At 39.4% G+C, this 576,716-nt stretch overlaps 6 protein-coding genes across 24 annotated transcripts; 4 read left to right on the plus strand and 2 right to left on the minus strand.

Moving 5' to 3' along the window:
- Window positions 1-48,243: 48,243 nt before the first annotated feature.
- Window positions 48,244-258,659, plus strand: MYCBP2 (MYC binding protein 2). Of its 16 annotated transcripts, none has more exons than XM_052705771.1 (86): window positions 48,244-48,542; window positions 72,856-72,931; window positions 79,936-80,151; window positions 81,261-81,414; window positions 94,389-94,585; window positions 94,792-95,034; window positions 95,279-95,350; window positions 96,373-96,469; window positions 101,097-101,170; window positions 101,963-102,101; window positions 102,854-102,930; window positions 103,444-103,648; window positions 107,754-107,918; window positions 108,598-108,756; window positions 109,529-109,733; window positions 111,553-111,698; window positions 115,399-115,500; window positions 122,427-122,534; window positions 128,776-128,895; window positions 129,327-129,408; window positions 135,487-135,604; window positions 136,993-137,197; window positions 137,588-137,741; window positions 140,460-140,632; window positions 141,692-141,817; window positions 141,932-142,059; window positions 143,818-143,909; window positions 144,688-144,822; window positions 144,908-144,991; window positions 147,400-147,496; window positions 148,939-149,131; window positions 149,733-150,007; window positions 150,891-151,112; window positions 152,753-152,944; window positions 154,084-154,290; window positions 155,006-155,137; window positions 157,390-157,568; window positions 158,679-158,821; window positions 159,622-159,722; window positions 160,684-160,902; window positions 162,203-162,428; window positions 162,926-163,044; window positions 169,372-169,459; window positions 173,108-173,160; window positions 174,366-174,538; window positions 174,838-174,982; window positions 176,774-176,986; window positions 178,864-178,919; window positions 179,283-179,398; window positions 180,197-180,294; window positions 185,747-185,863; window positions 186,633-186,773; window positions 192,839-192,913; window positions 195,365-195,589; window positions 196,482-196,614; window positions 197,924-198,049; window positions 202,531-202,716; window positions 210,077-210,178; window positions 212,826-214,466; window positions 215,636-215,805; window positions 216,350-216,594; window positions 217,140-217,322; window positions 219,110-219,267; window positions 219,910-220,109; window positions 220,500-220,649; window positions 221,069-221,229; window positions 221,797-221,953; window positions 222,547-222,771; window positions 223,614-223,679; window positions 234,428-234,667; window positions 234,803-234,901; window positions 235,615-235,695; window positions 236,219-236,485; window positions 237,274-237,557; window positions 237,826-237,922; window positions 244,325-244,444; window positions 245,501-245,602; window positions 248,672-248,800; window positions 251,198-251,330; window positions 251,567-251,670; window positions 252,141-252,329; window positions 252,821-252,928; window positions 253,882-254,091; window positions 256,534-256,641; window positions 256,829-256,994; window positions 257,822-258,659. In XM_052705771.1, the coding sequence occupies exons 1-86, from the start codon at window positions 48,259-48,261 to the stop codon at window positions 257,935-257,937; spliced, it is 14,397 nt and encodes a 4,798-aa protein (XP_052561731.1). In that variant the 5' UTR covers window positions 48,244-48,258; the 3' UTR covers window positions 257,938-258,659. The 16 variants fall into 16 exon arrangements, with proteins under 16 accessions (XP_052561731.1, XP_052561732.1, XP_052561733.1 ...); XM_052705772.1 differs by having other exon boundaries at window positions 234,803-234,892; XM_052705773.1 differs by having other exon boundaries at window positions 217,140-217,307.
- Window positions 258,660-269,443: 10,784 nt separating this feature from the next.
- On the plus strand, window positions 269,444-321,150 carry FBXL3 (F-box and leucine rich repeat protein 3). Of its 4 annotated transcripts, XM_052664381.1 has the most exons (6): window positions 269,458-269,682; window positions 273,377-273,740; window positions 282,651-282,773; window positions 317,612-317,783; window positions 319,448-319,652; window positions 320,862-321,150. In XM_052664381.1, exons 2-6 carry the CDS (start codon window positions 273,378-273,380, stop codon window positions 321,052-321,054), a joined length of 1,056 nt encoding a protein of 351 aa, XP_052520341.1. In that variant the 5' UTR covers window positions 269,458-269,682; window position 273,377; the 3' UTR covers window positions 321,055-321,150. The 4 variants fall into 4 exon arrangements, with proteins under 4 accessions (XP_052520339.1, XP_052520341.1, XP_052520340.1 ...); XM_052664379.1 differs by lacking the exons at window positions 317,612-317,783; window positions 319,448-319,652; window positions 320,862-321,150 and adding exons at window positions 285,405-285,576; window positions 291,490-293,882 and having other exon boundaries at window positions 269,444-269,682; XM_052664380.1 differs by lacking the exons at window positions 269,458-269,682; window positions 317,612-317,783; window positions 319,448-319,652; window positions 320,862-321,150 and adding exons at window positions 269,896-270,016; window positions 285,405-285,576; window positions 291,490-293,882.
- On the minus strand, window positions 302,716-310,851 carry CLN5 (CLN5 intracellular trafficking protein). The gene is made up of 4 exons (XM_052664445.1): window positions 310,664-310,851; window positions 308,809-308,974; window positions 307,667-307,892; window positions 302,716-303,824 (listed from the first exon to the last, which is right to left on the minus strand). The coding sequence occupies exons 1-4, from the start codon at window positions 310,780-310,782 to the stop codon at window positions 303,313-303,315; spliced, it is 1,023 nt and encodes a 340-aa protein (XP_052520405.1). The 5' UTR covers window positions 310,783-310,851; the 3' UTR covers window positions 302,716-303,312.
- Window positions 321,151-321,606: 456 nt separating the features above from the next.
- ACOD1 (aconitate decarboxylase 1) lies at window positions 321,607-328,835 on the minus strand. The gene is made up of 5 exons (XM_052705940.1): window positions 328,341-328,835; window positions 327,017-327,178; window positions 325,863-325,952; window positions 324,481-324,686; window positions 321,607-323,681 (listed from the first exon to the last, which is right to left on the minus strand). The coding sequence occupies exons 1-5, from the start codon at window positions 328,350-328,352 to the stop codon at window positions 322,715-322,717; spliced, it is 1,437 nt and encodes a 478-aa protein (XP_052561900.1). The 5' UTR covers window positions 328,353-328,835; the 3' UTR covers window positions 321,607-322,714.
- A 5,723-nt stretch (window positions 328,836-334,558) lies between these two features.
- On the plus strand, window positions 334,559-346,893 carry LOC128071602 (feather keratin 1-like). The gene is made up of 2 exons (XM_052664505.1): window positions 334,559-334,811; window positions 346,502-346,893. Exons 1-2 carry the CDS (start codon window positions 334,713-334,715, stop codon window positions 346,817-346,819), a joined length of 417 nt encoding a protein of 138 aa, XP_052520465.1. The 5' UTR covers window positions 334,559-334,712; the 3' UTR covers window positions 346,820-346,893.
- A 6,422-nt stretch (window positions 346,894-353,315) lies between these two features.
- KCTD12 (potassium channel tetramerization domain containing 12) lies at window positions 353,316-354,910 on the plus strand. The gene has a single exon (XM_052664452.1). The coding sequence runs from the start codon at window positions 353,818-353,820 to the stop codon at window positions 354,793-354,795; it is 978 nt and encodes a 325-aa protein (XP_052520412.1). The 5' UTR covers window positions 353,316-353,817; the 3' UTR covers window positions 354,796-354,910.
- The last annotated feature ends 221,806 nt before the right edge of the window (window positions 354,911-576,716 follow it).

The raw sequence follows: 576,716 nt of genomic DNA on the forward strand, positions 1-576,716 counted from the left end.
GGAGCCTATTCCAGCGCTTAACAATCCATTTTGTAAAGAAGTTTTTCCTGATATCCAACCTAAACTAACTCTGGTGCAACTTGAGGCTATTTCCCCTCGTCCTGTCACCAGTGAGAAGAGACCAACCCCACTCTCACTGTAAGCAGCTTTCAGATATTGGAAGAGAGCAATTAATGTCTCCCCTCAGCCTCCTCTTCCCCAGAATAAACAGCCCCAATTCCTTCAGTCTCTCCTTGTAGGGCATATTCTCCAAGCCCTTCACAAGCCTTACTGCCCTTCTTCTCTAGCACTTCAATGTCCTTTTAGTACTGAGGTACCCAAAACTGAACACAGTACTTGAGATCATGGAGAAGCATGCACTGATTCATACAGATAAGAGCATTTTTGAAAGGTCATTCCTGTTTCTTGAAATATAGCTGGAGGGCCATTCATCTGTTTTAGGTGATTTCGGCAACATTCATGTCCCTCGAAACCACTTCCATCTTTTTACACAGTATGAAGGCTATACTGTTATAAAGGAGGGAATACACTCAAACATTCGTATTTAATCACGTTTTGCCTTGAATGAGTCATCTAAAATACAACAAAAATAGGCAGACAACACAAGAATGAAGCCTGGTCTCCAATTTTTGTTCATTATCCTAGATCCTGGTTTAATGCAAGTATGTCACATAACTTAGGGTTAAATTACTTTTTTTTTTTTTTTTTTTTTTTTTTTTTTTTAATATGCCTTTTCCCTCCTATTTCTTACTGATTAGCTTTGGTTTACTAAGATTTTGTGCTCTCCACTTATCAGCCCTAATTCTATGCACACAGTACACACATACATGAACACACATAAATACCTCTGCAGATGTGCATGGTACCCTCATCACCTGGTGATTTCACTAGGCAGCACTATCTTTGCAAGGTACATATTGCAACAGCAAATTTTTCTGTGAATCTACCCTGGCCTAGGAAGCTAGTTAGGTGCTTTGCAAAACATTAGCCCTGTTGCCTGGTTACAACACACAATATTTCAGAGCTTGGATAAAATAGACCTAGGCAAGCTTTTGCAAGAAATAATCTAAAAAAGAAAATTCCCATCAACTACAAAAATATTTTTCAGGTTGAAACAGACCGAATTTCTACAGAAGATAATACCTTTGCCAATAATCCCAGTAAAAGTAGGCTTTCATGTTACACTGCACATTGACAATTACGCCAGTATGCAAGAAAACTCATTTTTGAAAAGGTCAATTTACACATGCCTTGAAAATAATGAAGCTCAAAGTCCTTTCCAAAAACATTTAAGGATTTTTTTCTCCCAGTGTGGCAGCACTTACCACGCCTTTTCTTATGATCTATCTTCTGCCATTTAAAAAAAAAAAAAAAAAAAAAACACTTGGAAATCAGAATTCACCTTTGATAAATGATTATCACCAATAAGGAATCAGTTTTTATAGCTTCATTTCATAGTGCTCATTTACTAGATTCTCTTTAAAAAGCATCAAAATACTATGCAAACAATAGGTAAGTTCAAAACCATTCAAATATTGATACAAACTACATACTGTTGCTATGGTACTGTACTCATTTTATATTCCCATGTAGGTTTTAATAACATTTTCTCTGATGTTTTCTACAAATAAGGGAAGACATAACATGATTAGTTTTAGTCTCTCTTTTTTAAGGAGAATTTAAACAGGATTATAACCCTCACTTTCATTATCTCTCTTACCTTGTCTTTTGTTGGTCACAGGGGTGAGACATCATCTTGGAAGCCAACACTGGCTATTGCTCTTAACCTACTTACAAGAAAGAGTAAAAACACTTATATACAGATTCATAAGGGACATGCATACACTGTAAAGAAGTAGCCCAGAAATGGTTAACGACAGTCCTAATTTCCACTTGTGCCTAAGCTGACAATTAAAAGCATCTGGTAGGAGAAGAAGATCCACTCAGAAGGTGTGAGAGGACTTAGAGATATTATGGTTTTATAGATTAGGAGAAAAAAAAAAAAATTATGTGGGGAACTGACAGTAGAGAAGATAAATAAAAGACAAATAAGGAGTTTTGGTTGGTTGTTTTTTTGTTAATCATTTTATTTGTTTTTTTTTGCCTGCTGGTTTGAAGTAGTTTCTGAGGCTGACTCTTCTATATATTATCCTGTGGCTGTTTTAAGGCAAGGTGAGTTGATTTACCTGTCTTTCAGGAGCTGTTTTAACCTGAAAAGTGATATCTCTGCCCCTGTGACTCTTCCTCTCTTTGAAAGAGAGAAAGTGTAGGGGAGTGTCTCCAGGTATTTGGTGTACCTTTGGCTTTTCTGTGTTTTACCAGTCTCCTTCTGCAGTGGGGTAGTTGCACCTTTCTTTTCTTCTCAACGACTTAAGAAATTCTGAAAGGTAAAAAGCAATAAGCAAAAAGTATGCCCAGGTTGCCACAGGAACAAGAAATCAGGGAGGCTGAGTACGTGCAGTTTTGGAGAGCAGTGACGGAGTCCTCATATCTTTTCAGAGCGTCTCAATTGCCATTTTTCTCAGTGCATACTGGTCCTACCAATTGTTTCCTTACACCTTCCTTTCATACCCACCTGGGATCTCACCAGCATGGTAGTAACCTTTTGTCCACTAAGCCCATCTGTACTTCCAAAAAACTTGACTTTTTGTCCCTGGCCAGAAAGGCAGAGGCATTGGAGAGCAAGCATTATAGGGAAGAGATCAAGACTGATCAGATAACTGCCCAAATTATATGATGATGGGGATATACAACTCCTAATTCCCTGTTGGATGGGGATTACTTGCTGAATTATATTGACAGGAGGCATTGTGGATGTTTATGATAAGCCCACGTAGAGGTAATCCCATGGATGTTCTCCATGCTATTTTTGTAAATATAAAATCAAATATATATTTTTCTCAATGGGAACCCCAAATGGTATGCAAGACGACATTAAACTACATAGAAAATAATCCTGGGTAAGAACTTTCATAGGCATAACAGTGTGGTCATCTGTTTTACGGATTATATTTCAGAACAAAACTGCTGTCTCAAATGGAGAAATTTATGGTGTAACTATTCTGGCATAACAGTATTAGGAAAGGGTTGTTATACTGATCTATATGTTACTATATACGCACAAGTGAATTTCTCTGCATAAACAAGGTTTACAGAGGCAAGTGTAATATCTTTTACTGTTTCTTAAAGAAAGACTGAAATGTAAAAAGTACAGCCTGCACAATCTGCCTTTTGAAAGGAAAACCACAGTGCTGAGGTGTCCCTTTTCCTCTCAACAGACAAAGGATATGAAGGCGAGCCTGTTGTAGGGCTGCAGAAGTGCTCTCCGCTCCTTGTTTAATTAATGCACAGCACTGAGGAGGACCTAAATCCTGCTTGTTTTACTCAAGGAAGTGATCCCATTGACTTGAATTAATCTACCTGCAGAATTAGAATTAAAAGGATTAAGACCTCAGTGTAGCAAATTCATTTCACTGGTTTTTTTTTCAAATGCAAATAGTCGTCTTTCAGTTGTCAGTGTGATTTGTCTGGAGGCTGTTTAGCACAAGGGCCTGATTCCGCTCTCTGACTGTGCTTCCTAGGCTCCACTGTATCACAGACACACTCGGCCTCAGCAAGATAATTGGGATGAAAATGGAACAATAGGTGCCCTAATAATTATATTTGTGTATATAACAAAAGGGACAGAAAATCTTTCTAATAGGGAATTGTTATATTAATTAACTGAACCCTGAGCTTCCAGTTTGCACTGGGGCTTTATAGCTTCTTTCTTTCCTTTTTATGTAGACAAGGTTTTGCTTGCCTCTCTCACACACTGCTATGCTGAGGGAGAGATGCTGATACTTGATATGCAGCATGGGAAGTCTGACATGATTTTACATCTGATGTGACTACCTTGTGAAACCACTTTATAGCTGCTGTCAATAGAGTGCCTCTGCTGAATTCAGTAAATTACTCTGTGTTATCTCAGCTGTAACTGAGAACTTATTTTGATCTGTCATTTTAGTATATAACCTGTTATTTTAACATATCTAATTGTTATTTTTGGTGGGGACAATATGCATTTTATTATTGTTTTTATCTAAATTATTGAAAATTCAGTACAAGAGATTGCTATTATGTTTATCAAAAATCTTGTGGGGTCTGGAAACTCTCCCAAAATATTCCTGATTTTATTACACTTTACAGTAAGACTGAATCTTTGCAGAACTTCTCTTTGATCATTTATTTGATCTGCCATTAAAGATAGTGTGCTTTTTCAGTTGAAAAGCAAAAATTAAGAATTCTCACTATAGTGTCTCTAATTTTGTCAAAAAATATTTCAATCTGATATTATGTACTGGTGAAAATGACAGAGGAAGGCAAGCAGTGATTTAAAAAAAATTTTTTTTTTTTTTTGAGTTTATATATCACTGAATCATCATAGAATGATGGAAAAATTTGGGTTGGAAAGGACCCTAAAAATCATCCAGTTTCAGTCCCTTGCCATGGGTAGGGTTGCCACATCATGCCATGTCTTCGTTTCATCTGGGATGGAATTGCTTTCTTCAGAGTGTCTGGTATGATGCTATGTTTTGCTTCTAGGAGAAAAACAAAGTTGATAACATGCTGATGTTTGTAGTTGCTGCTTAGCACTGTTATTTAGAGCCAAGGGCATTCTCAGTGAAGGACCCAAGGAGCTGAGACAGAACGTAATTAGGACAGCTGACCCAAATTGCCTAAAGATATATTCCATACCGTATGACATTGAAGGAGTTTTGAAGTGGATGGGTGTTCATCTGGCTTCCTTCCTTTGCTCAGCGGACTAGCGGGGCATTGGTCAGGGCATGGTGATCATAATTACTGGTTTTTTTTCCTTTTCTCTATCTTTGCAAATAGTTTTATCTCAACCCATGAGTTCTACTTTGTTTTATTTTATTATCTTCCCCTTCATCCCACTGGGAAAGAAGGGGGAATGACTGAATGACTGTGTGGTGCTTAATGTTGTGGTTAAACCACAATATTCCACAAAGCAAAAAGTATAATTTTGCAGAGCACAAAAAGCAGTAAAAGTGTTTTGTCTTTAAATAAGCATATAATCTGTTGTTCATCACTTAGAGTACCTAAAAAAGTATTTAATGACATGCTCTATTTCATGCACTTCTTGCTTTATAAGTAGAATCACACTGTATGTGTGTTTCTTGCTTGTAGTGAAATGTTCGGCCTACTGAATGTAGAGATAATTAGAAAAAGGGAGCTCATTAGAAGCAGCAGAAAGTGCAGGTACTTTACTGAGTGACTGGTTGTCAGGCTTATAGCTGTGTCTTCTTATGGCAATCCTCAACAAGTCAGAATGGTCCCTGTAGATGTGTCATCTCTATCTATCTAATTGTAATTGAAAAGTAAGATCTCAAAAGTTAGAATACTTTTCTGAATCAATATTTCAGGTCTTTCTTGAAGTTTTAATGTTGGGTGGTTTGTGGTTTTTTTTTTGTTGTGGGCTTCTTGTTGTTGTTGTTGTTTTTGTTTTTGAATGCCTTGTCTGTACAACCCTCCTGGCTTTGGAATTATGCAGCGTTGTCCTGATTTGATCATCTGATGGAGATAAGCCAGTGCTCCCTTTGGAAGATAGGAATTTCATGATGCCAAGTCCTCATCAAGTTTAAAGAATAAGAAAGCATCAAGAAATTAGTTGACAGTACTGCCTTTGTAGCATGGAACATCCTGGAAATATTATAGGTCAATTACAAAGTCAAAAATATCTAGTTTAAAAACATCAGAAGTTCCTGTAACGAAACTTAACAAATATGATCACAGAATCACAGAAACACCAAGGTTAGAAAAGACCTGCAAGATAACCCAGTCCAACCATTTGCCTATCACCAATAGTCCTCACTAAACCATATCCCTCAACTCAAAATCCAAACATTCTTGAACACCTCCAGGGTCGGTGACTCCACCACCTCCCTGTGCAACCCATTCTAATGCCTGACCACTCTTTCAGAAAAATAATATTTCCTAACTTCCAGCCTAAATCTCCCCTGGCACAGCTTGAAGCCATTCCCTCTAGTCCTATCACTAGTCACACGAGACAAGAGGCCGACCCTCAGCTCACTACAGCCCCTCCTCAGGTAGTTATAGAGAGCAATAACGTCTCTCCTGAGCCTCCTCTTCTCCAGGCTGAACATTCCCAGCTCCTTCAGCCGCTCCTCCTAAGGTCTGTTCTCCAGACTCCTCAACAGCTTTGTTGCCCTTCTTTGAACACATTCCAGGGCCTCAGTGTCTTTCTTGCAGTGAGGAGCCCAAAACTGGACGCAGTACTTGAGGTGCAGCCTCCCCAGAGCTGAGTACAGGGGGACTTCCTGTTCCTGCTCGCAACACCGTTTCTGATGCAAGCCAGGATGCCATTGGCCCTCTTGGCCACCTGGGCACACTGCTGGCTCATGTTCAGCTGAGCATCAATCAATACCCCCAGGTACATTTCTTCTACACAGTCCTCCAGACTCTGCCCCAAGGCTGTAGCATTGCCTGGGTTTGTTGTGGCTAAAGTGCACGACCCGGTATTTGGCCTTGTTGGAACTCATCCCATTGGATTCAGTCCAGCTCTCCAGCCTGTCCAGATCCCCCTGTAGAGCCTCGCTACCCTCAGGCAGATCCAACTTCCAGCCAAGGTGGTGTCATCTGCAAACACTGAGGGTGCACTCAATGCCCTCATCCAGATCCTCAATAAAGATACTGAAGAGGACGGGCCCCAGCACCGACCCCTGGGGAACACCACTCATGACAGGTCGCCAGTGGGATTTAACTCCATTCACCACCACTCTCTGGGCCCAGTCTTCCAGCCAGCTCCTTATCCAGCCAAGAGTGTACCTGTCCAAGCCATGGGCTGCCAGCTTCTGCAGGAGAATATTGTGGGAGAGTGTCAAAGACCTTGCTGACATCTAGGTAGACTACATCAACAGCCTTTCCCTCGTTCAGCAGACGGGTCACTAGATCATAGGAGATCAGTTTGGTCAAGCAGGACCTGCCCTTCATGAACCCATGCTGGCTGGGCCTGATCGCCCAGTTTTCCCACACATGCTGCGTGATCTCCCTCAATCTGCTCCATAACCTTCCCTGGCACCGAGGTCAGGTTAACAGGCCTGTAGTTCCCTGGATCCTCCTTACAACCCTTCTTGTAGATGGGAGTCACATTGGCAAGCCTCTAGTCTTCTAGGACCTCACCAGTCAACAAGGAGTGCAGATGGATAATGGCAAGCAGCTTGGCTATCACCTCTGCCAGTTCCCTCAGCATTCTCGGGTGGATCACATCCAGTGCCATGGACTTATGACAGTTCAGTTGGAGTAGTAGGTTTCTGACTTTGTCCTCCTGAATCGTGGGGGCACCCCTGGTAGCTGAGACTACCAGGTTAGAGAGTAGAGTACTCTGAGGATAACTGGTCTGACCTTTAAAGACAGACATAAAGAAGGCATTCAGAACCTCTGCCTTTTCCTTATCTTCAGTGGTCATATTCCCAGCCTCAACTAGTAAAGAATGGAAATTCTCCTGAGTACTCCTCTTACTGTTGATGTATTTGTAAAAGAGTTTTGTAAAAGAGATGAAGTCCAGAGCCAACCATCGTATTTAACATATGAACAGTTAGACTTACTTGACATAGTAATAAAACAGCCTTGCAAGTAGTAAAGTGCAGGTTAAACACATTTATGCTTTGAAGAGCTCACTGGACTGAGAACAGCAGTTAATGACAGTTGTTGCATGGTAATGGTGCAGATACATTTGCAAGTGGGCTAATGCAGTTAAGTTGAAAATAAATTATCTTTCTGTTGGTATTTCACCAGGAATATCACAAGTTATTTGCTAAAACAGTAATATAATTCACAGTAACTTTGTAAAATACCAAAGCAAATCTCTACTGCATTGCAATAAACATTTTGCAGGTAAAATGCTCTGTAAATTAAATATTTATGCAAATGTGTGAGTTGCCCATCAAATCTACGACTGAGGAACTGGTGTGGCTCAGAGTATTAAAAAGGATGCTGGACTTAAATAGCGCTCAACATAAACTTAGGCGATGGTCCTTACAAATCTATTGTCATCCAGTACTGCATATGATAATAACGAAAATGGTTCATAAGTTGTTGAGTGGCAAACACTTGAAAAAGTTCTGGAGGAACCCCTGGCCATGTTCTCAAATACTTCTGAGTATCCTGGGGTGATAGGACATATTCTTGTGAATAATGGACTGAGATTTCTCTACTCACAAGTGCTTGTATGATAGAGAATAGAGCAGGAATAGGATTCATTACTGGGGTCCTTCACCGATGCTTTGTTTAGCTCACAGTTTGCTACCTTTGAGAGCACTGTGACTGCACCTGTGTTAAACACAAGCTGTGTTGCCTTGTAATACAACGTCTGTGTGTTTTAAAAAGCACTTTGTTGCTTTACCTGTACATCAAAACAGGAGGAATCTTGAAATATAATTGCAAAAAAGCCATATTGCTTTTTCAGAACAATGCTTAACTTCTATTTTGCATACAATCATTCACACACAGTAAAATCAGAGAATATTCATTTAGGTCTAATCTAGAGAAAAAGGTTAGATGCCTTTACGTTACATGAATAAAATGTCTCCTGAAAATGATCTGCACTGTCACTGTAAATGGAGATGTCTCAGAATGGAATTCAAAGCAGACAGCATGCTAAGCAGGAAAATGTCTAGACTTAGGGTAAAGATGCCTGAGTTCCCATCACTCAGGGCATTTTGATGTGCATAATGTTCTCTGCAATATATAGGTTCACATTCTTTCAAAGGACTGTGTAGAATTGTGTACGACTTTTTAAAAGCCAGTAGATCAAGTCTGGAGCCGTGTTCCATTCTTATCTGTCTGTTGCAGTAAAATAATATCTTAGAGTATGGGAGTCTGATCTTTCATTTCTAGTGATTCTTCTGACCATTATATAATAAATTCTTTTTTTTATTTCCACTGTTTTCTGGTTCCACAGTGCTACTTTCAGGTTTGACCTAGGGCAGAATACAATCTTCTATTTAGACACCGTCTTGAGATCTGAGACTTGAACTCTCTCAGACACAGCACTGAAGTAAGGTAGTCTGGGTTGGATGAATGGTATCCCTTGTTAGTTACTGCAGAAAGTATTCCACCTTCTACAGGAAGAGATGTTTTCAGCTATGTTTTGGAGCTCTCAGTTCGTTACAAGTGTTGGGAATGCTCTAAATGCTTCTCTGGGATGTGTGTTTCTCAAAGGACTCATTAGCTGAGAAGAATGCCTGTGAATTTTTGATGGAGGAAATAGGCTGAACTGCTCAGAAATGGCGCTTCTCAGCCCTGAATGAAATTGAGGATTTTAAGCTTAAGTTTCACTACTACATACAGAACATTAAAACAATCACAGATTGTGCAGGTGGAAATTTCAATGAATTGTATTCTATCAGGCTGGTGCAAAAGCTTTCTCACCATTCAAAGAAAGAAACATTTTTGCCTGTAAAATTTTGAACATTTCAAGTGACAGATGTGACCAACCAGAAAAGCAAATGTTTGGAGAGGCAGAGAGAGAGAAGAATAGAGTCTTATTGTGCATGCTCAACAAACAAGATGCTCCTCCTTTTTATGCCCACTGAGGTTATAAATTCTGCTTAATCAGAAGACAAAGTTGATTGGCTATTCCTCTTTTTTAATTGCACAATGAATATGCATTTGAGGAATTTCTAGTTTTTAGAGCAGAGCTGAAAACATGTTCTTCCTCTCAGGAGAAGTGAAGTTGATGTGTAATGCCTAAGAAGTGTTTAATGGGCATCTAGTGCCATTTCAGATGCTCTATGACACACGCTGCATGCATGTAAATTTTGCAGACATGACACAATTCATGTCTATAACCTCATGAGAGGTTCTACTGCTTTGAAATGCCTGCCTGAAGGCAGCTTAGATGCATACTCTCAGTTTCATACTTTAAAAAACTGTAACCCTCCCATGACTTCAGACTTTAAACTGACAGCAAAATAAGCAGTAAATTGTCATATTTGTTTTATGACCAAAGGGGCATCACATGCAAGTCGGAGAAGGTGCTAGATAGGGCTAACTAGCTGTGTGTGTCCTCCTAACTGATGTCAGTGACAGCAGTTTTCACCACCATGACTACCAGCATTGCAACCCTTATGGCATATTTCATGTTTGTGTTTACTGGAGGTTCATTCACCTTCACAGCACCAAGTGATGAAAACCAGGCCAGTACCAGAGCTATACTCAGCACAGTATTGTCATGTGCAAGCTCAAGTTTCCAGGAATCCTATACAGTGATTTCTCTGCTTAGCAGATGAGAGAGCTGATATTATGTGGCCATTTTTTTCATCCTATTCACAGTAGTAATAGGGTTCTATAATTTACTATTTACAGCATTTACCAGTTGTGGGGATCTTTATTTATTATAAGAGTAATTGATAATTATTTCTGGTATTTGCAATATGAGATTGCTCCATATTTTTGTTTCTTAGGACACAAAATAAGGCTAGCAATCATAGTTACATACACTGGTATGTAACCAGTTTACTGGAATAACATCTTAGGGCTGCATTATCATTATCATTTGTGACAGGTAAAAATGAATTTATATTGACAATATGAGTAACAACCTATGAGAATGACTAAAGCTTTCATGTTAAATTCTAAAATAAATCCCCTAATTCCTCTGTCTTTCCCTAGCCTGGTAACGTCAATAATTATTTAAATATTTTTTATATAGATCATTATTTATAATATAATTTATTATTATCTATAATTTTGGCTTGAAAAATCTCACTGGTGCCTAATGTTGACAACTGCTATGATTAATTGGTTTATTCTGTTAGAAAAAAAAAATAAAAGCTAAGTAATTCACATCACTTAAAAAACCATATGATGTAATTAACAAAACATAAGCAAAAATCTTCATGCAATAGTGTCTATGAAATTATCTATAATTTATTGTAACTTCAAATGAAAGTAGAGAGACCAGTTCATTTAACTTCACTGATTTCCAAACAGTCTTTAGGCACTATAGCTACATCCTACACATTCATTTGGTCTTTTAAAATATTCATGGAGCTAAATTAAGTATTTGAAATAATTTCCATGTTGAGTCTTGATATGAATATTAAAATCCCAAGGCAAATCAGACCTTGCATATTTAAAACATCTCTTAAATTTACTTAAAGCTTCTTAGAAGTATGGAAATGTGCTGAGTTAGAGCTTGGAAGTGAAAATGTAAACAAGCTACTTAATAATATGACGTATTTTAATAGAAAAAAATATGGATAGATGGTTGGCCTACAGGTAAATCCTATGCATGGTTTGCTATCCTGGTTACAATCACAAAGAATTTCTGCATCTATCTTATCTATAGTATACACTGAATTCAAGAATATGCATTATATTTTACACAAGTTTTTAATTTAAATTACTATCTGAAAATCAGAATTAGTATATGGACTTCATCAAAGCCTGCCTGAAACAGAAAACACAGGTCAAGCTACATGGACTAGCTAAGGCACCCAAAACTAAAGTGCACAACAGGCAATTTTTGTAAGATCCTTTAACTACGCGGTTCAAACAATCTCACAGATCAAGCAGATTTTTACCTCTGTGTAAAATGCATCAATTTAGGTTTGGAACTGTTTTTGATAATCTCAGCATGAAAATATCTTAAATTGGGCATTCAAATGCCTCTAACATTTGCTGTAGGACAGAGATTAGAGAATCAGCAGAAAGGTGGATGCGAGTTTTAAAAATATACTGAAAGTAATATGGGCATTATATATGTGTACCTTACCCACACTCCAACATAATTTTAGGTGATTTTGTTGCATGTCAGTAACTCCCCAACACTGGGAAGCATTGTTCAGTATTTGTTGTGCTGGTAATGCTGACTTTTTAATAAACACACTGGAAAAATTGTGACAGACTAGATGAGATGAATGTGGCAATTTATTTCCCTGATGAGATTTTTAGACTTTGAGACTTTTCAAAAAATGGCTAACAACTTATGGCAATTATCCTTTCATTGAACTCTCTAAATATATCTATCTGTGACTTTTGATATTCATTTCAGACTTTTGCATTATATGCCATAGCACTAAACCCATTTATCGTGAGTCTAAAAGGTTAAAGAAAACTTCAGCCTAGTGGAATGCACTGTAGCTGTGTATAAACTACAGTTTTGATGACTTCTACCTACAGCTACAGCCTTTTATGAGCACACTGGTGTACTGTTCTAAGTGTTGCAATCTTGAGTTCAAAACTAGTATTCAATACAGCATCAAGTTTGGATTCCTTTGCCCTAATCAACCCCCAACACTATTTCAGTAGATTTTGAATGCGTGCCTTTCACCTACATCAACTTTTAGGACTCATCATGCCTTTAATATCCTACTAAAACATTTGCTGTTGGGCCCTTCCTGGTACTTCAGACACTTTCAGCAGAGCTGAATGCACTTGGCAGTATGGATGCGGTCATGTAGTCCAGCCTTGCAAATACAGTGGGGTAATGGAAGTACAACCAGCACTAATTTAGTTCCCCTTTCTCTTTTCACAGTTGCAATACAATCAGCCTCTGCTCCTCTCTCACCTGAGTTTCTCTCCCTCAGCAACAGGGGGATAATTGAGCTTTCTCTGCAGACAAGGCTCTGAAAAATGAGGTTTGCTTTTGTTCAGTACTATCATTTTGTCTCTGTAAGCAGAAATCACCCTGCTGTAGGAACGGATAGCTTTGCAGAGCAACCTGCTTACAAAGAAATGTCTTCTCAGTCCAAAATTATTTTGTTTTTCCAGTGAACAAAAAATTTATGTTTAGACCCTCCAGAAGTTAAGTAAACCAGGATGGATTTAACAAAGATATGCCTTATTGTTTTACTTTTTACTTTTTAATCTCCACATCTAATAGTTTTTGAATTAGCAGGAATCTGAGACACCCTACAAATCTCACCATGAGAAAGCACCTCAATTTTTTAATGTATGAAAATTGCACCTTTTTAACCCTCATACTTGTTCATTCATCTCCATCTAAGATATGTAGCTTAGTGGCCTCTAGTTTCAAATTCAAATAATACAGAGATACTGTGTGCTGTTTACCTACTAAATTTGAGTGGACTGGTGCTGAAGTAATCACTGACAAATGAGGTCAGTACAGAGGGATGTGGGCATGCTCTCTTGGCTAAGTCTTCAGCACATTTGCAGTCTCAAATAGCACACGAGTAATAGTGTTTGCAAATGATATTTCCTGTTCTGGCTGGCACAAGGAATTTTGCAGCAATAGTGCAGAGAGAGCCAATGATGCTATAATTTTTAGTCATTTGTTTTCAGGAAGCTTTCAGGAGTCTCCAAGGAAATCTTTAGCAGGCTGCAGAAATCAGCTGTCACTTTAAATGATCCTTCATCTTTTTTTTTTTTTTTTTTTTTTTTTTTTTTAACCTTTGTAGAGACCAGTACTGTGGTTTGCATTAAACAAGATCATATTTTAGCTGTGTTTTATATGAAATTTTAACTAAAAATACAAAAATAGAAATACATTCATGAACATAAGTTACCATTTGTTTCCTTTTCCCTTCGTTACTGAATCAGGGGATGCCACTGAAGCAGGTCTTAATTCAGTAATGTGATTTAGCTTCTCTATTGAAATTTTGCATCAGATTTTCAGAGATTTGAAATGTAAGATGTAAATATGTACCGTCTCATGCATGTGATTTCTGCCTTTTCTGCATTATTAACCTGTTTCCTAGAGGAAGATACAAGCTACCCTTCTGGTAAGACAATAATGAAGTTCTGCTATATTATTCAGAGGAAGTAGGTATGGGAATGGTGCCTTGTGAAGCTATAAAGACATATACTGAAAGTTGCTCTGTTCCTAAACTTGGTATTTGGTATTGAGTATAATTAAAGTGCAAGTCATTATCCAGCAAGACAATTTTGATGCAGTGTCAGAAATTAGATGGCTATGATGAAATACAGGTTTGCTCAGGTCTTCTAGATAAGTGTTGTGAGTCTTACCCCAATAGAACAAATGTGAGTTTGAAGTCCCTGAGAGACCCCTCATCTCCTGCGTCAGCACTACAACAATTTCTCACCCCAGCTGGCTGCCTAGGAACTGCCTCCCACATTTTCTGTTTCTAACTGCTGATGCACTGATTATTCCAGGAGAAACATTTTAGTTAGTACTTAACTGCTGATGTTCCTAGTCCAGCAGGAATATGCCCTGTATGTGAAATAACAAAAAAATACATATGGTGAGGAATTATATTGGGTAGCTTTATTCTGTTTTCTATTCAATGTCATTATGTTATGGAAAATTATTTATCTTTATGGATTGTAATTTTCTTAAAATTCTCCTTGTAGCTACTCACAAAATAAAATATAATAATAAATAAAAGATAAAGTCATAGAATAACTGAGATCATAGAATCACTAAGATCATCTAGTCCAACCATCTACCCATCACCACCATGCCCACTAAATCATGTCCCTCAGTGCCATACCTGTATGTCTCCTGAACACCTCTAGGAACGGTGAATCTACTGCTTCTCTGGACAGCCTGTTCCAATAATTCACCATTCTTTCTGAGAATAAGTTTTCTCTAATATCTAACTGGAACTTCCCTTGGCTGAAGGGAGGCTATTACCTCTTGTCCTGTCGCACGTTACCTGTCGCTACAACTTCTTTACAGGGTTCGTAGAAAGAGATGAGGTCTCCCCTCTCCTCCAAAACTAAACAATCCCAAATGCCTTAGCACAACAAATCACTAGATATTAAGAACCAAAACAAAGAAGATGAATACATGCAGTTGTGCAGATGCACATTTTATAATTTGATGTGTCATGTGAATGGTAATACAAGAAAAGAAAATACATAGAAAAATCTTATTTCACCAAAGTTTTAATTTTGGTCAGATCCCTGAAGACAGACATAACAGTTAATTCACTCTCATCAGTTACTGAAGAGCTGACTCATTTGTGAACTCCTTAGTAAATTGTAGCATTATTTACATTTTACATGCCTGCAACATTTCTTGCAAATTAGGTCTGGCAGTGGATGTTTCATTCAGTCAGATATTCTTCAAACATCTAGGAGATGCTTATCAACAGATGTTTTGTTCAGTCAAGCATGCGTCTTGTGTTTCAGTGTCTGTACTTCTCATGAAAGATTTTTTATTAGAATGGATATTTGTGTGTATGACATGTTGTCTAATCTCAGGTGCAGTAAAGCTCGTGTGAGGAAACGGATTTGTGGGCAGAAACTACTTGTTTATTCTGATTAATAAATGCCTGAGATGTTTAATTAGGAAATAAAAATGTTGTCTTATATTTTGAGTTGCCATAGACATTCATTAATCTCCTGTCTAAAAATCTAGCAGTTGCTTGGCTAGCCTTGACTGATACCCAGATACAAAATAAGATACACGTATAAAAAAATAGGCAAGTGAATAAGTGAATCAGCTGATCTGAAATTTAATTGATAAATTGTAGTTTAGATAAATCCCACCCTAATCAGTAACAATCAAGTATGAATAAAACCATTAAAAGTGAAATAGCTTTTTTTATGCAACAAAAAACATTTAACACATGAACCTTTATTTTTAGCAAACAGATAGCAACTCATTTCACAGCAGGATACATGGATCACGAGGAGATGTTAAACTGACATCAGCCTAGCACCTTTCTCCTCAATTAACTTCACAGTTCATACATCACACCAGGAACAAGCAAATCACTTCATGCCAAGAACCCCCTAATCTGCTCTATCCTGTCTTGCAAAATCTTTATGGAAATTATTCTCCAGGTGCTGTATGAGAAGATTTGAAGGAATCCAGTAGAGACAGGATTGATGCAAGCTATTTTATGCATAGAGTTTTACAGTCCTTCGCCTGCTGTAGGCCTCACATGATCTTGAAAAAAATCCATCCACTTCTATCAGATAAAAGAGTCAATCATGTTTCCTTTGCACCTTCCAATGAGAGTAACTCAATCTCTTAACAACAGACTTTGTCCTTTAAATTTATTAAAAACCATAAGCATTATTAACTTTAGAAGAAATAAAATAATGCAACTTTTATAGCTACATTACTTTCATTTTATGGTGTTAGTGAATGATTCCACAAAAAAGTTACCTTGTGTTAACTAAAGCTAAAATTCCTCTTTAGAAGCTGTAGAGGAGAATCAAAGGGAGGCTTATAATATAGAAGGTGGCAGCGTGCCATTATTCTTTTTGTTGTTACTGGCAAGAACACAATCACATGCCCTTTAATCTTTGTTAGACAGCCTGCTATTCATATGGATAACACAATCAAACACTTCTTTCAATCAACGGAATTATCTTCATTGAGAGAGCAGCAGAAATAGACTTATGAAATGTAGCTACTATGCGTCCCAAACCAGTACGTAATTCTAAGCTACAGAGATAAAAATATTGTGTACTCTGCTGTATAATTAATATCTTCTAGCACAACAAATTATGAAGAAGTTCAAAATAGTAGACCAGCAGATTAAAACTTAGGGAGCAAAAATACTGCTTTTGAATGTATATTTGCAGTGTCACAAACTAATATCCTTAGCAACAGGTTTAACTTATCAATATATTTTATTTCATATCTGACATGTAATGCACACGTTGCATTATTAATGGTAATAATATTACTATAAATAGTATTAGACTGGATAAATTCTGTTAATTCTGTTTCTTCAGCTTTACATCTGTTACTATTTTTTCTTTGCAGTTTTCTAGTACTCAGTCCCATTTATGCCTCATGCATGTTTCAAGATGGTTAACAACAGTTTCACCTGTAAATTCTAGGAAGCAATTTGAGATTCTTTATCCTGTTTTCTTTGTTTCCTTTTTTTTTTTTTTCTCATCTGATTTCCCTTAAATAGTAACACCAGAGCAATTGATAACCATCAATGTAAAGTCTTGTCTAACTAATTTTAAAAATTAGTTAGAAATAATTTAGGGTTGCAGAATGCCCCTGTTAATTCTGTTTGTTTTTTTTTTAATTGTTTCTTTAACATGTTATTACATTACAGCTGGAAGAGAGAATTAGAGCTAGGTTCAGAGAAAAGACTTTGGTGCAGCAAGGCTAACCATTGAATGACTGGTAACTAGAACTAAACTAAGTACTAAGAGCAAATATTTCTGAAGATGGTTCTGTACAATTTCCCAGAACCTTGTAAGAACATTTATAAGCGAGATTAATTACGCAAATAAAATCTCATCTAATTAAGAAAATAAGAATTACTCATACATGCCTTAAAACAATTTAAATAATGTGTGCAGAACACCTTCATATTTATGTCATTGTATACAGACCTAATCATGCTCGTATTAAGTATTTTGCTTTCCCCAGGCTCTTGAATGACTCAAAATGGAGTAATCTAATTTTTCCAGGAAGAACTCTCACTAGAGCATACAAGTCAAGGAGTAAAAATGCTGTGATAGCAGAAGTCTCACATTTAAATACATGAGAGCATTCATAACACCAGACTTTTAATTTCAGAAGGAGATAAAAATCTGGCTTAATTTTAGATCAGCTCATCTGAGATTATTGGCACTCAGTGAAAGCTTGCCTGCAGTACAAAAACACATTCATTTCTTTAATGACAGTTGCATTACTTTGTAGGCCTCTCACTCCTTCTCACCAAAGAGTTTTGCCTTACATCTTTATCTGTTTTGGACTTAACACAGATATTTTTAACACTTCACTGAAATGTGTTATGAGTATTCTGTCCAGACTAATTTAAGAATGTCCACTATCTCCACATCATGGCAGATTTCAATCCCGACAACTCTTTTCTCTATAGTCTTCTTAAGTTTCATTAATTTGCTTGTTCCTGAATAATAACTCTTTGTATGGATTCCAATCAGTTCAGACACTTAGAGATACCTAATTTCTTCATTTTGATGACACTATATGGCACAAGTATAAAAACATAAATACATATATATCTATAAATTGTGCATATTTGTCAATAATGTTAACAATTACTTAGATATAATACATTTGTTTATTTATTTATTTGTAGAAATATGTTTTTAAGAAGGGTGGCCTGGGACTTCATATAGCGGAGGACCCTAAATGCCTGATCTTTTCCTGTGATGCTAAGAAGTGGTCACCTAATGCTAATTAATTCCACTAGAGCTCAGTGTCTCTCCCTTATAAGAAGAGCCACACTGGGGACAGAAAATGAGATAGAGACCTCTCTTCTGAATCTCTTTTTTGCTCATAGTTGTGCAGCCACCTTACAGTGCTATCATGTAGATCCCTAACTTCTGTGTTAAACTGTCATGTGAAATGGTGCCTGAAGCCTTTCAGGTCAAAATAAATCATAGCTGCTCTTTCTTCCTTATCCATTTGCCTGTTACCCTGCCATAAAAATAAATCATTTTGTTTGATGTGATTTCTAGTAGGCAAATTGATGAAGGCTGTTATTTCTTATTTTGCTTTCAATGAACTTACTCGATCCAGTACTTTTACACTGCAGTAAGTTTGGTCTATAGCGTGGTATACGGTTTCCTGGCCTACTTCCTCCCTCTGGCTTTCAAGGATTAGTGCTATTCTTGTCCTTTTACAGTCTTTTGGAATTTTATTCATTCTGCATGAGTTCTCAGATATAAATGCTAATGATTTTGAGATGGTCTCGGTTAGTTTGCAGTATCCCCTACTGTGAATTTCACTTGGCTGAGCAAACTTGAAAACATCTCACAAATCTCTTCCCCTTTGTTTTCTTAAACTACATGATTTTTACCTCTATTTCCACATGTGTTAATTGTGTTAATCAGTTAGGCATTTTATGAAGACTGGAGAGATAAAAAATAAAAAGCCACTAACAACTATGGAATTTTCTGGATTTTCCAATACTGGACATCCTTCACCTTTCTGTGGAATTTTTTCTTTGCTCTCTACCTACCATTTATATTACAGAATATTTTATACCTCCTAATAACTGTTTCTCATTTTCTGCTTCTGTGTTTTGTCTTTTAGATGTTCACAGTATTTTATTTTCATCTTCAATCATTTTGAGAAATTCATGCTTGAGGTCACTGAAGAGTTTGTGTTCCTGTAAAATTCACTGTATAGTATGCTTTCTTATCTTTCTTTCTATTGGGTTATGTATTTATGGCCTGAATATCAATATCAGAATTGCAGTCTTTTTTCCTTTAAGTGCACTTCCAATGGATATTTACAGCTTCATTTTCTTCAGAGGACCCTGAATACAATGGTAAATAACATTTCATCATTAGCCAAGTAGGCCGAAGATGCCCATCTATGAAATTTTAGGAGTTTGAAGGCCTGTCTATATATCTTTGATTCTTTTTCCATTCACAATTAAGCTATATTTCCCTGTATCAATATTCTAGTCCTTTGAACTAAATTTGTTACGTACGTTACATTGATTTTTTACTTGTGTACATTTAGTCCACTGTTTCCATTACTTGTCTAAACCTAATCTAAAGCATTATGTTATATTCCTAAAAGGTTTACTATACCATTTTATTCTTTCTATCGATATTATGACAACAGAAACTTTTATTTTCAGTTATAGGTCCTTAATGCTGGCCTCTACACTTAAACTGCCATCATTTGCTAATCTAATCTAACATTCTTCCCTTACATGATATACAGAAAATTTCTCAATCATCAGTATCTGCTGATGGAATACTCTTACAGGCCATGAACCATGATAATTAGAGTTTCATGGGTGTTAGCTTCTTTTCCTTAGTACCTGTCTGGGTTTCAGCCAAGACAGTATTAATAGTGCACTAGTCTTTCAGTTACTGATGATTTATGGGAGCATGCCCAAAGCCAGGCTGGGCTGCTCAATGAGAAAGAGCCACCGCCATTATGGTGCAGTGGCCAGGACATGTGGCCTGAATTTGACAAGGAATTATTCCATAGCATGTGACATCATGCAGAAGGCCATAAAGGTGTGAGGAGTTTGTTGCGGGGGGCTGCAATTACTTGGGGATCTGCTGGGTGTTAGGGGGTAGGAGTGAGACATCGCATTGCTGGCATGGCATCCATCCATGCAGTTGTTAGCTGGGCATTGGTGCAGAGTAATTGCATTGTGGAGATATATATATATATATATATGTACACACATATGTATATATTTATGTATATACACACAGTTATCACACTTCTGTTTCTCTCTTTCTTTTCTATCTTATTAAGTAATTTTGTCTCAACTCATGAGTTTCTGCTTTGCTTCCAATTCTCTCCCTAATTCCAGCTAGAGGAGAGTGAGCAAACAGCTGTATGGTGCTGAGCTGCTGCTGCTTTACTCAACAGCTTCACAGGTTTCATTTCCTGATAATCAACACATTTCATGGGCTGTTAAATCAACTTACAAAATGAACACTTTCAGTCTCTTCAGATGTGCATCACTGAATTCCCCCATTATTTTTCTTCTTGAAAGGGACAGTTATTAACTGTTCAAATTTTGGACACATAGTTCTTCATTGTTACAGCCACTGAGGCTAGTCCTTCACTGTCTCACAGTACAGTAGATCATTTTTTGATCGAGCAAAATTCAAAGAGAATCGGCAGACAGTTTCCAATCCAAAAGTCATCCCAGTGCATCTATCTTTGTCAGCACTGCTCCTGTTCCTTTTATTTCTTTTTGTATTCATTGCTATTGTCTGTTTCTATGTCAACCCCATTGATCAAGGCCTTGCAATACTGGATGCATCTTATCTATTTCCCAAGAGAGCCTGCAAACAGGTGCATACACTATGCAAGTGGATGTCTGCAAGTCCCGCAAATGAAAACCAAGGGGCTGAGTAAATGAATTAATCTGCTTTCCCACCTTTGTTATTCTGTGGTTCTTTTCCCTTGCACATGTGGTATTTTCTACTTCATTTGAATAATTTTAGCTACCTAACTCTAATATCCTGCTGTTAATCCCTTTTTTTCTCTTTGTTTCGTCTGAGTGTTCCTGGTAAAGATATGGTGTATTAATATCCCAAATAGGGATGTAACTTCCCTGTTCTACTGCGATTCTGATCCCACACAGTACATCACTTATTCAAGAAATCTTACTTCATACATCATCAGTTAATCAAAATAGCCCTTGATTTTAGAAGGGCTTTTTTCTTTCTTTCTTTCTTTTTGTTGTTGTTGTTGTTTGTTTGTTTGTTTGTTTGTTTTCCTCCAGGATAACTGGAGGGACATGTACTCATCCAGATTTTCAGCTGATGTTCATCACTGATTTCCTTAAATCTTCTATTTTTGTAGCACTGTCTTGTGAATATCATTAGCAAACCCACAAAAAGCTCTCAGGATGGCTACATAAATACTGAGTGCAAAGATTTTTACACAATGCATGTCTGTGGCTTTTTTCTTTTCAAATACATCTCTGAGAGATGCATTCATACAATGCTAACAGAAGTGAATGAAAAAATACATTTAATAAATTTGAATTTCTTGATGATAATGGAAACATCTGTTTTTATAAAATTTATTTGTCCGATTCTTTTTATTAGCTTCCTACATCAGCAATTCCAACTCAGAGCAGGCACTTTTCCTCTAGTATATATATTTTAAAATCACTTATCATCATCATCATCCATTATCTTTTCATCAATCCATGTTTTTCTCAGAAATTATTTGCATTATCCCACAGTGACTTTCGTTGGGTTTACACCTGTTACTATGTTACCTATGAAAGTTTCCAAAGCTGCTGGTCAATATAGGAATCAATTTCAAAGGCACATATCTGTAGCCTTATTACAAAAATTTTTTTTTGTCTCTCTAGTGCTGCAATATATAATCATTTGAAAATTTTGCTGGTAAATGAAACAAAGAAAAACATATAAAATAGCAGTTTTTCCAGGGGAAGCACAAGAAGCAAATCAGATAGAAAATTCAGAATGAATGTGATAAAAACATTCAAGAAAAAGTTTTATTTTCTCTGCTTTTATTTAGTTTATTTTTCACTGCTCACAGTGAGTACATCCATACTAATACCTACACAGCCACAGCATCTGAGCTGTGCAAACACCATCATGTAAACAACATGAACAATATTGATATCAAAAAGCAACCAAGTACTTCCTGAAAACTTGATTAAAATGCTAAGAAAAAGAAAATTACAAAAAATTAGGAAGTGATAGAGAATAATTTTAAGGCTAGTAACTTTAGTGCATTCACTTCTTTTGTAATTCCCTGGAACTGACAACAAACCCCAGGAGTTCATGCAAATGGTGCCTAATTAACTTTTTGTGTGAAGGGAAATGTCCTCTAAGTGGACTAATTAATAAATTAAGCCATAATTAAGAAAACCGCTGAAACTGAAGAGTAAAAATGAAAGTGACCATTGCTAAAAACTTCTTGACAGCAAACTTTTTTTCCTATTTATTTCATTGGTATTACATATGTAAATACATAACCAGTACTATGCCCAGTGAAATCTCAAAGTTTTGTATAGGTTAGCAAACTTTCATAGTAGTTTTATAGCTGCAGATTAAAACATTTAATGTTCAAGTACAACATTAAATTAAAACAAACAAACAAACAAACAAACAAAAAAACAACCAACTTCAAAAGTGATTAAAAACATTTCTTTTGGAGGAAAATACAGAAATTCTTTCAGTTCTTCCAAATAGGCTTTCTTCTAGTTCTGCCTGTTGCACTAAACATCTTTCACTTGTATACCACTTACAAGAGACCTACAAGAACGAGATATAAATATTTAACCTCCTGTTTTGTTTTATGCTTTCTTTCTTCTATCTTTCCTCACAAGTGCTGTTGACTGCACCTATTCATTGCTATTCTCAGCAAGAAGTTTTATTCTGCACTTTCCCAACATCCTAACTTGCTTGTGCTATTGTTTATGTTATTAATTGTAGGAACTGATCTTGCACATACCAAGGTCATTGGGAAACTGGATTTGAACTGAATAACAATGGAGTCAAAACTTAGAAAACTGAGCAACAATCTTGTATTAAAAATTTAGAAACGACACTAAACCTCATAAACGGCCTTGGTGTTAAGGGTTTGGCAGGAAGACACACATGGTGACAAATAGTCTCCAAATGGAGAAATGAGGCAAGATAAAAACAGTGATGGAGAGCAAAAGGGAAAATTAAAAAATTACAAAGCAAGGAAGAAATGGAAATGAAAAAGGGAAGTAAACAGAATTGCAAAGAAACAGATAGGAAGGGATGTAAAAATAAGTAAGCAAAAGTATTTTACTAAATGAGTTAACTGGAAAATATGGAAAGGTATTTTATTTATAACCAGTGCATGTGTAGAAATCCGAAGAGGCTTTTATCAGTTGTGACTGATGAAAGATTTTGAGGAAGAATTATTTTGTTTCTTGGTTGGGTTTTTTGTTTCTTTCCATTTGAAATAATGGTATTTTTTGTATAAAATGCTCTGATTTAATAATGTTTAGAAAACAAAATGTAGTATTACTGAACTTAATACAGATCAATAAATACAAGTTACTTATCATGTGGAATCATGAATGTTCTGTATTTTCTTTTGCTTTGCAATGCATATTATTTATCTCTTTGTGAGATAAATGAAGAACTGACAAAGAACTTGTTAATACCATTGTTCAGGATCATAGAATCATAGAATCACAAAGTTGGAAAGGACCTATAAGATCATCTAGTCCAGCCATTCTCCCATCACCAGTACTACCACAATCCACTAAACCATACCTCATAGCTCCTCATCCAGACGCCTCTTGAACACTGCCAGGGACAGCGACTCCATCACCTCCCTGGGCAGCCATTCCAGTGCCTGACCACTCTCTGAGAGAAAAAGTTCTTCCTTATGTCTAACCTAAACGTTCTCTGATACAACTTGTGGCCAATTTCTCGGGTCCTGTTTGTTGCCTGGGAGAAGAAGCCAAACCCCTCCTCATCACAGCCTCCCTTCAGGAAGTTGTAGAGTGCAATGAGGTCTCCTCTGAGCCTCCTCTTCTCCAGACTAAACATTCCAAGCTCCCTCAGCCACTCCTCATAAGACCTGCACTCCAGACCCCTCACCAGTTTCGTTGCCCTTCTCTGGACACGTTCCAGGACTTCGATGCCTTTTTTGTAGTGACGGATCCAAAACTGAACACAGTAGTTGAGGTGCAGCCTCACCAGAGCTGAGAAAAGGGGAATGATTACCTCCCTGCTCCTGCTGGCCACACTATTTCTAATGCAGGCCAGGATGCCATTGGCCCTCTTGGCCACCTGGGCACACTGTCAGCTCATATTCAGCTGTACTAGCAAGGACTGCGTGTTGATATTAGGTCACAGTGCTGCTAAAGCAGCAATACTAGCTATAATTTATGAATCAATCCCATTGAACAAAAGCTGAAAAAGGTAATTTTTCCAATTAAAAAAAATGTATTAACTTGCCCAGTATACAGGTGGCTGCACAACTGAGGAAAAATATAGCTTTCCAATTTCTGGATGAGGAGAGCTGTTCTGAAAAGCTCTTTGATAGTGAATCCGTATCGTGAATAATTCTTTGGTAGGAATAATGCAATAAATGTTCATATGCCATCAAATACAATCCTGCAGAAAAAAAATTAGAATGGTTTAAAATATTACAACATTCAGATGTTAGTTGATAGTTGTATGAAAAAAAAATCTTGAATTACAGTTTCTTGATTACTCAAACTAGCCCACCCTAATGCACTTTAAGAAACCTCAGGAGAACGTGCTGCTGCTAATGTTGTCTCAAGGGTAACCTTTAAAGTGCTTGAGTTTGATTCACAATAGGCTGTTTTAACATACCACTTTCTTCAGTCCAAAAAAAGTAAAAAAAAAAGGAAAAAATAATAAAATAATGCTTTCTACTACGTGATGCCATTGCCCATCTCAGAAAACTAATCTAAAATCTGCTAGATTCAAATTCCTTGCTGTATTTATTTCTCGACAGTATAATAATTCTTGATTTATTTACTGCCAAGTAGCGCAGCTTTGAAAGAAAACCTTTTTGCCGCCATCCTCATAGCATCCTAACAGTGAGGTCACTCTTCAGAAATAGGAGCTCTTGGTTTGAATCAGTGAGTCTGTGAGACTTCAGTACTAGATAGTGAAATCCGATTGAGTCTTTACGACATACATGTCTACAACTTTTTCTCAGATGTGATAATACTTCTGAATGACTCATCTTTCTATCTGGTGGCAGATACATATATCTAGTCATATGAACATGCATTTTCAATATAATATATTTTATGTATTTCATGGTGAAGAGATTTTTTCTGTAAGTAGAAAGCTGAAAAAATATAGATTTAAATATACAATAAACCAATATAACAATTTTCTATTTATGAAAGTACTTTATACAAACTCTGAGGCCTTTGTAATAAGATTCAACCACTTTTAAACCTCATCTGTCTAATTAAGGTAAATAAGTTACCCAGTCCTCCTCTACAATTAATTTGCAGCGTCTAATCTCAATAAGTTTGGATAATTTTTGTTTGTTTGGACAGTGTCTTCAGCTGTTCACTTGCACATAACTCCAAAGATGCTTTGTTTCCCAGTGAGGTCATTCCTTATTATCACTTCCAAGCAAACTGAGAGATCATTTCTGATGACTGCACTCATTCATAACATACAGCTTTCTATTTCCGACAGGGTGACTAATGAGAAATGTTTTGATACTGTCGTTTTTCCTTAATGGTAATGTATCCTTAACAATGACTTTTTGCAGCTTCACTGACAATGGGAAGACCTTCCACCCATCTCTTCTTTGCAACACTTTGTGCTTTGTGATTGTAAGTAGCTTATTTAACAGATTTATCAGCAGGTATCAGCCTTGTTCAAGTTCTGGCAGTGTCCGTAATTGGAATATGACTGCAGATTCTGACAGCTCCCAGAAAAAATTGTTAGGAATTTGTCTTAATGTCACTGGTTTAACTTGGACCTTCAGAAGCTGGGTAAATTAAATGTATTTTGTAGTCGACTGTAATGGTATATCTTGATAATATCAGAAATTGTAAAAATATTATCAGCATCTTGTAAGCAAGAATGTGAATGACTACTGTGCAAACAAAATCTGCACTGTGACATTCAGTTTTCACTTTGGCTGCCATTTTCAAAAACCATTCAGTTTCACCATGGAAAAAAAGGCTCTACAGAACTGTAAAGAAATCTATCTGACCAATTTTCCTGTTTCAGATGGCCTTGGTGTCATTCCAAATTATGTTTTAAAAGACAATAGAATGAAATAATTCAATCTGCACCTCTGTTTCTAAAAAGAACATTACTTCAACTTGATTCTTAGAAAAAAAGGCCATATATACCTATTGCCTTTCACAGAGAACTCAAGTGTGTACAGGCTCAAACTTGTAATTTCTACGTCTCTTACTGCCAGCTGCATGCTCCATGACATCAGATTACATCTCTGCCTGTAATAGCATTTCCTTTCAAAATCTGAGTTCTAGTACTGCAAGCTCTTTTGTGGACTTCATATCATTACATTAAAACTGTTATTCCCTTTGCTCCTTCAGGAACAGTGCCAAAATGTTCTTGTTTCTGGTAATCCACTTGTCTAAGGAAATGCATGTTTTGATTTATATCTTATAATTAATATTTTTATTTATATGTTAGGTGTTGACGCTCAAAATAAACAGGGTAAGGCTGGTACTTCCAGACTCACATGGATTACAGACAGTACATTAAATTTTGGTTGCTTGCAGAAGTCAGCAAGTCCACCTGTTACTGTCAGATTTATTCATCCCAGAAATCAAAGGTTTGAAGAATGTCTACTTCGAATGCGCACATGAAAGTTAATGAATGGGAAACAATTCTAATTTAAAACTGTGCCTGCATACAGATGCTATTAATTATTTTTAGTAGTTACTATAACATGTTGGGTAGAGTCCTAAAAATCACTTACTCGTATAAATAAATCTTAAACTGAGATTCTCAAAATCTTTCCTCAATTTCTGTACAACTATTTAAAACCTGCAAGTACCTCATGTTTTTATGCCTAGACATACAACAGTATTAGAGAACTAAGTAATTTTGCCCGTGCTTGACTATGATCAGAAATTAAGAACTCCTCTGCCTTTGTCCAGGTCAGGTGGAATCTTATAAGCAATGAAAACTGAATGCAAACAGTGCACAAAATGCAACTGTGGCAACTCCTTTTGAAATAGGTAAGTGGAAGTGGCAGACTCTCAAACGTGACCTCAGGGAATAATAAATTGATAAAAATACTTCTCTAGTAATAAATGATGAGATCAAGTTCCTCAAAAATAGAGTGAAATTTCTTGTAAAACAATCTAATGGTCATATGGTTCTTGCAGGAAGAAACTCAATTACCTTTTTATGATGCAATAAACTTTGGAGTTTTTGATGCAATAGCTGGCACCTCTTTGGAAAGAGATGGAAAGCATCTGCTCTGGAAATAGACTATTTGGTGCTGAAGTTGACTCTCTGGAGACATAAATTTGAAACTTACAGGGAAAGGATGATCTTTAACCCAACAATGTATTTCTTTCCTAAGTGTTCCAAGTGGGCAGAAGAGAAACACAACATTGGAACACCATTCCATAACAATAAGGAGCAGGAGCACCAAGAACTCTATCTCCTTAAAGTCTTTTCACTATACTTTGAGATGATGTTGATTCTGTTCACATCTGTTAGGCTTGCTCAGTGCTTGGACACTTCATTAAGCTAACAAAAACGTTTAACTTAAAGATGTCTAATACACATCTGTGGGATTCAACATGCCAAAGTTCAAATGTCTATAATATAAGTGGTCTGTAATGTGGGAGAAAAGTCAGGGTTTCTACTACCTTCAGTAGACAGATAATTAGAGCAGACAATGAACTCTAGAAAGCTATTCTCCTGGAATGGACACCCACATTTCATCATCTGGATATCTCTCCACAGTACAGCTTTTTGCATTATATAACTCAGACTGTAATTGGATCTAAAACACCTAAATCACATATAGATTCTATCTGCATTAAAAAAGAATTAAAGAAAATAATTTAAAAAGACACAAGCTCAACATTTTCAGTTGAAAAATATCCTCAATAGGTGTATATATGACATGAGACACAAAAGTCAAGGAATTAGTAGTACCCATTGAACATACACACAAAGTATAGATATTGTAAAGGAGAATTTTTTCATTTCATAGAACTGCAGAAGTTATAAGCCTGGCTCTACTACATTTGTTTGGAAAACTGAATTGAAGAGTGTTCCCAAATTAAAGATCAGTTTCTCATTCATTCACACTGAATTTACTCTGAATAGAGTTAGATAAGTTCAAAGCTGTTCACTGACTTAACATCATGCTTTCCAGCCTTCGTTTTCTGCCTGTGAGAAAAAAGTATTTCAAGTTTTCCAGAAGATCTCTGACAACTCTTCCACAACTTGAAATACCAGTCAGTGAATCAGGTTTAGTGTAAAGTTAATTAGTAATAATTAGAACTTTATATTGCCTTTTATCTTCAAAGCACCTTAGAAACACTGACCTGGCATTAGCTCTCACATCTTCTCTAACCTTACTGTGTACACATAAAACTAAATAGCTTTGTAAAAAAGAAATAAAAAAGGAGAAAGAACGTGTTGATTTCTACCTATGCTCTGTCATATTCACATACACACATCTCCTGGAACAGTCCAACTGTGAACAGAAACTGTCCGTATCTGACATTCAGGCAGAGACTCAAAAGCGGGTATATCTGTCATACACACTTATTTCATGTTTGTCAATGCACCATCAGTTGTCAAAGGCCTTGTTTAATTCAATGTAAATGGCATACATCAGCACCTTTATTCAATACAAAGATCCAGTAGTATCACAGGAGGTACTCAGCGCAACATACCCTGGCCTTGGTAAATCCACACTGCCTGTTCCTAAACATTCTTGTCCATCACATGTTAGGAAATGGCACCCATGAAGTCTTTGTTCATTATCTTCCAAGACTTGGAAGGGAGGACGTGTGATCTAGAGTTCACAGTATCATTCTTATTGCCCTTTTTGAATATGAATACTTTTGAATATTGAATATGAATATATGAATATAACATCTGCTTTTTCCCAAGCATCATGGGCCTCTTTCAATCACTTTGACTGTTCAAAGGTGGTAGAGTGGTCTAAAGCTTAAGAAAAACATACTGACCAAAACAGGACATAGTGTTCCCACTATTGCATATCAGTACACTCCAAAATGAAACACAACATTGCACTGTTGACAGATTCTCCTTTTTTGATTCGTGATAGCTCCCATGCTAGCCAGTTGGAGATATTTCTGAAGTCTGATAAGATAAAAAAATCCCATTTCTGATCCATAGGTGGTCAGATTACCAGTCAATGTCTTTCTCACAGGAGAGATTCAGGTTACTAAGATGTTGAAATCGTTGAGATCTGATGATTCGCAGCATTTATTGTGATCAGAATGATAAGACTAAGTGTCCTTGACTAAGAATGTTTTCACACAGAATTACTACAGACGAGCTAATAAAAATAACTCACGTTATATTGAGCTCATTCTATATGTCTGCCTTAGCATGAAATGTAAAAATATTCAATTTCTTCCCCTGATTAAATCATAAAAGTATTTTTAACATATCTGATTTAATTAATGTTACTTTTAATGCTAAATATTTATTCACAACACCAACATTTCTCTTTTTATAGATAATATTTTAGTAATTTTATGAGTTCTACTCTGATTATGACTACTGATCCATGCTTTTTTATTGAATTCCTCTCTCCTTACCTGCCTAAAATATTAAACCTGACAAATTAGGCCTTGACTGTATTTATTAGTTTTTTAGAAATTAATTCACTGGCATTTACAAAGAAATTTCGATGTTTTGGGAGCTATTTTTAAGAATGATTTACATTGTATTGCAATTAATTTCATATCATTGTCAAATAGTAGTACTTTCATGTTTATTTTCAAATGTCTTCATCAGTGTACAAGCACTGTACACTGCAAAAATAAGCAAAAATAAGATGGCAATCATTTGAACAAATTTTCATATCAAATAAATTAATGCCTACCAAATCTTTCTATTTATATGTGGAAGAAATTTAACACTGTTTTCTACTCTCACAGCTTTCTACTCTCCTGTGGCTTCACCAGCAGTCATATAAGAAATTATCTGTATCATATTTTGTATGATATTAAAGTAGTCTGACACAAGGTCACCATTTTTTATCTTTCCTCCCATCTGCAGATGAGATAAACTCAATAAAGACCTGCCATCTGAAGGATTGTCTGTATATTTGGAATGTCCTGGCTCTTCAAATTCCATAATCACACAAAAGCCCATCTCAGATTTTTAAGACTGTTTAAGTTGTTAAACCATTCTAAAAAATCTCAGCATTTAATTTTAAACAGAGTCTCTCCAATTGTATATTACTCTACCTGTATTTGATATCAGCAGAAAAAGCTCTAGTATAATCTCACTAGAAATTAACTAGAACCAGAAACAGTTCTCTCATTGTTAAACAACAAATTCACAAATCCTAAAACATAAATTAACTAATTTCTGAGGCAACTGAGATCAACTAAAATAATTAAGATAAGCTTTCAAAAGATAGTCTTTGATGATTTTTGAAAAAAACTCCAAAAAAATTCAAAAAAATTTTGAAGATGTTCTTCCCATTTACTAAATCATTTATTAAATCATTTTCAACCATAGCCTTAATAGTAAGAATAGTAAGAAAGTTAGGGAGCAGAAACTATAGCCACTGTGTTGACAATTTACACATCCAATGCTCCATACTAAAATGTACTAAGAAGTGTCTGCATAGCTTCTGCATAGCTAAAAAATGAAAATGTATTTTCATGCAGCAGCCAAGAACATGTGTGTGATACACACACACACACCTTACTCCTCTCTGTATCATATAAGCTGTTTCATTACTTTGATAGGACACGGAAATTTGCCTGATGAGGAAAATGAAGAGTAGATAAGTTCCTGTTTACAGGATGAATGCCTCTGCTCTGATAAATTTTCCATCTTAAAATACATTTTCTCTTAATTCCCAAATGAACTGTCTTTATTGTGAACTCATTTGTTCTCTGTTTTCTCTTATTTCTAAGTAATAAGTCAGAGTGGAACCAGATACATTAAAAAGAATCTCACACTCCCTCATTATTCACGGCTGTGCCCGATCTTAATATTTACAACAGTTAGTAATGCTTTTTTTTTTTTTTTTTTTTTTCTTTAATTTCTATATTGAAAACACAGGCAGCACTATTACTAGAAGCCTTTCCTGGCAGGGAATTTTTATTGAAGGCACAGGTGATATTTCTAAACATAGGAGTGATTTTTTTCCACTGAGAAAAAGATTAATACATTATGGACATGCTTGATCTTACCTTAACAGTTTCTGTGAGGATTGAAAATACATGCTATGATGTTATGGACCAAAAATTAGTTCTATTGGTCTTCTTAATAAATAGAGCAATCAATGCTAATTTTTTTTTTGTTGTTGTTTTTTACAGTATTACGAAGACAAGAAGAATTGTGAAACTTGCCAAAAACTTGCTAAAATTCACTGAAATCTTGTGAATTACCTTAACTTCTATACACCAAAAGTTGTAACATTTTTTCTTTCTTCATGTATTCATCTTCTTCAATATAGATGCACAAAGAATATCCCTAGACAGTGAATTAACTAAAGAACCTATTACACAGAAATTTTTGTTTTCTTTCATAATGAATGGGAATTAGATGAAGGTTATTTTTAGCAAAGACAGATATTTCCTTCATTCTACTACCATTAGCCACTTACAAAAAGGAAAAGACCTGATGTTTTACCTAAGAAAAGGTTTGTCTTTTGTGCTTTTGGAACTATGGAAGGCAAAACCCTTTCCAAAAGCAGCACTCTATCATGAAATTTTCTGGGAAAAAAAAACCCAAACCACCATTCACTGCACTCCTTAGATATTCTTTTTAATTAAAACTCACTGTAATCTTGGGTATAGAATCACAGAATCATAGAATCATAGAATCATAGAATGGCCTGGGTTGAAATGGACAACAATGATGATTTAGTTTCAACCCCCTTCCTATGTACAGGGTCACCAGCCACTAGACCAGGCTGTCCAGAGCCACATCCGGATTGACCTTCAATGCCTCCAGGGATGGGGCATCCACAGCCTCCTTGGGCAACCTGTTCCAGTGCGTCACCACCCTGAGTGAAAAGCTACCTCCTAATATCTAACCTAAACCTCCTCTGTCTCAGTTTAAAACAATTCCCCTTGTCCTATCACTATCCACCCTCATAAACAGCCTCTCCCCCCTCCTGTTTATATGTTCCCTTCAAGTATTGGAAAGCCACAATGAGGTCTGCCCGGAGCCTTCTCTTCTCCAAGCTAAACAAGCCCAGTTCCCTCAACCTTTCCTTATAGGAGAGGTACTCCAGCCCTCTGATCATCTTAGTGTCCCTTCTCTAGATCTGTTCTAGAGTTCTGCATCTTTCTTGTGCTGGGGGCCCCAGGCCTGGGCACAGTACTCCAGATGGGGCCTCACAAGAGCTGAGTAGAGCGGGACAATCACCTCCCTCTCCCTGTTGGCTACCCCTTTTTTAGTGCAGGCCAGAGCACAGTTGGCTTTCCAGGCTGCAAGCTCACATCCAGCTTCTCGTCCACCAGGACCCCCAAGTCCTTCTCCGCAGGGCTGCTCTCAAGATTTTCCCCTAGTTTGTATAAATACCTGGGATTGCCCCGACCCAAGTGCAGCACCCTGCACTTGATCTTGTTGAACCTCATTAAGTTCTCATGGGCACACTTCTCCAGCCTGTCCAGGTCCCTCAGGATGGCTTCCCTTCCTTCCAATGTATCGACTGCACCGCTTGGCTTGGTGACATCCACAGACTTGCTGAGGGTGCACTCAATGCCATTGTCTGTGTCATTGATGAAGATGTTGAAGAGCACAAGTCCCAAGACCGACCCCTGAGGGATACCACTTGAGATTGGCCTCCACCCTGACACAGAACCATTGATCACAACCCTTTGGCTGTGTCCAGCCAGCCAATTCCTAATCAGTGGAACAGTCCATCCTTCAAATCCACACCTCTCCACTTTAGTGGGAAGGATGTGGTGAGGGACCACGTCAAAGGCTTTGCAGAAGTCTAGGTAGACGACATTCATAAAAAATTCTCAATGTATATAATGCATGTATATAATTTATATACATATATATTTATATTTGTATGTATATATATATAATTTTCAGGTATATAATGCATGTGAATAAAATTGAACTGTAATTAAGCATTGTTTGCAACAAACACTCACTCTCATAATTATATGGATCACTAAGATACTCTGAAAACATTTACTTTTAACTGAGGCCACCATAATATCATCAGTGTTGTCTTTTTGAAACTTAGCATACAACAATTTTCTTCATAATAATGGGCAAGTGTATGTATATAGTATACGACAAACATTACTCATTATTGATTATCTCAGTCTCAGCAATTTTAGACCCAAGTTATTGAGTGCTGGACACTGCCTACAGCTTCAAATTGAACACAAAGGTTGCTAAGTTTGCAATATATAGTATCAGTAAAACATTCATTAAAGAAATCTTACGACTCATACCGTGGTATCCTGCCATAGATGTAGGGGCCTTACAACCTAGGTTTCAAAATTAAATAACCACCCAGTATTTTATTGTGGCCTTTAAGAAAGAGGAAGATCTTCCTCTGTGATTTTGAACAGTATCTACAATCTTTTGGTATATTCTCCTGGGAAGTTTTGGTTTATAGCCCTTTCAGCTAGAGGTAATAGGATATGTCTTTCATTTCCTTGGCAACTGTGCTAACCATTAGTTTATCTATGAAAGAAAAGAGTGGATTCAGTTAAGCTTTCCAAGAGGCTGTTGGCACTTACCTTCAAATAAAAGATTCCTCAAGCTGTCTGTGCTATTCTCCAAGTTTTATTCTCTTTAGTAAGTTTTACTGCAAGTAGATAAAATGATAAGACAATATAACTAAACTTTTAAACTATGAAAGCCACAAGATACATATACTCTTTTTTCTGCCAGAAGAGCATTAAATACTGCTGTTAATAGGATTTAAATAAATATATTTAAAGAATAACTTGACCCAACCTACATAAAGAGCTAGGAAATTATCCTTGAAACAAGGGCAAATGGCATTAACCAGCCTGAAACTGCATGGCATACTGTTGTTCGCTTGAAATATTTCTTAGACAGAGCTAAGCCAGTGCAGGCACAGTGGCCAAGCCAACAGTTAAGTAGCATGCTCAAGATCAGTTTATGCCCCTTTTTTACGTCATTGCAGACATAAAAACAATATACATGTTAATGCTTATATATTCTCCAAGTTTTCAAAATCTTATACAGGCTTCAAGAATTAACAATGCATTTTCTGTTTAAATTTTATATTAATCCTTGTGAGCATGTTCTATGTTTTTTTTAAAAAATATATTTTTAAACTAGTAGTCCTACATAGAATAAATTTACAATATTCTAGTTCATAAAGGGACAGATGTAATAAAAGGATGACCTTGAAATCTGAAGGTAGCTTTACCAAAGACAGTTCAATCAGTTCAAGTGTTCCCACAATAATAAATTAATATACCAGAAATGTTATTTTCAGATGTTTCCACTTGTGGAAGCTTAGACATTTTTAATAGCATATAGAAAAATTGTTGTTTACTAACTGTCCTGCTTTTCATAATTAACTATTTTATACTATAATGAAGGAATTTATAATCCCCAGGAGTCTAGATATCGCAGGTTAAAAAACGTTACACTGGACAAATACCTCCAGTATGTTTACATGCACAATTTTCACTTATCTTTCTTTTTCATTGAAACAAGACTTCAGATTGATGTGGTTTTGGGGTTCAGTTGGTCTCTCACTTCCTATCTATTTTCTAATGGAGACGGTGTTTCCTTCACAGCTTTTCTCTGATGGTAGTTCAACTTCTGTCTTTCCAAAGCTTCTAAAGCCAAACTGACAAATATGTGTAAAAGCATTCTTTCCTCACAAGTGAGGAAAATTGAAATTACAAAGGAACTTATATTCATAGAGATAGGTTCTTTCCACCTATAAAATAGGTGTACCATTTTGCATTTGATTAACTCTCAAAGTTACTTGAAATTGCAATAGCATCTATTCTGAGAAGCAACTTAATAATGAGTAAGCAAACTACTCTGAACTACTCCATATTACATTTATTCTACCATTTTCCCTAATTCTGAACCCAGTAAAGTCTTTACATAACAATCTCTTCCTAATCTTCTTCTAAGAGCAGAAGCTGAGATTCTTCTATGGCTAAGGGATGTCACTAAAAATGTCAGGAGAAAAATGCATTATAGAATATGATATCTACCTGATAGATTTTTAAGGAACGAAGCTATAGATAAATTTTAAAAATACAACTTGTTCTTTACACTTGAAAGAAAGGCAGAAAGTCAGAAAGGGAGAAAGGGAGAAACAGAGAGTGTCAGTGATTGCTTATTTTCTTTTGGGGTGATATTCCTAGGGAATCTAATCACAAGGGAGATATTTTCAGCAACAGTGAGCTAATTAAACCCAGAGTGAAGAAAAAAAAGGCAAACTCCAAAGAACATACCACCCTGAGACATTTCTCCTAAATAAGTTTATCTTTCAATGAACAGTTGAAACTTTTTAAAAATAATTATTGTTAATCTGCACATGTAAGACTTTTTATTATAATTTCTGATCATACGCTGACTTTCTTTTAAATTTATTACAAAGTATTGACTCGTAAATATCATTGAAAAGTTTGTTTTATTTCTGGAGTTCAGTCCAAAACAACATCCACTGCAGAAGGAATGCCAACCTACCAAGACTCAACATGTAGCTTAGACATCTCCTCTAAATTATAGAATCACCGTATCATAGAATTGTATATCTGAGTTTAGAATTAGCTTCAGAATAAGCAGAAGCAAAGCTAGGACCACAAAGCTGGACTCAAAAGGATTCACGGACATTAACATCAAATACCCTATTTTTTTTCCAATTGATACTCTTAAGAAGAAATAGCTATTGGTTCATAGCTTGCATTCAAGTGGTCCTAATGCCATCTATTATCCAGCTGATTAATGCCCTAATTGCATTTGGTCATTTCAAGGAAAGGGAGAAGCTATTTTGGATGAGAGTGTACATCTTCAGTAAATAATATTTTACTGAATTTGTTCCAATTTAATGGCTAAGCCCTCCAGCAAATATTTGCCCATGGGAACAGATGAACAGATCAGGTGCTCTTCTCCATTAACCTTTTGGGATAACATGCTCTGTTCTCTACTTCTGAAGTGGTTTTCTTCAAGACAGATTCACTTGGAAAGTTCTATACAGCTGTTTCAAGAGTTTCTTAGATTTCTACAGACTGCTCCCTCCTTGCCTGAAAGCCTCAAGATCACTCACAGGAGCAATGAGGATGTAGATACAATCAATCATATTACCAAGATGGTATGTATTTTTCAAATCTTTCAGGCAGGGTCCTCTTTAAGATATAAGTAGAATCAAAAAGACAATTGGGATGGTTAGAACCCCTGAGCTGAGTTTCATGGGTTTTGTCTGGGCAATAGAGCAGTGCAAATGATTGTCAAGCCAGACAGTAGGTTTGCAGCAGCTACAGAATGTGTTAATTCAATGCAAAGCATTCAGACTCAGAAGGCAGAGAATGGGATAGCAAGAATGAGATAGCATCCACATAACCAAACTCAACCCAGGGCTTTGTAGGGGGTATAGATCAAGAAATCAGTGATTCCCTTTCTTCTTTGCATTGCTGAACATCTGTTGCACAATCTGAGCTGTGGTGAAATTATATTGACCTTTTCAGCTTGCTGAGGTAGATCAAAAATCTTGAATATGCTGCTTTCAGTCTACAAAATTCAAACACTGAGTGGTGCTGAGATGACTAGTTTCAGACAGGGAGAGTCTAAGAAAGTATGTTAAAATTGCATGGAACTAGACAAAGAGTTTGCCCACAAAAGACAGCTGTGAGATCATTAGCATCCCTATTATCTAATCTTTCAGTTTTTACCTATCCAGAATCCATTAGTCTGCTCTAGGACTTCATAGGTAACATCTGTTTTTCTCTCAACAGAGTGCGTGAACTTATAGATCCATTTACACTATGAATGCTTACTGTCTTACAGTTTGCTATCTTCACTGGGATTAGAGTAGCCAGATTTCAGCTTCCTCTCTTTCATACTTTGAATCATCTGCTGTGTCCAGAGGGAATTTCAAGGGACTGTTTCTGCTCACACTGGCAGAAATCTGATATATCACAGAATCAGGATTCTATGACATGTCAGACCAGTGAACTAATATCCATCCTCAAAGGGTACTCATTTCGGTGGTTTAAAAAAGGGGCCTGAGTCAGTTGCCTAAGCATAGACACCAGGGGTACCTCCCTGAGTCCAGCTGACACTGAAGAAAGGTGAAGATCTCTTACAGAACTTGTGCTTTACTTGTTTGTCCAGTGTACTAGATAACAAAGACATTTGGAACACTCTCTGGAAATCTCAAATGACATCCATTATGTTTGGGCAACATCTCTGTGCTTCTGATGTGAGACCATAACTAGATAATCTCACTCCTGGCAAAGACTGAATCAGTTCCTCCAGTAATTTGGTAGCAGTAGGGCTAGTCTCCCTCCAGTCAGACCTTGAGCCAGTGTCCTCCCAGGCTATCACTTAAAAGAGCTAAATTGATATCAGAGCCAAAGCCATGAAAAACTCCTGGAAGATATCTTAGGAACAGGATTTGTAAGAATATGTGAAGTCAAACACATTCATTATTTTATGATTTTGCTGTTTCCTTTCATGTTTTGTTCAGAGGCGACACATTCAGGTGATCTTTTCCCCTCTGAAAATGAAGCATTAGTGACAAATAAGAATGCCAAAAAATAGGAGAGAATCCAGAACTTATACCTCTTGAAAAGTCTACAGAGCCCAGAACATAGGGCTTGACAGTGACTTAGCTGAATCCAGTTTAAACATGTGAGAGGCGGTATTCAGTTGCAACAAATATTGCATGTTTCAGCAAGAATTGCTGCTGTGTGTCATCTCTTTTGGAAAATGGATTCATCAGGTAGATTTCCTCATTAACCCACATCCTGACTGGAAAGACAAAAACCTTCTTTCATGGGAAAACATTCCAGCAAGATTCTTTTGGTTGAAAAATCTTCATTTAGGATGTTAATTGAAAGGTCTCTCCTAACAGACTAAAATTTTGACTTTCTACTATAGAAACTGGAACATTTTAATTCTTTTAGCAGGTTCTTTAGTCTGAGTGACCCCAGTTTGTGGGTTTACTCTATATAATACCAGACCTGTATTTTAAGGCATCACTTGCTCCATTTACAAACTTTTGAGTAAAGACAGAAGACTCATGCATGTCCTTATGTACTCCCAGTAGCACCCTCAGATGGCATAATAGCCCAGCATCATCTGAGTTACCCACTGGCTCTTGAGAGTCAGCAGCAACCATCTTCCTCAATTTAGGTCTTCAGTTTTTTTTCCTGAAGTCATTTTGGAAAAATCAGGACACTAAAATGTTTTGTTATGCCGTCTGGTTAAACCGTTGTTTATTCTTTCAGAACAGCAGTCTGCAGAGGAGAAAGTACAGTTGGGGAAAGAAACAGAAATCTTTGTCTTTTATGTAATTAATCCAAATAGTCAGATGAAACACTCAATCAGATTCATCAAGCCTACAAGAGTTCTCTGTTCTTGTCCATATCATTGGTCTTAAGTGGAATATCTTAATTAAGTTATCAAATTTTCTTACTGACCTCTTCTTAATTTGCTAATCACTTAATCACATAATCATTTTGGCTGGAAAAAAATCTTCAAAACCAAGTCCCGCCACTAAACCATGTCCTTAGTGTCACATATTCTTAGTATTTCATGAATCCATTATTTCTGTTTCCTGTTAATTATTGTTTCCTGATGAGTGTCCTTGTTTCTCATTATTTCCTGTTAAATTATGTTGCAAGGCATGATTTTGTGGTTTCTAAAATGAATTTATGCATGTTAATGTTTATGACCACTAGCATTGTGGTTGATACACAGATAAATCACTTCGTGTTCCCTAAGCTTTCATAAATAAACAAAAGGGGAAAGGGAAAAATGATGAAGCTTGCTCTCAATCTGACATGAAGCTGGAATGCAGCTGGAGATTGTAGCTGGACCCAGATGTTGGGACACTCTCCCACGTTCCATAGTTGATATTGCCTTAGTTACTATTAGGCTTTCTTACCTTCCTTTCCAATATGTAGTACTGTCTGATCCACCTCTTCCCAGTATGAACATTTAAAGCTATAAATTTTTTTATGCTGGTTCAGATTCTGATTAGATAAAGCTTTTGCTGCATTCATGATGAACCATTCTCTTTAGAATTATTAAAGGAAGTTACAGACTAAATTCAGTAGAAAGCAAGAAGAAAGGGTAAATTTTTTAAATTGCTACAATCAAAGCTTCAGCTTGCTTCTATGCTTACCTTTATAAGCATATAAATAAATATAAAATAACCTGGCAGAAAACACAGTTTTATGTCAATAAACAAATTATTCTGGAAACTTCAAAGAGATACGATTATTTTCTCTTCAAACCTTTTATACTTTCTGAACTATCCAAGCAATTCATTTCCAAAGCATGTTTAAAGCAATAGATTGTCAGCTAGTTACATTCCTTTAAAATTGATTTGTATTAGCTTTTAGTATCAAATATCTGTATATAATTTGCAAATATAACTTTGAACTTGGATGCTTTAAAAAAAAGAGTTTAACTAGTATGGGCAAAACAGCCAATACATGGGTGGTTAAAGTAGCAAATCCTGATAGATTATTGGCTGCTAGTGTTAGCCTGAGTTGTGTTATGTGCCTAACTAGGTTTTAAGTCACATTATTCTGAGATGCCTAACATTTAAATGACTAAAATAAGATAAAATAAATCCTCCTTTTTGTGATTAGAATGAATGCCCTAGAGAAGTGGTTGTAAATTAGCTTCTATTATTCCAAGCATGAATAGAGGCTAATAACTTTTTATTTATCTTTTATGTTGTGAGCAGGAAATACTTGAAATATTTGAAAATGTCATAAAAATGTAACTAAATAACTTTATATTTTATCTCATTACCTTAAAATCATTATTTCAATAACTGCTTTGAGCGGAGCAAAGTGCCAAAAGCCTCATCAAGTTATCCAAAATTCAACAGTTACACACGGCACTTCCAGATTATTTCTGAGCACTGTGTTGCAAAACAGCCCTGATCTCCCATCACCTGGCAATCATAAGCCTGTTCCATACTGATCTCAGAAGTATAGTATAGATTGATAGAATCACTTTTCTTTGCCCATCCTTCCCCGTTTTGCAAGGAAGGCTTACATAAATCCTTGACACTGCAATGTTGTTAGGTGTTATAGTAACGGAGTATGGATTCTTTAAGGACTAAGGAGAATAGGCTGTTTCACTTTCAAGAACAGAGAGAAGTGTATTATTATGAATGAAAAAAGGAAGGAAAAGGAGAGATTGTGTGTGAACTGAAGGATAGCAAGTGTTTTCTTGATGCACTGAATAATGCTTTCTTTAAGAGTTTGTAAAATGAAAAATAAAACCTTGCTGTTTAATAGCAGAAGTTGGCTGGCAGTTTTCACAACTATGCTACTTTTTGTCTTTTTGCTTATCAATCATAAAAAACCCAACAGTATACTAGAGGCAAAATCTTCATTACAAAACAAACAAACAAAAAAACTTACTAAGTAACTTGACTGCCAAAACTGCTGCTTGGAATTTTTTTTGTTTGCGGGTTTTTTTTTTGTTTTTTTTTTTTAATTTCTTTTTTTTGTGTGTTTATTTATTTATTTATTTATTTATTTATTTATTGTACTTACTAGCTAGCATGAGTGGGACCAGATTCTTGTCAGTAATACAAGCACACTTTGCAGTGGATGAAAATCCTATTTAAAGATGCCCTGTGCATTTATAGTATGAGAAGTTCTTGCTAATCAGACAATTTATTTATTTCATGGTCTATTGCTTTCTATGGTGTTGACTTTCGAGTCAGAATTTTTTTTAGTACTAACTTGGAATGGCTATGCTTGTAACTCTGTCAAAGACAGAAAGATTTATTTACTGAGGCCTACTTTTATATAACAGAATCACAGAATCACAGAATCACCTGGGTTGGAAGGGACCTCAAGGATCATGTAGTTCCAACCCCCCTGCCTAGCAGGGCCACCAAACATACACATTCAGAATACATACACAACAGAATAACTAATGCTATTTCATCTTTGGTTGTAGAGCACTGTAGTCTGTCCTGATATCTGAGTGAGGAGTGACACTAAAATAATTACATGGTAATTATTATTGTCATCCTGTATGTACTTCTAGCATAAATTTAGCTTTTCAGTTATATTTTGATAGATCTTTGAGTACCAGGGACTTCTAGAAAAAAAAAAGAAGTAGAATGAGAATGCTTGAATCTTGAGCTAAGGTTCACAGAGTTTTTATGTCTCTTCTCCATAGATATTCCTAATATCAAATTGAAGTGCTAATGTAAATGGAATGAAAAGTGCAGCACTGCTTCACGTAACACAAGCACTTTCCAAATACAGAACAAATGTATGAGTGCTTAGTATTTTTAGCAACTTTACTATCTTTACTTCTCAGAAGGAAGAGAGAGAGATCTCTTCAGAATGTAGTTTACAAACCTCTTCTAATAACTTAGAATATTCTTACTTCTTTTCTCAATTCAGGGGTGTGTTTTAATTTTGCTTGTTGTCTTCACTTCGCAGATGAACAAGTTTAAGCTAACTTGTCTTGCTTTCTGACTTAAAACAATAAAAGAAATACAAAGAGCAAACTTAGATATATTACTAAAAGCAGGGAAACTATGTTTAAATTTTTCTTCTTTTAGTCAGTTATTTCTAGATCTAGGTCTTCTAAAACATTTCATGTATATTAAACAGTTCTAAATAGAATATTATTAGTATATGCAATGCAATCAGGATGGGTTTCTTTACGACCATGTTCCAGATAAGTATGATCACCTTCATACCTATTCCTTGTAGTCCAAGTCCTTGCTCTTCTTGTCCCAGGGTCCGCTTGACTCAGGATGCTAAGCAGTGTACCATGAAACTCACAAACACAGCTATGAAGTGGGAAGATCCTTTTGACTGTCCTACAGATGCATATTGGTAAGAAAATAATCCTTCTAGTGGCTAATATAATAGTCCTTACTAATTTTAAGTCTACAAGAAGAAAAAAAATCCAAGCAAAATAAGCAATGAGCCAGAAAACAACAAAACCAAAATAGTGTTGCTGATTTAGCAACAGGTGTGTGCATGGCATTCAAGGTTTAATAAATGCAGTGTGATGTTTCATATCCGCGCTCATTTGAACTTATGGCTGAGATAGTTCACAGAGCTTTTCAGAGAAACCCTAGGACTCTGTACTTTTAAAACAGCATAAAGCCTGAATGAAACGTCTGTTCAAAAAGCATTTAAGTAACTTTCAGTTACTAAAATACATCTGTGTGTAACTGCATGACTTCTTCAGCAGTTGAACCTTAGAATTTTTTTTCTGTGTTCATAGCACCATCCCTTCACTGTAGACTAGCTAGACTTACAAATCCTCTGCAAGTGTTCCAAATATATCCCTGGCATCCTTCCCTGAGACCGGAATTTATATTTAAGACTGATCTGTTTTATCCATTTGACAAGTCTCAATAATGTAATTTTAGTCTTGCATGAAGACACGGTCCACATGTAAATATAATCTCAATCATTTTTCTTTTTGGGATACCCAAGATTATCGTTTGCAGAGTAACATTTGAAGCACTAGGTTGTTTTATGCTAAGCCAGTTTAGCTTATAAAATCATCGAATCCTTAGAACTGGAAGGGACCTTTAAGGGTTATCTAGTCCAACTCCCCTGCAATGAACATCCAACAGTAGATCAAGATGCCCAGAGCTTGATCTACCTTCACCTTGAAAGTCTCCAAGGATGGGGCATCCACCACATCTTTGGAAACCTGTTTCAGTGCCTCAACATCCTCACTGTAAAAGATTTTTTTCCTTATGTCTAACCAAAATCTACCCTCTCCAGATTTCAACAGAACATAGGTGCTCTGTGTCTTGTAAAGGGTTTACAGTCTCCACATCTATTGCATCATTTCTGGTGGAGGACTGGCCTTGAAGACCAAAGTGGTTCCTCTATTCCTGTATTTCTATAGCATGACTTGTGGATGAGATTGCATCTAACTCTGTATTTTTTATTTTTTTTTTCACCCAAAGTAATAATCCAAAAAGCATTTCATGTTCTCTTGGAGAGCACTTGCTGTTTCCAAGGACAATGTCCAGTTTCAAATCTTGCTGGCATCTGTAGATTTGAATGTCAAACCATATTTTATCTTCCTCTCAACCTAGATAATTTCATAGCCATTATATTTTACGAATAATTAGTAATGTCATCTTTGCAGGTCTTTTTGGTTCTTTATTTATTTCCACTTCATTCACACACTCTCGTACTGTTGTTCAAAATATTTTGAGTAACTTTTCTTGCTCTTAATGGTGACTGCAATTTATGTCTTGGTAATATTTCTTCAACTTTGTCTTCATGTGATCCAGCTGATCAAGACACATAAATGTATGTAGGAAAATTCTGAATTTCTATGTAATAATAAATCTTGTCAAATACTATTAAATAATTAACTGCTACAATTTTGAAAGGGAAGTGTTACTCATGAACAGTGCGCTCATTGTATTTTTGTTCATTTTAATGCCAGTCATATCATCATAGTAGAAGTAAAATGTAGAAGGTTTCTTCGTTGATCTCACTAGTACTTGAAAGGAATCATTATCTTAACTTCAAGAGCTGATACATATGGTACAGCTTTATGAAATGCCTGAGCTGTTATGTTCTCACTTTGCACACATTTTTCTCTACTGAGTGACTTTTAAAGAAGGAATTTCAAGAAGAAGATAGCATAGTTCAGCTAAGGCAGACCTGAAGTCTAAATGTTACCACAACAGACTGTTTAAAAACAGAAGTAGGAGAAGGGTTGCACAGAGAGACCCTCCAATTAGCAAGCTCTTTGGAATCTGTGACTGCTTGCACACAGAAGAGAAAGTGTGTCTGTTCTTTTGTTGTTGTTTATTTGTTGTCTTTTAGCATGTCTTTACAATTAATGTTGGGAAAACTTAACTGCAAACAAACAAACAAACAAACAAATAAAAAGGAGAAAGAAAAACCAACCATACCTAAGAAAACAAACTTAGAAGTACAGTTTACATTTTTTCACTTTTTCTTTTTTAGTAAGATTTGTTTTTCTTCTCTTGGTGCTGCATAGAGAAGCTAAACATGGGTTAGCATAAGAAGGTCTCAACTGGAAAACAAGGTGATACAGGGATGAGCAGCTCCATTGTAGGAATGAAGGAGGCCATGTCAACACAGTCACAAGTCAACATAGTTTCTGTTTTGCACGTTTTATCACTGAAGAATTTTTTGCTGCTTCCAGTGAACAAGAAATTTAACAATCACTTGTAGTAAACTGTAAAAAATATATCATACTGAGAAAGTTTAAAGAATCAAAGCCTAGAAATGTAATTCAAAAGTGAAAGTGTCAGATTATGAAACTAGAAATTTCCCCTTTATATCCAGTCATGTAGGATACGAGAGCTTTTGAATTACATATTAGAATTTCTTGTTCTGCTGTGTCGAAACTCATGGTAATACAACAATTCATGTGAGCAGCAATACTGAACAGCATAGACTGTCAGACTCTCAATTCCAGATGACTTGGAGCTATTTTTTCAGATAGAAACTATTCATAAAGGTGCCAAGTTTACAAATGCAACTGCTGAAAATCCCACCTTAAGGTAAAAGAGTTGCTGCCCGACAAAGCGCTTCATTCAATACCAGCAAGTAAATGGTACCAAAAAGGAAGAGGGTGTTGTCAGAAGATGCATTCTGCTTGCAAAGCAAAACTACCAAAAAATAGTCACTTTCAGTCAACTGAGATTATGCTTATAATGAATTGAATACAAGCTTCTTCTGCTAGATAAAAAGCACTGCTGCTACATAAAACAAAGGGCTAATCTGATGTGAACAGATTCTCTAAAACTGTATCACTGTTTTTAACTTTTGGATTAACAAGTCTGAACACATAATTATTTTATACCAATTGCAGAAGTATGCAATTGCCTATGTCTCTGGTACTGAGAGCCCCAAACTGGCCCACTACTTCAGGTGTGGCCTCCCCAATGCTGAGCAGAGGGGAAGGATCATCTCCCTTGACCTGCCAGCAATGCTTTGCCTAATGCAGTATCTTTTGCAGATAAAAAAAAAAAAAACACTGCCGGCTCATGTTCAGTTTGGTGTCCGCCCAGAACCCCCGGTCCTTTCCTGCAGGCTGTTTTCTCCTCAATTGTGCTGTCAGTTATCAAATGTTTTAGCTCATCCTAAGCTGAAGTTTGTGGGAGGAGTCACTGCAGACACTGAGATTCCCTTCAGAAAGCAAAGACTTAAGATAAAAAGAGACGCAGAACAGCAATTGCAGTTTGCAAAGAACCATATTCCGCACACTGTGTGCAGCTCTGTACAACACCAGCCTAGACATGTTCTGGAGTGTGGAGCAATACACAAGAATTGCAATAAATTGCATCATTTTCCTAAAACTTTGCCAGTACTTCACTTTTATAGCAACTTGTATTAAGATGGCTACAATAGCATACGTGCAGAGGAAAGGTTTTGAGATTTGATGTGCAATTTTACACCAGAAGATAGTTCATTTGTCAGGCACTGTGTGCCTGGGGAAGAGTAGCAGCTGTTGCAACAAATCATAAAATAAGCTAAACAGACTCCCAGTTCTTGCCTGTGTGAATGATTTCAGGCAGTCTCTAAAAGAGGGGTGAAAAAGGCTTATCATTCTGTTTGCCAGAGCAAAAACAATTTGGTAGGGCTGGCACCATGAGACATGGAGCTTGTTTCTTTGTGGTTTCTTTTCTCAGTGCTGAATTATCCTTTTCTTTTCCTTTTTTTTTTTCTCCTCCCCACAAATTCTGCAGTATATAAATTGTAAGGAGGGCTTTTTATGTAGTTAGTATTTTAAGTACTTAGCGAATGGTTTCTGGTGCCTCAAAATACATTCAGAAAGCAACATTTTCTCAGTGATGGCACCAATCTGGCTAAATTTGTTAGCAGGCCAGCTATTCCAAAGAAATCCTGTACAGTTTATTATCTCTAACATCCTTCATTCTCTGTACAAAGTATTTAAAATTTGGCATGAACACTTAAGTGTATAGGAGCATAACAAAGATGACAGTTACATAGTTCATTTGTATTTGCTGTTACAAAGAAAGTTGTTTGCAACTCTACCTATACAGATAGAGCCCTGTAAGAGGGCTGCTCCAAAAGTAATGTCTTCTATTTTATGTTGGCCTATGATGTCAGACGCAGATGTTGGTGACACAGCAGTAGAGGCTGAACCTTCCTACCAATATTCAATTACACGTTGTTGCCATGCAACAGATGGCAGCAGAGCAGTCTGACAATATGGCGTCTGACATGGAAGTGTACATGGAGCAAAGGTGTGTCACTGAATTCTTCCATGTGAAAAAAAGGGCACCCACTGACATTCATTGATGTTTACTGGGCAATTGTGGAGACTAAACATTGGTTGTGAGCACAGTGATGACTGGGTGGTGCATTTCAGCAGTGGTGACAGCAACAGAGGGTCACCTCTACTGGTACAGATATTTGTAAGTTCACCAAACAGGTCCTTGTTCATCACTGGAAAAAATGTGTAGCTAATGGTGGTGACTGTTTTCAAAAAAAGAAATCTGTAGTTCAGAATTTGCTCTGTCAAGTAATGTTGTTGTTTCCATGGAAATAAATAGAGGCATTACCTTCAGAGCCACCTATACATATGTATTCATTAGCAGCAGAATTCCAGGCTTTTTTAGGCCCTGACTTGGAAAATAAATGAAGAACAGTATGCATTTTGTTTGGGAGATAGTTTTTATACAGACTTAAATCCAAGTTGCATTTTACATGCAGTCTTATTTTACTATCGATTATTTTTATAGGACATACTTTGACCTGTATGCTTGGAGATTTCAGCTGGGTAAAACAGTAGAAAGGGTGACAGAACTGCAGAGCTAAAATTACAAGAGATAAAAAATGAAAATGAAAGAAATGAATGAAAGGATGTAACAGAATATACGCTGCAAGGGCACATGCTGCCATGCCTCCTTTTCCTCTAAAGACATGAAGGGCATCCTTTGACCAGTGAAGATCTAAGGAAATTTTGACCACACTGAGCTATTGCATATAGGGATCCAAGTGTTAAAAAACAGGGCATCCCTCCCTGCCAGGAGTCTGACCTGCTCATGGTACAGAGCGCAAAGGCAGCGGGAGGCCAGTGCTGCAGTTGGTCACACCAGTGCAAGGCCACAAGGCAGAGCAGAGATCGTAGCACGAGGAGTCAGCAGGGCGACACTCCCCTAGAACAGAGTCACAGAACGGCCCGGGTTGGAAGGGACCTCAAGGATCATGAATCTCCAACGCCCCTGCCACCAGCAGGGCCACCAACCTCCCCATACTAGACTGCTGCCCAGGGCCCCATCCAATCTGGCCTTGAACACCTCCAGGGACACGGCATCCACAGCCTCTAGGACAGCAAAGAAAAGCGCTCCCCTCCGTCCTCAGCAAACGTGAGGGATCTCCTCAGGTACCCGTAGCCCACACAGTCGCTCACAACATCCCGCCCAGAAGAAGCAACACCCCTCCGTGCTGAACACCGCCGCCAGCTGCTGAAGGCAGGTGCGACACCCACCCGCCCTGCACTTCCCAGGGGCCGCTCGGGAGGCGGGGCGGCGCATGCGCTTGTCGCCGGGAGGGAGGTGGGGCCCGGGCGGCTGCGCGGCCAGGGCGGCGGCGCCGAGCTGAAACTCCACGGGGGAAGCGGTAGCCGCTGGCCTCCGCCCCCTGTTGCGGGAGGAGGAAGCGACCGGTCGGGCAGCCGGCCCCGAGGCGTACGGTGCTGCCCGGAGCTCGGCGCGTCCGCCTGTGGGAGAGAGCGGCGGCAGCTGCCGGCGCTGCTTCTGGGCCGGAGAGGCGGTTGAGGGGAGCAGCGGGCGCGTTTCCGCATCCCGGCCCCGGCCCGAGTGGATGCGCAGCCCGCGGGGCGGCGGCGGCGTCAGCGGCCTCCCCATGGCCGAGCCCCGGCGGTGAAGGCAACGGGAGCCGCCTGTGTGCGCGCCGGGCCGGCGGGCTACGCAGCCACCAGGGGGCGGGCGGGGAGGGGATGAGCGCCGCAGCCGCCGCCTCTGCGGGAGCAGCCGTCGCCTCCTGCACCGGGGCAGAGGGCGGCTTCTTCTTCCTCTCCGGCGGCTCCGTTCTTGCGGGGGCTATGGGACCCGAGGAGGGCTCCGGAGGCGCGCTGGGAGCCGTGCCCGGAGCCCTGCCGCCGCCTTCGGGCTGCCGGGGCCGCTACCAACTGCTGCTCTCGGGGAAGGCCCTGGCCGACAGATACCGGAAGATTTACACGGCGGCGCTGAGCGACCGGGAGCTGGGCGGCCACCCGGGCAGGTAATGCGCTCCTCCCCACCACGGTGTTGTAGAGGCCCTTCCCCAGCTGTCTTCCCGCTCGTCGCCCCGTGCCATGCGGTCGTTGCTGCGGATAACGCGGCCTCGGGGTGGGGGGAGCGGCGATGCAGCCGCCGGGGTGCCGTCCCCGCCCTGTAGCTCGGCCCTGCCGCCCGCCCGCCGTCACGGCGCAGATGGCGCTGCCGCCCCCGAGGCCGGCGGAGCGCTCACCTGCGGCCGCCTCCCCTCCCCCTCCTGCGGGCCTGGAGCGGGAGCACGCCCAGATCGAAACGGAGCGCTGCGTTCTCGCTCCTTCCTTCCTCGGGAGGCCCCTAGGGCAGGCCGCTGTCTCCTGCCTGTCCCCGTGTCCAAACGTGGAGCCCCGCCGGCAGTGCCTGTTGTCCCCCACTGCCCGGCGGCTGGAGAAACCCTTTCCGCGGGGAGGCGGCTGCCCCCGCCCGCCTGTTGCTCCGCCGCGGCTCACCTGGGCCGTTAAACCGCAGCGCTGCGGGATGAGACGATGCGTGGCTCCTGGGGGGGGGGGGGGGGGGGGGGGGGGGGTGGAGAGGGGGTGAGAAACCGTTGCACCCGTTATTGCTCTGTAACGCTCCGCCTCCCCTCCTGCCTGGAGGAGCCCGGGCCGAGCCCTTTGTGTGAAGGGGCTGAAGGGTGGTGGTTCCTTGGCATCCCTCCGTGTCCGGGTGCGCCCTATTGTTCCTCTCTGGAGGGTGTTGCGGTTGTGGATGGCACGAGAACGGGCGGTTCCTGCATGAGAATCCCTGTGCGGTGTCAGGCCGTTGTGTGGGTGGGCCTGATCGTAGGTGACACTCAGGTTGCTGTTGTAAGTTGGTAATGTCTGTGAGACACGAGGTTGGCATCTCTGCATGTGTTCTGCTTTTTTTCTTCCTTTTTTTGACGTCTGAGCTGAGCTGCAGGGGTTATTCCCTAAGGGAGGGTGCATATAGGAGGGGAATGGTGTAAGAAACTAGAAGAACAATGTAACTTTCCCAAATTGCTTTTGACTGGCAATACTGAAACATGGGCTTACAAACGTTTATGTGTGACATCTTTGTAACTATTGAGCTCTCTTCAGAGTATCTGACAGGGAAATTACACTTCTTCACGCAGGCATACATATGCAAGTGTCGTATTATATACACTGTGTACGCGTGTATAGTGTGTATATATCTGTAGTACGTATAGATGTTCAGTATTGCCGTGCCTCTGAGTTTTCTTACCCTCATTCTCTCAGGTAAGCGTTCATTCTTTTTTCTTTCACATCTTTTCCTCCTTTTGAGCACGTAATCCTGCAACTGCAAATAAGGATGCCTATTTCAAACTTTAATCAGGCATGTGATTGTTCTGTGGCATTCAGGTGTCTACCTGAATTCTTATCTTGACACATCTGTATTGCTTAAAGCTGTAGTAAAGCTGTAGTTTTGAATTTATTGTGTCCTCAATGGTTTCTGGTTTCATCATAATTACACTGGTGTCTTTTCAACATACTGTTGTAGAAAATACTGTCTTTAAGTGAGTGTCAATTTCTGTGTTTCTTTTAATTGACATGCTTAATGTATTTACTTTTAACGCCAGGGTAGGGTAAGCTTCTTGCTGAGTCTGTTTCTGATTAACAGGTTGTTGTGAAGCTGGCAATTAAAAGAAACAGTGACGTTGAAAAGTTACTGTATACCTTCGGTTCTGAAGACCAGATTGTGGCTTGTTGTGGCATCATTGTGTCATCACAGAGTAAATCCAAGACGCCTATATCCTCAATATGGGGGAAACAGATTGTCTCAAGGTTGATGACTGCTAGCTATTTCCAGGGAATACAGCCAGGGTAAAAGAACTTTTAAGAGGTTTAATGTTTTATTATTAGCTAGTGCCGATACCTCTTGATATTGACACCCAGTGTCTCTTGTGCTGTATGATGGCAGCCAATGTACTGCTCATAATCTCCACCCTTCTCCTGTATCAATGTCAAAACATTCCTGTTGAAGTTTTGAGAATTTCAGCTACTTAGTAGTATTAAAAACAAATTAAAAAAAAAACTATTTAAAATTATTTTTTAAAGTTAAAATGATACAGATCTTCAACACTTGCTAAAGAAATACTGCAAAGCAATTTGTGCCTCTGTGTAGTTACTACAGTAGATAATTGTAAGATAGGTGAAATGAAGACTCCTTATAAACCTTACTACCTTAACCTCTGATTAATCTATATGGAAAATCTAACCCTGTTAATCTGTCACTAAGAGTGTTTGTGGCTATAAAAATATATTGAAGTAGCTTAAGCTAAAATTGGCTTTTAGTCATTAATAACATCTGCCTGTGCTCTGAGAAGACTCTTTACTCTGAAGAGTGATAGTACAACCTGCTTGCAATGTGTTGACATAATTTTTTTTTGTTTCAAATCTGCAAGATTGTGTTCTGCACTTAAAACAGTGTGATCAGTGCTTAATTGAGCACTTTTATTCCAACCCTGATTTAAATGCTTATGAACAAGTAGAAAACAGTATCAGAATGCCTGTGCGCAGACAGGGAAATTAGGCATTGTGAAGAATGTTTAAAAGCTGCGTATAAGATTAATTTCACATTTGCAAGGTGTTTGTGCTAGCTGTCATCTGAAAGCAGTGAATGTCACATGCTGAGCAGGATGGAGTGATTGGTTTTGAAACAGAGTTAGCAGTACTTTGTTTCCTCGTGTAGTGGTGGCAGTAGTGTTACAAACACTTCTTAATCTCCAGAGGAGATAGTTTGGTTGCTATGCTTGTTGGCCCCACCATGTCAATATTATTTATATAGTCTCTTGCAGTAACAGATTAGAGACTTGTGCTGGGTTAAAATTAACTTGACAAAAATGGTTTGTTGTAATGCAGACTAATTCCGCAATCTGACTCACCTTGTGATCGTACCCAAGTGTGTGACAGCATGAGGGGAAGGGCTGCACAGTCTCTGTATGGAGAGGTGGAAGGAGAGAAGCAGTTTCTCTTATCACCTGTGCCAGGCTAACAGTTTTATGAAACGTAACAGGAAGATGAATCTAATCCTGTAATTTAACATCGTCTTCAGTCAGATGGCTTGACAAGCGCATTTCCTGCTGATATTCAAGATTGGTCTGGAAGATAGATGCATTGAGTGTGCTCAGTTAGTAGTTCCTGCTTTGTGGCTACTGGACTATATGAAAATGATTGTCAGTGGCATTATGGCTGTATGGTCATGGAGGTCTCTAAAGCTGTAGTAGGAAGTATGAGCCTCTTTAGAGGACAAGTGAAAACTTTGTCATCATAACATTAACTTATACTGGCTTATGAGTGAATGAAACTGTCTGCTCTCTGTTACTAAGAATAATAGAAGTCATTAACTGCTTTCTCTCCTGAAACTTTGTATGTGCAAAATAGAGTACTTCAAAAACTATTTTTGATTTTCATGTTTTGCTGTCTTAAATCGTATCACTTAGAAGTCAATCCTAAGAAGCATTTCCATCTAACTGATTTGTTGCTATTATCTCTTGTACATCTCAGTCTTCCTTAAACTGTCAGTCCCTTCCCTTTTACTTGTTTATTGTCAGAAGTATCAGGTAGGTTTATTGTGTTCTTTGAAACCTTTTCTCAAATACAGTTTAAAATAAATTTGTTATGGCTCCTGTGCTGCCCATCTTGTAGTGAAGGTTTTTACTGTATGATTTAGATTGAGGTTTTTAATATTACAGTGATAATATATTCTGCAATAGTAATAGTTTCCTACTCATTTCTGAATGTTTCCTATCTTTTTTTACAGCTTATTAATTAGTCTTTACTGAAAATATTTTTTTCATATTGAAAAACATAAACTCTGCAGCTATATAGGTAACATCATGCAGATCCAAGAATCATTGCTGAATAGGTTCTTGAATTCCATATGTATTTTAAGTTACTTGTGAGGGCTGTCTGGATTTCTGTAGTAATACTAGGTATCGGAGATGCAGCAGTGTTTACTGAATAACAATCAAAATTGAACGTTCTCTTTATGGTCTGTACTAATGGGATTCATAGGATGGCTTGGATTGGAAGGGACCTGAAGGATCATGAATATCCAATCCCACTGCCACAAGCAGAGCTGCCAATCTCCACATTTAGTACTAGACCAGAATGCCCAGAGACCCATCCAACCTGGCCTTGAACACCTCCAGGTTTGGGGCATTCACAACCTCTCTGGGCATCCTGTTTCAGCACCTCACTGTTCTCATAGTAAAGAACCTCCTTCCTGATATCCAACCTAAATTTTCCCTTCTTCAACTTAAAACCATTTCCCCTTCATCTTGCTGAGCTCCCGAGATTCTTAATTTTTAATTTTTTTTTCCCACTTGAAACATCCTGTCAATTAGTTTAAAGACATTAAGGGTCTAAAAATATGTTTTTTTTTCTAGGTTACATGTTTTTTTGGCTATTACTACTTTGCCAGGGTTGCTTCTCTTAAATTAATTCCTCGACAGGAGGGGAAAAAAAAAGCTTGTATTTGTATTCGGGAGGAAACAAACAAAAACAAACAACACAAAGAAAAAAAAACAAACAACAAATGTGATGTTGTGAAATAGCTTGCTGTGATACCAAGGCAAATGTCAGTGATGACTGAAATATAACGTTTCTGCTATTGACCAGAAATGAGATGGCTATTCTTTCAGCCATTTTGAATGAAGAAGAGGCAGTCATCTTTTGTTTTATGATGAACTGGATGATTAAGAAATTTTTGGAGGTTGGCCAGCTAATCTGTTTTCACAAGGCTAAATTATGCATCCTTTGGAGCAAGTTTATCTGTCACTATTGCTTTGTTAAGGTCTTTCACAGTTAAGTGAAATTCTTAAATTTTCCCTTATGCCCTTTCTTATGCTCAGTAATGCAATGCTTATTTGACTGGGGCATGTTTTAAATATACGTTTTAAAATTTTTTTTGGTGAAATGCTACTGAAACACTTCACCTTTCTACTGTCAAGTTGTTAATGAACGTGTAGAAGCATAGAAATAGTGGTTATTATATTTGGATATATGAAATTCATGTTCATTTGGTAGTTGGTACACCAGAAAGCCTACTTTTCTTGATCTATTTGCTTGAGACTTGATGCCTATTTTTTGTTGGTTTTTTTCCTGCTTTTAAACAAAACTTTAATTGCAAAAATCTTCGAAGCATTCATGTGATTGAAAAAGTAAGATTAATATATGTAGAGACTAATAAAAATATTATAGTGGTCTTTATTCTGAAGAATTATGTGCTCTTCGTTCCTGTAACAAAGATTTGCTTCCCTTTTCTTTGATTCCTGTGTTTTGTAAATATCATTTCACCGTCTTTGTGGATACTGGGACTAGCAGACTTGAAACTGCTTGAGGAGCTGGTCAGCACAGTCCCTGGTAATTCCACTTTTGAAGGCATTGAGGTCTATCAGTGTTGGTCACTTCTTAAGTACCATCTCTTGAGAGCATGGAAGCAGGCAGGTCCTAAATATTGCAAGTCAAGCAGACAAGGCAGAAGGTCGGCTTGACTGAGCAGGGATTTTCTAGAGCTTAGGCAAGAAATTAAAATGCATGATGACTAGAAGTGAGTTTGAGCAACATGGGACAATTACAGAGATGCTGTTGGACACTGAAGGAAGATAATTAGAGTTGAAGATCAGTACTGTGGGAGAAAACAAAAAGGGCTTTTTGAAATATGTTAACAGCAAAAGGAGGAGCAGTGAGAACATTAGTCTGTTGATTGTTGAGGATGGACATCTAACAAATTGGGTTGCAAGCAAAGCAGAGATGTTTAATACCTTCTTCACCTCTGTCTTCAACTCTTATAATGAGCCCTTGGGATCCCCAGAGCCCCAAGTTAGAGAACTGTAACAGCAGGAACAATGAATTCTGTACCACCTCTGAACTTGTGCAGGATTTGCTACTCCAGCTGGATGTGTATAAGTCTGTGGGGCCTAATGGGATTCATTCAAGGCTCAAAGCTGGCTGATGTCATTATGAGACATCTTTCAATTATTTTTCTTGGAAATCTGGAGAGGTGTCAGTTGACTGGAAGCTTGCAAATGTTGTCCCAGTTTTTAAGAAGAGCAAGAAAGAAGACTGGTAATTACAGGTCTGTCAGTCTCACTTCAGTGTCTGGTAGAGTTATGGAGAAGGTTATTCTGGGAGTTACTGTAAAACACATGAGAGTGCAATCATTGAACATCTGACATGAATTCATGAGGAGAAAGTCCTGCTCAATGAACTTAATTTCCTTTCATGAAAAGGTTATTCACCTTGTTAACTAGGGGAAGCCAGTAAATGTAATTTCAGCAAAGATTTTGGTACTATTTGTCTTCAAAATTCTAATTATTCATATTATTAAATAAAATAGATTTCTATGTGAGGCAAGAAGTTTTTTGCTTTCTGGATTACAACAGATTCTTAATTTCACTGACCATCTAGAGCAGCCTGTATTGCTCTTACATTAAGAAACCAGGAATTAAGTTCATCTCTTTTCTGCAGCAAATGAAATAGATGACATTGAATCATGCTACTAGGTCATTTGGTGAAGGGCTTGTCTTACTCTGTTCTGGTGCAGACTCGAGCACTGAGTGCAGTTTTGGGTGCCACAGTTCAAGACAGATGTAAAACTATACTGTATTAGAGTGGGCTCAAAGGAGGGCTATGAAAATGGTGAAGGGTCTAGAGGAAGGAAGGCCTCCAAAGGAAGGCCTCGTGGTGACCTGCAGCTTTTCACAAGGGAAGTGGAAGGGCAGTGCTGAGCTCTGCTTTCTGGTGACAGTGACAGGACCAGAGGGAACAGCATGAAGCTATGTCAGATGAGGGTCAGGTTTGGTGACAGGGAAAGGTTCTTCGCCAGAGGGTCATCAGGCACTGGAATGGGTTCCCCTGGGCAGTGGTCATGGCACCGAGCTGTGTGAATTCAAGGAATCTGTGTACAGTTTTCTCAGATATATGGGTGGAATTTTGAATGATTCTATGTGAAGCCAGGAGTTGGACTCAGTAATCTGTTGGATCCCTTTCAACTCAGGATATTCTGTGATTGTATTGTACTGTTGATTAATAGGGATTAACTGTCAACTAAATACAGTATTTTATGTATCTCTTCTTTAATAATGAAAATTGGTTTTACAGAACAGTTGGTTTTGAGACACTGTAGTAGATGCTTACTCTAACACGATTTGTATTTCTGCACTATTAGCATGGAAGGCATAGCGAAAGCTGGAAAGAAGCAAATAATCTGGCTGATGACAGAGTTACTAATAAATAAAGCTGATAAAATTTCAAAGTGAAACTGTGCTAAATGGACTAAAATTTGAGTGCCTTTAAGGGGATGAAGCATGGAATTTGCGAGGCAAATATTCAGTCTTTGTGGATTGCTAGGAACAAATATCAATTTTTGCAAAAGTGAACATAGAAATCTATTCAGAAGTCTAGTGGTGCTGTAAGACGTCTTTGTCCTATTTGTAGTAGCGCATACTTCTGTTTCTTACGAGGGAAGTGTTTAGAAAAGAAATAATGCATGTGATGGAATCACGTAGTCTGGTTTTGTTATTTATTTTGGACTACAAAATAATACTATATAGGACCTCTAGTTTTTCTGTCACAATTTCTATTACAGGCCAGCTGGAATACAACAGAAGTTTCAGAAAAACTAAAACTAGGTTTTCTCGCTCTAGAACTGCACTTGTATCAAGAGTGCATCCAGTAACACAGCAGCTACTGTGTGAGCTCCTAATTAGTCACATTCTGAGTGTGTACTCGTGGATAAGGAAGACAGTTATGTGGAGAACTTGTCAATTTGGTACTGTTCACCTGCAATATTTGGTCATTATTATTTAAGATTTTTTTTAGTATTCGTATGGTAGTTGTCTCAGGAAGTTTCTTTTCTTTTTCCTGTTACTGGCTGTTTAATTTCAGCTTCAGTGTTATTATAGGAACTTTTTAGATGAGGCATTTTATAGTTTTCCTTTGTTAGATTCTTGATGTTCAATGATCTCTTGGCATTGTTGCCAACTTTGAGTATTTTACTGCTCAGTGTGGTCCAAAACAATGTATTTAATGTGTTTTAAACTTTTAAAATAGTTTATCCTTCCTGAATATCAAGTTGTGGATTATTGATGAGAATATTTGTATGAGTGTGATTGTAGGTGTTGGTTTCTGACAATGGGAAAGCTCTCAACTGTAGCAGTACAACCTGACTCAATCATTAGCTTTATACTTCTGGTAATTATGTTACATTAGACTCATGTTAAGTCTGCTGTGCTTTATACCAGCAAACGTTGCATGAATATTCTGCTGGAGTTCACAAAAGTTTGGAGTTTTAATACATGAACGTTAAGACAAACAAAAAACCACTTAAGTGCGGAACTCCTAACAGGATGAGAGAAATTGGTATATTAAATTCCTCCTGGAATATATATTAAGACACGTGTGACATGAGGAGGTGTTGCAAGCTAACACAGCTTCACAAGGGCAGATCATGCCTAGCCAGTCTGTTGACTTCTGTGATGGAGTGACAGCACTAGTGGGCCAAGGAGGGGCAACTGATGTCATCTGTGTGGACTCTTGTAAAGCCTTTGACATGATCCTGCTCCGCATCCTTGTTTCTAAGTTGAAGTGTGTATTTAAAGGCTGGATAGCTTGGTGGATGAAGAATTGGTCACAGCCAAAGGATTGTGATAAATGGTTCTGTGTCCAGGTGGAGGCCAGTGATGCCTCCTAGGTGTCCATCTTGGGACCAGTGCTCTTCAGTGTCTTTATTGATGACATAGATAGTGGGATTGAGTGTCCCCTCAACAAGTTTGCTGATGACACCAAGCTGAATGCTGCAGTTGTTAACAGCATAAAGAAGGGACACCTCCCAGGGGGACCTGGATGGACTTGGAAAGTGGGCCCCTGTGAACCTAGTGAGCTTCAACAAGGCCAGGTGCAAGGTAAGGTGTTGCACCTGTGTCAAGACAGTCCTGGATACGTGTACAGAAAATAACTAATTGAGAGCAGCACAGAAAAGGGCTTGGGGGTTCTGGTGGATGAAAAGCTGGACATGAGCCAGTGGTGTGTACTTGGGGCACAGGAGGCCAAAAGTGTCCTGGACTGCATCAGGAGAGCAGTGTTCAGCAGAATGCAGGAGGGGATTTTTCCCCTCTACTCTGTCCTTTTGAGGCTGTATCTGGAGTACTGTGCACAGACCTGGGGCTCCCAGCACAAGAAGGATGTAGAGATGTTGGAATGGGTCTGGAGGAGGGCCATGAAGATGATCAGAGGGCTGGAGCATCTCTCCTACAAAGAAAGGTTGAGGGAGCAGTGCTTCTTCAGTCTGGAGAAGTAAAGGCTCTGGGGAAACTTTGTTTTGGCCTTCCAATGTTGAAGGGAGCTTATAGGCAGGAGGGGGACTAAGTCTTTGTGCAGACTAATAGTGGTATGTGGCATGTTGTAATGAGTAATAAGTAATAGTGGCATATTGAGTGGTTGATGGACGTGTTAAATGACCAACATAAGGAGCTGAAGTTAGGTGGTTGTTGGAGTTACTTAAGAAGTAACCGCGCCTCACTGTTAACTGCGTTAAATGGGCTTTTTGCTTCCTAAAACCTTGATGTTGAAATTATGCTTCTGCTGTCTTTGCCTGGGTGTGGGGATTTATTTTTATTTAGCACTTTTTCCACTCCCTGTCCCCTGCTGTGTTGTGATCTTTCTCCTGGCCACAATATTTTGAAGATGCTTTAGTAATTCTTCTCTTCACCTATGACTACTTGCATCTTCATAGAGAGTACGTATATCAGTTAACAGAATCTTTCATGATGTAATATTCTTGCCAGCTTTTTTTTCCATGTCCTTTGTTTACATTGGAAACATGACTCCTCTCAGCATCTTTTAAATCATTGTTTCTTTTTCTTGCTTCAGACTGAGACTTTGATTGGAACAGTAGTCTTATAATTAACTAAAGCTCTTACGTTTCAAATATACTCTTGTTAAGTAGTCTTTCATAGCCAATTCCTGCCATTGTATCACTCCAAAGAATGAATACTAGAAATTGGCGAAGGAGAATGGGCTACTTATACTGTAAATGGCTTTGCTAAGGTATATTGATTTTTTTATGTTTACATTTATTATGCTTTGAGTTGGTAGGGTTTTTTTTGTCGCTTGTTTTTTTATTATTATTTTTTTTTTTTTAAGTAAGCAGTATTTGTTAGTAAAGGAGTTGTCATAGCTCCTTTGCACTGATAAAAGTGTTGGATTGAGGGTTTTTTGTTACAACTGAATGATACTTTTTTTTTGCATGTGATTTATCTGTGACTACTTCAATTTGTGGAAACTATGGGTATTTTTCTTCTACTAATTTAAAAAGTCTAAAACTGTACCAGTTACACAGCCTAGAAAAGAAACAAAAATCAGCTTTTTGTCCCCATGTAAATCCGGAGGCTTTGTTTAGGTTTGTGCCATTCCTTGTTTTTCTTTTTCTTCCCATGACTTTACTCACCTCTAAGCATAATTGTATAAGATAATGGTTTTTGAACTGGTTTGTGAACAATTTCATAGATTTTCTGAAAAGGAGAGTAAGAGCAGGTCTTACTCTCCCATGAAAGAATAAGCCTTTTGTTAGTAATTCTAGATTCACTGGGATGATCCAAACTGCTCCCAGAATTTTATAGATCTGCAAGTGAAAGTAATTGGAGGCCTCTTATGTAGCTTGTGCTACAGTGTCATAGCATTTAGATTATTTTGACCAAGGGCTCTGTCAGTCTATAAGAATATTTACATAAGACCCCTGTTTAGGGTCAAAATCTGAACTCTCTATTTTGCTTCTGCATTAGTCTCGGTCTTTTTGATATTTCTTATCTTTTCTGTTGCTGAACCTTTAATACAGTGATCACTTTTATACAGATCAGCAGCCAGTCATTTGCATTAGATTGAAGTAAGTTTGTCCTTTGTCACAATCAGAAAGATCAACATAATGGAAAGGTGATATAAGAGGGACTAACACAATAGAAAGGTGTTACATGGGAAAAAAAAAGGACTGCTCACCCTTCTCCAAAATCTAGACTCACAGAGGGAAACTCCACAAAGGAGGGATCTGCAACAAGAGATCCTTCTCTGGTGGCAGTCAGCCCTTAAATGAGGTTTAGGAGTGGTGCAGCCAGGCTTCATGCCTTCTGGTCACACAGGTGAATTGCATTCACCTGTGCACCTAGGGCTGACTGGGTTCTTTTGTCAGGTTCTCAGTCAGTGGTTCGGGCTGTGACTCAACAATTACCATACATCCTTAAATATGAAACTTATTCTTCAGTTTTTAGTGTTAGAGTCTCATCTCTATATTTTATTTTTCTCATTATGAGTTACTGTAATTCATGGCTCACCTTCTTTTTTCTTTTGCATTTCTTTTTTTTTTTTTTTCCTACCAGCCAATATAGTATCCTTTCTAACACAGATGTTTCTATGTCTTCATTATGCTTGTGTGTTCTCAAAGTGATGGTCTCTCTTCTATTTCTCTTCAAACAAATGGATTCTCTGTTGCATTTTATTACTACAGTATATGGCTAGAGAATGTTGACAATTGGCAACTGCAGACTGGTGGGCTTTCAATAGTATGCACTAGGGAGTTGTCTTGTACTGTTTGGTGAAGGTGGCATATCATTATCTGCTGTTCATGTTCACTTTATTAAGTGCAGTTTTTTCTAAATTTTATGGAGCCTGTTCTCTAAATTAATTTTTTCCCAATCTGACTTCTGTTTTTTAAAAAAGTGGCATTATACACGCTTCAGTTGTTGTGGTTGCATTTGGATAGGCAGGTGGCTAAAGGTGCAGACACTGTTGTTCTTGCTATGGCTGATTTACTTTTTATTTTCACTAGAGCAAATAAAAAACAGTCCTAAAATTGTAGAGGTGAGAGATACAAAATGGTTTCCTCTGCACTGAAGAACTCGAGGTGAAATACTTACCTTGCGTCTAATTTCATCAGTAACACTGCAGCTAATAAAAGAAAAACTACATAATTACAGGAAAGAAACTACACCTGACTGTGGTTGTACCGAGGAACCATTATTTTTGTGCAGAGAATACTAGGTAGAGGTGTTTCCTTGTATGTCCTTCGCTTCCAGAGCAACATACATGAATCAAAACATCTGATATGTTTAAGGGAGTTTTCTAGATACTGCTTTGCACTTCTGCAGTTCTCTTCTAGTTAAATATAAGTCAGGTCAATTTTATATTTGGTGTTAATTTCATTTCTAGTACATGTGGTGTCTAGTTTTTGGACTATAATGAAGAAGTTTAGGAAGGATATTCCAGTAGTCTGAATAAAATCCTTTTCCCTTAGGTCTCCAAAAATTTGGTTTTCGAGGAAAAATCTAATTGTTTTAAATAATACTAATGCAGTGTGATGTCATGAGGTTGAGAAATTGCTTAGAATTATGAAACTAACAAGTCATAATTAAAAAGATGTACCATTTCAGGCTTGAGTATGTTTAGGTATTTTAACAAGCCTGATGAAATTCTTCTGCCTGGTGGTTAAGATAACTATTAGGAATTATCTTGAAACTTCGTAGATATGAGGCTCTAAAAGAACAAAATAAAGCAAACTGATTAAGAGTGCTTGAATAAAAAATGAAGATTCAGTGTACTCTGGAATATGTATTTCTAAAAATACTGTGGGGAAAAAAAAAGGTAATGTAAATTGATATAAATGGAAGAGATAAATTAGACATAGTGGATTTATGATGAGCCTTGTCTGGGTTTTGTAGTTTAGATCAGCAGACAGCTAAGCACCGCACAGCCATTTGTTCATTCCCACCTAAGAGGGATAAAGGAGAGAATCAGAAAAACAAGTAAAATATATGAGTTGAGTTAAGACAGTTAAATAGGAAAGAGAAGATGAGAAAAAAGTAAAATCAAAATGAAAAAATATACGAAAGAGGTGACTCACAAGGCAGTTGTTCACTATCTGCTGACTGTTGCACATTCAGTTCCTGAGCAGTAGCATCCCCCCCTGGGCCAACTCTCTTACAGTAATATGGTATAGGATAACCCTTTTGTCAGTTTGGGTCGTTTGTCCTTGTTCTGTCTCTTTCTAGCTTCTTGTGTGCCCTCATTCTCCTTGCTGGGAGAGAGCAGTGTGATGAGCTGCCACATTCTTGATTTAGCACAAGCAACGACTCAGCAACAACTGAAACGTTGGTATCTTACCAATGTAATTTTCATCTTATAACACAGCATCATGCCAGCTACTAGGCAGGAAATTAAATTTATTCCAGCCAGAACCAGGACCTCGTGGCTGCTTTTATTCTAGATATAACTACAGTAGTGTGGGTTTGAAACTGTTCAAAACAACAACAACAACAAAAATCCTGCTGTGAATAGGTGCTGCCAAACAGCACTGCCAGGTACTGGAGGGAAGGACAGGTGGGGGGAGTAGTAGCAGTGGTTGTGCTTCTGGCTCTGTCCTAGGTCCTGAACCGTGCCATCTCTACAGTGGAGTTTTCAGTGCTGGAATTGAGGTTGTGGGTGACAAAGTTTGTAGGTGATGCAAAGCTGGGAAAGATTTACAAGTATTACTGGAGATAATAACGTTAACGAGTGTTTTATTCCAAGGGGAAAAAAATGCGTACAAATGTAAAAACAAAATAAATGAAAGCCAATGTAAAAGTTCTTCATGACGACTTCTACCTATTGCAAAAAATTATAAAGTGAAGTTAATTCAGTAGTGTCATGCTGTTCTTGGGTTTTTTTTTTTTTTCTTCAAAATCATGACAAATTATTTTCTGTAAGAAACCTCAAGTACTTGACCCTTTCTTTGCACTTCATAGTGATGAAGGATGGAGAGAGGCATCACTGTCTTTTTTTTTTTTTTTTCTTCCCAACAGGAAAAACCAGTTACGAGTGTAAGAGAATAGTGAAATTACATGTCAGTGGTGTAAATGATGTGGCTTAGGCTGAAGAAGCTGACTTTAATTGACAGATGACTTGTTTCTTTTCGGAGTTGAAGTAAGTTCAGGCTAGCCCTGGAAAAAGAGGAAAATAAACTGATTTTATTTTATTATTATTTTTTTTTTTTTAGAAATAAGGAAGTCCAAAAATTAGCATTAAATTATCATGAAGGAGATTAAGACCTCACAAAGAGCTTTCTGGTAGGATTGGCGGTAATTAGTAACTCCACAGGGAAAACACCTGTCAGCGGTTGTGAGTTAACTCTAGTAGCAGCTAAGCAGCACACAGCTGCTTGCTTTTTACCCCATTCTTCAGTGAGATGAAGGAACAGGAAAGGAAGAGTGAAAGTTCAAAGCAAAACCAAAGTCTTGTGGTTTGAAATAATTGCTTAATTAGTGAAGGAAAAGTGGAAGAAAAGAGAGAGGAAAAAAGTGAGACAGATGCAATGGCTCAGCAACCCCAACAGGTGACCAGGGGTTAGCCAGTACCTGAGCAAAACATGACTAACCTCTCTACACACCTCTCTTTCACTTATTATTGCTGATCATCTTGTTATATGGCATGAAATATTTTGGTTAGAGTCATCTGCACAGTTGTCTCCTCCCAATCTCTTGTGCATTCCCTCATCTTTTTGGTGGGAGTTTGAGCATGTAGAGTGAGAAACAAGAAAAAACTTGATGATGTGTCTATACATGTCTAAGGCGATGATGTCTCCATAAGTGTCAGTATCTATAGATATCTAAGGTTTGGGAGGCAAAGGGACGAGGCCAGATTCTTTTCAGTGGTGCATGGTAATAGGGCAAGAGGGAATGGTCACAAACTGAAGCATAGGAAGTTCATCACAAATATACGTAGGAACTTCTTCACAGTAAGGGTGACAGAGCACTGGAACAGGCTGCTCAGAGAGGTTCTGGAGTAGTCTTCTCTGGAGACATTCAAGACCAGCCTGGATGCCTACCTGTGCAACCTGGTCTAGGGAGCCTGCTTTGGCAGGGGGATTGCAGTTCATGTTCTCTGGAGGTCCCTTCCATCCCCTACAGTTCTGTGATTTTGTGCTGTGCAAACACTGTTCAGCTGCATTTGTTGTGATTTAATCCCAGTAGATTGCTAAGTACCATAGAATCACAGAATTGTAGGGGTTGGAAAGGACCTACAGAGCTCATCGAGTCCAACCCCCCTGCCAAAGTGGGTTCCCTACACCAGCTTGCTCAAGTAGGTGTCCAGGTGGGTTTTGAATATCTCCAGAGGAAACTCCACAACCTTCCTGGGCATCCTGTTCCAGTCAACAGTCACTATATCACTCCCTTTCCTCAACAGAAGGACAAAATATAATGGAAATAACTTGTGGGTTGAGCTAACAGCAGGATTACAATTTCTTTCTTCTACAATACAATTACAATTACACATTTAGTGAAGAGGATATTAATATAATTTATTTCTAGCTGATAACAGTAAGAGCAATGAGAACTAAAACTTAAAATGCCTTCCTACCCTTTTTCTACTTCCTCCTCCTGAACTGCACAGTGTAATGGGGCTGTGGTTAATCCATTATGGTTTGTCCTTGCTGCGCCTTCATCTTTATTCTCTCTCTTTGCCCCAGCATTGGGCCTTTCTCACAAGATGCTGTCCTTCTTAAAATGATTATGTGTGGGCTTCCCACAGGCTGCAGTTCTGCCCAAGAGGCTGCTCATTTGTTGGCTGTGATGTGGGTGTGTGTTACAACATGGGGCACCATGAACTGCAGGGGGATGCTGTGCTCAGCCACTGGCCTCCTGGAACTTCTGCTTTGTGCCAAGAGTATGTTCTGGCCTTCTGTGTTAACTTTGGTGTCTGTGTTTTCTCACTCCCCTCTTCCAGTTTCTGTTGTGAGACATCTCTCCTCTTTCTTAACCATGATCACACAGGGATGCACCAGCTGTCACTCTGGCCAGCATGGGTCCCTTTTGAAGCTGGCTGGAGCTGGCTGTTACCTGATATGGGGCAGCTGCCGAGCTGCCCCTCTGCTTACAGATGGCACCCCTGCACTCCCCACTATCAGAGCCTTACCACATAATTAAAGTTACAACATTCAGCTACCACTAGTGTGTTAGCAGCATTGTTTTGGTACCAAATCTAAAACACAGCACCATGTGAGCTGCTATGAGAATTTACTTCATCCTAACCACACCCAGTACAGGAATGAAGTGGAATTTGAATATTCCTGTGCTGAACAAGGGAATGGTGAAAGGAACTTTTTTGTTCCTTCTCAAACAGTATTTTTAATGATTCCAGAATACTTTCCAATAGTGATGTTTTAGATTGCCCACACCATTGAAGTTTGGAAAAGTCTTGTTAATGTTGCCAAATGCATTGTCCATATTGATCCATTGTACCAAGCAGCTTATGTTTGTTGTGTGTAAGCATTTTTGGCAGGCATTTCTAAGTATACACTTGGGTGTTGGTTATAGTCAAGAGAGTGTGAAATGATTCAAGTAATTGTCTTGCCTTAATAAGACCATACATTCTTATTCACTTTGTGTAGTATTATAGTTTTTATTAGGCTAATTTCCATATAGATCTGGGTGGGTTTTTTTGCCCAAATTTGCTGTGTTTGCTGATCCAGATGGAAACTCAGTATGTCCCTACTTGGAAGCATAATCAGAAACATGGCACAGCACCAGGAAAATGATAGACACCGGATTAGAAAAAACATACTCCTGTAATGTATATGCACAATTGACTGTTTCCCTGCAGCCGAATTTTACCTTACTATGTAAACAATGAGAATCACAGTATAGTTGAATTTGGAGGGGACTTCTGCAGACTAATTCAGTATTTCTGCTCAAAGTAGTATTTTTGTGTAAAGATGCCTTCCAGTTGGTTGTCAGCGTGTGCAGATGTGTGGGGTTAATACTCAAACACAGCATTTTACATTTGCCTTCGTTAAATTGGATAACATTCCTGTTGTCCCATTTCTTTGTCCTGGAGAGGTCTTTCTGAACTGTGGCACAATCGTCTAATGTGTAACTCCTTTCCAAACGTTGTGTTCTCTGTAAACTAGCTTGAAGATGGACTCTGTCCTGTCATTCACAGCACTGACATTTAGTCAGTGTTCACTTCACATTTATCTTGCTTGTACTTGAACGCTTTGCATAAGGGTGTTGTAACTCAGAGTCCCAAAAGCCTTACTAATATTGAGATAAACAATGTCCATTGCTCTCCTGTTACCTGCCAAGCCAGCCATTTCAATGCTACCAATTGGTCAAGTGTTATTTCCTCTTCCTAAATCCAAGCTGACAGCTCTGTCACTTTCTTGCCCTTTCTGTGTTAATTTCCAAGGTTATTTGCTCCATCACTTTTCCAGGTGATGAGACCAATAAACCTGAAGTTTCCTAGGTCCTCTGCTTTTCCTTAGTGTAGACAGGAGGAATGTTTGTTTTCTTTTCAGAATACTATGTCAACTGCTATGACCCTTCAGAAAATTGTCTACAATGGTGTTGAAGTGTCATCAGCTATGTTCCTCAGCATTTGCAATGACATGCATACAATTTATTTTAATTTTTCTAGCCTGATCTTTCTCCACTGAGGCTACATTGTCCTTGCTCAGACTTTTCCTGTGGACATCTGATTGCTGAAGACTAATCGTACTGTTAGTAATGGAGATGACCAAAGTTCTTTGTGACTTGGATCTTTACCTTGTTTGGCACTGGGCTTATGTTTTTCCTACTCTTCCTTCTGCTAGTTGTTCTCTGTATCTTCCATATCTCGTGCCAGACTCATCTCTATCTGGGCTTGTCTTTATAAATCCATCCCTGAACACTCAGACTTTGTCCTTGTATTCCTTCTGAATGAACTGACACTGCTTCCATCTCTTGTATGCTTCCTTTTATCGGGGGGCTCTTTGTACATAGATGTATGCCTCCTGTCACCTTTCCTTGACTTCCTGCACATATTAACAAACTGTTAATGAGCTTGGAAGTGATCCTTGAAAACGAATTGTCCTGCACCTCTTTCTCTGGGGAGTGTACTCTCATAAGATTCTTAAAAGCGAGTTTCTGAATAGGCCAGAATCTGTTCTTCTGGTGTTTAGGATTGTGATTCTGATTTTTTTTTTTTTTTTTTTGCCTTGTTCCCTTGTCTCACGATGCTGAACAACAAGGTCTCATTGCTGCAGCCACAGATGCATCCAACTGGTTCTTCCTTGTTTAAATGCCAAGTCCAGGACACTGCCTAATTGACTCCTCAATCATCTGTGTCATGCATTCAGAAACTTTGTGCTTTGCTTGTGCCTTGCTCTGTTGCCTTTCCAGCAGATGGTTAACATCCCCCATAAGGATCAAGGCCTGTGAATGTGAGGTCTCTTGTAGTCCTCATCAACTTCTTCCTGTGTAGATTGTGAGTAGCCAACACCTGATGTTGTATTGGTCTGCCCTAAGTCTAACCCTTAAACTCTCATCTGGCTCCTTTTCAGCTGTTTCATCTTCTGTCTAGATCATGAAAAGGACATTATGCTTCATTATGCAACAACTGTGATAGATGTTGTGGTAAAGTTTTAATTTGGAAAAATAAAGAAAAATCATCAAGCTATGCAATAGAAATATGAAAATTACTGTGTTAACAACTTTTCTTGAGGTATCGTTTATACCTCACAGAAACTAAAAGAAGAGAATAATGAAATAATTGCCTTTTGTGGTAGTCATTTTGTGTTGATGCAGCTTGGTTTCTTAAAATAATCTATTCCTCATCCCTCTTACACTATTTCAGTTCTGCAGTGGTGACAGGAGTAGTGATGCTTCTGTGTGTTACTGGATGTCTGTAAAGATAAGTCTTTGGAAAAACCTCTTGAGAGCCAGATGTTATATTATGCTTGTTTTAAATAAATAAATTATAGTCATCTAGGTTTCTTGCAAGTCGGGTACCATTCTGCGAGCTTGCAAGGTAGAACTGAAGGTAGATAGTTCACTATGGTTGTATTTTAACTGTTTTGTATCAGTTTGTCTGACTGTATTGCCATTTCCTTTTTTAGCTAATGTGATATTCTATCTTACAGTGGTAGCCTATGGAAAATATTATTTTGCAATTTCTAGACTTTTTGTGACAGTACAAAGAGCTGCCAAACAGCACTAGTTTTTATGTGGTTTCTGCACATAAATACAAATATTGATCTTGCACTGTTACTGAATATGGCAGTAGCTGAGAAATCTGGTGGAAGAAACATCAGGTCATTACTTTTCAAGCAGTGCCTGTATGTCAGTACTCCTATTCTGCTGTCCTTGTGTAAAACGTGTTTACAGTTTTTTAGGTAACTTCATATTGTGGTGACAGATCCTAAGACATCAAAGTGACTAAATGACTCTTAATGCTGTAGTGATAATAACTTGCAGTTGCAGACTACTAAAGAGTTTCAAGATGGGATTTCACCTTGGGGTGTTCAAAAACAAATGCTGCTTTTTGTACACCCAAATCAACCACCAGAGGCAACAATTCACAAAGTATTGTTCGATGTCTCCAATTTGATTGTTTCACTTCAGTGTCACTGATTGCTGCCTCTTAAGAACATCTCTATTAGTCCTTGAATGCTTAAGCCAACTACCTACATGCCTATGGAAACAAAATAATAGTATGTCTAACTGGATGCAGCCTGACAAGTGGGCCTCTACTTTCAAACGTATACCCCTTCCCTAAGATGATTATTGAATTGAAGCCATTAAGTTTAGACAAATACACTAATTCAAAATCAGTTCGTAGGTTTTAAAAATTTTAGTGCCTACTAGGAAGTAAGTTTCTGAATTCACACTTTTTTCCCCCAAATTAAGGTTTTTATCAGCAGTGGAATGACTTGGTCTTATGTTGCACTTGTTGCTGTGACCTTTGGTAAGAAATTTCAGACATGAGTACAAGTTTAAGGGCCATCACAACTTTAATGTGTCTTGTGTTGCTCTTGTTTTGACTCTGCAGCAGGTACAGCATTTTTTTTTCCCACTAAGCAGTCTTTTAGTGCAACATAGAACCTAGAACTTATGCAGATGTGAACGCAGTGTTAATGCAAAGTTAACCTGTACTGATTAATTCAGTAACAGCACTGGGTGCTCAACACAAAACTTTTCTTCCTTCTCAAATTTAATGTAATGAATTGCAAATGAGGGCTGTTCAGTCGGAGGGGAAGAGTTCTGTTTGCATTTCCTCAGATCTTCCAAATAGTAAAAACAATGCTTTTGAGGTGATTGAGGAGCATCCCACTTGCAGTGCAGCAAATATTGTAACTGCTAGCTGGTGCTACTTCTAATCTGAAAAGAAATGAGGGAAGCATGCTGTTATTGCCATCTGCTAAAGATACTGGAAAGCTGAATAGAAGTTAGACTCATGTTATTTAAAATCTGTTGTAAATTGCCCAGCAATCAATTGTTGGTTTTCTTTTTTGTGTGTGTGTGACAGCTGTTAAGAACTAAATATTTTCTGTCTGTCATGGTTTTATGATTTTTGGTTATTGCTATTCCACATCATAACATTATGTAGTGCACTGGGAGTAAAGTGTTAATGCTCTAGTTCTGGGCACCTGTTCAGAAGAGAAGAACTACGTACCCCAGAGGGCCTTGTGGTCAGAGAGATTGCATTCTGATACTGTATATAGTAAATTAGTTTGTTTCTCCTCAGATAGTTGCCACTGTAATTATTTCAGGGTCCCCGTTTCCCTTTTCCAGAGGCATGGATTGTGTAAAATCTCTCTGTCCTGCTAGTTACTGAACTCGGCTGAACCAGCCCATAAACCATTGATACTTTCTTTGTTTTTATTTTCAGTGATTTTTCTGAGAAGGCTGTAATAAAACCATATGCTTATCCATTAGTTCCTCTTGACCCAAGAAACTTATTGTCAAGGTCTCCTCGTGTTCTGTACTGATTTGATTTCCTTTGGGTGCCAATTCAAAATTATGAATTCAGCCTCAAATAAAAAGGCTTGAAATTGTTTGCAGAAAATTTGCCTGAAACTTGCTGATAATTGAAAGTTGGTTTATTATACTGAGTAGTATCAACATCTGACTTGAAAGTTAAGAGCTTCTGTCACTGGAATTAAGTTGCTAATTCCAGCATAGAGTTTCAGGACCTTTAGAACTGTTGTTTGTTATCAAACTGTTGACAACAACTGACAGTTTATAGAAATTTACAATTGTTAGCCAATACAAGTTGACAATTTAGTGAGAAAATCTAGCCTTATCGGATGTTGTTAATCTTCAGGCAGTAGAAGAGATGGGCTTGTAATTAAGTTGTGGTTTTAAACAGGAAATGACTCAATCTTCCTAACATTATTTTTCTTGAGTAGACCTGCCCATATATTATCTTCACTATCTGAATATTAAAATCTCATGATGTAACGGTATTTAACAGTAATCCTGTAGAAATCTTATGTATCTTATTTTTTTTCATTCATACATTGTAAACAGATGATTGCTTGGAACTGCTTATGAAGTTAGAGTTGTTTCTTTGTTTGTTTTCATGATTAATTGCTTACTAGTTCTGAACTTTCTTTTAGAAGTGAATCTTAGGATAAAAATAAGCTTTAATTTTTGGGATTTTTGTTAAATAAGCAGCATTTCCCAGGGGTTGGTGCCTCATCAACCACCTGAATAAAAGGGTAGAGTTCACCCACACAAGTTTGCTGATGATACAAATCTGGGAGGAGTGGCAGACATGCCAGAAAGCTGTGCACTACTCAACAAGACATGAGCAGAGTTGGAGAGTTGGGCAGGGATGAACCTTATGAGGTTTAACTAGAGCAAGTGTAGAGTCTTGCACTGGGGAGCAATAACCATACAGGTTAGGGGATAACTTGCTGAGAGGAGTTGTGCAGAGAAGGACCTGGGTGTTCTGGTGGACAGCAGGTTGGCCACATGCGTGAAGTGTGCCCTTGTGTCCAAGAAGGCCAGTGGTATCTTGGAATGCATTAAACAGACTGTGGCCAACAGGTTGAGGGAGGTGATCCTCCCCCTCTACTCTGCCATGATGAGGCCACATTTAGATTACTGCATCCAGTTCTGGCTCCCCAGTTCACAGAAGACAGTGATCTTCTAGAAGGAGTCCAGTGGAGGGTCACAAAGATGATAAATGGCCTGGAGCATCTCCCATATTGGGTAAGACTGAGTAACCTGCATCTGTTTAGCCTAGGGAAAGGAAGACTGAGGGGGGATGTTTATAAATATCTAAAAGGAGGTGGGAGGTGAATGTGATGTGTAGCGGCAAGACGATGAGCAATGACTCAAAACTTGAATATAGGAAGTTCTGTACTAACATGCGGAAGAACTTCTTTATTGTAAGGGTGATGGAGCACTGGAACAGACTGCCCAGAGAGATTGTGGTGTTTGTAAGGATTTTGGCAGGCAGGATTCAATTTCAAATGTCTTGACAAGAGAGGTTAGTGTTCTTTATAACTGCCTTATAAAGTTGTCTCTGGTAAGTGAAAATTGTGCAACACTGTCCTGTACTAAAAAGCATAACAGCAGAGCTAGGTAAAGAATAAAGCAAGCTCAGTTTGCAGGAAAATAATATCAAGCTTTTGTGGGCTGGCAAGGTAAAACCTCGCATACAGTTAGGTGTGACCTTAAGGGGGGCACATGAGGCAACTTTTCCTCTGCTCAACAGTGAGTAGTAAGTACTGCTTTAGTTTTGGTCAATGTGGTTTGCATTTGATAGGAAGAGAGAGAAATCCTGGTGGGCTCTAAATTCAGAGGATTTAGGATGAGAATTTTATAAAATGGTATTTGATCCAGAGTAGAAGATCGAGTGGCTACACAATGGAAGGGACTACAGTGTTGTTCTTGTTTGGCAACAGAATAAGGATTGCATTAAGCTGTAATAAGGAATTAAAACTTGTCCTGTGTAAGAATAACTGAATAGCAAAACAGACTATGGAAGGTGATTATAGAGATTCGGACTTGAGAAATTGTGTGTTTTTTTTAACACTTCTCCCCTTCTTTTCTTAAACAGATCGGACAGACAGTTTGATGTATTTTCCTTTATAGTTGAATTGATCTTAAGAGGTCATCTATTTTCTCATTATAAGTTTTAAATTACTGTGATTTTTTTCTGATCACTGAAATGCTTCTTTGAACTCCGGGGTAATCGTTGTTCCTTTTTATATTCAAGACTTAAAATTTACAAGAAAAGTGATGAGGTGATTGGTTCTCGCAGGAAGTGTCTTGAAGAAGAATATGTCTCTGTCTTCCTAATTTTAGTGTTAATAAATGAGACTTTTACAGGGCAACTTTTTGCAGGGATTATTTGATTATTATTTTTTTCTGGCTGGTCAGTGTTGATAAAACTTTAGTTTCTAGCCTTTGATTGCTGGATCACGGAACTTGTATCCTCTTCAAATGTGAATGCTGAGAAAGTTGTAAGCAATGTTTCTAGTCCATCAACATTTTTGTTTAGAACAAAGTTGTTCAAAGAAAATACTAGATTGCTTCAGTTCTCAGTCTCTTTCCAGTTTGGTATCTGTGATTTTTCAGCTTCCATACTTCTATTTTTCTAACTAATCGGGACTGTAAGCCATTTGAGTAATGTTTGAGTGGCACAGAGGAATGTTAGTAGCTTTCCAGTCTAGAATGAACTGTATGCTATGTGGGTAACATTAGCTTGTTTTTGCAGAGGGCTTGCAGTCTGAACGGAGTAGAGAAATGTAGGGCAAGTTAAAATGCATACATCTCAGGCAGAATAACTTTGCTGATGGTAAATGTATGTTGTCTTTTATTCTTCATGTATCTTCTTTGTGTATTTTTTAATTGTGATTTTTATAAGCAGGATAATAAATTGGAGGAGAAAAAGAATGTGATAGGAATGAGGTATGGGCAGAAGAGAATTAGAGGAGCATGGATTAGCTGGAGCTGTAGTGTGAAGGAGTGGAAATTAAAAGTCTGTAAGTTGAGGGCAGAAGAAGACTTAGAAGTTTGAAAACATGCATGTTCAAAAGTTGCAGTTTCTCCCATCACCTGAATTCTCTGCCAAATGATGGTTTTTTTGTTTTTTTTTTTTTTTTTTTTTTAAAGCTATCTTTTTGTTTTGGAAGGCTGAGTAAAGACTTGACAAAATGTGTCTTCTCACTTCTATCACCGGTATGATGTTAATGGACTTGTAATAGAAACAAGTAAGGTAAAAATACAAAATGGAGATGCCTGGGTTTTTTTCCTGCACTAGCTAATATTCTTCTTGAAACACTAAAAGTAAAAAATCTTTGATCCAATAGGAAAGCATCGTGTTTACGACCTCTGATTTATACTCTGAAATTTTGACTTTACTGGTTCTCTGCCTTAGGAAAAAAGTTTTAGAGGACTTATGACAATATTTTTTTCTCTAATGTTGCTGTTTACCTTGAAGTGAGGGAGGAATTTGAATTATTTTATTCTCATGGGTTTTTTTTGCTCTTTTTTTTTTTTTCAGGAGTAAGAAACTTTTTAGCAAGAAAAAATTGAAAAGGAAACAGAAGACTAAATTAAAAGTAAAAACACGGAACAAGGTATGTCTGTAACTAACTTTAAAAAAACTCTGACTGAAAAAATGAAATAATTTCAATTGAGAGTTGTGAGGAAAAAAACATTCAAGTAGCGATTTTTGTTGTTATTGTTTTGGGTATATAACAGTCCAACAATTTCTGTCTGTGTACTGCTTTCTTTATGTCACTGTTAGTGATATTAACCTTTTTATTTTATGCTGAGCATTAGTAGCAAACATAATTGGATACAATCAATGTTTTGTTCCTGGAGTATAAATGTAGCAAAACCAGTATTGATTTAGAGTTAAGTTTGAAGAGATGCACACCTAGCCAGGAGCTGGAGCTTGCTGCTGCAGGATTAACTCCATGTTCATTAAAAGAGAAAGGGAGCACTCTATGTCTAAGGAATTAATAGTTATTCTTGAAAATTCCTCCATAGTGAAATAGAAACTTAACAGTTTCTAAAATCTAGGTGAAAGTGACAGTATTTTAAATTATTGCTTTGAGGTAATCTTTTTCTATTACAGACCTATTATTTCTCAGTTCAAAGTAGAGTTTTGGAGGCATTTTCAGGCTCACTCTAGGCCTGGAAAATTCTTCCTAGGTTTTCATTAAAATCAGTAAAGAGAAAGAAGCTAATTGGCAGAATGGTTTTGCAAGACAGTAACACTTTCTAGTCAGTTAAATGTCCCTATAATAAGCTGTAGATTCCTTTGGCTGTCTTATCCTTATTTGCCAGATGTCCTGTAGCTACTCTATCTCAAGACAGATGACTTAGGGAGGGTGAAGCAAGCCGCCTTAATCTATTAAGTTAGTATTGCCTTTTTGGATACTTACTGGATTGTTCTGCTTATCTCAAGTAATGCAGCTTCACAGTAGAGCATAGAAGAGACTTATCTTCAAAACTTTTATTTTCAGTGGTGGACAGTTAAGTACTTCTAGTGCAAACAATTTTTAATTTTCAGTCATTGAGAAATTAAAGCTTTTAGTTGTGTTTTCTTCATCCTTTTTATTAGACCCACTTAAACTTTCTGTATACTTGTGCCCTAGTTGAACTACTAATTAGGAAGCTAAATCTAGAATTGCTGTTCCCCACAAGCTTCATAGTCCAATATATTTCTTGGATTTATTTGCTTTGGATAAATGGATGTATCCTTTCTAAATGGCCGGAAGATATGAATGTGTTAATGCCTGGCTCTCGTTAGTAGTTATAAATATGGCACTAAACGATCATCTTGCACATCATGACTAGGAAGGGTTGTTTCCAAGATTTTTCTTGGATTTTTCTTGGATTTAAAACAGCTTTTATAAAATGCTAGGTGGGACTTTTCCACTCATGGGAAGTCATGTTTTTTTCTGTGCTTTGTTCTGTATGCCTCTATAATGTGCCATCTTTAAGATGGACAAAACAGTTGTATTTGTCTTCAGATACAGAGGTGTAGAAAAGCACTCCAGCTTACTCCTGCTTGATAGCAGAAAATTGAACATTTCCTGAAAAATAAAGTTGGTTTAATCTCTTTAGAATATTAAACTTCATTTAGGGACAAAATGTGGTGGTGGTGGTGATGTTTTGTTTTCTTTCATTCCCATCATGCTTTTTAATGTATCTGCATGCTTACCAGCGCAGGATAAACTTTATGGTCATTTCTGCATGGGAATGTCTAACAGCAGAAATGTTTTAGGAAAACGTGGGTTTCCATTTAAAGTTTCATAATACAGCAGATCATTCTGTATTTGAGTTTTTCATTCTGAAGAGGAGAAATAGAGATCAGTTTATTTTATATTAGCTGGAGTTTAAATATAGATGGCAGCTTTCTATTACTGTGCTATTGAAGGATGGGGGGGGACCTTAAATTAAGAATAAGCAGAAAAAAAAATATTGTAAGCTGATGACTGGATGTAAAAAATAAATCACGAGATAAGTATTTTTCTCTTTAAATCAGTAATTTGGCAATGTTCTCAATGGCTTCTGTTTTACATGATATTTTGACCTCAACCCCTTTCAAAATGATGTTTGAAGCGTTCAAAGAATTTAGATAGATTTTATATTCTGTGCTGCACACAGGTTAGATCAGATCTTTATTCTAGTTTACCATGTTTAATGACAGATTAACTTAGCTCTGTTAGATATCTATTTCTGTCACATCTGAGAATAAGCCATTTTTGCAATTACCTGGTTGAAGAGAAAGGAAATTAATTGGTCAGAAAATAGGCTATGTTTGGGTTTTGTCTTTTGGTAAATGAGGTTGTTTGAGTGGTAAACAAGTTTAAAAAAAGATCAGAGGTACTGTTTTCCTCACTTCTTTCCTTGAATGTATTAGAACATTACAGAAGGCTAAGTGAGTGTATTAAGTCTAGTTGCTCCGTTTTATGAAGAAAACCATTTCAACTGGAATATTTCTGTTGAAGACTACAAGATCTTTAGATGGAATAAGCAAAGCAGGAGGAGTGAAAGAGTTGCCCTCTATGTTAAGAAGTGGGTAGATTGTGAAGAGCTGCCTCCGAGATCCTGCTTGTGGCTCTGAGAGCTTGTGCGTTAAAATATGGGACCACACTAATAAAGGGCATCTGTTGGTCAGGAACTGCTACAGGCCACCTGATCAATGGGAACCTGTGGATATGAGGCCTTCTTTCTTCAGGTACGAGAGACATCATGCTCACAGGCTCTCACTCTAGTTGGGGGATTTTGAACACCTCGACATCTGCTGGGAAAACAACGTGGAAGGCTTCAAGCAATCCTGAAGATTTCTGAAATCTGTTGAAGATAACTTTCTGGTCCAGATATTGGGCAAACAAATCAGAGATGAAGCATTGCTAGACCTGGTGTGTGGCAGTGTAGAGGAGATTGAAGGCAGTGTGAGCTGAATTTGTAATCTTGAGTAATAGAGGCCTAGCAAAAAGCAGAGTCAGGACCCTGAACTTCAGGAGAATGAACTTTCAGCTGTTTAAGAAACTATTGCATGAGATCCCCTGGGAAACTTTCTTTAGGATGTAGAAACAGAATGAGATGGCAGGATGTTAAGGACACCTTTCTGAGAGCACAAGAGCTCTCTCTATCCCCCAGTGTAAGAAATAAAGTAGTGCCATCATGGCTGAGCAAAGACCTGATGGTCAAATTAAGAGTAGGAAGGACATGTACAGGCAGTGGAAGCAGGGATGTGTGGCTTAGGAAGAATACAAGGATGCTGTCTGGATGTGCAGAGATGTGATCAGGGAAGCGAAAGCACAGATGGAACTGAACTCAGAAAAATTTATGAAAAATAACAAGGGATTCTACAGGTACATTTGTCTGAAGAAACATAGGCACAGAGTGTACCCCTTCTGATAATGAGAAGAGAAAACTAGCTTCAACAGACATGGAGAAAGATGAGGTACTCAACAAGTTCTTTGCTTCAGTCTTCACTGATAGGCTTCTCGCATCTACTTGAACTTCAAGGTAGAGATTGGGGAACAAGTAAGACAAAATGAAAAGGAAAAAAAAAAAGCTCGCTGAATGAATATTTGAACTAGGAAAGCAGAAAATTCTTTTTTTATATATCACTTCTATCTCTGAGTTTGTAAAAGAAATCAAAGAAAATGTTTCTTACATAACCTATCTATTGAACAGATAGTTTTGTACAGGAAACTACAGATATTCTGATAACTATAATCACCTCAATTAAAGCCACTGAAAGACTTGAGCAAATTGATTACCGATAAATTATCAGTGGTTTTTATCTTCTGATAAAGTTTGCAGAGAGAAAGAAGAACGTGAGGATCAAAGATACCCTTCCTACTCTCCAACATGGAATTACATGTCTTGTTCTTACTGTGCACTTTTCTTTTGCCTTGATAAATGCTAAACATTAGTGTACATTGACTTATATTTTGCTGACTTTTTTCCTCTAAATAAAAGATAGTAAATAATTAAAGTTACACCCTCAGTTTTAACCTGTTTTATCAACCAAGCAGCTTACTGTTCAAAATAGGATTTATTTAGTGGAGTCAGAAGGCTAGTGGATTTAAACTGCCAAAATGAGGTAGTGTATTTCAAGATTATTCTTAATGTGCATTATCGTGATTTGTGGCTACATTTGTCAAGTGTGTAACAAATGGAGTATAGGATGATCCTAGTTTCAAAGAATTTATAGCTTTCAGAAACGAGGCATTTTGGGAGAAGTGAAAATATGATGACGAATGTTAACAGTGGGTCTGCATCACAGCTATCTAATTCTAGTTCTGAGTCATTCTTGTGCTATACTGTCTGTTTAGAGATTGCCTGTAGTGAAGTCTATATGGGAGGTTTTAGTCTGTAGTGTACTTTAGCAGAAGAGTGTGACATTAAACAGCATGATTGAAGTAATTACTATTTAAAAGCTGAAGCATTAGGTAAGGAACTTTTTAATAGTGAAGTATTGAGAATAAGGAATGAGTTTATTTTTGAAAATTAGTCAGCTTATTATTAATAGGCAAGAGAACAGGCATTGATATTTTATCTAGCACTGTAATGTCTAAAATTATCTGTGCTGGTGAGATGACTTTAGCAGCCTATTTCAGAAGAAGTGCCTATGAGCTACAGAACTCAGAACTGCTCCAGAACTTAAGCTGTTCTGGAATAAAAACTAGGCTGAACTCCTGGCAAGAAGGAACTGGAAACTCATCACTGAAGTTGTAATTGCAATATGTGATACTAATTAAATGAGTGAACTTCACATAGAGATATTTGAAATGACCCTGATTTTTTTTTTTCCCCCTGTTTATCAGTAAAATAGGAAAATGCTTAATAAATTCCCTATTTTTTTTAACTAGGGAAATTCAACTGAGTTAGCACTAAAGCTGAAAGCTGATACTGTATATTTGTTTTATCAGTACTTGCAAAAGTTTTGGACAAGTATGTGAATATTTGACAGGGAAAAGAGTCGTCATACCTCTTAATTTTCTGATGTCAAATGAATTCTAAGGAATGTAGTAGTCATTATCTAGTAGTTATTATCTATAGTAGTCATATTGATACCAGTGTAAATCTATTTGCGCAGTTTCAAACGGGAGTATTTTGAGTTATTGCACTGTGCAATGTCTTTTTTTAATAGCATCTTAAATAATATAAGGATACTTACGTTCAACAAGGACTAAGCTTATGTTGCCTTTCATTCTTTAATGGCAGAAAATCCGTTGTGCTTAAAAATCTACTTTTTCTTCAGGTAACTTTTTTCTTCTCATATTTTGTCTTTATGTTTTTGTGGTGACTGATGATGCTGACTCAAGTAAGAAAGATTAGCACACTGCATTGGATAAAATGGCATAAACTGTTGCTTCTTAATGTCTCAGCTTGTAATAATTTTGTAGTAATTATGGAAAAGAAAGTTATGCAAATATATGCTAGTGTGGTTTGAATAATACTTAAGTACAAAATAAAAAGAAATTATGTAAATGAGGAAATATTATCAAGTTGTTGTGAATTTTCTTTTAAGTCTTGCAACATATGGTATTAAGTGCTCTGATTTAGAAGCCTGTGTGTTTCTGCTAATAATTAAAACAGATGTGAAGGAAAAAATATTATTCACTGCTGAGGTTTGATGTTCAAAGCTGTGGCTACCATAGAAAAATAAACCGTCCCTTTCAAATACTTTCTTATTCACTGATTCTCAAACTTCTTTCCCCTTAATCTCTCTAGTTTATGGTTCTTTTTTCCAACCCTTGCTTTCTATGCATTTCCACTGTAACCTTTTTCATATCATTGTAATAAAATTTGCTGTGTACTCCCATGCCTAATGAATGATTTGGTTCACAATATTTGCCCTCATTTAGAGAGAGAGTAATGAAAAGGCTAAAGCCCTCCATGTTCACCACCTCTAAAGACTACATCAAACAAAACAAAATAACCTTATGAAAGTAATCATGACCCTGACTAGTCTAATTGTCCCCCACATTTTTCTAGACTTACTCAAGTGAGGTTATCCTACAAACCTAGGTTTTCCCTCCTTAGTTCGTACCTTTTGTCTACACCAAGATGTTATAGGGAATTCCTTAAATACACACCAAATACCTTAAGCCTATTGTTTGTTGTTTTGGTTTCTTTTTTATACCATATATATATATGGTCTTCGGTAGTTTGCATCCTAAGAGAAAGTATAACCCTGACTGTTTTATTTGAGGATTTTGATGGTTTTAAAGTCTTCCTTTTGCTATGTCTTATTTTACTAATGCAGAAAAGGATAGTATGCAGCAGAACTTAAAATGTTTTTTCCTAATATTTTTCCAAGTTTATGTTGACTATTTCCTAATAGTTTTCCAAGTTAATGAGAGCCCGATGGTTCTTCTCAGCAGTGGCTGGCATTAACATACCAGTAGTAGATTAAAAAGTGAAGCATAAGGCAGGGTGTAGCTAATGGTAGTTTCTTGAAACAGTTTCCCAACTCTTTGTGGTTCAGAGCTTCTGAGGACAAGGTGGGGTTCTGTTACTTTACGGGTCTCTACAGATTTCTTTTGTTTAGTAGTTTGTCCATTAGGTTTTCATTAATTTTCTGTCTATGTGAAGCTGCTAACTACAGCTCCTGCCATTTGTTTTATTTAATGACAAAACAATTAATGTTATTTTTAATTTCTAACATACGTTTAGCAAACAGCTTAAATCTAATAGATTAACAGCTACAGTAAATAATGCATTTTAAAAATCATTAATAGTACTAAATCTGATACAAAGATAAATTCGAAGTTCTACTAGTCACTTGTCTGTGGCACACATTTGGACCCTTCTGTAGCCTGCACTGCCTTTGCTTTTATCATTTTCCATCTCACTGTCCTCATCACATCATGAGAGGTAGGGACTAAAGCCAGATAGAATATACTGAAGTTTCTCCCTCTTCCTCCTTTCTTCTCTGCCTGAGATATGATTCATATCTCTACAGAAAGTTGTCACTAGTTTGAAAACCACTTGGTCAGCTGAGTTGCTACATTTGTTGAGATGACAAATGTAGCAAAGTTAGAAGTTTAAACTGCAAGACAGAATTTTTCTTTTTGTTAAAATTCAATCTTCTTGTTGTTTTCAGGCAGAAAACCTAGAGAGTACAATAACTATACCAGATATCAGATTACATAGCAATCCTTCAGCTTTTAATGTTTACTGCAATGTCCGGCATTGTGTATTGGAGTGGCAAAAAAAGGAAACATCTGTCTCTTTGACGTCAAAGAACAGCGTACAGAGTGGGGATTCGGACAGTGATGAAGAAGAGGAATCCAAAGAGCCACCCATTAAACTTCCAAAGGCAAGTAACTCTTTAAAGTATATCGTGTGTGTAGTCTGAAGTTGTTAGATTATGTTGATGAGGACTTAACCAGTGGGATGCACAGCATACTTGCAAGGGGAATCTAAAAGGATAATGTTATTATATGTGTTAGAGAATATATCAGTAAGAGAAATGGAATCGTGTAGTTTCAAAAAAAGGTGAGTTAGGAAAAGAAAAGATATGAAAACTCATTAAAGTAAGATATTGCTATGTATAGTTGATGACAAGGTAGTTACTATAATGGAAACTTAAATCACTTTCTCTGCTGTTGTTCATGTGTTAAGTTCACTGCTTTCTCCAGCTATTAGTCTTCTGTCTGGGAATAACACAAACTTCTTAGTTAATTTCAGATATGCTTTCGTTTCAGTAATAATATTTCTAAAAATATCCCATATGTTCTTTAGCCTGCATGATCAGATTTTTGTTCCCAATAGATTCCATGAATGTTTTCCTCCAGTCTTCCGATTGTATGGAACATAAGGTGTAACTTGCAGGAAAATTGTTGTTGAAGACTTCATTTTCCTTTCTTGTCTTCCTTCAAAAATCAAGCAGGTTCTAAAATAGTAACTTCTGAAAGATAGGATTTGAAATACTTCGAATGACAGAGAAGATATTTGTAAGGCTTCCAGTATGTATTATCTCATGTATTATCTCTAGCTATCAGAACAGATCTGTTTTGTTGAGTGGCAGTTCCATTAACAATTTTGTTATCACATTTCACTCTTCTTAAGCTTTTAGTCAAGGGTGAATCAGAGGCTCTAGACTTTAAGACTCTTCTGCTGACATCCTAGCCTTAATGTTATTTCTGTAATAGAAATGCATAGTTAACTCTTGTAGACATGCTTACTTAATTGTAATGCTCACTTCTCTTTCATCTTCATAATGATTAAAGTACTGGCTTTGAGCAGACAGTTAATGGAACAGTCAGTAGAAAGAAATGTAAGTATAATCTCAGAATATTCAGGAATGCTGAAAGGGAAAGCTAAGAGGGGCTGTAACAGCACTTTAACAGATGTTGATATTGAAAAGCCAAAATGATCATATTAACAGATACTGTAAAATATCCGTACTTTTTTTTTTTTTTTAAGATCATTGAAGTTGGATTATGTGAAGTTTTTGAACTGATAAAGGAGACCAGATTTTCTCATCCATCCTTGTGTCTCAGGAGCCTACAAGCCCTACTTAATGTGCTCCAGGGACAGCAACCAGAAGGCCTGCAGTCAGAGCCTCCTGAAGTACTAGGTAATGTCTCATTCTTCCCCACCATCCTATCTGTTGCTGGGTTCAACAAAAAACAAATAGTGTCTAACAAGTTTTTATGATACAGTAATATTTTTTCTTTATTTAATATGGTTGTTAATGCTTGTTTTCTTCTCCTGAGTGACTGACTTTATTCTGGAGTGTAAATTCAATTATGACATATGTAACCCCTGTTACTCAGCATTAATCTTTTGTAGAAGAAAAATTTTGGCACAATGTCGTATTTTCTTGTGTAATGTACAATTTACTGGAAACATAAGCCTTAACAGTCCTATGATTTGCTTGCTATATTGAATGTACAAAATGCTTGGTCTTCCGGGGAAGATTCTGTAGTGAACTTCACAGAATCACAGAATGGCCAGGGTTGGAAGGGGCCTCAAGGATCATGAATCTCCAACCTCCCTGCTGCCAAAATCCACATCAAATGCCCATCAAATCCACATCCCTCCAATTTGGAGATAAGGATGTGGGGGGCAGCCATGTCAAAGGCTTTGCTCAAGTCCAGGTAAATGACACCAGTTGCCTTACCCTTGTCCACCGATGCTGTCACTCCATCATAGAAGGCCACCAGACTGGCTAAGCATGATCTTCCCCTGGTGAAGCCATGCTGGCTGTCTCGGATCACACGCTCATTTCTCATATAATCAAGCATGTCTTCCAGGAGGATCTGTTCCACGATCTTCCCAGGCACAGAGGTGAGACTCATTGGTCTGTAGTTCCTGGGGTCCTCCTTGCTCTCTTTCTTGTAAATGGGAGTGACGTGACCCTTTGTCCAATCATCTGGGACGTCTCCTGACAGCCACAACTTTTCAAATATGATGGAGAGTGGTTCGGCAACCACCTCAGCCAGCTCCTTCAGAACCCTGGGATGTATGCCATCCGGCCCCATAGACCTTTGTACGCATTTAGTCTCATGAGGCGGTCTCGGACCTGCTCTGCCCTCACAGTGGGGGAGGATTTAACCGCCCCAGTCCCCAACTAGAGATTTAGGGATGCAGGGCTCAGGGATGTGAGAAGTACTGGAATCCTGGCCATCAGTGAAGACTGAGGCAAACAACTCATTCAGTACCTCAGCCTTTTCTTCGTCTGTTGAAGCCAGTTCTCCTTTTACGTTTACCAAAGGAGGTACACTTGCTTTGACCTGTTTCTTCTGGCCAGTGTACCTGTAGAATGTCTTTCTATTATTTTTCACATCCCCTGCCAAGTTCAGTTCTGCCTGCACCTTGGCTTTCCTGATCCCATGTCAGCAAGTCCAGACGGCATTCCTGTATTCTTCCTAGTTGACACGCCTTTGTTTCCAGAGCTTGTTTGTACCCTTCTTTGCCCTCAGTGTGCCCAGCAGGTCCTTGCTGAGCCACACCAGATTCCTACCTCCTCTGCCCATTTTCTTAGGAGAGCTCTTGTGCTCTCAGGAAGGTATCCTTGAAGGTTAGCCAGCTCTCCTCAATATCTTTCTTTTTAAAGTCAGTATCCCGGAGGATCTTGGCCAATAGTCTGATGAACAGCTTAAAGTTTGCTTTTCCAAAGTTCAGGGTCCTGATGCCACTCTTTGCCAGGTTCACATCCCTCGAGATCACGAACTCAACCAGGGCATGGTCACTGCAGCCCAGGCTGGCTCCAACCTTAATACCTTTAATGATTCTCTCCATGTTGGTGAGCAGCAGGTCCAGCAACACTTCATATCTGGTTGGTCTGTTCAATACCTGGACCAGAAAGTTGCTTCTTATGTTGCAGTCTACCATTGTATTCCATAACTTAGGTGTTTAATGTTGTAATTCACTTAAAGCTGCTAAGCAAGTGGAGCAGGATAGTGAGAGCCTAGGCTCAACTTCAGTCTCAGTTCTTCTACCTTCTTCCACTATTTTGAGCAGTGCTAAGGAATGGAGGTTGCAGTCAATTTGTAACTCTTTATTGTGGTGTAGCCCAACTGTACTACATTTAGCTATTTACTCTTTCCTCCTTCCCAGTGAGATGGATGTAACAGTTGGGAAAACTGAAGTAGAACTCCTGCATTGAGATAGACAAATAAATTACAGATAAGGAGAAGGCTGTCTTCTCTGATAACTGGTAGTCACACAGCCCGTCCCACAGCCCTCAAATGTTTGATTTGGTAGAAGAGGACTGAGGAAGAATGTCCGTCTCACTGTGTGCAAAGATCAAGTTCCTGTCCACTTGGTGGGCTTGAGCATCCACAAGTCAACAGATTTCAATGGGATGCATGCTGGAGTCCAGAGGAGATTAGCTGATATGGTTGCCAAGCCACTCCCTGTGATTATTTGAAAGGTTGTGGCAATTAGATCAAGTCCCTGGTGTCTGAGGAAAAAGGCAACGTAACACCTATTTTTAAAGGGTAAGAGAGATGACCCTGGAAACTAACCAACTGGTTTACTGGTGCCAGGTAAGATCAGGGAGCAGAGCCTCATGGAAGCTATGGTAAGGCACATGGAAGCTATGGTAAGAGGGAGGTGATACAGGAAAAAGTAGTGTGGCTTCACCAAGGGCAAATCCTGCTTGACCAACCTAGTGGCCTTCTACGATGGTGTCATTGCATCAATGGGCAAGGGAAGAGCCACTGATGTCATCTATATGGACTTCAGTTAGGCCTTTGACACAGTATTCCGCAACATCTTTCTCTTAAAACTGTGAAGACATGAATTTGATGGGAGGACTACTCAATGGACAAAGAACTGGCTGCAGGATCAAGTCCAGAGAGTGGTGGTCAGTGTCTCAATGACTAGATGGAGATAGGTGGTGGTGTCCAAGAGGGGTCAGTGCTGGGAGCAATACTCTTCCGTATCTTCATGAAAGACAGTGGGGTCAAGTGCACTCTCAGCATGTTTGCTGATGACACCAAGCTGTGTGATGTGGTCAGTGCACCAGAGGGATGGGATGCCATTCAGAGGGACCAAGACAGGCTTGAGGAGTGGGCTCAGGGGCATCTCGTGAGCTTTATCAAATCTAAATGCACCTGGGTTGAGGTAACATCCACTACTGCTACAAACTGGGAAATGAAAGGATTGAGAGCAACCCTGCCAAAAAAGACCTGAGGCTACTGGGGGATGGGAAGCAAGGCATGAACCAGCTCTGTGCCCTCGCAGCCCAGAAAGTCATCTGTATCCGGGGCTGTACCAAAAGAAGCGTGGCCAGCAGGTTGAGGGAGGGGATCCTGCTCCTCTACTCTGTGCTGGTGAGGCCTCACCTGGAGTACTGTGTCCAGATGTAGAGTTCTACGCACATGAGAGACATAGACCTGTTGGAGCATGTCCAAAGGGAAGCCACAAAAAGGATCCATGGAATGGAACACTTCTCCTGTGATGACAGGCTGAAAGAGCTGGGGCTGTTTAGCCTGGAGAAGAGAAGGCTGCGAGGTGACCTGATAGTGGCCTTTCAGAATGTAAAGGGAAACTAGAGGAAAGAAGGGGACAGACTCTTTAGCAGCGTCTGTGGTGACTGAGCAAGTGTAAATGGTTTCAAGCTCAAACAGGGTAGATCTAGGGTAGATGTAAGGAAAAAAATCTTTTAAAGTGAGGGTGGTGAGGCACTGGAACGGGTTACCTAGTGATGTGCTTGGTGCCCTGCCCCTGGAGAGTTTCAGGGTGAGGCTGGAAAAGCCCTAGGCAACCTGATTTATTTGTGCATGTCCCTGCTCATTGTAGAGGAATTGGATTTGATGACCTTTAATCGTCTCTTCCAACTCTAAGGATTCTTTAACTCTATGATTTTACAAAACTGCTTAACGTGTGCCAACCAATGCCTACCCGGTCCCTGAGCAGTCTCAGCTCCCCTGGCCAACTCTTCTGTTTACCACATGATCTCATGTAGTATGGGATATCAATTTGGCCAAGTTAGGTAAGCTGACCTGTTTCTGTTTCCTCTCAGCTCCTTGTGCTCCTTAAGGTCCCCTGTCTGCCAGAACAGTATAAGAAGCTGAAATATCCTTGGCTTTGTTCAGTGCTGCTCCACAGCAACTAATACTTTGGTGTGTTATCAGCATTGTTTTTCCCAAAGCCAAAACACTGCGTCATACTAGATGTTATAAAGAGAAAATGAACTCTGTCCCAGCTGGAGCCAGAGCATGCTTCCTCTCTGCTACTTCTTCTTGCTCACGTTCTTCCATGACACACTGCTACAGCATGGAGTCCTTCTCACAGGATACAAGTCCTTCACAGATTGCTCCAACGTGGACTGATGGCAGTGGTTCTTGAATCGTAGAATCATAGAATGGCCTGGGTTGAAAAGGACCACAGTGATCATCGAGCTTCAACTCCCCTGCTGGGTGCAAAGTTGCCAACCACTGGAGCAGGATGCTCAGAGCCACATCCAGCTCAGCCTTGAATGGCTCCAGGGATCCACAACCTCCTTAGGCAACCTGTTCCAGTGTATCACCACCCTCTGAGTGGAAAAACTTCGTCCTAATATCTAACCTAAACCTCCCCTGTCTCAGCTTAAAACTATTCCCTCTTGTCCTGTCACTAGCCGTCCTCCTAAAAGCCTCTCCCCCTCCTCTTTATCTGCTGTGTTCAAGTACTGGAAGGCCACAGTCAAGTCTCCCCAGAGCCTTCTCTTCTACAAGCTAAACAAGCCCAATTCCCTCAACCTTTCTTCATAGCAGAGTGCTCCAACCCTCTGATCATCTTGGTGGTCCTCTGCTGGAACTGCTCCAAAAGCTCCACGTCCTTCCTGTATGGGGGGCCCCAGGCCTGCATGTAGTATTCCGGATGCGGCCTCACAAGAGCTGCATAAAGAGGGACAATTACTTTCCTCTCCCTGCTGAACACCCCTTTTTTAATGCAGCCCAGAACACAGTTGGCCATCTGGGCCTGCTGGCTTATGTGCAGCTTCTTGTCCACCAGCAGCACCCTTCACTTGGCCTTACTGAATGTCATTAAGTTTTCATGGGCCTGCTTCTCCAGCCTGTCCAGGTCTCTCTGGATGGCTTCCCTCCTCTCCAGTGTATCGACTGCCCTGTTCAGCTTGGTGTCATCCGCAAGCTTGCTAAGGGTCTACTTGATGCCATTGTCTGTCATTTATGAAAGTTGTCACAGGGTTATCATTAGATGTAAGTCTGTGACAGGGGGCCCCAGGAAAAAGAAAAAGAAAAAAATCAAGAGGAAGGGGTACTAAGGGTTTGCTGCCATCTGGCTGACCCCAGGTGGTGTGCACTCTGGGAGAGGGGGAAGAGCAGAGAGCTAGCAGATAGTTTTAACGAAGAGAAACCATAATGGCAACGATCTAAGAAGGAACCATAATTTCCTGAATTTAACTAAATCAAATAAAACGAGAGAGACAAGAGTATCCAAAATGCGAGTCAAACCACAATACTGTGAGGGAAAGAAAGCATGTGCTTTTCTCCGCAGTGAGCTGAGACGGCTAAGCTGGGGCTGGACCGAGAGAAGCAGACACTTGGGCCCTGTCCAAAACTGCACCCCGCTTTCTCTTGCTGCCAGGTCCTCTGGGGGTGCCGCCCCTTCCCCTCCTATCAGGATACTCGAAGTGGCTGTAAAAGGCAGTAAATGGAACCTCATTACCTTCTTCTGGTCCATATGATGTTCTGATGTGGAATACTGACAGCAAAAAATCACAAAACCACAACATTCCACCCCTTATCATAGAATCATAGAATCACCAAGGTTGGAAAAGACCTAAAAGATCATCCAGTCCAACCATTCATCTATCACCAATAGCTCCCACTAAACCATGTCCCTCAACACAACATCCAGCCTTTCCTTGAACACCCCCAGGGTCGGTGACTCCACCACCTCCCTGGGCAGTCCATTCCAGTGCCTGACTTATTCCACATCACCACATCATACTTAACATATATCTGCATACAAGCAAATAATAGCTAACATGCATTACGTATACGCATATCTATATACATATATGTACATGGAATCACTAAGTGTACTTCCCAGGCATCAAATTCTCTTGTGTTACACACTGGATGTCCCCATTTTTCTCCATCACCCATCAAGTGGAACCAGGTCGCTGTGCAAAAACAGTTCCACGGAAAGGTTTACCCTTTCCAGAAGGTGGAAGGACCCAAGCCGCTTTTCCCAACATGCTTTTTACATGTACCACACAGACCTTAACTCCCTCTACAGTATGTAGGAGCTGGACTGCGTAGGACCATCTTGACTGACTGATCCTCTACTGTTGACCAGCCAGGCAACTTCTGCCAAATTCTTCTCCCAGTGCTTAAATGTTCTGCCACCAATTGCTTTTAACATGGTTTTTAACAACCTGTTGTAGCGTTCGATCTTATCAGAGGCTGGTGCATGACAGGGGATATGATAAATCCACTTGATGCCATGTTCTATGGCCCAAGTATCCACAAGTGAATTTTTGAAATGAGTACCATTATCTGACTCAATTCTTTCTGGGGTGCCATGTCACCACAGGATTTGCCTCTCCAGACCTAATGTGGTGCTTTGGGTGGTAGCGTGGGGTCCTGCTTATGTTTCAAGCCACCCAGTGATTGCTTCCACCATCGTAAGCACATAACGCTTATCACTGCGAGATTGTGGCAAGGTGATATAATCAACCTGCCACGCCTCCCCATATTTGTACTTTTGCCATTGCCCTTCCCTCCAGAGAGGTTTCATCCTCTTTGCTTGTTTAATCGTGACATGTGTTTCGCAATCATGAATAACTCGTACAATAGCATCCATGGTTAAGTCCACTCCTTGGTCTCTAGCCCACTTACATGTTGTGTCTATTCCTTGATGGCTTGAGGTCTCATGGGCCCACCGAACTAGAAATAACTCTTCCATTGTTCTGCCAGTCCAGGTCTATTTGAGCCACCTCAATTCTGGCAGCTTGGTCTGTCTGACGGTTATTTTGTTGTTCTTCAGTAGTCTGACTTTTGGGCACATGAGCATCTACATGATGCACCTTTATAACCATATTTTTTGTTCGGGCAGCAATGTCTTTCCACAGTTCAACACCCCATATAGGTTTACCCTTCTGTTGCCAGCTGTTCTGTTCTGACTGCTGTAGCCACCCCGTAAGGCATTTGCCACCATTCGTGAGTCAATATAAAGATGAAGCATTGGCTACCTTTCCCATTCAGCAACATCAAAGGCTAACTGGACAGTCTTTACCTCTGCAAACTGACTTGATTCTCCTTTTCCTTTAGTGGCCTCTGCAACTTGTGGGGCTCCACACAGCAGATATCCATCTGTGATGCTTCCCCACCATACAAAAAGATTCATCTGTGAACAGGGCAAATTTCTTCTCATTTTCCGGTAGTTCATTGTATGGTGGGGCCTCTTCAGCACGTGACACCTCTTCTGCTGGCAATGTTCCGAACTTCTTGCCTTCAGGCTAGTCCATGGTCACCTCTAGGATTCCTGGTCAACTGAGGTTTCCCATCTGTGCTTGTTGTGTAATCAGCGCAATCCACTTACTCCAAGTGGCATCAGTAGCATGATGGGTGGAGAGAACCTTTCCTTTAAATATCCAGTTCAGCACTGGCAGTCAAGGTGCATTTCAGTGCCGATTACTTCAGAAGCAGCCCAGAGGCTCTCATATGCTACTAGGATCTCCTTTTCAGTTGGAGTGTAGCATTCTTCCGACCTCCTACATGCTCTACTCCAAAATCCCAGGGGTCGGCCTTGGGTCTCTCCTGAGGCTTTTTGCCACAGACTCCAAGTGGGACCTTTGTCTCCAGCAGCAGTGTAGAGGATGTTCTTCACATCCTGTCCTATCCATAGTGGCCCTAGGGCCATGGCACTGGCTATCTCTTGTTTAATCTGTTCAAAAGCCTGCTGCTGTTCAGGACCCCACGTGAAATCGTTCTTCTTTCGCATCACCTGATAAAGGGAGCTTACAATGAGGCTGTATTTGGGACGTGCATCCTCCAAAAGCCCACTACACCCAGACAAGATTGTGTCTCTTTTTTGCTAGTGAGCAAAATGTCTCCTGAGTTGTGACGATGCCCATCTTGCCATTTTACTCCTAGGAACTGAATTTCCTGGGCAGGTCCCTTCACTGCATTTCGCTTAATAGCAAAACCAGCATGCAGAAGAATTTGAATTATTTGTTCTCCTTAAAGACACCCTCTGCTGTATCGCCTCACACAACAATGTCATTGATGTACTACAGGTGCTTGGGAGCACCGCCCTGTTCCAGTGTGGTTTGGATCAGCCCATCGCAAATAGTTGGTCTGTGTTTCCACCCCTGAGGCAAACGGTTTCAAGTATACTGAACGCCCCTCCAAATAATAGCAAACTGTGGCCTGCATTCTGTGGCCAGTGGAATGGAGAAGAATGAATTGGCAATGTCAGTGGTGGCCTACCATTTGGCTGCTTTTGACTCCAGTTTGTACTGGAGTTCTAACATATCTGGCACAGCAGCTCTCAGTGGAGGTGTGACCTCATTCAGGCTGCGGCAATCTACCTCCAGCCTCCATTCTCCACTGGTGTTACACACTGGCCATATGGGGCTGTTAAAAGGCAAGTGAGTTTTGCTGATCACTTCCTGACTCTCTACCTGATGAATCAGGTTACGAATGGGGAGCAAGGAATCCCTGTTGGTGTGGTACTGTCATCTGTGCACTATTTTTGTAGTGATGGGTACCTGCTGCTCTTTTACCTATAGTAACCCTACAACAGATGGGTCTTCTGACAGGCCAGACAAGACAGACAGCTGCTTAATGCTGTCTGTATCTACAGCAGCTATTTCAAAAACCCATTGGTATCCCTTGGGATCCTTGAAATACCCCCTTCTAAGATAATCTATACCGAGTATGCATAAAGCCACCTGTCCAGTTACTATAGGATTCTCCTGACAGTTTCTTCCAGTGAGGCTTATTTCCACCTCCAACAAAGAGAATTCCTGAGAGCACCCAGTCACTCCTGAAATATAAATCAGTTCCATTCCATCCCTTTATAACTCGACGGCATCAGAACACACTGGGCACCGGTGTCCAGCAGCGCTTTATATTCCTGTGGTTCTGATGTGCCAGGCCATGGAATCCACACAGTCCAGTACACTCTATTATCCCTTTTCTCCCCCTGGCTGAAGGCAGGGGCCCTCTCTTTGTTACCTGCAGTAATGGGAGCAACTTCAGTGGTGGTTGATCTGCTTTGTAATTCTCTCATCTGTGCTCGTAGTGCAAGAATGGATTCATCATGCCACTTCTTCATATCTCTCCATGCTCATGTAAGTACCTCCACAGGGCAGCACAAGACATAAATTTACTGCGTTCCTTTGCTCAAATAGGGGGGCATTTGTCTTTGATAGCTGAGACTTTAATCGGTTTGACCAGCTCCTTCAGCAGGTCCTTTTGATCATCCTGGTCTTCATCGGGTGCTTCTGATACTGCCATGAGTTCATCATGATTGATTACTACGGTACACAGTTATTTTACTAACTGTGATATCAGAATGCAAGATAACACGATATAATACAATCTAATTGAAATTGAGACTAATAAATTAAATAAGATAGGAGAGAGAGAGAGAGTTCCTGAGACCGAGTCAAACCTGAAAAGCTTGGAACGGCTAGGAAAGCACCCTCCAGCACCCACTGCAAGGTAGTAAGAGATCTCCCCACCTGGAAGGGCCAGATCCCATGACTTCTGTAAATGTATAGGGGAACCGGTACCCAGATTTGGAGCATTAACACTTTAACTCCCTGTGCACTACATGATGTTATGATATGGAATATGGAAAACAAAAAAAAAAAACAAAAAAAAAAAAGACAATTAATTGTCCCAACACCAAAGCAAACAGGCAACAACAGTTTCACTCAGATGTCACGTAAACTCCTTTTTTATGCCTTGGATTTCAGTCATTTTCAGGGATCAACGAATAGTAGTAACAGTGACTCCCTGCTCATAATTCTCCTCTCCATGTGTCTTACTTTTCTCGGTTACCTTTCTAGATGGTGGTGGTTTTGCAGAGGGCCCCTTGCCTGGATCTTCCACTATTTCCTCTGCTTCTTCTTTCCATTCTAGACATGAGAACACCCGTTTCCATTTCTGGCCTTCCACAGTGGCAGCTGACATTGATACTGGTGCCTCCTGCAATTGATCAAGATTGACTTTGAGGTTTCCCCTTTTGGTTCAGATCTCGGTTTGGAAACGCTCTCTCTCCACGACACTCTTATATACAGCTCAGTAAGCACAAACCAAGTCCCAAATAAGCCATTCCTCCTCATATCTTTCTGAGCTGCACCATCCCTTACTCAAATGCTTGCTCAGTTCCTCAGGATGCCACAGGTGTCCAACAGTAAAATCCCATGACACCAGGGGTCCCCACGCTTCTAATCTCTTTGCAAAACCTCTCCATATTCCCTGCCACTTCACGTTCTCTGGTTCCAGCAAAAGCTTCCTCCACATAAATGTAAAATACCATTGCAGAGAATACATGCAGAGAGACTGACAACATAGTACCCAAGCTGGCACCCTGAACATGCATAAGGAACTGGGAACAGCACCTGGAAACCAGTCCAAACATCATATTGTCTGTTATTGTCTGTAAGCCCGTGACGGGGGCACAGGCCTTGGGAGAAAGGAAAAAAAAAGAAGAAAAAAAAAGGGTACTAACGGTTTGCCGCGACCCGGCCGGCCCCGGGCCGCGTGAGCTCCGGGAGAGGGGGAAGGGCAGAGAACTAGCCGATAATTTTAACGAAAACACAATGGCAGTGATCTGAGGAGGAACGGTAATTTCCTGAATTTAACTAAATGAAATAAAACGAGAGAGACAAGAGTCAAACCACGATAGTGCGAGGGAAAGAAAGCACGTGCTTTTCTCCGCGGCGAGCTGAGACGGCTGAACCGGGACCACAGGGAGAGAAGCAGACGCTTGGGCCCTGTCCGGAGCGTCAACCCACTTCCTCTTCCTGCCAGGTCCTCCGAGGATGCCGCCCCCTCCCCTCCCATCAGGAAACTCAAACTGCCCATAAACGGCAGTAAACGGAACCAGAGCATTAACTCGTTAACTCCTGCTGGTCCACATGATGTTCTGATGAAGAATACTGACAACAAAAAATCACAAAATCACTACAAAGATGTAAGGGCACCAGTCCCAAGACCAACCCCTGAGGGACGCCGCTTGTGACTGGCTTCCACCCTGACACAGAACCACTGGTCACAACCCGTTAGCTGTGTCCAGCTACCCAATTCCTAATCCATTGTACAGTCCATCCTTCAAATTCACACCTCTCCAATTTAGAGAGAAGGATGTGGTGAGGGACCCTGTCAGAGGCCTCATAGAAGTCCAGGTAGATTACATCCACCACCCTTCCCCCATCCACCAAAGCTGTCACTCCGTCATAGAAGGCCACCAGATTGATCAGGCAAGATCTGCCTTTGGTGATGTCATGCTGGCTGTCTCAAATCACCTCTTTATCTCATATGTGCTGTAACTTAGCTTCTAGAAGGATCTGCTCCATGATCTTCCCAGGCACAGAGGTGAGGCTCATTGGCCTCTAGTTCCCAGGGTCTTCCTTTCTTCCTTTCTTAAAAATGGGAGTAACGTTTCCCTTTTTCCAGTCATCAATGGCTTCACCAGACAACCATGATTTTTCAAATATGATGGAAAGCGGCTCAGCAACTACATCAGCCTCTATTTCAGAACCCTAGGATGGATATCATCTGGCCCCATGGACTTACATACATTCAATTTCTTGAGGTCTCAGATCTTTTCCACTGTTACAATGGGACAGAAACCACTCCCCACACTCTCACCTAGGGGCCCATAGTTCTGGCAGATATGGGAAGCCTGACCACCTGTGAAGACTGAGGCAAAGCACTAATTGAGCTTTTTGTGCAGCTTTTTCTATGTCTGAGGAAGCCAGCTCCCCATTAGTTTTCATTGGGGGGAACAAGAGGAACTGCTTAAGAACTGCTTCTGCATTAATCTGTTCCTGTGGCATAGTGTAATCCTTCTGGAATAGACTATACGAGCATGGGTCTCACACAGGGTTGCAGTTGCTGCCAAAAAACCTGGTCCAGTGTGTGCTCCTCTACTGTGGGAGCTGTGGTTCTTACCAACAATCTGCTCCTGTATTGGTTCTTCAAGGCTGCAGCTTCTGTCTGTCCACATCCACCTGCCCCAATAAGGTTTTTCATGTGCTGCATGCATATGGACTGCTCCACCATAAGCTTCTCTATGGGCTGCAGAGAACTTCTCTGGCACCTGCAGTGCTGGCTGCCCTCCTTCTGAATTGACTTTGATGTCTGCAAGGCTGTTTGTCTCACATTTCTCACTTTTCTCCCTCGGATGTTGTTGCTGTGCTTTTCCCTTAAATCTGCTTTCCCAGAGGCATAGACAGCATCACTTAGGACTCTGCTCTGTCCAGATGCGCCCAGTTGTGTCCCTTTTAGAGCAGTTGAAACTGTCTCTGATCAGAGGCCACCCCTGCAACCCTTCAGTATGAAAACTTTGCCACATAATTTCAGTGCACACAAGAATTGAAGTAGATTTCTGTTCACGCCTTGATTCTTACAGATATTCAGCCATTCAGGCATTGTGAGCAGTACTTGAAAAATGGCATGTAATCCAAAATAATTTTCAAGCTGTAACTTGAAGTGCTTATTTCTGAAGAATGGGGTGTGTTCTAATATGGGTGTAATGATCATACAGATTAGGCAAGACATGTGGAAACCCATATCACCTCAGTGATGAGGTAGACTGGAAGGCAGGTAAAGTAACTCCTTCATCACTTGTTGTGTTCAGTTATATCAGAAAGACTTGAGATTTTTTTTGTTCTTCCTTGTGATTTATAGGGTTACTTTTTCTGGATGAAAAAGAAAGTGAAGTTAAGGATGGTTAGTTTAAGCTTAACTAAACAGGGTGCTTTCTTTTCTCTGTGAAAGTAAGGATAAACCTAATGACTGAGGAAAGATACCATGTATTTTCTAGGTTCAAATTAATTTCCTGTTGATTGGCAAATTGCTTATTATGGTTTTGTGATGTGTCTGTTGAATTGCTGTTCTTTTTTTGCAGAATCCCTGTTTCAGCTTCTTCTGGAGATAACTGTCCGTTGTACAGGAATGAGTGACAGTACGGGACAGTCCTTAACAGCACTTTCCTGCGCTTGCCTCTTCAGTTTGGTAGCTGCATGGGGAGAGACAGGAAGAACATTGCAAGCGATCTCTGCTATCCTCACCAATAATGGCAGCCATGCATGTCAAACTATTCAGGTTGTGTAATACAACTTCTTCATATCTGGAAATTTTATGTATATGAATTCTGATACCTAATGTGCAAATTCAGTTTTTTATTTTATTTTATTTTATTTTAGGTAAAAAGTAGATATTTCTTTCTGCCTCTTGAGTCGGAGATAGAACTGAAAATAGTATGTTTAAAAATAGGCATGGTTTTTCACTATTTCTTTTACTGTTTTTAGGTGCCAACAATTTTAAATTCTCTTCAGCGGAGTGTACAGGCAGTTTTGGTTGGCAAAATACAAATCCAGGACTGGTTCAGTAATGGGATAAAGAAGGCAGCCTTGATGCACAAATGGCCATTGAAAGAAATATCTGTGGATGAAGATGACCAGTGCCTACTTCAGAGTGATGGTTTCTTTCTCTATCTCTTATGTAAAGATGGACTTTACAAGATTGGCTCTGGATATAGCGGGACAGTGAGGGTAATGTTATTTCTTGTATGGTGTATGATAGCTAAAATACAGGTTTTTAAGATGACCCAATTCCACTGAGGATCTTTTGTAGTTTACAGTTCTACGTCTGTTTTTTTTTCCTGATGATTTCTGTGAGTTTTACAGTATTTTGTTATAGTTTACTTTTCTCAATATGTTGCTTAGTTTATAAATGATTATTTATATAATTGTTACTCTGAGATTTGCTTAACAATTTGAATTTTCTGCTTTCCAGGGCCATATATACAATTCTACATCTCGCATCAAAAACAGAAAGGAAAAAAAGTCTTGGTTAGGCTATGCTCAGGTGGGTGAATACTTGAAACGTAACACTTCCTCCCACTTGTTGTCATCTGCAAACTTACTGAGGGTGCATGCAGTCTTCTAGAGTTCAGTTCAACAAGATATTAAACAAGATATTAAACAGGACAGTCTGAACCCCTGGAGCTGGTCACCAGCTGGATTTAACTCCATTCACCCTCAGTCTCTGGGCCTGGCCATCCAGCTAGTTTTTTTACCTGTGAAACATATACCTGTCTACACCATGATAAGCTGACAATTTTTTCCAGGAGAATGATTTGGGAAACAGCATCAAAGGCTTTATTAACATCTAAGTAGACTACATCCACAATATATTTGACTGTGTTAATATGCTCATTCAAAGTTATAAGTTAAAAAACAGAAATGCAAGCTTCAGATAGTTAAATCTTCTTTTAGAAGAAGCCAGATGAGCTGGTGACATGAGAAACTTAAAGACAAAAGCAAACAAGAAAGAAAACTAAAAAATCCACATATGAACATAGAGAAGATAATTTGATATAACAAACATTGATGTGGACTGCTGACTAGACAGATAATTTTGAAGAGATGAAGATATTCTACCTGTGGAAAAAATAGAATAGGAGATCATTAGTCCTGAATACATCCCTTCCACTAGGTTTGGTTGGGAGCTGGGAGGTAAACAATATAATAACTCACTGTAGAATTCTCTATTGTGGCTGCTGTCACCAAAATCATCATGTACTTTAAAGAATTTATTTCATGAAGAGTTTGAAAAGCTCTCTCTAGTGGGAGTCAAGGTACTTAATTAATGTTTTTGAAAATTTCTCTAGTCTTTTAATACACTTACAGAAGCTGTGTATGAGTTATCAGCATGCTGATTGAAGTTTGCAGAAAGTGTGGAGAGTGCCAAATTTCTAGTTTTTATCCTACAATTTTTCTAGTGAAAAAAAGTTGAATATCAAAACAAAACTTTTTTTTTTTTTTTACAATAGTTTTTGATGTATTTGAGCATATTTTCATAGCAATATGTATTCTTACTTTTACTAGGGCTATTTATTATATAGAGATGTGAACAATCACAGTATGACAGCCATAAGAATAAATCCTGAAACTTTGGAGCAGGACGGTGCAGTTGCTTTACCAGGTAAGAACCTCTAGGTATGAGAAGATGGTTATACTTTACTGTTTTCATGTATTGTATTTTCAGGTAAGCAGAAGAGAAATCAAGATAGATTTTGAGAATGGAGAGAAACTGCTTTTTTATGCCTTTGATTTTCTGCATTAGATCAGTTTTAGTATTTCATTTAACAATCTTGCATCTACTCCAAATGCTACAGGAAGAATATTGTATCTTTAAATAATGTGTAGTTAGTTTCAAAGAATAGGCTGGGTTGAAAAGGACCACGATGATCATCTAGGTTCAACCCCTCTGCTGTGTGCAAGGTTGAACTCTTCAACACCTGTAAAGTCTACACCTCAAAGCTGTCAGCTTCCTTTTGCAAATCATAGTGTAAACTAGTGTCATTTAATAAGAAAGCGTGTTTATGCTTCAGAAAGACACAAGTGAAACAAAATATATTAATCTTTCAGTGCAAAATAAATCTTAAAACTGTGGGAACACCCATTCAAAAATACCTCAAAAATTGTTACGCAATTGTATTTTGTGTGGTTTGTGTTAGTGTTGAAGTGAATGCTAGATTTTGTAACTGCTAGCCTTTGTACTTCTGCCCTTGAACTTTATTTTCTTGCTTCTGCACTTATGCACAGTTACCTTACACTTATGAACAGAGATGGCCTTCTTCTGGCTAGAGCAAATGTAAAGGGCTCCACTTCTGGTTATTTCTGTTTGCACCCAGTAGGAAAGTAACAGAGGTGTGTGAAGTATGTAATCTGTTCTGAGGAAACCTGAGTATATACATAACTATAAATATTTATTACTATCTCACTCAAACCATATTAATCACTTGTAGCATGTTTCATAACTTTGAAAAATCACACCAGATAGAACTAGAGGGCATTTACCCTGCTAAAAGCTGAATGCTGATAGGAATCCAAGTATTTCTTCCAAGTTGGTACATTATTCAGATGTAGTTCCATCTGGAGTTAATCTCTTTCAAATGCCTTGACCAGACATAATACATTTAGATAAGGTATTCACAATTATTTGTAAAGAAATGTGTAGAAGATTAGGAAATGCGATTAGGAGTCGATTGTAGCTAGAAGTCATGTGGCCTTAAAAAATTCTGTTAACTATGAAACATGATCTTCTGTTTTCTCAGATGGTAGGATCCACAAGTTTCTTGAAACTATGGGCTCTTTTAAAGGGTAGTATTTCCATTCTTACAGATGACATAGCAAATCTAGCAATATATCTGGAACTGCTAGACTGTGTGTCAGCATTCTTACATCTGATAAATACTTTTGCCAAATTTTGTATGCTTTCCATGAGCTAGTAATCTGTCTTACCAATAGAAATACTATACAAGAATCCCCAAATTCTGAGATTTGCTAGGTTATAAGAAAGATTTGAATTTACAGAGGAGGATTTCATCTTGACTGTTTCATCAGCAACACTTACTATATACTTCAGAGAAAGGCTGCTGTGTTCAGCTGAAGAAGAAGTTATACATCATATGTTTTCATTGTTAAAATTGTACAGCAAAATCTTGGAGCTAAGAATCATAGAATGGCCTGGATTGAAAAGGGCCACAATGATCATCTATTTCAACTCCCCTGCAATGTGCAAGGTCACCAACCACTACACCAGGCCCAGAGCCACATCCAGCCTGGCCTTGAATGCCTCCAGGGATGGGGCATCCACAACCACCTTGGGCAACCTATTCCAATGCATCACCACCCTGTGTGTGAAAAATTTCCTCCTAATATTTAACCTAAAGCTACCCTGTATCACTTCAAAACAATTCTCTCTTGTCCTATCACTATCCACCCTTGCGAACAGCCTCTCCCTCTCCTGTTTACATGCTCCTTTCAAGTATTGGAAGACCACAATGGGGTCTCCCCGAAGCCTTCTCTTCTTCAGGCTAAACAAGCCCAGTTCCATCCACCTTTCCTCATAGAAGAGGTGCTCCATCCCTCTGATTATCTTAGTGGCCCTCCTCTGGAGCCGCACCAAAAGCTCCATGTCCTTCATGTACTGGGGGCCCCAAGCGTGGACACAGTACTCTAGATGGGGCCTCACAGAAGCTGAGCAGAGGGGGACAGTCACCTCCCTCCCCCTACTGGCCACCCATTTTTTAATGCAGCCTAGAACACAGATAAAGATGTTAAAGAGCACCAGTCCCAAGACAGACCCCTGGGGGATGCCGCTTGTTACCAGCCTCCACCTGGACATAGAGCCATTGATGACCACCCTCTGTCTGCGGCCTTTCAACCAATTTCTTATCCATTGAGTGATCCACCCATCAAATCCACATCCTTCCAATTTGGAGATAAGGATGCGGTGGGGGACCATGTCAAAGGCCTTGTCAAGTCCAGCTAAATGAAATCAGTCACCTTCCCCTTGTCCACCAGTGCTGTCACTCCATCATAGAAGGCCACTAGATTGGTTAAGCATGACCTTCTCCCGGTGAAGCCATGCTAGCTGCCTCGGATCACACGCTCATTCCTCATGTAATCAAGCATGTCATCCAGGAGGATCTGTTCCATGATCTTCCCAGGCACAGAGGTAGTTCCTTCCTGTAGTTCTCCGGGTCCTCCTTGCTCCCTTTCTTGTAAATGGGAGTGACGTGACCCTTTGTCCAATCATCTGGGATGTGACAGCCACGCCTTTTAAAATATGACGGTGAGCGGCTCAGCAACCACCTCAGCCAGCTCCTTCAGAACCCTGGGATGCATGCCATCTGGCCCTATAGACTTGTACACATTCAGCCTCATGAGGCGGTCTCGGACCTGCTCTGCCTTCACAGTGGGGGAGGATTTACTGCCCCAGTCCTCACCTGGAGGTTTAGGGATGCAGGGCTCAGGGATGTGAGAAGTACTGGAATCCTGGCCATCAGTGAAGACTGAGGCAAACAACTCATTCAGTACCTCAGCCTTTTCTTCGTCTGTTGAAGCCAGTTCTCCTTTTACGTTTACCAAAGGAGGTACACTTGCTTTGACCTGTTTCTTCTGGCCAGTGTACCTGTAGAATATCTTTCTATTATTTTTCACATCCCCTGCCAAGTTCAGTTCTGCTTGTGCCTTGGCTTTCCTGATTCCACATCTGCAAGTCCGGATGGCTTCCTTGTATTCTTCCCAGGTGACACGCTCTTGTTTCCATGGCTCTTACGCACTCTTCTTTGTTTTTAAAGACAGCATCCCAGGGGATCTTGGCTAACAGTCCATTGAACAGCTTTATGTTCGCTCTTCCAAAATTCAGGGTCCTGACACCACTTTTTGCCAGGCCCACATCTCTCGAAATCATGAATTCAACCAGGGCATTGCCACTGCAGCCCAGGCTGTCTCCAACCTTAGTGACTTTAATGATCTTCTTCACATTGGTGAGCAGCAGGTCCAGCAATGCTTCACTTCTGGTTGGTCTGTTCAATTCCTGGACCAGAAAGTTATCATCAATGGATTCCAGGAGCCTTCTGGACCTCTTGCAGCTTGCTGTGTGGTCTTTCCAACAGATATCTGGGTGGTTGAAGTCTTCCATCAGGATGAGAGCCCGTGAGCACAATGCTTCCCCCATCTGAAGCAAGAAATCCTCATCAACAGTCTCCCCTTGATCAGGTGGCCTGTAGTATACTTCTATCACCAGCTGGCCTTTGTTAGACTCATCCCTAATTTTAACCCACAGGCTCTCAACCTGTTCATGACTGTTTCTCAGAGGGAGCTCCTCACAGTCTATCCACTCTTTGACATAGAGGGCAACTCCCCCAGCCTTCCTACCTCTCCTATCCCTTCTAAAGAGCCAATATCCCTCAATGGTGGTATAAAATAGCTGTTAAAAGGTGTTTTTGGAAGAGGCCTCTTTCCTGTGTGTAATCAGTGTAGGAAACACCTTTCAAGTCCTGCAGTCACACTATCCTTGTTAGTAGCTCCATCAGCAGAACAGGATGAGAAGAAGAGATGGTATGAGGATATACTTTTAAACCTGTAGGGAAAGTGAACTTTTTGTTTTTTTACCTTTTAGTATGGACAGAATTCTTTCCTTACCTTTTTTTTTCCTTGAAAGTGGCTGAACTGTTTTCAATAAATATATGAAAGTATACATGTTACAGTTTTTCAAAAAACACTAGATTTTCTGCTAAGAGTTTGGCAAAAGCTACAAACAATAGAAAAATGAGATTAATGGTGAGAAGCTTGATTCTCTCTGTTTCATTTCTTTCAGTAAGTTCCATATGTTGGTCTGAGTAAACTTTTCTTAAAGATAATGATCCATACTTAAAAAAAAAAAGTCTTTGAGGCATGGGAATGACTAATGAAAGACTAATGCTCAGCAAGACGGAAATGTAGCTCTGTTGTAAAAATTTAGATTATTCCTTACATGTAAAATTAAGATCTTCTGAAGTTAAATATTAGGGACACCCTCACATTTCACACAATGGAAAGAACTTCAGTAACTTGTAAAGAGACAAAAGAGTAACATATTTAATATATGTGTTAGAGAGTGGAGATTTTGTATAAAATAAAACCTTGTCTGAGCAGTATGATTTCTCTCTGTACAAACTAAAATTCTTGTAGTCAAGTTATAGTGAGAGTGAATTAGAAGGAGAGAACAGCATCTGTAAGTTAATACTAACTAATGCAATGTACTTCATCTTTCACAGATTGTCATACTGAAGGGCAGAATATTCTCTTCACTGATGGAGAATATGTTAATCAAATAGCAGCATCTAGAGATGTAAGTGTTACATACAATGGGCAAATGATTTTTACTTCTCACATTATTCCTTTATTTTATAAAATGTACACAATTTCCTTTTTGTTTAATATTTGACTTTTTCTTGGCTAACTCAACTAAGGAATACATCTATGTAGCTAGAAGTCACGAGAAGCTGCCATTTATGTCTTTTATATTTGCACAGTTTTGATTCGAGATGGAAAATAGGTTTTAAGAACAACTTAATTGCTGTTTTTGGAAAAAAAAAAAAAAACAAACAAACCTATTCTATTGGGGCATTCTAGCCAGTTTTCCTGTTAAAACAGCTTGTTTTTAACATGACCAGTTTAACTATTTCTTTTGTACTTGTTTTCTGTTGTTGTTGTTTTACAAAAAACTCACTTCATCTAAAACTTATTTTAGATACTATTTGAAAAAGTAAGTAGTCTCCCTTAAAACTGCAATTATAAATTTGAGTTGTAAATCAGGAGAAGCTGAAGGCTTAAAAAATGTGTGAATATATACGTGCATAGTTGTAAAAGCAAAATTTCTGTGATAAGGTTCAGAGCTAATTATTTCTGTAACAAATCACTATTTTCATAATAAATTCAAATATTTTATCGTGTCAGATACTTCTCTTCAGCTCATGCTGTTTGCCTTTCCTTCTTTTTTCCATCTATACTTGATATTACTTTATCTGTGTATCTTCTGATAATTAAATCTGATATAGTTTTATACTGATGGTGTTAGGCTCTGAAAAGTAAATCACCGTATTTATTATTCAATGTAAAGTGGATATTTTATTTATTGCAGGATGGCTTTGTAGTGCGAATATTTGCAACAAGTACTGAGCCAGTGCTGCAACAAGAACTGCAGCTTAAGCTTGCAAGAAAATGCTTACATGCCTGTGGCATCTCACTGTTTGATCTTGAGAAAGACTTGCACATTATCAGTAAGTTCTTTTCTTTGAATGTTAATTATAAGCTAATAATTAAAATAAGAAGACTGAAACCCTGCCTGTTCCCTTTGTTTGTCTTCATTATGTAAAGGAAAATATAACTCCGTTATAAATATAACTCCATTATGAGGAAAAGCATTAATTTTTGAAGCAGCTTAAACACTCATTTTGAACCACAGTCTTTTTGTCTGCAGTGCTATCTGAAATTCTCCATTATTTCCCTTTAGTTTATAATAAGTATAACACTATTTTAAGCTTAAACTCAATCATAGGGCTCATATAACATGTAGTTAAGCTACAGAACTCCTTGCTCTGGGTCAAAGTTTACAGAAGTTATAAGGACTGCAGTCTGGATACATTGGAACAAATGCAAAGATACTAACATATCTGGAAACCAAATCACTATCAGAATTTTTGAGATGCAGAGCTCCTGGTGTCTAAGAAGGTAGTTCAGAGAAATTACTTGACATTTGCTTACCTCTTTTGCTAATTCAGCCGTCAAAAGAATATTTGGCCATATGGACCTTTTGTCTGACCACGTGCAGTTGCTCTTATGTTAGTGGTTTTTCCTCTTCGGATAGTCCATTGCATCTAAGCTAGTAAGCCTTGTTGTGGCGGCAAAAGTTTGTTTCTCTTTGTGACTTTGTTTAGAACCTTTGTTTTAACAAATGCTTCCTGTTGGATTTAGGTTCATAGACTAGTCTGTGAAACTTCCTGGTAAAACTAATAGTTCCTTCCTTGCACAGGTACAGGGTTTGATGAGGAATCAGCTGTCCTTGGTGCTGGAAGAGAGTTTGCACTTATGAAAACTGCTAGTGGAAAGGTACTGAAAATGTATTTCCTGGTTTTCATCTATTTAATTTGGCTGTTTAAGCATGACCTAACAATAAGACCTAATAAAAGATGCCTGTAAGTGTTCTCATAGGCTAACACACTCATTCCAGTTGTGGCATAATTCTAGGGGAAGCTTTTTTTTTGTTCATATCACTGGTTTTATATTTGTTCAAGTGAAATAGTGTGTTATATTACTGCTCATGTACTCACTTTGTTGAAAATAAGTTTTAAAAAGACATATTAAGCATTTTCTTTTTCTGTACCTAAATGATCAAATCAAACGAATATGAAAAATAACTACAGTACAGTACATAGCACACTTCAAAGGAAGTAAAATCTGATCAGAATGCTTCCTCCATTAAATAAAATTTCATAGGTCTAGAATATCAGGATAAGTTCTGTACATTTTGAAATGTCAGTCTTTTAAAACAGTGCAGCTCTAAAAATGATGTACAGTGAAGTATTGTGGCATAACTGAAAATGATATACCATTTTTTCCTAGATTTATTATACTGGTAAATATCAGAGCCTTGGAATCAAACAAGGTGGTCCTTCAGCAGGAAAATGGGTTGAACTACCCATCACAAAATCTCCAAAGATTACTCAGTTCTCTGTTGGACACGATGGTTCACATGCCTTACTTGTTGCGGATGATGGAAGTATATTCTTCACAGGTTCTGCTAGTAAAGGAGAGGATGGCGAATCAAGTATGTGCAATGTTTTCTTGATTAGTAGATGATAAAAGCCTACTAACCACTTTTTCATTTTATAGGGATGTTGTTGATACTTTTCAAGAACATGGAAGCATGCTGTTGGTGGGAGTTATCGTATGTAATAGATAAATGGTTAATATACCGTTCAAAAAAGTGTCCCTATCAGCATAATTATGACATATTAAAAAGATCAAAGGTGTGAGCACAAAAGCTGATTTTGTGAATCATAGAACCATTTGAGTTGGAAGAGTCCCTTAATCTAGTCCAACTAGTCAACTAGTACAACACAGCACAGAAGAAGCAGTCTAGGAGGTCTCTGAAGCGTATGGAGAATAACTTTCTGATGCGGCTGGTGAGAGCCAACGAGAGGAGCTGCCCTGCTAGACCTGCTGTTTGCAAACAGAGAAAGTCTGGTGGGAGATGTGGAGGTCGGAGGCTGTCTTGGACAGAGTGACCATGAAATGATAGAGTTCTCGATTCTTGGTGGAGCAAGAAAAGGGAACAGCAAAACTGCTACCTTGGACTTCTGGAGGGTAGACTTTGAATTATTCAGAAGGCTAGTAGGGGGAATCCTCTGGGTTTCACTCTTAGAGAGTGTGTCCAAGAATGGCTTAAAGAGGTCCAAAATGGACCTTAAAGAGGTCCAAGATGGCTGGTCATTCTTCAAGAAGGAAGTCTTAAAGCCGCAGGAGCTGGCTGTCCTCCTGAGCTACAAAATGAGTTGGCGGGGAAGAAGACCATCATGGATGAATAGGGAGCTATCCTTGAGGCTCTGGGAGAAAAAGAGAATCTACTTCCTGTGGAAGAAGGGACGGGCAACTCAGAGTGAGTACAAAAAAGTTGTTAAGATGTATAGAGAGAAAATCAGAAAGGCAAAAGCCCTGCTTGAACTCAACCTGGCCTCTGGGGTAAAAAGGAACAAGAAACTCTTACGCAAATACATCAACGGTAAGAGGAGGACTAAAGAGAATCTCCATTCTTTACTGGATGAGGCTAGAAATGTGACCACTGAGGATAAGGAAAACGCAGAGGTTCTGAATGCCTTCTTTACTTACGTCTTTAAAGGTCAGACCAGTTATCCTTGGGGTAGTCCACTCTCTGACCTTGTAGTTTTCATTGGGGTGCAGACAGAACCCTCTGCAATTTGGCAGGACGCAGTCAGAAACCTACTACTCTAGCTGGACTGACATATGTCAATGGGACCAGATGGGATTCACTCAAGAGTGCTGAGGGAACTAGCAGAGGCGATAGCTGAGTCACTTAACATTATCTATCAGCGCTCCTTGTTGACTGATGAGGTCCCAGAGAAGACTAGAGGCTTGCCACTGTGACTCCCATCTACAAGAAGGGTTGTAAGGAGGATCCGGGGAACTACAGGCCTGTTAGCCTGACCTCGGTGCCAGGGAAGGTTATGGAGTGGATTGTCTTGAGGGAGATCACACAGCATGTGTGGAACAACCAGGGGATCAGGTCTAGCCAGCATGGGTTCATGAAGGGCAGGTCCTGCTTGACCAACCTGATCTCCTTCTATGATCTAGTGACCCATCTGGTAGACGAGGGAAAGGCTGTTGATGTAGTCTACCTAGACTTCAGCAAGGCTTTTGACACTGTCTCCTACAATATTCTCCTGCAGAAGCTGGCAGCCCATGGCCTGGACAGATAGACTCTTGATTGGATAAGGAACTGGCTGGAAGGCTGGGCCCAGAGAGTGGTAATGAATGGAGCTAAATCCAGCTGGTGACCTGTCACGAGTGGTGTTCCCCAGGGGTCGTTGCTGAGGCGTGTCCTCTTTAATATCTTTATTGGTGACCTGGATGAGGGCACCCTCAGTAAATTTGTGGATGACACCAAGTTGGCTGGAAGTGTGGATCTGCCTGGGGGTAGCGAGGCCCTACAGAGGGATCTGGACAGGCTGGATAGCTGGGCTGAAGCCAATGGGATGAGTTTCAACAAGGCCAAATGCCAGGTCCTGTACTTTGGCCACAACAAACCCCAAACAATGCTATAGGCTTGGGGCGGAGAGGCTGGAGGACTGCATAGAGGAAATGGACCTGGGGGTATTGATTGATGCTCAGCTGAACATGAGCCAGCAGTGTGCCCAGGTGGCCAAGAAGGCCAATGGCATCTTGGCTTGGATCAGGAACGATGTTGCCAACAGGAACAGGGAAGTGATTTTTCCCCCTGTACTCAGCACTGGTGAGGCCGCACCTTGAGTACTGCGTCCAGTTTTGGGCCCATCACTGCAAGAAATGCATTGAGGCCCTGGAGCGGGTTCAAAGAAGGGCGGCAAAGCTGGTGAGGGGTCTGGAACACAGGGCTTATGAGGAGCGGCTGAAGGAGCTGGGATTGTTCAGTCTGGAGAAGAGAGGCTTAGGGAGACCTTACTGCTCTCTATAACTACGTGAAGGGAGGTTGTAGTGAGCTGGGGGTCAGCCTCTTTTCTAGTGTAACTGGTGATAGAACTAGAGGGAAATGGCTTTAAGCTGTGCCAGGGTAGATTTAAGCTGGACGTTCGGCAATACTAGTTCTCTGAAAGAGCGGTCGGGCACTGGAATGGGCTGCCACTGAGGAGGGGCTGGAGTCACCCTGCAGGTGTTCAAGGAACGTTTGGATGTTGTGTTGAGGGACATGATTTAGTTAGTACTTTTGGTGTATTGGTGATAGGTGTATGGTTGGACTGGATGATCTTGGAAGGTCTTTACCAACCTTGGTGATTCTGTGATTCTGTGATTCCTCTGCAGTGAACAGGGGCATCCAGCACTAGATCAGGTTGCTCAAAGTCCCATCCAGCCTGACCTGGAATGTCTTCTAGGATGGAGCTTCCACCATATCTCTGGGCAACCTGTTCCAATACCTTACCACCATTATTGCAAAGAAACCTTTTTTGCTTATATCTAACGTAAATCTATCATCTTTAAGCTTTAAACAATTTCCTCTCATTCTGTGACAACAGACCATTGTTTCCTGTAGCTCCCTTTTATATACTGAAAGTCTGCTATCAGGTCGCTTTGAGCCTTCCCTTCTCCAGGCTGAACAACCCCAGCTCTCTCAGCCTGTCCTCATAGGAGAGGTGTTCAATCCCTTGGATCATTTTTGTGGCTCTCCTCTGGATGTGCTCTAAGAGGCGTATATCTCTCCTGCACTGAGGCGTCCTTTTACACTTTCAAGCAAAAATTGGATATTGTGTTTCAGTAATGCTTTCCAATTACCTTAAACGTTGTTGAGTTTGAAATTCATCCCATTAATGTGCTCGGAGTACAGGATGTTAGTTGTATTGCCTTTGTAAGAAAGTCTATGGATGTCAAACTTACTATAATCCGCGGTAAACTTGAAGAGTCTTAAATGAAGACCTGCTGAAAAAAGTGCAGGACAAAATCATACTACTTCAATAAAGTAAGAGTAAATTTAAGAGATCTAATCATCTTAGGCAAGAAGATTTTAGAAAAAAAAATGTACAAGCAGAAATTTCAAGATTTCTTCAAGCAGTTATTTGGAACTTATCTGTAATATAATTTAATTATATCTTTTTCTTATATATTAAATTAATATTCTATTTCAGATGAAACAGTAGTTAAGTACTTTGGAGTAAATTGCTGATGCTGTTTTTCTTTACTTTAAGGAAGTTGAAATGAGTCTTAGCATTAGATCTTCATTCTAGAGCATAAGATCAGGATCTTGATCAAGGTCTCTCTCAATTCTTTTAAAAGTTCAACTCTGTTTGTACTAATCTGATTCTCTTTCACCCTCTAAGTTGGATTAAAATGAAGTGCACAAATTATAATTTTTTCTAATTTCTTTTAAAGCTGGGCAAGGTGATTGTGTTTCTGTCTGCAGTCTATGTGCCTATTTTCTGTAGATAGTTGGTAACTCAGCATTTAAAGGTTACAGTTGTCTGATTTGGATGCAGATTGATGGTCAGTAATAGCTGTTAGTTTTTTATTATGTTCTTTAGCTGTGTTTTAAAGATAGAGTGCAAGCAATCAACGCCTTTTTTTTTTTTTTAGTTAATAGTTATAAAGCAAATGCTACTGTGTCCTTAGACTTTTTTTTAATGTGGAATGTAGAATAACGTGGAATAACGTGATTTATTTATTTAAAGCAAAAAGCAGACGACAGTCAAAACCGTATAAGCCTAAAAAAATCATCAAAATGGAAGGAAAGATTGTGATATCTACAGCTTGCAATAATGGAAGCAGTTCTGTAATTTCAAAAGATGGAGAACTCTACATGTTTGGAAAAGATGCCATTTACTCTGATAGTACAAGTAAGCTAATATTTGTTTTAAGTGATTTCTGAAATAGAGTAATTTAAATTAGTCTGAAAGGCTTCAGCCTGTGGAAATTATGTTTGTATTTCTTACTCTCCTAATACTTTTCTGAATTTCAACCAGATATGACAGAAGGATAGAAAGACAAGACAGTTTTCTTAAGTTACATAAAAATATGGAGCACTGGAGAATGCTCGCACAAAGTGAAAAAAAATACATTAGTTGTATACTTAAAGTATCAGTTGTATATGTATATTAGTTGCATGTTAGACAGCCACATAGGAATGTCAGAAATGAGACATACTATGAACAAAGCATGCAGGAAACCAGGCCTTACAAGTTTCTTTACTCACAACTCTGCAGAGAAATTTGCTTGTGATCCAGCACATATACATTTAAATAATTTTCTAAAGAAATAAAGTCCAGTGTGATTGTTACAACTCTTTTGGAATTGTTTTCATGAGTTGTTTTTGACTTTTTTTCTTTTTGCAGGACATGCGATCTAGGGCTAATTCTCTTTTCACTTCTTACCCTAGCACTTGTTTTCTCTGCCAGTTATTCTTCTACCTTACCATTAATTTAAAAATTGTCAGTGTTAGCAATTATGTTATATTATGGAAATTTTCATCTCAGGTAGAAAGTGCAATCTACTACTCAACTGATCTATGTCATATAGGTTTAGTAACAGATTTGAAAGGCCATTTTGTGACTCAAGTAGCCATGGGGAAAGCTCACACCTGTGTGCTAATGAAGAATGGAGAAGTTTGGACATTTGGTGTAAATAATAAGGGACAGTGTGGACGAGACACAGGCTCCATGAGCCAGGGAGGAAAAGGTAAGGAACCTAGGATTTTCCTTTCGTTTTATGCGCTGAAAAATATTACAAGCAAAAACGTAAAGTATTTTATCTAAATGTAGTTCTGAATCTTTAGTTTAATACAGTATGCTTTCAAAAAAAACCAAAAACACACCAAAAAACCCAACAACAACAACAAAAAAGCATGCATGAATGTTTTTACTTCATCTCTTGGGCATTTGGCATTTTGCATGTATTAGTAAACTTAGCTGTATAAAATAATTACTTCAGTTGTACTGGTGAAAAAGCTTTTCTTTAAAACAAATTAATAAAACAAGACCTTACGACTCTTTGTCTTATTATGTTTCTTTTTGTCCTAGTAACCAAAAAAAGTTCAACCATCGTTCTCATTTCATCTAGTGTCTGCTTTGTTTGCATAAACAGTGCATAGATTCAAGTCTACTTCTTTCTGCATACATCTGAATGTATCTCTTACTCCAAAATGCAGATATGAAAAATTTATCCTTCACCTTTGCAGAATTGGAATATTTTATAAATTACAAGTAAACAATCTGTTACTTGTACACAGAATAAAAATATTTCATTTCCCTTTTAGTTGTGAAGCCTAGATATCAGCTCCAGCTCAAGTTTGGATAGATTTCAGAAACTTAGTTGTGCCAAATAAGAATTTGAATCAGGCATTGCTAATCATTCCTTTTAAAATCTGATTTGTGTGTTTTCTTCAAATTTTCTTCATTAGCCACTACTAAGCTCAGAAAACAGTTCTTTCTTGTTTCACTGTCTTCGTTAGGCTTTGGAGTTGAGAACATGGCAACAGCAATGGATGAAGATCTAGAAGAGGAACTGGATGAAAAAGATGAGAAATCCATGATGTGCCCACCAGGCATGCATAAATGGAAGCTGGAGCAGTGCATGGTGTGCACTGTTTGTGGAGACTGCACAGGCTATGGAGCTAGCTGTGTTAGTAGTGGTCGTCCTGACAGAGTTCCTGGAGGGTAAGCAAATATATGGAAATATACTTGCTATAGATGGTTGAACAGGCAAAACGTATTGAATTCAAACTAATCTGATGTATTCTTAAATTTAAATCTAAGATAATGTTATATCTGAAGATGGGTATGTGTGTTCAAAATCAGAAAGCACAAATACAAATTTACAAAGCTTAATTTGTAAATAGCTTGTAGTGATTACATGTTATTTTATTCTAAATGCATTTTTTGCATTCTGCAGGATATATTTTGTTGTACTAAAAGGTGTTGAATATGGGCAATAACATTGTCTGACTTGTGACAGACATGTCTCTTCAACGGCATTTATAGAACAGAGCTATTATCAGGCACAGTCAGTGTGAATTCATGAAGGGAAAGTCCTGTCTTAGTAATTTGATCTTCTATGATAACGTCAGTGGCTTAGTGATTGAAGTGTACCTTCAATTGAACCTTTCTAGATTTTGATAACAGTCCCTTGTAGCATCTTTTTGGATAGCTGGAGTTTAATATGTTCATGTTACACTTAGTGGTGAACAGGCTGAATTCCAGAGCTCAGAGGTTTTTAGTGAATGAAGCTGCATCTGGTTTGGTTGCATCCCTAGCATGTTTGCTGATGATACAAAACTGGAAAGTTCTGTTGATTAACTCTGTAACTCTGGCGGAGTTAGAAAGACCTACATAGAGTGGAGCATTGGAAAATCAACAATGATATGAAATTCAACAAAGGTAATTTCTGGATACTGCACCTGGGACAGGATAATGCCACACACAGATGCAGACTGGGAGAAGAGTGGTTAGAAAGCAGTCTTGCAGAAAGTCCTTGGGGTACTGACTGCAGGCCCAGTATGAGCCAGCTGTGTGTCTGGGCATCCAAGAAGGCAAACCTCGTATCCAGGTGGTCAGAAGAGATACTTCTCCTGTTGTACTTAGCATTATCGTGGCCAAAGTTTGAATATTGTGTACAGATTTGGACATAGTATAAAAAGGATGTTAAGATATTTGAGTGTGTCAAGAGGAGAGCAACAAACTCATAAAAGGTCTGGACAGTGTGTCATGTGGGGAGAGGCTGAGAATACTTGGATTGTCCATTTTGGAGAAGATGAGGCCAAGAGGAGATCTCACTACTCTCTACAGCTCCCCGAGCAGAGAGCCAAGCTCTTCTCCGTGGTAACCAATGATAGAAAATTGAGAGAACAAAGCTGCACCAGAGGGGATTCAGGCTGAACATTAGAGAAATTTCTTTACTGTGTAAGTGGTCGAACAGTGAAACAGGCTTCCTAGCAAGGTGGTTGATGCTTCACACCTGTTAGTGTTCAAGAGGCATTTAGGCAACACTCTTAATAAGCTCTTCTGGTTAGCCCTGGAGTGATCAGGCATTGGACTTGATGATCGTTATAGGTCCCTTCCAACTCAACACATTCTATTCTGTTGACAGGGCTTTGGGATGACCTTTTTGTCCTACAGTAGAAGTTTTTATCTTTTCTGTTTGCTTTTATCTGTTACTAAAGAGTTGAGCTGCATCAAGAGCCACTGCTTTGCATTGCATGTGTTTGCCATTTTCTTGTATGTATTTTTCCATAGTGTGCATTTAATTAATTGAAAAAAAGTTAATGCTGAGAAGTCAGTTTGGATGTGTATTGTCAATGTATGCTTCCAGGCACAATGCAACAGCATCTAGAATTTAAAGTAGCTACACTATCTGTTAATCATGGGAAGAATTCTGTTATAGGTTTGTTCTGTCTGTGGGCATGTATGTTTTAATTACCAAGGCATTAGTGATGCATGAAAATAAAAGGTATTGACAGAGCAACTCTGTTTGATGCAGAATCTGTGGCTGTGGCTCAGGTGAGTCAGGCTGCGCTGTATGTGGCTGCTGCAAGGCATGTGCTAGAGAACTGGATGGCCAGGAGGCAAGGCAAAGAGGAATCCTTGATGCTGTAAAAGAGATGATACCTTTAGATCTCTTATTAGGTAAGTGATACAAAATTATTAAGATGACTTTTAATTTTCTCACTTATTACACTTTTATTTCCAGTTGAGATATTTTTATTTTTTTTTATTATTATTTTTGTGCTTTTTTTTTTTGATACTTCTGTTTGAAATCTTTAAATGAAAGCAGTCTAGCTACAGTCTTCTGAAACTTGCGTTGGAGTAACAGGCGAATGTAAAAATAGGTCTGTTCTTTCAGTTAAGACTTGTTTTGCATTTTCATTTTTCTGTGTTCTGTGATGAAACTTTGTATCTCAACTAATGCAGTTCCTTCCTTGGAAGCAAATTATGGAACTTCTGGACTTACATGATAGTGTTAAAATATATAAATATAGCTGATCAAGCAGATTTATTTATTTATTGGTAATGTGGAAAAGTGGGATTGTTTTGGTAAGTAAGAAACATTTTAAACTTTGTATTACTGAAGGCATGAGTGTGCCATTTTGACCTGTGTGGTTAGGATGCTGTTTCACTTGCCTGTTTTTGATAGCCTGACAGTATTTCAATGTTTTTGCAGACACAGAGAAGTTATTTCAGTGTTTTTGCCGACACTGTTTCTTGAGAATTTTTTTTCTTCTATCAGAAATGTTTGGATAAAATATATTGCCAGGATTGTGGAGTTCACTTCAGACCTGCACACAAAGACACATGAATCATAGAATCCTTAGAGTTGGAAGGGACCCATAAAGGTCATCTGGTTCAACTCTCTTGCCATGAATAGGCATCTCTACAGCTACATTGGATGGCTTGACTAGGTGAGCCTAGTCGAGACTGGCCTTGAATGTCTCCAGGGATGGGGCTTCCACTGTATCTCTGGGCAACCTGTTGAACACCAGCTTGAGTCTTACCTTTTTTTGAAATTCTCTGAAATCAGAGAATTGCATTCTCTGTATTTAGAGCTGGATAGTTAGAGGATTGGAGAGACTTTATTAGGTCCAACAAAGGCCCTTCCTTTTTTTTTTTTTTTTTATAGTTAAATTTATGTGCAGATCATAATGCTTCATGAAATTAGTATCTGATATAGAAAAGGACCATAAAGCAGGCAATCACATGGTTGAGTTAAAATATTTGTTCATCTCAACTATTATTTTTTTTCTTTTCCTCTGAAAACTAGGCATAGAAAATCCTACACTACACTTTGAACGTGGGATTTTTTTTCCGTGTAAAAGCTAAATAGGAACTGGAAGTGATTCTTGTGATGAGTTTTTCTAATTCTAAGGACCCCCTGAGGTTACAGAAGTAGGTTTATGCTGCATTGCACTGACAGTGAATGTGACAGCAGCAGCGCTGCTTACTAGCTCTATTCTCATGCATGGCCCAGGAGTGTTCCATGCAATATGTGGAACAGCCACAGGACCCATAGTAGGAGCAAGCACAGGGCACACTGCAAGGGTAGGAGTGATGTCAGGGTCTGTCGCAATTCTCAGAACAGCTGCAGAGCCTGTTGCAGAAATTGGGGCTGCTGCAAAGTTTCTCAGGAGTTGGAGAGTCTATTGCATTGTCATCAGATCCATAAGTATTCTTCTCCCCTTGAGGATGCTGAATAGTTTTGAATGGAGCTTGATAGGCATATGCCAGGCCCTGGCATGCTGCAGTGATTTGTCTCTTTAGGATTGCCAAATATTCTACTCGTTTTTCAGTATTCTTTAATTGTTCAGAGGTGCAGTTGCAAATTACTGGGGGTGCCCACTGCTCTAGGCACCTGCCCATCCCATCCCATCCTGTCTTAGGGCACATGTCTGGGTGACATTCTTAAATGATTATTTAATCTTAAACATAATTTGAAACACATTCGTAACATTGTAATAGGGGCACACTGGTTTGAACATCCTATGGATATTCAGAATTCTCAAGAGCTATTGTAATTAGCTCTTGAACTCTACAGAAAGAAGGAAAAGTGAAAAGGAGGTTGAGGAAAAGGAAATATGAAAGGGAGGTTGCTGGAAAGCATCCTCCCTTATCTCTTCCATAGCCGGGCTCCCTGAAGAGACAAAGCAAAGAGTGTAATTTCTAATAGTATCAACATTATGGCTCCCAAAACCCGAAGCGTTAGTTTCTTTGCTGCCAATTTTATCATGAGATAAGCCAAGACCACACAGCCTAGCAAAATAAAAACCTTAATCCAACTCCCAGAGATGACAAACTACACAGCAGGAGAAATAAGCAGAAAGTGAAGTGCTTCAAAATATAGTTCCATGAGAAGTCTCTTGTAGAGCTCCATAAGTAGGAAAAAAATCAACATTGTAACCAGCAATTATCAAACTACCACAACACACTGATTTAACACGCTCTGGCTTGACCTGGTGTTATCTCAACCCTTTGAGCCCCATGTTGGGCGCCAAATTGACTGTTGTGGTTTAACCTAGCTGGTGGCTCAGCACCACACAGTTGTTTGCTCACTCCAATCCCTTTCCAGTGGGGTGCGGGGAGAGAATCAAGAAAAGCAATGTAGAACTCGTGAGTTGAGATATAGCTATTTATTAAGCTAGAGAAAAGGAAAATTGTTGTGACTATGTATATATCTATATATCTATCTATATATCTATATAAATGTGTGTGTGTGTATAAGTGTGTATATATATATATATATACATATATATATATACAAATGTATGTAACAAGTGATGCATGAGCAATTGCTCACTGCTCCCCCCGGCCAATGACCTGCTAGTTCCCTTGAACAGCAGAAGGCAGAGAGATGAACTCCCACTCCCTTCAAAACTCCTTTTGCATGATGTCATATGGTATGGAAGATACCTTTAGCCAGTTTAGGTCAACTGTCCTAATTCTGTTCCTTCGCAGCTCCTTGGGCTGTTTGCTGCAAATGGCCTTAACTCTATACAACACTGCATAACAGCAACCTTAAATATCAGTGTGTTATCAACATTGTTTTTCTCTTGGACCTAAAAATGTAGCGTCATACCAGACACTCTAAGGAAAGCAATTCAATCCCAGCTGAAACTAAGCCAAGGAGTTAAGTTTTTTGTACTTTCTTCTGCTTTGCTAACTCCTTTCTTAGCAGGATAGACACCCCTTGGCCCTATGTTGTGCCTGCCATAGTTTGAGGGGAGGACATTGAATTGATTGAGCCATATTTCCTTGAGGAAAAGCAAGAGTGCTTCAAGGTGCAGTTTTGTATTTGGTATCAGGAGCAGGATACACCTGGTCGGATAAATGTCAGAATTTATGTGAAGATGTATGCGTATATTAAAGTAATTGAATGTTTTTTTATTAAGCATGTAGCATATGATGGTGAAGTATTTAAGTATGTATTTAAAATATTTTTAATATGTAACTTGGTTATATTTTAAAATATAGTTTACATTATATATATATATATATGTATTTATGATTTATTAATAATTCTTTCTGAAGCTTTCTGGGGAAAAATTGAGATCCATGCTAATCTGCAGTATTTATAAAGAGAAAGTACTAATTGCTATTCAGTGAAGTTGGAACTGTGGCAGATTTGTGGAAATCAGGAAATTCAACAGTAAGGCTTAAAACTCTTGATAAAATTTGCTCATCTTTGCTGTCCTTCTCTAAATATTGTGCAAGAACTATATAAAGGACTAGTAGTAAGTAGGCTTGGTTTCCATTTACTATAACTCCGTTAAGGTTTATTGCTCTCATAACAATTTTTAGAACTTTTTAAAGTGTATTGTTTTCTTAATCAATGTAGCTGTCCCAGTTCCAGGAGTTAATATTGAAGAACACCTACAGTTACGGCAAGAAGAAAAGCGGCAGCGTGTAAATAGGAGACACAGACTGGAAGAAGGAAGGGGTAAGTGACTTGATGAGAGGCTTGAACTGTCTAAGGAAACTTAGCCTATGTTCTAAGAATGGGAATTAACTGACTTTGCTTAAGTAGATGAGTGCATTAACGAAACAGAAATCAGAACCTAAAAAACTAGTTTGTTTTTATATAGCCTGATTTTGAAAAATTGTGAAAATCCGTATGTTTGTCTAAGTGGAGAAAAGCAGTGTTTTATATGAATCGTAGAATCACAGACCTGTAGGGGTTGGAAGGTACCTCAAGATACCAAGTCCAATCCCCCTACAATAGGTCGCATGGGTAGGTGTTTAGGTGGGTCTTGAATATTTCCATAGAGGGAGACTATACAACCTCTCTGGGAAACCTGTTCCAGTGTTTTTAAATTACTTTACTATTGTCAATTTAAATTTTTTGCTGATTTGCAATTAAATAGTAGCTTTTATTTTTAATGTAAATGCTTAAACTGACTTAATATAGAAAGTTTAAAAGCCTGCAAGATCGTACATTGCTCATTATCTATAGCATGAATTATTTATTATAAATTACTATAATTCATCAATGAATTTCTACACTATAATAGTAAGCAAAATTTCTTGCTTTGCAAAATGAAATTTTTTTATACTTCAGTGGCCCAAAGCAATCCAGTATGTTGACTAAATTAAAACAGATGCAAAACACCGGAGCATTTCAAAATTTGCTTGTTTTGTGTATTATCTACATCAGGAATTATTGTTGGAATTTTATACAGACTGTGTTCTAACAAGCCTTTGATACTGCTCTTGTTTTAAATATTTCAGAGTCTTAATCTGGTAAATAAATAAAATTGAGAGACTTTAGACTGATAGAGCTGATATTTTAATGAAGTGTGCTGATGTGGTTGGTGACATTCTTGTGTGTTGAGAGGAGGAGGCAGCAGTGCTGAAATTTTGTTTTGTATAAGCTGCTGTTTTGGCAAATACCATTTTGATTATGTCACTAATATCTGATTTAAATTTTTAAAAATAATGCATTTTCAGAATTTGCTACTGTTTTATTTATTTATTTATTTTTATTCCTGAGATATCAAGTGTGCATTCTGATTGAACCTGTTTTCTAGAGTCCAAGCCACCAAACTATGTGGGGCAACTTTTGATTTTATTTCATCTGCCTTCAAGAAATTACTAGCTTTATCATAAGTAAGGAGCAATGGAGAAGAGAGAAACTATGGATATAGAGAAGGGCAGAATTTTTTATTTGAATGTTTGCAACTGATTTTAGCTTTGAGGAGTAGTAAGGGATGCTTTTATTCTTCTGTCTGTGTACTGCTACATTAATACTTGGGACAGCTAAAAATACTGAAGTATCTTAGAAAGATGTTGATGACAGAGCTGGGAATAAAATTTTCACTTGTAGGGGGAAGATTGGAACAAAAAAACAGAGAACAACATTTCATTGCGTATCCATTTCTGTGGTTGGAAATAGAACCAGCACAGCTTGTCCACTTTGTAAACTGTCTCTTAAACAAAGATATTCTGGATCTAACTATGTTTCAGATATTCCATGTATTTTTACTGTCAGTTTGATAGGGTGTAGAGGGACTGTACTTAAGGTGATATTGCTGGCCAGCCTGTTGCATGCACCTGTATTGTCTGTGTGAAAGAGAATTGTAATTCTGTATCTTTGTAGGTATTGGAGTTGGTCTGGGTATGTCTGGCTGAAAGTGTGCAGATTAATCTCCTTTTCAGAATGGTTTATGCTCTAAAACTGAGAACATTTTGTTACAAATACTTAGGAGAAATCCTGATTTATACAGTCAGGTATTGCGAGATGAAAAAATCTGGAGTTCTGTTAATTCTTCATCTAGATGCTGTAGTTTTCCATGAGTTGGGGGAGAGAGTAGTGGTGTTCCTGAGAACTCTTACTCTTTCTTGAGAGACACTGGGAACATTTAAATGTTTATCACATATTGATTTAGATATGCAAAGGTTTTGCAACGTGAAAAACCGTAGATGATCACTGTTAAGATGCAAATTTTGTGTGTAATTAACCAAGGTTTTAGCTTTTGATGCCAACACAGAAAGGAAAAAACATTTTCTTTCAATCTTCTTCTTCTTGGAATAATAATAATTAAAAAAAAAATATTCATTAATTTTAGTTAAAGCTGTTGAGTATTGATACAATATTAATTGAGGCTGCCTGCATTTGAACTATTTTAGATTATCCCAAAGTGTGGATAATTCAGTTATTTCAGTAATTAGTTTTATTTTGGTAGATCAAGTATTTAAATGCTATTATTTAAAATGCATTCATCAGCAATGGCATTGTTTATTCATTGCCAAACACGCACTTAAATATGAATAAGACAGCTCTGTTCAATATGCAGTCTTTTTCATTTAAAATTAGTGCAGCTTCTTTCTATAATTTCAATTAATTATGCTGATGCTTTCAAGACCTGGAAGTTATATTTGTTTCTAAGTTTCTTAAAAATTTTTCACTTAAAGTTATATCAAACTAATTGATGACTTTGTTTTTAAGAAAGCTTTCAAGAGGAAGTTGTGTATGTTTGTCCTCAATTAACAGAAAACACGAAATTTACATATGAAAATTACATTAGTATACTTGAGTTGGTGACTTCTATCTGAAAGGGATGTTGAATACTAATAAAGACAAAATATAAATATTTCTACTTTATAAATACAGTTTTAGAACTCAGATTTGCTTCAGACTTTATTAGAACATTGTTTCATGTCCAGTGTTTTAGTTTAACTTATGTGTATATATATAGAAATGCATCTTTCATGTTTGTTTAACAATATGTAAATGATGAAGTGTTCAGAAGAGAGAAAGTGCCTAAATTAATATTATTAATACAACTTCTGTTTAAGCTTTACCACTTGTCAAATTGTCCTGTGCACTCGTATTGGCTTGTCTGCGTATCTTTTTCCCTTCAAAAAGTTCTAATGATTTTTCTTTCCCATCAGTTTTATTTATAAATTATCAGTAGAAAAGTTCTTTAAGAACACAGGAAGAAAAATGTAATCTGATGTTACTTTCAGTGTTTTGAACAAAAGAAGCAAGCTTAGCAGTGGGCAGTAAAACAAAAATTAACCTTAGTGTCTGCATCATGCTGTCATTGTACATGACTATTTCTGCAGGGAGGTGCTACTTATCTGAAAAGAAATGTAAAAGAAATGTGCACCTTAATCAGTTATCCCTGCCTTGTTAGGAATATTAAGGTGTCATGTTTGTTTTTTTGTTTAGTTGGTTTTTTGTTGTTATTGTTTTTTTTGTTTGTTTGTTTGTTTGTTTTAACCATAAAGCATGTAGTCTGTTTTGGTTTTTGATCACCTTTTAAGCTTGCCTACTGTTGAGCTGTTTTTTTTCTATATTAAGAATTTTTCTCCATATATTTTTTAATTATCTGTTTGGTTTCTTTTCTTACAAGTATTCAAGCAGCCAAAAATAGAGTTTTACAGTGGAAAGTACCCTCATTTACTAACTATGCACAGAAGAGCTACTGTGTTTGAAAGAACATAAACTGTGAAATCAAACACTGATGAGTTAGGGAACAGTAGAATAGAGATTGCTTGCACAGCCTTAATTTTTACTGCTTGTATAAAGCAGTACTTTCTGATGTAACTTCTGATCACATAATTTTGTATTGTGTTTTCAGGTAACCTGCTACATTCAGTGCATTGATCTTCATCATATGGCCATTTGAAATCATTGATTTCAGTCTTTTTTAACCACAGCCAGCCAAAGAGCAGTTGTGCAGGGAGAGATACTAAAATAAATCAAATATGCTTAAGACAGAATTCAAACAGAAAACTCTGTGGAAGTTCTGCCTAAGTGCTAAGATGGACTAGAATGCAGAACCACATATACATATGTATGAACTTAATCTACTGCCAGGCAAAGATCATCTTGAAAGGCCTGGAATCCTGTAGAACACATGGTTGGGGGGGAAAAAAAAAAAAAAAAAAAAAAAAAAAGAGCTAATCTTGATGTTTAGAGCTAATCTTGATGTTTCTAGTTCGGGATGTTTGATTTGACAGCTGTAGAAAAACTTTATATAAAAATTAAAAGGAGAAAGTGAATATCATTTACATCATAAAGCAACTGATTTAAAATAGCAGCACTGTGGTCTGCTAGTGACTCCTCTTATGTTTGTAACCTGAGCTACTAAATATAACTGACTAATAGGTTATTTCTCTTGTAGATCTACATTAGAGACTTCTAGAAGAATTTTTCAGTACTGTTCTTTTAACAAAATAAAGGAAGCATCTGATATATGGCTGCAATGTTACACCAGAGTAGTTAATAACACCTAAACTTTGCTCTCTTTATACAGATAACCTTGTTTGTAAGTAGAGAGCAGATAAGATCTTTGTAAATAGTTCTTGTGGTTTGTTTCCTATAATAGTTTGGAGTGGATGTCCTTCACAGTACATGACTGAACATGCAGGCTTCATAATGTAATCAATATGTAGGTGTTTCCTATTATATTCTCATTCACAGGTCACAGATCTAACATTTTCTTACATGGGTTTGATACAAATTATTAAGAAATGAAGAAATACTACATTTAACTTTATTTTAAACTTGAGTTCTTCAACTAACTGATTGGAATTGTAGGATATAGAAATATCCAGAAGCAAAGATAAATTCTGCTTTGGTCAGAAGATCAGGCACTGTTACAGAGCCATATTGACTAGGGGATCATGGTTTGGCAACTGTAAGCAACAGTGTGGTAGCTGTATGCTGGAGTTGCCATTATTTAATGCATCCCCAATATTTTCTGTCTCCCACATTTCCTATAATTCCTTTACTCACCCTAGCATACTTCAATTCCTTCTGACCTGCTATAATTCTCTCTTTTTATGCCGTATTTGCTCTTAACACCACAGTGCCAAAGATTGCCTTCAGGGCTGCATCTTGTCCCCTGGGCTATACAGGTGTTTTCTGGTACTGTGGAATTTTTCACCTAGATTAACTGGAGATCACATTGTCTGTTTGATTTTCCACAGAGATCTTGGACATAAATGCTTCAGCCTGCCCTCTTTCCATTTCTTGAATATATATGTATATATATATATATATATATATATATTTTTTTTTCACAAATGTTTTCTAATCTGAGTTTCACTTTTATTATCCTATTAGATCCATTCTCTATTTCATTAGCTTTTCATTTCATTGGAAACTGAGTAGTAAGCAACTCCCAGTCTTCCATTGCCATCATTTTAAAACTCCAGTCTAGTTTCTCCTGCTATTCATCAAGTTCAACTGTATATCTTTTGTCCTCCAAACTTTCCTAGCTTTCGTAACCCACCGGTCATTTCTTTTTCCCCTTCACTGACTTTTTTCCACATCTACATCTCCCCTCCAACTTGGAAAGAAGAAAAATAACATTTTTGTGTGAACCTAAGCAGGAAGTGAGATGCTAAGCACAGCAAGTGACCTAGCAGATGGTAATCTTTACAAAAAATGTTCACCGATAATATGGGGTAGTATTATGCATCTGTTAAGCAGAAGCTCTGACTGAGAGGAGACTGTGAAAAACAGTAAAAAAAAGCAAGACAACTAGAGGAAGAATCTGCTTGATGATGATAAATCAAATGATGATCCTTGGTCATCAGAAGTTAGTTCTTAATTAACAAGTGAACCTATTGTGGTTGAACTAGAATGAAGAGACTCCAGGTAAGCATGGTAGAATTTAAACAAAAATCTATGCTGTATGTAAAAACATACACAACTATTGAGATTTTTGGCCATTATGTTAGCTAGCACTTGTAGGAAACTTAAAGCTAGGAGGAAAGGCAGTGGTTGATTTTTAAGACACTTATAGATCTGATGGATTAAAGTGAACAGCAGGAAACATGAGATAATGAGCATTAATGGAAAGTTAGCCTAAATTAATTTGTCAATAAAGATTAGCTCAGAAAATAGAGTATTGATAATCTTGGGGAAGAAGAAAGTGCATTAATTTTTTGGAGTTTCACATGAGCCATTCAAAACGTGCCACAAAGCATGATTTGGGATTTGGGTTTTTGTTTTGTTTTGTTTTTCTTTTAAAAGTCTTTTTAAGGACTGGGTTTGGAGTCTTGTGGAATAGTGGCAGGTGTATTAGTTGCTCATGATTCATCATTTCCACTGACTGTCAGAGTACAAGAAGTAGGAGATGCTTCCAAAGAAATTCCTGATGGCAGATTAATTTAACCTTTTAATTATACCAGAAAATAGAAATTGAAGCAACAAATTGCTTTTCTGTGATGCACACAGAATCATCTTCAGCAGTACTTACATCTAGATTTTTAAATTTGAGGAAATATTAAATAAATACATTACTGCTTTCTTCAAATGTGAATCTTCTCTTGAAGGTGAGACCTTTATGTAGACGGGAAACTTTCGAAGAATAAATTAAATGGATTACAAAATAGATAGAAGATTAGAAAAAATCGTATGATTTGAATTATTTTGTTCATATAACACTTATTTTTGGATTGCCATTTCCTTTGTGATAATAACTGAAATGTAAGCATGATAATGATGAATATTTATATGGTTATGCTGTTTATTTTAAATTTAGCATTGATATGGTGTTATTCTAAATTAGCAGTTTTAACAGTAATATTTTGGAATGTAAGTCATGATAATTAATCTTCTAACTTATTAAAGACAGCAGTGTGTATTTATTATCAAAATGAGTCTGCCTTTCCATTACTTGGAGTACATTTGCATACTTACAAATTCCGGTTAAGCTGTCACTGTGGGATATTCATTGTTTCTTTCAATAATATCCTGATTTTATTGTCAAGAAATAATCACTTCCTTCTGAATTTAGATAAACAAATTTATTATATATTTTTTTCTATTGATTTTAATTTGAGTTTTGTTTAACACACTGTTTTCATTTTGTGAGCTTTCCTATGCATGTGCAAAATGTTTCTCCTCAGGCCCCCTTGTATTTCCTGGTCCTATTTTTATGAACCATCGAGAACAGGCTCTAGCCAGAATCAGACCCCATCCAGCACAGCTAAAGCCTAAGCGGGACAAGCATAAAGGTATTTGGTCTTCCTTATTGGCGAGGGTGGAAAAAGCTGATACTCCCACCTTACCTCTTCCATGCACTCAATCTCTCTTCTCAAAGAAATGCAAAATATGGCTTCTGCCTTTCTTCTTGTTAGTATTTTGTTACCTGAGGAGAAAGAGAACACATTTGTATGTTGACTTTTTTTAAAAATTGTAAATGTTTGGTAGTCTGCATCATCTTTGTTTTCCTTTGCTTTTTCTATTTTTTTACTGAAAAATGTGTTGTTTTTCTGGGTCTTCTCTCATTTCTGAAGCTATCTCATTCCTAAAGTTCTTAAAGTTTACTGTAGGAAACTTTAACACCTTCCTGTGTCTCAACTGTCACATTTGCACTGTGGTTGGTGTTTTTTCTTTTTGTTTTTGAACTTGTGCGATATAACTGGGGTGATTCCTGTAACCTATCAACTTGAGTTTTTAATTCTAGCCTAAAGTTTTTCATTGGTAAGCCATCTATTAACAAGACTTTTTTTAACGAAACAAGATATTTGAAATTGCACTTTTTTCAGAATTTAAGTAAGGAGATGGTTTTGGCATTAATGGCACTTGCATTTGTCTGGAAGGCCAACTCATTAAAAATAATTTTGGAACATGGACTGTATTCAAGTGTCTGCATGTATCTGTATCTATATGTAAATGCATGTGTATTTATAGACAAAGAATATATACTTAAAGTCTAGATTACAGATGGGATCTTAAACAGGAAGTTCTAAAATGGTGGGGGTCTAGAATGTTTCAATTTTTTTTTTTTTTTTTTTTTTTTAAAGAACAGCTAAATTGTTAGAATGACTTTTCAGTTGAATTAATGGAAAGTAGTTGTTTGCACATATGCAAATAATTTGTATGACAGTTTGAAGCCTTTCTGGATATGACAGTGCGTGAATGTGGTCTATCTAATTACGAAGGTACCAGTTCAGTAAATTATCTCAAGTCTATTTTAGGGAAATGAAAGCAGAATTTGATCCTTTGTTTTTGCATCTTTTCAGTCTACTATATACAATCTGAACATCAATTACTTTACCCTAATTTAAAAATACCAATCTTAATCCCGCTGATAGAAATTTCATGCTGAAAGACAAAACACACAGAACCTGCTGTCAGTGACAGTTATGTAATAACCACTGAAGTAGGTACTAGTTGTACTGTTTGCAAAACCTTGACTCTACAGGGTAGTGCATAGCAGAGTATATTTGTTCTACCAATGTCTGTTCTTTTATGGTATATTTTATTACTTGGAGCTCCCTTTAGCTCTGGGTATATATCTCACATATATCCTTATTAGAGGTTTGTGCATTAGTCTCAATTTGAGGTTGGCATTATTTCTTGGGAGCTTGCTAGCACAGTGCAAAGGCCTGTATTGTAATGAAACCTTCTGACAGGCATGCTCCATAGAATTGACCACTTAGTTCTTTCTACTTCATGCTAAACAGGTAAGGGAGATTTGTCTCATGTAATGTCTTTACAAGTGAACATTGAGAGCTTTCGGAAGATGGCTCCCCTAAAGAAGAGCATAAATTCCACTATAAACTAGAAATCTCCCCTGACTTCTAGAGGACCTTTCAAGGGAAAATGAAAAATTTGTGAAGTTGCTATCAAAATGATGGAATCACTAAAAGCAGAAGAGACATACCACATCTTAAAAGACATTCCTCATTTGCTTCTCTTAGTATACACAAGATAAAATCAGTAATCTCAAGCAATCTGAGCCAGAGATGTTAATTTTAGGAAAAGGACATTATGACATTGAAATCAGTTATGTTCTTTCATCTTACTTTTGAATGTGATATTTTCCAAGCCAGCATTTTAATTTCAGACATTTCTTTTAAAGTGGTCTTGCTACAATTCACTTCAACCAGACCTTAAAGATTTTCTGACTGAGAAAAATCATTTCAACTGATGGTACTGAAGAGCACAGTACTAAAATTGCCTATACCTGCCTCCCAGTCTGCAGCTGTAGAACTTTTCCTTAATGATATTTATTTAAAATTGAACGTGAACAGCTGCTTCAGAGCTGACAATTGTGGCCTAATTTGGATCTTGTACATTGGTATATTACCAAATTTAAATGGCTTTTCTTTGGGGAACTCTTTTGAAATGCTCTCTTAACAATTCAAATAGTTTCATTGTCCTGTGGAGAAGTACCTGTGGGCCCTGGTGGGTGAAAAACTGAACATGAACCAGCAGTGTGCTCTTGCAGCTTGGAAGGCCAAATGATATCCTGGGCTCCATTAGAAGAGAGATGGACAGCAGGAGCAGGGAGGTGATTATCCCTCTCTACTCTGCCCTTGTGAGGCCCCATCTGGAGTACTGTGTCCAAGTCTGGAGCCCCCAGTACACAAAAGATGTAGAGTTGTTGGAGAAAGTCTAGAGGAGGGCCATGAGGATGATCAGAGATTTGGAGCACTTCCCCACAAAGACAGGCCGATGGAGCTGGGCTTGTTCAGCCCTGAGAAGAGAAGGACTGTGAGACCTCATTCCAGCTTTCCAGTATTTAAAAGGAGATTATAAAAAGGGGAGAAATCAACTTTTTACTCAGGTAGATAGTGATAAGACCAGTAGGAATGATTTTAAGATGAAGGAGTGAAGGTTTAGATTGGATGTCAGGGGGAAGTTATTCAGAGAGAGTGGTGAGGTGCTGGGAAGGGCTGCCATGAGAGGCTGTGGATGCCCCATCTCTGGAGGTGTTCAAGGTTGGATGGGACCCTAGACAGCCTGATCTAGTACTAGATCTGGAGGTTGGTGGCCCTGCCTGTGGCAGGGGTGTTTGAACTTGATGATCCTTGAGGTCCCTTCCAATTCAAGCTATTCTATGATTCTGTGATTCATCATGAATTCACTTATTTTATGGAAAACTTGCCATTGCCATCTACTCATTTCACATTTTTGGAGTATTTGTATCAAAATTTTTCTTATTACCAAAACTGTATATTAAGCATCATCATAAACTTTCTGATCTATTTCTGCATCTCCATCACTAATTCAGCTGGAAGGAGTAGATTCCGTATTCTTTGGTAATCATGGAATACTTTGAAACTAAGAATCTGCTTGTCCTTCATTCTCATTTTTCAACAAGGTAGTGACTTCTTGTCCTTGTTTCAGCTGAAACAGTACTGATAGCTCACTGATGTTTAGTTATTGCTGAGTGATGGGTGCACTGAGCCAGGCTGGGCCAGTTGGCAGGGAAGGGCTGCTGCTGAGATGGCACAGGGCAGGGGATGGGGTGGAGCCAGAACAGGTGGATGAGTTAGTCCAAGGGTTGTTCCATACCACTGACACCATGTGAAAGGCTGTAAAGATGTGGGCTGTTGGCCTGAGCTGTCTGCTGCTCGAGGATTGACTGGATGTCATAAACAGGGGGTGAGATGGTGCGTTGCTGGCAGAGCATCTGGTGGCAGGCAGTTCCTTCTTCCTCTTCTGTCATAGTAAATAGTTTTTATCTCAACCCACAAGTTCTGTTTTGTTTTCAGTTCTTTCCCTTATCCCTTTCCAGTAGGGATGGGGTGAGCAAATCATTGTGTGGCTCCGAGTGCTGTGGTTAAACCACAATACTTCCCACTCTGTCTCTCCGGACTCTTGAGACTTCATCTTTGGGAATCTTAAGTAACAAAGATAAATTACAGTTTTCAGAAGTCTGTATGTTGGGTGGAAGTTGAAGTGAGTTTCTCGAGTCAGTTGAGGTTTGTAGCAAATTCTCCTTTTTTTCCCTGTATTTGGGAGCAGTGATAAATAAATAAAAATATTTAGAAATTTGAATGTATATACATATACACAATTCTAAAGACATATGAAAACAAAAACAAATACTGTCAAAAGGGTAGAGCTAGAAGGAGCTGAACTTCTGTGGATGGAAAAAAATTATGTATAAATGATTTTGTAAACGCTGATACAAAATTGTTGAAGAAAATTTCACTGTAATTTATTTTTTAACAGTTTAGGGATAAGGATGTAGTAGTTTGAACACTTACTGGAGAAAAACACCTAACAAAATTCGTGCCAGTAGTGGTGCAAAAATTCAGAATGGAATTTTTATTTAATTTGTAATTAGAGTGCAAGTTTATTAACACAGTTTTAGAAATGTCATGCACTTGAGATTCTACATACTAGTTTTCACTCAACCTCTGTAGCTACCAATCAGGAATTCAGTGGACTTGATTATTATTTTTTTACCCTTCTGAGAGGGATGACTTTTCTTAATTCCCGAAATACACTGGGAGGTTATGCTTTTTTTTTTTTTTTTTTTGTAATAGTAATATTAGCCAAAAGAACTTCTGAGTAAGTTTCATAGTGAAGAAGATTCTCCTTTGGAACTCAAAAATGCCTACTCAGTGTATCTTTATCCTTTAAAATAAATGTATTTCTTTGATAAGGAGATACAAAATATGTTATTTTCTCTAAATCTTGCACAACAGTATTTAATACTAACATGTTATAGGAAACATGCAGTGTGTCTAGCTAGTTTCATTGAAGGAAGCACATGCTGTCCCATCACATGCTTATTGGCTGTGTGCATTCCTGGCAAATGACTGTTCAAGTGCATTTGCACAGGAGCTTATAGTTATTATTGTCATCAGCGATAGCAGGAGGAGAGAGAAGGTGCCACAGATAAACTCCAAGAACTTTTCACTTTGCACTGTTCCTGTTTGAAAACGTGGTGTGAAATGAGGAGGCAGTAAGTAGGTTGCTTACTGAACACATTTTTCTGGTGGCAGTATTAGCCCTTAGAATCGTCCGTGGATTTATAGGCATATAGCGTTTAATACAAAAATAGGCATAAAAAGTTACTACTACTCTATGAGAGCTAATTCCTTAAAAGTATTACTTAATACCTGTGTGTGCAGTTTCTTTGCAGATGCAAAATATGTGGAACTTCTGTGCACAGTCATGACTTCTTTTTTCTTTTTAAGAATAGTAGGATTTGTTAAAACTTTTTTTTTTAATATGCTGAAATTACTTTGGATGAATCATTGGCAATATATATATAAACTGGGTTATATTTTAAGTAAAATATGGCAAGTTTTTAAGTAGTGTAGTGCTCATTGTTCGCATTTCCACTAATAATTCTTTAGGAAACAGTTTGGGAATTACAAATTAACTGCACCTTGAATGCTTTTAGCAACATTTGTTTCCCTATATCAAAATTTTTAATGAAGCAGTAGCTGGTCAGAATTTACCACAGAATCAATAGTAGAATCTCTTGGCTGTAGTTATTGTACATGTTCATCCATTTTTCTCCTCTTTCTAGAGAAACTTTTTTAATTTAAAAGGATTTTGCAAAAGAATAGTAGTTACAGGTGTTTACTTGCTCATTTGGGTAATGTGTGCATGTATACTGTAGTCATATGATATTTTTCAATATGAAAATGCACTTTCTTTAGAGTTTTTATTGCCAGCTTTTTTTGCAGATATTGATGTTTTAATGGTGATGAACGTGCTTTCTGTCATGTTGTTTTTTTTTCTGCTAGTACTATGAAACCAGTTTCCTTTGTGACCCTGTGTCTAATTGTTAGCAGACTTCTATATTGTTTTCTGAAGGAGAGTGGCTTTCAAGATGCTTGTAAACAAACCAATTATTTGTCACTTCTGTACTTTTATCTGATGCAAGACTGTTTGACTATAGGAACCAATAGCACACTTCATTCTTTATGAAAGAAACCACAGTATGTCTAGAAATGCGTCAGACATAGTAGTAGTGGGTATGTCAGTGTTGTTAGGCATACTCATCACATAGTATCAGAGAGTTAGTTATGTAAAACAAGGGCTATATGGCCAGGTTGGAGTTAAGTAAAATTGTTAACAAATACTGAATAAATGAGACCAGGCTATACTTACCATGGTCAGTTACAGTGCTTTCTGTGTAATTGATAATATTATTTCCTTGAATAACAAAAGTGATGGTTATTAAGCAAAAATTCTGAAGTTATTTCAGTGTCCTGTTTTGCTCATTGTTCTTGTCTGCTCTTTGGAAGTTTTTGCTTTAGAGGATGTGTTATTTTCCTTTTATGTGTGTAACTTTGATGCAGCAGATTGTTTAGGAGTAGAGTTTCTGTAATCTTTCACATCTACTTTGATCCTTTGTCTTGAGCTGTTTCTTTCAATATTCTGTGAGTTCCTCTCATATCTTACAAATGGCGGGGGTGGTTGCTTACTATTCTCATTCTTTCTTCTAACATAACGTTTTTAGAAGACACAGGATATAATTACGAGTTTTGTTTATAGACGGAAGTGGAGAAAGAGGTGAGAAGGATGCAAGCAAAATTACAACCTATCCACCAGGGGCTGTTCGCTTTGACTGTGAGCTGCGAGCTGTACAAGTCAGTTGTGGATTTCACCATTCAGGTAAAAATAAATAAATTTATGGGGTTTTGTGGTGTTTTTTTTTTGTTTTTGTTTTTGTTTTTAACATTCTGATACATGTTTTCACTACTTTCTATTTAATGTTCAATGAGGATATACATGGAGGTGTTGAAAAAGGTTGCAGTATTATTTTCTAGCCTAATACGCTGTCCTCCGACAGTGCGAGAGACTAGGAATATCGTACATAGAATTTTATATAAGCTTTTAAGGAATATAGAAATTTTTAAGCCATTTTATAACATCTGCATGGCACATCTGCATACTTCTGTAGTGATACTAGCTGTGGTGGATTGTGGAAGATCCTGTTTAGTAGGGATTGTTAACTGTGCTGCTCAGAAAGACTAACTGGCATTGATGCATGTTAGCGTGGATATCTCTGAAAAATACTGGTGTTTTTGTTTGTTTGTTTTCAGTGATTCTGATGGAGAATGGTGATGTTTACACATTTGGATATGGACAGCATGGGCAACTTGGACATGGTGATGTTAATTCCAGGTAAGCTGATGATTACAAGACAAGATTGCATATTGCTGTGCTACTGTTTAAAGAGTGGCTAAATTTTTCTGTTACTCTCTAGCTAGGAAGTGGGAAAACTCATATATTGTCCAAATTAGGTGTGTGAACTCTCATTTTGCATTTATTCTCCATAAACTTTCTGGGTAGATAGACTGTTAGTAGTAACCATACTGTTGTTCTGTGCAGGTAATTTGTTTAATACATGAAAACTTGTATGCGTAGCTTTGATAATTGGGTTTAAAATGCTTCTTTCTGTTTGAATCTCTGTGCATACAAGAGAGAATTACATTGAAATATCTTTAAGGTTTCATTATGTCCGGAAAATATTGTAAACTTAGATTAATATGCTTCTCTTACTTTACTAGCAGTAATTCACTTATTATTCTTTTTGTTACTCCTTTTTGTTTGTAATTAATCTTCAAAAGTAAGTCTGTATGTATGAGTTTCAGTTGCATTTTGTATATGCTTATAGCACAAAAGTGACTGGTGGGTTTTTGTGGTCAGTGGAAATAAAAGAAGTCAACAGAGTCTGAGCGCTATTTGACTAACCAGATGCTGCTTATCTACTTCAGATATGCTCAGTAACTGTAAAATATATTGACTTGATCTCCATTGACTACAGCGACAGCACAGACAACTACATGCAGGTGGCTATAATGGAAAGCTGAATTCTCACCCTTAATATCTCATCTGCTCACACAAGTTGACAATCAGTTTACTACTGTAAAAAGAAATTCAGAAGTGTTGTTCTTTGCGTGCATGCATTCTGTAGATGAGATTTTGAATAGCAGGAATCACTGAGGATTTGTTTCTGTTCAGTAATGCCTAGTATCCTTATGAAAAAGGCATATAGAGTGCAGCATCCACGATCTGTCTTCAGTTCTCTTGTTTCTCTTGTAGTAGTGAGATGAAATTGCTTGTACATCTGTCCTCCTAATCTCTTTTGAGACTTCCTAATCATTTCTTTTGTCAAGTTTCTGGATAAATCATCTTCATCTTAAAATTTTAATTGTATTCACTAAACAAAGGTAGAGAGGGAAGGAAGGATGAAAGTTTACTGGAAACATTACTTTGCATTGGTTGCTGTGCCTATTGGTATTCTTTAAACTGTTACCCTTACTCAGTCTGCACTGGATTGGTGAATGCAGTCTATGTTTCTGACTATGATAAAGCCATATCACAAATAAATACTCCTTTTAGTTCCTGAAAATTCATGCATACTTGAGGCTACTTCAAGTACGCACTTCAAGTCATTACTAGAATAAGGTTAGATGCTCTTTTAAAGATAAAGAGATATAATAATAAGCGGCATTTCTACTGATAATTATGTCCCATTTCTGACTGATGAAGTCACTTGGATTTTTTTGAGGATATCAGGACTATCTGCCCTATTAGTTAGAATTCCATGCAGTAAACATCACATTTGCTGCTTATTTAGACAGAAACTAGATGGAAACTGGATGTTTTTCTAGATGAAATCCTAGAAGAGAATGTGAAACATCCTATGTCAGAGGATAGTACCTGACCTTTTCTAGAAGCTGAGAAGGTATAAGCAGCTTGGCACTGAGCTTTGTATCATTCTACAGGATATCCCAGACAGTGTCTGAAAAAAGCCTTGAAGAAACTAGGCATATGTCCGATGCATGAGAACTGGCTATAAGTACTATATTGCTGTCTAGCACCATCATTCAGATGATGATTTCCTCATTGATGTACTTCTTTTTCCAGCTTTTAAGTAGAGATCACTCCTCTGTCCTCACAGTAAGGGATTCAGAAAAGGAAACAGGGAATCCTTATGCAGAGTTCCACCTCAGTTGGGACGCACTGGTGCTCAGATGGCCAGCTCCAGCCAGGTCAGTGTTATGTCAGTCATGCAGTGTGTCACATTGCCTGTATTGACCTCAGGAAGACCATCGTCTTCTGAATCAAAGAACTGATCATCTACTGTGTTTCCAGGAGAGGGAAAAAAAGGGAAAAAAAAATGAGGACATACAATATAGATAGCTTAGCTAATATATGGCGCCCCCAGAAACAAGAACTGACAGGACACTTGCAGCAGTTGTCATTTTCATCTGAGTCAGCCATCTTCATTACCAGATAATGTAATGATGTAAGTTTCTGGGCAGCAACTGATGACGTATCCTTTCAGAAACTTCTGATTTGTAGCATAAAGATTAAGTAGTGAGTCTTGTAAATGTTTAACTGTTTTGAATTCTGCACACGTGTCCAGACATATCCTTCTCTTTATTAAGATGATTCTGAACTCCTGCTTTAGGCTGTGGTAAACACTACAAATTCTTCCTGCCACTTCAGTAAGAATGAGGCATATTACATGCCCTAGAAAGATTTCAGACAGTTTTGTATGTTCACAAGCCAACAAAACAAGCAGATGAGCAGCATGACATGGTTCTCAATAAACTTATTACTACAGCTGAATTACTGAACTATTACTAGAAATAGTATGGAGGAGTAAGCAGCATGCACAAGGTAGTGTTAGGTTTTTTTCTCCAACTAAAACTTGCGTCATTCACAGATGGATCACTTACAGATGCAAATGATCTGGTTCCTGGGAGACTATTTTTTCCATATCAGCATACTAGGGTTATTAAACTAATTTGAGTAGACTTTCTGTTGTAAAGATCTGAGCAGTAGGTGTTGATGAGATATTCACTCCATGAAGAATTTAATAGCCTCTTCTTATTCCCTCTTCGAAGTAGTTACTAAGTGGGTGAATAGAAGCTCAATGGAAGCAAGAAACACTTTGCGATATCTACTCTTGGTAAAACAATAGTACATCTTGTATTTGGGTAAGCAGAGGGGTTGTTTCTTGTTTCTGCTTCTTTCAAGAAGCACTGACTTAAAGCTTACTGTTCAAACTTTGCCTGCGTTTCTTATTCCAGCTGTTGATTTCAGCACTACTTTAACAAGCACATGACATGGAAGTACAATTCCAGTAATAAGACCACTGAAGTAGGACAGTACTCGTATATCTTTGTTTCCAAAGGGTCAATAATAAAAAGGCAGACTTAATTGAGCGTACCTTCCATAGACTGCTGTCTATGTTCTGTTTATAGACAAAGTGTAAAGGTTATGCCCTATTAATATTTTCAGAACATGTTGCATAAGGCTCTATTTCTAAGTGCCTTGTCTGATTAATTTGCTTCAGTGGTAGCGTGCAGGTCTTATTTACATATTTCCACTAACATTCAGTTATGTCTAAAATCTAAAAATCTCCACCTTCTTACCCCTGCACTGTCCAACTCTGCCTGTAATTGAGTTTTTCTGTTTTCCTTTGACACACTGCACAGTAACAGCCCACGGAGAACCTGAATTTACAGCACCACGGTCAGCAACCCGAAGTGAAACTCTATTGCACTTCACAGCCAGCTCTGGCTGGGCAAGTACCGTGGACAGCAATCGTTCAAACAGCTGCTGTGGGATGTATTTTCAGAACCAAATCTGCTGCCAGAAATGCTTACCCTTCAGGACAGAGGAGGGTTTCTGTGTGGGTAGCTAGAATTGTATTTGGGTGTTCTGTGAAATCTTGAGTTACCTGAGGTATGGGTATCTGATGTTTTTTCATTCAGCAATCTGATGTTACCCTAAGAGATCTCTCTCAGGTTGCAGTGTATATAGTTGAGTTTGCCTGTGTCATTGCCTGTATTGTATCCAGAACCACATTTTTCATCACCATCTGAGAAGAATAATTCTCAAATGTAGAAAGCCTACTTGTCAAAACTCTTGACAAAGGTCTCCCACACTCCTAATTGTCTACATGCAGATGTTCTCTGTTGAGTTTCCATGGGATAGGAAAATACTCAGTTGTATCACAGATTCTAAACTCTGTGTAAGTGACTTAAGTCTAGTTACTGTATTTTACCAGGTATTTCCTCCTTCTATGAAGAGAAAATTATTAATGTTCTGCAGTTTTACTGTATTTTTGATGTAGTTAATTGCCTTAGAATTTTCCTGATCATTTCCATTGTAGATACATCATTTCAAAAGCTGAGCTGTCTTAATAGAAGGGCTATATAAAAATAACATGCTAAATGTGCCTATGTTAATAGCTTCTTCACTTTTGCTCTGCTGCAACTAAGCAAATTATTGGATTTAATTATTGGAATAGATATGACATTGTGAAATTAGAAGGCCAAAAACCTTTCTGGCCATCTCTACAATAGGATTTACAGAAACATGCACTTGGAGTGAGAAGCAACTCTTATTCCTTGAAATTTTTCATGTCTCTCATACAGTCTACCCATAACCCTCTGAGAGTCTTAAAGTCGTCATGGGGTTTGTACTGCAAGAAAGCTGAAGGAAACTTGTAGCTTCTGGCTCTTGAATGTTTCATGTTCACATTTATGGTTATATACCTACAGCTTTTACAATGATAAGGGGAGAAAAAAATGCATTCACATTTTTGAAAGTTTAAAAAAATCTTCCACGGGAATTTCCTTCTAACAAGAATGCTTTTATATTTGTTTTTAATTAGATTATTTTTTTTTCTGGTTTGGTGTCTTTTTGAGCTTTCTCAAAGATTTTAAAATGTTTTGTCATTACTGCTGCTAAACTTAGCTCCCTGTATTTGTTATTGTATTATTGGCATCCAAACTCTCGTGGTTTTAGGCCAACAAAGTCTTCTGAGTTTATAAATGTTGTGTTGTGCATCCTCTAACAAATTCTATGCTGCTTTTCATTTTCTTCATCTCCATTCAATGCAAGCGATGTTTTCCACAAAGGAATTAATTATTTCTAGGTACATTCTCTCTCTTTCAGGTCATTATCCATTCTTCACACACTTTCTGCATTTCCATGTGTCTACATTTTCCTTTCTCTTAGAATTCAGTTTCTCTCCTTCCTCCTCCTTTCTTTACTTTGGTTTTGCCTGCATCTTAGCCAAAAGAAAAACACACAGATAACCCATCTTCTTGCACAACAGCTGCTAAACAGTTGCTAAGCTGATGATTTTTTATTCCAGAACAGGACAACCTGTTCTTATTTTAGCTAAACTAGCTTTGGAAAATGTGTGCTTAGAAGTAAGTTACTACAGTACTGCTGCTCTCTAGGGCCAAGATTCCCAAACAGGGAGTTGTTCCAGAGTCACTTGTTTGTTAAATTCACATTCATTCTAAGTCTAAAATACTTTTGATGTCTACTGTAGATAGACGTTCATTATAGGTCTCAGATTTTAATACAGTTCTTCCAGGCTCCTTTGAATCCGTTTTATTGTAGCTTAGATAAAAATTGTAGTTGTATCTCATAATTCATTCTTTTGTCTTCTTCTATTTCTATTCTGAGTAATCACTGCTATTTTTCTTTCTTGCTTCTTGCTTGTACTAGTGATTTTTTTTTCCCCTTCATTTTATTGAAATGGGAAATTGATTTTCTTATACCTGTCCATATTTGAGAGGCATAAATAGTAGACTTGTCCAGATCTTTCTTCTGCAAAACAGTTTGGAGAGGATTGTTCTTTCTCAAGTCTATGAATTTGATGAAGAGCAGTTTTTTAATGACTTACTCTCCATTAAAAAGTTGCTGGAGGTGGGTAGACTTTCTCTTTGATTTGTAATTGTCTACCTCAGGAGGGCTATATTAGTACTGCTTCTGATAACTGTACTAGAGTACCAGCCACATGTGGCTTTGATTGCTTCATAAATCAGTTTTGTTAAGTGCTTAACCAATATCATCTCCTCACTACAGAATTTGCCTAATGCTACAATTCATTGCTGTATATTTTATATGTTTGTATGCGCATATTACTGTAACCACAGTAGCATTAATGTAATCCTACAATAATATAGATTAACTATTTTTATTCCTATGTTTAATTGAAAAAGGTACCTGATCTGATTCCTTGTATCAAGAGGGCATAGACTCAAATATCTGATACATTTTTTGAGATCCTGTTCATTTAATAAGTAATTTATTGCTTGATATTAGTACCATATGGTGTGTAAACACAGTGAATATATTTTAGTTAGTGAAATCCTAGTAATACTAATATACTAAATGTTGAGTAATTATGTATTGAAACAAGATCAATTTATTTTGATATAGGGGATGTCCTACTTTGGTGCAAGCATTACCAGGTCCTAGTACACAAGTTACTGCTGGAAGCAACCATACAGCTATTCTCTTAATGGATGGCCAGGTTTTCACATTTGGAAGTTTCTCAGTAAGGAAATAATAATGTTTACTTTTGGAAATAAGCTTATGATCAATGTATTGCTCAAAGACCTTTCAAAATTTTTTTGCTTATAATGCAAACACAGAACAACTCATGGATGCTGCATGTTTTTTAATTTACGTCTCATACTTGAAAATGGGACTTCTAATGTTGATGTGATTTGAAGAGCATGGTGCAAGTTATTACTGATATTTTAATATTCTATAGACTGTTGGCATTTAAAATTGAGTTGCTTCATAAGATGGACAAGTTTTCTCAAGCTTTGATGCCATATTTAGACTACTTTTTCTATGTCTGCTCTTTCTGCTGCAGTGCTTGAAAGTTAACTGAAAGCCTTATAAAGTCAGAGAAGCTCAAGCCCATTACTTGTAAATATCTTCACTAATTTTGCTTATGTATAGTTTGATGTATTCTCTTATAGCACACAGTGCCTGTTTCAAGTGAAAAATTGATAAACAATTTCTAAATAGGCAAAAATTGAGAGAAATGAAAACAAAATATAATTTTTTTCAATACTGAGATTTTCAAGAAATAATTTTGAAAATAATTCTGTTTCAATGTTTTATTTATTAATTTGGTTTTAGTTATGACTGAAGGTAAGCATCAGTAGAAATAAGACATGTACAGATGAAAAAGTTGGGCTTTACAAGTACAGCTACTTAGAAGGATCAACAATAGTATCAGTACATTCATTTTATTATAGAAATATTTACTGAAAATGAACATACTATTTAAGACTGTATTCATTTGACATGCAAATAAGCAGAAAAAAGAGCATGAGTAATATGTGTCAAAGCATATATATTCATTAGAAAGTGTTGAGGTGCTGGAACAGGTTGCTCAGAGGAGCTGTGGGTGCCCCATCCCTTGCTCAAGGCCAGAATGAATGGGGCCCTGGCAGCCTGATCTAGTTTGTGGCATCCTTGCCTACAGCAGGAAGATTCGAGCTGGATGATCTTTATCATTCCAACCCAAGCCATTCTATGACTACAAGCTGCATTACATACATTTAGCATAACAGAAGTTATTTTTCATTCTCTGTTTGACTTTGATAAATTTCTGATGTTTCTTAGGTAAATAGTACATTCTCTTCAAAAATAACACGTAATTTTAAAAAAGTGGACAAAACTTCTGGTCTTAATTGATTATGTTCTCATTAAATAATTGAAAAACCTAACTGAAAAGGGAGGAAAGCATTTGTCAAAAACTTCTGTTTAAATGTATAGAGGTTTTCTTAGAGTAGACATCATTTTCTGAAGGTACTTTTTCAGTAAACTCTCTCTTCCAGATGGCTTACAGTTTTTGTGCTGAAGCTGTCTAACTTGTTCATCTTTGAGACTCACTATGAAGTACTAATTTTTGCATTCTCTCTATAGAAAGGTCAGCTTGGTAGACCAATTCTGGATATGCCCTACTGGAATGCGAAACCAGCACCTATGCCTAATATTGGTTCTAAATATGGACGCAAAGCAACATGGATTGGAGCAAGTGGAGACCAGACTTTCCTCCGGATTGATGAAGCTCTCATTAATTCTCATGTGCTTGCTACATCAGAGATATTTGCAAGCAGGCATATAATAGGCAAGAACTCTCCTAGAATATTTTATTACAATTACAGAATTTTTGGAGAAAGATCATATTCAGTCATGCAAACAATAGAGAAGTAACAAGCTGAAAAAGTGAATTAAGGGAATTAAAATATTTTTACCTTCTACATATAATGCAAATGGTAATGCTAGCTCCTTTAAGTAATTAATTTTATTAGAAAAAAGAGCACAAAAATCTGTGGATTTTTTTTGTACTTCATGGATTTTCTTGCAATCTTACTGTGGTTTCATTTTTTTGTTGTTAGAAGTGTTTCTTCTAGTGTTTCTTCTTCACTACTATGTGTGTCAATGCTTTGTGCACAGAAAATGACATGCAATTAGTAGAGTCTTTTTTTCTTTTTTTTCCTTTTGCTCCCTGATCCAGGTTTGGTACCAGCTTCAATATCAGAACCTCCTCCTTTTAAGTGTCTTCTGATAAACAAAGTAGATGGCAGTTGCAAAACATTCAATGATTCTGAGCAAGAAGACCTTCAAGGTTCTGGTGTGTGTCTGGATCCTGTCTATGATGTTATTTGGAGGCAAGTGTGGATTATAGCTCTAAAAGTCTTTAAAAAGTGCTTTTAAAAGTGTTTTGGAAGGTTGGAAATTTGATGATATTCATTTACCTAGTAAACAAAAAGCAATTTTTACTCTTTCATGCATCTTATTTAACTTTTTTTGGATGATATGTTCAACTAAGCCCAAAAGAAATTATTATTTTAATTTTTCAATTTCTGTTCTTTTTTGAATCATTTTCATTCAAGTATCACTGGAAAACTTGGGCAAGACAGAATAGTCTCTTAAAGTTGGAGGAAAGCAGGGAACAAGCTAGTCTGCACTATCTGGAGAAGATATTGTCATGTAGATTTATGTCTTTAAAAGATCTTTAAATTGTGTCTGTAGGCTACCTGCGTTCTACTTTGGATGTCTTTATCCAAGATCAAGACATGATAATTTAATTGCCACTTAACACTGAAGCATGCATATTTGCTAGGCATAATTCTTCAGTACCTGTGAAGTTTCCCAAATGACTATAGTCTTGTATTGTGCACATTCCCAGGAGTGTCTGAGATTCATGATCTATGCACCCATTCTTACTTAAATTATGCTCAGATTTGAAATAAGGAAGAGTAGCACTCATTTCCCGTAACGACTCTTGGTCATGGAATGAAAGATTGGTTTGTGAATGCTGGAGTTATTCCTTGCCATAGGAAAGACAGGATGTGTCAGGGAAGAAAAAGGCACGTGATACCACTCAGCTTTATGTAAAATTATATTGGATGAAGCTCAAATTTACATTTCACACTATAAGAAAGTAACTTAAAGATGAAATTATGGGTAAATGTTGATTGAGGTGTTGTTCTCAATCCTTGTGGATTGAGATCTTGCAAAAATTTGGGGACTTCAGAATTGAATCTAAGACTTAGGGACTTAACTGAAGTGAAGAATAGACTCTTGAAGTCTCTAGTTAGTCTGCAGACTTATTTCTGTGTTAGATTCCATGCTTGTTTAATAGAGAATACTAAAGCAATCAAAAGAGGGGACATTAATAAGTATATTCATTAGTGATAAAATATTTTATATATTTACCATTACTACTAGCCATTTTTTTCATGCTGATTTAAATTAAGGGGACACTTTCTCTGTACAGAGACAGCATTCTTGACTGCATAAATTTTAAAGATTTTCTTCACAGTTCTGTATTTTTTAAAGTTAATATTGTGATTGAAAAGAGTAAATCATTTCATGGCTTTATATGCATCTGTATATGTCTATAAAGTTACATATTGCTTAATTATTTAAATCCTAAATAATCATAGAATCCTTTGAGTTGGAAGAGACCTCTGAAGGCCATCTGGTTTAACCCCCCTGCAGTGAGGAGGGACACCACAGCTAGATTAGGCTGCTCAGGGCCTGATTCAGCCTTGCCTTTAAAATCTCCACGGACAAGGCATCAACCACATCACTAGGTAACCCGTTCTAGTGCCTCACCACCCTCACTTTAAAAGATTTTTTTCCTTACATCTACCCTAGATCTACCCTGTTTGAGCTTGAAACCATTTACACTTGCTCAGTCACCACAGACACTGCTAAAGAGTCTGTCCCCTTCTTTCCTCTGGTTTCCCTTTACATACTGAAAGGCCACTATCAGGTCACCTCGCAGCCTTCTCTTCTCCAAGCTGAACAGCCCCAGCTCTTTCAGCCTGTCATCACAGGAGAAGTGTTCCATTCCATGGATCCTTTTTGTGGCTTTCCTTTGGACATGCTCCAACAGGTCTATGTCTCTCATGTGCGTAGAACTCTACATCTGGACACAGTACTCCAGGTGAGGCCTCACCAGCACAGAGTAGAGGAGCAGGATCCCCTCCCTCAACCTGCTGGCCATGCTTCTTTTGGTACAGCCCCGGATACAGATGACTTTCTGGGCTGCGAGGGCACAGAGCTGGTTCATGCCTTGCTTCCCATCCCCCAGTAGCCTCAGGTCTTTTTTGGCAGGGTTGCACTCAATCCTTTCATCCCTTAGTTTGCATCGGTAGTGGGGGTTGCCTCGACCCAGGTGCAAGAATACATGGTATCCTCTGGCATCTTTATGACTTTTTCCTTCTTGGTTGCTTATACCGTCTTAGTTCTTTTTGCATTTTAGGTGCAACGTAACAAGTGAAAATGTATTTTCCTCTCATGCATCAGCCATGTCTTCTGCTTTTTCCTTTTACATACTGATATCAGAGATGTCATTTTTTGCATGTTAATCTGTAGTATGAAAAGTCTTTGTATTCTCTTGTTTATGCTGCCATTTTCAATAATCCTGTATAAACTTGGAGTGTGATGTTATCCATTTAAAAAGTCCAAAATATTTTGTATTTCTCAAGATCTTTTAAAACTTACTTAAAGAGAGTACCTTTGTAGTTGTTACCTTTATCATTCTTGGGCACATCTGCCACTATGTCTAAAGTTCTTTGCTAATAATTCATGCTGCTTGATAGACTATACCATTTTAATATTTATGAGGATTGAAAAATGTCTATATTTTGATATCTGTAAACCCATAATATGATTGTTTGTCTTAAAGTACAGTAAGAATTTTAGGTCTCTCCATTTGCTGGTTTGTTAAGCTAGTAAAGTTTATATGTATTTGATGTAATGATGTTCACTTTTAGGAGTTCATGCAAATAGATCTACATTTCACGTTAAATAGGTTATAAAATTCAATTATCAGTTAGTTTTTAAGTAGATTTTACTGTTTTGTCTTACTCCAGGTTTCGACCAAATGCTAGGGAACTGTGGAGCTACAATGCCGTAGTTGCGGACTCCAGACTTCCCTCGGCTCCAGACATGCAATCCCGGTGTAGTATTTTGAGTCCAGAACTTGCTCTGCCAACATGTTCCAAAGCTCTAACCACCAGATCTCATGCAGCTTTGCACATTCTAGGTACACATTTGTAGTTGATAAGTCAAAAGCTTAGATAAAAGGGACACATTACTTAATGTGTAAATGAATTGTAATTCAGCAGCTTTTTTACTTCGATAGGGTCAGTTCTTCTTTTTTTTTTTTAATCTTTCATCATTGCTCTTAACACTTATCATCAGCCTAACATTTATTAATTTTAATGAAAAGAATTATTTTTTGCCATCTTAATGGTGTTAGATGATTTTATAGTTCTGATGGAAATCACTACTAGAAGTAAGGAGAACAAAATTAGAAAGCTTCCTATGTAAATACTTGGATGTTACAGTATAAAGTCAATGTTGTTTGGTTAATTTGCAGTCTTCAAAATATAGGAAAAAATGCACCCTTAAATATGCAGTTATTAAATAAATTGAATATTTGTTATTAGAATTTACTTTTTGCAGCTTTGTACAGCAAGATACTAAGAGTAATGTAAATTCTTTTTGTAGTCTAAAAAAGCCTACCAAAATGAAAAATAATCCTGCAGTGGTCATGTATAAGTTGACCGCCTGCAACATATGTAATGCTTCAAAGCATAGCTTTGAAAATGATTTTACATTTCTTGATCAGTGGTTGTAGTGAATTATGTTAGGACCGCATTATTTGTGTTTGAATCAGAATAAGGTCTCTTAGGTAGCCATGTGTAAAATAAGCTTTTTATGAGGGCTCTCAAATCTTCCCATTATTATGTTACTACATCAACTCTTCCTGGGTAATATGGGAAGTAAAAGTAAAACAAGTAATTAAAAAATGAGAGCGCTGTTGGCAGTTTACTTACAACCACATTCATGTTTCTTGATTATTCTAAAAAAAGAATATGAAAAAACTGAATAAAGTCAATCTTATACAATATTTTTTGATTTGATAGCACTGACTCCTAACCTAATCAAAGTGAAAACAATATGCAGTAGTACCTCTGTGTGGTTTAGGGACAAAGAAGTCAGGTTGCTTTAATCTTTTTAACTAGTATTAATTTCCATTTCACTGATTGCAATCAGCAGTAATAAGTTTTGAGCATTTCTTGGTTTTGCTTTCTTGTAGGTTGTCTTGATACTTTGGCTGCTATGCAGGACTTAAAAATGGGTATAGCAAATACAGAAGAAGAGACTCAAGCAGTAATGAAAGTTTATTCTAAAGAAGACTATAGTGTTGTTAACAGATTTGAAAGTATGTACACAATAACATTTTATAGCATATATTAATCAAGCTTGTGAAATAAAAAATTATGACAGGCTAACTGTATGTTTAATTAATTAATTAATTAATTAATTGTTTCTTCAGGTCATGGAGGTGGCTGGGGTTATTCAGCCCATTCAGTAGAAGCTATCCGTTTCTGTGCTGATACAGATATTTTGTTAGGTGGTCTTGGTCTTTTTGGAGGAAGGGGTGAATACACTGCTAAAATAAAGGTAAGGTTTGGAGGTTTTTTTAAACGATTTTTTTGTCTCATAACTTTAGAAATCCCACCTGAAAACATCATTCATTTTATTTCTTAATGAATTAGTGCTTTACTGTATATTAAAAGCATTATTTATACAACTGGAACCAGGCTTCTTAATGAGAAGGAATGAAATTTAAGCAAGTCAGGTGGATGAGGTAGAGAACTCTGAATTACTATTTTTAATTGTCAAGATCTGGCTTGTTCTTACCTTCACCAAATGCTGTGCCATCTTATTGGTACCAGGAGCTGATACGGCTGTAGGTAGAATGGTTCTGCGATCTATGCGCACAAAATTTGCAGAAATTTTGTGTTATCTGACTAGAAACTCATCCTGTGTCAGGATGCTGCCTCTCAGAACAAAATAATGTTTTTTTAGTAGCTGGATTTCCTTTGGCACCAGCTGAACTGTTGCTTCTCTCCATTTCTTTGCCATTACCTTCTCAGACTGATCTCAGCTGGGATTTTTCAGTTGAGAGGAAGTTGAAGTCGCATGCTTAGTTTGTGTTTATTTGTGACATACAAAGATGGTTAGGGCTTGAGCATGTGTACTGATTTAAATAACTAAATAAATCTGTCCTTGAATAAAGAAATTCATGTAAAGATAGTGTGATAAGTGGAGAGATCTTATTTCTGATAAATACTGCTGCATTTAATAGGAATTTCAGAAATGCCTTGAAAAATGTTTTAAAGACAAGAGATAATAGCTGTATGAGATTTATGTAAAGTCTGTATATAAGAAACATCTTAGTGTTATCATTTATTTGTCATTTAGGAGATTATTGAGTTTTCTGTTTTCAGATGATAGGGCTGCGGTTTGTTTTAGGAAAATTATTTGTTGGTGTGTGGTTAGCAGTAATATGCATAAGACAACTGGAGGTCTGAAATAAATAATTGTAATTTATTCTAATCTCTATACTCTATACTCTAATATCTCTATAATCTCTGTACTCTAATACAGTCACTGAGAATTGCAAATGACTAAGGAAAGCAAAGAAAGTTGGTCACTATACTAATGTTTAAATACTAAAGGTAGTAACCCTGTCAGACCAGTCTTGTATTATTTGTTCAATTTTTTTCTTGTTGTCTAGGATTAGCTTATGGCCAAGATAAGATCCAGTCCTAAAACAGTTAATTGCATTTTAAAAATAGGGGCTTAAAGGAGAAGTCAGGCATGTACTGTGAGAATTTCTCAAACTATTCAAGTTGTAGAAGTGATTTTCAACTGAATAAGAAGCCCGTGTTCTTTTGTAAAAGGTTTTTTTTTTTTTTTTTTTTGTCATACCTATGGGCAGTTTATGGGATTATTGACTTAATAATAGTGAATTTTCCCCTTTCCAGAGGAGCTGTATGTATCTCCGGTACATGTCATGCTAAAAAGCTTACATCTTTTTTTTTTTTTCGCCTTTTTGTATTCAGCCTGTCTGCAAGATTTAGGGATTTCCTACACCTTATATCAGAATATATATAGGAAGACAGTGTAAATTGCTGTTTTTTTATAGTTCATGTCATTACAAAATCATGAGTTCTAGTTGCGAATTTGCTTATCAGTGATAGAAACTAGCAATTGCTTTTGGGAAGGGAAAAAGGTAGTAGTACGCAGTTTGCAGAATGACAAGAAGTAAGTGGCATATTATTAGCTTTCTAACAGCTGAGACAGATATTTATATATATATACATATATATATATATTTATTTTTTTTTTCTTGTTACTCTACTGTTACTCCAGTTGTTTGAATTGGGTCCAGATGGGGGAGACCATGAGACTGATGGTGACCTTCTTGCTGAAACAGATGTCTTAGCATATGACTGTGCTGCTAGGTAAGATGTTTCTTTACTTACTTTTACCTATTTTATTATTCATTTTTCCCTCAAACACTTTTAAAAATCATTTAAATGTTGGCTGAGATGATCAATTTTATTAACACTTACAGCCTGGAAACTAAAACTTTAACCAACACACTTTTTTTTCTTAATTATAAGTAGCAAAATGTCTCACTGAAATAAAAAGTTGCAACAGCTTTTTTACATACTCATATTAGAAGGATGCAAATGGGTATTTGTATTTAACAACTTATCATTGAACTTTCTGCAGTATAAAATTATTATAACTGAGCGAGACGGGTTGGGGTGCTTCAGCTTATTTGGAAAGAAGAAGTTATTGCTTTAAAGTTTTTATGCTTATGGAATGGGTTGACTTTTGTTTAGCCTGCATTTACATTCCCAGATATGAAAGAATTTATCACTGAAATAATCCATAACTAATTTACTATCTGTAAATAATTCCTAATCCAAGATCCCCTAAATAGACGTCTTAATACTTTCTTAAATGTTCACAAGCAGTATCTGAGAATCTATGCCTAAATTCTTGCCATTTAACAAAAAATTTACATGTAATTTTCTGAAAATGAATTTTAAATTTATAATGAATATGTTAAATTTACTATGTTTTTCAACAAAATACTGTTAAATGTCAAATGGAAGTAGATACCTAAGATTAAAAACTTCTTGATTTTTCTCTTATAAATAGAATATAATTTGTTAAAGATTAATCTATAAACTAATTCAGATACATCTTTTCTTTAAATTTACTTCTTAGAGAGAAATATGCAATGATGTTTGATGAACCAGTACTACTACAAGCTGGCTGGTGGTATGTAGCCTGGGCAAGAGTGTCAGGACCTAGCAGTGACTGTGGATCTCATGGACAGGCCTCTATTACTACAGATGATGGGTATTTTTTTTTCTGTATTTCTTAATTCTGAAGAGAGATCTCATATTACTTGAATGATTGTTTTCTCTGTTTTTTCCTCTTTCAGTGTTGTCTTTCAATTTAAAAGTTCCAAGAAATCAAATAATGGTACAGATGTTAATGCAGGGCAGATCCCACAGTTACTGTACAGGTAATGTTTTGACCTCTATTTAGAACAATTTATCAACATGTTTTGTGAACAGTTGCCTTGTTAAGCATGTTTCATCACATTGTTATTGTGTAAAGTTAAGAGGATAAGTACCTCAAAATTCAGGGGAAACAGTTTCAAAGAAAAGTAGTAAGTCCATTACTATAGCAACATCTGTTCATAGCTTTTCTTCAATTTCTATTTTTTAATATATTTTTTTAATTTTTATATATTGTGTTCTGAGACTTTGATTAGGAAACAAATGGCTTTAATGAAATCTCGTAGTTCTTTAGAGCCTCATTTCATCTAACATTCTTTTTTTTTTTTTTTTCTAATTGGAAAGTATTTCACTTAGTAGGATTAATTTTAGAGTGGAATACTGTTAAAAAGTTGTCACGGAGTTGACCAGATCAATCTATGTCCGTGACAGGGGCGACAGGCCTCTGCCCTCCCCCCCCACCCCAGTCCCACAAAAATGAGAAAGAAGGAAGGGAGGAAAAGAGCAGCGGCAACAATCTATGGAGGAAAACTTATTTTACTATAATATTGGAATACAAGATAACACAATATATACAATTTAATTGAAATTGAGATTAATAAATCAGACAAGATGAGATAGAGAGAGTTCCTGGGACCGATTCAAACCTGAAAAGCTTAGAACGGCTAGGAAAGCACCTGCCAGCACCCACTGCAAGGCAGCAAGAGAGCGCCCCCCCCACCCAGAAGGGCCAGATCTCGTGACTGCTGTAATGTACAGGGATAGGTACCTGGGATTGGGCATTAACACTTTAATACCCCGTACACTACATGATGTTTTGATGTGAAACCCAAAATAAAAACAAACAAAAAAACCCCATAGAACCATGACAACAATTTTTTACATGCACTACTTCCATGAAACAGAAAAGCAAAAATTAGCAATGCTTTACTCTTAGTTTCCATAAATTTATTCTTCTGGTGATGAGTATTATATAAGCTGGATTTAAAATGCAAGAACTCTTTCACTGTATTAATTTATCTTTCAAATTTCCTCAAATGTGATGTGATACAAATATGAATGTATATATCCTTATACATTTAAAGTCATAGGACCATAAACATATACAGTTCTCTTGCTGTGTCTTTTTTCACTGTGTCCTTTTCAAGGCTCCCTATCAGAGCAGTTCACTTTTCCAAATGAATGCTCTATATCAGTCAGTGCCTCTCTTTCCAAAGGAATGTTTCTTTTTGACTAATGCACATAAAGCCCTTGCACAAACTATTAATCAGTTGGTTAATTTCTATGAGAGACAGCTATAACGAAAGACAGGCAAATTTTGAGCCCTCTGAGGGAAGGCCATGGCTGAAGAGTTACAAGTGGCATGAGAGGATTGGTACTGCATTAACATGTGCTGCCTTTATTGTTTTAGTGATTCCAAACAAGATCCTGTACACTTCAGAATTAAAAATAAATTCAATTCAGGGATTCTATAATATCCAGAGAGAAAAAACTTTCTTATTAAAAATGAGAGTTTTTTAGATGTTTGTACTTCTTTGCTGCCTCTTTGTTCTTTGGTTTTGAAGAATCTAAGAGCAGCTTGTGTTAAAATGAACCTCAAAGATATCTCTAGTTCCAACATTCATGTTGTGGGCAGAATTGCCAGTCACTAAATCATGCACTAGATTAGACTGCCCAGGGCCCCATTCAATGTGGCCTTGAATATCTTCAGGGAAGGAGCATCCACAACTTCTCTGGGCAGCCTGTGCCAGTGCCTCACCACACTCTCGGTGAAAAATTTCCCTGACACCTAATTTAAATCTTCCCTCTTTCAGTTTAGAATCATACTGCATTGTGCTATTACTATCTAATCACATAAAAAGTTGATTTCCCTCCTGAAGAAAAAAGTATATTTAATTCCCTCCCTATGGTATATAAAGTCTTTCTAGATTGCAGTTTGAGCTAAGTTGGAGGGATAAAATATGCACAAATTTCCATCTGCTTTCAGGAGATGTGAACTGATATTTCGCTCCACAAATACTCATAGACAAAGTTTTGAGTTTAATTCTTAGTGCCTGTTATGCATAGATGTCTCAACATAAAAATGAATATGCAGCCTACACATACTAAAACCTAGCATGCTGTGAGAAATGGCATTTCTGGTTCTAAAAATGTTGTCTGAAGAAGTACAATATATAATTTCATACATTTCACACGGGTCTTCAACTTCATTCTCAGTTGTCACAGTTTTCCTAGTTGAACCGATAGTTGATTTTTTTGTTCTAAAAGGGTGAAGGTCTAGAGGAGATTACACTGAAATTGAACATTTGTAGATAATTCTTTTAAACTTCTCTTCCATTATTATTCTACTTCATAAATACAAAGAACAAAGCTTGGTGCAGAATTCAGGTCAATTTGCAAATTGTTCTTCCAGGCTACCAACAAGCGATGGCAGTGCATCCAAAGGAAAACAGCAAACCAGTGAACCTGTTCATATTTTAAAGAGATCTTTTGCCAGAACTGTTTCAGTGGTGAGTATTATCAAAAATCCTCTGTTTCCTGCGTTTCAACTCATACTTAACAAAACTGAAAGTGTACATGTGGAAGTAATTTATGATTTTTTTTCTGTTTACTTATCATGACAGATATGGATACAGAAATATAAAGAACTTCAGTGTTTTATTTTTGTTCAATTGTTGATTTGCTTTTATTTTTTCTGAAGATTTCACACTTAAAGTTAAGCCTAAGCTAAGATAGGCATTGACTGATCTGCAATGATTCAGTGCAGATTAAACAAGTAAAATTTAATTCAGAGCAACAGAACAAGAGGAAATGGCTTTAAACTGGAAGAGGGTATATTTAGACTAGATATTAGAAAGAAATTCTTCACTGTGAGGGTGATGAAACACTGGAACAGGTTGCTCAGTGAGGCTGCGAATGCCCCATCCCTGTGGAAGCATTCAAGGCTGGGCTAGATGGAACTTTGAGCAACCTGGTCTAGAGGGAGGTGTCCCTATCTCTAGCAGAAGAGTTGGAAGTAGACGATCTCAAAGGTCCTTTCCAACCCAAACCATTCTATGATTACGAAACTATGATTATGAAATATTCTCTGCTTCCTCTGGCTTCTTGTTCTCAAGTAGATTTTATGTCTTGTATGGTAGATGTTTGTAGTCACAAACCTGGATAAAGATAATTTTTGCTTTTCATCTTATTATCGTAGAATCATAGAATCACAAGGTCGGAAAGGACCTGTAGGATCACCTAGTCCAACCGTCTTCTCATTACCACTGCTACCACAAACTAAACCATATCTCATAGCTCCTCATTGAACAGCTGCCTCTTGAACACTGCTAGTGCCAGGGACGGCGACTCTAACACCTGCCTGGGCAGGCCACTCCAGTGCCCAACACTCTCTGAGAGAAAAAGTTTTTTCTTATGTCTAATCTTAAACTCTTCTTGTACAGCTTGCAGCCATTTCCTCGGGTCCTGTTTGTTCTCTGGGAGAAGAGGCCAAATCCCTCCTCATCACAGCCTCCCTTCAGGAAGTTGTAGAGTGCAATGAGGTCTCCTCTGAGCCTCCTCTTCTCCAGACTAAACATTCCAAGCTCCCTCAGCCACTCCTCATAAGACCTGCGCTCCAGACCCCTCACCAGTTTCGTTGCCCTTCTCTGGACACGTTCCAGGACCTCAATGTCTTTTTTATAGTGACGGATCCAAAACTGAACACAGTACTTGAGGTGCAGCCTCACCAGTGCTGAGTACAGGGGGATGATCACCTCCCTGCTCCTGCTGGCCACACTATTTCTAATGCAGGCCAGGATTCCATTAGCCCTCTTGGCCACCTGGGCACACTGTTGGCTTATGTTCAGCATAATGTCAGCTCATGTTCATTGTGCTGCAGAAAGTTTACTTCTTGTTGTTTTCTTTTCTTTTTAATACAAAACCTGTCTTCCTTCCATATCCTTTAAAATAGGAATGCTTTGAGTCTTTATTGAGCATTCTTCACTGGAGCTGGACAACGCTGGTGCTAGGAGTTGAAGAACTTCGTGGACTGAAAGGATTCCAATATACTGCTACTCTTTTGGATCTAGAAAGGTTGCGTTTTGTGGGTACTTGCTGTCTGAGGTTACTGAGGGTCTATACCTGTGAAATATATCCAATATCAGGTATTCTCTTAGTTCACTTGTTTCTTATTTATTAGCAAGCAATAATGCATGGGGCACTGAAAAATTGATCAAAGTATTCTTGTAGAGTGTGCTGTAGGATGAAATTGCTTGTACAGATATCTTTATTGGAGCAATTAAGAGGTTTGCAGTCAGAAATGGAGTATTTGCAATTAACTGCTTAACAATTGCCTGTCACCGTATGTTTGCATTGAAACTCATGTGTATTTCCATTTTTGGTTACAATTGATAGGATCTTTTAGTCTATTTTGTTTCTTATTTTTTTGCATTTCTCTGCATAGTAGCTGCTTTGGTAATGAATACAATTTAAATTTTAAATGTTTTTCATGCCTGTAGTTTAGCAGTACATATGTTTAAATGCAGCATGTATTATGAAAAACTGGAAAATTGGAAGTTTCTGATGTTCCAATTTCTTTGATATATGTTAACACCCTTTGCTGTTTTACTTTGTGAAATTAACTTCTCTAAATACAGATTGATCAGTGTTGCTAATTTCTAGCTATATTACTTGCTTGTACAATATGCATTTTATATGAAACTGGTTCATTTGCTGTACATTAATACTCTTCTTTTTGTAACCTAGCAACAGCTAAGGCAGTTGTAGAAGAAACCAGTAAACTGGCAGATTGCATTGGAAAAACTAGGACTTTGCTGAGAAAAATTCTATCTGAAGGAGTTGATCATTGCATGGTCAAGTTGGACAATGATCCTCAAGGATATCTCAGTCAGCCCTTGAGTCTTTTAGAAGCTGTTCTTCAAGAATGCCATAATACTTTTACAGCTTGCTTTCATTCATTTTATCCAACGCCATCTCTCCAGTGGGCATGTCTTTGTGACTTGCTGAATTGTTTGGACCAGGTATTTTAAAATGTCACAAGTGAATATTACAACTTAGATTGCTCTTACGCTCAAAGAATCTAAGCACCATTTAAATTCATTATTCATTTTGTGTGTTTATCCTGAATTGCAGTTTGAATTCTGCTATGGTTAAAAAAAAAAAGAAAAAAAAAAAAAAAAAGAAGATGATTACAGATTTAGCAAATAGAAACTTATGTCTCCTTTACAAAAAGATTTTTTCTCTGGGACGGTGAAGAAAATCTACTGTAGCTATTAGCAGCTGCTTTTTCAGTGTGTAGTCCACACTTACTGTATGATTTCTGTTGCTGCACATTGCTTAAAAGCATATTTATGATATTTTTATACAATTTTATCAGTAATAATTGAATAATTTCTTAAATAATTTCTCATTATTAAATTTTGCAACTGTGCTCTCATCCAGCATAGTGGATGAGATACTAGCAGCATTATCCTATGTGCAGGGTTTTCTGACTGTCTTGCTAATTACAAACAATCATCCTATGTCTAAGCATTCTAGTTGTTTGTTTGCATAGATTGCAACGATATCTAAATAGTTTGTTTCTTGGCTTGAAAATCCATTTATTGTATTAAAATTCAAGAGGGAAGAACCAGTTCTTTAACATATTAAGTCTAATTAGGTTTTGATTCATTATAAGAAGACTTTGAGGGGTCTCTTAATTTCAGAAGTAGTTTTCATGGGTTTATTATTTTAATACATGGTAGACAATGAATTTTGATTATTCCAATATGAAAGATCTAAATGAAAGTTCATTAGGAGAAGTTAATATAAAATTTGCAGGATAAATTCCTTTCAAAAGTTGTTTTTCCTCACTAACTTTGAATACCTCAGTACCTTTCTAATTACTTCTTTTTATGCTTTTAGGATATCCAGGAAGCAAATTTCAAAACCTCCAGTAGTCGGCTTCTTGCTGCTGTTATGTCTGCTCTCTGCCACACGTCAGTAAAACTGACCTCTATCTTTCCAATTGCTTATGATGGAGAAGCATTGCTGCGATCAGTGGTCAAACAAGTCAGCACTGAGAATGACTCTGCTCTGGCCCATCGTTTCCCCCTTTTAGTTTCACATATGGAAAAACTGAGTCAGGTCAGGATATACTTTAAAAATCTCAAAATGTGTTTACTTTGCAACAAAGAAAAGTTATGTATATTCAAATTTTGACTAAATAAGGATGAAACTGTATTTGCCTAAGTGCTTCCTTTTTAAAAAAAATTGTTTTCAAGAGTTCTCAGTATTCTAGTGAATTTTTATCTTTTGATCTGAAATACTTCATACAATTTTTTCTTGTTTCAGAAAAAGATGTTTCTTGTTTATTTTTGAATGTTAATCTAGGGGAAATATAGTTCAGAATTGTCTTCTATTGGACAGTCTATCCTGCAATAGTTTCTCAGCTTTTGCACATGGTCACAGGAGTAAGTGTGCAGATAGATTCAGTGCTTTGAGGAAGAATAAGAGGACACATCTTTGACAAGAAAAAGTCATGTCTCAAAAACTGTAATCTTCAAATGAGTCAGTGAGCAGTTCAGACAAGGAAAGTCCAGTTCATATAGTTTTCAACATTATCCTGATAAAAAGATATTGAACACTGTTTTTTTGCAGTTGTAGTATCTTCTATTTCAGAAAAGATATACAGGAATATAATGGGTAAAGATGAAAAAGATCTGGGACTGCTTGATAATAATATTCTATTTAGAAGACAAGAACAATTGAGGTCTTAGAAAACTGTGACTAATACATGAAAGGTAAATAAAAGTTGAGTTTGCTAATAACAAAACTGTGGAGCAAATAAAGACTTTAGCTAAATGTAAGTTCAAAACAGAGCTGTTTTTCTGAGACCATGTTTCTCACATGTAACATCTCTCTGCAGACCATTTTTGTGCTTAGTATTTTCATGGACATAGACAGCAGCTGCATAAGTTAATGAAAAAAATATCTATCCCAAACTGTTGAATGCTAAGATAGTATTTTCATCTCAGATACAAATCTTTCTTAACATCTAAAGATCAAGCATTCTGTGTGGCTATCATGATGTGCTTGTTGACTTCCCTGTGCATACAGTGTTGAGTATTCATGGGAGATAAAACAGTGAGAAAGACAAACCTTTGTTTCCAATCAGTAGAGCTAGCTTTATTTTTCCTTATTGGGAATGACTTTCATGGTAAACTGTTCTGAAAAAAAGTGGATATCACTGTTAGGTAGAAGAGATAGTAGGTACCTAAGCTTAGATTTATTTTACGTTACTAGTTCAGGACGGAAAACCAGTTTTTATTAGCTTCTTGTCCTTGGCTTTGTCTTTGTTTGCACAGAAATTCTCTTCACTAACAACAAAGCCGAAAACCTTCTGAGTTTCTTTTTAGACAGTGGAGAAATGATGGTGTGAAGACCTCAGTAGGTAGCTGTAATCTATTTAATGCTTAAACTCCATATGTCAGCGAGGGCTGTAAGAAATACTACCTCCTGATAGGACACCTAGGTATTTTTTCCTAAATACTAAACAGTGTGAATGCCAGTTCATTCTGGAAATTAAGAATATCTAGTTGTTTTTTTTTTTGTTTTTTTTTTTAAAGAGTATATGCTGTGATAGCCTTGAGAATATTTAGATTTTTTTTTTACCCACAAGACATTTGTTTTTCTTAATGTCACTCAATCTTCAATTACCTAATGTTTGTAATATACAAAAAGCAAATTTTGAAAGAATAAACAATATTTTTGCCTTCATCGTGCAGAGTGAAGAAAATGTTTCAGGGATGACAAGCTTTCGGGAAGTGCTGGAAAAGATGTTGGTCATTGTTGTTTTACCAGTCCGCAACACCCTAAGGCGAGAAAATGAACTTTTCTCTTCACATCTGGTTTCTAATACTTGTGGGTTGCTTGCTAGTATTGTGAGTGAGCTTACAGCATCAGCATTAGGATCTGAGGTAAAGTTTCTTAAGATCATTCCTAGAAGTCGTTGAACAGATGTATTATGAAAGTCGTACAGACTGTGACAATAGTTCTATCAATGTACATATCTTTCAGAGATATTGGAGTTGTTCTCAGTAGCTTTCAGACATCAAAGTTTTTTGAAAGCATATATATTCACTGTTAGTTGAATACTGTTGAAAAGTAGCTACTTCATTATGGCTGAAGAGTACTGTAATTTTTTTAATTTTTTTTTTTTTACAAAGTGAGTATTTTTCTTTTTTGCATGCACACCAATGCGAGCACACACTCAAAAGATATTGTTTTAGAGCTCATTGGAGGCAGTGCCACATCTCAGAGTGTTTTTCTACCTCTCATTTTTTCATAGGGTCCTCTATGTGCACTGCCTGCTTTTGACTGCAGGTCAGAATTTGCTTTTTGGGTTGTGTAACTTTCTCTTGTATACACTTGATCCTCTTTAATATTATTGTCCTTTACATATTCAATATTAAATAATAATTTTTTCAAATTCCTGCATGTGTGTGTTCTTTCACTAGACTGTCTCCAGCTAATTTGTTTTGTATTGGAAAATTGAGAATGGTAATGAGTCTAAATTTTTAAAATCTAGAGATGCTTATGTATGAAGCTATCATATTGTCAAATGATAGGAATTTATTCAGTTTTGTTAAACTCACATACCAGTTTATGTACTATCAGCAATTTTTTTTTTCCACAGAATGTACATAATTTTGATAGCATTGATTAAATATGTTTTTATTATTATGTAAGATTTGTTTCTTTACTCTCTTGGTCTTGACCATATCTAAGGCAGAAGTATGCAACTGTTCTTCTTGGAGCATGGCTAAATTTTTATGTTTTTTGATGATTCATATTATATATGTTAAAATATGTGAAAAATTTAGAAATAAGATTTCTAGTTCTCTCTCACTATTTCATAATTACCAGAAAATGTATTACTTTTTGAGATAATATTAAAAAGAAGCTGATATGTGGCATCTTTTATGTCTTTATGTCTGAGTTGGTTTGAAATTTATCCAGTTGAAAATCTGAAATTTTAATTCACTTCACTTTTTTTTTCTTAAGTTGTCTTGTATTTAGCAGTTAACTTTTCCTGCTTTTATTTAATTTTTTATAGGTTGATGGACTGAACTCTCTTCATTCTGTCAAATCCACTCCAAACAGATTCACTAAAACAAGTCAGGGAAGAAGCTGGAATACTGGGAATGGATCTCCTGATGCAATATGTTTCTCAGTGGACAAAGCTGGTGTCGTTGTAGTAGGATTTTCTGTTTACGGTGGAGGGGGAATTCATGAATATGAGCTGGAAGTATTAGTTGATGATGTAAGTACTGCATTTGAAAAAAAAAATTGGAGAAAATATTTTTCCATAATGTATTACACAATGAAATATTGTAACATGCTAATGCAGTCTAAGCTACCAGTGCATCTGTAAGGTTTTTTGCTTAGGTTGTGGTAGTGATTTTTGTGGTGTTTCAAGCTACATACAACATCCAGTAGGTTCCTTAAGTCAATTATGACCTTGACATCTTAATTACAGATAATGTTTGTATTAGGCTTTTCACTTCTAAATGTATGTTAGAAACAGGTATCTCTCCATGTACTGCTAAAGAAAATAAGAAAAAAAAGTACTCCAATAATTAGAAATATAAAATAATAGTCTGCCAGTGTAGACAGACTGAAGACATCTGTTGTGCTTTTAAAATACCCACCTATAACATACATACTTTGTATTCTTGTGATGAAGACACACTTCTGTTCTTTTAAACTCAGTTGTCCATTTTAAGTGACTGTTCTAATCTCTTTCGAAGGACAAGCATAGGTTACTATGAAAGATTTTCTGTCTGCTCAGTAATTTCCTTGTTAACTGAAAAGCTTCACAATTGACTCTAAACAATTATTTTTTTTAATTTATAATCATTTGTGTAACAAATTTTGCAAGAAAGCATTTTATATTTGCATAGTTGAAGACATATTTGCATATGTGCTATGTATTTATAATGTAAACATACTAAAATGACATTATTTCTTTGATTCAGAGTGATCATACTGGAGATTCAACTCATTCTCATAGATGGACATCATTAGAGTTGGTTAAAGGAACTTACACCACAGACGATTCTCCCAGTGACATAGCTGAAATTAGACTTGACAAAGTTGTGCCACTGAAGGTAAATAAAAGAAGTACATGTCTGTAGGTTTCTTGTAAAACAACTCTCATGACTTGCAGAAAACAAAAACTAGAATGTTCAGTGTAATTTTTTTTTTTACACATTTGCAATTGATCTTGATATCTTTGCTTTATGAATTGTCAGTTTTGCACTGAAAAGTGCAAATCGTAAAAGCAAAAAGAAATTACCTTCCACTAGAATAGATTAGTCAAAGCCCCAACTAACCTTGCCTTTGAACACTTCCAGGGATGAGGCATTCACAGCTTCTCTGGGGAACCTGTTCCAGAGCCTCACAACCTTCACAGTAAAGAATTTCTTCTTTAGAGAGTAGATTTAGATTAGATCTTTAAATTTAAAGCCATTACCCCTGTCATTACATTCCTTCACAGAGTTCTTCTCCATCTTTCCTGGAGGTCACCTTTAGGTACTGGAAAGCTGCTGTAAGGTCTTCCTAGAGCCTTCTTTTCTCCAGGCTGAACAACTTCAACTCAATCAGCCTGTCTTCATAAGAGGGTCCTCTGGACTAGCTCCAATGGATCCAGCAGATCCATCCTTTTTTGTTGGTGTGGCTTCAGACCTGGGAACTCCAGGTGGGACCTCATGAATGCGAAGCAGAGGGGGAGAATGACTTGGGTTGGAATCGTCTCCCTCGACTTGCTGGCCTCGTTTCTTTTGTTGCAGCCTAAGAAGTGATTGGCTTTCTAGGCTGCAAGCACACAGTGCTGGCTCATATTGTTTTACATTAACCAGCACCCCAAAGTCCTTTTCCTCTGCACTGCTCTCAATCCATTCTCTGCCCAGCCTGTATTTGTGCTTGGGGTTACCCTGACCCATTTGCAGGACCTTGCACCTGTACTTGTTGAACTTCATCTGGGTCACAGGTGGCAAAGTCTCAAGCCTGTCTAGGTCCCTCTGTTGGGCATACCATCCTTCCGGTGTGTTGACAGCATTATGCAGCTTGGTATTGCTCACAGCCTTGCTGAGAGTGCACTCAATCCTATTGTCTACATCACTAACAAAGATGTTAAGTAGTCCTGGTCCTAGTACCAAAGTAATACTTTACTGAGTTTTATTCCGCACTTTGGGAGCATGAAGCACCTTTGACTTCTGTTTTTTTTTTTTTGGTCAGTTACTAATGAAAAATAATAACTATACCAGAATCACAGAATCATAAAAAGGCCTGGGTTGGAAATAACCACAATGATCATCAAGTTTCAACCCCCCTGCTATGTGCAGGGTTGCCAATCACTAGACCAGGCTGCCCACAGCCACATCCAGCCTGGCCTTGAATGCATCTTGGGATGGGGCATCCACAACCTCCTTGGACAACCTGTTCCAGTGCATCACCATCCTCTTGAGTGGGAAAACTTCCTCCTAATATCTAACCTAAACTTCCCCTGACTCAGTTTAAAATCTTTCCCCCTTGTCCTATCTCTATCCACTCTCATAAACAGCCATTCCCCCTCCTGCGGAGCATATAAACGCTTCCTTCAAGTACTAGAAGGCTACAATGAGGTCTCCCTGAAGCCTTCTCTTCTCCAAGCTAAACAAGCCCAGTTCCCTCAACCACTTCTCATAGGAGAGGTCTCCAGGCCCCTGATCATTAGTGACCCTCCTGTGGACCCGCTCCAAGAGCTCCATGTCCTTCCTGTAGTGGGGGCCCCAGGCCTGGATGCAGTACTCCAGATGGGGCCTCACAAGAGCTGAGCAGAGGGGGACAATCACCTCCTTCTCCCTGCTGGCCACCCTTTTTTTAATGCAACCCAGAACACAGTTGGCCTTCTGAACTACAAGCTTACAGTGCTGGCGCATGTCCAGCTTCTCGCCCACCTGGACTCCCAAGTCCTTCTCCACAGGGCTGCTCTCAAGGAGATCTTCCCCCAGTTTGTATAAATATCTGGGATTGCCCCGACCCAAGTGCAGCACCGTGCACTTGGCCTTATTGAACCTCATTATGTTTTCATGGGCCGTTTTCTCCAGCCTGTTCAGGTCCCATGGGGCTGGATGATATCCTTCCTAGGGTTCTGAAAGAGATAGCTGATGTGGTTGCCAAGCTAATTCCCATCATATTTGAAAACTCATGGCTGCTGAAGTCTCTGGTGACTGGAAAATGGGAAACATTACTCCAATTTTAAGAAAGGGAGAAAGGAAGACCCGGAGAACTGCAGGATAATAAAACACTCATAAAACTGTGAAGCCTAACTTATGTACTTGTTTTATATTGTTTATTATTTTTGCCTCTTCTTTTTAAGGAAAATGTGAAATATGCAGTTCGTTTAAGGAATTACGGAAGCCGAACTGCTAATGGAGATGGAGGAATGACCACAGTTCAGTGTCCTGATGGTGTAACATTTACTTTTAGTACGTGTAGTCTGAGCAGTAATGGCACAAACCAGACACGGGGACAAATACCACAGATTCTGTATTACAGGTTTGTGTGTTACCATGATCTATTTCTAAGAAAAGTTAATGAGAACAGTCATGCTGCTATACAGTTGTGTTTTTTTTAAAGAGATATAACAGAAATAAATGCATCTGGACTGTGTGTGTTAATTCTTTAGCAGAATTAACATGTTCTTTCAGTGTAAATCTTTGGATTTAACATGTTTCTTATTAGGACAGAAGTGTGTTGGAAGGATTCATTGGAAATATTCAATTGCATCCAGTGTCAGTGACTAATAAATATAAATTAAAAAGCTGTGAGACTGACAGCAAAATTACAGTTCTAGGAGGCAGTGAAAAAAAACCACCTTTCTGTAGGAGTGTTTTCTTGAAGTCATAGAGAAGTTTCTGTGCTGTGTTTCATTTGGTTTTACTTTGAACTATTCCATGTAAAGTCAAGTCATTGAGCATGCAGAGCTGTTAGTTCTGGAATCTTAATGTTCTGTATTACTGTTCGGGAGATCAAAACTTTCTAAACATAAGAAATCCAGTAGAATGGGAAATTGACCTCTTGACAGTGATTTCAGTTGTCTACGCAAAAACTGAATCACTGTCATCTTAAAGACTTGAATTGGTTTGTAGTCATGATTGGGCTGCTTTGAAAGTGTAAATCAAAATAGACATTTTTAATGTCTTAGGAAAATTATACTTCATTAGAAGAAGCTAGTTTGACAGAGTAGATTTTAAAGAGAAAACTATTTGTTGAGGATAAGCCTTACACTGCATTTCAAAAGCAAAATTAATCTATAGAATGGGGAGTGAGAATCTTTTTCACAGTTAAAGCACATAAATATTAATTGAAAGAGTTTTACTAGTTCCTATGAAGTGTTTAGGAATACATTTCTAAGATTTGAAAGACATACAGTCAAAGCAGACATTTAAGAAACATGCTTTTATTTACTGTCAGATAAAAATAAAACAGTAGCAAAGGGCAAATACTGTGGTGCTGTTTCCAAGGTATCCTTGGTGGTTGACTTGTGTTGTTTCTTTTATTATTTTATCATAAATTAATTGTTTTGATTATTCTGTTCCAAAAATAAGCCAGATGTCTTTGAGGTAATTTTCTATTTTATGAACTTACTTTTAATCTTCCATCCAGGAGTGAGTATGACGGAGATCTGCAATCACAGCTTTTGAATAAAGCTAATGAAGAAGACAAAAATTGTAGCAGGGCTCTTTCTGTTGTGAGTGCTGTTGTACGAGCAGCCAAAGACCTGTTGCACAGGGCTCTTGCTGTGGATGGTAAGATTTTTGATAATTGACTTCTAAAACTGACTTTTCAAATCTTCTTTCTTTGTTAGAGGCATTTGGGAGTAGAAAATTGGTGACAAAGCAATTGTGATATGTCTCTTCTGTCTTCAGACTATTTTTCTAAAATGTCACAGCTATACATATTGAACTGGGGATAATGAACTGGAAGTAAATTTGTAAGTCTTTGAGTTGCACTTGAGCTGTCATAGGCATATACTTCATATAAACTTGTTCATCACTTTAGCAAACATATTAAAGCTAGTAAGATTGTGCATTGGGTCACTTCCAAATTTTATTGCATGTTTTGCACACTGATAGTAGCAGGAAAACTGATAAATGTAATGCATTTATAAGCTTAAATATCTGTTTTTGAGAAATTGAGGCATTAGTCTTAAAATTTAATGCTTTCAAGCTGTATCAAAGGAATCCATAGTATTTAAGTACTGTTACAGAAATTGATTTTGAGTGCTGGGAGGGACATGTTTCACTAGGTTTTATAGCATAGAAACACAGTTACACAAAATGGCAAAGAATCAATAAAATTGTATTATAAAACAAGGAAATTTTTTAATACAGAACTGTATGTAATGACATGCTTATCTCAGGTGAACTCTGCACATTTGTAATTTGATTTTGAATTATGGTGCCTAATGAAAGTAGCTTATAGTAAAAACTAATGTAGAAGCTAGAAGATTAATAAGAAGCAAACAAGAAAAATAAGATGTGCTTTCAACCATGATACAGTTATTATTATAAAGAATATTACTTGTGTTGTAATTATCTTTCTTTAGCTGAAGACATTCCAGAACTACTCAGCTCTTCCAGTCTGTTCTCAATGCTGCTTCCCCTCATAATAGCTTACATAGGACCAGTTGCAGCAGCAATCCCCAAGGTATGCTTCTCAAAAGAAATTAGAGAAAAAAGTTAAGAATGTTATGTAAGAAAAAGGTTTACTCTGAAAAATCTTTACATGATTTTTTTTTATGATTTTATGAATTAGTGTTTTATGTTTGGCCACTTGACTCATCAGGAAATTTTCAAGAGACAGGAATTTACGTTGAAGTCATCATAAAAGAACAACAACAAAAACCAAAAAACACAAACCTTAAGGAAGTAAATTAAAAAATACAGCTTTGACAGTAGGAAAAGACAAAGTTAGAAGGATCTAGATTTATTACTTATTGTTGAATATTGATGGAATAAACTTTTTAAATATTATATAAATTCAGATTTTACAATGAATAACCAAAGCAGTGGTAGCTATTTATTAAACAAAGTTTGTTTATATCAAATTTACAGATGGGAAGACGTAACCTATGAATAAAAATACTTTTCATGCCTTCAAGCAAAGCATGATTAAATGTGTCTGAAAATTTTGAAAATTATCGTTGAATTTACAAATGTCACTAATTTCCTAGCTATTAGACAGTATTATCTTGTATGTATATTAAAAATGTTTAATATTGGAAAAATAACAGTTTTCTTGGAAAATAAACTATGACGGGAGTATGACTTTTAGACAGTGTTTCTTTTCTGTCAACTAATAATTGTTCATTCATGTTACAACTTTCCAGTGCTGGAGAAGGTGTTTTAATGTACATATCTCACAGCTGCAAATACAGATTCTTATTCTGTTTTTTTATAAGTCTCTTATTTGAGATGAACTGAGTGTGCTTTTTCTGCAAGGATTATGTAGATGCAAAGTTGGAAAATGTGACAGAATGAATTGTGATAGTGATTTATTGAGAATATCCAAAACAGCCATTCTACAATGGTTGCAAGAAATGCACGTTTGTGGTTTTTTTTCACGCAGTCATAAATAATAATTTAGTGTATTTGGCATTATGTTACAGGTTGCTGTAGAGGTCTTTGGTCTAGTACAACAATTACTTCCTTCTGTGGCAGTTCTGAATCAGAAATATGCTCCTCCAGCTTTTAACCCCAATCAGTCTACAGACAGCACTACAGGAAACCAGCCAGAGCAAGGGCTTTCAGCTTGTACTACCTCTAATCACTATGCTGTTGTGGAAAGTGAACATCCCTATAAACCTGCCTGTGTTACACACTACAAGGTAAACACTAGATCTTAAATTTAAATTTTTTATTTCTTAATGTTTTTTTTACATCATTTTCATTTAGAATGCTGGATGAGAATTCATATTGTCTAATATAGGAAACTGTTTTGTATGTATTATGAAATGTACTGTTTTCTGAAGAACGTTCTGTTTCTTTACTAAGTATAAAGGGACCATGTAAATTTAACCTTCGATTCAGGTTTCTGACTGAAAGCACCTAAATTTGCTCATTCTTAGATTTTCCTTCTGTCATACACAGTTTATTTGCTCTAGTTGTATAGACTGCAGAATTTGGAATTCTTTATCTAACAGATATTATCTAATCATGTCTCAGACATTCTTATCTAACACTGAAGCTATGCTTTGTGAAAACGGTTAGCATCAGTTCTGGTTAAATTCATATATATCTGTAACATAGGGATCCTTACGTTGCTATTTTGGTCTGCCATTTAAATTCTTCACAAATTACATTCACTTGAATTATGGTTTCTCTTGGTCTCTGATGTTCTCTTGTGTTGAGTCACTATAAGTGGAATTCAGTCTACCTTACATAAGTAACTTGATTAAACTAGATTTTCAGAATGTCAGTTGAGAGGGAATGATTTTATTTGTCTGAGTAAAGGGCAGAGACATAAATTACCTGTCTGAAAAATAAATCCTCTGTTTTGTTTCCAGAACTAGTGAGTTCTGTAGTGACATTGATTTCAAAACAGTAAATCCAAGAATCCAAGATAACTAGTTATCTGATACTCCTGAAGTGATGATTCTTATTTATGATGATTCTTATTCTTTTAAGTTTATGGAGCCTATCTGAAGCTGGTAGTACCTAGCTATTACTACTTCTAAAATACTGTAACTGTATGCTGTTGTAATGCAGACTATATTCATAAAATGCTTCAGCTGCTGTTTGCAGGTTTGGGCAAAGCAGACATTGAATGTGTCTTTTAAGGTTTGCATTTTAAAAGGTATTTGAGAAGGTTCTTCAACACAGAAAAAAACACAAATGGTATCCTAAGCATAAATACTTAATCTGGATGTAAGTTAAAACATAGTTTAGTGTAAAGCATTTTAGGCGTATCTGAATTTCAAAAATAAATTATGTTAATGTAAAGCGTGCTAAAACTATGCAAAATAACACAACTGAATCATTTTCATAGCCTGAAACGTTAAAAATGGAAGGCAAAAGAAATCCCAAAACTTAATAGTAGTGTTTTGTTTTGCTTTTCTTTAAAGGTATAACAAAAAAGTCCCACAACACATGCATGTAATTAGGTTTTTCTCTACTATTTTGTTTTAGGTAACCTTTCCTGAATGTGTCAGATGGATAACAATAGAATTTGACACTCAGTGTGGCACTGCTCAATCAGAGGATGTTCTTCGTTTACTAATTCCTGTCAGAATTGCACAGAGTCTGGGGTTTGGACCAAAACATGCTTCTGTTCATGAAAATCTTAATTCATGGATAGAACTCAAAAAATTCTCAGGATCTTCAGGATGGCCTACAATGGTATTAGTATTGCCAGGTAATCAATATAATTTACAAAAATTTTTATTAATGTTCATTCTCAGTGAGGTTGTGGATGCCCCCTGTCTGGAAGCATTCAAGGCTTGGCTGGATGGGGCTTTGAACAACCTGTCTAAGGGAGGTGTCCCTGCCTGTGGCAGGGAGGTTGCAAGTAGATGATCTTAAAGGTCCCTTCCAATCCAAAGCATTCTAGGATTGTTAAAATAATTAACTGTAAGTTTGACTTTTCAGCAAAATCGTTCTAGAAAACAAAGTTGATGAAGTGTCTCCATCCAAGATGGCAAGAGACTGTTATGAGCCATCAACTGTGTATCTGTGGACTATGTTTATATTAGGTTTATTTTTTGAAGTGTTCTTCTGCATGTTATTTTATTTCACGTATTACTTACAAAGTCTGTATTTCACTTATGTTCATGTAACAGATATATTCCAAAAGAGGAGAAATATTACAAGTTCCTTTTAATTTATTTTTTGTGTTATTTTACTTCCTATAAGGAAATGAAGCTCTATTTTCTCTGGAGACTGCATCAGACTATGTGAAAGATGAAAAAGCTTGTTTTTATGGTTTCAAATGTTATGCAATTGGATATGAATTTAGCCCAGGATCTGATGAGGTAAGAAAAAAGTGGGCTACAAACAAACCTATTAATTCACTCTTATGTGGCCAGAAGGTTTTTTGGTAAAACTAACTGATCTGCACTTCTGACTAAATAGTACTGCAAAATATTTTTCAATTGTTTGCATATAATTTTTAAATTTGTGTCACTGTAATTCTTTAATTTGAATGTGTTGGCATGGCTTTTTTTTTTGTGTGGGATTTTTAATAACTGTGACTTTCTTCAAATACATAGCATTATGATTTTGTACATTATATCAATAAGAAATTTTGTAAAATTCTGAATCTTCTTTGTCTAGATGAGTCACTAAATACAATACGGACATCATAGGAGTTATCTACCTGAAGTAATAGTGTTCACATCACAAGCTTTCTTGTACAACAGTTAAGACTGCAAATACATTCTATAACAGAAAAGCAAATTTTACAGTTTTTAAGCTCCCTTGTGTCTCAGGACTGAAGCGTCCAGAAAAGTTGTATGACAGCAATGTCTGTTCTTGCCATTTAATTTTAGAGCTTGGTCTTTGTTCACCTTACAGGTGTCTCGCTCCAATTTATAGGAGGGAGATGAGGTTCTTTTAATATCTGTATACTCGGCGTGAGATTAAGAAACAACGGTTCATATGTTGTTCCATCCAGTTTATTACAAATCCTAATCAGGGAGACGGGGAAGGGAAAGAGGGTGATAGAAAAGATAGGAAAGAAGCAAGAATTGTGTAAAGCAGGAATACTCACCACCAGGATCCTGCAGTAGTCCCGTTGTATGACGTTTCGAAGGTCCGAGGCAGAAGCAGCAAGGGGAGGGAGCAGCAGTGTGGCCGGTCTTGGGCAGCAAGCAGGTAGCAGAAGGCAGCCGCAGAGCCAATGCAGGAGGAAGCAGCAGCGCTCAGGTAGCAGGCCCAGGAGAGTTTGTCAGCATGCAGGAATTCTATAGTAAGGAATCTGTTGTCAGACACTTGTCCTCATAGTTTTCGATTCCTCTTTTATCCTACTTGTTCTCCTGCCTACCTGACCTCCTTGGGCGCTTGAGCAAGAGTCATGTGAGTTCCCCCTGAGATGGCCTTCATCCTGAGATAAGTCCACACAGAAGACTGCTTCACAGCTATTAAGCTGCAGTCATCTCTCCTTGCCCCTGGCCTTTTCCATCTGTGTCCCCCAGACAAAGGATCTCACAACCTTTGCCCAGGACTTGCCTGGACTTGTTCATCTGTGTCCTTCAGACAAAGGATTTGCCATCAAAGTTCTCCAGGAAAAGGATTTCTCAGCCCCTGCCCTGGGCTTGCCTGGACTTGAACAAGTCCATCTGTGTCCCCAGCAAGCTTTGAGACACTGGTGTTTTACAGAATAATACCTTACAACAGGTTCTATGTAATCTGTGAATATGTTAAAAGAGTTTATCTTCATAAAAAAGAGTGATGCACCCAATGTAAATTTCTGCTCCTTTGCGAGCTTTCTGATTACAACTTTCTGAGACATTACCAGCAGTAGAAAAGTGTGTATTGTGGCGACTGGTATGTTTTTTGTAGTTTAAAAGAGCAAGGTATCCATAAGGTGCGGTTCGAGTCAGAGGGATACATTTTGTCTCATCGATTCTGTCTTTCCAAAGAACAGGCTACAACCACTATATCATATATTAAAAGTTATTCCTCATTAGTGAAGTCACTAGAAAAATTGAAAGATGCCATTGAACGTCATTGTCAAGGAAACGGGTTTATTTAGAATTATTAAACTTCGTTTAAACCTAGGATTTTGCAAAAAATGTCTTAGGTTTGTGCATTGGTGGTTAGAAAGAAAGGCTTTTTTTTCTGTTCATTTATTAAATCTACCAAAGCTACACCTGCATTCTGCTTATAGGTCAATGGTTTTAGAAATACTGTTAGTGTTTTGGTAGGGAACTCTTGGATAGGTAGACCCAAATTTTGCATATTTACTTGGTTACAACTTGAAAACAATTTGAGACTTAAATATGCAGTTTATTAAGGGTTCAGTTTTAAATGCATTTTGAAGATTTTTCAGTCTTCTTGCAAGATCTGGGATTATTGACTTTGATGGCTCCTTTGAAAAGGTTTTTGATCTGTTTTATATATTGACAGTTTCTCATAAGTCTACCTAGAAAATCCATCAGATGGAGATTGTCCATCTTCGTTGTTTGGTTGGTTTGGTTTGTTTGTTTTTCTCCTTCATGGAAGGAATTTGTCACAGGTTTCTTGAAAGTAATGGACTTTATCTACAGATGTAAATCTGTAAGGAAAAATGTGAAAACATTTTTCTAATGCAACTAGAAAGAGGGAAGACGAAAACGTATGTCTTGCTCCAATTTATAGGAGGGAGATGAGGTTCTTTAAATATCTGTATACCCGGCGTGAGATTAAGAAACCACGGTTCATATGTTGTTCCATCCAGTTTATTACCAAACCTAATCAGGGAGACGGGGAAGGGAAGGAGGGCGATAGGAAAGATGGAAAAGAAGCAGGAGTTACGTAAAGCGGGGAGAGTCACCAGCAGGATCCAGCAGCGTCCCGTTGCATGGCGTTTGAAGGTCCCAGGCAGACACAGCAGGGGAGGGGGCGAGAAGCAGCGTGGCCGGCCTTGGGCAGCAGGCAGGTAGACGAAGAAGTCGAGGAGCCAATCCTTGAAGCAGCAGCAGCGCTCAGGCAGCAGGCACAGGAGAGTTCAACAGTATGCAGGAGTCACCTCAATCGTGAGGAATCCCTCTTCTTCTTCAGGAGGAATCTGCTGCCAGAAAACCTCCGTTCTTCTTCGTGAGGAATCTGTTGTCAGAAAACCTATCTTTATGGTTTTCTGTTCCTCTTTTATCCTCCTTGTTCTCCTGCCTGTGTGACAAGGATGGGCCTTGAGCAAGAGTCATTGAGTACCCCCTGAGATGGCCTTCATCCTGAGATAGGTCCACACAAAAGACTGCTTCACAGCTATTTAGCTGCAGTTCATCTCGTTCTCCTTGCCCCTGGCCTTGTCCATCTGCGTCCCCCAGACAAAGGATCTCACAACCTTTGCCCAGGACTTGCCTGGACTTGTTCATCTGTGTCCTTCAGACACAGAACCAAAATACAAAATGTAATCAAGAGGTATATTCAGTATTCTAACATGATCAAATTTTCAATATTTTTGTCACAAAACATTAGAGTCCTTTCTGTGTTCAGTCAAGGTCCATAGGAGTATTCTGAAAAAATAAAACGAGACACCGACTTGCCCTTTGTTTTTTTTTGGGGGGGCTTTGTTAATATGGTTAAAAAATGAGGGAACAATCCAGCAAATGTTAATTTTATATTCCTTTTTCGCAGTGTCCTTGGCCTTCCAAGGATATTTGTTAAGGTATCCCATTAAGGTTAGGGAAACCAGCCTCAGGTTAGCTGAGCCAATCGACACAGGCTGGCCCGGGAGATCAGTGTTTCCCTTTGTTGTGAGCTTTGTAATGCATCCACCCTTCACCACCCCCACCCCGCTCACTTGGGAGGGACGGAGACATCAGTTTTCTAATGGCTTGGATAGCCCTTCAAGTTCCCTGAGAGAGGCCCTAGGACCTGGGGTTTTGCTTTCCTCAAGATTCTCAAGCTTTTGTTCTGGCCACCAGTTAACTAATTTCTCTAACCTATCAGTTGTCAATCCATCCATCAAATTTCGTGGAATACCCTTTTTCCAACCCAGAGTCCAAAGTCCATTACGTTTATGAAAGATATTCTGCCTACCGGTGTTTACTGGCAATGAGGCCCTTCCAAACCCACTGAGCTTTGGGCTAGGTGGCCTGGGGGCAAGACTGGCTGTTGAAAGCCTTATACTTCTTGGCTCGGATTTGCTGGGAAAAGAAATCACCGTCCCATATTTTCTTCCATAGTTAATTAACTCTTGGGCTACCTCCCCCCATCCATACTTTGCATCCTGACTGCAGATGGTGGGGGTTACAGTTTCTTCTAACACTGCCCGGGTTCTTTCTCCCTGTGACATAGCTTGTATCCTTGCTTGTAATTGTATGCCTATAGGTTTCAGTGATTCTGGAAGCCCTCTAATAAAAGGGGTCATTCTCTCAGGATCAACGGGCATCATCATGGGCAATTCATGATACGGCTGCAGCTTTCTATCATACATCAGTTGGAGACAAGCAGCCTTTTGAACGCTCTCTACTAATTGGTCAGTAGTTCCAGTAATGGCAAGAAGGTCTTCCCATTCTAAAGGGTTGAGACCACCTGCCCAATAGGCAGCCCTTTGCGTTAATGACCAGGGAGCACGATTGTTATCAGTAGTTAAAAATACTCCTGGTCCCCAGTAACCTTCTGCTTCCTTTTCTGTTAACCGAATCTGGTCGCCACCAGTGAGACTCACCCTCCGTACATATTCTGTTTCTGATTCCTTTGGAGAGCGGCTAAAGTCTCTTTTCAATTTTGCAAGCTTGGTGGCCGAGAAGGGAATTTCTTTAACATTCATTTGAGGATCTAGATCCTCGCTGTTATCGAAGGTATATTCTGTTTTTATCAAGGGATGCAATGAGGCTATTGGGATTTCTGATTTGTCTAGTCTTTCCTTTATTTCTTGTAGTTCTTCCTGAGGAAAAGTTTTTTCTTGAGGCAAACCATGGGTGACAGTATCGTTAGTATCCTTACATGTTAACAGTTCTTTGAAAGCCATCTGCAACAAGGCTGAATTATGTTTCTCTCTTTCTAGTTGTTCCTCGAGATTAACTATTTGATTCTGCAGAATTTTTACCAATTCTTGTGCAACTCTAACCGATTCCTGTAGTGCTTCTATGGTTTGGAGTTCTGCCGAATGCTTTTCATTTTGGAACTCCACGGCAGCTTTTAAAGCAGCCCCGAGTATGGCACAAATAACTTTCCTTTTCCAGCTCATGTACGAACCTCATTCTGTAAGACACTAATGCGTTCCGAAACACTCTGCAGATTATGCCAATTTTGGCGTGCTCAGTCCACCCCTGATGAAGAGGGACGAGCACCATGCTTTTCTAAAAGGTTAAATAACACATCTTCATTTTTCATACTGGCAATACTGTTACTCATTTCTTAATACGATGAAAGATCTATACTAAGGGAGGAGGAGGTACACATGTTCAATAGCTCAGTTACTCCTCACCACTCCTCCCAGGGAGATATACCACACCTAAACAAATGCAAATGCTCCAATCACTCCTCCCTTTTGTTGATGGGAGCACACAAAGACAAGAAGCTAGAACAAACTGTAAACACCACACCTAAGTTACAGTTCACTCCTTGCAATTCCAGGAGGTGCACACAACTCAAACCACTCCTCCCTTTCTTTGGGGGGAGCACAAAAAATGTGAAGCTAAAGCAACACTTTCTAGGTTTCAGTAGTTTAAATAAAACTTCTTGGAGAGGCACACATGTTTTAAGTCACAAAATATCACTTCAAATTTCGCACTTCAGTCACCAAATAACCAGAGAAGTCTTCCCGAGGAGGCACACACGTATTAATCAAAATGCAAATAGTCAAGATACGTCCCCGAGAGGTACACACATAAAAGGTAAAGTTTCAGAATATGGAGCGGTCTCCTTGGAGAAGGACTCACGTCTGAATTTTCAAAACTATCACTCCTTGCAACTCCAGGAGGTGCACACAGAAAAAAAAGTTTCAAACTATTATCTGGAAGGACAACACTCTCACAGCGGGTATCCTGCCGACTACGCCAATAAAAATGTCTCACTTGAGAGAGGTGAAGGAATTAGTTTCCCAGACAAAGGATCTCACAACCTTTGCCCAGGACTTGCCTGGACTTGTTCATCTGTGTCCTTCAGACAAAGGATTTCACAATCCTTGCTGGGGACTTGTCTGGACTTGAACAAGTCCATCTGTGTCCCCAGCAAGCTTTGAGACACAGACATTAACAGAATAATATCTTACAACGTATTAACTTTAAGGCAGGATTTTTGGTATAATGTATGGAATAATATGAGTACATGTGTACAGTTTAGAAGGGGAATTGCTTTGTAATCTGAATATTTATCAATAGATTTTTTAATTTGGGAGTTCCCTTTCTGTTTACCATCGGACAATTACAATTAATCATGTTCTTACCAGGCTTACCAGGCTACCAATAGTTCAGTAGCAATTGTCAATGCTCTTACCTAGCTGAAATGGTTCTAAAAATGTTGGTACTGTGTCCCATGTTGTACTAAAATATGCCAGCCCAATTGTAAGACAAGAAAAATATCAGAGGGAAATTTAGAAATGGAACATAGAAATAATATTTCTTAGGATTTAAAGTAGAATCAAGGAAATCCACCTGTTGTCTTATTTTCTGAAATGCTATTTTTGTTTAAAAATCTGTTTAAATTTTAAGGGTATTATTCAGCTGGAAAAAGAATTGGCCAATTTAGGAGGGTCATGTGCAGCAGCTTTGATGAAGAAAGATCTAGCACTTCCTATTGGTAAGTCTGGCTCTAAGAACTTATTTCATTGTTTCAAGTTTTATTAATAAATGCTCTCTGTAAGTCCACATATTGCTTTTAATTAAGGGTGATCATATACAATTTATTGTAAAACTGAATTAATCAACCAAGTTTTTTTTTTTTTTTTTTTTTTTAAATGTTGTTATCTGCTTAAGCTGTTATGGAGAGAATGGTTAAATCTAAACCAACTCACCCCATTCACAGGTGTAGTGTATCAGTGTACGAGCTATGTCCTACAGTTCTCTTGTGGTACTTCACAAATGTGCAGGTATCATATTTGTTTTTCCCTTTCACTATTTTTTTCTCCCTGCACTTCACACCTTTCTGAAAGAGCAACATCTGCAGCATTAAATTGTAAAATTTGAAATCATTTATTTAAAATTAAGAGTGGCTATTGTATTTGCAGACACTGCAACCTACACACTGCTATATTTTTTGCAGTTATAAGAATATTGCATACTTCTCCGGCAGATGCAGCAAACAGAAATTTATGATAATCCAAATGCAAGGATAAATAAGATGTTATGAAAATGAATGAATATGGAAACTGAGTTAGAATGTTCTAATGATACAACCATATTATGTATAATACTACTTAACCCAATTAACATTAATGTATAGAAAAAACAGTTTCATAATCTGTAATAAGATATCTTTTGGATCATTTTAATTTAGGAGTGCAAATAAGAGCTCAGATTTTGTTAAGCAGACTGGCAGAGAAAAATATTTATTAATGAGCAGGAAGATACTATTCGCTGTGTAGTTAGAACCACAAAACCTAATTTGATATTTTTTTTTTCAACCTGATACTTTGCTTGTGTATTTGAATGTGCAAATTTCTTACTTTGTTTTAGATATGCACCTCAACTGCACTGGTAAATCTGTATTTCTCTCTCAAAAGTACAGGCAATTCTATAGTTTATTAAAAAGAGTGCCCTCTTCTGTTTTTCTCCAAGCAGCTGCATTATCTCTTACTTTTGTTGATTTCCCTAGTGTCCATTTATTGTGCTGTTTTCTTCTTCTATAAAACAAAGAGGCTGAACTTGAAATGCTTCCAGTATCACTTCCCAGTTTTTTTAATACTTCATTCTTATTTCAAAATAAGAATTTTTGGTTTTGTTTGTTTCTAATTTTGGTTGCCTAAAAGTATCAAATGTAGATGATGTGTAGAGTGTTCTTCCTGAAAACATAGAAATCAAAATTGAAATGAAACATACAGCCACGTCAGTTCTGCAGATTCAGCCGACTTATGAAGGGAACTGTGTGTGTGCTGCAGCAGAGGAAGCACAGGTGCAGATGTAGGATGGTTTTCTGATTACTGAAGTAATTGATGTAACACTATAAATGATATATCTCAGCACTTATATAACACCAGCTCAAGGACTTCAGTCAAGTCTGTTAGTATGGCTGACAGTACTGCAAAACTAATGACAAATAAGTGTGTAGAGTTTCTCTACAAGACCTCTATGAATAAATGGAACTGATAAGTTACAGACAGGAGTGGTTTGTCTTTTGTGATGGAAGTCAGGAAATTACTGTGCAGATTTTTAAAGATGATTTTCAGTTTTCTGTAATTTTACTTGGAAGAGTTTGAAGTGGCTCAGAATAAATTCTGCAGGAAAAGAGTTAAAATGTGGTTTTCTAAGGCAACATTTAACTGCCTTAATATCAGACGGCTTTTTTGTAGGTAATGCATCTTCTACATTTTGCTGTCAGTGATGTCTTGAAAAATACTATATATTACTGCCATTACTCATTTGCATAGCAGTTTGATTTTAAGAAAAACTTACGTAGTCATGTAAAAGACTGCACTGCAGTGCATACAAGAAGAAATAACTTTTATTTTAATTTTCATTCTCCATTTTAAAATTTCTACAGTTTTACCTGTTTCATGTGCGAGTTTATACAGTTTGAAGAAATCAACAGAAGGAAAAGATTCACTCCAGAAGGGAATAAGCAAATTAAAATGCCTGTACTTTGGCAGTTAGAATTCAACTGAGTCTAAGCTCTTAGCTCTAACTTTTTTAGAGATAATGTAGACATTGTCATGGTTCATGTCATCCTAGGATGAGTATCTGAAAAAAGAAGAAATTAATCACTGAGAAGAGGTGCCTGTTTTTCTTCTGTTTGTTATGTCTGGTAATACCTACATATTAGCTCGTTATCTCATGCTACACTGCACAAAAGTAGGTGAAGTAAATTCCTGCTCCATTTCCCTAATAATACTTAGGCCTCTGAATCCAAACAAGTGTTATTAAAGCCTGACAAAATTAAAGATTGAGAACCTTCACATATATCATGACAGAATTTTAAAAAAGAAGCAGAAAACACATAGTTGAAAATTCTCAAAAGATACATTTACGAGAGGTGCAAAGGGCATCATGGGAGTAAAGACAAAGTAAAATAAAAATATGTCCAGAAAATGTATATCAAGGAACATAGACAAGATGACTGAAGTGACTTCTAATCAGAGTTAAAAGTGTTACTGGCATCCTTATAGACCCTCTCATCTTTAGCATTATTTACATGACTGCATTATTTTGTAAAGACTTTACTGAGGGAGGATGTCCTTCACAAAAAGGTATCTTATCTTTTTATTAATTATTGTTGTGGGTATTTTCTGAATACAGTTGGCCAGATACGTGTTTAAATTTTAATCTGTAATAATTAAAAAAATTCATCATTATGAGTATACTCAAATATTGAATCACCATGTTCACGAGGTAGTATTTCCTCCTTGCAAGTTCTTCAAGACTTAAATTTGAAAGATTTTCATCTCTTTCCAAGAGAAATCTGGTCCCTGATTGAGATCTAACCTAAGCAACAATAGGGAATTGATCAATTTGTTATTGAATTATTAAACATTATTAGTTAATTGTTTGAAATTCTCTAGATGTGATCTGTGAGAGCAGAATTTCTATATATCTTCATTTCTTAAAATTTTAAAAATATCTTAGGTCTTGATTCATTCCTTTTCTCTTTCCTTACTAATAGAATTGCCTGACATGTTTTTGAGAAAGACTAGAAATATGGTAACTTTACCTGTTTGACTTTTCTGTTAAGACTATGTTTGGCAATTCTGGTCACTATGGAATCAGATTTTTGAGTGGCATATGTGAGAAAGAAATACCATGTAATAGAATATAATTTATTTTAATGCTTTAGGTGTATTCGTAATTTACCAAATTGTGCAGTTTATCAGGTTTTAAATACTTTTATTAGGGTAAGTTCTTACAGGGGAGCAGCTGGTGCATAGTTTTGAGTACCTCTTCCTGGCAATCAGCTTGACCTCCTAAAATCTTTTTCTAGAAGCATCTAGTTGCATCCAAAGATTTGCCATACATACTGTCTTGGAGATGAGATTATAATTACCAATTTTTAGTTTTGATTGTTTTATGTGTAATGTATATTGATTATTTGCTTGTACACTGAACTACACAGTATTGCATGTTTGCTAAGCTTATAGAAGATAATAATCTTTAAGCAGCTGTTTAAACGATACTACACATCTTCCTGCAAACTTAAATTTCATAGCATAAACTAGATAGAATTTAATTTCAGATTATTTAATATGTAGATAAATGTCTGTATTATTGTTATGAAAAATATGTATTTATATTTTTACAGCAGGTAATGAATTTGAAGAAGACCTTGAGATTCTTGAGGAGGCTGCTTTACAGGTATACTGTTCCTTTTAACTCTTAGAGTAAATCTGCTTAGATAAAATGCATAAAATATCATATAGGAAATAAGATCACCTATATATCTCAAAAATAGATGCGTGTTAGGTTTTGCGGTTTGATAAATTTTAAATGTTACCAAAATAAACTTTTCACATATCTTCATAATGGTAGAAATAAAGTTACTTGAATGGTAATATTTATGAAGTCTCAAATAATATGACTGTAGTTATTCTGGATCGATGATGTGTTTTGGAGGTCGTGATAGCAGTTGCTGCTCATCAGTAGCTCCTTATTTTTGACCCTAGCTGATGATGAACAGTAAAAAAGTTTTCATGTTCTTTCTCTCCTAATCATTTTCAAGGCAACTGTACTGAAATTTACTTTTACTGTACTTGCTGGAAAAACATACTAGTGATACAGAATGACACCGTACTATAGGCTTTAGAATAGCAAAAAGAAAGTGTTGAGAAGGATGTTCTTGAAAGGAATATTTCTTATAGCAATCTGTTCTTGGATTCACAGTATTTAAATTCAAAAAGTGAACTAGGAGTATACATCCAAGTAAAGTGTTATGCATTTTCACTTGCTGTCCAATGCTCTGATATTTTATGTGTCTTCTCACCTTCTTCTCCTTCTTACAAAGAAGGGATTTCATTTAGTTTATCTAACCCAAAAGTATTTAAGATGTGTCTTACTGTAAGCTATTATCTCTAGCCTTTTATTTTCTTCGGAAAATTCTAATTTGTCACATTTTCAAAAGAGCTTTCTTCATTCTTCTTCTGGCCATAACTCAACTGGTAAGGATACTCTTTGCATGAAAGTTCATATTGCCATGATCTTTCTTGCAGAAATTCTTCCTCAGCTCAAGCAAATTTAATCTCTTTTGACATAAGTTACTGACAATGTTTTCTAGACTGAGCAGATAATACTTTTGACACCATTTATTAGTATTATCTATGTTGAGTGTGTAAAACCAGTGCTAGGAACTGACTTCTTCATGTATTTATTTATTTTTAAAACTTTCATTGAAGTTTTTTATCCATTTAGCTTCTCCTTAAATGGTTTTTAATCCGTCAAATGTCTGTGTCAATAGTGTTAAGTTATGGAAAAGCCTCTACAAGTAAGATACTAAAAGACACTCTTTTATCTCTCTACCCTTTCACTCCACCTCAATTCCTGCAAAAAAAAAAAAAAAAAAAAAGGTGTGCAAATCTCATTCTGGAATACTTGGAAAAGGGTTGGCACTATCTCACTCACCAACAATATTGGAAGCTCTTGAAGGCAGTCTTCCACTGCAAGTACAAAGCAATGAGCAGTCTTTTCTGGAGGATTTCATTGCTTGTGTACCAGGATCAAGTGGTGGACGACTTGCCAGGTAACAGTTTGTGTTACTGTAATGAATAAACCCAAGTTGTAATGACTTCTGCAGCAAATTAGAAATTTTCTATTTATGTGTTAAATTTTTTAAAAATTTCCAGTGTTCTTTGTGTGTATACCAGCAGCTGTGTAGCTTTAATTATTATGTCAAATATTAAGTAAAGGTGTTTGTAATGTTTTTATTCATACATAGGATAAAATACATACATTTCATAGCTGGGTGTCATATTTATGCAGAACAATAATTTATTTTTTGAGAGGCTACAAGAGACTTTAATGTGTTTGTCTTTGCTGTAGGTGGCTTCAGCCAGATTCGTATGCCGATCCTCAAAAGACATCACTGATTTTGAATAAGGATGATATTCGTTGTGGTTGGCCAACTGTTATTACAGTACAAACAAAGGACCAGTATGGGGACGTTGTTCATGTTCCTAATATGAAGGTAAATATTGAAATATTGGTTGTTCATAAACTTCATTATAATTTTGTTTAATATTTGTTAGAGATACTCCACAAAATACTCTTACACACAGCAGAAACTGGTACTTTTAAATTCAGTGAAATCAGACTTATTTTTTAACATTCAAATCCACAGAATTACCAAATTCTGTATTACATGAGTGCCATGTCATGTAATGCAAATCTTGGCTGTTATAAATGTATAGTAGTGGAAATAGCCAGTTGTAGACTGGTATTGTACAGAGTGGCACAAATCCACTTTTTATTTACAAGCCAATAGAGAGTATTATAAAATGAATAAATGTGATGGAAAAATGAATCATAAGCACATTGAACCGTTTTATAGTTGCATTAACATAGAACAGAACCTCCTTCTCTCAAATATTTCGTAGTTCCTATAGTTTTTGAAAATAATAATAATAAAAAATCTCAGATTCTTGCTTCATCCTCTTTAGTTAAATCACAGTTGTTTTTTTTTTCTGTTACTGAATTAGTAGAAGTTTTCAAAATGGCCACAGATACAATAAACTCTATCAGTCTTTGGATTAGAAACTATAGGATATGCATAAAAGTTGGCGATTACATTTGAGATAATGAAGCATGTAAAGAAAACAAATTGAACACAAGATTTTATTCACCTAATTTCAAGAAAATAGGTTACTACTATGTTTTAAAATCCACTATGTTCTGACAGTACTTTTGAAGTCTTGATTTTATCAACTGTAGAAGTAAATTACCTTAAAAAAGGTAAAGTCCCTTTTATAAGAACTCTCAAATCTAGTCTTTGTGTATGATATGTTATTTTTCAGTGAAATGTAAACTCATTAGCAAATATTGACTTACAAATATCAGCTTAGTAAGAAGCACAAACATAATTTGGATGTGTAGTTACTAACAATTCTTGACAGAGGTAGTAGAAAGCTTCTAGTGATTCTTCTGTGAATCAGGAAAATGATATATGAAAATATACACATCAAAATATTTACTGTATTTGTTACTTAATTGCTATTTTTGTACAGAAATGTAATATAAAGTAACAGAAATCTTAACCATTCCTTTGGACTCATTCAGTGCTCAATAAACTGATGTAACTTCCAGTAAATTAGGTCAAATTTTGATAATAGCATAAGAAATCTGCAGCAATTAAACACACTTTATTGCAGTTCTAGGATGAATAATGCATGAAATTTGCTCTCCAGATAGTCTCTTCCTTCCTAGAAAACTGAACTCAACTGACTCTTTGTTACCTGCACGAGTACAAGTCTGTGGTCTGACCTCTGGTAAAGAAAGTCAGGGAAAATCTGAATTGAAAGGCACAGTTAAATGTCCTGCACTGATACAGAACAGTAGCAGAGCTAGCCAAGATCCAATTTTATTTTCACAGATCCAGATCTAGGAGGCCATGATGATTCTCTCTGAAACCTGTGCCAGTATGGTATTTGTAGCATTTTATGTTGTGGGAAAACTTAGCTAATATATCAGAATATACTCTACTGCTTGGGAAGTGCTGTGCAACTCTTATACGTAATACTAGACTTTACCAATTATGTACACAGTTACTAGGTGCTTCTCTCCTGTATGTTTACACTCAGATTTTCCATTTAGATGTTGTTCTTGGCTTTGCAAAAGTGTAGCTGCATACTTTTTTGACATAGCAGGATTTGTAGTGAGTGCTTTAAGTACTCTGTCACTGGGCTTTTATCAGATCTGTAAAATTGTGTGGGTACTTTTTTTTTCCTCTAATTCATCTCTTAAATTCCATATCTGATTGCAGGTAGAAGTCAAAGCTATTCCTGTTTCTCAGAAAAAAACATCCTTGCAACAAGAGCAAGTTAAAAAGGTACAACGGATACCTGGGAGTCCTGCTGCCTCTGCTTCCCCTAGCACTGATATGACTTTTGGAGGTCTTCCTTCACCAAAGCTTGATTCTTCATATGAGCCAATGATAGTAAAAGAAGCTCGATATATTGCCATTACAATGATGAAGGTAAATTACTGTTAATTTAAAGAGATAGCTAGAAAATCCAGTATTCAAAGTGGGTAAAAGTATTCAAAGAGGATTGAAAAAAGTGTGATTCCATTTGTTCACAGGCTAAAAATGCACTAGTTATAAATTATTGTAGTTGTATTTATTAAGTTCAGCAGAAAACTAAGTGCATTGAGGAGGCCAATTGCCTGAACTCTAAAGCATAAATAAACTGAATGAAAATTTAAGAAGAAAAGTTGTGTACTTTAATTGTGATTATGCTGATTAACAAAATAGCCTGAGTCAGAGGAGAAATTAAATTAGCTGTTTGTTGTTTTTTTTAGATTAGTGTTCTGCTGGCTTTAGTCTTTAGATATATATATAGATATATATAGATATAGAATCATAGAATCCTTAGAGTTGGAAAGGACATCTGGGGATCATCTAGTCCAACTCCCCTGCAATGAATAGGCACCCCACATCTAGATTAGGCTGCCCAGGGCCTTATTCAGCCTCTCCTTGATAAAGTCTCCAGGGTCAGGGCATTAACCACATCACTAGGTAACCTGTTCCATGGAGTGCCTCACCACCCTCACAACATATTGTCACACTCATGGGAGATTTTGGAGAAGTTAAAGTCACTCTTCTTATTGTTGCGCAGTAGAAGGATATGGAATAATGAACACAGTACGTAAAAAGGAAAATATTGGTTACATACTAGGAAAGGAGAAAAAAAAATACACAGTGAGAGTTCTCACAGAATCACAGAATCACAGAGTTGTAGGGATTGGAAGGGACCTCCAGAGATCATCGAGTCCAACCCCCCTGCCAAAGCAGGTTCCCTATAGCAGGTCGCACAGGTAGGCATCCAGGCAGGTCTTGAACATCTCCAGAGAAGGAGACTCCACCACCTCCCTGGGCAGCCTGTTCCAGTGCTCCGTCACCTCACTGTAAAGAAGTTCTTGCGCATGTTTGTGTGGAACTTCCTATGCTGCAGTTTCCAGCCGTTCCCCTTTGTCCTGTCTCCACTCACCACTGAAAAGAGTCCGTCCTCGCCATTCTGCCCCCTACACCTTAGATAGTTTTAGACCTGGATCAGGTCCCCTCTCAGTCTTCTTTTCTCAAGGCTGAACAGACCCAGTTCACTCAGCCTTTCTTCATAAGAGAGATGCTCCAGGCTCCTCACCATCTTTGTGGCCCTCCGCTGGACATTTTCAAACATTGAAACACTCTTCCTGGAGGGGTGGTAAAATCTCTGCCTCTTGAGGTACTCAAAACTCAACTGTTTATGCACTTGAACAAGCTGAACTAATCCGGAAGTTAGAATTACTGTGAGGATTGCTCAGTTTTGTGCAGGAGGTGAACTCAATTTGCATACAGAGGTCTCTTCAAATATAAATTATTATATAAATATATGATATTCCCTCTTTGTATCATGTGAGAGCGATACTGTGATATTATGACAGCACAAACTTAGACTGTCTTAAATAGTTATGGTGCTGTATCCCTTAGATGCTGTAAGGGTTCAACAACAAACATGAGATCAAACTTACCTAATAGAAATTTAGAGGTAAATTAAAAATAATTTAAAAGCTTTTCATTCAACTTAGAGTAGAAGAGCTTCAAAGACATAACTGTGAACAAAGCTTTTGTTAGCAATGTGTACTTTTGTTAATGAAAATGTAAATATAATTGTTTCATTTGTATATACATTATATACATGTTTGTTTCTCTCGCTGTGATATGCAGTTGATTTCTGCTTCTCTGTTCAGTGCTTCTGGAAGTGTAAAGTTTGATTTTTTTGTTTGCTGAGAAAATACTCTGCTTTCTTTTATTCAGCATAATAATATAATTGGTTACTGTTGATTTCACATTCATCTAATTTCATTTGTTTGTAGGCATATGAAAATTATTCTTTTGAAGAACTGCGCTTTGCTTCACCAACACCAAAGAGGTAAGCATTTAAGAATTACTTTTTACTAGAGACTAAAATTAAGAGGGCCTGTCTCTTTTCTGTACTTGTAGACTTCCAAGCTTTTACTGTGTAGAATGTATCATATTTTAATAAATTTAGGGACTTTTTAAAATCTTATCTAGTATTTTTATCTACTCTCTGAATATGGTCTTATATCATCTGTTACAAAAAAATGCTGTTGAGGGTTGTGGCTTCAAAATAAATAATATTAGTTTATTACATTAAATAGGTAGGTAGGTCATGTGAAAGAAAAAAAAAGCATAGTTTCTGAACTGAGTATTACAGATGTTTTTAAGACGGCAGTAATTGTTTGATGATTTCATTTGTTTTGTTTGTGCCTAGACCCAGTGAAAACATGCTGATCAGAGTCAATAATGATGGTACATACTGTGCAAACTGGACTCCCGGAGCTGTTGGTCTCTATACTGTTCATGTTACTATAGATGGCATTGAAATAGGTATATAATTTTCCCTAACCGTAAGAAAAAAATAATTGTGTATCCAATTTGAATGCCAAAAAAAACATGTTTTGGTGCCCATAAGATTTAATATAAAGTTTGTAACAAAAGCAAGTAACCAAGTTTTGATTCAAACCCTGCTGTTGAAATCTTCATTTCTCAAAAGAATAAATGACCATAGCTATTCTCTTATTGGAATAAGGTCATATTATTTCTCAAAGTTATATCCATCTGTTAGTAAGATCTAAGTGTTTCTTTACATGTATTTTTCTTTGTGATCTGAGAATTTTACTCTCTTGAGATATTTTCCGGCACCTTGTGCTTTTGTTAGTATTGGAAACTAAAGATGCTGATTTATTTATATGTATATATCTGGGCCTTTTATGTAGGCCTTTTCTTTTTGTGTAACTTGGTTTCTAAGGCTACTATCTGCTTCTCAAATTTTACAGTTTCATCTGAAGCATGCATAAGCATTGCCTGTCCAGAAGCTTTTACTTAGCACGCCTCAAACACATAACTCTGTCTTCATTGGTCCTTGAAAACATTAATAGGATACAAAATTACCTAATAGCGCTATGGGCACAATCTGTGACAGATGCCTGAAAAGAACATGAAGTTCTTTGTCTGTGAATTCTCATGTGACAGTGTAAATGTTGAGAAAATAACATATCATTAAGTTTCTGCAAGTGCCATTTGTGAAACAGCTGAGTGGTTCTTTTGCATGCTCTGCAGGTACTGTTTGACTGATATTTCCTGTATTTTTAATTTTTTTATAACTTAGTCTTTGTTTGTTTATAGATGCTGGGCTAGAAGTAAAAGTAAAAGATCCTCCAAAGGGAATGATACCGCCTGGAACCCAACTTATTAAACCAAAGGCAGAGCCTCAGCCAAACAAGGTTTGGAGAACTAAATAAACTCCCCCCCCAAAATAGTTGCATATGGGTGGCATTTTCTTGTTGTTTAATGAATACAGTAGTGGAGGACATAAGCCTATTTGAAATCACCTGAATGTACTGAAGAGAATGAAATGAATATACTGAAAAAAAATGAAATTTGCTCATCCCATTTCCTTTCTGTATATCCATTGGTAGAACTGTTAGAAACAATATGGAGAGTGCTCTTCTTTTGGTTTGTCAAACAAGTATTGTGCAACCATTATGAAAACAACAGACTGTATTTTAGACTAAATTTGATACTGTGCTAAGATACAGGGTGTAAAAAGGGTTTTACAAAGGTTGTTTTCTGCTAAGGTTCTTTTGTTAGTCAACATAAAAATTGTAAATTTATTTATTTATTATTGTCTCCCTTTATCAGAATGTCTTTTTAAAAAGATGTTATCCTTTCTGTAGCATTTGACTTTACAATTCCACCTTATTGTTCTACCCCAAAGGACTAAAGTAGACACAAAGAACAGAGGAAAGCTTAAAGATGATGTTGCACTGCTGGGAAAGTGCCAGATAAGGGAAATATTCTCCACTTCCTCTTTGATGCTCAGAAAGAGATTTTGAGCAAGACGCTTGAATAAACTTATATCAAAAGATACAAAATACTGAAATGACATGAATTTACCCTTCCTTGTGTTACTAGAAGAGCAAAAGTGGGTTCTTCTCCTCTGTTTAGAAGTATTTAATTACAAAAAGTGTCCTTCGTTGATCTCTAGTGCATCTTGATTTTTTCCAGCTTTCTGAGTATTTTAATGACACTACTTTTTTCATGCAGCTCCAGTCTGTAAATGCATCATTTAGTGTCCACTTTGGCCACTAAAGAGATTCTTTTTCCTGCACTGCCACTTTAAAATAAAAATAATAGAGTTACTTATATTTTCCACAAAATGTTTTATTCCTCATTGCTTTTTTCAAAAGGTACCTCTAGGCTATTTCCCTTCTCATCCTTAGAATAGTGCCTCATGAGTTTCTAGTAATTTTGTTATTTATTGTCTTAATCGATCATTATCTTAATTAAAACTTCTTGTTGGGTGAGGTTCATCTCACAGAACTGTATGGTATTTCCACCCGAGCCATATGCTGTTTACAGTCTTCCTTTCTTTTCAGTTTTTACAATGGCATTTGAGATGACTGGTTTATATGTAACAACTACTTTTCTCTAAGTAATGGTAGTCATGACAGTTAAAACAAATAAAAAGTTAAGCTGCTGATGTTAAAAGTCATGTTTATTCATCTCTCTGCATTGGTACTCTTTGTTCTTATCCAATTTGCAGCCTCTTTGAAAGAGGAGCTGTCTTTCTGCCCTGTGTCTGTTCAGCTTTTGTCTACCCTAGGATTCACTGGTGTTGCAGAAGTATGTTAGATTTTTCAGTCTTTAAATTTTATATTCTTTTTCTTCTGCATCGTAATTGCATAATAAACCAGGGTGGAATATCTCTCTATATATGAACAGTAGTATTACAAATAATTCAGAAATATAATATTGTGCTGTGCTCCATGTTTCTGAATACAAGAATGCAGATTAAATATGTATACCAGAAATGTTCCAATATACTGAATTCCATTTCACTGAGAAAGGTGGGTTACTTAGACACAAAAAGCTTCTTTTTCCCAGACCTAGATTTCAGATAATTGTTATCAGTCAGCGGTGTCAGTATATTCTCAGTAGTAATCTGTTCTCAGAGAGAAACAAAGAAGTGTCTTCATTGAAGCAGTGGAGAATTCCAGTTTTGAAACCAGGCCTAATTGAATCTCAAGTGTAAAATGTACACCATACTACAAATTTGTACTGATTTCTTCTTTCTTTGTTAGTTGAAATAAGATGAGAATCTGACTTTCCTGCCCATCAAAACTAGTAAAGGAGGTTATCATAGTGGCCTGTGTTGAGTCTAGAGTGTATGAACAGTAAGTCTTCTTATAGGCTGTGAAATTTAGATTAATTGTGTAGAAAATCCCATTCTACAAACTACTTGAAAAACTGTCTGTTGTGTAATTCTGGGTAGTTCTTGTTCAGTTTAATTGGAAAGGGCAAGACCATTAACAATATGATTAGATTATGATGAATTTTAATGGCTTCTACTGTCCTTACATTAGTGAAAAAGAAACTAGCATCACTCGGAGAGAGAAAAAAAAAACAAACTTTGAACAGGAGTGTTGTTTAGCACTTTGTAAAGGTTGTTAATTCTGTACAACACATATTCTTTTGCTGCAAGAAGTACTTCTTCTCAAATTCACCAAATAAGAAATCTCAGTAATAACGCGAGACTCTTTGTAACTCTTTGCAAAGTGCTGTGAATTTTAAAAGGTGTGTGTCATAGAATGACAGAATCACGGAATCATGAAAGACCTTAAAAATCGTCAAGTCCAACTGCAACCTGACCATACTAACCTAACTGACCTAACTCAAACAACCCTTCGCTAAATCATGTCAGTGAGCACCACATCCAGATGGTTTTTAAACACATTCAGGGATGGTGACTCAACCACCTCATGGAGGAGCCTATTTCAATGCTTAACAATCCATTGTGTAAAGAAGTGTTTCCTGATATCCAACCTAAACCTCCCCTGGCACAACTTCAGGCCATTTCTCCTCGTCCTTTCACCTGTCACATGTGAGAAGAGACCAACCCTGCTCTCACTGCAATCACCTTTCAGGTATTGGAAAGAGCAATAACGTCTCCCTCAGCCTCCTCTTTCCCAGACTGAACAGCCCCAGTTCCTTCAGTCTCTCCTTGTAGGGCATATTCTCCAAGCCCTTCACAAGCCTTGTTGCCCTTCTTTGTACCTGCTCCAACACCTCAATGTCCTTTCTGTACTGAGGTGCCCGAAACTGAACACAGTACGTGAGGTGAGGCTTCACCAGTGCCAAGTACAGGGGCAGGATGACTTTCCCTAGTCCTGCTCACCACACCATTTCTGATACAAGCCAGTATGCCATCGGCCTTCTTGGCCACCTGGGCACACTGCTAGGTCATGTTCAGCTAACTCAAGGTCCCTAGTTGCTGTGCCTTTCTGCATTAATCACCTTTGGTCAGAGCCCACTTAGTGCATGCTCTGTGGAAGAAGTGTCTTAGGCAGTGTTTCACTAGAAGAAAGACATTGAGGCCCTGGAGCGTGTCCAGAGAAGGGCAACGAAACTGGTGAGGGGTCTGGAGCACAAGTCTTACGAGGAGCGGCTGAGGAGCTGGGATTGTTCAGTCTGGAGAAGAGGAGGCTCAGAGGAGACCTCATTGCACTGTACAACTTCCTGAAGGGAGGCTGTGGTGCAAAAGGGTCTGGCCTCTTCTCCCAGGCAAATAGTAGGACCCGAGGAAATGGCAAGAAGTTATACCAGAGGAAGTTTAGGTTGGATATTAGGAGAAACTTTTTCTCTCAAAGGGTGGTCAGGCACTGGAATGGCTGCCCAGGGAGGTGGTGGAGTCGCTGTCCCTGGTAGTGTTCAAGAGGCGCCTGGATGAGGAGCTACGAGATATGGTTTAGTAGCTTGTGGTACTAATAGGAATGGGAGGGTGGTTGGCCTGGATGATCTTGCAGGTCGTTTCCAATCTTGTGATTCTGTGATTCTGTGACTAGTAAGTTACTGAGCTGTTATGCTGTAGAGAAATATTCCAAGCAGAGAAGTGCTGTATCAGAAACAAGACTCATACAATTAAGTTGGTTGTTCTTGTACAAAATATGCATAAGATAACTTTTCTGCTTTTGCTATGTTGCCTATCCACAGATGTGATCCCTGTGCTTGCAGTTACAGTTTGAATTTTTCTATTAAATAGCAACTGCTTCAAGGGCAAAAAATGCTCTTTCTGGGCCTTTTTGTGTCCAAAACCTGTGTGTGAATCTTCCTTCTTCTAAAAAAAAACTTTTAATGAAAGCTCTAGCTAGCCCATCATATAATTTTCTGATTATACATTTAGGGGTAATAGTGTAAAAATTAGGTTCCCCTAATTTGCAAGGCTTTGTTTATAGGTTTCTCTATGTTGAGAAATGTCATGGTTTTATGTTTTTTGTTTTTTCGGGTTTCAATATTCCACATCATAAGCAATGTTCTATTTTTACAAGGAATGGAATAGCATAATCTAATTTTATTGAAAATGACACCTACAGAGATCTTCAAGTCCAATGCCCGATCCCTTCAGGGCTATCCAGAAATTAAAGCATAGTACTAAGGGCATAGTCCAAATGCCTCTTGAACACTGACAGGTGTGAGGAAATCAACCATTTCTCCAGGAAGCCTGTTCCAGTGTTCGACCATCCTCACATTAAAGTTTTTCCTAATGATACCTCCCCTGGCACAGCTCTCTGCTGTTCACACATGTTATGTCATCAGTTGCCAGTGAGATGAGACCTACACCTGTCTCTTTGCTTCCCTTCCTCAGGAAGTTTAGAGACCAGTGAGGTGACCACTCAGACTCTTTCTCTAAACTATGCAAAAACATTTACATTATTTTTGTTTAAAATAAGTAGTGATAATAACAATAACTCTTTTAGTATATACAATTTCTTAAATATTTCTTTAGAGCAAAAAAAGCAATTTATGCACTTGAGTATTACCTTTCTTTTTTTTTTTCTGGGTTGATTCCTTACCATTCTGTGCTTTATGCTAATTTAAAGATCGAGTTTGTACTTCGGTTAATAAGCTTCTCAATGTTGAGTTTGAAAATAGCCTTCAAAGGAAGATTTTGTACAATGCATACACGCATTTCTTAAGCCATCTTTTTGGTTTCTGATTTTAAGTCGTTTGTTCTTCTTTGAGTGAATTACCTGATATATGCTTGAAAGCCAAAAAAAAAAAAAAAAAGAGCAAATATCTGGGAGATTTTGTGGGCTGTAGTAAATCAAACTAATAACATCGTGTCTCATCTAACTTTCATGTGAATAAGAAAGAAATTATTCAAAAAGTGCTTCAGAAATAAGTAGAAATGACTGCTCTTTTGCTGTTTACAAAAAGCTATTTAAGCTATTTACTAAGGCAAGTATCCATATGTTTGCCAAAAGGCTGACCAATGTTATGGTAGCGGCAAATAAGAGCAGGTAATCATCGGTTAGTCAGTTAATGGAAACACTGTTAAGACGAAAGCCTGTCCTTTGGAACTCACATGAATGCATAAATTGTAGGTGAGCAGTAAAAAGAATCAGAAGCTTGTACTTACCATTGTCTGATGTAAATCTCTCAGTGATTGAGTCAATTTGTTTCTTGACCTATTTTCAAAAAGTTGTTTTGTTTTGTTATAGTTTGAAAAAGAAAAAAAGTGTGAAATCATGCACAGCAGCCATGGGAAACTAGCAACAAACTGTAACTCTGCCATCTTGTCACTAGCATTTCAGAATCTGTTAAACCTATTTCTTTTTACTCTGAGATCTCTGTTCCAATTTTTTCTTCCTTACTGTCTTCCATTGCTTCTCTTAGGTTCGCAAATTTGTGGCCAAGGACAGTGCAGGGCTTCGTATCCGTAGCCACCCTTCCCTTCAGAGTGAGCAGATAGGCATAGTGAAAGTCAATGGATCCATCACTTTCATTGACGAGGTAATTAATAAGAAATTTCTATTGAAAATTGGGCTAAGATGTAAAGTTAATCTATGCAAATAATGTTGCTGTTTTTCATGTCTAGATGTTGACAGGTACTACTTGAGTACATAAGAGTATAAATTGCAAAAATCTAAATATTCACCAATTTAATTTTTTCGAACTGTCATTTTCTTTTTATTTACTTACTTGAAAATCTGTTTAACAGTCATTGTGATACCAGGAAACAAAATTCCTGGAGTTCATCTCCCAGTAATATCTAAGTATTTAGTTGTTCATGACCTACTATTTCAGCTCTACATAAAAATTCAAAGATATAGGTATAATTTTCATTATATTCTTCATTTACACTTTCACAAGATCAGTATTGTATTAGACTATTCTGCATGTATAACTTCCTGTGTAACTTCATATGCAAGGAATATTTTTGCAATTTACTAAGTTAATTCATCAGTAAAAAAGTGGAAAGTGGGGAACAGTAAGCTTAAAAAGGCCTGGCTTTCTTTGCTCTTTTCTCTCAAAGCAAATCTTATTGTTGCATTGTCTGATTTTAAATTTATCTTTGCACCTTGCCTTCTGGAAATATATGACTCTCATTACTTTGAAATTCAGATTTGCTCAATATTCCTATCTGCCTCTTGTTATATTCTGTCAATAAAGTGAAGATAATTACTTCTTTGCTATTGCTGTTTGTCTAATATCTGTTAATCCTTAGCCACAGAATAGTTACAGGAGGGCATGGCTCGTTTTTGTTGCTTGTTTCCCATAGATCCACAATGATGATGGTGTTTGGCTGAGGCTGAATGATGAGACAATAAAGAAGTATGTTCCTAACATGAATGGTTACACTGAAGCCTGGTGTCTCTCTTTTAACCAGCATCTTGGCAAGAGCCTACTGGTACCTGTTGACGTAAGTAAAAGGTGCCTTTGAAAAATATCCAAAGTACACTCTATCCTCATTACAAGACTTTCTTTAATTAAGGCTGCAAGTGAGTCCTGAGGTAAAAGAATATTTTAATTACTAAATATTGTCTTGCATGTGTTTCCATTTTAGAGGGCTGTTATGTAATGAGGGTGGAGTGTAGAAATGTGCAAGGCTTTTTATGTTGAACTCTTACCTTAAAGGATATGTGAAAGTAGAAAGACCGCTGCAGTAGTCTTAAAATGTGTAATTGTTAGATTATGCACCAGGTGCTTTCAGTGCAACACTTCATTGTCTGTAAAGTGGCACAATAATGTGATGATTTCTGCAGAGGCTTCCAGCCTACAGTTGATGCTGTTGTTTCAGTTTTATTAAAAAAATGTCACATTCTTTCATCTTTATTATTTTTCATTGATATTTTTCATAAATTTTGTTTGAATCCTTGAGTTATAGATTATTAGTTAATCAAAGAATCAGAACATAAGGCTCACTAAGAAGTAGGATTTATAATAAAAGCAAGCAAAGCGTAATTTATCTGGATAACTTTAATAGTGAACACAATCACTACAGTTCAAATATGGTTACAACTTCTCTGGCAACAAGATATAGTTTTTAAAAAATACATACATAAGCAAAACCAATGTTGTTTCTCACCAAAAATTCTGAAAGTACAGGTCTTCTGGATCACCTGTTATTGTGCATTCTTCAAATGGAGCAGTAACTTGATTTCTTCACAGATGTGAGAACCAGGTCTAATTGCTAATGCAGCTATTTAAATTGGATTTGCCTTCTTATATGAGCGAGTTGCTTTTTGCAGCTTCAGACAGTTAGCAAATACTCAACTAGTTTAAAAATTTGCAGCCAGTGCTTTCACCGTTTGTTTTCCTGTAATATAGTAACTGATACATCCTCAGTTCCAGTGAAGCTGGACTGCTTGCAAATCTGGCAGTTCATAAATCCCCAGTGGCTATACTCCATGTTCTGACAACATTACATGATGTGACTAGATCTTCCAGCTCACCTTCTTGTCTAAAATTTTTTTGTTGACATCTTTTTATTTGGAGACTGTATTCAATTGCATTTTTATTTTGGGAACTACTTTAATACTGCGTTTGGGAAGCAAATTATTTCCATACTCAGCCATCAGTCTCTTGAACAAGTGACAACAGTCATTTTTCTAGCTTGTTATAGAATATATGAGCACATGGGAAAAATAAGTTTTGTTTAAAATCTTCCTTGAATTTTGAATTTAGTTTTCTATTGAGTATCAATTTCTCTAGTGCACTTGTCAGATGTTAGTGCTTTTCATACAGCAGTTCACCCATAATAAAAATGAATTCACCCATGACAAAGTAATCACCTTCAGTAAATCTGTAAGCCTGGATGCACATTATATATTTTTCAGAATTTTTTTCTATTACCAATGCTTTTTATTTATTTGCTATGGGGAATGTTATTGAGCTCAGTAGTCATGGAAGTGCCTAGCTTCCTAGCTTCCTAACTTACTGACTTAGTAGTTTGTCAGTTTCAAATGGTTTTAGTACACATGCATTTCTAGAGGAAAATTTAGCTCTCTCAGACAAACTTAAAATAAATAACTTAGCAATTTGTATATAACCCAGAATATCCAGTTCTGATAACATCAAATTTTGGTTAAATAAGTAGACAAGATGCAATGAAATGTGAAAGATAGCACATCATAGAGTTTACTATGTGAATGCTTCTTTAAGGTTCAGATAGAATATTATACTTCTTTTTTTTCTTATTAAAGAGTTCTGCAAAATAGTTTTGATTCCATTTGAACTCTGAAGATCTGATAGATATTACTAATTTTCTTTCAACTATCCAGTTCTATTACATTCTCAATAGCAAAAGGTAAAAGTTGCATGCTTTTGTGGCTTCTGATCAGTAAGGAGCCAGTGGTGAACACAACAAAACTTACAGAGAAGTAACTACTACTTTAAGATGATCGTTATATTAACAAATGTTTTGAACTACTTAGGAATTGAAGGTTTATTTGCATCTCTCTCATTTTTATTATTATTACTATCCTTGGAAGGACAAATGATCTACTTTTATTATGACCATATTTTAAGCATGAAAATTTGTGTGCTTGTTTAGTAATTATAAAAGGAAAGGAAATTATATTTTTTTCTTTCTTTCTTAACAATCACAAAACAAACATCAAGGTTCCATGGCTTTTAAATATCTTAGATTTTTTAGTGCATGCAAGTGTATTATTAGGAAGTACACCATATGATGAAATTTTGTAAACTTTTTTAAGCTCCTGATTTTTGTAAGTCAGTTTTAAACTCTTTCCTGCCAAATCTTTATCGAGTAAAGCAATACTGCTTTCTCATTAAAAAGCCTTAAAGTCTATTGAGGAAATCAGTGAGATGAGAATACTCAAATTTAGGTGTTTGTTGTTTGCCTTTTCTCTACATCCATCTGTATTTTTCAGTTGTCAGATCTGCTAAATGCAGTCTTCTAGAGTTGAATGACCCATGTGGCAAAAGATGCATTAAGAAATGTTAGAAGTTCTGTTTATGAAAATGTGAAATAATTTCTGTCTACACATCCTTTTCTGTTTAATTGGGTAACTGAATAGCACTATGAACAGGACGTAGTAAAAAAGTAAAAATAAAAATCAGTAATATATACAGTTATATATATAAATACACATTATAAATATATATTTATATATATATATATAATACAGTTTATATATGTATAAATACAGTTATAAATATAAATACAGTTTCTAAGATCTGCAGCAGATTTAACAGTTTTGGCTCCAGAAGAGGAAAACACTTCAAGTCTTATGTGCCTAAAAATACATATGGAAAATCAAGTGGCTGAATTAGACATAATAATCCCTGTTCAAATAAATCCCACACTGTTTTTACTAAACAATTTTTATTCAACTCATGTGTAGTTTGCTACTCTGATTACAGCACTATGTTAATTTAAACATGTAAGTTTTTTGTAATACTAAGTTAGGTGTGTAAAATTTCTCAGTGTATCTCGTAAAATATATTTAAGATTTTTTATAAAGAAAGCAGTAACAGCTCAATTTTATCACTGCATTAATTCAACAGTGAACAAAGGAAAAATATTTCTTCTGCAGTGTTGACTTCCTCTTTTTTGCATGTATATTGTATTTGCTTTTTTTTTTTTAATAGGCGTTAACTGTTTATCTTAAGATAAAAGAAGTACTGAGTATCTTAGATCTTTTCAGTACACTATATATTGTGATTAAAGGTATTATATTTAAAGATTAATGATCATGAGAATGTAGAGATTCTTAGTTTTGGCCATTTACGTTTCTTAAGAAAAGTTTGGTAGACTGATCTTTTCCTATATTTGCTCTTCTCCTTTCGTGAGGAGCAACTAAATAAATAGACATTGATCTCAAATTGCACATCTAACCCACCTTCATATACGGTGATTTTGGATTGGCTTCTTAAGGTCCTGGTACTTAATTTTCCTTCTATTCTGTCAGAATCAGTTAACTGTTCTTTCTGCATTCAAGAAGATAGAGCATAAAGCAATGCAAACTAATGAAAAACAGTTTTGTTCTATGGGAAGTCATAGAAAGTAATATTTTGGTTAAACTCTGGAATTTTAAAAAGATATATATTGTACTCTGAATATTTTTGTTACTTCATTTTAAATATCAAATGTATAATTATAGGGAATTCTTTACTCTGCTGCTCAATTTTATTGTTACATTCCCCAACTGCTATAGACTAACAGAACTGAGAAACTGCATTTCCAGTGATTACTATAGTTAAAGAGAGAACCAAAATCAATGTGTAGATTATCTTGCGTGATTGCAGACCCTCTGTGATTGCAGAGCCTCCATGTTTCCATGAAAACACTGAAGGACATTCACAACAGATTCCTATCATCATTTTAGGCATGATGGGAATCAATTGGAGAGTGAGGGTATGCTGGGTAAAATATCTAGATGATTATTTAAGATAAGACAGCTTTGAAAAATAGTACTGAGATTTTAAATGTTTTAACATTTGCTAATTTTCAGTGGTGAAGTAATTTAAATTCAATTTTATGATTCCTGAAATGTGAACTTTATTAGAAAAAAAGATATGAAGTTTTTCCAGGAACGATTCCTGAAATTATTTTTAATTTTTGGAAGGGAAGGATAAAATAAACTGAAATGTACCAATTATAGCTTAAGAACTAAATATAAAATCTTGCATGTAGTAGTTTATTCTGAATTAAAAGTTATTTCTCAACTGTGTACCACATATATTGATTATGACATGCTAAAAGCCAGGAAGCCAGAAAGCTCTAATGTTCCAAGAGCATAGGAGAGGATCTGACTTAATCTTCCGTGTGTTGATGAGCCAGCACAGTCCCAGTTCACTGCTGTTGGTTTCTTCTGTGTGTTTTTCACATATAGCTTTATAGCATGTCAACAGAGATTACTGAAATGATACTTCATCATCCAGGGTATGGATTATCCATGTTTGTTTCAACAGTAGAAGTCCATCACAAAATACGAAACATACAGCAAAGTAAAATCATCAGTCTGCTAAGCTACATTAGATGTCTATGAAGCTAACTATCATTAGGCAAATAGAGCCTTTCATAATTGTTGTAGATGTATGTCAAATTGGTACGACTCTACTCTCTGATCTTCCTGTCTAACACCTCCCTGCCTCCTCTGATTCCCCAAAGCATCTTTTACTTGTGTACCACTTTCGATGTCAGGAGGAGGTAATGCTTTCTAACAGAACTATTATGTTTGATAATTTCTCCATTTTTGTCAGTTACAAATTATTGTCTTTATTAAAATATGATGTAAACATTATTTTTTGCAAACAACACGTAGCTAGATAATCTATCTCATGATAGAAGTAAATTTATTTATTTTTGACAAGTTGGTATGTTTTTTTTTTTCAATGAATATGACAAAGCATGCAAAATGTTTTTTGTACTTGCCCATTTCTGCTTATAGTGATTTATTTCCTTTTCTTTAATTACTGTTAAATTTTAATATGAATCTGTCCAGGGATTTTAGTTGGTTCCCCTGTAAAGCTGGAGATAGAAAGTAAGGTTTTGATAAATCAGTTTGTACAGATTAAATGGTGGCTTTGCTAACTGGTTCCTGCCATACTGATTCTTGATACTACTGCCTATATACTATTAATTCTTTCATTCCATAGGAACAGTGACAATTTCTTTGAAATCCATAGAAACAGATTTATGGACATTTTTATGGAGAAAAGATGTCGCATTGTGTTTTCTAATGGCTATTAAGTGCTGTCCTAGCTGTTCTGTGTAGGCAAAAAATACACAGTGCAGCAGTGCATGTTTCTGTAATATGGTTCGTTGCTTATAAACTTAGTGAACTCTCTCTGGTATCTCCATTTGATGATTTTCCATTATAAAGTAGTAAATGTACTGTATATTTTATAAAACAGATGAGATCTTAGTGATTGTTCTCCTTAAAACACTCTGAAATTTTTGCTTTCAGTACAGAATGCAATTTTTGTCTGCATGCTAGCAAAATCTTTTGTACAAATGAGTTGAGTTTCTCTCCAAAAGCGTGATCTTAGCTCTTGTGCATCTGAGTTCTGAATTGGTGACAAAAGTCCTTGTGCAGTAGTTCTGATATAATGGAAATTCTTTCAGAACAGTAGACTGTCTTGTTATAAAACTGTGGTTTGTGATAGAACAAACTACTGTTACATCATAACAGAAGTGTGGGATTTATCTATGCAAGTCTCAAGCTTCATAAGAAATGTCTGGCTCTTAGTTACAGTAAATGGCATGACACACTCCATCCATGTAGAGCTTTTGACATACTTAATGGTTTCTGTTCAATAGATAATTTGCCAAGGGGGGCAATGGATTCAGGTGACTTAATCAGAAAAACAAAGCTTTCCCTTTTGAGAAGTATCCTACCAGTAAAATTACTTGTGCAGAAAGTTTGCATTACAGTGCTTCTAACTTCTTCCTCCGATGTTTCTTTGTTCCCATTTTCTTCTCGATATATGTCTTTTTTTAAAAACTTTGTTGCTCAGAATGTCTTTAATGCTAGCCAAGGAGTAAGGGATTTGGACTTTTTTTCATGGACTTCCAAAGCTTTACCCCCTAAGGTGAGTTAAGTGACAGGAACAGTCACATTGAATCTTTTTTTTTTTTTTTTCCTCATAAATCAAGTTTACATTAAATATTCCTTGAAGTTTGTTTTACCATGAATTATTTTTACAGCAAATGAAAGGTTGACTTACAATGCTGTGTCTGTATCTCTTCTTTTACAATGGTAAAATAAAAATACTAGAGTAGATAGCTGAGTTGAGCTAAGTTGTCATTGATTTATAAGTTGTATTCTCTTTTAATAACAAACAAAATTAGAAATTCAGAAAGATGGCCTAGTAACATAGTAGACATTCATTCTCGTGTTCATGTTATTAAAGTATGCTTTAAGTTGCAGTCTCAACTACGTTTACATTCATATGAGCAAGACTGCAAAAATTTAATACATAAACCATTTTTAATCTTAAAATGATGGAATTGTAGGAATGCATTATATTACATACAGTTAAACAGTTTAAACTATCTACTTATGTGCTTGTCTAAATCTATACAACCTTGTAGTGATTTTGAGATCAGTGTTGTTTTCATATTAAACTTTCATATGAACCTTGTAAAGAAAATGATACTCAAAGTGCTACTGGTTTAGAGATATAAAAATGTGTTATTCACTGGATTTTCTTCCTCAGAAAAGCAGTTTTTTACTGTTACATAAATATCTAGAGCGTGTTAAAACTATCTTTGGATAGCATGCATTTTTTGTTTGTTTTTCTCTTTGGACCAACTTCAGCTTGAAAGCTTTGAAAGTTCATTTTCTATAAAGGTTTCTTAGAAAGGCTGATTAATAACTCTGGACATAATACACAGACTTCAATAAAAAAATGTGAAAATATGCTAATTAGAGATTACAGGAAATAATGTAAAATTTTTTTAAAAAGTAAGAAATAATATAACTAGAATTTCAGTTTAAAACTGATTTTTAGAAGTATTCTACGCAGCAGGAGGTGTAGCAGGAGATTGTGGAGGCAGAAAGTATTAGCAAATTCAGAAGAAATTAAATCTGTAGGAATCAGATTCATAAACAGACAATAAATGTAATAGGATTATGCCCTCTAACATCCATATTAAAAAGTTTTTACGTATGTTGCTCCCGAAGTAATGCCTCCTATTTATTTCCATGGAAACTAGAACAGATACAAAAAGCACAACAACATTATCTGGTATAGCAAATTCTCAACTACAAAATAACCTCAGTAGCTGATTTGCATGGGCGCTCTCCATTTGGTGATGTGACAGCGGTACTTGGCCATTCAAAGCGTGTCTTGCCTTTCATATCACTGCTGCCATTGCCGAAATGCACCACCTGCCGCCTCACTGTGGTCACATCCACCGTTTGGTATACAAAAGTATTCAGCAAAGCATTAATGAATGAATTGGCAGGAAGCTTCAGCCTCTATTATCATACCACCAACATTAGCTTCTGATGTCGTGGGCCAACATATTAAAATAGGAGACACTACTTTTAGAGCAGGCTTCAGAAATGCTGGTATATAAAAGATGGCCCACTGGTAATGGCTTGTGTGCTACTTTTGAATAGCATTTTGTGGTACTATGACTGAAGACATATAGACTAAGTGAACCACTGGCTTCCTCCAGTAGGGCTTTATTTAGGTTCATAACTTTCAGATCTTCTTTTCAAAGCATATATGTTTTGTATTTTAAGCATAATAGAGCTTGTTCCTGCTTTTCGCTTCCTTTCTTCTGATGTTACCCTAATCCTTCAGATTTTCCAGTATAATAGTACAGTAGACCTCTTAGGCATTTAATTTATCTATGACTGACTGAAAATCTGTATTTCTCCTATTTTTAGTAACTATCAATTTTTATAAATAGGAAAGACAAAATATTTTCTCAGTTTGAATTTGAGGATTTTTAATCTATAATTGGTACTAGGTGAAATAAATTGCAAGCCTTTTTATTGTCTGAGTAAAAATAATAAATATGCACTACTTTTTATAAGAATTTATGATGTTTCTATTATTCTTTGTCTTCATTTTACCTTCAACCTAAAGTAGCAATGTGTTATAATACTAAAGCTAAAAAAGAAGCTTATCATTGGAAAGAGATTCTATTTAATGTCCTTTTATATGGCTCATGGTTTTTTGCTATATTATTTCACAAATACAGTAGGAGGAATGAATGTACATCCTAGTAAATGTCAGTATGAAGCAAGTTTTAGTTAAAGTGGTAAGATAAATTTTTATAGTGTCTAATTCCCTTTTAAATAGCATGTGTGCATTTAAGCCAGTTTTGTTTCAGGAGTAACAGTGTGTCTTTTCAGTTGATGATTTGCTAGTAGTTCAGTTTATTATTGCATGCTAAAATTAGCAATGTAACTAGTATCTCTTCTTGGTTTGGAATTTAATTATTTCATTCTTGAAATAAGTATTTCTTATATAAAGTATTAGTGATGGATTTTATTCTCTTCTGTTTTTTGTTTTTTAATTTCTCAGGAGTCTAGATCTAGTACTGGTGATTTTTTCAAAGATCTGAATTCACACGTCCCACAGGAAGCAGTGATGCAAGAACAAGATATGTCATTACTTCGAGGTGGTCCTGGAGTGTACAAGGTAGTGAAGACTGGCCCATCAGGTCACAACATCAGAAGCTGCCCTAACCTTAGAGGTATCCCAATTGGAATGTTAGTTCTGGGAAACAAAGTCAAAGCAGTGGGCGAGGTATGGATCCTTGTAGCTTCAGTTCATGTCTTCATAGATACCAATATATAACTAGTAAACTCAACAAAAGAATCTGCTCCTGTACAGGTTTGCTTTTCCAATCTTTATGACAAATACTACCTTCTGAACTTGGTTTACATTTTAAATACTAACGTAATTCTGATTTTTGTCTTTGATGTGTGTTCACTGAAATAATGTTGAAGTTGTAAAGTGGTTTCATATGCTTTCTTGTATATTTGTTGCACTATTCCTTACAAAATGATGTTTCTGTTTCATGTTTTTGTCATATGCTTTGAAAGAATTTTGTTTCACTGAAAAACAAAATTTTTTCTAGGACCTAACCAATTAACAAGTTTCTCTGCTACTGTTTTGACTCATTTGTTCAGTTTCTGAACTATTGTTACTGTTCACGGTTTTCCAATTGTGATGTTTTATGGTTAAGAAGGGCTTAAGGATGAAGTGTGTCATGCTATTTCCTAAATACAGTGTCAGGAACAAAATTAGTATGTACGCAAATGCTTTATATATAACTCACTCTTACAATTCTGTTGTTGCAGCCAACTCATAAGAAGGCATACCTTGAATATCTCCTTCAAGTTTTTACTTAGGCTTGTTTGAGTGTTCTAAAGTTGTGGCGTTGGTGTTGCTTTTTCCAAACATAAGCGGGTTTAGTATTATCGGAAATATTCATAACTGTGAATGTGCCATGAATGGTTTTGGTTCTTCAATCTGCCTCAGCCTGTGGCCTTAATTTAAGAAACTTTTAAAAAGTTTTTGTTATACTACAAAGATTGGAATGCACGTACTTTTCAGGTTCTGAATTAAGTTGCTGAATTGTACTACTGAATAATCTGCAAAGTCAGTATGTTGTGCTTTTTTATGTGTACAACAGGTGACTAATTCAGAAGGTACATGGGTGCAAATGGATAAGAACAGCATGGTAGAGTTCTGTGAAAGCGATGAAGGCGAGGCGTGGTCGTTAGCTAGAGACAGAGGTGGAAACCAGTACCTCCGACATGAAGATGGCAAGTTGTTCTGTTTTCTAATTAACTTAGAAAAAAATTACAAGGAATCTAAATAGGACAAATAAATAAAGAGGAACCTGAGTTTTAAAAAGGTGTAACAAATTAATATTTTTTTCCTCTGAATTACTTTGTTGCTAAATTTCAAATTTGTTTACAACCATTCTTGATGTGTTTTTTTTTTAAATAACAGGGAAGGTATTCCCCCATATTTTCTTCTGTACCAGTTATGGGTCATAATTCTATCCTTCCTTTTAGATATAAGGATGATTTTCAAATAAGTATTTGTGTACTTCTTTCAGACTTTCATCTTTTTTTTTTGTCTATATGACAAGAAGAGCAGAAAGAATTGTTTATGTCCTTTTTGGTTTTAATTCTGCTATATTGTATCCCATTAAAAAACCATACAGTTTTTTTTAGACACTGAATTTTAAATTAACATCACATTTCCAATTATTCTAGTTAGCACTGAATTATTACATTTTCTTAAAATGCAGAATTTCTGTCCTGATAAATTCATGTTCAGACTGAGTAAGAACTAGAAATAGTGAAAGTAACATAAGCAAAAGGTTGCTGTCATGTGCCACTCAGTAACCAAAGTTTGCTATTGCATATTTGTAGTTTTATTTTGATCATGCTTCTTATTGATCATACGCCAAGCATGACTGATCTTTATTACTTATCTAAAATGTTTCTTTCACCTCAAATGCTTTCTGTGAAAACTCTGATGCATCCTGAAATTGTTAATTCCTTAACAATTTAATAGATAGACTAACCCATCTGACAGTTCTCAGGTACAAGATCATGACTTACCTATTGTTCCCTCTAAAGATGCAACAGGAGTGATCTGACATTATTTGCACTTCAGGAGAAGATCACCTAGACCAACCTCACTCACGGTGAAGAGTCAGCTAGAACAAGTTGCTGCTCAGGCCATTGTCTAGCAAAAGTCAAAATGTTTAAAATAGTTCCAACCTCTCTGGGTAACCTATTTCAAAAGAATAAATAAATAATCAAATGGTGTGATATTACTGAAAATAAGTTCTCAAGCCTGTTCCTGAGTGGCACGTGACAACAAAAGTTGCAACAACTCTGTCAAATGTAAAACCGGAATTATATTAACTCCTCAATCTTTTCATTTTTAGAGCTTGAGCGCTAGGGAAGAAAGATGTCCTTTTCTTTCTGAGAAAAATTGAGTAGAATGAAAGAGTGCTCTCTGGAGAAAAAGAAAAAAATCTCCTTTGTGACTCATCTTTCCAGTGTAAAATCTGAAAAGATCTAATTCTAAAGTGATATGGGTTTTTTTTTGCAGAGCAAATTCTTCTAGATCAGAACGTTCAGACTCCTCCTCCAAGTCCATTTTCAATGCAAGTTTTCAGTAAGGGGACGAGCTGTAGTAATGGACAAGGGTTTGATTACGGCCTTGGAAATAACAAAGGTATGTTTCTTTCACTCACATTTTTTAAAATGATAATTATCTAAATTTTGCTTATGTTTTTGTCACTCATTTAATACTTTTTTAGTCACCATCAGATGTTCTCCAAAAGAAGAAATCAGTAGCACAATGAATTATAAGGTGTTTTTTTCTTTACTTCAATTTCACTCAGTCTAAGTACTCTATATAAAAGCATCATCAAATGCTTGGAAGTTATAGACAGGTGAGGCTTTCTGTTATCATAGAATCATAGAATGGCCTGGGTTGAAAAGGACCACAATGATCATGTAGTTTCAACCTCCCTGCTATGTGCAGGTTTGCCAACCACCAGACCAGGCTGCCCAGAGCCACATCCAGCCTGGCCTTGAGAGGCTTCAGGGATGGGGCATCCACAACCTCCGTGGGCAACCTGTTCCAGTATGTCACCACCCTCTGGGTGAAAAACTTCCTCCTAAATGCCAGGCACAACACTATAATGTAGAAAAGAAAAATAAACATTTGCAAGTAAGATACGAATGGAATTGTATTTAGAAAAAGAAGTTTTGAAAAGATCAGAAATATTCTTAAACACTTCTAACCTGTCTTAAAATGTGAAGTGCTTTTGATTGGATGACAGACTACCATTTGAGATTTATGTTGTAAAACTGAAGTTACCTTTCAGACTCAGAGATACCAGTTACAAATACTGGGAAGTAAATAACATCTTACTCATTTTACTGATATAAAATAGTAGTTTCTATTAAATATGATTTATTTCATTGATGAGATGTAAACATACATAAGCCATCACAGTAAACTCAAATTGCTTGCCTTCTGTTCATTCATTAATTAAATCAAGAATATTTAATAGTTATAGAAGGCACTTTTGCAGAGGCTGATGTCCTCAACAAATATTACTGAAGCACAGAGCTCTGTCATTATACTCTGACATCTCGTCTCTGTCCTCTGTCAGTGCCAGTGAGAATGTAGGCTTTAGGTGTGCAGTGTGATTTTAATACCAGAACATATTGTAAGTTGTCTCTGAATTAAAAAATAAATAAATAAATCTTGAATTAAAACTTGTTAATAGGAGGACATATATATATGATATCCACAGTTCTACCATTACATACCATTATACAAATAGCTTTTATTATTCAAATAGAAAGGTTATAATACAGTCAGATATATTCAGGAGAAAGAACATTAAGGAGCTTTTGAGTAATTTCTTGTTGGAACCACAGCATTAATTAGAACTCTGCCTCTTCTATTACCTGATGAACAGGACCTGAAATTATCAAATAACCTGCAAGTTATGCAGTTACCACTGTAGCTCCAAGAGTCATTTAGTCACCATCTTATATCAGGGTGTTGCATCATAGCATCAAGTTCCCTAAAAAACTGTAAATCTACTGACAAAGTTTACTCAAGGGCAGTGAAATGTGAGTATTAGCATGTAGACATAGAAAAGTAATGAATTACTGTTTCCTTCACTGTTTTTTTGCAACTTCCTCATACTCAGTTACAGGGCAAAATCATCAAAACACATAAGTATTTGCAGAAATTGCATAGAAATGTTGTTTGTCTGCTTTCTTTGTAAAGGTCAGCTGTTGGAGTACAAGAAAAAACTGTTCAGAGCAGACACTGTGGAGAAAGATAAGCAGCAGTTAGCTAGATGACTTTATTCATTCCATATATTGTAGGTGCTTCTGAATTCTTGGGAAAAAACAAACAAACAACAACAACAAAAAAACAACAGCAAAAAGTTGTTGGCAACTATATTTGGAAGAGTAATGATATTTCCTTGCCCCTGCAAAAAAGAAATAGAATTAATGTATCATTATTTTATGTACTGCCAGCTTGCATTCACAAATCTAAGAAGCTTTGAGTTTTGTGGAAAAGAAAGAACTGAAAACACAACCACTGTATATTAGGAAAAATTTCAAGGAAGCAGTTCCATTGGATATGCTTGTTTGTCAAAAGAACTTTGTGTAAGGATGCACTAGTTTAAATGCAAGTTTAGTTACATGCATTGGTTGAATGTAAAGATACCCAGTATTAGGTCTGTATTTACTGTATTGCCAGTATGCAGCTCTTCTTAGAGGTTCTTCTCTTTAAAACAAGTAATTGTTTTAGGCCTATTCATTTAGAATTCTTCTAATGCAAACTGGAACGATTCTAACAAAAAAGTTCTTTAAGCTTTTCCTATAAAACGTCACATTTTGGAGCATTTTATCACACTTAAATTCCAGACATTCCATGGCTTAATAGACACTTAAGCAATTGCCAATCTTTGTCCAGAGGAAAAAAAATAACTAAAATAATATTTTATTAATTTATCAAAATAAGCAGGTAACAGGAATCCCATTTTGTTCTGAATCAGTAAATGTTAGAAGAAAACATCTTCCTTGTTTATATTTAAAATATATTTGGCATAAACTAGGCTTTAAACTGCTGAAAATCACTTAATAGTTTTGCAAACCTGAATTAGCAGGTACAGGGCAATTCTAGAAGAGAACTACTACTACTGGCTGCTGGGCTTTGCATACTTCTATAAAAATCATTTCTCACTCCTCTTCTGCCAAATAGAAAAAAGTTATCAGTGGCAAAACTGTTGATAATATTAGACTGTTAAACTGGTTGTTCTTCAAATATCCCCTCTGCACCAATGGTAAGAACATATTAGGAAAGAAAGGCTGAAAGGAATAATTTCATAATGATTCTGGAATGTGTACCCTGGACAATTGTTTTTTCTATATAATGTACATTAAGTATTCAATGACAAAAAATTAACCAATGGATATATATAGAAATACATATACTTAGTAGTTAATGATAGGCAAAAATTTATATACCCTTTTGGGACCTCTGAGTCAAGTTCTGTTTCACTTACATAGATAACTGGCCTGAGAATTTCATACAAGAATTTGCTTATGTGATTCTGCTTTATATACTGTTTGGAGATCTAAGATACTATATCTCGGGAAAAATATTTCTCCATAGTGCCAACACCCTGGTGATAGAGGAAATGTAGCTATTGAAACAAATCTGGAAATATTGTGCATGCATTCAACTGAAGATGCACAAAGCATACCCTGAACAAAACCAGTGCAAGAATTTTTACATGTGTGGCAGGGTATATAAACTGCACACATACAGTTGTAAGATCCAGTTGGGTCCTGTATTCTAATGTTGGTTCTTTCTCTGATAGTTAACATAAGTTACATCTAGAAGAAAAAAAATACTATGCAGCTCTTAACCTGGAATTATTATTTTTTCATAGTTTTGTTTTTTGTTTTTGTTTTTTTTAAAGAGAATAATAGTGCTTTGCCAAATGTGTCATTCACTTCTGGGTCATTATGGTAGGAAAGATTGCTGCTCAAGTACTGATTCTAGTCTTTTTTTGTTATACTACTTCCAAAACAGTGGAATAAACTTCATGCCAATAGGTGATTATTTACATAGACTTCCAACTGTTTCCTTTTTGAAACCAAAAAATCAAGAAAAAATATTTATTATTGAAGCTCTTAGGGTAATGTATGTTTCCATATACCCATAAGTCTTTCTTTAATTCTATGAAAAAGCAATGGATAAAATCGTTTGATAGTTCTTTATTAGTTGCTGCATTAGAATTTCTAGAATGTTTTCAAAATGATCTGAATTTGTAGAGTGAAGTGATGCTGTTAGGATTTGGTTGGTGATCATTCAAATCTGAGATAATCTTACTTGTGGTGTCTCTGAGCTGATATGACTAAGTTTACCTCAAGTTACAATGTGATGTGATAAACTCTGCCTTCTTATTGTAGGCTTCATATATTTCTAACACTTATATGTGGCTCTTCTGAAAACTGACATTTAGAAATTAAAATTATGCTTTTAACATGCTAGTTTTTTGAAGGCCTTCATTTGCCCCACAGTGAATATCTGTAGTTCTTCAGAAAACCACTGTCAGTTCCTAAATTGTATTTGTTTTTAAAAAATGATTTTCAGTCTGATCTTGAAAAACATGACAAAATACTTTTGAAGATATTTGCAAAAACGAGCAAATATTTACAAAACCTAGGCATAGAAATACACTTACCGAAGTCTAAACACTTGTTATCCTTCCTTCCCCTCCCTCTCATCAGTTTTTCTAATCTTTATCTGCATGTTCTGTTGCATGTGTGTGTTTGTGTGTTACTGTAAATGCTAGGGATGCTGTTTTTCTCTTGGCTGCTGTTCTGTTTTTGGTTTACTTTTTTTTTTTTTTTTTTTTTAGCAAGTGAATAGAAATTTCTACTTTGAAATGTTTTAAGAAACTGGAGTAGTGTTTTCATGATTTTTTAAAAACCCTGCTTGTAATTTGAAGTAATTTTATTGCTGTGCATGGGATGAGGTTTTTGTATTTAGCCGCAACCAGAGCTGTTTGTGGCTAAATAAGAGCTTTCTCTATAATCACCTTTTAAACATTAATCGAGCACCAATTTACTCTGCTGTTCCAGAGAATGACAAGTAACAGGTTGTAGTTTTGACTGTTTTGCCCACTACAGGTGACCAACTGAGTGCCATACTGAATTCCATTCAGTCACGGCCAAATCTCCCAGCTCCTTCCATCTTTGATCAAGCTGCAAAACCTCCCTCTTCCCTAGTCCACAGTCCATTTGTGTTCGGACAGCCCCTTTCCTTCCAGCAGCCTCAGCCACAGCTTCAGAGTAAGTTTGTCAGCCTTACCTGCCTCATCAGTCCATTTCTGCAGCTTTTACATTGCTGTCCTCAGTTGCTTGCTAGCTTCTAATCATCCCTCAGCACGCCTTTCTGCTTTTATTTTGTTGAGTTAGTTTTTCATCATTCAGTCACATGTGAGGCTCTCTAATGCTCCTAAAAAAAGTACACTTGATCAATTTTAGTTTTGATATTAACAGTATTTTGCTTTTGTATGTGTTCTACAGCGTAGATAACATTCATGAAAGTGCATTTGCAATATTGCATGAAAGTCTGGGTTTATAATGAAGGTAAATACCTTTCATGGTACAAAATGTTGATAAATTTCTTAACATAAGAAATTGACTGCAATAAATTCATAGTTATTCAGTTTTCTTCTTAAATTTCTGATTTTGTCATCACTTACAAGTTTTATGATGCACCTGATCTGATTACTGGCAGGAGAACAGGGGGTTTAATTTTTGTTTAGTGAAAATTGAAAGCTTGTTGAAAATTCGTTGTGAGTAGCAGATATGGCAGTAAATGCTTGCTTGTGTGCAGAACAAGTCTAGCATGCTGGTCTTTTCTTACCCGTAGAAGTATCCACAGTTGGAAGTGCCAGTTCTTTCCTGTGGGACATATCTGTCAATTCAGTTTGTCTCACACGGCCCTAAAGTGCTTCAGTTCAGCTGATGCGAGAAAATAAGTATTCAGTGGAGTGCAGCAAGTGAGAATTAGATTTAAGTGTATGGTTCACTTCTGCATTGGCTTCAGACTCATTCTGAGAGTGACGTTGTGTGCTTATACTAGGCTGTCAACAGTTTACGGGCTGGTTCAGTCCAGTTCCATGACTAGCAGGGCAGAAGGATTTCGCAAAATCCACGCCTCTGGAAAAGGGAAACAGGAGACCCCAAAATAATTAAAAACAGCAGCAACGATCTGAGGAGAAACAAACTAATTTATTAAACATAGTATCAGAATGCAAGATAACACACCATAATACAATATAATAAGAATTGAAGCTAATAATGAGAGAGAGTGTCTGCAAAGTGGATAGGCCTCTCATAACGTTGAGATGAGATGTGCAGTCCAGTTGAGCAGCAGGGAGGGGAGCCTGACGAAGAAGAGCACATCAGGTGACCTTGCCAGGGGTTGTATCTCCTCTCTGACCGCAAAGCCACCTAGGGTATGTAGTTCTTTTCCAGACAGGTGCCTGGAACTGGAGAATTAACACTTTAACTTCCAATGCACTACATGATGTTATGATGTAGAATACCGATAACCAAAAATCATAAAAGCATGATATGGGCTTAAACCAACATTCTGAAAACGTGTTCCAAAACCTAGTTAGATGAAGCAAGTGACTGCCAGTAGTGTCAACATACCATCACTGGGAATTTGACAATTGTATGCTCTTTCCCTTCACTTTTGTTTTTATTTTTTTGTCCAGAGTAGTAAAGTCAGAGTTTTATTCAACATTTAATTTAACATTTCCCTACCGATCTTACTTCAGACTTTTATCATTTAGTATTTATGTATGAATAGAAAAGTTTTTTTTTCTTATATGCTGCGCAGTAAGCTTTTTTAAATTAAGTTACTATCTATGTATTCTTCTAATAAAGATCCAGGATTCAGAATTAGGACCTTTTTTCCAAGGGGAATGCTGGTCTAATAAGTAAAATAAAAATGTAGAAATAAAATAATCTTATGTTTCTGTCTGATTTGATAGCTTAGTACAGTATTTCAACCAGTTAGGTTATTAGCGCTTCCAGCAGTATAAACTAAACGGGAACTCAAACGGAACTAGTGTACTGTGTTGCCGTAACTGTGATGTGGTACAAGGACCTTCTTCCTAACAAGTTGTCATTTACTTTATGATATCATATAAATAATGTAAATTATATTACGAAAGAGGGAAATTATTAAAGTTTTCATTTCCAGTATGAAAAATCTAGTAGCATGTGAGGCGAAAACAGTTTTGAATTAGAACATCCTTATTCTTCTGAAAATCTGTTAATCCTTTTACCACTTGATATAAAGGTAGAACATTGTCTGTGAGGCTGTAACACTGTGTTCATGTTCATTTAATAGTCAAGGAAACTATCAGGGATCTTTGAAAATTAAATACTATTCCTAGAAACCATACATATTAGAAAGTAATGAATTAGCAGTCTACATCTATTAGACTAGCATAAATGCAATAAAAATATTTAAACAGGAAAATTCTGTTTATATCTGATTTTGCTGTGCTTTTTAATATGTTTGATATGTTCAACTCTGAGCTATAACTGAACTGTATGATAATTCCTTTTAGCACTTTATTTCGAAAGCATTTAATAGCTTCCTGTTTCTAAACAAGTAATTAGAAGTTAAATCCCTTAAAGAGCATATCCCAAGGCTCCATATCATGTCAACTGCAGTCATATGTAATTACAATTTTAAATGATGTCCTTTGTTCGTAAGTGCTTACCGCAATAAATTTAGATCTAAAAATTAAAGCAAATGTTTGTTACCTGTTCTATTAAAAGGACTAGTGATAGTTTAACAGTTGAAAGTATTTGTCCCCTATTGTAGATTCCCATAGCTACAGATATGGCAACATGGAAATACATTTTCTGATTTAACAATCTGAGTAAGTAGCTTAGGCTACCACTTACATTTTCTGCTGCCTGTCTATTCAAGGAGGTTTTATATTTAAGCATGATTTTGAGGGGAACTAAGATGATCTTGGATGTCCCATAAATTTATTTCCTAAGTAGTGTATCAAAGTATGGAGAAAAACTTTAATCTGATCATGATGAATACTCTGCCAGAGATTTTCTTCAGAAAAAACAGTTAGCTATTCTTTCTGAGGAATGCTTTCTGTTCTTGGGTTTTATTTTCTTTTGTTTTTCAAATTGATTTGAGGAAGAGGGAATGGGCTTCTCACAACTTTTTTTTCTTCAGATACAGCATCTGGTTATTTTTTGCAAAAAAAAAATATAGTGCTTTTGGACAACCACTTCCTCAGATATTATGCTTAAAGTATTTTTTTTTAACAGAAAACGCATGAATTTTCCTTGATTATTTCAACAAAACAGTCTGTAATTATTCATGCCTGAATTTTCTTACTTCTAAGAAGACTGTAAGATCATCAGTAACAGATTTACTCAGGAGCACAGCTTCCGACAGCCGCTAGATTTATTACTCATTACTTGATTAATTCATCTCTCCATTTTGGTGATTATGTCCAATTTCCACTTGGATTCTAAGTGTATCAAATCCTGGAGGGTCAAGCAAGGTCTTGTTTCTCAGCTTTCAACAGTTTGTGCTAGGTCATAAAAACCCTCATACACAGCAAGACAGGGAGATCAGCGGGATCTTGTTGCACTGTTCAAGAGCAGTCAGTAAGATTTAAGACGTGGCTGTTGAACTCTCAACCAAGGGAGGAAGCTTGCTGTCACAGAAGTTAGAACTTTCTGCTATTATCTTCACATCTGAGTTGCTATTACAAAAGAGGAACAGATTTATAGACTGGAGATGCATTAAACCCTTTTGTTTGATTCATCTATCACAATTCTAACTCTTCCACCATAGCCCTGTCAACTTGCCTTGAGTAGTGTCCTCAGCACAGCTGTTGTTTCCTGACTTATCTCAGTCCAGGCAGAAGCTGCAGTGCTGAGCTGCTGTTAACGCATTCATGGTGTTAGACTGCCTCATTGCCAATACATGCTGCAGGGCTGCAAACCAGTGTATGATCAGCCCCTACCATTCGTATGTTCCTCAGTACTGTGTTAGCATTTTCTTCTTGGTTTTCTTCCTGCCCTTCCTAGGTGCTTATTACAGAACATTTGGATCCACTGGCTTTGCCTGTAGTGCTTCTGTCAACCTTTTATAAACAGTGGAATCTGCACAGAAGATTTGCGCACATACAGAGTGTGTAACCGTTTTTAGTAGCATTTCAGTAAAATGAAGGGAGAGAGTAGTCTTAACCAATCACTCTGATCTCTTCTATGTCATACTGAAATGTCATGGAAAGCAGACAGAATACTGGCTAACTTTTTTTTTTCTGATGCCAAACTTTTTTCTTATTGCCAAACTATTATTCCTGAAAGAAGTTAAAGTGTTTCATACTTTAGGCTTCAAAGATCTAATGTTGTAAGAAACACACTTATTTTTCTGTGTGTGCTGAGCAATTTAAATTCAAAACCATCTCTGTGGGACTGGTATCAAGTTTGGAGGACATGTATAAATTGTGTTGAGGTTTATTGTAGAAATAGATTTAACTCGTCTTCAGAAATTAGGAAATTACAGATTCACAAATATAAATAAATATACAGATTATAAAATTATAATTAATTTTATATAGTTCTCTAGTGCAGGAAGGCTTCTTTCAATTAAAATATTTAAGCAGCTCCAGTGTTTGTTATTGAAACCCTGCCTTTGGGCAGTAAGTATAAAAATTTTTGTTTGCAATGAGCCGTAATATTTTTGTAATTATACTACATTTTAGCAGGTGCTTCTGTTCATTCTTTCATTTCCCTACTAAATTTATCTAGTAGTTCTCTGCCTTTTTAATATGTGATATTCAGATGTTTGTTGATTTCTGTGTATTCTTGTATTTATCAAGAAACGGAATCCATGTCCAACTGTCAGTACAGCATTTGGCATTTTTTAAAATGTGAAAAAACATAAGAAGCATCCAATGCTTAGGCAAAAGTGCAGAAGGTAGGTCAGTGCTTTCCTTCATCATCATGCAAAAAGGCTGGAAAGGAGTGGCATTTCAGAAGAAATTTTAGCTTATCTTCACAATGCAGACACACTTTAAGCAGTCTGTTTCAGACCTAAAAAATAACAAAAATTAACATGGACCAGTCGGCAGTATGTCATACCTGCTGGCTTTTCCTCAGAAGAAGCAAATATCGGACATCTTGCCATGAGCTGCCTCTTCTGTTTCCACACTGTGTAGCTTTTCAGGCTGGAACTATTTCCAAGTTGAAGGAGAGAGTGTGACTAGACAGAGGTTGTCGCATTCAGTTGTGACTGGACAGGTCTTGTTTTCCTTTATTTGAAGCCTTTGTAGTCTGAAGGTGACTGAAGAGCAGGAATCCTGTCCTTGTCACTGACCAGACATACTGGATAGACGTAGTTTGAATAGAATCGCAGAATCATAGAATCACTCAGGTTGGAAAAGACCTTAAAGATCAAGTCCAACCATGACCTAACCATACTACCACAGAATCACAGAATCACAAGGTTGGAAATGACCTGCAAGATCATCTAGTCCAACCACCCTCCCATTCCTATTAGTACCACAAGCTACTAAATCATATCTCGTAGCTCCTCATCCAGGCGCCTCTTGAACACTGCCAGGGACGGCGACTCCACCACCTCTCTGGGCAGCCATTCCAGTGCCTGATCACCCTTTGAGAGAAAAATTTTCTCCTAATGTCCAACCTAAAACACCTCTGGTATAACTTCTTGCCATTTCCTCGGGTCCTACTATTTGCCTGGGAGAAGAGGCCAGACCCTTTTGCACCACAGCCTCCCTTTAGGAAGTCGTACAGTGCAGTGAGGTCTCCTCTGAGCCTCCTCTTCTCCAGACTGAACAATCCCAGCTCCCTCAGCAGCTCCTCATAAGACTTGTGCTCCAGACCCCTCACCAGTTTCGTTGCCCTTCTCTGAACACGTTCCAGGGCCTCAATATCTTTCTTGTAGTGAGGGGCCCAAAAACCCTAACAGCTCTCTGCTAAATCATGTCCCTGAGCACCACATCCAGTTTTTAAACACATCCAGGAAACATTGTTTCCCTGGGCAGCAAGGAGACTGTGTGGGAATCTCATTCTCTTTGACCCAATCTCCTTGAAGTGACAGAGTGCAGATACAGTACTCAACATAAACTAGATTACAGAATTGTAATGTAAATATTCTCAGATGTAGAATGAAAGAATGAAATGAAAATCTGCATACATTAAATTAGATTTAGTAAAGATTTAATTATTCACAGAATGGGAAGCTGATAAACAAAATTGTCATTTTTAGGCTTGTTTTTTACAAAAGTATTCCTTTAATGCTACGTTGCATTCTTAATGTATTTTCCTGCATTTTAACTTTATAAATGAATGAAGTGTCTGATGTCCTGCTACCCAAAAGCTATACAGTTGGTATTGCATCTTTACAAAGCTTTTGTAGGCATCAAAGTAAGTAATGCTATTCTTAAACTTGTGATAGTACTAGAATGAGAATATATGGATTCTTTTATCATTTTGAAGAATTAAATTCTTACCTCAAGCATGAACGAACATCTTCTCCTTATAGAATCAATGGATGTATAGTTTGTTATTCGAGGTAGGAATTTAAATGTATTTGTGTACAGATTTGTAAATTCAGTACCAGATAAAAACCAAACCAAGGCAAACCAAACGAACAAACAAAAGAACAGCAACAACAACAAAAAAAACAACTAAGCACTGTAGGAACGGAAATCTCTTACTTTCAATGCACTTTTCTTCCACTTGTACAAAAGTGTATTTCTAAAGCCAAGTATCTTCTAGTGTACAAAATCTTACAATGGGAAATTGACTTTTTTTTTCCTGAAGAAATAAAAATTCAAATTAGAATTAAAAATAGTGTTATAAGAAATTGAAGTCATAGACTTGAAATTAGAAGTTCCTGTTGTTATCTCACTATATCATGGATTATACCAGAGTTTAACTTCTTTTTTTTCCTTAATCCCTAAAGCTAAGTTATTTATAAAGGTTGATACAAATTTGTTTTCATGTCTATACTGTTTCATAGAAATTTCTACTGATAATTAGGTCTTCTGATGGTATTGCAAAACTGCAGTTCACATTACAAGTGAAGATTTTTGTAACATTTCATTACTGAGGTGAATTCAGATTTGAAAACAAATAGCTTTGATTGATTTAATATATTTTTCATCATTCTTCCAGTGAGTAGTGAAACTTCAAAACAGAAAAGTCTGGATCTTCTCTAACTTTATCAAAAGAATGTTATAAATGGTCATCTGAAGAAGATACCGCAGGTTTCAATAACTAATCTCTGAATTTACAGATTAAAATTTCACATTTAAAAGCAGATTTCTGTTCAAAATCGGGTACTGCTGGTTTCATAATAAACCATCCATCTGATTGACTAGCCATAGTGCATTTGAGATCCCATAAACTAATACTTTAGTATTTTATTTTTTGAAGTTTGCATTAGGGAAAGCTTTTTAAGTAGCTGTTTCTCATTTGAAATTAATGTAGGAGTCTTGATGAACTCAAGAATATTTAAAAGAGGAGATGCATATCACTTTAAATGCTTGTTTTTATATTTGCATTTTTTTCCATTGAATCTGTGTTGCTTCTGTGCAACTGTTTTCCACTGTAGACACTCCATCCTGCTGCCTTGCTTCTCGTGAGCTAATTTACAAAACTAGTGATGTAGCTGGGCCTGCCTCTGCTATTTCATCTCTCTGTCACAAACTAAAGGGTGGATATGCATGCAAACATGGCTAGGTTATTCAGCTTTTGCATTGAAAGTGTTGCTTTTTTTTTCCTCCTTACATTCATTTTCATTTCATTCTCTTAATACGATTTATTCAAGTTCGGTGTTTATTAGGAGTTCATTTGATACGGCCATTCAGTATTGCCTTCCTGAACAGCAGTATCCAGGGTATGGATTTTAGCTATCAAATTTTGTAAATGGGTAACTGTTAATCTAGTATAACACTATCTGCTCTCAAATGCAAATATAGAAGGCAAATGAAATGTAGAAGGGAAAAAAAGTAATCTTTTTTTTTTTCTTTGTTTACAGATAAATCAAATATGTAATTACGCAGTTTCTCATGTGGGGCATTTTTTTGTGCTGATACTCCAGAATGCTAATTAGGATTATTTACATGTATATGTGCAAAGTGAAACCTTCTTTAAAAAAATATTTTTCATTGCTAAAAGCTATTGCTAAGCTATGCTTTTCAAAAACATTTTTGTTCTAGATGTTTTCCTACTTTTTTAACTGGTAATGCATATACTTGGAATGTGATACATTGCTGAATGGTTTGCCGTGTTCTGTGTCCTCTAAGAAGACAAGTGTTTTCTGTTCAGTTTTTTTCTTTTATGAGGAGTTCTATAAAAAGTTATTTAAATGATAATATCTACATCTGGCAAACTTTAAATTAATATTTTTGTTTGCTTATTTGGGGGAAAAGTATGTATAAAGTAATTTCATTTCTGAATTCATTTATCACAAAGCAGAAATCTTAAAAATTGTTCATCAGTAGACCTAGTGAATAACAAAAGTGGCTTGAGAAACTGCTTGAACTGCTATTTAATGAACACTTTTTTTTCCTCTAGCAAGAGCAGTCATTTTATAAAACATGATGTACCATGCTATTTCTGCCTGCTTCCTTCCTTCCCCCATGTCGAAACAAACATGCAGATAAGAAAACAACCCAAAAACTCCTGAGAAAAAAAGGTTAAAGACACTTAAGACACTCAAGAGCAATAATGAAAATTTTTGAAATGTTCTGTTTATGTTTGGCATGTTGTCCTCGAATATAGACAAAATATTTCTTTTTTATCCTGGAGAAATATAAACTCCTAGTGTGTCCAGTATCCTGGGAAGCAAGGAGAGCACCCTAACTCTCAAGTTTGTTAAATATTTTAATATAAATATTCTTAACTTTTTCCTGTAGCTGTTTATTATAAGCCACTTAAACACAGAGGAAACAAAAAATGTTTTGTTTTCCGAGGAGACATCTTGGTTTCTAGTCTTTATTTATTTATTGTGAGATTTAATGGTATTGGAAAAAAAAAAAAAAAAAAAAAAGAAACAGGTCATTCCATGCTTCTGTACATTATCTAGCATGCAGACAAGGTTTCATGATAGGAAACTAGAAGAATTCAGAATTCTATATTGCAGAAGGAACTAAACACAGATTTCCAACCTTCCAAGTAAATATTGAAGGTACTGAATAAAAGATGACTTCCTGTCATTTCTGTTTCCATTAGAAATCATGGTTCAAATTAGCAAACAATTTTTGATTGATTAAAATTTTTTGACAAATTATCTTTTCCCCCAGAATGTGCTTGGGCCAGTGAAAATAGCATTTTAATGCTAGTTAAAAAAATAAATAAATAAATAAAAATCCACAGTGCAGTGACCTACTTTTACAAGCTTTACAATGATAGCTACTTCTTTTTTAAGTAATGAAAACATATTCAAATCAGAAGGACTATGAGGTGTAGTCTGGAGAGAGTTGTATATTATTACAATTTGATGAGTGTTGCGTTGTTACCAGTAATGTAAACATTTCTTGACTTCATTTAAAAAACAGAGTTCTATAAGAGGGACAGGGTTCGTACTCATAAAACTATTTGAAGTATAATGTTTGATGAAGCTACTTACATACATATACTAGTTTGGCATGTAATACACGTGTAAATTCAGTGCACTTGAAAACAACAAATTACTGCATCAAGCTAAAGGTGGCTGATGGTTTGGCTTAAGAGTAATAGAAGAAGGTTATTATGAGTAGATTCTGTTCTAGGAGAAAAACGTTGATTGCATGTGGTCTTAAAATTCAAGATAGAATAATGTGAATTGTTTTAAGCTTGTTTGTAAGTCTTTTACCTAATTATTTGCGTTATAATTGTATTTACTTCCTATGTTTCCTGACTTTTGAGAATTAAGGAAAGTAAACCTGGTCATACAAGTGGTCTTTCTGCTTGTCTCTTGTTGCAATCAGTCTGACACACAGAAATAGTAAAGAAATAACTCTTGGTTTCTGTTGCAACTAAGGTAAATTTAGTTAACACCTAGCTTTATTATTTCTTTAGTTAATTGTATCTAGAGAAGTAAATATAGTCCCTTTATTTGTGTTTTGAGAAACTAGTGAACTATGCCTTTAGATACCACCATAATGTGTTTCTTGTAAATATTTCCTAGCCAATGTTTGGAAATGTACATTTGCACATATTTTTAGAAGAAATGTACCAGTATTTAGATTTGCCTGCATTACATGAACAGAAGCATGCTTTTGAATTTTATTGTGCATTCAGGTCTTTAATTCTTGTTTTGTACTGTTAAACATGTCACTGTTAAATATAACAATTTAATTACAAAATATGCTAAACAGGTGACCGAGTGAATTTCTCAGGAGCTGCTAGACCTATTTCTCCAGCAGGAAAATCAGACATGTCATCAAAACACAGAGCTGACAGCAGGTCACCAAAGCTTGATGTGCGAATTAATAGAGCTGCTGCTGACCAGAAGAAGCCTAGAAATACTGACGGCCTAACAGCCAGTGAATCTCTGCTGCTGAAGTCAGATGCTGCAAAGTTGCGGTCAGATTCTCACAGCAGATCTTTGTCTCCAAATCATAATACTTTGCAAACACTAAAAACTGATGGAAGAACTACAACTGGTCTGAGAGCTGAATCTCCGGGACCAGGAACTCGGTCATCTTCTCCAAAGACAAAGACACTTACAGCAGTTAGATCTGGTGCTAGTTCTCCACGATCCTCATCACCCCATGATAAAACGGTACCTCAGAAAGCTTCATCTCCTGTAAAAACAAAGCTTGATCCTCCTCGAGAACGATCCAAATCAGATTCTTACACATTAGATCCAGACACTCTTCGCAAAAAGAAAGTACCACTAACAGAATCTTTAAGGGGGAGATCAACTTCACCCAAACCAAAAATTATTACAAAGGATGTGACACCTACAGAAACCGAAAATAGAGCTCCATCCCCTCATGTCGTCCAAGAAAACCTTCACAGTGAGGTTGTTGAAGTGTGTACTTCAAGTACTCTGAAGACTAACAGCATTACAGATAGCACTTGTGAAGACAGCACAGAATTCAGAAGTCTAGACGACAGTTCTAGTAAAGTTCATTTCAGCATAGGGAAAGCACCTCTGAAAGATGAGCAAGACATGAGAGCATCTCCAAAAGTGAGCCGTAAATGTGCTGGTAGGCATACAAGACCCAAAAAAGAGAAATCCAATTTTCTTTTTAAAGGAGATGGCTCCAAGTCTATAGAGCCAGCCAAGCAAGCAATGTCACCTTCTGTTGCAGAATGTGCTAGAGCTGTGTTCGCTGCTTTTCTTTGGCATGAAGGAATAGTTCATGATGCTATGGCTTGTTCATCTTTTTTGAAGTTTAATCCAGAGCTGTCCAAAGAGCATGCACCAATACGAAGCAGTCTCAGTCAACAACCTGCAGAGGAAAAAGAAACCAAGTTGAAAAATAGGCATTCATTGGAAATATCCTCTGCTCTTAACATGTTCAACATTGCTCCCCATGGACCAGATATATCTAAAATGGGCAGCATCAACAAAAACAAGGTCCTTTCAATGTTAAAAGAACCACCTTTGCATGAAAAGTGTGAGGATGGAAAAATTGAAACTACCTCCTTTGAAACATCCAGTCATCACACTATGAAATCCAAGTCTCCTCTTCCATTAACACTGCAGCACTTGGTAGCTTTTTGGGAAGATATTTCTTTAGCAACTATTAAAGCAGCTTCCCAAAATATGATTTTTCCAAGTCCTGGTTCTTGTGCAGTGTTAAAGAAGAAGGAAAATGACAAAGATAACAAGAAAACCAAGAAAGAGAAAAAGAAAAAAGAAAAGGTTGAGGCCAGACCAAGGGGAAATCTTTTTGGTGAGATGGCCCAACTAGCTGTAGGAGGACCTGAAAAAGACACAATCTGTGAGTTGTGTGGAGAATCACATCCATATCCAGTGACTTACCACATGAGACAAGCTCATCCAGGTAAGATTCAATATTTTGCTTCCTGTGTCTGCCTGCAAAATACATCATACACATACATTTTTGTATTAGTTGCTGTTATGGAAATAAGTCAGGCTGCCTTGTTTAATGTTTTAACACAGTTTACCACACATGCTAAATTTAAATTCAAATGTACTTAAGGATATAGGCTCTCAAACATGAAGAAAATTTTTGAAATAAAGACAAATCAGCAATCAGACTTTACAGTACTACTTCAGAAAAATGCTACTTGTTACACTCTAGGACTCTGAACAGTGCTGAAAAAAAGGGAGAAAAAGTATAAGTTACGGTTAATTCACATGTCTATGCTGCCAAAAGTTTTTTATTCTACTATTGATTATCTGCTGTGTTATCTCTTGGTATGAGTGAACTTTGATTTAAAATCTATGTTTTAAAAAGAAAAAAAAACGTGTGGTTAGTAGATTTGTGAGCATTAATCAGAAGGCAGCTTGTAAAATATGAAACAGCAATTTTTTCCCTCTACACATTACCCAAGTCTGTTCAGGAGTTTAATTATGGAATCATTAAGGAAATAATTTTTAGGTAGATATTAACTACTGTTTGCTTGTCAACTGAGTTTAAAAAATACTTGTGATGTAGCCAGTAATAAGTAGTCTTGTCAGTGACAAAATTATTTGTGTTTTCTAGCTTGTAAACCCAGCTAAACAATTTTACCTGTTAGTGAAGTTCAGGCTGATGTTGTATGCACTATTTCTAATACTGTATGGTAAACTACGGAGCCTTCATCTTCAGCACTTATCAGTTCTCTCAATTTTTCAGAGAACCAATAATCAGCAAAGGAATACACTTTATTCCCTTTTAAGCTTTGTTAGATATGTTGTAGGTCTGTAATTTATGTTAAACTGTAGATATGCTGGCTAACATGTAATACTGACTTTACCATCACTAAGCGAAGTTGAAAACTGTTGATGCATTGGGCATGTTAATAATAAAAACATGAAAACAGAAATATTTGGATTCTTCAGATACCACTGGGATGCATGAATGTGCACTGTAATTTTTTAAATCTGTTAACAGGAAAGACAGGCAACCACCTTCCTTCCCCACCTACATCCCTGTTTCGAAGATAGGAAAAAAAATCTTTATTTTGAAATAACTGTGTTTTTTTTTTTTTTTTTAACTGTATGTAGGTTGTGGTCGTTATGCTGGTGGCCAAGGTTATAATAGCATAGGACACTTCTGTGGAGGATGGGCTGGTAATTGTGGTGATGGTGGTATTGGAGGAAGCACTTGGTATTTGGTATGTGATAGATGCAGAGAAAAATACCTCCGTGAAAAGCAAGCAGCAGCAAGAGAGAAGGTATTTTTATCTGTTTATCTTATGTCTTTCTCTATCTGCTCAATACTAATGCATTCACAGTTTGAAAGTAGACTGAAAAATTTGGAATTTCAGAATCATGGAAGGTTTTGAGAAATACCAATGTCGCAATAATGTTACGTGAGATCATACTCAGGTCTTCATGTGATGACAAAACCAAGCTTTGGGTGAACTAGAGTAATGGAGTACTAGCATGAAAGGCATTCATCTAATATTGCTCTTGCCATATCTAGTTTCAAATTTTTGCTTAAAATATGCAAATATGTGGAAGTTTTTTTTAAAGAACAGAACAGTTTTAGTTTAAATGAATAAAACTAAATGTATTGAAACTTTTTGCATACAAAATTGATTCTGAAGCAAACATGAAAACTTACAACTTTTTATGAAAAGTTAAAAGTACTATTTTAGAACAGCATCATTTTATAACAGGAAGAATCAAGCAGCTTACCTACGTGATATTGATAGCTTCTCTTGTGATGAAGAATAATTTAAATACACCTTTTTTTCTTTTCATTAATTGCTATAGATTAAGCAATCTAGGAGAAAACCAATGCAAGTTAAGACTCCTCGTGCCTTGCCAACTATGGAAGCTCACCAAGTGATTAAAGCTAACGCACTGTATTTGCTGTCGCTGAGCAGTGCTGCTGAGCCTAGTATCCTCTGCTATCACCCTGCAAAAGCATTCCAATCTCAACTTCCGAGTCTAAAAGAAGGAATTTCTGAAGATTTTCCCATAAAAATGCCATGTCTGTATCTACAGACTTTAGCAAGGTAATTGAAGGAAGTTTGCAAATATTGATTATAATATTTATGTATTTAGGGTATTATTTCCTGATCTTATTCAATTTCTTAGACCGTTATTTGCCCATATGATCAAGTGTAGCCTAAATAGCTTTTGGATGCTAAGTATTTTTTAGCAGCATCATTTATGTCCAAAGAATTTAGAATTTCCTGAAGAGTTTAACTTAAAGCATTGTTCTAGCAGACATATGTGCTTCTGTTCCCTCTTCAGCATTCGAAATAGTAACAAGAAAGCAAAAAAACTGGGCTTGCCCAGTATTTCTGAGTAAATTGAGTAAACTCTATCTTAGTGTCTTATGTCTATCATGGGTTTCCCAGCCCCTGTGTTGGTTACTGTTTAACTCATCAGTTGAAAACGCCACTGTATTTTGCCCTAAGATGGAAATTGCAACTAGCTTGTATTCATTAGGTGAATAGTAAATGAATTGTGTTAGCTGCTTACGTGTATTTTCAAGGAAGTATTTTGTACATTCAGTAACTCTTAATCCTAACTTGAGAAACCTTATTTGATGTAGGCATCATCATGAAAACTTTGCTGGGTACCAGGATGACAACCTCTTCCAGGATGAAATGAGGTACCTCCGCTCAACTTCCGTACCTGCACCATACATCTCGGTTACTCCTGATGCAAGCCCTAATGTCTTTGAAGAACCAGAGAGTAATATGAAATCTATGCCCCCCAGGTACTTCTCGTCTAGGTACTACATGCAAATGTTAATGCACTAACAGAACACAAAGTTTAATTTTTAAAATTTTTTAACTTTTTTTTAGTGAAGATAATGGAAAACATTGTCATAATTAGGTAGCTAAAGTATCAGGTCAGCCCAGTCTCTTGAAATAGCAGAAAAAAAAACCCAAAACACAAGAAACTGTTCTTTAAGTGTCTTCAGTAAAGGATAGCGTATCTGATGTATATTCAGGCACTGGTAATGCAAGTTTGCAAACCTTATTTAAAACTTTGAGAGTGTTGCAGATCAGTCGCTTCTCTTTAGAAAGGTCTTGATTTCACAGCCAAAATATGCTAAAACAAACAAAATAAAACAAGTCATACATTCAGAAATTGATGAAGGACTCTTCACCAAGCACTCTTGGTGAAAGACTTTTCACTAAAAATCTTCAGTGTACCTCAAGAAGACAAATCCCTCGTCCTTACTTCAGGCCTGCTTATTTTTCTCTTAGAGGCAAATGCAGTTTTCCTGCTATTGCCAGAACTGCAAAACTGAAGACATTGTTTGAAAAGCAGTTGTCCAAGAAACATAGCTGAAAATTTAGCACTTTTCCCCTGTATTTCCATTCTGTGACACAACTGCTTGATTGTAGTGTGGACGAACTACCCTTTTAAGAAGTAGTAGCTCTTCAAGATTTCATTTTGAGGGGAGGTTTGACTAAGAGGGAATTTCATTACTTTACATTTTCAAAGCAAAATTTGGTGTTTCTTTCTGTAGAAAGTTAAAATGTCAGTGGAGAAATGGCAGTTTAATGCTATCCGGGACCAAGAGTGCTAGGTGATTTTTACCAGGTTAAGCCTAGTCTTTATTTTGTCAAATTTTCTATAATCCAATTCAAACAATTACAGATTTTTTTCTGTTTTGCCCAAGGTAAAAAAGACTCTTACTATTACTTAATAATAATCCTAAATCAACATAGATGCTTGAGGTTTTCATACATCAGTGATGTAACAAAGGGAAAATTTGCTTTTGATCTATTTTTTTTATGTATTTTGATTTCTTATTTTATACTGACTGAAAGAGCAGTTTATTGGAATACTATAATCTGCAATAGAGTCTTTTCATAAATAGAACATTTCTAACAAAACTCCTTAAGAATGCATTGTATTGGTATATTCCTTTATTAAAATTGTGGACACCATGGTTTCCTGAGGCCTATAGGAACAGCATAAGCTGGGAGTTCTGCAGACTGCAGACTCTAAGAAGTCCACTGAAGGTAAGGAGCAGAACATGTCAGAGACATAGCTGTAGCAAATGAAAATTGACTTGAACGCTGGAGATGTTCAAAACATTGCCTTCACTTAATACTCTAAATTTCAATTGGCTTGCATAATAAAAATTCATTTCATAGGTGCTTTTACATGCATTCTCAGTACAATTTTGCCTGAAACTTCAATTCAGGTATCATCAGAATGTTTGTGTTCTCTCTGAAAAATACCGAAATTGTTTGAACTTATGAGTTACATTATTATATTTTTTATGAAGTCTTCTCATGCTTTTTCATCATATACAATTCTAACGTGTTTTTTCTTTTCCAGGGTATAAACAGTTTTTATATATAAAATGTATATATATATAAATGTATATATATAAATGTATATATAGTATAAATGTTTTTAGGTACATCAAACAAACTTTCATGCAGCAGTAGCATTGTTATTATTGAATGCATGTTCCTTTATTTAATACGTATGCATAACTTGAAAACACTGTACATATTTACTAATGAATCTTTAATTTCTCTGATTCCTTTGTAGTTTGGAAACCAGTCCAATAACAGATACAGACCTTGCAAAGCGCACAGTTTTTCAAAGGTCATATTCAGTTGTTGCATCAGAATATGACAAACAGCACTCCATTTTGCCAGCACGTGTAAAGGCAATCCCCAGGCGACGAGTTAACAGTGGAGATGCAGGTAAAAGTGCAGACATTGGAAAAATATTGGAAAAATATTTTGTCTAAATCTGACGATGGAGATAGTGAAGAAAGTTTTAGTATCAGTATACAGTCAGGTTTTGAAGTCATGAGTCAGGTCAGTATTATGCTTCTCTCTCAAAAGCAGAGATCAACTATGAACAGCATGTAGTTCCTGTAACGATTCTGGTGGAATGAAAAAAAAAAAAAATTTGAGGATGTCGCATTGGACTTATCGTTATTCTTGGAAACTGTAGACAATTCTGTATTTAAATATACATATACATATATATAATTGCTTTTATTTCTCTTAAACAACCAATATTTTATTAATAATCTGCACAGGACTAAGCCTCAGAAAATATCAGGGATTACTACAGTTCTGAAATTTGTGGTTCATGTTCTGTGTTTAATTTAAAAGCTAACATGGTAGTTTCTTGATGATATTGTCTGCTTATATTCTCAGTTGAAGCATCATTTTTCCATGCTGGTTTTTTTTCAATACGTTTTTTTTCTGATAATAAAAAAAAAAAAAAAGTTTATCAATTCTGAAATTTCTCTGCTGCTTTTTATTTTTACTGTGGCTGTAAAATGAAAATGCACAAGCAACCTAATGTATGCATATTTTTTTGCTTTTGAATAGAAGTGGGGTCCTCTCTCCTGAGACATCCATCTCCTGAACTTTCTCGGTTAATCTCCGCCCACAGCTCTCTTTCCAAAGGAGAGAGAAACTTCCAGTGGCCTGTGTTGGCATTTGTAATCCAGCATCATGATCTGGAAGGACTTGAAATAGCAATGAAACAAGCCTTACGGAAATCTGCTTGCCGAGTATTTGCCATGGAGGTATTAATGTACTAACGGATTGTTTGTGATTATAATAGGACATATGTAATTTCTGTGTGTTTTTCTTGTGGCTTTTTATTTATAATTTTCATATAAGTATAAAAGCGAGAAAAAAACATTTTAAAACTTGACTTTTATGAATGTATTATGAACTCTAGAAGTTAAGAATACAAAAATATTACCTGAAAATCTTCTTCAATAATATGTTTGTTGTCTGGAAATACATCTGTCGTTTTAATAGATTCTTTAAGTTATTGAGCAAGGCTTTACGTGGAGGGCTCTGCATAATTATTTAACTGTCCAAAAGCATCAGTATATCTCTTTACATGAAGTGTTTTTATCCTAGTTTATGTACTTAATTGGAAATTCCCTGTGTGTGTTTTATTTTAGGCTTTTAACTGGCTTCTTTGTAATGTCATTCAAACAACTTCTCTTCATGATATTTTATGGCATTTTGTGGCTTCCCTGACTCCTGCACCTGTAGAACCTGAAGAGGAGGAGGATGAAGAAAATAAATCAAATAAAGAAAATGCAGAACAAGTATGTGAGGTTGAGAAATAAATTCAATATCTTCCTTGATCTTTGCTAATAACTCAGAAATGATTTTGGTATATGTGAAAAGGATCCTTACCCCCTCTCTGTGAAACAAAACTTTACCTATGGAATTTAAATTTTTAGTATAAACTGTACTTGACCTCAAAAGAGGTCAAAAATAGTCACAGTTGAATTACTTTTTCCTCTAAAATTATCAGATTTTGTATGATTATGAATTCCTGTCTTTTAATGCATTAGTTTTATGATTATTCTTAGGTGTGAGGAAAAAAAACAAAACCAAACGAAGTCATTAGCAAAGCGCTAATCTAGTGCCAGAAAGCCCCACATCCTGCAACCTACTGTTTGCTTTAACTTTTTTTTGTATGAAAGTCTGTTAACAAAATACAAATTGCTTTGCATTTAAGGAGAAAGACACAAGAGTGTGTGAACATCCTCTGTCTGATATAGTGATTGCTGGGGAAGCAGCTCATCCATTACCCCACACTTTTCACCGTCTACTCCAAACGATCTCTGATCTCATGATGTCTCTGCCCAGTGGTAGTGCATTACAGCAAATGGCCTTAAGGTAAGCACAAAATAAAATAATTCTTAGGAGACTGAAAACATCCTAAATGTTATAGGTGAACAGATTTTGCAGTATAGATTCAAAGTTGAAAACATCTTTATGTTTCCTGTAAGAAAGTAAGTGTGCATTTCCTTACGTTTAGAAAGATACATGTAAAATATGTATGTAGGTGTTTTTATGTGTACTGGTATAAAAGATTTTTAGAGAAAATATATTTCCTCTAAAGTTCTGTATTGCCTACTATTTTAAAATAGGTTTTCTATTGAAGAATGTGGTACTATCTGCATGTGTAGTATACTTTTTACTCAAAAATCTGTCACCTGAATAGTCTCCGTAAGCTTTTTCCTGTGTCTTGATGCTGAAGTTGCAAATTGAATAATAATGATTCTATTTTGTTTATTCCTGTTTTCTTTAAAAAGTAGGAACAAATTATCCTGCAAATATTTGAAGTTAAATGTTTCTTCAATACATTTTGAGAAACAAAAATGTATAATAGCATTCTTTGCTGGTGGGTTGTATCTTTTAATGGGTATTCAAAGTATCAAAATCTGCTAAATGTGTTTCCAGGTGTTGGAGTCTCAAATTCAAACAATCTGACCATCAGTTCCTGCACCAGAGCAATGTTTTCCATCATATCAACAATATTTTGTCTAAATCTGACGATGGAGATAGTGAAGAAAGTTTTAGTATCAGTATACAGTCAGGTTTTGAAGTCATGAGTCAGGTCAGTATTATGCCTCTCTCTCAAAAGCAGAGATCAACCATGAACAGCATGAGTTCAGTTTTTAAGTGCTAAATAGTTCCAGTTTTTAACTTGCTCACATCTTTTTTCCTTCTACTCTTCTGAGGAGCCAAGATTAATACTTCTAATGAATAGCTCTAAATTGTTTTCTTCTGCTCATTAATACATTTACACGTTTACCAATGGGTTTATCTGTTAGCCAATGGTATTTCCTTTGGTTTAAAGGCCGGAATAATTTGAACTGACAAATGGCTTCTTTAATTCAAAGAACACATCTCCTAACTGGAGAGAAAAAGTGTAAGATTTTTCTGGTGTAAATAGTGCCTGCATTTGGGCTTTGTTAGAGTGGTGAGGTGCTGGAACAGGTTGCCCAGGGGGGCTGTGAATGCCCAATCTCTGGAGGCATTCAAGGCCAGGCTGCATGGGATACTGGGCAGCCTCATCTCGTGGGTGGCAACACTGCCTGTGGCAGGGGTTGGAACTAAATGATCTTTAAGGTCTTCTCCAGCCAAAGCCATTCCATGATTCCATGATTGGTTTAATAAATTTTTAATATTTTCTGTTTGCTTTCACAGGAACTGTGTATAGTGGTTTGTCTAAAAGACCTAACAAGCATTGTTGACATTAAAACATCAAGTCGACCTGCCATGATTGGTAGTTTAACAGATGGATCTACAGAAACATTCTGGGAGTCAGGAGATGAAGATAAAAACAAAACTAAAAACATCACAATTAACTGTGTGAAAGGAATCAATGCACGCTATGTGTGTGTTCATGTAGACAATTCCAGAGATCTTGGGGTAAGAGAAAAAAGAAATGAGAAATGAAAAACAAAAATGCATAGTCAGCTATATATAATTCATCTTTCAAGAAACACAATGTTGTCCATCCAGTTGATTGTGTTACTTCAATTCAGAACTTCACATTTTAAAATAAATTTTCTTTTTCCTGTGGTTTTGAAAGCAGACCTGATATAATGAAATTGATGATGAAACGTGTAATTTACATGAACCTGAGAAATGTAATTCTTAATGGCCTGTTCAATTTCACATGCATTTTCAAGCATCTAAGTATTTAATAGGATTATTTCTCTGCTTGTCATTTCTGTAGAAGCACTCAAATAATGAACTTTCATAAGATGCAAACTATTTTGTAGACTTTCTAGACTCTAACAATGTACAGTTGTCCACTATGTCCTACATGAAGATTCCTACCTTTTTGCCTCCATTTGTGTTCTGTATAGTGATAGTACTTCATAAAACACAGAATTGTTATATGTAGGGAAATTATAGCATACTTAAGTAACTTAATATACCAATTTGGTAATGCCAGTAGGCCTCAACTTAACATCTCAGAACTGTATCACCGTGATAGTAAAGACTTCTTAAGTTATTAGATTTGTTTTTATAGGTCTGGACAGTATTGCTACAAATATATATTTATTTCAGATAGAACTTTTAATACAAACACATATACTGAGCTGTATTTTGGAATTCTTTGTCCTTGGTCTTGATCACTGTTAATTTTTATTCATTTATTTATTTTTAAAATGATGAAACAAGTTGTATGAAACTCTCTTAATGGGGAAGAAATTGAATGCTTTTTAGTTTAAGTTTTTTATTGTTTTCCTTGTCTGTTGTAGAACAAAGTGACTTCAATGACTTTCCTAACTGGTAAGGCAGTAGAAGATCTCTGCAGAATAAAGCAGGTAACCATTTTAACTGTTGACATTGGAAAAATTGGAAAAATTTCAGGGTTGTTCTTTTTTGTTGTTTTCTTGTTGTTGTTTTGATACAGAGTTTCTGAGCAAATATTCTCTATTTCTCATGGCAGATAAATTGTTTTGCAAGTATCACATTTAATGTTCTTAGAAAATACTGTTATTAAATAGTGCTATTTTCTTAGAAAATACTATTATTAATAACAGAGTTTTTATATATACTGAATATTGGTCAAAACTTTTACTCATGAGCATTAATTACTGGAACAGAAAAGGTGATTTTAAAATGTTCCTTGAATTTTTTCATTACCATAGCTGAAAGGGTAAGAGATAGTGTAGAATGTTTTTGAAATAGACAGTTTAGCTTGTGTTTTATAAGGTCCAACAAACTGTTTGGCTTATTTTAGGTATATACGTAACTAAATATGCCTGAAATAATTGTATGGTGTATGCTGTTAGATACTCAGACGCTCAGCTGCTCTGTGTTGTATTGTCATTAGATTTTATCTGCTACATGGAATCATTTTTCATTAGAGGAGGGCAGCTTAAGGCTGAGCATAAGTAGGACACTATGAAGAGAAGAAAAAAATTATGTACCTTCCACATAAGCTATCTACTGTATATTCATAGCACTCATTTTTCCATCACTTTTAGTTCTCAAGTATCTTATTGACCTCTGTCCAGAGTTTATGATTCAAAACAGTATTCAATAAGGGCACTGAGTGCCATGAGGGCTGGAAGTTGGATCGGCCTGAGGGTAGTGAGGCCCTAAAGAGGGATCTGGACAGGCTGGATAGCTGGGCTGAAGCCAATGGGATGAGGCTCAACAAGACCAAATGCTGGGTCCTGCACTTTGGTCACAACAGCCCCAGGCAATGCTACAGCCTTGGGGCGGAGTGGCTGGAGGACTGCATAGAGGAAATGGACCTGAGGGTATTGATTGATGCTCAGCTGAACATGAGCCAGCAGTGTGCCCAGGTGGCCAAGAAGGCCAATGGCATCTTGGCTTGCATCAGAGACGGTGTTGCCAGCAGGAACAGGGAACTGATTGTCCCCCTGTACTCAGCTCTGGTGAGGCTGCATCTTGAGTACGGTGTCCAGTTTTGGGCCCATCACTGCAAGAAAGACATTGAGGCCCTGGAGCGGGTTCAAAGAAGGGTGACAAGGCTGGTGGGGGTCTGGAGCACAGGCCTTATGAGGAGTGGCTGAAGGAGCTGGGATTGTTCAGTCTGGAGAGGAGGAGGCTCAGGAGAGACCTTATTGCTTTCTGTAACTACCTGAAGGGAGGTTGTAGTGAGCTGTGGGTCAGCCTCTTGTGTGACTGGTGATAGAACTAGAGGGAATGGCTTCAAGCTGTGCCAAGAGAGATTTAGGCTGGACATTAGGAAATGCTACTTGTCCGAAAGAGTGGTCAAGCACTGGAATGGGTTGACCAGGGAGTTGGTGAAGTCACTGACCCTGGAGATGTTCAAAGAACGTTTGGATGTTGTGTTGAAGGACATGGTCTAGTGAGAACTATTGGTGATAGGTGTATGGTTGGACTGGATGATCTTGAAGGTCTTTTCCAACCTTGGTGATTCTGTGATTCAATCTTTGCATTTCTGATACTAAACCAAATGATAAACACATTGTTTTTATGCGGAGAACAGTGCTTTGTATTTTGGCATGGATGTGTCCCATCAGATATACTTAAGGTTTAAAGTAGCAGTTCTCATTTGCAGCTCAGAACTTCTACTGTTTGTCTTACTGACAGTGGTAAAAATTTTCAAGAAGCAGCTGTCTTAACCATGTCACACTGACCTTTGTTGAGGTAACACTGATAACACTGAAATTCTGTACAGTGCAACTAGATGAGGGAGAGAGAGATGGCTTTGTTTTGCTCTACCTTTTATCCTCAGTGGGCATTTAAGGTAAAGATGCAGCTCCAAAGGATGTTTGATATCTGAATAAAGCGAACTTGGTTATAATTGTCTCATAATAAATAGTGAAGTATGAGTGTGCGGATTTATGTAGACAGATACAAAGTGTGTGTATGTGTATATGGTCTATACCTTTCTCTGAACCTTGTTAGTTTTCTCTGTGTCTTTGTATGCTTGAACACAGTGCCCAGGTTTTCTTTCCAGACTCACTTCCAGAGGATAGCAAGACTTCATTCATTCAGCTTTGTTTGCTCCTTGTTAAAACAGTCCTCTAGCACTTTTCCAGCAGGCTTTTTATCCTCTCATGCACCAACATGTAGTACCCCAACTCATGCATACCCTCTGTCTCATGATATTGAATAAAAAAATGTCAGTCCTGCCTGCTGCATCACATTTCATGCAGGCATAGGATTAGTAGAAATGAAGGAGGAATAAATACTAGTTTGATTATACAGAGATTTTGGGACACTCAGGTTGCCCTTAGCAATGGCATGAGGCATGGTACCCTGTCATTTTATCTCCTGCAGTGGTGGCATTGAAGTTGAAATGGTACCATTCATTTGTTCTTTTTACAGTGATTAAGTCACAGCTCTCTTGAAGAGGCAATCAGTCAGTGTCTTCCAAAAAATTAATATTTCTTTTGCAGAGCTTTATGTGAATCAAGATAAGATAACTTAAGTACTGATAAAGTACAGGTATATTGGCCAGAAGAGACAGGCCAAAGTGAGTGTACCTCCTTTGGTAAATGTAAAAGGAGAACTTGCTTCTACAGACGAAGAGAATGCTGAAGTACTGAATGAGTTCTTTGCCTCAGTCTTCACTGGTAGCTAGGATTCCAGTACTTCTCACGTCCCTGAGCCCTGCCTCCCTAAACATCTAGGTGGGGACTGGGGTGGTAAATCCCTCCCATTGTGAGGACAGAGCAGGTCCGAGACTGCCTCATGAGACTGAATGTGTACAAGTCTATGGGGTCGCATGGAGTGCATCCTAGGGTTCTGAAGGAGCTGGCTGAGGTGGTTGCCGAGCCGCTCTCCATCATATTTGAAAAGTCGTGGCTCTCCAATGAGGTCCCAGATGACTGGAAGAAGGCTCATCTCACTCCCATTTACAAGAAAGGGAGCAAGGAGGACGCAGGGAACTACAGGCCAGTGAGCCTCACCTCTGTCCCTAGGAAGATCGTGGAACAGATCCTCCTGGATGACATGCTTGATCACGTGAGGAATGAGCGTGTGATCCGAGACAGCCAGCACAGCTTCACTAGGGGAAGGTCATGCTTGACCAATCTGGTGGCCTTCTGTGATGGAGTGATGGCATTGGTGGGCAAGGTCAAGGCAACCGATGTCATTTAGCTGGACTTGAGCAAGGCCTTTGACATGGTCCCTGTATAATCAATGGATATCAAGATGTTACAATTGTATAATCAATGGATATCAAGATGTTACAATATAATCAAGAGAGTTAGGCAAAGTGGACAACGATAACAAAAGAGAACAAAATGGGAGGCTTACCCTTCAGTTGGGCTCACCACAAAACACCAATAGAGATAATCTCCAGAAGAGATCCTTCCCCACTGGTAGCCAGCTCTTAAATAGGTCTAGGAGCAGCACAGGTGAATTGCCTCCTTTGGCTGACTCATGGCTTGCCTCAGGTGATCAATCAGAGGTTCAGGCCGTGACTCAGCAGTTCCCATACACTCCACCCCTTCACAGCATGAACCAATGATCAGGTTACCAAAAAGGTAAGCTTTCCCTAATACAGAGATCCGCTATATCACGACGCTTATACAATTTTATCACTACGTGTGTTGGTACAATTCAAGATGAGTGATGATCAGTGGATGTCCATACTCTTCTATGGGCCAGTGCTCGATGATGCGACTGGAGGCATGAGGTCCTGAGGTGCAGGTCCGTTCTATGTTCCATCAGTCCCATGCAGACCATCACCGGGTGTTGTACGTGATCTGACAGCAACACTGGAACACTTGATGGCATTTTGTTCCTTCCGGTGGTCCTGAAGGCTCACAGACTCACAGGGAGTAATATAGATGTTTCAGAGGTACCAGGAGGGGAAGGTCTGCTCTCCAGGGCAAGATACAGGCCGTATTTCTATCCTGGGTCAACACTTCTGCCTGTACTGGGGCACGTCCTGGCCGCCTGTACCACACTTTCTGGCTGGATATCTGCGGCTGTATAACGATATCAGGCACCAAGGGAGGTGTCCTGATCTGCCACAGGAACACGATGGGGGTCCCTTTAGCAATAAAGATCGGAGTGTTGACCACAATATCAGTAGGCCATGTACCTATTACTGGAGGGACTACTGAGCCTCCCATCTGCAATAGTCTCCCCCAAGGTGCAAGTAGGCCACACCACTTGGGTCCTACCTGCACCTTCCAGGGCCATTTTATTTTATGGGTAACCGGATCTAAATTCTCAGGGGCAGGGAGCAGAAGATTATTTTCCTTACCAATCTGGGGTCTTACCTGATGATCAGTGCCTGTAATTTGGATCCCAAGCGGGGTGGCCCATGTCGTCTGCAACATTCTCAGGGCACTGGGTCTGCCGTCTCGAGATCTTTCATTCAGGTCCCGCAGGGTTTCATACAGTCTTTTCGTCCACCCCTGCAAGGACTAGGAGTCTGTCTTCAGGGCAGCCTTAAGAATACCGTTATAATGTTCAATGAGGCCTGCCCCCTTTGGATTATGTGGCAGGTGGAATCGCCATTCGATGTTATTTTCTTCTGCCCAGTGCTGTATTGTTGCACCAGTAAAATGAGTCCCTTGGTCTCTCTCGATGACTTGAGGTGTCCCGTAGGCAGACATCAGTTTAGTGAGTGCCTTGACGGTATATGCCTGGTTTGCTTTCGGTACTGGATAGGCCTGCAGTAGCCCACTTGCAGTGTCGACACAGGTCAGGGCGTATCTTGCCCCTTCGGAACGAGGAAGGGGTCCGATGTAATCGACCTGCCATCTCTGGAGAGGATTGTGTCCCCTAGCAAGATGGGCTGTTGCTTCGGGCAACGATCTCGGTCTCATCTTGGAGCAAGCGTCGCAATCCTGGCATGCCTGGACAATATCAGATAGTTGTATGGGCAGTCCCCATGCTTTAGCAGCTGCCCACATTGTCTTTTGTCCCGCATGCCATAGCTTCTGATGTAACCAGCGGGCGATGTTCTCAGATGGTGAATTCTCAATCCACCGAACTCGGGCCAGTGTGTCAGCTTCATCGTTTCCCGGTGACTGTAGGGGCTGATGACCAGAAACATGGTAGACACATGCAGTCCTGTGTTAGACCGTATTCCATATATCTAACCACATGCCTTTGCCCCAGATCGGTCGGGCGTGGATAGTCCATTCCTGGGTGGCCCACTGTGCAATCCAAAGAGTGAGCCCCCGGTACACAGCCCAACTGTCTGTGCAGATGTTCAGGATACCATCACCAGGTTCCTTTTTTATAACCATCCACACGGCTTGCAGTTCTGCTCATTGGCTGCTCTGACCATCCCCCTCATTGAACCAGATTGTCTGGGTGGAAAGATGGTGTGCTATTGCTCTCCACTTGCTCGGGTTGCCCTTGCTGGACCCATCTGTGTATCAGGCATCTTCAGGGATAGGATATTTTCCCCCCTGAATGGGACTCTTCTCTGGTGGAGCGACCAGTATTTCTTTTGGTGTATCACTGTGATACGTAACTGGGCCTAGGATCTTCTGCAGTTCTTCTTTCTAGGGTGATGAAGACAGACTGCTCCTTTGGCTGAGATAGGCGACCCATCGTGCCACTGTTTGTGCTTGGGCCACCCCTGTCTTAGGAAGGTGGGTCAGATCTTTCACCCACCCCTGAATCAGCAGAGTGGTCTTGACTATAACTGCAGCTGTTTGAGTTATTGGCTCTACTGCCTGTAATGCCGAATAGGCAGCCAGTAACTGTTTTTCAATCATACTGTATCTTTCTTCTGCTCCGTGCCAAACCTGAGACCAGAAACCAATGGGGGTCCAAACAGAGCTCTGGCATTGCCACAGGCCCCAGCCAAAGCCGTCTTGAGTAACATGAACATCCAACTCAGCTGGGAGGGTAGGATCGAATATACCCAATGCCTGAGCTTGTTTAACTGCCAGTTTTGCTTGTTGGAAAGCATCCTGTTCGGTCTTCCCCCAGTCCCATAGCTGCCCCTTTTTTTGAGTCTGTACAGTGGCCTTAGCAGCTGCGCTAGGTGAGGTATAAAGGAACACCAATAACCCAATATACCCAGAAACTCTTGCAGCTGCTTTGATGTTGTAGGAACTGGGAACGCCTGAACCTTATCTATAACAGCACTGGGTAGCACTTTGGTCTTTCCTGACCAAACCACCTCCAGGAATTTTACAGACAGGCCTGGACCTTGCAACTTTTGGGGATTTATAGCCCATCCCCTCTGTTGTAAATAGGCGGTTAATGAATCCACCGCCTGTCCTACTGCCTCTAGTGAGTCGGATGTCAACAGGAGATCATCAATATAGTGATATAGGTTAACATCATCAGGTTTTCTCCAATCAGCCAGGTCACACGCCACTAGATTGTGACAATACGTTGGTGAATGCACGTACCCCTGTGGCAGGATCTGAAAGGTCCACTGCCTGCCTCCCCATGTAAACGCAAACTGATCTTGCAATTCCTCAGCAATTGGGATACTGAAGAATGTATTTGCTAGATCTAGGACACAACGATAGGTTTTTATCTCCCTACTCAATGTGTCCATTAGGGAGGCCATATTGGGTACGGCCACATGAATAGGCGGCGTGACCTTATTTAATTCTCTGTAATCCACATCCTCCATGTGCCATCCAACTTTCGCACTGGCCATATGGGGGAGTTATATGGGCTGTGTGCAGGTCTTATAATACCCACTTTTTCTAATTCCTGCACCGTTCTTGATATTTCATCTTGCCCACCCGGGAGTCTATACTGTCTAACATTAGTAATCCGGCGCGGTTTCAGCACGCAAACAGGCCCATGTTTTGCATGGCCTCTTAATATTGCCTGCACCGCCCGGATACTGATACATCTTTGTCGAAGTCTGAACTCTCCCATAGTTGTTTGGAGAGCCAGACCCTATAGAATATCTATGCCCAGGATGTATTCTTGGACTGGGGCAATAGACACCTTGTACTCCCCAGGTGGGAGACGCCCAACCCCCAATTTTAACCATGTTTGAGTGACAGAAATAGTCTATCCCCCAAAACCACAAATCATCACTCTGTCACCATCAAATTTTCCCGGATCTCCATAGATAATTGATGTTTCTGCTCCTGTGTCCACCAATGCCATAACTCTTTGAATATTTTTTCGGGACCAATAAATTGTTAATTCTACACAGGGCCTCCGGTGTGGAGGCCCTACGGGGACTAACATCCCTTGTCACTCCATGAACTGTGCTAGGGCCAATTCTTTTGCTTCCGACGGCTGAGGCATTGTGGCCCGATACACCTGAGGTGGCTTTTTTTTCTTATTTGAAACAATAAAATCTTCTAGGTTCCATGTTGTTGTTGGAACCCTCTCTATAGCTCTTACCCTTGATTTCTCAGGGTAGCTCTGGAATTTTTGATTGTCCTTTAGTTGCCTCCAGAGCTGGAGAAGGACGTGGTTGGGCTGGCGGTCGATCTTAGCAAATTGGACCCCAGCCCAAATTAAATCATTAAACATTTGTTTTCGGGATACCCTTATGGGTCCCGATGGAGGAGCTCGAGTAGTCAGCATTTGGTTTTATTTACCAGCAGGACCTCTGCTTCCTCCAAAAACCAAATATTGCGCCTAGCCCGCAGGCGTTCTGTTTCTCCCAAGTCAGCAACTAACTGGGCAGCCTGCTGGACTACGGCTTCTGATGCTACAAGGGGATTTAATATGGAGACTAGGGTGCCGTACAGATGGGAGGGAGCTTGCTGTAAAATTAAATCTCTCATCCCTGCTGAAAATTTAACCATATCAGGGCCATCAAATGTATCTTCATAAATAGCCTCTCTTACACCCAGTTCGCAGATGTAATTTTGAAGGTCCTCCATGGAGGACCACATGCCTGTATGTAAAGGTATGTCTGATTTATTCGGCTGCCATTAACCATTCTAGTATAGAATGGTTTTCATCACGATATTGATTACCCACATATAACCTTTGTCTGAGAGCAGGATGGACAGTCATGGTGGCCAACTTGGATATTTCCAGGCCATTCACCAAGACACTTTCTGCTCCAGAATCCCACAGTCTTAATAACCAAGCTGGCACACTTTCTCTAGGCTTCTGCCGAAATCGCTGTACTAAGTCCATCAATTCTGTTGCCATGTATGGCCGAGCCATTACATGTAAATGAGTCTGGGCAGGGGGCCACTGATCAGGCGGCACCCCTACCGGTCTGTCCTGTACTTTTTTTTGTTTTCTGGGTTATGACAGGATGGACTTCCAGTGGATCGGTCAGAATTGGACATTCAAGGTCTGATTTGGATTTCTTGTTCTCCTGATCAATGAAGTCTGTTGATTCAGGAGTCTGGTCATCATTTATTGAAGTGTTACGAATTTGGCCTACGGGAAGATGTAGAATTGGCTTCTTCCCTGTTAAAACGCTAAGTTCATGCTCCAGCTTTTCCATGTGGTCTTTCAAAAGCTGATTTTCAGTTTCTAAAGTATTATTTCTTATATCCGCATGATTTAAGGCACTTAATAGTGGCCATGCCACCATGGAGGCAGCCAGTTGTTTTTCTTTAGTGCTAAGGACATCCTTGCTAAGTCCTTGAAAATAGTCCACCATGCGGTATGGGGAGATATTGCCCATAACGCGTAAGGGACCCCATTTTTCGGGGTATTAACGGCTAACTCATAATAGGGGGATCCCTCAAATCCTGGGATCTGCCCTGGAATCATTTTCTCTAGAGGAATATTGTTCCCCCCCTTGACCCATTTATAGAAATTCCAAAGAAAATACATGATGTTAATTTTAGTATATTTGGCCTGCCTGGCTCGCCAAGTGTATAACCAATGGATATCAAGATGTTACAATTGTATGATCAATGGATATCAAGATGTTACAATATAATCAAGAGAGTTAGGCAAAGTGGACAACGATAACAAAAGAGAACAAAATGGGAGGCTTACCCTTCAGCTGGGCTCACCACAAAGCACCAATAGAGATAATCTCCAGAAGAGATCCTTCCCCACTGGTAGCCAGCTCTTAAATAGGTCTAGGAGCAGCACAGGTGAATTGCCTCCTTTGGCTGACTCATGGCTTGCCTCAGGTGATCAATCAGAGGTTCAGGCTGTGACTCAGCAGTTCCCATACAGTCTCCCACCACGTTCTTATCTCCAAACTGGAGGGATGTGGATTTGATTTGTGGACCACTCGATGGATAAGAAACTGGTTGAAAGGCCACAGGCAGAGGGTGATCATCAATGGCTCTGTGTCCAGGTGGAGGCTGGTAATGTGCGGCATTCCCCAAGGGTCTGTCTTGGGACTGCTGCTCTTTAACATCTTTATCAGTGACATCGATGATGGAATCGAGTGCACCCTCAGCAAGTTTGCTGATGACACCAAGCTGAGTGGTGCGGTTGACACGGTGGAAGGAAGGGATGCCATTCAGAGGGACCTCAACAGACTAGAAAGGTGGGCCCAGGTGAACCTAGTGAGGTTCAACACGGCAAAGTGCAAAGTTTTGCATTTGGGCAGAGGAATCCCAAGCATTCATACAGAGCAGTCCTTGAGAGCAGCCCTGCAGAGAAGGACCTGGGGGTCTTGATAGATGAAAAACTTAACATGAGACAGAAGTGTGCCCTTGTGGCTTCGAAGGCAAATGGTATCCTGGGCTCCATCAGAAGAGGGGTGGCCATCAGGGACAGGGAGGTGATTGTCCCTCTCTACTCTGCTCTTGTGAGGCCCCATCTGGAGTACTGTGTCCAAGTGTGCAACCCCCAGTATGAAAAAGACGGGGAGCTGTTGGAGAGGGTCCAGAGGAGAGCCACAAAGATGATCAGGGGACTGGAGCGCCTCCCCTATGAAGACAGGCTGAGGGAGCTGGGCTTGTTCAGCCTGGAGAAGAGAAGGCTGCGGGGTGACCTCATTGCAACATTTCAATACTTAAATGGAACCTACAAACAGGAGGGGAATCAACTTTATGAAATGGTAGAGAACGGCATGACAAGGGGAAATGGTTTTAAGTTGAGGGAGGGAAGATTTAGGTTGGATGTCAGGGGGAAATTCTTTACTGTGAGAGTGGTGAGGTGCTGAAACAGGCTGCCCAGAGAGGCTGTGGATGCCCCGTCCCTGGAGGTGTTCAAGGCCAGATTGGATGAGGCCATGGGAAGCCTGATCAGTATTAGATGGGGACATTGGTGTCCTTGCATGTGGCAGGGAGTTGGAGATTCATGATCCTTGAGGTCCCTTCCTACCCTGGCCATTCTGTGATTCTGTGATATACATGCATTATATTTTGAGGTAAATTATGGTAATTTTTATTTTTTAACAAAAAGTAGTAAATAAGCAAACATCAATTCAAAGTGAATGCTTTGAATGTGTGAATTTTTGCTTAGAAGATAGAGTGACTAACAGTTCCTGTTTTTTAATAGTCTCTGAAGACGAAAATAGTGTCTGTATGTCATTGTATTTATGAGTTGATTATTCTGAATTCACATTTTTGAATATTTATATAATTAAACAGAGCAATATTACTGCTCTGAATAAAAAATGTATTGCAGATGGTGCATTGATTCCAGTGTTACACAGTGGATTTGCTTTAAAATTATGAGTATTTTTGTTTGATGTTTCTGTGTCAGTTCCCATCTTTATTTTCCTGTTTAATAGGTAGACTTGGATTCAAGACATATTGGCTGGGTAACGAGTGAACTTCCTGGGGGTGATAATCACATCATCAAAATTGAATTGAAGGGTCCTGAGAACACACTCAGAGTTCGACAGGTGAAAATTCTTGGATGGAAAGATGGCGAAAGCATTAAAATAGCAGGCCAGATTTCTGCAAGTGTAGCTCAGCAAAGAAACTGTGAATCTGAGACACTGCGAGTATTCCGACTTATTACATCTCAGGTAGGACTTTCATGTGTTGTACAGTGAAATTTACTATAATTTCTGTGCTTTCAGTGCTGCTTGTTTTAATGTAAAATGTCACCTCTGCGCAACTTTATCATGGAGATAAGGTAGTTATCACTTCCTTTCTTCCAGGTTTTTGGAAAACTCATCTCTGGTGATGCTGAGCCAACTCCAGAACAAGAAGAAAAAGCCCTCCTGTCTTCCCCAGAAGGAGAAGAAAAAGTACACAATGTATTTATTTGTATTCTCTCAATATTGCAATGGTGAAAAAATTATCCAGGATGATTTTCACTTTTTTTTTTTTTTTTTCCAGTAGTAATAGTAAATATTTATTGGGGCATATGTGTTTAATGGAAACACCATACCCTGGTGACTCAAATCATGTTTAAATATACAGAAGTACTTAACACCTGCAGTAATGGTCAGCCTGACAATCTTTATTGCTTAATATCTTCTTCTTGAAGACAGAAAGTGTTCTGTTGATGTTTGGATAAAAAGTATTTTAAAAACCCCACTGGTATCCTTTTAGCTGGTATACTGGTATATATTCTTGCAAGGAGCAGTTTAATAAGTGTGTGTTCCCTGATTCTTTTCTTGCAAAATATATTAACTTTATAGAAAGTGAAAAGTATATTTCATGCAGTGCTCTACAAAAACATAATCAGAGATTGTATTAAGGTAGATGAGGAAACTGAATCTCAAATAAATGCGCTTCACTTGTTTCACTTATTACCTGATTTTGTGTTCAAATTTCCTCTTACTCATAAAGAAAAAAAAAATACTAACCAGTATTAAATATTTTCTGCTTATATATCTTGCTTCTGTGCAACAAAAAGCTGCAAATTTTTAGAGCAAAGTTTGTTGGTACTTCATATTAATGGCTACAGAAGTTAGGATTTGTTCTTGGCACTCTTGATCTAATACTAAGTACTCTTTTTATGAAGGCAACATCAGATGCAGACCTGAAAGAGCACATGGTAGGGATCATATTCAGCCGGAGCAAACTGACAAATTTGCAAAAGCAGGTTTGTTCACTCTGAAATACTTTCAGTATTATAATGTTATAATAAATATGTACCTTATATGTATATTACATTATAATAGTATGTTATAATAAATATATTAATTTTCAGGAAATACAGAACCTCTTATTTGACATTACACCTTCCATTGTTCTGTGTTATCAGACACTGAGTTTCATTTTGATTTAACGTGTTATTGGTAAAATGAAAATATGCTTTCTAAAATCTTTTCCCAGAGAGTAAACTAAACAAAATACTAAAAAGATCTTTGTAATTTTCCAGAGTGAAAATGAGCAAATTCAATATTAAATATAAATATTCATTCCAAAGAACTTTATCTAAATGTTCTAAATTGAAATCTAAATTTGTTCTTAATTTCAATTCCGTAATGTTGAGAAATAATTTAAGTATAGGACAAATTTTACTGGTTTTCCATTTTTGTCATAGCTATGCATACTTAAAACACAAGTAATAACACTCTAAAAGTTTTTAGGAGTTAACTGTGTATTTGGATTCCACTTGCTAGGTATGTGCTCATATAGTCCAGGCCATAAGAATGGAAGCAACCCGTGTGCGTGAGGAATGGGAGCATGCCATCTCTAGCAAAGAGAATGCCAACTCACAACCTAATGATGAAGATGCTTCTTCTGATGCGTATTGCTTTGAGCTGCTGTCAATGGTTCTGGCATTGAGTGGTTCCAATGTAGGCCGGCAGTATCTGGCTCAGCAGCTGACTCTGCTCCAGGATCTCTTCTCGTTATTACATACCGCTTCTCCGAGGGTGCAGAGACAGGTGAGTGCTAAGTATTCCTTATCCATCCTGGTATTCATAGAAAAGAGTCTTAACAAAGGTATAATAATGAACTTGATAATATGTACTCGAACTGGTGGTTTTTTGAAATAGAATTTTGGATTTTCACTTAAAAATTATTTTGCTAGTCATATTCAGGCTATTTCACATAAGAAAAAAAAATCTAAATAAAACAACTCAATTTAGATCCAGATCAGTTAGCACAGATTTCCTATCCAAAAGCACCAAGTTTGAGTATCACAAGGAAAATTAAAAAAGAGTGAGGGAGGGTACTATGGAAGTACCAAATTAAGAATCCTTAATTCTTAATACCTCAAGAAAAGTATTCTCTGTTTTCAAAAGTCTCAAGTGTCTCTAAGTGTTTTACTACAGTTTCTGACATCTAAAGATTGTATACAGAATGAGTATGTAATATGCCAGCAATTTAAAGTATTACACACATCTGTATTTCAGAAATTTCATTAGAAAGTTCAGTACAAAGCAGGTTTTCATTATTACATGAAGATGAAGGTGTTTTTTGTGTGTTTGTGTTCGGGTGTTTTTTTGTTTTGTTTCTTTTTTTTGAGTGGTATTTGTTCTGGACTCTTAAGCCTTGTCTCAGTATTATTAACAGTTATTTCAAAGCAAGATAGAAACCTTTTAGAATTTCTTACAATTGTGATTTGAATACACAGAGTACATACATTCTGTCTTACAGAACAATTTGTAATTATTGTTTGAAAGCTCCATCTCTTGTGTTAAGAATTGTGATATTTTGATTCTTTTTCCAGGTAACATCGCTACTAAGGCGTGTTTTGCCTGAGGTAACCCCTAGTCGCCTGGCTAGTATCATAGGAGTGAAGTCTCTTCCACCAGCGGATATAAGTGATATTATTCACTCAACAGAAAAAGGAGATTGGAATAAACTGGGTATTTTAGATATGTTTTTGGGATGCATTGCCAAAGCTCTCACTGTACAGCTAAAAGCCAAAGGAACTACTATTACTGGGACAGCTGGCACTACCGCAGGCAAAGGAGTTACTACAGTCACACTTCCAATGATCTTCAATTCCAGGTTTGTTTAAAAATACATATATGTTCTCCAGCAAAAGTTATAAAAGAAATATATATTTTGAAGTCAGTTATGGTGCCCTTTATGATCTTTGTTTAATAGATGGGAAAAAAATGAATAACACTGACAATATAAGTCAAGTTACTAATAAATTTTATTGAAAAAATAAAAACCAACCCTGCACCAAATGTGTGCAGTATTTATTTTGGTGTATTTTGACAACTAATAACTAATTGAATTTATTTCATGCATTACAATGTGTTCTTTGTAGCTATATTCGGCGAGGTGAAAGCCATTGGTGGATGAAGGGTTCAACACCTACACAGATTTCAGAGATCATTATTAAGCTGATTAAGGACATGGCAGCAGTAAGTTTCTATGATTTAAATGTGATGTGAAATCAAATATTTCTGATAATGTATAATACATTTTTCCCATTAATTTCTCTTAAAATTAATATTGGGATGAGCTGTTGAAAATGAACTGGTCTCAAGAAGAAAATCATATACTCTTTTGGGCAGGGTCCAGGTCTAGAAGCAATAGAACTCATGTTCTGGTTCAGCTAAATAGAAGCTCAATATTCAAATGAACTTTCAGATGAGTCACAAGAAACTTAAGTAATAATCACTAATTTTCTGTCTCTTTCTACATTATTAACTTAGAAATTTGACTTTTTTTTTTAAGAGTCATGAGCACTCAGAGCTCTAATTGAAAAATAAAAGGTGTCTACAGTATGGTGATAGTGTATTTTTCACTTAACAGTGAATATGTATGTTTCATGAATGAAGTCTAGTTAAAAATGCACGTTAAGCTTCTTTTGGCCATCTATATAGGTTACTCCAAAAGTAATGCCTCCTATTCATTTCCATGGAAACTATAACAGATACAAAGAGATCAACAGCACTACTTGACAGAGCAAACTTTCAGCTACAAAAGACTGTTTTTCAACAGTCTTTACTATTATAATACTATTAATAGCTGTGCATTTTCATTAGTGATGGACCTGAGCGAGCCTGCATGCTATGCTCGTAAAAAAAAACCATCTGTACCAATAGAAGTGACTCAGTGCTTCACAGATGCTAAAATGGTGTTGATGGCAGGAAAATGTTGCCCATGCAGTCCATTTTTCATCCTCCTGAACAGACAGAAGTCAGAAAGTGTCAAATCTGAACTTCATAGTGGGTGTGGTGGGACAGTGCAGGCCATGGTCTTCAATCTAGTATGACCAATCTTATCATGTTGTAAGAGAAAGATTGTTTTCTTTCCTGGCCTCACTCTGGAAGTCTAAGCCTTCGGCTTAGACAGTGTCACAATGTACTGATCAGAGTTGATGGTTTGTCTGGGTTCCAGGAAATCCAGAAGAACCACATTTCCTAACCCAAAAGATAGCGCACATCACTTTACTCACTGAGGGCTGTATCTTGAGAACTTTTTATTTGATGGGGAATTCACATCACCACTCCATGGACTGTTCTTTTGACTTCAGCTCGTAGTGGTGACAGCAGATCACCAGTAATAATGCAATCCAGGACACTGCCACCTTCAGCCTTGTATTGATTCAATAAATTGCATACAGATGTTCCTTCCATTCCTGTGTGAGCAGTCAGTGAATATCAGTAGGTGACATTTTTTCCAGATGGAAGAATTCAGTGACACACCTTTGCTCCATACACACTTCCATGTCAGACTGTCCTGCTCCTGTGCAGCAACAACATGTAATGGAATATTGGCTGGGAGGTTCAACCTCTACTGCCCTGTCACTGCCCTTCACCTCTGATATTGTGGGTCAACATAATAAAATAGGAGGCATTACTTTTAGATCAGCTTTTGTACATTTATTGCTGATTAGTACTTTAGCCATCTGAGTTGAAATTTTCCATGAGTATATGTGTACAGTTAACAAATGTGCAGTTAGAAGAGTGGCTTGGTTACAATGGTATTTTAACAATTTATAGTTAGAGAAAATCAAAAAATGAAATGCTCTTTCATGGGCCAGTGCTTGGTGGTGTTACTGGAGGCATGCAGTCATGTGGTGCAGGTCCATTCTGTGCTCCGTCAGTCCCATGTAGACCATCACCAGGTGTCACACATGATCTGACAGCAACACTGGAATGCTTTGATGGTATTTCATTCTTTCCGGTGATCCTAGAGACTCATAGACTCTAAGAGAGTTTAAGGAGTTTCAGATGTTTCTGGTGTATCATGAGAGGAAGGTCTGCCCTCTAGGGCAAGAGACAGGCCGTATTCCTATCCTGGGTCAACAGTTCAGCTTGTACTGGGGCATGCCCCAGCTGCCTGTACCATACTGTTTGGCCAGGTACCTGCAGCTGCACAACTATATCAGGCACCAAAGGGGGTGTCTTGATCTGCCATAGGGACCCTTTTGCAATGAAGACCAGAGTGTTGACCACAATAACAGTAGGCCATGTATCAATTACTAGAGGTACTACCGAGCCTTCCACCTCCAATAATCTTCCCCCAAAGTGCAAGTAGGCCACACCACTTGGGTCCTACCTGCACCTTCCAGGGCCATTTTATTCTATGGGTACCTGGTTCTAAATTTTCAGGGGCAGGGAGCAGAAGATTATTTTCATTACCAATTTGGAGTCTTACCAGATCATCAGTGCTGGTAATTTGGATTCTAAGCAGGGAGGCCCATGTTGTCTGTAGCATTTTCAGGGCACTGGGTCTGCCGTTTTTAAGTCTTTCATTCAGGTCCCGCAAGGTTTCATAGAGTCTTTTTGTCCATCCCTGCAGGGATGGAGTCTGTCTTCAGGGCAGCCTTAAGAATACCGTCATACCTTTCAATGAGGATGCCCCCATTGGATAATATGGCAGGTGGAATCGCCATTCCATGCTGTTTTCTTCTGCCCAGCATTGTATCATTACGCCAGTAAAGTGAATCCCTTGGTCTCTCTCGATGATTTGAGGTGTCCCGTAGGCAGACATCAGTTTTGTGGGTGCCATGATGGTGTGTGCCTGGTTCACTCTCAGTACCGGATAGGCCTGCAGTAGCCCACTTGCAGTGTCAGCACAGGTCAGGGCGTATCGCACCCCTCAGACAGAGGAAGGGGCCCAATTTAATTGACCTGCCATCACTGGAGAGGATTGTGTCCTCTAGCAAGATGGGCTGTTGTTTCGGGCAATGATCTCGGTCTCATCTTGGAGCAAGCGTCATAGTCTGGGTGATGTCAGGTAGCTGTATGGGCAGTCCCCATGCTTTAGCAGCTGCCCACATTGTCTTTTGTCCCGTGTGCCATAGCTTCTCATGTAACCAATTGGCAATGTTCTCAGATGGTGAATTCTCAATCCATTGAATTTGGGCCAGTGTTTCCGCTTCATCATTTCTTAGTGATTGGAGGGGCTGGTGACCAGAAACATGGTAGACACATACAGTCCTGCATTTAACTGCATTCCATATGTCTAAACACGTCTTTCCCGCAGATTGATTGGGCATGGATAGTCCATTCCTGGGTGGCCCACTGTGCAATCCAAACGGTGAGCCCCCGGTACACAGCCCAACTGTCTGTGCAGATGTTCAGGATACCATCACCAGGTTCCTTGTTTATAACCATCCACATAGCTTGCAGTTCTGCCCATTGGCTGCTCTGACCATACTTCTCATCAAACCAGACTGTTTGGTGCAAGGATGGTATGGTACCACTCTCCATTTGCTCAGGTTACTCTTGCTAGACCCATCTGTGTATCAGGCATCTTCAGGAATAGGATATTTTCCCTCTTGAATGGGACTCTTCTCTGGCGGAGCAACCAGTGTTTCTTTTGGTGCATCACTGTGATACATCACTGGGCCTAGGATCTTCTGGAGTTCTTCTTTGAGTGGTGGTGAAGATAGACTACTCCTCTGGCTGAGATAGGCAACCCGTCATGCCACCATTTGCACCTGTGCTATCCCTGTCTAAAGTATGTGGGTCAGATCTTTTACCCACCTCTGAATTGGCAGGGTGATCTTAACTATGATCTTAACTATGATTTCAGCTGTTTGGGTTATCAGCTCTACCACCTGTAATGTGGAGTTGGCAGCCAGTAACTGTTTTTCAATCATACTGTATTTTTCCTTTGCTCCGTGCCAGACCTGAGACCAGAATTCAGTGGGGGGTCCAAACAGAACTCTGGTATTGCCACAGGCCCCAGCCAAAGCCATCCTGAGTGACATGAACATCCAACTTGGCTGTGAGTGTAGGATCGAATATACCCAATGCCTGAGCTTGTTTAGCTGCCAGTTTTGCCTGCTGGAAAGCGGCCTGTTCTGTTCTCCCCCAGTCCCATAGTCGCCCCTTTTTTGTGAGTCTGTATAACAGTCTCAGCAGCTTCACTAAGTGAGATATAAAGGGACACCCGTATCCCAGTGTGCTTAAAAACTCCTGCAGCTGCTTTGGTGTTGTAGGGACTGGGAATTCCTAAACCTTACCTATTACAGCACTAGGCAGTAGTTTGGTCTTTCCTGACCAAACTACCCCCAGGAATTTTACAGATAGGCCAGACCTTGCACCTTATGAGGACTTATAGCCCATCCTCTTTCTTGCAGATAGGTAGTTAATGAATTTGCTGCCTCTCCTACCGCCTCCAGTGAGTCGGATGTCAACAGATCATCAATATAATGATATAAGTTAACATGATCAAGTTTTTCCCAATCAGCCAGGTCACACGCCACTAGGTTATGGCAGTACGTTGGTGAATGCATGTACCCCTGTGGCGGGACCTGAAAGGTTCACTGTCTGCCTCCCCATGTAAACACAAACTGGTCTTGTGATTCTTCAGCAATTGAAATACTGAAGAGCACATTTGCCAAATGTAGGACACAGTGGTAGGTTTTTGTTTCCCTACTCTGTGTGTCCATTCGGAAGGCCATATTGGGTACAGCCGCATGAGGAGGCAGCATGACCTTCAGTTCTCTATAATCCACTGTCATTCTCCATGATCCATCCGACTTTTGCACTGGCTATATAGGGGAATTATATGGGCTATGTGCAGGTCTTATAATGCCAACTTCTAATTCCTGCACTGTTCTCTATATTTCACCTTGTCCTCCTGGCAGTCTATACTGTCTTTACAGTATTAATCTGGCACGGTTCTGGCAGGCAAATAGGCTCGTGCTTCACATGGCCTTTCAGTGTTGCCTGTACTGCCCAGATGCTAATGCAGCTCTGTCCAAATCTGAACTTTCCCACAGTTGTCTGGAGAGCCAGATCCCAAAAAATGTCTATGCCCAAGATGTACTCTGGGACTAGGGCAGAAGACACTTCATACTCCTGGGGTGGAAGAAGTCCAACCCTTAATTACAAACATGTTTGGGTGACTGGAATGGCTGTCCCCTAAAACCACCAATCGTCACTCTATCTCCATTAAATTTAGTTGGATCCTCAAAAATTATTGATGTTTCTGCATCTGTGTCAATCGACACCGTAACTCTCTGAAGTAACCCTCTGAATATTCTTCTGGGATCAAAAATTGTCAACTCTACATAGGGCTTCCAGTTCTGTCTGGAGGCTTTGGGAGGACTAACATCCCCTGTCACACCATGAATTGTCCTATAGCTATGTCTTTTACCTGTCCAGGGATGGTTTTGTCTGGAGAGGGAGAGAGGGTAATGTTCTCCCCCCGACCCATTTATAGATATTCCAAAGTAAAGGTATATATATTTTTTAAAGTATTTTTGACTTGCCTGGCTCACCAAATGTACAATTAACAATTGTACAGTTAGAAGACTGTTATAGTTAAGATGGTATTTTATAGTGTTATGGTTAGAAAAATTAATGTGGTGGAAAGGACAATCAAAAAGGAAAGGCTCGCCCATATCTTAGGCTTGCAGTAGAAAATTCCAAAAAGAAGGATCTCTAGCCCTTAAATGGGGTGTAGGAGAAGTGGAGCCAGGCTCCACCCCTTCTAGTCACACAGGTGAATTGCCTTTACCTCTGCTCCCATGGTTGACACAGTTCTTGCCTCAAGTGATCAATCACTGGTTCAGGCCATGACTCAGCAGTTCCCATACAGTACGTTTCAAGCAAATTTATGTGGCTAAAGAATTTGATGAAAGCTGATTCAGCTATTTCCCAGAAACAATACTGGGGAAGAAAATAAGGTTTGTATATTTATTAGAGAAAGGGAAAAAGTAGTTTAGTAGGAAGTTAGGTTTGTTTCCTTTCTACACCTAGTTCAAGGTGATGCTCTAAATGACCCTGATTAAAACTCTTTTCATTCTTCAGGAGCGCTGGTCTGTACATAGAATGTCTATTTATTTTTCCCCTTCAAGGAAGGGTCTGTTGTAGGTACCAGTGCGATTCCACATGATGTATTTTTGTTTCTATTTACTTCATCAACATCTTTGGAAATGTGTAAAAATTCAGGTAGGAAAGGAATGTTAGCTGCAAATACGAGTGCTCAGTATTTGCAGTGAACGCCAGGATTAATGCGATGACTCTTGTATGTATGTGCATGTTTTTCTCAGTTGCCCCACTTCATTCAGTGCATAGCCTGCAACATACATTGGGAAATAATTGGCGAGGGAAGCCAGTTTGTTCAGGACTTCTTTTTAACAGTTGTTGCCAGTATTTTTTGTAGAGAGGGTATGTGTAAGTGGGAAAACATCAGGGAAACAGTGGATTCTATGCTAAACCTGGGACTTAATCTTTTATGTTCTAACCTGAGATCATAACCTACTATTGCTTGTAGCAATTCAGTTTTAGTTGTAAATGTCTATAACAGTTTATTACAGTTTTTATTAACATTTAAAACACATTCCTCTTTGTCAGGGTCATCTGTCAGAGGCTTGGTCCCGTGTGACAAAGAATGCTATTGCTGAAACCATCATAGCTCTGACCAAAATGGAAGAAGAATACCGATCACCAGTGAGATGCATTGCAACAACCAGAGTAAGAGCTCTTCTGAATTTCGCATTGGTTCATTGCAAGCAAGGATTAAAAGCCCATCTGAGAGCTTCCCTATATTTTGGCAAAAATTCCTTTCTATGGGAATTCCCTTATATGGGTTTTCTCAGGAAACAATTTACACAGTATGCAGCTTATGTTGTATCCCAACTACAGCAAACACTGCTTGACCTAATGGAAGTCTTCCTTTCTCTGAGTTGCAGCAGATTGACTTGTTTTCTTTGTGGTAAAAAAAGTACTCCATTAAAATCAGAATTTTGAATAAATACACTTCTGAGGTAACTCTGCCACATCTCAAGGCTGCAGTGCTAGTTGAGTCAGGTCTTAGATAAGTACTGAACATCAGGCCAGCTCTCCTTGTGAATAAACTTAGTTCTGCCATGAAGGTGCACATTTTGAAGGAAGTCTTAGCAGACTCATTCAAAGAAAGCCATTTTGTCCAAATGAAAACTTGTTCAAAAGCCATGGATTGCAGGATTACTGACAAGTTATCCTCATGTAGCTACTACATCTAGTACTTCATTGTTGACAGCGGAGAGAAAGAGAGAAAACCTTTCCTAAAACCTGAAGACATTTAGACAACCCCCTTATACTTTATCTCAAATGACTAGGATAGTGAGAAGAGAATAGGGAAGTGAATCACGCTGACCTAAGATTTTTTGATTATTGTATTATGTTCAGTTTTTTCCCCACAATATCTCCAGTGCTTGGGAAAGATATATAAGTTGTCATATTTCTAATATATTCTGGTTGATCTTTCTTCACTGTTTCTCTCTTGCACGCTAACTACCATAGTTTTGAACATAAAGTGAGGAAATTGAAAGAAACAAATTAGTTCCCAAGAGTTCAGTAAGTTTTATTGGGTGCTTGGCTTCTTTCGGTAAAGAAAAATTTTGTATTGCATGGACAAGACTTCAGGTAATGATGATACAGTTTGCAAGTAATGGTATTATTCTTGTCTGTCAAAGTTTAAATTTGTTGTATTTGAGATTTTTAATTTAGTTTTTCTATAACATTTAATTCTATCTTGCCTTTCAATAGTTATGGCTGGCCCTAGCATCCTTGTGTGTACTTGATCAGGATCATGTTGATAGACTTTCCTCAGGAAGATGGATGGGAAAGGACGGACAGCAGAAACAGATGGTGAGACAGAAAATTATGTGTTTCTGTGTTTATTTTTTTTATTTATTCAGTAGTCAAAGAATTTAGAATAAGTAATAGGAAAAGATACTTGTCCTAACCTTATTCCTCCTTCTGACCCCAATGGAAATAGTACGTATACATTTGAATTATTATAGACAATTTATAGACAGTTTAAGTTTTATACACAAATACTCTTCAGAGAACAAAAATTCCAACTTAAAGTAGTAATAAGGTAGCAATTCTGGTGGTATTCAAGGTGAATAAAAACCTGTCTAACACCTAAAGGATGAGCTTTTGAGAACAGCAATTCAAGTAATATAATGCTTTCTATCAGATGTTTTTGCTTTCTGGGTTTTTATAACATTGTAAAGACAATCCTTTTATATTCCTTTTTAATTTAGCTTCATCTTCTAGATCTAAGAAAGAGATCAATTACCCAAAAAAAGAAACAGTCTAAATGAATTTAGTAAAGCTACCATTTACCTGGAGGTTTTACAACTTTAATATGAAATATGGTGGATGAATTGAAATTGTCTGTATTTTTCAGTGTTGCAAAAGTCTTACGATATTTTTTTATGTGAATCTGGAAAGGGAAAAGTAATGGAGCTAATCTCTCTATGAAGAGTTTGGGTTTGATGAATCCCTGTGGGAGGCAGGGGTCGTGCCTTCCTGCTAGCAACTGAATATGCTTAAGAGCAAATAATCCTCAAGAGCAGTTCAGTGTAGGTAAAAAGAGAATACAGGAGGTGTAGAGCTGCAACAGCAAGGACTGAAACTCTGCTGAGAGAAGGGAGCAGACACTAAAGGTTTCTGAGATGATGAAGAAAAGGCTTTCTTCTGTAGACCTTGTAATTTAGCGCAGAATATTGTTCAACTGATAGAAAACTTGAAGACCAGAAAAATTCGCAAAGTCATGAGCAAAGGCCTATTTTTAATCTTTAAAAGTTGGCTTCCCAAAACTTTTTAGTTTTCATATCTAAAAACACAGCTTCATAATCTAATGAAACAGGTTTAGAAGAAGAAAACCTTGCTGCTTTTTAAGAATCATGCAGTATCCCAAGTTGAAGGAACCCACAAGGATCACTGAGTCCAACCACTGGGTCCACACAGGACCACCCAAAGTCCAAACCCTGTGTCTGAGAGCACTGTCTAAACACTTCTTGAATTCCATCAGCTTGATGCCAAGACCACTGCCCTAGGGAACTTGTTCAGTGCCCAACAACCCTCCAGCAAAGAACATTTCCCTGATACCCAGCTGTCCCTCCCCTGACACAGCTCCACAGCTGAACAGAGCTCAGCGCTGCCCCTCCGCTCCCTGTGAGGAGCTGCAGCCGCCATGAGGATACCCCTCAGCTCCTCTGCTCTGGACTGAGCAAACCAAGGGATCTCAGCCACACCCCATACATTTTCCCCCCAGACTCTTTGCTGTCTTTATAACCCCCCTTTGGGCACTCTAATAGCTTTATGTCCTTCTTACACTGTGGCACCCAGCCCTGCCCCCAGTGCAGGATGTGAGACCGCAGAGCAGAGTGGGACAGCCCCTTTCCTCACCCAGTGGCAGCACTGGGCCTGCTGCTCCCCAGGTACAGCCTGCCCTTTGGGCTGCCAGGGCACACTGCTGGCTCACCTTCAACTTGCCATCAACCAGAATTCCCAGGCCCTTTTCTGCAGGGCTGCTCTCCAGCCTCTCGTTACCCAGCCTGTACATGCATCCCAGTTGTTCCTGTTCCAGGTGCGAAATCCAGCACTTGCTCTTGTTGAGCTTCATGTGGTTGGTGATTGCCCAACACTAAAATTTGTCAAGATTGTCAAGGCAAAGTCTCTCAACCTTCAAGGGAGTCAAGAGCTCCCCATAATTTAGTGTCATCTGCAAACATATTTAGTATACCTACAAGCCCTGTACCCAAATCATTTATAAAAACATGAAGACAACTGGTCCTAAAATGGAGCCCTGCGGAACCCTTATAGTGATTGTCCACTAACCTGACGTAACTCCACAAACTATAATCCTTTCAGTCTGACCTGTCAACCAATTGCTCATCCACTGCATTGTGGTTTAACCACAGAATGAACCATTTTAAGACAGATCTGCAGAAGAGATTTTTTGTTAGATAATTAAATAGCTGAACTAGAAATGCGGATTCCATAATAAAAAAGACTGGCTTTATGAAATCAAATTTAACTCATTTCATCTGTCTTTGCTTTGGCAGAAGCGTTTCATTGCCTTAGGTTTCCTGTGTTGTTCCACAGGAATAAGCAGCAGAGGATTAGAAAAACAGAACAGAGGTCTAGTTTGTAGATAAGAGGAAAAATTCAGAAATTGGAGCTTATTTAAACAAGTGGAAATGTCAGAGGAGCAGCCCAGACACAGGCAAGCAGATATATGAGCTGCTGAACTCATTCTGAAATTCCCCAATCCTATTTTTATACCAGGATATTCAAATTTTGAGGCGAAATGTGTTCCTCCTCGCAGGAATGCTGTGGAATGGATTCTATGTTACATGAGCAATATCTTGGAAACCACAATTTCTGTAGTACAGTGGAAACTCAGAAATTTGCATAATCAAAGTCACTGAATATTGTTTTTAGAGATATTTTGAACTGTAAAACAAAAACTGTGTTGAATTAAATCTTTCTGCAGCTTTGATTAAGTCTTTGAACAATCTAAATATGCCGTATCATAGTAATTAAGGAAAAATATTTTGTTTATCTACAAACTGTTCTGTTAATATGCCCATAGCCCCATGTTAACAATTTCTTCCTGTGTAACTCTGCCTAGTTGAAAATGATGTCCCAAATGTACTGTAGGATACATTTGTGCTACGTCACACAATATGTAAGATGAAGAATACTGAAATACTTATGTAGTAAACTGGGGTTCTTTGTGTGCAGAAGTAGTTGTTTAGATATTGATTATTCTAAAAATAGAATTAGTAGTCTGAAGAAGCTCTTTATCGTCTATTACTAATTTGAGGGTTAGAACTAAGGGAGGATACAAACAAATGCTTAAAGGAAATGAAGGATTTAACAAAGGGAAAAATATTTAATGATGTTTCTTAATTTTTTCAGCCAATGTGCGATAACCATGATGATGGTGAAACTGCTGCCATCATTTTATGTAATGCCTGTGGGAATTTGTGTACAGATTGTGACCGATTCCTTCATCTCCATCGACGAACAAAAACTCATCAGAGACAGGTATTCATGGCATCGTGTTGTATGTACTGCATACATTATGTTCATTTCTCCTACTAATATATAAGCAAGTGGTAGTAGCAAGACTCAAAATGCTGTTTTATTTTGAAGATGGAATAGATACATTTTCATGTAATTCTTTGTTCCATTTTAGTGAAATTCCATCGTCCGTTATCTTATAAGATTTGAAAACAGTGTCACATTCTCTCATTCTAATTGTTACACTACATCAGCTTTTTTCTGTCATTCTCACATTGTCTAGGAACAGTTTCAGGAAACTTCTAGAAACTGGAGAGCCTTTCTTAAGTGTACCTTGGTTCTTTATTCCTTTTAAACTATACCTCCTCTACTATTACTATTGTATTTTAGTGCTTGTGAACCCCTTCATTTTTAAGTGTTTAGATTTTTTTGATGTTCAGAAGATCACTTGACAGGAAATTTTCCCACTGATTCCCTACGACAGTCATCTCTTATTTTTCAGTATTTCCCTAGTCCTCGTGTTCCCATTATCCATAAGCTTGAAAACTTCCTGATTTTTATTTTATTTTTTTTCTCTTAGGGATGAAATGTCTTTTCTCTTTGACTTACCTAGCTGAGTTTTTGCACATTGCCCTTTACTTTGCTAATTGGTGTTCTTTCATGCTAGCCTTTCATCCTATTAATGTGTAAACCTGAATGTTTACTCTTCTTAGAATATTTTTTTCTCACTGCAATTTACACTGAAGATGCTGTTGCTTTTGAGACTATTGAACATTTCCTCTTTCTTGATACAGCATTTATCTTTTAAGTCTTTGTGGTCATTTATAAGTAGTCGTAGGAAAAGGGGAGGATATTTGTACAGAGGTTAAAATAATAAATCTAGTTAATAAAACTAATTCAGTGGACACCCTTACTAATCTCCCTGCTAAAGTCCATCTATGATAGCGTTTTACTTAGAATCAGGAATGTGCTTTTGAAACAGATATGATCATCTCTCCTTACCATGCTTTGATTTAATAAAGAAGCCCTTTGGGAGCTTGAACTGGATTCCTTCCAATTGAAACAGACAAACAAAGATACAGGGATATACGTAGTGCACTTCAAATGCTAGCAAGCAGTCAGTGCAAGGGATCAGCTAGTCCAGAGCATGTGATGTAAATATCAGGTCTCTGTTTTCCTTGGTGCCTCAGTGTTTGCAGAGTGCGTTCAGCCTGGAAGTTCCTTGTACATCTGTTACATACTATTTTTTAGCGTGGATCTTTGCAATCCCATTTGAAATTTTCCTTTTTTGTCATCTTAAGAAGATGATTTTATGCATCTGTTCTTCTGTCCTGTCACAACACAGTCTAGTCTCATTTATTTTTCTGATTTCTCCTATATAGCCTGTTCAGATTACAGTTGATAAAAGTAAGTTCTTATCTCATAGAAGTCCTCACATCTCTCCTTTAATCCGTCCAAAACAGCTACTTAGCAGATTTTCCTGTTCACCTCTAAAAGCATGTTTAAACTTTTAATCTTTATTTACCACCTTTACCTTTACATCTTTCATGTCAAGCCTCCCCATTTAAATTTTAAATTCTGTCATGTTCCCTATTGCCTGTTTTCTCTTAGCTTCCTTTTCTTTGTCCGACTTCTGTTTCTGTTATACGTACTTCTTATCTGTTTTTCCTCTCCTATCAAGAAAGGAGTTACTGTGACCTGCTTATGCAGAACCTTTGTGAAGCACTTACAGTTTTTGTTTTGTGATTCCAGCATAAATTAAGATACATCTATACCCAGGAGAATTCTAACTTTTATTGCGTTGCAGGTGAAGTGAATAAAAACAGAACTACCTTTGAAACTAAGGAAAAGAGAAAGAGACCCGTGAAGTCTAACATGGATCTCTTATGAATTTTTGATTTTTGGGGGAAAAAAAAAAAAATTCTGGATTCTTAGCTAAAAACATGCACTGCATATTTATGTGGAAGAGATGTGTTGATATATAACTCATTGTGTAGTCCATAATATTATACATAAGGACCATAATTATCAGTGCTACTTCGATAAATTACTGACATGGTGAAGATATTTCTAATGTTATCTTCTGCTTTTAATACTGTGGTCTACTGGAGATGATTATTAGTTGTGAGCTATAATCTCCATCTCCCTTTGAATTAGAAAAATGTTGTGCAGCTCTCTCCTTAGCATTGCTGCTCTATTGCTTCCCAGTCATGTTATCTGGAGTGTTAGTTTTCAATATTTTTATTTTTTAAACCACAAAACCTCTTCCCACTATGTACAACTTAAGGGGTGTATAAATTAAAAATAGCTTGCAGTAGACAAACCTGACAAAATCTTTAAAACATCTGATCAAAGTCCAAAGAGAGAATGACAAGAATAACATAAAAATGGTATTTGTTATCTGTTTGATTAATATAACAGGTATTCAAAGAAGAAGAAGAAGCTATCAAAGTTGATCTGCACGAAGGTTGTGGTAGGACAAAGCTTTTCTGGCTGATGGCATTAGCAGATTCTAAAACTATGAAAGCTATGGTGGAGTTCAGAGAACAGACAGGTAAAACACAACTTTTATTAGATGTACTCTTTCTTGATTATTTTTTACCTTTTACCTGAGCATTTGCCCAAAAAGTATTAGGGCGATGTTCTTGATTTCTGCTTATAAGTATAAATAGAACATTTTAAATGTATAAAAGTTGTTGTTTTTCTGGTTGGTTTGTGATTGTGTCTGAATATTGGTCACTTATATTTCATGATGATAGAAGTCATTTCTGTTTCCTTTTGTGGATGTAGGCAAACCAACCACCAGCAGTTCTGAAGCGTGTCGCTTCTGTGGTTGTAGGAGTGGAACAGAATTATCAGCAGTGGGAAGTGTTTGTTCTGATACAGATTGCCAGGTCTGTATTAATAAATATCAGTCATTATGAGATAAATAAGACAGAAGAAAGATACTGTAGAAAGACTCGTGTTTTGAGTAAACCTTCTCCATCCTTTCCTTTCCTGAAGAACCAAAATCTGCAGATGTTCTAAGGCTGTAAATTCAGGGCAAGCAGTGATTACATGAAAGGAATGTTACAAATACAAACAGAGCTAATAAATATTTCTGTATATCAGAATGAAATGTTAAAATGTTTCTTTATGTCATTGCTATTTAGGAATAATATTTTATAGGAATGTGAATGCATCAGTTCTATTTCATTTACACGAAATGTTCAGTTTTTCCCAAGTATTTGGTCTAGCAGTGGACAAGATGAATTGTCATTCTTTCATCTCAGTTAATTGCATGAACTAGTAGTCTTTCAAAAAATAGCACTATATCAACCTGTTCTTGGGCGGGGAAAAAAGATCAAATGTTTACCTTTCACAGGAGTATGCTAAAATTGCCTGCAGCAAGACACATCCCTGTGGCCATCCATGTGGCGGCGTTAAGAATGAAGAGCACTGTTTACCATGTTTGCATGGTTGTGATAAGAATGCTACAACTCTTAAGCAAGATGCTGATGACATGTGTATGATCTGTTTTACTGAAGCACTTTCAGCAGCACCGGCTATCCAGGTTTATCTTTTTTTCCCCCTTTTAAAAGATGAATCTTATGGTTGTAATACTATATGTGGAAGAAGTTAAAATATAAAGTCCCTCAAATGACATTCTCAAGAGTTTCAGAATAAACATGGTAATGGTACAGGATGTAAATGACTTGAAATGCTTTATTTGTTTTCTGGCATTGCTGCTGTTTGAAACAAGAATGTTGTATCAACTTATTTTTCTGTGTTTATTTAAAATATATGGTATTTTATAAATAAGAAAACAACTGAGATATTAGTAAATATACATCATATGTATTTCATATGCCCATTGGCTGTCTTGGAGAGAAAGTGTTACGATTTTAACAGCTGCTTAGTATTCATTCTTTTTTTTTTTTTTAAGAAGAAAACAGAGATCTTCCGGGATTTAAAACATTGATTTTATTTCATATATGTTGCTGCTTAAAAGCAAAGAAAACGTATTTTTGTGGTTAACATTTATGTGTTGTTCTTTTCCTAAAGTTGGACTGCAGCCATGTTTTCCATTTGCAATGCTGTCAACGAGTACTTGAAAACAGATGGCTTGGGCCAAGGATAACTTTTGGGTTTATGTCCTGTCCTATTTGCAAGGTAAATGAGCTGTGTGTTTTCTGCAGAGATCCAACAAGTTGCCTAATACTATTTCTACTTTTTTTCTTTTCATTTTTAATGATACATTGCTTGTTGCAATATAAAATAAGTATACTTCCTTTGTTTCCTTAATTTCTCATGTCACTACAGAAAGGGTGTCATTGACAAATCTTTCTACTTTCCCTACTATTCCCTGAATTAAGATTCTTCTTAGAAAGTAAACATAATGCAGACATTGTCTAAATGCTATCTTGTTCTTAGCACCATCTGCTTGTAAATTTGCAGTTTAGGTACTAAGGGGAAAAAGGGAAGAAGTAATCTTAATTCACACTGTCTCAAGCAAGGAATCTGGATTCTCCATTTTACTTGCCTCTTTCAAAGCTTCTTTGCTTTTCAGTAACAGGACAGAGATGAAGAATATAGAATATATACTTAAGTATAATTAATTAAGCTGTCTGCTTATAATTGGTATAAGCAAAAGTATGTATATAGTAGTTGCTGTGAAGCATTTTAAAGCCTCAGAAATGTTAAATTTGTGCACTGTCAGGCATTTCTGCATGCTACGTTTCTTTCTTCACGTTGTGTTTGGTAATTAATGGCAATAGCTTTGTTTAATACTTAGTACAGAGGACTAGAAGGCGTTATTCCTATTTGCTAAGTAATAAAAAGGAGCAAAATTAGAGAAAAAATAAAATCACGTATGTCACATACTCTTTACCATTCCTTTGTGTTTGTCACAGTCTGTTGTAAGGGCTGCTGATTTCATATAACAAAAGGCCATATACAAAACTCTACAATAGCAAATGAAACACATCAGCCTTTTTTTTTAAGCATCCACTGAGTGCTTGTAACATCCATTATGCTATTTGTGCTTGACCATATTATAAATTATTACAGCTCCTCTGCAATAAATATACAATAAATTTTAATCATTCTTTTTTTTAAAATTTCAGAACAAAATCAATCATACAGTATTAAAAGACTTGCTTGATCCAATCAAAGAACTTTATGAAGATGTAAGGAGAAAAGCATTAATGAGATTGGAGTATGAAGGACTGCACAAGAGTGAGGCCATTACAACACCAGGTGTTAGATTTTACAATGACCCAGCTGGCTATGCCATGAACAGATATGCTTATTATGTTTGCTACAAGTGCAAAAAGGTATGACAGTTACCACTTTCTCAAACTGAATGCATGTTATTCTATGAAAAGTCACTTAAAGAATGGAACGTATATTTAATATGTTGCGTATGGAAGAGGAAAGCAGGAAAATAAATTGCTTTAAAAAAAAAAAAATCAATGTTTTAACAAATTAGATGTACATAGTATCTTAAAACTCAAAAGTTTATACAGAGGAATTTAGAAACCAAAAGCATATTGAGGTGATAGTTTTCTTAAAAGAAAGTGCAGGTGATACTGCGCACCAACTGTCCCTTTGTCCCACCTCTACTTCATACTCCATGTGAACATAGGATGTTATAAACATGTATTTCATTTTAACTCTGGTATGGGGAGCTTGTCATTAAGCTTTCACCTAAATTTTACTTAAAATGGAGTTAATGAGAACAACAGTAAACAGCAAATTTGGGGCAGAAAAACAACTACTTGTGCAAGCCTGTTGGTATGGTTTTCCCCAGCAGTAGTCTCAAAAGATGGGAAAGTGTCTTTATGACAAAGAGTTTGGAGGAGTAACTCTATGCCAAACTTGTGAGAAAGACACAGGGTGATACCCCCACAAACAATGGTGGATCCCCTCCTCTGCCATCATTAGAACAGGGGGAGGCAATTTAAGAGGAGTGGAAACAGGTCCCAGCTCAGCATCACAGGTAACCCCCATCCTGACCTACCTTGGTTCCACAGATGCCCCTATGTAATACGTTTGAGGCTCTGAAACTTGAGCAAGAGAGAGCATACCAGGCAAGGTACCCTGTTAGACCTGCTGTTCACAGAGGACTGATGTGTCAATGGTTTATGGACTGATTTGGCCCAGTTCTGTGATTAGTAGGGCAGAGGGATACATAGATCTGCACCTCTGGAAAGGGGAAACAGGGACCCCAAGTAATTAAAAACAGCAGCAATTATCTGATTTACTAAATATGGTATCGGAATGCAAGATAACACACTATAATGCAATACAGTTAGAATTGAAGCAAATAAATATAATGAGAGAAAGTGTCCAAAAGATGGAAATGCCTCAACATAACAATGAGGTGAGGTAACATTCCACTCCTTATTCCATATCACTACATCATGCTTAATATATACAAACAAACCATAATCACTAAACATTAAACACACACACATACATATACATGGCATTACTGACTGCACTCCCCCAGTATCAAATTCTCTTTTTGGTACACATTGAACATCCCCATTTTTTCTTCATCACCACCAGGTGGACCCAGATCCCTGGACAGAAACAGTTCCATGAAGCGCTTTGCCCTTCCCAGAAGCTGGAAAGACCCAAACTGCTTTTCCCAACATGTCCTTTACATGTACCAGAGGGACCTTATCTCCCTTTACACATAGGTCTAGATGCCCTAGATCAGCACTAAAATCAGAATCAGATGAAAGAAACAATGGGAACTTTCTTGGCCTTCCTTAACGAAAACGATCTCTCTTCTTCATCCTTTCTCCAGCTTTTATTCCAGTTCATGTTTTTGTTATACTTTGTTTCCAACATTTGATGCTCATTATTTCAGTGTATTTCAGTTGTTCCCCTCTTTTTCTCCTCGTGTCTCGTTGTTCCCTTTCATGCTGTATGCATGTGTCTTAATGGTAACTTTCAACTAACTTCTGACTCTTTTCCTTCCTTCAGCTTCTGCTCACCCTGAATTTCTGCCTAATTCCCTAATTTTCATCCCTTGGGAATTTCCCTTTTAATTTGCAGCATTTGGGGGAAGGTGGGCTGCTTACATTTTTGCTTCCTCGTACTCGCCTTGAGACCACTTTCCCTAACCTCTTACGGTCATACAGCCCTAACCATCACAGCAAAAAGCAGGGAAAGCTAAGAGCAAAAGATCTATTTAGAATTCTATATATTAGCAAATAAGATCATAATGCAAGAGATAAGGGTGTTACTTTTCACCTCATTTCACCACCCCATGAGAAAATACTTCAGTATATGAAGGAATTCAGAGTTGGCTGTCTTACCTGGTACATTTTAGTGCTTGATGTGTCTTGCTAGAATAATATGAGAAACTATAATGGATTTATAGAAAATAGCAACATTCTAATTATAAAGGATCCCACATGAGCATTGATATTCCCTTCAGCTGATAGAAAGCTGTCCTAGTAGAAGGTATCTTTGTTGTCTCCAGCCTCCGTCCTGTCTATATAACATCCAAACGCTGTTTGAAAAGCCATCTCTTGCAGTCACTTGCATAGAGCAGAGTGTGTTGCGAGGTTTTTGATCTTGTGTGTCCTAAGATTGAGAGTTCTTGTCTGAACACCTTAAAAAATATGTATGGAATTGCAGTTATTCAAGATAGTGGGCACAATGGTAATCACCTTTATTCATCATTTTTCCAATAAGGTTGGTTTAGTTAAAATAATAGTTGTCTGTTGTTTAATGTCCTATTGTTCCTATATCAAATTTAGGCGTATTTTGGTGGTGAAGCTCGGTGTGATGCCGAGGCTGGACAAGGAGATGACTATGATCCAAGAGAGCTTATCTGTGGTGCATGCTCTGATGTTTCAAGGGCTCAGGTAAGCAAAGAGCTCATACTGGTCCTGTTATTTAATTCCAAAGAGTACGTGAGCCATACAATAATTGACTGTCATTCACAATTATATGTATTGTAGCACATATATACTACAAAATGTAGAAATGTATTGGTTGGATTGTTACAGCATTGTTATGTCATTTAACAGTGCTTATCTTCTTTCTATTTAGATGTGTCCCAAACACGGTACAGATTTCCTAGAGTATAAATGTCGCTACTGCTGTTCAGTTGCTGTTTTTTTCTGTTTCGGGACAACACATTTTTGCAATGCTTGCCATGATGATTTCCAAAGAATGACAAGCATCCCTAAAGAAGAACTCCCACACTGTCCTGCAGGTAGTATTTTTACAAAGCAAATTTACCTAACTAAATTCTGAAGTAAGTAATTAGTTCTAATGGATGTTCTTATTTCTCCTTGATGATAATTTTGAGGAATATCCTGAGATCAATCATACAAATTTTAAATTCTGTAAGTGCAGTAATGCTGGAATGTGTTTCCTCTATGGATGCCTTCATGCTTTTTTTATTAAGATACTTACATAAAAGAAGTAAGCAAAAAAGAGATGAGATGTCACTTTAACATTACTTCTGATTGCAGAGTACAACTCTTGCTCATACTTACTGGTTTCACTTCTAGATTGTGCAATTATTTTTTTCCACAGTATCGATTTAATGAAATTTGTTTCAGTTACTTCTTCCTGTAAACTTTTTGCCTTTCCTGTTTCTTTTAATTACATGGCAATTTGGTCTTTTCCCTTTAGATATGTACGTAGTGTGTGATGTAACTTGTAGAGAACTAGCAGTTCTTGATTGAAGTGAATGGCTGTATTTCTCTTTGCCTGTTAAACCTTTAGACTTCTTGCTTGAGTTTGTGCGAAAGCACCTTTCTATCTGCTGTTCCCTATGAATTGTAAGGAATGAATAATAAAGGCTAAGATATATTCATCTATATATAAGTAACGTATAGTACACAATATTTGTGGTAGGTGGTTGGCTGGACTCCATGATTTTGGAGGTCTTTTCCAGCCTTGGTGATACCATGATTCTATATTACTTTCACTTAATATGTTTTTGAAGATCATATGTTTGTTTCTACTGAGTCTGCAAGCACTGACCCTACCCCCCCTCCACCTCTTTTTCCCTCTCCCTTATATTCACTGTAGGTCCCAAAGGTAAACAACTTGAAGGAACCGAATGTCCACTTCATGTTGTCCATCCACCTACCGGTGAAGAATTTGCTCTGGGTTGTGGAGTTTGCAGAAATGCTCACACTTTTTAGACTTTTTAAAAACAAAACAAAACAAAACAAACAAACAAAAAAAAAAAAGCAGAGCAAAATAGGTGCCCTCATCCCTCAAATGTCCTAAAAATAAAGTCCAGATGGGATGAGGATGGGACCATTCCTTAACCCAGGTAAAAGGAACAATTTGCAGTGCAAGAAGGATGCCAAAACCATGTACATAATTCTTGCTGTGAGAAGTTGACATTTTTTTGAACCGAGACATCAAAACTTGTGAGGTGTTTGCATGTGGCCATTACAGTCATCGGCTAGGAAACATTGAACATTTACAAATAAATAATTGCTATTAAAGGATCTGTGTGTCTGTGGACTATGAATGATAATGGCTTTCAGGAGAAAGGAAAAAATGTTGATTATTGTATACTGACTTTTTGTAATCTTGTACAATTGTAACGCATCACAAGTGGGGATGGGAAAGAAGAATATTCTGGTTTATTTCCTAGACTGTTATTAAAAAAAAATTGTGTTAGGAAGACATAAATGTAACAAGTATCATGCTGTATATAAAGGTATCAATGTTTGTCCTGTATAAGAATTAAGTTACAGCAGCAGTTTCATTTAAACTTCTGGGTTATGTTTGAGCCTGAAATTTTAATGAAGTGCAATACTGAGTGTGCCTCATATCTCGCAGCTGTAAACACAATGGAATGTACATGTCAATAAAGCCACTGTACATTTTTATACAGTGAAAGTCTAACAAATGTGTAAGTCTTAATTTTCAGAACCGTTTTCTAAAACAAGGGATTTTTTCCTCATATTTATTTCAGAAGATTCTTCTAAAAGGAATGGGCAGTTCTAAGATGTGGTTCATTCCATCTCAGTGTGAGAGAGTTGCCACCTGAATAGCTCGGATGCAGATGACTAGCATGTGCATCTTTATAGTTAGGTGAAGTCATCACAACCACCTCTGCAGTCTAAAATAGAAACAGTGTTTTGAAGCCTGGATAACCCAGCCTTCAGCACCAGGCAGATTTTCTGGGAGGGTGACAGGACATGAAAAATATAAAAGGTTTATGTCTTTGAAGTGTTCTTCTGCCTTTGTTGGCTGGTAATGTCTTGCTGGCTTTGTTTCTTTTGTAAATACAACACCAGTTCTTTCTCTAGTCTTGTGTGAAAACACTTTCTGAGAGGTAAAAGGTAGACATTGTGCCCCGAGGTTTGACAGTCATTTTTAAATATTGCCAGATATTTTCAGAGAACCACTACGGACCTTAAGAAGACTGATTGTCTTTACTAGAAAACATACATTGATTACTCATTACTTGATAATCTTGTTTCTACAACCAATGAACTCCTGTTGAACAACCCGAGTCACTTCAGATTGGTAGATGAAGGCTGAAAGATGCAGAATGAAGTTCTTAAGGACTCCTCATTATACAAGAAATGTGCTTTGGGGTTATCAGAATTAATATAATTGTTGTTTCACAGGTGTTGCAATAAATTTGGGTGGGTTATACCAGTGATATCAAATCAGTGATTAGAATGCAATGAGAGGAATATGAAGGACAGAAGGTAGAAGTGTATTTATTATGACTGTCCCTGCCATACTGTTCAGATTAAACTTTCCCTTGCCCATACACAAACTCTCATGTCACTGTTTTCCTGCTCTTCACAAGGACTCTCAGGTTCTTATTTCTGTCCTCATCCACTATAGACAAGCCCTTTTTTTCCTTCCATTGCTTTCTGATGACTATTTCTCCATTTTAGGATTCTCTTCCTGTACACCAGTTAGGTTAACAGTGGATTTTTCAGCTTTTCCTCTCACTCCCTCTCCTTCCTTTCTAAGATGCCTCCATTATTCTCTACTCTGTGCCATGAAGTGACAGCACAAAAAGTAGTAGCCAGGACTACTGACAGGAAACAGAAGAGGGAGTCAGAAATTCAGGGCATTTGTGCTCAGTGGAAATTAACAGACCAGAAGAAAGAGAGCTCAGCTAGCCTTGTTCTTTCCAGAGCTGCAAGTTCTTCAAGAGGTGAACTTAAGATTATGCTGTACAGTTAGGTGAGCCTGCTGTGAGCAGACCCATCAGCCAGTTATTGGCTCTACCCAAAGAAGGAGTAAGCCCTGAGTATTTTCACTTCCCCAACTTAAAAACAACACAACATTGCCTTAGATGTGTGCACCACCTTTCCTCATCTTCCTTCACTTGGTCCCAGTCCCTCTGGTTTCCTTTGATGAGATAGAATATGAGGAAAAGTATCAAAATCGAATGTGGTGCAACCTATTATTATGCTGCCTTTTTATTAGCTGTTAGGAATTAGAACTGCTGGCCCCTCCCAATCTATTCTCAGTCAGTGTTTTCAGTGGACACTGCTCCAACCTATTGGGTGTGAGAATCTGGCAGGCCATGTGATTGCTGAGTAAGTTCTTGATACAGGTCCATGCAGCCTGGAATTGCACAATTATTACAGAGCAAACAAGTTGAGCATTTTTAGAAAATTTCCAAGTATAGCACAGCAGTTACACTTGAATTCCATTTTTGAGATTTTCAGCCTTCCATTTTAGAATAACAGTATAATTAATTTAAGAAAAAGATATTTCAGCTGGGAAAGGAATGACAAACAACATGCCACATTCAGTTTATACAGAGGTTTGGACTGAGTGAGGGACAGGCAGTGTTGAAATGTTTTCACCCAACACAACTGCCCCTCTTTGATTCCTTCTCCCAGGTACAAGGCATGGTCAGGTGTGAGGGGTAGGCTCTCAGGCAGAGCTCAGCTGCCACGCTGACATACAGACCGCTGGATGCTCCTCTCCTATGCAGTGCCAGACACGTCACCACCTCTCCCCCTTGCGCCAACCTCAGCTGCTGATTATAGCCAGATGTCAACGCAAGCCACTAATCAGCTCAGCACACAGTGAGGTGGCTGTGTACCTTCCCAGCAGTCTCACATGCTTTTCTGTCAGCTATTGTTCCACAGCCCATGCAATGGAAGCACTCAGCTCTTGTTTGCACACCGTGCTGCAGTTCTGCTGCAGCCAAGCTGAGTCCTCAGCTTGGCTTACACGTCATTTATTTAACTCACGGGTGTATTTACTTCCTCAGCACACACCAATTACAGTAAAAGTTAACTTGGCACAATTAACCAGTCACCATCAAGGCCCGATAGTCATAGTGCTGCTCCTGTAGTCAGCACAGAGGTGATCGTCCTTATGCTCAGCTCTGGTGAGGCTGCACCTCGAGTACTGTGTTCAGTTTTGGGCCCCTCACTACAAGAAAGACATTGAGGCCCTGGAGCATCTCCAGAGAAGGGCAGCAAAGCTGGTGAGGTGTCTGGAGCACAGCTCTTAGGAGTACTTTGAGTACTTTGGATGCAACTGTTTCTTCAGGGTTTGGTGACTGAAAACCTTATAAACAGAACTTGAAGTATTGTATTTTATTTTTCTACACAGACCCCATGAGTTAGCCATAAGTAAAAGCAGACAGTAAACAAGTGTAGCATTAGTGGGTCACTTATTCACAGTTCCAACAGCTAACATATGGTTTGTCCTGGCAACAGTGACTTTGCCAACCCAGCTCTGCTCCTACAGACCCACAGATGGCTGAGGGGCAAACCATGCTGTGAGAGCTCCATCCAGTTGGAGCTGCAATGGTGGAGGCCCCAGGACCCTGAGCTATACCTGCAGCCCATTACTGTTCTGTACTATTTGATGCCCCTGCACCAAACTGACTCCATTTTGCATGAACCCCTCATGAAGCTACCTGCTTGTAGTTTGGCTTCTATCACTGCAGCTACTTGCATGAACGAGCACCATCCTTCGGCATGGGAGGAAAATCACAGAATCATAGAATCACAAGGTTGGAAAGGACCTACAAGATCATTTAGTCCAACTGTCCTCCCACAAGCCATTAAACCATATCTCGTAGCTCCTCATCCAGACGCCTCTTGAACACTACCAGGGATGGCGACTCCATCACCTCCCTGGGCAGCCATTCCAGGGCCTGACTGCTCTCTGAGAGAAAAAGTTTTTCCTTATGTCTAATCTAAACTTCCTCTGGTACAACTTGCGGCCATTTCCTTGGGTCCTGTTTGTTGCTTGGGAGAAGAGGCTAAACCCCTCCTTCCTACAGGAGGCTGTAGAGTGCAATGAGGTCTCCTCTGAGCCTCCTCTTCTCCAGACTAAACAATCCCAGATCCCTCAGCCGCTCCTCATAAGACTTGTGTTCCAGACCTTACGCCAGTTTCACTGCCCTTCTCTGGACACGCACCAGGGCCTCATTGAAGGGTCTTTCTTGTAGCGCAGGGCCCAAAACTGAACACAGTACTCGAGGTGCAGCCTCACCAGTGCTGAAAACAGAGAACCAGTGCTCCTGCTGGCCACACTATTTCTAATGCAGGCCAGGATGCTGTTGGCCCTCTTGGCCACCTGGGCACACTGTCAGCTCATGTTCAGCTGAGCATCAACCAACACCCCCAGGTCTCTTTCCTCTTCACACTCATCAAGCCACTCACCCCCAAGCCTATAACGCTGCATGGGGTTGTTGTGGCCAAACTAAGGACCCGGCACTTGGCCTTGTTGAACCTCATTCCGTTCACCTCAGCCCAGCAACTCGGCTTATCCAGATCCCTCTGGAGGGCCTCCCTACCCAAGGTAGATCAAGGCCACCTCCCAACTTGGTGTCATCTGCAAACTTACTGAAGGTACACTCAATCCCCTCATCTAGGTCATCAGTAAAGACATTAAACAAGATGGGCCCCAGCACCAACCCATGGGGGACACCACTTGAACCAGGTCACCAGCTGGACTTAACTCCATTAACCACTACCTGCTGGGCATGGCCCTCTAGCCAGTTCCTTACCCAAAGAAAGGTATCACAGAATCACAGAATTGTAGGGGTTGGAAGGGACCTCCAGAGATGATGATCGAGTCCAACCCCCCTGCCAAAGCAGGTTCCCTACACCAGGTTGCAAGTAGGCATCCAGGCAGGTCTTGAACATCTCCAGAGAAGGAGACTCCACAACCTCCCTGGGCAGCCTGTTCCAGTGCTCCGTCACCCTCACTGTAAAGTTCTTGCACACATTTGTGCAGAACTTCCTATGCTGCAGTTTCCAGCCATTTCCCCTTGTCCTGTCTCCACTCACCACTGAAAACAGTCTGGCCTCGCCATTCTGCCCCCCACACCTTAGATATTTATAGACCTGGATCAGGTCCCCTCTCAGTCTCCTTTTCTCAAGGCTGAACAGATCCAGTTCACTCAGCCTTTCTTCATAAGAGAGATGCTCCAGGCCCTTCACCATCTTTGTGACCCTCCGCTGGACTCTTTCCAAGAGATCCCTGTCTTTTTTGTACTGGGGAGCCCAGAACTGGACGCAGTACTCCAGGTGAGGCCTTACCAGGGCAGAGTAGAGGGGGAGGATCACCTCCCTCGACCTGCTGGCCTCTTTTTAATGCATCCCAGAATGCCATTGGCCCTCTTGGCCACAAGGGCACACTGCTGGCTCATGGCCAACCTGTCGTCCACCAGGACACCAGGTCCCTCACTGCAGAGCTCCCCTCCAGCAGCTCATCCCCCAACCTGTACTGGTGCATGCAATTATTCCTCCCCAGATGCAAGACTCTACACTTGCTTTTGTTAAACCTCATCCATTTTTTTTCTGCCCAGCTCTCCAGCCTGTCCAGGTCTCGCTGAATGGTGGCACAGCCTTCAGGCGTGTCAGCCAATCCTCCCAACTTTGTATCATCAGCAAACTTGTTGAAGGTGGCCATTATCTCCTCATCAAGGTCATTGATGAAGATGTTGAACAAGACCGGACCTAGCACCGACCCCTGAGGAACACCGCTGGTTACAGGCCTCCAGCCAGACTCTGCACCATCAACGACGACCCTCTGCACTCTGCCAGTCAGCCAGTTTTCAACCCACCTCACTGTCCACTTATCTATCCCACACTTCCTCAGCTTTGTTATAAGGATGTCATATACCTGTCCAGGCCACAGGCATCCAGTTTCCCCAGGAGAATACTGTGACAGACTGTGTCAAAGGCTTTGCTGAAATCTAGGCAGACTACGTCAACAGCCTTTCCCTTGTCTTCCCATCTGGTTACCCAGCTCCCAGTTGTAGAAGGAGAAGGAGGTTGCTGCCTGAGGGTTGGACTCAGTCATTTCAGCATCCTTAGCCCACAGGAGCTCTCAGCATCTACTGTTTCCACCTTCCCTTCTGAAGGTTCATTTCTGAGTCAGCACACTGTGCCTTTGTGCCCGCCCGCTCATGCAGTTTATCCTTTCTGCTTAGTCAGCTGCCCCATAAAGGAGTTCCACTCCACAAAGCCACATTCCTGGCTCTCTCCAGCATTACCCTCCCCAACTTGCCAGCCTTTGCAAGAAGGAAGGTAGGCACCAAACACACTGCAATGCAAACAATGCTTACCCCATAATGGGGAGATGCCTGGATGCCTGCAGATTCAGATGGTTCACTGTGATGGGCAGGGTACAGTCCACCAGTAGTAATACGCCAACTTAGTAATTCCTAACAGGCTTAGAAACATGACTGGTGAACCTGAATGACAGCCCTTTAAAAGTACTTGCTCAGAGGCAGGTTTTGTCAATGGACTCTGTCAAGGAGCAGCAAAACCAGCAACCTGCATTAGGATGTCCATGCAGGAGCCAAGGTACCCTCTTTCACTGCCTAGTTACCAAGGCATTCGATCCTAACACAAACGCCAGCCCTCTCTTAGCAATGAACCTGTTTGGGATTTTCATTTCACAATTGCTATCTTGCTAATCTAATTAATTCCTCACCTGCTGTCAGAGACAGCTAAACTGTTTTTCAACAAGACCCACAGGACAGAAAATTGCTGTAAAACACAAAGCTCCTCTACTGGTAGCATGTCAGGTCAGCCTGACCTGGCACTATCCCTTTGCAGAAGAAGCCTCAAGTACTGTTCTCAGCTGGTGATCCATGGCCTGTGCCATGGAAATGCTCACCTCCCATGTGTTGTCACTGGCACAGCTCACCACACTCAGCCCATCTGTACTGAACTCCTGCTCAAAGCAAGGCTGAGATGTTACTGCATCAGAAATGAAGATTTTATTATGTAATCCTACAAAACATGGAATAGTGATACAGATTTTCCTGATGAAGAAGCCACTAGAGTTATCCAGCTGGAAAAAAATCACTATAGACTCTAGCAACAGATGTATCCAGACAAGGAGTTCTGAGAAACCTTTTACAGCAATTCACCCCAGCTCTTACTGCAGTACAGGCATCAATACCAAGAAATGAACCTGCTGCAGGCAACACTCCATCCTGCTGTCACTCATCCTTAGTTCTATCTATCTTCTTTTTCTGGGCCCATGAGCAGCATCAGAAGGTCCTGTGTGCAAGACTTAGGTTGAGACCCTCTGTTTTAAGGACCATTTCAGCTGCAGCTGGCTCCTTTTTTTAAAAGGGTGAGTTTCAGCTCCTGTTCTATTTGGCTTTTTGTGTGTGTGACAGATGCTGTGTACATATTTTGACAGTCTCTAGTACTGTATTCTAGCAGTGTAAATGCTTCCTGCCTCCTAGAAAACCTTTCCTGTATGGACATACTGAAATAAAAAGGGAAGCTTCTCTAATGATATCCATCAATGGAAAACATTTGGCATAAATGAAAAACAAGCTTGTCTTTGCTGTATTTTTCAGTAGTCTATCGAGGAATAAAGTGGTCATGAGTAATTCAGACCAGGTGTGCCAGCCATATCCCACAAGTCTCCCCATGTTTTCCACAACTTGTATCTTCATTAAATTGGAATGGGCTACCTATGTCCTTCTTGCAAGCCTCACATAGTACCCTCATAATAGTTGGATTTGGTCTACTTAATTCTTATTTAACTCTCTTACAACTCAATTTTTTTCACATCTGCATTTTTTTTTCCTAGCCAGACACAACTCATAGAATCATAGAATCACCAAGATTGGAAAAGACCTCCAAGATCATCCAGTGCAATCATCCACCCATCACCAGTATTCCCCCACTAAACCATGTCCCTCATCACAAAATCTCTATGTTCCTTGAACACCTCCAAGATCGGGGACTCCACCACCAGCCGGAGCAGCCCATTCCACTGTCTCAGAAAAGCAGCATTTCCTAAAGTCTGGCCTGAATCTCCCCTGGCACAACTTGAGACCATTCACTTCAGTCCTATCACTGATTACACAAAGAAAGAGGCCAATCCCCACCTCACCACAACCACCCTTCTGGAAGTTGTAGAGAACAATGAGGTCTCCCTGAGCGTCCTCTTCTCCAGAACAATCCCAGCTCCTTCAGCCACTCCTTAGAAGACCTGTGCTGCAAAACCCTCGCCAGTTTCGTTGCCCTTCTCAGAACGTGCTCCTGGGCCTCAGTGCCATTCTTGTAGCGAGGGGCCCAAAACTGAACACAGTACTTGAAGTGCAGCCTCACCAGAGCTGAGTACAGAGGCATGATTACCTCTCTGCTCCTGCTGGCCACACTATTTCTAATGCAGGCCAGGATGCCATTGGCCCTCTTGGCCACCTGGGCACACTGCTCATCATATCCGGCTAACCATTTACCAATACGCACAGATCAGTTTCCTCTACACAGTCTTCCAGCCACTCTGCCCCAAGCCTGTAGTGTTGCTGGGGATTGCTGTGGCCAAACTCAAGACCTATTGCTTGGGCTTGTTGAACCTTATGTCATTGGGTTCAGCCCAGTGATCTAGTCCGTCCAGATTCAGCTGCAGTGTCTTCCTACCGCCAGGCAGATCAACACTCCCTGCCAACTTGGTGTCACCTGCAATCTTACTAAGGGTGCAGTCAATGCCCTCAGTCAGGTCATCAATAAAGATACTGAAGAGGACAGGCCCCAGCACTGACTTCTGTGGAGCACCACTCGTGGCTGGTTGCCAGCTGGATTTAACTCCATTCTCTACCGCTCTCTTGCCCCTGCCCTCCAGCCAGTTCTTACTTAGCCAAGAATGTACCTGTCTATGCCATGGGCTGTCAGCTTCTGCAGGTGAATACTGTGCGAGACAGTGTCAAGAGTTTTGCTGAGGTCTACGTGGACTACATGAACATCCTTTCCCTTGTCCACCAGATGTGTCACTAGATCATAGATGGAGATGAGGTTGGTCATGCAGGACCTGCCCTTCGTGAACCCGTGCTGGCTAGGTGTGATCGCCTAGTTGTCCCGCGCATGCCGCATGATCCAGTTGGTTGAGGTTGGCAGAGAAAGGTGCTACCTCAGAATCCAAGAGCTCTGTAAACATGTATTTGCCAGCCTTGAGGTGCTCATCAGGTGCCATAAGAAGATGCCTGCACCACCAGCTGCTCTTAGGTTTTCTTTTACTCAATCCTGGCAAGCTCCCCTATCCTTATGCCTTGCTAGCGGTCACTACAGGCACTGTTTGTCGTGCTTTCCACCATATCCTGCACCTGAATTGGCTCCATGCAGAGCTGCAGCTGCTGTTCACACTGATTCTGGCTGCTACACCACCAACTAGTGTGATGCACAGATTCCTTCTGCACAAGTTCCCTTCTCCTCCTACACACAGTGTGCCTAAAACAAACACAAGCAATTACAGAAAAGGAAATAAGGGCACAGGAATTGGAGCTTTCAATTCTGAGAATCAGGAAGTAAAATAAAACTGCAAAGCAGTGCAATAAATCTCCCTCAGTATGTCATCATACCTATACACAGTGTATTATGGGTTATAAAATAATGTTATCTCAAAACACTGAAATAGCAGCCCTGTTACATCTCCTGAGTCTTCTATACAGACTCCCCAAAATATTTTTTTTTCCAAAAGACATTTCACTCACTTTTTAAAAGACATTTTCTGCAGAACCAGAACTTCATCACAGCAGTCACATAGCTATTATATAGCACATAGCTATTACAAGCATAACTGAGTTGCTCATTAATTCTAAAGGAGATAACTCAGCTCTCAACCCAGTTTTCCTGAAAAGCTGAAAGCTAGACACCAAGACTTAGACAAATACACATAGAATCATAATAGCTGAGCTACAGTAAACCTTTCAGGACATCTTGAGTTTGAGACAAATGATTATTCTATTATATAATTTCAATATTAAAATGATTGTTTGTCATGGGAAAGAATTGCTGTTTGTATACAAGTAATTTTTCTCTCACCAATAATATCAAGGAACTAGATCAAAAGTAACAGAAACAAACCAAACAATCAAGCTTATCTTTAACAGCCTTCATGTAAGCAAAGCTGGAGATATGTTTTTATGTGAGCTGTTTCGTGAGGAACTGAGAGACACTGACATCTCAGAGATCACTGAGGAACTGCTACTCTGTGTCAACACCACTTCAAGAGGGGGAAATCATTGGCCCACAACCAACTATTTATAAGAAATCTCTGATGGAAATCAGGAGTGGAAACAATTTCACAATTCTGTATGTTTTGGCAATCTCAACTTTAAAAATTTCAGCCACTTAAAAGACTGAATACTGTGCTGTATGCAATGCAACAGCAGGGGAAACACACCAACATTCACAGCCAAGGAGGACTGTCATCACTTTACATCACTTTATCTTCTTGGCAGTACCCCAAGACCTTCACTCTGAGAGCTACTGGGCTCACTGATATTTGCTTCACAGAATTGCAGGGGTCGAAAGAGACCTCTGGAGATCACTGAGTCCAATCTGCTGCTGAAGCAGGTGCCCAGGTTATAAAGGAAAGCGTCCAGGTGAGTTTTGAATATCTCCAGAGGAGGAGACTCTACAACATCCCTGGGCAGCCTTATCCAGTGCCAGGTCATCCTCAAAGCAAAGTCGTTCTCCTTCACATTCAGATGGAATCTCCTGTGTTCCAGTTCTTACTTGCTGCCCCTTGTTCTGTTGCTGGGCATCATTGAAAAGAGCCTGTCTCTACCCACTTGACTCTCACACTTCAGATATTTATAACCACTGATAAGATTACCCCTCAGTCTTTTTTCACCAGGCTGAACAGGCCCAGATCTCTCAGTCTTTCCTCGTAAGGGAGATGCTTCACGCCCCTGATCATCTTTGTGGCCCTCTGCTGCACTCTGTAGAAGTTCCCTGTCTTTCTTGAACTGCAGAATCCAGAGCTGGACAGAGTACTCCAGATGTGGTCCCTCCAGGGCAGATTAGAGGGGGAAAATCACCTCCCTCGGCCTGCTGGCCATGCTCTTTAATGATATCTCTTGGGCACAAGGGCACACTGCTGACTCACAGCCAACCTGCTGTCCACCCGAACACCCAGATCCTTCTCCACAGAGTTCTTTTCCAACAGCTCAGCCTCCTCCACCATATTAATCCCAAAGGCTAGCCTGACATCGGGCTTTCAAATAACAGACAGATTCGGGTTCGGGAAGACCCAGCTCCTCCACAGCACTGCCCTCGCTAACTTCTCTGCACTTCCCTCCTCCATCCCCTGCCCGCAGAGCGCGTACACCCACGCCCCTAACGGCTGCAGGCGACCGTTGGGGCGGCCATTACAGGCAGCCCCGCCCCCCGGCGCCTGGGGGCGGGAGGGGGCGCGGCACTACGCAGTCCCCTGCCGCCATTTTGGTTGGGCTTGCGTCGCTTCCGCTGCCGCGAAGTAAACAGAGAGAGAAAAGGGGGAGTGCAGCGGAGAGAAAAGGGGGGACGAGGCGAGCCGAGCGCAGTGGGACGTGCCGCCGCGCGAAGAAGGCGTCGGTGGTCGGCTGCGGTGGAGGGGCTCATGTGGCCGGAGTGGAGGCGGCGGCGCGGTCCGAGCCCCGGTTGATGCGAGGCGCAGCAGGGAGCCGCCAGGTGAGCGGCTCTGGGAGGGTGGCCCGGCCCAGAGGAACCCGTGGCAGTGGCGGCGCCGGGTGCTGTGGGTGCTGAGGCAGCTGGGGCTGCCTCACAGCCTCCTTGGGATAGAGAGGAGCAACCGGAGCCGTGCACGGCTTTTAGTGGTGTCTGTTTGTTTGTTTTTGTTTTTTAATTACTGCCGTTGTTTTCTGTCCGCACGTTGCTCAGCGTTTCCGACGGCGTTGGGCTTGTGCTGTGCTCCTCCTGCCCGTCGGTAGCTGTCAGACTCGAAAGCAGGCTGCTATGACGGGTTGAGGTTTGTCTGGAGAGCCTCGAGGAGTCGTGCATCTGGGTATTGTACCTCTGTAGATTGATAGCTTGGTTGTTTTTCTGTTATTCTGTTTGTTTTCCTGCTTCTGTCGACAACTTTGCTTTAAAATTTGTGATGGTTACAGTAGAAGATTAGGAAAACAGGTCGAGTGTGCATCCTGGGAGTGAGCTGAAAGGAAGAGTGATGGCTCGTGTGTTGAAGGAAGTGTTAAACCAATGCTGACTGAAAAGCAGCATGTTACAAATGCTGATAATTAGTACAGGCAATTAGTGTACAGGGGCACGCCCATGTGAAATCTTGCATCTGTACTTTCCTTACTGAACTCAGATATTTCTCTTGGCCTTGGAATCAAAATTCAGCCAATTCTTTGAACTACTGGATGTGTAAATGAAAGGAAACGTAGCTGCCAGTTTCATTTTCCTGTTCTTGCAATAGTTTTGCAGAAAGGCTTACTTTCCTAATTGACTTTTTTGGTTTGTATACAGCGTTAGAGAAAAATGCATTGGAATGGGTTGCCCAGAGAGATGTCCTTGGAGGCATCCAAGATCAGGCTGGATGGGTCTCTGAGCAGTGTGCTCTAGCTGTAGGTGTCCCTGTTCACTGCAGGGGAGTTGGACTAGCTGATCTTCAAAGGCTCTCTCCAGCACAAGTTCCCCCTCTATGTTCTGTGGTTCTTTTATGTACAGGAGCATCTGAAATGTCAGTAACAAGAAAGTTGTCTGGAAACGTGTCTTTCCATCCCCTACTTGTTAACCATGCACTTAGAACACATGGCATTGTGTCGTCTTGGAAGGTTGTAACCTGAATTGGATCATCAGTACAGCTCTAGGATGACCATGTTGTCTCCTTCCTTTTTGACTGTCTTTTCATGGAGTACCCTGCAGCTTATTGAGTGTGTTTTGAGCTATAGCCAGTGTATATTAACTACTTAGAACTCATCCAGGCTGGTCTGTGTGCTCTAAGGTGCAGCTTGCTAGTTGATTGGTGCTTTTAGCAGTCACATCCTGGAGTTCTTTCCAAGTGGAAAACATTCACACAGTTCTGATGGAAGGAGTTAATTCCTGGTCAGTTCTCTGGAGAAGTGCCAGATGTACTGCTTGTGTCTTTGAAAAGATGACTTAGTAAAAATTGTACCTGCACAATGGTATTTCCCCCCTCTATGTGTGACGGGGGAATAAATCCAGAATTTGACCCTCTGAAGCTATGCGTAGAAGTAGTGTGCTGACTAGAAAACGTGTGTGTGTGTATTAGCTTATCTTCAAAAGCCAAGGCGCTCTGTAATAGATGTGGAGAGCTGTGTCAAATATTCACCTTCTGTAGTTATTACAGATGAACATGAAATGGATTTAGAAAGATTTAAAGGCATCAAGCATGCTGCCTCAAATTTAGCACCTGAATAACTTGTTTATGGTAGTTGCTCATTAGAATGTAGTTGTTTTGAGTTTATCTTCAATGTGATGTTTGAAGTAGTATTGCATTTTAGGCTAGTTTATTGCAGATAACACTTTTCTGCTATGGTTAGTGTTTACTGTAAACATTAGCATGATGGATCTCCTGTGAGTTTACTAGCCTAATTAGCAAGTTGCTTAAATATTTCACCTATTTTCAGTAGCAAAATAGGGTTACTTCATCTTTCTGTTAGCTGAAGATGATAGGTTGCTATATTCAGTTTTCCTGCATACCAGTATGTGCAAGTGAAGGTAGCAGCTCAGCAACAGAGCTCTTTCTTAGGAGAGCTTGTTTCACCGCAGCAGCAATGTTTGGCATGGGCTTATAGCCATGAGCTGTGGATCACGGTAAGTAGTTCTCAGCAAGTGAGAGGAGACTTTTGCTCTCCTGTGATCTTGTGATTGCCGCCAGTGCTAGTAGGATTAGAGAACCAGGAGACTAGTGGTGTTCATCAGTCTTTGATGACTGTGTTCAGCTTTGAGCACAACATTTTATTTCCAGACCTCAACTAGTAGGTTGCTATTATCTTGTGAGTAGGAGGTGCTATTTAGGTGTTTCATGGGTACTCGAGGAGATGCCCACTTTGGGAAAACAATCCATGATGTGCTGGATGTTAAAACTTTTTTTTTTTTCCTCTTTAAAAGACTTCTAGACTTTTGCTTGGTTGCTGTTCATGGCATAGAAAGTTAATCGTCTAGATAACAAGTGAACTGGACAGGCATCCGTTAAACTTCATTTGAAATTCCATGCCTTAGGGAGCCATGCAGAAAATAAACTGGGGAAGTTGGCTGGGGGGGCTGCTGTTACTTAGGGTGTGGCTGGGCATAGGTCAGTGAGTGGCAAGTAATTGTGTTTTGCGTCATATCTTACTTCTTACTTCTCCTTTCCCTCTTTCTTATTAAGTTGTCCTTATTTCAGTGTATGAATTCTTGTACTTTTACTTTGTTCCATCCCTAGAGTTCTCCCCCTCATCCTGTCGAGAGAACACATGGATCAAAACCTGATACTGAATTTCAGATGTACATATGTGTGATGTGTTTCACATGTGGTGGTTTTTTCATCTGTAGTATGTAACATAAGGTATCAGTAGTACAAGTGGGTGATGAAGTACGTGCTACTGAGAATGGAGTAACCTTTGGATTCAGACTTGTTGAATTTAATATAATTCAGAAGAAAGTTTACTGATTCCTCTCATCTCCTGTTCTGGGGAGAGGCAGAGGGAGTGCTGAGCCTCTCAGATTTTTATTGGTAATCTTTCACAAAGATTACATTTAAAAGATTACATGAAAACATTTTCTTTTTTTTTTTTTTTTTTTTTTTTTTTTTTTGGATGACATGTTTTTAAGGGTATTGGTTTAAGACTAACATGCTGAAATAACATCTTTTGCTTAAAGAAATTAATCCTACTTGAGAATAAAAGCAGATCAGATGCATCTGCAAGCATTAATACATTGCTTTTAAAAAATTTCTTAATACTTCAGTTTGAACTTTTGTCCTACAAGTTCAGATGGTGTTGTTTCTGGTGTGTGTGTGGGGGGGAGCACTGAATGAGTGTTCAGAATATTGTTTGGAAGAACACTGATGAGAAAGTAAACTAATAATCGGCAAACTTAGTGGAACAAGTTAGGTTTAGAGTATTCTCAGATAAGAGGAATACTGAGAGTTGCTGTTGTGTGTGGATTGGCTGTGGTAATGGTTATAGAAGTAACATTAAAGTTATTTATTTTGGTGGTAATAAGACATTTAGATTGCTATTTCACACTTACTGCTACTTGATGGTTTTATTTCCTTTCTGTAGCAAAACAGACCTCTGGAAAAATGTGGTTGCAGAAAACATGCATCTTTTTGTCCATGGTTTTCTATAAACATTAGGCTTATTTGAGCTCTGTTACATTTACACAGTTCATGGAAAATGTGTTCTTATCTTTGTAGAATGAAACGAGGAAGGAAGACTAATGAGGCCAACAGCAGTTCATCTGAAGAGACAGCTGAAAAAGAATCCAAGAGGCACAAGAGCATAGATGACAAAGCCACAGTTGTACAGAGTCCTGACTGGGGTAACCTGCTCCAAGACATTATCCTGCAGGTATTTCAGTACTTGCCCCTTTTGGATCGTGCTCATGCATCACAGGTCTGCCGAAGCTGGAACCAGGTGTTTCATATGCCTGATCTCTGGAGGTGTTTTGAGTTTGAACTCAATCAACCGGCTACATCTTACTTGAGGGCTACACATCCTGAACTGATCAAGCAAATAATAAAGAGGCATTCCAATCACTTGCAGTATGTAAGCTTCAAGGTAAGGCATTTTATAGATTTTTCTTATAATTACTTTCTAAAAATTAATGCAAGTTAGATTTTGTTCCTTTTTTTTTTTTTTTTTTTTTTTTTTTACTTAATTCCTAAAAACATTCATAATAATTTCTGATACTTGAGATAGTTTTGGTGGCTTATCTAATTTAATATTTCTCATGCTTTAATATTTATATCAGTAATTGACATAGTTATGACGTGGTCTTTGTTATTAAGATCCTCAGTTATTAAAGAGAGAATGTGGCAGTTCTCAGTCTGGAAGACTTGGTTTTCAGGTTCAGTATACTGGATAGCAATAAAGGCTTCTTTGAGTGTTAGTAGCAGTAAGAAGGCCAGGAAAAATGTTGGCATGCTGCTGGATGAGATGTCAGTGTCCTAGTAATGGAGGACATTAAGAAGGTATTAGTAATGACTGAAGCAAAGAAGGCATTCAGTAACTCTTAAGACTGCCCCTCAGGAATCCCAGATGCTAGAGGTAAGAGAGAGAGTCTGAGGAAGGAAAAACTTGGTTGGGGAGCTATTCAGAGATCGCTTAGGCAAATTCAACACATGCAAATTCATGAGCCGTTATAGGATCATGGAATAATTAAGATTGGAAAAGATGTTTAAGATCATCTAGTCTGACTGTCTGCCTACCACCAGATTGCCCACTGTGCCAGGTCTCTAAGTACTTCATCTGCCCTTTTCTTAAACACATCCAGCAACGGCAACACCACTGCTTCCCTGGGTGACCTGTTCACTGCCTAGCCACTCCTTTGGAGAAGAAATTATTCTGGATATCCAGTCTGAACTTCCACTGGTGCAACATGAGGCCATTCCCTCTTACTTTGCCACGAATTACCTGAGGGAAGAGGCTGACCCCCACCTCACCACAGCCTCCTTTCAGGTAGTTGTAGGGAGTGATAGACAAGTGATAGTATAGAGTGAGCCTCCTCTTCTCCAAACTAGACCAGTCAGAGGATGTACCCATGAGTGCTGAGTCAGAGCTGGTAGAAGAGTTTGCTAAGCTGCTCTCTGTCATCCATGGAAGGTCATGGAGAATAGGAGAGGTTCTGGAGGAAAGCCTGTGTCATTCCAGCCTTCAAAAGAGCAAGGAGGACCTAGGAAACTACAGACGAATCAGCTTCATGTCCATCCCTAGAAAGGTGATGGTACATTTTATTCTGGATGTTATGTCGCCAAGCAAGGGAAAGAAAGGATGGTTATCAGGAGGTAGTCAATGCAGATTCACCAAGAGGAGACTGCCCTTGACTAATCTGGTAACTTTCTTTGATGTCTTGACCAGCTGGGTAGATGACGGGACAGCAATGGATGTTGTGTACTTTGACTTCAGCAAAGCTTTTGACACTGTGTAACGTCCTTGTAGGTAAGCTTAGGCAGTGTGGGGTAGATAAGTGGGCAGTGAGGTGAATTGTGAACTGGCTGACTCAGAGAGCTCAGAGAGTTGTAATCAGTGGTGCAGAGTCTGTCGGAAGCCTGTGATCTAGTGATCCCTAAGGGTAGGTAATGTATCCAGTCTTGTTCAACAAATTCATTAGTGACCTGAATGAAGGGATAGAGTGCACCCTCAGCAAATCTGGGAGGACTGGCTGGCACACCAAAAGGCTGTACTGCCATTGAACAGGGCCTGCTCTGACTGGAGAGTTGGGCAAAGAAGAATCTTACGAAGTTCAACAAGGGCAAGCGTAGAGTCTTGCATATAACCAGATACAACCATACAGGCTGCTGGCTGAGCTGCTGCGAGTAGCTCTGCAGAGAAGGACCTGAATATCCTGGTGGACAACAGTTTGACCATGAGCCAGCAATGTGCACTTGTGACCAAGAAGGCCAATGGTATCTTGACGTATATTAGAAGGAAGATGGCTGGCAGGTTGAGGGAGGTAATTCTCCCCCTCCTCCCTGTTCTGGTGAGGCCAAATCTGGAGTACTGTGTCCAGCTCTGGATTCTGCAGTTCAAGAAAGACAGGGAATCTTCTACAGAGTGCAGCAGAGGGCCACAAAGATGATCAGGGGCGTGAAGCATCTCCTTATGGGGAAGAACTGAGTGACCTGGGACTGTTCAGCCTGGTGAAAAAAGACTGAGGGGTAATCTTATCAGTGGTTATAAATATCTGAAGTGTGGGAGTCAAGTGGGTAGAGACAGGCTCTTTTCAATGATGCCCAGCAACAGAAGAAGGGACAAGCAAGCAAGAACTGGAACACAGGAGATTCCATCTCAACGTAAAGAAGAACAGCTTTGCTTTGAGGATGACCTGGCACTGGATAAGGCTGCCCAGAGATATTGTAGAGTCTCCTTCTCTGGAAATATTCAGAACCTGCCTGGATGCATCATTGTGCAGGCAACCAGGGTACCTCTGTCCCATTGTATGTACTGCAGCTGCTTGATTTGGTATCATACGTAAGCTGGCTATCACAAGGCTTGCAGATGATTTAGGCTTTTCATCTTCACAGAATCACCAAGGTTGGAAAAGATGTTCAAGATCATCCAGTCCAATCATCCACCCATCACCAATAATTCTCACTAAGCCATGTCACTCAACATCCAAACATTCCTTGAATGCCTCCGTGATCAGTGACTCCACCACTCCCTGGGTAGCCTATTCCAATGCCTGACCACTCTCTCAGAAAAATACTATTTCCTAACATCCAGCCTAAATTTCCCTTAGTGCAGTTTGAAGCCATTCTCCCTAGTTCTATCACTAGTTACACAAGAGAAGAGGCTGGCCCCCAACTTGCTACAACCTCCCTTCAGGTAGAGAGCAATAAGGTCTCCCCTAAGCCTCCTCCAGACTGAACAAGCTCCTTCAGCTGTCCCTCATAAGGCCACTGCACCAGACCTCTCGCCAGTTTCGTTGCCCTTCTTTGAACCCGCTCCAGGGCCTCAATAATTTCTTGCAGTGAGGGGCCCAAAATTGGACACAGTACTTGAGGTGTGACCATACTAGTGCTGAGTACAGGGGGATGATCACCTCTCTGCTCCTGCTAGGCACACTATTCCTAATGCAAGCCAGGATGCCGTTGGCCTTCTTGGCCACCTGGGCACACTGCTCATCATATCTGGCCAACCATTGACCAGTACTCACAGATTAGTTTCCTCTGCACAGTCTTCCAGCCACTCTGCCCCAAGCCTGTAGGGTTGCTGTGGCCAAACTCAGGACCTATTGCTTGGACTTGTTGAACCTTATGTCACTGGCCTCAGCCCAGTGATCCAGTCCATCCAGATTCAGCTGCAGTGTCTTCCTACCCCCAGGCAAATCAACACTCCCTGCCAACTTGGTGTCACCTGCAGTCTTACTAAGGGTGCAGTCAATGCCCTCAGTCAGGTCATCAATAAAGATACTGAAGAGGACAGGCCCCAGCACTGACTTCTGTGGAGCACCACTCGTGGCTGGTTGCCAGCTGGATTTAACTCCATTCTCTACCGTTCTCTTGCCCCTGCCCTCCAGCCAGTTCTTACTTAGCCAAGAATGTACCTGTCTATGCCATGGGCTGTCAGCTTCTGCAGGTGAATACTGTGCGAGACAGTGTCAAAAGTTTTGCTGAGGTCTACGTGGACTACATGAACAGCCTTTCCCTTGTCCACCAGATGTGTCACTAGATCATAGATGGAGATGAGGTTGGTCATGCAGGACCTGCCCTTCGTGAACCCGTGCTGGCTAGGTGTGATCGCCCAGTTGTCCCGCACATGCTGCATGATCCAGTTGGTTGAGGTTGGCAGAGAAAGGTGCGAAGGGCAAAGAAGGTTGAGGGCAAAGTCAAGTGTGTACAAACTCTGGAAACAAGAGCGTATCTCCTGGGAAGAATACAGGGAAGCCGTCAGGACTTGCAGACATGGGATCCGGAAAGCCAAGCGCAGGCAGAACTGAACTTGTCAAGGGATGTGAAAAACAATAGGAAGACTTTCTACAGGTACATTGGACAGAAGACACAGGCCAAAGCGAGTGTACCTCCTTTGGTAAATGTAAAAGGAGAACTTTCAATGGACTAAGAGAAGGCTGAGGTACTGAATGAGTTGTTTGCCTCAGTCTTCACTGGTGGTCAGGATTCCAGTACTTCTCACGTCCCTGAGCCCTGTGTCCGCAAACCTTTAGGTGAGGACTGGGGTGGTAAATTCCCCCCACCCGCCTCAACTATGAGGACAGCAGATCTGAGATCGCCTCATGAGACTGAACGTGTACAAGCTTATAGAGCCAGATGGTGTCATGTCCAAGGTTCTGAAGGAGCTGGCTGAGGTAGTTGCCAAGACTCTATCCATCATATTTGAAAAGTCGTGGCTCTCAAATGAGGTCCCGGATGACTGGAGGAAAGCTCACATCACTCCCATTTACAAGAAAGTGAGCAAGGAGGACCCGGGGAACTACAGGCCAGTGAGCCTCGTCTCTGTCCCTAGGAATATCATGGGACAGATCCTGCTGGATGACATCCTTGATCACATGAGGAATAAGTGTGTGATACGAGACAGCTAGCATGCACCAGGGGAAAGTTATGCTTAACCAATCTGGTGGCCTTCTATGATGGAGTGATGGCATTGGTGGGCAAGGGCAAGGCAACCGATGTCATTTAGCTGGACTTGAGCAAGGCCTTTGACATGGTCCCCCACCACATCCTTATCTCCAAACTGGAGGGATGTGGATTTGATGTGTGGACCACTCGATGGATAAGAAATTGGTTGAAAGGCAGCAGGCAGAGGGTGGTCATCAATGGCTCTATGTCCAGGTGGAGGTTGGTAATGAGCGGCATTCCCCAGGGATCTGTCTTGGGACCAGTGCTCTTTAACATCTTTATCAATGACATTGGTGATGGAATCGAGTGCATCCTCAGCAAGTTTGCTGATGATACCAAGCTGAGTGGTGCAGTTGACACGGTGGAAGGAAGGGATGCCATTCAGAGGAACCTCAACAGGCTTGAAAGGTGGGCCTGAGTGAACTTGATGAGGTTCAACACTGCCCAAAGTTCTGCATTTGGGTCGGAGGAATCTGGGAGGCAGAATGGCGAGGCCAGACTGTTTTCAGCAGTACGTGGAGACAGGAGAAGGGGAAACAGCTGGAAACTGGAGCACATGAAGTTTCACACAATTGTGCCCACGAACTTCTTTAAGGTGAGGATGATGGAGTGCTGGAACAGGCTGCCCAGGAAGGTTGTGGAGTCTCTTCTCTGGAAATATTCAAGACCCACCTCAATGCCTACTTGCAACCTGGTGTAGGGAACCTGCTTTGGCAGGGAGGTTGAAGATTCTTGATCCTTGAGGTCCCTCCCAACCCCTACGATTCTGTGATCTCCCTCAAGACAATCTGCTCCATAACCTTCCCTGGCATGGAGGACAGGCTAATCAGGACGAAGAGTTGGATGAGGCATTCTATGAGCAGCTTGCAGAAGTCACGCAATCGCCAGCACTTGTTCTGATGGGAGACTTCAACTTCCCTGATGTATGTTGGAAATATAATATAGCGCAGAGGAAGCAGTCCAGGAGGTTTCTAGACTGCGTGGAAGATTGCTTCCTTACGCAATTGGTAGGAGAGCCTACCAGGGTTGGTGACCTGCTAGAGCTGCTCTTCAGTAATAGAGAATGGTGGAAGATGTGAAAGCTGGGGACTGTGTTGGGCAGAGTGACCACAGAATTGTAGAATTCTCCATTCTTGGGGATGTCAAAAGAGTGGCCAGCAGAACTACCTTCTTGAACTTCCAGAGGGCAGACTTTGACTTGTTCAGGGAGCTTGTAGCACGGGTCCCTTGGGAGTTGCTTCTCAAGGGTGAAGGGGCCCAGGAAGCCTGGATGCTCCTCAAGACTGAAATCTTAAAGGCACAAGAACAGGCTGTCCCTGAGTGGCGTAAGGTGAGCTGTAGGGGAAGACGACCGGTGTGGATGAGCCAGGAACTACTGTTGAGACTTAGGGAGAAAAAGAGAGTCTACATCCTCTGGAAGAAGGGACAGGCTGCTTGGGGAGATTACAAAGAAGTAGCTAAGGTATGCAGGGAGGAAGTTAGGAAGGCAAAAGCCCAACTTGAGCTCAGGTTGGCCTCTGCAGTAGAAGACAATAAAAAATCCTTTTATAAATATATCAACGGGAAAAGAAGAATCAAAGATAATTCTCATCCTATACTTGATGCAGCAGGGAATGTGGCCACTGAGGTCAAGGAGAGGGCTGAGATCCTCAATGCCTTCTTTACATCTGCCTTTAACACCCAGATCAGTTATCCCCTGGGCTTTTTATGCCCCGATCTGGAAGTCTTGGACGCTGCTCAGAATATGCCCCCAGCAGTTCCGGTGGAGACAGTCAGAGAGCTCCTCCTCCGTCTGGACTGTCACAAGTCCATGGGACCGGATGGGCTGCACCCTCGGGTGCTGAGGGAGCTGGCGGGGGTGATTGCTGAGCCCCTTTTGGCCATCTATCAGTGCTCCTGGTTAACTGGTGAGGTCCCAGAGGATTGGAGGCTTGCTGATGTGACTCCCATCTTCAGAAAGGGCCGTAAGGAGGATCCGGGGAACTGTAGGCCTGTCAGCCTGACCTCAGTACCAGGGAAGGTTATGGAGCAGACCATCTTGGATGAGATTGCACAGCACGTACTCAGTGTCCAGGGGATCAGGCCCAGCCAGCACAGGTTCATGAAAGGCAGGTCATGCTTGACCAACCTCATCTCTTTCTACGACTGGGTGACTAGTCTGGTAGATGAGGGAAGGGCTGTTGATGTAGTCTTCCTAGACTTCAGCAAAGCCTTTGACACGGTCCCTCACAGGCTTCTTCTGGGGAAACTGGCTCCCCGTGGTTTGAACAGATATACACTTTGGGTAAGGAACTGGCTACAAAGCCGTGCCCAGAGGATCGTGGTGAATGAAGTCCAGCTGGCGATCCGTTTCAAGTGGTGTCCCCCAGGGGTCGGTACTGGGGCCCATCTTGATTAATATCTTTATTGATGACCTAGATTAGGGCATTGAGTGCACCCTCAGGAAGTTTGCAGATGACACCAAGCTGGGAGGTGGTGTTGATCTGCCAGAGGGTAAGGCGGCCCTTCAGAGGGATTTAGACAGGCTGAACCGCTGGGCTGAGGTGAATGGGATGAGGTTTAACAAGGCCAAGTGTTGAGTTCTGCACTTTGGGCACAACAACCCCATGCAGCGTTATAGGCTTGGGGGTGAGTGGCTTGATGAGTGTGAAGAAGAGAAGGACCTGGGGGTGTTGGTTGATGCTCGGCTGAACATGAGCCGACAGTGTACCCAGGTGGCCAAGAGGGCCAACAGCATCCTGGCCTGCATTAGAAACAGTGTGGCCAGCAGAAGCAGGGAGGTGATCATCCCCCTCTACTCAGCACTGGTGAGGCCGCACCTCGAGTACTGTGTTCAGTTTTGGGCTCCTCACTACAGGAAAGATGTTGAGGTCCTGGAGCGTGTCCAGAGAAGGGTAACAAAACTGGTGAGGGGTCTGGAGCACAAGTCTTATGAGGAGCAGCTGAGGGAGCTGGGATTGTTCAGTCTGGAGAAGAGGAGGCTCAGGGGAGACCTCATTACATTGTACAACTTCCTGAAGGGAGGTTGTGGTGAAGAGGGATTTGGCCTCTTCTCCCAGGCAACGAGCAGGACACGGGGCAATGGCCGCAAGTTGTATCAGAGGAGGTTTAGGTTGGACATAAGGAAGAACTTTTTCTCTCAGAGAGTGGTCAGGCACTGGAATGGCTGCCAGGAAGGTGGTGGAGTCACTGTCCCTGGAAGTGTCCCTTCAAGAGGCATCTGGATGACGTGCTGCGTGATACGGTTTAGTACTAATGGTGGCAATGGTGATGAGGAGACAGTTGGACTGGATGATCCTATAGGTCGTTTCCAACCTTGTGATTCTATGATTCTATGGATAATGGCAAGCAGCTCAGCTATCTCCTCTGCCAGTTATTTCAGCGCTCTCGGGTGAATCCCATCTGGCCCCATGGACAGTTCAGCTGGAGTAGTAGGTCTCTGACTGAGTTCTCCCGAATCGCGGGGGTTCTGTCTGTACCCCTGTCGAGACTACCAGGCCAGAGAGTGGAGTACCCTGAGGATACTTTGTCTGACCTTCAAAGACAGACGTAAAGAAGGCATTCAGAACCTCTGCCTTCTCCTTATCTTCAGTGGTCACATTCCCAGCCTCATCCAGTAAAGAATGGAGATTCTCTTTAGTCCTCATCTTACTATTCAAATGGAAAATGAATGTTTATCAGATTTAAATCAGTTGCTGGCATGTTAGCATGGCTTGTGATAGGCCTAAAATTGATCCTGTGGTTACGTAGGCTTAAATAGCTGTCAGAGATTTGTATGTACAAGGCTGTTCTGGAAGCATGTCTGTACGCATTAGGGGAAATTGACTGGAAGTACATTAAGTGATTAAATTTTGTAACAAGCTTTACAGGATATCCATAGCATATCTGTTGTGGTATTAATGGTGGAGACCTAACTTGATAGCTTCAAATAATAGTGTACTTAATTCTCCAGAAGCTCTTCTATGAGCTGAGTCACCATAAAGGAAGCAAGTGGCTTTCTTGCACAGAGGACAGTTTATAGTATTCCCACATTTTGATAACAAAGAAAACACATTGATAGGTTCTGGAGCCAAAAGAATCTTCATGTATTTTTTATTTTATATGGATTAAATGCTTTGGAACAGACTGTGTAGTTAGTCTCTCATCGTGCAAAATTTTACTGGAATATTTAGTAACCTGCTAAATTGATAGCAAATTATATTGGATTTTTGATGTCTGTCTTTTAGAGAAAAATAAAACAGGACATTAGTGAAATTCCAGTGCATTTTTTTACCATCATATGACAGAAAATAAAGCAGAAAAAAACCCATGGAAAACAGAGTTGCTTTATGTCAGTAATGGTTGTATTTTGATGCAGTGTTTTCTGATTCAGTACATTTACTTCTGTTTTAAGGTGGACAGTAGCAAGGAATCTGCAGAAGCAGCTTGTGATATTTTATCGCAGCTTGTGAATTGCTCTCTGAAAACTCTTGGACTAATTTCAACTGCCCGGCCAAGCTTCATGGATTTACCAAAGGTATTTGAATGCATGTAAATTTTTGTAGAAAAATATTGCAGTGATTCATAGAGTATTGTGAAAAGCTATGTTGTAAAAATGAGCCTTTGGCAAAAAAACAAACAAACAAACAAACAAAAAAAAAAACACTTTATTGTGCTCAACTAAGGGGAAGAACTGAGATGATCTACTAAGATGGGTAACTGAAGTTTCATTCATTCTCTGCATCACATGAGATGCTAGTTCAGATCTTGTTCTAAGTATTCCTGTCTGTTAGCTTTGGATAACATGCTGTAAGTCATTAGCCTAGAGGACTTATTAGGAGAATGATTATAATCGAAGAGGTAGAGTTTAATCTGTGGGAGCTTGCTGTAGCAATTACAGCCATTGGTAAGTATATTTTTTACATTCATATAACTTTAAGGAAATATTTATTACTTGATGTCACATAGTTAAGTGCTCGATTCAGAAGCAAACTGCATCATATCTATGAAATCTGACAGACTTTTTTTTTAACCTGGCTTGTTTATCCAAAACTAGATTGCATTAGAAGCTCCGTTATCTAGAAGTAAAAAAAATAAAAAAATAAAAAAATAAAAAATAATTAAAAAAAAAAAAAACAAAAACACCCAGCAATCCCCTCTTATATGCTTCTAAACAAGCAGTCCTGCTAGTGAAGTAGAAGGATTCTGTTACTGAGGAGCTGAGGGGCAGCTGTGGTAACCTGGGCAGTTCTATGCAAGAACATCATGGATGTCTGTCAGCCTCATTTCTTGAATCTAGCCCACATGTATGTCAAGAGCCAGTTAAAATTAGGCTGTTAGCTGGATAAGATGATGTCATTGCTGATGTCAACAAGGACAAGGAAGAGGTAGGGACAACCTCAGGAAAATAAGTAGGATATAGGGTTTAAGTGAGGTTAGCTGCAGAAGGATTATCAATTATTATCCTTGTTAGTGATCACAGACGTGTCATGTACTTTTCTTGAATATGTGTTTTTAATCCTTAATTTTCGAAGACATTTTTCAGATCTTTGAGTTTTTTTGTACCTTTTTTTCTTTCAGTGTGCTTTGAGACGTGACCATTAGGAAACCTAAGCATAATGCGAACAATACTTTGTCTTATGTGTTTAACAATATTTTGTCCATTCAGCTGTTGCATATTTTATTCTTGATCGGAATGCTACTTCAGCTTTTCTGTGTTTTCCCCTGGAGTCGTGTTCTACAAGCTAAAGAATCAGTTGTAGTCATTCATGCTGTAGACTTATGAAGTGTCAGTTCTTCTAAAATACAGACTTCCTTTTTATTACCAATAGGTTCACATGTTCCTTCTAAAAATATATTCAAGATGCGCCTAAATCAACTCTTGAGAATAATTTGCCTTGTGGTGTTTACGACGCGAAGAACTATTGCCTGTCTTCTATTAAGTCTTTGAACTGTGGTTTCAGATGAGCTGATTTTCTTGAGTTCATTTCATTTTTCTTTTCAGTATCCTTCTTAGAGGAGGTTACATTTTAAATTCAGAGTATATCAAACACAGTACCAGCGCTTTCTGAATACAAAGTGAGAATATCAGTAAGCATCTTTTTCTCCTTGGTCTGTAACATACGTAATCAGAGTATTGTCAGTGTACTTGGGAGTGGTGCCTAAAGCCTCATGCTTCTGATCTGAACATTCAGTTTTCATTTACGTGAACTGAAGTTGCTGGTTTATTTAATTTGAAAGTATTCTTGTTCTAAATGTAACAAAAAGCACATTGTGTAAGAATGAGCAGTACCATTGCCAAGCCTTTCCACATAACTGTGTTCAGTTCAAGCAACATGAACAATCCAGAAACGATGCTGGAATCAAAGTAACAGGTACATTTGTGGAGTAGTTAATATAATGCATAGGAGATGTATTTTCTTTACTTCTTCAATAAATCTAAGAAATCGTGATTATAAGCTAGTTACTCACTTCCATCGTACCAGAAGTCTCCTTTTTCCATGATTTTTCAAGTGAAGGCATTCTGGGCAGTCTTTCTTTACTAGTGATTTTCAGTTGTTACCCAGAGATGCTCAGGACCTTGAACACTGGACCTACACTAATTACTGGTTAAGTAGCATAAATAATTGATCATCTGTTCCTTGGCTGTGAACCACTCCTGTCAGCTTTCTAAGATTCATTCCTACCCTATGTACTCTGCCAGCCAGTAGTACCATTTGCCTTTGGGCACATGTAACAACAGTATAGGCTTGCCGCACTTGAGTGCATCTCATCAATGCAGCCTAACTCACACTGCATGGGAATTTTTACTCAGATGCTGCTTTAAGAGCACTGCTTCTAAATTATTATCTAAATTTAGAGTTTATATGCTTTCTCTTTTGTTGTGGTTTTCCTATAGCTTGAAGTTTACATAGTGGATTGTACTGGGTCAGTTTCTCAGGTTTTTCTCTGTTTTATGTTAGACATTCTGGTTTGCCAAATAATTAATATGATCAGAAAAGTTATTAAACTTTTCCTTAATGAAAAATGTATACTATTTTTGATTGTGATATCAGGTTAAAGACTTTCAGCAGCTACTGTAAGTCAGGATATTGTATACAACTGTATACAGCACAAAACTGCTAAGATTTTTCAGATACCAGTGTTTATTTTAAACTTTCTTTTCCAGTCTCACTTTATTTCTGCACTGACAGTGGTGTTCGTAAACTCCAAGTCACTCTCTTCACTTAAGATCGATGATACACCAGTAGATGATCCGTCTCTCAAAGTGCTAGTGGCTAACAACAGTGACACGCTCAAACTCTTGAAAATGAGTAGTTGTCCTCATGTGTCTCCAGCTGGTAAGCAACTGTTTTGTTTGTTTTACTGTATGCTTTCAATTTGGTCAAATCTAATGAGCCCTTGAAAAAAATAGTGTGGGTTGAGTTTAGGGTTGAGCTTAAACACCCTACTACCTTGTGAAATGGTCATTGCTGCAGAGACCAGCTTCAGGGCAGGTAAGACTGCACTGGGTAAGGGACCTAAAGCAAAAGGCTGACCAGAAAGCTCTTTTTGTGGCTTTTTTTGAAGCCAACAAAAGCACTGTGTTGGTGCCGGGGGGCTGGCAGCAGCTGGCAGCTTGTGGGCAGGCTGCTGAGTCAGCTGGGGTGGAGCCAGCAATGCCCTCTCTTACCTCTGAGCTTGACCTTGACCCTTTTCCACGAGGCTGAAAGCAGCCCTCGGGAGGGCAGAATCTAGCTTCTGCTCACCTAGCGTGCCAGGTAAGAAAAGGGTTTTACTGTCCACCCATAACAGGGAGGGAAGTCAGAGTGTGAGTGCAGCCCACACTGCCGATTACTGTATCAGTACGTGTGGGAGGTTGGTCTTGTGGCAGGGCATGTCAGTGTTTTTGTCTTAGCTTAGGAGACCACTCTCCTACTGACAGACCTGGAGACCCCAGGTTCAAACATGGTCTCTGCCAGACAACAGGCTTGCCCCAAGAAAGCTGTGGCAACCCAGACAGAGGGCCTGCCCAGAAATGTGATGGTTGAGGTCTCCGGCTGCAGGGAATGCCTGAGCCTGCTGCTGTTTGGAGAGGATGGGAAGGATGACACCTGAGTGAGGTGCAAGCAGGTGGACAAACTGCTCAGCCTGGTGGTGGAGCTTAGAAAGGAGGTAGAGAGATTAAGAACCATCAGAGAGCATGAGAGGGAGATAGACTGGTGGTGTGACTCTGCCAGAAAGAAGCAAAGATTGCAATCCCCAAACTGTAGTGGACCTTGTTCCTTGCCATAGTCAAACCGAGAGAGCCAACGTGAGAAGAGAGAAGGAATAGCAGCAGGTCGCAGCTCAGAGATGCAGGCGGTGCCCATCCTGACCTACTTGGTTACCCAGGTGCCTGTATGTAATAGGTTTGAAGCCCTGAAACTGGAGGGTGAGGTGGCTGAGAATGAGGTGGGAGGATTGCCTCCAAGCTTTTCAAGCATGGAGCCGACCACCTCTCCTTAAAAGACTGCCTCCTTCAGTAAAGAAAGGAGGGTGATAGTCATAGGTGACTCTCTTCTGAGAGGAACTGAGTGCCCAATATGTTGGCCTGCTCCTACCCATAGGGAAGTGTGCTGCCTCCCTGTGGCTTGGATCAGGGATATTTCTGGAAAACTTCCTAGTCTGATCTACCCCTCTGATTATTATCCTCTATTGATAGTCCAGGCTGGCAGTGATGAGATCACTAACAGAAGCCTGAGGACTATAAAAAATGATTTAGGGGACTGGGGAAGTTAGTTGATGGAGCAGGCATACAAGTAGTATTTGCCTTTATTCCTATGGTGGTGGGGAAGGACTCTGAGAGAAGCAGGAAAACTCACCTTATAAACACATGGCTGAGATGCTGGTGCAAGTGCAAAGATTTTGGGTTCTTTCATCATGGGGCTGTCTACTTGGCACTTGGTATGGGGGCTGCCGATGGGTATCACCTATTCTAAGGGGGGAAATGGATCCTTGCCCAGGAGTTGGTGAGACTTGTAGAGAGGGCTTTAAACTAGATGGGAAGGGGGAAAGGGATAAAACCAGGCCTGCTAGAAATGAGCCTGGGGGAATGGTAATGGGATTAGGGGTGAGGCGAGGGGCTCAGTTGAAGTGCATCTACACCAATGCATGCAGCATGGACAACAAACAAGAAGAGTTGGAAGTCACTGTGCGCCAGGTTAACTATGACCTAGTTGCCATTACGGAAACATGGTGGGACCTCTCTCATGACTGAAGTGCTGCAATGGCTGACTACAAACTCTTCAGAAGGGATAGGCAAAGAAAGAGGGGTGGTGGCCTGGCTCTCTATACTAGAGAGTGCTTTGATGTCATTGAACTTGAGGCTGGGGATAATAAGGTCGAACCCCTATGGGTAAAGATCAGGGGAAGAGCTGACAATGCAGACTTCCTGGTGGATGTCTGCTGCAGACCATCGAACCAGGATGAAGACACAGATGAGTAATTCTACAAGCAGCTGGTGGAAGCTGTGCAGTCGCCAGCCCTTGTGCTCATGGGAGAGTTCAATTTCCCCAACATATGGTGGAAATACAACACAATGCAGAAGAAGCAGTCTAGAAGGTTTCTGAAGTGTATGGAGGGTAACTTTCTGATGCAGCTGGTGAGAGAGCCGACAAGAGGAACTGCCCTGCTAGACCTGCTGCTCGCAAACAGAAAATCTGGTGGGAGATGTGGAAGTCAGGGGCTGTCTTGGACAGAGTGACCGTGAAATGGTAGAGTTCTCGATTCTTGGTGGAGCCAGGAGGGGGAACAGCAAAACTGCTACCTTGGACTTCTGGAGAGTGGACTTTGAATTATTCAGAAGGCTAGTAGGGGGAATCCCCTATGTTCCAATCTTAAGAAAGGTGTCCAAGGTGGCTGGTCATTCTTCAAGAAGGAAGTCTTAAAGGCACGGGAGCTGGCTGTCCCCCGAGCCGCAAAATGAGCCATGGGGAAGAAGACCGGCATGGATGAATAGGAAGCTATTCTTGAGGCTCCGGGAGAAAAAGAAAATCTATCTCCTGTGGGAGAAGGGACAGGCAACTCAGAGTACAGAGAAGTTGTTAAGATGTGTAGAGAGAAAATCAGAAAAGCAAAAGTCCAGGTTCAACTCAACCTGGCTTCTGGGGTAAAAAGGAACAAGAAACTCTTACATAAATACATCAACAGTAAGATGAGGACTAAAGAGAATCTCCATTCTTTACTGGATGAGGCTGGGAATGTGATCACTGAGGATAAGGAGAAGGCAGAGGTTCTGAATGCCTTCTTTACGTCTGTCTTTAAAGGTCAGACCAGTTATCCTCGCGGGAACTCCGCTTTCTGACCTGGTAGTCTCTACTGGGGTACAGACAGAACCCCCGCAATTTGGGAGGACTCAGTCAGAGACCTACTACTCCAGCTGAACTGTCCATGGGGCCAGATGGGATTCCCCCGAGAGTGCTGAAATAACTGGCAGAGGAGATAGCTGAGCTGCTTGCCATTATCCATCTGCACTCCTTGTTGACTGGTGAGGTCCCAGAAGGCTTGCCAGTGCGACTCCCATCTACAAGAAGGGTTGTAAGGAGGATCCGGGGAACTACAGGCCTGTTAGCCTGACCTCGGTGTCAGGGAGGGTTATGGAGCAGATTGTCTTGAGGGAGATCACAGAATCGTAGGGGTTGGAAGGGATCTCAAGAATCATGAATCTCCAACCTCCCTGCCAAAGCAGGTTCCCTACACCAGGTTGCAAGTAGGTGTTGAGGTGGGTCTTGAATATTTCCAGAGAAGAGACTCCACAACCTCCCTGGGCAGCCTGTTCCAACACTCCTTCACCCTCACTGTAAAGAAGTTCTTGGGCATATTTGTGTGGAACTTCATATGCTCCAGTTTCCGGCTGTTTCCCCTTCTCCTGTCTCCACATACTGCTGAAAACAGTCTGGCCTTGCCACTCTGCCCCCCACACCTTAGATATTTTTATAGACCTGGATCAGGTCCCCTCTCAGTCTCCTTTTCTCAAGGCTGAACAGACCCAGTTTACTCAGCCTTTCTTCATAGGAGAGATGCTCCAGGCCCTTCACCATCTTTGTGGCCCTCCGCTGGACTCCTTCCAAGAGATCCCTGACTTTTTTGTACTGGGGAGCCCAGAACTGGACGCAGTACTCCAGATGAGGCCTTACCAGGGCAGAGTAGAGAGGGAGGATCACCTCCGTCGACCTGCTGGCCACGCTCTTTTTAATGCATCCCAGGATGCCATTGGCCCTCTTGGCCACAAGGGCACACTGCTGGCTCATGGCCAACCTGTCGTCCACCAGGACACCCAGGTCCCTCACTGCAGAGTTCCCCTCCAGCAGCTCATCCCCCAACCTGTACTGGTGCATGGAATTATTCCTCCCCAGATGCAAGACTCTACACTTGCTTTTGTTAAACCTCATCCGTTTTTTTTCTGCCCAGCTCTCCAGCCTGTCCAGGTCTCACTGAATGGCAGCACAGCCTTCAGGCTTGTCAGCCAATCCTCCCAACTTCGTATCATTGGCAAACTTGCTGAGGGTGACCACTATCCCCTCATCAAGATCATTGATGAAAATGTTAAACAAGACCGGACCCAACTCCGTCCCTTGATCACGTGGCATGTGCGGGACAACCAGGTGATCAGGCCCAGCCACCATGGGTTCATGAAGGGCAGGTCCTCCTTGACCAACCTGATCTCCTTCTATGATCTAGTGATTTTTTTTTCTCATGGGACTGTTATTATTATTAGGTTGCTACAAACTGTTGAAGAACTTGAACTGAATCAAAAAGGTGATGAGTTGCACAAAAGCAGTCACTTGCTAATACACTTAAAATGTATAATGTGTCTTCAAAGTGCAGATTTGAGGGAGAGTAGATGTTTGGTACTAGATCAGTTCTTAAGAATTGTGTTCTTAACAATAGTGCAGGACAGAGAAGTAGTTTGAGTAGTGAAAAAGAGACCCCATTGCTGCTGGGATGAAGATGATCAGTATTGAACTTACCCTGTATCTTCTGTATTTAATGAAAATGTAGCATTCATTAAATATCTGTTCCTTGGGTGGCAGTCAGATTTTGTTCTTGGCTGCTTGGTCAGATATAGTCATGGGCAATATGCTTCCAGAGTGGGTGAATCTAATGAGGTTTAACACAGCTAAGTGCAAGGTTTTGCACTTGGGCTGGAGGAATCCCAGACATATATGCTGACTGGGAGGAGCAATCTTGGAGAGTAGCCCTATGGAGAAGGACCTGAGGGTCTTGGTGGATGAATGTGAGCCAGCAGTGTGCTCGTGCAGTTCAGAAAACAAATGACATCCTGGACTCCATCAGAAGAGGGGTGGCCAGCAGAGAGAGGGAGGTGATTGTCATTTTCTATTCTGCCCCTGTGAGGCCCCATCTGGCATATTGTGTCCAGGTCTGGCACCCCCAGTACAAGAAAGACAGCTGTTGGAGAGGGTCCAGAGGTGGGCCCCAAAGGTGATCAGAGGGCTGGAGCACCTTCCCTATGAAAACAAGCAGAAGGGGCTGGGCTTATTCAGCCTAGGGAAGAGAAGGCTGCAGAGTGACCTCATTGCAGCCTTCCAGTACCTAAAGGGAGCCTGCAAACAGTAGGGGACTCAAATCTATGAAATAGTAGAGAACAGCAGGACAAGGGGAAATGGTTTTAATTTGAAATAAGGAAGATTTAGGTTAAATATCAGGGGAGGTTCTTTATGATGAGAGTGGTGAGGTGCTGGAACAGGCTGCCCAAGGAGGATGACCCATCCCTGGAGGTGTTCAAAACCAGGCTGGATGGGGCCCTGGGCAGCCTGATCTAGTATTAAATGGGGAGGTTGGTGGCCCTGCCTGTGGCAGGGGGGTTGGAGATTTACGATCCTTGATTCCCTTCCAACCCAAGCCATTGTATGATTCTGTGATTTATTATGAACTTGCATTTATAGATAGACTTACGGCAGGATGGAACAGTTAAGAGTGTGTAAATCTTATGTTTGCCACATACAAGAATCAACTCCCAAGGGAAAGTATACAACACATAATATATGTATATCTTACTTTGCACAAAGAAGTCATAAGACATTGGTCACGTGACAAAAGATTCATGTTTTGGTTGTCCAGTAAGATTTAATTTTGATATTGCATAATGATTCTATATTGAAATGCATATTCTTTGCAACTTTTTGATATACAGAAACAAATTCTTATGTTTCTTATTCAAGTACTGGTATATTTACCTGTATAACCCATTCCGTAATGTTCTGCTTTGCAAGGAATCCTTTGTGTGGCTGATCAGTGTCATGGTTTACGTGAGTTGGCGCTCAACTACCATCTGCTGAGCGATGAGCTGCTGCTCGCCTTGTCTTCTGAAAAACATGTCAGATTAGAACACTTGCGCATCGATGTTGTCAGTGAAAATCCTGGACAGACTCAGTTCCACACGATTCAGAAGAGCAGCTGGGACGCTTTCATCAAGCATTCTCCTAAAGTGAACTTAGTCATGTATTTTTTCTTGTATGAAGAAGAGTTTGACCCATTCTTTCGCTATGAAATACCTGTCACTCACCTTTACTTTGGAAGATCGGTAAGCAAAGATGTACTTGGCCGCGTTGGGATGACGTGTCCTCGGTTGGTTGAATTGGTCGTGTGCGCCAATGGATTACGGCCACTGGATGAGGAGTTGATCCGTATCGCAGAGCGGTGCAAGTATTTGTCAGCTGTTGGCCTAGGAGAGTGTGAAGTCTCTTGCAGTGCCTTTGTTGAGTTTGTGAAGATGTGTGGCGGCCGTCTCTCACAGCTTTCTATTATGGAGGAAGTTCTGATTCCTGACCAGAAATACAGCTTAGAGCAGATCCACTGGGAAGTTTCAAAACATCTCGGTAGAGTCTGGTTCCCGGACATGATGCCTACGTGGTAACATCCTGAAAAGACTTCAGGGCAGATGGAATAGCACCTTATGCTTACCGTCTTGTAATTTATTGTATAAGCTTAATTGATACTGTAGTTTATTATTGTAAGTCACTGCAGCGTTTGATAGGATTTCATTCAGAAACAATTTGTGAAATTCAAATAATTCAAAATAGAAATCATAAATATCTCTAAAACCTTTCTGCATCCAATGATGGATTAGATATGTTCTTTTTAATTGATAAATTAGGAGTTTTTTAATTTCTATTAAAAAACATTGAAATGTAACTGTAAAATAACTTCAATATCCTGAACTTCTTTGATTTAAATACTAATACCGAACACAATTGGATTTGTTATTAAAAGCCAAAAAAAAAAACCCCACAAGTTTCATGCTCTGTTGCACACTATAGCATGATTAAGTCCAGTCACCCAGGTGACAGGGTTAAGAATATATGGAGAATTTAGTAGGCTGTGAAATGTATACATTGTTTATATTAAGTGGTAAAAAGCAAGATCAATATATAACAATATAGGTTAGAAAATTAAAATACTGAATTTGTTATCTTATTCAGTTTATTAGATCAATCTAAAGTATATTTAGAGTGCAAACAAATAGTAATGAGAGCTACCAGAAGCGGTTTGCTTTTCTTCTTTCTCTAGGTATCTTAGTTTGCTTATGGGGTCTCAGATTCATGTCCAAACCTGTTTTAAGGTATTTTATGTCTAGCTCAGGAAGCGCAAGCATTCTGGGAAAAATTGTAGATACGTTGTATTTAAATAGGCATTGGAGTTAATGAGCTTTTCTTGCACATTAACCAGTTTTGCAGCATATTGTTAGACAGAGTAATGTACAGCTTATTAAATGTACGCTGCGGTACTCAGTGGGACAACATGGATGTGAACAGTGCGAGGTGAGATAAAATAGGATTGGTGACCGAGTACCTTTGAACAACACAGTAGACGTTGGCTGCTTTCAGTTTGAGGGAAAAATGATATTGTAATGGTTGCTTATGCTGTATAACTAATTGTACACTGTAAATCAGTTTCAAAAATGTTTATGTATAAAGTAAATGTTTGATAGATGATCATTTTGTATAACTTTTAATTCAACTGGTTCAATCATTTCGTATTTTAAAACCGCAAAGCAGTAAACTTACGTGAAGTAGAGCAGTAGAGGAAAACATTTTGATTATTTGCTAAAATCATTTTTTTAGAGAAAATTCTAGTGTAGGCAACATATTGCCTGTGATCTGGATGTGTCTTGTGACTTCACTTCCTACTGCCAACAGTTGGGTTACTTTCTATTCTATTGATGGATAACACTAAACTGTTAATGTTACAGATGAATGTTTGCAAGGTGTGATTGGCCACCTGCAAGGCAGAGCTTCTCCAGTCTGGGGCTGTACTGAGCTCCGCTGGTGGCTGCTTCTCGTTTGAGCTGTACATGTACTGGTAATGAGTAGGTTTTCACTTCTGGTTTCAGTAATGTTTTATCCAGATGTATAGTTCAATGGTAATATACTTATGAGCATATTTAGTTCATAATGATATTTTGAGCAAGCATTGCTCAGTGGACTGGAGGTCTTTATAGGGAGTTGTATGTTTCTGTAGAGCTTTGTCATTTAAAAATCACATTTTATGAAGTACACTTTTTTGTATTAGAATTTGTTAATGTACTGCTATAATTTGCTTTTATTTGTATAAAAGGTGTCAATATATCTAGATCATTGAAGTAAAAAAGTTCAGTGTTTTTTATGTTTTCACTCTCAGAATGACTTGTGTGATAAAAATGGAGTAACACTAACAGGCTGGGGAAGAGGGAATGTTATCACTAAGTCAGCATGTGATGTCTTCTGCTAATGCAACTCTTAGGACCTTGACTGTGTTCTCATACAGACAAGGTAAGCAATACCTTGTCTGTCGCTCACTGCTGTGGTAGTGCAATGACAGAAAGACAGGACAGATAGGCCAAATACATTCATCTCCTCACTCCAGGAATTCCCATCTTTTAATTCCAGCCCTCTGCTTCTCACAGACAGAAATCTGAAATGGAGAATGTGGCAGGAAGGCTTTATGCTTAGTTGTAATTCAGCTGTTCTCCCCATCAAGGGTGGCCTTTTCTGAGAAAGTCTCTATTCTGTTGCATAACTTTCAAACAGTTCTGTGTATGGATAGAGATGTATAGATGTGACACTCAGTTCAAGAAGAAAAGTGGTTGTTTCCCCTTTCATTTAAGTCTGCACTTTTTACATCACACCAGTTAGTGTTCTCAGCTCAACTAAACGGCTCGGACTTCCCAGGCAAGTCTACATTGTAAATACCTTCAAGAAAAGCTGCAGTAGTGCCCTTATAAGCAAATCTTGTACTATTCTTTGTCTTCAACACATGGTGGAACAAACAATAGAATCCATGGTGTAAGCTGTAACAGGAGTACCACGGACTGTCACAAAGGTCAATGTGGGGTTGTCAAAATAAATGCTGCTGCTGAATCTAAAACTGGAGCATTGTGTTAACGAGGATTTTTTAAAAGGGACTCAGAACCTCAATGTTTGTAGTTCAGACTACAAAATATAAATTAATTTTCCTAAAAGACACATGACATAAAAGTTTGGATATGGTTTTGATACTATTTAACTAGAACAGTGAAGCTAGAGTTAACCTTAGATGTTCTGTATGATTTGTTCATCCTTTTCATTAGATATCCCAATTTACTATATCTGCCACTGTTATTATTAAGTTCCCCTGCTGTGAAATGGAGACCACAGGGTGTGTTCCTCCACTTCTGTAGGACAGTCAACGTAGCATTTCCTCACCAGATGCTCAGGAACTGGACAGCTTTTGCCCCAGAACCTATGGAATGAGGGTAAAGTCTGATTTCTTAATGCTGTAACTGAAATCAGTCAACGCAAAGGAGGACCTGGACTGGAAGACTTGTAGACCTAATTGATGGCTGTTACTTCATGCCCTTAGAGGTGTGGACAGTATGATTTCTGTATTTTATCTCCTAAATGCAAGGTGCATAAAAGCAGAGAGTGGAACTGAGAGTTCAAAATAATCTGTATCGCCTGTTATAGAATACCTAATCAGGCTGAAGAGAAGAACGAGGCATTCTGTGAGCAGCTTGCGTAAGTTGTGCGATCGCCAACACTCGTTATCATGGGAGACTTCAACTTCCCTGATATATGTTGAAAATATAATACAACACAGAGGAAGTAGTGCAAGAGGTTTCTAGAGTGTGTGGAAGATAGCTTCCTTATACAGCTGGTACGAGAGCCTACCAGGGGTGGTGCCCTGCTAGACCTGCTCTTCACTAATAGAGAACGACTGGTGGGAGATACGAAAGCTGGGGACTGTCTTGGGCAGAGCGGCCACAAAATTGTAAAATTCTCTATTTTTGGAGTTGTCAGAAGGGCGACTGGCAAAAATGCTATCTTGAACTTCCAGAGGGCAGATTTCGACCTGTTCAGGATGCTTGTTGCAGGGGTCCCTTGGGAGTCGCTCCTGAAGTGTTAAGGGGTCCTGGAAGCCTTGGTACTCCTCAAGATGGAAATCTCAAAGGCACAAGAACAGAGTGTTCCTGAATGCCAAACAGCAAGCTGTAGGGGAAGAAGAACAGTGTGGATGAACTGCGAACTACTAGTGAGACTCCGGAAGAGTCTATGTCCTATAGAAGGCACAGGCTACTTGGAGAGATTACAAGGAGGCTGCTAAGGTACGCAGGATGGAAGTTAGGAAGGCAAAAGCCCAACTTGAACTCAGATTGGCCACTACAGTAAAAAACAGTAAGAAATCCTTTTACAAATAAATCAATGGTAAGAGAAGAACCAAGGAGAATTTCCATCCTTTCCTTGATGCAGCACGGAATGTGATCCCTGAGGATAAAGAGAAAGAAAATGGATTTAAGTTGAGGGAGGGGAGACTTAGGTTGGATGTCAGGGGGAAATTCTTTACAGCGAGAGTGGTGAGGTGCTGGAACAGATGTTGTGGATGCGATGTCCCTGGAGGTGTTCAAGGCCAGATTGGATGGGGCCTTGGGCAGCCTGGTCTAGTATTAAACAGGGAGGTTGGTGGCCTTGCCTGTGGCAGGGGGGTTGGAGATTCATGATCCTTGAGGTCCATTCTGATTCTGTGATTTTGTGGTTCTATGATTCTGTGAAGGCTCAAGTCCTGAATGCCGCCTTTACATCTATCTTTAAAAGGCAGATCAGTTATCCGCAGGGCACTTTACGCCCTGATCTGGAAGTCTGGAGTGGTTTGCAGAATACACCTCCGGTGATTCAGGTGGAGACAGTTAGACAGTTCCTCCTCCATCTGGACTGTCACAAATCCATGGGACCAGATGGGCTCCACCCTTGGGTGCTGAGGGAGCTGGCGGGGGTGATTGCCAAGCCGCTTTCTGCCATCTATCAGCAATCCTGAGGAGCTCCTAGGGCATATGAGGCTTACCAATGTTACCCCCATCTACAAGAGGGGCCATAAGAAGGATCTGGGGAACTACAGGCCAGTCAGCCTAACATCAACACAGACCTCATCTGGAGTACTGCGTCCAGTTCTGGGCTCCCCAGTACAAAAAAGACAAGGATCTCTTGGAAAGAGTCCAGCGGAGGGCCACAAAGATGGTGAAGGGCCTGGAGCATCTCTGCTATGAGGAAAGGCTGAGTGATCTGGGTCTGTTCAGCCTTGAGAAAAGGAGACTGAGAGGGGACCTGATCCAGGTCTATAAATATCTAAGGTGTGGGGGGCAGAATGGCGAGGCCAGACTGTTTTCAGTGGTGAGTGGAGACAGGAGAAGGGGAAACGGCTGGAAACTGCAGCATAGGAAGTTCCGCACAAATGTGTGCAAGAACTTCTTTACAGTGAGGTGACGGAGCACTGGAACAGGCTGCCCAGGGAGGTGGTGGAGTCTCCTTCTCTGGAGATGTTCAAGACCTGCCTGGATGCCTACCTGTGCGACCTGCTGTAGGGAACCTGCTTTGGCAGGGGTTGGACTCGATGATCTCTGGAGGTCCCTTCCAACCCCTACAATTCTGTGATTCTGTGATTCTGTGATTCTGTGATCAATACCAGGGAAAGTTATGGAGCAAATCATCTTGGGTGAGATCACAAGGCACGTGCGTGGCGTCCATGGGATCAGGCCCAGCCATCACAGGTTCATGAAAGGCAGGTTGTGCTTGAGCAACCTCATCTTCTGCGACGGGGTGACCAGCTGGAAGATATTATTCTGTTAACAGTTACTCAAACAGTGTCTCAAAGCTTGCTGGGAACAAAGATGAACAAGTCCAGGCAAGTCCTGGGCAGGGGTTGAGAAATCCTTTCTCAGGAGAACTTCGATGGACAAGCCCTGGGCAAGGGTTGTGAAATCCTTTGTTTGAAGGACACAGATGAACAAGTCCAGGCAAGTCCTGGGCAAAGGTTGTGAGATCCTTTCTCTGGAAAAATTGATGAGACAATTCCTGGGTAAGGGTTGTGAAATCCTTTGTCTGGGGGACACAGATGGACAAGGCCAGGGGCAAGGAGAGATGAGCTGCAGCTTAATAGCTGTGAAGCAGTCTTTTGTGTGGACTTATCTCAGGATGATGGCCATCTCAGGGGGCACTCACGTGACTCTTGCTCAAGCGCCCAGGGATGTCAGGTAGGCAGGAGAACAAGTAGGATAAAAGAGGAATCGAAAACTATGAGGACAAGTGTCTGACAACAGATTTCTCACAAAGTGATGCCTGCGTGCTGAAGTAGAAGAAGAGGTGTCTGCCATCAGATTCCTCACACTACGGAATTCTTGCATCTTGATGAACTCTGGGCCTGCTGCCTTAGCACTGCTGCTTCCTCCTAGATTGGCTCCGCGACTGCCTCCTGCTCTCCTGCTACCTGATGAACTCTCCTGGGCCTGCTGCCTGAGCTGCTTCCTCCCGCACTGGCTCCGCGACTGCCTCCTGCTTGCTGCCCAAGTCCGGTGGTCGCACTGCTGCTACCTTCCCTCCTCCCTCCTCCTCCCCCCCCCCCCCCCCCCCCGCTTCTGCCTCGGACCTTCGAAACGTCACACGATGGGACTGCTGCTGGATCCTGGTGGTGAGTATCCCCGCTTTACACAATTCTTGCTTCTTTCCTATCTTTTCTATCGCCCTCCTTCCCTTCCCCGTCTCCTTGATTAGGATTTGTAATAAACTGGATGGACTAACTTATGAACCGTTGTTTCTTAATCTCACACCGAGTATACAGATATTAAAAGAACCTCATCTCCCTCCTATAAACTGGAGTGAGACACAGCCTGGTAGATGAGGGAAAGGCTGTTGATGTAGTCTACCTAGACTTCAGCCAAGCCTTTGATACGGTCTCTCACAATATTTTTCAGGGGAAACTGACTGCCTGTGGCCTGGACAGGTATACACTTCTTTGGGTAAGGAAGTGACCAGAGGGTTGTGTCCAAGGGGTAGTGGTTAATGGAGTTAAGTCTGACGAGCAGTTTACACGTGGTGTCCCCAGTGGTCAGTTCTGGGTTCCATTTTGTTTGATATCTTCATTGATGGCCTAGATGAGGGGATTGTGTGTACCTTCAGTAAGTTTGCAGATGACACCAAGTTGGGAGGTGGCCTTGATCTGCTTGAGGGTAGGGAGGCCCTTCAGAGGGATCTGGATAAGCTGGATCGCTGCGCTGAGGTGAATGGGCCTCACGGTGAGTGCCATGTCCTGCACTTTGGCCACAGCAACCCCATGCAGCACTATAAGCTTGGGGATGAGTGACTGGATGACTGTGAAGAGGTGAGTTGGTTGATGCTTGTCTGAACATGAGCCAGCAGTGTGCCCAGGTGGCCAAGCGGGCCACCCAGTCTGCATTAGAAATAGTGTGGCCAGCAGAAACAGAGAGGTAATCATTCCCCTGTATTCAGCACTGGTGATCCATCTGTGAACAGGGCATATTTCTTTTCATTTTCTGGTAGTTCATTGTATGGTGGGGCCTCTTTAGCACGCAATACCTCTTCTGCTGGTGATGTTCCACGCTTTTCACCTTCAGGTCAGTCCATAATCAACTCAAGGATTCCTGGATAGCTGAGGTTCTCCATCATAGCTCGCTGCACAGTCAACACAATCCACTTACTCCAAGTGACATCAGTAGCATGATGGGTGGAGGGAACCTTTCCTTTAAACATCCAGTTCAGCACTGGCAGTCGAGGTGCCAGAAGGATCTGCATTTCAGCGCCCATTACTTCAGAAGCAGCCTGAACCCCTTTCACATGTGGCTAAGATCTCTTTATCAGCTGAAGTGCAGCCCTCTTCCGACCCCCTGTACGCTCTACTCCAGAATCCCAGGGGTCAGCCTTGGGTTTCTCCTAAGGCTCTTTATCATAGACTCCAAGTAGGACCTTTCTTTCCACCAGCTGTGTAGAGGATGTTCTTTACATCCTCTCCCATCCGTACTGGCTCCAGGGCCATAGCACAGGCTATCTCCTCTTTAATTTGCTCAAAAGCCTGCTGTTGTTCAGGACCCCACAAAAAATTATACTTCTTCCACTTCACCTTGTAGAGGGGGCTTACAATGAGGCTATGCTTTGGGATGTGCATTCTCCAAAAGTCCACTACACCCAGAAAAGACTGTGTCTCTTTCTTGATACTGGGTGGAGACAGCTGTGATCTTGTCGCTCACATCTCCTGGGATGTGACAATGCCCATCTTGCCATTTTATTCCTGGGAACTGAATTTCTTGGGCAGGTCTTTCACTGTGTTTAGCTTAATAGCAAAACCAGTATGCATTAGAATTTGGATTATTTGCTCTCCTTTCTTAAAAATTTCCTCTGTTGTATCATCCCACACAACAATGTCATCAATGCATTGCAGGTGCTCGGCAGAACTGCCCTGTTCCAATGTGGTTTGGATCAACCCATGGCAAATGTTTGGGCTGTGTTTCTCCCCCTGGGGCAAACAGTTCCAGGTGTACTGAACGTCCTTCTAGGTAACAGCAAACTGTGGCCTGCATTCTGTGGCCAAAGGAATAGAAAAGAATGCACTGGCAATGTCAATGGCGGCATACCATTTGGCTGCTTCCAACTCCAGTTCGTACCGGAATTCTAACATAGCTTGCACAGCACTGCTCAGTGGGAGTATGACTTCATTCAGGCTGTGGCAATCTACCATCAGCCTCCATTCTCTGCTGGCTTTACACACTGGCCATATGGGGCTGTTAAAAGACAAGTGAGTTTTGCTGATCGCTCCCTGACTTTGTAGCTGATGAATCAGCTTATGAATGGGGAGCAAGGAATCCCCGTTGTTGCGGTACTGCAGCCTGTGTGCCATTTTTGTAGCCACTGGTACCTGCTGCTCTTTTACCTGTAGTAACTCCAAAACAGACAGATCTTCTGACAGGCCAGACAAAACAGACAGCTGATTAATGCTGTCTTTATTTACAGCAGCTATGCCAAGTGCCCATCAGTATCTCTTGGGATCCCTGAAATGCCCCCCACTGAGATAATCTATACTGAGTATGCGTGGAGCCCCCAGTCCAGTTACTATAGGATGCTTCCACTAGTCTTTCCCAGTGAGGCTTATTTCTGCCTCCAACACAGACAATTCCTGAGAGCACCCAGTCATTCCAGAAATATAAATCAATTCTGTCCCTTTATAACTCGAGGGCATCAGAGTGCACTGGGCACTGGTGTCCAGCAGTGCTTTATATTCCTGTGGTTCTGACATGCCAGGCCATTGAATCCACACAGTCCAATACACTCTATTATCCCTTTCCCCTCCCTGAGGGGAGGGGACTGAGGGCAGGACCCCTCTATTGGTTACCTGCAGTAACGAGAGCAATTCCAGTAATGCTCGTTCTGTTCTGTAATTCTCTCACCCATGCTCATAGTGCAGGAGTGGGTTCATCGTACCACTTCTTCACATCCTCTCCATGCTCACAGAAGTAGCTCCACAGAGCAGCACACAACATTGATTTACTGTGGTCATTTGCTCGAGCAGGGAGGCGTTTGCCTTTGATAGCTGAGACTTTAATCAGTTTGATCAGCTCCTTCAGCAGATTCTTTTGATCATCCTGGTCTTCATGTGTGTTTCTGATACTGCCACGCGTTCATCGTGTTTAATCACTAGGAACAATTCCTCCAGCATGCTGTCCTGTTTCTTCTCCATTTTATCTATTCTTTCTGTCATTTGGGAGATGGCTGAGATGAAAGCATGGGATGGCAGTAATTTTTGTTCTAAGTTTTGAAGTGTAAGAATCAGTTCAAAAACTGGGGGGGTCTTCTGTTTAGGTCCTCGTATCTATCAAATGTTACTACCAGTGTGCTGGCATACCTTTCCAGTGCTGTTCTTGTGAGCTTCTGCCATATATCAGGTGTACTCTTCACTCTCTCAGGATCATGGCCCTGGCATGGATCATTATGAATAAATGTGGGAACATACAGTGTTTCCACCATGGCTGTTTCTCTCAACTATTGGATGCCTTTCTCAACCGTATTCCATTCTCTCATCTCAGAATCCAGATCATCTTTGAAGGGATGTCTTCACAGCTAATATCATCGCAGATATGCCAGAAGGTGGCAACTGCATTCAGACATCTACTAATCCCTCTATCAATAGCTGAGTGTCAGGCAATGTTTCCTAGTTGGCGAGCTTTGCTACCATCTATGGACACGCTATTGGCCCCATTGTCCCAACAATGAAGCAACCAGGTGAGAACAGTTTCATTCGGGTGCTGTATAAACTCCTTTCTTAAGCATTGGATTTCAGTCATTTTCAGGGGTCGACTAATAGTGGTAACAGTAATTTCCTCCTCCTCGCTTTCTTCTCCATGTCTCTTACTTTTCTCAGTTGCCTTTCTCGGTGATGGTGGTTTTGGGGAGGGCCTTGCCTGGATCTTCTTCTACTTCCTCTGCTGCTTCTTCTTTCTGTTCTAGATGCAACGATGCCCATTTCCATTTCTGGCCTTCCACAGGGGCAACTGACATAGATACTTCCTGCACAGGTGCTTCCTGTGATCAGTTGGGCTTGACTTGGAGTTTTCTCCCTTTGGTTTGGATCTCAATTTGGAAACTCTCTCTCCAGAATATTATTATATAGAGCTCAGTAAGCACAAGCCAAACCTCAAATAAGCTGTTCCTCCTCTGATCTTTCTGATCTGATGCTCTTGATGTTACACGATAATTCACCAAATTGCTTTTAGTTCCTTTTAATAGAAGGTCAAATCACTGTGTATATGTGTGCTCCCCTCTCGGGCTGCAGCAGGCTGTTCATTCACCTTAAGCCTAATAAAACTGCATTTTGCTTCCCATATTGCTGATTAATCACTGTGCAGTAATAACATCCCATTCTGCAAGCAGCTTAAACAAACAAACAAAAAAAAAAGAAACCAGTGTTCCCTTGGAACTGATTGCGCTGCTACAAGTATACACTCCTGTGTATAAGCATCTCACTGGCCAAAGCAAAGGGAACACAGGCATTCTGAAAAAATGAGAGTAATTGCCATGCCACTCCAGCCCCAGCCAGGAACCAAATTTTGCTACTTCTGCAAGGCTTCATTATAACAGGCTTCATTATAAGATTACATTATAACAGGCTCTTTGCCTTCTATCTGTGATAGAAAACTGTCACACAAATTCAGGGAAGAAACATCTGTATTTTGCTGACAATGCAGGTGAAGGAAGCGAAGTGGTGACAAGATACCCCCCCACACCATCTAACACACTTGCTGTCTCTTCACCTCACCAAACCTCTCCTTCATGAAATGTGGAACAGCTCATAGGTTCCAGTCATAGAAACCAAAGAAACACAGTAAGGCACATACTGAAGGAAACAGACACTCAAGGCAGCCCCAACAGAAAGCAGAACTGGTTGCACCAGAAAGTCCTTGTACAGCTCCTGTCCCACATCCAGTGGCAGCCAGGTGCCAGCTGTTGCCATGTGTGGCAGCTGCCTCTTGCTCAGCCTCTAGCTCTGTAAGCCAGGTCTGTGCTTGGAGCCACACCAGCTTGCCCTTAGGCAGCTGGTGTTCGTACATGTAAAGAGCTGTCAGTCAGAGATCCCTGCTATTCAACTTGCAAGAAGGCAGATTCTTTTCTGTGGCCTAGCAAAACTTGCCCCAAACAAGTTCAATTAAAAGCGTTTTATGTTTCACTGCTAATACCATCAGAGGAGTGCTCCAAAATCCTCAGGCATTTTCTGGCAAAAGCACAGTTTAGTTCTGCTGTCAGCAATTAAACACCAGAAGATGTTTTGCTTCCAACAGGCAAAGGTACCTCCTCATAAACAACTTTGAGATAAGGGAACTTCATAGGTAAAAACCAGTATTCCAAGTTGTAAAAGAGGTAAAACTGATGATTCAAGATGACACGATCAATTATTTTTAAGAGATCCACAAAAAACGCTCTGACTGTCTTGTGAGGTTTGAAGGGATAGTAAAAGTCTCTTATAGCTGCTGCCAGCGTCTTGTTTCCTAGAGGTCCAAAAATTGATGTTTCGTTTCCCAGGTAAACAGGTTCTCCACTGAATAATATTATGCTGGTGTAGTTTGTTTGGATCTTATTGAACGTAGCTCCCAGGTCAGCCAGCTTCTGGTATGTTCTCAGTATGAATTTAGAGCATTCATAAGAATCAAACCATACAACTGATTTTTTTTCAGGACTTGCTTGAACTGTCCAAGTCTCATAGTAAATGCCTGTCTCATTGTCGTACTTCACCCATTTTGCCATTTCATTAAACATGGTTCCTGTAAGAGATGGAAATAAGCATTATAGAGATGAGGGAACAAATATACAGATCAAAACATTTTCTCTCCAGGTTCACCTCTCTTCTCTGCAAAAGTTTACCTACCACATTACCTATCTGCAGAGATGCAAGATATATGCTGGAGGGAGAATTCATACTCACTGAATAAACTAAAAGTAACTTCTTATCCGTAAATGTAAGTTGCCCAAATGGCTTTTTTTTTTTTTTTTTCTGCCATGTCTGTTATGGAGTTAGCTCTAGATCTGAATCCATGACAGGGGCGCAAACCCAGAAAGAGACAAAAGAGAGAGGGGAAAAAAAACTACCCCACTTTTTGCAGTGTAGCTGGCCCCGGGCAGGCCATGCACTCCAGGAGAGGGGGAAGGTTACGGAGATGGCAGAAGGGTCTAAAAAATATAACGGCAACGATCTGAAGAGGAACGGTAAATTACTACATCCAACAGAATTAAACAAACAGAAAGAGAAAAGAGTGTTCAAAATATGAGGTAGTAGACAAGTAGTCTTACGCTAGTAGACTGCAGGGAATGTAAGTGCTTTTTCTCCATGGCAAACAAAGAGAGTTCGAGTCAGCGAGAAAGAGCTGCTGGTGTCCTGCCAGGAACTCCACCTTTCTTCCTCTGCATACCAGGTCCTCCAGGAATGCTGCTCTGCTCCTCACCTCCCCTCTGAGAACCCAAAATGCCCCAGAAAAGCAGTCCATGGAACCAAAACATTAACTCTTTAGCACCCACTGTTTTACATGATGTTCTGATGTGGAATACTGACAACAAAAATCACAAAACCACAACACCTGTCCCTTGCTACTATGCCAGAACTTTTAAACTTCGGAGAAGTGACACTCATCACTGCATTTTATCCATGCAGACAAACAGAGCAGGTAGTACTATCTGCAACATATGCTGACAGTATTCACCAGAGCAACAGGTGTTTTTGCCCTTCCTATAATTGTAACTAAATTTTGTAATTCGAGGCCTAGTTTTTCATGCTTCTTCACAAAAGAAGGCTAAGTAACCTCTGACTGGGATAGCTGATACCTCCTCAGCCAGGAACGTCAAACTAAGCCAAAACATAGGAGTGGTACATGAAGACGAGCAAACTTAAATACTTAAGTTGTATATATGTACAACTGGAATACTTAATTGAAATCCCTCATTGCACTCTACAACCTCCTCATGGCACTCTACAACCTCCTGAAGGGAGATGAGGGTGAAGAGGGATTTGGCCTCTTCTCCCAGGCAACGAGCAGGACACGGGGTAACGGCTTCAAGTTGTATCAGAGGAGGTTTAGATTAGACATAAGGAAGAACTTTTTCTCTCAGAGAGTGGTCAGGCACTGGAATGGCTGCCCAGAAAGGTGGTGGAGTCGCCGTCCCTGGCAGTGTTCAAGAGGCATCTGGATGACGTGCTGCGTGATATGGTTTAGTGCTTGTGGTGGCAATGGTGATGAGGAGACGGTTGGACTAGATGATCTTGTAGGTCGTTTCCAACCTTGTGATTCTATGATTCTATGTTCTGCTGAAGAGCCATTTCACAAATGAAATGGGAAAAACATCTGTAACTCAGTTCATCTCTGCCATAGCACAGGGTGATGAATTTGCCTCCTCAAAACAGATGTGAAGTACAAGGCTCATCTGTGTGTTTTCCCCCATATTCTTAGCCATACATTTCAGCTCAGCTCTTCCCTCAGTCACTGCTCTGGGTACAACTGTCTTTGACTAAGATCCAACTATCACCTCACATTCATAACACAGCCACATTTTTTTAATGCAATACATCAGAAGGCAGTCATATGACAGCTTGCAACCTTGGGGCTGTTCTAAGCCACAGTTTCTTCAGCTGCAAGTGTCACTGCTGTGTGACTGTGCTTGGGCTAATGAGAGATCTGTGTCTGTCACTAATGCTGCCCTACACACAACAACAGGCTCTCACATTTATTTAATGTAATATCTTTCCCAAGCTTCAGGGACAGTGCTGCATGCTCCACACAGTCCCCCAACACAAGCTGTGTAGGTCTTGTTTCCAAGCCCACTCTTCATTACAGAAGACATGCATGTCACACTTACCCAAGGGAAGGCATGCATGCATGCAGGCAGATACCGCAGAGCAATGACAGCTCTGCACTCTTGTCTTCTCATGCTGCTCCTTTGTAACTTGTTCCTCATACTTCAGAGTTTTCAGGCTTCACAGTAAACATGACAATCTGTTTAACTGTCCACTACTTGGTTTAGAATCTGCATCAAGAACCGCACTTAGTACACTGTAGTTGTTTTTGCAGCTCCCTTTTATAATTCCTATCAGATTAGCTTCCCAGGGGGTATCATGCAATGTACGTCACTGAACAGGATTTGTCTCTCCTAACAAGACCAAGATGGACTTAACATGAAGTTCTGGCTTTAACAACCTTAGCTAACCAAAAATATTACAGGTTCATGCCTGGTTCCCTGATAATCTGTTGGAAGATGCTCGGACTGTCAGAAACTCAAACTTTAGATATCCCTGCCCTACCTCCACAAAAGAAGCATAACCCTATGTAATACTGTCCTGGTCAACAGCATTAAAAAAAAAAAAAAAAAAAAAATCAAAATGCTTCATTGTGGCCCCTGACACTGATGACCAAACATCCATTAGGGTTCTGAAGAGGAAAGAGGCTTTTTATCAGGTCAGACAGGTCATAATTCTGTCTGCCTGTGTTTGTACACATTCTGCCATGGCAACTTTCAGAATCCTAGTCAAATTCAGAGATGCCACCTTCCTATCAGCTTTGTGGACATGGGAAGCTTGCTTACAGCCTCAGACAGTAACAATACCTCCAGAGGCACCAGTGCCTCTCTTTACTTAGCCATTAAATAATCCACACAGACAGAGACCGCTACAAATTCCACAAATGTATGAAATATTTATCTTAGTGTTTGCGCAAAACAATCTAACCACATCAGGCACTGAAGCCTTTGGTCACGAGATACAAACTCACAGGAAAGCAGTTTCACTACTTAAAGAGCCACCTAGAATTTCTTTGCTAAAGCAGCGAGAGAATGTAGAGACTGTGCCCAACACACACCCACTGTTATCGGATACTGAAGGCTGCCTTGTACCGCTTACTACATCACCTTTAGAAGTGAGTTGTTTTATTCAAATCCTCAGGAAGCTTTGTTCACAACTCGTTCACCGTATTACTACTGTCATCAACCTTATTTATTTAAATGACCTTTTCATTTTAGGATTTCAGTTTTCAGTATATACCAGGAAGTTATTCTGGTGATCATCCATGAATTTAGCGGAATAAATCCTGGTTTTGTTCTATGACATATAAGAGAAAAGACCTTTTACTAAGGACATTTGCACAGCTTTTATGACACAAAATGGGGAATATGGAAACTGAGATGAATATTTTTTACATCTATGAATATTCTTAAATATGCCTTAATTACTTATTTGGTAATGCACGTTTTTTCACCGGTTTTTCCATTCTCAGCAGTCATCTACTCCTTCACAATAGAGGGCTTTGTTTTGATGACAGCATGTGAAAACTCCATGAGTTCTCTGTATAAGCTATTCTTCTATTCTTATAGTGAGGAGACTCAAGTGGTTTTGCATAGCAACTTCCAATGACACCCACTTAACAACACTTCAGTGCGTCTTGTTCAAAAGGCGGCATCCTCATATCCCTTTCTGTTATAAAAGTAGTGCAGAGATAGCATTGAAATGAGCAGAATCAGCCACTTACATTACAAATAGCCATAAGTGAAAAGACACTTCTTATCCTGAAGACAAAGTTGACTGCATTTTATAATATTTGCAACATCCAAAGCATCTGAAATATACCTGATATTTTGGTCATGAGAACAAGAGTTCCATTTTCCTTCCAGTGTGCATCATCTATTCCTTCATAAAAGCAAGCAGCTCCCTGGTTACACCAGAACGGTGCATCCATTCCAGGTCGGAGATGTGGAAACGTGCAGTTCCCAAGCTGGAAGAGCTCATACCACTCCATTGTGTAGTTTTTGCCAGTTAAACTGCTCTTAAAACCCACAGCATCATGCATAATTTTCTGGAAAAGAACAAAAACTTTAACAGAAAGAAAAATAATTCTATAAAAATGCCAGCAGCTTGACCAGCACACCAGATCAGATACTTCAGAGCAGGGTGGGAAGAGGGGGAGTGGCTCCTACTCCCATTTTCAATAGTGTTGATGCACAACATACTAGATGGAATCATGCACATACTTCTAACACGGAATCAGGCTGTCTCAGTGCTTGTTTATCTATCCATCGTGCATTCTGTTATCTGGAGGCACTCAGTGGGACCTCAACATCAAAACCCACACTTACTTTTGATGCTTACCTCACAAAGGAATCAAAGAAATAAGGAGCAAAACTGCATTAGCAGCAACAGATCTTAGCAATGAAAGCCACAAAACAACTGAGACAAATATTTATTTTTAAAGCTGTACAGTAAATTCATACATTCAATCTCATTTTAACAAGTAAGGTAAAGACATTTGAAGTTATCTCTATTTTTGGCTCTGTACTTTGTTTTGATGTTGCTGCTTTATGTTCATTAATATTTCTTTGTTCATTAGGGATCAAGCTCTGAAGCTTATGTATGCTAGTTACAGCTATAAATACTGTTGAAGTTGAAATTCTATCATATTTGTACAACTCCACCTAGACCTGAATTCATCATAATCAAATCATAATATCCAAGAAAATGTACTGCTTCTGCAGTAAAGAAACTCAAATTGTAATGATGCATGTATATTAAATACTCCCAGTGTGCAGCTTGGTTGTGAAACACACTCACACCCACTGACAATGATGGTCATACTCTTTTCTTTTGCTGAAGTGAATTCTGTAACTTTTCCCAGAAACTTACTGTTCTTTAGTAAGTTTCACATTATTGACCCTGGCTGTTAATTTTGTCTGAATCTCCTGCTACAGCTTTGCTAAACAAAAACATCACCTTACCAAATGTCCAAGTAGGTCCCCATATTTAAATTCCCATACTGGAGCCTGTAATCGATACACTTCAATAACATCTTCTTCTTTCATGAGTGGAATAGCAGAGCCAGTGGGACAGAAAGTGTAACGAGCTTGGCAGTAAGGATCACTTTTTGGACGGAAATCAAAGCGCCTGTATTGAGAAAGAGAAGCACAGACAATAATAAGCACAGCTTCACTGCTGGAGTCATTCCTCTAACTTCCTAAAAGCCTATGTCAGAGGGCTCAGGTGTATGGTACGTCCCAAAGCTAGACACTGTGATATAGATGATATAATGCTTGGAGAGTACAAGTCTGTAATACTGCTGAGGCACACATAGGACTCACAAGTCTTTCTTTCCCCATCTCCTTCAGATTCACTCACTGTACCTCACCTACAGAAAGGTTCTTATATTCCTGTTAAGAAGGTGAAAGCTAGAAAGTAAATACACAGCCAGAAAACAGACGCCAGCCATACATTTAAGTCCTATTTCTAAAATACCTTAAGTTTTCATTTCCCCTCCCACTGCATCTGCACACGACAACAAGCAAGTTATGAAGCACTAAAACACTGCATTTCTGAGCATTAGACTGAAAGGTCTGTACTGTGATTTTGACCTATCTTGCAAGTACTGAGCTTACTGGAAAATCTGGAAGACTCCAGACTGCAAAATCAATTCCTTAGGCACTACCTGATGTAAATGTAACTGTAGAAATTATACTCAAGCTTTCAGAGCCTCAAATATTCAGTAGATTTTTTACTCAGAGAGTGGTAAGGTACTGGAACAGGTTGGTCAGATTGCTGGTGGGTACTCTATCCCTGGAGGCATTCAAGGCCAGGCTGGATGGGGCCCCAGGAAGCCTCATCTGGTGGGCAGCAGGACTGCCAACAGCAGGTGATCTTTAAGTCTCTTCCACTCGAAGCCCTTGTATGATGCTATGTATTAAACAGCAGTTAAACTGTGTAACATCTGCCTCTACAAACAGCAAACTCCTGAAAAATACACAACTGTGTAGCCTTCCTTCTGAAGGGGCTCATGCAAAGCCCTGTCCATTCCCTTCAGCTTAATGCAGTAATACACAGTCCCCTGCTTTCACCAGCAGTGCTGGCCTTCTGGAGGTAAGTGCTGTGTAGCAGCAATCAGGACTTTATTTCATTCCACTTATCATAAAACGGAATATGAAGTGAATTTCGACCGCAAGCCAAACCAAGGCAGCCTGATTTCCTCACAACGTTTTATTAAAACAGGAATTTCACTCAGAGGGTGGTGATGCACTGGAACAGGTTGCCCAAGGAGGTTGTGGATGCCCGATCCCTGGAGGCATTCAAGGCCAGGCTGGATGTGGCTCTGGACAGCCTGGTCTGGTGTTTGGCGACCCCTGCCCATGGCAGGGGGGTTGAAACTAGATGATCACTGTGGCCCTTTTCAACCCAGTCCATTCCATGATTCTATGATATGATTCTATGAATTAAACAAGCACGTCTGAAGCAAGAGCTCTCATTTCTACAGATAGAGGAAGGAAAAAGGCAGCTCTCTGGCCAATCCCTGATGCCTGTTCTCTTACTTGTGAGCTCACCATACCAAGCACAGCACTAGCAACAAATCACGTAAGCCTACTGTTATTAAAAATACGAATCTCTGCATAGCCCTCCGTAATTTAGTGAAAACCACCAGGCACCCAGGAAAGCACAGAGGCGTTTTCAGCCCCGCCTCAGCCCCGGTCCCCGCCCCGTCTGTCACAGGCCGCAGGTCGGGAGGCGGGGCAGCCCCACAGCGCGCCTGCGCCAACGCGGGCGGTTGGGAGCAGGGACGCGTACCTTCCCCCCCTCAGCGTCACTCACCTGTAAGGCACCGGCCAACGCCGCTGCGGGGCGTGAGAGCCGCCCGAGAGGCACGGCCCGCAGGCCGCCGCCAGCAGTAGCGGTAGCAGCAGCCATCGGTGGCGGATGGCGGAGCTCATGGCGGCCCGCAGGGCTCCGTGGCGCGCCGGGGGCGCTGGCGGCCGACTGAGGCGGCGGCGGGGCCGAGGGAGGTTGGGCGGGAGGGGGCCGCCCCTGCGCCCGCCCACGCAGCCCGGGGCTGCCCGAAAGGCCTCGGCCGTGTGAGCGGGATCGGCTGTGGAGGGACGGACGGGCTGTAGAGCGTGGCGGGCCGCGGCACTGCTACGTGTGGGGGCAGTAAAGCCGCAGGGGTGACGTTGTTCTCCTTCCTCGCGCTTCGGAAAAGTGTGTCTTGAATCGTTCTTTAAAACGTGATGCTGCGTTAGGCACCAGCGTACAGCGTTAGCTGCGGGCAGTGGGTGTGGTGCTGGTGGGTTCTCACAAAATACAGGGGTTTGAAGGGAGCTCTGAAGATAATTGAGTCCAACCCCCTGCTAAAGCTGGTTCCCTACAGTAGGTTACACAGTAGGTTATTCCAGTTGGGTCTGGAATATCTCCATAGAAGGACACTCCACAGCCTTTCTGGCGGCCTGTCCCAGAGCACAGTCACCCTCACCATAAAGATTTTCCTCATGTTGGCATGGAACTAATTACTTTCCAGCTTGTGTCCATTGTCCCTTGCCCTGTTGCTGGGCTTCATTGGAAAAACCCTGGCCCTGTACACTCGTCTCCCACACCTTAGATATTTATAAGCGTTGATCAGATCCTCCCTCAGCCTTCTCTAGCTGAATAGCCCCAGGTCTCTTAGTCTTCCCTCTCAAGAGAAATGCTGCTGGCCCCTAAACATGTCTCTGGTCCTCAAGGTGCTAAAAGTTTATCTGTTCTTTTCTTGGAATGAGTCCCCAGTGCACCTGTGAAGGAAGACAGAGTATAAATGGAAATGAAGGAATGTGCAGTAGAATACTCCTATGGAAAACAGCAGTGATGTGTGCTACTTAGAGTTTCACTCAGCTGCATTTGTATGTTTGTTATTTGTCTCCCCACAGCCAAAGACAATTTTGCAATGACTGAATACGAAAACATCACGTGACTGAATGAGGATTTCAGTTTCTGGATATTTAGGCAACTATGCAGTTTTGTAATTTAGCTGTGCCAACGGTTTATGGGCTGGTTTGGCCAAGTTCCCTGACCAGCAGGGCGGAGGGATGTCACAAAATCCACGCCTCCGGAAAGGGAAACAGGGGACCCCAAAATAATTAAAAACAGCGGCAACGATCTGATGAGAAAAACTAATTTACTAAACCTAGTATCGGAATGCAAAATAACACACAATACATACAATATAATTAGAGTTGAAGCTAATAAATCAAATATAATTTTAGCAGGCTAGTGTGTGGTTTTAAATGCTACTTTGGAGCTGTTTCACAAGGTACATTGAATACCTGCCTTTAGAACTGGAATTTATCCAGAGGAACCTGAACCCAGCACCAAAGGAAAAGACAAGCTGATTTTAACAACTTACAGGATAGGTATTATATAGGGGCTTATTCTCACATTTTTACAATGCTGAGATCAGTTTATCTCTGGCTAAGAGATACAATGGCCAGCAGCATCTGTGCAGAAAACACACTTTTTTCCCCCCAGATCAGTGGAGTTCAAACAGGAATTAGAGTCCATGAAGCTATTAGTGTGAAAGGTAGATTATGTTTTGCAGTGGAAATATCCACTATTTCTGTATGTAGTGTAGGACAAGTTGTTTTTCACAAAGAAAACTGAACAGAGTAAAGCTGAGACTGGGCCATTCTGACCTAGGTGGAATTGGCACAGGCACTAGGTAAGGTAGTTATATAGGGTGGGGGAGAGTCTGGTACAGGACAGAACGAATGCTGATTTTGAAAATATTGTCCTCCTATCGCCACAGAAAGTACAGAACATACCTAAAAACAATGGGTTGTTAACAGACATTGTATGGAAATGTACTGTAGCAGCAGCATCGTAAGACTGTGAGCCTGAGACGCTCAACCAATGAGTGCCAGGGAAGGCACTGGACCCAGGTTTTATAATGGAATGGATTTCACTGATTAGGTGCACAATTTCTCCCTTGTCAGTACGGGGTGTGCACCCTTTATTGCAATAATGAATAAACTGCCCTTCGCAGAGATCTTTGCCTGATTAGAAATTTTTATCTTGAGCGTGTTTCTCACATTAGGTAGCTGGCATCTGCAGTGGGAGTGCTGGTTAGTGCACTGCGCACTTCTGACTGCAAGGAGTCAGAAATACCACTGCTCCTTTCATGTGAGCTCCTCGGGAACTATCTGTTCTCTACTCAGCACTAAGCTAGAATATATTAAAACCACCAAATTTGAGGTGAAAAACCCTGTGTCTTATGTAAAACTGCAGAATATGCTACTGAATATCAATTTGAGTAATGCTGAAATTACTGAAAGTGTTCAGAAAATTGTAAGGCAGCAGGGCTATTAACATCTTCAGTTATCTATATGTCTGCATCCTACTTCATTGCTACCTGATTCTGTATGGCTTGTCTTTTAAATATATGTAGTAAAGTACTATGTATTAATTTAATACTACATAAAAATTAGCTGTACACACATGGATTTCTATATTTCATTTTCATGTATTTTGTCTGCCTTATAATGATGCCCTTTCTGCTGTTTATTAAATAAAATACGAAACTACTTGTTTCCTAGCTTCACCGTCATTCAAGGTGCTAGTCCTGTTCAAAAACATGAATTAGTGTGCAATGTGACAGTAGTTCATAGTTGTAGAGATTTTTATGTGCAACTCTTGCAGTGCTTCATGAAATAAGGGAAGCATAATTTATCCCTTTTGTAAAATCAGAATGCAGAGAAGCAAAGTGCCATAATGAAGGCGCCAGAACTGCTCATTAGCCAAACTAGAAATACGATGAACCAGTTCTTAGTTGTGAGCTCCACATGTTTGCAGTTCAGACTGCTAAGTATGCATTCAGGCACTGCAGTGGTTGCTGGAAGTGTTGGTCAGATGACTAAGATGGCAAAGCATACTGAATTTTGGGTTTTTTTCTTCATGTTTTAGCATTTTTCTATTTCACTTCACTGCATCCAACAGGAAACTTTCACAATACAGTATTGTTTTTTTCTTCTCACGTAAGCTAGGTTATGTTATGAACCATGCTTTAAAACAGAAAGTAAATTATTAATGAATTTCAGAATAAATACACTTGAGCTTAAAAAGCTTATATGCCAGCACTTTGAGTCAGCAGCTGCCTAGTTAAATATTTAAAACATAACAACGTGCCCTTTGTCAACTCACAGAGCTGATCTCCATCTTGGTCCACTAGCAGGCTCCAGGGAAAAACTGAGATTAGTCACAAATATCATCTTCTGGACTTGATCGGATTCCTATGTTTTTCTAATTGACTAGATTGTTTCTTTGAATTACTGAAAGATAAATATTTTCCTGAAACAAGAAGACTCTATGTTTTCCAATTATAAAACAGTATTTTATTGTCTCTGCCTATGAGAATCACAGTGTGGAGCAATGAGAAAGGAGAAAGCAAACCCTGTTGCAGTTTGGAACAGCTACTTTAGTTCTGAACATCAACACTTGTCAGGCACTGGCACCCTAAATCTGAACCTAACCGATGGCAGCAGAGCTGTGAATCCTCTTTTCCACTCCAAATAAATGTGTTTACTTAAAATCAGGCACCAAATGTCATTCATTGCTTGTTCTACATCTCGAAGTGTCAGGGAGCAGCGGAAGCAATGCTGCTTTGAAAGGGAGGATGTCATCAGGACATCAGGAGATCAGACCAGACATACAAACACACCTGCACCATAGCTCAGTTCACCTCTGGATGCCCATGGGGTGTATGGCCAAGCCCCAGCTGAGGCTAGGCAGTCATTAGGGCTGACAAGTGCAGGCAGGGCAATACTAGCAGGTTTTTTCCCCCATCATAGTGTTTTCACACCTTGGAGAGGTCTGGTTTAAGAGGTGAACCCATTGTCAAATGCTTTCATTGCTGTTTGCTGTTGTAGACCTTGCCCAGAGAACACTCACGAATGTTGGGCAATGAAGCTATGAAGGCGCTGGAGTACTAGTTTATTGAGGAGAAACTAAGGGAAATGGGCTTGTTCAGTCTGGAGGAGGCTCAGGGGAGACCATACTGTGCTGTATAACTACCTGAAAGAAGGCTGTGGTGAGGTGAGGGTTGATCTCCCTTGTAACTAATGAGAGAATAGAGGGAATGGCCTCAAGTTTCACTGGGGAAAGTTTAGGTTGGATATAAGAGAAGATTTCTTCTATGAAAGAGTGGTCAAGCAATAGGGAAAAGGCGTAGGGAGGAGGTGAGGTCACTGTTGCTTGATGTGTTCAAGAAATGTACAGCTTTGGCACTGACGGGCACAGTCAGTGGACATGGAAGGGGCAGGCTGAGGTTAGATTTTGTAATCTCAGAGGTCTTTTCCAACCTTAATGATTGTATGATGCAAAGCTAGGGCCTCACTGAGCCTTTTCCAGGTCCTCCAGGGAGCACAGCTACTTTCAGGCAACAAGGGGTGTTGGGTTTGTTATTAGGCGACTAACTGGGGATTCGGGCTGTCATGGTGCAGGCAGCTGGACTGTCTCATGATAAGCACATATGGGAGCCATTCAGCATTGTGGCACGTGCTTGGAACAGTATGTCCATTGGCCTTGAGGAAGAAACTAAATGAGGCAGAAGGAGCTGAAGGACGAAGATAAGGAACAAGAAGATGGCCGCCACCTGGAGATGACCACCATGGAACAATGTAACAATGAAGGGCCAATGGTTGGACTGGTGCTGGGCAGCCTGGACTGATACCCACCAATAAGATTCTGACAAGTGGACTCTGGAGGGTATATAAGATACTGCTGAAGTTCAGTAATCGCCATTTTGCAGCATCCCTCATATTGGTGTCTGTGTTGTAATGGTCCTAGCAAGGAGAGATCGCTAGCCCCTGCAGTGAGGGATCCTGAAATGGTGGCATGTCTGCAGCAAGGGGAAATGCATCTTTTGGAACAACAGTCAAAAATCCACAGGACACACATGTTCTCGGCTTCAGCTGGGTGGCTGCTGCTCCTTCATGTAAGCAGGCCAGAAGAGAAATGAAACCTGAAACAGACAAGCCTGCTCCTTTGAAAACCAAAGAACACCTAGACTTCCCACACGTCTTAATGATACGTAAGCCCTACTCCAGCTACATCTTGCAGGCAGAGAGGGTAGAGTCATATCACAGAATCATAGAATGGCCTAGGTTGAAAAAGACCACAATGACATCAAGTTTTCACCCCCCTGCTATGTGCAGGGTTGCCAGCCACCAGACCAGGCTGCCCAGAGCCACATCCAGCCTGGCCTTGAATGCCTCCAGGGATGGGGCATCCACTACTTCCTTGGGCAACCTGTTCCAGCGCGTCACCACCCTCTGAGTGAAAAACTTCCTCCTACTATCTAACCTAAACCTCCCCTGTCTCAGTTTAAAACCATTCCCCCCTTGTCCTATCACTATCCACCCATGTAAACAGCCGTTCCCCCTCCTGTTTATACGCTCCCTTCAAGTATTGGAAGTGCAAGCGTAACACACGTACAAGGCGCAAGAACCAGACCTCGGACGTTAAAGGAGAACTGACGCAGCACCACAAAATGGAGGCCGGGACAGCACAGGCGCACTGGCGACGCGCCTCCCCGGCTCCACCCTGCCTCGGGGGCGGTGCTGCCCGCCCCAGCCCCGCAGTGCCGTATCCCTTCCCCCTCTCCCCCACCTTCCTGTGGGCTGCGGCGTTGTGAGCTGCTGCCGCCTTGCGGCTGGCTGCCACCCTCTGTCTCAGACGCCGCCATGGGCAAGCGGGTGGCTGTGGTGCTGGCCGGCTGTGGCGTCTTCGACGGCAGCGAGATTCATGAGGCCTCGGCCACGCTGGTGCACCTCAGCCGCGGCGGCGCTGAGGTAGGAGCGCGGCCGCCCCCCGGCGCGGCCCTTTCCGCCTCAGGCGGCTGCGGGCGAGCGGTGCCCGGGGCGGGCCCTCCTTGGCGGGGAGACGTGGGCATGGGGGTGGGGGTAGTCCGTAGCCGCCCCCAGGTCGGGGTTCGGCTTTCGAATGGCTTTTGGTACTTGTTAGGTAGCTCAGAGCCCTGTGAGAAGTTGGGAGCAGGATGTAGCGCGGCGCAGTGGACCTGTCTGTGGCTTCTCGTGACAGCAAGACGTGGCTGTCTGCAAAGAGCCACAGCCACAGTCTGCCGTTGCAAGCACACAAAGCCCCGTGTTCAGCACGACTTCACCTCCCTTGAATTGACAATATTATCAGCACTGAGATGTCTGCAAAGCAAGTATCAAAACACATGTGAGAACAGCTCCTATGTCAGCCTTCCTCTGTGTTTTTAATGAGGTTTTTCAGTTTGGTACCTAACCAACGTGTGTGCTGCCATGTTTTGTTTTTTACTTCCCGCTACTAGGAAAGTGAGTCATGTCTGTGTTAGAAATGCTTGTAAAGTTTGCATCTTTGTCTACTAAACTTTTTTCTTTTTACATCTGCCTTAGCACTCTGAACCCATAAATGCTAGGAGCAGCCTTCCTGTAGCTGTGCATCCAGGCTTGTGGTACCAATCACAGTGCTCTCTTAGTCCTTTAGGTTACTTGCAATCCCCACCAAAATGAGTAGTGTTGGCCAAAGAGTGCACTCCCTATAAAAAGCTTTAGGAATAGGATGGGGAGAATCACTTGGTTTATCCACACTGAGTGGATCATCATTTGAGTCTTCATTTACTTAATGAAACAGATCCACCCTGTGAAATCCATGCATCATGATAAGGGGCTTTTGAAATAAAAGATCGTTTCATTAAGTGACATTTGTTGTCTCTGTTTACACACACAGAATTGCTTCATTTCTTTATTCCAGGTGAAGATATTTGCCCCCAATATTGAGCAAAGGGATGTTGTCAATCATCTAAAAGGAAGCCCAGCAGATGAGAAGAGAAATGTGTTAGTTGAAAGTGCCAGGCTGGCAAGGGGAAACATCCAGGATTTGGCTGAGCTGAAAGTAGGTGAATTTGATGCAGTTATTTTCCCCGGTAAGTGCATTTATAATAAAATAATTTGTGATTCTTCAATTGCAGAGAACTTAGCAAAGAGTTAATTAAATTCATAATTTAATAAATCATACTCTTGAATGTGAGAGTTATGTGGGTTTTGTCTTTGTATTTTTGACGACGAGAAAGTATGTTAGCAAGCGCTCATGGGCTGATATGTCATCTTGGAGATGGACTTGGACTTGGAGATCTTTATGGGTCTTTTCCAACTCAGGATATTCTATGATTCTGTGATACAGTTCATTAATTTAAAATGCCACAGTGTTCTTCATACATCACACTGTTCCTTATTTCTGAAAAATTGTCAAGCCTTTGGTACTTTCTTGTAGATGAGAACTTGAGGTGGGAAGTAAGGAATGAAGAAACTAAAGCATAATGAGGAAACTGACTTGCTCAAAATCACTTTCCAGAATATCCATAACTTTCTTAAATGTTGTCTTCACTGTGCCTAAGTTCTGACTGAAATAGTTACACTGCCTTCTGTAGTGAGGCCGGCAGAGGGAGTGCGTGGATAGCGCTGGGGAGTCACTTCCCCAGCTATAATGGATCAGTGACATCAGGAGTAGAGAACTGGGAGTAGAGGCTAGCAAATATTTTCCACATTAATTTCATGCTCTATTATAACCTAGGCTCAGGGGAGTTGGGGAGTTGCAGCAATAACTGTTACATGCAGATAAGCGCTATTAAGTTTGAAAATTAAAACCTCACTTCAGAGATTCCAGATAACATTCAGAAGAGGACAAGGGGATGGAGGGAAAACACAAATATTAAAAATGCAAAACTTCTTCCTGTTGTCCCTTGAAATTTTCCTGGAAAACTGTGTTTGTTTGCTGTAGGAAAGTTGATGCTGTGCGTGTTATGCATAAGGAACCAAATATAATAGATGGCTACCCTTTGTGTGATTATTCTGATAGCTCTATATCTAGCAAATTGTGCTGCAGTTTGGCAAGTTCGTGCTGCAAAATGTAGTCTGTATAGCTGAATGATGGCTAAATGCAAGTAATGGTTTGTTATAACTAACTTGCAGAAACATTATTTTTAATAGGAAATTACTGTTCACAAGTGTCATGTTTCAGAATATCACACATTAAAAATACTTTTTTATGAATGATCTGTTTTGTTCTTATTGTGTTAACTTCGTTTCATTTTCTTTAACTTCTGAGAGAATTCTAGAGATGGGAAGGTCTCCTCTAACTGTCTAAGTACTGAGCTAAACCTTGTGACTTAAATTACTGTGGAAGGGCAAACCACTGTTTGCATTAATTCTGCATTCTGTGCTTGCCAACAATAAACCACTGTTAGTCTTTCCTCTGATCCCTCTCTTGGTCATTGAGGAGTGCACATCGGATGGTCCAGTTTTTCCAGTGTCTAGCAAACAAATCTGTGATGTGTGGTTTCTCTGTTTCTCACTGCAGAAATACGAAGCCTTTTGGCCTGTGGAAAGTACATGGTGAATGTACTTTGTGCAGATAATGGGTTTATAATTTTAGAAGTTTATGTTTCATCTACCTAAGATCTTTTAGTATGGGAATTTGAAGGTCCTATGTATGCTTTGATAACATTACAAAAAAGGAGAAATCTTTCTCATGTTGAATTTAATGGCTTTTAGCAGTGCCTTGCATTTCAGTGTGTGTGTTTGTTTCGAGGTGGATTTGGTGTGGCAAAGAACCTGTGTTCCTGGGCTGTAGATGGCAAGAACTGCACCATCAACGAACATGTGAACTCCACTCTCCAAGCTTTCCACAGTGCTAAAAAGCCCATCGGGTTGTGCTGTATATCACCTGTCCTGGCAGCTAAAGCCTTTCCTGGTTGTGAGGTCACAGTCGGCCAAGATAAAAACGTAGATGGAAGGTAAGAAGGAAACGGATGGAATTAATTTGTGTGGGAATAATTAAGATTATAAAGTGGCCAGTCTTCTGTGCAAAGGGCTGAGACTTCTGGAATCAGTAGCTCTTAAATAATTATTTCTTAGTGGCATTTTGCTCATTTTAAACTTCCACTTGTGTAGCACTTGTTGATGCACCTCTTATGGCCGGTGCACTTCTTATGCTCTACAGAGTTGGGACTGTTCATCCCTGAATTCAGAAACACGTTGGTTTGTGATTTTTCCCTATGATAGCAACATCCACACTACAATTAAAGAAAATATGAAAAATAGAAACCTACCTTTTGCTTAAACCATCTGTCCGCGAGCCACCGAAAGCTCAGGTTCCTGCACAGACTTTACTGTTCAGTGTGGGTGCTAATGAGTTGCTGCAAGTATTGTTTGTCAGTTCTGAAATTGGCTGAACAGAGGGATCTTTTTTCTTCCTCCTCTACCTTTTGCTGCATTCATTGTAGTTCATATTAAGAAAGTAAATTCTGTATCTCGCTTGAATACCTCCAACTGTGGTTCACTTTACAAATGTGCCAGCGAAGGATAGATATCTGTTCAGGTGGCATTCAAAAACTTGATAATTGGAGTGGACACTTAAACTGTGCCTGTGGGATTTTGTCTGCTTGGGGATTTTCAGCGAAGTTTTTCTGGTGGCAGTTCAGGAGAAACAAGTGAGAACCATGGCAGAAGTTGGTGTTGCTTTAAAGACTGTTAACTCCTGATAAGAAATTCCACTCAGAAATTTTATCAGCAGTGATAAGTTTTATCCCCCTGTTCCTGCCTTGTCTCCAGAAAATCAAACTCACTGCAGAATTTCAGTGGAAGACTTTATATGGATGTGCTGGATAAGGTCTAATGTGTCTGCAAGTTCATCTAGCATCTCAGAAAAATATTGTGGATCAGTTATTGCTGCACTTGATATCACATTATAAACACACTGAAAGACTGTTAAACAGACTTGTACCTTGTGGCATGCCATGACTGCATCTGAGCTGTTTTCAAAGATACTGGATCAGTTGCTGTGGGAAATAGAGATGATCTGACAGTGGAAGACTGTTTTAGTCCCTTGTCATGGTCAGCTGCTAAACCACTTAAATATTCTTGTTTTCTCATTCAAGTTATTGGCACAATTTTATGGCTGTATCATCTCTTTTTATGGTTATTACAATCTTTTTCATTTACAGATATCCCGATAGTGAAACTGCATCTGCAATAGCAGAGCTTGGATGTAAGCACATTTGCAAAGATGTCAGTGAATCCCACGTGGATAAAGCCAATAAAATAGTTACTACCTGTGCATTCATGTGCAAGGCTCCTCTGCATGAGATCTTTGATGGAATTGGAACAATGGTAGAGGAAGTCCTGAAACTTGCCTGATGGGGAGCATACAGACTTCTGTGAGGAAATCAATTTAGCAAAGCATAAACATTTAGCTACTTTTGATGGTATTAATAAAATAATGCAGCTATCAAACTTCACAGTTCTTGGTGTTTTTGGTGTTTTTCTTTCTTAACCTGAAATTTATGTAATAGTTACTGCCAAATTTGTCCCATTTGTTTTACCTTTAACATAGAAAACATGCATTGGAACTGTGTGTATTATTTTATTTTTATGGATCCAAATGTATTCAGTTGTGATAAGGTAATATAGGCACTTTCCTCATCCAGTGGGGTTTAATCACAACACTCATTGTCAGTAACTTATATTTGACACTACCCAGGTATAATTACATGGCTAGAATTGTCTGTGTGTCTCAATGTATATCTTCAGCATAGATCAGTAATTCAGTTTTGCTTTCTAATCAAAAGGGATAAAGAAAAAAGTTTATCAAAAAACAACTTAACTTTATAAACCAAGAGACAGAGGCTTAAGTACAGATTAATACTTTCCATGTGGAAAATAATTAAAAAAATAATAAATAATTCAGGGTTCATTTACTAAAATCAGTTTTATTTTGTGATTTTAGTTTTTGTACATACATTTTATACATTTTAAGACAAATGGCAAGACTTGAGGGAATGGTTTTGGCTGTCAAGTTAAGGTGACAGTTCCTAAGGACACTTGGTGGTCTCAGCACATTAAGTGTTCTGATACATACAGCTCTCAGTCTATAGTAACTAATGTACTGTAGCCCATGCTTTGCAATGTCTGTAGTAATCTGAACATGGCATCCTGATCAGTGTGGAATGGTTATGAAAGCCAGAAAGAGAGCACTGTCATAAACAGCAAACTCAGCATGGCAGAAACAGTTTTTAACTTTCAACCATTCACAAGTGTGATATGTCTTTTAACAGGACTACACTTGCATTTATGCAATCAAAAAATATAGGACTATCATAACCTAGCTCATCTTAAAATGTTTCTTGCCTACCAAATATAAATACCCTGCAGCCTAAGCACATATTTTCCTTAAAAGTGTCTGGTCATCTCTTTGGCTGCTGCTGGGGAAAATGGGGCTGAATTTCTTCCTAAGCCAACGCCTTGTAATTGAAATGGGAACATGGCAGTAATAAATGCATACTATGAAGCACCAAGAAGATAGGGCTGGGAAATAATGCTTTTAGGTCTAGGAGTTGTCCCTCTTGCTCTGCACCCTAGTTCCAGAATGCCAGTCTCCACAGCGAAGCCTGATGTCTTTTGGAGTGTTAAGTGCTATTTCTTTTAGCGCACACACCAAAGCTGTGGCATAGCAGGTGGCCTCTTTAAGAAGGCTGTATAACTAAATGTGCAGCAATACATATGTAAAGGCTTCTATTTTCTGTCTTCATAGTCTTGTTTCTCACAGCAGCATTTCCACGAATTTAAATTTCCTTCATGAAGTGATTAAGTAGAAGCAGAACATGCAGACATTTTTGTCAAAAGAGGAAGGAATTTTTTTTGTGCAGCATGCTGGCGTTGCTCTACCTTTAGCAGTATAAGCATATAAAGATAGCTAAGTAATCTTCAACTCTTCTGACTGAACTATGCATGCTATCTCTAAATTATTTACTTGGTGCTTTGGTCATTAAATAAGGCCTTTTCCTGAATTTTGTTTGCTTTATGAGTTGGAATGTTTGAAGTGCAGCTTCTCTGGAAGTACTCTAGCTGACTGTCCTGACAAAAACATGTTTAATACAGAACAGTCCTCTACTTTTTCCAGATTGTACACAGTCTCTATAATGCCTTGTATGGCTTCTGCAGGAAGGACTTGAGAAGCGTTGGACCGAAATTTTTTCTCCACATCTTGCTCTGTCAGAGGTTTCCTCCAGTGTCCATAGAACGTGTTGCAGCGGTCACTAATCGCGTTGCCATCCCGAAGCACAACAGTCACTTCGCAATAAAGACTCTCAAAGCTGGGTTTGTTATCAGAAGGGTGCTCTAGCTGTGTTTTGCAGAGGAGCTCCTGTAAGGCTGGCCGGTGAATGTTCTCACTGGCAAAGGACTGGATGGACATGCTGCCATCCAGCAAAGCAGAGCAGGCAACAAACTGAAAGGAGTGTCGAGCTTCATGTTCTGAATTAGGGCTGGGTCTGTTCACATATTTGACCTCTGGGACTTTTACAATAACTTTCTCAATTTTATCAAGGATAAGCAATATGTCACTGTTTTCAACAAGCTTCCTCCTTACAGAAGATGCTGCATCAGCCACCCAGTGTGTTCCAAGATGAGCAGGAAAGCGTTTGATGGCCACATCTTGCTGGTCCAACAGCCAGGGATATGACTGCAAAGTTGGCAGAGTCTGTGGGTTGTAATCTGTATAAAAGGCACCTATCCCTGACTCAATGTCCAAGATCTGATTGTTTCCTTGAAGACCCTGTGATGCTAAGCAAGCCGCTTCCAGTCCATGCTTGGCAGCATTGCCAATGTGCACGGGCTTCGTTTGAGTTGCTGCGTTAGCTAGTGGGGCACCTGCATAGGAAGCAGCAATAGCCAAGGAGTTTTTACATTTCATTTGGTTAAGAGCTAGCAGTTTTGCACAAGCTGCTGCACTCCCCATTGGACCAACTACTGTTGGTGGGTGAAACCTGAAAAAACAAAATCTCTTCATTACTATAGTTCAGAAAGTTACTCGGATTCATTACACATTCAAGCTTCAATTTCCCTTTACTGCTGTGGATTGGACTGTAAGAAACATGCATTCAAATTTTACCCGCAGTCCTAATGGAAGAAATTTTTGCTTTTCTCCAGGAACAAGTTAAACTGGAATAACACCTGTTTTAACAGAGGCCTCCCCAGAAAGCAGCTGAAAAACTAGAATTGCTTATCATTCAAGGCATACAGAACACAATAATGGCAAAAGTGTTACAGTTTTTAATTGTCTGAAAATTATACATACTGGAGGATGCACGTTTTGTTATTCTGAACTAGTTTTGCAAAACCAGTAGAAGGAAAATGCACAAGACAGCAAGAAGACATCTAGTCCATCCTGTGCCTCATGAGTATTTCCTAAACACACCCTGTGTCCTCTGGCTCTGCTCTGAACTCAGTACAGTTGACTCCATTATGCTGAGAACGAGCAAGGAAGGTGTGGTTGTCCTTGAGACCTGTGCTGTTCAGTGTTGCCCTTTTGCTGTTGATCTAATTAATAGAGAGATCATCAACACTTTCTTGTAAACTGATAGATGCTCTTAAAAAGAAATCTATTCACCAAGCAGCGTGGAATCAAGTAAACATATTTATATTTAAGATTCACTTGAAGTTTTCCTAAATTGCTGGACAAAGAACAGAAAATACAATTACCCATGCCATTTGTATTTTAACTGGCATTTAATTAAAAATATTAACATTTCCACTCAACTTACAACTAGAAGCATTTTTACATACCTTCTGGGAATATTCCTGGCTTCACTGGAAAAGCGTAACAACCTGCCTTGCACCTCAATTCCCACATTGAAAGCTAAGAGCAGGTCAAGACCTGAGATTTTTTTATTCTGAGGAAAGGCCTCAGAGAGAGCCATCACAGCAGGGAGCACAGCCCCAGATGGGTGCGTGGCAGGATGCCATGTGTCATCAAAATCCATGGAGTGCACCTAACAAAAAGAGAAGCCATGATTTGTCATCAGAATTAAACTCTGACTGGGCAAGATTGGTTCAGTCAAATGAAAGTACTGTAGCTGGTGTAAAAAAGGCTGAAGAACTAGATTTCCTTAAAATCTAAGAAAGCAAAACTTAAAAGATCTTTCTTCTAAGTCCTTTGCTCCCATTATCACTCAACATGACATGTAAATATAATATAAAGCTTGTCTCAATGGTGTGTAATTGTAATTCTACTTGCACTGGTCTAAAATCAGTTTGGCAATGATTCTTCTTTTCTACAATGTGCTTTTTGCTATTTTAATTACATGGTACAATAAAAGCAGCAGTTCTGGGTCCAGTGGTGAGTTTTCACTTCCTTCATAACAGTATATAAACACGATTAAATGACTTCCCCTGCTCTACAACTGATGCTGGTATTGGGGCTTACACCCTTAAAACTATAGCAGCCTAACTCCAAGAAAGCTATGGTCTTAAAACTGGAAAGAGCTGCCTAGCCCTTATGAGTATGTGGTGATGCCTTCTCTTTCCCATACCCAGAGCCCAGCTTTAGGCATTACCAGAAGTCCCAAGGAATAGAGAGCATCAGGAACAGTATTTTTAATAACACCTCAAAATCTGAACTTTCACGTCTATTCACTCATGTCTTCTTTCAGAAATGTGCGAGCTGGAAAGGTGTCAGTGCTCCCTTGTGCTCACATCTTGTCCTGTAACGCTGGGCATACACACTTCTGTCAAACTCTGCGTCAGGCTGCTGAGGAATGCCTTCTGGATAAGCAGAGGAAAACACAATTCCTGCCTTGAAGAATCCTGATGCCAGCTGTATGTATATATGTGTATGTCTGTATCTGTGTTTTCCTGCAACTGTACTTAGGCAGCTGGAGCAAAATCTGGTGAAATCTCTTTGTTATGCAGTTGCTGTAGCCATCCTGCAAGAAGCTGTAGAGTTCTGACCTATAAAATCAGTTCCAAGTCTCAGATTAAAGGGATGCAGCCTGATCTAAATTAGGAAGAAAGTTGAAGCACATCAGGAGAACAGAGTAATGAAGTTTTGTAGGAGGCTTCAGGAACAAGAAAAAAAGTAAACTAAGTTTTTAGGAGCATTCTGTTCTTTGGAGTGAAAATGCAATCAATTAGTGTGATTTAAGAGCAAGTAAAAGAGCATCCCTTACAGCCACTCCATTTACAAAAGCTGCATACAGAGGAGGCAGTCGGAAATCCAAGTGGCCCCAGATGGTGCTGGATATATCTGAGCTGTAGATCTGGAACAAATTGACATCAATTAATTCAGAATACTGAACCCAAGGATAAATGTGCGCTGAGATCAAATCCTGCACACTTGAGACTCAACTATTTCCTTTCATAGGAAAAATATGATTCTATTGGAAAGTGTGAAATGAAAGTCTGTTTCCTGCTGACTCCTGTCCGGGGGCAGGCCAACACTATGGACCTAACCATTCAGTACCTTCACAAAACCTCTGGCCATTAGTGTTCCTCCTCATCACTTAAAGGCTTTTCCTCAGAGTTGTCATCACTTTGTTGGGGAAGATCTCCAGGTAAAGGGTATGTTTTTCAATGTCTTAGTAGACTGTGGGTAGATGAAATATTGCCTCCTCATGCTAGTACCCCCATGCTTTAAATGGCACTGTTACTGTCTTTTTGATGTGCAGATCTCTTACCTAACAAAGAGCTCTTTATGAAATTAAATAAAGGGCTAACTGGCACAGATTGGGAATGGGGATATCAGTGCAGGGATCCTTACTGGCACAGAGTGTTGTGTAGCCCGAGTCCAGCTAGCCAGGTATTACCAGTAAAACAGAAAGCTAAACTCCCCCTCACTGATGTGAGCCTATGTTGGTTCTCCTTGAGGTCAAGTATTCCTTTAATTTAAACAGAACAGGACTGTAGGAGAAACATGACCAATGTACCTCAGGTAGCAGTTTTATAGTATGTTTTATGGACTGGAAATAATCTGATACTAATTTTTCATCCATGTAACCATTCTTCATGCTGGAAAGTCCAGTGCTAAGTAATGTTTCCTATGCTGATGCTTTTAATGAAACCTCATAGGTGAAAGGAAGGGATTCATAATCAACTGTGTTCTGCTTGTGTCTGGCAGTCTTAGCATACTGTCTGTTACACAGCCCTTTGCCCATCCAAAGTTAGAAGTAACTTCAGCAATATAGTTTCCCTGTTTCCAATGGGAAGAACACTATGTCTCTATTTCCATCTCCAAAAGAATTTCACTGCCGTTGCAAAGTGTTCCCCTTTCCATTGCTTCTCGTAGGTAAACCTTAGTGTGTGCTATGAATACTAAACCTCTTACCTTGCTGTACTGTTTGACTTTCTGGCAGGTGTCGGTGCTGGTACCCAGAAGTCCTACTCCAAGGGTATCCAGAATCATTCGCTTGCTTCTCTGAATGACCAGATCTGTCAGGTGGTTTTTATTCAAACCATGAATCACATTGGCAAAATTTTCTGTAATCGTCTGAGAGAAGAAAAAAATATTAAATGTCCTTCTTTCTTTTTTCTTTCAGTCTAGGGTTAGCTGGCCATTTTTGTCATCCTGTCCCTGCTTACATGAATTTCATCAGCAAAATCTGAATTCTTCCCTTTTTTATTCCCAGAAATGCTATGTTGTTATTTATATGTTGGTTTCACTTTCTTTGGTGTCTTCATCTGTTCTCTATTTCTGCTCCTTCCGTAAGTCTCTGAGGCTGAGTACTGCAGGTGATGTAACTTTGCAAGATGCATGTATATACATATATCTGTGTGTATACACACACACACATAGATGCATTACATATAAAGAAACACAAACAAAAGCCACCTGGCTTTCCATAGCACCTTTTCATTGCAACTGAAATCAGCGGGAATGTGGCAGTTCAGGCCAGCGCAGCCACTAGCACTTAAAGCAGCAAGATTTAACTTCCACGAGAAGCAAATCCCTATCCCAAGTTTTGCTGAGCTTGGGAGTCAGGAGGAGATGGGACTTGGCAGTTCTATTTTGCACTTGCCTGCTTCCACTGAACTCCAGATAAGCCACAGTTCTAGCTTTTCTCCAAAGCAAGATCACAGAATCAAAGAATTGTTTGAGTTGGAAGGGACTTTCAAATGTCATCTAGTCCAACTCCCCTGGTTGGACTCCTACAGCTCCATCAAGTTGCTCAGAACCCCATCCAGCCAGACTTCGAATGTCTCCAGGGACAGGGCATCCATCCACCTCTCTGGGTAACCTGTTCCAGTGCCCTTATTATAAAAAAAAAACTTCTTGTCTCCAGTGAAAATCTCCCTTCTTTTAGTTTGAAACCATTTCCCCTTGTCTCTTGCCACAGACCCTGCTGAAGAGTCTGTCCCGATGGGACAGCAACCTGATGGAGCTGTAGATTTCCCTGTTTGCTTCAGGAGAGTTGGACTGGGTGACCTTTAAGGGTCCCCTCCAATTCAAATGATTCTGTGATTATTTCAGCTGAGTTCTCAGTGAGCTCTGCACAAAAGCATTAAGGCCGCCTCAAGGAGGGCAGGACACTTAAAGCAGGTGAGCCATGTATCCCACAGCATGATGCACAGCCGCTGATAAATGTACAAGTGAGGATACAAATACTTAAACAGACAAGTTCATCTTACATCACAAAGAAACAAGACAGTACCTTTGCCCACATCTTGGAGGGATGCTGTGTTGTCCCCAGGGAAAAGCAGAGAATGAATGACAGCCAGGGAGCAAGGGAAATCTCTCCTTCACTACTTATATATGCATGTTTTTAGTGGGGGGAGGCAGATTAGGCCTGTTCTCTTGTTCATCTTGTCCCACCCATTTCCTCCTCTGCCTGGAAATGTTCCTTTTTCTTCATTTTCAACTTTTCTCTGACTAACTGTGCTATAAACTGCTGGCACATGTGCAATAGGACTTTATCAGTCACATTCACATATCATGTGTAAACAGACAGATGTGGTATTTCATTACCATATATTGATTCAAGTGCCTTACGTTTGGGAGCATGGAGATGAGGAAAAAGCTAGGGCACCTCCTGGATTAGAGAACAAAGTAGCAAATCTTTTCAGAATTGCAGTTTTGCACTTCAGTACCTAAAACTTGCTTAGAGGAGCCTCAGTCTTTGAGTTCAACCTCAAATCCTTTTGTAAAGCTTCCTCCAACTCCTGAGTGCTCTCAAACAGAGAACAGCATGGATCTATGGATGAAGTTTAACACTGATTTGAGCAGAGCAGAGTGCTCTGACCACCATAAAATAATATATTAAATAAAAAATACTCAAATCTGTCCTCTTTCAGTCATCTTTTCTTTTACTTCTTAGATATAATTTATAGTCCCATTCTGTTTCTCATATTCCTTCTTCTCCTTTGAGAAAGAGTGTGACTGAAGTGAATTTTCAGTATCTCCTTGGTCCATTGATGCTACTAATCATATTTGGGAATTTTCCTAACAACTTGGGACCTTTTGCACTTCCCCTAACAACTTCATCAGAGGGAACTGTGAACACAGCTGAACAGATGAAAAATACGAGAAAACTGTGCCACAACATAACTCCTTAGCACACTGATTTATTACTCTGATCACTAAAGCCCACAATCAGAATGGAGCATAAAAGGCTCATAACCCTCTCAGTCTCTGGAAGGACAGTGCAGTGCCAGCGTGTAGGACTACATCCTCTGCCATTGACTCTCTGAGTCTCAATGTAAGGCATATGCAACAGCTTCCAGCTTCCAGTATTTTTTTGTCCCCCAACACTTAGAAACACCTTTTATGGGAAAGAAGTGCAGATGCCCAGCTGGATTTTGTCCTATGCCAAGGCACAAAAGTGAATTCACGGGAGCCAGAACTTGTGGTGTGCTTTGCAATGCATTTTGTTGTCACACACTGCTGGCTGATCTAGACACAAGGGCCACTTCCTACCCTGATGTATCAATTATTCAATACACTGCAATAGTAACATCGGTATTTTTAGGGACTGAACTGAGGTATAATAAGAAAGTGACTGGTTGTTTTTTGTTGTTGTTGTTTTGTTTGTTTGTTTTAAAGAGGAAGTGAAGATGTGAATGCACAGAATTAAATTGCTTGGGAGACTAATTTTAAAAATGGAATCTCTAAGTTGAAAGTAGTAGACCTCTCAGTCAGTAGCCTGAAAAGGAAAGGAAGCAGCATTGGTTATCACTGCAGGGGAAAAGGCATCTATACAAAGTCCTGTACCTCCATAGGAGAACTTGCAGGGGCTTAAATGGAAGAAGGTTGTAAATGACTGACTGAGAGCTTGGCACAGAGTGCCTGCTCTGGACAAAGGGAATCTGCTGCTTTCCTCTTCCTTGGCACAGTGCTCATGTTTCAGCAATTAGGGCACAGAAATTTTAACTAGCAAGCATGATGGAAAGACAAAATGTGTTCATCAAAATGCCATTTGTGACACTGTGCACAGGTACAGTAATGAGCTATATTGATTTGGCTTTAGAAAACCAGTGCCCCAGAGGCACATTATCTTGTGCTGACATCACACTTCTAAGCCCTTTTTTTTGTCCTTTTGCCTCCAGTTATTTTAGGCTAAACTCTGTTCACACCTGCAAGCTGTATACTTGCAAATGAACTCAAATCTGACCTCAGTAATACGCTCCTTTTGTCCTAAAGAAATACATTTAAAAAAGTGACATTATACACAGGCCAGGCTTCCCATCCTCTAGGCCAGTTTTTAAGATTGGACTTCATTCATGAGCTGCACAAACACAAGAAAATGGGAGACTGGTGCCAATGTATTTGTTTACAGAGTCTCTGCTGTTCTCAATGATCTGCAGACACCTTGTAATTGCAGGACCAGGTCCTGAGTAGTGCCCCCTCTATAGAGATATTCTGAGTGCAGCAAAGAAGTGAGAATTTTGTTAGAGGCAGAATCTCACCTGGTGTGCACGGCTTGATCTAGAGCCTGTTAACAGCCACACAGCGATTGTAAGATGTTATTCTGTACATCAGTATCTCAAAGCTTGCTGGGGACACAGGTGGACTTGTTCAAGTCCAGGCAAGTCCTGAGAAATCCTTTGCCTGGAGAACTTTGATGGACAAGTCCTGGCAAGGGTTGAGAAATCCTTTGGGGGACACAGATGAACAAGTCCAGGCAAAGTCCTGGGCAAAGGTTGTGAAATCCTTTCTCAGGAGAACTTTGATGGACAAATCCCGGGCAAGGGCTGTGAAATCCTTTGTCTGGGGGACACAGATGGACAAGGCCAGGGCAAGGAGAGATGAGCTGCAGCTTAATAGCTGTGAAGCAGTCTTTTGTGTGGACTTATCTCAGGATGATGGCCATCTCAGGGGGCACTCACGTGACTCTTGCTCAAGCACCCAGGGATGTCAAGTAGGCAGGAGAACAAGTAGGATAAAAGAGGAATCAAAAACCATGAGGATTAGGTTTCTGACAACAGATTCCTCATGAAGTGATGCCTGCTTGCGGAAGTAGAAGAGGTGTCTGCCATCAGATTCCTCACACTACGGAATTCTTGCATCCTGAAGAACTCTGGGCCTGCTGCCTGAGCACTGCTGCTTCCTCCCGCATTGACTCCGCGACTGCCTCCTGCTACCTGCTTGCTGCCCAAGTCCAGCCACGCTGCTGCTTCCCTCCCTCCCATCCCCCGCTGCTTCTGCCTGGGACCTTCGAAACGTCACGCAACGGGACGCTGCTGGATCCTGGTGGTGAGTATCCCCGCTTTACGCAATTCTTGCTTCTTTCCTATCTTTTCTATCGCCCTCCTTCCCTTCCCTTCCCCGTCTCCCTGATTAGGATTTGTAATAAACTGGATGGAACAACATATGAACCGTTGTTTCTTAATCTCACGCCGGGTATACAGATATTAAAAGAACCTCATCTCCCTCCTATAAATTGGAGCGAGACGGCAATAACTTTTGGGATCCTGTAATTCTGCCCCTCTATCATTACACTCTCTGGGCCTCCTTTTGCCCAGCCCTATTTCCTGCACTCACTGAAGCAACAGGCAGTGCTCCAGGCAGCCTGCCAGCACAGCAACAACACACAGCACAAGCAATGAGAAATGACTGCACCAGGAAACATATAATTCTGGAAATTTCCAGTCTACAGTACTTCTCTTGCTTGCATACTTGCACAACTAGCGACAACTGCAATTAATCTCAAGCAAGTTACAACATCCTTGTTTCTGCTTTTTTTTTTTCTTTTTTTTTTTTTTTTTTTTTTCAGTCTCCCCACAGCAAATCTTGGAAGTTCCTGTCCATATTCTGGTAAAGGTTGCTAGAAGTCAGTGCACCAGATCCACCATACATCGTTCTCTCCTTCCTAAATTAGTGGTGTTAACTGCTAAAGGCCACACAGTCCATTTAAGTTTGTATATGTTGATTTGCTTGCACACAAGCAAATGTCTAAAAAGACAGCAGTTCCATTCCATGTAAGTTCTTGTTCAAGATGGATCGATCATGAACAGGGCTCAAATCACTTCTTTAGTAAGCAAAAGCCTACTTGAAGATAAAGAATGTATCAAATGGTGAGGCAAGTCTGACAATATTTATGGAGTAGTGTGAGGGGACCTAAAGTATAATTACATGAGAAGACATTGAACATGCATGAAATTTCTGTGCATCCTCTGTAAATGTTATGTCATATAATCACAGAATCATAGAATATCCTAAGCTGGAAGGGATCCAAAGGAACGAGTCCAACCCCTGGCTCCACACAGGAGCACCCAAAATACAAACTTGTGTCATTTAGGGAGGTGATACAACCTGACTAACATAAATTCAGGTTTTGATTAGAAGAAAGCAGTGTGAAGAAGAAATTAGTGTGAATACATGGAGAGATTTGGCAAATTCAATTAAAAATTCTGGTAGTGCAAATGAGGCTTTAGTCACTGTGCTAAACTGCTGCATCCTACATAGGAAGAAGCTCAGCAAAGAGGCATTCCTGATTATTTCAGAGCATATCAGGAAGCCTGCAGTGGCAGTCCAGGGGGAAGCATTAATTACGAGATATAAGACCTTATCTGCATTTCAGTTATTGGTCAGGCGTTTTGAACCCCATAGGAAAGTGTCCCAGACACCATAAAAAAAACTTTTGTCTGCACAGGAGGGGCTAAAATAACACTTAAAGTATTCACAGCAAAAACAGAATGAATGATAAAACACTCTTGCTGCAATCAGAAACAGGCTTTGGGTGAGAAATCCACCCAGCTTTACAGGAGTCATTTATCTATCAGCAGCTGTGGAAGCACCTGTAACAGGTACTGGGAGATGCTGTGTGTGTTGGCAGTTGCTCCTCCAGCTTTCACTGCTCTCTCCACTCCTATCCACTTAGTCTCTCACAAACATAGGCCCTCTGAAAAGATTTGAACACATGTTGCTGCATGTTCATGTTGCTACATGAACAGGGCTCAAATCACTAACAAGATATAATGCTCATCCTGCAGGGCTGTCACATGTCTTTTTTTTTGTTGTTTTTTTTTTTTTTTTGCTGGACTGCATCATCTGCTCAGGCAGTGTGCTCTCACTGCGGTCCCAGGGGCAGCTCAGGTATCCCAGGATCTACACTTGCATTGCTGTCTGTCAGCATCTTGTGGTCTCTTTCGAGACACTACAAAGTGTAACCAAAGACTTTTTTTCCTCAACCATGTTTATACACAGTTAAAAAGTATGCATTTTCCACCACTGGTAGATTTCAAAAACCTAAAAATATTGCAAAACAGCTTAAATTACACATTAAATGTGTCAGTCTGTGATTTATGGCACAATTATAAGATATGACATGGTGGTTATTGGTATTGAGATTAAGTATTACATGTTTCAGACCACAAAACATACTGGGGAAGTTCTAACTGTGCTTGTGTATTCATCTCTAAAAAGAAAATTGGCGTAATTACATCTACATATCTAAAAGGGAGAAAGAGCTGCAAAAACAAAAATGAAGAAAGTTTATATTTGAAGACAAGAGTTGTAAATACATAAAGCATTTATTTCACTTTTTAATTGAACATTTAAACAGAAGCTAACAATTTGATTTTAATTGGTCCTTTTTATGTAAACACATTTGAAGAATCATTTTAAGTCATCTTTGGCATAGGAAATTAAGACTGATGCAAGAAGCATTAAAAATCAAAGAAAATAACTATAGCTGTTGCTTGGTTTGGTATTTTACTAAGCGTTGAGGAAAAAAATCAAAAGAGAAACTTATCAACTGAGTTGCAAATGAAGCAATACTGAAATGTTGTGGTCCATCCTAAGATACCAACGCAACTGCAGCGGGGCATGAGTCATACCATCCAACTAATGGCACACAGGGCAATGCAAGGCTGTTTTAGTTTTATGATAAAAGAAAAGCAGGCAGCTGCCTTGGGTGGTGACTCTGAATGGGCAGCTTGCTGCCTAAGTAGCCTGTGAATTAATAGATGTTTTTTTAAGCCTGATCTACCCATCCCTGCCTTCTGCTTCCATATTCCTCTGCTGCTTCCTGAAGGGAGGCTGTGATGAGGAGGAGTTTGGCCTCTTCTCCCAGGCAACAAACAGGACCAAAGGAAATGGCCACAAGCTGTACCAGAGAAGATTTAGATTAGACATAAGGAAAAACTTTTTCTCTCAGAGGGTGGTCAGGCACTGGAATGGCTGCCCAGGGAGTGGTGAAGTCACCATCCCTGGCTGTTTTCAAGAGGCTTCTGGATGAGGAGCTATGAGATATGGTTTAGTGGGTTGTGGTAGCAATGGTAGTGGGAAGATGGTTGGACTAAATGATCTTGTAGGTCCTTTCCAACCTTGTGATTCTATGATTCTATGGTTCTGAGATTCCAGGGCAAAGCCCACACCCCCCATTGCAGTTTGCATGAAGTTTGTGATTACTGTGCACATGGGTGTGGCTGGCTGCCCTACATATCTCCCACAGCCAGAGTTAAATGGTGTTTTTTTTTTTGTCTACTAATGCTGGTGGCATTTGTTTTGCTTCTTTCTCTAGAGTAACTCAAAATATGAGGCTGGATCAGAAGTCTGGCACATCTGGAGAAGGAACTGCTTGGCAATGGTGGCAACAGATCCCTCTTTTTGGAGACGGATTCGGCTGGAGCTGCCTCTCTTTCTCAGATGTGTGTGCAGCGACCTAGGACAGATGAGTTTTGTGGTATTTGTCCTCTGTCCTCCTTCATTCTGTCAGTGACATCATTTCTCATGAGAAATGTTATTTGTTTCTTTCAGAAGCAGGAAGAAGCTGTGAGAGCTTCTCCTCCTGGGGGCTTGATGCAACATGGGAACTGACTGTGTTAATGAATGATCTTGAGATGTGGCCGAGAAGAAAAACTCCAAGCCAAACAAAAAATCCCAAGTAAAATTATTTCATAGAATCACAGAATTGTCTGAGAAGGAAGGGACTCTTAAAGGTCATCTAGTCCAACTCTCCTGCAATGAATAGGACCACCCACAGCTCCATCAGGCTGCTCAAAGCTCCGTACAGCCTAATCTTGAATGTCTTCAGAGACAGCATCCACCACCTCTCTGGGCAACCTGTTTCATTGCCTCACTAGCTTTATTGTAAAAAAACTTCCTCATTATATCCACTCTAAGTCTCCCCTCTTTTAGTTTGAAACCATTTTCCCTTGTCCTATCATCACAGACCCTGCCAAAGAGTCTGTCCCCTTCTCTCTTATTGTCCCCTTTCAGATACTGAAAGACTGCTCTCATTTCTCCCTGGAGCCTTCCCTTCTCCAGGCTTAACAGCCCCAGCTCACTCAGTCTGTCCTTGTAGGGACAGAAGCTTTCCATCCCTGGGATCATTTCTGTGGCCCTCCTCTAGATCTGCTCTAACAGGTCTATGTCTCTCTTATACTGAGAATTCCACATCTGGATACAGTCCTCCAAGGGAGGCTTCAACGGCATAGAGTAGACGGGCAGGATCACCTCTCCACCTGGGCTTTGCATGCTGCCCAATGTACGGTTTGCTTTCTGGGCCGTGAGGGCACATTGCTGGTGCATGTCCATCTTCCCTTAACTCCTACTCTCACAGGACAGATGAGGAGTGGAGTTTCTGGAACATTTAGGGAAAAAAAATGGTGTAGGAATGAAGGTGGAAATGGAGTTGGAAAACTTGCTTCTGGGCTGCGCCAAAGGTATGTCCAGACCTCAAGAAATCTCTGTAAGGACTTGGAAAGATGGGCTTCACAAATTTGTTGTATTCTCACAAACAGGTTGACAGTATATAAAGATAAGTATGGCTCCTTCCTTGGTGTCAGGACATTACCAATTACCATGCTCTGAAAGACCAGGCATGAAGGACCCATTATCCACATAATCTCTGAGCCTGATGGGCAATGAACCCAGATTCTGCTCACAAGTCTGTGCTGCTCTTGAACTCTAAGAGGCCTCTCATAACACAGTGCACAGGAAGGACGGGAAAGTGCAGCAGTTCTTTCCTTCAGAACAGGTATTTTTGACCTTTACTGTGCCTCTTCCAGCTGGCTGCTTCAGTAAGTGTTGACTTCATCTGGGTAGCACAGGGTTTTTACCCAGTATGACTTGTTGAAATAGCTGACCTCCCTGCAGCAAACTGCTTCATCATGCTCATTAGAGCAGATCTGTGGGCTGCAGCTTGTCCCTCCTGTAAGTTGCCAGAAAAGGATCCCACAGAGATGAAAAGACTGCTTTGCAGCCTGCTCTATTAGCACTGCAACAGCACGGCACCAGTGTTCTGCCAAGGAACAGTGCAAGAATGTGTCAGGGCTGTGGGCTGAAGTACACTGGTTTCTCTTGGAGGACTGGAGCAAGGTGGTTCATCCCAGACAGATTCCTGAACAGGACAGAGTAACTCACAGGTTAAGCAGTCTGCACATGAGGTCAGCTACACCATGAGGAAGGAATCACTAGGTGCAGCCTTCTTTGCTGTGGGTTTCATCCACAGCAGACACATTAGCACAGACTCCAACCTCAAAACTGTTCAAACAAGCAGTGAGATTAAAAAAAAACAAAAACACAGATATACTTGGAACCCTTATTAACTTTACTGTTTCTATATCCTCAGGCTTCACATTTGCTTCATTTTTACAATGATAATATAAACACAGTAAAGGTTTCTCAATTGACTATATGACTTCAGATGGTGACAGCTTTAAAAGTAAAAAAAATTCTTCAAGACTCTGGATAGTATTGAGAGAACTATATGAATATAAATCAAGAGTGAACTCATCCTGGAAAGTATAAATTATTTACAATTATCTAAAAGACATGACACTGCAAATCTTAACATCTCATTCCTACGGATCGCTAAAGGAATGTGTGCATGAAGCCTTTAACTCTGAGTTTATGTTACATTGAAGACTGAAATGTGAATCTGTCACTTAACTCAGTTCTCAGTTTAGCTCTGTGTCTGCACATGGCAGGGGCTCCTACAGGAAATGATGCTCTCCAGCTCGAGAAATACTTGACTGAGCTTCTGCTGGAATGCCCTAAATTAAAATTAAACATGATGAAAAGGCCACACGAACAGTGACTACACAGAGGAGGGTGGAGATCAGAAGGACCTTCCTTAAACAGAAAAAGCATTGCACAGGATGACACATTTGTTTTTATCCATTTATCTTGTAAACACAATTATTATACATGTAGGCAAAGTCACAGTAATGGCACTCACAAATTAGGCATGGAAAACCAAGAAGAGGAGCCTATGAGCAATCACAAGTCTTCCTAAACTTGATAAATTCTTGTTTGTTGTGGAGAAAAAAAAAAAAAAAAAAAAAAAAAAAAAAGTTTTAAAACATGAAGCATATCGAGTTCTCAAACATTAAAATAGCAAACATAAGAATAGCGTTGAATTCCCTTCATTGTAATCAACGATGCTGATGTCTGCCAGAATTAGTCCAAGGTTTCTTGTCTCGCCTTTGTGAAGAGGTGGGTTGGAAGCTGACCTCTTGAGATTCATTCTATCCTTTCATTTTTCTGACTTCAAGATTTATAGAGTTCACCCATTCTGCCTGAACTGACCTTTAACTGAATGTCATGATACTTCAAGTAATAGCTTTAACAAGAACAAGGTCAGCTTCTAACCTGATATCAGGTTGGAAATTGGGAAAAGGTTCTTCTTTGAGGGTGGTCGGGAACAGGCCCCCCAGGGCAGGGATCAGAGCACTGAGCTGTCAGAGCTCAAGAAGCATCTGGACAATGATCTCAGTCTTATTTTTTGGTGAAGCCAGGAACTGGACTCGATGATCCTTGTGGACCCCTTCCAACTTGGGATTTTCTTTGATTCTACTGCTGGTGTTTGACCAATATTTTCTTGAAGACTAGAGGAACATCTGTGAGCATGTCTACAGGCACTACTCATGATGTGCTTCGTATTCTGAAAATCCTCCTGGATTAGCATAGCTAGTCTCTAAATATTCCATGAAAATAAGGCCATGACAGTAAGTCATACTTAGAGATGATTCTCAAACTTATGACTGTGACAGCAAAAGGATTGCAACACTCACAAATAGTTGCTCAAGCATGATGGAAATTCAGTTGCAAATACTGAAAGTAGAGTCATGACCTGGGAAAGTTGTACAGAGATACACAAATTCATTAATATATCAAAAGAAAAGTGTAATGAATAGATATTTTTGTTGAATCATTGAAGCATTGAAGCATTGAATCCAGAATGGGCTGGATTGAAAAGGACCACAATGATCATCTAGTTTCAACCCCCCAGCTATGTGCAGTGTTGCCAACCACTAGACCAGGCTGCCCAGAACCACATCCAGCCTGGCCTTGAATGCCTCCAGGGATGGGGCATCCACACCCTCTCTAGGCAACTTATTCCAGTGCGTCACCACCTTCTGTGTGAAGAACTTCCTTCTAATATACAACCTAAACCTCCACTGTCTCAGTTTAAAAGCATTCCCCCTTGTCCTACCCACCCATGTAAACAGTCGTTCCCCCTCCTGTTCCCCTCCATCAAGTACTGGAAGGCCACAATGAGGTTTCCCCCAGGGCCTTCTCTTCTCCAAGCTAAACAAGCACAGTTCCCTCAACCTTTCTTCATAGGAGAGGTGCTCCAGCCCTCTGATCATCGTAGTGGCCCTCCTCTGGACCCGCTCCAAGAGCTCCATATCCTTCCTGTACTGGAGCAGTACTGGATACAGTATTCCAGATGGGGCCTCACAAGAGAGAGGGACAATCACCTCCCACTCCCTGCTGGCCACCCCTTTTTTGATGCAGCCCTAACACAGTTGACCTTCCCCACTTCCCCAGCCTGTCCAGGTCCCTCTGGATGGCTTCTTTTCCTTCCAGCGTGTCGACCGCACTGCTCAACTTGGTGTCATCCGCGAATTTGCTGAGGGTGCACTCGATGCCATCATCTATGTCATTGACGAAGATGTTGAAGAGCACCAGTCCCCATATAAGTGATATTCATTTTCAAATTACAGAAGTATAAAACTGGTGTTGAAAATGAAGTGAAGGAACATGCTGTATTCAGGCTTTTTTTCTGGCTTTTTTCTTTTGGCAAATTTTTAGAAATTATAGGTTGCAAAGTCAATGAATTTGGTTTGCAAAAATACTGAAATTTACCTGACCTGGTTTCCTCAGAGAAATAAATGTCATTATTAATAATGCTATCTAATGAGGTGAACAAACTAAACATTATATCTCACCTATATCCTTAATGCACTGAAGTTCTGGGAAAAGGTTTGTAGGAACAATCTAACAAAAATAACAAAATTGTACAGGCTTTTAATATGAAAATATTCCAGTTACTTTAATTTATATATATTCAGCTAAAGAACTAGAGAAAACAGTTCAAATGCAACAGATCTGTGGATTCATGTAGACTTTACAGGTGAGGGATCAAGCTAAGAAGTATGCTCCACTGAGCACCTTTTCAACTCTTTGAAAGTCCTGTCAAGTGGACAGGATCAATAATTAGGGAGCGTGCATAAGCCCTTCAAAGAGACCTGAGTGCAGCACTTGCTGTACAATCACGCCCACCATGTTGATGCCATGGCCTCATGTGGGAGATCCCACCCTGGGACACAAACCTGCCATTCTTGGTTTGAGGAGCGGGCAGATTTCTTCTTTGACAAGCCCCGCTACCTTTGAAGCTCAGATCCACTTGTTCTAATGGGACTGATTAGAGAGGGAAAGGAAACTTCAAAAGACTTCACTGCCTCTGTGAACTAATTCAGCAGAAGGCTGTGCTGACAACCTCTTGTGACATGTACCATCATTTATTTTTTCCCTTGGCCCCCATTCTGCCCCTTAATATTAGCATATTTTTTCTGTTTGTGTGTGAGGATGCTGCAGTTTGCATGTACATCACAGAATAATCAGTTCCTCCACCTGATGAGGGACCCTCATCTGTTTCTCCCTGTTGGACTTCAGGCTTCTTTTTGCTCTGAGATTCTGCTGTCAGTCACACGTTAAAGCGATTGTGATTCTGATTCAGCAGTGATACATAGTTGTGACTGACAAGAGATGTATGGCTAATTCCATGGGAAAGATGAGGAAGCCTGATACATAGCATAGGAATGAACAAAGTGCGAACAGAAAACCCTGGGCAAGGATCTGCAGCTCCTCTAAGTCTATGTGCAGAGGGATGTGGAGGGTGTTAATTAATTTCTTGTCATTCAATTAACACTGATCTGTGCTGACCCTTTCTCTTTCCGCACTGTTGGACAAAGAAGATGAACATTCCATCTTCTTTGTGTGTCCAAAGCAGGACTACGCACCAGCACTCTGCCCTCTGTTTTGATGCTGACACTACAGCTTTCTATTTCCTTTCTGCACTTCTGCCTGCCCTTACCAGCGGAACAACTTCCTCAGCTGATTTACCAAAATACCACTTCACATCCAAATTTCTGAAAAATGCAGCTCGCCAGGTACCTTACTTACATGAATAAAATTTGAAATTAGTCTTACAGGTAAATGCCAAATGTTTCTCACTTACAGTTGTGCCTTCTCAGAGTGTAATTTTAAAAGGCCAGGGATGTTCTTTATTTTGGTGACACAGTGTCAAATGTAATACCCATCAGGAGCTCAGATGTCCTACTTAAGGAGTCCAAACTAAAGACAAAACCAAATGCATATTTAAATAATAAGATTATACAAATGCCTTGGTGACTGTGTAGGCATCTAGGTTTAGCTGGTCTTGGAACAGTTGACCTCAATGACTCACATCTCACCCTTTCAAAGACAAAAATATTTTACTTATTCTCCCAGTTTCTAGATTGGCCTTCAATTTCAGTTTCCTTGAGCTCCAGAAGCCTACTTCAACGGGGGCCCTTTATGCAAGGCTCCTGAGGATAACAGAGTTACAGCCCAGGCTACTCAGACACTTCTTGTTTTTACTGCATTTACGTTTGTTTCAGTTATTTAAAGTATGGCCCAAAAATCAGAAGAAAAAAAAAACATCTGCTTGATTGATGAACCTCACCACAATCATCATAGAGACTTGGTTGTTCCCTTCCACCACAAGTTTGCAATAAACTGGATCCTTTCCCCATAGATCCAGAACAAGCTAAGGTAGCTGCTGTCATCATGCCCCTACTCCCTTCCTCCTCCATCTCACAATTTGCTGGTAGCAAAACAGAAAAGGGTAAGAGAGGGGGAGCTCTGATTTGAACCCACGATTATCTACACTGCTTAATTTTCCTCTTGATTTGGCGTTGAGTTGAAGCATGTTCTGCTCTCTCTGCAAGACAACTGGCCTTCAAAATGTAAGCAGATATAGCCACTATCAGTTGACCTCAAAGCCACAGGCTGCAAGCAGAGCTTGTGGGGCTGGGGAAGGTAAGGCAAGGCAAGCATCCAGCCTGCTGCCTTCCTGGCAGCCTTCTAGTCACTTGGTGAGGCATTTACTGCATTCAGAATTTTTGTTCTCGTTCACAACACTGCTGCTGTATGGACTGCTGAGAGAAGAGATGAAGTAAAGGTGACTGCTAATTAACCAAGTGGTTCTGGAACAATTTCCAGAACAAGTTTTTACTTGCATAACAGTGATAACATTTTTTTAAGCTCTAGAAACAGATGGTGATTTCTCCTCTCAGTGAAGGCTGCCAGTAGCATCAGGAAGTAAACACAGTTCATCAGGCAGATAAATCTTGGGTTAAAACTTTAAGAAATCAAGAGTCACACTCCTTGCTACAAATGCTGGAGGAATTTCACACAGATAATGATGCTATTCAGAATCTGGAGGGTAATTTCCCAGCACCCTGATGAGCTGGCACTGCCTGTAAACAAAAGCGACTCTGCTTGAACAACGCACGACTCACGAAATGGCTTCCTTCAGCCGCGGCACTGCAGCGCCCGAAAGCCGTGAGCAGAGACAGCACTGCCACCTGCTGCTCCCTAGGGCACGGGCCTCACTTCCATCAGGGGACCCACAGTATGGGTAGTTAAAGTTGGCATAATCCCACGATAGTGCATTTACTGCGAATTAATTAAAAAATGAAAATTAATAATTAAAAGCAATAAAGGCAACTGTCAACTTTGCAAAACAGAAGGGAATGAAGTAAGCTGTAATTAATGTGCTGTCACAGTTTCGAAAAAATAAACAAGCCATCTTGCCACTTGTTTCACAGCTTAATCACATCCTTTGATGCTGTTATCTTTGGCTGGTTCAACTGAAGGAGTTTCATTAGCAATTTAGTGAAAATGTAGGCAATCAGCATCTCACCAGATTATGGCTTTACATTAACAATGCTGTCCTTAATTACAGGTATTATTGGGCAATGGCAGACTGATAATAGCTGGAATCTTGGAAATCTTGTCCTTGATGAACATTAGAAATGTGCCCACAGAGTTAATGTTTCAAGGTGATAATAGAAACCATTGCAATATTCATAGGTCTACAACAGTATGCCACTGGCATAAACTAATAGTGACGAGTGAGACGGCAGATGAGGCTAGCAAGAGACACAGTTCATCAGTATTAACCTGGTCACTACAGGTAGGGCTGGTGAAGGGCAGTTCTATGATTGCTGTAAAGTTAGTGCTGGAGACACTATGCAAGGGGTTTTATGAACAAAACCTGGTGGTCCTGGAGCTTTTACATGAGACACAATTAGAAAATTTCACTAGAGTTTTAATGAGTTAGTTGTGAAAGTTTTCAGGAAGCACAAAAGTGATGGTGATTTTATCTGACAATGATGGACAAGTACAATCTGAAGGAAAGCCAACATACTGTTGAGAAAATTGATTTTTCACACCTTCACCTCAGAAATGCTTTGATGAAATAAATAAATGTACATGCAAAGGCATCCATAGTATGCATTTGGTCAGCCACTGCAGGTGAAATCGCAGAATCACATAATTGCAACTGTTGGAAGGGACCTCAAGTGATCATTGAGTCCAACCCCGCTGCTAAAGCAGGTGCCCTACAGTAGGTCGTACAGGTAGGTGTCCAGACAGGTCTTGAATTCTCTCCGTAGAAGGAGACTCCACAGCCTTTTTGTTCAACCTGTTCCAGTGCTCTGTCACCTTTATCATAAAGAAGTTCTTCCGCACATTCTTATGGAACTTCCTGTGCTATCCTTCAGTCTTCAAGCACCTCTCCCATTCACCAAGACCCTTTTAAAGATGATAGAGAGTGGTTCAGCAATCCCCTCTGCCAGCTCCCTCCGCATTCATGGGTACATCCAACTGAGGCCCATGGATTTGCATGTTGATTTTGGCTAGATGCAATCTGATAATCTCTTCCTGAACCCTAGAGAAGCTTTCCATTCTTCAGACTCTTCCTCTTATCTCCAGGGTCTAGGATTCCTGAGGGGCAAATCAGGACTGAAAACTCAGGAAATTTTGCCTCTGAGTTGAGGGGGGCCAAAATGTCAGCTTTCGTGTTTATATTTGCACATGGATTCCACCAGGAAGAATTTTCTTTCTGAATTTTAGAACAACTCTTCGTGCTAGATTCTAAAGAAAACAGCTTTTCCCATTAGTCAGAACACTTGATACGCAGTGTGGCATTACAGCTTGTTCGTACTTTCTCTTCCAATGCTTTGAATCAGGATCATCCTTGCTTGGCAAGTCAAGCTGCCTATGGCTTATCTACTCAATGTGTGTTAATGCTGCTCTGTAAGCCCATTCATCTGTTCTTTATAGGGTCTGTGATTGTAAGTCATTCACGCGCATGAACCTGAGCCCTGCTCTACCACTACCTTCTGTCATTCTTTCTTTAATGCCTGGAAACTCTTCAGAACGGCAGAAAAATGCTGACTGACCGAAGTGGTTGGTCATGTACTCCCTCCCTCTTCTGGTGCAAATTCAAACAGTTTAGCTTATAATAAGCACACAGTGCACAGAAGAGTGTTTTGGCATACAGACATGACTCTGAGACGTATGATGCTCAGTGGATAGAAAAAGGGAATTTATGCAAAAGAAAAGAATTCTAGTAAGCAGTAAAAAAATAGGCTGTGGCTATCCAATCAGTTTTACAGCATATCCATTACTATAGCAGGTATATATGAAATTGCCTTGAAGCTTCCCAACCTGTACACTAAAGGTATCACTTGAATGTATCCAGTTCACTTCTGAAGAGCTCCTATGGGTTATGGTTATTAAGGCTAAATACAGTTACTGGTATTTTTCCTTTGTATAGCCAACACAAGACCATTCTCACTCCAATCCTCTGCTCCTCCAGCCCTGACCCCTCTTTTGGATGTGTGATGCATACTTAACTTAGCAATGTTCATAATCTGTCCTCCAGTACTTACAGAGTACTTAGGGCTGTATGTAAGCGCCTCCTATGGCTTCTGAAACATTTTTTTTTCCATTGCAAAGTAAAAAAAATAAAAACAAATATATTTGCTTTGGCTGATGGAAAAAAAATGCATGAGTACAGTAAAAACAAATATGTGGAAAAAGTAAACAAAACACAACTTATGAGTAAATCTACTGTTGTCAAAAGGCAATGACCCAAACATCACCATTTTTTTATTGCAAGTTGAGGGGACAGCCACATCAGCCTTGACCTGAGGATACAGATTGAGAGATCAAGCAGAGAGATGACATGCATAGGTAACTGGTGAATATTTTACCCTTTAAAATCATTCCAATATAAAACAGGTCTGAATAACCACAGTTATAATCTAATCTATGATCTACACAGTATTAAAGACGAGGCTGTGTAACTACTGTAATTCTAGAAAACTGACAATATGCAGTTCAAGGCTCATAAAATCCAGAAAGAACTGCTATCCATCCCCTCTGTATTTATTTTGCTTTTTCTTAGCTGTATTTCATTTTTTCCTTTCTCCTTTTCCCCTATAATAAGCTTTATGCTTGGCAATTTACATGTTTTCTTTTTACTTTTTGGACTGCCAGTCACAGAGAGTTTTGACTTACAAAGAGATGTTTTCTTATTCTGGAAGCTTCTTTGTCACTTTGACTGCAGGATTTATGCTTCTGCCTCTCAGATAAGCTTCCCCTTCACTGAGATCCATTCTACAATCCCAGCCTCTTTCTATGTGATTTAACTTCTCAGAGATGAATAGATGTTTGGGTTTTTTTCCTAATTTTATTTGAAAAGATTATATTTAAGAGAATTGGTTCTCACATAATCAAGACTTTGTATTAAAAAATATAAACAATAACAATGAAAGTGTTCAATTATTTCAGGATGGCAATCTGGCAAAAGGCACATATATGTAACACACATGAAAAATTATAAGGTGAAAACAAACAGGTACCTTTAATGGCTGCAACCCTTTTCAAGCCAGAAAAAAAGTATAGCACATACTTCGGCAGTTGTCTCACGGCAGATATGCGAAAGACAATTTCTGAGTTTTACTACCTAAGCCCCCAGATTTGTATTCAAAAGTCAGAGTGATCTTTATTTTGCCAACAGTTTGCACGTAAGCAGAAGGGATGTGAAGAAGATTCCTTTATTAGACACTAGAACAGGTTGTGCAGAGAAGTTGTGGATGCCCCAGCATTAAGAATATTCAAAGTAAGGTTAGATGGCTTATGAATAACCAGATCTGCTGCAGTATGTCCCAGCTCATGGCAGGGAGTTGAACTAGATGATCTTTAAAGGTGCCTTCCAAACTAAGTCATTCTATAATCTAAGATTTTATTATAGCATTAGGGAAAATGATTGATGACACCGTCCCTCCCATGTGGAAATACAGGTGAAGCTTCAGGGTTAGAAGGAGACCTGTCCCAACCCCAAAGACAAGTGTTGAAGCAAAGCCCCTGAGGGTAGGAGGCTGCTGTTCCCTCATGAGGTGACACAGTGCTCATCACTGGCTGCATCATCTGCTCATAGTGACGTGTCATGTCTCCAGGAAATGTTTTGGCTTCTAATCCTGTCACTTGAAAGGAGACTTAGTGGCAGACTGGGCATGTCCTATACACAGAAATGAAAAGGGAGCATTGCAGTGAACAAAAAAAAAAAAGACACAAAGTTCTTTAATTGTGGTGTTTTGCATGCAAGATGAGCTTGTTGTTACAAATAATGTATGTGCAAAGGGTGCCTCTGGGCCTATGGGCAGTTCTGAGCAGTATAAAAGCCTGTCCAACACCATGCTCCCTTATCCACTTCTCTTGCCTTCTCCTTGGTAAACAAGGTAAGCAGCAGTGCTCTTCTCATCACTGTCCTCTTTCTCTGTTTCTCCTCTTTCTCTTCTGACCTCCACTGAGTCTTTGACTCTGTTCTAACCTTGGTGTGAGTCTTACTCCTCGGTGGTGCTCCCACCAGCTCTGTTCTGCTTGCCAGAGTCAGAGGAGGTGGAAAAAGACCTTGGGCTGTCACTGCAGGGGCCTCTCCCTGCTCCCCAGCCTGCACCTCCTCTGTTGGTGAACTGTGAACTGTGATGAATTGTGAGATGTGCTTTGCCTTTCCTTTTCTCCTAGGTACACCTCCATCCCACAGCCATGTCCTGCTACGATCTGTGCCGTCCCTGTGGCCCGACCCCGCTGGCCAACAGCTGCAACGAACCCTGTGTGCGGCAGTGCCAGGACTCCCGTGTGGTGATCCAGCCCTCTCCTGTGGTGGTGACCCTGCCTGGTCCCATCCTCAGCTCCTTCCCCCAGAACACTGCTGTGGGATCCAGCACCTCTGCTGCTGTTGGCAGCATCCTTAGCCAGGAGGGAGTGCCTATCTCTTCTGGGGGCTTTGGCTTCTCTGGCCTGGGTGGCCGGTTCTCTGGCAGGAGGTGCCTGCCCTGCTAAAGCTGGGGTGGACATCCTCTGAACACATCCCAGTGATGCTTGAAGCCAGGCACCAGACTGAGGATGTAGCTGCTGGCCAAAGTTTCCAGATGGGCTGAGCACCCTCCTGCCCTCCTGCAAAGCAGAGAGAGGAAGCCAGGGTGCCAGCCTGTGCTGTCTGGAAACACAGCCAGCAGACGTCTTCTTCTGCTTTCTTCTCATCATCACAAGTTTTTGTTGTCTAGTGCTGTCCTCTGCCATGGGTTCATCCTGAAGCAAGCTGAGAGGGCCCTACTTCTTCCACTCACCACATGAGGGAGGAAGACACGCATCCTATTGTGGCAAAGTTTGCCAGGTGATTGCCAATCTGTTTACCAGCTGCTTTTGTAGCAGCTTTAAACTATGCACTGCTTTGATTCCTTCTTTACATTCAATAAAATTTATGCTGCATTGTAATCTCAGTATCCTTGTGTTCCTTTCCTGTTGAGATTCATAGCAAAGTCATTCAGGGAAAAATATTTTGACTTGGAGTCAAAATGTTGTATAGCACCATAAAGTTTACCTTTGTAAACTTTGTGTGGTATTGTCCAGGTCTTATCAGTGTCCAGGATGTTCCTCTAATGGGCATGTCAGCAGTGAGTGATGTTGGATATTGTTTTTCATTTGATAAGACAGGATAATTTGATAAGCTGGATACAGGAGTAGGACTTAATGGTCTTTTTGAGTCTCTTCCAACTCAAGATATTCCATGATTCTAGAATACAAAGAGAGGAGAGCTTCTTAAAAATCAAATTCCTGTATTCCTCAAAGGCTTAAAGAGCCTGCAAACTGCTGGAATTAAGTGTATGTGATCTGCTTGAGAATTTAGATACTTGCTTATTTAAAACTTCATTATATCTGAACACTGATTTTTTATTCCATATATTTCTGAAATGTCCTAACCATCTGACACTTGCTCTATCAATGTGTTAATTTTTAGCAGTAAGGTGTTAATTAAACTTACTTACATGACTGAAAATCACAGATATTGTAGATAGATAATATCTTACAACAAATCCCTACAAAGCAGAGTGATAATTCCTCTAAGGAAAGCACATTCAGAATTTCCTAGACACAGTAACTGCATCTTATTTTAGCGTCTCCAACTACAGAGCAAAATACATAAAGTTCCCTGAGAAGGAAGACAGCTTTGTCAGTCCTACTTCTAAATGAACTGCATTTTTAATTTACAGGCAAGAAACAGCTGTTTTTCATTACTTTGTGCAGTAACATCTCATTATCATGGGCCATCAGGAAGCTAGAGAACAGTCATCTGTGCCTGATGAAGTTGATTCCAACGTTCTAGCTCTGCTTCAAGAAGCAAAACTCGACCTAAGCTGAAAATCAGGTTGGGTTCTGCAGCGCGCAAGGAGTTAAGAGCACAAGTGGTAGAGGAAGATTGGAAACACTGCTGAGGATGAGGGCTGGCACTTCATGAATGAAATGTTCTGGCAAGATCAACTTTAGTTCTAGCAGATGCTGACCTGCTAATTCACTTGCTAGGCTGAGATGTTCAGCAGTTAGGCAGCAAACCATCTTCCCTCTCGAATGAAATGTTCTCACTACAACATTAGTTTACATGTGGGTCAGAGAGGGTGTGAGCAAGCAGGAGGCCCAGCAGTTCCTCCTGGCATGGCCACACAACTGAGACACACTGCCTGCAGGAGCTAGGAGAGGGTCTGTTCACAGCCTTCACTCACAGATGTTCTCATTGACATGAAAGCTGGTTATGGCCATAAATGATGTGTATTTGGGGAAATCCTCAGTGAATGGCTCCTTTCCAAGACATTTTAAGCAGTGAAAATCTTTTGGAGCTGCATACCAAGCAGGAGGGCCTGTACTCTGAGGTCTAAGAGGCAGAAACCAGTTTGAGCATCCTAACAATAAAGGGTCTTTTTTTTTTTTTTTTTTTTTCTTTTTTAATGTATTTAAATTCTGACTTTCATCTTCCAGGTAGGAAGGTGAACACCGAGAACACCGAGTCTCTAATGAGACTTCATTAATTTCATTTCAGTCTGTGTCAGAGGAGATGAAGTCTGGTGGACAGATGCTTAATCACAGAGCCCAGGAAAAAGCTGGGCCCACCTCTGCCACATTCAAAGCATCCTTCAGGACTGACACCCTGAATGAACATTAGCATGCTAAATAAGCTTTGTCAAACCATTCCCTCCTTGCCAGTTTAATATTGCTCATTAGTTTGGATGGGCTGTGAAACAAGCAGGGTGTGACATCAACACACTAAGTTCCACATTCGAAGACACAAGCTTAGGTAGAGCAAAAAATAGTGAATGCATATTTGTCAGTCACTGACCCACAGAGTACCTGCTATGGGTTCCCACTTAGGGGCTTTCTTTCCCTCCTTTTTTAATGGATGCAGTAAGCATCCTTGGAGAGGATGACAGCATTTCTTCCATTAAATATAATAGGAATTTTACATCAATTTCAACAGGAAAAGATGCAAAGAGAACAAAGAAAAACATTCATTTTCCTGAGTCTGTTCAAGTGAACCATTCCAGTTTACATTTGGTACATAGTGGCAAAAAGCCAAAGCAAATGAATTCCTTGTTGTGTACTGTCCACAAATATCATTTTGAAAAGTCAGATTACCAAAAAACACACCAACAACCTCAGCCAAACAGAATAGGTAAGTGTGAAACAGTCACCGCTATCTTTGTTATTAATTACTTATTTTTTAAGAACACATTTTGAATTCCTCTGTTAAAATACAGTTTCATAAATAAGAAAGGGATTTAAGCCAAATCTGTAACTTTTGAAAAGTTTCTTAAAAAGTATTTTCCCTTGGATAGATTTCATGCCCAGGAGTGACACTCCCCTTGTGATTAGCTTCTCAGAGGAACAGACTTAGGGTCAGTTCTTAACTGGTTCCTTTGCAAACCAACACTTCTGTCTTTTGATGATAGCTCCCTCTGAGATTTGTCTTCTGGGTGTGAAGCACACCCAACCTTGTCTGAGCCTTGACTCCTGACTTCAGTTCCTACCCTGGGGCCTTCAGTAATGAGAAGGACTGCCAGCACTCTACTCTCTTGCATTTACCACTTGCAAGTGCTTTTTCTCACTAAAAGCTATTCTGAAACCTGACAGACCCTACAGAAAGGCAGGCAAGAGAAAGTAGAGGCTTGTTTTGATATCCGAATTAGTTATGTTAAAAAAAAAAACAGATAATGAGTTACATTTTCCCTACTAGAAGGAACTCTTCTATTGAATCCTTATGCCGTCAGATTCTAGGACAGAGTGTAAGGCTGCTGATCCATGCTGATGGCTGACACAGAAGATCGATGTAGCTTCCACTCATGTTTGCAAAGGTCTGTCTGTCTTTCTGTCAGTACTGTGGTAGAAGCTGGGTCAGAATGCTATGTATTCACAGAAAGTAAAATTGCCAAGGGAAGACTTGTATATGTGAATGAAATATTTCACTGAGATATCGAAAATTGATTTCAAGTCAAGTCTCACAGAAAGAACACTGACTTAGAACTGCTCCACAGGAACCATGAGTAATTTGGCACAGGAGAAAACTTGCACATGTTGTGCATGTAAAATATCACACTGCTACACATTATAAAATGACATAACTGTCCTATAACCTATCCTGCCTCCTGGCAGTAGCTGAGCATTTTGACACTTGATCATCTCCTGAGGTCTCTTCCAACCTGAATTATTCTGATTTTTCCTTCAATGTCACTCACACTTGAATATTTTCATAGGAGAAGGACTTCCTAGGGTATGCAGTTGCAGCTAACTAACATATTCTTTTTCTTACATCCTCAAAGCAAGATTGTGAGGCTTGAACAAGCATAGCTGACCTGTAGGTTCAGATCAGTAATCCTTTTGTTATTTTTATGCAGGAGGTTAAATATTTTACTGAATTCAGTAATGAACTCTGAAACAATTCAATCATATCTTATTAGACATAACTGCAAACCACAACTTTAAGTTCTAAAGAGGGATAAAATGTGTTTTTCAAGTGTCCTAGGAAGAATGTGAATACATCAATGTTTACTTCTACTTTCTGTGGCTAAAGGGCTCTAAGCAACATGATTTAGCTGCACATGTCCTTGTTCATTGCAGGGGAGCTGGACTACAGTCCTTGAAGGTCCCTTCCAGCTCAAACGGATTCTATGATTTCCCTAAATCAGGTATTTGGGTCGTTTAACACCCAAATTCGGAGCCCTTTCCATTTATTAACTGCAATACGGTTCACTCCCGCTAGGTGCTGCCCTTCCTCCACGGTTTGATAAGGAAGTTTTAAGTTTCATGCTCATCTGAACCAGATTACCGCTGTGGTTGTTGTACCCACAATGCAAAAACCAGGCTCGTTCTTCATCCCAGCGTGGTGCCGCTGGCAGCCGTGATGGAAACCTTCTTTTAAGCACTGACTCAAAAAAAGCACCCACCCAAAAAAAGAACAACGGTCTAAACTCAAAAATGCCAAAAGAAAACTGGATCCCACCATTAGGACAGAAGGCATCCAAAGCACAGCTAGTCCCAGTTGACAGCTAACAGCAAATGCTGTGAGTGCCTTATCTGAAGCGACTCATTCTCAGAATTGTTATGGTACCAACAGAGTTAAGGAAATTCACATTTCCCACCATAAAGCTTTGCATGTCCACTAGATCTCAGAAGCTCCCTTTCCTAGGGTCGTATGTCTTCCATGATGCTCTGTGGCACTCCTGAATGTAACATTCAGTTTGTACCAGTAGCTCACTGAGTCTCCCACACAAAACGAGAATAAAACACAGAGGTTATGGCTGCGTTATGCAACCTAGTGACTGACATGCACATGAAAATAGTTGATACATTCATCCATTTTAATACCCCTGGATGAAGTCCAGTTCTCCTCATTGGAGACAAATATAGCCAACTATAAAGGGATAGAAAATGGAGAAAAAAAACTATTATAAAATTTGGTGAAATTAGAAAAGAAACAACTGTTGGATGTTACAATAATCATAGCCTTGCAGCCAGGCAAAGCATCCTCGCTTGCATAAAGCTGCAAGAGATGCCCAGAGAGGACAGTAACTCTGAGAAGTAGTTGCTTCAAAACTGGTATTTCAGTGCTGGGTTCATCCTTCAGTCCACAGCAGGCTGGGAGCCCTGGGCAGCCTGACCTGTTGTGTGGCAACCCTGCCCATGGCCGGAGGATCAGCTTTGAGGTTCCATTCAACCCAAGCCATTCCATGATTCTATAATTCTATGGTCAGCTTCCTTAATTAATAGATGAATTAAACACCCTATTTTTTATACAGAAGCATCTGCAAGACGTGCTGCTGGCATATACAGAATCTTCCACTGCAAATTGTGCAGTGAATAATTGCCCTCACGAGCATCACATGATCTCATCTCCTGGGTGCACAGGCTGATCACAGTGCTCTCAGCAGAGCCCACACGAGGGAAGCTGAGTTTAAAATATGCATCTGTGGGAGGCTCCTGAAGCGGCTTCCTACTAAGGATGGCCGGGAGCAGAGTGATGCTGGGGGGAAACACCGCATAAAGGAACTAAGGCAAAAGTAACCCCATGAAGCTCCTGCCAGCAAACCACACTGTGATATTTTCATGTGCTTTAGTCTAGTGAATTGACTCTAAAATAGTGTAAGACAAAAAGATTCCCACCCTGGGCTAGTGGATAAGTGACATTATTTTTCTTTTTGTCTGCAATGACAAACTTGTGTACTCAAATGGATAGTAAACCAAACTCTTTCAGGCTTCTTGTACTTCCCCTGATCTTTACTAAACTACAGTTTTAACCCCAATCCTACTCCTCTCTCAAAAAAGAATAAAAAAATAAAAAGGAAGAATGAACCAAGTCATTAGTTGCAGCACATCATCAAAATATCAGATTAATCTACTGTGCCATTTTGCTCCCACAAATGAAAACACATGGTGGTCTGTGTGCTGGCAGCTTGTTTTTCCATTTGGAAAATGCAGTGTTCTCTGCTGCCTTATCCTTAGTCCTTTCCAACTGAACTCTTGAGGCTCCCGAGTGACTCAAGCTCTCCCCATGCCCTGCCTCACCTCCCTGTTTTTGTCATCTGCTCCCTCTGCAAAACTCTTATTTCTCAACTCCCTCCCTTCTTCCTCTTCTCTGTGGCAAACTTACCTCGCTTTTTGAGAACTAGCTTGCCTTTCCTTCCTCCTCTATTTCTCCATTTTCAAAGTAATTTTAACTCCTGGCTCTGCACCATCTAATTTCTCGTTCAGTGGATTTGTTGTTTGTAGCACAACAGACTGGAAAGGGCTCCTTGGAAAGCGCTCCCTCCAGCTGCTCTTGGACAAGTGGGCACGAGTGGACACCTCAGAGAAACTGAGCACACCACAGCAGCAGCTCAATGCTGTCACTCGTAAAGAGAAAGAAAGGTGGATGAAATTCAAGCAAAGCACTGAAACATAATTTAAATGCTCCCTGCCCCTACATTCTAAATAGGCGCTTATGTTTCCTAACATACCCAGTAACTCCCAATCCAACCTCAGCTGTAAGGCCACCCGGTGACACCCGTGCTCCCCCCAACACACACACACACGGGTGCCACGGTAGGGTTCCCGTACCGCTCCCGGTGCTACGTTCCTCACCAACAGCGGCCGAGGACGGAAGGAGCGGAACCGCGTCTCCGCAGCGCCCGGCGCCCGGCCTTAGGGAGAGGCAGGGCAGGACGGGGCGGGGGCCGGGGACCCTGCGTCAGTGCCGAGCCGCCGCCGTCCCCTCCCCGCGCGCTCGGCTCTGCCTCCCGCCGGCCTCCTCCGCCTCCCGCCGGCTGCGGCCGCGTACATAAACGCGGCCCCGCCGCCGCCGGGGCGCTCCGCTTGTAGTCCGACGGAGGCGCCCGGTCTGTAGTGCGGCCGCCCGGCTCCACGCACCGACGGGGCGGGGGCTCCGGCGGGCAGCGGCCCCGCGGCACCTGCCGGCGGCAGCAGGAGGAAGAGGAGGAGGAAGGCGGCGTCTCCCGCCCGTGGCGGGCTCCCTCGGCATGGCCCTGGCGGACAGCGCCCGCGGACTGCCCAACGGCGGCGGCGTGTCGCCGGCGGCGGGGAGCGGGGCAACGGCGGCAGCGGGCGGCTGGTCGGCCTTTCCCGACATCGTGGAGCTGAACGTGGGCGGGCAGGTGTACGTGACGCGGCGCTGCACCGTCGTCTCGGTGCGAGACTCGCTGCTCTGGCGCATGTTCTCGCAGCAGCAGCCCAGCGAACTGCCCCGGGACAGCAAGGGCCGTTTCTTCCTCGACCGCGACGGCTTCCTCTTCCGCTACATCCTGGACTACCTGCGGGACCTGCAGCTGGTGCTGCCCGAGCACTTCCCCGAACGCAGCCGTCTGCAGCGCGAAGCCGAGTACTTCCAACTGCCCGACCTGGCGCGCCGCCTGGCGCAGGCTCGGGCCGCCACCGCCGCCGCCCGCCCCGCCGCGCTGCACCGCGACGGCTCGCTGTGCGCCGACGAACCGCCGCTGCTCGGCTGCTTGGAGGCAGAGCCCGCGGAAGGAGGCGCCGCGGCGGCGTCCGCGCCGTCGCCCACCGCCAGCCGCAGCCCCTCGGGCGGGCCGCTGCTGACGCCCTCGCAGTCGCTGGACGGGGCGGGCGGGCGGCGCTCCGGCTACATCACCATCGGCTACCGCGGCTCCTACACCATCGGGCGGGAGGCGCAGGCCGACGCCAAGTTCCGGCGGGTGGCGCGCATCACCGTGTGCGGCAAGACCGCGCTGGCCAAGGAGGTTTTCGGGGAAACGCTGAACGAGAGCCGCGACCCCGATCGCCCCCCCGAGCGCTACACCGCCCGCTACTACCTCAAGTTCAACTTCCTCGAGCAAGCCTTCGACCGTCTTTCCGAGGCCGGCTTCCGCATGGCCGCCTGCTCCTCCACCGGCACCTGCGCCTTCGGCCCCGAGCAGGGCGGTCCCGCCGAGGACAAGATTTGGACCAGCTACACCGAGTACGTCTTCTGCAGAGACTGAGCCCCGCCCGGCGGCGCGGGGCTGCGCGGCCCTCGCACCTGCGGGGCTCCTCCGCCGGCCCCCGCCTCGCCTCACCGCTGCGCACAGCCCCGGAGGGCCCCGGGGGCGGGAGGCGCCGTGCTGCAGTCCGCTTTGGCTGCCGCGGCGTGGCCCGGCTGCCCTGTGCCCCCTCGAGCCCCCCGGTAGCTGTGTTGGGAGAGGGGAGGGAAGAGGTCACGGGTGTAGATAAACACCCCAGCCAGGAAGGCATACGTGTGCCCAGCCCCTGCTTCTCCATGCAGTGCTGTCAGATTGGGGTGTAGGGACCAAAGAACTCTTTTCCGGTTGCTTTTCAGTGATTTCTGTTGAACTGGTAGGTGTCTTCTCTCATCCCCATGCTCAGACTGAGGTTTCACCTCTTTGAGCAGGTTATGGCAGCCCGTTTTATGGCCCCTCCCATTGAAGGCGATGCCAACCTGTGAAGGACAGCCATGTGGCGGTGATGGCTGCCTGTCACACTGGCATTGCTGCTTGTACTTAACCTGTAGAGATGAATAATTTTGCAGGAAGCAAGCTCTTTGTGACCAGATCCATCCGTGTCCATCCGTCCTCCCTCAGCCTCTGAACTTCCCAGGCTGTGGAGCTGGGCCGAGGCCTGTGCAGCAGGAGAGTGAGGCTGCAGTGGAGCACTGTTCTTAGGATAACCAGTTGTTGAACTGTAGTGTCTGCAGAATCAAGGGGCAGTGCTTTGGGAACTTAAAATGCTGTGTACATTGTAACTTTCATGGGTGGCATGAAGTCCTTGTAATTCTCTTGAAGTCTGCAATATGCATAGAAAATGCAGTGCATATTTCCTTAGCATCCTCCAAATTACCGGGGTGGGGTGACAGCTGGGATGCCATGGTGAAGGTGGAGCCTGCTTCTGTCATGGTGAAATTGTGTGTGTATGTTGAATAGAAGCAGATGGATTTTTAAGTGTAATCAAGAGTACCTTGCTTATTACTTTGAGTTTTGTCATTTTAGTGGTGTAAAATTTTGAAGCCAATGGAACTGATGCTGAAGCAACATTTTTAAGAAACAGTTTCTTGTTTTTCATGTCAGTATTACCTGGGAAGTGACTGCTGAGAGTTAAGAACCTCTCCTGCCACACAGCTCATTCTTAGAAAAGATTAAGCCCCATCCTTATGAAAGGGAGGTGACAGTATTCTTCTGGAGAAATTGCCCTTTAAGGAAGTAAAGTTGCGTTGTGTTCATGCGACTTGGTAGTCTCTCTTGTAGAAGACAGCCACAGCTTGCTTTGCAACCTATGGCCCGAGAGTGGTTTGCACAGTAGAGAAAGTCAAGCAGTTCTTTCCAATAAATTCCTGAAGGTTTGAGTACAAAAGCACTTTAACACCTGATTTTGAAGCCTGTGTTGTCTGTTCAGATGGTGACAGAAAAATATCTTAAATGTAATGTTGAAAGAATTCAACGTTTAACGCCTGAAGTTGCATTTTTTTTTAAACTATTGATTAACAAGTTGATCATTCTAACCCCAAATTTAGAAATACTGCTAGCACTTACGTCTAACCAAAGAATTTCGTAGTAGGGTTTTATTTTTAAACCTTAGTTCCTTTGAAAAGAGCTATAGCCGCTTACGTACTGAGTTCCAGCGCTCAGTCTCCATGTGCATCACTTGGTCATTCACTAAGTACATCTGCAGTTGCATAAAACTGAAAATAACTTCCATAGCCATGAGTTTTTTAATTGGCAAGATTGTTTATCAGTGTGACTAAAGTGATGATGCACATGCGAAAGCTCTGAATGTTGTCCAGCTGTAGATAGATGTGTAACGGAGTATTTTTAAGTGTAGAGCAATGTCCATGTCTTGTTAGATGAGCAATAAGATAGAGTGAGAGGCCAATACACCTGAAGACAGATTGAAACCTGTTTGTCCTATGCCTTACTCTGAGATAATTTCTTTACGCTGCAAGTGAAAGGAGCTTGATCACAGCTACTAGGTCTGTACAATGTCATTCTCAAGAATAATGACTGTCTTTTTCTAATTTCTGTTAAGTAACTCTGAAGTGTGTTTTTTAAAATTTTGTATAAAATTTCAGTGGAAGTGTTCGGATTCGCTCTAGATAGCTTTCTTTTTTTAAGAATCTGGTAGCTTATGAAATCCATCATAGAAGCTATGAGTAGGGGCAGTTTTGAATTGAACTTGTGATTTAGTATGTATATACATATACAGTATATAAGCATTTTACACGAATCATTTAGTTTTTTAATCACTTTAGTGCTACAAAATTTCATATCTAGCTGAGCAGTTACATATTACGCTGTGTACATAATATGGTAATGTTTTATTTGTTTCTTATACCTGTTTCTATGGCAGAAAACTGAATGCGAATATCAGCATCAGTGTAGAACTGAAATTGATCACATATTTGCTTGAATGTGAATCATACCTTAACTTCCAGGTGGTTGAATGCATCTCTCTAACAAAGAATGCCTGTAGTTTGATCAGTGAGTGCTGGCCCATTTGATGGCAGATGACCCAGGAACTCTCCGAATTTTAAGTAAAAGTTGATATAATAAAAATGTAAATAGATCATTAAAAAAATAATCTTTGTGTTTGTGCTAAAAACTCTTCTAAGTGTGATTAGTATTAGACAATGAGGCTGCTCATTTTATATTTAAAATCTCAGTTTGAAATGACAGTGCCACAAATTCAACAGTCATTTGATGACTTGCTGCAGAAAACTCTGTATTTCTTAAAGGTTAATTGGCAATTTCAGTCAAATTTTCAAAAGGTAAAATGCCCCAGGCCAAGTCCCTGAGTCTGTGTGCTCTCCTGTGGTGAGCACTCGGAGGATGGATGGACGCAATAGCTCCTCTAACCCATTATTCTTCAGAAGGAGAATATCTAAAGGCACACTGCTAGAGCCCCACACATGGTTTGCAGCTGTTCACTGTAGATTTACTTAGAGATAAATGCAGTAGCGTTTACAAGAGCTGTTAAACTCAGTCGTTCTTTTAATTAGAATTTAAGATTTTCAGTGATGCATATCGTGAAGGGTGACTGCGGATGTTTGATAGGATGTTTATATTTTTATACATGTAGATAACAAACCACTTGCTCATTCTTATTTTCACATGTATAGCATTGAAAATAAAGATCCTCCTAGGAAAATGTTGCGTACCAAATTAAATTGTTGTTCTTTAAATATTAACTTGGTTGTGTGATTCATGCTGTCCTTTTTACTCTAGTGAAGATGTTGTTGGCTTTGCGCTCTGTTCACAGTGTCATAACCATTCAACAAATACTTGTAGCTAATAAATAAAACAGGAACATCGAACCAAGAATGGGGATTTCTAGTAACAGCCGTAGCACGATAAACAGAAATGTATAATGCTCTGAGCATTTTAAGTGTCACGGAGAATTTTTGTGGTACCACTCAGTATAAATCCATCCTCAGGGAACCATAGTGAATAAATAGTTTAATTTGAAAAGCACAAAACGTTAATGTAAGATGCCCATGTTTTTTAAGAAACTAATTAAATATAATTAACTTAGATATAATAATTATTTAATGAAGGAAGCTTTAATACTCAAGGAAAGATCTGAGAAATGCACTTGGAAACTGCTATGGAACAGAAGGGTGATGGTGTTGGCTACCCTGTGAACTCCAATAAACTGTTACAAACCCAGTGGAGTGTGCTGTGGTCAGATTCCTTGCAGGTTAGTAATGCCAGTCAAAACCACTTGTGTGAAGCATCTGTATTTAATGGAGGTTTTCTTGGGTAGAGTGGTTACAATGCAACAGAATTAACTGAAGGCCCCTAGCACAAGAAAGACAACTCTTGGAGCAGGTCCAGAGGAAAGCCATTAAGATCAGAGGGCTGGAGCACCTCTCCTATTAAAAAAGGTTGAGGGAACTGGGCTTATTTAGCTTGTAGAAGAGAAGGCTCCAGGGAGACTTCATTGCAATCTTTCAGTACTTGAAAGGAGCATATAAGCAGGAGGGGGAACAGCTGTTTACAAGGGTGGATAGTGATAGGACAGGGGGAAATGGTTTTAAACTGAGACAGGGGAGGTTTCAGTTAGATATTAGGAGGAAGTTTTTCACCCAGAGGGTGGTGACACGCTGGAACAGGTTGGCCAAGGAGGTTGTGGATGCCCCATCCCTGGAGGCATTCAAGGCCAGGCTGGATGTGGCTCTGGGCGCATCCAGTGGTTGGCAACCCTGCACACAGCAGGGTGTTGAAACTAGGTGATCGTTTTGATCCTTTTCAACCCAGGCCATTCTATGATTCTATGATTCTATGAAGGAAGTTTCATCAAGTCATCTGATGAGTTGATAGCATTTGAGAGCTTTGTTGTTACATAACAGTACAAGAAAGGAGGTTGTTTCATTATTTAGCAGAACTTTGTGCCTGTCTTTCTACAAAGTTAGCTCTCATTTCATTTGCGTCACCACTTCAAATGTTTAGCCACACTACTTTCATTTTACTTCTATGGGTAAAAGATGATACCGTCTTTGATATCTGCCATACTGAGGGTTATGGCTGAATTCTATCTTTTTCCCTCAGTGAACAACTGCATTTTTCCCATTCCTTTATCCAGCCATCAGTATTTATGGATTTTGTAAGAATGCAACATCTGTGAGGTTTCTTAGTTCTTTCAATTTTCTTTGAAATTACCCATGAGCTCAGAAGTTATTAAGGAGGGCAGATGTTCAACCAAACAGACAATGCGTGAACCTTTTTCCTTAGGGAAAATAGGCTAACAACAAATTACTATAATTAATGCTTGGCACTGTCTATATAAAATCTTTTGTCAAAGGGAGACACATTAGTCCAAGCATAGATTGAGGAGGTGAATGTCCATGCCTACTTTTGTGACACTGGCCAGTCAACCAAATGAAGGGGTGCATTAGAATGGCTTAGAACTTTATCCAGCCTCTAGATTTCTGCAGTGCTTTTAAGTGAGGCTCTGACAGCTGTGAGTCTTGTTAGAACAGCCTTTCCTGGCTGGCTGTCCGAAACCCATCTGTTGGTACCCTCGCTGGAGACAATTTGTTACAAACACAGAGCTCTTAGGGCTCCCACTGCCCTTTTGGTGGGCAGAGAAGGATCGCAGTGTACGGCGAAATGTTTTGCAAAGGCTGGATTTTGTCTTAGTTCTTTTATTCTGGGAAATCTTCAGTGTATTTATTAAAGAAAAAAAAAGAAGAAGAAATGCTTTATTTATTTAGAAAGCACTGGCATTTAGCTTCACAAACCTGATTGCCAATTTTGTTTTTCATAAAGCTGAGCTGCACGTGCTTTTCCCTTTACAGTGAACTGTGCTTGATGTAAGGCTTTGCTGGTAAACAAAACTCTTGTTTATGATTGCTGAAGTACTAATGCCACCACTGCAGCAGTGTGTCAGAAATACGCACTCTGACTGCGTCAGTCCAAACGGTCAGTCAAATTACATTTCTTCCCTGTTCCACTGTTTGCTGTGTTGAAACTGGAATAAAATTAAGCTCTGTTAAACATTTCTTGCTCCCAAGAATTATTTAGCACGTAGTATTGAATATTCGGTACCTCCATCAAAGCTGCAAGCAACAGTGGGTCAGGTTTCTGACACAGATCTATGTCTTTGCCAGGAATAAGAGATAGGAAATATCCTTGAACAAAGTGCTTGCAGCCTCATGACGTTGTTAAGAAGTTAAGAAGATATCACAAGGAGCTCAAGACATTTGTATATAGTCCAAACAATACATTTACTTTGATCAAGAGCATTTGACCTATTCTTCTCCTTGGTAATTTTGAGGTGAAGCCACTAAATAGTTAGGTTGTTGTGGAGCAGGCTGAGACTTGATTTGAAAAACTAAAGGAAAACCCCTTGCTCCAGTCCTCTCCCTGTGCAAACTCATTCCAAAGGGAGTGGGAATGCAGTGCTGCTGTGATGAGAATGACCTTTCTTTTCCTTCATTTGGTTGACTGGCTAGTGTTACAAAAGTAGGCATGGACATTCACCTCCTCAATCTATGCTTGGACTACTGTGTCTCCCTTTGACAAAAGATTTTATATAGACAGTTCCAAGCATTAATTATAGTAATTTGTTGTTAGCCTATTTTCCCTAAGGAAAAAGGTTCACGCATTGTCTGTTTGGTTGAACATCTGCCCTCCTTAATAACTTCTGAGCTCATGGGTAATTTCAAAGAAAATTGAAAGAACTAAGAAACAATCAGAGCTAAGTGCAGCAACCCGCCATGCTGCACCTCAGTTGTGACTGTTTTTCAGTTAGTGACTAAAATTCAGGGTCACAGTAGCAATTAATAATCAGTCCTTCAGCAGAGCATATCATCGTAACTACAGGGACTTCCCTAGACTTGGATGTAGTTTGGTTTTGACTCAGATTTTCCAAATAGCATGGTGGCAGTTTCTCCTCTCATAATACAGCAATGTTTGTGAATATTAGAGGCATAGTGGTTTTTCCTTTAAAAGGGCAGAAACTCTTCCAGGAATGTGACTCTCTTTTTTTTTTTTTTTTTTTTTTTTTCTTTCTTTATTTTAGAAAGGGATCCCAATTACGGAATTGTTTCAACCCCTCCAAAATCTGTAGCATTTTACAAGCATTCCTAATTTCTGTCACCTTGTAAAACTCCAACATATTCCTAGGGCTGGGAGCTTGAGAAGTCACCCTTTCAAAAAGCTCCATGGAGATGGCTTTGTGATCCCTGTGCTAACATGGCCCTGCTGTTTGGCACCTAAGCTGGTTAAAGGGCAGATTTGTGTTCTGGTAAGCTCAGTGCAGACCAGCAGCCACAACTTGTCACTTCTCCTTCGTTAAACTTCTGCACCACATATTTCTGGGGTTTGCTGTCAAGGTCAATACATTATCAGATGTTTCAGGGTATGTTTGGAACATGGGAACAATTTAGCTGTTTAGAGTAGGCTTCCTAATAGCTTATCTGCTGTGGTGATAAATGGATGATAAAGACACCCAGTTAAAAATAGCTTTACAGTTGCTTAAAATTTTGTGATCTGAATAACCCATGAAATGTGCTGTATTAACTATAATGAGACTGTATGAATGCTCCTTTTCTTTTGTAGGTGAGAAAAATAGCTTTATTAGGAAAACTGCTTTGCTGGAACCAGTGGTGCGTTTATCCATTTGGGCTGTTTTCTACCATGCTGAAGACTGGTGACAATCAGATAACTGGGCCAAACAGTCACATTTCCTTAGAAGTGTTAGAGGAAGAGTGTAAGTATACAAATGCACTAATATTTTGTTTGTAAAGGAAAATTTTACAGCTGGTTTCAAGAATAAAAATTGGAGGAATTTCAACCCATTATCTCCTAGGCTTTGAAGGCAGAAGGAAACACTCAGATAACCTTGTCTGCTTTTTGACATAGCACACACTGCAGAACTTCCCTAAAGAAAGTATAGAGTCTTTAAATCACTGACACTGCTGAGACTACCATCTGATCTCATGCAAGACAATACTGGTGGACAGGAAGAGATTACAGTTCTTGAGAAATTGTTCTACTCTGTGCATCGTAGAGTCACAGAATCTTTGGAGTTTGAAGGGGCTTTTAAAGGTCATCTGGTCCAACTCCCGTGCAGTGAACAGGAATATCTACAGCTCCATCAGGTTGCTCAGAGCCCAGTCCAGACTGACCTTGAATGTCTCCAGGGACAGGACATCCACCACCTCTCTGGGAAACCAGTGCCGTTATTGTAAAAAATGTCTTCATTATATCCAGTCTAAATCTCCCCTTTTAGTTTGAACCCATTTCCCCTTGTCCTATCGCCACAGACCCTGCTGAAGAGTCTGTCCCCTTCTTTCTTGTGGCCCCCTTTTAGGTACTGAAAGGCTGCTCTCAGGTCTCCCTGGAGCCTTCTCTTTTCTTTGAGGCTGAACAGCCCCAGATCTTTCAGCCTATACTCATAGCAGAGACGTTCCATCCCTGAGATCATTTTTGTGTCCCTCCTCTGGACGCATTCCAGCAGATCTATGCCTCTTCTGTACTGAGGACTTTGCATATGAACACAGAACTCCAGGTGAGGCCTCACCTTCACAGGGCAGAGGGACAGGATCACTTCCCTTGACCTGCTGACTGTGCTGCTTTGGGTGCAGCCTAGTGTATGTTCGGCTTTCTGGGCTGTGAGGGCACACTCACTCAGAGGGTGGTGACACACTGGAACAGGTTACCCGGAGAGGTTGTGGATGCCCCATCCCTGGAGGCATTCAAGACCAGGCTGGATGTGGCTCTGGGTAGCCTAGTCTAGTGGTTGGTGACCCTGCACGTAGCAGGGGGGTTGAAACTAGATGATCACTGTGGTCCTTTTCAACCCAGGCCATTCTAGGATTCTATGATTGCTGACGCATATCCAGACAACCATCCACCAGTGCCCTCAAGTTATTTTTGGCATGGCTGTGACCAACAATATCACTAACTTTGGTAGAAGAGTCTGTCATATCTCCTCTACTGACATCATGACAATGGAGATATTTTATGCTGTAGATGGGTATGTATGGAAACAGTTCTACAGCAACTTTATGTGATCTAAATATGGATTTTTACTGTCCTGTCTTTTCCTTTGGTTCCCAGGCAAATGTACCTGTAAGCAATTTTCATGTGACCATCTGGTCTGTTTCGGGACCTGGTGCAGCTGAAAACCTTAAACAAGAAAATAGAAGAGGGCAGATTAATTTTTCAACCAAGGCAGCTCTGTGGACTGGGCAGCAGCATAGTAAACTGCTAGAGCCAGAATAACTGGTCTGATGGCCAAACAGAATGTGCTTCTTCTGTCTGTCCATAGGAAGGTTGGTTTTTAGTCCTTTAGAAATTTCATATCTCTTCCCAAATAACCTGATTTGCCTCTCTTCTATTACAAACAGATGATGGGTTTTTCCAGTCCTTTGGAAATTTCTGAAGGCTCTGAGACTTTCTGAGAGGTCTATGTCAAGCTTATAGCAACATGAGCTGTAAATTGTAAGACCTGATTAAAAAAACTAGTTGTTCATCTTTTTTGATTAGTCTTGGAGGGAAAGTTGTTCATTTTTTTCCACAGATGTGCAGAACAAAATATTTATATTTTTCCTGAATTAAGAAACCTGTAATTTCCATCTAGTAATGAACCAGTATGATTTTTCATTGTTCCTAATAAACATATAATTTTGTTCTTGTGTACGCTTACTACTTTATTCTTGTTATTTTTTTATTCTGTTATTGAGTTTACCCAGTACAATTAGCATAGCATTTGGAATTTATGGCTTTTAATTTATACAGACTGGGACAGCTTTCTCTTTCTCCATTACAACTTATATTTATGACATTTTAATAGCAGCTGTCTAGATCCTGTCCTGTGATGTATTGGATATCTGTAATTCCTGTTATCTCAATAAAAGTGTGTTTTTTTGGGATGTACTTGAAAACTGAACAAAGATATTTTCTCTGTTTAACATTTAAGATTTTACATTTACATTCATTTGCTGTAACTTGAAATTTAAAAATGCAAATATGCACTATTTTAAAAAGTTTGTTTATTGTTATGCTGTTAGTGGAAATTTATCATTCATCCACTAGTATGCAAAATAATGATTAGTAATCTCAGTCTCTGTATAATTATATAACTAGAGATAAAGCATTTGACAATCTTTTTCATGTTCTTAAAGGAGAAAATTTGGCTGACAAGCCAAGTTATAGACCATCCACTGAGATTTTTATTACTTCTTAGTATTCATAATATTTTACTCAAATAATCTTGCAGGAAACTTTAGGGAACAGAAAAGGATGGCAAACTTAAAAACTTACTCAGCTTTTTAAGGGAACAATGTTCAAATTTGCCCTGCTTCATAAATGTAAGATCAGAGGAACTGTAGACGTGTTGTCCTTGAGGCTGCGTTTGAAGTTTCACCGGACTTATTAACAGAAAGAAATGCTTCTATTTTCCAAGTCACCATTTCATTTTCTAAACCAAAGTTATGTGGGATGGTGTCTCTACAGCAGCAGCCTTCTGTCCTGGTGCTCATCTCACATATCTGAAAGCACTACACTTAGCTTTACCTGAAGCCATTTCTAGCTGGGTAGTTTTATCACATGCCAACTCAACATCCTTTTATAATGTATTCCCAAAGTTGGAAAATGTCACATAATATAAATGTTAATTTTCATAATTATTTTCATAGCCAAAGCCTCTTTAAACAAGGATACAGACTTGCAGAAGGCCACCTGTAAAATATTGGTGGTGTTGCTGTTGTTACCTTTAAAAGAGTTAATTTTTTTGAAGGTTTACAAAATGTACTAATAAGAAGCTATCACCACAGAAATATGATACATGTTCAGGACTCAGTACCATAATCTTACTTTGTGTTCTGACAGTTTGATCTCAACTTAGAATATTGTTTTGAACATCCAAGGAATGTCTGCAGGGTATACCAGAGGGGTATTTTCTCAGGTCTTTGCTAGCAGTGTTTTGACACGTCTAAAAGTTGCTGCTTTGTTGTATTCAGTTATGTATGTCTTTTCCTGTACCCTCTGTTTTGATTCACCTGTAAAAATTGCTTGGGTGCTAATACGAGGCACGCAGCTCACTACATGGCTCTTACTCATAGTTTCCACTCCATAAACTATAGTGGAAACTGGGATCAATGTAGAAATTCAGTGCTGGTAAAAGCATGGTGCCAAGGGTGCCTTTGCGGAGGGTTCTTAGGGTTGGGGTAGTATGGTTAGGTTGTGGTTGGACTCGTTGACCTTTAAAGTCTTTTCCAACCTGAGCAATTATATGATTCTATGATTAAGAAAGGCTCTACTGTCATTTTTAAACACAGTTTTGGCTGTAATTCCCTCAGTATAAGCAGTAGTGTTGTCCTCACAATTTTTCCCCTGATACTTTCCTAAATGCTTTGATTTTCCTCCCACATTTTTGATTGCAAGATTAGATTAGAGAAAATGAAAGGAAGAAATGCTGTTTTAAATTAACATCCTTAGAGAATGTGAGATTACTTTTAACCTTAATTTTTCTATAGCAGCAGATGGGAATAAAAAAGTCCCTGACTGATATCAGAAAGTCACTGGCTTTATAACAGAATATCGAGTTCTGGATAACTTCATTTAAACAAAGCAAGAAAGTCTTCCTAAGGTCAGAGTGACTCTCTGCTCTTATTTCTTTGGTTGCCCACATTTACTAAATCCTTTAAGCTGTGAAGGTAATAACAGCAACCTCAATATTCACATGCTGCCCTTTGCACTTGCCTAACACCAAAGGTTTTCCACAAGGTGAAGTAGCTATCATGCAGACTTTGCACACAGAAACAGGCCAAACACAGGGCAGTCGTTCCAGATTTATAAAATCCTCCACCCCCCCCAACATTTGGAGAAGATTCTGTGTCCCCATGAAACTCTGGTGTTTTCCTTGTGACACATTTCCCCATTGCTCTTTATAGAGAAGCTCTCATTCTACAGCAATTTTCATCTCTTTTAAGGTGATATATTGGCCCACAGTCCCTCCCTTTCATCTGTTATCTTCCTTAACCATATCTTTACCTGCAACAACTTGTGCATGTATACTTCGAACAAGCCTGATGCTGGATTCAGAAATTTTCCTACTGTGTTACCTCTTCTAGCTCTTACACTTTTTCTTTTGTCTTAAAAGACTTTTTGCTGAGGCATAGAGTTTTGCACACAGTACCCATATGATATTTCTGAATCTGTGGTACAGTTTAAGGAACAGAAGAACTTCCATATATCTCATCTGCCAAGTCTCTGTGATTATGACTGACACCGTGGACGTCACAGGAGACTGTAAGAATCTCTTTAAAGACCACAGGGAATCTGAGTATTGTGCTATAAAACCGTCTTTAAGTATGCACAAATTATTTTGCTTATGTGTTTAGTCAGGAATTGTGTGATATAGAATCATAGAATACCTAAGGTTGGAAGGGACCTCAAAGGTCACCTAGTTCCAACCCCCCCTGCTGTGGGCAGGGCTGCCATCCACCAGCTCAGGCTGCCCAGGGCCCCATCCCACCTGGTCTTGAGCACCTCCAGGGATGGGGCCTCCTCCAGGACAGCTACTCTGGGCAGCCTGTGCCAGGGCTTCAGTGCCCTCTCAGTGAAAAACATCCCCCTGACATTAAATCTCCCCTCTAGTCAAAAACTTTCCCTTTTTCCTATCTCTGCTCATGTAAAAAGTTGATTACCCTCCTGTTTATATGGTCCATTCAAGAACTGGAAGGCCACAATTAAGTTTCCCTGGAATTTTCTCTTCTCCAGGCTGAACAAGTTCAGCTCCCTCAGCCTGTCCACGTAGGAGAGGTGCTCCAGCCCTCTGATCATTTCTGTGGCCCTCTTCTGCACCCACTCCAACAGCTCCATGTTTTTCTTGTGTTGTGGGCCCCATACCTGGACACTGTACTTCAGATGGGGGCCACACAGAGTAGAGGGAGACAATCACCTCCCTCTCTCTGCTGGCCACTCCTCTGGTTGCACTCCTCTTTTGATGCTGGCCTTCCGGGCTGCAAGTGCAATATGTAAAATTATTGTACTTTGCTGATTTCCTTTCCTTAAGGAAAGATAACTAGTAGAAATGTATTCTGAAACTTCTTTTGGCTTACATGCATTGAGAAATTTACCTCAATGCCAGGGCTGTATAAATGGAATCATAGAATCATAAAATATTCCATGCTGGGAAGGACACAGCATGGGTTATTGAGTCCAACCTCAAAAGTGGCCTTCTGTGATAGGGCAAAAAATGAGTAATTTTCTTTCCCAGATCAGAAAAAGCAGTAACATAATTTGTTCTTTCCTTCTCAAGGCCTTTTATTGGATGCAGGTGGTTACTCATGTTTCTTATGGAAAAAAATCAAAGTTCCTGGGAGAAAGATAAAGTGTGTTCTGGAAGTTCAATTTGGCATGACATTTTTGTCTTCTCAGAAGCTAAATACCAGAGAGGGAAGTGAAACTCAGAGATGGAGAGAGGAAGAAAAAGAAGACAAAGGAAAGGGAATGAGGAAGGAGAAAGGGTAAGAGAAGGGGAAGGGAAGAAGATAAAAGGTATGAGCTGAGATGCAGGAGCAGGGGAGGAACAAGAACAATTCATGATTACAAAGCTCAAAGTCGTTGTCCAACACAGTCAGAGTCAGAAAGAAGAACCCACAAATCTGGCACCATAACCCTTCAGAAGAACACACTTCCACTGAGGGAAGTCACACAGTGAGGATAGCCTGAGCTGTCTTGAATTTTTTCTCTTCAATATGATGATGATTACTATAAGTTTTTATTCATTCAAATGTTGACACTATCCAGATATGCCTTTGTTGCTTTACTTCTGTAAAGAAATACTAAGAAAGTTTAGAAAGAAAGGCATTTTAAGAAATATTAAGAACAGCAGATGATCCATTAAATGTATTTCACCAAAGGCAAGGAGAATAGGCTCACGTCTGTCATTCAGTCCTGTCACAAACAAATCACTGTCAGTAGTTGCTCAGGTTTGAGAAAGCACTGTTTGTTTGCGAACAGCTGGGATGCCTGCAGTCTTTTCCTAAGGGCATTTAAATAATCCTTTATTTATTAAGAGCTTTGCTTGCAGTATACATTAGGGCAGCAGAGCTATGGAAAAGGGGAAGGGGCACAACTTTGTACTCAAATATTTTAATAAAGACTGTACGGCTGCATAAAGACAGCTGTGTGCACAATAGCAGTACTGACTATCATGTCTGCAAGACTGAGTGATGTGAGTGTGCTCAGCATCCTTGATTTTCCTTCCTTGCATTTTTTTACACAGTGCAGAGCTCAAAGCAGCTGAAGATCTGGTTACTTAGGGTTGCAAGTACTTGGTTTAAGACATGAGCCTTTATATATGACAAAAAGATGGCCGTGCCCCATCAACATTTCAGATGCCAGCTGTGCAGTGCCTTTCCCCTGTTGTAGCTGAGACTTGTATTTTTCCTACTGAAAGGAACTTGACCCCGTTAGACATCAATCAGAGCTCAAGCATCAAAATGATAGAGGCTATTTAAGTGTTTGGATCTTTTGGAAAATCAGGTTTCTAAGCACCTCTTACAGCTGTATTCTTGTCCTAAGCCAGTAGGAGCAGCATCTGGCTGCAGAGAGTGAATATTTGCAAATAAACATGCAGCAGAGTAATTCAATCCTCTTGTCTGCTGCCCATCTGTATTTTCTTTCAGTAATGATCTTCTCCTTACTTCCCGATCTTAACAGGCATATAAGATATGTAGCTGAACCCCAATAGAAGGACAGTGCTTTTCTAAAGTGTGTTTAAAATTTTTCAAAGGTGTGCTGTATTGCTCCTGTACAAAGAAGGCAGCACAGCTCTGCTGGCATTACCCACCTTCTTGACACCCACACAGAAGTGTCAAATAAGATGTGTGACAAACTAGCATTCTTCTTTTGCATTCATAATTATCTTTCTGTCATTTCTTTTCTGAGCCGTGGACTCAGTATGCTTTCTTTTCCATTTTGCACACTGCAGCAAACAAGCTGGTAGGATATGATTTTTTGTCATCTTTTCTCCCCTTTTTTAATAACTCTAATACAACTCTCGTGGAATAAAATGAAATTACTGGAAGTGTGTGCTCAGGGAATATGAAATGACTGCTTCGTAAATTGGAAAACCACTAGCCAGAACTCCCAGCATTGTGTCTAATTGGCTGAAGGGGAAGGAAACGAGCTCATACACAGTGTTTGCAGGTTATACTTTAAAATACATCAGAAAAGTATAACGCATATCCAAAGAATTGTCTTTCAGAAGCAGTAATACAAGACTATTAGAATGTTACAAAATCCAAGGGTATAGGCCTATCAAAAGAAAAAATCTCTAGGGGAGATTTAGACATCAGATGAGAAAGTTGTTTTTTACAACTTTTTTGAAGTTGTTTTTTACTCTGGAACAGGTTGACCAGAGAGGTGGTGGATGCTGCATCCTTGGAGATACTCAGGATCAGAGCGAACGGAGCTCGAAGCAACCTGATGGAGCTGTAGGTGTCTCTGTTCATCACTAAAGAGTTGGACTAGATGACCTTTAAGGGTCACTTCCAACTCAAAGTTCTATGATTCTAAATATCTGGGAAAGGCAAACTCATCTCCCTCTTTGGTTCTAAAAATGCATGTCTTTTGTTATAAGACAGGCTTACTGGATAGATGACACAAATTATTTTATAGGCATGTAAAGTGTCTGCAGTCAAACCAAGGCCAGCTTTAAAAGATCAGGAAGATCTCTTGTGTTATAGTTCGGCAGTCAGCCTCAGCGGTTGCTGGAAGTGCTATGGAATGTGGATGCACTTTTCTGTGGTGTCAGCAGTCCCTCAGTTAGCCTACAGAATGGCCACGTTGGATTATTTATGATCTTTCCATAATTTTATTCTGTGGTGAGCGGAAACTTTCAGGCAGGCTGTTTGCTTAGAGTTAGTATTCAACAAATGATGAAAATCTAGATCTATAAACACAGTAAAAAACCCGATCTAGCAAGTGTTTGAACAAATTTGACTTCTGAAGAGACCTTAAAATATTCAGGTTTTGACCACCACTGGGTATCACCTAGACTAATTTCAGTGTATCTGAAGGCAAATTACAACAAGGAGCTCTTCTAAGTATTTAACTCTCAGGTCTTCATATGGTAATGATGCTTTACCACATGAATTAGTGCTTTGAAATTGCTTGAGCACTTCAACTTCTGATCCAGTTCAGGGCTGAGAGACTGGCAAATCTCAGAGTATTTTTATACCATCATTGTAACAATCCTACGTAGGTGCATTTTAAGCTGTACTATGTTTTACCATTCTTTGACTTAACCTGAAGAGTTTCGTAGTATGGGACAAGCTGTTTATCATAAATGCCCCTTATATCCTTCATAGGTGATGTACAGGGCCATGCATAGCATAATTCGAATAATTGCATTCACATCCAGATACAATTCCTATTTGTAGCACAGCATGAAAAAGATCTTATGGTTCAATTTTCACGTGGCTGTACCATATTTAGGGCTCTATTTTTTTTGTTTAGGTTAATCCATGAGCGGTTTCCCATCACGCTTTAGTAAAGACTTTGAAAGTATCCTCAATGCAATTATAGACTTCTTGGCTTTTTTTTCCCACACTGCCAAAATCTGTGCCATTTTTCTGCCTTAATGTGAAATAATCACTTACTACATAAAACACACTTGTATGAAACTGCATTGTATGTGGTAGCCTATAGAGACAGATTAGGCAAGACATACAAAGAAAGCATTGTATCGTAATAATTATACATTATATTTTTAGATATAACATTTAATAATAGTCAGAAGACAATAAACATCCAATATTCATTTAGTTTAGGACTGTTTTTACAAACCTGTATAGCTACAAACCTTCATGTTAGCAAGAAATTTTGTTAATAGTGCTAACAATTTGTTTGCAGCAGAAACCAGGCTATTTGTCTAAATTAGGGAATTTGAATGCAAAGTAGTGCTTAGGCCATTGTAGTCTTATGATTTAAATTTGCTTTAATAATAAGCATATGTAACTTATTTATCTTCAGAATAATGTTAAACGTTTCAAATGCACATACACCAAAGTATTCGGAGGAAATAGCAAAAAAGAAGTAAACACTGACTAAATAAAATCTATTAATTTTCAAATATCAAAACAATGAACAGAACTGTCTCATCCTTTCCTGAAAAATTCATCATTTTGCTGTCTCATTGGTTCACAAAGTCTTGGTTAGTCAGTTTGCTTCCTACATCAAAAAAGGACAGGTAACAGAGCTTATATTTCTAGCAACTTCCTGCATTCAATCAACACTGCTATTCCCAAACGGAAAAAAAAAAAAAAAAAAAAAAAGAAATCATCTTCCAAATAGTGGAATGAAACAACATTTTCATTTATGGTAGATGCTAGGTGACAAGTGAATGACAGGCCAATGTGATTGCTGGGGAGGGAGTTTCTATAAGAGCATGTAGCTACAAAACAAGGGGAAATGGCTTTAAACTTTAAGAGGGTAGATACAGAGTAGAAATAAGGAAGAAATATTTACTGTGATGGTGGTGAGGCACTGGAACAGGTTGCCCAGAGAGGCTTTGGATGCCCCCTCCCTGGAAGCATTCATGGCCAAGGCTGAATGGGGCTGTGAGCAACCTGGTCCAGAGGGAGGTGTCCTGCCGATAGCAGGGGGTTGGAACTAGGCAATCTTAAGGGTCTCTTTCAACCCAAAACATTCTATGATTCTGTGATTCTATGATTTGTCTGTAAAACCTTTCTTCGCATCAGAATACTACATGGAGACGCAAATCTAAAGATCTGGGGATTCCCTAAGGATGATGTCTTGAATGTGCTGCATCTCATCACCGCTTTGAAAGCAGGATGGGACAGAACCAATCTTCTCTGTTCATGGAATTGATTTTATCTTCCAACCATTTCTCTCCATTTTGAGAAGAACTGATGGATACTTTGCAGGCTCACTAACCACCCACTAAAACTTGCATTGGTTTCAAATCCACTAGAGTTCATACTAACAGAGTATATTTTTAATTACCAAAACATAATCATTTAGTTACTAGTAGTAGTTAGCAGTGCTATTTACATATGGTGAAATTGTTCTATACAGCAGAAGAATTTACATTTCCTTGTACATTATACATCAACAATAATGAGACTCTGATCTTCTAAAGCCTATGTTGTATGCATGTGAAATAACATTAAATCTACTAATGTAGATCCCGAATCACTCAAAATATTTCTCATTTCCAAATATAGCTTCTCGAGGTGAAAGCATTATCCTTGCTGCATGAACACTATTTTTTTTCCAAGTGACATTCTGACATTGTTTAGTGACACAGTTTGCCTAGTTCAGATGAACTGACACAGTTTTCCATGTTTTCTGTCAAGCTGGATTTCCATATTCTCTTAAACAAATGAACTTAGAAATGATCATTTTCTAGCTAGGAAAGATACTAATTATAGATCATCTTAAAAAGATGAATACAGGCTACCTTGCAAGAAACAAACATCTGGGCCGTTGCATAAGAAGATACGCAGATGAAAATAAGAACTGAAACACTTATTAGCTATTTGCATTTTAGCTAAACTTAGAAAAAATGATTTGCACCATTCTTTGAAAGTACAAAAGATAGCACAACAATTCTCTGTTTTTTATCACTGAAAGTGTACTTTGTGGAACTACTTTTCTCTTGTTCCCTAACTCCATTTCATTCTGTCCAGGCATTTCTGCCTATGGAAAGCTGTATGGTGGTGTGAAATCTGCAGTACCATCAGATCTGTGTGCAGTGGTTTGGACTGGAATCATTTGAGTGGTAGATGACTGAATCCCATGACAAAATGCAGCAGAGCTTGTGTGGCATTGATAACTTATTTTTTATATCATGTATCTCAGACAATTAGAGTATTAACTTCCTCATTTTCTTCTTTGTCAGAAAATCCAGATTATTAGAGTACGCAAATTCCTAGACACAAGATGTTATACTAATTTGATTAAGCTGAGGTACATTAGATGCTTATTAACTGGAAAAAATAGATGACTGATTCTAAGTATGTTTCCATATTACAAATTAAAAAGCAAATAACTCAGTTGTTCCTGACGTTGTCTGTCTATGACAATATGACAAACCATTTCTCAGTTACATTAAAACCAAATAACTTCCTTGGAAATAAACACAGAAAAATACATCAGATCTGTACAAAATACCTTAGAACTTTGTTTATTTTGAGGAATATTTGTTATATTTTATACAAAAATGAATTTAATTATGGAATGGTAAAATGCAGTGGACTAAGTATCCCTATGTGTACACAGTTTTCAAATATAGAATTCTGGTTCAGGACAGCTTAATCTCTGTTTTGGAAATATGAATACACACGTTTACTTTGAAGCATAGATTTGAAATCAGCTTCAGTGGAAGTTAAGGATGAGTTTAAATAAGGGTGCTTTTGTGAACAGTAGTCATCAATGATGTCCTCGAACTCCATATGTTTGGGAAGAATTAAGGCACTCAAGAGTGTAAGAATGGATACCACTGAGGTATGCTGGTGCTGCAAGGCCTAGCATAGTCTGAACCGACCTGAATGTCAGACAAGTTTTTATATCATCTGCTAGTTCTGTCTGTTGCTGTTGAAAATGTTCTACCAGAACATGGAGAACAAGCTGATATTAACCTAATATGGCTATAATGTAATAGTTAAAGGCTCCACATGTGAAGCAAATGAAAAATATGCATGACTACTGTCATGACTGATGACTGATGTTCCCTATGACAGTAAAGATATGCAGAAAGACTAAGAAATCTCAAATGCATTACGAATATGAGGAGGATGATGCTGGGTCAGACAGAAGAGCTGTGCTTTCTCGGATGTACTCTTCACCACTGCTAAGTGCTAAGCAGGTGTAGCAATGGGAATACCCACAGCCAGTCCAACCCCTGTTTTCCAAGGAGCTGATCACTGCTTCTGTGAGAGAGGCAGCTGGAAAAGTAGTTTTGCATTTCCTTTCTGTTGTCCTGCTGGAGAATCTGAAATTGGTATATTTCTTTCTGTGTTTATATTTACATTGGCACTTCATTGGGAAATGCAGACTCAAAAGTTCAGCCCTACCTGAATGAAGAAAGTCGGGCTGGCCCCTTCTCTAGTGAGGAGCCATTGGTTATCTTTGCTTTTGAGAAAGGGGGCAATGAGAAATGGATCCAGTTGGTGACTTTCCTGGAAGAAGATGGGAATTTTTCAAAGGAAAAAACTGCAATAGCATTAGCCTGAAAGTTGTAAGGGTGGCACATGAGAGCCAAGTATCTTTGTGAGCTGCAGCCATGGAGATTGTACAGGGTTTGTTGCTAAGTTAGAGTGATAGCAGCTGCTGCTCCAGGCAAATGGCTTTGTAGAATTAGAAACCATTAGTGTCTGAAGTGACACATTCAGAAAATGTCTCTACATGAATAATTAGCTCACATAGCAAAGCTGCAGCTTGCTGATATCACAACATTTTCCCCACTTTCGAGGGTGTTTGTTTGTTTGTTTTTGTTTTCTTGTTTTTTGTCTCAAACATTGTGGTGGTTGTCTTAGCTAGTTTATTCTCTGTATGTCAAATTGGTGGTAAATGAAGGTGTTTCCATATATTAGAACAACATGCATGTTTATATTTGTAAAGCTGTTTCAAAGATGTAATTGAAACCCTGAAGAGCTTTTGCTGTTTATGCTTCTGAGAGCCACACTAAAGAGCTTCTTGCAAGTTTTCAGTTTGAAGAACTGCAGAGTAATTATTCAAGTGTTTATGTAGAAGTAAAAAAAAATTTCTTTTAGAGACAATATGTTGCTGAAGATTTCAGTTCTCCCTTTTCTATTTCAGCTGCCTTTTTTCCAGTTCAAAATACTCTACATTCTTAGAACTGTTCTTGTTTCTTTTCGTAGAATATCTTTGTGTAGAAGCTGAAGATGAATTTGTAAATCACACACAACCCAATATTTTTATTTCCATAATACATGCAATTTTCATTTAGTTATTAATCAAAATTGCCATGTTTTCTTTATTGCACCAATCTGGCTGTTGTCCCAGCATTGCTTTTTGAAGCTATCGTAAAATCTGTGTCACACTGTGTTGTAAGACAAGAATGAAAATAATAGGAGTGTTTTACTTTAAGTCACCTTTAAGTATGTTCTCTGCAGATTACTATGGCCAAGTATGAGTAAATGAGGAAAAAAAACAACCTAGTGGATATTTTTGATTTAGATCTTTGAAATGTTAGTGAGTCATAAGTCAATAGTTCATAATATTACAATTATTCTTACTAAATGCACAAAAGATCAAAATAATGTATGTTTTTAATAGAATTTATGCAGGAAAGCACTGACAAAAAATACTACAGTACTTGTAATGTTTGCTCCTACATCAAACATGTTGAAAAGAGACTTAACAGCCCACCAGAGAATTCACATTTGCCTCAGTGCTGTTAGGAAAAGCTGTAATTATCTGTATCTTTTGAAAATGCCTAAAAGAAAAGACAACCTAGTTCTCAGTTATAGAACAATATAGTACAGCAAAAACATTATCATCCATTTTTTCATTATAAGATGCAGGTGCATATCCAGGAAGAATACTAGCATGATTATTTCTTAGTAAACCTCTGCAGAGTATAACTATCCAGCAGAGCAGTGAAATGAGAACTTCTCTTTATCTCAGCAGAACACTACTGCTGTATGTGTTGGAAAAGAATTTGACTTTCTGGGATATTTTCATTCTCACAGTCCTGCTTCCTCTCCTTTAATTGTCAATATCCATACGACCTAGTGATTCTGGGGGAGGATTAGAGTTAGCCTAATTGCTTTCCTCTTCACTCTTGACAGCATTAGTGAGTCTGGCATCTTCAACAAAGACCCTTGGGCCTTCCTGCTGCTGAATAATGCAGACTATAGCTCTGTACCCCAGAGCAACTTTTACCCACTCATTCTGGAGGGCTTAGCAGAGTGAGGTATGATCCCAACAGAAGCTGAGCACAGTCTGAGGCAGGAATAAGCAGAGCTGGCAGTGACCTAATTGGGAGTCATGGGACCGAGAGGGACTGTGACCGTGCCGAGATCCTGGTCAAAGTTGTCAAGGATTGTGCTTGGATTTGCTTTATTGAAACACTAAAGCAATCTCTGAAACCTTTGAATTTTTCATCTGACTCTACTTTTTTTACAGCTGAAACCTACTAGTTGAGAGGAAACTTCCAAATGCTTTGTGACAGGGAAAGGACGACTGCCCTTTTTACCCCTGAAATTTTAAATGCTAAGTAACTGTTCTATTATGTATGCAGTTCAGAGGAAAAACAGTGAAGAGAAAAGTCAGAGGAGTGAGGGACTTCTAGAAACGAACAGGTATCTCAGGTCAGTTGAAGGATTAATCTAGGCCAATATTGACTTTTTTTCCCAGTAGTGTCTTTGTATGTAATAACACCTCGTGGATTTCTAGTCCATGACATTATGTAATTACTTTCTGAACATCTCTGAGCTTTTGACACTTCCAACATCTAGCATCAGGAATGAAGAGGTTTGGTTTTTTTTTTGTTTTCCAACCTGTAACTGGATTTTGTTTGAATACTCCTAGTTTTTGTACGGGAAACATATAACCATTTATTATTCATCTTCTCACTTCTGTGATCTTTTTTTGTCCTTGTCAAATTGTTCCCTTAGTCATCGCTTTTCCAGGATAAAGAGCCCTTTTCTAGTTGGTCATTCCTTGTCATTTTCTGCCTCTAGTCAGTCTTCTGCTATTTTCATCTCCATCATGGTTCATTCTGTTCTCCTGGTAGAGCTCACAACGTTGTTATACTGAGTCCTTCATATATTGTTCTGTAACTTGGAGCTTGGAAGTGGGAAGCTGAACTGCAGCAGATCAAAAGTATATTTACTATCCTGACTCAGGATGTCCATTAGCACATGCCTGGAAAAGCACAGAAAAGTAGGCTGTTCTTGAAGTTTTGCGCTTTCAGCCTCAGATTCATGCACTGCAAGTTGGTTTTATCTCCTGATTTAATTTATACGAGTCTAAGACTTCTCCAAAAACCATCCTCCATCTCAGCTTTGTTCTGTATTGAGCGTCAGCAATGAAGTGAAAAGATGGCTCTGTGTCCTGCTGATTGTATGTTTTATTTCTTGGCATGCTTAAAAATAGGAAGAGATTTCCCTTTCAAGAGAGATTGCCTCATCTCTCTTGACAATTGCCTGATAAAATGTGCTGAAAAGCAAACAAGACCTGAATAACCAGAAATAAACAGAAAACAACAATAAATTTTTATATTCATCCTGAGAAGTTACTTTCTGGAGAAAAGTAAAAGCCAAAACCTACCGACTTTGAACTCTGAATCTACCCTGCCCCAGATTTGTTCTGTAGGAACAAAGCAATAGACAATACTGGAAAATACAGTAACTGTAACAGATCTTGAGTGATTGCTCTGTTAAAAATGGACTGAAATCTTGTTTTGGGGGATATGAATGCTCTGGAGAAACTGACATGCATCCATCCCTACAAGCCTTCTATTACATCTATAAACCTTCACTGAATAACATTTTAGTGGACCTACGAAGCTGATCATATGTACATTTAAAGACTGCATTAAAAAAAAAAAAAAAGAATCTCTTGAAATGCAATTATAAACTGCTACTTCAGCACAGATCTTTTAAATCACTTGGAAATAATTAACTTCAGAATGATTTATTGCAGAGATTAATCTTTCAGTTAGATTCTGAAGTATGTTGCTCGCTACAATTTTAATGGATCCAGAGTGATAGCATTATATGTCTTCGTTGCCACCCAATAGATGTACTGCCTCAGTATCTCTATGCATATGACATTTATTTTCGCTACACATATCTGATTAGATGTTATTGTATTTTGAACACTATCTTTTCCTGATGCAAGGATTTTATAAAAGTCAAGCCCTGAAGAGTCCCACAGATGAGATCTTTCAATTTTTCACAGTAGACATCATTATCATGCTGAATCATAAATTGGTTGTCATCCAATCCGTTGAAGTCATATGAGCCATGAGAGCTTAATCATGAATGCAAGGTCCTATTGATTTTTGATTAACAATGACAGTGTATACAATCTGTGGACATTGCAGGCATAATGTTCTCATTTTCTGAGAAACGGCTCTTTGTGGAGTTAATTTAATGTCTATATCATAATGAATTTGAATGTAAGTAACACAAAGGATGCATTTGGATGCATATTAGTTCTTGAGTTCACATTTTTTTGGTACGCTAATAGGCCTAACTTCTCTGGCACTCAGGAGAAAACAGCTTCTTTTCTATATATAAAAAATTGAAGAAATTCTGTAGACATTTTTACTCTCTGAAATCTCCCAGCTTTGCTGAGAAAAGCAGTCTGCCTTGCACAGTTCAAGATCTCTGACTTTTTATGTGTTTCAGCCAGACTGAGTGTAATCCTTAGCCTGCTGAAAGTATATTCATCACTTGTTTCTCCTGGAACCATGTTTTAGCCTCATAAACAATAAGTTGTGTCATACCGGAAGGAACCAAACATTATATTTCCTACTTAATTCTTTTGAGGATCCAAATTTTTTTGTATTGTTTGATTTCATGATCCCTTTATCAGCCTCTTTACGTTTCATTCCCAGTGTACAGGGAGGACATCAAAGTAAGGAAGAGAAGCTAGCTGAAAGAACATGCCAGAAGTTGCGCATGACAGTCCCTTCCTGAGAAAACATTTGAGCTTGAGTAAACCTCTGTTTCCTTTCCAGATCATGCATATGTCTCACATAATACTTTTCAGATAAACACCTTCTCTACAGCAGATATCTTTACTCAAGCTAATAAAAGGGAATTCTTGGAGCATCTGCTACCACAATCCCTTCTTAAAGAATCCATTTTTTGTTGCATTTATTTTCAGTATTTTTTGTCAGAGTTGAAATAGTAAAAATAACTTGAGCCTTTTTGTTATTACAAGTTGACATGAAAAAGTAATAGCAAAATGATTGCATGAATTAACCAGAATAGCTTTCTGCTGGAATGAACCTTTCTACACACCCCAGTGCATTTGTTAAAAAGCTTCTTTTGCTTGCTACAGCTACAGCTTTATCTGTACCAGCCCACAGCTTCCTCTTGCTCACAATACATTTCATCACCTACAAGACTGTATCTGATCTATTAGCCAAAAAGTCCAAGCAATTGGCACATATAGAGCAGATGGCAGAGCAGTAGCTGGGGAGTTTGTAGTTCATGTGCTAAACTGGAGCTTCCAGTCTGCTTTGAAGTAACTTCAAGTTTAATAACACTGCTTTTCCTTAAAATTTGTCTTCTCTCTTTATCAACCAGTAAAGCCTGGGTGTCACAGGAAGGAGTAATCTCGTGGTAATGAGATTTCAAAAGAAGAGTTAAGTTTGTTTCTTTAAAAAAGGAAGGACATGAGATGTAGGAAGTACTGAGCAACTAGTATTATGAGAAGTTTACAGGATTTTACAGTTTCTAACACCAGAAGAGCCTCCTTTGTGTAACCTTCAAGTCTAGATGCACACAGCCAACCAGCATGTGAGCATCCCCATGTATGCCTACATTTTGCCCCAGCAGATTTCCTCAGATGGTCTAAAAGCCTGGATAGAAAATTTCCACCCTACATGAAGATGGTTTCAATGTACTCTCAGAGATCATTATCGCTTTTACTCGTGGCAAATCCAGATGTTTCAGTTCTATAACTGTGAGAGCCAAAGAAGAACAAGGGTTTTACTCTCAGTACCACCTATGGCTTTTGTGTTAACAATGTCTCTATAGCTGTAGCAGTTTCCTCTCTTTTCCTTATTACCTCCAGAAACTAATTTTCTCAGAATCTCAGAATAGTTGAGGTCACCAGGGATCTCTAAAAGCCCTCTGTCCAACCACCTTATCAAGAACGGCTGCCCAGGACCACGTCCAGTTGGGTTCTGAATACTTAAAAGGATGGAGACTCGCCTTTCAACTTATTGCAGTGTTCACCAGTCTTTACAGTAAAAAAAGTGGGTTTGTTTTCTTCAGATGGAATTTCACATGTTCCAGTTTGTGTCCACGTGTTTCAGTAAATTTGTGTCCGTATTCTGTGGGTATACTTATAGTGTGGGATTAATCTCAGCTACAGACTCAACCCACTCAAAGTAAGTTTCTAAGGCAATAAGTCTATACAGCTAAGTGAAAACGTGCCAGGTACAGACTGAGGTGCATGTACCCATTGTGGCACAAGCCCCTCTTTGGCTGGTTTGTCAGAGTTGGAGCAGTCCAAGAAGAGCTGGGAGAATGGATTGAGTACTGTGGGTGACAAAGGGTTGACAGTTTAAGCTTGCTCTCTAGCAATCCCTTCCTGTCGCTTACACCTGTAAGCAGTTGCATTGATTCACTTCTAAACACGACTGAGAAAAGAGTTATAATCATAGGATTTAACTTCTTTATCACACAGAGAACTTGTGCCATGGATGTAGCATTCCCTCGATGTGCAAATGTGTAGTCTCTAAAGAGAACATAGGAAGGGAGAGATTTAAAACAAGTACTGACCATATAAGGGATAAATACTGAGAATGTCATTTCCATTTGTTCACTTATAAAACAAACAGCATAGTAATAACATCTAAAAATGACTTTATGTTGTCTTTTTCACAAACTTTTGAGGTTGGATAAGATGCAACAGAAACAAATCCACACAGCTTCAAATCTAGAAGAAACATTTATTAACTGGTTCAGTGTTCTGTGTATCAGATAATTCCTGCATCAAATCCCTAATTTAAAGGTGTAGAATATAGTTTTTAAACCCTCATAGAATATCTAGATAAGTTTTTCCAATGAATAACCATTTACAGATAGGATAGCTAAAAATATATACCATTCCCTTAGGTCTAAATTTGGCCTCTCTCTTGTTTTTATTTTCTACTTGGTGGATACTATAAACAGAAATCAGGTGGTTTTGGTTTTTTTTTTTCTTGTTTTTTTTTTTTCTTGATCTCATTGATTGTTCAAGAGCTTCAAAGAATTTTTGTGGTCTGGAAAAATTTTTAAAATTATTTTCACTACTCAGCTGTAACAGAATCACAGAATTTCAGGGATTGGAAAGGACCTCAAGAGATCGTTGAGTTTAACAGCCCTGCTAAAACAGGTACCTTACAATAGGTTGCACAGGTAGGTATCCAGATGGGTCTTGAATATCTCCATAGAAAGAGACTCCACAGCCTATCTGGGCAGCCTGTAACTGTCACTAATTCATGCACATCCTTTTTGTATCACAGATGTCCGACTTCCAATTATTACCTTTCCACTGTCAACCCTTAGAAGTGATTTCACTGCTATCCTCCATGGTAATTTTCCAGTACTGGTATGTATGTACTCAAATTAATCATGTTATATTTTACAGTATTGCACTGTGACTGATCCTGGGTCTTGTAGGTAATTTGTGTAAAGAACAGGAAACCAAATCCATTTCCTAAATGTCAGATCAGCGATTTACTTTCTGCAGAATCACTGGAAAATAAATTAGAATGTAAGCCAAAGCTCATGGAAGTTTTCTGGTTAGTCTCAGCAGGTTTGGAGCCAGGAGTTACTTCATCTTTGGCATTACCTCTACATAGCTCAGTTTAGATCAAGCATTTATTTTCTTTTACAGAAATTACTTCAAGGAACAGTGTTTTTTTTCTGCTTTTTCTTTGATTATGTGCATCAGCACTACCACATGAAAGAAAACTTCCTTTTGTATGCAACACTAAGTGAAAATGTTGGAAACTTACTAGGAAATTTTAGGGAGCTTTTCTACATGAAGACAGAGAAAGGGATGAGAACGTTTGCAACCTTCACATAAAGAATGTGTAAATGACATTTTCTTCAACAGGGACCTCATTTTCAACACCGAAAGGTATTTTTTGGGGTTCTTATGTGGGAGAGGCTGGGGAGAAGACTGGCCAGCTACAATTGTCCAGGGCTTCACTTGGTTTCTTGCTCATCACACAATTATGCCTTTTAAGCCTTTTACTTGTAACATACGTTGATTCTGCATAAAGAAAGCTTAATAAGTTCCTTGTTTCTTGACACATCTGTTGAAGGGACAGATTGCTACTACATTTCATTTGGTCACTTGTATTCTTTGTTTCTAGTGTTTAGCTGATGTCCCTGTGGATTACTGTTTACTGCTGTGCATTCTTTCATCTTTCCAGCCAGAACTGCTTGCTATTCATCTAGGTAGATGGCCATGTGTTGCTTATGTCTTTCTACTTTTGCCATAAAACAAACATATTTAAATGTGTTAGTAAGTCCAGAAAAGAAAGTTTAATGATGTGCTTAGGACTTTTGGTGGAGATACGACATTTTCTTATTAGTGCAGGAAAACTACAGCAGATGAGAGAATCTAATCTTGGGAACTAGGGTGAAATTCGGACAACTTTACAGAAACAGCAAGGAATTGGATAAGCTAGAGGTTTCTCAAATCATAAACTGTGCTGATAACACCACTTTTCATCACTTTTGGAGCCCTTTAATAATAGTGCCAAATAAAGGAGTACTCTGTGCTCATGATTAAAATTGCTTCCAAGAGGGAGACTAAAATGTCTAAGCAGTAGTTATTCTGTGTCACAAAAGGAAAAGAGGGGGCTCATAAACAAAAGTGAAGGACTTTTTAACCATTTGAGGTAAGGACAACAATTTTACATCCATTTCTTCCTCTGATAGTAGCACAAGTGGGTACTCTGAAAGGACAGGAAAGCCTTACTCACTTCAGTAACATGTAACTAGGTAAGTCCTGTTGCATTCTTCTCCTCTCACACATGCAGTAAAAATAGTCTTTATAAATATTCCGTCCCACAGTAACCATTCTGATAAACCCTAATCTTGTGCAGAGAGACCTTCAGAGTACCAGAAATTCATGTCAGGGAATGACACAAGCGCCCACAACCCCAGCACTTCAGAATTTGCAGTACTGACACCACAATGCAAGATATGACTGAATAATAATGCACCAAGTAAGTAATTAGTGTAATTAAGAGAAGGAGAGCCTTACTAACGGAAAACATCTTTAGGTAAGTTAGTTATACATCTAGGCTAACAACTGAAGTTCTTATTAAATCCTTGTGGCACCTCAAAGGAGAGATTTCTCTATGGTCATTACAGAATGGAGCCATTTTAGTCTGGAGGTTTCTATTATTTTTGCACTAAGCTAATACATCATCACTAAGGCAGATGTCTATACCTATTAGTTAGCATTGAGCTGGTTTTGGTAACCTGGAAAATACTAGCTCAGCTATTGCATCTTTACCTTTACCTGTCCCAGCTTTGTTTACTTTGAAGAATATGGGTGAGGCTTCTTTGCTTCCTGGTGTGGGTAGTTGCAATCTCTTAAGCCCTTGAATGTAGTTATGATTTTAAAATCTTCTTCATATAACATATCTAAAATTTAGATGTTAAAGATCAAAAAGATTGATTTACCATTGTTAGAAGGAAAACCTGATTAGGATACATAAGTCAGCTTGTTCTTTTTATATCTATTAATTTCAGAAGTTTGCAGATGCACTCAGAAATCAAGATAACGTTTACATACAAGTTAAAGTATTTTTCATATCAGCATACCTAAATGCTTCAGAATGAAAGATGAAATTCAAAGATACTGTCATGAGCCCTAGTATCATCTGATGATTTATTCTTGGGTCTATTATAAGATCTACTCACACTACCTATATGATAAAATAAAGAACATTCTCCATCGTTGTGTTCTACTTGAGAGGTATTACTGCCTTCTCTTGAAATACTTTGTACACTGGCATTTTGTCTGTATTTTTTTGGTAGCCTACAACGGGATCATTTAAAATTTGTGCTGTTAAAACTCATGCCTCATAAAAATCCAATGCTACATTACATATTATGTTTCTGTCACTTCATGCAAGGAGTCTGCTCAAGATCCATCTTCAGTTTGCAAGCTTTACATTTTACCATTTGCATTATGTTTGATCACTGTTTATTTGAAATGAAATGAGAACTTCCGCATCTAAATCTGCTGCAGACATTTTGCCTGTATGCTGGTACATGACAGGTATAATTTTAGGAGATTACTATTTTATTCCTATGACATATTTTTATGCACTATATAACAAAACTTGTTTAAATAAAATAAAGATTATATTTAGTGTCTTAGAATTACTCTATTTTTATATTGTCTTATTTTTTCCTCATGTTCTTTCTGCTTACAACACTCAAGCTAACATAATAACTCAGACATATTCTGGGATTTTGATGTTAAGAAATGTTCTTTGCTTCCTGAGGAAGTTCCAGCTGAGTTCAGAAAAGCTTGAGTTTATTTGAGTAGCCTCTCTAGTACTCCCCTTTATGAAATGATTCAGTTTACCATGAGCTTAAGCAGGACATACATGAGCAGCCAGAAGTCTGGCTTATTTCCAGATTCACTGAATTTCCAACATTCAAATTTTTTAGGCAAACCCCAGACTGACTGGGCAAGAAAATGGACTATTTTGGCTTGTTCACTCATCTCTTAGTGCAGTATACCCTATTAACAGCACATTAAATGCCTTTACTCACAGGATCTCATACGCTCTGTGTTGTGTTGTCAATGACTGAAGCTGTCTTCAAGTCAATTTTTGTGCCTACTGAAATATCAGCTAGCTTTAATCAACTTTTCCCCAAATTGGGCTCTGTAAGAAAGAAATGATTATATATAGTTTTAAGCTGCATCTTATTTCTAGAGCTCATGCCTTAAACAGAAAAGAATTGTCAGAAAAAAAATGATACATGATATTTTACAAGACTTTTTATATTCAGCGTAAGAGAACTTGAGAAAATGAGGAATGTCAGCTGGGAAAGAAGTGCAGCAGATTTAGCAGGAAACATTTGGATTTCTTCAGGGCAAATGTTTCTGATTCAAGATGTAAGAAAGATTATTGTATGTTCTTTGGCAACTGTGAATGAAATGAGTGAAATGAATGAAAACTTTAAACTGAAAGGTCCACTTAAGAATGGGAAAGGAAAAAAAAGCCATAGAGGAGGAATGACAACTAAAATAATGCTATTGAAGAGCTAATTAGTTAATAAGAAATACAATTACATAATACCTAGCCACAAGTATGTAATGTGATGAAAAGAGAGAAAAAGCAGTGAGTACATCTGGAGTAAAGCATAAACTGCGCATGAACTATAAACATCAGAAAAAATCAAGCCAGAATTAGGTTAGACTACTGAGGGAAGGTAATAAATATAACATGAACATGTAGGAACAAAATTTTAAAAAGCCAAAGCTCCAAACAAGATGCATCTGCCAAGATATATCAGTCAATTGAGAAGTACAGTTTTAACAGGGAAGGTAAAGGAAAGGGTGAGTTGGTCCGCTGTTCAGTGGAGAGGAAAAGCTCTTGCTGGATGATACTCAAAAGGTCAAATTTTGCAGTTACTTTTTTGCTCTGGTCCTTGCAATTATGGAGTATTACAGTTATTATCAGTGACAAAAAGAAAAACATAAATTTTGAATGGAAACTGAACAGTTTAGATATTAGAGTTTTGCAGGTGAACAATGGCTTATGAATTTCCTAATAAGGAAATTAAAGAACTGCATAATGAAATATTAGGTATAAATGTTGTACTTAAGAGCAAAAAATGGGCAGGAAAAGTCTTGAAAGTCTCATGAAGACAAAGCCAGGAGGGAGGAATACTGGCAATAGAATCATAGAATCATAGAAGGGCCTGGGTTGAAAAGTCATCTAGTCAAAAAAATCGTTTAGTTTCAACACCCTGCTGTGTTAAGGGTTGCCAGCCAGTAGACCAGGCTGCCCAGAGCCACGTCCAGCCTGGCCTTGAATGCCTTCAGGGATGTGGCATTCACAACCTTCTTGGGCAACCTGTTCCAGTGTGTTACCACCCTCTGGGTGAAAAATTTCCTCCTAATATATAAACTAAATCTCCCCATCTTAGTTTAAAACCATTCCCCTTTGTCCTATCACTATCCACGCATGTAAACAGCTGTCCCCTCTCCTGTTTATATGCTCCCTTCAAGTATTGGAAGGCCACAATGAGGTCACAAGAGAGCCTTCTCTTCCCCAAGCAAAAAAAAAGACTAGTTCCCTCAACCTTTTTTCATAGGAGAGAGCTCCAGCCCTCTGATCATCTTAGAGTACCTCCTCTGGACCCATTCCAAGAGATCTGCATCTTCCTTGGGCTGGGGGCCCCAGGCCTGGACGCAGTACTCCAGATGGGGCCTCACAAGAGCTGAGCAGAGGGAGAAAATCACTTCCCTCTCCCTGCTGGCCACTCCTCTTTTAATGCAGCCCAGGAAATTCAGTCATAAGCTTAATCTCTTCTGAAGGACTGACAAAACAAGTTATTTTATAGCACCTGGAAGACACTAGCAGCCAATACAAAATTATCAAATCCATGTGATTTGCTTTTGCAGGAGGACAAGATTTGAGAACATAAATGTCATTTATTTTCATCTTAGTAGGTTTTTTAATACTCTCTCATGTAACAAATTGGGTAGGTATGCTCTACAAAAAAGCACTGACAGTTTGAGTACAGAAAGGTGGAATATGTTTTGCAAGTCATAAATCAAAGACGTGTGCCAAAAAGGCAAATGTGTTTCGTGTGGTTCACAGTGATGTTTCTTTTGTCTTATTGTGTTCAGTTCTGTTCTTAACAGTTTGAAGAGTAAGCCTGCTCATGATGATTTCATGATGATATAGAGCTGGGAGGCATGACAAGACCATAGAATTCAAGATGATCTTTGAAAAGTGAATAAGTAGCTTCAAAACAGTAAGATGAAATTGAACAGCAACAAATGTAATGTATTATTTGTGTACAGAACTAATCAACAAGATGCAAATGAGAAAGGAAATATCTAGTTAAGTAGCAACACTTGAGAACAAAATTGGTGGGATGCTGTTGAAGTTGTATCCCTAAAGCTGATGGATTGCTCAGTAATTAAGACCAATGTATGTTAAGAAAACTTAGATATGCTTGATCTACGTCTAAGGTCAGGCATGGCCTAATATTTACCTGTAGTTCCTTCTAGCTCTGAGGTGTTTAAAATTCAAAGTAAAATCAATGAGTTACATGCTTATGAAATGAAAACTGAGCTGCCAGTTTGCTTCTAGGAGATATTAAAATAGGGTGATAAGTAACTCTGAAACATGCTAGGAGAACATTAACAAAACGTAAAAAAAGAAGTCATGCATTATTTTAAGATAATATCAGTGCAGAAGAGATATGACTTCTTTTGGCATGCATTTGTGTGAAAACGAGACAGAACACATGTATGAGAAACAGTAGTTTTTAAGTTTTCACTTTCTTCTTAAGGAAATTGTTTTATGGTTATAACCAGGATGGCCACAAACTTGTGTTAGACAGCTCTTTACTAAAAAGTATACATGTGCTACCTGAAACGAAGCGTGCTCTGTATTTGCAGTATGACATTGCATTTAATTGATATAATTTGGACAAAAGTTTAAAATGAAGACTGCATAAATGCATTAGGTAATGTTCTCCTAAATATATTTGTAACCTGCAGCAATTCAGTCTTTTCTAAAGGCAAAGGCTTTGTTCTTCAAAACTAATTTATAAATTATTTTCAGTTCAAATGATTTAGCAACATTCAAATATGAATTCTTTCACAGGAAAGAAAAATATCCAAGCCTTCAGAAAACTGATTAGCAGGTTTTTAAGTGGAGACCCTTGGATTGTGAATACCTCTGCTATAATATCAGAAGTGCTCATAAAAGAAAAAAAAAACCAACAAAATAAAACAAAACAAAACAAAAAAGCAAAAAACTTCAATTTTGAGAATGCAACTGTAGATAAAATAAGGCTCTTTCACCACTAACTTTCAACGTAAAAGTGAAATAAGATTACATGAAGTAAGGAAAAAAGCAAAGATGTAGAAAGCTCGGTTTTTATCTTGACTATCATGATTTGTGAGGAGCCTCTTAAAATAATATGTTATTTACAGAAATTCTTCATATGGCCGTGATTAGATAAGTGAAGGTTTAGAATATAATCAGCTGTTCAAGTTGTACTTGGCTCAGTGTAGAAATATAGATCCTGAGAAGTGGGTACCCCCTAATGAACGCAGTCATTTCTACAATATTTTGAAGTCAGTGCATGTTCAACTCCTTTCAAACAACCCATTTGTGGAAGAAGTCTTAGAGAAGGCTGCTTGATTTTCTATTCACTATCTATATATCCCAGTGATGCCCAAAACACAGGCAAACAAAATGCATAAAATTCAATTAAAAACAAACATACTGTAGAAACACAGCTGGTTAGAAGTGTTTGTGTTTTCGTAAAACTTAGCTTTTTTATATATTATATTCTTTCGCATGCTTTAGAATAGTGAATGGATTCCTGGTTAACTGATGTTACAGTATTAATAAGTTAGTTTGTCTTGTGAGGTTCCCAGTGTATTTAAAGCTTTATTCTGAAGGATTAAAAAATGAAGTAGTAAGTAGTGCAAATGTTGGGCTTCTAGTCTCACCTTAAAAAAAAAAAAGAATGTATTCCAGTTGACAGCAATGGAGTTATTCTTTATGGGTACTACAGTCTAAAATAATAAAGATTCTTTAGACTCAATCGAATATGCCTTTAGGTCAGTGACTTCATAGATGGCTGCAGTAATCTTCAACTGAGCAGCTCTGGAGGATGTGGTCAGGAACCTGACATGGCCATGTCCCTGTCTGGTTCTGCCACTGTTAAAGGAGAAAGTGTTGTCCGTCGCCCATTGCCCACTGCTAAGGGCAAACCCTGCCTCAGATTCAAGGCTGTCAATGCCACATCTCCTTCCCAACCAGAAGTCACCTATGTTGGGTTGGCCATGTCACTAACCACATGGTTACATGGACAGCTGTGACATGAGCACTGTGTCAGTGGGCTGATGCCAAGAGCCAATGTTCAAAACTACCACCCTTCTATTAGTATTCTGATTCCTTATCTTTATGCTTATGTTCTTTTAGAAGGTTGCCAATCTCTCTGGCTTAGTGTCTGGGGACAGGAGATTTCCATGGGTCGCATTCTCCTCTGGGCCTCTGGCTCTAGGAGGCAAAGGAGAAGAAGCCACTGTTTCATCACAGGCAACCCCCGCCTCCCTGCTCAGGGCCCAGTTCTCCCTTTCTATGTCCTTCTTGCTCTTTCACCTCAGCCTTTGCTCATCCTCCTGGTCTACTCTGGTCTGGTTTCTTTGCTGACACAGCAACTTTTATACTCTCGCTGTGTTGGCCATGCCACTGAAACCTCTGTGACACAGTGCTCTGCCAGCATTTTCCCTGCCTTGACAAGGCCACTGCATCACTGTGGTGGGTACCAGGAGACAATGGAAGGCCCTGCCATCAGCTACCCCAGAGAGAAAGGACTCCTCAGCTTCACTCAAGTATAATGAAATGGATGAATCAAATAACTCAGACTTGTGAGGAAAATGGCTGACATGGGGAGCCCACTGTCAATGTTCTCTGTGTGGGGACAGCCTCTCACCCTGGGTTACAGTTGCATTGCTGTCCATCATTACCCAAGCCCATTCCATGCCACCTACCATTGGCCTTGTCCTTGCTGTCAGGGCCAGGGCAGAAGGAGGAGCCCAGCATGAGCATGCATCTCAACACAGCAAAGTACAAGGTTTTGCACTTGGGCTGGAGGAATCCCAGGCTTCTATACAGACTGGAAGTAGCATTCCTTAAGCACTCTGTCCCACAGAGAAGGACCTGGGGTTTCCTGATCGATGGAAAGCTTAACATGAGCCAGCAATGTGCTCTTGCAGCTCGGAAAGAGGGTATGGTATCCTGGGCTCCATCAGAAGAGGGGTGGCCAGCAAGGACAGGGAGGTGATTATCCCTTTCTACTCTGCTCTTGCGAGGCCCCATCTGGAGTACTGTGTCCAGGTCTGGAGCCCCCATACAAGAAAGACAGCTGTTGGAGAGGGCCCAGAGGAGGGCCACAAAGATGATCAGGGAACTGGAGCACCTCCCCTACAAAGACAGGCTGAGGGGGCTGGGCTTGTTCAGCCTGGAGAAAAGCTGCTGCAGAGTGACCTCATTGCAGCCTTTCGGTACCTAAAAGGTTTCTACAAACAGAAGGGGAATCAACTCTTTGAAAGGGTAGATACAGGGGGAAATTTTTTTAAGTTGATGGAGGGAAGATTTAGGTTGGATTTCAGGGAGAAGTTCCTTACAGAGAGAGTGGTGAGGTGCTGGAACAGGCTGCCCAGAGAGGTTGTGGATGCACCGTCCCTGGAGGTGTTCAAGGTCAGAATGGATGGAGCCCCGGGCAGCCTGATCTAGTATTAAATGGGAAGGCTGGTGGCCTTGCCTGTGGCAGGGGGGGTTGGAGATTCATGATCCTTGAGGTCCCTTCCAACCCTGTCCATTCTGTGTGATTCTGTGTGAATCTGTGTGATTTTGCGATACTAAGCCCAGCGAGATTCCTCCCAGGGTAAAAAAAGTGTTGGCCAGTGTTACTGCAAGACCCCTTTCAGCTATTTATCAACAGTTTGACCTGAAGAGGAATCAGTTGACTAGAAGCTTGACAATATTATTCCAATTTTTATGAAGGGTAAGCAAGAGGATCCTGTCAGCTGTAGGTCTGTCAATCAATTTATGAGGGCAGGCTGAGAGAGCTGAGGCTGTTCAGACTGGAGAAGAGAAGGCTCTGAGATGACTCGATTGTGGCCTTTCTATATCTAAAGGGAAAAAAGGGGACAGACTCTATAGCAGTGTCTGTGGTGATAGCACAAGGGGAAATGGCTTCAAGCTCAAAGAGGTTAGATTTAGATTAGATACAAGGGAAAATCCTTTACAGTGAGGGTGGTGAGACACAGGAACAGGTTGCCTAGTGGTGTGGTTGATGCTCCATCCCTGGAGACTTTCAGGCTGGATAAGATTCTGGGCAACCTAATCTAGCTATGGATGTCCCTTTCATTGCAGAGGAGTTGGATTAGATGGCCTTCAGAGGTCACTTCCAACTCTAAGGATTCTATGACTGATTCTATAATATCATTTTGGTGCCTAGTAAAATCATGAAGATTATAGTGGTTGTTACTGAAAAACGCCTTTATCATAGGGGGAGTGGAACAGGAGGTGCTGATCTCTTTGTGATAGGACATGAGGAAATGGCTTAAAGCTTCACTGGAGTAGGTTCAAATTGGATATTAAGAAAAAAAAAGCACAGTGGTCATAGCCTCAGTCTTATTGGTGTTCAAGAAGCATTTGGACAGTTCTCCTAGATATATAATTTAAGTCTTATTTTGCCCTGTTTGGATTCAGATGTTAGACCCAATCATCCTCATGAGTCTCTTCCAGCCCAAGATATTCTGTAATCCTGTGATTCCATAAAGCACTGGTGAACACATTCATTAACAGAAAAATAGAAAATAGAGGAATGGAGAATTAACCTGTCTACTGCAGGCTACATCCATGCTGACAAATGTAATCACTCCAGACAGTGAGTCTGAGTCCACAGGCTGAGTGTGATGCGTTTAGGGCTATCCTGCACTCCAGTAACACACTGCATCCACACTGTAAAACACACAGCCCTGGGGGCCCATCATATGCCACTGCAGATTTCATTCTTATTTTGTGTGTGTTATTTCTGGTTCAAAGAGCCTGAAATAATCTTAGGAGAGAACTGCAGCCTACCAGATTGCAGCAATTAAAAGGAATGACATTTGTCTAGCAGTGAAATAAGAGCAATGCATCTCTTCCTCCCATCTGTGTTGGCACTTGTATCTGATATATCTCCCAAGCCATTGTGGCTGCTTCTCTAGAATGAGAGATTCCCAAGACCACCTCCAGCCTTGCCTGAGGCCCAGAAAACATGACAGTGAATTTTCCAGTTCCCTTGATAAGGAAAATGTTAAGATTCTTGTATGGCTTCCAGTTGAGGTGCAAATACCAGAAATGAATACCAAAATAATACTGTTTTGTCTATAAGAGCTACAGGATCCTATTTTCTGCTTGTCAGTACTTTGAATGGGAATCCTGTAAAGATTTGGTCCTTGCTGGGTCCTGGTGAAATGTTCACCTAGCTCATGGCATAGAACAAAGGCCACAGCATCACAGATGAAGGCCACAGAGGCTTTCACCATCACGTCAGTGTAGCAGATGATATGGGGATGATGTGAAGAAGGCCTCCCTGGAGACTCCTGCTTTGGAGGGGTGCATGGATCTAGATTCCATACAGCTCTCAACACTATTTTGGGGGCAACCTGCAGGGCTGATTAACCTTGTGTCACCTGCCAGACTCAGATGCAGTGAATGGGTGAAGGTAGTGCTAATATGGAATAGCAAGCTGAAGAAACATAGTGCGTTAATCGGATGTGCAAGTTGCAGTAGAGCAGCCCTGAATACAGTGATGGAAATAGAGTTGCCTGGCTTGTAGTGAGTACCTTGTGGAATCCACAGCAGTGTGTGGCCCAGCTGGAGCCCTTGCCAGAATACACTTGGAAATGTGGGCACTTCAGGCAAGGCAGTCGCTGGGCTTAGAAGTCCATTGCTAGAAATACCCCTGACTTACACTAAAATTATGGTTTTATAAATATTTTTATTTAAATACACATTGTACCTCATAACTTTTCAATCTTCAGATTTCATTTGCCTTGAAGTTTAGTTTCCTCCATATGTTTACCATCAGCTGAACAACCAGAGCTGATGAGACACTTGGAAACGTTTTGTCATGCTGTAGATGAGGCTTTTGTTTCTTTGTTTGTTTGGTTGGTTTTTTGTTTTGTTTTGTTTTTTTAAATTTTCGTTTTGCTTTGGAACTAAATGGATTCACATTTAACTTGCACTCATTCTGACAAAGGATGAATATTCACTGTTTATGCTGTTATTTCACAATTATGCTATTCATTTGCTTCATGACTGAATTTTTACACAGCTTCCAAACTCCACATCACAGTAGTCTACAGTTGCAGTTTGATGCAACTTTGGCTTACCCATAATTAGTAGAAAACTGTACACGATACCACCATCTTCCCTAGTAGGGAAGCTCTGATTTTGATATTGCAGAGCACTCCCATTTCATCTAAACAAAATTGATTCAACTTAGCAAGTCAATCCCACTTAAGAGCATCTTGGAACTTAACATGAATGCAATTTAAATGAAATGCGTGGTAAGTGCAAGGGTAAGCAGGAATCTTTTCACAGAAAGCTATTAGATAAATGTGCAAATGTGTTTGTTTATCTATAATTATAAAAACCATATGCAATTCTATAGTTGAATGATTCTATATATATATTTTTTCAAGTATATTTGACTTTCAGATTGCATTTTGGATTCTACTGTATAAAAATTTTATCAGTGAAAAGTAGTGAAATGAAAGCAAACAAAATTCAAATTTGATTGCATTAAACATATTTTAGGGTAGGTCCTGCACTCAGTCAATTACTTTTGTCTATTGCAAATTCAGAAAACTGTCAGCAGAATGAAAGTGAAAATCTTACTACACATGGAAGTTTTATGGGTGTATTTTCTGGTATTGCTTCTGCATTTTAGAACCACTCCAAGATTATTTTCACTCATTGTATATACTATTTTATTAAAGACATGGCTGTTTGGAAAGTAGCTACTGAGAGAGCCTTCCAGAAGCCTTCGCTTCTCTCTTGATCCTGGAGTAAATTATGTTTCTTAATTTCTAACCAGAGGGTAGTATCCATGATTTTCTAATATGAAGGTAAGGTAGCTAATTTAGATTAATTACTTGGCAGACATTTCATGTCTGAAATCCTACAGAATTTATACCAAATGAATGAGAGGAGCCCTCACTCTAGATAGGCCTAGCTGAAGAGGAACATCAGAGACATTTTGGGGAGAAAAGTACCACGAGGTCAGCAATGACTCAAATACTTCATCCATGGCACCACGTAAAGGAGAGATTACCTGAGTAATACCAAGTCTAGATACACATTTAGAGACTGGTTACTGGAGATACTGGTCTCAGGCTACAGGCCTGTGTCAGATACCGGAGAGATCCATGTGTTGTGCATGCATGTGTGCCTTTTGGGAATGCAAGTTTAGTACTGCTCCTAGGCTGGAGCTGGGAAAATGGAGAAACAGTGACCTTGCATTCAGATAACAGCAAAGAAAAGATTTGTGTCCCAAAGCGGTTGGATTTTCCTCCTCTTGGCTAACATTGCATGCACGACAACCACTGTGCCAATTCCCACAGCCTTTCCCTTTCCTGTTTCATAATTTCTTCTAAACTTACTATGACAATTCAAAATAAATTCTCAAACTTCACACAGAATTTTAGTACCAGTGCTAATCATGGAGTATTTGCAATCCAAAATTCATTTTAATTACGATTATTTTGCTTCTTAGAAGGCAAAGGAACCACAAGGAACCACATAATGTATGTTGCCCTACGTACTTGAAAATGCCTTCCGTAGAAAAGTGTAGAGATTGTATCAAACTGTTTCAACATCAATATATTTTCTGAGACATGTTAATGTTCATTCTGAGAGCACAATGGTTCTTCTGAGCGTGCAACAGATCTCCATCTCACAGCAGAAGTCGAGCAGGGTAGGGAGGCAACCGTCATGGCTATGCAATGACCTGCTGTTTAAACTGAGAGAAAAGAGGGAAATGTACAGAAAGTGGAAGCAGGATGGTGTATTCCTCCCGGGAGGAATACAAGGCTGTTTGTCCATGTGTATAGAGATAGGATTAGGAAAGCCAAGGTGCAAATGGAGGTGGAATGAACTTGGAAAGGGATGTGAAAGATAACAAGAAGGGGTTCCACAGGTACATAGGCAGGAGGAGACAGGCCAAGGAGAGTGTTCTCCCTCTGATGAAAGGTAATGGGGAGCTGGCTTCCTCCGACATAGAAAAAGCTGAGGTATTCAATGAGTGCTTTGCCTCGGTCTTCATGGGTTTTCAGGCTTCCCATGTCTGCCAAGACTATGGGCCTCTAGGTGAGGGTGTGGGGAGTGGTTTCTGTCCCACTGTAGCAGTGGAACAAGTCTGAGTCCTCCCCATGAAACTGAATGTGTATGAGTCCATGCGGCCAGATGATATCCATCCTAGAGTTCTGAAAGAGATGGCCGATATGGTTGCTGAGCCACTCTCCACCCTATTTGAAAAATCATGGCTGTCTGGTGAAGTCCCCAGTGACTGGAAAAAGGAAAATGTTAGTCCCATTTTTAAGAAAGGGAGAAAGGAAGACCCGGGAAACTACAGGCTAGTGAGCCTCACCTCTGCGAGGTTGGCCAAGGAGGTTGTGGATGCCCCATCCCTGGAGGCATTCAAGTCTGGGCTGGATGTGGCTCTGGGCAGTCTAGTGTGGTGATTGCTGACTCTGCACATGCAGGGGGGGTTGGAACTCGATGATCATTGTGGTCCTTTTCAACCCAGGCCATTCTATGATTCTATGATGAATGTACAAAGATGTTAATTAATTTAGAACTTCCTTACCCTCAAAAAGTCCTGAAAGCATGTGGTACTTTTATTGCTTGCCTTTTTTGAAAGATTTTGTATTGTGTATTTTGTGTATTGAATGTGCTATATAAATATCTTACATTCCACAACATAGAAATTATTATCAACAGGGATCTCTTGGAAAGAGTCCAGCGGAGGGCCACAAAGATGATGAAGGGCCTGGAGCATCTCTCCTATGAAGAAAGGCTGAGGTCTGTTCAGCCTTGAGAAAAGAAGACTCAGAGGGGACCTGATCCAGGTCTATAAATATCTAAGGTGTGGGGGACAGAATGGTGAGGCCAGACTCTTTTCAGTGGTGAGTGGAGACAGGACAAGGGGAAATGGCCGGAAACTGCAGCATAGGAAGTTCTGCACAAATGTGCGCAAGAACTTCTTTACAGTGAGGTGACGGAGCACTGGAACAGGCTGCCCAGGGAGGTGGTGGAGTCTCCTTCTCTGGAGATGTTCAAGACCTGCCTGGATGCCGACCTGTGCGACCTGCTGTAGGGAACCTGCTTTGGCAGGGGGGTTGGACTCGATGATCTCTGGAGGTCCCTTCCAACCCCTACAATTCTGTGGTTCTGTGATTCTGTGATCAGGTAATTTTGAACTCTAGCTAATTTTTTTTTTCTGCAAAATCCTATCATACACATAAAATATGTAATAATATATTGTTGAGATCTTTTCTGCAAAGATGTTATCAGCTGTTATTTTAGATGTTACTACTTAGATTCTATTATTAATTAAAAAAATAAAAGGAGTGAAAACTGTCTAGTAGAAAACCACTAATCTATTTTCATGACTGAAAGTGATGCCCAGACCATCTGAATAAGAGGCACAGCAAGCCCTAGATTTAATATTACCTGCTTTGAAAACAAAACAAACTGTCAAAAGTCGTTATCTGATGAAGTAACACAGAAGTCTAAACAGTATTTTTTTTTTTAGAACAAGGAAAAAATTTGGTGATCAATGTATATTTTTTTTCTTGATTGGTAACATAAAGACATTCTCAGCACTATCTTTAGAAATGTATTACTCATATAAATCCAGTTGTTTCTCAGTAGGTGTCATGGATGTAAGTAATCAGAGGTTTATTTAGTACTTCAGGAATTCCTGCAGCTTCCAGAAGACTCAGCAGGAATTGCCCTTGAAGACAGCTGCTGCTGAATTTCCTCCTCAACTCAAGGTGCTGGTCATCTGCTCTATGCAATGATCAGCAGATGACCAGTGTGGGTTAAGAAAATATTGCATATTTTAAAGTAACTATCCCTCCAGTGCAACTGAAGTTTTTAGAGGCAGGAGGTTTAAGTACTTTTTGCCAGGCAACAGTAATGGTGAAACTCACTGCTTCTAGCTGAGCTTCATTGTCACCATATGGTCCAGTACTGTAACCATCATTATCTTCCTACTCTCTTGATCAAAGCTGGAATTGTCTTGTGTGGCAGTTCTCAACTTTGTGACAGTACTGGTGGCTTTCTGAACCTAACCACCCATTTACTGCCATGACAATATCAGTTGCCACTAAAACTTTTCCACATAAATAGAATCACAGAATGATAGAATAGAGTTATGGAATCATCAGTGTTGGAAAACACCTCCAAGATCATTCGGTCTAGCTGTCCACCTACCACCAATATTTCCCCACCAGCCCATATCACTCAGTACAAAATCTAAATGTTTCTTGAACAGCTCCAGGGACTGTGATTCAACCACCTCCCTAGAAAGCCCAATCCAATGCTTGATCAGTCATTCAGAGAAGAAATTTTTCCTAATGTCCAACTGAACCTCCTCTGGCACAACTTTATGCCATAATACTGTTTTACCATATCCTCACATTCCTGGATTAATAGTTACTCGTATTTCTTAGTTTCAAAACTTGTTGCTATTTCATGATAAGATGAAAAAAAGTTCATTGGAAATCATTTATAAAAGCCTAAATATTGGAAATTCAAATGGCTAATTTTGTTATTAGTATTTTTATGAGCAACAGTGTGAGACTAAATGCAGCACTGTGAAAGTTTCTTTTTGCTAATAGAAAGAGGAACCTTTACAAACACAGAACATGTATCAGAACCCACCAAGCAGATGTCCTTCTTCTTTTGCACGGCAGCTAGAGGAGCTTTTGCATTGCAACTTCCTAATACTTTCCCCAAAGACATACTGCTTTTGAAAGCAGTGCCAGAGTTTTTAATGTTCACTGAAGATTTTTTGAAGGAGAGGTCTCACTGTGTATTTTTACTGTTGCAGTTTTTTAATGATGATTACTAGAAGGTATTTATGAGATGTGCATTTTGTACATGAATTGGCTCTGTAATCTCTAACACAAATTTGCAGGCATTTGACTATCTTTCTGACTAAAACTGTGACTAAATTCTTGTATTTCATAGCTAAATCAGGTCTCAGACACCTTGACAGGTAAAAAAGCTTTGGAGAATCTCAACTTTTTTTGCCTCCAGTGAACAACAGACTACACATCATTCTGTGAAACATGGCTGTCAAGTACCTTTGTTGAGTTGATCATGCATGAAATAATGAAACCTTTAGTATCAGCAGAAACAGTCTCATCAAGATGCTCATGTCACAGTGCTTCCTTTTTCAGGCATAAATGTAGCCTCTCCTCAACAGGTGACTCTCTTGAACAGGACAAGAGAAATGGCTTATAATTTTCTGGCTTGATATGCTATTTAAGTAGCACACTTTTTTTTTTTTTTTTTTTTTTTTTTTCTTTTTTTCTTTTTTTCACCAAAACACTAATACAGGCAGCATTTCCTGTCTTTAATGAAGATTTTTACCAGTGATCTTCTGTGCATCTGTGACAGGACCTGACAGCTTCAGTATATGAAATCATTAAGTTTCTCTTTGTAATATGTAGCAAAATAGCATAGGAGGGTGATGACAATCATTTTTATTTTAAGTACAGAAGCTCAAAATTGTCTGGTGAGCTCCAATGAGCACTTGGATAATCTGTGGAACAGAAGGTAGAAGAATTATTCTAATTTCCACTGCAATCTTAAAAGATCCTAAATCTTTTAAGTCCACTTTTTTGACTTTGATTACACTTTGAAAGAAAACATTATCCAATTTTATACTACCGTTATATACCATTGCTTGTTCTTTAACTAAAGATTCCTTTCCATCCCAAAGTCTCTGTGTGATTTCAAAACGCTGCCCACATCACTGCTATATACATATGAAAGTGTTGCTACTAGCAGAGAAACGGCTGTGGGTTTTTCTGCAAAGCTTTTATCAATTATCACTTGATTATGAAAGTATAACATATAATTGTGTTATCCATAACTGCAGTCATTAGCAGGAGGGCAAGAAATAGAATAAGGCACTGTTTTTCTTCTGAATCTTTCTAATGCAGGCTTATGGAGAGTTCCCAGGACAGATCACATTTGACACAGGAAAAGAGTATTCATGCAAACCTGCACAAAGTCTGATCTGTATTCAGACAGAATAAAGTTAGTCTACTGAAAGCAGTGTTGGGCTCCTCCTGAGTCTCTGACAAAAAGCACAAATATTGGCTTTTTATTCTCTGCTGCTCTTTTATTCAAATAGAATAAATTATCAGCCATTCATTTTTCTTTAATATATCCGAATGAGCTTTCTTGGCATTTCTGCCTTGCTACATAGGGGGCTGGAAACTTGAGTTTAATATTCCTGTTCAGCTTAATAACATAACTTTTCGTGGTTGCTCTCTCTCTGCTCCTGGAGACCTTGTAACAATCTTTGGAAGATTTTTGTACTTTATGAACATTCTATACTTCAGTATTTGTTCTACAACAGTTGATATGTAGAGGAAACCAGAAACACCACCCAAAAAGCCACAAACAACTGTCAATGGGCCAAAAGGCCACATGAGTATCAGCTCAGCTGTGGGTAAAGGTTGACTTTGAAGAAACAGTGTTAGATATTTACATTTAATACAGCCCTAGGAGCCTTGGGCTGATAATATTTAATTCCCTCATAGGGGAGTTGAGCTCTCAACTCTCAGTCCTAAGGAGACCCCAAGGGCCAGATTCAGTGAGAAGCTGGAAATCTACAGATTATATGGAAAACGGGTATTGCATTTCACTTGCTATTACATGACAAATTTTCTCTTCAGAGGTGTTAGAAAAGATTTTCTTGAAGCATTTCTGCCTGCCTCCTACATGTGGCAAGTGTTTCTGAAAAACTGCATATTTGTTGTGATGCCACAGAAGATATTAGCAACTCATCTGATTTTGCAGCTCAGAGGGGAATAATCTTTCTTCTATAACCTGATGAATTGTCAAGATTTGCTCACAAAAATAAGTAAATAAATAGGTAAGTAAGTAAGTAAGTAAATAAATAATTAAATAAATTAAAGCAACTTGTTTTCAACCCTAAGCATTTGTCAGACAAGGTGTTTGGCTGGAGCTGTGAGTGCCTCTCCTCCCACAGCTGAGATATACCCTGAGCCTCCTGGCATCAAGGGCACCCTGTTTGCCTGGAGCACTGCAGCAACACGCATCTTTCTTTTCCCCTATGAAACCTGGATATAGGTCCTGAGAAATGGATGCAACTGATAGCGAAGAACCTGAGAAGAGCCCTGGCAGGTGTAAGCTTCTCTGGGATTTGGATTAGCAGGTTAAAATAAAGTGTGGGTTAAACATTACCCTTACATTCACTCAAGATCTGGAGAGGACTTTGTAGCCTGTGCTAGGTTTCATGTTGCCATGGCTACTCTGTCCTTGCTGGGTGGTTCAAACACACTCATTGTTTTTTGTGCGAGTGACAGGACTGCATTTAGTTGCATTTAGATGCATCACGTGCATGGTCATCTGGTCTGAGAAAACTTGTGGACTTGGTTTGTAGGTTTTGTATGTGCTGCCTCCAGACCTGCTCTGCCGAAGGAGGCTGTGCGTTACTTTTAAATAATGCAGTAAAAATAAGAAGGGAAAGCAAGAATCCAGATATTTTGGTGCTAATCTTACAAGTGTTCTCAATGATTTTAGGGAAATGTAATCATTCTACACATTTCTACAATTGCTTACATCATTTTCATAGGAAAAATATAGCCCTGAATGGCTATCACTTCTAGTTTGGTCATAACCAGACACAAACACAAGTGAACTGATTCCTAGCTTTCTGTCTTCTACAAGCATTAAGTCTCATGAAACAAACTGCATTTTCTTCCCAAGTGTGTTCAACGGTTCATGAGCTGCTCTGCCAGTTTTGGCCTGAGTCCAGTTTCCCTTGCCTGCTAAGGACTGAAAGTTTTCAAACAGATTGCTGTAGCGTTATATATACAAAACAGTGCAAAATAACTAGTAAACAAGCTGTAGCTTTTTTGTGTGTGCAAGAACTTCTACACTTGGACAATGGAATCTGGAAAATTCTCAGAAGAAAAGAGTGTATGAAGTAAATTTATGATTTATGATGGCAGATGGATAATATATTCCACTTGGCCAGGACACTAGAACACTTTTACAAAGCCCAGCAGCCCTCTCCAATAGTAACAGTTTGTCTCTGTGGAAAGACAGCATTTCTGGTTTGCCTCTTCCTTTCTGAGCTGTATGTAAGCACATTTTTCTTCTTGGATGTCTTCATGTTGTAAAGAACAGTGGAGTGTTTTTTTCTTGCCCTTGCAGGTAAAGGCCAAGATTACTGATGATCCAGCACCAATTCTCTCCCTGCATCTTTTCCAGTACAGGGACTGGCAGCATCAGCTGAGGACCTCCCCAGCATAATGGAATCTAGTTACCATCTACAGGTGTAAATCTAAAAGCAGAGAAGGAAAAATAAGAACTAGTACCTTCTCTTCATAGCTTCTATCTGATCTGCAGCTTTAAATAGGAGAAGGGATAAGTTCTCTTTTCCTTTTTGATGTAATCATTTTTTACAGTGACTTTCAAAACCAACTCTTTCAAAGACAAAGCTTCCAACTTCGGAAAGCCACAAAAAAGAAGTTAAATTACATAGACTTCTTACAGCCACAAGTAACCCAAGACTGAAAAGCTGAGCTAGCATGGAAGAACATATAGCAATTTTTATGTGACTCCGTGGATATTAGTATGCCTTGGGGAATGTGGAAATTTGTAATATTCTGAGAGGTTTCTCAGCTAAATCTGTATCATATTTGCTCTGCTTTCACTTTGCTTTGTTTTCACTTCCATTGCAGTCACCAGCCATGCTGGAAGCATAAGAATGAGGCTAATAAAATTTCATACATACGAATAGGATACAAAAATAAAACCACTTCAAGGTTCAGAGTAAGTGGAAGGTGAAATGCTATTGCATGCAGCAGAAAATTTTCTCAGCACATATACTGATATTATTCATTTGAGATCACCTTTATTTTCATCTTCTTCAGTGCAATCACACACATTTATTTATGCAACTAATGTTAGAATGTCATGCTTATTTTTGTATACCCAGCATATGTATATCTAACCACAAATAACAATCACTACGTCAGAAAACCCAGTGGTAGCTTCTAGTGGGCCCAACCGTGTTGTTGAAATCTTTAGCTCTTTTCTTGTCAAGCTACCTTACAGCTCTATATGTTTTTCAGAAGAATTGAGCTCTTTCCTGTTTTGACTGTGGAGGAGAAACTCAATATCAATTATACAACCTTTTGTTTTTCCCTTCTCCAAAGCCAGTTATTTTTTCACTCTTGATCATGGCTGTTGGTCAAGAGAAAAAAAAAATTGCAGAAACAACAACATATTTTGTTTCTTTTGACAAATTTTTCTACATGGACATGGCTATGTAGACATCTATGTACCACTGAAAACACTTCAGCTTAACCATTTCCCATTTTAGAAAGAAAATAACAAGCTCCTTTTTGACCAGGTTTCTGGCCTTCTAAGTCTCATATCTTACAAGAACAGGTCTTATGTCCTAGAAACAAAAATCAAGAGCTCAAGAACAGGGAGTAGAGCCAATAGTTAGCTACTCCACTTTGCTGAATGTAGACATGCTGCGTGCCTGTGTGTAGGTATAAATTGCTGCTTTAAGCTATACCCATTTTAATCACTGGGAACTTTTTGAGGGGTTTCCTCTCTCCTGACCACATTCTTGTACAGTGAGATTAACTACCCCACACCTGGCAGCATGACACAGGGGAACCCATGCCACTCTGCTGCCCTGAGGAACCTGGAAAAGCCCAGTCCTCAGCTTAAATTGGATCCTGTGCCAAAGACAGTATTTAAGCCCCTCTCCAAGTCCTCAGGAAGATAACAGCAGGGCTGTATCTCTGCAGATAAAAAGTTGAAAGTCTTCAACAAGATTACAACACAGGAGTGATAAGACCAAAACTGGTACTTAAAATAGAAAATACTTCACTGATGGCTAAAAATTGAAGTGCTGGCCTTTGGGACAGAGTTTCAAACTCTCGTGTCATTCCACTTACTCAGGACTGAAATAGAAACAGCTAGAGTGAAAGAGGAAGAACTGAAGCCCGAAATTCAGTGATTAGCAATGTGGAGCCTGCAGCACATCTTGCAGGCAGCTGTTCTGTGAAGCATGGCCAAAGAAACTAGAGAGGACTGAAGAAATAAGTCATTTTTGTTGGTAAACATTCATCAGCTTGTGATGAGTAATAATTTCTATTTGTGTGTGATTTAAAAGCCACTGTCATCTGAGATGTTATCAGAAGACATGCCAAAGTATACAAATGTTAGTAGCTGGAAGAACACAAAAAGCAAAGACAGACATGAGAAGGAGGGAATATTTTTAATATTTCTTCTTCAAGGACTTTTGGAGACTAAGAAAAAAGTATGAAAATTTCAATTTTCTGAAGTTCTTCCTCTCCAAATTTTGGAATGAAGTTCATTCTTGGAATTACCAAGAAACTTTCAATTCCTGCTTTAAATATGTCTGTCTGTAGCCTGAATTCTGGTGCTATGACAGCCTGAGCTCACTGTGCAAGCATATTCATTCAATTTCCTTCATTGCCCTTGCATCATTTCCCATTTGTACGCCATTACTGTGCTTCATAACTAGTATCTTTTACTCCTCATATGCAGAACACTGAGATAGCAAAAGATGCCATAGAATCCTTAGATAGAAACTACCTGTAAAATGTATGTATTTACATTAATAGAAAACAGTCAACAATTTGAGTGATGCATTTGCAGTTTTACGTACCACATAAATCATTTACTTGTTCCCTGTTTGTGACAATCTGCAGTTTAAGCAAATTATTTGCTGACACAAAACATTACTGGAACTATAGGTTCAGAAGCTTTTCTGCACTCTTTTATCTGCTCCCTTTTCTTCCCTGAGCATCTTGATCTCTCTTGAAAAAATACTTTGAAACTCAAAGCTGGTATTTTTATGAGCTGCATGCTGGGTAGTATTCTGAAGGCCATGTTCTAATTGAGCGAATGTGGCTTCCCTTCAAAAACAAGTATTTAAGTATTTTCAGAGTTCTTTCAGTAGCAGCTAGCTTTTTTTTTTTTTTTTTTTTTTTTTTTTCAAAGCCTTGTGGGCAGAGTGAATATCCAGCACCTGCTTTGCATTCTTCACACTCTGGTATCCTGCAGTTTGGTCTCCTTCTCCCCCAGTAGTATGCTGTTTCCTACAAGGAAAACTTTGAGCTGTAAAAGGCACCTTTCAATTTAGTCTTTTCCAATAAACCAAATGAATAATTCCAAAGCCAGTAGCAGAATGGTTAGATTAGAGTTGTCCTGGCACAGAGGCACTCAGTCTTATGTATTATGTCAATTTTTTCGTTGCATGTGATGTGAATTTCGCTCCTGCTGGAAAAAGTCTTGATGCAACAGAGGGACTCGAATCTTCAAAGAGTGTAAAAAAGCATCCCAGCATGAGTACCTCCTGAGGGTTCCAGCCTTTTGGAGGAGCAAATTCAGTCATGTCTGCTGCTATGGTATAGGCATAGGTGCCTCCCTCCACATCTTACTCAGTGCTGATCGTACAGAGAGGTAGTAGGAGATGATGGTCCTTGGACAAAAGACAGGACTTCTCTCTCCTTCCGCCTGCAAAGCTGAGCCTGGAAAAGAGCAGAGGCAAGTTTTGAGCATTATTGGCAGCACCATGGTCAGATCTAACATGTAGGGCTCAGATTACAGAATCTCAGGATTTGCTCAAATCCAGAATGATTCACTATTCAGAAATAAGTGGAGAAATGACTCAGAAGCTTGCCTGCTTGGTGAGAATTCATATCGCATGACCATTGTACTTGGCTGCAGGATCAGGATGTTGCTGGAATATGTAAATCTCTAGAACCAGCTGCAAAGGTCAGCTTAGCGGGACTTCACAAATTCTCATCCCCTTGTCTCTTTCTACTATGGCTTCTGGTGTTGCACTGTCTCCTTCCATCCCAGAAGGATGGAAGAAAACTTAAGACTCCCCAAGCCTCCAATACTACTTAGTAACAACATGTACAAACAGTAGAAAAACTTCAGTGTATGTGACAGTTATAGTCCTTATTTCTTAGCTACTGAAATGAACGTTGCATGAAGAAGTCTTTTTTCAGTACTTCCTCCTTATCCCTCCTTCCTCTGCCTGATATTTTTGCCTACCAATGTCTCCTGGCAAAACTACAGATACGTCAGCATCAGAAGCTGCTTTCAGGCAGTTTCACTTCTGTTGCTGGAGAGGACAAATATCTGGCTTGTAAGAAAACAAGAATGCTGCCATGTCTATGCTCTGATCCTCCATGCCTTCATTGCTATTCAACCTTCCAGTTGCATCCAGCAGCAATGACACTTGTCCTGCTCTGGCTCTGTCTTGAAGCTGCCCATAGTATTCCTTGCACATCAGCTTTAAAGCTGTAGCTTTCAAGTAGTCCCTGCTTTGAGCGGGAGATGGAAATGGTGGTCCCACATAGTCTCCTGCAAACTAAATTGCTCCCTGATTGTATTATTGACTTCACTTCTGTCTAGAAAGGTAAGTGGAGTCATTCTAGTCTAGGAAAATTTTGAGAAAAAATACTTGATTTCCTACTGAAAATTATTTAAGATTGAAAGATTGGACCCTCTATGTAGTCTGTTGTGTCTCCAGATATGATACTGAAGGATAGTTGGCAAATTTGATCTCTGTGTTTTAACTGGTTGCTACTTTTGGGCTGTATCAAACCACAGGGTAGTCTCATTGCACATTTGAATGGAGGAATGAAGGATTCAATCAGTTTGAAAATTAGCCAAAAACACAGAGTTTATGCTGTGAACAGAAAGTCAAAAATATATTTCCAGTTACTTATGTGTCAGAACTGGAATATAGTTGCCCAAATATAGGATGTGGGCAACTGATGTGAAAATATGACAGCAATGTGTGTACTGAAAAAGAAAAATATCAGCTAATGTCTCTGCCATGTTAAAGACAAATCTGAAAGACATACATACAACTCAACCAAAAATAGACAGGTTCACCTTACTGGTACAAGTTCTGTAGGTTTGCCTCAGAAAGAAAGGAGCTTCCTGGTGATGGAAGTAGAGGAAGAACCTAACCTCCTAAGAAGGTATTCAATGAATTATTTTGTATTCATATTTCTTTTTAAATTGTTGTTGTGTCTTGTTTTATAAAAATAGAAAAGTCATTTTGTCAGGAAGTTCATCATCTGGACTCCCTAAAACTGTTTATAGTGAAAATGTGTCAAACCTGGGTCATATGATGATGATAAATAATATTTCACCATTCCCTTCTCTGCCCTTTCCTGTCTGTAATAATTCTGTGCTTTGTCTTCTACTTAGATGAATTCAGATTATAAATGCTTTGTGACAGGTGCTGTCTTGTTCCATGTTTATGAGATACTTAGAGTGATTAGATGAACATTCACCGGATCACTGTTTTTTAACCTTATTTGATGATAAAGCAGAGGGAAGACTTGCATTTGTGCCATGAACATCTGCATTTGAGAATTGTACTCATTCTGAAATTTGTCTTCAGCCAGACAGAGCAGCTGTCAGGAATGCATCGTGACTTCTAGGGGAGCAGAATCCTCTGTGGTCTGTGGAAAAAGGCCCAACTTCTCTGTCTCTCTTGGTGAAAATATAGTGCCCAACTGCTCTTGTAGCATTTACAATAAATGTCATGAGAACAAGCTGTTCCTGTGACATTCTTGGCTTGGCCATCTGGTAGGAAAAACAGGAGAATAAGAGGCAAGAAAGGGAAATGGCAAGAGAACTGAATGTGCAGGCATGTGCGTGTGTGCACAAGAGTCAGGTAGGAGGAGGGAGAGGAAAAATCAAGAGTGTATAAAAAGTAGGAGGGAAATGAACACAGAAATATACCCTAAAGAGGAATTAAATTGTGTTCCTGTAAAAGAGAGAAACTAAATGCAATGTACCAACAAGGTGGAAAAGAAGGAAGAAAGGAAGGGAGGAACAAAGGGAGGGAGGGAGGGAGAGAAGGAAAAAGAAGGAAGGAAAAGTTTAGAAATTATTGGGTTATTCCATTAATTTTGTTAGAAATTGAATTTAACCCTTTGCCAGCCACTTGTGCTGTCATCTGAATTTAGTGGCATACGTACTGCTTAACTCACACAAAGAGTCTGCATTGAACAGCCTCTGTGTTGTATGAAGCAGTATTCAGGAGCCTGAGGTAGATATAACATGAATTTTGACTTTCTTATTACACGTTCATCTAGGCTTTCCAATTATTTTTTTGAATTTCATAAATAATGTAGCTACTAGTTCTTTTATTATCAATTATAGAGGCTATCTGAGATAGCAACAAAAGGAAAACTCAGCCTACTCATAGATACTACTATCTTTCTTCCACTTTCTGTCCCATTTCAGTACAAGGAAAGTTTTTATACTCTGAGCTGACATCTCACTACTGGACTTTGGATGATGGTGTTTCAGACAGCTTCACTGATTCAGCACTGGTATCGGAGCTGCTGGGATGTCACTGGGTGAGCTGTAGGTTTATTGAGGTTGTGTTCATGTATGCAAGGAAGTTTGCTGTGGGACATTTGGCTTGTGTTAGGGAGAGATCTTCAGCAAATGCTGAGCTGACCATTCCAAGATACGTCTAAGGAAGAGCATCTCCTCACCCTGCCATGGAATATAATGCAGATGCATATCTACAGGGAGTCCTCTGGAGAAGCTCCTGCCCTGTCTTCCCATGGAATCAGCCAGGAAAGTGTATACCAGGCAAACTTACAGCTCCTCCAAAGTGTATGTTGTGCAAGTATATGGCTCCTGTGGCCATGTCAGCATTGAGTCTGCCCTGTTCACCTCAGGGACTCGTGTATGAAAGAGAGGACAGCTTTTCTCCAAGGCAAAGCAGGTTGATATACGTGGCTGTATAACTCAGGACTATGCTGGGAGCACCAGGAAAGAAACCACTGGGGCATGCTTCTGCTTATAGACTCTGTCTGCCATAACTTGATAAGACTACTTGATAATAAAAACACAAACATATATTGATAAACTGCATCTTCTTTTATTTAGTACAACATGATGTTGAGCCACGTGCTGGCAGAGAAAATATCTGCATCTGGCAGTGGAGTCATAGAGAGTATGAAGAAATTTCCATCAGTATTAGAGCAAATCTTAAAGAGACTGTGCAGATGTGGATAAATCTGAGGCTCATCAATATCCTGGAATAGACAGAATTATCATTTTTACATACTTGCATTACCCTTTTTATTATCCATTCCATTTCTTCTTTTAATCCTTTGATTATTTTCTTTGTCATCTGTGTAATTTTAATTAAATAAACTGGCTTTTAATTTTGACTCAGTGCCTTGGGACCAATCTATTTCTTTCCTGTTGTCACTTCTATCCATGTTGTACAGCTCTGACCAACATTTGTTGTCTGTCTAAATATCAAAGGTATTTAAAAATGGGAGCAAAAGAGGAAAATTGCAGGCAAAAAAAAAACCACCAGACTAGCTATGATTTATGTGCAAAAACATTTGTAATCTCAAAGCTGATTGTAGAGTAAAGTTCAAATGCTGAACTTGAACAGAAGTCTTCATTACTGATCAAAGGTGGACACTATTCCTTGAGTAAAGCAATACATACCTGACAAAGTAGACTAATATTAATGGCAGATCACTGCTGTGCTTGTCTCTAAACCTGGATTGTGAATACAGTTTTTCCACTGAGTTGCTGTACTGGTGGTGGATGCTGCAAAATGTAACATCACAGAGTCATAGAATCATGGACTCTTTTGATTTGGAAGGGACCATTAAAGGTCATCCAGTCCAACTCCCCTGCAATGAACAGGGACACCTACAGCTCCATCAGGATGCTCAGAGCCCCGTTGAACCTGATTTTGAATGTCTCCAGGGATGGGGCATCCACCACCTCTATGGGCAACATGTTCCAGTGCCTCACCACTTATTGTAAAAAATTTCTTTATATCTAATCTAAATCTTCCTTATTTCAGTTTGAAATCTTTTCCTCTTATCCAATCACAACAGATCCTTCTGAAGAGTCTGTCTCCTTCTTTCTTACAACCCCCTTTAGATACTGAAAGGTCACCCTCAGTTCTCCCCAGAGCCGTCCCTTCTCCAGGCTGAATAGCCTCACCTCTCTCAGTCTACCTTTGTAGGAGAGGTGTTCCATCCCTTGGATCATTTTCCTGGCCCTCCTCAGGATGTGCTGGAACAGGTCTATGTCTCTACTGAAGACTCCACATCTGAATGCAGTAGTCCAGGTGAGGCCTCACCAGCACAGAGCAGAGGGGCAGGATACCTCCCTTACCTGCTGACTGTGGTGCTTTGGATGCAGCCCTGGATACAGTTGGCTTTCTGGGCTGCAAGAGCACACTGCTGGCATATGTCCAGCTTCCCATCCACCACTGCTTCCAAGTCCTTTTTTGACAGAGCAATAAAAGGGCAGGATAATACCTCCAAGTCCTTTTTGGCAGGGTAATATGTGTAATGCCCACATTTTGTGTTGATCAAGCTGGTGAAATCTGTTCTATTTGCTGCTGTTATCCTCTTGCCTCCTGCTTATAAAATGGGCATAAAGACATTAATTCCTTTGACAACAGTTTTTATGTAAGATCTAGAAGCTCTCTCCTCATTCAGGCTAATCCACTGATTGAACAGTAGTTATGAAGGCATGCCAAAAAATTACAAGAATCTTAATGAAAATAACATCTCCACCCCTCGTTTTTATTTATTTATTTATTTTACCATTGAAAACAAATCTCTATGTAACTGGAAATAGCTCCAGTGAGAAATAACAGCATCACTCCTAAGAATAATTACAGTTGAGAATTATTTATTGTCATTGAAGGTATAGGCGGGAAAAAGATAGGGATAGTTTACAATGAGCTTTGGAAGAGGCACTCAAGGTACAGAAGATTTTGGAGGAGGCACCAAGAAGATAGCCTGTGCTGGATTCAGATGCAGTGTTCCCTGTGTCTGCAGCATCTCTGAAAGGGAATGAAATTTAGAAGTATGTCTATTACATTATAATCCAGCACGTGGGATATGAAACATATGGATGGGAGGCTAGTGAGGCTCACAGCAAGGAAGAAAATGTAATTAAGCAGCAAATAAAGCCGAGTCAATCATATATGTGCCAATCTGTTAGAAACATCCATGGTGCAGTGTGGATGGCCAAGGATGTAAGCAGTGTTTGACCTGAGAAAAAGCAATTATTAGTGATATACTATGCAATTACAGCAGTGCCAGCTGACAAACAAACGTAGGGATTATGCAAAGAAGCATTTCTAGAAATCATAGCAGATCTATTCTATTCACTGTTTGGCATCATTTATTTGACTGTAAAACAAAGCTAAGAGAAGAAAGTGTATAATCATTTTGGGTCCTGTTTGGAATTTTAACAGACTGTAAGATAAATTTCATGGTACTGACATGAAGATGATGATGGGAAGATTGTGAGATTACTGGCAATCCAGCAAAATAGATGAATGATATACACTAGCTTCCCTGTAAGTATCAGATAAACCTATAAGAGCCAACATTTTATATCAGAAGTTCATATTTGCATAAAATAAGTGAATAGAAGATATAGAAGGAACCGTGTTCCCTTCCCACAGACCAAATTTGAATGTGTAGTGTGGTTTACAGTGAGACCATACTAAATGGCTATGCCACAATAATCCAGACTATGGCACTACAAAGCAAACTGAAACTGAGGAAAACTCAGTTCCTCATGATCAGGCATCCAGTTGCCTCTGAGGAAACCTGGACAGCCTCAAGGAAACTAAAACTCTGGGGGAATACCTGCACCAAAATCTATGAAAAACCCAAGGATACTGTGAGACAAATCTTGCATTCTACTGGAATCTTTCACCTTCAGTTCTGTTCTTCCCCTGAAACATTATATTCTGGCACCAGGAATATCAATTTCAAGAAGAAACAAAACCAAATGAAAGTCTTAAGCACCACAAAGCTGTGAAGCAGCCAGAGCAACCAAAGAATATCTCTGAAGAAAATTTGGGTGCAGTACTATGGACAAGCATAGGATTCTGACCAGCAGAGAAAAGGATAAGTTTGTATAAAAGGGATCTGCCTGTTCTTGGCTTTCCAGCATGGAAAAGATCTTAGCTTTTTGTAAAAGTGCAAACACATCACAGGCGACTGAGAAACACTGTGTAGAGGCCATTGACCAAATATTGCGAAGGAAAAGTAGATAAGGTAGATAAGCTAGATACCTTGTGATATATAAACTATGAGGGGAGAGGGCATATTTCTGAGATACATCTTAAGTTGCTGTATAGCTCATGAAATTGAACACTGTACTTGAACTTTCTCACTTATGGCGAGAGGTTCTAGGTTGAGCAGCATCACCTCTTATAAATGCTAAGAAGAGAAAATTGCTCTAAAACTATTCAAACCACAAACAGGCAATGTCAAAGGAACATATTTCTATCACTAAGTTGAGAATGAACTGTGTATTGATGACCAGATAATAAATGTAAATGATTTATAAACTGACACTGTACAGTGGGCAAGTACATAATTGCTAGAGACACTAAAATTGCAAAATAGCATACTGCAGATTATTGTTTTTACTGAAGGAAATTAATTGAAAGATTATTTCTCCATTTTCTGAAAAAGAGACTATCCTAAAGATACTAAAGCCAGTAGCTTGATCCAGGAAATAGAAGGAATATGGAAAATGAAAGATATGCTGGGATGTGTAATTCTCACACAGTACTTCAATAAACTGCAGCAGAACGCAAATGGGAACGTTTGGTGTGGCGTTGCTATGTCCAAAAATGTTGAAGAACAATAATAATGTTTCTCAAAAAACAAAGCCAAAATAGTTTTTTACTTGGAATCCAGAAGAGTAATTCCTACCCCTGTGAAATAGAAGTGCTTCCACACAAAATAATTGAACCCATATTTTTGCATAAGATTCAGTAATACATTAAATGAAAACCACGACCCTAATCACACACTCCTTTTTAGCCTGGAATAAGGAATCAGCAAAGACCATTACATTTAAATTACCAGCATTGTTTTTGTTAATGCATCATTTCTTCCCGAGGGTGCCCACAAAGCTATGGAAGAGTAAAAAGAAAAGGGAGCCGAAAGGATGCTGGGAAATGCCAGAAGCACTGTTACTTTGTGCAGAAATGTGTAAGAAAATGAAGGTTCTATTTTCTGCACCATGTCATAACCTATAGATAGTATATACAAGTAGTATATACAAGCTACAATTGATGAGACAAGAAACAGAGGCTGCAAGGCAAAATGCTACCCATCAAATACCCAAGTAAAATAATGGCAAGAAATGGACCTGGGATATAGATCAGATCAGTTGTAAGTTCGAAACTTACAATAGCAGTGAAGCTGTAATTAAAGATAACTACAAAGGAAAGGCAGGCTAAAAAAGTGAAAGCCTTTCTTTTTTTAATAGTTAAAGAGCTCTCTCAAAATTAATGAAGGAATAAAGCAAACCAGCAAGCTCCTTTTCCCTTCCAGCAGCTAGAGGGGAGTGGAGTTTCAATTTTATAAATTGCTAGCTAATCTGGAATTAATATAAACTTTTAATGTCTAACTTATGGGTCAGATCTATCATCCTCCTCCTTTCTGCATTTAAAAGTGCCATTCAAAATATTTAGGATGTTAAAAATACAACTTTCCTGGGGAAACGAAGAAACAACTGTGTTTTCTGAGGAATGTTTTAAAATGATTCTATACTTAGTACAGTGTTCCCAGAGCTAAAAAAAAAGTAAATAAAAAATAAATAAAAAATTCCAAACAGAGACAAGATGTGTTCAAAATAACAAAATGATGAAAAATGATGATTGGCAGTATTTTATGTCATCAGTGTTGCAGTCCTGTCAAATTACAGAAAATCCTCAGATGCATATAATGAGGCCATTAAAACAACCTTAACTCTGCCCTGTATTCCCACAGTGCAATAGCCATCTGATTATGATTAAACCTTCTCAGTGTCTGCAGTCCCAGAAAGAATAAATTACTTTTTCATGTATTGATGTTTTATTTTCAATTCTCTTACATTAGCCTCTGTTACCTTTGCTGCAATGAGTAGAATTTTGAAAAGAAAGATTTAAAATTACATGACACTAAGTGCCAAGATGTGCATAGCTGAAAATTCATCTGTATATTGCTGTTTCCATCAATGAAGCTATCAGAGACTTCTCATTTGAAAGTGGCTTTCAATTCTATTGCTCTTAATGGGAACAGGACCATTTCCCCTGTTGTGTTGTGACAGTCATCACCTCATTTTGTTTTCAGCACACACAGAGTCAACAAAATAATGCTTTTGGTGAGTTAAGCCGTCCCTCTATAGATGCTCCTAATCTGCAAGGCAAGTTTGCCCAGGTTGATCTCCCTGTTTTGCTGCCAGTATCGATAAGGGCTATTCTAAATCTTGGCTTTTTGAAGGTGTATTGCTGCTGTTTAATAGGAGTCTACACTGTCCAGAAGCTTGGAGTCCATGAGAGGACAAGGTCCTGTTCCGTGAGGAACAGGTCCCTGCTCTTCTAGCCCAGGTAACGAATCTCATGGTTTTGGGACAGAAATATTTCAGTTCAACTGTCTCTTTGAAGTTCCAAGGCAAGGTGACCACCCACTTGTTTCATCTTCTGTTTTGGTTCATCATAGTGATAATGAGATACAAAGCAAGTGATTACAGACAGCCATTCCTGTAGAGCTCTTTGCATTTCCCTACAAAGCAAGCTCCAGCTGGCTTTTGTTTGTTCAAGTTGTTCAAGCTTGTTCAAGTTTCTGAACTACTCATTCTTGCTCCTTCCACCCCCCTCCAATTTCGCGGCTTTGTTATATTATGAATTTTATTTATCTTTGTTACTGGCAAATGCTCTCTTTGCAGCTAAGTCCTGCTTTCTGTTTCCAGGCACATTTTTTTTCTCACGTTGCTAGGCAATATTAGTTTTTTTCTTACTTTACTACTCACGTGACTTAGGCTCACCATCTCTTTCCAGCATTACCTCACACCTTTTATTCATTACCACCTCTGCTCTCACTTGCACAGATGAATAAAATTAAACAAGTGAACACTAAATGGAGCTTAAAATGAAGACTCTTTGCTGTACTTTGCCTTATGAAGTCAAAATTTATTGCAAAATTCATATTTTAAGAAATGAGATTACACAATTCCCCTGAAGAACACTTTTTAATAAAACCCTAATTTAATGTGAACAATTCTGGTGGAGTGAAGAAGGCCTGGGCTGTAATTATCTAGTCTATTCTCATGCCTAATAAATGTAGCATAAAATGTTGAGGTTGATACTTTTCTGTGTTTATTTAAAACACCTTCATAGAGGTCCTTTGGGATCTAATTTATTAAACCCACTTCAGCAAACACTGGCAGGATTAAGAAATCAACCCCTTTTCTTTCATCAAAAAAGGAGGGACTAAACTACTGATGGTATTTTATATCAGAGAATTCAAGTAATACACTGCAGATGTTCTGTCCCAGGTGACAACATGGAAATTACCTTCACAGGAGCTGTGAAATATCCAATTTTTTTATGTCTTCAAAATTTTCCCCAAACTTTTTCTTTCACTGATAAACAGACAGATGATTGTTCTCATCACCTAAACTGCTTCTGTCATATAACTTCAGCACTGGATTGTGTTCAGAATGACACATATCAGCATGGAAAACATAGTTCATTATTGCAGCTGACAAAATCAAGATAAAGTGTTCCTCATCCTTTCCCTTTTCCAAACTCAGTCTCCTCAAAGGAGGCCTACAAGAAAGACAGAGAGAGACTCAATAGGATGTGTAGTGACAGCACAAGGAGTAATCACTTTAAATGGAAAGAGAGTAAGTTTAGATTAGGTATAAGAAAGAAATTCTTCATGATGAGGGCAGTGAGGCACTTGAACAAGTTGTTCAGAGAAATTGTGGATTCTGCGTCTTTGGAAGTGTTCAACTCCAGGTGGGATGGGACTTTGAGAACCTGATCTAGTGGAAGATGTCTTTGATTAAGGCAGGGAGCTTGGAACTAGATGACCTTTAAAGACCCTTCCAACACAATCCATGTTTCCTTATGAGGAGCTACTCAAGTTGCCTTTTCAGGTGTTTGCACCAGAGACACTGCAATTGTTGATTTCAAGAAGAGGAGAAGGAGAAAGGTGAAGGGAATGAGGAGAGGAGAGGAGAGGAGAAAGGGAAGGGAAGGGAAGGGAAGGGAAGGGAAGGGAAGGGAAGGGAAGGGAAGGGAAATGAAAGAGGAGGGGCAGGGAGAAGTGGAGGGGGAAGGGGAATGGGAAGGGGAGGGAAGGGAAAGGGAAAGAAGGGGAGGGGAGGAATGGAAAAGGAAAAGGAAAAAAGAGAAAAAGTAAAAGAAAGAGAAAGAGAAAATCCTCTGAGTATTGCTTGAATATATTTTATATAAAAACACCAGTGTAAATTCTCAGTCAGTACAGATCAAAGTAGTCCCTTTGACAGCAGGGCAAATCTATGGCAGATGAAGCTTACAAAAGTCTTAAAAATCAGATTGGATGGGCTTCTTTTGTACCACTAAATCACATCCCTAGCAATTGCAATTTGTTTGGTTTTTTTTCAAAAAAAAAAAAACAAACAAAAAAAAAAACAAAAAAAACAAAACTTGGCTGGTTTTGATATGTGAATATATTTTTGCTTTGTTATGATAGAATGAAGATAGATGAAGATTTTGTTTTGTTTGGTTTGGTTTTTTTTTTTTTTTTTTTTCATTTTTTCCCTTTACAGAATGGTTGAGAGAAAGGCATTAGTCTGATGAATATGGAAGATATGTTTCATAGTCAAAGCAGAAAGGAAAATAGAATATAAAGAGTGGAAAATTTCTCTGTCTGAATACTCTAGTGTACCTTTTCTGAAACTTGATGGGACTGGCAATGATTTATGATAAGGTGGACTTAAAAGTGAAATACACAGGAATCCTCATGCAAAATATTTGTAAGTATCCTGCACACTGCCCTGTTAATTTGGCCTTAATGTCCAACTCTGTCTGAACTTCTAAAGTGTGTACAAGATCTAATTCTTATCACTTTCATCACTTCTGTTACAAGTCTTGTTTAGTAATCTTTGTATCAGAAAGTGCTATCAATCTCCTTGTTCAAGCCTTGCAAAATAATTTTTCACTTACAGGCCACCTAAAGACCAAACTGTAACAGTCTGTTTTCTTATATAATTGTTTTTAGGTAGGAGTTGGCCTTACCCTTACACCAGCTCACAGCTATGTCCTATATTAAATATACTTCATTCTCCAACTGGAAGTGTTTTAAGAATGTGAGGACTGGTGTATGATGACATGCCTTTTTTCCCCATCCTCTATTTCATACAGCACAGTATCTGTTCTTTTTCAGGTGTACTTAATTTCCAAAGAACAGTAGAAGATCAGCTCACCGGCTCTGCATATGATAGTGATTTCTGTTGAATTCCTGAAGGTGAAGCAAAGCCCTCTGATCTGTCAAACCACGTCTCCCATAGAGCTCTTCCTCTAGAGAAAAACAGAAATTCAATATTTGATTGTAAAGTCAAAGTTAAGCCAACATCTTTAAACATAAAGGATCCATAGCATCATATAAGCATAAATGTAGCAAACTCAAAAGTAGAAATAGTTCAGTGATTCTGGAAGAGTTACTCATGTAATAAAAATGTAAGCCCCATGGTTAGGTCTGGGAACATTCTAGCTCCCATGGTCTAATGCTGCATCTGGGTGACTAAAATATTACTGTCAGCTCACTTCCTCACTGGATTACAGCACCAGAATAGGCCACATTCAGAGTTGAATTGATTCATATCTAGTCAGCTCTGGTATCTTCAGACTTTGCTCCCTTGCACTTACAGATCCAGACTTAGCAAGGACAGAAAAAGCTCAGGCCTGGTTTCCACTGCCAGCATAGATATAACAGCATAACTATATGTGACAGATCAGTGGTCCCCCATATGACTTGTTCTGGGGACACAAAGAGGCCAAGCTGAGAAAACTTTTATCATTACAAAGCAAAAGGCTGCAGCAGAAGCTCTTGTCCTTCATTTCCTGATGTGATGTAACCTTAGTACCATGCTGGACTTGGTTACTTCTGTGTAGCCAATGCCAGTTGATGAACTTTGTCAAGGACAGAGAGAGTAAGCAGCATTCAGGATAACATAGTTTCTTTTCTTTTCTTTTTTTTTTTTTTATCATGATGCTTATAACTAGAACATAGACTGACAGAGGTAAGAAGTGGTTTCAGGCTGGTAAAATATTGCTTTGTCATTACATTTCACACAGGAAGGATGTTAGAGATGCTAGCAAGGTCAGCATGGAGAGAAGGCTACTAGAGAAAGGTTGATAGTTTGCCTCCTTCAGCACAATTTGTTCTTTCTCTCTCCAAAAGATTCTTCAGTAAAATAGTACCTCTGTGCTTATTTTAACCATTGGATCATGCATCCTTCCAAGAACTGATATGCTCATTGAACAGCCAGCTTACTAACAGAGAGAAAAGCAGTTAACCCTACAGGAAGCAAACAGATTAACTGGACCAAGATCTAGGTGGCAATATGGAGTAGCTGGGTTAGTTTCCAAAAAAAAAAAAAAAAAAAAAAAAAGAAAAGAAAAAAAAAAAAAAAAAAAAAGATTGTGAACTAGAACTTTATCATCCTACTCCACATTTCTATGCCAGCTAGCTATCATCTGTGACTTTAAATGCAGTTTTCAGTATAATTCACTGACTTATGGCATTGCACTCTCCTGTTTCTGCTTTGTTATTTTCCAGACACTGAATTTACAGCACAAATTTGATTTTCACTTAACCTGATATAATTTAGATGAGGATTATAAATTGCAGTTCATCTGTTTGTGCAAAAGTAACCTTGACTCATCCTGTGCACAACTGATCTGAAACATTAGGCCTTGACAGCTTGGCTTCGCTGGGCATTCTCTGCTGTCATTGATCTTGGCTGCAGGCTTTAACATAGTTTGCATATTTTTTTCCTCCACCTCAGTTTTCCAAAATGGAACTTTAGAAGTAAATATCTTAAAGAAAATATGGGCTGACAACCAGACTGTAAGTCATCATAATGTGTTTAAGGTAGGTAGCACTGCACGCCGCTTATCCCTTCTACTTCACTGGATCATTTCTATGGGATGTGTGGTTATAAACCTGTATCATCAGGAATATTTTCCAGCTCTGAAGATGGAATTAGCACACCCATAGCTATGCTCTAGAGTTCTGGAGTATATCCCAGAACCTTCTACCAAAAAGCTGTATCCAAAGGGGAAAGGAAAAACTGACTGGCTGTTCTGGTGGCACCAGGGACTTGCTTGAACTGTTTACTTTCTGTGTTTCTATTTAATTTCAGAGTAGCCCTAGGAAAAGATGTGGCATTGTGGTTTTAGGATTCACTCAATTTTGCCAACTTTTGATGTAAATGAAGTGCTAGAACAAATAGAGAGTAACAGTGCATTTGTATGACATTTTGCAAGGCCATACAGAAATACTGTAGCAGAAACAGAAAGAAGAGACTGTATGTGTTATCATGTGTTACAGCTGTAGCTGTTATCACCAGAGTTATCTCACCTGGTATTGCTCTGAAGTATCTCTGAATTGCTTCCATAAAGAGGTAGATGGCCTGCAGAGTGCAGAATAGCTTTTGCTACTTTCAGGATGTTCAAAGGTAGAGGGCTGACTCCTCTAAGGGACTGAGAATAGGTGTATGCCATACAGTAACCTACTGATTAAAGCTCTATGGCCTATTACTGACAAGAATTTCTATGTCTTTATGGAAAGAGCACAAACTGCCCTTGTCAGCTCTCGTCGACCCATCCAGTTTCATAAAAGCAAACTGTGCCCACTAAGAGCTCATTCACTTCTTAAAAAATATGTAGTTTACAGAAAAAGCCTCTTACAAAAGGAATTATTAAAAAGAAACAGAGTTACCTTGAAATGCAGCATAGATTAAAACAGTATAAAAAAAATAATCTCAATGATCATTTGCATTCTGCCAATCTCTGTTGCTAAGACACCTCAATTTCAAAACCTGTTGTGTTAGAAGACATATTGAATGGTGTTTCCTTTAGAAGGCCATGTGCATGGCTGTGGGATCAGATCTATGTCTGAAGGGTGTTGACCACTGAAGAGAAGAGCTTCCCACTGAGCCGCAGGCAGGGGACTCAGTGTAGAACAGCTAAGCAGAGCTAAGATGGCTAGGCACTGCCCAAAACTTGACTTAATTATGCAGTTTTCCCTTGAGCCAGAGGTTTTTAAGGCAACTTTCAAAATTAAGGATTTTGTCCTGGAATACATATTTCTAAGTGAAAATAGATCTCTGTTTGTGGGACCCACTCCCTTTAGTTCCTCTTCATCTGGGTCTTAGATTTCTGCAAGGAGTCACACAGAAGTGGAACTCACCATGAAATTTCATGACTATTTAGGAATGTACTGCTGCCCCAATGGTTTTTATTATTCTACTAGATATTAATGGATAATTTATATGTGGCCCTAAGCATGGGTTCATGTGAAGGAGAAAGGAGCCTTTTCAAAGTTTATATCGCTGTATTTGTGTTTAGCCATAAACTACTCTGAGAAGACAGGCAATCCCTATATTGGCAGAAACACTTGCTTTCCCTTATGATGTCTTACATTATCCTCAGTTGGCTGGCAACAGTGTCTAAATATGGGATGCAACATAACTTGAAAGAAGTGAAAGACTTAAAAATGAGAGACGTAAAATTACTTTTGAGAAGAATTTAGGATGCCAGTGAGACAATGGGAAATTTTCATCTCTCAAGGAGTTCAGCTGCCACAACCTTTGGCAGTGCTTACTTGCCACACATAGGATGGGAGAAATGATAGGCAGCATATTCATAGTTTAACCTTTTGTATTGGGACTATAATGTTAGGCATATGTGCATCTGCAGGACCAAAATACTTCACAAACAGCAGTCTTTTTGGAGAAGTGTCTCAAATGCTTCTTTGTGAAAAATATCCCCTCTACAACAGAGTTGTTCAGCGTTCTTTCTTTACAGTGCTATCACACTTAGAATCAGAAGCATTTCTTTGCTGCTCTGAGCCATTCCTAACCTACTGCTGTCCAGACAAATTGTATTAGTGTGCCAATGGGAGAATTTAGAATACTCAAACTGTCTTGCATTAGGTGTAATTAGATCTAGAACTTTCTTAGCAACTTTTGCTGAAAGAGACGATGAAACGTGCAGCATTGTACAAAAAGGCCTCCCACTGCACAGAAGGGGATTTTAAAACTCCTCCAAAGCAAGTGGCAATAGGCTGTAAGCCAGAGTGCCTACAAAATAGGTATACATACAGTAATTCTGATCAGCTCCTAGATTTGGAATGTAAAGGACCCATCTTCTAGAAGAATAATATCTTGATACTCTTCCTGGAATTAAGCTATCAGTGCATTTCTCTCTAAAATAGCAAAAGTGCTGCTCTCACTAACTGGCATCTTCTGGGATGGATTAAAGTTATTGCATCCATATTAAATAAGGGACAAGTTACAGTATGAGTTAGACAAACTTCACTCATTAAAGATATTAGCCTAAATTTATAGCTCTCATAAGGAAGTACAACTCAGATGGGCTCGACAGTCTTGCACTCTTTTACATCAGCAGTGAAATTTAGCCAATGTTTCCCTAATATATTTTTGTACTCTGTTTCCAAGCGTTCGTATGATTTCTTGGACTTCTTAATGCCAATGCTACTCTCCTAGATAAATGAAGCACCACCAAGCTACCTTGTTAGTTATTTGGCTAATTTTTGGCTGACAGAAGGTTGGTATAGTTGGTTTTTTAGTACATGACTTTTGTGATTGGAAAAAAAATCAGAAGGCCAGGTTTTCATTCCTTTCAATGGCTAGAACTGAACATGTGAAATTCTTACTGTATGAAATAGAATGGTTCCTTTTGATGTGACAAACATAAGATTCTGTCTGAACTCATTTATTGCTTGAAAGTCATAGATATGGAGTCAGAGTTTTGTTTTGAGACACTTAGCTTAATTTAAGTTTTGGTATCTCAGATAACACTCAGCAGAATAGCTGGGGTGTCAATCTCCATGTAAGCCAAGCAGCTCATGGCGATGCTCAAAATGCAATAGCAACATGGTCTTGGATGCCTGGGTACAGATGGCATGGATCCAGCTTCACACTGCTGTCAAAACTCTTACTGCCATGGCATAACCTAATTCTGGGTGCAGACTCACACATCCAGTGACTTTTTAAAATAGAAGTCTGATCTACTAAAAGTTTCTTAAATTCTTTGCTTTTCATTTCCTAGACCATTACAGAAATGACAGTTTTATTTTATTCTTGCATACTGTCATTTGGAGCTTTACCTTCCCTCATGCAGTACTTCTTTAAGGCCCTTTTTTTTCCCCTAGTTATCTTTTCTTTCACCTCTTACCCTCTCATTTTTGTTTCTGCTCTGCATTTGTAGATTCATTTTCATTTGGCAACTTAAAATATTTTTTTTTGTTTTTCACCAAGTCTAAAACTGAAATTAAATCAGAAAAAAGAAAGATGAACTGCTATTGTAAGACATAGTAAGAATGCATTCCTTTTGTGCAGAAAATAACAATGTTCAAAAGCAGTAATGCAAATAGTACAAAAAAAACACCCACCAAAGTGCAGTCTTTTTTTAATATCTGTACTCTCACATGCTGTCATCTCCCAAAGGGAGCTGAGAATACCCTTCTGTTCTCCAACACTCATGGTGGTATCAAGGCAATCATAGAATTGTAGAATCACCAAGGTTGGAAAAGATCTCCAAGATCATCCAGCCCAACCATCCACCTACCTCCAATATTTCCCCACTAAACCATGTCTCTCAGTACAACACCTAAATGTTTCTTGAATAGTTCCAGGAACAGTGATTCAACCACCCCCCTGAGCAGCCATTCCAGCCCTTGACCATTCTTTTGGAGAAGTTTTTCCTAATGTCCAATCTGAATCTCCCTCCCCTGGAGCAACTTGAGGCCATTCCCTCTAATCCTGTTGCTAGCTACACAGGAGAAGAAACCAAGACCCACCTCACCACAGTCTCCTTTCAGGTAGTTGTAGGGGACAGTTAACTCCTGAGCCTCCTCCAGACTGAACAACCCTAGTTCCCTCAGCTGCTCCTCGTAAGACCTGTGCTCTAGACCCCTCACCAGTTTTGTTGCCCTTCTCTGGACATGATTCAGAGTGTCAGTGTCTTTCTTGTAGTGAGGGGCCCAAAACTGGACACAGTACTCAAGGTGCCACCTGACCAGTGCTGAATACAGAGGGACAATTACTTCCTTGTTCCTGCTGGCAACACTATTTCTGATACAAGCCAGGATGCCATTGGCCCTCTTTGCTGCCTGGGCAAACTGCTAGCTGATGTTCAGCTGAGTGCTGATCAACACCCTCAGGTCAGTTTTTTTCCCCAGCCACTCAGCCCCAAGCCTGTAGCATAGCTTGGGGCTGCTGTGACTAAAGTGCAGGACCTGGCACTTTTTGGAATAGAGGTGGTTAGAATGCTTAGGATGGTTTGTGCCTGTGTGTAGCAAGCCCATTCCAAAGACTAAATTGGAAGTGGTTCTTAATAGCAGCCTCAGTATACAAATGTCATCTGTAATATCTTTCCAGCAGGTCATGCAGAGGGACTTCATTTTATGCTTTTACCTTCCACAGTTTTAAACCTTCATATTGAAAAAAATTACTACATTTGTGTTCTCATTTCGCAAAGTTTCTGAAAAATATAGCTCATTTAATCCAAATATGCGATATGGACATATTTATGCTGATTTCTATCTGTTTATCCAAACCTTCTGTGCTTTGCACAGACATTCACATTGATTTTAAGTGACTTACTGGTGCCTAAAACTTGAGATCAATAGCACTAAATAGCATTGTGAAATATCTACAGATAGTCTGAAACTATATGCCTAATGCTGACAATTTAATTTCCAGTATTGCTATCTATTTCACTGCAAAACATTTCAGTGTTCATTTTCTCAAATGCACAAAATCTAGTTGGCATTTTACATGGTTACCAATATTTGCTGGGGGACCAGAGCTAAGCAGCGCTTCTGAAGTGAAAAAATGAGTGTCTCCTCACACCTAGTCACACTTTTTGACAGCATGATGTGCTGTTAAGAAAGGGAAAACACTGGCGCACATTGCATAATTCTGCTGTATTTTTCAGCACAGTTCTATAAAGAGAAGCTTGAAGAGATCTGATTCCATTCTACCTTAAGAAATGAATTACTTCATTGATAATCAATATCTATGCTTTTAGACTAGTCCCTACTCTTATTTTTTTTTTATGTTTGTTGTGGCTTGGTGTTTCACCTGAAGTATCTATTTACTTAATGAATCTCTGATGCAACTTAGGAGTGGTGCAAAAGGTATAAAAAGACTTTAGCAGCAAAGGTGACAGTTAATGGTGTGGGGAACACAGGGGATGCCTGCTGTGGCAGTTGGCCATATGTTATCCTGTATGGACTAAAGGCTGTCTTTTACTGAAGGAGATAGTGCAGGGGAAAATTAACAAATCTGTAGCTTGCTCTGTGGGGTCTTTGATATTTAGCTTATCAGCTGTGAGCCTCAGTTTTCAGTCATGTTTGGAGCAGGGTGCTTATCACTGAGATGGTCCTTTGATCTCCATAGGAAACTGGGTGCTGCTACTGGTGGGTGTAGATATTCAGCAGCAATGGGACAAAGCAATCCCAGTTCACTAATACAGGAAGCATTTCAAATTCTGTCCGCAGAAGTCTGCGGTGAGACAAAAGATATCACTGGAAAATCCTGTTTTCAAATCTGTGATTCAAATTGTTTCTTTCATATAGCAGCTTCCTGCAGATTATACCAATTTAATGTACTAAAACCCAGGAGAGCTTGGTATTAAATTGAAGATATCCTGCAAGTTCTGTTGCATGATATGAGCACAGGACCCCAGGAATGTTCTCTAATAAATAAGTCTGCATGGATCACTTATGACTTTAATCTTAAATTTCACAGCAGAAACAGGAAACAAAACTATGAGATAAAAGGAAAGACAAAGCAAGATACAAACAGTTTATAGATTCTAAAGCTACATGAATGAGACTCACATAATTTATTTTTTAAGATGACCCTATCACAGATTTCAGCTTAACAAATACTATATATTCATAAGGATTATTGTAATAATAATACAGCTTTGCTCTCTGTGCATTTTTTGTTCCCAGTTTTGCACTCAGAACTAGATGTGTCTGTTCCACCTTTGCAAACTCACCCTCTCATGGTTTTGGCTTCAGTCTACTGTGATATCAATCACTACTATTCATAATGAACTACATTTACTTACTTACCCCCTGTTTATGAATTGATTCCTGAAGTTTTCTGAAATGAGTTACACTGGGAATTTATAAAAGAGGAATAATCTAGTGAATAGCAACACCTTGAGCTCAGTTTTTCCCTTTAGCAGCTGACATTTAATATCACACACAGCAAATGACTTACTACAAGTTCTTCCTGCCCAGGAATACTCACCTGTCTCAACTGTGGGCACTACATAAATCTCTGTATTTGGGATATCCACATTATTGGCAATGAGGCTATACTCAGCAAAGTACACTTTATAGCAGTTCCTTTTGAAAGATTGAATCACTAAAACATGAATGTGATCTCTCTGCTTTTGAGGAGGAAAATGCAAGAGTTACATTTTTAATCTCTTTCTCTTAAAACCAAGACCAACAGCAGAAATAAAGTTACTAATGAAGCGATGAGCTGGATGGCCCACAGGACAAAGAGAACTGGAGAAAGCAAAACTAATGAGTTCTCATAGATTGCTTCGAACAGCTCAGCCTAAGACGAAACCCAAGCCAAGATAAAAATTTCATGACATTACTTGTCTACATTTTAATTTACATTTCTTTATTCTGTGTTGTTTTCCAACTACAACAATCAGGTTTTCATACCTTTCTCTGAGGACAGCTTATACGATGGACTTCTTAGAGCTATTTCCTGCATACTTATATATTTTCAAATTCCTTCAAAAAGCATTTCTACAACTTTCTCACTGAAAATTTTAAATGAAAAAAATTTACTGTGGTGAGGAGGAAGTATTTCCATTGGTCAAGGTGAGGATCCCACTGCAGCCAGCTGCTTTTGTGATGTTCCAAGCATTCTGTTCCTGCAGAAATACAGATTCCTACAGCACAAAACTTATAATAAAAAGTGCATTGAATACCTCTGGAAGAGCCTATTTCTCTCTGTTAACTGTAGGAGGAATCCTGGAAGGTAATTAGTGAGCCTTAAGGCAGACAATGCACATATTCTCTCCTGCTTGGGATTTTAGCTTTTAAGAAGTACCATTACACTGACATTAGGTGTCTCAATTCTTTCACTTTTTTACTTTTTTGTTCCCTTAAATTTAGACACAGTACTGAGGAAATGCAAGAAAAACCTTTTGTACTGGTGATGTGATAGGCAGAATGGTTACTCGGAAGAATATTTTTTAGCATGGGACAGTCAGAGCAGCAGTTCTGCAACCAGAGAATACATACAAACACTTGGTAAGTGAGATTTCTCTTAAATGGGACAAATATTTTTTATGGACCAAATCCATTCTGCCATACTACATCCCAGAAAATAACTAAGTGTACCGCTGTACCTTATGGCCATGGTGTTCCCTAGGCCATGGTTTTGTGTCAGAGTCCATTGCTCTTTGTCAAGGACCACAGGCTCCAAGTGCTCCATGTACTGATTCCAACATGCTGCCGTTTGCTGTCTCTTCTCTCTTCCCAGCACAGCCAGCCACCCTCAGAGCTGGAAGTATTGTCCTTGAATGTTGTCTGACATGAATACCACCTTCCCCCTCTTACCACTTGCCTGGCATGCCTGGTAGGTTTCTAGCCATTCTGTGGCTTGTATGGTGTGCCAGTCCTTCTCCACATTTCCTGGCTTGCTTCATTATACTCCAGCTGATTTAGCTTCTTTCTCAACAGAGATAAAATATTCTTTCAACAGTGGGAAAAAACCTCCAACCACTCTGATGCCTTTGAATCTGGATTTCATAGAGCTGGCCCACCTATGGATTTTAATCTCTTTCATACTGTTGCCTCACAGAAATATCTTCTTTAAGAAAGGCCCTTATATTGAGATTCTAGAATGTGCAATTTTTCACTTTGAACCTGTGAACAGCACTGTTTCAGTCCTTTCGTCTGTCCAATATAGAGACCTATATTGAAAGCAGAGAGCACTTGGGAATATTAAAGCAAACTTTTTCAAGTTCTTAGGAAGAAAGAAGTTGATTTGTGTGGAACAGAAAAATATGAGGCTACTGGTGTGGCCTGATGAGTTTTGTAGGCTTATTCTATTTGGCTAAGTCTACAGTGGTCTAATTACCTTTTGTAGAGAAATAAGCACAATGTAACATACTTATTAGCTAAGTCAGGAGGTGGAAAACCTGCTATCAGTAGAAAAGATGATGTTGGATGTAGTTTTTCAAGCAGGAGAGCAGTGAGACCAGATCTGTAAAGCTGCAGGAACCAAGGAGAACTAACCCTGAAATAATTATGCAAGCAGAGCAGAGAAGTTAAACAAAGAGGGTTGGAGATGGAGCAGAAATTGGCTTTGTGACTGAGCACAGTGCCATCCATACCTGAAATGATTGTTTTATCACTGCCGAAGATTCACACATCTGGACTCAGAGAGCTCTGAAAACCTCTTTGTAAAACTTCAGCTGATACCTGGTCCTCTTTTTATAGGATAGCCAGATCACTGTGTTGGACCTAAAACACAAGCCTACCCAGGAGTTGAAAGAGAAATAAAAACAGCCAGTGGCTAGCTACTGATTTAGAGAAACTCAGTTATTGTCTGTTCAGAAAGAAGATGAGGTGCAGGAATGGTATTTGACATCAATTTGATGCTTTGGCCTTGCTTGTCTTTATTTTTTTTCTTTAGAATCATCTGTGCTAACTGTATCATGTCATACTTGCAGGAGGAAATTCAATCAACGCTACTGATATTGACGGGTATTTGTCACTACTTTACAAGAAAAGAGAGTTTTATTAAATCACAGCCCATGTTTTATAATAAAAATCTAAAGAAAATCAGCCATTTTCAGTTACTAGCACGACTAACTACACAGTATGTTTTGCCCAGTTTTGTTCAATTGCCTCAGTGAATATTTAAATGAGCTTCTGATATTTCTACTGAAAGACTCTTTTGCAAACTAATTATATGAAAATATTTAGTAATAACTTGCGTTGTCAGCTCCTTGTAAAAAATATCCAAAAATACCTCCTCAAGCAAACAAGGATTACTTCACTATAAACACAACTTGGTTCAAATACAGCTCACGTAATTCTGTACAATTTTCTCATTTTCTCAGCCAGTCTATTCTTACATATATAGAAATATTAGCATGAAATTTGATTTACCATGTTAAAAAATAATTGGATAGTAGATTTACAGGAGTTTGTGTTGGAAAGTAGTTTTTTTCATTGCACCACTCTGACACAAATGTGATTTGCTGCCATATATAATAAGATTAAGTGATCTTTGTTCAGCTTCTGCTCCTCCATTCTTTTTGTTCAATTGCGAAGTTAAAATATGAAGGAAAAATAACTGACAAGAGAACATGGTAGTGTATTTATGACTATTTTACATCAGCTGTATGTGAACATAGTGATAATAAGCTTGTAGGGTGGCATCACCATGGTAAATTGTCAGAGTAATCCTCATAGTGCACAGAACTAAATTTAGTAAACTTCACTTCTGATGAGTCACTTTTCATTGCACAAGATGCATGGTCTTCTGTTATGAATATATATATATACCATTTTTTGCATACATGGATATAAAGTTTGGTGGGATCTAATTATACAATTGTGCAAATTATGACATTTCACATTGTCACAGGTGAGACAGATTAAACAACAACCCACACTAGATCCAGATATAAGATTTTATCCTTCTTCCTAACTTGCTACCAGAACTATGTGCGCCCGGTCTCAGTGTCCATCCCCATGGGGAGATGGCTCCTGGCCAGGGAGGGATAGGAAGAAAGCCCTGCCAGGTGATGCTCTACTACTGCTCCTAAGCACTCATCTCAGATGTTAGTGACTAAGATCCCTGCTCATCCCCCAGCACTTGTTTCCATGCAGCTTTCTGATCCTCAGGGTCTTCCCACTGTTCCAGGATTTTTTCTCCAGCTGGGATCTTCATTGCTTTCTTTCCACATCCTCCAGCCTCCAGTTTTTCCAATCTGAACACTTAACATAAAAAAAGCAAATACAGGATCAGTCCCCTCTTTGGTGGTTCTGTCTCACATATTTTATTAACTGGAGAAATCATGACATGACACATTTCTTTATTCCCAGTGTTATCAAAACTTACAGGTAGCCCACGCCACTTGCAGCTAGCAACCAGCAGGCTTGAGGAGTTTGTGTATGAGTTCAAAAGTTCAGTTGCAGACAGTCACCCACTCACTCCCAGCACAGAATATTTTCTGCTGCTTGCCAATGTTCACAAGCTGAGTTATCATCACCTACTACATGTTTATGTAAAAAAATATTAAATCTTGATGGAAAGAGCTCTCCTCTCCTCTCCTCTCCTCTCCTCTCCTCTCCTCTCCTCTCCTCTCCTCTCCTCTCCTCTCCTCTCCTCTCCTCTCCTCTCCTCTCCTCTCCTCTCCTCTCCTCTCCTCTCCTCTCCTCTCCTCTCCTCTCCTCTCCTCTCCTCTCCTCTCCTCTCCTCTCCTCTCCTCTCCTCTCCTCTCCTCTCCTCTCCTCTCCTCTCCTCTCCTCTCCTCTCCTCTCCTCAAGTTCTCCTCTCCTCTCCTCTCCTCAAGTTCTCCTCTCCTCTCCTCTCCTCTCCTCTCCTCTCCTCTCCTCTCCTCTCCTCTCCTCTCCTCTCCTCTCCTCTCCTCTCCTCTCCTCTCCTCTCCTCTCCTCTCCTCTCCTCTCCTCTCCTCTCCTCTCCTCTCCTCTCCTCTCCTCTCCTCTCCTCTCCTCTCCTCTCCTCTCCTCTCCTCAAGTTCTCCTCTCCTCTCCTCAAGTTCTCCTGAAATCGGTTTTAAATTTTTGCTTTTCAATTTCAGTAAAAAGTTTTGCTTTCTTCTGGAATTTGCCATGTTTAGAACAGTGGTCATTTTTCTCAAATACTAGATTTCCAGTGTGTGAGACCGTGGCTTATTTGTTCATTGCAAGAGATCTGTGTTGTGTATTGGCTCTCTGGAAAAGTCAGAACAACTCATGTCAGAGAAGAGAAGAATTGATGAAAGGAATACTTTTTAATTGGGATTTTTTTTTAGAGTAACCTTCCTATATGTGATTTAGACGCCATGCTACACCCTGAAAATGCATAGCCACTGTGATAGTTATGGCCATGGAAGGCCAGTGCCTACATTGTGTGCTGAATGCATAAGCAAAATTCACAAATATCTTACACTCAGTCAGCAAAGAATTGAATGTAAGTTAGCAAAGAATTGAAATGTAGTTAGTATATTCTTGCTACTCCATTGTATTTTACTTCTGGCTGTCAAAATGATTGCCAAAATAAATGTACTTTGACAACTGCTAAAACTCTTGCCCTAAGTCACTATTTTAGTATCTGATTATGTAAAATGATAGCATGGGACTAAAGGAGCTAGATTCTGCTTCTAGTTCTGCTAACATAAATCTGGAATAGCTCTACAGAGGTTTGCAAAGTTATTTATGATTTACTATAGTGCGGCTGTGAGACAGATTGGCCAGGGAGCACAGCTGTCTAATATTTCCTTCTGTTTACTCTTTTATGATTTTGAATACTGAGAAGTAGACAGCCTTGTGTTACAGGGTGATTAAGCAGTTCCCCAAAACTCTGTGATACCATCACCATCACAAAGACAACCAGATGCTGCAAAATGGAAGATAACAGGCTGTTCCTTCAATTTCTTGGTGACAGTTGCCACCCAGTGATTTACATCTGGAAATAAGTATAAAGAGGAGTACCTTGCAATAGTCCAGCGTCTGGATGATGCCTTCTTTCAGATGGTCAAATACCACGTTCCATGTTTTGGAACAAAAATTTGAGTGTAGCTTTGTGTTCAAGATGCCCAATTCAAATTTGTTACTATCTTGAAAAAAAGAAAAAATAAATAAAAAGAATTGGAGATTACCAGGCACAGACTTAAGAGAGCTCTGCAGATAATGAAAGATCTGGTCTCAGTGAAGGTGTGGGACAGTGTTCGCTGCAGACTACAGAAAAGTTAATTACTAGTTAATTTGCTTTGATGTCAGCATTACTAACACACATAACTTTTTCCCTTTTCTTTTCTTCTAGGCCTAGAGTTAAAGAGATGAGCTGAATGTTGAGCAGAGCCATGTCCTGTTGTCCTTCTGGTAATGACTCACATCAAAAATACTGTTTGGGGCCAAGTTTTGTATGCAGGTATATGAATACATAATATATTATCAGACAAATCATAAGACATATTTATCCCAGAGCAAAACGTGGCCTTCAATTAGAACATATTTATTTGTCCTGCATCCTTACTGTCTAAAACTTTAAATTCTTACATAAATTCCAGATCTGTTTTGCTGCTATTTGCCTCTTCAGCAATGCAAAGACTTGGAAAATTCTGCAGGTGTACTAGGCACGTACTACAGCAAGTCAGCTTTATGCAGCAGTTTGTAAGTGGGAAGCAGAGAAGATAACTAGAGAACTGTTTTGTCTGACAGGGAGTGGCTATAGCTAATTTGTAAGGTCATTAAGTAAAATTTCAAAGATCTTAGGTCTTTTCTCCAGTCCCATTTTCTTATAAAATATGAACTAAATATTAATATTAATATAAATATTGATATTAAATCATGTGTTTCTACTTGTATATGTAGTTACATTTTGTAACTATCCTAAAACTACAGAAGCAACAAGAGAGACTACCTGTAACACATCCTTCTTGACTCCTTTCCCGAATGATGCTTGCCTAATAATCATATTGTTGAACCAGCACTGTGGAAAGCTTATGTGAAAGTAAGAAGAAAAATAGAGGATTCCTTTTTAAAATCATGGACATTCATAAACATCAGGAATAGATAGATGGTATGTGGGAATTAACTCAGCAGGAGTTTCATTTTCTTCTGTGTGTAGGTGTTTTTGGATTGTAGGTGGACTATGTAATAATGGTTTTATAATGGTAGGAAATTTGGCTACAGGATGACATGCTGATAGGGCAATTCATTTCTGTTTTTACTCAAATTATTCGCTAACATAAGCACTATGTTTACAAGTACAATGAAAATAAAAAGCAAATTTTTCTCAGCTTTGGTTGTGGGTAAGTGAATGTATTCAATGTGCAATGTTAATCACAGCTTCACAGCATGCATCTACACTACTATTCCTGCTATTGATTAGTACAAGAATCATTCAAACACAGGACCTTAATTTAGATAAAGCTAGCAGAAGCATTCTTGTAAGATATTTTCTGCATTTTTGGAAAAGAGATAGTACTGAAAAATTACTGTATACTGAAAAATAACATATTTGTATTATAATCAGTAATAATTCTGTCAATTGTTATCTATTTTAACCTAAAGAATGTTTGCTAAAACACATACGAACAAACTAAACTGAATTTTATAAAATTCATTAAGGAAAAAATGTTACGGTTTCACTTCTTAAAACTAGCAATCAAAACAGAATAGTAAGCTGATCTTGAAGGATTTATTAAATCAAGTTAAAAATGAGATTTTTGAAAGAAATAAATTGCAGAAGTCTGTCATAGATATGTCATCGAAGCAGGCTTCTGCCAGCTGCAGTTGAAGAGGAAGTGTCTTGATCATATAATAGTTATGTTTAATGTTGGAAAAAATGTTTCCTAGAGATACAGAAAATGCAATATGAAATCTAGTGGTTTGATCCACTTTCTGTGAATCTCAATCAAACACTGAATGGAATTGATAAGGGATGGGATGTCATATTAAGTATTTGCTGTGCATCTTGAATCAATCACTCTTGTGGAAAAATTTTTACCCTATGTGCCACACAGAAAATGGTTAGTATGGAACAATGGCATCTTCAGTGAGAATGATAAGCTCTTTCTGTATTAAGTAACTCACCATTTCTTGGCCAACACATGAAACATATCCATTGATCAGGAGGAATATTGTACACCATACATAATATGAGTCATTGCAAATAATGTCCAGCAGAAATCTCACCGCTGTCACGGAGTCTTAGAATATGGATGAGTCTAAACTCATGGCTGAAGGAGAAGTATGGGCAAAACAGAGTGTATCCAATTCAGAGAACTGAACATCTGGACCACCCTCTGAAGTATCTTTCTCTACTAACTTCATTAAGATTCTAGGGTGACTACACTCTTAATGAGAGCACTGAACTACCTACATAGCTGTGACATCAATCAGCCCATCCATACAGCTCCAGATTTACTTTTCATCTGTTCCTGCGCAGAGTTGTTGTCTACCTTTTATATGCATGAGAATCACTAACAGAAGAGCTTGTTAAAAATTTTAGAAGTTCTTGTTGAGAATTCCTCTTCTGTTTACATCTTCTTGTCAATTCAGAAACTGAGACATTTTCTTCAGGCACTTTTTTCACTCTAACAAGTTATATTTTTTGACTAGCTCAAAATATCTCTGGCAGCTTTTACCAACCTTCATAGGTTTCTTAATGAAGAGATTGCTTTTGTTGTTAAGGCAGCTGGGGACAGAATGGCAGAATCATTTAGAAGCATTTCAGAGATTTCAGATTTATTGCACGAAGTGACACTGTCTCTAGATTACCCGCTATTTTATCCTAGTCTTCATTTCTTCACCTGTTGGTTCTTGAAAATTAATTACTTGTTTACGTGTTTAAGTGACCCACAGGACACTAATTTCATTGCCCTTCTGCTGAAGCCCATCAGGAACATATTATAGTTCTGTAGAAGAATACAAATAACACAACCCACCCACAAGCATTTCTTTATGCAAAGTATGTCCTTCTTTACCTCGTGACTAGACGGCTAATAAAAAATTGTAACAGTTAGTTATGATATATTGGATAGGACTCAGCTACAGAAGGCAACAGAGGTAAAGCAAAAATGTATTTTAATAAAAGTCTCATCATTACCTGAAGCTCTCAAAATTTTGATTGCACAGCTTCATTGCATTATTTTATTGGTTTAATTGTCTATGTTCCCTTTATTTGTATTTTTACACAGTCAGAACGCTTATGATTTAGTAATTATTTTGGGGCATTGTTTTTGTACATCTTGTACATTTCTTAACATTATGTAAAGCTTCATCCTTTGAAACTGTTATGACAACCCACAGTTTTTCTAAAAAGTCTTGTATCATGTTATAGTCATGGTATATGTTCTTTAGTTTCTAGCTAAGCTAGAGTCACTGTTTTTAATTTAAGTAATTTGTTAACAATATTAAATACTACAATAGTTTGTTTATTTTTAGGGTTGAAGGACTATGATTCTTTGTCTACTGTAAAAATTTATATTTCAAATGTATAGTCTTCAGTTTCAGGTAAGTAATTTATAGAATTGTATAATCTAGAAGCATGAGTAATCATGCCTGTTTTTCATGTGATCATTTGAAGTGACACTGATTGCATTGGCATTCTGTCTCCCATAATCTTACATAGATAAGATGAATTGAATTATATTTTACTGTCATTTTGTAGGGCTCGGGGACTTGGATAACTAGCTCTAACTCAGTTAACACTGCCAAAGTTGTCTTATAGTAATAAAGGTGCAAAACAGCCTGCTTAAGAGAACAATTCTTTTCTCGTATGGATTCAGCCAGTCTCTCCACAGTGCTTGTCTCTTTCTATTTTCTATTTAAGTAAAGCATAACACAGCTACACTCCTAAGTGGGGATCTCAGCTGAAAACCTAATTTGGAATGACTGAAACATGTGAACAACATACATTTTAATTTTATTTTAATGTATTTTTCTATTGTAAAAAGGAAAACTCCTATATTAAGATGCTGCTCTGAAGATATAGAAAGTATGTATTTCTAGTAGAAGCCCTAAGCTTATCAGAGGAAACATTACCTGTATGAAAAATATGTGAAGTACTTCAAATAAACATATTAATATGGAGATCATATCTGCCATCCATTTCTGACTTTGTGGATCAAATAATGGAAGAATGCTTTTCAAGGATGAAGGTATCTTCTATTGCTTAGCTCAGTAATAATCTTTTTTCAAAGCCATTAGCAGATCAGATTCTGCCATGTTAAAGATCTTCTAGAACATCTGTTCACAAATCATCAAGACAGCTTCACAAATTGAAGCCATTCATAATAAGCTTTTGACAAAGGGGTTCTGGTTTCAGTAGATTTGAACTCCACCCCCCCCCCCCCAAAAAAAAAAAAAAAAGAAAAAAAGAAAAAAAGAAAAAAAGAAAAGAAAAAAAGAAAGAATGTGATATTTACTGTCATTATTCCTAACTTTTCCAACATCCTTGCCTGATCTGTTTCCAGAAATTGATTTTCTAGGCACTTTGAAGGGAGGAAGGCATATTGTAGACAGCAAAATAAAATTTCACCAGCTACTTTCATTAAAAAATATTAGTTTTGCCAGGGACATTTTTTATGTGATAGAGTGACTCCTAGGTTTTGTGAAAATCATGTTCAGTTCTTTTACCTCATTGAACAGGAAACCACTTGTAGCTGCAGGCTACCTCTGGAGGAGGGTGAGTTTGGAAGCATCAGTCCCACCCTTCCCTGTCATGGACGAGCCACTATGCAGAATAAACAAACAAACAAACAAACAAACAAATAAATAAATATTGTTTCAGAGTTACACAGAATCACAGAATCGTAGGGGTTGGAAGAGACCTTCTGAGATCATCGAGTCCAACCCTCCTGCCAAAGCAGGTTCCTTACACCAGATCGCAAAAGTAGGTGTCCAGGCGGGTCTTGAACATCTCCAGAGAGGAGACTCCACCACCTCCCTGGGCAGCCTGTTCCAGTGCTCCGTCACCCTCACCACAAAGAAGTTCTTGTGCACATTTGCGTGGAACTTCCTACGCTCCAATTTCTGGCCGTTTCCCCTTGTCCTCCACACACTGCTGAAAACAGTCTGGCCTCACCACTCTGCCTCCACACCTTAGATATTTATAGACCTGCATCAGGCCCCCTCTCAGTCTTTTTTTCTCAAGGCTGGGAGAAGAAATGGAGCAGCGGTGAACTGCTGCTGTGCAAGCTTTCCCTGTGCACAGAGCCAACAGCTGCTAAGGCCTTCCTCTGCAGTGTCAGCAGGGCATTACCTTCTCTTTGGATGCTGTGCAGGTGCTCCAGTATCTGCTGGTAATATGGGTTCTTCTTTGGCCCAATCCCATGTCCTGCTGTCCCCTTCTCTATCCCCCAGGTCATGTTGTTCTTCCTTACCCTCCTTGCTCAAGAACTGCTCACCTCCAGGAAGACCCCCAGCATTGCCAGCCCATCTGGTTGGGTCAGGGCTGCCTTGAAGTTCTCATACTTGGTGTCATAATGGACCACATGGAGCTGAAAGGAAACACAGCCTCAATATGGGACTGACACTCCTGGATGGTGCTCACTTCCTTGGACAAAGCATATTCAGGGGGAGGGATGAAGATGAGCATCCCTTCTAGGGACACATTGCTGGTTAAGTGAGATAAAGGTGCCATAGCAGTGAGCACCAAGAGCTGCCTTGAACATGGGCAGACAACCCACCCTGGAGGACAGCAGATATACCAGAAGGGATGAAATCATACCAAGCTGGCGGTGAGCAGCTCACGGTCTTGTGCCACCAGCCCAGCAGCAGGACAGAATGCTTCTCACCTCCCCAGCAAAGTGCTTGTGGTCAACGGTGTGCTCGGAGCCAAGTATCGAAGCTGAGCCCCAGTGCAGGTGCAGTTGCATGGCACGGTACGGCTACGCGTAGCTAACCGCAATGGCCAAGGACTTAGGCAGCTTCAGGACCACTGCAGAGGGAGGGAGAGAGTGGTTGGTAAGGCAGAGTCAGCAGAACGGCTGAAGGCAAGAAGTCACCTTGGGCTGGGGGAGGTTGGTGACAACAAAAAAAGGTGGCTTCAGATCTTAACTGAGGTTGAGGATAGGGCAATGGGTAGAGCCATGCTATGAAGCAAGGTTCAGCCTGCAGGACACCCAGTGAATAAATTTATTCACTATATGGAAATAACACAAAGAGGCTATGGATAGAGGATAAGGGGATTGGCAGAGCCATGTACAACTGTGGGAGCACAGAGCTGCATCACTGCTGCATCAAACAGAGCAGCCTGCAGGCCTGGCCAACACTGTGGCTGGCATCACATCAAGTCTGCAGAGTTTGGACACTGGGCACATGTATTTGGTTTTGTCTTTACCTTTAGGTGTGGTTTGAGGCAAAGCTGAGCCCCAGATACCTGGCAAGCAGAACAGAGGTGTGGATAACCTAAGGGCTGAGCTATGGGGGGACAAGCACCAACATCATGAGCATCCCTGGACCCTGAGAGAGGCTATGGATGATTGGATGGTTGGATTGGATGATCTTGTAGGTCTTTTCCAATTTTGGTGATTCTGTGATGTTGGAAGAGACCTTAAAGATCATCCAGTTCCAGCCCCCTGCCATGGGCAGGATTGCCACACAACAGGTCAGGCTGCCAGGAGCTCCATCCAACCTGGCCTTTAATGCCTCCAGAGATGGGGCACCCATAACCTCTGTGGGCAGCCAGGGCCTCACTGCACAGTGAGTAAATAATATTTTCCTAGCATCTAATCTAAATTACCCATATTTTAATTTGAAGCCGTTCCTGCTTGACTTACCATTATTAGATTATGTAAACATAGAATCACAGAATCATAGAATTGCAAGTTTGGAAACAGCCTACAAGATCATCTAGTCCAACCATCTTCCCACTACCATTGCTACCACAAGCTACTAAACCATATCTCATAGCTCCTCATCCAGACGCCTCTTGAACACTGCCAGGCACAGTGACTCCACCACCTCCCTGGGCAGCCATTCCAGTGCCTGACCACTCTCTCTGAGAGAAAAAGTTCTTCCTTATGTCTAATCTAAACCTGCTCTGGTACAACTTGTGGCCATTTCCTCGGGTTCTGTTTGTTGCCTTGGAGAAGAAGCCAAACTCGACCTCATCACAGCCTCCCTTCAGGAAGTTGTAGAGTGCAATGAGGTCTCCCCTGAGCCTCCTGTACTCCAAAAAAATCCCAGCTCCCTCAGCCGCTCCTCATAAGACTTGTTCTCCAGACCCCTCACCAGTTTAGTTGCCCTTCTCTGGACACGCTTCAGGATCTTAACATCTTTCCTGTAGTGAGGGGCCCAAAACTGAACACAGTACTCAAGGTGTGGCCTCACCAGAGCTGAGTACAGGGGGATGATCACCTCCCTGCTCTTGTTGGCCACACTATTTCTAATGCAGGCCAGGATGCCATTGGCCCTCTTGGCCACCTGGGCACACTGTCGGCTCATGTTCAGCCGAGCATCAACCAACACCCCCAGGTCCCTTTCCTCTTCACACTCACCCAGCCTGTAGCGCTGCATGGGGTTGTTGTGGCCAAAGTGCAGGACACAGCACTTGGCTTTGTTGAACCTCATCCCATTCACCTCAGCCCAGCGATCCAGCTTATCCAGATCCCTCTGAAGGGCCTCCCTACCCTCAGGCATATTGACACCACCTCCCAACTTGGTGTCATCTCCAAACTTACTGAGGGTACACTCAAACCCCTTGTCCAGGTCATCAATCAAGATATTAAACAAGATGGGCCCCAGTACCAACCCCTGGGGGACACCACTTGAAACAGATCAGCAGCAGGACTTAATTCCATTAACTACTACCCATTGGGTACGGCCCTCTAGCCAGTTCCTTACCCAAAGAAGGGTATACCTGTCCAGGCTACAGACAGCCAATTTCCCCAGAGGAATACTGTGGGAGACTGTGACAAAGGCTTTGTTGAAGTCTAGGTAGACTTCAACAGCCTTTCCCTCGTCTACCAGTTTGGTCACCCAGTCGTAGAAAGAGATGAGGTTGGTCAAACACGACCTGCCTTTTGTGAACCCAAACAGTCTCTCTCCTTCCTACATATAAGGGACCCTTGCACATGAACCCTGCTACATCTGTGACAATCATTACCTGATGTCCTCTCATTTGCTTTGTTTGGGATCAGTCCTTCTGGAGCCCATTCACCTTGGATGAACTAATCTGAGCAGTCCAAAATTGAATCAGTGTGCAAGCTAAGAGGGAGTGGGAACATGGGGAGATATGGTGTTCCCTGTCCCTCTTTATATAAGCAAGGTAAGTGCACTCAATGAGCGTGAGTCTGAGTTTTACTTAAGTACATCACTGCTTTCATGTGTCAAGCCTCCTTGAAGTCAACAGGACACATATAGCCCTGATTCAGACATCTCATAAGTCAGTATCAATCAGATTGACTTCTGCTAGGTGACATGCAATAGGAAGATCATTACTAGAGTAATGAGAAAATGGGAAAAAAAATCTGGGAAAGGAGAATTATTAGAAATCTGTCCTTCTACTGATAAAACTCAAAGTAGAACAACTCAGCGGGATCACTTACTTGAGAGGAGCTGCCTGGATAAAAATAGACTCCTCATTGATAGTCAGATCATTGAGGCTCCAAAAACAGAGACACTATTGAAAAAGTGCCTGCAAACTGACTCTGTTTGGCATCTGACTGAGTTGTGGGAGCCCTGAAGCTACCAGCAGCTTCCTGCCTGCCACTCTTGGAAATGCTTTATATAGTGAAAGCAATGAGCACTACCCAGTGGGAAACTCCAGACTAATGCTTTATATTGATTACATGCTAACAGTAGGGAGAGGCTTGATGTGGACTTTCAGAAACCTGAACGTGTGAGCTGAATACCCCTTACTAATAGCAAATAAGATACCACATCTAGGACATTACATCTTCCTATCAAGTGAAGGGGTCTGAAACTATTCTTGATTCTGCTGTAAAACAAATTCTGTTAAAGGCAACTGCAAATCAGGTCAATCTGTTTGAACTGTGTTTGAAAACATCATATATCTGTCAGATGGTAAAAAGGTTTAAAAATAATTGGTTTTAGGTTGGGAGGGACTGAGTGGGTGGAATCACATGAATTTATGTTGTGTATTTCATATAATTTAAAAACAATCCAGAAGCAACCTAAGGAAGTTAGGTTCCTCAGGCTTGACAAAGATACAGTGAAGTGAATTGGATTCTTGTTGACAGGTGCATTTCACTGACATTCTCCTAATCTCCTGGTAGCTGTGGATACTGTCACAAGGGGCAAAATGCTTGCTGCACAGAGAATAGAAAAATGCATAACAAATTCATAATATGATGAATTTTTGTATGAATGAAAGGTTTAAGCTTTGGTAACTAATACTGGTTAATGTTGCTAAAAATCAATGTGTCTAAACTCGATATGAAGGATGGTGTCTGAATATTTATATGCATTCAGTATGAAATTTCCTTCTTTTAATTTATTTTTGGTTTATTTTTTATGTTATGTTATGTTATTTATTTATTTATTTTGCTAATATTAGTCATTCCCTTATACTGCATTGTATTGGTGTCTCAGCTACTTTTCTATTTGGGAATCTTCTAGAAAACTTTTTTTTTTTTTTTTTTTTTTGTAATTTCTGTTTGTTTGTTTGTTTGTTTTCTTCCCCTCTGGGTTTTTAGTGTTCTTTTCACTGGTTTTCTTTTATGAACACAGTGTGCCTTGTGTGCCATTTTACAGTTTGTCACAGTTCTTCTGCCAAGTCCATTAGAAAGAAAGGAGCTGGGTTTAATTTTCCCTCTGAAGAAATTATCTTAAGCTCTGGAAAAACCCTTATAAACTAAAATGGAGGAGGGAATACCTATGATGGGTGGTGGGTTCCAGGGCTGGGTTGCTCTTACAAGGTCAAGAGGATAAGAAAATTTTTGGAAGAATAAAGTATGGAAAACCACTATAATAGTATTTCATAAGACTGTCACCCAGGAGTACTTGAGCCCCTGTTTAGCGCTGTGCAGCTAACAAAATTCTGTATGGAATCAGCCACTCTGTTTCTCCACTTTGTCTCAGTGGGGGCTGCAGAGACACAGTAATTCAGCAGCTCCATCCTGTAAATGCCTGAAGCTTTAGGGATGCTACTTGAAGTGAGCACTCTTCTGATGCCAAGGGCAGAGGCTCTCAGCTTCCTAGTGCTTTGTGTAGCCTCAGCTGAACCAATTTGAGCTCTGCCCTCCACCTCAGTGTGCCTACTTACTTTGAAGTAGCCTCTACACCCTTTCAGCATCTGGAATACAATGAGATTGCTTCCCCAGAGTGCATGCTCTGTAGGAATGATTCAGTGATGTATAGTGCCCTTAAATGACATCTTGACACTAGGAAGAGCCATGTCCTAGGCAGCAGCTTATTTCATCGGACTTACCACTCATCCCATTCAGCAGCTCCTTACTGCGTTTCCTCACCAGATTAGCTGATTGACAGAATCACAGAATTGCAGGGGTATAACTAACTCCTAGCTCCTACCACCTCAACTCACATGTATCTTATGTTTTCATTTTCTGGCATTACTTGAATATTTTCCTCTGAAACAAAAATTAACTGCATTTTAATGCTGTTTTATTTTTATCTAAAATTCAAATAATCTCAGTGAGTAACTCAAGTGAGTTTTTCTCCTTGCTTGTTCCCCTTTGAAACCATCTCATATTGCTAAGTAATACCAATCTAAAGGACTTGGATGGCATACAGGAATAGCTTTCTTTGTAATAACTCAGATTCTCTCATATGTATTACTACCTTTGAAGAAGTTCTTTATTATCTGAACTTCAGGAATCATCATAGTACTTAATTATATCAGAATACTCAAGTATTGTTCTCTACACACAATTGTATTTGCTCACAGTTGTTAATAAAAGTTTTCAAATGAGTAAAAAATTTTTTTCATAGTTTTAGAGTCAGAAGTGGTAGAATGACATTTTCTCAAGCTTTCTGTAATATTGATTTCTAGGAAAAATCAAGGTAACAAGTACACCTTTCAGAAGAGTGATCAAAACGATCAAAACAAAAAGCTTTTTGCTGAGGTTCTTTGATATTCTTAATTAGAAGAAACATTATAATCTCACACTGTGAAACAGATCATCTCTAAAAAAAGATCTGAAAGCTAATTGCCTATAAGCAATGAACAAAAATCTAAAGCTTGCCAAAGACAGAAGTAGAGTTTCTTTTTCCTGGGAGTCACTGATTAGAATTCATAAACTATGGGGAAATTTGGGTGGCAGTGGCTTTAATGTAGGGTTAAATAAGTTTTTAAAATTATGCGTAGCTCACTGAAGAACTAAATGAAACAAATTTAAAGCTTTAATACCACAAGTCAATCCAACAGTTTATAGCCTCATCTTATTTCTACTGATAGAGCAGAGTCAGTCTCAGTGGTTTCTGACTTAGTTGGGGGAGTTGATGCAGTTTAGTGTTGGTCAGAATCAGTGGGAATAGGATTTGCAAACTATTATATAACTCTTACTTTGAGCAGAGGAGGAGATCCCAGCACATCTGCTGCCAGTAAGATCACTTCTACTTGCACCTCTCTCCAGGAGGAATTTGAAATGCTCATCTGAATTGGAGAATAGCATTGTTACACTGCAACTGACACACTGGTTAGGTAGAAATTAAACATCCCATTTCCTACTGGGACTTAGCAAATTATAAAATCATAGGCTAAGGCTTCCTGCTGGTTATTGTGGTTGAGTCTTAGTTAAACAGAAAGTGGCCTATAAGGGTTGTTCAGAATCTTCTTTTTCCTCAGTACAGTCTGTTGAAGTAGATCCTGATTTGGAAATGTTATCTGCTATGAAGGTTGAGATTTTGGTGCAAGAACCTCATCTGGAGTGACTAGGAGCAAAGATTCTGCTAAGAAGGAAGATGACTTTACAAAAGTAGTACAAAGCATATGGTAAAAAGGGCTCAGATAGGACCTGAGTTCTAGAAGTAACAGCTGAAGAGGAAAAAAAATCTCAATGAATTTTTAAATAGGTAAAAACGAAGAATTATTGTATTATTTTTGAATGATAAAGGGCTTTGCCACTTACTTTTATGCACAGAAAATGCCAAGAAGTCTCATTATTCTGTTTCTTTTGGAGCCAAGGGCAGCAGGATCAAAATGTTCTTTTCAATGTAATTCCTAGGGGGTAATTGAAATATAATTGAATTTTTTATGACATATTTGGATTTAAACTTGACTTTATTTTAAGACTCTTGTACTTTTTAAGAAAAGTAAGTCTTAACAAAGTCACTGAGGTTTATTCTTTGAAATGAATTTTACTGACTTCAGCACAGAAAGCCTTTTTGTACTTTGTCTACTGTAATAAAAAAAAAAAACAAAATCACTCTTCTTCCTGTATTTTCTATTTTTTATTTGTTGCAAACTACTGAGTCAATGTCACGTCTGATTACAGATAATTATGAAGTTGGCACAGACAGTTGAAAATAGTTCAGCTATGACTTGAGGAAAATATAAACAGAGGAGTCCTCAGCTGAGAGCTGGTACAAGATACTGATATGTATCGTGCAATTGCTGGAAGCATTTTTGCATCACATGAAGCTTTTGCATAATTAATTTTTGTTGGCTACTAAAGAGTAAAATGAAAAACAACCAACATATTTCTCCTTTTCAAACCCTACTCAAGAACATTAACTGTCTAAAATTTTGGGTGCTCTCTGCATTTGAGCAGTATAATCAGCACACGTTGGCACTGACACATCAAGCACAATGGATGACTTTTTTCCTGGTCATGCTGTGGAGTAAAATCCACCTTCTCTTTTTCAGTACAATCAAGTTTTCCAATCTGAAAAGCAACCTCCTTATTTTATTTCTTACTTCATGTCAGGTAAGTTAAATACATGCCAAAGATTTGTTTATGTTTCATATGTTTCTGCATTCTGGGAAATAGCATTAGCAGGCATTACCAGCTCTATAGTGATTTATTTAAAACAAAAAGAAAGGCAAAACTGCAAGCCCTTCAGCCTTCCTTGATTTAACTAACAATGAATTGAATAACTTCAGTGGACCAATCTTCCTGTGCAGCATCACACTGGCACAGGACGTTGGCATTCTCTAAGACTGAATGTCCTCATCAGCTGTGTAAAAGGAAGAGCAGGGTATTTTTTCCTTTTCATCTTAGAAATTTTAAATTAAACCACCCCTCCGGCTTTCTCGCAGACAAAGTTCATTTAATATAGTAGATAAGGCCCAGTGTTTGAAGAACATTAATTAAAGTTGAATGGCGCAAGTGCAGATGATAGAACATGGCTGCATTAGGTTATTTTTTACAAAAGGCTTTGTCCTTTCAAGCTCTTTGGAAACAAAAAAAAAAACAATGAGCTTTCTCCTTTAGGACAATCCACACTGTCCTAGACATTTGGTATTAAACATCCCACTCAACATTTTTTGAGAGAATATATTATATACTTAAGGACAATACTGCTCTAATTTATTGTAAGAGATATATACTGACACATCACAAAAAATATTGTCTTATAACTCAGAACTGAGTAACCTGTAGGTGAGGTTCATGGGGAAAATCTTAAACTCACAAATAAGTGACAGCAGATGATTCCTGCAAAGCAGATATACTCTGGATATAGTTTTCATGCAACCACAAATGTTCCTAGCAAATCCACCAGTAGGCACCAGTACTAGATGCCACTTAATGTCTAATGTCAAGTCTGGTCAGTTTTTAAGCTAAAGTATGCTCAAGATGGAGCATATGCTCAGTGCTCCACCACCTACGTAGTAAAATTTCTTCACATACCGAAACCATGGCTGCCTAATCTTTGCATCATCAAGAAACCATGCTTAAAAAACAATACCAGTTACCAACTAGTTCAAGGTCTGAATGAGACACAGATTAAAAAGGAGGAAAAAAAAGCTATTAAAAATCAGAGAACAGATCAAAAAAGAAACAATTTCAGAATTTCAATAGGTACTTTATGGGCAGAAAGAACACTGAAAGAATCAGATGCATTATTTATACTAAATTATCCTCCCATCCTTGCTCAAAATTCACTTTACTGGCCAGTAAGAAATGACAAAAATTACATGACTCCTGTTTATAGAGTTAATTTTTGCTGTGTAGTAGGGCTTATAGTAATTTCAGATTCCTCTGCACGCTACAACAGAATGTGGATAAGAACAAATGCAGATGCAAGGAAAGAAAACTTCTCTCTCTTGGGATTTTGTTTTTCATCTTCAGTTTGTGGCCAAATAGCTCACACCAGGTAAATTCTTTGTTAATTCGATGCTATATAACCTTCTTCATAGATTCTTGCCTACAGATGTTCCCAGTATGTAATGAAATGTCAGATACGATAAAATTCAAGGTGTTACGCTCACTTGAAAAGAACACTGTAAGCCAATCAATTTCCCTCTGTAGTGCTCTGCTGAGAAACAGTATAAACCTGTTTAAAACATACATGAAAATACTGTAGAAATAAATAAAAATCAGGGAATGAACAACAAAAAATAATTAAAAACATGAATAACCTCTATGTGATGATCACCCTTAGCCAAGAAGGCCAATGGCATCCTGGTTTATATAAGTAATAGCATTGGCAGCAGGAGCAGGGAAGTCATCATTCCCATGTACTCAGCACTGGTGGGGCCACATCTCTAGAACGTGTTCAGTTTCAAGCCTCTCACTACAAGAAAAACATTGAGGACCTGGAGTGTGTCCAGAGAAGGGCTGTGTGGGATCCACAGCACAGGTGGGGGGGCTTATGAGGAGCAAAAAAAAATCCTGCTGAGGGAGCGGGATTGTTCAGTTTGAAGGAGAGGAGGCTCAGGGGTGACCTCATTGCTCTCTATAACTGCCTGAAGGGAAGCTATAGTGAGCTGGGGGTCAGCCTCTTCTCTTGTGTAACTAGCAATAAGACTAGAAGGAATGGCCTCAGGTTGCACCAGGAGATATTAAGATCGGAAGTTAGGAAAAATTACTTCTTCAAAAGAGTGGTCAGGCACTGGTATGGGCTGGCTGCACAGGGAGGTGATTGAATCACTGTCCTTGGAGGTGTTCAAGAAACGTTTAGATGATGTATTGAGGGGCATGGAATATTGGTGGTAGGTGGACAGTTGAACTGGATGATCTTGGAGGTCATTTCCAATCTTGGTGATTCTATGATTCTGTGATTGTTGAAGTAATGAAGAAATCAAGAAATGCAATTTAAAAAAAAAGGTGCAAAAAAATTGCTGCAATTACTCTCACCTGACACATTAACAAAGAGCCTGGGAATACCAGCAGAGCTGAAAAGTGAGACGTTTGGAGATACTTTTTTTTTCACATGACAGTATTAGAAACTCCTCCCCACGTCTATCCCTGCTGTAATTGGGTTAGTAATGCTTTGCTGCTGGCCTGATCTAGTGTCATGGTTTTTATGATTTTTGGTTATCAGTATTCCACATCATAACATCATGTATTACACTGGGAGTTAAAGAGCCAATGCTTCAGTTCTGGGCACCTGTCCAGAAGAGAAGAACTACACACCCCTGAACACTTGGTGAGATATAACCCCTGGCAAGGTCATGAGCCCTCCCCTTTTTTTCTTCAGCTCTCCTCGCTGCTGCTCATCCTGACCACATGCACTGCCTCAGCATTAGTGTAAGACCTACAGCATTCAGACACTCTTTATCTCATTATATTTGATTTATTAGCTTCAATTCTAATTATATTGTATTATAGTGTGTTATCTTGCATTCCGATACCATATTTAGTAAATTAGTTTGTTTCTCCTCAGATCATTGCTGATGTTTTTAATTATTTGGGGTCCCCTGTTTCCCATTTCTAGAGGCGCGGATTTGCAAATCCCTCTGCCCCACTAGTTATGGAACCAGGCTGAACAAGCCCGTAAATCCTTGATACCTAGCAGAGCAATTTTTATGCACAGGATCAAATGTTGCAGAGAGAAAGTGACACACTAGGGACAAGGAGCTGGAGGTATATCAGGACCGATGGTAGTTCATTCAGAGATGGAGAAAAGGCTTCAGAAATCCTTATTTTTGCACAGATTTTACAAAATCTAGTTCTTGTACATCCTGATCTTTCTGAAGCCCAGATTCCTTTTAGAAAAGGATATTAAATTCAGCAATAAGCCATTATAGTAAAACTCACAGGGAGATATTTTTTTATATTCACACTTTTATTTGAGATCAAGTATTCCATTTTTCTGTGCAAAATACAGCGAATAAATATTATTTGGAGGCTCAAGTCACACAACATTTTAATCTAGATTTTAAGTAGATTTTGGAGAATTTAGGAAAACCCTTACACAAACTTGCATTGGTCATATAAGAGGCCTAAGACCCAGATGTCTTCTGCTTATAGCTCATAACTAAAATAGTGAATTTTCCTCAAAACAAGAGTTGTCATACCAGAAAACAGGGGGGATATAGAGAATGTTATGTGACAATGCTGAGAATAGGATATGAAAGTATTGCTTTTTTTAATGAAAGTATTACTTCCCTCCCCTCCCCTCCCCTCCCCTCCCTTCCCCTCCCCTCCCCTTCCCTTCCTCTTCTCAAGAAATACTCAGAGACAAAGCAGTGGATCTGATGACAGCAGCATTAGCTGTGGGCTTCTGTAGGAATTTGATTCATCACAACTGAGGTTTCTGCAGTTTATCACGTTTTTCTTCATTATTTTCCCTTCACAAGAATGAGCCCCAGATTAACACCTTTCACTTCTATGGACCGTGTAGCCAAGCTGGCACACTTTTCCTTAAGACATCTGTGTCTTTTCCAGAAAAAAGGAACGCTGCTTTTTTCTTTCTCAGTTTCTGCAGTATTTGTGAGAGAAGGGAGAGAAGGCTAATGAGAACTGCATTGTGAACCATTTCTCTGGAGTGTAATGTTCAGGTGTATGTTAATGTTTTTGAGACAAAAAAAAAAAAAACAAAAAAAAAAAACATAAGTATATAAGTGTATATAAGTGTAATCACTCATGTTTCCATAATGCTTTGAGTAATCGTATATCTTAAAAATTACATTGGCAGAAAAAAAGTACTGTCTAAAAAAATTGTTTTCAAAAATATATTACACATTGAACAGATATCTTGTGAACATTTATTTAGTTTAATATTTTCCTGTGATGTTTCTTTTTTGCCTGAACCCTTAGTCCTTAATATGTATGAGCCTTTAGAACAGATTATGTCCTTTCTTCCCTTTAAGAATCTCCACACAAATAATTCAGATAATCCAATTGAATTTAAGTTTGTTAATCTTCAAGAATTTGAACTCATTTTACTCCTACCTTAAAACTGTATAATTATTTTAAATGAACTTTTAAATAACTGCATTAATATAAATTTACCACATATATTATTCATTTGATTACATGATTCACATTATATTATTTTTCAAAAAGTTTAGAAAATTAGTTTGCCAAAATTTGACCATTTCCATAATAAGCTGGATATAGCTTTGGCATTCTAAGAACACAAGTCTGAATAGTATTGTGTTGGGTCGACCACAACCACTACAACCACTAGCCAACCATCCCCCACTCTATTGCTCACTCACTCATCCACACAGTGAAAGAGAAAATTAAAAGGGCAAGAGATCATGTGTTAAGGTAAAGACACATTAGTAAAGTAAATAAATACTTTAAAAACAAGAAAGTTAAAAACAGCCACTCACCATCAGCATATTGATTCTCAGTCAGTTCCTGAGCAATGGCTACTTTGGAAAAAATCCACTCAGTTTTATTAATGAGTGTGACATGATATATCATGGAATTATCTCTTTGATCAGCTGGGGTCAGTTGTTGCAGTCTGGTACCCTCCCAGCCGCCAGCTCTGCTGGAGGGCTAAGTTAAAATCAGAAAAGGCCTTGACTCTGTCCAAGCACTGCTCAGCCATAGCTAAAACATCCTTGTGTTATCAATACAGTTCTGGTCATGCACCTTAAAAGGAGAACTGTATGGGCTGTTACGCTGTATTAATCCCCTCTCGGACTGACCTAGTACAATGCTATGCAGAGAACACGTCTAGGCATTCACATGGATGCAGATCCAATCCTTTAGCAAAATCAATAAGAATTTATTTATTAGAATAATACTTGATAATTTATAATACTGTTTCCAGTTCTGGGCGCCACAGTTCAAAAAAGATAAGGATCTCCTAGAAGGAGTCCAGCATAGGGCCACAATGACTAAAGGTCCTGGAGCATCTCCTGCACAAGGAAGGGCAGAGTAACGTGGATCTGTTCAGCCTGGGAAAAAGAAGATTGAGGGAGCATCTGATAAATGTTAATAAATACCTAAAGGGAGGTGGGAGGCAAATGGATGAGGCCAGGATCTTCTTCTGGTGGGTAGTGGCAGGACAAGGAGTAATGGCTTAAAACTTGAACACAGGAAGTTCCATACAAACATGTGGGAGAACTTCACAGTGAAGATGATTGAGTACTGGAAGGCGTTGCTCAGATAGGTTGTGGAGTCTCCTTCTATGGAGATATTCAAGACCTGCCTGCACAATTACCTGTGTGATCTGTTGTAGGATATGTGCTTTTAGCAGGGGGATTGGATTCAATCTCTTGTGGCTGCTTCTAACCCCTGCAGTTCTGTGATTCTGTATGTTAGCAATGGCCTGAGCATGCTGCAGACAAAATTTAGATATCCTTTTTCAAAATGTTCACCATCCTTTGTTATTTCTAGCAGAAGTCAGAATACATCTGACACTTATCAGCTTGACTTAGTCCATCACACATCATGGCACCCAAGAGCTGTCATTTAACAAAAGCTGGAAGGAGAATTCAAGGCCCAGCTCTTGACTAGTTTGATTACCTCCTTCTCTCTGCTTGAGAGAAAGAAGAAATAACAAGTCCCCATCTAAATTTGCTATTGTGCTAGAGAGGATGGATCAAATTCCTCTTTTTTCATTCAAACACAATTATTTTAAAGCCCAGAATTGAAAACATTGTAGCCATGAACTTAGGGTGCTCATTTCGAGAAGAAAACTAGTAGGCTTGCATCTACATAATTCACTGTTATCTTTCTGTATAGTAGCTAATAGATCCTAAGGCTAATAACTGAGCTCACTTTTTCTGCATCCTTTTGATTTTTGTAAAAGCATTTCTTTTCTCCTCTGTCTTTGACTTTTCCACTTTCTTCTTTCCTCTAGCAGAAATTAAAAGCAGTCACTGTACATTTTTTGATAAAATAATTTATATGAAGAATTTAATATAAATTGAATTAGTAGATTAACTGATTGTAACAGGACATTTGCAATTATGTAGTCTGATCTGCATAACACAGTCCATATGATTTTGAATTAATTTCAGCTGCAGCATATCTTTTAGATAAACACACAACCTCATTAAAAAGCTGTCAGCGATGAAGATTATTTAGCACAGCCCTTGACATATAGTTGCAGTAACAAGTAGTTCCCATAAGGTAAAAATTCACTTTTTTTTAAATTATAGCTATGTCTGTTGTAAGATTAATAATTTTATTGTAATACTCTATATCAGTCAATATTGTTTGTTTTTTTTTATTTATTTATGTATTTAGAATACTCAGTGGAAGAACATATTTGTAAGTCTTTGAAGCCTATTTCTGCAATGCAAATATATTATGTAGTATTATGCAATGCAAATATATTATGTAGTAACAGAGGCTGAATTCCAGCTTTTGTTCCGATCCCTCCTCACTCATAACTTTCAAAATATTACTAGCTCAGAGCTTCGTCAAACCAATTACTTCAGGAATGGAATTTTCCATGCTCAGAGTCAATCTCCATTAGGTGAGTCCTTGCCAACTCATAGTTGCATCATGTAGCATTACTGCAGGTTGATGGAGCTCTTTTCTGCTGGCAGATAGACACTACTCTCCTGAAGGACTGACGCTAAGCCAATGGAAGCACCATGAAGCTTCTTTTGGCATGTGCCTAGTGATCTGATGGCATAATCAAACTGGTTACTAGGTACATATCCTCCATGTTCTCGCTGACAAAATTGCAGCTGAAATACTGTGAAATACTGTAATGAGAACTGAATCTCAATCTCTCTCTCCAGAGAAGAATTGTTTGTTTCCAAAACATAATCATACGCTATTTTGGTAGCATATGTTTTTGTTTTATGATCTATGCTGAATCTCTTGGGATGGAAAATGCAATAGAAATATGACTGATCAGTAAATTTTTTTTCAATGTGTGAAATCAAAAGAAGAAAAACTTAAAGTGCTTATTTCAGCATATGAGCTTTTAAGATATTTTCTGAAAAACTAGGTTCCTCACTTAGGTGGTCAGTATCAAACCCTTGGGTTTTCAATATTCCTTATTTCCTTCCACACATATCTGAAGATTTACTTCCTTACTTTTTAGCTATTATGGGGAAGGAAAGTAACAGCTTTTCAGCTTATCCTTTTTCTCTTATATGTAGAGATTGAAGTGGCAAAGAAAGAATGTTCCAAGTAGATTTCAAATTTTCCTAAGAATCTTGATAAGGAAGAGAATTTTTTTTTTGTTGGGATCTTGTATTAATATTAAAATAAAAAAAAAACAAAACAAACCACAAGATCAATAAATTACGACTTTACTTATATAATAGCAATCTATATTTGTATCTGACTGGGAAATTGTTAGACTTTCTCCACGACAAATAGTGTTTCAAAGAGAACTGCTAAAATTGTGTTCTTCAGATCATATAATACATCTTTTCAACAAAGCCTATAATGGTAAATTCCATAGAACTGATGAAACCTAATCCAAAATCTGTTACAAGTAACTGCTTCAGATGCCAGGCGTTTTATATTTCTGAAGTATTTGTGAAAAATAAAATGATCATTTTACCCTAAATCAAATAAGCTATTAATATCTTTAAAAATTGAAATTCAACATTATTAAAAGTATTCTATGGGTATAACTTCTTTATTACTAAATATGTAAACCAAATGCTGGTTGTAATCGCTCAGTTATTCCAGTTATTCTTGTAACAGATTATTTTTTCAGCAGAACTAGATGAATTTTACATTTGTTCCAAATATAACAATAGTACACAAATGAAGACAATTGTATTAGCTCCTTCCACTTTTATAGAAAATGTTGTCAGATTAATTGGTTAAAGTTAGTGTTAGAGAAGTGAAGTTCATAAAGCCACCAGATTTTAACTGTCACCTCATTCTCTTTTATTCCCAACAGTGTGAAATAATCTTTGTGCATCTTTAAGAAATACTGGTTTTAATGTTTGTAAAGCCTCTAGAAACTATGGACATTTGTGGTCAAAATGTTGCTGGCTAGATGATTTTTTTTAAATACTCTGCAGGTCTTATTCAGACAGTCTGAGTTCCATCTAAGATATTTTATAACATTCACTGGTCTTATCCCTTCTCCTTTTACAAGTAATATGAAAGCTCTTCAGAAGCTTTCAAAGTTGCCCACTTTCTTATAATCGTACTAAAAGCACTTATGTGAGATTTAAATTATGTGAATATTGACTAGCACAACTAGTGACACTAGCACAACTTTGATACTCTAAGGAGATCTTTGAATTTAAAGTACATTTGGTATATGTTTTTCTCTGTATGTATCCCTGACCCTTATATCTCCCCTGTATATTATGGACATTCAGCTTCAAATCTGAATAATGTTTTCCCACCTTAGATTTTAAAAATTGATATGTTTAAGAGTTCTTCAATAAGACGGATTCTTGCAAAACAATATTTGTGGTGTTTTAATAGACATGTAGCTCTTTTGTCAAGTGTAACTCTAGTAATTATAACAAACTATAGAAATTTGACATTTCAAAGAAATGCTGTGTTCCTAATCTTTACATTTTTCTTGAAAGTTGAATAAAATTTTGGCCAAGGTATTAAAATTATCATTGTTGATTCTTCTGCTTTAACTGTTCCAGAGGTCTCTTGAATGATCTATTCTGTATGGTTTAATTATACACTCCATCTAATATTTAGTGCACGAGCAACATGTTGCAGGCAATGCCATACTTTACTTGCATTTGAATCTGTGTTTGTTGGGCAGTTTGTCATTGGGTAGAGCACTGTGTCACTGTTGGTGACACACAGAAATGCTAGGCTGACTTACAAAATCTAGCCAACATGGAACTATTCACTCCTGCTTCAAACTAGGGCAAGAAATAACAGTTGCTGATATTTCTGCATGTGTACTGTGTTACATGTAAATGAGTTTTTGCTGCTTGGGACCATGGTCTACTTCTTTTCTGAAGGACAAAGTATCTTTTCTGACACTGAAGACGTTGGTAGTGAATAATGACTGCAATTATTTTTCATTAAGTGTTAGAGGTGTGTGCTTACTTGCCTGGAAAGCAATAGCATCTATTTTGGCTAAGATAATGCACACAATTACAAGAGAGAGAGCCGCAAATCTTTGTATTGTTCTGAAATACTAGAGGTTACATTTTGTGTGCCCTCACTCTAAGAGTTTTTGCAAGTGTATACAAAATGATGAGCAAGGGTCAGGGTAAGAATTCATTATTTGGAGAGAAGTCAGTGGAGCGTATGTGTTAGAGAATAATTCAAGCCATGAAAAGACACTATATCTGGACATCTAGGTCTTCCTCTTTGCCTTGTTGTCCACAGAGGCCCAAGATCCATGCAGTTATTGGTTCTGTAGAATAGAATAGGTGACATTAATTCATCACCTAATAAAGAAAAGAAAGTTTTGATTATTTTGTCACAGTAAAAGCCCATTCTCCAAATGAACAAGAAGATAGTGCACAGCTTCCAGTGGAAGGAAAGAATGGAAGGAAAGTAGTGTGCTAGAATCAGAATTCCTGACTGACACTGAATGTTAGGGGAGGTAGGATGTACTGTAAGGAAGAAGCTAGAAGGAAGCAGGATGATTGCTTGCATTTAAATATAGCTACTTGACCTTTATTAGACAGGGGGAAATGATTGGTTGGCACTTAAATTAATTGCTGAGGATACATAGGAGGCTTTCATTTTGAGCCCAAGCATGATGGGATACTTCATTAAGGATGCAGGAAAAAAAAAATAGTTGGTATAATGACTTAAATATCAGTAAGAACATGTTTTTCCTTGAGCATCTTAGATTTTTACCAAACTGCACTGGAAGCAATTTGGTGTAGTTTGCTAACTGCACATAAAGGATGCAGTTACTGGATGAAAGACCAACGTTTCCAAAATTGGCCTCATTTGGCAAACACTGCTTTCCATAGCTGTTGGCCTTTGCCCCCAAAAATACATGTTTTTCTTGAAAAAAGCCCTTTGTTACACACCTGCTTAAGTCCTGGTGCATTCCTGCTCTGGGCAGAATTTGAAGCAGGGGAGAATCTCATTTCTTCTTGTTTCAAAAAAATGCTGATCACTTCTGGATACAGTGCCATGGTTTGGCTGGCATACTTCTTGTGATGGAAAAGGCAAATAGTTAAAATTTGATAAACTGGATTTAGAAAATGTATTTCCCCAGACTTACTATTTTTCTTCTTCATCTTTGTTAATTTTTGCTTGTTTCTCCTCTCCAGAGAAAAACAAAATTCAGTAGTCAGTAAAACTGAGACTTTGCAGCAGTTTCCCAGTGGATACTTATAAATTATTAGGAAATAGGAGGAAAATACTTTCTCATCCCAGGAAGATTCCATTCTCAATTACAATTAAATATTCAAAAAAAAAAAAAAAAAAAAAAAAGTCCACAAGTAGCCTAGATCAGTAGAGTAAAACTGTTCGTTAAATATAAACAAATCAGCAGATTCCAATACATTGTTACATGGAAATAGCTGTTTTGCTCTGAAAAAAAAAAAAAAAAAGGAAAAAAAGAAAAGAATGAAGCCCACATCATTTTATTTCCAACAAACTGCACATTGTAAAGAATCAGTTTGTCATCAGTTCTACAGAATCTTTATTGTAATCACAGATTTACATCTGTTCATCTTCATCAATTCTTTTGACAGAGACTAAAATGCTATGGAATTATCTGTGTATAATCATTGAAACATTTAAAGGATGGCCTTTAAAAATCAGTACCTGAAGTGATTCATTAACTTCGGGTGATAAGATGTGGTTGTGTCCATAGAGTACCTTGTACCACTACTAGTGAAAGGCTGCAGGCTTTGTTGCATTTTCTTTGGCCTGAGCTGGCCTTAGCTTTTTGTCCAGTGCTTAAGCGACTTTTGCCCAACCACCTGTAGTTTCACATCTGGAAATACTGCATTTGGCAAACCCAGGTAGCCAACAGAGGAAAAGTAAGTCATTTGTGTTAAACTAAGGAACACTATCATACTTTGACATTACATCGTTCAGATTTCAGTTGGACTTGTTAAGAAAACATACACAAACCACCCCTAGTGGACACTAACACTGAGGAGGACACAATGCACTAGTGTGGACATCACACCTCTCAGAAGGAAGGCCTTTGGGAGGAAGAAGACTGGCACTGTCAGCCTAACTCAGCACTGGAAGGGGGAACATAGCTCCAGAAAAAGCAGTAAATAAAAGTAGCATTTCTTGTGTAACAACTAAAAGGGCATAATGAATGAGATTTCTGAGGTTTTTTTTTTTTTTTTTTTTTTTTTTAATATCTTGGTTTGAATGCATACCACCAAAATTAAGTTACTGATTTGGACTAGTACTCTACTAAAACGATGAGTTGAATATGGAGAAGCATATTTGAACATAAAGTTACATGCACAAATGTACTTGAGAAAATTTGAATGCCCTATACTATCCCCTTAAGATCTTGGATTTGTATGACAAAATATGTCTCCACAAACCCAATGTCTTAATTTCTGTGCAGTTATTTTAATTGAACAAGATTAAAAGTAAGCCAAAGGAAATAACAATGGAGACAATCCAGTTAGCAAGTCTAGGGAGTCTTGTTTTCATACCAGCATCAATTCATTTCTGGCTTCTTTTTCTGACCATATCAAAAGCATTTAGTTACAAATGACAAACCTTAGGAACTCGGGGCATGACATACTGTGGATCTTGTAAGTATAATAACTGTGTATTAACTAGTTCTAATAGCTTCATTTAGCACTTTCAAATTAGAAGGCAGATTCAGCAGCCAGATGTCTGTTTGTTGAACTGACGTATGCAAATAATGTTTTATAACAGTAAGTTGGGATTACAAAATGGTGCCTATAGTAAAAAGGGGAAAAATATAAATTTGACCTGTCTATATTGTTGCTGCTTCAAAAACATCAGAATCAAGACTATGGTCTTAAGACAAAATGTTTTTTTGTTTTTCTTTTTGCTTCCACAATTAATGGAGCGATGATCCACAAACTGTCTTCTGTGCTGGAAATCCAAAAAGCTCCTAGGCTTCAATAGTAAAACATGACTTGCTTGATTATCCTGTTACTCTTTTCAAACAATCTGATTCTGTTTCCAAAGCAATTAAATGTTTTCAACTTTCCAGACATTTGCTACTGTTTTCTGTGGTTTACTCCTCAGAAGGTTTTATTCCCCCTCTAATTATAAAAAGCAACCCCTATTATGAAAAGCGTGCATAACAGTGCAGCAATAAATACTGAAAAAAAAAAAATTGGAGATTGAGATATATATTATGTATACAAGAACAAAAGATGCATTTGCTTCACCAGAGAATATCTCTTGTAGCTTCTCCAGAGTAATCAGACTTGAAGGTAAATAAAAAAATTCTCCCATGATCCAAAGTACTATTATTTTTGAAGTAACTGAAGTCACTGTCACTCATTCCCTTTGCTATATAAAAGCTCCTTCTCTGGGAGCTAAATGAGACTTTAGGAGGAAATTATTTACTCAGAAGGTAGCAAGGCAGTGGTACAGGCTCCCCACAGAGGTTGTGGATGTCCTATCCCTGGAGACATTCAAGGACAGGTTGAATGGAGCCCCAGGTACCCTGATCTGGTGAATGGGAACCCTGCTCACAGCAACAAGTTGATACTATTTGGACATTACAGTCCTTTCTATTCTAATCTTCTAATCCTATTCATCCTATGATACTACTATAATTCTATGCCACTGGTGATGCCTTTAATCTCTTCTTTTCCTCTAGAGTTCTTTACAGTCTGTACTGGGTTTGCCTTGGCTAGCAACCAAACAACCCCATCCACTTGTTCCTCGTCCCTGCAGTGAGATTGAGGGACAAGATATGAAAAACACGAAAGCTTGTGGGTTAAGATACAAATAAAAAGTCTGTGTAACACTTACTGTTGTAGAAATAAAAAAAAAAAACCACAAAACAAAACCTTCAGCACACAGAAAATTAATTTATTAGTGATTAAAATAAACATTTAAAATGAATTTGCACAGTTGGAAACAAGACAAACATTAAGGTTACACCTTTCTCCTCTCTACCAGCTCACTGGTATTATAGAGTAACCACTTTGAGTGGTACTGGAGGGTTGCTTAGGTGGTTTATGATCAGTTCACAGTTGTTTCACCTCTCTTCCATTTCTTCTTTCACTCGTACTTCATTGTGGGTTCTACATCAGCTTCAATCATTTGAAAACAATCTGTTCAGGCATGGGTTCTTCACTGACTGCAAGGGTATTTCTATACCACAATAGAGCATCCATTACTCTTCTTTCTCTGACTGATGCTTGTACTATTGTATTTTACTTTCACTCTTTTCTCCTTTACTTCTGTGATTTTTTTCTACTATAGATTTTTTCTTCATAGACTGGCTGGAACTGGCTGCCAACACCTTAACATGGACAGCCCATACACAGCTAGAGGATATGTAGAATCATATAAGGCATCCTTTTATGGAACATTTAATAGTATGCCAGAAGATGAAGAAGTTGAGAATTCTGAACTTTCATAATGCTTATGAAAGAGGGATATGATGCAGTACATCAGATAGTTACTGGTATTATTCATAATAATGCATTTAACAGTAAGTTTACATGACTTTGCTCTTGTTTTGAGGTCAAACAACACATGAACATCTGCATGTTACATAGATCTCGTGACTTCAAACTGACTGAAATAATGTGATAACTGTATTGCAGCCCGTAGCAGAAGTGTTGTCATGGCATGGAACCCAATAATTTGCTTATATCCTGAGGTATGACTAGAGACTCCATGGAGTCCTATAAGATTTCAAAGATGGCTAAAGTAGTTCTGAACATTGGAGACAGCCAGATTTTATGTCCTTCTCCACAGGGCTGCTCTCAAGGAGATCTTCCCCCAGTTTGTATAAATACTTGGAATTGCTCTAACCCAAGTGGTATCAGGGTATTCCAATTGTGGGATTCATCCCACCATGTTCTCATGATAGCAATTAGGTCGTATTTTCCCAATTGCACCACAGCTTCTAGCTCCTCCTGTTTACTTCTCATGCTGTGCTATACAATCATTAGGTGTACAAAGGTTAGGCGTAGCAAGATTATTGCAATGGAAAAATAATCAAAGTAAGTTGAAATGCTCACCATGTCATAGGCTCGCAGTAAACTCCCCAAGGGGCAATTTCCAGAAAGAGATCCTTCTTCAGTGGTAGTCAGCAGTAGTGAATTGCCTTCACCCGTGCTACCACAGCTGACTCATTGCTTGCTTCAGGTGGTCAATCAGAGATTCAGGATCAAGAGTTCCCATACACTGCTTGTATTGGTATAGAGGCACTTTAGCTTAGCTATTGGCCTCACTGTCTTCTTGGAGGAGCCTTCCTTAGTACCTCCAGGAGAAGTCTGGGTTTTCCCTTACTGCCTCCCATAGTGACAGCATTCCCATGTGCTTATCTGTCACCCAGTATACCCTCTTCCCCCAGCATACCTAGTTTAAAGACCTGCTAACCAGTCCAGCCAACTTGTTCCCAAGAATATTTGTGGCCCTTCTAGTCAGTCGGCTCCCATCCACTGTCAGCATTAGCCCCCTTTCTCAAGGCTGCGTCCCAGGCCATAGAACCCAAAGCCTTGAGTGTAACACCATTTGCAAAGCCATTCATTCAGAACATCCACCCTCCTCTTTTTGTGCAGATTCCAGTCACCAACTGAGAGGACAGAGAACACAACTTACACTCCAGATCTCTTCAGCAGTCTTCCCAGAGCCCTGAAGTCCCTTTTCATTGCCCAAGAACTTCTTTTGCCTGCCTCTTCATTTCCAATGTGGAAAACCAGTAATGGATAATAATTGGAAGGCTTAACCAGGCGAATGATGTTCCTAGCAACATCTCTCACCCAGGTACCAGGCAGGCAACACTCCTTCTTATGGGACAGGCCCGAAAGGCATACCAGGCCCTCAGTTCCCCTTACAAGGGAGTCCTCTATGACAACAGCTCTTCTTTTTTTCCTGACCGACACTGTAGCAAAACAGGGATCACACTGACTAGCCTTGGGCAACCTCTCCTGCGCAAATGGACTTTCACCAACATCCACACCCCAGTCCGTCCAGCTCCAGAGCCTCATGCCTGTTACATAAGGGCACCTAAAAAGTGGGATAGGCTGAGGGGCATTCCGCTTGTTGCCCCCAACAGGGACTTGTTTCCATCCCTTGCTGTCTCTGAGGTCAACCCTTCCCATCTCCCCCACACTCCTCCTGCAGGGATGGCAGAGTGCGACTCCACCAATAGATCCTCTTCCCACAATCCTGGATGCTCCTCAGCCTTCCTACTTCCTCCTTTAGCTCTACCACCAGGCTGAGCAGATCATCCACCTGCTCACACCGCACACAGCAGGTATCCCGGCTGCCCTCCTGCAGCAGTGACAGGGCCAGGCATTCTCTGCAGCCTGAGACCTGAACTGCAGCATTGACACTCGTGCTTTCAGTCTGAATCTCCACGTCCCTTTTAGAAGCAGCTCGCCGCCGTGTGGTGACCATGGCTGCACCTCGGTGTGTCCAGAGAGCAACGACCTGTTAACTGACCTGTTAAGTGCCAAGTGCTAAGCCACCTCCTATACGGCAAGGTGCCCTGCCCTGCCTGCTCGCTGATCTGCTCGGGGCTTGCCCTGAAAATCACTTGTTTCACAGATAGATAACAACCCTCCTCCCTGTGTAGTCCTGTGAATGAGTGGCTTAGGGTTTCTCCTCGTCCAAACGGCCCACTGATTCACACACCCTAACGGCTCTTCCTCCCTGAGGCTTTTTCTAGGCAGGTGGTGTGGATGCAGAGCCCTTGCCCTGGCAACGCCCACTTCACGTCAGCCGCTCTCATGAGAGCTGCCGGGCTGCTCTATTACCTCGTGATGCCCTGGATGAAGGAAATGACCAAAACCCCCCTGTACCTCTGTCATGGTTTTTTAGCTGAAGGTAAAAAGTTTGGAACATCACCAGCAGAAGTATCACGAGCTAAAGAGGTCCCACCATACAATGAACTACCAGAAAATTAAAAGAAATGCCCTGTTCACAGATAGATCGTGTCGTATTGTGGGAAAGCATCACAGATGGAAAGCTTCTGTGTAGAGCCCCACATGACAAGTTGCAGAGGCCACTGAAGGGAAAGGAGAATCAAGCCAGTTTGCAGAGGTAAAGGCTGTCCAACTGGCCTTAGATGTTGCTGAACGGGAGAGGTGGCCAATGCTTTATCTTTACACTGACTCATGGATGGTGGCAGATGCTCTATGGGGGTGGTTACAGCAATGGGAGCTGTTATAGGTGGTACTGGGAAAAAGGCTCGGAGTTGAAAGCCAAATGAATTCATTTTATTAATTGTGCAAAGTGAAGCGGCAAGCAAAGCAGCACTGGGCGGATGGGGAGTCAGAGCTCCTCCTATGGTGCGTGCTGAGAATGGGGGAGAGTCGTTCTTTTATATCCTACTGATTTCCGTAGTTGTGGCACTTAGGCGATCTATATTTTCCTCATTAGAAAATTGTCTGCATTGTGACAATCCCATTGGTCATATACAATTGCAGAAGCACATTTCGCGAAAGTACAATGACACCTGGGGATAGGTTTGCACCACGGTGTACAGTCCCTATTCAATTAGACGAACAAACAATTCAATCAGTACTTTTCCATTACAAGTCCCCCTCTGTCTTCATCCTCATTTTGTTCTTCAAATTGAGATAATGCGTCCCGGGCTCCTTGAAGTTCCTTAGTGTCAGTCAAGTGCTCATATTTCTGTGATATCAGTAATAAATGGGCCGCCTCTAAGCGGCCCTTCACTATCCCTATTAGTTTATTAAAAAGATGAAGTCCAAAAGTTACCAGCAGTATCAGTATGGTGGACAGAAGGGTAGTCAGCCAAGGTGAATAGTTGAACATTGCTTCATACCAGCTCTGTTGTCGTTCTCTCTCTGCTCATCATTTCTCCAGTCCTTCCCGTAGTTTTGCCATGGTATCCCATACTACTCCCATATGATCTGCATAGACACACATTCCTCTCGGAGGGTGGCGCACAAACCTCCTTGTTGTAAGAACACGAGGTCTAGGCCTCTCCTATTTTGTAGGACTACTTCCGATAAGGACCTCATGGAGGTTTCTAATGCTGTAATAGACTTTTCTATTCTTCCCAAATCCTCATCCACCACTATTCTAAGCGCTTGGAATTCTTGTTTTTGTTGTACAATCGAGGCAATTCTTGTTCCAGCCCCAGTTGCTCCTAATGCTAGGAGAGTGGCTACAGTAATTGCAGTAATTGGCTCCCTCCTTTCTATATAATGCTCTTGAGTGTAATAATGGTCATATACATACCCCTCACGATGACGTATGATTAGAGGAATTATGGCTACTTGAATACAATAACTAGAGCTTTTGTTGAAGATCTTCAGGGAAATGCAAGGGGTTACTCCAGTGTCAGAGCATATCCACTTTGTGTTATTTGCAGGGAGAAACCATTCAGCTTTTCCTCAACTTAGGGGGTCAACCGTGATGTTCCCTGCATACAAATGCTTTTGCTCTTGGGGACTATGCCACTGCACTTGCCCTTCCAGTTACATGGGCCATGGTTATTCCTTGCTTGCTTCCTATCTCTTTATTCCATAGGCACTCAGCTGGATTTGATCCATTCATACGCTTAGGTTTTGAGCTTACTCCTACCACCTCATAGAAGGGAGGTCTTATGTCAAAACACAACCAACAACTATCAGTGATGTTAGAATTGGTAGTGTGTAAAACCTGATATCCTGCCTGCAACGTGGTCCATAATGGTTCAGTCCCTGATTCTGATTCTACAGCTTTACTATTATTTTCCTGACCAGATTTCTTCTTATGAGTCAAATTCAGATTTTCCAGGTTCCCTTCTTTTGCTATTACTGTATTAGGACCGACCAGCTCTGGTTTCGGGGAGGCAAGCTCCTTTTGGATTGTAATATATCCTCCGGGGTCAGCTTTTCCTGGGACATGGTATTGTATCCCCCACGTTCTCCCTAGTGTCCATCCTGAGTCATCTGTTTGCAGGATGGTTATCTTGAGGAGGTCACATGTGCCTGCCCCCAGCATTTCTCCACGACTATCATATGGGGTGGGGGAGCAGCCACGGGGAGCCCAGGTTACAGTTAAATATTTGTCTGGGTTATTTATGCTCCACCTAGCTGTAGTAATAGTCTCACAGCCCCAATAAGCACATAACCAATGTCCCAGTTGGTTGCAGTATGCCTTTCCCAGGTTGGAACTAGGACACCAGTAAGTCCCCCATTTGTTTGCTCCTTTGCTATTCACATGACAATAGATTCGACCACTGTTCTGTGGTACTAAGTCACAATTAGTAACTTCGAAACTTGGGGTCCCCATGGTCATGTTAGTCATTATTCTAGAATGTATCGGATCTGATATTGTCCATTGAAAGGGGTGGTGGGAGTTGGCTTTGTAACCCTTGATCCATGACAGAATAATACATAGGGTAACTAGCAGTGAGTGCAAGGATCCAGGTGGTCCCTTCTTCCATTTACTTTTTACACTTCAGTTCCAATTTCGGAGAATGGAGGCCCCCCTTTCTTTCTCCTCTTATCAGGGGCTGATCCCAACCTTTTCTCCCATTTCTTAGAGCATGCTCTAAGTTCCCCTTTCGGCATGCCTCTGTCTCCTCCACCTACTCTGTTGCCTGGTGCAGCGGGGTTGACCACCTTCTCGGCATCAAGTGTACAGCCAGTGGGGTCCTGATTGGTCAGGCCTTCCCTTGCAGGCTTTATAGGCCTCCCAGTTTTTGGCCTTCACCTCAGGGATACTGCACGGGAGATCAGGTGCCTGGATCCAGCAAAGTGTTTGAAGGATTTCAGGCCTCACTTCCGCTAGACCCTGGAATCCCAGCCACATTTCCCACGAGATTACTATTGGGAAGGAGCGGCCACCACTCTCCAAGGGCTTTATTACGTGTCCTGTCACAAGCCCCACCCTTAAGGCTTGCTGAGACAATTTAATTTCCTTTTGGTAACACCTTGCGCAGATTTCTGCAGGGACCCTCCCGTCGGAACAATGGGTCCACCAGGCCTCCTCACACTCTGTACATTTAAAACATACAAACGGATAACATACACACTTGGGTTTTTCACAGAATACTAAATTACCCATTTATCTTTTCATTCCCTGTTTTAGAGTTAGTTTTAGTCCCTGGGGAGGTTCTACCACCTTCCAGTCGGCTGCTTCCCAGAATGTCTTGACCCTAGAAGCATGCATCCATCCATACTCCACAATCCGGATGGCCGTCTCTGTAGTAAGTAGAACGAGAAAAGGTCCATCCCATTGGGGAGTGAGGGAGGATTCTTTCCAGGTTTTTATCAGTACTTTATCTCCTGGTTTTATAGACTGCAGTTCAGTCTCTAAGGGTATCATTGTAACACAGTATCATTGCCTTTCAGCGGAGGTCTTCCCTTCAGGACATCAATTAGAGGATATAGGGTTTCAAGGTTTTGTCATCTATCAAGGGGTGGTCCAGGGTAAGGTCAATATTGTAGGACATTCCATATAGCATTTTGAAGGGTGAAATTCCAGTGTCAACATGGGGTTGTGTCTGGATATTCAAAAGGGCTAATGAGAGGCACTTTACCCATGACAGTCTGGTTTCTAGCATCAATTTTGTAAGCTGCTTCTTAATTTCCCTGTTCATCCTTTCTACTTTTCCCAAACTCTGGGAGTGGTACGGGGTATGATATTCCCAACGAGTCCCCATCAATGCTACTGCCTCCAGGGTAGTTTTTGAAGTAAAGTGTGGTCCCCTATCTGAGTCTATCACCTCAATAATTCCATATCGTGGGATTATTTCTTCATATAGTATTTTGACTGCAGTTTGCGCTGTTGCCCTGGAGGTTGGGAAAGCCTCAACAAAATAGGTCAGATGGTCCACCAACACTAGCAAATATTTAAACCTCCTGACCTTAGGAAGTTCGGTGAAGTCCACCTGCACTCTGGCGAAGGGATGGTGGGCCATCTCCCTCCCTCCTCTTATCTTTTCCCTCAATTAGTGTTTATTGATTCTTTGACAGATTTGACATTCCCCCACAATTCATCTTGCTACGTTATAGGCCCCCATACACATATAGTTTACAGCAAAATGGTCATACAGGGCCTGTACTCCCCAATGTGTTTTACATTTATCATGATATCATTTCACAACCCTGAGGGCTGCTGCCTTGGGGATCACCTCCCTTCCATCGGACAATATCCATTTCCCGTTTTTCTCTGATACTCCCATTCGTTTCAATTTCTCTTCCTCCTCCTTGGCCCCCTTCTTTCTCTGTCAGGGGTTCTGATCCCAGGACCATCAAAACTGTTCTTTTCGCTTCCTCATCAGCTAAGTTATTTCCCCTAATCATCTGGCTTATCCCATATTGATGTCCCTTCACGTGTACGATTGCTATCCGATTTGGTCCCCTTAACGCGTCCAAGGTTTTGGTTATCAGGGCCTCGTGTATTAGTCCTTTTCCTTGGGAGTTTACAAACCCTCTTTCCTCCCAGATTTTTCCAAAGATGTGCACTACTAAATGGGCATAGTTCGAATCAGTATAGATAGTTCCTTCCTTGTTATTTAATAACCATAGGACCCTAAGGACAACTTATAGTTTGCACGCCTGAGCTGACCAGCTAGGGCTTAGGGCCCCAGATTCCACTACCTTCATATCTATTCCATCTACAATGGCGTACCCCGACCTCTGCTTTCCCTCCACCACTCAGGAGGATCCATCTACAAATAGTCTTTTCCCTATCTCTAATTCTTCCTCTTCCAGGTCCGGTCTAATCTTGGTCTGTTCCTCAATAACCCTTAAACAATCATGAGTCAATTTTTCATTTGGTTCCCCATATAAGAATTGGGCTGGGCTCTGAAGGCTGGTCATCTCTATCTCTAACCTAGGGGAGTTTATTAATATGCCTTCGTATTTCAAGAGCCTAGTGTCTGTGATCCATTTGTCGGCTTTTTGTTGCAACACCTCCCTAATATTATGGGGGATGTATACCTTGAGGTGGCCTCCAAAGGTGATTTTGTTTTCCTCTTCTACCAACAAGGCCACCGCCACTATGGCCTGGAGACAGGTTGGCCAGCCTCGACTGGGTCTAGTAATTTGGAGATGTATCCTACGGGTTTCTTTTTCCTTGCCTAGTCTTGGGTTAAAACTCCATATGCCATTCCATCCTCCGTATTGACAAATAAGTAGAAGGGCCAATTTATATCTGATAAACTCAATACGAGAGCATTGGCTAGCTCTGTCTTCAGGCTTTGTAACTGTTCGTCATCCTCAAGGGTCCATTTGAGTATCCCATCCTTTGTTAGTTTTTGGTATAGGAATTTGATCTTCCCACTAAAGTTCTCAATCCACTGCCTACAGTATCCAAGTAACCCTAATAACTGTCGTAATTGTCTCTTGCTAATAGGTGGTGCTAGAGATAATATGCCCTTTACTCTCTCAGGGTCTAATTTCTTCTGGCCTTTACTGATCCAATGTCCTAGATACCTACCCTCCTCTTCCACAAATTGCAACTTTGATTTTGATACCTTTAGGCCTATTAACCCCAAGAAATTCAAAAGTTTTATACTTTCTTCTCTTACTATGTCTTGATTGTCTCCCGCAAGTAACAGATCGTCCATATATTGTACTGAGGTGATCTGTTTCCCTAGGGGATATTCTTGAAGGATCTGCTCTAGGGCCTGACCAAAGAAGTTGGGGGATTCTGTGAATCCTTAGGGGAGCACGGTCCAATGCAGCTGTTGTTTTCTGTGGGTGTCGGGGTCTTCCCATTCGAAGGCAAAGAAATCCCTGCATTCCTCTTTCAGAGGATAAGCCCAAAAGGCATCCTTTAGGTCTATAACATTGTACCACTCGTTCTTTGGATTAAGTTGGCTTAACAGAGTGTCTGGGTTGGCCACCACCGGGAATCAGGTGACCATTCTCTTGTTTATTTCCCTTAGATCACGAACTAGCCTATAGGTTCCGTCAGGCTTTCTTACGGGAAGGATAGGGGTTTTAAACAGGGACTGCAGGGTTCCAGGAGGCCTCCCTTTATTAGCCTCTCAATTTCAGGCTTCAAACCCTGCCTTCTTTCCTGAGATAACGGATATTGCTTGATTCTAATTGGGATTTCAAGGTTCCAAATCACAACCTCTAACGGGGGAATATCTTGTTTCCCAACAGTCTCCGGTGTATACCATACCTTGGGATCTATGTTCTCCTCATCTCTCACAGAGTAGAGTCTGTAAAGCCTCTTCTAGAAACATATATTTGGGCAGGATTTGATCCCAGGATTTGACTCTCTTTGAGACACCAGGACCTTTTCATAAGCTTGTTTTTTGGAGCTATGTGTCTAAGACAGAGCATCTAAGTGTTAAAATCTGTCACAATATTTTGAGAGAAAAATGTAGGTTATGTGTTTCTCTCTCTTCATGCTAGACAGTTTGAATCCACAGTCTAAGATTCTTAAACAACTAGACCTCTCTCTGACTGATTCATGGGAATTCACCTTCTGTGGAATTCACATCTTCCTGGTAGTAAGTCATGACTTTCCTGCACTTTTGGACTAATACACCTGCATATTTCATGACACCTTGAAGGGCTATTTTCTCATGTTCTCATTTTCAAACTCAGTGTTTGAAATTGTCACGGAGTTAACTAGATCAATCTATGCCTGTGATGGGGAGCAGTAGGCCCCTGGGCCCCCCTCCCTCCAGCCCCACAAAATTGGAAGGAAAAGGGAAAAGGGATAGGGAGATGGGAGCTGGACTCAAGGAAGGGAGTAAAAACAGCGGCAACCATCTATGTAGGAAAATTTATTTTACTAACTATGTTATCGGAGTGTAAGATAACACAATACAATACAATCTAATTGAAATTGAGACTAATAAATCAAATAAAATATGAGAGAGAGTTCCTGAGACCAATCAAACCTGAAAAGCTTGGAATGTCTAGGAAATCACACTCCAACACCCCCTGCAAGGCAGCAAGAGATCGCCCAACCAAGAAGGGCCAGATCCCATGACTTCCATGATGTATAGGGATAGGTACCCAGAATTGGAGAATTAACACTTAAAACTCCCAGTGCATTACATGATGTTATGATGTGGAATACCGAAAACCAAAAATCAGAAAACCATGACAGAAATTCACTAAAATCCCCTTGATTTTCAATTATACTGGTGCCACTGTTTAAAAAATGGGCAAGGCCATACAATCTCAAGGTATACAGAGATGATAACACTAAGTTCATAGGATTCTGTAATATGCAAGGACACAGACTTTGCTAAAATTTTCTCTTTACTGCATATCAATACAAATTACCACTAACAGGAATACTACTGTTCACTATAAGGTGAATATATATATGCAGCTAATGCTAAGGAAGGTGAAGAGCAAGGACTGTGGACACATCCTCCAGCTGCTGTGTCCCATACAACTCCTACCTGGCTGCTGGGGCCCATCCCAGTGCCAAGGAACCTAGGGTCATTTCCCATGTTATAGGATGTAGTTGCTGCAGGTAAAACAGACACATACAGCTGAGCCCTCTTCCTCCTCTCTGGCTGGTACCGATAGAATTTTATTGGTGCAGGCACGTGCACAAAACTTCAGGTTCACAAACATACATTCATGGATCCTTCAAGTACTAAAACAGCCCCTATGTCTGTCCATCAGCTCTGTCTGTGTCCCTGCCTGTACTGAAGCACAAACACGTGGGAGAGAGAGTGCCAGTGCTCAGAGAGAGAGAGATAAGAGAAAATTTAATGAGAGAAAGCTATTAGATAGGGAAGATAGTGCTGTTCAGCCACAGGGCTCAGACAGATAAGCATGCTGGCTGGCCTCATTTTATGCACAGCCATCCTTTTTATACTATTTTCTACCTATTCCTCCTCTTTGCTCCTCCCATTTCCTCTGCAGTTTCTGCAACCTCCCAGCACAGGCCCTACAGCCCTAAGGACAAGGTTCATCCTCTCAGGAAGCAGTGCCTGCAGCTTGTTAGCCCACCAATTAATGTGAATGAGATGTCTGTCCTTTGTGGTTATCTCAGAGCTTAGAAGGCCTCTATCAGATAACCCTAATAGCATAAACATTCTTACATTCTCATGGGCTCATAAATTAGTGTGAACAACCAGACTTAGTTCTCATCATTATCTCCCTTTCTTATTATCCTTTGTTGCCTTATGGAAAGTTCCTTGACCAAGTATTCTTAAAGGAGCAGACAGACTCTTTCTGCATACCCTCACAGGTAAGAGCTTATAAGAAGTTAATTTTGATCGCCACGGTTCGCTGCTTTGGAGCTGTCCCAGCCAGAACAGCAGCGACTGACCGCGAGGTACAGTTGGGTTTCAGTCGGTTCCCACATTCAGGGATCCCCGAGATAACAGAGCAGCCCAGCAGCTCTCGCGAGAGCAGCAGACGTGAAGCAGGCGTTGCCAGGGCAACGGCTCTGCATCCGCGCCCTCTAGCACTGAAGAAGCCTTAGGGAGGGCAGCGACATCCACCAGAAACGGAAAGGAGGAGTCAGGGTGTGTGAATCATGTGGGCTGTTTTAACTAGGAGAAACCATAACCCACCCATTCACGGGACTACACAGGGAGGAGGGTTGCTATCACTGTGAAGAGAGTGATAAGTTCAGGGGCACCCGTTAACGGGCTGGTAATGAGGCAAGGGCGGTGCCAGTACTGCCAGCAGCAGGGCTGATCATTAGGGCAGGCTCTGAGCCTGGTGCGTCCAGCAGGGGCTTGGATTTTTTTACCTCTGCTCTGTTTGCAGGAGGCCAGGCCTGCTGGCAACAAATAGGAGTAGCTTCCCAGTGGAAAGGGGTCTTAAGATGAGAGTTGGGAAGGTTCATTGATAGAGCTTTAAACTAAGTACAAAGGGGGTGTAACTGGGATCACTAGAATGGAGCCTGTATGTAACGTGCCAGTGCTTGTAGGAGAGGGATGTGCTAGTAAGATCCCACAGTCTTGTGTCTTGGTGAAGGAGGAGGACGACTCACTCTTTTGTAGGAAGAGGGTTGATGTGAGGTTGGTGGCTGTGGAAACACTGGAGTATGGTCATGAGAGTATTAAGGCTACTGCCACTCGAAAGGAGGCCCAGCTCAGGTGTCTTTAGACTAATGCATGCAGCATGGGTAATAAACAGCTGGAGCTGGAGGCCAATGTGCAGTCAGAAAGCTATGATGTAGTCACCATCATGGAAACATGGTGGAATGACTCAAACAACTGGAGTGTTATGATGGATGGCTACTGACTTTTCAAAAGAGACAGGCAAGGCAGGAAAGGCAGTGGTGTAGCCCTTTAAAGAAAGAATGTGAATGTATGGAAATAGATGATGGTAATGATAGGGTTGAGAGCTTATGGGTCAGAATAAAAGTGAAGGCCAGTAAGACTGATATTGTTGTGGGAGTCTGCTACAGGCCACCCAACCAGGATGAAGAGGTGAATGAGACACTTTATAGACAGATGGGTGAGGTCTCAAGGTCTCAACCCCCTTGTTCGTCTGAGGGACTTCAACTTCCCAGACATCTGCTGGATTTATAATACAGCAGATAGGAAACAGTCCCAGAGGTTCCTAGACTGTGTGGGAGTTAACTTCCTGACACTGCTGGTGAAGGAGCCAACGAGAGGAAGCAAAATCCTGGACCTACTGTGTGTTAACAGGAAAGGTCTTGTGGGGGATGTAAAGGTTGGAGCCCATCTAGGGCATAGTGATCGTGAGATGCTAGATTTCTCAATCCTCATTGAACCACGGAGGGGAGTCAGCAGAACTGCCACCTTGGACTTCCGGAGGGCAGTCTTTAACCTCTTCAGGACCATGGTTGAGAGGGTCCCTCGGGAGGTAGTTTTGGAGGGCATGGGAGCCCAGGAAGGCTAGAATACTTTAAGGAAGTAATTTTAAAGGTGCAGGAACTGACTATCCCCAAGTCACGGAAGATAAGCTGACAGGCAAGGAGGCTGGACTGGCTGAACATAGACCTTTGACTGGAACTCAAGAACAAAAGGAATGCTTATGGTCCCTGGAAGAATGGGCAAACTATTTACGATGATTACAGGTATGTAGTGAAGCTGTGCAGGGAGAAAATTAGGAAAGCCAAAGCCCAGCTAGAACTGAACTTGGCCACTAAGGTAAAGGAAAACAATAAATACTTCTTCAAATACATCAACAGCAACAGGAGGACTAGCAAGAATCTCCATCCATTGTTGGACGCCGAGGGCAACTTGGTGACCAAAGATCAGGATAAGGTTGAGGTACTTAATGTCTTCTTTGCCTCAGTCTTTAATAGTAAGACTCGTTACTCCCTGGGAACAGAGCCCCTGCACTGGTTGATAGGGACAGGGAACAGAATATCCATGCATGATCCATGATGAGATAGTTTTGGACCTGCTCTGAAAGTTGGATGCTCACAAGTCCATGGGGCCAGATGGATTGCTGATGGGCTTTGGCAGATGTGAATGCCAAGCCACTCTCCATCATTCTTCAGCAGTTCTGGCTAACCAGGGATGTCCCAGTGGATTGGAGACTGACAAATGTGACACCAGTCTTCAAAAATAGCTGGAAAGATGATTCTGGTAGCTACAGCCCTATCAGTCTCTTCTCTGTGCCCGGGAAGGTTATGGAACAGATAATCTCAGGTGCCATCATGGACCAGTTAAAGATCAACCAAGGGATCAGGCCCAGTCAGCATGGGTTTATGAACGGTAGATCTTGTTTGACAAACCCTGATTTCATGCTTTGACAAGATAACCCATTTAAGGGATGAAGGTAAGGTTGTCGATGTGGTCTACCTGGACTTCAGTAAAGTCTTTGACACTGTCTCCCACAGCGTTCTCATGGATAAGCTGGCTGCCCATGGTCTGGATGGGTGTATGCTCCACTGGGTGAAACACTGGCTGGATGGTTGGGCCCAAAGAGTTGTGGTCGGTGGAGTTAAATCCAGCTGGTGGCCAGTCACAAGCGGTGTCCCCCAGGGCTCAGTACTGGGGCTGTTTCTATTTAACATCTTTATTAACAATCTTGATAAGGGGATTGAGTGCGTCCTCAGTAAGTTTGCAGACAACACCAAGTTGGGAGGGAATGTTGATCTGCCTGAGGGGAGAAGGGCACTACAGAGGGACCTGGATAGATAGACTGGATCGATGGGCCAAGGTTAACTGTGTGAGTTTCAATAGGGCCAAGGGTCAGGTTCTGCATTTTGGTCACGACAACCCCAGGCAATCCTACAGGCTTGGTGAGGAGTAGCTAAGAAAGCTACCTGATGGAAAGGTGTACTGATGGACAGTCGGCTGAATATGAGCCAGCAGTGTGCCCAGGTGGCCAAGAAGGCCAATGGCATCCTGGCTTGTATCAGGAATGGTGTGGTGAGCAGGATTAGGGAAGTCATCCTGCCCCTGTACTTGCCATTGGTGAGGCCTCACCTTGAGTGCTGTGTTCAGTTTTGGGCACCTCAGTACAGAAAGGACATTGTGGTACTGAAGCAGGTACAAAGAAGGGCAACAAGGCTTGTGAAGGGCTTGGAGAATATGCCCTACAAGAAGTGACTGAAGGAACAGGGGCTGTTCAGTCTGGGGAGAAGGAGGCTTAGGGAAGACCTTATTGCTCTCTTCCAATACCTGAAAGGTGCTTACAGCGAAAGTGGGGTTGGTCTCTTCTTACTGGTGACAGGTGGCAGGACGAGGGGAAATGACCTTAATTTGTGCCAGGGGAGGCTTAGGATGGATATCAGGAAACACTTCTTTACAGAAAGGGTTGTTAAGCACTGGAATATGCTCCCCAGGGAAGTGGTTGAGTCACCATCCCTGGATGTATTTAATAATGTTTGGTTGTGATGCTCAGAGACATGATTTAATGGAGGGTTGTTAGAGTTATGGTAGTATGGTTAGGCTGTGGTTGGTCTCGATTATATCTTTTCTGATCTGAGTGACTCTATGATTCTGTGATTCTATGATTAGTGATATTTCTAGAAAAGAAGTTTATACATAACACATACTAAGGGTACAGCACCAGTTAATAGTAGCAGCACTTAAGGATAGTAGAAAGCCAATTTGGCATAGGAAAGTCAGTAAAATTGCAACATTATGGTTTGGTGTTAGCAAACATAGCAATATGACTAAGTGAATATGCTTATAATGAATAACAAACAGTAATACAACAGCAAACAAACTTACAGACTGTTCAGACTAGAGTTGTCTTAACTATACTTATCACAACTATACATATCATGTTTATACTTACATATCTTTATATGTGTGTATGTTCATGAAATGACAGCTACTAATCTGGATCAAACTGATCCAGAAAGGTGGTTAAGGTCCCACCAACCCCAAAAAGATCTAATTACGAATTATCTCAGAGGAGGCTGACCACCCCAGAAATGGGCCCAGATGAGTAACCGAAGTAAAGGATGGAGTCTCACTTCAAAGTTGGTGCATATCATTGAAAAATATTCCAAACTGTGGTATTACTGTAAGTGGAAACCAACTAATTCTAGCTTTATTAAATTCACTGATCTTTAAAACAAAACAAAAAAAAAAAACTTTTTCATCTAACACTCCTTGAAATATATTTTCATGTATTTCAGCATTTTTATGCTGTGTATTTTTATTCAATTACAAAAAAGCAGAATACTATTTGCTCTCCTGCATTTTTCTATATTTGAAAGCATGCTAAATTTCTTGAACATTGAAGGCATTGAGTGCACCCTCAGTAAGTTTGCAGATGGCATCATGTTGGCAGGAATTGTTGATCTGCCACGGGGGTAGACAAGCCCTACAGGGGGATCTGGACAGGCTGGATTGCTAGGCTGAAGCCAATGGAATGAGGTTCAACAAGATCAAGTGCCAGGTTCTGCACTTTGGCCACAACGACCCAGAAAATGCTACAGGCTTGAGGCAGCGTGGCTGGAAGACTGTCTGGAGGAAACGGACCTGGGGGTATAGACTGATGAGTGGCTGAACTCCAGCCAGCAGTGTGCCCACGTGGCCATGAAGGCCCATGGCAGCCTGGCTTGTATCAGAAACAGTGTTGCCAGCAGGAACAGAGAAGTAATTGTCCCTTCACACTCAGCACTGGTGAGCCTGCATCTCGAGTACTCTGTGCGGTTTTGGACACCTCACTGCAAGAAAGACATTGAGGCCCTGCAGTGAGTTCAAAGAAGGGCAACAAAGCTGGTGAGAGGTCTGGAGCACAGGCCTTATGGGAGGCGGCTGAAAGAGGTGGGATTGTGTTCACTCTGGAGAAGAGGCTCAGGGGAGACCTTACTGCTCTCTATAACTACCACAAAAGAGGTTGTGATGAAGTAGGGGTTTGCCTCCTCTCACGTAACTACTGATAGGACTAGAGGGAATGGCTTCAAGCTGCACCAGGGGAGATTCAGGCTGGACATCAGGAAATACTGCTTTCCCAAAGAAGTGGTCAGGCGCTGGAATGGACTGCCCAGAGAGATGGTGTGTCAGTGGTTTACAGTCTGGTTTCATTCAGCTCTGTGACTATCAAGGCAGAGGGATACACAGATCCGTGCCTCCAGAAAGGGGAAACATGGGACCCGGAAAAACTGCAGCAACGATCTGAGGAGAAATAAACTGATTTACTACATATGGTATTGGAATGCAAGATAACACACTATAATACAATATAATTAGAGAAGCTAATACATCAAATATAATGAGAGAAAGAGTGTCTGAAAAAACTGAGGGCCTTACACTAATGGCATGCGATCAGGACAAGCAGGAGCAAAAAAGAGGGCCATCAGGTGACCTGATGAGGACTTATATGTGTTCCCCCTAAGCAGGAATGATAACAGAACAGTGAACAGTCTTCTGGGGTATGTAGTTTTTCTCTTCTGGACAGGTGCCTGGAACTGCATCATTAACTCTTTAACTCCCAGTGCACTACATTATGCTATGGTGTGGTATACTGATAACCAAAAAATCATAAAACCATGACAGAGGTGGTTGAGTCACCGACCCTGAAGGTCTTCAAGGAACGTTTAGATGTTGTTTTGAGGGACATGTTTTAGTGAGAACTATTGGTGATAGGTGGATGGTTGGACTGGATGGTAATGTAGGTCTTTTCCAACCTTGGTGTTTCTACAATTCTATGATTCTTCCTGTCTAATGACCTTAGAGTTTTACCCTAAAAATTAATACATATACAAAGTTAAGTAGACTTCTTGACTGTTGAGTTCACTTAATATTCCATGTGCAAGGCACAGGAAGAACTGTTTCTTATGTCTGGGACTTAAAAGATCACAAAATTCTCCTTAGGTAGTCTACAGAAATTCACATTTGTCAGCAAGCTGAAATGGCTGAAACTAGAAAAATCTTCCTTTTAGATGTTTTTAGAAGGAGCTCTGATCTGATAGATTAGTGTCTGAAAAAGATTTATCAAGATAATTAGTTTAATTAATCTGAGAAGCCTGCTGAGATTTATGTATGAGGTTGGTTCTCCAAGCAGCTCTATGGCATCAAAGACATAAGCAGGAGCAGTCTTGGAGATGATTATTGAAGAAACCACACAATATGGAACCTGAGCATTTGATTTTAAAGGGAAGAGAAGTCATTCCTGTGGTAATTCTATGACTAAATCCCTTTCAACTTAAAGGCTGCTGCCTTCCTCCTGCCATTTTCTTGTCTGTAACTTAGGTAATTTATGCAGTTTTACAGTGAGTGCTATTTGCTTTTATAAAAGATCAAGTAATATCTTGTTGTAAGATATCAAGTGTATTCCTGTGCAGATACTATTTTTAGATCTACTGATGTATTAAACATTTCACCTTATGGCTCAGGACCAGGACTCAACTTGATCTATAGCATAGTTAAAAACTGAGATGCACGTACTGTTTGTGATAATCAGAAAGAAGGGGAATATAAACTGGGGCTGAACCACTGACATTCTTTACATCAGTAAAAATCCATCATCACTAGAAAAAGCAAAAGGAACCAATGACATGCAATTTTGTCACTTACATATGTTGAGATTATTGAAGGCATTAAGGTTGGAGATAGCCTGGGCTGCAGTGACCACGCCTTGGTCGAGTTCATGATCTCGAGGGATGTGGGCCTGGCAAAGAGTGGCATCAGGAGCCTGAACTTTGGAAGAGCAAACTTTAAGCAGTTCAATGGACTGTTGGCCAAGACCCCCTGGGATGCTGTCTTTAAAAACAAAGATGTTGAGGAGAGCTGGCTATTCTTCAAGTAAGTCTTCCTGAGAGCACGAGAGCTCTCCGACCCTCTGAATAAGAAAGTGGGCAGAAGAGGTAGGAAAACAGCATGGCTTGGCAAGGACCTGCTGGGCACACTGAGGGCAAAGAAGGGTGCGTGCAAGCTCTGGAAACAAGGGCATGTCACCTGAGAAGAATACAGGGATGACATCCACACTTGCAGATGTGGGATCTGGAAAGCCAAGATGCAAGCAGACCTGAGTTTGGTGTGGGACATGAAAAACAACAGGAAGACATTCTACAGGTACACTGGCCAGAAGAGACAGGCCAAAGTGAATGTACCTTCTTTGGTAAGAGGAGAACTGGCTTCAGCAGATGAAGAGAAGGCTGAGGTTCTTTGCCTCGATCTTCACTGGTGGCCAGGATTCCAGTATTTCTCACATTCCTGAGCCCTGCATCTCTAAACCTCTAGGTGGAACCAAGGCAGTAAATCCTTCTCTCCCCCCTCCCCCACTGTAAGGGCAGAGCAAGTCCGAGACCACCTCATGAGACTGAATGTGTACAAGTCTATGGGGCCGGATGGAGTGCATCCCAGGGTTCTGAAGGAGCTGGCTGAGGTGGTTGCCGAGCGGCTCTGCACCAGATTTAAAAAGTTGTGGCTGTCAGGTGAGGTCCCAGATGACTGGAGGAAGGCTCACGTCACTCTCATTTACAAGAAAGGGAGCAAGGAGGACCCAGGGAACTAGAGGCCAGTGAGTTTCACCTCTGTACCTGGGAAGATGATGGAACAGATCCTCCTGGACGACATGCTTCGTGCCTCATGCATCACATGAGGAATAAGTGTGTGATCTGAGACAGCCAGCATGGCTTCACCAGGGGAAGGTCATGCTTAACCAGTCTGGTGGCCTTCTATGATGGAGTGATGGCGTTGGTGGACAAGGGAAAGGTGACAGGTCATTTACCTGGGCTTGAGCAAAGCCTTTGACATGGTCCCCCACCACATCCTTATCTCCAAATTGGAGGGATATGGATTTGATGGGTGGACCACTTGATGAATAAGAAACTGGTTGAAAGGCCACAGACAGAGGGTGAGAGGGTGGTCATCAATGGTTCTGTGTCTAGATGGAGGCTGGTAACAAGTGGTGTCTCCCAGGAGTCTGTCTTGGGACCAGTACTCTTTAACATCTTTATCAATGACATCGACGACAGAATTGAGTGCACCCTCAGCAAGTTTGCTGATGACACCAAGCTGAGTGGTGCAGTTGGCATGATGGAAGAAACGGATGCCATTCAGAGGGACCTCAACAGCCTGGAAAGGTGGGCTGACCGAATGAACCTGATGAGGTTCAACACAGCAAAGTGCAAGGTTTTGCACTTGAGCCAAAGGAATCCCAGGCATCTATACAGACTGGAAGGAGCAGTCCTTGAGAGCAGCCCTGCAGAGAAGGACCTGGGGGTCTTGATAGACGAAAAGCTTAACATGAGCCAGCATTGTGCTCTTGCAGCTCAGAAAGTAAATGGCATCCTGGACTCCATCAGAAGAGGGGTGGCCAGCAGTGACAGGGAGGTGATTGTCCCCCTCTACTCTGCTCTTGTGAGGCCCCATCTGGAGTACTGTGTCCAGGTCTGGAGCCCCCAGTACAAGAAATGCAGAAAGCTGTTGGAGGGGGTCCAGAGGAGAGCCACAGAGATGATCAGGGGGCTGGAGAACCTCCGCTACAAAGACAGACTGAGGGAGCTGGTCTTGTTCAGCCTGGAGAAAAGAAGGCTGTGGGGTGACCTTACTGCAGCATTTCAGTACCTAAAGGGAGGGGAATCAGTACCTACAAACAGGAGGGGAATCAAGTCTTTGAAAGGGTGGATAACAGCAGGACAGGGTGAAATGGTGTCAAGTTGAGGGAGGGAAGATTTAGGTTGGATGTCAGGGTGAAGTTCTTTACTGTGAGAATGGTGAGGTGCTGGAACAGGCTGCCCAGAGAGGTTGTGGATGCCCCGTCCCTGGAGGTGTTCAAAGCCAGATTGGATGGGTTCCTGGGCAGCTTGGTCTAGTATTAAATAGGGAGGTTGGTGGCCCTGCGTGTCGCAGGGGGTTGGAGATTTGTGATCCTTGAGGTCCCTTCCAACCCTGGCCATTCTGTGATTCTGTGATTTTGAGATATGTCCTTCAAAAATATATTTTGTGCTAATATCTGGAAATACAAGTTGCTTCTGGGATGTTTTCCAAGCTATTATTATTTAGACAAAATAATAATTTTTTTTTCCAGAATTTTTAATTAGGTGATTGTTCACTGGCTGTTGGAAAACTGTGAGGACAGAACAGGCTAAAATTCTTAAAGATGTCTATTTAATTTTTTTGCCTTATAGTGAAGACTAACTTTTCCATTTGAATGCTAACAGAAAAAGAAGCATTGTCTGCAATGTGAATATAAGTTTCATCTTGGGGAAGGACTCATCTACCTAAATACATGCACCTAGTGCCATTTGTGAGATATATTCATGATCTCTGTTTAGGGCTAGTAGATAGAACAGGGAGCATACAAAAAGCCCACACTCTTCTGGAGAAGCACACAGAGGCTATGCAGGATATTCTAAAATGCACTCCTGCAACAATTTTCTGCAATCCTCTTATGGCAAGGAGTTGGAACTAAATGATAGGCCCCTTCCAACTCAAACTGTACTGTGATTCTATGAAATGAATCCCACCTGAGCTATTTGCCGCATATGGCCATGATTCGGGAAAGGGTGGCAGGAGACCTGTGTGGATGAGCAAGGAGCTCGTACACAAACTCAAAGGAAAGAAGAAGGCCCATGAAATGTGGAAAAAGGGTCTGACTACTTGGGAAGAATACAGGAATGTTGTCAGGGTCTGCAGGGATGCGACAAGGAAGGCTAAAGCCTGCCTGGAATTAAATCTGGCAAAGGGGATAAAGGATAATAAAAAAGGTTTTTTCAAGTACATTAGCAGTAAAAGAAAGACTAGGGAGAATGTGGCTCCCCTGCTAAGTGACGGGGGTGTTCTGGTAACGGGGGATGCTGAGAAGGCGGAGATACTGAATGCCTTCTTTGCTTCTGTTTTCAGTGAAAAAGCTCCCCCTCGGGAATCTGAGACCCTGGAGGTTAGTGAGAGGATCTGGGGAATGGAAGACCTCCCTTCTGTCAGGGAAGAGGTGGTTCAGGAGCGCCTAGGCAACACCAATGTTCACAAATCCATGGGACCCGATGGGATTCATCCACGGGTGCTGAGGGAGCTGGCAGAGGTGATTGCTGAACCTCTTTCTGTCATCTTTGAGAAGTCTTGGAGGACGGGGGAGGTGCCTGAAGACTGGAAGATAGCCAATGTCACCCCGGTCTTCAAAATAGGCAAGAAGGAAGACCCAGGCAATTATAGGCCAGTCAGCCTCACCTCTGTCCCTGGAAAGGTGATGGAACAGCTTGTATTGGATGTCATCTCCAGACAACTGGAAGAAGAGGAGGTTATCAGGAGTAGTCAGCACGGGTTCACAAGGGGGAGGTCGTGCTTGACCAACCTGGTAGCCTTCTATGATGTTGTCTCTGGCTGGGTGGACAGGGGGAGAGCAGTGGATGTAGTCTACCTTGATTTCAGCAAGGCATTTGATACTGTCTCCCACGACATCCTTTTAACAAAGCTGAGGAAGTGTGGGATAGACGAGTGGACAGTGAGGTGGGTTGAGAACTGGCTGACTGGCAGAGCACAGAGGGTTGTTGTTGGTGGTGCAGAGTCCGGTTGGAGGCCTGTAACTAGTGGTGTTCCTCAGGGGTCTGTGCTGGGTCCGGTCTTGTTCAACATCTTCATCAATGACCTTGATGAGGGGATAATGGCCGCCCTCAGCAAGTTTGCTGATGATACGAAGTTGGGAGGATTGGCTGACACGCCTGAAGGCTGTGTTGCCATTCAGCAAGACCTGGATAGTCTGGAGAGCTGGGCAGAAGAAAACCAGATGAGGTTTAACAAAAGCAAGTGTAGAGTCTTGCATCTGGGGAGGAACAATTCCATGCACCAGTACAGGTTGGGGAATGACCTGCTGGAGGGGAGACCTGCGGAAAGGGACCTGGGTGTCCTGGTGGATGACAAGTTGGCCATGAGCCAGCAGTGTGCCCTTGTGGCCAAAAAGGCCAATGGCTTACTGGGGTGCATTAAAAAGAGCGTGTCCAGCAGGTCAAAGGAGGTGATCCTCCCCCTCTACTCTGCCCTGGTAAGACCTCATCTGGAGTACTGCGTCCAGTTCTGGGCTCCCCAGTACAAAAAAAACAAGGATCTCTTGGAAAGAGTCCAGCGGAGGGCCACGAAGATGGTGAAGGGCCTGGAGCATCTCTCCTATGAGGAAAGGCTGAGTGAACTGGGTCTGTTCAGCCTTGAGAAAAGGAGACTGAGAGGGGACCTGATCCAGGTCTATAAATATCTAAGGTGTGGGGGGCAGAATGGTGAGGCCAGACTGTTTTCAGTGGTGAGTGGAGACAGGACAAGGGGAAACGGCCGGAAACTGCAGCATAGGAAGTTCCGCACAAATATGCGCAAGAACTTCTTTACAGTGAGGTGACGGAGCACTGGAACAGGCTGCCCAGGGAGGTGGTGGAGTCTCCTTCTCTGGAGATGTTCAAGACCTGCCAGGATGCCTACCTGTGTGACCTGCTGTAGGGAACCTGCTTTGGCAGGGGGGTTGGACTCGATGATCTCTGGAGGTCCCTTCCAACCCCTACAATTCTGTGGTTCTGTGATTCCTTTTTTGCATTGCCTAGTAATAGCTGAATTATTTCCGGCTCCCTTAATAAGAAACGTAGAGCAGTTTGCTGAATAAAATCATAAGGAAGATGTGTTCCTAAATTAACAGTGATGGCTCTATCCTCCTCTGACGTTACTGCAGAGTGATGCCAAGTGAACATGTCTAGATGACAGTACAGTTAGTACTGCTGATTTAGATCTGGCTAAGCTAAATTGATTTGCAGTCCATTCCCTCTATCCTTTCCACACTAGGAATGTAAAGCAGCTAAACTACTGCAAAATTTCCCAGTGTACAAAACCCATAGTTATGACTGTACAGGATTTTCTTTTTAATTGATTACTGCTTACCAGGAAAAGGTACTGAAATCAAATTTTTTAGCTCAAGGGAATTAACTATAATTATGTTGTCTCTGATGTCAGCATATAAAATAATATAACATTTTCCATGCAAAATTCGGTGCCATATGAAGAAGACCCATGTTTGACCTTCCTGTCTGGACATGATAATCTGAATTTCATATCTGTTTGACTGGAAGTATAACAATAGTTCCAAACCTAACATATCCACCTTGTCTACACACAGCTATTGTGATGTCCTGAAATGAATGTAATTAATTTAATTTGTTGAAAGATCAAGTAACTGTAATGACAATTTGCAGTATGAACTTGCTCTAAGAGACAGTGCATAGCACTGATTTCCTATTCATAATTAAGAATTCCAAAATCACTATCTTCCAGTATAAAAAAAAAAAAAAAAACACACAAAAATTATGAGAAATATGATTTAAACAGGATGAAAAGATTTGAGAGAACTTTCAATAGCAATTGCACATTTGTGAAGTGGTCCTAATATCCTTTTCTATGTGGATTATCTCTAGACACTTAGCAGTGCTGCCTTTGTTTTACAGCACAGAATTCCTGTTCTCATCTTTCTCATTTGATAAACTTTGCTAGCATGAAAACAGGAAGAATGATCTGCCATGTAGCCACTAGATGTAAGAGCAATATTGTTTACAAGTTTTCATTCTTCTTTGTATGGGTTTTCTCTGGATTTTATGTAATTTTAGTTACCAAAATCCTCAATCTTTTAGTCACACATTTGAGATATTTAGAATATACTGATCACAGAAAGTCAGGGCAAGAAGGAACTTCCTCTCTCCCTCCTTCCACAGAGGTCGATAAGGAAGGATGCCCTTGCAGCACAAACAAATGTGCTAGCTTCTGTCTCAGCTTACTTTTCAGCTCCCCACACAGTAAGGAAGGCAAATAAGATGGAGAGGCAAGGGGCATTTTCGTAGGAACAATTTTTCTTGGCTTTGGATCTTCTGCAACATTGCCTATAGGAGCAGGTGACCCTTCTTCCAGTCTTCTTTTTGAGCTGAAGTTATAAAGCACTTTGCTGTTTTGAAAACTCCAAGAATAGGAAAAAATAGGTCATGTTCAGTATAGAGGAAGAATAAAGCTAGAGCTTGCATGAAAGAAATCATTCCATCTCTGTAAGGCGGATTATAATGGTATATACAGAAACTAGCATTTCAGAGAATTGCTTCATCTCTCTATCTTATTGCACCGTATCCATACCATTAAAACCTGTTTCTTGTGAAATCCTTGCAGCTTAAGTTGTCATGCTAATAAAAGAGTTTTCAGAGGAAATTATTACCAGGTTATAAAAAAGATGAAGACAGCCCGTTTTGATTATGCAGTGAGTATAGCTCAGAGAGGAGGGAAGACAGTGGGTTAAAATCAGCGCTGTACATCTTTTACACACACCATCTCCCTTCATTCACACACACACACAAAGAACTGATTCTAGAGAAGCTAAATTAACACTCAGGATAAATGAAAACAGATCCTTATAGCCCTAAGCACACAACAGTCATAATAGATGCACTGTGTCTTGTGTAGCAGGCTCAGCATCCTGGCAATATCATGTTATTCCCTTTATATACTGCCCCATTTTATTGCTGAGATTTCTGGCTGCTGGTGATACAGGAATGTTAATGGAAACACTGAGTTCTGTCCTGGCCCTACGGTGTGAATTCCCTCAATTTTATATTTAAACACTTTTTTCGCCTTACTGACTTCATAACTTCAGTCTCTTTAGTCAATTTATTCAAATTTCTGAAAGCTTTCAAATATGCCAATGATAAAGTAAGATTCAAACAAACAGTTTGAAAGGATACTACATTTTTCAAGTGACATAAATGAAATCAGTACTGGCATACACAGATATACTGTTTCAAGGTTGGAAACAATGATATCACAGAATCATAGATTCATAGAATTATAGAATGGTTTGGGTTGGAAGGGACCTTTGAGATCGTTTGTTTCCAACCCTCCCTGCTATAGGCAGGGGCATCTCCCTGTAGACCAGATTGCTCAAATCCCCATCCAGCCTGGCACTGAATGCTTCCAGGGTGGGGAAATTCACAGCTTCTCTGGGCAACCCAGTCCAGTGTCTCATCGCCCTCACAGTAAAGAATCTTTTCCTGATATCTAGTCAAAATTTATCCTCTTCAGTTCAGCCCCATTTCTCCTCATCCTGTCACTACATGCCCTTATAAAAAGTGCCTCCCCAACTTTTCTGTAGGCTCCCTTCAGGTACTGGAGATAAATGGGATGAATTATACTTTATTTATGGAATAAATAGGAATAGTTTGTGTAAATGCTCTGCTGAGGAGAAAAGCATCCTAGAGCAAATTTACAGACTCAAGCTGAGATGAAGCATATCCACATAGATTTGTGTAAAGGTGTTGTCAAGCAGGAGTGAGTATTTTTATCCCATAGAATCTCTCATAAAAATAGGTAACTCCCAAAAGCAGTGGACCCTTGTATTTTGAAAGCAGGGACAGGCTTTGGAGTATGGGATTATAAAAATAATAATTTGTTTCCACATCCTACCTAGATATTTAACCTACCAGAGAAACATGCTATGGGATAGGAAGGTTCTGCCATTGCAGGAGATTCTGTGGAGCTGACAGAAAATACTGGTCTCAGTATCAGTTTAAGTGACTGTGATAGCTTCATAAATAGCCACTTCTTTTTAAACAACAAGTGAAGGATCATTCAAGTTTCCTTTCTACTGTAGAAATCATGTTGCATTCTACTAAAGGCTCTCACATAAATAAGCTTGTTTAGCTTGGAGAAGGCTCCAGGGAGACCTCATCAGAAGGGAGCATAGAAACGGGAGGGGGAATGACTGTTTACAAGGGTGGATAATGATTGGATAAGGGGAGGGGTTTTAAACTGAAACGGGAGATTTAGGTTAGGTAGTAGGAGGAAATTTTTCACCCAGAGGGTGGTGATGTACTGGAACAGGTTGCCCAAGGAGGTTGTGGATGCCCCATCCCTGGAAGCTCTGGGCAGCCTGGTCTAGTGGTTGGTCTGGGCAGCCTGGTCCAGCACATAGCAGGGGGGTTGAAACTAGATGATCATTGTGTCTCTTTTTCAATCCAAGCCATCCTATGTTTCTATGATTCTATGAAATTATTAAAAGTCTGCATTAAAAATGCTGTCTACATTGTGTTAGAGAAGAGAGTTATTAGATTTCATGGTATATTTATTCTCTTGAAGATACTTCACCCAGGAGAAAAAACAGGCTGTTAATTTTCATGTTAGAAGTTCCTTTCGTACATGCTGTGTTTCCTGGTATACAAGCTAAAACATTTAACTAGCAGCCAACTATCCAACTACATTTTTTTGAAGCATTTAATTTAAAAGTTCCATCCAACTGTGGCTCAAGTGTTTTGTTATTTGTAACATCTATAGACATATATATACATATAACTAATTTTGCAAAATTAGGCGGTATAGGGATTTAAATAATAGTTCAGTCAAGTTCTTTACTATGAGAGTGGTGAGGTGCTGGAACAGGCTGCCCAGAGAAGTTTTGATGCCCTGTCCCTAGAGGTGTTCAAGGCCAGATTGGATGGGGCCCTGGGCAGCTTGGTCTAGTATTAAATAGGGAGGTTGGTGGCCCTGCTTGTCGCAGGGGGGTTGGAGATTCATGATCCTTGAGGTCCCTTCCAACCCTCGCCATTCTGTGATTCCGTGATTCTTTAATAAATGCTAACAGCACAAGACAAAAATTAACCAGTAAAGAAATAGGTGAATGAAATATTAAGGGTCTGATTGAAGATAATTGAATCCCATCCTTTTGTCTTTAATAGTCGAAGTCGATTGAAGAAATACGTATGACTTTGGAGAAATGCAGCATTGCTCTTTTTTAATAGGATAAACTGATGAACTTACAGTGAGATACCTCCAAAAGTATGAAGGGGAATGGGGGACATGGCATGAAAGTATGCCATCCAGCCACTAGTGGCTCAGAAAATATCCTTAAATGGATATGTTCATGCTTTTCTCATGCTGCTTACAATAATTAAAGAGAGCAACTGCATGTGCAGTTGAATTTAGGATGCTTGAAAATCCCACTCCTCAAAGCAGTGTTAAAGACTTGAGGTTTTCCCAGCATGTTGTTGTTGATAGTGGATGGCTTTGCCCTATCAAACTAAAGGAAATACAGGAGAATCACTAGGAATCCATATGTGAATCATTCCCACTGTAAAAGTCGGAAGACCAAATCCATTGCTAGAGATGAAGCTTTAAACTAAAGAGAATGTGAAGCCTTAAATTTAAAAAAGTTAATATCTCTGAACACCAGCAGTTTGCAGTCTAGCACACATATCATTTAGCAAATTTTAGTACTACTATTTCACAGCTATTAATGTTAACATAAATAAATGATCTGTGTTATGTAGAAACAATATTTCTGCTCATTCACATCTTTTTACAGGGGAAAACTTAAAACATACTTAAAATAAGCTAACTTTCACACCAAGAATTTCAATTCACAAACTCATGTAATTACTGAAGCTGAAAACCTAATTTGAGATGACAACCCAGAGAGCTTCAAATCATATTTAAAAAGTGATTAAAATTTAGAGGATACAGAAGACTATCAGTTTGTATTTCAGATCAACTTGTTTCTAAAACAATAACCAATAATGATGTGGCAGTAACTGATATTGTCCTACAGTTATTGAATGGCTATTAAACAGAAAATGCAGCCAATGTAAAAATGCACAGAGATGTTTCCTGTACTACTTTAAATCCATCATCAACAAAAAGAAGACAATTGCATAGCATTAAAAGATTTATAACAGATTTTTTTATGAAGTTCACCATCAAATAGTGCAATGCTAGCCTCCAAAAATGCAACTTTTTTTGTGAAACTGTAACATTATCCATCCCAGCCTAGACAGACACTCAACTTTTACATCCCTTCTTTCCATCACTTTCCACTTCTCCTGTTTTCTTTTAACCCACCTTAATCCCTACTGATCAGATTCTCTGAGTGAGTGCACCTGCAGTTTCTGCAAAGTAACTGTCTGGAAATTTGTGTGACCATGCAGACTCCGTGATATGTAAAAGTCAATTATTGTCTTTCATCTCTATCCTTTTTTTGTAGGAAAACTCTCTTGCTCAGATTGTCTGAGAGCAAAGCATTACATATCACATTAATATAATAACAAGATGAATATTCATTTAATGGCCATTAAGATTCCTTGAACAGCTGAATTCTACTCTTGAGCCTTTAATGAGACTGAAACAAGCTGAGAAAGAGCATGGTTTATGTGACCACAGATCTTGAAGAGCCAAGATGGAAATGTACAGAGTTTCATTTCAGAGTTTCTGAACTCACAAAAGAAAGCACACAATAAAATTCTCATTGAAGAACTTGAATAAATTTCTATGTGATGCTGAAGATTATTTTCTTTCTTATTTCTGGATTTACAAAAGGAAAATCGTAAATATCAAAAGTCAAACAGAAGAAAGAGTTAATCATATTTTCAGGTACTTCTCATATACAGTTCTTGAATGCTGCTCAAACTGAATGGACAATCAGATCATACTGTTACAAAAGACCACCAGACAGCATGCTGGGCATACTGCACACTCTTTCTGAACCACCTGCACCATTAGCGAGTGTGAGAATCCTTCTTTGTTTTTTTTTTTGGCTCAAAGCTTGCTTCCTGAGGTTTTTCTTGTGATAAGACTCTGAGTGACTTGTCAAGGAGGCAACTGATGGGTGCTAACTGTGTGACAATCGATATCGCTTTGGGAACATTTGCAAGCCCCTTCCCCCAGAGCTGCTTGCTCTGTAGAAGAGCGGAAGAGAGTGCTCAGCAGTGTTCACTGGCGGAAGATCTGGCCTGTGGCCAAACCGCTCCAGCTAAGTATGGAAGGCTGGGGGATGATACCATTGTATCTTGCGAAGGCAAGATGCAAGTTGGTGCCTCCCAGCTTCCTCTTATCTGCTGGCAAGGCCAGAAAGATAAGAACAAAGGAGGTTCCTGCTGAGATCCCAGAGCCAGAAGCTGCCACCGCAAGGAGAACTGACTCAACCACCTTGGGTTTGAGCTGTCACTCAAAGGAGAGCTGATTCGACCACTTTGGATTTGAGCTGTCACTCCAAAAACAGCTGACTCAACCACTTTGAAGCATTGAAAAAGTGGCCATCATCACCATGGTCGTCGTCGTCGTTGTCAACAGAACAATGCCTGACAACCCACCACTACTGAGGATCAAAGACGGAACTATGAACCACGCTGGATCCATGGTGGTGACTATGTCCCTCTTGCTTCCTATAAAGACTCCTTGCCTCTTCTTTCCTATCTTTTCTATCGCCCTCCTTCCCTTCCCCATTACCCTAATTCATAATATTGTCCGTCCTCCCCTTCCCCATTTCCCCTGATTAAGATCTGTAATAAACTGGTCGGACCAACATTTGAACCGTTGCTTCTTAATCTCACGCTGGGTATATAGATAATAAAAGAACCTCCTCTCCCTCCTATAAATTGGAGCGAGACAGCGAGAAAGCAAACATTGAGGTTTTCTAAGTCTACTGACAAGTTAAGACTGTGTTACAAACTGAAAGTATATGGCACTGTATTTGTTATTACATTAGAAAAAAAAAAATTCCGATCCAGCCCAGATGAGTTCCATCAGCTAGACCTAACTATGTCAATCTGGAAATGCATCTTAGAAAGGAGAAAAGATTTGAAAGGCGTTCGGTGATGCAGTGAAAGATGCATTTTACTGCTGTATTATTTCACCTTTTTATTATACCAAAGCTGTATTCTTATGAGGGATAAAAGCAAAATACAGAAATTTGGATTAACAAGACAAAAATCAGATGTGGGAATGTCCTTTTCCACTAAAAAGTGATACAATTCTTAGAATATGCTTAGCACGCATAAAATTTGAATGTCTTCTATATTTATGTCCTTGTGCAGAGAGGAAGAAAAAACCTGAGGTGCCAGAAGGAAAGAGGTGTGAGTAAACCATGCAGATTTCTAGCCACAGACCTGGGGGGAAAGCTTAACTAAACTCCAAGTGTAACTCCCTCTGAGATTCAAATACTGTATTAGACTCCCAGTGCTTGAAGACAAAAAACTGGAGCTGAAACATGAGGTCTGTGCCTTTCACCTCCTGAATGAGTGCTTATGAGTCTAATGCTATTATGACAAAGACACTCATTGTCGCAACACAAATAGTTTTCTATACAGTCTGCCTGAGAAAAATAGATGCCTAAAATAGGTGAGCAGTATTTTCCCTCTGTACCTGTCAGAACCATCTTTCTCATTCTATTGATTAGGTAGGTTACTGGCTTTAGGAAGCTTTTAGGTCAAACAGTGCTGCAATTTGCTTCACATTAAGTTCCCAGATAAGTAGATTGGGTCCCACGTGTACTTTCAAGCCTTCTTCAATAGTGATAAGACCAAACTTTTCCCTCTGTACAGGCTCTTCTCATATTACTGGAAATTTTAAGGCAGCATAACTGAAGTAGAGGACAGAGGTAAAAAGAATCAACATATGTAAATATGAAATATTAAAACAGTTTTCAGCCTGTACAAATCAGGTTCTTTGATGTTTATTATTGTTTTATACCTGCTCTCATGTATCACATGTTCTGATTTATCCAAATACTATTTCACACAGCATGGTAAGATGGATGCAGAATTTCCCCATGAGTTCTGAATGACTAATATACACAACACTTGCTCTCCTCTGTATCTCGTATCTGACAAGTCATAGATCTAGTGCATCTACAAGGGGAGGGAGAGCTTATTTTTGTCTTACAAAGAACTGTGACTAACAGTTGTTTACATAGTGCTTTGAAGCTCAGACATACTAACTTCATGTGACACTACTTTTTCCATGAAGACTATTTCAGCAATTTCAGCTAAACTGTAACACCATCCTCAGTTCATATTTGATCACCAAAGAGAATACAGAGTTCCCTATAACATATAAATATAACAACAGACTTTAATATAGAACAGAGTTTCTTCTTTGATTTTAAAGAAATAGCATGCAACTATTTCTTAATAACTAAGAAATGTTACATGTTCTCAGAATAAAAGCTTTTCTTATTGCTTTTATTTCCAGCTACTTCTTAATCTCTTACACTGTTACTGTTAATGTTTAACAGAGAAATGGCTTTGGTTTTAATTCTTGACAATTAAGGTTCCAGCTAAAATGACATTTAGAATCATGGTATCGTAGAATCGTTTACTGCAGTATCTTTAAAGAGATGAATAGCATAGAGTTCTGCATTTCAGATATAAAACCCTTAGCAATGTGTAACTGCTGGCATGAACCACAGCCATATTCTGTATTCCAGGGAAGAAAAAAAATGATGATTTACGTTCACATAAATATTATGCAATCTCCATCTGATGTTTACAAGGTGTGGATAAGCAACTATATGAATTAATTTTTCGGATTATCTCAATGACCGTAAGCCCACAAAAAAAGGTGTTTTAACTCCCCTATTAATTCCCTTCCAGAAAATGTGAATGTAATTAAATTTTTCATTATTATTCACTAGAAATCAAATTCCCTTTGAAGAATCCCTTATGTGTAAATTCCGTACTCAGTGCTTTAGTATGTTCACAGAGGAAAGGCAGGAAAATCAATTTTCTGATCTACAGGAGGTCTGTAAAGCCAGACAGTAGTTGAAATATATTTCAAATATTCCTTTCAATGTACAGTAGAAGGAAAAATCTCTGGAAGGGGTTTCAGTTCTAGCACAAATTTATCATTGCATCTATCAAACTCTTAGATGCTGAAGCTTGGTACCCTCTCTTAATCTTATCCATAAGCTAGAGAAGATATAGTAAGAAGGGAGATGCAGCAGAGGATTAGAAAGAATTGGTACGCAGGTAGAAAATGTATGAGATCATTGTTAGTGTCCTGTGGAACTTGGGGTGTCTGTGAAATACTGTAGCATTAAGCCCACAGTCTCATCTTTCATTCTAATAGTACCAAGAAGATAACCTCCAAAATGCAGTGAAGGAAGCACCAAAATTTTCCAAGCATTTTTTACTGTGCATTTGAGGATTTATAGATAGTTCTGATTGTTTATTATTTGTTTATTTCTTTATTACATTTAAAGCATTCACATAGAGTCACATCTGTCTAGTAATACTTGCACTCATTCAGCAGCCTTTCTCTTTCTCAGGTAAAGTGTCTCCTTCCTTTATCCAGAAGATGCTTGGAGGATTTACAAATAGCAAATTCCCTTATTTTTGACTAAAATCCAGCTAAAATAATAGTGAGTTCACTGTTTACAAGTTAAGGATGACCAGACAAGCACCCATTACAGAAGTGGATTTTCTATGGCTTCACAGTTCTGCAATATAGTATAAACTGCAGCCAGCAGTTTTTTGGAAATGCTAACTTTATGTGTTCCCACAGCATATAGTATCAAAATAAATTTGCAATATTAGAAATTATTAGAAATTGGAAATGCTACCCTTCTTATCATGTGAGAAAAAAACATTTCTAGAAACAACTAATACTTGCTTGACAATCCTTCAAATGTGTTCACAATTAGTTGCTAGAAATTGAGAACACTGATGAAGATTTCTTGGGTGTAACACATCTGGACAAAGTGCATTCAATGCTTTTTGGTCCATAGTGGCATTTCCATTTGTTTAAATATGAGTATTTATGCTAATTTACCAGTTTTTTCTTACATGGCTCAAAAAGCTGGATGCCTATCTAATTACTGTAAACACCTATGAGTTTCTTGTACAGATGGCCTTCAGTTGTTTTCCTCATGCCATGGTTTTACGTTTTTTTGTTTTTTCGGGTTTCAGTATTCCACATCAAAACATCATGTAGTGTAAAGTGTTAATGCCCCAATTCCAGGTACCTATCCCTGTACATTACAGAAGTCATGGGATCTAGCCCTTCCGGGTGGGGAGCAGTCTCTTATTGCCTGACAGTGGGTGCTGGTGGATGCTTTCCTAGCCATTCCAAGCTTTTCAGGTTTGACTCAGTCCTGGGAATTCTCTCTCTCTCCAGAATACTATTATATAGGGCACGGTAAGCACAAGCCAAACCCCAAATGAGTTGTACCTCCTTAGATTTATGTAAGCCACATAGTCCCTGACTCAAATACTGGCTTAGTTTCTTGGGATCCCACAGGTGTTCAAGAGTAAAATCCCATGACGTTGCGGGTTCCCGCGCTTCTAAGATCTTTTCTAAACCTCTCCATATTCCCTGCCAGTCATCATTCTCTGGTTTTGGAGGAGACTCCTTCCCCTTATAATTCATAATTATGAATACAATCAGGGAAATTAATAACACACACACCAACGTATTAATCGAGATTCGAAAAATGTGTGACAAACCAAGAAGAAAGCCTGGAAACTGGTCCGAACATCGTGTTGTTTGTAAGATTAGCTATTCCATTTGGGATGTAGTTGTTTGTAAAATTAGCCATTCCGTCTGGGATGTAAATGTCAAAATTCAAATCATATCACATTGCATATAGGTACCATGCAGGTGTCTCCATCAGTGCCCTTAGGTGGTTGTATATGTACACAATTCCACAAGTAATAATGACATTGATTATTGGCCAGTAGGTTGCGAGTAACACCACTGCTTTCAATACTTTACACAGAGTGGGTTCATCGCTGTTGCCTGCTAAAAAGGGGTTAATGAATTGAAGCTAACAAGAGGAGGGGGAAAAAAAGAAAAAGACACTACCCAGACTAAGCAGTGCTCAAATATTCCAAAATACTGGCAGTACGCCTGGTCTTTCAAGGTCAGGTTTTCCAGCACAGAAACTTGAACTACTGATAATTCTCCTTAATGAAGCTGTCTAAGAGCAGAGAGAGAGGTTCATTCTAAAAGCTAAAAAGCATCTATGCCTGCATTCTCCACCAAAATCTGTCACAGAGTTGACTAGATCAATTTATGCCCATGACAGGGGGGCAGTAGGCCCCTGCCCTTCCTCCCTCCCCCCCCCCCCCCCTACAGCCCCTCAAAATGGGAAGGAAGGGAGAAAAAGAACAGCGGCAACAATCTATGGAGGAAAACTTATTTGGGGTTTGGCTTGTGCTTATCATGCCCTATATATAATACCATTCTGGAGACAGAGAGTTTCTGAGCTAAGGTTCAAGCCAAAGGGGAAAATCTCCAAGTCAAATCTGATCAATGACAGGAGACACCAGTAACAATACCAGTTGCTCCTGTGGAAGGCAAGAAATGGAAACAAGTGTCTTCACATCTAGAACGAAAAAGAGAAAAAGAGGAGGAGGAGATGGAGGAAGATCCAGGCAGGGGGATCTTCCTCCCCCCCTCCTCAGAACCACCATCATCGTGAAAGGCAAAAGGAAAAACTAAGACACATGCAGAAGAGAGTGATGAGGAGAAAGTCTCTATTACTACTTGTTGGCCTCTGAAGCTGACTGAAATCCAAGGCTCAAGAAAGGAGTTTACACGGCACCCGAATGAAACTCTTGTTTCCTGGTTGGTTCGCTGTTGGGACAGTGGGGCCCATAGCTTGTCTCTAGATGGTAATGAAGCTCGCCAACTAGGTGCCATTGCCAGAGATCCAGCTATTGATAGAGGAATTAGTCGATGTTTGGATGAGGCTGCCACCCTCTGGGAACGAGTATTAATAGCTGTAAAGGAAAAGTATCCCTTCAAAAATGGCTTGAAGCTTGCGATGAAATATGACATGCAGTTGAAAAGGATATCCAGTATTTGAGGGAAATAGGCGTGGTGGAAATGTTGTATGACCCTGACTTTGTTCCTAACCACCTACACCAAGACCGCAACCCTGAGAAAGTGAGGACAATGCCTGAGATATGGCAGAAAATCGTGACAACAGCACCGGACAAATATGCTGCTACACTAACGTCAGCGTGTAACAGATACAAGGAACAACAGAGAACACCCTTAGTTTTTGAATTGATTCTTACACTCCAAAACTATGAACAACTGCTACCACCAACTCACGCTTTCATTGCTGCCATCTCACAAATAATGGACCAACTGAATGAAATGCAAGAGCAAGTGTCTCTACTGATTAATTGTGACAAACCTGTAGCAGTATCAGAGACGCTTGATGAAGATCAGGATAATCAAATGAGTGTAATGAAGGAGATGATCAAACTAATGCGAGCCCAACTAATTAAAGATGATGAACCTTCCTTCTCACGTGCACCATCAAAAATCTCAGCTGTTAAAGGCAAATGCTTCCTGGCTCTAGTAAGGAATAATACACCACAAATTGCCTTGTGGCATTACCTATGTGACCATGGAGAAGAGATGAGGAAGTGGCACCGTGAACCTACTCCTCTACTAGAGCACGGGTGAGAGAATTACAAAGCATATCAACCACCAGTGCAGTTGCTCCAGTTACCACAGGTAATGAATAGAGGAGCCCTGCACTCAGTCAGGGTGGGGAAAGGGATAATAGAGTATATTGGACTGTGTGGATTCAATGGCCTGGCACATCAGAACCACTGAAATATAAGACCCTGGTGGACACTGGTGCACGGTGCACACTGTTGCCCTCGAATCATGAAGGGACAGAATCAATCCATATTTCTGGAGTGACTGGGGGATCTCAAGAATTGACTGTGTTGGAGGCTGAGATAAGCCTCACTGGTAAAGACTGGCAAAACCATCCTATCGTGATGGGCCCAGTGGCTCCATGTATACTAGGTATTGATTATCTCAGAAGGGGGCATTTCAAGGATCCTAAGGGGTATCAATGGGCCTTTGGAATAGCTGCTGTGGACACAGACAACATTAAGCAGCTGTCTGTTTTGCCTGGCCTGTCAGAAGATCCGTCTGCTGTGGGGTTGCTATGAGTAAAAGAGCAACAGGTACCGATTGCTACAAAAACGGTGCACAGACGGCAGTACCGCACCAACAGGGATTTCTTGCTCACCATTCATAAGTTGATTCGTCAACTAGAGTCAGGGAGTGATCAGCAAAATTCACTCGTCTTTTAACAGCCTCATATGGCCAGTGCGTAAAGCCAGTGGAGAATGGAGGCTGACTGTGGACTACGGTGGCCTGAATGAAGTCACACTCCCACTGAGTGCTGCTGTGCTGGACATGTTAGAACTGCAATATGAACTGGAGTCAAAAGCAGCCAAATGGTATGCCACCACTGACATTGCTAATGCCTTCTTTTCCATTTCTTTGGCCAAAGAATGTAAGCCACAGTTTGCTTTCACATGGAGGGGTGTTCAATATACCTGGAACCGTTTGCCCCAGGGGTGGAAACACAGCCCGACCATTTGCCATGGGTTGATCCAAACTGTATTGGAACAGGGCAGTGCATTGATGATATCATTGTGTGGGGTGGTACAGCAGAAGAAGTCTTCACGAAAGGAGAGCGAATAATCCAAATTCTTCTGAGTGCTGGTTTTGCTATTAAGTGAAGCAAAGTGAAAGGACCTGCCCAGGAGATTCAGTTCCTAGGTATAAAGTGGCAAGATGGAAGTTATCACATCCCAATAGATGTGATTTACAAAATCACTGCTATGTCTCCACCCACTAGCAAGAGAGAGACACAATCTTTTCTGGTGCAGTGGGCTTTTGGAGAATGCATGTTCCAAACTACAGCCTCATTGTAAGTCCCCTGTATTATGTGACGCGAATGAGAAATGAGTTTACATGGAGCCCTGAGCAGCAGCAGGCTTTTGAACAGATTAAACAAGAGATAGCCCATGCCGTGGCCCTAGGGACGGGACAGTGTATAAAGAACATCCTCTACACTGCTGCTGGAGAGAAAGGTCCCACTTGGAGTTTGTGGCAAAGAGCCTTGGGAGAGACCCGAGGCCGACCCCTGGGATTCTGGAGTCAAGCATACAGAGGGTCGGAAGAGGGCTACACTCCAACTGAGAAGGAGATCTTAGCCGCGTATGAGGGGGTTCAGGCTGCTTCTGAAGTAATTGGTACTGAAACACAGCTCCTTCTGGAACCTCAGCTGCCAGTGCTGAACTGGATGTTTAAAGGAAAGCTTCCCTTCACCCATCATGCAACTGATGCCAGTTGGAGTAAGTGGATTGCGTTGATTACACAATGAGCACGGATGGGGAATTTCAGCCGTCCAGGAATCCTAGAGGTGATCATGGACTGGCCTGAAGGTAAAAAGTTTGGAACGCCACCAGGAGAAGAAGTATCACGTGTTAAAGAGGCCCCACCATACAATGAACTACCAGAAAATGAAAAGAAATATGCCCTGTTCACAGATGGATCGTGTTGTATTGTGGGAAAGCATCGCAGATGGAAAGCTTCTGTGTGGAGCCCCACACAACAAGTTGCAGAGGCCACTGAAGGGAAAAGAGAATCAAGCCAGTTTGCAGAGGTAAAGGCTGTCCAACTGGCCTTAGATGTTGCTGAACAGGAGAGGTGGCCAATGCTTTATCTTTACACTGACTCATGGATGGTGGCAGATGCTCTATGGGGGTGGTTACAGCAGTGGGAGCAAAATAACTGGCAAAGAAGGGGTAAACTTATTTGGGCTGCCTGAATAAAGAATATGGTTGTAAAGGTGCGCCATGTAGATGCTCATGTGCCCAAGAGTCGGGTTGCTGTAGAACAGCAAAGTAACCATCAGGTAGATCGAGCTGCCAAAATTGAGGTGGCTTAAATAGACCTGGACTGGCAGAACAAGGGTGAATTATTTCTAGCTCAGTGGGCCCATGAGACCTTGGGCCATCAAGGGAGAGATGCAACATACAAATGGGCTAGAGACCGAGGGGTGGACTTGACTATGGATGCTATTGCACAGGTTATTCATGACTGTGAAACGTGCCACAATTAAAGCCAAGAGGATGAAACCTCTCTGGGAGGAAGGGTGATGGCAAAAGTATAAATATGGGGAGGCATGGCAGGTTGATTATATCACCTTGCCACGATCTCGCAATGGTAAGCATTATGTGCTTACTATGGTGGAGGCAACCACTGGGTGGCTTGAAACATATGCAGTATCCCTTGCTACCACCCGAAACACCATACTGGGTCTCGAGAAACAAGTCCTGTGACAACGTGGCACCCCAGAACGAATTGAGTCAGATAATGGGACTCATTCCAAAAATTCTCTTGTAAATACTTGGGCCAAAGATCATGGCATTGAGTGTATTTACCATATTCCCTATCATGCACCAGCCTCTGGTAAAATTGAACGATACAATGGGTTGTGAAAAACTATGCTGAAAGCACTGGGTGGCGGGGCATTTAGGCACTGGGAGAAGCATTTGGCAGAAGCCACCTGGTCAGTCAATACCAGAATATCTATCAATCGTGATTGTACTACCCAATCCAGTTCCCTACATACCGTAGAGGGAGATAAAGTCCCTGTTGTATGTGTAAAGAGCATGTTGGGAAAAGCAATTCGGTTTCTTTCAGCTTCTGGAAAGGGCGAACCTTCCCGTGGTACTGTTTTTGCCCAGGGTCCAGGATCCACTTGGTGGGTAATGCAGAAAAATGGGGATGTTCAGTGTGTACCACAAGGAAAGTTGATGCTGGGGGAGTGTAGTCACTAATTCTATGTAAATGTATATAGCCACGCGTGTGCAATGCATTTTAATCATTTTTTGTTTGTTTGTATATATGTATATATATATTAAGAATGATGTAGTGATGTAGAATAAGGGATGGAATGTCATGGTTCTATGTTTTTTGTTTTTTCGGGTTTCAGTATAACATAACATCATGTAGTGTACTGGGCATTAAAGTGTTAATGCCCCAGTTCCAGATACCTATCCCTGTACATTACAGAAGTCATGGGATCTGGCCTTTCCAGGTGGGGGGCAGTCTCTTACTGCCTGACAGTGGGTGCTGGCAGGTGCTTTCCTAGCCATTCCAAGCTTTTCAGGTTTGGGTCGGTCCCGGGAACTCTCTCCCATCTTGTCTGATTTATTAGTCTCAATTTCAATTAAATAGTGTTATATTGTGTTATCTTGTATTCTGGTATCATAGTAAAATAAGTTTTCCTCCATGGATTGTTGCCACTGTTCTTTTCCTCCCTTCCTTCCTTCCTTCCCATTTTGTGGGACTAGGGTTGGGGGGGGAGAGAATCACAGAATCACAGAATCACCTGGGTTGGAAGGGACCTCAAGGATCATGTAGTTCCAACCCCCCTGCCTAGCAGGGCCACCAAACGTACACATTCAGATCAGGTTGCCCAGGACCCCGTCCAACCTGGCCTTGAACATGTCCAAGGACGGGGCATCCACAACCTCCCTGGGCAGCCTGTTCCAGGGCCTAACCACTCTCCTTGTAAAGAACTTCCCCCTAACATCCAACCTAAATCTTCCCTCCTTCAACTTGGATCCATTTCCCCTAGTCCTGCTGTTGTCAGCCCTTTTGAAGAGTTTACTCCCCTCCTGGGTGTAGGTTCCCTTCAGGTATTGATAGGCTGCAATGAGGTCACCCCGCAGCCTTCTCTTCTCCAGGCTGAACAAGCCCAACTCCCTCAGCCTGTCCTCATAGGGGAGGTGCTCCAGCCCCCTGATCATCTTAGTCGCCCTCCTCTGGACCCTTTCCAAAATCTCAATGTCTTTCTTGTACTGAGGGCTCCACACCTGGACACAGTACTCCAGATGGGGCCTCACAAGAGCCGAGTAGAGAGGGACAATCACCTCCCTGTCCCTGCTGACCACCCCTCTCCTGATGGAGCCCAGGATCCCATTTGCCTTTCGAGCTGCCAGAGCACACTGCTGGCTCATGTTAAGTCTCTCGTCCATCAGGACCCCCAGGTCCTTCTCTGCCGAGCTGCTCTCAAGGACCACTCCTCCCAGCCTGTACGGGTGCCTGGGGTTCTTCCGGCCCAAATGCAAAACCTTGCACTTTGCTGTGTTGAACCTCATTAGGTTCACCCGAGCCCAGCCCTCCAGCCTGTTGAGGTCCCTCTGAATGGCATCTCTTCCTTCCACCGTATCAACCGCACCACTCAGCTTGGTGTCATCAGCAAACTTGCTGAGGGTGCACTCAGTTCCCTCATCGATGTCATTGATAAAGATGTTAAAGAGCACCGGTCCCAAGACAGACCCTTGGGGGACACCACTTGTTACCGGCCTCCACCTGGACATAGAGCCATTGACCACCACCCTCTGTCTGCGGCCTTTCAACCAATTGCTTATCCATCGGGTCGTCCACCCATCAAATCCACTTCCCTCCAATTTGGAGATGAGGATGTGCTGGGGGACCATGTCAAAGGCCTTGCTCAGGTCCAGGTAAATGACATTGGTCGCCTTCCCTTTGTCCACCAATGCTGTCACTCTGTCATAGAAGGCCACAAGATTAGTTAGGCATGACCTTCCTTTGGTGAAGCCGTGCTGGCTGTCTCGGATCATATGCTCATTCTTTATGTGATCGAGCATGTTGTCCAGGAGGATCTGTTCCATGATCTTCCCAGGCACGGAGGTGAGACTCACCGGCCTGTAGTTCCCCGGATCCTCCCTGCTCCCCTTCTTGTATATGGGAGTGACGTGACCCTTCCTCCAGTCATCCGGGACCTCACCTGACAGCCACGACTTCTCAAATATGATGGAGAGCGGCTCGGCAACCACCTCAGCCAGCTCCTTCAGGACCCTGGGATGCACGCCATCTGGCCCCATAGACTTGTATTCATTCAGTCTAAGGAGGCACTCTCGGACTTGCTCTGCCCTTACAGTGGGGAGAGAGAGGGCAGGGGCCTACTGCTCCCCTGTCACGGACATAGATTGATAAGTCAACTCCGTGACACATCATTTCTTCTGCAACAACAGCTTTCAATAAAACTGTGTCTTGGTTGTAGATCCGTCTGCCTACTGTAGCCTTTGCTTATCTATCCAGCCTCCAACCAATTACAATTACCTTTGTGCCCACCAAGTACTTGGCCAGAAACAGAAATTAAACCTATAAACTGGAAACAAGGTGAGGGAGAAAGATAGTTGGATAGCTGTTGCCAAAATAACTAAGGAGAAGGGCTTGAAAAATTGTTGTTCAGAAAATGTGTTATCAAGAATGCTTGTGTGTCTAAAATGACTAAATTATAACCATCATATAAATATTGTTCGGCTCCTGAGATCACTATTACCTTTAATAGATATTTTGCTCAGTCATCAAATAAATCCAAACAAGGAGCACAGAGTTGCCACAACTGTTGTCTGATGTTTCTCCCTGGAAACACATTTGCTACTCTAGAAAACCAGAATACTCACACTTGTCTTCCAGAAATAGTGCTCTTGCAGTGCAACATCTATCTCTGTTCCTACATGGACTACTTAACACGAAGTCCTCCGTCCAGAAATGGTAAATGTTGGTGTTTTTTTTACAGTTTTTAATTAAATATTGAAAAGAAATAAGTAAGGATTATACTGTTTTTATATTGCAAAATAAGGTGACCTTGGAAATACATAAAGTGTCTAATCAAAATTACCATACAGTTTCAGATGGTTATACTCAACTATTGGTTTAATATGTTTCTGCCTTCTGTCCTTTATTTCACCAACAACCTCTTCCCTAGGGTTTTCCTGACCTTGAAGATACAGCATTATTTACACCAGTGTCTTTTGATCCTGAGCACTGTCTGTCAAGCTAAACAAGTTAAGCCTCATAAATCTCAGACAGCAGCTCTAGCTTTCCACATAACATGGAATTCCATTCACTCCGAAAAATGGGATTATACCTAATACAGCTTTGCATCAAGCTAAAATTGTGAGCTCAAATATATCTTTGATGTTCTTTTTTCCTTTTGACAGAACAATTTGAGTACCAGATGTGGATCACTTGAGGCCTGAGCACGGAAACATCTCCCTCTGACATCGTAGGGTGTTGGGCTCCTAGGGTACGTTCCTTTCTTTTTCCTGAAAAAATGGTATTCCCTGTACAGATGCTTTCTACTGCCAGTAACAAATTGGTTGTCTAGCTTTAAATCTGCATCCAGTTAATGCAGTAACAGGGGAAGATAAAAAACCAAAATATTAGGCTGAATTTGAATGCTTGTAAAAGAGCAGACTAAAAGAACTTAAAATTGGTGTGCTGCTTCTAGGAGTAACTCCGTAGTGGCTGGAGGGAAGATTTAAGGTTTTCAGCAGTGCAGAGACCAGTGCTGAGATCAGTGTTTATGGATACATCTGGGTTTTGGAGCAAAGGTAATACCTTGAGCAACACAAAATTTGAATGCTGGCTGAAAAAGAGGGGAAATCAGATCATGTCAAGAATGCTTAACAACTTCTGGCTCTAAGTATGATAGATGATTAAAAAATGGGAAATGGTTTCAAGTTTAAAGAAGATAGAATTAGGCTAGATATAAGGAAAAAGTGTTTTACAGTGAGGTGAGGCACTGGAACAGGTAGCCCAGAGATTTGGCTTGATGCCCTGTCCCTGGGGCTTTCACCAGACTTTCAAGGCCAGGCTGGATTAAGCGCTGGACAAGCTGATCTAGCTGCGCATATCCCTACTTATTCTAATTCTAATTATCACTTATGATTTCAGTGCCCTTTTTCCTCTTCTTTGCATTGCATGTCCTCAGGTTCCAGTTTTTATTGTGGCTAATCTTTGATTGCAGAAATATGAAGAAGAATCACAAAAGAATTTGTCTGGAGATTTCACCATGGGCTTATGTATGCATGGTTCATTAAGGTTATTCATGGCAAATGTCATACTCTAAACAGAAGATAGAAAAAAGACAGGGGGAATTGTATCACTTACGTATGCAAAATCAAAACATAAGAATGAAATAACTTCCTTAAAATTGTCAAGAAAACAGAACTATGAGTTAAAATCTTGGGAGTTTGATATTCACAATTTCTACTTTCATCTGAACAGTCAGCCTTTTTTCAACTCTTCAACATGATCTGTACAGTGTCAAAATCTTCCAAAAGCCCTGCCCTGTGTTGCTGCCAGTCTGGAGATGTTTTTTCCTGGGTTTGTGCATCCTCCAAGGTTGTCCAAAGATCTTTCTTTTATAGTTAAGGGAGTTTGGATAGTGAAAATGCCAGTTCCTGAGAATGTTTTGAGAAAGGCAGTTACAGTTCAAACACATTTCTGTGGAAGCCTCATGAATCCTGGTACTTCCAGAGCTTCCAGCTGTTTATAACTTTTCAAATCTATTTTACATTGTTGGAGATAAACAGATATGTAATATGATTTCTTATTTCTGGAAATTAATTCTGTAACAGCTAACGCCAGTTGAACATCCATTAGCCCATCTGCTTAACAATACACTTGTTCTTGAATATATTGGCCCATTGTGCTTGATCATTTATTAATTCACCTTCAGTTTGGACAGAGCTTAATGACTGTGCTTTCCCTGATATCTGAATCTCTTAATGGGACTGAATGATCTTTTCTACCTGTGCAAGTATGCCTTTCACCAGAAAAGCTTTTGTGATTACTACTGACCATGGAACAATGAGATAGTTTCCCAATGGGCTATTATACAAAATGAGATGGGGGCCACTCTTCTTCAGATAAAGCAAAATGATTCTGCAGCCTCTCTCTCATTGTGTGACATACAGTGCATCCATTGAATAAACAAAATACAGATAGCTTCTGTCTTGTAATAGACACATCTGATCCTGCAAAGGAATAAGTGAAGCCACATAAATGACCAAATGACTCAGCTCACATGAATTGCTATACATTTTTCACCAGATGGATTATGTCTTTGGTGACCGTAACTTTAGCAACAGGGTGGAGGACAGAAAAGCTCCCTGGTCCCTTGGAAAAGAACAAAAACTGGGCTGAAGACTAGATAAATGGAGCTGGTAAATGATAACTATTTGGGAGCCAGGTTTAAACTGCTGATCTACAATACGTATTAATTCCTACAAACAAGTGGATCATTGTATTACAGAACTTCAAAACATAATTAATTACTTCACCTCAGCTTTCATCAGTTTCACATGCTTGAAGAAAGTTGAACAATTCATTTTCATACATAAATGTAAATACAAATATTTATTTAGCATCTACTAATCAAACCATTCATTTGCTGCAGAAGAGTGAGAAAAAGAAAACAAACAAAAACAACAACAAAAAAGGCTGGAACGACAAGCAACTCCAGCTAACACAGAAAACATGTTCCTGTCCCTCTCTTCCTGTACTGCCTTCCTAACCAACCTAAACCCCAAATTCAAATGGCAGGGATCTACAGGCATATTTCAGTGACCACTGCACATAAGACTGAAGTGAACATTTATGGGAGACAAATTCACACAATTTTGTGAATAATTTCAGCTTGATTGCTGAGGTTCACTGCTTTGGACCTGTCCCGGCCAGAACCAAAGTGACAGACCGTGATCTTGTCATGGAGTTAACTAGATCAATCTATGCCCATGACATGGGCCCTGGCCCCTTCCCCCCTCCCTGCCCCACAAAATGGGAAAGAAGGAAAAAAACAGAGGCAGCGATCTATCGAGGAAAACTTATTTTACTAACTATGATATCAGAATGCAAGATAACACAATACAATTCAATCTAATTGAAATGGAGACTAATACATCAAATAAGATAGGGGAGAGGGAGTTCCTGAGACCAAGTCAAACCTGAAAAGCTTGGAACGGCTAGGAAAGCATCCTCCAGCACCCACTGCAAGGCATTAAGAGACCGCTCCACCTGGAAGGGCCAGATCCCATGACTTCCGTAAATGTAATAGGGGAATAGGTACCCAGAATTGGAGCATTAACACTTTAACTCCTAGTGCATTACATGATATTATGATGTGGAATACTGAAAACCAAAAAACATAAAACCATGACAATATGTAGTCCCAGTGTTCAGGGCAACTGGATATTTGAATCCACACTGTAGAAATGATCAAACGTTTCGAGCAGTGTTTCATTTCTTGTTAGGAGCAGTGCAGGGAAATGCGTGACTGGCTTGGGCAGTAGCTGTGTCAAACTTACAAGAATGCTCTTGAAACCTTCTCCTTCATATTGCCATGTATTCCTGTGCTTTCACAAACTTCATTGACAATGTCAAGCCAAATCTCAGCCACACCATCTTGCACTTTCTACAATTCCTGTTTTTTGGCTTTGACTTTGCATTGACCTGTTTGCTCACTTATACTCAGGTAAAATGATACACATGAAAGTCTTTTTCTGCTTATAACCAAAGAAGTTAAGACATGCTAAAATACAGTAATACTTTTTCCAGACCTAAGAAATACTAACACTAAGGGTCTGGGTATCTGCTCAAATTCTGAAGAGCTGGGCTGCTTATCACACGTACCATCTACCCATGGTTCTCACACTTTTCTAGTGTCATAGAAGTGCAGACAGAGGAATGAGTCCCAGGAGAACAGAGCCACATTTGATTATCAGCTATGAACTATTAACAACTCTCATCTCCTGCTTGAGATCTTCTCTAGTTTAATTAATTGTCTGATCTGAGACAAAGCTTTTGAATAAATACACATTTATGAATGCTGCAGATAAATCAAGCAAGGTATTCTAAATGGCACTCATCATTCATTTCATTTTGGAGTGTCACTAATTTGCATCTCTATTTTCTTCTTTTTTGGGGGGGAGGAGGGGTGGGAATTTTTTTAACTGGAGGAAAGTAAGCACTGTTACAGCATTAAAAAAAGAAGTTACTGCATTGATTTACATCTTTCTTTAGCACTGACATGTTGATATTTCACTAGAAGAAAATGCTGAATTACACGGCAACTTCTCAGACCATTTATTTCCATTATAGGAACGTTAAAATTTCATTGGAAAGCAGTAATTAATGTAGTTTTGCAGAGTAAAACTCAGAACATTCCCCAACATTCAGAGGAAGGGCCTGAGTATCTTTACAGTATTTGCTTTGTTAGGGAAGGGAACTGTCTTGGTGTCTATAATTCTGTTGATGGTAGACAATATCATATAGCCAGAGAACCTTCCATGGCTATCTTTTCTTCTCTTTCCTAGCTGCATCACTTCCTGTAGTTAATGCTAACTTTGTTATATAGAAGATTCTTCACTGAAAAACAAGGTATCAAAATGTAAGACTCCTGCTGTCTGAGGGTACATGTACATATGCTTTATGAACTAAGGTGTAAAATCCTACTGTGAGAAACTTTTACTCTGGCATCTACAAAAGCTGGGCTGAAGGTTTACATCATCACTTTAGATTAGATGCCTTTTCTCTAAATAATAGGAACAGCAGAAGTACATCTTTGTTCCTCTGAATGTAGCCCACAATATAGAAGAAAAACTCCATGTACTTTCTTGGGTAATTCTGAAAAGTGACAAAGAAAAGCTTTCAGACTAGCCAGAATGCTCTGAATGACTCTGTGCTTGCAAGGATAAATTTGATGTTGTACTTTGTTATCTAACATTGGCCACAGACTTAAACAATGAAATGGGATGGCATCGTAATGAAATTTCACTAGTCTCCTCCATGCCATGGAAGAACTGAGACTATTAAATGAATTTGAATAGAAAGGAAAATTATCTCTGGACAGACATTTGTATATTGGGTGGTGATTTTTCTACAGATGCACTAATTACAATTTTAATTCATGCATGAAAAAGGAGGGAGCACAGATTACTTCTGTCAAAATAGTTCTGATTACTGTGAAGCAGTTAATGAGCAATGTTCCCTTGGAGAAACTGTTAACATGTCTTTTTCTTTAGTGTTATTTTGCTCTACTCCCTTGTTATCTTGTAGAAAATGTTGATCGTGATTTAAGTTTCAAAATAAGAATATAATGAGTGCGAGGGATTTCAAAAGAAAACAGAAAACACGAGACAATCAAAGCTTTCAAGCAGAAAGCATATTTTTTTACTCTTCAGAAGTACTTCAGAAAAGTATCTGTAAAGCTGTGCTTATCTCATACCTTAATCACAAGACAATAAACAGTGCTGAGTGGTGACATGCATCAGTAGCTCCATTACAGTATTATAATGCAATGCTATTAATGCATTTTGCTGCACTGCAGAACATTGCTCTTAATGGAAATAACGTTATGTAGCAGAGATTTGTTGTGTTGTCTCTTCCAGATTTTGTTAGAGTATGTGAGCACTGAATAAACTGAGGTAACACTTGAGTATGTTCCTAAATCAAGAGTTCACAACAAAGCAAGGGATAGAAGAAATGCAGGAAATGCTCACTGTTTTGTGACAATTTCCTTCAAAGCAAAGAAATGAAAAAGCGTGAAATTACTGTCTTGTCTGATAAGACGTTTATCTATTTTCCTCCATTCTTATATTATATTTACATAATCACACATTAACATCTTTTGAGAACCAAAAAGGGGCTTTTAGGTTGGGATTTGCTATGCTGATTGAGAAGGTGTCATTAATAACTTCTATAACAAAGAAGCCACTGTCACTGAGCGGACACTTAGTGAGTGAAATCTCTGCACTTCTTTCCATGAGTGCCATGTTCCTGATACAGCATCAACGTCTGTATAAAAGGTATGTAATTCAAAATTAACTCATCATAGGAACATGGTTGTTGGAGCTACTGGATGATAAAAATGAGAATATTTGTATCAATTGCTGCTTTCTGTTAATAAGCAACAGTGTGGGATGTCCCACCCCATGTGGTTATGACTGATGCAGATACAACTCATGAGCTTCTCTGTTACTTTGAGGTATTAGATATTCATCAACTTGGGTTAGAAAAATATTATTTCTCAACTTGTATTATTGCATGTTTAGGTTTAACATGATTCAACTTTATTTAACATTTTTATCATTGGAGATAAAACTGTATGAGCTGTCCTATTATGTATTAATTTCTATATTAATGTGTCAGAAGAGGAAAAGTTGATTATTTTACTACTGTGTTTTCTCTATTACAATTACAGTGTTTTAATTTCTGATTTTAGTTGGTCCAACATGATTACAAACATAGTGAAATATATGATCTTCATTTCTCAGTGGTGTTCAGAGCTGGCATTATAGTAAAGGCTCTAAAGTGAGCCTAGAGTGAGGATTATTTGAAATTGGTTTTGAGAATAAGCTCTAAACTTCTTCAGCTTTTTTTTTTTCTTTCTTTCTTTTTTTTCTTCAGAATTAAAGCAATATATTTGTGGGCGTTTTTAAGATCTATGTCTTAGTAGACATAGAATGTCTACTAAGAAAATTAATACTTCACATGAAAGTAAACATATTTTACTCTGTTCTGGTTTCACTTAGTAACAAAAGTGCTGATTACACTTGAATCAACAAGCAATTAATGAAAGTAAGATTATCAGAAAATACCATATTTAAAATGCATCAAGATAAAAGAGATAAGGATTTGAAGTAACAGTGACTGAAAATTAGAATTCCCTGAACTGCTGCTATAGAAATTATGTTAATTTTTAAAATAGAGGCAGAATACAAATTGACCTAGAAAAGACTGAATGTATTCTACATTTTTCTTTTGATCCTTTTTTTCAAGAAAAGCCAGCTCTGGCTATTCAGATAAGAATGAAGAATCATTTAAAAATCCAAGTAGAATTTCTTCCTTGATTCTTGCTAAATAAGGAAGAGGAAATATACATTACAGAGGGCTATAATTGTACATTTTTAGTTGCTTTTCTGAAACATCTTGCATCACCATTAAGGCAATGTGTAGCATGAAGATGATTATTTCGCTTTTCCTTTTTCCCATTTATTTGCATGTTACTGAAATTGCTTTTATTTCTTTCACATGCATTTACTGTTCCCAAACAGAGCTGGGACTGCAGATTGAATTATTCTCCCTAACTACTAAGTTGGCACAATGTACGCTTCAGTATTGCTTAGCGGATAGACATCTCAACCCAGATAGGCTAGGGATGCCCCCTTCCTGGTGGCCTTCAAGGCCAACCTGGATGGAGCTGTGAGTAACCTGGTCTAGTGGGAGGTGTCCCTGCCTACGGCAGGGGGTTTGGGACTAGATGATCCTAAAGGTCCCTCCCAACCCAAATCGTTCCATGATTCGTCCAAAGAATTTCAGCTCAAACTTTGTCTACTCTGCATGAATATACTGCAGATCCTGAAAACTCCCCTCAACAAAACTTCAAATATTTTTCATTATAAAAAATTAATCAGTATTAATTATTGTAACAGTATTTTTCAGAGTTCTCTGCAGTCATCAACATTTTTGTGTAATTCAGAAGTATATCAGCACCAACAGGTTAAAGAAGAATAGAAGCATCTCCAGAAGTAAAGATAAGTATTAAAAATCAATGAGATGGAAAGAAATAAACTCTATTTACTCCTTATGGAAAATGCTAGTGTAACTTGTTAAAGTACCAGTACAAAATACAATAAAGATCATAGAATCATAGAGTCATAGAATCGTTTGAGTTGCAAGGGACCCTTAAAGTTCATCTAGTCCAATTCATCTGCAGTGAACAAGGACACCTATAGCTACATGAGGTTGCTCAGAGCCCTGTCCAGCTTGACTTTGAATGTCTTCAGGGATGGGACATCTACCACCTGCCTGGCAACCTGTTCCTGTGCTTCACTACCTTTATCATAAAAATCTTCTTCCTCATATCCAATCTATATCTCCTCTCTTTTAGCTTGAAACCATTTTACATCTGGGCTGTTGCTAACACTTTCATTTCTTTGTTCCTACTGCTCACACCTACATGGAAAAAGCACTCAGGCTTTATTTCACCATGACTTTGAGGGGCAATACCTGGTCAGGAGTTCTACAGAGTGTCACTTTAAAGCAGGCAAAATGAAAGCATAGGGCCACAGAATATATTGCAGCAGATCCACATTGCAGCACACTGCTTGCCTCAAGAGCTGCTCCTCCACAGGTGCTCCACCACCCCATATTGTCTCACTTCTCCAAGGGCTGCTACAGTGCTGGAATCACCCTAGTTGTTAACTAAGGTTAAGTAAGACTGCACATGGGAAACCTGCTAAGAAATTTTTTGTTTATAGAATCATAGAATGGGCTGGGTTGAAAAGGACCATAATGATCATCTAGTTTCAACCCCCCTGCTATGTGCAGGGTCACCAACCACCACACCAGGCTGCCCAGAGCCACATCCAGCCCAGCCTTGAATGCCTCCAGGGATGGGGCATCCACAAACTCCTTGGGCAACCTGTTCCAGTGCGTCACCACTTTCTGGGTGAAAAACTTCCTCCTAATATCAAAGTGAAACCTTCCCTGTCTCAGTTTAAAGCCATTCCCCTTGTCCTACCACAATCCACTCTAGTAAATTCTGCACTTAGTAGTCCTTTAGGTATCTTGACTTCCAAATGAAGATTTGGACTTCAATGTATATGTAGGCAAATGAAAGTAAATTTAATATTTTCATATACTGAATTTCAGGAGAAAGTATTGGAACATCTTGAGGAAAGGGGTGGGCAGAAAAAGAAAGAAAAGGGAAATTAGTTAGTTAAGGTCAAGCAACCATAGGTCTTTTGAGTGTGTCAGATTTCAGTTTTATGTCATGTCCCCCATTTTTGAGGTGTATAGCTGATGTAATTTGGGACAGAAGGACAAAAGGATTGAAGGCAGTATTCATTTACACATCCTTTACCAATGTAATACGTTCACTGCATTGAAATAAGTTCATACATAAGAAACTACACTGTTGGTAGAAAGGTTACACAAACATATTCATGTTCAAATATGTTCACAAACATATTCACAAACATAAAATGAACTACTATACTACTATATGCTTCTTATTCTTCTGTTTAAAAAAAAAAAAAAGAAACAAAAAGAAGTAATGTTAATGGAAATGTTGTTTAAAGTGTAGCTAGATGTGCCTCAGGAGAACATACTTTAGCAGCAGGAATATGTTCAGTCTCACTGGGTATTTTCACATTAAATTTCTTCTTAAAACTAACCAACAGTAATGTACAATATGCCAGGAAGAAAGGGTTGTCGGGTAGAGAAATGAGAATGCAAAACCAAAAATGCACATGAACACCCCGGTACTAATGCCACATTGGAGTTAGAGAGTTTTCTTTCCAGATTTTCTGATGACAATAGAACAAGGAGTTTGATTTTGTTAATTGAATGACTTATTAACTGGCAACAACTTCTTAGGTTGATAATGTTTGCTTTTTTTTTGGCTAATGTTTTCTCATCAGTCAAAGGATTAATGCAATTTATCTTTCGGCAGCTTTTTGTTTGTTTGTTTGCTTGCTTGGTTGGTTGGTTGGTTTGAAACAGGTTGTTTAAGTTGAGGTGAAGTGACACGGACATGAACTGATGGGTTAGCTGCAGCTACTTCATGTACTGAGGAGAAAAAGAAGAAACAAAGGTGACTTTTCTCAGGTCAAGAGGGGAGGCAAAGTGAGGACAAACTACTTGTAATAACCTGCAGAGAACAAGTGAAGGAATCTGACAGGGAATGTGACTGCTGAAGACTGCCCTATTGCTTTTGGCTGATATTAGATCCCTTCTTCCTTGGCACAGAAACATTCTCCTAAGAAACAATCCCACTTAACTACCTCAAACAAAAATCCAGAAGAGAGCTAAGAAATGAAATCTGTATTGAGCTAATACTCCATTAGTAAAGGTATAATTTTCATCCTGATGATCCCACAACTGTCTGCTTACTAAATCAGCTTAATTCCTTCCTACATTTGGTAAACTTCCCAATTAGCACAATATCTAAAGCATCTTCAAAGCACCTCTGCGGGTTTTTTATGAGCTTGAGAGCTTGTCCTATCTCCAAAATTCCTTTCTGCTGTCACTGTTTCAGACATATTGTCTACAGTTCCCTCCATGAAAATTTGATACAAAATGATAAGAGAAGGGACTTTCCAACTCAGATAAAATTACTCTTTATTGAGCAATAGTTTTTACTCATCCATTATGTCATATGTACCATTAGCACAAGTGATCCTCTCAATTCTGTTTTCTACCTCTTGGATAAATGAATTTCTTCAAACTGAATGAGACTTCAACAGACCACCATCCTTTATGCACTGCATTTTTAAAGTGAAAAAAATAGGAGTTACAAACAACCATTTAACTTATATATGTTTGTGAAGCATGAAGAGGGTGGAAGAGGGTGGTGGTTTTGCCAACAGAGCATTTCATATCTGTTAAGCTGAAATATGGAAAAGACAGCTAATATATTTTATCACACAAGCAAGGCTCTTTGTCTCCTCTATTTAGATTCCTGAGTCTCTGCCTCTACCACAGGTTATCACAGAATGTCAGAACTGACGTAACAGAATGGAATATCCAGGATAGAAAAAAAAAAAATCTTCCATTCTGTTAAGATCAACTATTTGTATTCCTTACAATACTCTTCATAAACATATCACAGATGACTATCCTTGCATTTACTACTACAGGGCACATGACCAGTTCCTATTGCCATATACAACTGTTACTGCGCTATAAATCTATATTTGACCTTAATTTGGCAGTAAGAGTCTACTTATCAGCTGTGGGCTCAGCTTGCTTGCGGAATACTCCAAGACCCTTCAAATAGCACATATATATATCCATATATATATACAGCTACACTGAGCCAAGTGGAGTCTTTAGAGCAGCTTACCTGACTAAATCTACCTACTTTAGGAGGAGCTGTATAACTTTCTAGACTCCATTGATTTCATTAGCTGGGTTTCTATAGACTATGAAGAACTTAGACTTCATCCTCACTTGTGAAGACATATGTTATGAACAGTGAAATCCAGGTGTGTAAATCTGAAATTAAACCTGAGTTGAACTTGACTTTTCTGAGAGTGGTTTGGGCATTTAGAAGGAATAAAGAAATAATAGGGGGGAGAGGAAAGAAGATACGGTGGTATAGGAGACAAGGCTTGTGAAGAATGTCTGGAAGGAACTGTTCAGTCTGGAAAAGTCCAAAAGGCACAGCAGTGATCTTCAAATAGCTTTAGTGAAAAGGACAGTTGTAAATTATTCCCTGTGTATACTGACAATAAAAGAAGGAATTGAAGTAAAGGGAAATGGAGTTTTAGATCTTAAAATGGGAATTTCTAATCAGAAGGATGGTAAAGTGCTGATGAACACAGCTTGGAGCTGTTGTAGAATTGCAGTCTCCGGTGTTTTTAAAGAAAAGGTTAGACAAACATTTCCAGGAATCATCTTATTGTAATTGAATGTACCCAGGGACCGTGAGCTAGGCCATGTGAGTTTTAAATCTCTTCAAGAATTGCTTTCTCCAGTGAATTTCTTCTAGTTTTTAATCTTGAACAGCTTGATGTAGAACAGGATACATCAATAAAATATCTGCTCTAATTTTAACTATACTTCTTTTGAGGTGAGAAAGCAGTACATATTCAAAACTAGACAGTAATGACTAAAATATCAAGGCGGTGATGAAGTGCTGCAAGTACGTTGAAGAAGATGTCTCCTAATAGAGGGGGAAATAAATCTCTAAGCAGCAAGTAGCTTAAAAGTGCAAGCAGAACTTTATTTATTTAATAATATTTCTATTTCTAATGAAAAGTATGTGTAGCAGGGTAGAGTGTAAAACAAAACAGACAAGCACACACCTAACTTTATTTTGCATTCACTGCTATCTCAATCACCCTTGTCTTTCCAAAGTATCAGCAACGCTTGCCTTTGCTCTGCAGAATTACTGCTAAGAGTTCCTATGGCTGGCAGCAAGATAATTAACTGGAGCAAGGACCTAATAATCTCTTATACCAGCCCACTGGAAAACTGAAGTCACATTAAAGCTGCCTGTAACTATCCAAGAATGGAGGGATGTTGTTGTCACAGCCACTTGCTCTACTTCTCAGACAAAGATCGGTATAAAATTTTAAATACAAAGCCTCCTGCTGGGTCTTCTTTCCAATCTCATTTGAAGTTGAGATTGGACTCTGGATTGTATTTTGCCCTTGGTAGAAATCAGCACAAAAACCAAATGGTTGAAATGCCAAGCGTAATTGCTTTGCTAGATATATGCTGTGGTCTGTCCACAGCTCAACTGAGCCTATAGGTGGGAATATTAAACGGGAGTGACTTTGTATAGAAGTTATTCTGGAAAAGATCATGGAAGGGAATAGATTGGCTGGAAAAGATCATGGAAGGGAATAGATTGGAAAGGATCTTAAAGATCATCTAGACAACAGGATTGATCTCTCCAGGTCATGATTTCTCTTTCAAAAACTCTACAGTTTTAGTTACATAAAATTAAAAACAAAAACAAAAACAAAACAACAAAAACAAACAAACAAACAAAAAACCTTCCTTCTAACTTTAAGTCAAGATGGTTGTGCAGCTCATGGTGACAGAATTCACTGCTTCATTTAACACGACCTTCTTATAAATGCAGAGAAGAGAAAGTGGAAAATTTCCAGCTCAGAATGTAAGCCGTTGCTGTGTTCTGGGAAGGAGGACTGAGCAGAGCTGAAAGAATAGACACTGACAGTAGCTGAGGGGAAAAACAGAGAAGGCAGCAGAGGAGAAAGTTATTAAGAACAAATGGCAAGTCATTGGAAAGTAAGTGAGATGAGAGAGCAGTGCTGGGAGCTAATAGGCAATTACCTATCAACCTCCCGATGAGGGCTTATGCTTCCAGTTTCTTGGGATGATCTCACACGCAGCCAGTGAGAGAATAATGAACTCCATGAGCTCAGGTGAGAGCTGTGTCATGAGGAGATGGAGACTTTCTTGGCTCACAGATAGCAGAAAGTGGTTGAAGCAAGTAGCTGCATTGCTGCCTCAGGCATGAACACGTGCTGCCTCAGACAGATATAGCTAGTGGAAAAGGCAACAGCAGTTTAATTGTTAGTGCAGAGTTACTCCAAAAGTGTAAGAAAGTCAGTTGTTAGCACCTGCCTTTCCTGTGCTTGACACCCCTAAGGCGAGTCATTGGGAGGATAAATCTAAGCTCTCTTTTAGAAGCAAACATGGCTGGGCGAACTGAGTGCTCCAGCCAGCAGCCTCAGACCTGGGGATTTCCAGTGCATGAAGCAAATACCATGTCATGGTTTCATGATTTTTGGTTATCTGTATTCCACATCACAATATCATGCAGTGCACTGGGAGTTAAAGTGTTAATACTCCAGTTCCGGGTACCTGTCTGGAAGAGAAGAAGAACTACATACCCCAGGGGTCTTTGCAGTCAGAGAGGAGATATAACTCCTGGCAAGGTCACCTGATGTGCTCTTCTTCATCAGGCTCTCCTCTGCAGCTCAACTGGACTGTGCATCTCACTTCAGTGTTATGGTAAGGCCTATCCACCTTTTGGACACTCTCTCTCATGTTTGATTTATTAGCTTCAATTCTAATTATATTGTATTATAGTGTGTTATCTTGCATTCTGATACTATGTTTAGTAAATTAGTTTGTTTCTCATCAGATCGTTGCCGCTGTTTTTAATTACTTTGGGGTCCCCTGTTTCCCTTTTCCAAAGGCACGGATTTTGTGAAATCCCTCCACTCCGCTAGTCACGGAACTGGGCCGAACCAGCATGTAAACCGTTGACATATCTACAGTAAGGATGCAGTACTGGATCTCCAAATCTTTTCAGCAGCTAGACATTGGTGTAAAGCTAGAGAAAAGCTCAAGTCTCCAAGCCAAGAAAAGCTACGTAAGTCACTCCAGAAGTAATGCTGCCGATTAATTTCCATGGAAACTACAACAGATACAAAGAGCACAGTAATGCTATTTGATAGAGCAAATTCTCAGTTACAAAATGCTACTTTTCAACATAGTCACCACCATTAGCTATGCATTTTCATGAGTGATGATAAGCACCTGCATGCCATGCTCATAAAAATCTGTACCAGTGGAAGTGACCCACTATTTCAGAGCTGCTATGATGATGTTGTTGATGGGAAAATGTTGCCCATGCAGCCCAACTTTCATTGGCCTAAGGAGGTGGACCTCAGAAGATGCCAAATCTGGACTATATGATGGGTGTGGTAGGGCAGACCACCCAAGATTGGCTGGCAATGTGTTCCATGGTCTTCAAACTGATATGAGACCCAGAGTTACTGTGTCGCAAAAGAAAGGTTGTCTTCTTTGGCCTGACTCTGAAAGTTGGAGCCTTCAGCTTAGTCAGTGTCATAGTATAGAAGTCAGAGTTGATGCTTTGTCTGAGTTCCAGGAAATCCAAAAGGATCATCCCTTTCCTAGTGCATATCTCTTTATCTTCTGAGGGCTGTGTCTTCAGCTTTTATTCAATAGGGAATTACAGGTCGCCACTCACATGACTGCCATTTTGACTCTGGTTCATACTGGTGACATCACATTTCATCACTGGTAATGATGCAATTCAGGAAATTGTCACCTTCAGCCTTGTAATTGTTCAATAGGTCTTGATATACTTGGATATGGTCTTTCTGTCCCTGTGTAGGACTCATCTGGAGCAAACTTTGAAATATTCCAACACTGCCACCATGGTTTCCAGCACACTGAAGCTGACCAGTTTCCTGGTCATAATCTACCAATTTGCATGGAAGAACTGATCAAGATACTCTTCATTTCATGGTCTGTCAGCTGTGCATGGCCATCCAGAATTTGGCTTATCTTTCATGTAGCTGCTGCCACTGCTGAAATATACCACTCACTGCCTTACTATGCTCACATCTACTGTTTGATCTCCAAAAATGTTCAGCAAGTGTCAGTGAATATCAATGGGTGTCATCTTTTCTTCATAGAGGAATTCAATGACACACCTTTGCTCCATATGCACTTCCAATGCAGTGCATTGACAATGTCAGACGCCATTCTGTCAGACTGCCCTTCTGCTGCCATCTGTTGCATAGCAACAACATCTAATTGAATATAGGTGAGAAGATTTAGCCTCTATTATTTGGCTGGAAGCTGGCTCCCTTTGTTCAAAGTAGACTGTTAGTACTGCTGCAATCAGAGAGACCAGGCAGTCACCAGGCCTGAAGGTTTGAACTAGTGAATGGTAAGGAGCTTTTCTGTATTCCTTGCTTGAAAATAGAGAGATACTGCAGCTAACCAGAAGTGGTACAGTAACAAAGATGTTTAGAAGCACCTATTTAGAAAGATGTCAGAAGAATTTTTTATTTTTTTTTCAAATCTTGAAGTCTTGGGAGCTGCCATTCTTGGAAATGGTTTCTTTTCCACAATAGAAAATAAAGTTCATCGGTTATGTAATCTCAGCTGCCACTTCATCCAAATAGTCTGCAGGAGAGGGGTTCCTTCTGAGAATTAGAAGAGAGAAACAGAGAGAGATGATAATTTGCCAGCTTAGTCAGCATAATCCCCAAACAGCAAGATCACTAAAAAGTCAAAAAACATTACACAGCTGGGAAATTATTAGGTTTGCTAGGGACATTTCCAGAAGCCCACACATCCATATAACACCACAGGCCATTTCAGAGATTTGAGTATTGTTAAGTAATAGGTTGTTTATAGGCCTTTAAGCTCTCAAGTTCATTGATAATCCTTTTGCAGAAACATCTGCACCTGCAAATATCACAGAAGATTTGGGAAATTGTTCCTTTATGAGACTGCCATAAGAACTGGCTGTTTTGTAGAGAAACACATACAACAAGGTGCTTATTAGTTTCTGTTGGCCATTAAATTATACAAAAGCCAATGTTATGTAAAGCAGTTTGGTCAGAGTGAAGATGCTGGCAGGAGCAGGCTCTGGCAAGCTTCCTGCCTATGTGAGCTCAGTGCAACAGGGAGCCCAGCTGCTTCTGCTATTGGAGTTTGAGCCTTTCAATATCTAAAGTGGAGCTACAGGAAAGAAGGGGACAGATTCTTTAGCAGCATCTGTGGTGACAGAACAAGTGGAAATGGCTCAAAGAGGGGAGATTTAGGATGGATATAAGAAAGAAGTCTTTGACAGTGCGGGTGATGAGGGACTGGAACACACTGCCCAGAGATGTGGTTGAGGCCCGGACCCTGGAGACTTTGAAGGTCAGGCTGGATAGGCCCTGGGCAACCTGATCTAGATGTGCATGTCCCTGTTAATTAAAAGTCCCTTCTAACTGTAAGGATTCTATGATGCTTTGATTCTGTGAGAGTAAGGGCTACTGCATGAACTAACATCTGCTTCCATAGCCGTGCTGAACTACTGTACATCCCTGTGCTCCTATACTTTTCTGTGATAGCACTGGCTGATCTGGAGCCAGTATCTTTGAATTTGTACTATGGTGGTGACAGCTCTCAACAACAATAGCAGCACCTCTGAAAAATGCGTGTTTTGTCCTCAGTCCTTCCATGATGGTCTCTTCAGACCAATCATAGTGCCTATTGATGGTGGTCTACAGCCTGTCTGCTAGCTATGTTTGGTCAAGTTTCAAAATTAATTCTCCTCTTCCAGGACAGGAAGATCACAGCTAATCTTCTAGTCAGCAAAAAGAGTGAAGTATAAAATTCCTATTTAGTTACCTAGCCAGCTAAGATCTGAAGTTGCCATACAAGATCTTTTAGGAGAGCAACTAACTCAGGGAAGAGAACCCTTCATAGATTTTTGCTGTGTAAAGGCTGCCAAATTGCAGGAGAAGCTCTGAATGCCAAAATTCCTTCTTATTAGTGGTATAGACAAACCTATTTCTGCACTTGCCAGGAGCGATTCATCTCACCTAACTTAAGCTACCTAGGATTTAGGTACAAACTAGATATCTAGGCTATTCTGCAGCTAATGAACAGATGCAGGCACTTCATGGTGATGACTCATCCAACCCAAGGTCTTATATAGGTGTGCTGAGTCATCATGTGGAAATGTCTGTTACTCTTCATTAACCATAGGCAGAGGTAATTAGCAGGATAAACCCTGTATGTGGATGAAGGCTGAGCAAGAATTCAAATAACAGTACCTATCCCTACCAGAAAAAGAAGTTTTGTGACTTTAACTTCACAGAATGCTATGGTGGGCATAGATATAACTACAACCATCTTGTATTATTGAAGAGCTATGCAAACAGCTGGCATCCAAGGAATGAAAGGTGGAGGCTTGTGCACAGTCACTGCCCTGTTACGGATGCCACATGGCACTTAAGCTAATACAAATAACATATGCATGTTTGGTTTCCCAAAACTTCACAATTAAACAAAAGTTATCTTGGTAAATACAGATGGTTATGTGCTGAAATTCACCTAAACTTCAGAAAAACCATTTCACTCTTTTGAAACTTATCATGGTACTGGAGTGCTGCATTCACTTTTGGGTAACAGAGTTCAAGAAACATGAAGCTCAATTCAAGATAATCCCAGAAAAGAATAACAAAAAAGATTAGACCTAAAACATGGCCTATGGGGAAACTGAAAGATCTGGAAGATATGCGTGTGTGTGTGTGTGTGTGTGTGTGTGTGTGTGTCCTTGTTTTACCAGGCAAATGCACCATATTAATAAGAAGATTAAGAGTTTTCAGAATACTTTCAGTCAAGTCAAGGCTTCATTGTTAGAAAAATGAAAAGCATTACTATTTGATTTCTCTCTCTTTTTTTTTTTTTTGGATTAGGTAATTTAGAGAGATTAATAATTCCCTCTAGGTATCACTGATCTCCTGTTCAGTGTGTATTCTGACATTTATTTCTGAGTCATAATAAACCTGACAAGCAACCAAGTGACTGTGAAGGAATGTAACTGGTTTTTGTGTTATTTGAACGTGTATATACTATAAAATGAAATGAGTACTTCGTTTACTTCCAGAACTTATTTCTGGAGAATATAAAATTAATATTACTACATATTTTTTCTGTAATTGATACTATCCTTGTGATTTTCTTGCAGTTTGCTTAACCACTTTTCAGCAGCTTGAGTAGTGACAACAAGAAGCTGATTTAGTGTAAAAAATTAAATTATCAGTTTTGGGAAATACCTTTGATATCTGTTATATCTGAATAACTGACAAGTTGCATGAAATTGTATATATGTAGGTGATTTTAGTTTCTCTGCTTTTGTTATCATAGCTGCAATAGGTTTAGAGCATCAGCATGACAAAGTTTCTAGGTAAAAGTAGTATTTAGTTTATTTTTTCCTGATTTGAAGTTTTGAAATGTTGCCTGGATTATTGAGATCAGTGTTGTAAGCTCTTTCTGTACTCACGGAATACGTCCAATGAGACAAAAGCCATCAATTTTCAAAGAGTCAGGAATAGGCTTCTAAAAATTCTAGGAATAACAAATGTGAATCACTGAGCTCATTAAAAGAAGGAAAGAGGAGGCGGAAGAGACAGGCAAATTAACAATTGTATATGCTGGTGTTTACAGAAGTAAGGATGAAAACTCATCTTGTTAAATTCCTGTGTCTGATGAGCATTTAATATTTCAATTTCATTAAATATTTATTTTTTTTGTTTAATAGCATATAGGAAGATTTAATATTTCAATACAGTGGGGATGAGCTTCAGTGGAGGAAGACCCATTTTGCTGAAGAGTTTCCTGCTTGTTTGCTGTGGGGTGGGTCTTAGCTCCCACTGCATTTCTGCACCCTGACTATTCATGTAGCATGAATGTCAATTGACAAAGCTCAGTTACAGTTCTGGGAGAAGTTCGCTACTGAGTCTACTCCCCAGAATCACTGACCAAGCAATGCCACATCTGAATCCCTGTAGTCAACAGTCCATCACTATCCCAGTTGACTATGCATCCTCCAACACCTCAGCAAGGATCTTATTTTCTCAGTAACATACTATAAAACTGTCCTGTGGGCTCTGTCAAAGCTATTGCATTGCATCAAGTACATTGAACTGAAAAACTGCACAAAATAAGTGTGGGGTTTGGGAAGATGATAGGTCCAGTCCTATACAATAGGCATAATGATATTGTAACAACAGGTTTATTTTACACAGGATTATGCCCTGTGTTTGCTTTCAGGTCACGCCTAATATATTTAATTTCAGAAACCAGTTCAGACAATGTCTAAATACTTTGTGTTGCCAAGAGACATCAAAAATCAGATGATTTTAAACTACCAAATGATAATATATCCATTGTGATTCTATGAAAAATAACACTGAAAAATACCAAATTAACTAGCTGCTAATATAGTTGCAAAAATCTGTAATACCAGTCATATTCCTCTGCCTTCACTCCCTGGACCTACTCCACCATGATCTCCACTTTCTCATCAGCCAACCTAATAGAGCAGTAGCTCCGGAGGTGGACTCTGCTTTGCATTCCTACTCTCCCAGTCAGCAGTGTTCCACCTTGCTCAAGCCAAGCAGAGCAGATCATGCCTCTGGGTCCTCTAAGAAGCTTGGTGGAAAGAGTGGCGCAACTTTGACTTCTCTATTCATTTTGAAATAGCCCTTTACAGCTCAGACGCCCTCTTGGGTTTGATTTTGGGGACCTCTCTTTTGAAAAATAATGATCAGCCTTTTATTTGAATAAGAAGATAACTCACACATAGTTCTAGGTTCATTTAGAATCACTAAGGTTGGAAAAGACCTATAAGATCATCTTTGTGTCACAGAGCTAGAGAAGAGGTTGTAGTCGCATTTTGATCTGTCCCATCTTGACCTAAGGGGAGAGAGAATCCACTGTAGCTTTTGACAAACAGCTTGGCTAATCAAATAGCTGCTCAGTGAATCATTTTCATCTCATTTTTAATTTGAATTAGTCTGGCTTCAAATTAAAAATGTTGGATTTTATTATACATTTTGATTAGCCTAGAATCCTTCATGGAAAATATTATTCATGTTGATCTTAACTTGGGTGAATTTACAGCCTTATATTAAAAATGTTAAACAGGCAGAGTACTTGGAATTTTTCCTTAAAAAGAGTAAAAAAAACACAGTGTGTCAATTCTTTTCTTGCTCCTTTTTCAACAGACTGTTTCAATGCCTTTCTTCCACCACATTTGCTAGAACCAAATTTGTTATTCCCAACATGATTTTGCCAATAACAGACACAGAGGTAAGATAAGAAATCTCCTGTTCTCTGCCTTGAATATTTTTCTTTTAAGCTTTCATAGATTGTGCTAATCCTTTTGCTAAAACACACAGACCTGTAATTCTCAAGTCCCAGGAAAATACCCTAGTCATGATCAATGCTCTATAGATTCTTCTACGGATAGGGAGAGGGAGAGCAGGGATTCTAGAGTGTACTGACCTTGTATTTGTTTCACTTTGCCTGCACAGCTTAACTAATAAAAGGGACAGTAACGGGGCCCTGGGCCTACGAGATATGTTTACAAATCATTTTATGTTAATTATTAAATTTAATAGGAACAGGACACCAAATCTTCTCTCTTTCAGGTATGGTACCTTGACTGCTGAATTTAAACTCATGATCAAATCTATTCTGTGCATCTCATATAGGATCGCTCTCGGTTACCAGGAATTGTGTGCCTACCACTCTATGTTGTTAACGTATAAATCGCACCAAAGTGAATTTACGCATTCAAGAGAAAGATGCTTTCTTTATACTGGATTTGTGTGTGTGTGTGCAAATAACAAAGAGAATGCAGTGGGGAAAAAAAAGGAGAATATATGACTGGGAAATTGTACCAAGAGATAAAAAAAAATTAAATAACTCGTTATGATTAGCTTCAGTACCTGAAAGAACTTGAAAGTATCTGCAGCACATATACCTGAATTTTGCTTGTTATTCATTGAAGAAAAGAACAGTATTTTCAGAGTCGAGAGGTTTAGATTGAGTCTTAAGTGAAACAAAGAAATTTCACCATTTCCATATAATCAGGAATTAGAGAAAAATTATCTCCTTTAGGAGGAAGCATAGATGTGAAGTAGTGTCATTTCTTTACAGCTGTGCAGTTCTGGATCAATGGATGCTGAATTCTCTCGAACATAGGAGGAAACAGCAAGCTCTCAGGGGGTGACAGTCTCTTGCCTGCTTATCCTGTTGCTTGCCTGCTGTTTGCAGCAAATACCTCAGGTACACTAGCACGGATTTCAGCTGGGTTTGACCTTTGCTTCTGCTATCTTTCTACTTTCTGTGATCTGCCCAAGAGGCAAGTCTCCTAGCACAGCATGTACACAATACAAGACAAAACACCATGGAAATTACACTGTTCATTGTTTTCTCAGTCCCAGAACACAGGCACTCCTACTTTTACCATTTTCCAGATGCTATCTGACTTTTCTATTTATTTAGAAATGAATTTTAGATCATTTTGAATTGTGCTTTACTAAAACAAAGATTTCCCTGCACTTTGTCTCTGTCAGAGATATATCCCATATGGACAAATGAGCATTCAGAGCAGTAACTTCAAAGCAGAGACTGTAAGAAAGCTGTTTTGATAATAACCATGCTGATTTCAGAGACTGTAGGAATGTCTAAATAACGAAACTCCAAAGATAGTGTATAAAACCCACATATTTTATTACAAGTAAGCTGTGTAGCAAGTATATCAAGGTACTGATCATGTTTAATCAAGAAAGTAAATTAATTTCTGTTTTCAGTGTAGTGATAATGCAGGCATATGACACTTCTGATTAAAAAAGAAAAAAAAAAAGTATTTACACCATTCTATACAATAGATTTATTCAAAAATCATTAAAAACAGCTTAGGGGATTTAAAAAAAACACAACATTATTAGGTCTAGTTACTCCTTACAGATATGCAACATATACGTTCACAGTTTAAAGGAAAATATGAATATCTCAAAAAATGACATAAAACTGCTGTGTTGAATTAAAGAACTAACAGGGCTGAAAGCAAAAGCAGTGTGTACCTTCTAGTTCTTAAGTTCTGAAGGGAAAAGATCCTTTTCCTGGTCACAGAATATAAAACCTTCACTGAACACAGTCTCATTCCTGGACAATGATTTTATAAAAGAAAAAAGCAATGTTTTGGAAATGGGGCCTGACCAAAAAATATCACATTGGAGATAAAGTCTTAATCTTTCAAGAATACTTCAAGCTAGCTATCTGAATGGTCAAATAAATTTAATCTGTGATAGGTTACAAAAGAAATTTTAGTACACAGACAGGGTAAAACAGGATGAGAGAGAACAACTTGAAACTAAAAGAGGATAGATTTAGATTAGATGCTAGGAGGAAATTCTCTTCTCAGAAGGTGGTGAGGCACTGGCATGGGCTGCCCAGAGAAGCTGAGGATGCCCCATTCCTGGAGGTGTTCAAGGCCACATTGGATGAGGCCCTGGGCAGCCTCGTCTAGTTAGTGTGTGGCAGCCCTACCAGTGGTGAGGAGGTTGGAATAAATGTCTTTATGGTCCCTTCCACCCCAAGCCGTTCTATGAGTGGTTTCTCACATAGCTGTGTGATTAATGACACAGACCTCCTTTATGTGACACTCGTGTACTGTTGTCCTTGTACTAAGTATCACCTTATTTCTAGGTCTTGTATATCAACTTCTCTTTAGAGGGGAAATGAGTAGCAATTTCCCTGTGTAAATTCTCAATTAACATTTGTAATTGTGCAATTCTCCAGATTATTTGCTAGGTAGGAGCGGGCATATCTATATCGATGTATCAGCAGCCCCTGCCTTGTGGTACTGAATCTGCTTCCGTGAATAATACTGTTATAAACAGTGTAAGAAGACAAGTTCACTTGCCATTTGAGCCTTAACTTTTCCACCCACCCACCACCACCATGAAAACAGACAGAGCACAAACTGCAGAGGTGCACGGTGGTTTCCTGCTGCTCGCCCTCAAGACTCTGAAAGCGTTTGTAATAGTGCCATCTAGCGATACCTGTCTCAGGAACACACCCACAAGACCTCCATACCACTCCAAAATTTCCAGAGCATGGTTATTGCTGGATTAGGCGAACCTCGATTTGTCCCCATTGAGCATGGGAGTAAATTAACATCAACATATTGCACAGGTGGCCACCGAAGATGACTTCTTTGCAGTCCTAGAGCTGTTTCCTTTCCATCAGTCCTCAGGTCTCAATGCTTAGTTGTCATACACTCTGAAGAGCTTTTATTAACTTTATTTACAATATTTACTAGTCTTAGTATTTTCAAAGTACATGAGATTATCAGATGTAAGTGGTATATAGTTTTTAATTATATGTAGTGTACCTATTAGTCTGATTTCTTTCAGAATACCAAGAAAATGTCTTGGTTACCTCAAGGACTGGTTAATCAATGGTCACTGGGTGATGGCAGTCAATGAACAAATCTCAGTCGTATCAGTGCTGCTAATGATAAGGGATAAATTGTAGCACAGACAGACCAGATGCTTCAGGAGCTGAAGATGAAGCAGTACACTGAATATGAAGCATTTTCAGTTTCCACAAGTCTATGAAAATAATATGATCGTTCAGGAAATAATTAGGGCTTTGTTCAATAAAGAAAAAATAAAACATGTTGCAAAGAATTAGTGGCTAATATGTAAAGCTTTCTTACAATCTGCCACTCAGCTTTTATTTTGTGATCACAAAATGCTGGCATGCTTATGCTGTGCCAGGCCATCATAGAACCATAAAATTATAGACTCAGAGTTGGAAGGGACCTTTGAAAGTCATCTAGTCCAACTCCTCTGTAATAAAGGAATTGTATCAAGTGGAATAATTCGTCCTTAAGAGGCCTGACATGGTTTTTGGAATATCATCTTCTGTTCATAGAATCCTTTATATGATATCTCCAATGACATTATGTTACTTGTTATGTTAGATCTGTCTTCAGAGCCAGATGTGGAGCAAACAGAACCACTTTTGCTCCTGGATTCCTATCTTATGTCTCCTTTTCAGCAAGCCTGGAGAGGATAGGTACTCTCTTTACGTAAGAACTTATATTTAAAGTGGGCATATGAATCTTTTTTGCACGACTGCAACACACAGTACAGCTAGAAATAGGTAAGGTTAAACTTATGCAATGCTTTTTAACCTTGATAATTACTTCTGGTTCTTGTAAGTACAAAATTATTCCTACACAAGATGCTTGACTATGTTTTGGAATTTTGGCAAGACGGATTGAACAATATAAAAATTAAGGATTTTATGTTATACATTCTTATAAGTAATCCTGAAAAACAGTTTTATCCTTGTTTCTGTTACAGTACTCCTCTGTGATTCTAGGCAAGAAGTCAGGTTAATTTTGCCCCTAACTTTAACAGATTTTTTGCCCTCTCTCTGCTTTACTTCCCTAATTGAAAATTACAGGTAATTTTATTTTTTCCTTTCTCAAGCTCAAGATAATTTTGTTTTCTGTGAGTATGATGAGATTTGCGTGAGCAACACTAATGCCTATGCTTGGCACATTGCACAGTATCTATGGCAATCCACTGAATGATACAAAAAAAAGAATAGAATGAATAGCTCTCAGTCAACACTGTCTATTTAATGTACAGAGTGGAGCATCCTATGAAAAAATTTATGATCCTGCATACAAAAATGTATCCTAATCCATATGCATATGAGGAATGAAATCTGCATTATGTATGCCAGAAGCAGAAATTAATAAAAAAAGTAACTTCACAGCAATGATTGCAATTTTCAAAGCTATGTCTCACGTACATTGATATAATATATAAAATGCATCTTCATAGATTTTGTAGAAGAAAATGGTTCTCAGCACCCCTTTATGACTTTACTTCTCAGAGGCTTTATCTGTGGGATCTATTTGTTTCCCAGATAACAGTTTCTGGGCTGAGAGCATTTCAGACTAATTAAATATTTTCCTGGTGAGTGATGGGACCCATTTAAATGAGTGAAAGAGAAAGTGTTTGATTAAACATTCAAGGAACAAACATTGTCTGATGCCTTTTTGAAAAGAGATGTCACTGGGGAATCAAGAATTCAAGATATTTATGTTTAAACAAAACTATTCTGAAGCTTTGGAATTGTGTCGGAAGTTTTTCAAAGATACTAGAAGAGGATCATAGGGCATTGACATAACTGTACAAATTCTTCCAGTGTAGTTTCAGCAGTACATTTCACAACTTGAAAAGAACAAAGTAATCTTTAGAAACTAATTAACCTCTTAAATAAAAGAAACTTCATGAAAAAATTCCAACAGTTACCTCTTGAGTTCCTGAAATGCAACGGGTCTACTTATCAGGTTAACCCCTTCTATGTTTCAATAGAAAAATAACTGGTCAACTCTTTCACTATCTATGTTGCAGCAGATCATGATAAAATCACAGCAGTTTAGAATGGAAATGGCATTTTGAAGTTACATTTTTTCTGATGTGAAATTTGGCTACATATAGTACTGAATGTCAGTCCCGCTTGAGAATTAATACTAAAATTTTGTCAACTACTTTTATTTCTATCTCAGACAAGGAGGGTTTAGAGAAGAAAATTTTCAGAAATGTCAACTCAAGAATCACAGAATCATTTATGTTGGAGGGGATCTCTTGAGATTGTTCAGTCAAACTTCTCCTAGACCCCTGATCAAACTCAGTCACCTACAACAGGTTGTCCAGGACCATGTACATGTATGTACAGATGGTTTTTTAATATCTCCAAGGATGGAGACTCCACAACTTCTTTGGGCACAACTTCTTTGTTACTACACCCCTGTAGTAACAAAAGATTTTCTAGCGTGTTCACATGAGAGTTCATATGTTTTAATTTCTGTACATTGCCTCTTTTCCTGTCTCTGGGCTCTACTAAGAAATGTCTCTTTCATTTCTTCCATTCAGATCCCTTGCACACTCTGCTAAGATGTGCCTTCTCTTCTCCAGCCTAAACAGTCCCAGTTCTCACAGCCTTTCCATGTAGGAGAAATGCTCCAGTCTGTCGATCAAGTGTGTGAATCTTCATTGGACTTGCTCCAGTAAGTCTATACTTCTCATATCAGAAAGCCCAAAACCATACTCTAGATGAATAGAAAAGAAAAATCACCTCCCTCAATCTAAGACAATTCAGGATTCTGCTAATTCAGGATACTGATAGCTTTTTTTTGCTATGAGGGTGCATTGCTGGTTTCTGGTGCTGTTCCTCCTCAGCTGCAAGACTTTTTGTTTCCCCTTGATGAACATAGGCTTCTGTCAGCCAGTTTCTTCAGTCTTTTGAGATCATTCTGTGTGGTAGCATGACCCTCTGGTGTATCTGTCTCACCCACATATCAAGATTTTTCAACATTAGAAAAAATTATTTTTTTGATGTAAACAAGATCTGATACCCTAAAATCTACCAGTCACCAACAGAAGAGGACTTGAAACAGCAGTTAATGATTTACCTGATGAAGACACAAACTATTCTTCAGCTTCTTTATCTTTGCTTTGAACCAACTGCAGTACCATACCATGGATGGTCTCTACTGCATTTCTGGTGGTAATCACTTCTGGTTTTAGAAGTCAAAGAAACAAGAACTGTGGTTCTAAACAAAACAAAACAAAACAAAACAAACACAACAACAAAAGACCACAAACCCAAACAACATCAAAAAACCCAAACAACAAATGAAAAGAAACAAACAACCGAAAAACAAATACACAACCACACAACATGCAGTAGTTTGCAAAAATACATTTTTATTATTCAGTAGAACAGAGACAGGAGAGTTCCAAATTCTTCAGCAGGGGAAATCACATCAGAAAAGGGAAAAAGCCCAGCACGTGACACGGTGGGTAAAATATTCTCGTGATCCATAGGAGATGATGCGTCAGTTCCTAGTTCTAAGAGCTGAAACTCCACACCCCAAGTGAGTGTCCTCACAAAGAGGTTAGAGCTTCAGTTTCTTTTTGGAGGGAGAAATATATAATGATGGATAGCTTCAATAGAAGGAACTGGGAAGGATTAGCTACTCCTTATCGATCAAAAACAGTATGGGATTTGCATAGAATTCTTCAACACCTTCAGGGTATTTCTTTAGCATTTTTCTGCTAGTAAATTTGTGTAGCTGGTATTTTCCTTCCTCTCCTCATCTTTTGTCCTGGAGCCACATAGACTTTGCAATGAGGGTTTGTTTAAAGTGAAAAATTTACATGAAAATGTTGAAGTTTGACAAAATGCCATGTTTCAATATGAACAGTTCTCACCAAAGGAGACTCTTATCAGCACTCTTTTTGGTCTTCTTCTGTTATCATTTTTCTTCTATTGTTTTGCTAGGGAGTAAAAAAAGATACATCCCAAAGATTAAATTAAAAGAGCATATTTTAAATTAAAAAAAAAAAAAAGTATTTTTAAATTATGAAGAAAAAGGTACATAGATTACTTGGAGAGTGTTATTTTCTTTAATTTATCCTTAGGAGTTTCATCTTGATCATGACAGATACACAGTATTTCCTATGGTGTTCTAGGCAATGCCACAACTTCTGCTATGTGTCTTCTGTTCTTTTGGACCTGAATAACTGTGACTGGGAAGAAATAAGGTCTAAAGCACATTATAGTGTTGAGGAAATCAACAACTGAAGCATACTGCTTGGAATGAGTACATTAGCACTTTCTAGCTTTGTTTTGCCTCCATGTAATCTGTTAGCTATAGAGAATGAAAAAGCAAAACAGGAAACAATGACTTTAGCATATATGTTGAATATATTTCCATCATTTATCTACAGACAAATTCTTCTTGCCAAAGCTATGAAGCAGGACTTCTACAACATTTCACTGGAGCACTGTATTGTATCTATCAGCTTGCCTGGCTCTGGTTTTGTTCTGGCTACTCTCACAAGGTGCCTGACAGAATCCAGGATTTTAAAATGGCTGTCACATGTTTTATATATACCTTCAATTTAATTGTAGAATTTCACTGCAATTTCAGGAAAAAGCAAAAGAGACAGACAATGAAAGGCAGAAGACTGTACAGTATTTCACCAAAATGTGTAAATTTTCTTCAAACATCTTTTGGACAAAAAAATCTCTCCTGCAAAGTCAGGCATTCACCAAAAGAGAGAGTTATGTTTATGTGTTTCATTGGCAAAGCCCAGAAAGACACTCATTATAATTTCAGAATTAATAAAAATATAAGAATGAGAGAAAATGGGAATGTCGATTTCCAGAAAAAAATTCCAAGAAAAAATATAATTCATTAGAATATGAAAAGTTTGTGGGCACAATAATTGACATTCCCTAACATGATGAAATACAGCTCAATATAATAAAACAATAGTAAAGTAGTAATAGAAATGTATTATTCCATTCAGAGCAAGAGTTTTTGTGGGGCAGAGAAAAGGGAGTATAACCCTTGACTACTTTGGTTAATCTTTTCATAAATGAAGAGCGTATGGTTTTCTCTGCTTATAATTTTCGTTATGTTCCTGAGTGATCCCTGTAGCTCGTTTTATATTATTTAAAGAAACGTTCTTGCTGATTACATTGCATTACACATTACTTTCTAAAATTTGACAAGATGCAAAGAAATTGCTAAGCAGATATAACACTAGGGCTCAATTCTAAGCTGAAACCTGTGTTCAGCATTGAATATTCATAAAGACTTGAACACCTGAAAAATATACATACCATAACAGAGTGCACACACAAAGAAATAGTGAAACAGAGCTAAATGGCACCTGACTTTTAATTAGATCCTGAAGTGGCGATTAAAGCAGTTTAAATATGTTTTTGTTAATGTGTACATCAGTGTGCTTTTGTGATGTTATCCTAAACGCAAGAAAGTAAATTAGAGGAGACTGCTGGAGGAAACAAAGAGAAAATAAATCAATGAGAACAACGTTGTTTGATTCCAGCTAAGGGGATAAGATTTATTCTTCTGCAGGTTTATCAGCAGCAGCTGGAATAAGCCTTCCAATGAAAGATGCACACAAATTGCAGCCAGTCCCTTATCTCTCCCAGGATGGAGACTGTGGAAATTGAAAGACTGGAGGGGATATTATAAATTGCAATGTAGATAATACCCTTGTAGATGGTGATGTTTTTTTTGTTTTGTTTTGTTTTGTTTTTAATATGTTAACACTTCTCTGCAAATACTCTATAACTATGGATAAATAACTAATAACTTGAAAAAGTTGATATTGGATGTCCTTAGCCAAACACTGTTACAATCTCAACAATTTAAATTCCATAGACCTGCTGATGATCATTTTGACATGTAGAGCAAGCAGCTATGAATTTTTTAAAAAATCTGTCACCTGGAAGATTAGGGGACTTTTTTCTTTACAATGACGTGTTTCTGAAAAGGTGTGATGTATTTAGAAACCTATGCTATTAACTTTGGTGTGTAAAACAGAAATAGTATTAAGCAGACATGTATTTGTAGTTTGGATTAAATTACATTCCAGTTAAAATCAAACAGGAATTTTGCCCTGGCACTCTTCTCTGAAAGGCAATTTTGACTTACATATTACTGAGCCCCTCAGGAATCACTGTCATATAGTTCATGTTACATGCAATTTAGTCTCTGCATGAAATTGTGGAACAGAGAAAGCCACAAGATGGCAAGGTATTTCAGAATTCAAAGTGACTTGTTTTTATGCTCTTGGATGAACTCAGTTGTTACTTTCAATCTGTTCCATTTTGTAGAAATAAAGTTGTTGAAAAAATCAACAGCAAGAAGTAGCTTCAGCTGCACATCACCACTTGGTTCAGACTTTGTGATGAGTATAAGTGAAGTTAAAGCAAATTTTAAAATTTTCTGTGGACTTCCAGTTACAGAAAAACAAATGTTGGTACTTGACTGTTTTGGTTCACTGTGTCATGTAAAATGAAGACTTTTTTTGCTGTGTTATGAAAGCAAAACCATTCTTTCTAAAGACAGCAATGTTGAAAATGTTGATTCAATATAAAATAGTGAAATGAAGGAAATATTTTATCATGGTACCAAATATTCAATGTTTTCACTACAAACTACTCAACACTTGTTATTAATTACAAAACTGATAACATTTTTGATATCTCAGAATGAATGGAGAAAAAATTGTTCAAAGTATATTGTCAAGTATTTGCTATCATCTTATGCATAGATGCTAATGTTTTACGGGCTGGTTCAGCCCAGTTCTGTGACTAGCAGGGGGAGGGGACCTGTGAGCCCATGACCTTAGAAAAAGGGGAAAAGGGGAGAGGGTAAGGAGATGGGCCTAAAACAAAACAGCGGCAATGATCTGAGGAGAAATTAATTTACTAAATAAGATATCAGAATGCAAGATAGCACACTATAATACAATATGATACAATATAATTAGAATTGAAGCTAATAAATCAATAAAATGAGAGAGAGTGTCACGAAACCGAAGGCCTTACTCTAATGCTGAGGCAGGTGAGACATCCAGCAGGGCCGAGAAGGAAAGAGAGCGTCTCGTGATATGTGAACAGTTTTATCTTTTGCTCTGAATGGAAAAACAAAACAGAACAACGCAAAGTCCTCTGGGATTTGTAGCATGTAGTTCTTCTCTTCTGAGAACCAGGCACCCAGAACTATCCATGATCCACTGAACTGAAGTATTAAATCTTTAACTCCCAGTGCACTCATGATGTTATGATGTGGAGTACCGATAACCAAAAGTCATAAAACCATGACAGTAGATATCTTCTGCACAGTGCTGACAAGGAATTACTTAAGCTAGCTCTTGCAGAGCCACTTTGAATCTAGAATAGATGTATGTAACCTGGCTTTTAAGCTGAGAGAAACATTCTGACCAATTGCCTGATGATAGCTATTGCTTTCAGCCTTACTTTGTAGAAACTGCTTCTGGTGGAAACAGCAAGACAACTTATCTAGAGGGGAAAACAGCTCTGAGTTTATTGCACAAAAACTGCTCCGTAGTGAAATGGGTAGTTGGTGCAGTTTAAAGAATTGGGGAAATTGTTCTTTTTATTTTTTAATATTTTATCTTCTGAGATATAAAGGAAAAATACTGTATTTTTCTGCTCTTCTCTGCTCTTCTCTGCTCTTCTTTTCTTTCCCCTGAAACAAGAACTGGTTTAGTTGACTGCAGGTTAAAGTTCTGTAGCTATTATACCAGACCTATTTGATTCCTCTAGTGCCCAGTGTCTTCTCCTGCTGCAGGAGTATCTTCATATCTCTGCTGTTGTAAATGCAACCAGCATGCAGCCCTTCTGAAAGGAATCTGAGGGTTCAGGTTGAAGACAAGTTGAATGTGAGCCAGCAGAGTTCCCTGGGTTGCCCAAAAGGCCAACTGTACACTGGGGTGCACCAGGCCCAGCGCTGCCAGTGAGCGAGGGGAGGGGTTGTCTTATGCACATAAGAGAAAATGAAGTGCCAGCTTACATTATTGCTGGTACAGATTTTGCATTTCCAAGCACTTAGCACTAAATGGCACCATGAGAGGACCAGCATTTATACCACCTTCAAGTTTTCCTATTCAGTCCATAGTATTCAAATAGAGCACAGCATTCACTAGCCACTTACCTTAGGAATAGATACAGCACTTCCTGAAAGATGAGGAAAGTGGTTATTATACAATGTGAAAATCTGCCATCAGGATAAATCTATAATTAGGATATCCACTTCTGGACGTTTTCCGAATACATCTGAACAGTTACGCCAATTACTGGCATAATTGTAAATGAATCAGAATAAGCATCAGAAAATGAATCAAACTGGAAGTTGTACATTTTGCCAGGCTATTTATACTGCTTATAAAACAGCTGACAGGAGATGTCTGCTACCTGCTGACTAGAGAATGCAAGGGGTTCTTTATGCTATTACTAAACACTATTAATAAATATGATATTTAAAAAGAAATTTATAAATATCTTCAGAGAGTGATCAAGACTGGTTATTTTAGTATCCAGAACATTCCCATTCTATTGACTTTGGGAACCAAATGTTGGTAGGAACACCTTTGCCGTGAGTTAACAGGAAATGCAGATGCTTTCTTTTCTCATTCCTTTGAACTGTCTCTGAGTTCAGCTACAAATAGTGTTTTCTTTTAGGGTTTCACCTGCCAATACAAGCAAATCCTGTTGACACAGGCTGAAGAAATATAATTTTAAGTGGTTTTTGGCAGTTACTTTAGGCCCAATTAAAGTAAGGAAATTTCTGAGTTCTCTAATATTTTATATCTCTCCCCTCCTTAGAGTATTTCACTCTTATTATTGATTTTGGAATTATATAAATAAGCCTTTGTCTTTTTTTTTTTTCCCTCCTTTCTGTTTTTGTTTGTTTGTTTGATTGATTTTTGTTAAGGAAACTTTTAAGTAGTTATTTGTCATGTATTTTTGCCATGGTCATTTACAAAAAACTCACAGGGAACATGCAGTATTGACAGCTAATAATACCAGATTAATGTCACACTCATTGGAATAACCTTCATTTTGCAGCTGACCCCTTTCAAATTGACTAATATAATGAGCTGTGCCTGCTCCCTCGCTGCCAGCTGGTTCAATCCCACACAAGATGACAGCAAAGACTGGTGAGGGGGTAGCAGCAGTGAGAAAGCAGAGACTAAAGCTCTTGCTGCCTCATCTTTGGCATTGCTTGCTTAGCTATGCAGCTCAGCAGAGGCAGAAGTACTTCCCAGATGGCTCTTCAAACAGCAGTTCAAGAGTTGATGCATCCCTGCTCTCCCAGGAGTCAGGGGAATCAGCACATCTATAATCCCTAGTAGCAAACGTACAGGTCAAAGAAGCTTGTAAACAACAGTGAGGAGCACCAGGCTCATTATTATCTCTTGCCTCTGCATTTTGCTTCCTATCAAAAGAGCTGAAATTATAGCACACATAGAGTAAGAGTGGAGGTAGAAGCAGCCACATCTCCAGGATGGCTGTAACAACATACTAGTTCACAGCAGGAAAGAACCAAGTCTGCCAAGATATGGGGTTGAGGGAGGTTCACAAACTACTTAAATTCCTGAAATTATCCAGAAATAAGTTCAGCCTGTGGCTTTTTCCACCTTGTACCTTTGAAAATAGAGAGAAGTGAGAGAAAAGAAGGCGGCTCACGGGGCTGAATAAGAAACAAAGTGTTTAAATTAACTTTTTTGTTACTCATGATGTACATAAAAATAAACAGAATTACATTTGGCTTACCTTCCATGGTCCATCTCAGATGGACGTGGAATATAGGGGAAGGATAATTATCATTAGGTACCCATTGACAATTAAGTGTGCACAGCAGCACTTCGTATCTATAGGCTGCACTCACATATTGGCATCCAATAGTTCCAGGTATTTTCCTGAAGTTTACTGTGTAATCTGATAATTTAGGGCAAAAGACTAATGCATGAGAATCCCTGTGTTCAATTTCTCAGGTATACTTATCCACAAGAACTACCCAATAAATCAGTTAAATCTATTTTTTACATTTTTCTATGTCTTTTTTTCCCCCCTCTTCATGTTAAAAACTGTCTTTAGCCTTTTAACATCATTTCAGAGACACCCACGCTCTGCAATATCATGCTTCAGAGAGTAAAATGTCTTCAATCAAATACTTGCTTATTTTTTTATGCTGCTAAAGAAGCCAATCTCTGCTCAGATAAACCTGCATATAAAGCAACTTGAGCAACAGAATCACAGAATCACATAATGACCTGGGTTGGAAGGGACCTCAAGGGTCATGAATCTCCAACCTCCCCTGCCACAGGCAGATCCAACAGCCTTTCCATTTAATACTAGACCAGGCTGCCCAGGGCCCCATCCAACCTGGCCCTGAACACCTCTAGGGACAGGGCATCCACAACCTCTCTGGGCAGCCTGTTCCAGCACCTCTCCACCCTGATAGTAGAGAACTCAACAAAAAGTCTTACCTTAAAAACTCTTTTTCTTTTTGAACTTATGTTCATTTTTAAACAGTTGCACATAGCCCCACCAGCTTAGGCACAGTGGGGTCTTTTGATATCGCTGCAATATCTGTGCTTTTGCAGAGCTTCTCCCTGCTCTGTGATGCCTCCTGCCTCTGATGTCTGCATGCTGGAGAGTTGTGCTTTGAAAGTAACAAAGTCACAAAGAAAGGGGGAAAAAGAGAATCTACTTTGAGATTAGGAGTAAAAGAAAAAAAAAAAAAAAAGAGTAAAGAGAGTGCAGAACTCAAATACGGATGGAAGAGGCTGTGTAATACTTAATTTCAGACAGTGTCCTGGACCACTCTATCAGTGGCAAAATTTTTGTCCTTACTGCAGCAATTCCAGGGTTTCACTTCTTTTGTATTCCTGAGAAGAAAGGAGATGATCAGGAATAAAATCATGACTTCATGAATATTCTGCTGCACTTTGTTATATAAACTATGACCTTCCATTCCTTGAAAGCTTTCACTCATCATTTTGGGGGAGGGAGGAGTGAGGGAGGAGGGAAAGAAAAAAAAATGCCACGGACAAGGTGTTCTGTTTGAAAGGTGAGGAAGGTGTCTGGAAAAATGGTATTTGAAATCACCAGAAAGAAGTTTGCAATTCATGTTTTGGGATATCAAAACATAAGGAAACTTCACCTTCCTCTGCTGAAACAAATAAGAAATCAAAATAAATAGAAGAGTAAATAGAAAAATAATGGAGATAATAATTTTAAGAAAAAACTTGAGTAGGGTAATGAGAAGGGTAATGAAGGAGTTCTCAGGGGATAAATTTGAGGTAGTAGAGAAATTTGTGAAGAAAAGTGAAAATAGATAATGGGAAATTTTTTAGTGGCCAAGAGAGAAAGAAGGTCAAAATAAATACCTATTGAGAGAAAGAAATACAGGAAAGAGTGCTGACCTGAAAAGGAATGCAAAGTAAATGTCACTTGAATTGAAAAGGGTCTGTGAATGTCTCAGTGAAGGAAGTTGTACAGAAGCAAGAAGAAAGGATTGAAACATACAGGAATTATGGAAAGATGTAACAGGAAGTACAAGGTGGAAGATAGTATAGGAAATAAACGATAGAAATCAAGAGTGAATGCTGTCTTGGAAGGATGTGGACAGTTTCAGTGGTTGGGAAGGTAAGATACTTCTGAAGGGATGATTTTTAGGAAATAGCAATTCTAAGAAAGAGTTAAGCAAAGTGAGAATACTGAAATATCATCTTGATCTCATCCTTTCTTCCTGCCACTTAGCATCATTTCCAGCATTTCTATGCTTTCACCAAGATCTCACCTATGCTTCCCCTCTTCATCGTTATCAATCTTGTTTCTTCCCACCCACTGTCTCCCTCAACTCCTATTCACTAATAGGAACAGAGGCTGACCAGCCCCTGGAGGTTGTGATGGATTACAACATCTCATTGTACTGTCTCACGGAAAAGGAGAACGGAACATAGCCTGCCATGAAGACTACCTTGCATGGTGGAGGAGACAAGCCAGGAGGAAATCTTCCTCATCTGCTAGCTGTTCAGAAGAGAAGCTCTGGGGTTTCCGGTTGCTTTCTCAATAAAGGAGTATGAGCTTTTACTTAAAACAAGATAGAGATGCCCAAAATGTTCTCATATCAGTTTTGGGGAAGAAATTGCAGAGTAGCTGCCTCCTTCCCTAGGCAAACTTCTTGTGGGAATTGAGATAGAGTGAGTAAAAAATCTGCGTGAATCCATTCCCAGAACCAAAGATCACAGAAGGAAGAGGAGAAGCACAAATACAAGAATACGCAACTGGTATACAAGATGAAAATGTGTGGAAAAAAGATACAATAATATTATCAGTGTGGAAGGAATTAATGAAACAAGCTTGAGCACAGGAAAAAGATAAAAATAAGTGACCAGCCTTCTCAGTGCCTGTCATACAGGACCCTCTAGCTTCCAGCCAGCCCACTTCTTTTATGCACTGCTCTACCACTTCCAACCCTCCAGATCTCTCTGGTTCCTATTAATCACATTAAATGGTGGTAATAGTCCTCAAGAGTACCCAGCACAGCTACTTGCAGTACTGCTTACTTCAGAAGCATTCTCTGTAACACTCTAATCCTAGAGAGACAAGAGAACTAAACAATGATCATATTATAATAAGCATTATTCACTTTAGACTGCACATAGTCAAAGTGCAGAAAGCTGAATTATGATCTTTAATAGTGGAAGAGCATTTCCTCCCACACTGTGCTCCTGCCGGAGAGAAAAAAAGCAACCCTGCACCATCCTCTCCATGTTCCCCTGTTGGAGTGGTCCTGTTATCCTACAGCCTTTGCAACACGGAAAACATAAACTGCAACACAAAAGTTTTATTATCTCACCCCTTTTGTCGTTTCAATTTTTTTACATCTCCTGTTTAAGGATGACAATGACAAATCTGCTTCACTTTTATATAACTGTGGTTAATATGTGGAGCAAAAAATAAGGGCACCAAATATTTGCCGGTAATAAAAGAACAAAGATTGTGGGTTTGGGGGTTTTTCTATGTATGCACAAGGAAAAAGCATTTTGCTCAGTATGTTTTATGCATAGTACATTCAGAGACAGGAAGATAGAAACAATGTTATACATAAATGAAGTCCATTGATTTTTAATTTTAGCTATTCATTTCAAGTCAGTGAAAATAAAATAGTTGCGACTTACGCTCAAATGGACAATTCATGTAATATTTCTGAAAGTTGTGGAATAGAAGCCTGAAACAAACTAACCAACAGAGCACAGTATAAGCAGAGCCTGCAGACAACTGGCAGTATTTTTCAACTCTTTACCACAGCCTAAATTCCATTACCATGAGACTTGGAAGGACACAGCTGTTATTCTTTAAGGAACTAAAGCACTTGGCTGGCCTCCTAGCTCTTGAACAAAGTGTTCAGGGCTCACATGGCAACACTTTGCTGCATACAACGAATCTGTTTAATTTAACTTATTTTTCTAAAGGAGGAAAGAAAGGAATGAGTAATGATTGAAAAGCATCTGTGAAGGATCTGCTATACTTTGCATTTTTTTCTAAAATCTGTCTTCTTAGATTGTGTCATCCATCATCTACAGTACTGGAAAGCAGCAGAAACATGTGGAAGTACTGCAGAGAAAAGTGCAATGTCTAGAGGTTAGTTTAGCTTCCCAATGCACTGTATGATGGAGAGTTTACAGAATAGGTGTGAAGAAAGCTAAATTTCTGTTCAGACTATCCACAACAAAATGATTAAAAATACTGGCAAAACTTCTTTTTTTGAGCCACCTGTCTGTTGAATTGAACATACATGTTGTGAAGAATTCAGACTTCCTTGAACGGGATTTTAGTTAACAATTCGAGTCTAGAAATTTCATAAAATCCAGATTTGGAAGTGGAAAAATAGCCAAGGGTGGAAATAAACCAACTGGTAATACTATCTGACAAGACAAAGCAAGTATTAGGTGAAACTAGGTATGTCTGAAGCTAATGCAAGATCTTGCATTTGGATTTGTTGAATCTCATGAGATTCATCTGGGCCCAGTGCTCAAGCCTGTCTAGGACCCTCTGGATGGCATCCCATCCCTCTGGTGTGTTAACCACACCCTACAGCCCTGTATCATCAACAAACCTACTGAGGGTGCATTGCACCTCAATGTCAATGTCACCGGTGAAGATATTGAGAAGTATTGGATTCAGCACTGAACCCTGTGGGACACAACATGTCACTGATCTCCATCCAGACATGGAGCCATTGATCACCACTCTCTGGACTCAATCCTGCAGCCAGTTCTTTGTCCATTGAGCAGTCCTCTTCCTTTTTCTTTTCCTTTTTATTTGCTTTTCCTACTCTCATATCACACAGCCTATGCAAAATACCCCCTTATTATTTCTAAAGACACCTTCTCATGTTTGTCTTTGATTACTCTGTAAAATAAAAACCAAGAATGTGGAAGTGCTTAAGCATCCAAAGCATTCCTAGCAGTACAGAAACAGAAGAGCAGCAGAACTTCTGTGAGTTTTGCAAAGTATACGATAACCTGGCTGATGCTCTTTACAGAAAATTGTCTTCATGTCTTCTCTTTGTCTATGGTGGACAGATTTATGGATATTTTATGGTTTTATTTCATTCATTCAAATAACTTAAAAACCACAAGTACTGTTCTCTATTAACCAAATTTCAGGTGCCTCATAATGCATGCTAGTCACAGAAGTATTTCAAATACTAATTCAAGTAATCTTCTCAATTACATTTAAAAAACCACTATAATCATACATTTAGGAATAATATGTTTGAAATAGCTACATTTATTTTACATGGAATAAAAAACAACTAAAAAGTTTCAAAGGATAGTACTCCGTAGAGTAGAGACACTGTAAGTTGATGTATTTTTTGTTATTATTTTTTTTTAATAACTTAATTATTCTTGTAAGAAGCCTCATATTTAAAGCTGCAAATTAAATACATTATGGGAGAATAAGATTTTGGCATGTATGGACTTAAGGATGATTACCAGTAGATCTCTATCTCGCATGCTAGCTCTGTCTGTGATTTGCCTTATGATTTGAAATTAGGAAGGATAAAGTTTATAAGAACAAGTAATTTGCATTTACACTAAATTATATCAAATAAAATGTACAAACTTATAATCCTTTCAAGCCTTTAAGTCACTGAATATTTCTGTCCCTATTTTGCCTGTGACTTTACATACAAGCTGATCCACTTACTGTACTGGCTTATCTATCTGAGTCCTGCTGCTGACAAACACAATCCTACCCTGTGTGCTCTTAGGGAACACTTTGGCATCACCTCAGAAGAGGTGCTGAAATGTGTCAGGCTTCATGCTCATGACTAATTTTGGTACAAGGAATTGTGGCGTGATACCCACAGTACTCCCATGTATCAGAACATGCAAGCTATAATTTCAGAATGCAGTTTTAACCTGGCATTGATACAAGCCTGCCTTCATACCCACAGCTCTGCTCGAGCAATTATTCAGCAACATCTTACATTCCAGAACGTTTATCTGTACCCCTACATAACATATCTAACTGCTACATATCAGGAGTAAAAGGGGATAATAGTGTGTAATTCATTTCACCTCCCACTTTTACATGTGGAAGAAGGAAAGACTTGAGAACCTCTGAATTATTTTGTTCTGTTGCTCTACAAAGGAGGCGCTAATCTTTATGAGAAGATGATGAACCAGTTTCTACAAATATGAGAATGACTGGCCTTCAAGGTCAGTAAGCCTGGTGATAGTACCCAGCATAACTTCTTGCCGACTGGCACAAAAAGAATGAATTGAATGTCTTCAGTGCATTTTTCATCCTCAAAATCATCTTCTGGGCCCCATGGAGAGATGACAACTCTGCCATTGAGAACAGAACAGCACCAACCTACTAGTATTTCCTCTCTTGTGTTTCTTTCCTCCATCTGCTCGTGCTTCCTGAGTGTCATATTCATTTGAACAGTATTTGCTTGAAGTTCTGTCTGGCCTGTAAGCCTCTTAGGACTTCCATTATCAGCAGAAGGGAGAAATACTGAGTGGTTCTCAAAGATTTTCCTACGTAAATATTGACCTGAGAAGCAGCAAAAATAGCTGTTTTTTTAGCATAGCATGAACAGTGCCCTTGGCCATTCTGCTGAAAAGCACAAAGAGAAGACTGTTTGGACAGCCTAGAGTTCAAAGATCTTTGGACATACAGCTTTCTAGCAAGCCTGTAGGCTCTCACATAGCCTGCGAGTTCTTTCTTGACATTATGTTAATGAAAAAAATAGGCTTGCTTGTTTGACTTTCTCTTAGAATTCTCCCATTCTTCAAAAGACATTTTAACAACAATGTTTTTTAATGATTATTTATGGTTTTTTAATGATTTTCCATTTCTCCATTTAAACTATAATCTTTAGAAGCAGTATTTCCTGAAGGGAACTCATTCTTACAAATTTAGATATGAGAGATTGCCTTGACTCTGGGAAATATTTGATATAGCAAAAAGAGATGAAGAGTGCAACTCATAAAGAAGACTGGACCTTAGACAATTAGGTATTGAGATTAAGGACTAGTATTTTCCAGTAAGCCCATGTAGAGATTACTGCATCAAAATCTCCTTCACTAATCCACATTTGTATTTTTATATGTTTAAATAAAATTGAGGAGCACAAAATGAGATGTGTAGTCTGTACTCACACCTTCACTTGAACTCTGAAAGAACAGAGAAATTTGGAACACTTTTCCACATGCCACTTTGATCATTGGGTTACTGGTTATTTCAACACAATTCTGTTCTGTTTTAGCCAAGAAGTCTGTCCTGAAATATCTCCGTCATTCATGCTCATTGTCATTGTTTTATTTGTATCAAATTTGAGAAGCTGGGGTGTTTTCCCACTTCAGAGATCTTAACAAGTAGAATTACCGTGCACTCTCAGCGGCAGCTTCATTACCACTTTGATTCATTTGCATCCTGGTGGATGAAACATGGCTCTGGAGTTGAGGAGAGTTTTGCTCTACCAGTCTTCTGCTGAGTAACCTTGGGAAAGCTCTTTTCTCCTTGCTGCCCTGTCCCCCAGATAAATACAGGTACTCCTTTACAAAGTGCTTTGAGACCTATCATTGGCAATTGCTTCTTGAAGGTTACCAATTTCATATTATCTCTGTGGCCACCCTCTTCTCTCCCCATCTGATTGATTCAGGCCACTGTTTGCACTAACATGGAATGTTTGTGTGCTCCTAACCATTCATTCCAGGGCTCTTAATTCATTCAAAGCTACTTAATTCCTATTTGATATTATCAAAGAGCATTGTTTCACACTGCCAAAGAAATGTTATTACATCTCTAAAATTGTTTTCCAGAAACTGTATTCATAGCAAATTGAAACAGAATGTAATCAACTCAGTTAACTTCTGACAGACGTTAAATAGCTTCCTTGTTTCTGGTTTCTGCAATGCCAGGATACATTAGTTCCAAATGAGGTTCACCAAAAATGAGGTGGGTTGTTTGCCACTAGATAATCCTCCTCTACACACTGTTATTCTTTACTTCTGACGTTTGCATTTTGAGTTTATTGCTTGCAAACTGTTTTGCTCCAAGAGTACACTATCTTCCAGAACTCCTTTACTAAAATGTCTTAACACTAACACTACTCCAGATGTAAAATTAAAGATCTTTGAGGACATACTTAGATTTAAATACATATGCTGCCAATTATCTGTCTTGAAATCAGTTATACTCACTCTTTAAGTTACATAATTAATCTGCTCTTTCAAACTTATTATTTACCTCCCCCTCCTGCAAAAAGGAAAGTAGCTCATACTCAAAATCTATGTTATTCTGACTTCCTTTCTGAGCATTTGAAATTGAGTCTGAGGCAGACAGTTACTCCACCATGGGCACAAATTCACTGAATAGCCATGACTTACATTCAAAACCATTCTGGACTGGATTTGAGCAAGTGTCTAATCATCTTGTATTTCTCCACTGCCATGTGTATTCCCCTCTATTTTCCCTCCTCACTGCTGGACACAACATAAATTACAACATTCTTGATCTTCATCAGACTGCAAGTAAAATGAAAGAAAGGTATAAACATGCATTAAATTTAGTAATGATCCTAGAAAAATTGTTTTTCTTCTCAATCTTAGATGACTAACATCACATGAAGAAGAAATATGTAAGAAACACAACTTTGGTTATTGAATGGAAAAAAATAATAAGATAAAATATATTAGCTTGAAAAAGAATGAAAATACAATCTGTGCTCTGAACAAAGTACTTAAATAATTTACTCCCCAGAGCAAGAATAAAGCTTATTTGAAACAGATACTGTACTGCACAAAGTAACTTCTTTTATCTCCAACAGTGCTTTTGTAGACATCCCTCACAAGTTGATGGTGTTTGTCTTCAGGATCATAGAATCATAGAATCGTTGAATCGTATAATGGCTTGGGTTGAAAAGGACCACAATGATAATCTAGTTTCAACCCCCCTGTTATGTGCAGGGTCGCCAAAGCACGATCTAAAGCAGTTCTTGATATTATTTCTCCTTCTCCCAATTCAGACTTCTAAAGCAAATTGTCAATTGTTCTTTTAGGAATAATGGACATAGGCTGATGAATTTCCAAAATAGTTATTGAAGATAAAGCATACAAAATAAATTTGCAATTATATTAAAGCAGATGTTTTCAGCAAATGAGATTTAAATGTAAGGTGAGAGTAGTTCCTGTAATGTAGGGGAATAGGAAATGTCACAAGTTCAGAAAAAAAATGCACTATCATAAACAGATTTGGTCCTGCCTTTCTTACTATTACAGCTAGTTACACACCTTCTAAATTCAGTGCTTTAGGTCTTCCTGAAATTGTGTTGTTTTGGGAACCACATGCTTATCCTATGGATACAACAGTTAAATTCTAGCTCATTCTGTGTCTCTGCTTGGGACTGTCCAAAGAAATTTTTCCAAGACAGTCCTATGGTGGGGAGGGCTTCCCCAAAGTAGTGTAGATGAAAGCCAGTTGTTGATGTGGCTTTTTTTTCTCCATTGTATACACTGTTTTGTAATTCTTTGGTGTCACCTCCCTCCTGGCTTTTTTTTTTTTTTTTTTTTTTTTTTGTTTGTTTGTTTGTTTTTCTAGTCCCTTATTCCCACTTCAAAAATACTGATAGAATTCTTTCTTTAGTGCCTGAGGATTTATCAGAAGTATTCACAGTAGCTAGGGATCTCATTGCTTCTGATAATATCAGTAGCAAACATTTACATTTGAGAGAAGTGCTCATCTGATTGCCATGGGATCTGTTCTCACAAAAAAAGCTCTGTGGTCCTATCGCTGTGCTATTCTAGCCAATGCTTCAAACATGAATATGCAACGGTGATATTATTCAGGCACAGTTAATGGTAATAGCTTTTTCCCAAAAAAATTAATGTGAAAATATGTAACTCAGCATATTTAAATAATGCATTGAAATCAGAGCACAGCTTGAATAACAAATTAAATCTGACAATATTAGAAATATAAAAAGGAGTATTCACAATAATGGAAATAAGAAATTTTGAAAACCATGCTTTCTAAAGGAGAAAAGAATTAAAGGACTTACTTCAGTCAAATAACTTATGAGTTACCTTATCAGCAAATAAAATCATGGTTAGATTTTAAGAGGCCTACGTTTAATGAAATGGAGAACAAAGCAAGATATATATTGCTTTGCAGGAAGACACAGAAACCCAAACCAGCAGATTGTTCTCATGAGAGAAATCTCATTTTTTGCAGCTGAAACCTTTGTGCCACTACAGGCACCTTGAGAGAAAAAAAGTCTTTTTAAAACGAGCTTATATGCGTAAGCACATCTCAAAACAAGTGTCTGGATAATAAGGATCTTAGAGACACGTTTCTGAATGGTGGAGCCCAATGGCGTACATGAAAGCAAATACCTTGGAAAATACTCTTTTACAGTTACAGAACTTTCTTTTGGGTCAGAGATACGGAGAGTACTTCAGTGTAGTCATTTCTTATTCTGTATTTCACAGCTGCAGTGGCAATAGAATCAAAATACCCTGATTTTGCAAATTGCAAGCAAAATTCTAGACACGAAATTAAGTGCTATGTGCTGGAGTTTCAGATGTCTCAGTTCTGACTTTAATGTCATTTAATGTCATTCTACAGCTACCTGAAAGGAGATTGTAGCAAGGTGAGGGGGTTCAGCCTCTTCTCCCAGGTAACTAGTGATAGGATGAGAGGTAATGGCCTTAAGTTGTGTCAGAAGAGGCTCAGGTTGGATATTTGGCAAAATTTCTCCTTAGAAAGAGTGGTGAGATATTGAAAAAGGCTGTCTAGGGAGGTGACGGACTCGCTGTCCCTGGAGGTAGTCAAGAAATGTGTGGATGGGGCAGTTAGGGACATGGTTTAATGGGTGTGGTGGGAATAGGTCTATCATTGGATTAGATGATCTTAGCGGTCTTTTCCAACCTTTATGATTCTATGATATAAATATTTTTAAAACTGCAGCTGTAAGCACCCTTCCTCACTCTCTTTTTGTAATGTACCCAGTAATGCCATATATTTAACTGAATGACACAGTTATGTTCAGCCAATAGTTATTTACTCTGTAGAATAAAAAGAATTCTTTACCTTGTTGCCCATCGATCAAGGATACCTCCCTGTAATTTAGCAATTTACTGTTGGTGTTCCTGAGCACAGTCAGAAATACTCCTCAGTGTTTTAACACGTTTCCTAGCCCTGTGTGTCTTCTGGACTTTCACAACGAAGATTTTAATAATTTTTTAATATACAGTTTCAAATTTACTCAAATTCTTCATCGCCTACTGTGCTAAAAATGACTGGCCTTCAAGGTCAGTAAGCCTGGTGATAGTACCCAGCATAACTTCTTGCCGACTGGCACAAAAAGAATGAATTGAATGTCTTCAGTGCATTTTTCATCCTCAAAATCATCTTCTGGGCCCCATGGAGAGATGACAACTCTGCCACTGAGAACAGAACAGCACCAACCTACTAGTATTTCCTCTCTTGTGTTTCTTTCCTCCATCTGCTCGTGCTTCCTGAGTGTCATATTCATTTGAACAGTATTTGCTTGAAGTTCTGTCTGGCCTGTAAGCCTCTTAGGACTTCCATTATCAGCAGAAGGGAGAAATACTGAGTGGTTCTCAAAGATTTTCCTATGTAAATGTTGACCTGAGAAGCAGCAAAAATAGCTGTTTTTTTAGCATAGCATGAACAGTGCCCTTGTCCATTCTGCTGAAAAGCACAGAGAGAAGACTGTGTTCAAAAAGTCAGTTGTCTATTGAAACCTCTTTCTCCCATTTTCAACACTGTGGACTTGTTTTCTTGATATTAACTTAATGTGGAATCATGACAAAACAATCCTGCTTGATTAGTTTCCTTTTAGAAGGAAGAAGCTCCCACTCCTCAAAAGATACTTTGCCCTGGGGAAGAAGATACTTTGGAAATGTGAAAGTTAAAGGTAAAAGAATGAAAAAAAAGGAAGAAAGTGTGATTGTTGGGCAGAGGAGAACTAAGAGCTTTTACCCTTCCACATACTCTTCTAAGTTCTTCAACATGTCACTACTATCCAATTCTGCAGAGGAGAAAGGAAAAATGAGGGATTGAATTAGTTGTATGTGTGTGGACAATGAATATATCTGTATTCATGGATATATATGCCTATATATGTATGTTCATATTCATATATATCTATATTTTACAGTTCAAAGGTATAATTTTTTCACGGGTATCCCTCTTCATGGGGATTGTATGGAGATTGACTTCAGTTTACTCTAACTGTTAGCTCTATACTATGCAGATCCAATGAATCACATTTTCTCTCTTTAGAAATCATGGTCTTTCTTATATCATGTCTATAGTCCTATGCCTAGCACTTGTCTTTGGCTATCAGAATTTCAGAACGTAGTTCTCCCTGTGGATACATGTCATGCAATGTTAGAAAATCTTTAAATCTCAAATTAGTTTGAGTGGATTTCTTAAAGCTTTTCATGCTGACCTGCACCAAAGGCAGAAAGAAATACTTGCTTTTGACATTGTAAAAAGTCTTATCCATTTGAACTCTTAATTCTTTGTAGAATTCAGATAACTAGAGGAATTACATTTCACATTCTTCCAGGCATAAACAAGATACTGGGTATAAACTCTCAGTTCTTATAAGGAGATTCAAATAATCTCCTGCCAGTCTCTTTGAACAGAAGTTCAACTTTTGCTTTCTGTTAGTAAATGTTGTCTGGTTGCCCAGTTTTCACTTCAGTGAAAATCCTCCCAAGACAACCAAACTTAGACAGAATGCCTAAGGGTTTGGATCCAGTACTTAATATAGCAAATGTGTTTTATTTCAGCATTGGATAAGACATTAACTGCTCCAGTATAAAGATGAGATAAAGTGACATTTACCACTTATTATCTGAAAGGATTTTATTTCCCATTACAGTTTTTGTTGATTTCCCAGAAAAACACTGTTGTATGCAAAGGAAAAAAAAAATGCTCAATTTATTTTTATCTTAATTCGGTCAGTTTTGAAAGCAAACTTTCTGTTCTTGAATCTACAAACAAAGAAGTGTTTGATAAAAGAAGACCTGTAAGAAACATAGTGCTTGGAAAAAAATAATCAATTCACAAACAATTTACAAAAAGACAAAGGTTTGACAAGGAAATTGCAACAGTGATCTGGGTACTTCTAAAAAATGGAAAGATAGCAGAATATGCAGTTGCCTTCCTTATGACGGCTGTTATCTTTGTGTATTTTGAAAAAAATGCTGTAAAGAGACACGGACAATCCTCAAAGAGATTTATTACATCTGCCTTGCATGTCTATTTGGGGATATCTTTGATAAATTCTTTTTTGGCTTGTTTTTCATGCCATTGACTGTAAAAGGAGCTTGTATCAGCTAGGTTCTACATGGTCCATTTTTCAGATGGCTCAAGTTAGTTGGGATCATGTGCACTGAGGGATTTTTAGTACCTACATGCAAATGTCACACAAAACAGGAACGGCACACAAATTGAATGCTGGCTCCAATTGGAGGTAATTATGATTCAATCAAATAAGTGTTACTGATTTGAAAATTTGATAGACTAGGTTAATTAGCTTGAGCCAGAGAAAGAATAAATAGACTTGTAGATTTGGAGATTCTTTTCTTTGTGAGGAGTTTCGATGAGCTCCTCCTTTGAGCTCACTAGCAGGCATGCCACACAGGTTTTTGTTTTAGTTAAACAGTATTATCAGCAGGAAATCTGCTGGATTTATTTGCATCCCTATGGCTGTTGCAGCTACTCCAAGGAGTAAGAGATAGCCAAAAATCCAATTGGGAAACTTAGTCATACAGAGTTTGGGTTGACAATGTACATGTTTTATTTCTCTTAAAACTTAGTCTGGGATTCCTGGCATGGCTATGCTATCCACATCAACAATAAGAAAAGTAAGATAGAACATTGCAGCAGTAATTTTGTACTTGAATCAACTTTACTAGTGGATAATTAAAGACACAGTAAATCAATTTTAGGACCCCTTGAAAATCAGTTTCTGGATACTTGAGTAGGTATCATCCTTTTCAGCTTGGTCAGAAAATGTATGCTTCATTTAATCTGCCATATTTCTAATGTGTACATTCCCAGAGAGCTTAATTGCCTCTCTGAGTATCATTTCCATGGAGCAGGAAGGAAAATCCTCAATAAAACTGTAGAAGACTGAAAGCATAATGAGCAAAACATGTTAATGTGATTCACAGGTAGTTTTCTAAACTTTAACAGATACACTGGGAATGTACTTAATTGTGCATCATCCCAGGAAATCAGTTTGGCGCCAGGTAGTGAATGGTGTTGACTGCTGAGTAATGAGGGTCATTCTGACAAATATTTCTATTTAATGGATATTATTTGGCAAGGGCCAGCAGCCTAGCTTGTGTTTAAGTACATGACAAAAGAGACTTTCAATTTTCTAGTATAGAAGTAGCCAAATAAATAAATTAAAATAAGTAATTAAGGTGAAAGAAAAAAAAACGTATCTGCCTGCATTTATGCATTACCATATCTTATTTTGAGTAATTCACAGCATTAAATTGCATCCAAGTCTGCAGGAGACCATTGAAACATTATTTACTGCTGGACGCTAGCTATATTTGTCAGTGTTCCAAAAATGTACAGTTGACAATGAGTCATAAATAAGAGATTAATTAGTGCAGTACTTGGAAATGATGTTGCTGATTCAGATATTCAATATCCACTTCACAAAGGTCATTTGCATACGTTCTGCCCTCTTACAATTTGCTGAAAGATTTGGTTAGAAAAAGGAGTTTGAAAATGTTGGTGGCTGAAGGGAAGAGAGGGACAAACAAGAAGGACACATGGTAGTGCCTGCTGAAGCCTCAGAACAAAGGTAAACAGTCTCACATGAAACAATCTGAAAGAGTCAGTGAGGGTGACAGGATTGATTCCTTTGGAAACAGAATAATAGGTTTTATATTTAGAAACTCAAAGGCCAACCATGAAAGTGTCTAATCGGTTTACACTCTTGATTTAAGCCCAGTTCCCTTATTCTGCATTTTATTGTGTTTTTGCTGAAGTCATTGGGAATTTTGCCAACGCTCCCAGTGGGAGAATTAGGTCTACTGGAAAAGCATTTTCAGATATTAAAGAGAATTTACGGGAGTATAAAAAACTGCATGCATACTACAGATGAAACAGACATCACATATTGGAGATGACATATATGTGTCAAACTGCAGAGCTATAGAAAAAATTAATTCATGATAAGTCTGAGCTATCTCACTTATATCTGTCCCATACTTCACTCTTATTTTAATATCCCAAATAATTTTCTATCCTTTGGTAACCTCCTATGACTTACTGCAGTATCCTAACAAATATCTGTACTGTTTGGTTGTTTTTTTTTAGTTTTTGTTTTTTTGAGGTTAGTCATCTTTTTAATGGCAAATATGAAATTCCTATGGAAATTGTTGCTTGCTTTTCCCAAGTCACACAAGAAAAATCAGCAAAATTCCACCCTGATCTGTTTTGTTGGGTTTTTTTCCACTGCTATAAGTTCCAATTACCATTGGTCAGGTAAATCTCATGCTATGACTCCAGATCTCTAGCAAATCTTCTGATATTTATACTGATGGGAATGCAACTTGAGCGAAATGGTGAAGCATTCCTTCCATACTGTTCAGCACTGCACAGTCAGGAAAAACATGGGACAAATTTAATGTGTTATGATGGGAAACTTCAGGAATAACTAGAAGTCTAGAAAATGAGATCTTCATGAAAACTTGAGAGAAATGGAGATTGGTTTAGTTTAGAGAAGCTGAGAATAGATAATTGAGGCATTTCTAAGAAAAAGGATGTTTAAGTAAGGGACCAGATTGCTGAGGATGATTATGGAACCTAATCAAGAAAAGATTTTTTAAAAATATTGGAACAATCTCTGTTGGACACACTTTGAAGTCGAGATGTGAAATACAGGTCTTCAGGATTCCTTTTTTTCTCTCTCTTTTTTTTTTTTTTCTGCCATTCTTTCACTCACAGATCTCTTTCTTTAGGCATGTTGTGTTGGAGACAAGAGACTCAGCTTCCAACTGAAGTCCTCAATTTGTTTCTACGTCTGGATCTCAAATAAATAACTTTCTTTTTATTCCAGATGAAGTACTTCAGGTCATTCAGAGTTTTATAAGTATGTGGCTAGCCTAGGGAAACAAGTTGCAAGTGATGAAATATTGCTATTCATTCTACCCTTCAAAAATAAAACATGAGAGATAGGAGCTGTCTGGAGAAGAGAAACATGCAGCAACCAGTTAACAAATAATCCCTTTGACAAAAAACTGCTGAACCAAGAGGATAGCCCCAGAGGGGCATGAGGAGAAAAGGAATTCCTGTAGAAAACCTGCTGTGCCTTTCCTGCTGACTTACCCTTCAAAGAAATCATATCTAACAGTCTATAAAACAACAAACTGGAAATTTATCTCTATGTTCTTTTACTATATTTTCATTTCCAAAGAAGAATTGTTTCCCATAGCTTGGAATTTTTTCATTGCATTTTTTTTCCAGAAATGTTAACTGCTAAGCATTCTGTATACAGCCAAGCAGTACGATCCTGTAATTAAATGCTATTTAGAAAACATCATCACTATAAAATTTTCTAAGATTAAAAATGACAGAGGAAAAAATCTTAAATGTCACGTGAAAATAAGGAAGGAATGAGAAAGGTGACAGAACAGACAGAAAAATCGTTTAGCACTTACAATATCCCATTATTTTACAGATCACAGAATTGGTGTTATTTGATTGACTTTACCTTCTGTATCTATTAATAAATGTAAATTCCTTTATTGCTTTTCTACCAAAGACACTTTGAGCAGCCTCTTCTCCCCTCCACCCCTCCGCCCCTCTTTTTTCTTTTTCCTATTTCTCTGAATTGCTGTCAGTTAAAGGCACATTTGGATGCTTGCTATACAGAATATACAACTGGCCTCTTCACCAGTAGTTTACAGTAATTTCCTATACATTGGACAGTGGACAGTGGGAAAAAGCCAATTTTAACATTCCCATGTTCATTCTAATTTTTTTTTTTTTTTTTTTCTTTTTTTTTTTCCCCAAGAGAAAGAGTGCTTTTAAAAAATCCAGGGTTGATAAACTGTAGTCCAGAGGTTAAAAAAACATGTGTCTTGGAGGCTTGTAGCAAAAAAATCCCACTTCATTTTAAGGATAGTTCTAGCAGAAAAACTTGCAGTTTCATCTGTTTTACAATAGCCATATATGTTCATTTTTAATTATAGCAACGTATCAAGAATTTGCCTTCAGGCTATTTATGAACCTGGAACTGAGTTTGTTTTGCAGCTAAGACTTCCACTGGACATAAGGAATGCAATATCAGGTCTAGAAAGTAATGTGTGCACAGCAGTATAAATATGCAGTCCAAAGTATCCCTTTGGTCACAATGAAGATCTGAAGTAGACCCAGCAAATTTCAGTGATAATCCAAATTGACTTACAGCAAAGATCAGGCAGGAGGTGGTGGTAGGAGACAATCATGCAGGCTTAGAGGAATTTGTAGCCATGCTGCCATCTTCCTTTCACTCTAGGTCAGGACAGTTGCATTCATTCTTCCAGGTCAGCCCTATTAATAGTCTGGCCAGAATTTTGGATGTAGCATAGATGCTGGTGTTAATTCAGATGTTTACTGTGTACTGTTCAAAGGACTAAGCAAAAGGAATTGCAATGCAGGGCACTTTCTTCTTCTCCAGCATTACCACCTTTGGGTAGAACCATGTTGGGACTCCTGTTGCCTTTTTTTGGCTTGCATTTCAATCCTTAAAGTGACACAGTTGCAACAGGAGAGACAAAGACAAGCTTGTCTGAAAACTTTGTGTTGCTCTCCTGAGAGCTGGAAACAGAATATGTATACCTCATCAAAGAGAAAAGAGCCAAGACTTGAAGGCTTCCTCCATCTTCCAATTCAGTCCTCTAATTTTTCTGTGGATTCAGCTGCAGTAACAAATTTACTACGCCTCAAAAAGTGATTTGGAGTGCTCCTGAGTTTCAGATGCCTAAGCAAAAAGTAGAACCATATGGTTGTATGCACATGTGACATTAGGCAGGATTTGAAGAGGATTTGAGGAGGATTTTGAGGATTTTAGCTATTTACAGGTTTATAGGAAGATAAAATCTATTCTGCTGAAAAGTGGGAAGTTTTGGAGCACAAAAGCTCTTCCTCAATCTAAGTTAGAAGACTACAGAGCTAAACACAAAAGTATTTTAACTATAGATTACCACTGCTACATGGACATTATTTACCAAGACAGCTAACTTGGCTTGTATGTCTGTTTACAGAGCTAGCTAACACTGGCTTCAGAGGTGGTCAGATATCTAAATACCTTTATACCAGATATCTAGTTACACAATGGAAATCTTAAGATTTCCAGAGAAAAAAAGCGAAAATCCCTGGAGTTTCAATTTATTTTGAGAGCAAGTCAAATGAATGTTGCCTTTCTATATATAGTTTTACAACATTATTTTATTTGTTGCCAGCTACTCCAGTAACAGTAGTGTTTGTTTCTTGTAAGTACATTTTAACTGTGTTTTCAAAATGATTTCCAGAAGATGAAAAATGTTTGGGACATGGGAAATACTGGCATTCAAGATAAAGTTACTGTTGAAAGGGATTTTGAGAAATAAAATGAACATGTTTTTCTGAATAGTAAAAGTATATTACTGAAAGATCCCTAAGTACAGTAAGCACATTTTATTTTTCACATTTTTTAATTTGTTCTTTACCAAAATCACAGTGATCTGAAACTTACAGCCAAACAAAGTTAACACAATTCTGTTAAGTTGCTGTGAGGACACCATAGTTCAGGTAATTGTCAAATTATCTTTATACCACATGCCACTTGTGCTCTATGTCCACAAGAAAACATTCTTCTGACCAATAGACCCTTGTGCCTATGTTCCTAAATGCAACAGAACACTTCTTTTTTCCCCCCTGAATTTTGTCATATGAACAGTATTTTGAGCATGTATTCCTCTAATCTTTGCCAATATATTCTCTTCAAGATTCTGGAACAAAGAAATAAAGTTTTCTACCTCACCCTAGAGTGTCTCCTAGAAATGAGCTAGCAGCGTGCTCTTTTGGCCAAGAAGGTCAATGGTACTGTCACAGAGTTAACTAGATCAATCTATGCCCGTGACAGGAGGGGAAGGAGGCTCCTGGGCCCCACAAAATGGGAAGGAAAAGGGAAAAGGGATATTGAGATGACAGCTGGGCTCAAAGAAGGAAAAAAACAGCAGCAACGATCTATCGAGGAAAACTGATTTTACTAACTATGATATCGGAATGCAAGATAACACAAAATAATACAATCTAATTGAAATGGAGACTAATAAATCAAATAAGATAGGGGAGAGGGAGTTCCTGAGACCGAGTCAAACCTGAAAAGCTTGGAACGGCTAGGAAAACACCCTCCAGCACCCACTGCAAGGCAGTAAGAGACCATCCCACCCAGAAGGGCCAGATCCCATGACTTCCATGATGTATAGAGACAGGTACCTGGAACTGGAGCACTAACACTTTAGCTCTCAGTGCACTACATGATGTTACAATGTGGAATACTGAAAACCAAAAAACACAAAACCATGACAGTTATCAATAACAACATTAAAAAGAGCATGGCCAGCAAGCCAAGGAAGGTGATTCTCTGCCCTGTTGAGGCCAATCTGGAGTACTGTGTCCAATTTTGGGCTCCCTGATTCAAGAAAAATAGAACCACTGGTGAGAGTCCAATGGAGTGCAAAAGATGATGAGGAACCTGAATCATCTCCTTTATGAGGAAAGGCTGATAGACCTGAAACTGTTCAGCCTGGAGAGGAGAAGGCTGAGAAGGAATTTGATTAATGAGTATAAATACATAAAAGGTGGGTGACAGGTGGTTGAGGTGGGGTCTTTTAGGTGGAACAGGACAAGGAGCAATGTGCATGAACTAGAACACAGGAAGATCCATCTGAACATGAGAAAGATTTTCTTTACTTTGAGGGTGACAGAGCACTGGAACTGGAACAGTCTGCACAGAGAGACTGTGGAGTCTTCTCTGGAGATATTCAAAACCCAACTGGATGGTTTCCTGTGTAACCTGCTATCAGGAACCCACTTTAGCAGGAGGGTTGAACTCACTGGTCTTCAGTGGTCCCTTTCAACTCCTACAATTCTGTGATTCTGTGAATACCATAAACTGTGGTGAAAATGTCATTGAACAGACTACTTCATCCTCCATTTGTTTGAGACAAGAATGATGCACTCAAAAAATGAAGATATCATAGATCTGTTGAAAGACAAAAACTGAATGGACTGGAGGTGATGACAGGAGATATCAGCAGAACATGCAGGCCATATTCAAAAAGCTATGTTCTAAACTGTAAATAAAGTTTGGCCCCTACAGATCTTTTTTTTTTTTTTTTTCTTTTTATTTATTTTGTGATACAATCAGTTATATTAAATTCTTAAAGTAAGTAAGAAAAAGTTGTTGCACCCAATGGATCCAAAGATAAAAGTAGTTGTTGTGACTTCAGTGCTCCTGTGAAGCAGAATCATTGAAAAAAACAAGGCTGTTCACACACCAAGCACAAAGTTAAAATAGAAAGTTTTAGAACTAGCACTCACTGCCTTAAAACAATATACTGATCCCTACTTCTAAACCAGTTTATATCACTTCCAAAATACTAAATTTTAATTTGAATTTCTTCCAAAATATATGGGAAATATCAACTGTATTTTATTTTCCATGCAAGACACACTAAGTAGTTTTTTGGCTGTTTTTTGGGTTTTTTTTGTTTGTTTGTTTCTATTTCATCCTCCATTTGTGGCTGTAGTTGTTTTGTATTAAGAAATATATGTGAGCTAATATAGGGAAGAAAAATGACAACTTATACATAAAGATGAGAAAGGTAAGACTATAAGAGAAGTATTTATTCATCTATTGGCAGCCGGAAGCTGACCATGATGACAATGATGATACCCCATCAAACATGCTTTTTTGTTCAAAATGAGCACCATACTTTATTGATTCCCAGTGAAATTGCACTGAGATTAATCAAAATACCAGCTGCCCCATTTATTGAGCTGTGAAATATTTCTATTCATTGTGCAGCTGTGTGAACCTGAACTAATCTAAAGGGCAGATCATCTATATGAGAGCTCAAAATAGTTTTATTGCAGGCAGTTTGCCTAAGTATTAAATATTCCCTGCTCATGTGGGATTCTGAGATAGGACTTCCACCACAGAAAACAATGCATGCTGAATGGAGTGCAGATTGGTGTCAGTTTGTTGTATATACATGGAAATTACAGAACCTATTAAACATACACAATTTTAGGAAGTGCTAGGAAATCTCATGCCTAAACAGCATGTCAAGGAGCCCACCACCTTGCATATGTTACCCGTGTTTTGGAAAATGATATCCACTGTGTGGGTGACAATTCAAATTTTCCTGATAAAACCATGTGTTTATCTACCGAGTGTTACCCATGCAAGAGGTCAGAAGGGAACAGTATGGACAACTAATTTGTGTTTTTGACAGATGGTAAGTAATAAATTAGCATTAAAATCAGCCAACCAGCTTAAAGTTTTAATTTTAATGCCAGCAAATATGTATACTGCTCTGGGAATTATGCTCTAATTAACCTTAAAGCATGTAGTACTGCTCTTTTACAGATAATGGGAAAATTAAGTGATTGCAACAGATTTTATGGTCATCAAAATACAACTGTTAATAAAAATTCAAGAAAACATACAGGAATACTCAAATATACAAAATGAAATCTCTCTTCTCGTCAACTTTTCTCTTGATATGTTTTCTATTTTTTGTCAAATTTTATCTCCAAAGATAAATAGTACAGTGTTTTTCTTGGTGAATAGTTGAACTATTTTAGTCACAAACCTCGGACCATATAGCTTGAAAGGGAGGAAAACCCAGTAAGAATAAATGAATTTTTGTATGCATTTAAATATGCGCTGTGAAAAAAGTGAAATTTCAGAAAATGTTTTATATACATAACACACATAAAAGTATTTGTAGAATAGCCTTATTAACACCAGTTTGGGAGCTCTGAATGAGGTTTGAAAAGAAATCTACCACTTTGTAGTTTCAAAGACTGTATTCAATCACAACCAGACTTTCAGGTACTGAACTAATAATACACTGGCAAAAATACTTGACTGGGGGGTATCTGTAAAGAAAGATAAAAAGAGAGCATGTGGCAAGTGGGTATTTATTTTCTGGTATCTATTTAGCACAACCCCAGAATCAAGTAGTACTTTGGCCTTTTATTCTTCCAACCATTATTCATTTCACACTCTCTTGATAGAACAGAATGGATCAATAATGTATTTTACAGACAGCTGATAACGATACAAAATAGGAAGACGAAATTTTTTGAGAATGATTGCACTGATCCCTGGGACAGAAAGGGGAGGAGTGGATGAATGAATGAGTGCAGGAACAGGGAATGAGACAAGGCAATTGTCATAACCCCTGGTCTGAGATGAGAGTAAGGAATACTCCTTGGAGCAAGATGAGCCAGAAGATGAGACATTTGACATTGGGTACTGAGCTCACAAACAGCACTGGTCTTCAGCAAAAAGAATGACAGAGACATGACAGACACTCATGCCACTGGGGAGAAGGTGTTAAGGGACCTGAGAAGGATTTCAGAGAGAAAAGAAGATATGAAGGACAGAGGCATGAGCTAGCACCCAGAGTTACTCACAAAGAAGTCTTTGGCACAGAACTAATCTGAAATAGCACTAGCCTTGCCAGGGGAAAAATGAGAAGTAACAAGAGGATGGCAGATAGGACCACACTGGTTAAATACAAGGAGATAGTGGTATTTGTCCATGACAAGCCCAACTAATATTGTTAGTTGATGAAATGTGTAGTCTTCCTTCTGCTGCTTCCTTCTGCTTCCCCATACTTTTTAACTACTTTGCATTTACTGTTGTGCATATGAAAAACACTACTATTGGGCTGGCAGAAGGGATTATGAACAATGTGTTGAGAATCTTGACAAAATTCTTTCACAGTTTTTTAGTGGCTGTTCATCTAATTGGAAACCCTTGATCATGCTATCAATCACACAGATAAGCAAGGTCCTAATACATGTAAGGAGTCTATTTGTGAAATGTATCTCAAAAAGAGGGATCAATATGATGTGTAATTTTGCAAAGACCGAACAAGCAGAAAAAAACAGACATGGTTTATATAAGGAAGCATAAATACAAGTGTTTCTTTCCTGGCTTACTTGTGGAAGAAAGAACAAACAACAGAACTAACAAACAAACCAAGAAAAAACAAAGACCACCAAAACACAAGGAAAGGGGGAAAAAAAAGCCTGAAAGCATTTATACAAAAAAAATCTGAAAGTAGGCCTGAATTTGTGACTAGATGATAACCATACTAAATTTGGAGAAGAATTCAGAGATTGATTATCCAGTGTTGTTACAGTTGGTTTTTTGTTTGTTTTTTTGTTTGTTTGTTTGTTTTGTTTTGTGGGTTTTTTTTGCCTTTACCAGAATAAAGAATAAAGTTGGTAACAGCTTATTTCTATCTTTGAAAATGAAGATTGGATCTCAAGCCAATAATAAGACTACTATAGTACACATTGAACAGTTCTGTAGCAATGTTCTTCAACTGTATGCAGTATTATGGAACGACCGATACTCATAATCACAAACATCTGCATTCTGAGACGGCCACAAAATGGCTATTGAAAATAGTCGTCAGAAGTATCAATACTATCTCCTAAATTATGTCCAGGAGTTGTCTGAGAAAATGACGTTGGCACAGGTCTAAAATGTATTGATTTATTACTGCATATAACACATTCTAATATGTTGTAATTTTCCCTTGTAACATACAATTTACCTTTAGATATAGTACCTTCATTTTTAGTGACTGCCTGAAGATATGAGAATAATCTTTCAGAATCTTTAAAACTAAGAAGAGACCTATAAAGATCTTTTTCAGTGCATCTTAACCGTATATTCCTCGTTATAGCCTGAATTAAAATAAGTATTTGAAATGACGCTTATTTGTAGGCAACATTTTTACTTTGGCACTGCAACAGAAAAAAAAGTAAAAGCCTTCTAAATGCATATTCTTTCACAAGTTTTCCTGTAATGAAATATCCTTTGAAAAAAAAAAGCACGTTATTTATGATATTTAAAATCTTTTCAGTTCCATAATTTTTATCTGCTAGGGATTATGATACAAAATGAATTAATAAGAAAATCCATTTGCAATATTCAAGACTAAATTGAAAACAAAGAAATTATAAGGTATAATGGAAAGAAAATACATAACAAAAAAGTATGATTTACTGTCCCTAGAGTGCTAGTTTTCTCATTAATTTTCTGAGTATATACAATAGCATGTGTCAGGAACAAAGAAAAAGAGAGACAGAACAGAAAGCTAATGAAAGGAAAAACTAATTACATGAGGGAATATGAGTGAAATAAACAGCTTTTTGCTGGTTTGGTGAAGTGTGTAGAGAAGACCCTATTGAAGAGCTGTAAAGAAGTCCAAATTATTACAAAAACCACATGATGAGTCCCAAACTTTCAGACAACAAAGAGGATCTTATAACACAGGAATGCCCAAACTGCATTCAGGAACAGTGCAAATGCAGCCCATTAATCAACTGTCCAAGCAGAATTATCAGCATCCAGGATGCAGGCATAGTTCATTCCAGGCAACAAAAACATTGCAGCCGTAAGAACTGGGGATCTGCTTCTTCACTAGCACAGCAAATTAGTAAGAATAAAAAGATGTAAAGAAAAATAAAATAAAATAAAATAAAAATTAAAATTAAAATTAAAATTAAAATTAAAATAAATAAAAAATCCTACAGGAACACAAGAGCTCAACTGGGAGAGGAGATTTTTGTGTACAGTACAGAAAAATGGGGCAAATTGTAGCAAAATTTGGGCAAATGGAGAATGGATGTAGAAAAATTTTGGGAGTGGTAATGTATCGATAGAGCAAGATATTTACATTTAGGACAGATGTAGCTGGTAACAGCAGTATGATGAGCATGAGTGATGCTGGGTATTGTCATGCGAAAATTTCCAACTCAGTTTTGCAGTGTCAAAAAGAATCCATCCTAATGAGGAGAAACAGCAGTAGGAATTGAGTACTGAATTTGTCTGCATACTGTGAATGGCTTTTAAACACTTTTGCATATTACAGATGTATGTGTTTTCCAGCTATTTTGCATTACCAAGAGTTTTGTCCATAAGGGCTCAGTGCTTTCCTTTGAAATGTGAAGCCATCACATATTAGTTACGCACACACGCTTGTATTTTGCCACAGCATTAAGCTTTATATTCATTTAATAATTATGCATGGTGAAAATGCAGAGAAAAGGGTACTTTTGGCTTCAGACGCATCTGTTCTTTTGAAGCCCAAAGACCACTTCAAAACAAACAGCTATTTTATGTTTATATATAGAAGCATACAAAATATAATTTAAAATGAAAATCATAATTAATCTATTTGGTACTTTTGATGTTTAATTAATGGATCCCCTAATTATTGAAAATGGTAGCAGAACAAATAGTAAGCATGTTGGCTTGGAGCATTTTCATAAGGATTTCAGCACACATGGCATGCAGCAATATGTGCATACAGGAAAGCACTATGGGATTATGGAATATATTGCCTTTTAAATACAACAGAGCTCTGGAAATTAAGCTTTTCTAAATACTTGAGTACACATTTTGGAGCTTTCATTTTATTGTGGGAATATCTATGGATTAAAGTTCTTAGCAGTATACATTCAGACACAATGAAGCATGATGGCAGCGAAGAAATATCTCATAAAAATAGGGTTATAGATGTAGGAAGAATCTGAGACGTGAACTTTGATATGTGGCTCTGAGTCACATAGCAGTTGTGTTATTATTTTCAAATACATTTACAGTGATGTGATTAAAGGTACTGAATATAATTTCATTCTATCCTTTATTCTTTCTGTCAGTTCTTTCCTAAAGCAACACATTTCCTTCTATACATGAAACTAGTTTTAATTCAGTAAGATAATATTAATCCTTCTTAACTTCCTAACAGCAATTTTCTGTGAGATTATCCTTTCTTCTTCTTCAGCAAATACATAAATCAGGACCATTTACAGGACGGGACATGATCTGCACAGCAGACATGCTCAGACTTCTGCTGATGCCCATTATACTGGCAGTAATTTGCTATGTTTACAGATTTGCAACTGGAGAAAACATGCTAGTGGAAAGAAAATATAACAGGAACAAAGGGGAAATCTGGGGAAATCCCCAGATTTAGTACTTCCTTAGCAGAGACCACAAAGAATAAGGTGATTCAGCTGTCAGAATAAGCTCTTTCCAGTGAGCAATGAACTGTGCCTCATGCCAAGGATACAAACAACCAGGTTCTTTTATGAGTTTTGTGCTGCCATCTCAATTGAAAACCTGCTCCAGATGACAAGTTCTTGAAAAGTATTTTGTTTTTGTTTTGTTTGACACTTTGTTTGAGGAGTTTTGCCTGTTATGAAAAACAATAAAGGCATTGAAATTTGACACAAATTAAAATAAGCTTTTTTTTTTTTTTTTTTTTTTAATGATTTATATCCACAAACTCTGTTTCACTGTTGCAGATATTCTGGCATTTTCATATTCATTAGAAAATCAATCTTATTTCTAGTCTAGTCATTGTTCTATAATAAAATAATAAAAAAAAAACCACAAAAGCACAAGTATCTATCTGAAGAATTTTAGCCAGCACTTTAACTCAATCCATCATTGCAGAAAAAAAAGTCCCAAAGCTGATCATGAAAAATCAAGTTGACTAAGAAGATAATATTGGAGAGAATTAATGGGGTCTTCAGTGAGTGTTATGGGTTGGACTAGGTATTTGCAGCAGATTCTAGATTGTTTTAATAAATGTCATTGGCCTCTGCTATTGTTAAAAAAAATATCTTTAAATCCAGTACCTTGTCAACTAGAAGGCAATACAGTCTGAGCTTTAAAATCTTTTCCACCCTCACCATCACATTTGGAAGCAGTGTTGTGACACTGAAAGATGTATTTCTCCTTTCCGATGAGCTTAATTAAGAAGAAACAAGCAGTCCTAGCTAAAGGACTAAGTTCATAATTCCAATCCCTTACAACCAACTGCCTCAGCACAGCTGCACAGTCCTCACATTGTCTCGCTACCTTTTCTGCTCTTCCCATGCACAGAAACATCACTTGTTGAAGTGTGTCCAGAGAAGGGCCACGGAAACAATCCAAGGGATGGAACATCTCCCATAAGAGGACAAGCTGGGAGAGCTGGAGCTGTTCAGCCAGGAGAAGTCTCTGGAGAGACCTGATAGCAGCCTTTCAGTATTTAAAAGGGGGTTATAAGAAAGAAGAGGACTTTACAGAAGTGGGTGTTGTGATAGAACAAGGGAAAATGGTTTCAAACTAGAACAGGGGAGATTTAGACTGGATATAAGGAAGAAAAAAAAAAGAAAAAAAAAAAAAAGATATAATAAAAGTGATGAGGTACTGGAATGTTTTGCCCAGGGAAGTGGTGGATGCTCTGTCCCTGGAGATATCCAAGGTGAGGCTGGATGGTTCTCTGAGCAACTTGACTCAGCTGTAGGTTCATTGCAGAGGAGTTCCAAATGACTACATGACCTTTAAGAGTCCCTGTAAGCTCTAAGAGTTCAATGATTCTATATACAGATTGCTACACAAGAATGCCTCAGGCATTCATCACTGCATTCTCGTCTTGCTTGATAATCCCACAATACAAAACTTCCTCATCATGCTGGCCTGGCCTTTCCTGCTGGACATAACATGATGCAAAACTTTGCTTTACCACTTCATCTTGAAAAAACCCGCACGTTTTTATGTTAAAGTATGCAACGCTTCCTAAAACATTAGAAAACTTGTTATCCATTGGAGTCTTTTATCTTCAAAGCGGAACGTTACACCTGCAGCTAAGGGAATTCATAATTTTTCCATTACCACTTGAAACTCACTGTTCCCTGTAACTCGGCTATCAACACAGGCAAACACCTTCAGCTTTTCAGCTCCAGCCATTATCTTGACAAACTTGAAATGGGACTTAGTCAATAAATGTTCTTTCTAGCAGCGAACTTCAACTAGTAAATCATAAATATTTTATAAGAAACTATAGACCATATTTCCCAGTGGACCTTCAGTTTCACTGTCTCTAAAAAGAAAATCAGTAAATTACTCTTACACATTCCCTTGATAGCTGTAACTGTCATCCTGATAAAAAATGAAGAAATTAATACCTACTAAGGATAGGCAAATATCTGGAATTATGTTATCCAGATGGGTAATTGTGCTGGGCCACCACTAAACCTAAACAGAGTCCCATACTTGTGCTACTCCTTTCAGTGGTTGTTATTCTGAGAAGAATTTTTTTTGCGTATTAACTCTGTAGAAATACTTTCCTTCCTCCCCCCACAATATGCCAAAATAGTAAATTTTAGTATCTAGGTATTATGCAATCATTGCACTTATCTCTGGTGGATGTGCATGTTCCAAAAGCTTTCTGGTAATTTATGCCAGTATTATTTATCTTGATCTCTTCCCCCCCCCTTCATTTCTCATGACAAAACAGCTTATAATGACCAAAGACCTTTAAGCTATACTGGCAAAAGAGTATTTCCTTGGACTGACAGCGAAGTACATCAAATATAAGCTTTTCTTTTGTCTATGCATTATGCATCTATGTTATATACTGAGATTTCTGTCAGAATAATTGTATTGAATAATTTCATTTTTCTTTCTCAGATCACGAGAGTATGGTGAGTTGTGAGTGCAGATAGGCCATTTACTTCTGTTAGACTGCACACTTCATTTATTTCAAGATTGCTAATTGTTAAAATTTTTGATGTAATGAAATCCCTATGAATATTTTCTGAAAGTGCTTTGTCATTGCATTTACTTGCCCAGAGTTATAGTATAGCACAATCAATGGAAGCCATCTGATTACAGAGAGATTAGCATATTTTTTCCTACAAAGATGAATTTTCAAGAGTGAAAACTAAATAACTAAAAATTGTTCAGAAAAATTATAAAACAAAAAACAATGGCTTTTATAAAATATTACACTCAGTAGTAATAGATGTTAGTTAAAATTTTGGTGGCTAGATGACAGCTCCAGAAGACAACAGAATTCAGAATACTTGTCTACCTTGGAACAGATAATATCAGAAGAACTAAATCCTGTTTCTTGAATGACTTCATGCTAAATCTGCAATGAAACTCAAGGAGGGATTCATTTCAACTAGTATAGAATATGTTTAAGTTATTACTTTTGACTTTCTGCACATAAAGTGGGTGGAAGCAAGCTCATCTAGGATGCTGTTCATGCACTTTTTTTTCTGCTAGCTGCCTCAACATGAGATGAACTTTAACCAAGATTCACTCCTTCCTCGGTTCTGTCACTGTGGAGCTGTTCGGATTGGAGAAAGTTTATATGGTGATTGTGCTGTGTCACTTATCCTAAACATCAGAAATCTCCTTTTACTTGTTATTAAAAAGGCAATATTGACAGAAATCTAGGATCCATACTCTTGACACAAAGACTGTTGGATTGCACTGAAGAGCTCAAGGTAAACAGAAATTAATGGCAGCTGTGGTCTCAGGTCCTTTTATTCTGTTCCCAGTTAATCTTGGTAATGTAGGCCAGTGAAAACACTTTCACCTTCACAGTTATTAGTAGCAATTAATCCTGAAATCACTTAGCACATTACATTTCAGAATACTAGCCAGAAGTTCTTTAAAATTACTCCTAATGAAACATCTTTCCTCTAGCATATGCTAAGAGGTTAATTTCTTGTACAATAGATATATCTGTCTCCCTTGGGAATAGATAGCTACATATATGAATTGTTACTATGAATTGTTACTGTTTAATCAGTTTCTATAGATTCTATCCATTCTTAGTTTTTACCACCATTTCTTTTCTTTGTGCTTGAAATGTGTTGTAGTTTATAAGCTTCTCAGTTACAGAATTTGCAGTTCTGACAATACCTTATTAATTTTTTTTTTCTAAAGTGGGCTACAATTACAAAGATTTACAATCTTTGCTACAATTCCCACAAAGATTTTTTAATACATATTCAAACATCACAAAAGGACAAAATGTGGAGGATACCATTTACTTAGGTAAAATGTTGTGCTTCCAGTTAAATCTGAAGATTTCCTCTGGAAACGTATAATCAGTCTTACTTTTAATCTATTACAACTGACTTATATTGTAAGATTTTAATTGGATTAACTGTCCCTGTATGCTAAACTTTTCTTCCTGTGTCAGTCACCCCTTATAAAGTCAGTGCTTCATTTCTCAGTGGTAGAATCCCAGAGACTTACAAATGAGTTTTAAAGTGGAGGAGAAATGAAGGACATAGTGTGAACAGATTTAAACATACCTTATTCTGTCAACACAAACATATGCATCGTAGCATCTGTAAAACAAAGGTGATCGCAAACAGAACAAAACCAATATCCACCCCCAGGAAAAAATGTCATTACACAACACATGGTATGTAGTGAAGCTCTCACTTTGGGAAATTTATTCAGATTCTAAAGAAAGGAAGAAACTCTCATGCTGCTTATACAGCATATTTCCAAAGGATATTGTCTCAGTTGGAGTATAACAAAGTGTAAAACTCACAGGAAATCACCTTCTGCCAACACAGTGTATTTACTTGCAAGCTAGGAAAAGAGCTTGGCAGACAATGTGTAATAATGCCATCTACTGCTACCTGCCAAACATAATCTGCTTAGCTGCAAAACAATGTCTTGTTTCTGTTTTTTACAAAGTTCTTATGTGTACAGATTGACCTTAGTTTTGAGCGGAATGGGAATTTGACCTGAGCAGTGTTGAAGCAGACTGCTCCATGTCCGAATATTTTGAGACCACTCATTAAACTGGCACACATATATTCATAATGCGTAAATTCATACTTTCATTCCACTAACCTTAAAATTGATTTTTCATCAAAAATACAATATAAAATGTCAATAATCCAACAAGAGTTTTGCAAATCTGTAATGCTTCAGATATTAAGTTTTGAGACTAAGAAAAGGAAAATAGGAATTACTTTTGTCACTATTTTCAGCAGTATTAAAATCACATTTTGAATGAAGTGATCTATTTAGAAGAAACACACAAGAAAGTAGCAACAAAGTAACATGTTTAGCTTTATAAAAATATAAGCATGAAAATAAGTCTTCCCTTATTCTTTATTAATTACATAGAACTGTAACTCTGTATTTAATCATAAAAATACATGTTTATTATTCAATTTTACATTTTTATATTTAATTACCTAGGGGATTTTAAAATTAATTTTAAACATTTATAGTCAAATTTTTAAATTTGGTACATAAAATTGTAGTTTTGAGTCTATATGCATCAAAGCAGAAGACTTAAATGTGCGCTATGGCTTTTTTAACCTTTTCCATTCAATTATCTGGAGCATCTCCCATATGAAGAAAGGCCAAGTAAGTTGGCTCTATTCAGCCTGGGGAAAAGAAGACTGAGAGGGAATCAGATAAATCTTTATAGATATCTGAACAGAGGTGGGAGGCAAATGGATGAGGCCAGGCTCTTCCTGGTGGTGTGTAGAAACAGGACAAAGACCAATAGCCTAAAACTTGAACATAGGAAGTTCTGTACTAGTATGTGGAATAATGTCTGTACAGTAAAGGTGACAGAGCAGGTAGTCCAGAGAGGTTGTGGAGTCTCCTTCTATGGAGATATTCAGGATCCAGCTGGAAACCTACTTGTGAGATCCATTATAGGGTACTGGCCTTATCAGGGGGGTTGGACTCAATGATCTCTTGAGGTCCCTTCCATCTCCTGTGATTCTGTGATTCTATGATTCTCTGTGACTCTGTGATCCCTCCCTGAAGTTAAAAATGGGACTTCAGTTCTCTTGTTTCTCTTCTTATGTATTTATTTACAAAAGGAAAACCAAAAGCACAGCAAAGAGAAGATATGAGGAAGAGAGTTAGAACATGTCAAAGACCTGGAAGTATTCCCTTCCCCTGAAAATCTGAAAATCAGCTGATAATATAAAACATGACTATGTTTCTTGTGGGTTTCCATTTGTTTCTTGTGGGTTTCCATTTGCTTTTCTATGACAAAGTGCTTTAGGGTTTTCCATCAATTATAAACGTAGTTTCACTGATAGCAATGCAAAACCCAGCAATTTCTCTGTCAAATGAGATCCATTGTAAGGTTTGCTCTGTATTGTTTATATTTTCTAGGTATTCTGATGTTGTGAGGCAATTTCACACCACCAGAAAATTTGTTTGGTTACAGAAAAGGTTACAAACAATTGTATCTTTGAAAGTTGAATCTATATAATTATTGCTCTGAGAGTCTAGCTGGAGTTTGAGAACTGCTCTGAATAACATTTCAAGATCAGTCAACTCTTCTTCTAAAATACATGGCATCCAGTTCGTGATGACATGGGTTTCCTCTTTCTGAGTCAAGAAATAATATCTTCACTAAATAATTCATAGAAATAGACCTTTATCGCCTTACTAGCTTATTCAGCATAAAGACCTTGAACAGTATTTCACTACAAACACAACAGACTTGAGAATGGAATATCAAGCCTATTTAATTAAAAGTAGCCTTGTTAATTCCAGGAGTCACTGAAGGCTCTAGGAGCTGACTCATCATACTCAAGAGTATGATCTTTTAGGGGGGTTGGTGCTCTGAAATCTGTAAAACTATCAGATTTGAAGAGAGTGGACAGCCTTCACTCTTTAAGCCTCTTTAAGAAGCCTATTTTTGCTGTAATATGAGTCTTATGAGTCAATAATGTGTTCTGGTGAAGAAGAATGCCGTGTAGGAAACTACTGAATTAGGCTGTCCTTATTTATATATTTAAACAAAAACTAAAGGTTTCAGAGAGTAAATTCAGAAACTGAAAAAATAAGTAATTTTAATGAAAAACTTATTCTTTCTCTTAAATAACCTGACAGAATTTATCTTCAAAATATGGTATTATTAATAAATATTTCAATAATCTTGCTCAACAAAATCATAAATAGGTAACTCCTTTTCCATCCTTCAAAAAACCTACTAGATGCAGAAAGTATAAGTCCTATTTTAGTATAATCCGCTATTAAACAAGGACACCAGAAAAACTCTTAATCTTGGTCTTACAGTCACATTCTCTTAAGTAGAAAGTCTTCTCTGTTCCCATATTCCAAACACAAAGAAAAACAGTCAGAGACTATTTTTGATCAGTAGGTGGCATAAGTTTTTCCTGACTCCCCACAATCACAGGGCTTTATACAGTTCCTATTTAAACCAATAAGAGCTTTTCTAGCAGCCACAATGGGAGAAGGACTGGGTAGTATTTTGTAATAGCAGGTCTTATGTATAGAGTAACAGTAATTTTTAAATCATTACTACCAAACAAAATGAACATAAAATGTCCTCCCACAACATTAATGGTTTTCCAGCACTTGGCCAAAGATTTGCTTCATTAAGAAAAGGGCAGAGTAAATCAGTCCACACCTGCATTAACTTTAATATTAGACCTGATGCCAGTTGAAATATATTAAGCATTTTTGTTGCCCTTCTCAATTTTGACCATAAAAACATGTTGCCACACTGAAAACAGGCGTATTCTCTCCCTCCTCTTGCCACTAAAAGGAAAAATAATAGGACAGCATCCTTCCATGAGCAGAAAGCTGCCATTTTTTTGCTACCTAGCTGCATCCTTTTCTTGACTGAAGCATCTGCTCTCATTTCCGTGCTTTGAAGTGGCATATTAGTGAGTCAAAGTACATATTAGTGAGGAGTGTAAATCTCATAGTACTCACTGCACTACACTTACTGGTTGAACTGTGTCTCTGCCTTAGCACAGCAACGTGCATATAACATATATGTATACATCTCACTGGGACTAAAAAGCATTCATGAGAAAGAACAGCGTGAAAGACGTAGATGTACCTGATTCTCTATTCACGTTGAGAGGTCTGCTAGTAGCCCTTATAATTCTCACTACTTTTTTCTGTTTGAGTTGCACAAGTTTCCCTTGCAAAAATGCAAAGATGTCTGTTCTTTATGGGCATATACGACATTTTGGAATATTCTGCTTCTGAGCAAGGAAAGATAACACAGTCTGATTACTAGGCTACAGTCTACAAGCTCTCTTTTCCCCAGAAAAGCGCTAGTATTGCAATTCCATGCAAAAAGAAGAGAGAGAATAAAGGACAAGGAGGCTTCTTATGCATCCTCCCTAGACTTGTGCGCTAGCTGTGAGACCTCCTTTAACAGTTCTTTTTTATAAAACTATTTAGGTTAACAGGCCTCTGAGAACTCATTAGTGAAGGCGACACAAACAGCAAGCACTGCAGGAGTGTCTTTGCTCAGGCAAATCAAGGAGCAGTACAAAGTTGCTGGAGATTTGCAGGAAATGAAACTGTTGGTAAAGTCATGTATTCAGGAAAGTATTATAAGATGAAATGGCATAGTCATTTTTACCATCCATTAGGGAAAAGAATAGGAAAAGGATCCTCTGCCTTCATTTTTCTTTGCCATCTCTAGTAAGTCTCTATAATAGAGTTGATTTGTAGAGGATCAAATTCACTCTTACTGAGCACTGCACCTTGTACAAATCAATGAAGAATAATGAAGAGTCCACGACTTCTTCTTTTCTTTGGCTGCTCAGAGTATCCCTGGGGCTTTCTGACAAAATTTCAAGACAGTCTTCTGTTCATTTTCTCCAGCTAAACCCTTTGATCTAAGAAAGACTATAAACTCCACAGAAGTGCTGCCTTTATGGCTCCCAGATTCATCCATTACAGGAGAACAAAGTAAACTTGATTGTTATCCTTTTTTTTTTAACATCCTTTAACAGAATACTTTCCCTTCAATTAACATTAAGAAACCCCATTGGCCATGCCTTTCTTCATCTCCTGATACTGCCTCAATGTCTTTCATCATGCTGCCCATAACAGATTTCATTCTATGGAATTCCAATCCATGTCTACACCATGTTCTTTTAGGTAGAACTGTCTAATGTCAAAAGCCTCTCATGTGAGCGAATGGTTATATGTAGCAAAGTTTTGGCAGAAAGGGTGGCTGCAGGAGTGGTCCCTGTGAGCAGAACCCAGCAGCTGCCCTAAATCAGATCTGAGACAGTTCCAGCTCCAGCGGGACCTGCCATCAGGCAGAGCTGAGCCTTGAGCAACATTGGTTGTGCTTTGTGAATGCAGATCTAAGGAAGGGCAAATCAGCTATGAAAGAGGAGTGACAAAGTGTGGCCCAGGGAAGGCCCGCGGAGGAGCAGGCTATCCCCCTGCAACCTATGATCACCACATGGAGCAGATCTCCAAGCGCAGCCATGGAGGAGCTGATGGGGCAGAAGTAGATGAGGCCTGAAGGAGGCACAGCCCATTGATACCCCTACAGGAGCAGCCCCAGGATGGAGCTGTGGCCTGTGGAGAGCAGCCTGCTGTGGAGCAGGAAGGCTAGGGGACCTAACATCCGTGGGGATCTGTGTGAGGCAGCGCCTGAGGCGTGGGCCCTGTGGTACAGAGCCATGTTGGAGAGGTGCTTGGAGATCTGCAGCCCATGGTGTGAGAATCCTTCTTCGGTTTTTTTTTGGCTCAAAGCTTGCTTCCTGAGGTATTTTGTTGAGGAGGCAAGTGATGGGTGTTGTGTGGCAATCAACATCACTGTGTGGACAATTTTACATCTTTGGAGCTGTCTGCCTTCAGAAGATAGTGCTCAGGACTGTTTACTGGCAGAAGATCTAGCCTGTGACCTAATAACTCCTGTTTTCTATGGAAGGCTGGGGGATGATACCATTGTATCCTGCGAAGGCAAGATACAAGTTGGTGCCTCCCTGCTTCCTCTTGTCTGCTGGCAAGGCCAGAAAGATAAGAACAAAGGAGGTTCCTGCTGAGATCCCAGAGCCAGAAGCTGCCACTCCAAGGAGAGCTGACTCAACCACCTTGGGTTTGAGCTGTCACTCCAAAGACAGCTGACTCAACTACTTTGAAGCATTGAAATGGGGCCATCATCACCATGCTCGTCATCGTCGTCAATAGAACAACTCTGCCCGATGACCCACCACTACTGAGGATCAAAGACGGAACTACAAACCTCGCTGGATCCATGGTAGTGACTATGTCCCTCTTGCTGCCTATAAAGACTCCTTGCTTCTTTTCTTCTATCTTTTCTATCGCCCTCCTTCCCTTCCCCATTACCCTAATCATAATAGTGTCCGTCCTCCCCTTCCCCATTTCCCTGATTAAGATTTGTAATAAACTGGTCGGACCAACATTTGAACCGTTGCTTCTTAATCTCACGCTGGGTATATAGATAATAAAAGAACCTCATCTCCCTCCTATAAATTGGAGCAAGACATTTATTTAATGGCGTAGTCGGCAGGATACCCGCTGTGAGAATATTGTCCTTCCAGATATAGTTTGAAACTTTTTTTTCTGTGTGCACCTCCTGGAGTTGCAAGGAGCGATAGTTTTGAAAATTTGGACGTGAGTTCTTCTCCAGGAAGACCGCTCCATATTCTGAAACTTTACCTTTTATGTGTGTACCTCTTGGCGACGCATTTTGAATACTTGCATTTTGCTTAATGTGTGTGTGCCTCCTCGGGAAGACCTCTCTGATTATTTGGTAACAGAAGTGCGGAACTTGAACCTTTTTTTTTTTTTTTTTTGGTGTTTGTGTGCGTGTGTGTGTGTCTGCGTGCACGCGGCTCTTGGGGAAGTGAGGAAGTGATATTTTGTTACTTAAACGTGTGTGCCTCTCCCAGAAATTTTATTTACTCTATTGAAACCTAGAAAGTGTTGCTTTAGCTTCACATTTTTTGTGCTCCCTCAGAGAAAGGGAAGAGTGCTTTGAGCATTAGCATTTGAAAAGTGTCTGTTTCCCTGAGGAGATAAGGAGTCACTTGAGCTTTTGAACACGTGCACCTCCACCTCCCTAGTGTAGGTCTTTCATTGTATTGAAAAAACTGAGCAACAGCATTGCCACCATGAAAAGTGAAGATGTATTATTTGATCTTTTAGAAAAACATGGTGCTCGACCTTGTTTATCAGGTCTGGATTGGGCAGGACAGAACTGGTATAACTTGCAGAGTTTCGGACCATATTAGTATCCTGCAGAAGAATGCTCATACTTGAGCTGGAAAGGGAAAGTCATTTATCTGTGCAGTACTAGGTTCTGATCTGGTTGCAGCCACAGAGTTCCGAGACCAGCAACTTAAGGCAGAAACCCTTCTATAGCAAACTGTAGAGTCGCTGCAGGAATTGGTCAAGACTCTGCAAAAACAAACAGAGGAACTAAAAAGGCAATTAGAAAATGAGAAGCATGATGCAGCTCTCTTACTAGAGGTTCTGAAGGAACTGTTAAGGTATAAAGATAATAGCGATATTATGGCTCACAGTTTGCCTCAAGAAAAAAATCTATCCTCTAGAAGGATTGAAAGAAATGAAGGCAAGGTTAGACAAATTAGAGGCCTTTCCAGCTCAGATGCATCCTTTGATAAAAACTGAATATACATTTGATAACAGTGAGGATCTACATCCTCAAATGAATGTTAAGGAAATTCCCTTCTCAGCCACTGAACTAGCAAAATTGAAGAAAGATTTTAGCCGCTCTCCAAAGGAATCTGAAACAGAGTATGTGTGGAGGGTTAGCCTCACTGGTGGAGACCAGATTCTGCTAACAGAAAAGGAGGCAGAAGGTTATTGGGGACCAGGAGTATTTTTAACTACTGGCAACAGTCGTGCTCCCTGGTCCTTAACACAAAGGGCTGCCTAATGGGCAGGTGGTCTCAACCCTTTAGAAAGGGGAGACCCTCTTGCCATTACTGGAACAGTTGATCAGTTAGTAGAGAGTGTTCAAAAGGCTGCTTGTCTCCAAATGATGTATGATAGAAAGTTGCAGCCGCACCATGAATCACCTGTGATGATGCCTGTCGATCCCAAAAGAATGACCCCTCTAATTAGGGGGCTTCCAGAGTCGTTAAAACCTATAGGTATTCAACTGCAAGGAAAAATACAGGCAATGCCTCAAGGAGAGAGGGCCCGGGCAGCATTAGAAGGAACTATAACCCCCAACAATCTCCAGACGGCATACAAAGTGTGGACATGGGGGGAGGTCGCTCAAGAGTTAATAAACTACGGCCAAAGGTATGGTCCTGTGACTACCTTCACCAGAGGGTAGAGACCAGAGACTAAGGGAGTAAGGTGTGCAGTGGTTAATCAGACCCCTCTCCCATCCAACCCAGTTCACAATGGGTTTACAGGGGCTTCATTTTCAGTAAAACCAAGTGGGCGAAATATAGATCATAAACGTAATTGTCTCTGGATACTGGGCTGGCAAAAGGGTGTTCCACGAGATCTGATGAATGGATTACCCACTGTCAGGTTAGAGAAATTAGTTAACTGGTGGCCAGAACAAAAGCTCCAGAATCTTGAGGAAAGCAAAACCCCAGGTCCTAGGGTCTCTCCCAGGGAACCTGAATGGCTATCCAAGCCATTAGAAAACTGATGTCTTTGCCCCCTCCCAAGTGAGCGGAGTGGGAGCGGTAAAGGGTGGATGCATTAGAAAGCTCACAACAAAGGGAAACAAGATCCTCAATTTAACACCTTCTGTCCAAAGGCCTCACCCCTCTTGCCAGTTATCCCTGTGAGTCACGATCCAGTGGCTGATAAGCCAGGGAAACACTGTTACCTCCCTGGCCAGACTTTGTCCATTGACTCAGCTAACCTAAGGCCAGTTTCCCTAAACTTAATGGAATCCCTTAATATGCTTGGAAGGCTAAAGACACCCCGAAAAAGGAAGATGAAATCAACACTTGCTGGATTGTTCCCTCATTTTTTAATCCTATTAACAAAGCCCAAAAGGGGCAAGTTTGTGTCTTGTTTTATTTCACAGAAGATCCCCATGGGACCTTGACAAACACAAAAAGGCTAATAGCTGATTTTAACTATTTGTGCTTTGTGACAGAAATACTGAACATTTGATCATGCTAGAATACTGAATGTATCTCTCTCCCTCCTATAAATTGGAGCGAGACACATGGGAAGCCCACACAGGATCAATTTGGGAAGAACTCCACGTGAAGTAGGGGAGAGGAAGTGACAAAGCATTATGAAGTTTCTCCCCTTGTCGTTCTGAGGCATGGGAGTGACAGAACAGCATGACAGTGTTTGCTACTTATCAGTATTAAACCACCACAGAGAAGCACGGAGCAAGGAGTAGAGATAATGAATTTATACCTTATACCTATCATTTCTTCATCACAAACATGTTACTAATGACAAGAAACTCTGGTTTAGTAAAGCTATATATCTGCAAGCAGATCATTAGGGCATTTACACTGGATGATTCCTCCTGAAAGAACTGAAAACCTCATGCTGAGTTTCCTGTATTCATTTGAACCAAATAAGTATAATTGCACTTCAAATAGATCCAAAGTGCATCTCCACCACCTGTGTGCCATTCTGACTCACAGCCCAAGCAAAACTTTGTCAGTTACACTTGGATTTTACATTTGCCCACCTGAGCTAGAAGAGTAGATAGTCTTAACGATCCTCCAACCCACACATCAAAATTGTTTTCCTCCCACAGCAGACACCCAGATTGTTCCACTGCCAGTTTTCCTGGAAAGAATATGGCTACAGACATGATAGCTACACTTGACCTGCTTATGTAGTTTAAAAAACACACCCATACATGAGCTCAAAACCTTAGAGTTTTATCCTATAACTTGGGTTCCCTTCAATCTGCTGCTACCTTATGGTGAAATTTAGAGATTGTGAGCTTATACTGCATGACTCAGATCTTTATTATGTTATCTTGGGTCTGATGAAAATAATGCACATTTACCTGTTTACATCTCAGAATATGGTCACTAAGTATTAAATAAAGTTTCCTCATGTGGCCATAACAATAACTAACAGTGGGACTGTGTCTACACAGGGTGGACTAAAATCCTAGCATTATGCTGCATCAGACTACTCACACTGATGCTGTTGTTAATCTTATGGGTGTAATGATACAGATGTAATGATAGACTCATAGAATGGCTTAGGTTGGAAGAGACCTCAAAGATCATCTAGTTCCAAACTCCTCTGTCATGGGCAGAGTTGCTTCAGTGAAGCACAAGAGAACTATTCCTCATCTCAGTTTAGAGCATTAGCTCATCAACCCTACAGTGTTTGAAAAAAATGTTAAATTTACACAAACAGTGATTAGCCATGAAGTTATGAGCTGTAAAATGAATACATTGTTATTCTTACCCAACCTGAAGGTCCTCTGTAAAGTAGGAAAAACACCTGTAAATATCAGTTTTGCTTTACATTTATGAAAGTTCAAGACTTCTAAACCAAACAATGACTCACCTCTCTTTCTTCAGAAATTCAGTTAGATGGCAGATTTTCGTTTTTCATTATCATTTAAAAGTCTTAAGTCGCTGATAAAATTTAATGAAGTCAGCAAATAACATTCCATGAGTTCCAAGTCCTACCTATGATGATCAAGTCTCACAAAAACATCTTATGGCAAGTGTTGAACATGCGAAAACAGTTCTATTTCTTCATGCCAGTCACACTCCATTTGGAAATACAGACACTTTAATTCAGTTAGAAGATCATCTTTTACATAAAGCATTTTTTAACTCAACTGCATTCCTTGTATACTTTTCAATGCAGTTTCTTCTCATTAGTCCCGTGACAATTAGTCCTACAAAAATTGTTAGTGTTACATTGTTGTTTTGTGTGCAATCATTCCTTCTTTATTCAACATCAACAAAACATGAACACAACAATTGATATATTTTTGAAATTAATCTATAAATAAATTTATTCCTGAAATATAACAAATATCATGAACTGTTTACACAAAAATTTGGTAGTAAGACTGTGACTGTAATGAACCAGAAAATATTTCTGAACTCACAGGCTTGTATGAGCAGAATTCATCCAATTTCTGAGAGCTCTCCTTCATAAGCATGGTCCTTTCAGAACTGTTATCCCAATCATTACATAAAAAATATACTCACCAAATACCTTACTCAGAAATCTGGCAGAGGCAAACTTATCTAGGAACTGGTAAAATAAAATTTTCTTGACCACATAACATAACACTTGAGATTTGGCCCATCAAATCTTTTAAAGTTCCCAGCCCACCTTTCCACTCCTGACTTTCCTGGAGTGACACTAATAAGGAATCTGAGCACCTGCATCTAGTTGTCATAGTAAGCGTGGTAGGTATGGTAACACCCAGTATGTTTTTTCACTGACTGAGACCTCTGCAGAGAAAAACACTATGTAGGCAGTTAAAAGGGCTATGATCTCTGATTTTAATTCTCTCAAATGTAGTCCTTACAATTGCGCAAAACTCTGTCAGAGTGCCTGGAGTATACTTGTGCATTTCAGCCAGGAATTTTCCATTTGCAAAACTGGTATTCACCACAGCTATAATATTGTAATAAATATACAGTGTAAGACAAGGTTATTAATCATAGCTATAGTTATTCTTATAGGTAACCAGAGTGCCAAAGAACCAGCCTGGTCTGAAATGGATGTTCAAAATGACTTTTGTGTCCTGGCTTTTATTTTGTAGATGCTCATGATTTTTTTAATTTTTTTTTACATAAAATCTGTCACAAATGCATAGAAGAGTTGTTTATGCCACTGAAGTTAAAGGAATAGAATGTGTCTTAGAGAGAAATTATAAACAACACAATCACAGTTACTATCTTCTCAGAAAGAAGACCCCAAGAGCTGGAATAAGGAAGACCCTGGCTCTAACTTCACTTCTGCATTTCCCTCCTGGATACTGTGGCAGGTGGGTCTGCTGTCAGGGCTGAGTTTTGAGTCAATCGTGAGATGATTTAAATCATTTTGCCTGCAGCCAGCAACTTTGATAGCCAAACATCTGAAAGAGGAGCATGAGTTCTATCCCACTCTCTCTTTTTCAGCCTTCCTTCCCAAAGATCTGCCTGGAAAACAGGGGGCAGAGCCATTTAGTAAATTTTGTGTCCATTCAAGGTTCACCTTAATAAGAAAATCCATACATTTCTGACCACTTTCCACTGCTGCAACCAAGTGAAATTTCCTCTTCTACTGCGCTTTTTCTCTCATTTTCATTTGTTTTTATGGCACTTCTTTTCTTCAAAGCTCAGTTCTGTGCTGTTTTTGATCTTCTCTCTACTTCTCCCTTTTGCTTCTCTCCCTGAAGATTCTCCATTCTTGTCTATTCACTCGCCTTTTATTTTCCCAGTACTGGACCCTTACATACCTCCTGCTGTCCCCGGTGTCGCCATGCTATCCTGTCTCCCCACTTCACAACAGGCAAGAGATTACAGAAGTTTGCAAGAACATATTCTTACAGACAAGCACACTAAAATACACCTTTCTGAGAGCACAAGAGCTCTCCATCCCTCTGAATAAGAAAGCAGGCAGAGGAGGTAGGAAACTACCATGGCTCAGACCTGCTGGGCACACTGAGGGCAAAGAAGGGTGTGTACAAGCTCTGGAAACAAGGGCATGTCACCTGGGAAGAATACAGGGATGACATCCACACTTGCAGATGTGAGATCTGGAAGGCCAAGGTGCAGACAGAACTGAACTTGGCAAGGTATGTGAAAAACAATGGGAAGACTTTCTATAGGTACACTGGACAGCAGAGATAGACCAAAACAAAGTGTACCTCCTTTGGTAAATGTAAAAGGAGAACTGGCTTCAACAGATAAAGAGAAGGCTGAGGTATTGAATGAGGTTCTTTGCCTCAGTCTTCGCTAGCAGCCAAGATTCTAGTACTTCTCACATCCCTGAGCCCTGCATCTCTAAACCTCTAGGAAGAGACAGGGGCAGTAAATCCCCCCCCATTGTAAGGACAAAGCAAATCCGAGACTGCCTCATGAGACTGAATGTGTACAAGTCTATGGGGCCAGATGGATTGCATCCCAGGGTTCTGAAGGAGCTGACTGAGGTGGTTGCCGAGCTGCTCTTCATCATATTTGAAAAGTTGCGGCTGTCAGGTGAGGTCCGGGATGACTGGAGGAAGGCTCACGTCACTCCCATATACAAGAAAGGGAGCAAGGAGGATCCAGGGAACTACAGGCCGGTGAGTCTCACCTCTGTACCTGGGAAGATCATGGAACAGATCCTCCTGGATGACATGCTTGATCACATGAGGAATGAGTGTGTGATCCGAGACTTCACCAGGGAAAGGCCATACTTAAACAATCTGGTGGCCTTCTATGATGGAGTGACAGCATTGGTGGACAAGGGGAAGGTGACTGATGTCATTTACCTGGACTTGAACAAGGCCTTTGACATGGTCCCCCACCACATCCTTATCTCCAAATTGGACGGATGTGAATTTGATGGGTGGACAACAAATTGGTTGAAAGGCTGCAGACAGAAGGTGGTCATCAATGGCTCTATGTCCAGGTGGAGGCCGGTAACAAGCAGCGTCCCCCAGGAGTCAGTCTTGGGATCGGTGCTTTTTAACATCTTTATCAGTGACATCAATGACGGAATCAAGTGCACCCTCAGCTAATTTGCTGACGACACCAAGCTGAGTGGTGTGGTTGACACGGTGGAAGGAAGGAATGCCATTCAGATGGACCTCAACAGGCTGGAAAGGTGGGCTGTCTGGGTGAACCTGATGAGGTTCAACACAGCAAAGTGCAAGGTTTTGCACTTGGGCCAGAGGAATCCCAGGCATCCATACAGACTGGAAGGAGCGGTCCTTGAGAGCAGCCCTGCAGAGAAGGACCTGGGGATCTTGATAGATGAAAAACTTAACATGAGCCAGCAGTGTGCTCTTGCAGTTCAGAAGGCAAACAGTATCCTGGGCTCCATCAGAAGAGGGATGGCCAGCAGCGACAGGGAGGTGATTGTCCCCCTCTCCCCTGCTCTTTTGAGGCCCCATCTGGAGTACTGTGTCCAGCTCTGGAGCCCCTCAGTACAAAAAAGACAGGGAGCTGTTGGAGAGGGTCCAGAGATGATCAGGGAATTGGAATACCTGCCCTGTGAAGACAGGCTGAGGGAGCTGGGCTTGTTCAGCCTGGAGAAAAGAAGGCTGCAGGGTGACCTCATTGCAGCCTTCCAGTACCTAAAGGGAGCCTATAATCAGAAGGGGCGTCAACTCTTTGAATGGGTAGATAACAGCACGACAAGGGAAATTGTTTTAAGTTGAGGGAGGGAAGATTTAGATTGGATGCCGGGGGAAAATTCTTTACAGAGAGAGTGGTGAGGTTCTGGAACAGGCTGCCCAGAGAGGTTGTGGATGCCCTCTCCCTGGAAGCATCCATGGCCAGTCTGGATGGGGCTTTGAGCCATCTGGTCTAGAGGGAGGTGTCCCTACCTATAGCAGGAGGGTTGGAACAAGGTGATTGTAGAGGTCCCTTCCAACCCAAACAATTCTATGATTCTATGTTTCTCTGATTCTGTGATTTACAGAATCATACAATTGCACAACCACTGAATGGCTGAGGTCATTCTGGAGGTTACCTTGTCCAGCTCCTGCTCAAAGGGGAACACCCAAAACAGAGGTGTCTCATATTCCAACCCCATCCTGGATGTATCTTCTTCCTCTGGATGAATGTTGTGTGTGAAAAACAAGTTTATTAAATTTAAAAAGTAGGTGACATAAGCTAAGATTGCACTATGTTTGACTGATAGAAATGGTAAAATAGTAACATCCTTATTTGTCCTAATCTAATGGAAACCATGATGTCTATGTGCAGTCTGACAATACACTAAAGGCAAAAAGTATAAATTAATGACCATTTCTGATAGTGTTATTTAATTATGGTCTTGCTACAAACTGGGGCTTCTAAATAGTGCAGACTAAATAATCCTATCTGTGTTTTTTTTATGTGCTTTCACTAACTTGTTTGATTGCATGTTTGTTTTTTATTTCAGTAAGTAAACATCAGTGGCAATGGTAACATTAAAAGTGCCTGTCTAATAAAAATATCCTCTGTCTAAAGAAAACATACGCAGCTGAAAAAAAAGACAGATAGATAACAATAAAATATAGATGGTGAAGCATGAAAGGGACATACAAAGTTATGTATAGGTAAGTGACAGAATACAGTATTTTTGTGGAGAAGAGTTTTTATTTGAAACATTAGGGATTTGGGAAAAAAAAAAAAAAAAAAAAAAAAGAAAGAAAGATTATTTTGCAGTTGAGTTCCTGGATCTTATCCTGATATATTTATAAAAGCATGTTGGAAAAAGAAATGGAATGTCCATGTAGTCAGTTTAGACTTATGCTTTTGAATGTCTCAAAAGCATAACAAAGCAGGACAAAAAGAAATAAGGCGAAAACAAGTAAAAGAAAAGAAGTATCATCTAGAAAAATAATATGCAATAGCAATGCCAGTTGATGGGTTTTGATTATTTGTTTCAGGTGAATATATGGAAAGTAATTCCTTGGACTGATTAATATTGAGCCCATACAAGTAAGTGGACCTTGAAAGACCAACTGGAACAGAAAGACATGCAATCATTTTACCTAAATCCATTATTGACCCACAAGTGAAGGAAAGACTTTGCACTGTATCCTGATGTACATCATCTCAGTTTGTGTAGTGAAAGAAAAAAATAAGTTTTGTTGCTCTTGTACCATCCAATTTTTTAAGCTGTTAAGTCAGAGTATTTTGCTACTATGTGTCTGATACTTGTCTGGTTATCTGCAGTGATGAAAGATCTGTTTCACATCTGACATCCAGCATCTTTCTAACCGGCCTTTGAAGAATGTTTCACAGCAATCCCATATGAGATTAGTCAGCTTGACAAATGCAGCCCATCAACTTAGTGAGTGTCAGATCTTCAGTCCTCTAGAACTCTGGACTTAACAGCTGTAGTCAAGTTTATAGTGAAGGTCATAAAT

This window comes from Tympanuchus pallidicinctus, unplaced genomic scaffold (assembly GCF_026119805.1).
Source record: "Tympanuchus pallidicinctus isolate F22 unplaced genomic scaffold, pur_lepc_1.0 scaffold6, whole genome shotgun sequence".
NCBI lineage: Eukaryota > Metazoa > Chordata > Aves > Galliformes > Phasianidae > Tympanuchus > Tympanuchus pallidicinctus.

What these genes read in the sequence shown, in the direction of transcription:
- ACOD1 (XM_052705940.1), bottom strand. An exon ending in CTTTTGTAAATGGAGTGGCT is followed by an intron (nt 324,687 to 325,862) that starts GTAAGGGATGCT and finishes TCTTTTTGTTAG; the next exon opens with GTGCACTCCATGGATTTTGA. An exon ending in GCCAGGAATATTCCCAGAAG is followed by an intron (nt 323,682 to 324,480) that starts GTATGTAAAAAT and finishes TTGTTTTTTCAG; the next exon opens with GTTTCACCCACCAACAGTAG.
- LOC128071602 (XM_052664505.1), top strand. Translation starts at nt 334,713, where the DNA reads ATGGTGGCAACAGATCCCTCTTTTTGGAGACGGATTCGGCTGGAGCTG. An exon ending in TAGGACAGATGAGTTTTGTG is followed by an intron (nt 334,812 to 346,501) that starts GTATTTGTCCTC and finishes CTTTTCTCCTAG; the next exon opens with GTACACCTCCATCCCACAGC.
- FBXL3 (XM_052664379.1), top strand. Translation starts at nt 273,378, where the DNA reads ATGAAACGAGGAAGGAAGACTAATGAGGCCAACAGCAGTTCATCTGAA. An exon ending in TGCAGTATGTAAGCTTCAAG is followed by an intron (nt 273,741 to 282,650) that starts GTAAGGCATTTT and finishes TTCTGTTTTAAG; the next exon opens with GTGGACAGTAGCAAGGAATC. An exon ending in TCCTCATGTGTCTCCAGCTG is followed by an intron (nt 285,577 to 291,489) that starts GTAAGCAACTGT and finishes CTGCTTTGCAAG; the next exon opens with GAATCCTTTGTGTGGCTGAT.
- MYCBP2 (XM_052705771.1), top strand. Translation starts at nt 48,259, where the DNA reads ATGAGCGCCGCAGCCGCCGCCTCTGCGGGAGCAGCCGTCGCCTCCTGC. An exon ending in GCTTCACCAACACCAAAGAG is followed by an intron (nt 178,920 to 179,282) that starts GTAAGCATTTAA and finishes GTTTGTGCCTAG; the next exon opens with ACCCAGTGAAAACATGCTGA. An exon ending in ATAAAGAAAATGCAGAACAA is followed by an intron (nt 220,650 to 221,068) that starts GTATGTGAGGTT and finishes TTTGCATTTAAG; the next exon opens with GAGAAAGACACAAGAGTGTG.
- CLN5 (XM_052664445.1), bottom strand. Translation starts at nt 310,782, where the DNA reads ATGAGCTCCGCCATCCGCCACCGATGGCTGCTGCTACCGCTACTGCTG. An exon ending in CGTTGGCCGGTGCCTTACAG is followed by an intron (nt 308,975 to 310,663) that starts GTGAGTGACGCT and finishes TTCTCAATACAG; the next exon opens with GCGCTTTGATTTCCGTCCAA. An exon ending in GGGACCTACTTGGACATTTG is followed by an intron (nt 307,893 to 308,808) that starts GTAAGGTGATGT and finishes GTTCTTTTCCAG; the next exon opens with AAAATTATGCATGATGCTGT.
- KCTD12 (XM_052664452.1), top strand. Translation starts at nt 353,818, where the DNA reads ATGGCCCTGGCGGACAGCGCCCGCGGACTGCCCAACGGCGGCGGCGTG.